Source organism: Cyprinodon tularosa, unplaced genomic scaffold (assembly GCF_016077235.1).
Source record: "Cyprinodon tularosa strain WSP-4 unplaced genomic scaffold, ASM1607723v1 ctg115, whole genome shotgun sequence".
Classification (NCBI taxonomy): domain Eukaryota; kingdom Metazoa; phylum Chordata; class Actinopteri; order Cyprinodontiformes; family Cyprinodontidae; genus Cyprinodon; species Cyprinodon tularosa.
This window is the reverse complement of record NW_024037948.1, coordinates 1,237,109-1,813,824: the sequence shown is the minus strand read 5'-3', so window position 1 is coordinate 1,813,824 and position 576,716 is coordinate 1,237,109. Positions and strand designations below refer to the sequence as shown.

General features: G+C 37.4%; 4 protein-coding genes and 2 long non-coding RNA genes across 16 annotated transcripts in view; 3 read left to right on the top strand and 3 right to left on the bottom strand.

Annotated features, from left to right (window-relative positions):
• Positions 1-141,234: 141,234 nt before the first annotated feature.
• On the top strand, positions 141,235-380,596 carry LOC119797136 (netrin receptor UNC5C-like). 3 transcript variants are annotated; one of them, XM_038306092.1, is made up of 18 exons: positions 141,235-141,672; positions 250,574-250,810; positions 266,736-266,879; positions 288,441-288,544; positions 328,586-328,766; positions 332,997-333,164; positions 333,330-333,494; positions 344,899-344,955; positions 354,103-354,294; positions 359,417-359,634; positions 360,525-360,660; positions 362,329-362,416; positions 367,708-367,876; positions 369,706-369,939; positions 372,471-372,620; positions 372,759-372,923; positions 375,540-375,718; positions 378,833-380,596. In XM_038306092.1, the coding sequence occupies exons 1-18, from the start codon at positions 141,237-141,239 to the stop codon at positions 378,993-378,995; spliced, it is 3,186 nt and encodes a 1,061-aa protein (XP_038162020.1). In that variant the 5' UTR covers positions 141,235-141,236; the 3' UTR covers positions 378,996-380,596. The 3 variants fall into 3 exon arrangements, with proteins under 3 accessions (XP_038162020.1, XP_038162036.1, XP_038162029.1); XM_038306108.1 differs by having other exon boundaries at positions 375,635-375,718; positions 378,833-378,969; XM_038306101.1 differs by lacking the exon at positions 344,899-344,955.
• Positions 380,597-382,339: 1,743 nt separating this feature from the next.
• LOC119797175 lies at positions 382,340-395,530 on the top strand. The gene is made up of 3 exons (XR_005282558.1): positions 382,340-383,494; positions 391,833-391,836; positions 395,520-395,530. It is a non-coding gene; the product is annotated as an uncharacterized LOC119797175 (long non-coding RNA).
• On the bottom strand, positions 393,131-482,967 carry bmpr1ba (bone morphogenetic protein receptor, type IBa). 2 transcript variants are annotated; one of them, XM_038306118.1, is made up of 13 exons: positions 482,825-482,967; positions 452,922-452,983; positions 423,531-423,939; positions 401,772-401,934; positions 401,579-401,678; positions 397,372-397,474; positions 396,691-396,787; positions 396,458-396,596; positions 395,978-396,170; positions 394,584-394,881; positions 394,316-394,491; positions 394,044-394,174; positions 393,131-393,962 (listed from the first exon to the last, which is right to left on the bottom strand). In XM_038306118.1, exons 3-13 carry the CDS (start codon positions 423,634-423,636, stop codon positions 393,837-393,839), a joined length of 1,632 nt encoding a protein of 543 aa, XP_038162046.1. In that variant the 5' UTR covers positions 423,637-423,939; positions 452,922-452,983; positions 482,825-482,967; the 3' UTR covers positions 393,131-393,836. The 2 variants fall into 2 exon arrangements, with proteins under 2 accessions (XP_038162046.1, XP_038162053.1); XM_038306125.1 differs by lacking the exon at positions 452,922-452,983 and having other exon boundaries at positions 482,825-482,948.
• A 982-nt stretch (positions 482,968-483,949) lies between these two features.
• Positions 483,950-565,562, bottom strand: pdlim5a (PDZ and LIM domain 5a). 8 transcript variants are annotated; one of them, XM_038306019.1, is made up of 15 exons: positions 565,405-565,562; positions 564,815-564,957; positions 532,384-532,535; positions 517,797-517,833; positions 516,850-516,968; positions 512,941-512,961; positions 512,801-512,824; positions 512,394-512,566; positions 512,272-512,308; positions 497,450-497,532; positions 492,592-492,793; positions 490,169-490,349; positions 489,155-489,275; positions 487,081-487,196; positions 483,950-486,655 (listed from the first exon to the last, which is right to left on the bottom strand). In XM_038306019.1, the coding sequence occupies exons 2-15, from the start codon at positions 564,911-564,913 to the stop codon at positions 486,566-486,568; spliced, it is 1,455 nt and encodes a 484-aa protein (XP_038161947.1). In that variant the 5' UTR covers positions 564,914-564,957; positions 565,405-565,562; the 3' UTR covers positions 483,950-486,565. The 8 variants fall into 8 exon arrangements, with proteins under 8 accessions (XP_038161947.1, XP_038161979.1, XP_038161958.1 ...); XM_038306051.1 differs by lacking the exon at positions 516,850-516,968 and adding an exon at positions 515,001-515,023; XM_038306030.1 differs by lacking the exon at positions 512,801-512,824.
• Positions 549,385-550,374, top strand: LOC119797131. Its single transcript, XR_005282553.1, has 3 exons — positions 549,385-549,457; positions 549,528-549,641; positions 550,257-550,374. It is a non-coding gene; the product is annotated as an uncharacterized LOC119797131 (long non-coding RNA).
• A 9,490-nt stretch (positions 565,563-575,052) lies between the features above and the next one.
• LOC119797068 (melanopsin-A-like) overlaps positions 575,053-576,716 on the bottom strand; it is a 17,366-nt gene continuing 15,702 nt past the window's right edge. Inside the window, exon 9 of the mRNA XM_038305976.1 lies at positions 575,053-576,716. This exon is cut by the window's right edge and continues 1,898 nt beyond it. The gene's annotated coding sequence lies outside the window, so the exon portion shown is untranslated.

Genomic DNA, 576,716 nt, shown 5'->3' with positions numbered 1-576,716 from the left:
GCTTTCTCCAGCCACTTGTAATGACCAACTGCTAAATTGAGAGCTTTGGCTTTCAGCTCAGCGCTCTCTTCACCACAACAGATGGGTGCAACATTCCCATTATAGCATGGATAGATGGGTGTTGTATAGATTAGGGCTGGGCGATATAGAAAAAAAGCTTATCGATAAAAAAAAATGCATATTGATCGATATCGATAATTATTGAAAAGATTTGAAACCATATTTTATGTGCAGCTCTGCCTGGACTTTTTATAATATTGCTAAATGATTGAATTTTAATAAAAAACACTTCGACTTCGAATTAAATCTTTATTTAACCAACTTTTTTAACCATAACAGAATTGTTTTAAAGAAAAATAACTTAAGAGACCTGAGTTATGTTATTAAATACTGACAAAGAATAAACTTAAGTGACCAGAAAAGTGACCAAAATGAATATAACAAATAAATAAATGCCCCCCCACCGCCGCCCCTGTTTCCTGCTTTAACCTGAGTTATTACTTTGAATTTTCTGGCCCCTCAGCATTTTTATCTCAATTGTTAGAACTACGTGGGAAACTGCCCAGAACTGAAAATATATATATATATTTCCCGAAGATTCCTCGGAGGAGAACCGCGTCGGGGCCTACACAGCTCATACTCCTGCGGCTGTGAGCGGCTGAGATGATAAAAAAAGTTGGTTTCGTTATCAGACTGGTTTTCACTGGTTCCCGACACATTTTCCAGATGACTGTGGTTTGTTTTTGGTCCGACTTGCCATGACCGAAATACTGCCAGACTGCCGAACTACAAAAACCTTTCTTTGAAACGGTTTCCTCCGCCTCTCCTTGCTGCACAGCTTCATGTGCTCTGTGTTGAGGTTTGAGAGGGCGGCGCTTGGTGACGTCGTGCCTGAGTCCGCGATTGTGATTGGTTGGGAGGAAGCAGTGACTAGCATAAACCTACTTGCTAGGCTACAATGAGAAGGAAGGAAAACTGCGTTTCTTTTTATCGAACTTTTATCGACCCTCTTTTTTTCTATTGCGCCACACGTCTATCGATCGATATATATCGTTATTGAATTATCGCCCAGCCCTAGTATAGATCATCATTTTGAACTACTCCACTTGTGGCAGGAGCTCTCTTTCAACTGTAGGGAGACAAGCCACCTTTTTCTTTTTGAGAACCTTTTTGAGCCTGACTTGACTTGAAGGAGCTGCATTTCCTCCTGGTTGTTTCACACTCAGTTCTGACCCACCCTAGTTTATCCTATAGGTCTTGGTAGGAGGGAGCCAGCAGAACCATGTCATCTGCAAACTAGACCCCTTCCAGTCCTTAGCTGCATCTACAAATTCTGTCCATAAAGGATATGAACAGGAGTGCTGACAGAGGGTCGCCCCATAGGAGTCCAAAATAAACCTGGAACAGGTCTGACTTAATGGCGGCAGTGGAGACCAAACACCTGCCAATTGTTGAGACAATGGGTGCCACCTAGTAAAAGGCCTCCGATGCTGCACTCCTGGAGTATATTTATATAAGTAAATATTAAGTCAACCTTTGTTTTTCTTAGATATTTGTATAAGGACAGTTTAACTGGCATTATTTGCATGTTTATGAGTTATTTACATCAGTTATATCCAAAGTCATGGCTCAATGGCCACTGTCCTACTATTTTTTTTATCTTTCTGATTTATGTGATGGCAGTTCAACAAACACCTGCTGATTAGATATCAATGGAAGTCAGCAGTCCTGAGGCAGAGAAAGCCACAAAATATGCATGACAGCGGTCCTCAAGGGCTGACTTTTGACATGCCTGATTCATCTGGTTGACGTTTTTGACAATTGCATCGGTATTATGTCTAAATACTGAGAAAGAAAAACAACTCTCTCCTGTGACTTGCTCAAAGATTTGGTTCTTAGGTCAAGATTTTAAAACTTCACCATTGGGACTATCGTAAAGGAGTAGTAATGTATAGAGATCATTTGGTGTCAAGATAACTTTGCAGCTGTTATGCTAGATATATTTATATATTATATGTATAAAATTTAAATATAATATATTATTATATATTATATTTATATTTTTTTAATTTTAAAATAGCATTTCATACTGATCTAAAGTATCTGTGTGTCTGTAATGCTGGATTTGCATTTTTTTTTGCAATTTGTAAATAACATTTTGTGCATAACTTCAGGTACTTGTAAATATGTTTTCAAAAACAGATACAAATATAATGGAATTATGAGTACAAAATAAAGATATGCACTCAAATCTGATATTTAAAAATTCAAAAAGGTTCCTATGTATACAAATCATTAAATTCATGTACACAAATCACATGAAACTCACTGTTATGAGACTCACTGAAAATCAATGTGAAATTATTCTACTAGACTGGACAGATGAGACACACTCCCTTTTATTCCCATTTTAAGCATTCTTATCGATCAATGGACAGATGAACGAACAGACAGACCAATATTCTCTGAGTATATTTGTACAGCTCACAAATGCATATAAATAAACAATCATAGAATTATAAAAGTAGAGGTACTGTAGCTGTATACCTTCTAACTAACAAGTATAGAGTGAAAAAAGTTGGAAAAACTACTTAAAAGTAGTATAAAAACTCAGATGACACAGCTTTCCAAAACCATTTAAACCTACCATACACAGACAAATCTGGGAGCTCTCTGATAGCTTAAAATGTGTCTCATAAATAATTTTGTACCCGTAAACTGACTTGTGTTTAACTGCCTTTTTGTCTGTGTTTCATGTGATTTTTGTACACTATAGGTTTTGTATGTGTAGGAACCTTTTTTAAATTAATACATATCCGATTTGTGTCTTTTTATTTTGCATTCTTAATTTCGTTGTATTTGTATTTCTTTGTGAGCACACATTTACAATAACATAAAATGTTACTACCAAATTACAAAAAATAACTAATCTAGCTTTACTGACCCAAATCTATTTTATAACAAAATTCTATCCATAGTAGTGACTGAAATCATTCATACTTTGATTTCAATAAATTGTGTGTGTGTTTATGCTGTCAGTTTTTCCTTTCTTTGAAGCTGTATTGTGGTCTGCAAAAAAGTGCTCACCTAATGAGAGTATTGTATAACCAAATGAGATTTTAACTTTCTTTGTCAGAAATATGCTTCAAATTTTGTCAAGGTTTTAGCCATAAATTTAACCCACATCCAGAACCTCTCAGGAATAGAAAAACATTTAAATGTTTAATGTCAAAATAAGGAGATGAATCGGGGGGAACCAGGGCTCCAGAAACAAGAACTTAAATCTGGTTTTCATCAGTGGTTCTCAAGTGAAATGGCAGGTACGAAAAAGCTGAGGAACTTTCAGAACTAATATGATGGATTAGTTACAGGGAGGCATAAGAGATTCTAGCTGAGGGAGATGAATGAGGTCCAGGAGGTCTGGATAAACAGAGAAGTTTAGATCTGATCTGGGTGGATGGATCCAGCTGGGGGAAAAAATAAGTTGGTCAAAAAAGATTGAGAGCTCTGGAACTGTGCTTGGGCGTTTTACAGTGAGTAACTAAAGGTGCGCGGTGTAAAATCTCAAACCTCCTAAAAAAAATGTATTGATCTGCATCTCATCTTCACCAACATCATTGGCATCAAGCACCTTGTCTATGTCAATGTTACTGGCTTCCATCAGCCACCAAGGCCTGATCTATGTAGCTGTTGTCTGCTTCTGTAGTCTGTTCTCAGGTCTTTCATCATGACAACTGAGCATTTTGGTCTGAAGTTGTTGTTTCACCTTGGATTAAATTTTTATGATTTGATATTATTTTATAGACCCCTGGCTGGCTTATATGACATGGCATACCTAATATATAGACCAACATGAATTTGATTTATAGAAATCATAAAACCCTTTGGTCAAGATATGCGAAAGTTGACACATTAAAGCTATTAGGTCATTAAACTAATTACTTTTCCTTAATCATAAATGCTCTTGTAGTCATGTTCAAATTCCAATAACAAATTACAATTTGTTATGACAGGTAGTGTTATATCCAATGATTCTTGACTGATGGTCTTCTCCAGCTCTTGTGGTGTTAATCCTTCAACACCAACTCTTCATAAATCAACTGCTTTTTCATATGTCAAAAGTCTGTTTCAAACTCAGTCAGCTATCTCTATAAGCATTTTATACCAAAGGTCTATCCCATAATGTGTTATAATGATGCCCCAATGTTATCAAGGAAAGGCATATATTTCTCCAAAGCACTGAGAAGTTATGGAAATATATTGCTGTGGGGTATTGTGCTTGTCTCACGGATGCTAAGCCCATTTATCATGATAGTGTGACACCTGAGGTTCTGGAAACACACACACCTATCCCACATACCATACACACATATACCAAATGCCTACACCCGCGGTTCTCAAAGTGTGTGGCGCGACCCACTGGTGGGGAATTGAGACGTGACAGGTGGGGCGCGCCAAGTTCCGGTGTGTGTGTGTGTGTGTGTGTGTGTGACTATAAATGTAGAATGTGTGAGAGCAAACTGTCCTTATAGCTGTATGTTGCCGCTTTTTAGACCAATCAAACCCACAAAGTAATCATTACTAGCCTACATGCAGTCTAATTAAAAGAACATTAGATATGAGAAAAATTTCCCCTGGAACTGAAGTGCCAAAATAATGATTGACGTGACGTCGGCATATTATTTGTAACAGAATAAACTTTCGCGCCCCAGTGTTGCCAACTCAGCGACTTTGTCGCTATATTTCAGACCCCTCCAGCGACTCTTTTTCAAAAAAACAAATCTAGCGCCTTTTGGAGACTCTTACGTGAAAGCACGTATCGTTCCTTTTCTTGTCCTCCAGCGGCAGGTGCTGCCGTGGGGCGCCTCCCCCGTCCCAACCCCGTTCTCCCCCGCTATTGCAGGAGTCCCTATCAGCGCTGCAGTCAGAGCAGAGACACAGCATGTTTAACTTTTGCGTCCAGACTGCAAATAAAGCGCACATGCGCCGGGATTGACGGCGCAGGTTGATCATAAATAACTGAATTTGAAATATTTTATCTTAAATAAATAACGGCGTTTGATTCACACAGCCACATGTTCATGTTTCTGGTTAGGAGTGGAGAGCGAGTATCCACTCATCGGGCAGAGAGCTGTGTGCATTCTTCTTCCCTTTGCCACATCATATCTCTGTGAGATGGGCTTTTCAGCTGCTGCTTCAATGAAAACAAAATACAGATCTCAGCAGAACATTGAGCATGACTTGAGAGTGGCAGTATCAAGCCTGCAACCCCGTTTTGAGAAACTGCAATGCAAAACAGGCTCATTGCAGCCACTAATGCAGGGATAAATAGACCTGTCTTGCCAGATGGATTTCACTTCTTTTCTTTTATTAACAGATTGCAGAGTGGCACTTTAATTTTTTCTATCTTTGAGCTTGATACAAATTTTGACACAGCTGCATTTTTATTTTCTTTATTTTTGAGCTTGCTGTTATTTGATGTAGATTTGTATTTAGATACTACTTGTTACTTCAATAAAATTGGAACATTTTAAGATTGTTGAATATTTCATTAGCATTGTGTTGGGGCGATGGGGACAGGCGGGGCTTGAAAATTCCCCCTTGTCCAAAGTGGGGAATGACAGAAAAAGTTTGAGAACCACTGGCCTACACATACTCGAAAATCCAAAGATACACATGTGCAGTATTACATGATACGCCTGTGTCTAGCGATAAAGACACATAAGTACAACACAGACCAAGCAGGTATTTGAAAGTGCTTATACATGGTGTTACACTTTCAAACAAAGCAAAAGTGGTAGCACAGATGTCTATGCAGCTCCCCACATTAAGAGTGAAATGGCACACAAAAACAATTATCTATATTCAAAATATGCACAGATAGATTTAAAGTTTATGCACAAAGCAGACTTAGCCATAGCTAAGCATAGTTCAATAAAACAGACCAACTCAGAAGATCATGTCAAATTCAAAAGATAAAAGACTAAAAACAGAGTCGGAAAATTTTAAACAGAGATAGGTGAAGAAAAACAAAGGACAGTTTCAAGTGGTCACATACTATAAGTGGCAGCACAAGAAAAATAATGGTATCTTGACTTTGTAGATACCAAAGTTAATAAACAGCCTGTTTTGAGTCTAATCAATGGCATTCTGTATATACCGTTGTTAGAGGAAATGATTAACATTTATTTTCTGAACTTTTAAATGTCAGCTCAAAATTTATTGGGTTCATCAAAAAGCAGAAATATCATTACAGTTTTATTGGTTGTTGTTACCATCTGTGAACTTCAGTTCTCCAAACTACAGTAGAGAAATTTTAAGAAAGAAAATGCTTTTATCTGTTGACCAAAATTTTATAATCGAAGGTGTTTAAATGCATAATGAAAAAGTGAACAAATTACACCAATAAAAAAAAAAAAAAAATACAAAGTAAATGTACTATAATAAGCAGCAGCTGATCATTGTCCATTTTGTGTTTTCTAGACACATTCATGTTATAATAAAAGCTTTTTGAAGTCTAAAGGCACAGTTTCTAAGATTTACCACAATCTAAATAAATTACAAATGACAGACTGATGCCTCCTTACATGTATATGAAACCTACTATGGAAACAGCAGAATGACATTCTACCCCATCTGAATGGAGAGAACATATCAACCTTTTCAAAAATCAAAAAGAGGATTTATCCCATAAGATGCTGCATGGATCGTACCTGTTTGAACATTTTCATACTTCATCTTTACCTGCTGCCAGGTGATTGCACCTAATTATAATATATTGATTCACTACAATTATAGCAGTTAAATATATTTCCCCAGTGATGTTATCTGGATTGCAAAAGGCTATTGTGGGCCATTTTAATATTTATTACTTTGTATGAATATGCATTTCTGCTATCTGGAATATATTTTTTACTTTGTCATATGTCATATATTATAAATACATATTCATGAGCTGATCAGTGGCCACTTAGACTTTATTTTTATAACTGCAATTTTGTTTTTGATATTCAGAAATTCAGTTTCTGCTGGTAAATTCATAATTAAGGAAATATTTCATTACAATTCTGACTAGTAACTAGGAATGTGTCATGAGACAGGAGAGAAGGAGTCAGTATTGACTGCTCCCCCCCTCAGGTAGGGGAGGGGGGGCAGTTATTCGGAGCAGTGCCGTTTCGCCTTAGTTGTGCCTTTTACCCCTTGGTTTCTGCTGCTCAGGGGTCAAAATACATTGAAATTCATTGAGGTCTGATATAAAAAAAATACACAAACAACCTACAATTACATAATTGCCTTGTAATATTCATATAGATATAAACAAGAAATATGAGAGATAAATATTCAAAGGTCTATGTACATTTTCTTCTGTTTTTTTTTAAAGAATAAAAACAGTATGCAAATAAATATGTACTTAAATTAAAATTAAAGGTTTTGCATCACATCTTGTGAGCTGGTAGAAACTAAATCTTGATAGCTGGACAAAAGGATTTTTTAAACTTGAAAGAGGATGATCAGCCACAAATAGTTTATTAAGCAGCGATGGCAGGAAGAGGCATTAGTGTGGAGCTTAAAGGGATAGTTCGGGATTTTTGACATGAATCTGTATGGCATCCCCATCACCAGTGGCATGCAATCACACTGCCTTACCCCTGGCAGCATCCTGTGAGCAGAGTTCTCGTCCAGCTTTGGTCAAGCCGAAAGTAGTCCGACAGGTTTGCTAGACCCAGCGAAATAAAACGTTTCTCTTCCCAAAACATTATGTGTTCAAAAGAGTGATATTTTTGCATCCCAAAAACATTGTAGTGGAAAAAGTCACACGTCGTTATCAATTGGTCCTATTTTCTCTCTGTTCGTACCATGACCTGACAGCTAGGGCCTGACAACAGCCAGATGCATGTCTCGTTCCGCATAGCTCCTAGCTGGGCGGAACGAGACTTTTTCCACTACAATGTTTTTGGGATGCAAAAATATCACTCGTTTGAACACATAATGTTTTGGGAAGAGAAACGTTTTATTTCGCTGGGTCTAGCAAACCTGTCGGACAACTTTCGGCTTGACCAAAGCTGGACAAGAACTCTGCTCACAGGATGCTGCCAGGGGTAAGTCAGTGTGATTGCATGCCACTGGTGATGGGGATGCCATACAGATTCATGTCAAAAATCCCGAACTATCCCTTTAAAGTGCAGACTTGGCACTAAGTGTGGGCAAAGATGCATTTCTGCACTAGTGTCATAGCTGGAAGAGTCAGATTTTTTCAGAGTTGAACACGGTGTACCAGACCATTCCAGCTTACTTTTACCCCTGCTGCCACTGTCCATCTGAGGTCATGCAGAATGTGCACCGCTGCATACCAGGTGGGAGGCAGGACCAAACAGGATGCATCAACACGGCTGATACTGCTTAACTTGTCAAATGCTTGCAGAACACAATGATGCTTTATAAACGTCTGACATACCAAGTGCTAATGTTTTTATTCAGTGTCAACAAAAACTCACACCCAGGGGTCGTCATGTTTTCACCATTAAAGGTTCATGATTAGCTTGTCAGTTCTCATTGTCATGAAAAAAAAGGAGCATCAACAAAATAATTTAGTCATTGTTGATGAAAACAACACTAGTTGTATGAGAGAGATGGAAAGCGGTATGAAGGAATGGCAGACAGTCCTGAGATGTACAGCACACATGGGTGTGTATAAATAGGAGATTTAGCAGGATGAAGTGTTGTGTTGTCTGCAAATTGTGCTTGTATCAGTGATTTTGTTAAACGTGACTTGAAGAAATCCTGTTAATGCTTAAAAATGTTTCCTCCTTTGTGTATACTATCTGAGAAAGAATACCTCCACAGATCTGGATCAGGTAAAAAAGGGACATTCAACAAGTGCAACCATGTCATTTACAGTTCTTGTCATTTATTTCCCCTTCCTTGGCTATTTAATGGTCCTTTAATTCTGGTGCTCAGCTCTCAGTCAGCAGAACTTTGATCTACAAACCTTTAAAGTTTTTCTTCTTCAGTGCAATTTTTGTAATTAAAACACACAGATGTTCATTCATGGAAGAGACATGGGAAGTTGTATCCTCATATGAAATTATTGGGGTAATTATGTAGATTTAGTTTTCTGGGGATGTGCGCTGACAGATGAAGGGAATGGTAAATACGCTGTGCTCATATAGCACTTTTTCAAGTTAGGAGACTTGACCAAAGTGCTTTACACTACATTCAGTCATTCATCCATTCACTCACACACTGATGATGGCAAAATACATTGTAGCCACAGCTGCCCTGGGGCTCACTGACAGAAGCGAGGCTGCCATAAACTGGCGCCTCCTAATGCATCAAGATAAGGAGGATAAGTTATGAACCTTTACTGAAGTTAAAAATGTTTAATCTGATGTGGCGCATTCTTGGTAGGAAAAAAGAAAGAAAGATAAATTTGCGACAAGAATAAGAAAATTTTGCATGAGGCCCAACATCTGATCCTAAACAGGGAAAAAAAACAAGGGATATGATTTTGGATTTCAGAAGAAACAGGCACAAGTCCAATCCTGCTAGCTGGGTTCACCGTGGACCCATGTGGTCCACAGTGAAGGAGGCAGGGGAGCCGAGCCGTTTTTTTAAACAAAATTAGAAATATAGAACAAATGATGAAGTAGAGAATGCTCTAAAGAAGTTTTTGGTGGATCAAAAAAGCTGTTTTAATTTGACCCTAGAGGTCTGATTTGACATCCAACCTCCAGCGCAGACATGGGCCAGCTGCCTGTTCCTCTACCTGCTCTGGCGCTCTGGCTGCCCAGTTGACTTCTCCGATGTATCCCTGTCCTTCTTTAATCCTCTGCAGCCTCTATAAGGTGCCTACTCTTCTGCGGTTTGGTGCTGTTTGCCCGCTGTCTTTTCTGATCCACCGTTGTCTTTTTCCAACCTACCGCTGTGGTTCCTTAGCTCCAAAGGGGGGCATGGCCAGTTGCACTGTCCGGGTTCTGATGTTCTCTCTGCCAGGTGTCTTGGTCTGATTTCCCTGCTGGTCCTGTCTGAACTCCAGAAGGGTGTCTCAGTTTACCTAGCTGTGATCAGGCCACTCCTGGACTCCCTGAACTGGGAGCATCTATGCAGGATTTTTCAGGGTTCTTGTGTGTTAGTGAGGGCAAGTTATGCATCTCTTCCAGATAGGATCTTTGGGAAGAACCTGGGTAGCCTACACAGGTGGAGATCTTTCTAATCAGAGTGCTGGGCTTAAAAGAGCAGCAGAGCCTTCACTCAGTGCTGGTTTCTTGCTGTGTTAATGTTGTTTCTTTGCTTTCTAGTCACTTGCTTTCTTCTGGTAGTTTCCCTGACATTTATTAGTTTTTGTTTGGTTTTCAGTAGTGATGGTGAGATGAGGCCTCATGAGGCATTGAACCATTTGGCCAAATTGCTTAAACTATCCCCACAGTTTACGAGTCTCCATGTGAACATGTCACCACCTACTGGTGGAGTGCATAACTACAGTTAGTAATAAAATCTGTGACTTTTTTGCAATTCTTTTTCAATTTCAAAGTTCCTTTGAAATTGTTAATTGTTAGTGTTTATAATAAAATCTTTTGTAAGCTTGTACTTTTTCCACATTTTTTGGTTTTAATCAGGTTGGAAGTTGTGTTGCTTGTTTTTAATTTACGCGAAATAACAGGGCCGGAAGTTTCCAAAATTATTAGTTCACAAAAAAATTCGAAAGCTAAAGACATTCATGGACTAGACACTCATCTCCTAAAATTATGCAAAGAGTCCCTTATTGCTCCAATAACTCACATGGTTAATTTATCACTTAAACAGAGAATTGTCCCATCATCCTGGAAACTGGCCACAGTCACCCCAATCTTTAAATCTGGTGACAGCTCAAATATATCCAATTATCGACCGATCTGTATACTTCCAGTTGTTTCCAAAGTTGTTGAGAGATGGGTAGCAAATATTATAAATGAACATTTAAATAATAGTCCCTTTAACCTACATGCAATGCAATTTGGCTTCAGAGCAAACCACTCCACTGAATCAGCAAACAGCTTTTTTATAGAAAAGGTGAAAAGTCAATTGGATATATACCCCTGTGTTGGTGCAGTGTTCCTTGACCTTAAAAAGGCTTTTGACACTGTCAACCATGAAATTCTTCTAACAAAATTGTCAGACTTCAATTTCTCGCCAGAGGCAATTCAGTGGCTTAAATCATACCTATCCTCAAGAAAACAATGTGTAAAAATTGACAGTATAAAATCATCGGTCTTGGATGTCTCTGTCGGTGTGCCGCAAGGATCAATACTTGGTCCCCTGTTATTCTCCCTGTACATAAATGATCTTCCCAAAACATGTAATAGTGTGAATTTTCAAATGTATGCAGATGACGCTGTAATTTATACTCATGCAAGAAGTGTTAAAGAGGCAGCTTCTATTCTGACCTCTGCCATGGAGCAAGTAAATTACTGGCTTTTTAAATCATGTTTGCTTCTCAATTTCAAAAAAACGGTCTGTTTCATGTTCTCAAAGCAATCAAAAGAAATAAAAAGCTCCGGAGTATTCTTGAAAGGAGAAGAATTACAACTTGTCACAGAATTCAAGTACCTTGGCGTGATACTTGATTCCACTTTGTCCTTTAAAAATCACATAAAAAAAAAACTTGCCAATACTGTCAAATTTAACCTTAAAAATTTTAAACAAATCAGGTCTTTTTTAACACTTGGTGCTGCTAGAATTGTTCTTCACTCAATGATTGTATCTCACATTGAATACTGCATCACAAGTTGGTCTCTCACCACAGTTACCAACTTAAAATTAATTGAATCACTGTACAAAAGATCTCTAAAAGTGTTTGACCAAAAACCTAATTCTTTCCATGTATGTAATATTTTAAACAAGTACAATCTTTTAAATTTTGAAAATTTTATAAATTTTAAGTATGTATGCTCCATTTATAAAGCGCTACATGGACTAGCCCCACCTCCTGTGTCTACTCTGTTCAAACACAAGACTTCAAGTGGCCTGAGAACCAGGGGTTCCTCCAGAGGAGACTGTGAGGTCCCTCACAGAAGAACAACTTTTGGTCAGAACACTCTCTCTGTGAGAGCCACTAACATCTGGAACAGTCTTCCTCTGCACATACGGGAGAGCCCTACACTGATCAGCTTCAGAGACCAACTCAAACTACAGATGAAAACAAACCAGTCATGTAACCACTAAATTCTTAACATTTCCTTGTGATGCTTTTATTGTATGTTATGTTCTTTCTTATGTATTTGCCTGCCTAGGGTATACGGATGAAAACTAGCTTTGTAGCTATAATCCGGCATATTTACATTTGTTTTTATACTGATGTTCATTAATGTGCATTGTCCCTATTCAAATAAATAAAAAATAAAAATAAGTGTTCAACCAATCTTTTGGCAGCATTTTTATCCAATCTATATTTTTACTAGAGCAAACCAATGCAAATTAGTCTCATCAGCCAAAAATAATTAGTTTTAATCGCAACTTTTAAAAGTTTAAGGCAGGTCTTGAACCATCAACCTCTAGAGTGAGAGCCTGTGTCTTGCAGATGACCACACTTATATGGATCACTCTGGAATGGAGAAAACACTCCTTAATACTGATGTGCTAAGACTAACTGTGTCCGGTGGCTTGCTCAGATTTTGATTATTACATTGTTTATTCTCACCAAAATGGTTTTAAACAACTAGATTGGTTGGGAAAAAAACAATCTATTCTTAGAATCTATCCAAACTTCATCCAACTGACAGCAACTCTCCTACAAACTCCCACATCTTGACTGAACACTGAGGCTGTTTAGATGCCTGTCAAAATTCTTGTGCTTCCCGAACCACTTCCTGATGCGGTCCACACAAAGCCTCCACACAACCTGACAGGATTTGCTGGACCTAGGGGTACTGGCCTTTTTGCTCTGCTTTCCAAAATAAATACATACAGTGAATTAGTCTTCTGTGGGAATTGCTTCCGTGGCCAGGCAAATTGCTGGTGAGTAAAAGCACATGAAACTTCATGTTCAATTTCAGACCATTTTGAAATAGAGACTATATTGATTAATTTTAGTATCAAACAGAGGGTTGTCTATGAAAATCCCATTAGATCTCCAGCTTTTGATGTAGTAAGACCAGCACATTTTGGGCCATTAACAATGTCATGTTCAACATAATATAAATAAAATTTTTTCACTATTTCATTTTCGGCTTCAACTTCAAGCTGTCATCTTCACCAAGTCTTGGTGAAGATGACTGAATACCCCTTTGCTCACTGGATGCTATAACTTGGAACTTGCGCTTTTTCAGCTTTTTGATTTATCTCCAACTCATGAAAATCTGCTTCATTTCAGTACAGAAATTGCACACTGAAATACCAATGCATATGTCCTTTTTTAAAAACACATTCAGGCTTATCTCTCAATGCAAAAGTGAAGCATGACTTTTTTAAGGAAACCTATACCCCGGCTGGCTTTTTTTTTAATACTGTGGAAGGAGGGTTCTAGAAGCAGTGCTGCCTTAGGGATTGAAGGTTATGGACATTAAGCAGTGATTTTCAGCCTGCAGACTTCTTCAAACTCCCAATACTTTTCTGCAAAACTATGCACTGTAAATTTTTACAGACCCACGTTTTTAGTTGTACCTTTTCTTTTCAGCCAAAAGGTACTGTATATTTTTAAGTCTGGTAAGTGCTGCGCAACAACGCATTTTCATGAAAACTACAATGTTTTTCTTTTATGTTCGTTTTCTATAAATTTTTTGCATATACCCTCATTTTGAACCGTAAAATATTCCTTATTAACCTTTTACCTCATGTATCCTAACTTTTTGTACTTAATTTGTCTCAAACAATGTAAAGGCACCGAACAATCCTGGTGCCTTTACATTCTGGGATCCACCTTAAGCATTTTGGACTACAGTCATCAATCCCGCTGGTCTCCTGTTGGCTTACACCACGTACTGACCTTTACTTACATTATCTGCCATTATTTAACTATAAAGAAAGATTTATTGCTTTGGTGAATGCCAGGCTCCTAAAAATCTTGTCTTCTTCTCTTTACATCTTGTCCTTCCTTTTCCTGCTCTTTATTTTCATGGTTTCATACCATTCCAAGCCCCCTGCCAGTTTGGTGGTGAACAAATAAGAAGGTCAGAGTAACTGGAGGAATGCAACAGAGGAACATGTGTTGAAAGCTGAACTGAAGCTGTTCCTGGACTCCAATTCAGTTTTCAACACCATCATCCCACAGCATCTGACAGGCAAATCATTTGACAATAGCTGGGCTTCAATACACCCCTCTACAATTGGCTGCTAGACTTCCTCACAGACAGACCTCAATCATTCTGGGTCGGACAGAAGACCTCTGATATCATCACCCTAAGCACAGCAGGGGGCTCTGGGCTGCTTTCTGAGCCCCATGCTGTTCACTTTGATGATACACGACTGCGTCCCCAGGTTCAACACCAATCACAACGGGAAGTTTGCCCACGGTGGTGGGCCTCATCAGAGACAACAACAACCGGGACTACATAGAGGAGGTGGAGCAGCTGGTGGGCTGGTGCAGAGACAATAACCTGATCCTGAATGTGGAGAAGATGAAGAAGATCATCGTCAACTTCAGGAAGAACCGGCCTAACCACGCTCCACTCTTCATTAACAGCTTAGCTGTAGAGGTGGTCAGCAGCACCAAATTCCTGGGGGTGCACATCACAGACAACCTAACCTGGACTCTAAACATTCCAGCATCTAGGGTCTCTGAGCAAGACCTTTAACCCCACACTGCTCCCCAGACACCGCACAATTACAGCCCACTGCTCCCCAAGGGGATGGGTTAGATGCAGAAAGTAATTTTTTTTTACTCTTTACTTGTGACAGTGTAATGACAATAAAAGCTAAGGGGAAAAAAAGAGGAAAAAAAGTTGCTCCCTGAGGAACACCATAAGTGAGGTACTGTCTTCTAGATGGGAATTCCCCTGGCTGTACATATTATTCGCTATAAGACCAGTAGAATTTGACCCAGTTCAGTGGAATTCCTCGAATGCAATTTTTCTCAAGATTTGGTATAAATTTTTGAGGATCCCTTGTATCGAATGCTTTTTTTCAGATCTATAAAAACTCCTACTGTGCTTAACTCGTTATCTATATTATCAATTATCTCCTCATCAACATTCATTAAAACTAAGGCAGTACATTGTTTGTATCGAAAATGATATTGATTTTCATTAAGTAATTTATGCTTTGCTATAAACCTGTCGATACCAGCTGAGAAAATTTTTTCTAGAATCTTTGAAAACTGAGGTAAAACGAATATGGGTCTATAATTCTATATTTCGTGTCTATCCCCACCTTTGAATATAGGCAAAACTTTTTCAGTCTTCATTTGAGCTAGGAATGTTCCCTTTTTCTAGAGATAGATTACATACAGATGTGATTAATGTGTAGAGCTATTTCATGAATTATTCTTTTAATTAGAATCATGTCAGTGTCATCGATATATAATGTATTATTTCTTTACTCAAAAACAGTGATCTTCTGTATTTCCAAAATATTTCCTTAAACATTTCCATTATTTGAATTATTATTTTTTTGCCATTTCATTTCCAATGCTAACAAAGTAGTCATTAAATATATATACAATTTGTACGTATTTGTCTCTTTATATATTTTGTGTAATGCAGTCTGGTACAAGTTTTATACCAGTTTTATACAGGTTTTATATTTGACCTGAGTCACATATAAGCTCAGATAAGTGTCTCACACGTTAGCTATCATCCAACTCCAGAAAGACGTGGTCACTACCCTGTTGTCTCCTCCTGCAGAGGTTCCTGCTTTAGACGCCGACACTGTTCACAGCAGTTCTGTTTCTGATAAATATTTTGAGAAATCTAAATGTTTGTCTGCGTGGAATTCTGGGTCCTATTCTTTCGAGCCTGACAGAAGGCTGTTGCTGAACGTCCACCCTAACACCTAAATCCCTCAATCACTACATAGAGCTGGGAACTCTATATAGGGAACTCAGTTAACTGAACTGAGGAGAGCTCTCCTCGCAAAGTATTCCAGGATATATCTGGTCATCTAGTGACTATGGCTGATCACTATTTTTCAAGGTGCATTGTGGGAAATATCGAGTCCACTACTTTTTCATCCACTAGACATTCATCTAAAATGGCGTAACCACTATATTGTGCCCTATATAGTGATTAGGGTGGACATTGTGACACAGCCTAAGTAATGTTTTTTTTTTTTTTGTTGTTGTTGTTTTTCAGAAAATGGGAGACTTTGGAGCATTTACACTCCTGTTAGCAAAGCATTGTGACTGACAGTCTAGTTGACAATAATTTGAGTAATTGATTACTTGGGATTTATCTGATTAATAAAACATATATAAGAGTATAAAATAGTCCCTTGTGAAAATTGCAGTTTAGAACAAATGTGCTCAATTTGAAATGTATTTATTTTAAGTTTGGTCAATTTTAAACAAATAGGGTTAATAGTTGAATAAAGCAAGTATAAAACACTTATACCATAGTCTCATGTTAAACATTTGAGTTAATAACCAGCCAGACAGCAGTTCATATGGTGATGTTAACTTTCAGAAATTTCAATCACAACAGTACCTTAGATGAGATTTTATTCAAATTCCTATAATTAGTCTTGAATAGAGTAGATTGTGATGTGATACTGTTTCTTTTTTACTGTAGGTAGAGCAATGTATTCCTTTTTAGAATCAAAGTGTAACTGAAATTGAAAAAAAGGCAGCGTAAGGATGCTCAGATTAACCAGCCAATGGTTTCAAAGCACTTCGCATTTCACTTGCATAAAAAACGGACCCTCAATACACAGATTTTTTTTATAACCTTTAAAGAGGACCAGTTCAAATATAATTGCTAATACAATTGCTGTTGGTGCAGGTCCATGTTTGTGATTGATTACCTAATATGATTTTTGCTGGGGAAATTTGTAGGAGTTGAAGCCTTTGGCTAAGACAATCTCGCCATAGTGATTACTCTAAAGCAAATAGAGGCAATGTTGTACTTTTGTACTAAACACTGTTAGACATAATGCTAAAACTTTGCTCAAATTATTATTTGTAATTATCGACATTTCCAAAGAAGTCACTGCATTTTTAAACGCTAACTGACACATGTTCTTCTGATCCATCAGCAAGGACCTTCATAAATAACCTTGATTAATGACAGTCAAAGACGGCATTCTATTAAATGCCTATTGAATTTAATTGAATCTTATTTTTAACATCAGGCAAGCTTCAGTATCCTCGATTAAAACTAATTTACAGTAATTAGCACTGATGACAGAGCAGACAGCAGAGATGGGATAAACAGAGCTGTTTCAAGGACAGTCAGTGACATTTAGGATTTGTCTTTTTATTTTCTGAGAAGATTTGATCATGCATCTTGTAATACTTGGATTGCTGGGAAGAAATGTTACCACAATATATTTTTTGGGTATGGAAGCTAAATGAGCCTATATATATATGCCCATATAGGCAAGTTCTTACAGGGGTCATAGAATACAAAACTGAGTTTACATTGTACTCCTTTCTCACACCTCCTCTCTCTTTGTAAATCTTACAATTCTAAACTTTCACCATACAATGGGCAATCCAAACGAAGCCCCAAGTTGACAAAAACTCGAGGATGTTGCCTTATTTGGTTCTGGCCTGTACTTTTGTGATGCCCTGAAATTTACATACAGACCAGCCCACTGGTTCACTGGCCCAAGAACATGAATAGAGTAGTTTTGCTGTTTAGCCTACACTTGGATTTACTTCTACAAGAATTACAAAGCAGGCAGTTTCTCTATTGAAAATGAGCCAGGGCCATGGGTGTAAATGCAGGGTTCCTGTCAGGCTGTGAGAAGGTTTTGAGGACCCAAACGCAGAGAGGATTTGGCACGGATGAGTTTGGATGATTTAATAAAAGTCCAAGGGGAACAGAGGCAAAAATTAAAAATACGGAAATACTGAAAACCAAACAAAAACCAACAACGTCAGGGAAAATACTTGAGAGAAGCTAGAGACTAGAAGGCAACAAAACAAACTTCTACAACACATAAGAAACCAACACTGAATGAAGGCTCTGGTGCTCTTTTAAGCCCAGCACAATAAAATAATAAAAATTATTTCACCTGTGTAGGTTACCCAAGTTCTCCACAAAGATCCTATATAGTAGAGAAGCACAACTCGCAATAATCCACTCACAGGAACCCTGACAGTACCCCCACCACCACCACCTTCAAGGGCGGATTCCAGCTGCCTTAAGAGTCAAAAAACAAACCAGAAAAAAGAAAAGATACACAAAACAACCCAACCAGGGTGGGCAGATGGGGGCCCAGGAAGGAGGGCAGGAAACCAAACAAAACCCTGAGTCCAAAACAAAAACATCAACCAGGTGGGCAATGGTGAGGCAACTCTGGGGGCCAGCCTGAGCCCGGGGGCGAGGCAGAGTCTCTGGAGAGGAGGTTTTGAGGACCCAAAAGCAGAGACGAGTTGGCACGGATGAGTTCGGATGATTTAATAAAAGTCCAGAGGGGAACAGAGGCAAAAATACTGAAAACTAAACAGAAACCAATAACGTTAGGGGAAATACTTGAGAGAAGGTAGAGACCAGAAGGCAACAAAACAAACTTCTACAGCACACAAGAAACCAGCACTGAACGAAGGCTCTGGTGCTCTTTTAAGCCCAGCACTATAATAGAGAGATTATTTTCACCTGTGTAGGCTACCCAAGTTCTACACAAAGATCCTCTAAATAGAGATGCACAACTCGCACTAACCGACACACAGGAACCCTGACAGCTGAGTTTTGCTGAGTCAAACTGAGTTTTTTGTCACCTGAGTCTTAAACTTGTTTTTTTTTTGTCTTTGCCTCTCGGCAGGAAGTCATCCTGCAAACTGGATTTTTTGGACCTTCTCCCCCTGGAAGGATTGTCTGAGCGCCAAGCTGAGCTGAGGATTCAAAGAGGTGGTTTGGATCAACTTTTCCCCAAGGATTGTTTGGGCTTCACATTGAGCAGGGGATTCATCTCCACAAGAAACCGTTCAAGTAGCATAGGAAATCTAAGTGGCAGTCAGCTCCTCCATTCCTCAAGGTAACACCTCAACCTGGGTAAACCCTCCAATCAGCAAGTCTGTTACTGGAACAACCCACACCGACTGGATTCAAAGAAAGACACCTTTTCTGGAAACCTGAGTCCTGTTGCCTTTATTCCTTTTACAATCGAAACACAAATTTCCCTCTGAGCCTGAACTAACCGTAGGACCTTCCCCTTAACTTTTCAGTCCCGGTTCGCCAGTGTTCAAAGCAGCACTGGACCCTTCTCTACCAGTTCATAATAAACCTGTTAAACCTTCCCCTGGTCTCTCTGTTTGGTTTTCTGCATGTGGGTCAGATCTTTGGATAAAATAATGACTATATATATATATATATATATATATATATATATATATATATATATATATATATATATATATATATATATATATATATATATATATATATATTAGGGTGACCAAACGTCCGTATTTCCCGGGACATATCCGTATTTCACGTCCTGTCCCGGGCGTCCCGGGTTTTTTTTTAGAAAGTGAGGAAATGTCCTGATTTCACTGCGCACAACGCTCCGTGTGACGTAATCCCTGAGCAGCGTCAGTGCGGGCAGCCCTGCTCTTAATCAGAGGCTCTGTTCGAAAACCTGGGCTGCATCCTCCAAGACTAGACTGGTTCATTCGAAGTCCTTGAAAATAAGGAGGCCGGAAGAGTTTTGGCTGTAAATTCGAACAGGTCCTCCCTTCAGCAGGTTTTACCGCCGTATGCTCTGTTGCTTAGCAACCGTGAAAGTTGACACACAAAGCAGGAAAAGAATGAATACCGAGGTTTACAAAACTGTTTGTTTATTTATTTATTTTTTTTAAAGTTAAAGTAAACAAAGACTACACTCACAAGAATCCAGAGTGGAATAAAGGTTCCAACCACCGGGAGCAGGAACAAATAAAATCAAATGTAATGATTCAATGTCAATGTTAGTCAGTTAAATAACCTGCTGCTGTCATTCTGCACATCTCTGATGTTGCTGCTATTTTTAAATATCCATTAATGTAAAAATGTCCATAGCTGCATATTGGTTATTAATTCTCCAGTTTTATATTATTAAAACACTTTACAGAATTTTGTTTTTTATATGTTAACTCTTCCCTATTATGTTATTCTTATACATTTTTCTAAGGTCCTCATTTGTGTGACCATTTTCAATAATCTTTCTGCTGCTGTAAATTTGCCCATTGTGGGACAACAAATGGATTTTCTATTCTATTCTATAAAAGGGGTAGAGAGATATAAGTAAATCTAAACAATGTATCTACAAAATGAATCTGCAAAATCTGTAATATTCAACAACAAAAAATACGTAGTTAAGCATATTGTGCAAAACATCAATAAAAAAATTTAACTCCTATCAGATTTATAGTCCCCACTCTGCAGATTTATTAGAATCTGTCCTTAAATTCCAGCCAAACCCATTTACACAGTAACAGATAAAAACCTTTAGATAAATCAAACATTACCGCCACATATCTGACTCTATAACCATTAAAGCAACTAGTAACAAGTTACATTTCCTCTCATCACGGAGCAAATCCCGATGATGAGACATTTGTTCTTTCAATCACCCCCCCCCAGCTCCAAGGTGTCCTGGTTTTCCAAACTGAAAATATGGTCACCCTATACAGTATATATATATATATATATATATTAGTGCTGTCAATCGATTAAATTTTTTAATCGCGATTAATCGCATCAATGCCTGAGTTAATTCGCGATTAATCGCATTTTAATCGCACATTTTTTTCCTGATTGAAAATCATTTAAATACTCTCGATGACATACAAAAAAATACATACAGGCTAGGTTTGTGCCAATGTTCTTTTTTTTAAATGAAAACAGGTCACAGATACTGATTTATGCCATAGAAACATATGGCAAGAAGATGGGGAGGCATGTAGCAAAAAATAACAAATATGTAGGCAAAAAAAAGGCCCTGAAAACAGGCTGATGTAAAAGACAGTCTTTACAGTTAATACAGTCTTTTGAACAAAGACAAGCATTTTATCCTACTGCTATAAAATTTAGTAGAGTTAACATTAGATGTTAATTAACCAAGGTAATAATGAACAATTTTCAATCAATACATCAAAATCAATAGACCGACATCACTAGATGAAGGTAGTCTATACTCTAGAAAGTTACTTTTCAGCCTCTTAACAAAAATGAGAACACACACACACCCACTCACCCACACACAGACACACCCACCCACACGCACACACGCGCGATACCGACCTGTTGCGTACACAGACGGCAAGAGTGCTGCTACGAGATTCCATTTCACCTCAGTTACCTCAGTAATCAGTTTTCTCAGCGTATTTCAGGTTGCTACTAGTTACCAGACACTCAACTTGTTTGTTGGTGGTGGGGCTTAAAGAAAAGGCACTAGCGTCACCCAGTGTATGAGCGTCTTTTTCCCTTGAGGAGCTCCGCTCTTGAAGCCTATGAGAAATGCATAGACTGGGGGAAAATAGCCCCGCCTCCCCGCAGGCTGCAGCGGGATGTACTTGGAAAAATTGTACCATAAAACCACATAGCGTTAATCTCACGTTAAAAAAATTATCGCCGTTAAAATGGCCTCGCGTTAACGCGTTAATAACGCGATAATTTTGACAGCACTAATATATATATATATATATATATATATATAATTCAAAGAGTTTTCTTTATTTTCATGACTATGAAAATTGAAGATTCACACTGAAGGCATCAAAACTATGAATTAACACAAACTGTGAACAAGAAGTCAGGTGGATACACAGCTGATAGTCCTACTGAATAGACTGTTATAGTTTGTCTTATGGCAAGAAAAAAACAGTGATAGAAGGTTTTAAGCCTGCTCCATCGAAAGGACCTCAGTCTCCTCATGCTGGTGGAGGCGGCTCTGTCCCTTCTTGTACAGCGGGTCAGTGGTATAAGTCCAGTTCAGTTCATTAATGACGTGAACACCCAGGTATATGAAACTCTTAACAGTTTCTATGTCCTGCCCCTGGATGTTCACAGGGGTGGGGATCTTCCCCCTGTTGGGATCTGGAGATTTACCACCTTTCTCCAGCAGAGTGCGCTGTGGGTCTCCTGGGCTGGAGCCTCCAGCACACCTGAAGCTCATCAGCTCATCAGGAGACCTTCCTACATAAGCAGCAGTCAGACCTTCCTTCAACGCCGCAGTGCTGACCAAGTTTGGTAAGCGAACCTGAGCCTCTGTTAATCTGAAGAATCGCAGTTGCCTCTTGAGAGAAACTTGATTCTAACCTGCCTCTGTCTTCTTGCTCACAGAAAACCCGACTGAAGTCTGAAGCTCTGGATGAGCTTTGCCTGGAAACCTGCCTGCCTGCCCAAGGAAGCCATACCTGAAGATTTCAGTCTGGACTTCTCCAACTGCTCTCAAGGAAGAGCTGGAAACCCACATCAAGGTCTGCAACTCCCAAGCCAGAAGCTAGACGCTGCTGCTGCTGAGCACTCTGCTGAACCAACAGTCTCTGGACCCAACCAGTTCCCTCCCTCACAAAGGATCTGTCAGAACCTGTTCAAGGTATATTCAGAATTAATTCACTCGACAAATCATCTGACTGCCTGGCTAATCAAACTATCCGTCTCTGCAGACATCGGTGATACCAGTCCCGGACCTGTGCCTGAACCAGTTCATGTTCTCTCTGTGAAAACCATTCAATAAACTCTGTTAAACTTTCACTCTGCTTCCAGTGGTGTTCTGCATGTGGGTTAAGTCTCTTAAGCCAATCATGACACCCCCTGTATTTAAGATATATTCAATACTATTTAACTTTATTACACATAACTTAATTTCTGTATATTTATGATTTGATTTCTTTGTATGTGTGGATTGCATGGAGTGTTACCGACATCTGGTGAAAATGTCATCTCAACAGCACCTCTAAAAATATATTTACTGAGAAAAATGGGGCTTGTTAAATTCTGATTTTACACACTGTGTAAGTTCCGAATAACTGTTGCACGTTATGTTAGATAGAAGTAATGTTATTTTGAATAGCTAAAAATGACAGCCAAATACACATGAACAGGGAAAATTTATATAATTTGTACTAGAAAGAATCACATTTCAGATATCTGATTATTTGTATTAAAGATATCTGAAATACATACCCAGTCAAGCAAATACAAGGCCCGGATCTACACGCTGTCTGGGTAATGATCAAGTAAATCCTTCTGCTGTCAAACATGTGCATCGGCAATCTGTAGCTCACTTGGCTGCTTCCTCTCCCTCATTATTACAAAGTTAAACACTTGATAAGACTCAAGATTCAAACTAAGAGTTCAAGTCAAGTCTCAAGTCTTTAGTGGAAAAATGGCACAAATTTGAAAGAATAATCAATCTTAGAATTAAAAGCAACTAAGAAATGGATTTTTCATTTGCTTATCTAATTTAAGGGGAAAAAGTGGAAAAAAAGCATCCATACACTGCGAATTATATAATAATAAATTATGTGAATGTGTTCATAATTACATTAATCATGGCATAACTATGATTACATTAAATCCCATCAAAAAAAAAGACTGCTTTTTAAGATTCTTGTCATTCTCCTTCTTTCCAGACGGATTGTTCCTTTATGACTTACACATATTATCCCTTGTACAGGTCATTTCTATTGCTTATTAATGACATTCTTGAAGGACAGTGATAAATACAAAGCTTTATGGCCAAGTTGTAAGAATGAATCCCCATTTTAGAAATTGTCTCAAATTCATTAATCCATCTAATTAAAACAGATTTCACAGAATATCAATGTCCCGATCTATCTCATTCCATTTCTGCACTATTCCAAACTTTAATTCTGTCACCACCACATTTATACTCCTTATTAGACTTATGGGTTTCTACACAATAAATGGGTCCATCTTGAGAGAAGGAAGAAAGGTTCCTTCACTCAAGACGAGTGATGAAATTTGTATATTAAAGGAATAGTACACCCAAAACATGATTAGACTTCATTTTCTACTCACCCCCATGCTGAACAACGCTCTGGAGTACTTTTTTGATATCTCAAATGCATCTGGAGATCTGGAGGCTTCTTGCTGTCTGCTGACATTCAAATAATGGAGGTCTATGGCGCCCGAGGCAGAAAGGTCCATAAAAGTCCACAAAAAACGTGTCAATATTCCTCCATACTGCTCGTCCAATGTATTCCAAGTGTCCTGAGTGGGTAGCGTCCATAATTTACTCGAAACGAAGTAATTTAGAATGTTTTTAGAGCATAAACAGTAGTGTATAGGATTTCCTAAAAGCGCGTTCACGAGTCTACGGAAACCGCGGCTGACCAAACCAGATGAAAGTGCGCATTCAGCTCGGCAAAGAACTCATGCTCTTCCTCAACACTGAAGTCCTCAGACATTTTTCCTTCGTTGTTTCTTTCTTTGCACAGGTAAACAGCACATTTCTTCTTCTACGCTTGTATTATCGGCAGAGCAGACGCTTTGTGGACTTTTATGGACCTTTCTGCCTCGGGCGCCATAGACCTCCATTATTTGAATGTCAGCAGACAGCAAGAAGCCTCCCAGATCTCCAGATGCATTTGAAATATCAAAAAAGTACTCCAGAGTGTTGTTCAGCATGGGGGTGAGTAGAAAATGAAGGCTAATCATGTTTTGGGTGTACTAATCCTTTAAAGGATTACCCATCCTATTGGTCAAAATCTGCCTTGGCTGAGCTTTGAGGCAAATAATTAAGGAGGACAGCAATGTGCATATATCTGTCATTGAACCATGAATGATATGTTCCCTGTAAACATGTTTTGGTATTTTTTTTTTTATTCAGCTGAGCACAATCAGCAACAGAAATATGTCAAAGTCATCTAAGATTGCAGAATGTTTAAAGTGTTTGAACATTCTGTGATTATTCCGTTTATTATTATTTTTTGTTTTTGATTGTGTTTTGGAATTGATTGCAACGTTTTCCAGGCTCCCTCTGCTGACAAGAAAATTAGCTTAGATTTTTTTATGATTATGTCCTGGTTCAGCTATGCAAATATGAGTTTGACAATCATAAAAATCTAAATAGCTTTTTTATTGTTTTTTTTTTTCTTTTGGTATTTGAAGAACAAAAACAAAAATAATTGTTACCAAAACTTTTACTTCATAGAGGCGCCTTAATCTAAATGCAGAGGAGTCAAGTAACAAAGTATTTGTACTTTTTAGGTATCTATACTTTACTCCATTACTTATTTTTCTTTCTCCTTCTGATTTCTACTCATTACATTTTCACACAAGTATCTGTACTTTATATTCCTTACATTTTTAAAACAAACGTTACTCGTTACTCTTGGCTTCGGTTTAATACAGAGGTCAAGGATTAGTGAACTGTGTTCCGGTGTTATGCCCAAAAGTGCATGCCTGCCGAGATATGCATCCCAAGTCGCAGGAGCGCACATGGCTCTGTTCAACTGCATGTCGACAAGAAAATATAATATATATATAAAATATGACCAATGGAGCTTAGGTTCTTATATTAATTATATAAAAATGTTTAAATATACCTCTCGTGGGAAAAAAGGTGGTTATTTGGCAGATTCATTTACAAAAGTATGGATTTTTTTAACAACATTAAATCCAAAGATTTTGACCGAATTACGAGGTCGTTTGGTCTGTGGCACAGGTACCACACAAGAGGACTTCCACAGCTGTGCTACTTCTCCTAGCCTCAGGGTTGAGTTGAAAATGTAGCACAGGATGCCACACAGTTGATCTGCCCAATATCTCAGGAGGCTGGAGCTGATGCCATCTGGACCTGCAGCCTTTCCCACCTTGATCTCTTGCAGCTCATTCCTCACCTGTTTTGTTGAGAACGACAAGATGGTGGGGGAGAGGGTGGGCTGTGTTTTGGAATTCTTTGGAGTATGGGATTGGGCGATGGTTTGGAGCTGGGAGGTGTGAAGTAGTCAATCGTTGAAGAAGGTGAAGGTAACAGCAGGGGGGTCTTGGCTGGGGGAGGAGTGGGTGGCTGTTCAAATCTGTTGAAAAACTCGTTCAGATCGTTAACCCACTTCAGGTCTCCAGCAGCCTGGGTGTTCTGATTTTGGCCTGAGATTATGTTCAGGCTTTTCCAGATTCCTCTAATGTTGTTCTGCTGCAGCTAATCCACCATCTTCTTTATCAGTTCTTTTTGCACTGCTCCTGCTTCTCCTTGTTCCCTGATCCAAAGGATCTCCTCTTTTTCTTTGAGAAGTGCCATTATCTCAGGGTTGATCCATGGTTTGTTATGGGAGAAGGATCTGGTTCTGTCGGCACGAAGTAGATGGAATACGTCCATGTTTACATGAGTCTGGGGTTAGCGTGGTTAGCCATGTCCCCGACAGGCAAAGGATGGGTATCACTTGACACCAGCACGGCTGCCAAATCTGTTCCTCCTCAGCTCGCGGGGAGATGAACTCGCTCCTTGGGCGGCAGCATAACAGAGCTCTGTAAGGTGGAAAAACATGAGCTAGAAATAGTATGGCGAAAATAAAAAATAGAAGGACCAACTCAGGAAAATAAAGGGAGCCGCTCCTCGTTGGCGCCAATAGACAGTAATTAAGTAGAAACTAATTATAAAACATGTACAGCTGAAAACGTGTAAAGTGATACATTGACCACAAAGTATATGTGGCCTGCGTTCCCCGTTGATAGACTACCTGTATCTACTGGCGGCTAGTTTGAGAATAGGAGATTTTAAGTTGTAGCAGCAGTAGCAGCGAGAACACACCAACAATTCTAAATACAGGATAACTTGCTGTGATAACGTAGGTAGAGACCTCTTCTTTATATGGAGATGTCCTGCTGACTTGGTGCATCCTGGCACTTTGGTCTCTAAGTGAAATAAAAAATTATAGGCAGAGGTGTTTCCAGGGTAGAGAACTTTTGCGAAGGAGGCGCACTGACTCATGCGCACAATTCAAAAATACACAAACAGAGATTGGACACATCTTCCACCATAGAATTCTCTTTCCTGCCTTTAAGGTCGCTCAGATACCTAATTTCAAGAAAATACCCATTTGATTATCACTTTCAGTCATCTACCGACAGTAATTGCCATCCTTATTTACATGTTCATTAGACAGTGGTGTCATTCTAATACAGACAAGCACAGATCTGTGCACACACACTGATTCAAACTTAAACATCAATATTCTTCACAGGTTTCAGTGTCATTCTCATTAACATTTCATAATCCAGGGGCATTAATAAACACAGAATTAAGTACTCTTAGGTGTTCACACAGTTCCTCGGTCCACTTCGTCATGGAGACATGAGCAAAACAAACAGCAAAGTCACAAGCAGTTCACTGTTTACTGATGTGAGCTTCAAATGTTACCGCAATTGCTTGCATATTTAAATATGAGTGAGAAATTCTTCTAAGGACATACTCTGATGTTTTCTCTTTGGATTAGTCATGCCAGGGTGTGTGTTATCTTTTTAGGATAAGACAGCAATTTATCAGACTAAATCACATCCCCCTGATGATATTTGACCTCAAGCAGAAAGGCAAAGACGACAGGAAGGAAACAGGGAGGCAGGCTGAGCCTTCTGGGCACTTCTCTGCAGGCAGTCCACATGCCTGCACCCCGGCTGATAACGAGGAATGGTAAGAAAGAAAGACATAAGGACAGATTTAGGAGCTGAAAATAGCACGAGTCTTCTGTAAAGAGAGACCAATAGAAATAAATAAACTTGTGAAATAGTATAATTTGTTTCTTTTAACATTGTTTGCATAATAAATAGGTCTTTAGTTTTCATTTACCTTGATTATTTTCAAACAAACTTGGTTGAAATTTCAAATCAAGTTATTCCCAAAACAAACAAAAAAAACAGTAAAAAAGAAAAAAAGACTACATCTAAAAATATTATTATTTTTCTCATGCTGCTAGTCAAAATGACAAACAGTGTATTGTAGGGTTGCTATACTCTGTGAAAAATAAAAACAGACACTTCTTGGAAAGGCATTGTCTTCCACCCTACTTCCATTTTGAAATAATTTTGTCCAATCATTTTGTTAAATCAAACCTTAGTTAAATTAGACATATGATTTTGTTTTTCATGTTGAAGATTAACTTCTTATTTGCTGTTTTAAATAAATGTTTGTGTTTATTTCTCTATCTGTTCATTTATTATATAAATCAGCTAAAATTACTTCAATGTTGAAACATAACATAATTTATAATAACCAGAGAGGGTCTAGCATCACCTTAAATGCTAATGCTGTAGCATGGGGGGAAAAGGCCAGATACTGCAGCTTGCCTATAGCATTTTTAGATGAATTGGAAAACATTTAGTAGGGCTGCTTAGGTTTAAGAGGAAAGCAGACCTAAGAAATAAGGTAATAGAGCTCTGCAGCTGGTGCTTATATAAATGATTTTGTGAAACATGGTTGGAATAAATTCTGTGAAAGCTTATAGATGTTTCTTTTTGTGTATACTATATAAGAAATCTATGTTTCTCATACAAGTATACATCATGGTCCCCTTATGAACCAGGGTTGATCAAAATGATGAACACTTAATACGGAACAGTTCATTTTTAAAGGGACATTTGGCAACCCCAGTAAAAAAGTACTTTTAATGTGTGATGTATATATATTGTGCAAAGTAAGAATTTGACAATTGCTCACAATACAAAATAAGAAAAAAGTGTGGTATTTACTATCTTATCACAAAAAATAAAAAACAGATTTAGAAGGAGCAGTATGTCTTTAATGCCAGCTTTGACATCAAAGACCTGAAGCATTATTTTTTAAAACGCTGATGCAGGGTTCCTACAGCATAAGGCAAGTTAAATTTAAGACTTTTTAATGCCACTTGAAAAAAAAACAACTTCACAATAAACAAGAAAAACCTAGAAGCGATAAATCTACCCAAATGTTTATTTTAACATAATAAACTTTCTGGCCTAGAGCTTCATGGAATGGGTTTCCATGGTCGAGCAGCTGCATCCAAGCCATACATCACCAAGTGCAATGCAAAGCGTCGGATGCGGTGGTGTAAAGCACGCCGCCACTGGACTCTAGAGCAGTGGAGACGCGTTCTCTGGAGTGACGAATCGCGCTTCTCCATCTGGCAATCTGATGGACGGGTCTGGGTTTGGCGGTTGCCAGGAGAACGGTACTTGTCTGACTGCATTGTGCCAAGTGTAAAGTTTGGTGGAGGGGGGATTATGGTGTGAGGTTGTTTTTCAGGAGCTGGGCTTGGCCCCTTAGTTCCAGTGAAAGGAACTCTGAATGCTTCAGCATACCAAGACATTTTGGACAATTCCATGCTCCCAACTTTGTGGGAACAGTTTGGAGCTGGCCCCTTCCTCTTCCAACATGACTGTGCACCAGTGCACAAAGCAAGGTCCATAAAGACATGGATGACAGAGTCTGGTGTGGATGAACTTGACTGGCCTGCACAGAGTCCTGACCTCAACCCGATAGAACACCTTTGGGATGAATTAGAGCGGAGACTGAGAGCCAGGCCTTCTCGTCCAACATCAGTGTGCGACCTCACAAATGCGCTTCCGGAAGAATGGTCAAAAATTCCCATAAACACACTCCTAAACCTTGTGGACAGCCTTCCCAGAAGAGTTGAAGCTGTTCTAGCTGCAAAGGGTGGACCGACGTCATATTGAACCCTATGGATTAGGAACGGGATGTCACTTAAGCTCATATGTGAGTCAAGGCAGGTGAGCAAATACTTTTGGCAATATAGTGTACATTCCCTGGTACTGGTTTTAGCCATGCAGAAAACACTTGGCTGGATGGCCAATTTTCTTTCATTTTAAACTTCACCCATGTTGTCCAGATAAAAAGTTAGTTGTGCATCACCCCAAGGTCCGGCCGCAACGTCGTTTTTATTGGTTCTGCTACCGGGACAGAACCATAAATGGTTACAGGGAGCTGTTTGGTAGATGTAAAAAAAATAGAAGACCATAGTAGACCAAATTGTTGTTTAATCATATTCATATTATCTATATGAACAGTGATTTTCCGAAAAAAAAAAAAAAAAAAACTAAAGCTATAAAGCTGTGGTTTCAAATGCAGTTTGTGTACAGCTAAGTTTTGTAGTGGTGTAACTAAGAAAATAAATTTGGCATAACAATAAAATTAAGTAAAAAACACACCTGATGAGAATCAAATGCAACCAGCCTATTTAAAAAAAAAAAACGCTGTTCTTACTGTAAATACCAAGTGCTACATTTCTATGAAAACATTATTCTTCCAAGAAAAGTTTGTATTTCCTAGATCTCTCTCTAACAAGTATTTTGTTAAAGAGAGATCTAGGAATTATGACTGTATACTGTAAGAAGGATTGTGTGATTCTATTTTTATTTTTTTTCTGTTTTGGAGACCTTTGAAGACCTGCAACAGCCTATGATGACCTTTGAAATTCTTTGTTAACTTTTTTGACCTATAGGGAGATTGCTCCATCACAAAAAAAAGGACCAGGGGGTCAACACTTCTGCATGTGTTAAACTTTTTGAAGAGTTTAAATAGAATGTTGAATAAAAATTTTTTATTTTTATTTTTTTTTTTTAAAGAAGCTTTTTTGGTTTTCTTTTAGTTTTTTTTATTTGTGTTTGGATACTTTATGGCCATTCTAAGCTGGTTTCTCAACAAAATTTGAGAATGGTCCCATAATAATAGCCCCTTGAAACATTAGTTTAGAGCCGCACTCCTCAATACTATACTACAGAGTCTTAACTCAAAGAATGTGAGGAAATTAAAACTTGAAGGTTATTAATATATTAAAGGTTATTAATATATTAAATAACAGGAACTGGAATTTAGAGCTAATTAATAGTTCAAGGAAATAAAGGGTAAAACAGAAGACAAAGGAGATCATCTTGGACTTCAGGAAGAACCGGCTTAACCCCGCTCCACTGGTCATCAACAGCTTAGCTGTAGAGGTGGTCAACAGCACCAAATGCCTAGGGGTGCGCATCACAGACGCCCTCACCTGCAACGTAGACACGGCACAGAAGCGCATGTACTTCTTTCGGAGGATGAGGAGAGCCCACCTGCCCCCACCCATCCTCACTACCTTCTACAGAAGCACCATAGAGAGCGTTCTGACCAGCTGTCTCACTGTGTGGTGTGGAGGCTGCAGCGCCTCAGACTGAAAGAAACTGAGGAGAGTAGTGAGAACAGCAGAGAAGATCATCGGAGCTCCTCTTCCCTCCATCAAAGACATTTCATCCCTGCGCTGCATGTCATGAGCCCGTAACATTATAAATGACCCCTCACACTCCCACCATGGACTGTTCTCCCTGCTGCCCTCGAGGAAGAGACGTTGAAGCATTGGATGCAGGTCCAGCAGACTCCAGAACAGTTTATTCCCCACTGCCATTAACCGCTGAATGTTTTGTAAAATGGGTTCTTGTATTTTATTATATTTATATTTTATCATTATATATATATGTATATAAAAAAGTTAGAACTGTAAATTTACAGTGATTTTTACTATTTTTCAAGGCTGCACTTTTAAAAAAGATGAAATTGTCCACACAGCTGTTTCCAAACAAAATTTGTTTTTGTTTTTACACTTGTCTAAAAAAATTACAAATAAAGTCTAAGTAATTCTGATTTTGTGCTTGTGCTAAATAACTTTTGTTAGTGGCAGCCTGCTTAGTTCATTACAGCAGAAATATTCCATTGCAGCTAAGGAAAAATCTGAGATGAGGGTGTAGATGTTGGTTTCTTTATTGAATTGTTGTGTATAGTCATAGATTTCGAGCCATCCCTTAAAGGTATAGTGGAGGATTTTCTCAAATTTTTGACAAGACCCGCCCTGCAAAGTTTTCAAACAAGAAATTCAAGAGAGCTTCAGACAGGTTTATGTGGGCCCAGTCAATTCAAAATCTTGAAGCGCTATTCAAAATAATAGCAGAGGCTCAAATTACCATGTTAAAGCTCATTATAGTAAATGGGTTTTTTGGGAAGAGATGCTTACTATTATGATCATGGTAACAGCTAACAACAAAAAACACAAAACTATAATGTATGGAAACTCACCCCATAAGAAAGAGAAACGTATTTTTGCAGATCTCTTTGCTTCCAAGAAATATTTAGTACAGACACATTTACTGTTTGCTGGAGTCTGTTTTGTGGATTTAATCATCTAGGAACTTTGCTGTTTGCCTCTAAATGTCCAATAATTTGCTTGTTCTGCCACTCTGCAGCAGCAGCAGCTTTCAATGGAGCGCTCCATTGAAAGTTAAAAGTTCTCTTTCTGTTGCTGTTTTTAAATAAAAGTACATTTTAAGATCATTTGAGGTGAAAACATTATACTTTAAAGCATCACTATATGGCCCATTTACTGATTTAATGCTTATTAAAAAAAAACAACCAGTGGAGCTCCAAAGCTAACGGCAGCCAGGGCTAACCGCAGCCCGTCTATAGCAGCCCTCTCTTGGAATAGCCGTGTGTGAAGGACCGCTGGCTCTGATGGCGATTTTTTTTTGTTTTATTTGGCAAAATGTTAATTTGATTTGTGTTTTTCTGACTGTGTTAACTATTATTCCCCCACTAAAAGAAAAAAGTCTGAATTTATTATTGCATAGAGACTATTAATAACAGGAGGTGAAATGCAGCTCTAGACAATCTGAGCATGTGGTGACGTCAACAGTACGCTTCTCTTCCAATTGACCCAGATTTATGCTGCTTGCTCGCGTTCTCACCAAGGCCAGACTTTTCTGTGTTCTTGCCAAGACCGGACCTGATGAGAACACGAGTATGGACCCGTGTTTTCGTGAATTCAGAAACAGCCAAAGAGTCATTCAATCGCAAAATGGCTGCCCCTACCATATAGTCAAAGGAGGTGCAGGTAATTGTACTGGAGAGCACAATTTAGCTGAATGGTTGTCAGTGATGTGTACGATTATTTTTCATCAAATATCTGAAGAGGCATTCTAAAGAGCTTCTTTGCATATTATTCACCCTATGTGAAACTTTGACATAATGTGTAGAAGAGTGTTAATTTAATACAACTCTATGCAGCTTCTCTCCTGTCACCTACCCATTACCCATCCAGACAGTGTCTCGCACATGACCAAAACAGAGGACCAAAATGCTGAGATCAGGAGGCATAGTTGAGTTTTGTAGATTTAGTCAGGTAGTCCAAGGCAACAGAGGCAAAAGTTCCAAAACACTGAGAACCAAAATACAGATAACCAAAACGTCAGGGAAAACTAATGTGGGGAACCAGGGATGAGGAAGCAACAAAACAACAAACCAGCACTGCTTAACTGCTGAGGGGGTGTATTTACCGGGAGACTGAAATAAGACAGGCTAATCAGCAGATTAGGAGCAGGTGTGGGTAGGACAAACTAGGAGGAAGCCAATAGACTACAAAGACAGAACACCAAGAAACTAAAGATAAGCACAAGCAGAAGGCAGAACCCTGACACACTCAAATTAAGAAAAAAATATTTTAACTTTTAAATGTTTATTAAACTTTATTAAACATAGGATCACTCTTCTTAAAGAGTTTAGTTGATAACTTGATTAATAATAGTGAGATTGATTTATGTTGTCCTATAATAACCTGGCTGCAGCAGGAAATTTTCATTAGCATAAATTGGGCCACTACCTCCTGCTATGTAAATTTCCAAATACCCAGAAGTAATGGGAGAGGAGGAGGAGTAACTTGTTCATTAGTCCAAAGCCTGGTTACAATTCTTTTGACACTTAACCTTATGTACTCAATTAAAAATGTAAAAAAACAAAAAACAAACAAAAAAAAACTTCTGTTTTTATCTTTGTGTCATCCACCATGCCCTTACACTCAAATTTTTTAGGAAGTTTTTTGACTTCCTATCTAACTTAAGGCTAGCTTATACTCAGAAACCAGGTTGTCTGCGTGTCTGTCGCAGTGAATGCAAATATGTCTCAGCCCCTCCCACAGACACTCTGCTGCAGCTCTCCAAAATTGTAGGTGACTGAAGACAGTGCCGACTGCAGACTGTTTGGTACCTTATTGGCTTGCTTTGTTTTTTTGACCACCACTGTGGAAAATAACTTGTGAAGTTGAACCAGCTAAAAGAGCAAGTTGCGTGAGACTGTGTGACCGTTTTTCCACCTGGATCCCCACTATTTTTCGCCCTCATGTTTCTCCATTGTCGCGTAAACTTGCCCCCACTACCTCACCATCTCGACCCTATCTAGACCCACAGCTAGTTCATGATTGTTCCTCTTTCGTTGTGGCGTGGAATGACAGCACAGACCAAACTTTAATATTGGGCATAAATCAAAAATATCTGTGACAAGCTCACTGTGACAAACTGCTGCAAGAGTATAGCCCTTTAGTGTCAAATACTGAAAAGGTCAAAATGGGGGGATTTCAACATTCATGCTGTCATTGAATCAGAATCAGAAATACTTTAATAATCCCAGAGGGAATTTACTTTTGTTACACGCTCCAGTTACAGTTTTATATAATATATACACACATCCAACTATACAATATAATAAAGATAAAAGAATAAGAATCAAAATAAAAAGAGATAAAATATATACACATATAGCTCTTCTGTATTATCTGTACGTATACCTATGCATATGTAAAAACTAAATCCAAATAAAGTGAAAATTTAAGTAAAGTGATGCTTCCTCAGGAAGAATAGTCGGCTTTGTATTTGTAAGGTGCTATTTTTGACTCGATTGACTTTATTCAAAATATGCATAGTCCCACACATTCTTATATTCATATTTTGGATCTGGAGCTGACATATGGCATGGATTGTGAAGAAATAACAGTTTCCTCACAACCCTGACCTATCTGACCACTTTATAAAATATTCAAACGTAATTTAAACAAGTTTACCCCCAAAAAGAAGGTTTCTTTTTAGCAGGTTATAATCAGATAATGCAGAAATAAATAAATCTGTTAATAATATAATCTGTTCCCTTTGCTTTCCCTTTTGTATCCCAGAACATTACCACAGAGGATGGCCATTTAATATATTACCCTTCTTTAATTGATGTTTTGGTGACTGGATAACTTCTTTTTTTGTGCACTGCTTTACACAACAAAATCCCTTTCACAAGAAGAACGTTATTTATAGGAAATTGTTAACTGCAAATATGCATACTACTGTATGTCAACTCCAGGGGCTGGTCCGGGCCTGGCTGACGGGGGCAGGGAGCCAGCAGGCGGGGGGAAGCATGGGGCCGCCGGGGACCAGGCTACCATCACCACAAGGGAGGAACTTTGTGATGAAAGTTAGTGGGGACACTTGGGTGGTGGCTTATGGACCTACTCTTACACTTTCATTAGGCTAATTTTCCAAAAAGGAAGTCAAACATCTATTTATTGAATGCTTTCCTATTTTTGAGAACACAAGACCACAACACTCTGATATTTATATATACAGGTGCTGGTCATAAAATTAGAATATCATGAAAAAGTAGATTGATTTCAGTAATTCCATTTAAAAAGTGAAACTTGTATATTATATTCATACATTACATACAAACTCATATATTTCAGATGTTTATTTTGTTTAATTTTGATGATTACAAATGACAACAAATGAAAATCTCAAATTCATCATATCAGAAAATTAGAATATTGTGAAAAGGTTCAAAATTGATGGCCCCTGGTGCCACACTCTAATCAGCTAATTAACTCAAACCACCTGCAAAAGCCTTTAAATGGTCTTTCAGTCTAGTTCTATAGGCTACACAATCATGGGGAAGACTGCTGACTTGACAGTTGTCCAAAAGATGACCATCGACACCTTGCACAAGGAGGGCAAGACACAAAAGGTCATCGCTAAACAGGCTGGCTGTTCACAGAGCTCAGTGTCCAAGCACATTAATAGAGAGGCGAAGGGAAGGAAAAGATGTGGTCGAAAAAAGTGTACAAGCAAGAGAGATAACCGCACCCTGGAGAGGATTGTGAAACAAAACCCATTCAAAAATGTGGGGGAGATTCACAAAGAGTGGACTGCAGCTGGAGTGAGTGCTTCAAGAACCACCACACACAGACGTATGAAAGACATGGGTTTCTGCTGTCGCATTCCTTGTGTCAAGCCACTCTTGAACCACAGACAGCGTCAGAAGCGTCTTGCCTGGGCTAAAGAGAAACAGGACTGGACTGCTGGTGAGTGGTCCAAAGTCATGTTCTCTGATGAAAGTAAATTTTGCATTTCCTTTGGAAATCAAGGTCCCAGAGTCTGGAGGAAAAGAAGAGAGGCACTTCATCCACGTTGCTTGAAGTCCAGTGTAAAGTTTCCACAGTCAGTGATGGTTTGGGGTGCCATGTCATCTGCTGGTGTTGGTCCATTGTGTTTTCTGAGGTCCAGGGTCAACGCAGCCACATACCAGGAAGTTTTAGAGCACTTCATGCTTCCTGCAGCTGACCAACTTTTTGGAGATGCAGATTTCATTTTCCAACAGGACTTGGCACCTGCACACAGTGCCAAAGCTACCAGTACCTGGTTGAAGGACCATGGTATCCCTGTTCTTAATTGGCCAGCAAACTCTCCTGACCTTAACCCCATAGAAAATCTATGGGGTATTGTGAAGAAGAAGATGCAATACACCAGACCCAACAATTCAGAAGAGCTAAAAGCCACTATTAGAGCAACCTGGGCTATCATAACACCTGAGCAGTGCCACAGACTGATCGACTCCATGCCACGCCGCATTGCTGCAGTAATACAGGCCAAAGGAGGCCCAACTAAATACTGAGTGCTGTACATGCTCATACTTTTCATGTTCATACTTTTCAGTTGGCCAACATTTCTATAAATCCTTTGTTTTTATTGGTCTTCAGTAATATTCTAATTTTCTGATATGATGAATTTGGGATTTTCATTTGTTGTCATTTGTAATCATCAAAATTAAACAAAATAAACATCTGAAATATATGAGTTTGTATGTAATGTATGAATATAATATACAAGTTTCACTTTTTAAATGGAATTACTGAAATCAATCTACTTTTTCATGATATTCTAATTTTATGACCAGCACCTGTAGATGTTAGAGAGATGCCTTTTAGTGCCTTCTCGCCTTGAATACAGGGTTTGTCTGTCTCTTTTCATGAAAGATAGATGGTCAAGTACCTTGTCTAAGGACTTAATGAATGAGACTGACAGAGCAGAGAATTGAATATTTGAATTGAATTTATAAGTTAAACTTAGAAGAATGGAAGACTAAACATTGTCAAAGTCAACCATGCTTGTGTGTTCACAATGATAGTTTTGACAAAAAAAAATATATCTAGCATACTAACTGCTTAAAGCAGCCATTTTTAAAATGAGAATGGGTTAAACACTGACGATTACAGCTGACTCGGAAGCGTAGAAACTTCAGTTGCTGCTCCTCTACATTAAATTAAATAGCTCGATTTGTGGATAATTCTAGCTGGGCAGTTAGTGGGTCAATGGATGTTTCCCTCTGTGCCTTAAGAATTCCTCCATAAATTTATACAAAGCCATATACAAAAAATATCACAGCATGTTTTGCTTGGCATTGTCCCCTTTTTACATGAGATTTTCACTTCACATATGAAAACCATGGAAACAAATACTGCAAAGTAAACATTCCAGCCTGAGAATAATAAGTCCTCTTATTGATAATTTACTGACACGTTTTCTCTCTCAAATAGGTAGTGAGTCATAGATAAAATCCCTTTTCACAACACAAGTCTCCCACTTTGAAATAATGTGACTGATATTTTTTTTCCTTGGGATTTTATATAACATTTACTGATATTGATTTAATGTAAAATATTTAAATTTCCTTGGATCACATTACTTTTTTTATTAGCCTCTTTGTATATAATATCTTGTTTTAATGAGGCAAATATAATTTAAGTCAGACACAAATTAGATTTTTGAATATACTTCTATCCATCATTACTCAGGCCCTTACATTTAGTAAACAACATAGTGTTGTCCTTATTAAGAGAAGCCTGACTATTAAGTCCCCTTTTTACATTTTATATTTGTGCTTTTCTAAACCAATGTGATGTATTTTTGTTGTTCTAAATAAGGACTGTGTGAGTTTTTTCAAGATTTAATGATTTTTCTTACACTCATATATTTCTTGACTTAATCCTCAGTCCTATCCCACTGAGATTAGACTCTATAGTTGACAGCAACTGAAGGTCAAAAGTATGACTCTGAGACAAACTGTCTCAAAATGTTATTTCAGTCTCAAGAAGATTAAATCTGTTCTTATTTTGATATTCCAAGGAAATACTACATAGAACAAATCTTTAGCTTTCAGTAATTTTTGTTATTTTATGTTGTTATTTATGTTGTTATGGGTAGGGCATCAAAAGGGTCAGGATTGGGTCTAAAACATTGTCTGCCACAACAGCAATCCTTTTAAACGTTTATTAATTTGAATGATGTTAAAATATTGTATACCTATAGAGAACAATTAAACACCAGCTGCACTATGGTTTATATTCCTATGGCAATCATATTGTGGTATACATTTTATGATTTCCATTGTTTTTACGTTTGCTATCCAATGTAATCTTTATTTAAGAGTTAATTGCAATAAATTGTATTTTATTTACTTAAGCGTTGCTTAAGCCAGATTTTATATATGAAGGGGTCATTTACAAAAATGCAAAAAATTAGAGAACTAGCTCACTTTATTTAGCTAAGTTTTAAAGTGATGATATGAACAGTCTCATAAAGAAACAGATTTTCTCAGTTTCCATCTGAGAAATGCATAACAAGAGTTAACATAAAAATGTGATTTTCAAATAATGTTTTTTAATTGATCAGAAATGACCACTGTTTAAATTAACGTTTTTACAACTTTTGGGTCAACTTTCTTCTTTAACTTTTGTAAATTCAGTATGATTGCCTTAGATGAGAGTTATGGCATACTATGGTATCTCAATTGGACTAAAGTCTAGACATTGACCATGTAAGGGTTACACTGGCGGCCTGTCAATAGTGGGCGCTAAGGCATTGCCCCAAACAACCAAAGACCTTGATTAAGGCATATAATCTATAAAGATGAGTTAAGCTGTTTCATTCGTTATTGGATTGATGACGTATTTCCGCCCTGGGGCATAAAAATATTTGCCCATTGGCTCTTGTTAAAAGCTTTACATGCGCAGTAGTGCCTCTGCAATGCAAAAGGATAGGAGAGCTTGGGGTGCAGGAGAGCTTGAGAGAGACAGGAACTGTTGTCACAGTTGTAGTGCTGCTGATTACAGGTTGAGTCACGGAAGTGAAAAACCTTAAAGCATACTTACCAAGAAAGACTGGAGGTGAAAGCATTTCGACCTGATCAGCCGAACATCAAAATTAATCAACAGTCCAAAGACAGATGGAGACGGTACACTCAACGTTTTTCCAGGACCTTGATTAGTTACAAAGCCTGGCAAACTGCATGCAGCGAGACAAACATTTTACTCTGCTTCCCCTGCCTCCTTTATCAAACATCAGGATCTAATGCAGCAGGAATAAAGACAGGTACGACTGATTTAAAGCACTCTTTAGAAAAGGCAAAGAAGCATGAACAATCTGGGATTCACATGGAAAATAATATAATATAGTGTACTTTTGTTAATTTGCATAGTTGCTCTTAAATAAACACATTCTCAAAAAATAGTTTATATATACTAAAGAAATATAAAACTGACTATTAGCTTGTCCATTATTAAACTAGTACATTGTTTTTTTTTTAATTTTAGGTAAGTTTACCATTTTATACCACGCAATTGGGATAGTTTGCCTAGTGGGTTAGAGTAGTGCGCTTATGCTCTAAAAAGGTTGCAAGTACCTGGATTCATCCCCACAGCCTCCACTCCTGAGCAAAACCCTGATTGCTCCACAGGGCTACACAATGGCAGCCCACTGCTCCCCATGGGGATGGGTCAAAAGCGCACAACAATCCCCATTATCGGACAATAAAGGGATTTACATTTAAAACACAGATTTGTCTTCACAAAACCTCAGAATGGCAAAATGTATGTAAAAATGTAAATTACAGTAAGTTATGTTTGTGTTTTCATAATGTTTTTTTATTGTTGGCATTCATATAAGTATACTGGTGTGGTAACTTAGTATACGTTTGATTGGTTTTCGGTATACATCTATTTTGAATTTATAGCCCCACTAGGATGAAACTCCAGTAGTGCCACTGCACTTTAGTATTAAATTCCCCTTGTTCTTCATTATAGTTTCATATACCATGGTGAGAACCTCTTTTGGGATCATTTTTTGGAATAACAGGATACTAAAACTTTAGAGCCGCTATTTGTGATGTGCTTGATCTCTTATTAGGGCTAAATTTTAAGAAATTAATTTGCAGCTGTTTTGTCACAACTTATTGCTCTAATTGTTTACATTTAAAATAAAGTGGATGGCAATATTGTCCAATATTGTTTCTTCTTTTTATTGTTAATGTTTTTAGTTGGTCTCTAATTTGCATGTTCATGAAAGCTCATGGAAAGTAATAATGTGTAATATTTTTAACTAATTAACTAGCCCTTTCCTGATATTACTTTATCTGTCTAGCACAGATATATATAAACATACATATATATGCATATAAAAACCTAAAAATAAAGAATAAAAACAAGTGTGAAAGTAAAAAGTAGTGCGCAAGTATATAAACAATAGAATATCTACATATGTACTGCATAAAAACATACAGCAGGTGTGCAAAAGCATTTTATCTTATATGCGTAGGCACGAAATGAATATCTTCCAGATTTCAGCATATTGAGAAGCATTTCTGTTTATAATAATAGACTCAGGTAATAACTGCAGGTGATGCTCTTGGTTGTCATGGTAATGAATAGTCTCCTGGGCAACACAGGAAGTCAATCTGGTAGGCAATCTGAAAAAGGAAGTAGATGACAGAGATTGAGGAGAGGCTCTACCTGATTAATTCTACTCATCAGTAATTTGGAATTTAAAAATATTAAATTTATACAATTACTGAATGTACACTACAATCTTTCTAAATAAGAACACATCAGTGTGAGCTCAAATGAAAAAAAAGAACTCTTTCTTGTTACGATACAAAAACAAACAAATAGAGGTTAAAATCAGATCTAACAACAACAGAGACAACTAAATCCACCAAGGTGTAACTTTCCCTTTTACTTGATCATTCATTTGCCTCCCTCTCTCCCTGTCTTTTATAATCATGTTGTATCTTTTTCCCTTATTACCAACCAAACACACGGAAATACCAGTTTTCTTCTTGTCATCTTGATGTGAAGAATAGAAACTCTTTTAATGACTGCAATCATTTGATTTTTCAACTTTCATCAAAGCAGACTCAGTCTGACAGTGCACAGTGTCGCAGTGATTTCTGTGTTGCCTCCAAACATTTCTTTGTACCCTCTCCTAATGTGTACAACTTAGATATGCCTCATGCATATTTTGGTTTCTTCTCTTCTCACTTGCTGATTAGAAATGGGCTCTGACTTCTTCTAACTGGAGGATCAAAGAGAATTTTCAATGTCATGCTAAAAAATGTTCACCCTGTGTACATATGTCTGTGGGTGAGGATTTTGCGTGTCTGTGAATCTGTGACACGCAGGGCTAATCAAAGGGAAAGCAGCCGAGGCTGTGACTTAAGTATATAAGACTGTTGCCATTAATTTGGAGGAGTGCAAATGAGGGGGTATTCATGTGCATTCGTATACATTTTAAAAGCACCTAAGGAGTTAAAGACTGTTTTGTGATAAGTTATGTGACCTAATTTTCATTTATTGGTACCTTTTTGCTAGAGCTTGTGGTTTCAGTTTTACCGTCTAATTTTTTACCATTTTAAAATTAGTCTTACTTCAAATTAAGTTCTGCTCAGGGAAACCTGAAGTGCTTCCAGACCAGCAGAGAGACATTGTCCCTCCAGTTTGTTCTGGGTTGTTCCATGGGCTTCCTCCCGAAGCCCATGGAACAACCCAGAGGGACATACCTCTGAGGGAGGCATACTGGGGGCATCCGAAGAAGATGTACAACTTCAGATTACGCTTCTTGATGTGGAGGAGAAGCGCCTCTACTCCAAGCCTCTCTCAAATGACAGCAGAAATGCTAAGGCTGGTTTGAAAAGGCTCTGACAATCTAATATGATTTGTATGTATACTTCTTAATCCAGTCCTGGTTTTCAGTTGTATATACAGCCTTAACCCCATAGATAATATTTTCATGATGGAGATTTCAATAAATTCTGTGATAATCATTTTAACTATGAGAAACTGGCAACAAGCAGTTGTTCCAAACACACATTAGATGTCAATATCAACTGCTGTCTTAAAGGGATATTTTTATGTAACAAAATAGCACTTCATAAGTGTGAACTTTATATGTATATAAAGTTATTTTATTGCTAGACCAAATATGAAAAGAAAATTTGCTCAGATTGTATTTCTTCTGTCTGTTTTTGCAAGTAAAAGGCTTTCATTTCTGAATTATGAAAAAGACTGAAGGTTACAAATTACTTTGTAAAGCTCAGTTCAACATAATAATTCATCCCACCATCTCTGGACCAGAATGTAATTTAAGTTCAGTCCCTTCATTTGTCCCAAGTTAGGCAAATGGTTGCGCAGCAGAGGAAGTAGCACGTCAAAAACACATATTAAACATGGGTTAAATTCATGATACAAAAAAGAACAAAAAAGCAAAAATAAATATACGTATAAAAGAAAAGAGTAAAATCGATCAAGTCGAATTACTGCAGGCAAGCTACGTTTTCCTGATAGAGTTGCGTAAGTAGGGAGATGACAGAAGGAATTTTGTATTTTTAGTTAGTGGCTAGTGGAAGTCAGAGCAATCGACCGATAGAAGAAACTGGGATTGATTATATAAAGGATATGAGTTAGACAGGATAAATTCTGCTTTTCTTTTTTTTTTTGTCCTGTTCAGCATTATGTCAGCAGAACTCGAGGTGGAGTACCTTGCTATACTGAACAAATTTGCTTTGCCAAGGGAGGTTTTGTTGGTGTACTGAAAACTACTTTATTTATTAATTCCAAATGTACATAGTCACAATGTGACCGATAATGCTGAACCAGACAGAGAGATAGAAGAAAGAAAAGCAGTGGAAAGGAAAGAGATAGAAATAGAAAGAGAAAAAAGACAACAAAAACCATACAACCAGCTAATATGTCTAAAAAAAGAAACTGTTCCTTACAGGCTATCCAGGTGGAGAACCTATAGGAGCTCCTGAAAATACACAGGCAAAACAAAAGAACAAAGAAGCAACAAGAGCAACAGCAACAACACTGGTAGTGGTAACATTACTGAGCAACCAGCAAATGCTTCTTTCTAAAGTAGCTGCTTTTTATACAGATCCTATAGAGTTTCTACAGCAATTCCAGTAATTTTACCACAGACACAGACCTTATTAACTTTATTATTATTAACCTTATTAAAATAATTTTTCTATTATACCCTAAGGAAGTGTTTCTCAACCTTTTTTGACGTATTAACCACTTTGGGCATTTTATCTTATCATGAGTAACCGCCTCAGTCAAAAGTACTGATGATTATCCAAAAGTGGAATGAACATTAACTAATTATAAAATGAGCATTTAAATCTTACGCATTTTATTCTTTCCATCTGAAATGAAAAAAACAAATATGTTGCCTGGAAGCTAGTAAGGAATCAAAATGAATACAAAATAAAATCATACGATAAATCTTCCTCAATAAAACTGGAGCTCTTCTGATAAGCTCCCCTGTACTCACATATATGTAAACATAATGAATTGGACACAAAATACTAATCAAAAATTATTTTCAAACTAACTTAATAAGTTAGTAGTTTGCCACTGTGCGGCGCCCAGGGAGCAGTCTGGTTAAGGGTCTTGCTCAGGGACCCAGAGCTGCATTCTGCGGGAGTTTGTGGGACTTGTACTCAGAACATCCGGTACTCGAGTGCAATGCTCTAACCACTAGGCCACCACTCCCAAAAACCAACAAAAGAAAAAAGAGATTACACACTCAATAAAAGAACGGTAAAACATGGTGTACAATATAAAGTAGCAGACGCAGGAGGATAAGATGAGCGATGCTTAGAAATCGGGCACAGTTAGGCAGGTGAGTGAAATGAACAATTAGGTCAGCTATCTGGGCAGATCATGACAATTATCAAACTGAATACTCTGAATAGATGGATTTCAAAGTCCTTTATTTCACACGTTTTGGTAGAACAAATTATATTTTTGGATTTTAGCAGCCTGGAAAATAGTTCCAACATGTCTCTGCTTGTATGTTCAGCGGCTGAGAGACTCTAAAAGCTTGTTTGCAAACAAATAAAAGTTTTTTTTCCTTAGGTAGAAATGCATTAAGGATTGTCTGGATAGGGGCAATTAAATATGATTAATATGTGTTTTCAAGTGGTATGTTCTCTAAATGTATGCTTTTAACACCTAAAGATAGAACAATATTCTGCCTCAAATATAGGCCCAAGTTTATTCAAGAGTTATTGAAAGTAATACAGCTGAAATGGAAGCAGGATTTAAAGAATATCATTTATGCAGGGTTGTCTTGCATAAATGTTTATGGGATCTAATTTGTTTTCCTGTTGAACTGATTTAGCTACGCTGCTTTTTCATGCTAAATATGAAAGGATTTTCATCTGACATGTAAGCAAACCCAGGGAATTTCCATTACGATCTAATTCAAGGAGACACACAGGTTGGATGAATACTAATGTCTATAACATATTCTGTCCGAACTGTCACTTAAACTGTAAATCAAGTCTGTAGTTATTAGTGAACATACATTTATGTCTGAATATTATTTTTCATCAAAACCATTTCCCTCACTTTTTTATCAAGATTGCTCTTGATTAAATAGGGTGGAAGAAGTGATATATTCTACATAATATAGACTTGTATGCAATATTACTATATCTTTTTGATTTGCAAATAACCATCTAAAATAAGCAGAGAAATAATCATTTGTATTTTAGCTTCCTCCCACAGTAAATAAATGTCTGCTATATTAATTGGTGCCTCTAAATTCTCCTAAAATGTTATTGTGTGTGTGTGTGTGTGTGTGTGTGTGTGTGTGTGTGTGTGTGTGTGTGTGTGTGTGTGTGTATGCTTGTGTGTCTTTGTGTTGCCCTACCCATAAGTGCTGACTTGTCCAGGGTGTACCACTAATTTTACCCATAGATTACGGTGATGGCTTTCAAGCTTTTGACAGTGCTGCGTACTCTGTTACTTCTGACAACCACACCTTTCTATCTTCAATATAGATGAAACGGTCTGTAATTTGGGATCAGAGGAGAGATGGAGTAGGGCGTCCTGCAGCTCTGATGAAAGATGATGTATGGAGAAGGTGGAGAACAGCTGTTGTATTCAGTAGTACTTTTAAGGTATGTCATGATTTGGGAAATACTTTAAACTTTCAAGAAGGCTCCTGAGGGGAGAGGCAATAATTCATCTCAAAGTTTGAATGTTTATTTCTTTACTCTCCATGAAGACCTCCGGGAACATTTTAACCCTTCCCCCATCCACTTGCAATCTTTCCTTTAAATAGTGTGACCTTATCTTAGAGAATAAAATATCTCTGTTTGGGCCTTCTAGGTACACATTTAAAATGTTTAGTTTGTCAAATATGCTGACTAAATATGCAAGGCTTGCAACCCACTTTGGGTTTGACTGTGAGATGCAGACCGGTCAATCTACCCTGCAAGTTTAGCATTGTTATGGTTATGACCGTATACATACCACCCGATACTAATGCTAACATAGCTCCTGAGAGGTTACACAAAGCATCTAGCAGCCAGCAGACCTCTCACCCTGAAGCAGTGCACATCATCAAAGGGGACTTTAACCATGCTGAACTAAAACCAGTACTTCCCAGATTCTATCAGTATTTTAAATGTAAAACAAGGTGTGTAAACACGCAAGGTCTATAGTAGTGTTGCACCGATACCGATACCAGTATCGGACGGGCCCCGATACTGCCCTAAAATAGTGGTATCGGTATCGGCAAGTACCAACAAATAGGGCACCGATACCATTTTGAGAGCCATATTCAACTATTGTCACCCACTCCTGGTAGGCAATAAAAAGTTCTACTGGATTCACTTTGTATTAGATTTTTTCCTGCTTCACAAAGGTAGGCAGCAGCTTGACAAAGTCATGATGGCAATTATTTTACATTATTATGGTATTGGTATCGGCCGATACTGAACAGCCAGGTATCGGGTATCGGTATCGGGGCCAAAAAATGGCATCGGCACAACACTAGTCTATAGCAAAATGAAAAGGGCTATAGTGCCAGACCACTATCACATCTGGCACTGAGCTGTGCCCCAATTTAATTGAGGTGTACCCTTTATGACTTTTGAGTTTGAGTTAGAATTTCACCACAACTTTTTACCTAACATCTTTGTTCTGTCCTCTGTTCATCTACTTGATCTGTTGTGGTATAATTAAAAAAGCTCTCCACAGTAATTGCTGCTACAGATTGATCAATAAAAATTACACAAAGAATACTGTCAATTTTATATCTTATTTTTTTATATGTAATAAATGATATATAATATCTATAAAAATAAGTTTGCAACAATCTCAAAAGATGTTTTTCTCACATTGTCATAATGGAGGATTGTGTGAAGACTTTTGAAGCAATAAATTTGATACCATTTGCAATGATACCGCAACATTAAAAAAATTTGGAAAATGTACACTTGGAGAACCTTTTGGATTTACTTTATATCAATAATTACTTGCACTCATAGGTTCTTCAAACCAATTATTTGACTTTTATGGTAAATTGCTTGAATTAGATTTCATTTAGCAGTTAAACCGTGAAGGGTGTTAAGTGCATATTCATATTACTCTAAAGCAGGGGTCACCAACCTTTTTAAGGCTGAGGGCTACTTCATGGCTACCGAGTCATAGGAAGGGCTACCAATACTGACCTATGAACTGGAGGGGTCAGTGTTAACCTACAGTAAATATCATCCATAAAAACTAATTTTTATTCTTATTTTATTCTTTTATTCATTTCTAATTTTCTTTTTAATATTGTCATTTTGAAACCACGAAAATATGATGAAATAGTTAACATGATGAAATAATACATAAATGATTACAAAGAACAGCAACAGAATAAAAAAAAATTAAACTTAACCCACTGAGTGAGTTCTTCTGTTTTCAGAAGACGAAGAGGGCACCCCATGTGGTCCTTGAGGGCCCCTTGGTGCCTTGGCACCGCGTTGGTGACCCCTGCTCTAAAGAGTATTTCATAAATATAATAGCATGTATTATGTCATCCACTGGTCTACCAATATAGTAGTGTGACCTTTAAAAGATCTAAACATGACAAAGATAAAGGGGTGTGAGCATTTTTGCAAGACAATTACCTGTCCTTTTTTACTTAAATAAAATACTCTCTGCAAGTTCAAGTTACTTAGAATACTGCCATATTTTACTTATATGATTTAAGTTTGGTCTATTTGCACACTTCAAAAATGTTGCTAACTAGGGTTGCAGGTGGCACAGTAGTTGGTGTGCACAACCCATGTATGGAGGCTATAGTTCTTGACACAGCTAACCCGGGTTCGAGTCTTATCGGTGGTCCTTTGCACATGTCTTTCCCACTTTCCTGTCAGCCTACTGTCAGAAAGGTGAGCCACTGTTAAAAAAAAAAAAAAACTTTGCTAACCAAAAGATAGAGCGATTGAGCAGGAAATAGTCTAAGTAAGAAGACTAAGAAACTAGATATCCAAAGTTGGAACCAAGTGCTGGCAGTTCGGAAGGGCTGACTGAAAGGGAAACTAGGGCATTTCTGTCACTTCTTGATGACAGACTTTGTGTCACTACTGGCCACCCAGTGTCACTCTGCCTCTTTCCTCTGGAGAGACTGACACCAGCGCACAGACAGGGACTGTCACCAGCCTTAGCCTTTTCTGGCCCTGTAGTACCTCTGTGTACGCTTATTTGCATCTGTAAGCATGCACCAGCACTTTAATCCCATCATTTCAGTGTCACACTTGTTTTTGCTTGTTTAAGTGCATGTGTGAGGGGCAATATGTGTGTTTTTCAAGCAGTGACAATGTAACAGCGTAAGACCAAGCTGGTTACATTGACAGTTGTGAACTCCCACTGCCTTGAACTATTCAGAGGAGCCTTCTCTAACTGGACCTAATCTGTCCTTATACCAAGCAAAACATGAAAGTATATCAAAGAGATTTATTGAAGATACTCTTAACATGTGTCTGATGACCAAAGAAAAAATGCAAAATCTTTGCTAATTAATGCAAATGAATACTCTATTTATTTTAATAAAAGGAGAGACATTGTTAGAAACCTCTAATTTCATCAATGAATAGGGTATTTCGATTCAGCATTATTGAATTACAACAGTAAGAAAAGTAACAGCAACAAAATACTAGGGTGTTTATAGTTTCTCGATTTATGTTTAGTGTAATTTTATCCACTTTGTCAAAAGCTGCTTTTTCCATTTTCCATGGCATCAACCTTCATTTGTTTGGAAAGCAAAAAAACAAGGGACCATAAAGTTTTATACCTTTGTTGACTTCCACATACCACAGTTTTCATCACTATGTGCTTGCAATACAAAAAAAAAGTGTAAATACTGTACAAGCGTCCCTGTCTTTGATAACCTTATAACTGAGTACCAGTTGCAGTAAACTTTTAATTTGCTTAATTCTTTATTTAAGAATTGGTTTAATTACCAATTCAAAATGCCTTTTAAAACAAAAGACAAACAATTTCCGCAAATAGGAGGCTGTGGAAGATAAACTAAAAACAAAATAAATCTTAAGCTTTTCTATAGTGTCCACAGTTTTTGTTGGGTGCTATTTGAGATTGAAATATTTCTAAATAAATACCTTTATTATTCTGGATTATTATTCTGTTTCATCAAAACAAGACACTATTCAATAATCAGCTTAGATACTTTTCAAACCATAAAGACAAATATATGTAGATATTTTACATGTGTTCATGTACAGTATGAATGATATGCCGTACAGACTGCTCCTAAACAATGTCATAAGGATTCTGAAAACAGCAGCAGCCAGGCCAAGGTTTTACAGATTTTTTTTTTTTTTTGTTAGGACTCCTGTCTGTGTGGTTTGTGTTTTGTGTGTTTGTCTTCCTTCCTCTACCAGTCGGCGCCTGGTCCTGGTTCGTCTCCTCACACACCTGCGGAGGGTCACCTCGTTAACAGAGTGCACTTAAGCTGCTGACTGCCACTACCTCGACGCCAGAGTGTTTGCCAGTTTTGGGTACTCTAGCCAAGCTGAGTTTTGCTGAGTCAAACTGAGTTTTTGTCTACCTGAGTTTTAACATCGTTGTTTTGTCTTTGCCTCTCGGCAGGAAGTCATCCTGCAACTGGATGTTTCTGACCTTCTCTCCCTAGAAGGATCTTCTGAGAATCAAGCTAAGCTGAGGATTCAAGGGTGTGTTTCTGATCAACCCATTTCCCCAAGGAACGTCTGGGGCTTCTCTCTGAGCAGAGGATTCATCTCCACAACAACCCGTTCAAGTACCGTAGTAAATCTAAGTGGCAGTCAGCTTCTCTGTTCATCAACAAACAACCGCATTCTGGGTAAACCCTGTCCGCCCTCCATCGAATGAGACAAACACTGGAACACCCCCACACCAACTGGAGTCAAAGAGTCAGCCATTTTCTGGAACCGTGAGTCTGCAATCTATTTCTCCTCTTCAAGTTTGAGAATCAAATTTCCCACTGTGCCTGAACTAACCGCAGTGTCTTCCCCTCACTTTCCAGTTCCGGTTGAACAGTGTTCAGAGCTACACTGGATTCATCACAATCTTCTCAATAAACTTGTTAAACTTCCCCCGGTCTCTCTGTATTGGTTTCTGCATGTGGGTCCGAGCTCTTGATAAAACCATGAAATTTTTTGTATTAAACAATGTTTGCAATGCTCACTCACACCAAAAAAGATGGCCTATTTGACCTGTAAATATTGCTTTTATTTTCAGTTAAAATTTAATGCAAATTGCAATTGTCAGTGCTCTTACTTTAAAATAACTTTTTTAATGTTAAAAATTAATTATTATAAATTTATTATAATACTGTTACACTTTTGAAACTCACCTCACCTCCAGTGTTATTCTTTTTTTTTTTTTTTTACTGCAGGTTATAGGACTTGCTTGTTGCGTTCTCTCTAAACTGCTTCACAAAATGCTGGCAACTTCTTATCATGGCCAATGTCAGTATTAGCAACTGGTACACACTGCAATGAAAATGCCTTCTGCTGGCGGAACTCATATTATACCTTTAACTAAAGCATAGATTCTAACAGTGATTTTATAACTTAAAATAAAAATAGGGGGGGGGGGGTGACTAATTCAATGCAAATTGTTATTTCATGGTGCCACATTACTTTGATTTAATTTAAAGAGAAGTTTGGTAAGTTTTTACTGACACATATGTTTAACTAGCTTTTTTATTTGATGCTTTATGACAAAAAAAATAGTTTGATGAGCAGACTGACACCTCAGTAGCCCAATGCATCTATAAGCCTGTACCCTATGTTGCCTGAATGTAGTTTGGGTCAGAAGTTCTGGTTTATTTCTCCAAGCCTGCACTGAGCCCCCCAGATGGACCCTGCAAGAGAGCAGAAAAAGATGAGGTGAACCTGGGCATACACTGTGCAATATTTTCAATCGTTTTACGCAGCTACAGCTCAAACTGTATGATGAAAACAAAGGGTTTAAAAGCGCACAACTCATTATGCAGGTTCTGACACACATGGTGCCCCAATGCGATCTTATGATTGCGGACCAAATTTTAGATTTTCTCCCAAACTTATGATTCCTGGTTGGGAAGTATTTGTGAGAGGCTGATCGCCCCTCGTTACCCACTGTACACTACAGGACGCACGATTCACAATAAGGCAGAAAGTCGGCCCGATAGAAAAATTCTTGAACGACTGCAGAATCAACCTGAAAAGGGCAAAAAAAATCATACAGTGTATGCCCAGTTTAATGAGATTAACGGAGAGGAAAAGGGTGAAGGAAGGGTGGGGTTGACGAATCATCAAATCAAATGTGACAGTTTCATTTTGTAGACAACAGAGAAAGATGCTCTACTGTGCACTATTTGAATTCATAATTAGTTATTCATTATTATTATTAAAATTTACACTGAAATCAGCTGTTTTATTTAGAAGCATCTAGTTTAGTGTTGCTCCAGGCGCATTTATGACTTATTAACTCCCACACTCTCAGCATCTTGTGTTTTCCATGATACTTGATATTTTTTGTCTTTTCTGTCCCTCACTTTACGGTGCCCTCTCACCTTTTGCAGCAGTCCAGTCTCTCATTCCCTCTCCTCTTTCCTTCTTGCAACCCTGAGGTGCTAAAGTCATAGCAGAGAATGGGTTATTTCCAGCCTCTTTACTTTTCTCTCCTCAGAGGAAAGACGGCTGATGAAGTGGTAACACCTGCCTGCATGTGTCAGGTTGTGTGCCTATGTGTGTTTACTTCAGCTGAGAATGCATTCTTCTGCTGCATAAATTTAGCTGAGAGGAACGCACTCCAGAGATTGACATAAAGTCCTACTTCTATAAAAATTATAAAGGAATACAAAAACTTGAGAAAACTTTTAAAATCTGTCGCACATACACACACATTATGAAGTGGTTGCTCTTCAAGAAGAAGGCAAAAAGAAATTTCTAAACACCTTTCCCCTTGCCATCTGTTAGCGTGCTGGCACAACCCACTCTACCCTGCTCTCTGCAATCTGCTGCGTCACACACTGTCAACAACACACACAGACATGTTTAGATACACAATACCACACTCTGTGTAATGGCTCCATACTCAGCATTAACACCATGACACTCAGACATGAACATACTCAACCACACACCTACACACATTCTCTTCTTATGTCTGGATTCATTTTTCCATCTCTTTTTTTGTCTTGAGCCTGCTGATAGACAATACTGTTAATGCTTGTGTTTGATCTTTTTATTACTGAAAAAGACACATGTCAGTGTATACCTTTAATAAAGCAAAATCAACACTGAAAATGGCTCCACAGACTGGACGTGAGGGGCTGCAAGTGCACAAAGAGTAAAAATAACCATTTATGGTAAAGAGAAAAATAACATTATAGTGTATTTTTTAATTAAAGCAAATCATTTGAGTCTGAGTTATTTTCCAAGAAAGAACAACAATGTACATTTTATCAATGTCATACAAGCAGTTTATGTCAGGAATTGGTTGTCTATCTTTTTTAGATATACTTATGATTAAGCCCGGTCCAACAGGTATTGTTATGAGGCTGCGCACTGTATTGCTGCCAAAATTAAGACTATTCAGCAGAAGTCCCTGCTTCCTTGGTACAGGAGGTTATATCCATTTCAATGCCAGTTACTGATCTTATTAATGATATATAATGGTATACTGTACTGAGAGTAAGAGTACTCACCATATGTTAGCTTTTGAGAGGCTGGTGGCAAACCAAAACATTCTCACTCATTACATATTAACGCTTGGTCAAAGCCTCTGCAAGTCAGAAGGGTAAATTACAGGTTGCAGACATTTTATTACGTGACACGCATGTGACCTGTGACAAATATTTTATTTTAGCCTTCAAAGTTAGTTTAATAGCTTAAGGAGTGTATTGTAATGTGGTAACATGTATACTACTGCTTATTTAGGTGTAGCGGTGAGGGTAATGGATGGGTTAGTGGTAAGGTTTTTCTTCAAAGCTCATGGGAAATTTTAGGTAAATTCCTGCTACACCCTTTCATGAACCCCTGTTATCAGTTAGTGATAGGAAGGTATCACCTTCACATCAGTATCTGACACACAGGGGACTAGACCAATAGTCAATATGTGACCAGTTGGGTGTGAGACTGTATTTATCTAGCATGCCTAGGCTGGTCACTCACTGGATTCCCACATAGCACAATCGCTCTTGGCCACATTTGGTCCACATCCGGCACTTACATCTCTCCAGTTGCTGCTGGCCAATAGAGGGCGCTAGGGCGCTGCCCAACCCCTCAATGACATCGATTAAGACATAAAAAAACAAATGAAAATTAAATTATGAAATTAAAATATTTAGAAATACATTCATATAGATTACACATTAATATAGATTATTAATTAATATAATGACGACTAAAGCTATTTCATTCGTCGTTGGATTGCTGACGTATTCCTGCCCTGTGGTGCAAAAAGCTTTTGCAACTCTCTTTAAAAGGTGTACATATGCAGTAGATTCTCTGAAATGCAAAAGGATAAGATATTTCACGGTGCAGCTGTCCTGCGCCCACAGCTGAAAGGAACTGACGTCACAGTTGTAGTGCTGCTACAGTCCAAGGACAGATGGAGATGGCACCCTCAGTCTTTTTCCAGGATCTGGTATAGCTACAAGGCTTGACTAACTGCATGTAGCTAGGCTTATGCTTTGTTGTGCTTTCCCTACCTCCTTTTTCAGTCGTCAGGATCTGACCCAGCATAGATAAAGAAAGGTATGACTGATTTAAAGCACTTTTTAGAAAAGGCAAAGAGCCATGAAGAATCTGGGATTCACATGGAATATAATACAATATAGAGTACTTTTTCTAGATGTTTGTTAATTTGCATAGTTGCTCTTTAAAAAAACACATTCTCAGAAAATAAATATATATATTTTTTTTTTTTTCTTAAAATAAAAGCTGACTAATAGGCAGCTAAGCAGGTGAATGGAATGACCGATCAAGCCAGTCATCAGGAGCAAGATCATGACATACATATACTATCAGAATGCCAATGTCACTTTCGCCTTGGCATTCAGTGCTTATGAAAGTCAAAATGAGCTATCATTATCTCTCCTACACTAGCTTCTCCCAATTGGCTTCCTGTTAAATCCAGAATAGAATTTAAAATCATCCTTTCACATATAAAGCGTTAAATGGCCAAGCTCCTTCTTATTTTAAATAGGATTTTTTCATATATCCCTAACAGACCACTTCACTGTTAATTTGCAGGTTTACTAGTGGTTCCTAGAATTTCTAAAAGTAGAATGGGAGGCAGATCTTTTAGTTATCAGACTCCTCTAGTGGGCAACCAACTACCAGTTGTATCTCGTTAGGCAGACACCCTGTCTACTTTTAATGCAAGGCTTTAAACTTTCCTTTTGATAAAGCTTATAGTTAAAAACAGAGTGATGTGGGCTTTGTCGCTCAGTAAACAGAGAGGTGGAGATAGAGCATTAATAGCCCCTTCCAGCTGGGGAGAATTTCAGTCCGGATGGATGGTTCTCCTTGGCTCTATCTTGGCCACACTGTGGCTCTACCTCTCTTATACCTCATCCAAAATACTTAGGTTATCCTGAGCTATTGTCTGCATTTATGCTGCTATAGGCTTAGACTGCCCATTTTCATTATTCCATCTCTGTTCTCCCATTTCTGCATTATTTCTCATTCATTCTTTAATTTTATGCTCTCTCTGCTTTTTCCATCATTATTGCTTCATCTTGTCTGTTCCTGTTTGGCTGGGACGCCATCCTGGAGAGAGGTGTCTGCTGTGCTGCTTGCCAGTGCAGTTTTCCTCTCCAATCTTTCTACAAGCCTGCTTTTAAATAAATGAGTCGAAGATAAAAAACTTTTAACCAATCTGACTGCCAAACCAATCTGTGTTGTTTTTGACAGCCATCTTAGATTTAGTCTTTGTTGGGATCCGGAGGCTTGCCCACCAGAGGGCGCCGAGGATCCCTTCTTGAGGGCTTCTGCTGTCTGTTGGGATCCAGAGGCCTGCCCACCAGAGGGCGCCAAGGGGATTGTGAGGGATTGTGCTCACCTGCAACACCTGTCTTTCATCTCCTCATCAGCCTTGGGCCTACTTAAGGAGGAGGAGACTAACACTCCAGCGCCAGAATGTTTGCCAGTTACAGTTAGCAAAACCTGAGCCAACCTGCCTGTCTAAGTCTTCCGACTTTTGTGATCCGAACCAGATCCAGTTTTTCTCCTCTCTGCCTCACAGGTTGAACCTGCCTGTTAACCTGAAACTCTGGAGAGTTTACTCTGCTGGAGTTCTGCCTGCCTGCTCTCTGTTGAACTCTGGAGGGCCTCTTCAGTCTGTATCTGCCTGCCAGCCCTCAGAGGAAACCTAGGAGAGAGAGTCTGTCTGTGCTCTGCCTGCAAGCACACAGTAAGCCCTGCACTCTGACCGACTCAACCCAGCTCTCAAGAGAGAGAGAGAGAGAGCAAAACCTGGAGTCAGCCAGCCTGCACTCTGACCGTCTCAACCCAGCTCTCAGGAGAGAGAGAGGGAGCAAAACCTGGAGTCTGCCAGCCTGCACTCTGACCGTCTCTGCCCAGCTCTCAAGAGAGAGAGAGGGCTCATTAGGAATCAGCTTACCTGCACTCAGACTGCCTCAGCCTAGCTCTCAGCTCTCCTCCTGCCCGCACTGTGTTCCCAACCTGGAACCTGCCCGCCAGCACGTAGACTGCCTCAGCCAAAGCTCTCAGTTCTCCTCCTGCCTGCACTCAGCTCAACCTCTGCTAGCCCTCAACCCTTGGTCTCCCAACTGCCTCTGGATCCACAAGGTTCCCCCCCTCTCTGCAGCTCTGCTCATCTCCTGATCAGCGGTGAACCTAATCCAGAACAGTCTCCCTAACCCAGGACCTGTTTTATTATTTACATTTCTTAAATAAACCTTTGAACTTTTCTCCTGCCTCCGAGTGTTCTGCATATGGGCTAGGTTCTATTACCCACCAGGACAGGCTTAGTCTTCAGTACAAAAACTAATATTAGCCTTAGTCACATTTTGTCGTGTGTAGTATGTGTTAGTTTTAGTCGGTTAGTCTATATATCTAAAAGGTTTTAGTCAGTTTTATGTTGCAAGAAAAAGTTAAACAATGTTGAATAAAAACTAGATTCTTTATCAGACTGACAGCTCTTGCCTAGTTGCTGCAATTGCTTGTTATACAATGCTGCCATACTGTAGAGTTCATTATTAATGTCGGGTAGAAAACTTTGATTTATAGAATTCAAATACTTTTTTTTTATGAATTAATGTCCTACTTAATAAAAAGTGTCTCATATAAGACACATCATATTGGTTAATATAGCAGACAGACAAGCTCACAAAATGTGCAATAAAGGAATTTTTTTAAACATACAAGGTTTCCGTTCAGAGGGAAAAACTTTACTGATCTACTATGAATTATGCATTTCACACATATCAATAAAATCCTTATTGCTCAAAAAAAGTAAAGAACGAAAGAAATTTCCTTTCTACTTTGGAAATTTTGGCTTTATTTCTGAGAATTTCCCACTTTTGCCCCACTGCTCAGGGGTCAAAGTAGATTTAAATACACAGGGAAGGGACATAATGCTGAAAGCAAACCATCACTATGGAGCATTAAGTGCAGATTCTTAGCTACTTGCGTGCAAAGGCGCATTTCTGCACAAGCACAGCTGCAAGATCAGAGTTTGTCAGAGTTCTGCACCCAGTACTGGACCATCCTGGGTTATTTTCTCCCCTGCTGCTTCTGCCATGATCCATCTGTGGTCATGCAGAAGGTGCACCGCTGCACGCCAGGTGGTAAAACTCAGCGTCTTATCCACCCTGTGTTAAGCATGAAGGAAGCCCTCCTCAATGGAACACTGATAACAAGATTCACAATAGCAACTGCAGGAAATAAGAAGCATTTATGTATGCATTTCCCATGAGCAGATTTAAAAATCTTTAATTAAGGCATTTGGAAAATATTAAACCATAATTTACAAAAAGAAAAAATGCTGTTGCTGTCAATTAGTGGTAGAAAACTGCTGAAAAACTCAATGCATGAGATATATGAATGTTGTTTGGCAGACATTTAAAACTGTATTCTCAAAATCCAGTCATTCAACACCATATAGGCAGGCAAAGTGAGGGGCTTTTTGGTCATTTTGTTTAATGGCAGAGCTTAGTCTTAGAACGCAGTACTTTCCTTCAAGACTGACAATGATTGTTTTCTACTTTCGGCTACTTTAGATTGCCAATGAAATGTAAATTAATAGCAAATATAGGTAATAATATGTAGAGACTCCAAAAGAGATTTAATCCTTAAAAAAACGGGTGTAATACAGTTTGTGTGAGGGGAGTTGTTATTATCTTACTGCGGTGTTGTGCAAATTGAGGCTGATGTTAACAATAGATGTAAATGGCTAAACTGTATTTGCTACCCCATTAAGGGCGTTTGTGGAGCATTTTCTCAGTATATTATATATATTTTCTATCTACATTTATATGCATGGCTTGTGTATTTATATGTTAGTGCTGGATGTGAGTAAACTTATGGTTATTTGAATACTGGTAATCAGTTATGTTTGTTATTTTTGTTGTAGAACCACATATCTGTACTTTGAAAAGTTCTTTGTAAAAATCCATCATTGAACTTTATCTGAATCTGTCTCTTACTGGACAACCGCAGCATGCCTGTACTGTAGCTAATCAGCATAACTAAAATGGGTGAGGGCTTGCCAGCCAACTAGGGTGGCCATTTCTATAGCACCAAAAAGGAGGACATTGTGCGGCATATCAATAAATGACTAAGGTGTACATAAGAATCGGGTAAAGTCACATTTATAGTACAATTCTTAGTAGTTTAAAGAGGATGCTTGTGTAGCTGAATAGAAAAAAATATATATTAATGAAATGTCAAAAAGAATTAATTCCCAGCATTTGTATGTATTTAATACATTGTGGTGTTTAAAAAACGACCACCGAGATGAATCTTTAAAGTGTAGAATACCACAGAGCGTAACATGTGGACTTAAACATTTAAAAAATCTTTTTAACAAGAAACATTCATAATAAAATAGGCTAATATTTTTTTAAACAACAAAAGAGATTGTAGAAAACACATTCAACTGCTCTAAAAGTAAAGCTTTATTTTTAAGAGCCTCAGTCTTTTGGGAACTTATCTTAAGTGTCTGTGTGTGCAGCAGACCTGTCTTTATGGTCATCCCTATAGCTATGGGTGAATCACTGAAATCCCCTTTCACGTCACAGTCTACACTTCCGGAGGACTGGTGATGTTTTATAGTCCACCTTGCAGCTCTGCACAAGTTATTTTAGCATCCAGGGGCGACAAAACTTAATGTACAGTAAAAGCCAACATTGAGTTAGCTGCTGCACGTTTATTACTTTTATGTTAATCCATACTCGTACGCTGTTCAATTGCAGCTTTTTCTCGACTGCTTACGCCCACATCGCATCAACAAAGTGGCAGAAACCATTGAATAAATCTCCTCTACCTTTGGTCATAAATTCACGCTCTTTTGTCCATTCTGGGTTAAACGATATCCTGGTTTTGACAGGACACTAACTTTAATACTTAGCATCAGTAATTCTGATCCTTGTTTTTTGTGTCAGTGGGCAACTTTACATCAGAGATGACAAAAATCACATGTGGAGTTCCCCAAGGGTCCATCCTTGGTCCCCTCCTATTCAATATCTACATGCTCCCTCTTGCTCAGTTAATAAAAAACCACAACATCAGCTACCATAACTATGCAGACGACACACAGCTTTACATCACCATGTCACCAGGTGACTATGAACCAATTCAAGCACTGAGGAAATGCTTAGAAGAAATCAATGCCTGGATGTGCCATAATTTTCTTCAACTGAATAAAAACAAAACTGAAGTAATAATCTTTGGACCAAGAGAGGAGAGATCTAAAGTTAGCACACAGCTTCAGTCGCTTCAGCTAGTAACCACTGATCAGGCCCGAAATCTAGGTGTAGTACTGGATTCAGACTTGAACCTCCAAAAGCATTTAAAGACAATTACAAGGTCAGCTTTCTATCACCTGAAGGACATTTCCAGGATTAAAGGACTAATGTCTCAGCATGATCTGGAAAAACTAATCCATGCGTTTATTTTTAGTCGAATTGATTACTGCAACGGTGTTTTCACAGGTCTGCCTAAAAAGTGGATCAGACAGCTGCAGCTGATCCAGAATGCTGCTGCCCGTGTCCTCACTAAGACTAAGAAAGTAGAGCACATCAACCCAGTTCTAAAGTCCTTACACTGGCTCCCTGTATCTCAGAGAATAGACTTTAAAATACTTATGTTAGTCTATAAATCTCTGAATGGCTTAGCACCTAAATACATCACAGACTTGCTATCAGTGTATCAACCCTCCAGACCACTCAGGTCTTCTGGCTCCAGCCTGCTCTGCATACCTAGAACCAGAACTAAACATGGAGAAGTAGCATTTAGTTCCTATGCTCCACTTATCTGGAACAAACTTCCAGAAAACTGCGGAAAGCCTGAGTTCCTTTAAATCAAGACTAAAAACACATTTGTTTAGGATTGCCTACGACTGTTCTAGTTAAACTAGTTATTTTCTTTAATCCAACTGTTTTTAATATTCTTTTTTTTGTTTCTGCATTCTTTATTTTATTTTACTTAGTTTTTATTTATTTTTTTCCCTACTTGCTTTGATTCTGTTTTATCTTCCTGTATTTTAATCATGTAAAGCACTTTGCATTGTCTTTGTACTGAATTGTGCTATACAAATAAATTAGCCTTGCCTTGCCTTGCCTTGTTTACTTTTGTAACAAATGACAAACAGATCTTTATCTGACACGCCACCGCTCTTAGCCAATCATCTGTTAGATCAGATAGTGATGCATTTTTGCATTGGATATTGTGCTCCAGCCCAGCAAAAAATAAAAATAAATAATAAATAATCTGCTCTACAAACCTAGTGCCTCATAAAGGATGACAAATACACATCCGGCTGGAGGCGGCGCCGGACGCCAGACAGTGCAATGAAAATACGGACTGTCCGCCCTAAAGCCGGACATCTGGCCACCCTACAGCCAACTGTTCAATACGGGTCAGAGCTCCATACAGCTAACCATATCTTTCAACAGTATTTGAGTGCAACCAAGGCAAGCCCATCAACACATTTCTATCAGTCAAGCTAACTAATCTCCTCGCTCAGTGGATTACCACCAGCTGCTGTCATCAGCATCGTTGAGAATGATGGTCTCAAGCTTGTTCTCCAAGCGGCCACAGGTGACCCATCTGACAAACTACCCACGAGGCGAACTATCATGAGGAGAATACATGACCAGAACCCCATAGAGAAAGAAAGCCAAGAAAGATGAGGAGTTTGCTTTAGGTAGGCTATGTTATGTTACTTTAAATTTCATTTTACCAAGACAGCATGAATGATTACCACAACATTCCGTTTGTTTCTTGATGATTGTATGGGTGAATGTTGGTAAAGTGGGACACTTTTTGAAAATGTAGCTTCTGTGGTATTTATTTAGCCTATTTTATTTCTAGTTCCATATGATACAAACCTATTCAAAGACTTACTTTTATTTATCATTTAGGTATTGCAAACATATCATGAATGCCTTTGACAGCACGCCGATAATGATGCCTCAGTAAAATATATACGGAAAAAGGCCCTTTAGTTAGACTAAACATGAATTTACCATTCACTGCGATTTGACAGAAAAGTCTTGACAATGACAAAAAATTGTTGGGATCCTCAGGCTTGCCCACCAGAGGGCGCCGAGGATCCCCTCTGCTCTTTGTTATTTTCCCTTAGGGCTGGAGTTACTGTTGGGATCTGGAGATTACCCTCTGTCTCCAGCAGAGTGCGCCGTGGGTCTTCTGGAGCTGGAACCTTCCAGCACACCTGATTTCCATCTACTCATCAGGATACCTCCCCTTTATAAGCTCCTGCCAGACCTTGCTTCCACGCCGCAGTGTTGATCTTAGTTGGTTAGCTTCCTAAGCCTCAGTTACAGATTGAATCTTGGTTGTCTCTAGTGTGAGATCAGATTCTAATCTCTCCTTTGTCTGTGCCTCACTGGAACCCTGTCTCTGGTCTGAAGCTCTGGGAGAGCTGCATCACAGGAAACCAGTCTCAAGCCTGAAGCTCTAGGAGAGCTTAACCTGCTAATCTGCCCTGGTGAGCCAACCTGAAGGTTCCTATGTGGAATCACCCTGAAGAATCCTATGTGGATATTCCCTGTTGTTCTCTGCAATGAGCTGGAAGCTCACCCTAAAGAATCCTATGTGGTGTTGTTCTCTGCAGTGAGCTGGAAGCTCAGATCAAGGTCTGCCATGCTAAGCCTGAAGCTAGACGCTTAGCTTCCCATGAACTCTGCTAACCAACAGTCTCCAGTCCCAGTCAAGACTTTAGTGAACCAGCCCTGAACCTGTTCCAGAACTTATTCTTTATCGTGTGCTTGTGTACCACAATAAACTCTGTTGAACTTTTACCCTGTTTCCGTGTGTGTTCTGCATTTTGGGCTTAATTCAGATACCCATCATGACAAAAATAGACAATGACAAAATAAATAGAAATTAACACTGAAATTATGAAAATACTAAATAATAACTTTACTCTCTTAATCACATTACAACTATGCAGTGTTGGGAAAGTTCTCTTTCTAGGTGAACTAGTTCAAAGTTCAGTTCACACATTTTAAAATTAACTAGTTCAGTTCATAGTTCACAATTCCAAAAAACGAACTAGTTCATAGTTCTTTTTTTTTTTTTCATATATTGCTCAATTACACCATAGCCTACTGTAGAACCACAGACAGCAATTATTTTATCAGTTGTAACACTGAAACTGTGCGTCAGATTTCATCTTCATATCCAGTTTTGAATCCTTATCCAACCAGGGTTTACATTAGCATTGAGGGGACAGCATTTCCCCATTGTTGCTTTAACGCTTTGTTGCTGTCCATTCACTTCACACTAGTAGCAGCTGCAGCTTTCACCCCTACAGTATATTCTCAAAAACATCAGGAAAAATGTGCTGCTTGAATGGTCTTTTTTTATGAGGAATTATTAAAAGAAAAATAGGAAAGTAGTCTTTAAGGTGCAAATGTTTTTTTTTTTATTTTAATAATTTTTTCCATTTGAAATTCCATTTCAATACATACTAAAAAGGAATACTGGAATCCTGGAAAATTATACCAGGCAGGTTTAACAAACAAGTTACATGGATAGTAAAACCCTCAAGAACAGGGGGCTTCTTTTCCAGACCAAGGACCCCAAACTGATGGCGAGATGGAGCGGGGACCCCCTATTTATATATATTGTATGAAATTGTGTCCTATAGTCACTCTATTACAGATGGAGTAATGTAAAGAAATTAATTTCTCCCTGGGATTATTAAAGTTTTTCTGATTCTGATTCCTGGTTGATGGGACAGGTGTTGTGAAGGAAACAGTGCCCAGCTTGAAAGAGCTCCTGTGTGTCGCTGAATGTGTGCATTGATGACTGAAAGACATCTTCTGCCTCCATTTATCTGTTTACTACAGTGTGTTGATTTCATGTTAATGAGTATTTAAAGACATTTCAATTAGTGGGGGAAAAAAATGCAGGGGGGGAGAATATAAAAATATCAACTAACCATGCAGACCCTCATGCAGTACCTCCGTAGACCCTCTAGGGGTCGCGGATCCCCTGTTGAAGACCTCCGCTCAAGAAGATTTTACTAACACAAACTGAGGGACCAGGCTGAGGTAGGAATTTAAGGTTACTGAAGTGCGGAATTTTTTACTGAAAGCCGGCGGGCAAACTTGTTGCCATCATCCTCACCGACCACCTGGTCATAAAGCTGTTTTAAGTCGCCTCCATGCTGCTGTGGCTTCCACGCTGCATTTTGTTTTGATGACGCACGCGGCTGTAGGCTACGACGCTGGTAGCTGCTGTTGCCAGATTGGGTGTTTTTCCCGCTACATATTAAGGCCTGTTTACGGTGTGATTTAGCCGGGGTTTCGCCTGGAGGGCTTTATAGAAATCTGGCAACCTATTGAACGGAGTTGAACTGAGAGAGCGTGCCGTTCACGGACGCCAGAATGAACGAGTTCACAATAACGTTCATCAGGCAATAATGCAGTACGTTCAGTTCACGTTCGCCCAAAATATGAACGAGTTCATGAACTTTCGTTCAATGAACGCGTTCAGGCACAACACTGCAACTATGTTTCCTCTATAGATCACAATACTCATTATCAAAGAGCAGTTCCTTAGAAACACTGAATAACATACTATATAAATATGCAATATTTGCATAATATAATGTTATAAATATAAAAAAAAAGTTTCTGTTTATAATACTAATGTTTAATTGCAAAATATATAACTTTGTATACATATTACATCCAGTTTGAGTTCAGTTTAAATTGTTTTAATCTAAATAAATATGTATAATCTAACTGAAAGGTAATTTCAAATTTTTTATTGTTCTTTTATGGGGTTTTGACATGTAAGAGATTATTGAAATATTATGTGTCATCTTCCATGTGATTAAAATGAGAACTGAGGTGGCTCCTATTCGTTTTAACAGCAGGATTTCATTCTGACAACAGGATGACCATGGTCTAACCGAAGTTGGCCGCCCCTTAGCCTCCCTGCCGTGTTAAATATCCATTGTTAAATATGCATACTGACCTCCAGGCCAGTATGCAATTTTGTTGTTGATTACAGTAGTTCCTATTTCTAGTTATGTTTGTCTATTTGGTTTTAGCTGAAAGGTCAGGAGAGGAATTACAGTAAATTACAGCCGCTTTATCTGTTCTCAGTATTGCAGTATGAAAACAATGGCAGCTTTAAAGAACTTGTCAAACTTAGGGACTGATTGGGACATTGAAGCAGACTTGGGGAAGGCCCCTGACAAAAGATTGCCTGGGGCTCCACAATGGCTAAATTCGCCTCTGACGAGTAGAGCCAATGCTTCCATCTTGTACCATTTCTTACAGGAGTCTCAGTAGTATGTTTACAGCAATGAGTCTGAATGCCTCACACCTTGTCATATTTCTGTCAATCTATGGTACAGCTCACACTGCTAATCATTGGGTAGAGGAAAGTTAAAAGTAAGACAATTAAATATAAGTGCACTTTGATTTAAAATCGAACTACCTTATGAACCTTTATATTAACGTGACTTGTCATCATGTATAGTTACAGCTCACCACTGCAAGCATTTATCACACCACAGTTTCAAATCTGATAGTTGGTCTATAATTAAAGTTTTATTTGAAGTGAAATTGAATGTCTGAGAGGAATTATGATTCAATCTGGCTTCAGTTACCAACCTCACCATATGTGTCGCCATTTCCCCCTGCCTCCAAAATGTGCATATCAAAAGCATAGGTCAGAGTTAGTGTGAGAGACCGAATATTTTCACACCAAGTTTGTCTTCTATAGAGCTCTACATTTGCATGGAATGTAGAATACACACAAGCTTTATATATGAGACACCAGGGCATTTTTATCTACACATTTGGTGTACTTCGTACTTGGTTTTGAGTAACCAGACTTGGTCAAATTTTACTTGACAGCACTACGGAGCTCCATACTTTATTTGGTATATTATTGTTTGGTATTTTCTTTGGTCTTCATGTTGCCTTTTGTTTACCAGCATTTCTGGTAAATCTTAATTACTTATCTATGCCAGAGTAATGCCTTAACAGCATTTGTCTATCACTCAAACCCTGAATAAATTTGGCACACATCAGTTTGTCAGGGTTTGTAAGGTAATTTACATGGTAACTTTATTGACCTTGGTCTAGGGTGACCATATTTTCATTTGGGAAAACCAGGACACCTTGGAGCGGGAGGGGGGGGGGGGGGGGGGGGGGGGTTGATTGAAAGAACAAATGTCTCATCATCGGGATTTGCTCCGTGATCAAAGGAAATGTTACTTGGCGCAGAACATTGGTGAGAATTGGAAGTTCAGTTTAATATAATACAACTCTGTGAATAGTTCCGTCTGAAATGAATGAAAATAGTTGTTTTAATGGTTATTGAGTCAGATATTTGGCGGTAATGTTGAGTTTGGCTGTAATTTAAGGACAGATTCTAATAGATCTGCAGAGTGGGAACTATAAATCTGATAGGAGTTTAATTTTTTTATTGTTGTTTTGCACAATATGCTTAACTAAGTGTTTTTTGTTGTTGAATATTAAAGATTTTGCAGATATTTTTTTATACATACATTGTTTAGATTTACTTAAATATTTCTACCCCTTTTATAGAATAGAATAGAAAATCCCTTTATTGCCCCACAATGGGGAAATTTACAGCAGCAGAAAGATTATTGAAAATGGTCACACAAATGAGGACCTTAGAAAAATGTATAAGAATAACATAATAGGGAAGAGTTAAAATATAAAAAATAAAATTCTGTAAAGTGTTTTAACAATATAAAACTGGAGAATTAATAACCAATATGCTGCTATGGACATTTTTACAGTAATGGATATTTGAAAATAGCAGCAACATCAGAGATGTGCAGAATGACAGCAGCAGGTTATTTAAATGACTAAAATTTTTCTATCATTACATTTGATTTTATTTGTTCCTGCTCCCTGTGGTTGAAATCTTTATTCCACTCTGGATTCTTGTGAGTGTAGTCTTTGTTCACTTTAACTTTTAAAAAAATAAATAAATAAACAAACAGTTTTGAAAACCTCGGTATTCATTCTTTTCCTGCTTTGTGTGTCAACTTTCACGGTTGCTAAGCAACAGAGCATACGCCGGTAAAACCCGCCGAAGGGAGGACCTGTTCGAATTTACAGCCAAAACTCTTCCGGCCTCCTTATTTTCAAGGACTTCGAAGGATCCAGTCTAGGTAGACCGCGTCCTTGGAGGATGCAGCTCAGGTTTTCGAACAGAGCCTCTGATTAAGAACAGGGCTGCCCGCACTGACGCGGCTCAGGGATTACGTCACACGGAGCGTCGTGCGCAGTGAAATCAGGACATTTCCTCACTTTCTAAAAAAAACCCGGGACGCCCGGGACAGGACGTGAAATACGGATATGTCCCGGGAAATACGGACGTTTGGTCACCCTACCTTGGTCTATATCTTAGTTTAATCTTTCTTAAACAACTGTGAAAAACAAATGTATGCTTTTGTTTTTTTATTTAAGTTTTCCTTTATCTAAATGGTCTTATAAGATGTTTATCAATAGTGTTTTATTTTTATTTTTTTAAGGTTGAATTAATAAACCGCTACCTCAAGGTTCTTTGACACTACATTTATTATTTCTCAGTGACATTTTCTCTGCCAGCATGAACTTGTGTGTTTATTTGTGTTATGGCAAATTCTCTCACTTCTGTTTGTAAAAGACTAAGTGTGAATGAATGTGAGCACATGGGCTTTTGTTTATGTTGAATGAGATGGCACAATAGGGGCATCTGTAACAGTCAACAAGAAGGGAACTCAGATGGCCTCTTTTGTCTTCATAATGCACAAGATCATCTTTAATTCTGTTTTTTTTTGTGTTTTCATACTGAAAGAGTTTTTATATATGGTGAAAGAGACTAATTCAGACTATTCAGAGTCTGAAATAGCCTTGTAAAGACAGTTACACAGTGTTTTCATCAACACATTCACTTTTTTCTTATGTATCATGATTTAAAGGATTCATCAGTAGTAATGTGCTGAGGTGGGGGTATAATGTATTTGGTTAGAACATGTTTATTTTAGATATTTTTTAAGTCTGCTTTATATCACAGTGCTAGTCAAAATAAAAAGTGAAGTTAAACAAAGGTTACTTTGACTGTGTCATGATGGGTGTCACAGAGAGTAAGCCCAGGATGCAGAACACACACGGAGACTCGGGTAAAAGTCCAAAGAGTTTATTTAAGGCACAAGCACGAGAATAGCAGTTCAGGCAGGGGGGGGGGGGCTGGTTCACTGGGGTCTGAGCAGGGAAGGGGAGATGGCTGGTAGCTGAGCTTCCAGCTCACTGCAGGGAAACAACAGGGGAAATCCACATGGGAACCTCTTGGGGAAACTCCACAGGGAAGTCGACAGGTATCAACCACGTAGGATTCTTGGGGTGGCTCACCAGGGCAGATTAGCTGGTTAACTCTCCTAGAGCTGCAGGCCAGAGACAGGTTGCCAGAGAGACAGTTCTTCCAGAGCTTCACAAGGAGACAGGTGGTTAAGCTCATCCAGAGCTTTCACGAGGAGACAGGAGGTTAAGCTCATCCAGAGCTTTCACGAGGAGACAGGTGGTTAAGCTCAACCAGAGCTTTCACGAGGAGACAGGAGGTTAAGCTCATCCAGAGCTTTCACGAGGAGACAGGAGGTTAAGCTCATCCAGAGCTTTCACGAGGAGACAGGAGGTTAAGCTCATCCAGAGCTTTCACGAAGAGACAGGAGGTTAAGCTCATCCAGAGCTTTCACGAAGAGACAGGATTCCTGTGAGGCAGAAACAAGGAAGAATTAGAATCTGATCTCACACGAGAGATAAAGATTCTTCTGTGACAGAGGCTCAGGAAGCTAACCAACTAAGATCAACACTGCGGCGTAGAATCCAGGTCTGAAGGTAGCTTAAATACTGTGGTCCTCCTGATTACTAGATCAGCCAAGGTGTGTGAGAGGCTCAGCTTCAGGAGGACCCACGGCGCACTCTGCTGGAGGCAGAGGGTAATCTCCAGAACCTGACAGTGACTCCAGCCCTAAGAGAAAGAGACAAAAGAGAGCAGAAGAGGATCCTCGGCGCCCTCTGGTGGGCAAGCCTGAGGATCCCAACAGACTGGACATGCCTGCTTTCTTCCATTAGTCATACAGATGCATAAACAGTGATTAGAGCTAAAGACACACGGTAAAGTTTTAAGTCTCAGGGCTGGTGCTGACAGACAGTACAGGACAGACTGAATAATACAGGGAGGGAGGTATTCTATTTCCATGTAAACAATTGTCTAAATCTAAAGCTTGATCAAACATTAAACTGTCTCATTGGATTTCCTAAATAATCCAGCCTCAAATCTTCTTACAAGGTTAACTTTTTTGATGGATTTTTTTTTGGGAAGGAATAAGCAATTTCTCTAAGGAACACTTTGAGATAACAACTTTTTTTCCTGTTAACATTTCCCATCATGGTTTGCATATCATTAGCCTTCAGCCAAGAGCTGTTAATTAGATAAACAGGTAATTTACCTGTATAAATCAAATACTTATGCACCTATTTATGAAAGCCTATGTGTGTATCTATGTACAACCTTGAAGAGCATGTTTAGTAGGTAAGTAGGTAGGTTAGTGCAGGTAAGTGCTTAGGAGCATTCACCTGTATTGTTTATTCTGCCTTAAAGAGCAGAATAAACGATTGGGTTAAGTGCACATGGTGTCATAAAACGGGACAGATGGACCCAGTATTCAAGGTGAGACAATCAGTATGAATGTTCAAAACATTTATTAAAATACAAACAAAGAGACAGAACTGAAGCGCAGGGCTGCGGAACTGCAACTGCAGCAACTGCAGAGGCAGGCCACAACCCATCACTGACTCTGTAGAAACACAGGTAAGTGACCATGATCATCTGATAGGTGATGTTCATAAGAGTGAGTCACTTACCTGGTTTAACAGTTCATTCCAGTCAGTTCAGACACAGGTGGATGAGATGAGTGATAATTAGAGACTGGACAGAGTTAGACAGATGAGTGAAATTAACAATGAAGGCAAGCTTTCAGGGCAGATCATGACAGAGCCCCTCCCTCAAGGGCGGATTCCAAATGCCCAACTGAACTAAAACACCTGGGAAAAAATAAAATAAACCAAGGGGGGCGGATGGGGGGGTCAAGAACAGACACCCCTGAACAGCCCAGGAGGAAAAACAAAAGCGACCTCAGCGATACCTGATACCTGGCTGTGCAGTATCAGCCGATACAGATACCATCTGTTTGAAATTTATGTGGGTGTGTGAATATATATATATGTGAAGAACTGCATACTACTTGGATGTAAAATAACTGCCATCATGGCTTTGTCAAGCTGCTGCCTACCTTTGAAAAGCAGGAAAAACACTAATACAAAGTGAATCCAATAGAACTTTTTAGTGCCTACCTGAATTGGGTCAAAATAGTTGAATAAACTTTTGGCTCTCAAAATGGCATCGGTACCCTATTTGTCGGTACTCGCCGATACCGATGCCGCCATTTTAGTGCAGCATCTGGGCCCCGTCCGATACTGGTATAAGTTTCGATGCCACACTAAAACAGACTCGAAAGCACCCTGAAACATAAACATGGAATCTCCTGCACAACAAAACTCAAGCCGTTAAAAAAAAAAACCTTATCCCACTGACTGTCCCCCGATGGGTCCTTTTGTAGCCAGATCATTCTGTCATAACACAGGACAGTTGGATCCAGTATACAAGGTGAGATAGTCAGTAGGAAAGCATTTATAAAAACAAATACAGAACCGGGCAGTGGAGCTGCAATCACAGCGACTGCAGGGGTGGGGCGCAATCCATCACTGACTCTGTAGGGAGAAACACAGGTAAGTGACCATGATCATCTGACAGGAGATGATTATCAGTGAACTTACCTGGTTTACCAGTTCAGTCCATTCTCTGCGTCCATCCGATGGACTGCCAAACGGGATCCAGTGCAGAGCCGTCAAGGGTGTTTCCCGATCAATGGAGCCACCACAGAGAGCTGACAGGAGACCGATCCAGGTCAGAACTGGACAGTTCTGAGATACAGGAGTCCTCAGCTCAGTTAGGAGTTCCAATCCACAAAGGAACAGACAGAAACGGGGTTCCAGGAATCCACAGTGCGCACAGGCCGGTTCAGAGTTTCAGACCAGGCAGACACACACAGATGCAGACCGGCAGGCTCAGATGCAGACGGGAAGGGTCAGTGGTTGAGGGAACAGAGACAAGACGTAGTACCAGGATTTCTGCAAGAATTTAAACTGTTCTCCTCATGAGCCAGGTTTACGGGAATAAAGCCGACCCTCCCCTCATTCCGGACCAAAACCCTGACTTTGAGATGAGACAAACACAAAACCTCTCAACCCACTGGCACCAAGGAATGGAGAAAAGAACCTTAGAAATAAACCAAACAACAAACAGAAAGCAAAGCATGATCTGGCATCGATAGCTGGCTGGACCAAATATAAAGGAGCAGATGCAGGTGGATGAGATGAGTGATATTTAGAGACTGGGCAGAGCTAGACAGGTGAGTGAAATGAACAATTAAGGCCAGCTATCAGGGCAGATCATTAGACATGGAAGAAATTACGTTAAATGCTCTTTCGGAGGTCAAAATGTAAGTTATGCATGGAGTCATGCATTATTGAACAATAGCTTTTTGAAATCAGAGGCGCATTATTCAGAAGATACCAGAAATATGTCTCTGGATGCCTGTGGTCACACCATGTTTTCAGTCAAAAAGGTAGATAAAAGAGACCTAACATAGAAAAGGAAGGATGATATGTAGAAAAGAAAAAATTGTAAGTATGAAAATATATTGCCTCCATTTCTGTTGTACCCACAAGTGTGTTACACGTTTCTCCCAGTCGTGACTCCCAGTCCTCCAAATCCTATCAATGATTTTATCCTTCACCCCTAACAATATTCACTTATAACAATATTATCATTATCGATTGCCTTCTTTCACTCCTTTTCAGCTGTCCAGTCTTGTCATACCTTATTTTTTTGTAACTCACACACAAGTCTTTCTCACCTCTCCATTTTTTTACCCATTTGCAGAAATATATGCAGGCACGCTATACTGTCCACTTACTTTGTCTTGTAAATCAGCTACATTTACTAATGATTGTGGTCCAATGTACTTTGAGTTTAAGGAATGGTTTTTGGGGCTGGTTGCCCAACACTGCTCAGTGTGACAGCTAAAAATATACCAAATACCATTGCAGACATATAATATCCTTAGCCAAATTTGCATAGTCAAATTTGATGTGTCAGCACATCCCTGTGGCCATTTCTGAAGTAGCTTCCGTCTTCAAGTAATCCACACAGGGACAGATGAAGTGCAGGGTGCATGGGAAATGCACTCATGTCATGTGCGAGGCATGTAAATTCCCTCTGTGTGTGATATAGGAAAGGAGCTGTCAAAATCACTGCTCTTCCAATAAGATCGAATGCTGATCTTTTTTCTGTCTATGGTTGCTGTATTCAGGCTCCGATATTAACTTTTTGACTCACTGGCCAAGTGGATTGGAAGACAAAATTGGTCAAGCATTATTTTTACCAGTGAGAAAAAACAAAAACAAAAAGAAAACAATATTTCCTCTCATATAATTTTAAGGAACATATTATTTCTATAAGACATTGTGTTTAATGCAAACAGAGTTAGAGTAAAAGGTAATGTAGTTTCATTAGAATTTAAATAAATTTCATTCAAAAAGGTGCAAAATACTTTTATCTGATAGAGTGACAATAATTAAAACCATTCAAAAAACAGCAGACTAATTTTAATTGCTATATTGTCCATAAATAAAAGAGTAGCCTTTCTTCCAGTGACATGGGCAGTGTGTCTTTGTGTTGACATAGCCATCAGCACACTCACATTGCTGTGGTATGGGTTGTTTTCCCTGAGCCTGAGAACAAGGACATCCAGCTAATGTGGCATTCACTGCGTTTGTGTTCACAGATGCTCTCCAATTTTATAGACTGATAGCCAGCGACAAATTAATCGTGTCTATTCTCTTTTGCATTTTTGCTGCACACTGAGCACCTCATTAGCTTAGCATCGTCATAAATTAGCCAGTCTCTTGTGAAACTGTTTTCCTGAGAGTACCATTTTTCAATAAATGTTCTCTTCGCCCTGGGGGCTATAGATCCTCACTCCTCCTCCTCTTCGGTATGTTGTGTTTTAGAAGGCTTGGTTCCAACTATATACCACCTAGCGGCAGGGTTGTTGCTAAATGACAGGATGTTGGGGATTTACTCTCTGTATGCTCGTCTGTCTATTGCCGTGTTGAGAACAAATGGCCAGAGGGGAGACTTACAAAATAAAACAAGAAAGGACATGATTGAAGTGCAACTGTGGTTCAAACATTTACTTGCCTTGTGACGGATGGTGCTTTGGCATAAACTCGCCAAATGAAATATAGTCACATTTGGCGTGTAGCCAGTATTCATTTCGGACCCTGCCGTTATAGTAAACAATTTATTACAGATAGGGTTAGAGTGTTTTTTTGTATTCTACTTTTTGTATCTTTTTAAATAATATTATCAGAATCTGTGTATATCTGTTATTGTAAAGGATTGGGGTTGTGGCTGGGTTATTTCCTCATCCGGTTCTTCCACCAGAGGGCGAGTCCTGCGATTTGCTGCTAGGCTGAATCATCAGCTGCAGGTCATCATCAGCCTCTTTACCTGAGCTATATAAGAAAAGCAGAATTCCAGTCACTCTTTGCTGGAGCGTTACACAGACGGTAACTCCCAGCCTCTCTAAGCATTTGGAAATACTTCCTGTCCCTATTAATCTTTGTGTGTTATTTTGAGTTCCCTGTTCTGAAAACGCCTCGACAAACTACTTTCCAGTAGTTATGGCAATTTTGAAGCCCCATGAACCAATGAACAAATTTGACACACCTGGCCAAAAGTTGAAACGTTGCTTCAAACATTTGACACACTTTTGAATGGCGGCATCTGCTGGATAGCTATGAGAACTACATTTAAGCCGGTAATTGTTACTTAACTCTGAGGAAGGAAAAATTAGAGAGGAAATTACAGAGGAAAATTACACATATATATATATATATATATATATATATATATATATATATATATATATATATATATATATATATATATATATATATATATATATATATATATATATATATATATACATAACTATAAATCCAAATAAAGCGATAATTCAGTATTTATGTAAAATCTGAAATTAAAATGTGAGATATAATTACCATAAAAATGTAATAAATACATGTATATTACAAGTACAGCATCGGTTTTGCACTTTTGGTACATCTGTATTATTATGCTCCATTAACACATTAATTTTATGATTTGTATAATATGTTATATTACATGATTTAGACACATAATGACAATGCAACGTTGTCAGGATCCCAGTTTTTGTGTTCGTCTTGTCTTTTGTGTTTCTCCCTTCCACCACCAGGAGGCGCCTGGCTCTGGTTCGCCTCCTCACACACCTGCAAGCTGTTGTCTCATCACCGGACTGCTCTTAAGCTGCTGGTTGCCACTACTTCGACGCCAGAGTGTTTGCCAGTTTGGGGAAGCCTTCCTGCAAACTGGACCTTTTCGGACCGCCTTCTCCCAAGTCGGATCAACTGAGTCTTACACTGAGCGACGGATTCCAATCAGGAGGTTTGGATCCAGCCACCTTTGAGCACGCTGAGATCACTCTCTGAGTAAGGAAGTCATCTTCACCACGACCCGTTCAAGTACCACAGGAAAACTGAGTTGCAACCAGTGACTGCATCATTCCACTCCGTCAGAGTTCTGGGTAAACCCTGTTCCACCCTCCACCGAATCAAACAAACCCTGGAAGACCAACACACAGACTGGAGTCTACATGTCTTTTCTTCTCTGGAAACGTGAGTGGCAACAAATCCTCTCCTTCAAGATTAACAACTTCAATTCCCCACTGAGCCTGAATCCACAGTCTGTCTTCTCCTCGTCTTCCAGTTTCCCGGCCGAGCAGAGTTCAGAGGAACTCTGCACCGAACTCAAAATACCTTTCAATGAAACCCGTTCAAACTTTTACTCTGTGTCTCTCTGTTTTGGCTTCACTGCATGTGGGTCTGAGCTTTAGATAAAATCATGACAGAACACTCTGGCCAAACCGCTGACCCCGCAGAAGCCATTCAGAGAGCCATTTATCAGCAACAATCCACCCTGTCTAGACATGATAACACCCTGGTTGAGCTTGTAAATCAACAGACTAAGTTAAACCGCCGAGTAACTGAGCTAACTGAGGCTGTACGTTTTTCCCTCCAGGTTTTGGGCCCTGCCGGAGAGCTAGCCCCGCAGCAAGCTAACCAGGTTGTTTGTCCTCCTCCTCATACAAAGTGTCAACTGGCTACTCCCCCCAGGTTCGATGGGGATCCCAAATTTCGTAGATTTTTAATGCAATGTATCATCCAATTCAATCACGCTCCAAGTAAGTTCCTCCAGGATTCATCTAAGATATCATATATAATATCTCATCTCACAGACCGAGCCTTGGATTGGGCTGAGGTAAGATTTTCCTCCTCATCCAATTACGAATGCACTTTTGATCAGTTTCTCAAAGAGTTTAACCAAACTTTGAACCATGAGATTGACAAAACATTAATCTCTCGGGAATTTTTGAAGCTTAAACAAGGACAGAAAACAGTTTCAGAGTTCGCCATAGATTTCCGAATTATGGCAGCCGCTTCAGGCTGGAATGAAGCAGCCCTTAAAGGGTTTTTTTCTCAAGCACTTTGTGAATCTATTAAGGATGAATTAGCTTCCTTAAAGGAGCCTAATACTCTTGAGGATTTAATTAACCTCTATTCGTTTGGATAATCGATTTAGAGCCTGTGCTAAGAAGAGAAGTAGCAAGATGGCTCCTACCAAGTCTCCAGTAAACAATTTTCCTGTCAGACTGCCTGCTAGTCCTTCTGCACCTGAACCCATGCAGATAGGCAGCCTTCGTTTAAGCCCTGAGCAGAAGCAACACAGAATCCTATCCAAACTTTGCTTATATTGTGGTGAGGCGGGTCATTTTGTAGCCTCTTGCCCTCTGTTGGGAAAAGCCAGGGTCCACCAGTAGAGAAAGGGCTACTGACGGATCAGAAGATTTCTCCCTCCTCACCTTGTCTTCTCCTTCCTGCATCGTTACAGCTAAATAATAGATCCGTCTCTTTATCGGTTCTGATTGATTCTGGCTGTGAACGGAACCTAATTGACTCAACTTTCGCTCAACAGATGTCAATAGAGCTTATTCCTCTACAGAGTCCTCTTCGTGTTTTTGCCTTGGACGGCAGAGATCTGCCCCAAATAACCCATCAGACAACACCTCTGCAGCTAACAGTTTCTGGTAACCACATTGAGAACATCTCCCTTTTTGTGTTCCCTACAGTTAACTATGTCTTAACATTGGGATTTGAATGGCTCCAGGCTCACAATCCCTCTATTAACTGGACCAACAGACATGTGGATTCATGGTCTGTTGATTGTCACTCGCACTGTCTCAGATCTGCTGTTCCCCTGGGTTTCCAGGTTCAGGAATCCCTTGAGTCAGACACCATTGATCTTTCTTCCGTACCTGCTGACTACCACAACCTATCCCAGGTATTGAGTAAATCCAAAGCCTGTTCTCTGCCTCCCCACAGACCATACGACTATGCCATTGACCTGCTTCCTGGAGCTCCTCTGCCCAGCAGTTGCCTTTTCAACATCTCCAAGCCTGAGAGGGAGGCCATGGAGAAGTACATAAAAGATTCTCTTGCTACCGGCAAAATCCAAACGTGATATGCCTTTTTTATTATAAGTTAAAGTAAACTACCTATGCAATAAAACAGCAAGTGTGTGTCAAAGTGATGAATATATCTTTATTTTAAGAGTCTTAAGTCCCCCTAAAGATGAGAACATCATCTTTGTTCGAATAATATAATAAATGATTGAATCTGGTTAAAAAAAAACTGTGATAGGCCTATAAGAAATATGGCTTAAGTAATAAAAATACTTCCAACAGTGTGGAATGTAATAAGTATTTTCTCTACAACACCTTCTGGCTCTGTGGTGGATACTTTTACAGTATCTCCACCACAAAGTGTTTGTGTAGTTTCATAGTTTGTATTTAGTTTGTTATTCCATTTAGATGTATTTTTCTAATGGGTTAACATTTTAGTTAATATGTCTGAATGGTGTAACTCACACTTGTTCTTTTCTTTGAGGTTCTGCAAAAGCAGATCAGCTGGAGGTGGATGCCAAGAAGAAACCACTTTCCCAAAGAACTGAGGGGTGGAAATTTTTTTAAGCTGACCTTAGTTATTTTGTCACCTTAATATTCACTTATTATTTCTGCTAAGTTAAAGAGTTTATTTGTTTAACATGTTTTTAGTTTTGTATGGATTTATTTATTTGTTGTTTCTCTGTTATATTGTGTCTCCTTTATGTGGCAAGTTTAGGTTTTTCAACCCCATTTAAGCAGCCTCTGTTCAGTTCAGTAAGTCAGTTTTTGTTTGAGTTGGTTACTGTTCAGTCGAATTCGGTTTATTGGGGCCAATATCGATCTTATTTATTATTTTAGCAATTTTGTAGTGCTGTTTGAGCCCTTGTTAACTATTTTGATTAAATCAAAGTTTTTTCCATTTCTGAACACCCTTTGTTCTTATTTAAGTTTGGTCCATCACAGGCTCCTACAAAGATGCTAAGATGACTCTGCAGTAATTGGGTGCATCAGGGATGGTCAAGAAGCAGAGCACCGGGAGTTGGTGTACCACTACCACGGTGTGGACAAAAATCATCTGTTCCTGAATGTGAAAAATAAACAACAACAACAAACAAGGGAGATGGTTCCAGAAAAAAATAAAAAAATAACAGAAACAAGTGGAATCCTATGAGCATCCTAGAAGAGTACCTAGAGAATACCTTGGTGTTCACCTGGAAAACAAACTGGACTTGATATTCAGCTGTAAAGGTGAAGGGACAGCGCAGAATGATCAAGTTCTCTATTTGCTATTGAAATTTCTTCTTACAAAGGCTACATTATAAATTAAGCTGCTATTGCGAAGTAATTTTGGATAATGTAGTGAGTTTCCTGATCTGAATGATTAATGCATCATATAGTCAGATCACCATTGTGTCTTTATATGATTTATAATTTATCTCACTGATCCAATAATTACATAGCTGCAAATTAAACAGTGGTATAGTAATTAGCCTTAACAGTTTCAAGCATCATTTGGCCCAACAATATACAATTGCCACTGATCCATCTCCAGCAAATCACAAAACACACAAATCACACATCCTTTCAAAATAATACACAAGGTGAGTATTTGAAAAGAATGAAGCACTTGTCTATGTTGCATCATTTTGGTTTCTTCCACTGCATTTTTATAATCTGTGGTTTTCCCACTTTTAGATACAAAAACAATTATCAATAGCTTCAAGAGCTATTGTTAAAATTGTTTACTATTTGATTCCCTGTATTTTTTCCTCTCTTTTGCTTACTGAAACCTGCAAATTTCCTGTCTGTGAAGCTTCTCTGTTGACATGCTCCCACTCTATCCCCTTAGGCTAAGACGCAAAAGAAAAGACTACATCACTCACTCAGCATCCAAAATCAAATTACCCTGAACAATACAGTGATAAATTCTAAGGGGTTTGTATAGAGTCATACTTCTTTCTTTCTTTCTTTCTTTCTTTCTTTCTTTCTTTCTTTCTTTCTTTCTTTCTTTCTTTCTTTTCTTTCTTTCTTTCTTTCTTTCTTTCTTTCTTTCTTTCTTTCTTTCTTTCTTTCTTTCTTTCTTTCTTTCTTTCTTTCTTTCTTTCTTTCTTTCTTTCTTTCTTTCTTTTTTTTCTTTCTTTCTTTCTTTCTTTCTTTCTTTCTTTCGCACTGCATGCTGGGGGTTGGTGGAGGAGCGTGTGGTGAGTGGACTGAGAGATTGAGAACTTCTAACTTTGCTTTTTTCACCTCTTTTGGTATTTGTATGGGTATTGTTCTTTAAGTACTGTGGTTGTGGAGTGAGATTGAGTGTATTTGATTACATTTTTGTGGGTTGTTCCGGCATTTTTGGCCTTTTTGGCTCAAAATGCCGGATATGAATTTCACCAAATTAACGAGACAACATGGGTTGAAGATCATACCCAATAGTCCCACTCTGACAGTGGAGGAATGTAGTTTAGCGGTGGGAGAAGTTGTAGGCTGTAGCAGCATTAAATCCGCTGCTCGGATGAACAGCGCTGTGGTTATTTTTGTTGACAGCGTGGAGAAGGCAAACAAAGTGATCGAAAAAGGCATTGTTGTCAATTACGTTTTTTTGTCTGTTTCTCCATTGAGAAATCCAGCTAAAAAAGTCTCGATTGCGAATATTCCTCCCTTCATTAGTGATGATTTGTTAGTGAGAGAGTTGTCGCGTCATGGGAAAATTGTTTCCGCGATCAGGAAATTACCATGGGGTTGCAAATCACCGCAGTTAAAACACGTCGTTTCACACAGGAGACAGGTACTAATGATCTTGAATAAAAAGGATGAAGATCTGAATTTTGTTCTCAATGTGCGAGTAGATGGTTTCTATTACGCCATTTACGTAAACTCAGGTACTTTGGTGTGTTTCGATTGTGGTGAAATTGGTCACTTAGTTCAAGTGTGTCCGGGAAAAAACTCTTCTCCTGATGATTCTCAAAATCAGAATAAAGTAGGCGAACATTTGACGAATCAAACTGAAGATTCAGATTTGAGGAATGCGGAGTCCAAAAAAACAGAAGGGCAAATATCTGAGAAAAATGTCCGCAGCGAAAGGGAAGTGCAGGAGATATATGTGTTAGAGGATGGAGAACAGACCTTGGAAAGTCAAACGGCAAATGATTCACAAGAAAAGCAAGAAAACAGCAATGAGGAGGGACAGAGTCAGAGTTTGCTAAAGTCTCCTCTTGAGAAAACAGACACTGAGATTGAGGGTTCTAGTCAGACTATAGAGGAAGATGGTTGGGAACTTGCCAAAAAAAGGAAATTTTCTGAAGGCTCTATTGTTTCTCAAATTGTAAATGATGACAGAGATACAGAATTGGAATGTTCAGAAAAAATTCTGGAATCAGAAAGTAATTTGGATGAGGAAGAGGAGGGGGACGGTGAAGATGAAGGCTGGACAGAAGACAGTTTAGCCTCATCTAGCAGATCCCTAACACCAGCTCAACGAAAGAAAGGTTGTGGTGTATTAGATGTTAAAAAGTTTTTAAAAGTAACTAAGAATATGAAGAATGTGAAAGTAGAGGATTTTTTTCCTGACAAGAAACTTTTCTTCATGTATGTGGGATCTCAGTTGAAAAACAAGGGAAAAGAAGGATATAATGATAAAGAAGTTAAAAAAATTGATTGGAAAAATCAAGCAAGAATTTAACAACAATGATGAATCTGAGGTTTAAATGTCTGTGTTATCTTTTAGTGTTTTTTCTTTCATTTCAGAGTTTCAACATTAAATCTAAATGGAGCCAGAGATGTCAAGAAGAGAATTAGTGTTTTTGAGTTAATGAATTTAAAACATATAAATGTGTTAATGGTACAAGAAACACATAGTGACTTTTTAAATGAAATAGATTGGAGGAGGGAGTGGGGAGGAGAAATTATTTTGAGCCATTTAGACCAAGCCAGTGGGGGACTTGCAATTTTGTTTTCGAAGAATTTTCTTCCAGTGTCTTATCGTTTTGAGGAAGTAGTCAAGGGTAGATTTATGGTGGTGAAAGCAAAATATGAGTGTTTTAATATTGTTTTTGTAAATGTTTATGCCCCCAATGCAAGAGTAGGGAGAATTCATTTGTTACATGAAATTGAAGATGTATTGTCTAAGTGTGATACGGAAGATTTTCTTTTTTTTGGGTGGGGATTTTAACTGTACAGAGAATGATCAGTTGGACAGGAATCATTTTGAGCCTCATCCAGCCTCAACAATGCTTTTTATGTTTTTGTACGGTGACCTTAAGTGTCCAGAAAGGCGCCTTTTTAAATAAAATGTATTATTATTATTATTAAAGCATTTGGTTGATTTATTTTCATTGGTTGATATTTGGAGAGAAATGCATGGTCATGAAATACAGTATACATGGGCTAGAAACACAGATGCTTCTTTTTCTGCCGCTAGGTTAGACAGGAAATATAGTTTTAGACATAATTTTGGAATTTTTCAAAACTGTAGTATCCATCCTGTAAGTTTTTCAGACCATGCTTTGGTTTCTTGCAAAGCATTTATTGCCAATATTAAACATAAATCAGCGTATTGGCATTTTAACACTGCTTTGTTGTTAGATGCAAATTTTAAAGATGTGTTTGTCTCTTTTTTGGAAAATGCATAAAACTAGAAAAGATGACTTTGCGTCTTTAAGACAGTGGTGGGATCGGGGGAAAATTGAAATTAAAGAATTGTGTCAACAGTACACTGTCAATGTTTCGTCGAATTTAACCAAGTCTATTAGACATCTGGAGATTGAGATAGTGGAGTTGCAGGTTTCTGCACACTCCACAGGAAATCAAGTTGATCTGGAGAACCTCAATTTGAAAAAGGCTGCTTTGGCTGATTTGCTGGGCTCGAGAACCCAAGGAGCAATGGTTCGATGCAGATTTCAGAAAGTCGCCTTAATGGACGCACCGACAAAGTTTTTCTTCTCTTTGGAAAAAAAAGCAAGGACAGTGTAAGTTTATGCATGGTCTGAAATCGTCTGAGGATGTTCTTCTGACTACTGATGGTGACATCAGGAAGAGAGCTGCAGAGTTCTATGCAGATCTCTACAACTCTGAATACGTTGAAGACGACGATAATTTCAATGACTTTTGCAGTGATCTCCCAAGGGTCTCTGAAAATGTTGCTAAGGAGTTGGGAGAACCCATGATGCTGGAGGAGATTCATGCTGCCCTGCGAAGTATGGAAGGAGGGAAAGCACCAGGCATCGATGGACTTCCCAGTGAATTCTACAGAGCGTTCTGGTCTGTCCTCTGTATTGATCTTTTGGAGGTCTTTGAAGAGAGTTTTGCTATAGGTTCTTTACCTCAGAGCTGCAGGAGAGCAGTTCTTACACTGCTACCAAAGAAAGTGTCATGATCGAGGTGTTTGTGTGGAGGACCCAAACGCAGAGACCAGTAGGCAGAGGTGAATAAAGCCTGTTTATTCTGGTTCACAGAACCAGGGGCAGGAATCAGAGTCCAACAGAAAAACAGCAAACGAACATGAACCAAGGAGACATCAGGGGTAAATCAAACTAGAAGCCAGGGAGAGACGAGACAGGGCAGGCAGATAACAGACAGGAAGCAAGACGGGATGTTTGACGAGGATCCACCAAACAGGAACTGAACAAGGAGGGCTTTTAAAGGGGACAGAGACAGAGAGAGACCTGACGAGGAAATTGGCAGCAGGTGCTTGGCAGGACAGAGAAACAGGAAGGGAGGACACAAGAGGGCGGCAGAGGACAACAAATGGATAAGTAAGGAAAACAGGAACAATCAGACCAGGACCATGACAGTACCCCCCACCTAAGGGCGGATCCCAGACGCCCTAAAATGTCCAGAAACTGAAAACAACCTACCCAGGGTGGGCGAGGGCAACAAAAAGTCTCTGGAGGCCGACCGTGGGGCCGGAGCTGAGAGAGACGCTCTGGAGGCCGGCCGTGGGGCCGGAGCTGAGAGAGATGCTCTGGAGGCCAGCCGTGGGGCCAGAGCTGAGAGAGACGCTCTGGAGGCCGGCCGTGGGGCCGGAGCTGAGAGAGACGCCCTGGAGGCCGGCGTCTCCAATGCAGCAGGAACCTAGGAGGAGGACGCCGCCTCTGCCTCAGCAGGATGCACCGAGAAGGACGCCGCCTCCGCTTCAGCAGGATGCACCGAGGAGGACGCCGCCTCCGCTGCAGCAGGATGCGCCGAGGAGGACGCCGCCTCCGCTTCAGCAGGATGCGCCGAGGAGGACGCCGCCTCCGCTTCAGCAGGATGCGCCGAGGAGGACGCCGCCTCCGCTTCTGTTGCTCTGCAACAGGCTCAGAGGGAGCCGTCGACTGCGGCTCTGGAACAGGCTCGGAAGGGGCCGCCCACTGTGGCTCTGGAACAGGCTCAGAGGGAGCCGTCGACTGCGGCTCTGGAACAGGATCAGACAAGGCCGCCCACTGCGGCTCAGGAACAGGTTCAGACGAGGCCGGGGCCGCCCACTGCGGCTCAGGAACAGGTTGAGACGAGGACGGGACCGCCCACTGCGGCTCAGGAACAGGTTCAGACGAGGCCGCCCACTGCGGCTCAGGAACAGGTTCAGACGAGGCCGCCCACTGCGGCTCAGGAACAGGTTCAGACGAGGCCGGGGCCGCCCACTGCGGCTCAGGAACCACCATGGAGGGGGCCTTGAAGGCTTGGGGCGCCCGCTGAGGTGCCTTGGAGGCCTGGAGCGCCCGCTTAGGGGCCTTGGAGGCTTGAAGCGCCCGCTTAGGGGCCTTGGAGGCTTGGAGCCCCCGTCGAGGGGCTCTTGGAGCTGATGGCGGTGGCAGGAACAAAAAAAAAAATCTTCTCTCTCCCCATAAAAAAAAATCCAAAGGTCAGACTCCTGTATATGGGGAGGGCTGAGGAGTTCACATGCCTGGTTCTCTGCTGGGTCCATGTTGTGGCTGGATCCTTCTGTCATGATCGAGGTGTTTGTGTGGAGGACCCAAACGCAGAGACCAGTAGGCAGAGGTGAATAAAGCCTGTTTATTCTGGTTCACAGAACCAGGGGCAGGAATCAGAGTCCAACAGAAAAACAGCAAACGAACCTGAACCAAGGAGACATCAGGGGTAAATCAAACTAGAAGCCAGGGAGAGACGAGACAGGGCAGGCAGGTAACAGACAGCAAGACGGGATGTTTGACGAGGATCCAGCAAACAGGAACTGAACAGGGAGGGCTTTTAAAGGGGACAGAGACAGAGAGAGAGCTGACGAGGAAATTGGCAGCAGGTGCTAGGGAGGACAGAGAAACAGGAAGGGAGGACACAAGAGGGCAGCAGAGGACAACAAATGGATAACTAAGGAAAAGAGGAACAATCAGACCAGGACCATGACAGAAAGGTGATCTTCAGGAGATTAAAAACTGGCGTCCTGTTTCTCTGTTGTGTACGGACTATACAGTAAATTGTTGTCAAAGGTGCTGGCAAACAGACTGAAGAAGGTGATGCATCAGGTGGTTCATCAAACACAAACTTACTGTGTCCCTGGCAGATCAATGTTTGATAACATTTCCCTTGTTAGGGATATTTTGGACGTCTCCAGTTTTTTGGGATATAATGCTGGTTTAGTTTCTTTAGACCAAGAAAAGGCTTTTGACAGAGTCGAGCATCAATACCTATGGAAAGTGTTGGAAAGGTTCGGTCTCGACTTCGGTTTTATTGCCAAGATTATGGTTTTATACGAAAACATTGAGAGTGTACTGAAAATTAATGGCTGCTTATGTAAGCCTTTTAAAGTCACAAGAGGTATTCGACAAGGTTGTTCCTTGTCTGGAATGTTATATGCTCTGTCTATTGAACCACTGTTAAGAAAAATTAGGTTAAACATTGAGGGGCTGGTGTTTCCTAGTTGTAATGTGTCTTTTACTTTATCAGCATATGCTGATGATGTCATTATCATGGTTAAAAATCAAGAAGAAGTGAATAGTTTAAGTAGAATTGTTGAATCATTTTGTAAGTTGTCCGCTGCTCGTGTCAACTGGGCTAAAAGTGAGGCTCTAGCAATAGGAAGCTGGCTTAGTGGGCTTCCTCGACTTCCAGGTGGTTTAAAATGGAGAAGAAGGGGTTTGAAGTACCTTGGGGTACATTTGGGGGATGAAGATACAGAAAAAATGAACTGGGAGAGAGTGATGGAAAAAGTGGAAGAAAGGTTAGCAAAATGGAGATGGCTGCTACGGCAGATTTCTTATAGAGGAAGAGTGCTAATTTTAAATAATTTAATTGCTTCCTTATTGTGGCACAAGTTAGCTTGTTTAGAACTGCCTGCTGGATTGCTGAACAAAATTCAGTCTTGTATGATTAAGTTTTTTTGGGATGATAAACATTGGGTGCCCCAAGCTGTGCTTTTCTTACCTAAGGAGGAGGGTGGACAAGGTTTAGCCCACCTGGAAAGCAGAACTGCTGCGTTCAGGTTGCAGTTTATTCAACAATATCTAATGGGAAGGGAGGAGGATGTTTTGTGGAAACCAATAACAAGTAGTATTCTAAGGAGAATTTGAAGCTTTGGTTTAGATGCTTCTCTGTTTTTGTTAAATTGTAAGTCATTATTTCTGTATGAAATGCCGGTGTTTTATAAAAGTTTGTTTAGAGTTTGGACAGTTTTTGAATGGAAAAGACTTGAACCAACTGCATCCTTGTTTTGGCTTCTAGAGGAACCTTTAACTTTCGAAGCTTGTTTGGCGCTAGAAGATGGAGTCGGAGTGTCAAGAAGACTGCTTCAGAATAAAGTTTTAAAATTTGGACACATTGTGAAGACGGCTGGACCAGGACTTAAAAACACAGAAGCGACGGCTTATCTGCTTGGTTTAAAGTCGATCCGAGTTATGAGAACTATTTTGGACCAGTGGCTTGGAAAGCTGACACTGGGTGAAAAACAGTTTCTGGAGGACTTGAGTAATAGAGAAGACTTCCCTAATTCTACAGATCCGTTTCCAGAAATGGGACTGAACATTGATTTCTCAGATTTAACGGGTCCTCTTTTGATCACTCAAAGAGACTTTAATTTCTGTATGTTGAATGGAAAATGTTTGTATAAATTAGTTGTTCAAGGGTTGAAAAAGAAACATTTAAGTGGAAGAACTGATACGGTTTGGAGAGCCAAGTTTAAAGTCGGAGATAGTCGGAAACCAATCTGGAGAGTTTTTTATAAGGCCCCCTTGAGTAAGAGGGTGGGAGACCTTCAGTGGAGGATTTTGCACGGTGCTATAGGTGTAAACAGTTTTGTAGTTAAATTCAGGAAGGATATGAGTGAATTATGTCCTTTTTGTGAAGAGATAGAAACCGTTTTTCACATGTTTCTCGAGTGTAAGAGACTCTCACCATTGTTTATGTTATTAGAGAATGTTTTTATTTTTTATTTTTATTGGTCTTAAATAGCTTTTATTTTTGGTGCTGGTTACACTAAAAAGGAGTCGAGCAAGTGGAATTTGTTAAATTTTCTCATTGGACAAGCAAAATTATCCATCTATGTTGATAGGAAAAATAAAGTCAATGGTGGTCAGGAGGAAAGAGTGGATATTTATTTTTTTGGTAAAAAGTAGAGTAAAAGCAGAATTTATGTTTTTTTCAATGATGAATAACTTAATTGATTTTGTGTTGTTGTGGTGTTTTAATAATGTCGTGTGTTCTGTGGTTGATGAGGAGCTAGTTTTCAGTTCAATATTTGTGTGAAAGATGTATTGAGCTAGGTTAAAATGTATTGTTATTGAAAAATAAATGTGGTGTTAAAAATCAAATCTTTCTTTCTTTCTTTCTTTCTTTCTTTCTTTCTTTCTTTCTTTCTTTCTTTCTTTCTTTCTTTCTTTCTTTCTTTCTTTCTTTCTTTCTTTCTTTCTTTCTTTCTTTCTTTCTTTCTAATTGAATACAGTTTGCTAATATTATGTGATTTCTATGAAATCCCAAATCAGACCTGGTACTGACGATGCAAAGAAGTTCAAGGAATGGTGCAAACAGTCTTTTCAATGAAAAAGAAAAATCTGAACATAAGTGAAAACAATGTATTTAGAAGAAAAAGGAATGTAGGGGTCCTTCTGAAGATATTTTTTGGCGATGTCATCTGCAATTAGTTTTTTGGAACAGCAGCTAATCCAGAGTAGAGATAAAACGGCTCATCTAAAGTCCAGTGGTGTCCTAGGTACATGCAAATCTAGTACCTTGTCAAATCACAAAATTCAGTTACCCATTCCTTTAATGTGAGAATCTTTTATATTTTTTCTTACATTCTGAATTTGCCCTCATTGTAACCTCCCTTGTTCTTATCTTTTTTGGTTTTATAGTTAATACCTTATTGCTGCTACACCTGAATTTATCATCTGTATAAAAAGATCATAAAAAGGATAGAATAAAGAAGAAAGACAGAATAAAAATAGAATAAAGGATCTATTCTGTTGTTATCAATTCCAGTTTTTAAGAGAAAGTATGATATTGCATATTACTCATGAGGTTTTTTTTTCAGTTTCCTCCCACACTTGACTCATCATTGTTTATTGGTGTATTTATGTTTTTCTCTCATTTTTTTTGCAATCCCCTGTGTACTGACACACGCACCTATTCCTTTCTGCTACTCTAAAACCAATACATTGCACCGCAGGGCATTATTACTGCTTAAGGCCATGTTGGTTTCATCTCCTTTTCAGTCAGGTGCAAGAAAGATGTGAAGAATAAAAAAAAAAGGAAAATTGTGATTCTTCTTTTATTTTTAACTGATCAGTAAGTCTGGGAGGGTAAATTAGTACATTATTGCTGCTTTTAATAAACCTTTGTTTCTGTTCTGCCAGTCAATTGTGCATCCCATGCAGGTGTTTTTACTCTAACGATTGTTTCACCAGTTTCTTCTCCTCAATCTTCAATTGTTTTAGACATTCTCTGAGCACTTCATCCCTTGGGCTCATCTTACATATGTATTTTTGGAGCTTCGATATTTAAGGTTCAGTGTTCACTCTGATGCTTTCTAGGTCTATGCCTCCATCTTTGGGCTTAGTGTATAGTCTGTGGATACAAACTGCAAGTGCTGTTTAATCCTCCTAAGGTTATCAGTGGCAGAACCTTTTTGAAAATTTCTTTGGTCGAACTTTCCTTACAAAAATGGAATGTCTCTCAAGATTTATCTATCCAGCTTATTCCATATCCCTTCCTAAACATGCAATTAATGTAACGATCTTGGTTCTGTTGTTTTTCTTTAAGTTTTCTGTTTCAAGTTTAGCCAGGTTTTTCCTTGTTTTCTAGCTTTTTGGGTGTGTCTGGATTCATTTAAGTTGCTTAGGTTTTTTCTGTCTGTCCTCTGTGGCCTCCTTGTGTTCTTTTCCCTTGGCTTCCTCGTCAGCTCTAATCACACCTGTTCCCTATCAGCTCATTAGCTCTACCTTTGTTCAGTCAGCCATAAATACATTCCCTCTGCAGTCCCTCTTTGCTGGTTCCTCGTCTTACCTTTCCTCACCCTGGCTCCTTGATGGTTTTCCCCTGATGTCTCCATGGTTCTGGTTAGTGTTTGATTTTTACGTTGGATTTTTGGATTCCTGTTTTTGTTTAACATTTTTAAGTTGGATTTTTGGATACCTGTTTTTTGTTTGCCTGATCTCTCATTAAACCCTCCAAGAACTCTCCTCTGCCTCTCAGCTTCTGCTTTTGGGTCCAATCTAAAACCTTTAAACCAAATCGTGACAATTAAAGCTATAAATCAAATTAACTTCAACTTTATCTGGAAAAACAAGACCCACTACATTAGGAAAGGAGCAATGGTTTAAGAGTATAATGATGGAGGTCTTAAAGCAATAGACTTTGAATGTTTAGACGGAATGATTAAAATGAATTGGCTAAAATCTTTTCTGAAAAATGAAAATAGTTTTTGGTTTCATATCCCCTCCAAATTATTTATAGAATTAGGAGGAATTAACTTCCTCCTTAAATGGGACTGATCCTAAGAAACTTCCTGTTAAACTTTCTTCTTTTCATCAACGCGTCTTACTTTATTGGAAACTAATATTTAAGCATAATCTTAGTCCTCATAATACCCCACTATGGAACTCCCGATATGTCCTATTCAGGAACAAGTCTTTATTTTACAAGAGCTGGCTAGAAAGTGGTACATGATCGATAATGCACATTCTTGATGACAAAGGGAATTTTTTTACCTTTTGAAACTCTTTGCTCTAAATTCAAAATAAATAACAGAAAACAATATCATATATTAATCAAAGCCCTACCTCAGCCTCTGATCATAATGTCATACAACCTACTCCTAAACCATGTCCAGGTAAAACTTCCCTCCCTGTTACTCAACGGTCAGTCTGTTATTGATAAAAAGCTGACCAACAATGTCATATGTAGTTTGTTTGTCAAGGAATTTCATCCCGATACATCCCACAGAAACCTAATCTCCAAGCATTTTCCAAAAGAGAAAGTGGGAAAACTGCAGAATAAATATCTATAGTTTCCTGTTGCTCCAAAGGTTAAAGAAGTCCATTTCAAAACAATCACTGACATTTATCCTTCCAAGGAAATTCTGAGGCTCCGTTTTGGTTTTTGAAGAAAATGATTGCACCTTCTGTGAATGTGAAATTGAGACTCTTGGTCACCTCTTTTACAATTGTATGTACGTGAAAGTTTTCTGGGAAGATTTCTGCTTCTGGTGTTCATCTAAATTTGATTCTCCTCCTTATCTGGACAAAGAGAATGTTTTGTTTAGAATAGAAATGACAGATAAGCTGCAGGACCTAGCCTTTAATGTGTTACTCATGATGGGGAAATTTTACATTCACAAAAACGAATACATGAGGACCAAGCCAAACTTCAACGTTTTTCTTAAAGAACTTTGTTTGTATTTTCAGTCACTTAAATTTATGAAGAAGAAAAATGGTATAAAATTATACACTTTTGTAAATGACCATAAACTCAAAGTAAACCCCTACCTATTATTATTTTATTTATTTATATCTTTGTTTCCCTTTTATTTTTATTTTTTTACATTGTATGTCTCATTTTTTTTTTTTTAAGTTATGTCACCAACTGCTGTGCATCTTTGTTTGATGTTTGAATTACTAGACGCGAGCTTCCGTATAACAATGACCTCGTATGTGATTGGAGGAGCTATACTCAGAAGAACTTTATCTCTAGTTCCTTTGTTTGGATTTTGCTGGTACGTGATCAATGGCTGGACGACGTCTCGCGTTCAACTCGCCTTCAACTCCTCTTGGACGCGATGCTGCTCTGCAGTCGAACAACTGTGCGGGAGAGACTAACTCAAAGAAGAGAAGCCAGCGGTAAATATATGTTGGATTACTGCTAGCAAAGCTAAAAGCAGCCTAGCTAGCTAAGCTAAAAGCAGCCTAGCCTAAAACTACGGCTAATAGTAGCCTTGCAAGAGCAAGCTTTATTAAAGTGTATTTTTTGTGATTCACAGGAAGCAGTACGCCGTCTTCACAACTCGGAGACAAACTGCAGGCGCTATGAACCGGAGCAAGGGTAAGATTCAAAGAATATGCTTTAATTCTGCGGTAAAAGTAAATAGATACGGATAGATACTAATCATAACTGTACATTTTGTTTTCACAGACTAATCTCTCCTCATAATGAGGCGGTGACCTCCTATTATTCATACCACTCTCTTAATTGTTTTCCAGCTGCCTGTAAGACGTATTATGAGACGGTACGCAGGAGCTTCAGATATACGCAGCCAGAGAACACGTTGCGTGCGGAAGCTGGCAAGCATTCAGCTCGGAGTCGAGCTAGAAGAAAGAGGGTAAGACTTTATTTGGTGACTATTTTTCAGGTGCATTGATAGACGTGTTGTGTCCATACGCAGTGCATACGCAGTGCATCCCATTTTTTTTATTTTTTTTTACAGCTGCTGGAATCGAGGCAGAGTGTGCTAGCTGATGAGGAAGTGGAACTCTGGAAGTCCGCCACCGTCGACCTCATGTCTGACAAAGAAGATGGCGTCGTTGGCGGATGGATTGTACGGCTGCCGTCATTTCGTAGGCCGGATCTCTCTGAACTCTGTGTTAAGCTGCAGTCCCGGTTATAGGCGACGCCGAAGTACAGAGCCACGCACGGTAGGCGTCTGCACATCGGACCTGCCTCGGAGAGAATGCTGCCAGTTACCTCCAAGCCCGAGGAGACGAACGGACAGTTCACAGAGTTGTAATTTTTGGATACGCATGTGTGGGCAGATCCTCGCGTTGTGTATATAGTTGTTTGTTTTAATAAAGCTCTTTCTTTGCATAAACATCTTCCTGGCAAATGTTCATTTCCTGTATAAATTCATTCATGTCCTTGATGGTAGCCTACTAATAGTGTAGTAGGTAGGATAACATGAATATACAGCATAATATGAATATATATATATATATATATATATATGCCAACCAATCACGAGCGATTTTACTTGTTTAAAAAGAAGTGGTTCCATCCAATACTCAGTAAGAACATTCAATCCTGGCCTGGCCACGTGTGGTTTTGCTGCCAATCACGAGCGATTTTACTACTTTGAAAATAGTGGTTTCAGCCAATACTGAGTAGGTTATTCAAGCCAGACCTGGCCAGCCGTGCGGGTTCACTGCATTCATATGCTAATTAGGGCCATTAGTACAGCTGATCGCTCTCCACATACGTCAGAGTCCGTTTCCGACAATTTGTGGCACTGACAAACTGCCGAAAATGAGGGAGATCTGCGGTAGTTTACGGGGACGAAAATCTCACTTTTCATGCAGTGTCCTATAATTATTCCTTCCTTCGTCCGAGAATATCTTCAATCTTGATCAGCAGCTCTTCACTCCCAGTGAAAACAGTGTCAGCGAAGCACTGCTTCCTGCTCCGGCACCACTGGACATTTTACAAGACTTTATTTGAGGCCAAATTTTCTATGGTCTTTCTGAACTCCTTCCATGCCAAAGTGTTTGCTTCTTCAAACACTGAGGCAGCAGCATACTTGGACTCACTGTACTTGTTTGCTGCCTCAAGAGCACCGCAAGCCAACCAGGCTCAAAAGGAGCCCTTCGTCAGCCTCCTATACTGCTGGTGTCCACCATTTAGTACTGGGCCTGCCAACATAGTCATCGGTCTTTGCTTTTAGATACTTCAGCTGAAATGATGGTCTTAAGAGACTCTTACAATACATACTCATTGTTCAAAGTGCTTTATTATTATGAAAATGTGAAAAATATTTAGCAATAAACTCTGACGTCACTATATTATTAATAGAGCTTAAAGGAAAAGTCCGATATTCAGATTTCAAAATTATGAAAGTACATTAAATATTAAATTGTTACATACTGTACAATAAATGATAAGTGTTTTTAATTAAGAGTAAATTCACCTGAATGTGCTTAACTGGAGACATCCATGTTTGTCGAACACTACTGCCACCTACCGGTTTGTGACGTCAAGGTGCAGTATCGGCTGTTGAGCAAGTCCCAATGCTTATCTTGTGTTAGTCACAAGTCATTTTGAAAACATTCTTCTTCAAAATGATGGCTACATACATGTTTTTTTTTCTCTGGTTTGATGGCAATTTCTCCCTCTTCAACTTGGCAATCCAACGACGAACCCGTCCCTAGAGGATCATGAAACGGAAAGGTGAAATAACTATTTCTTTTTTTTTTTCACTTTTACCCGATGTATTAAAACATCCAATTGCCATCCATGTGGGCATTGTCAGTTTAACTATAGCTCTCATAAACATCAATAGTAAAGTCCTCCGGAAATCTTAAATATATGTGGTTGATTGCAGATGTGTCTCGTAGTTTCCATCGATTTTGCTTTTAAAGTGGGAAGAATGGCGCTAGGCTTACAGCACCATGATGTCACTGCCGGAAGATGTCAGGAGTGAGATGTTACTATATTTGGGCAACAATGGCCGCTCCCGGACTCAGTGATTGCCACGAAAATTATTGCTTTTATTTTTTACTGATTAACACTAAAATCCTTAAATCACTGTGAATGTATTACTTTTAGGTATAGTTAATGATCCATTGATCATTCCTTGCTGACCGGAATTTTCCTTGAAATATTTTACACGTTTAGCAATGAATGCACATAAGCACATTTAATTCAACTTGGAAAGACTTACACACTAAAGAAAAGCAACAATTTGGTAGATGCATTGGAATAAAATAACTGGAAGACTTCAGAATAATTGATTATTAATAGTACATTTGAGCAGATGAAGGGCCTAAATCTGGGGGTGTATTGGAGGCTGAAGGAGAAAGGGAGTAAAATGAAAACAAGGATGATGTGGGAGATAGGGTGAAGGGGGAGTGAAGCTGGATTGGATGCAAGAAAGAACAATGGATAAGGAGGCTTTAAAATTAGACTTCTGGATGAAGATTGGCTATGGCAGAGAAATATTTTGCACATTGTTATTGCTTGAAGAGGACAGCCTTCAGAGAGCACAAAGCAGGAAATCCAGAACTATGGACTAAGAGGAACATTATGCACTCCATTATCAATGATGAGAGAAAATGCAAAGTGAAGGAGGGAGAGGACCTTTTTCTTTTTTTTTTTTTTTTTTTTTTTTTTAATATTATACTTTAATAATCCCAGAGGGAATTTAATTTGCATGCTACATTGGTGCATGAAGAGAGACCATACAGGAACTTTACATACTATATTGACACATGGTAGAGGGGCTGGAGAGGGCAGAGCATGGTAAAAGTCTGAGAAGAAATTATGTTTAAGACGAAAACAAACAAATTGCCTGCAAAAAGCAAGGAAAAGTATTGTAATAGGAACTTACAAAGCATTGATAATGATAGTGTTAGGAATCCAGTTTGTGTGGTCTGTCTTTGTGGTCGTTTGTGTGTTTTTCTCCCTCCACCACCAGGTGGTGCCCTGTCCTCGTTGGCCCTCCTGCACACCTGCTGCTCATTGGATCATTACTGAGGAGTATTTGAGCAGTGAACTGTCACTACCTTGGGGCCAGAATGTTTGCCAGTTTTGGGTACTCTAGCCAAGCTGACTTTAGCGAGTCTAATCTAAGCCTTTGTTTCTCTGAGTCTAACTTTGTTTTTGTCTTTGCCATTCGGCAGGAAGTCTTCCTGTGTAACTGGATGCCTGGCATTCTCCCCCTGGTAGGATTAACCGAGTTCACACTGAGCAGGGGCAAACTTCCACACGTTCAGTTCAAGTCCCTTTCGGAAATCCAATTGACATTCCACTCCATTGCTCCTCAGGGTCCAACTAATGTCTATCTGTCCGCTCTCCAATGAGTTCCCTCTTCTCTGGATAAACCCACAACAACTGGATCAAGGAAAGACAAGAACCCCCTAAAACGTGAGTCCCGCTTCCACTGTGCTAAAAGCTCAATCATATAGAAATAACAGTAAAGTAAAACAGAGTATTGTGCTGTATAGTGTTTTACAACATAATACTCTGTATCTGAGGAATAAAAAAATCAATAAATGCTTTGGACATTTTTACAATAACGGGAATGTGAAAAATATCAGCAACACCAGAGATGTGCAAAAAAAAAATGACAGCAGCATGTTTTTTAACTAAGACAGAAACTGCAAAAAACAGCATCAATGTAACAACCTATTTAGGTTTTGGGAATAGTGATGGTTATAAAGTCTTTCTGCTGCTAGGGGGAAGGATATGTGATAATGCTTTCTGGTGCATTTAGGGTTTAGCAGTCTGTCACTGAAGGAGCTTTCAATTTCAGTAGTAGCCTCATGAATGGGGTGGTAGATACAGTATTATCCAACAGAGATGTTAGTTTAGTTTGAATCCTTTTGTTTAGCACCTTCTGCACTGAGTCCAGAGGACATCCAATTACAGAGCTGGCCTTTCTGATCAGCTTTTCCAGCCACTTTCTCTCAGCTACAGATAAGCCACTACTCCAACAGACAGCTAATTAGAAGATGGCTGAAGCCACAACAGTCATAGAGTTAAGTAGCTCACCCTGTACTCCAGAAGACTTCATTCTCCCAGCAAGAAGAGTCTGCTTTGAACTTTCTTGTAGATAGCCTCAGTATTGTGAGTCCAGTCCAGTTTGTTATTTAGGTGAACACCCAGGAACTATAAGAGTCCACTATCTCAATGTCCATTCCCTGGATGGTCACCGGTGGATCTGCCTGAAATTGGCAGATAAAGCTGAGGATGCCCATCTATTTAGTTGCTGAGTAAGCCATGAGATACTTCTTTAGCAATAACTGCTGTATAGCTCCGGGTGTCATAAGCTCAGAACATAGGACCCAAAATTCAAGTGAGACAGACAGTGATTACTTAAAAGGTGTTTATTGAATACAGACACGGAGCTGCAAATCTGCAGTGGCTCGAGTAGGGTGGGGCAACGCCCATCAATGCAAACTCTGGTTTATCACTTCAGTCCATCTCCATTTAACACTGTAGGATCTAGCGGAAGGCTGTCAACTAGATGCGACATGTCTGTTTGCCTTGAATATTGGGTCCTACATTCTGAGCACATCACATGTCTACTGTTGGAGTCTCCTTTCCAGTTGCTGCAAATCCCCTCTTTCCATAACACCCCTACATGAATATGCAACCCTGGCCCCCTATGCTTGAAGAGAAAACACTCAAGTCAAACAAACTGTTTCTTTGCCATGAGGTTCACCTCAGGATTCCATTAGTAGAGACACCACCATGGAAGACCACATGCCAAGGACCAGAATCTAAAGACTGAGCAAAGGATAAGTGGACCAATTTATGTTGCTTGCCTGCTAGCCATCAACGAGTACTCTTATTGTCTCTTTTCTCTTTCATGCTGTCTAAATTTAAGTGGAGAACATTGTCTGAACGAGTTAAGCAATCCATGGCAGCACAGCTGATGTTCCCTAATAATCTGTAAAAATGTTGACAGCAACGTTTGTGATTTTCTTGTATATTCAAGTGGAAATGAAATTACTAATGTATATTTTCCCCAAAAATTGCCCTATAACCTGAAAGCATTTATAAAGAATCGGTAGTGGAGCAACCCTATCATCTTGAAATCTGAACGCCAAGGATGGGCTACTTTTCACCTTTTTATAAAGGGCATTCCATAGCTCAGTGCTGCAATGATAACCAGCACTTCACTATCCCTACAGGCAGATTGAGGGTAAGAGCGAGACAGAGGCAAACATCCAAGCGTCTTCTTGCATCAAAGGTAATGAAAGAAGCCCCCGTATTCTTTGATCACGCAGCAAGGGCATCAAGCCTGCATTAGATTTCTGAAATATCTCAAATGCTCAAAGTCTTATCTGTTTGAACAGGTAAGAAACAGTTTCAGATTTTTTTTCCTGGATTTATCATGGGTGAACAAATATGCATGTAAATCAAATGCATCAATACAAGAAAAATATGAATGGCAGTGATGCTTTCAATGCTGTCAAAATTGCAAATAACATCTCAAACTGAAAAGATGTGGGTGAAGTAGAGTTGATTTTAATCAGTTTTCTAAATGATGTTGACAACATAAAAAAATAACTGTCTTGTGCATTCTTTATAACCAGACAATCATCCTTTTTTGTTTATTTCTCTTTTAGGTGAAAAAGCATCCATCTGAATATATTTTCTTTCTTTTTCTTTTTGGAATGTTTTTTTGTATTACAATTTTTTGAGAGGTGAAATTTATTTACAAGCTTTCACTAAGAATGATAACTAAAGCACAATTTTGAGAGAGGCAGTTCTAAAAGCAGTCAGTGTTTTTTTTTTTTCTATCATAGTGGCCTCTTTGTTTATACTGTGAAATGATTATTATAATGTATGAACTGGCTCATTTTCACTCATTCTCAAGGTATATTTTCTAGCATGAGAGTGAATCTCATATGAAGAACCAAAACTGACGTGAAAATAAAAAAAAAGATATATATATTCAGTTGTGGTTTTTTATTCGTATTTTTAATTTTTTTGCCTTATACATGCATTTTTCATTGGGAAATGTATGTTTTCTTTTACCATTTGCTTACACAAGCTTTTATTTTTTTTTAGATTTGCTTGTCTCCTCTTTTTCTTTTTTGTCTCCTGTCTTTCAACCTTCTCTTTTCACTTTATCAATGCTTTTCTGCCTCTCCTTTATCTGCCACTCATTTTTCCACCTCCTCTTTTTCTTCCAAGTGCAGCTGCCACCTTACCTTGCAAGCACAATGAATTGTCATGAGATTAGTGAATTCACAAACTCCTGAAAAGATATCTTGCCAGAAGCCAACAGATGCGTTAGCACTGATACAGAATTTTTTTGGACCCATGAAAAGCAGTGACAAATGTGATGTCAATAATTCAACCAGAGCTGGAAAGCCAAAGCAAAAGAGCAAAGGGGCACTATTTGTGCTTTTGTGGATTGGAAAGCTGTTTGCACATTCCTCCTGAGCTGATTGGGGAAGAGTTTGAGCTATCACTTAAATCCACAAGTTGTGAAACTGAGTGTTATACATCACAGCTGCTATTCCTGTTGTGATTGGCCAAAAGCTAATCATGGAGGGATGTGCGACTTAGTTATTTACCCAATCTGCCCGAAGAATTGTACTGAATGTCCCTCCCTTTTTCAAACACGTCCTGTTGGATCTATTATTCCTTTACCATTTTATATACTTAAAAGTGTTGTTGCTCTCTGCTATGTGGACATGTTTGTGAGGAGATAAAATGTACTCTTTTAATCCATGGGGGAAGAAGTAACTCTTGTCTGCTGAATGCATAAAGGGGATCATGTGCTAGCTAGAAGCAGTTTGACTAATTTTTATTGGAATACAGTGGAAAGTAAGCCCAGATAAGCAGTTGACTGTATCACATGCAATGTGTCGTAACATTGCAATGTCTTGTGACAATTTAACTGCACCCTGGCTTGCATGAAAATAAAAAGACCAACAAGGGGACATACAGTTGGTGTAGAGCTAGGAGACTTAGGTGCTCAAAGTTCTCTCCCCTTTTGCAAAAGCTTGTGAAACTTACACTGTGTCTGGTCTTTATCTTTATCGGTTAGGAGATTAAAATAAACTTATCACCTCCCACAGGAACCTGATGCAGTGAAAATGAGGGTGCTTAAACCTCCCCTGTAAATTTTGTAAAAATATTGGTACCGCCTCAAACATGTTCACATCAGTAGAGACACCACTATGCAATATGCATTGTCAAACTTCAAAAATGTAGTCATTAAACTGCCTTAAATATGCACTAAAATGCACATGATTTCATGAGTATGTTGTGCATTTCTCAGCTGTTAAGCCCACTCTTGGATGCCATCTCCCGTCCACTATGGAGCAGCAGGACACTGCTTGTCAGCCTCTATGAGAAATCCCTGAGGTTTGAACCTCTTTCTATTGAGGTAGGGTGTGGAAAATAGAGCCCTAATTGGATAACACGTCAAAATACGACACTTCCAGTGAGGCTAAATCTCTTAAAAGGTGTATGGAGCAGGGGCAGGTCTTGAAGCTGGCTCCTCGATGCAAATTGGCAAACATAGATATTTTTGACTAACAGTGGCCAGGCAGTGAAGAGTTCTTCCTCGTCAGTTGAGCAGGAGAACTGATCATTCAGTCAGAACAGTCACCTTGTGCTGAACTTTTACACCCCTCCATTGTTTCTGAGTTTCTCTACTAATACAGAGTGCTTTATAACAGCTATTGTCACCTGTTGTAGTGATGCGTTTTATGTGTTTCAAAATATGTTAATTCAAAACAAGACATTCAGATTTAATTAATACCATTAAGTCTCCCCTCTTTTAGAGAGCAGCACCCACCACTGGGTAGGGGGTTGGTTTATACAGTGAGGAAAATAAGTCCCACTTAGAAATCATGGTCTGAAATTGTCATTGAAGGTGCATGTCCACTGTGGGAGACATTTTTCTTATCCACTCTCCCTCTAATTGCACTTAAATTAACTTAGACTAGAGAAATCTTCCTGTTAAACTTCTTTTTTTTATCCATTATTCACATACTTTGGAGGTGTTTCCCACTTTGACCTTGGGGTATCCAGCCCATACTCTGCACAGATGTTCCTGACACTACGCTAGCCACTTGATTATGGCGCTGCATGTAAGCTTTCCCTGTCAGCATCTTACACCCTGCATTTATATGCTAGATTGTCTCAGGGACCTCTTTGCATAGTCTACACATGGCGTCTCGTCTGGTGTGGTAGATCTCGGCCTCTCTCTCTCTTGCTCTCCATCTCTCAGTATCTCTCTCTCTCTCTGTCTCTCTGGGACACCCCGGCTCACTATGGCTGCTTCAAGAACAAGCCATCTATGAGTCAAGGTTCAGTGCAGTCTGTCAGGTGGGGCCAACTCTTCTAAGGCATGTTCTGTCTCTCACTTGCGGTGACTCTGGGACATCTAGTTCAGCTTACAGGAGCAGGCTTGGATGATGCGGCTTCTCTTGCCTCCCATCTGGAAGTGAACTTGAATCTCGCGTTATCGCTCTGTTACTGAGTAAATGGATAAAAGCAGACATTGTTTCACGATTATTGTGATGGCTCTGTTGTACCTGATGAGAATGATGTTTTCGCTTCAGTGAACAGGACCTTTTTTAAAAAATGAGATCTCCTCTAAGACATCTTTTCAAGATGTGAACAGGAAAGTAATTTAAAAAAATATTTGTTAAGATTTTGCAGGACAAACTAAAGGGCAGAGCTGACACTCCATGGAGAGCTTACTTAGGTCTTAGTAACTGGAGTGAAGCGTGACCGTGTTGGACCGGAATGGAGAGGGCTGTATAAACCACCATTGATCAAACGAGCCGCTGACCTGCAGTGGAGGATTTTGCATGGGGTTATGGCTGTGAATGCTTTTGTGTCTATTATTAACTCTGATGTTAGCCATGATCGTCCATTTTGCACTAATCATGAGACTTTTTTTCATTGTTTCATGGAGTGTTCTCATTTTGTTGCCACTGTTTCCAATGTTGAATTATTTATTTGGACAGTTTAAAGAAGTTTTTTCTAAACGCATGTTCATTTTGCTGTACAGCTTCTCTCAGAGTATAAAAGTTAAATGCCAGATTTTTCATTTTATTCCTGGAAGAGCAAAGATGACTATTTATATGAGTAGGAGAAACGAAATGGAAAAAGGAGGAGGATGTTGAAAACTGTTAAAAATCGATTTTAATTATTATCAAATGATGAAGGATGTTGAGAGTTTTTACAATATATGGTGTTACATGAACGTTCTTTGTTCACTTGTGGATGGTGAGTTGCTTTTTGGAAGTGTGCTGAGAAAGTTTGAACTCTGTGAATCTTATTTTACTGATTGCTAATGTTTTTTTATTGTAACTTTTTAAATCTTTTAATAAATGTAGTGCTAAAATTAAAATTATATATATGTATAATTTAGATTTTACATATATATATACACACACACAATCAGACAACCATCCCACGTATATGATGGGCATCTAACAGCCAATCAGATGTGATATCAGTATGTCAATTTATTTTGTAGTGGGGTACACTCCTTGGCTCCCTGCCATTGGAATATTTCAATTTAAATTACTTCAGGAATGCAGACCTTCCCCAACTCGTTTGTCTGTATTTCACTGTAATTTTATGTTTTACCTTGATTTACTGCTATGTCTTTTTGGACATGATTGGTTCCTGGACATGTATTTACACACAATGTTGTTTTTGACAGTAACATCTTAGATGTACTGTAATCTTTGTCTCAGTCTTCAGGAAGAAAACTATTATTAGTTTTAGTCGCATTTTATTTCTTTTCCCCTTGGTTACTGCTGCTCAGGGGTCAAAGTAGATTTAAATTGACAGGGGTTTGATGTAAAAAAAAAAAAAAAAAAAAAAAACAATACAGAGAGAACCTACATAATTACCTTGTAATGTCAGGATGTGTCAGGTTTCCTAATTTAACATATTTTATCTACACCTTTACCTAAACCTATAACAAATTATTTAGCTACTACAACTGTAGCTGCTACAGAATGTAATGCAAACTTATTACAATAATGTGGAAACAAAAAAAACAAAACAAGATTTATCTTTAACAATCTTGGAGGGTTGTCCTCGGTAATGGTACACTATATTGCCAAAAGTATTTGCTCACCTGCCTTGACTCACATATGAGCTTAAGTGACATCCCGTTCCTAATCCATAGGGTTCAATATGACGTCGGTCCACCCTTTGCAGCTAGAACAGCTTCAACTCTTCTGGGAAGGCTGTCCACAAGGTTTAGGAGTGTGTTTATGGGAATTTTTGACCATTCTTCCAGAAGCGCATTTGTGAGGTCGCACACTGATGTTGGACGAGAAGGCCTGGCTCTCAGTCTCCGCTCTAATTCATCCCAAATGTGTTCTATCGGGTTGAGGTCAGGACTCTGTGCAGGCCAGTCAAGTTCATCCACACCAGACTCTGTCATCCATGTCTTTATGGACCTTGCTTTGTGCACTGGTGCACAGTCATGTTGGAAGAGGAAGGGGCCAGCTCCAAACTGTTCCCACAAAGTTGGGAGCATGGAATTGTCCAAAATGTCTTGGTATGCTGAAGCATTCAGAGTTCCTTTCACTGGAACTAAGGGGCCAAGCCCAGCTCCTGAAAAACAACCCCACACCATAATCCCCCCTCCACCAAACTTTACACTTGGCACAATGCAGTCAGACAAGTACCGTTCTCCTGGCAACCGCCAAACCCAGACCCGTCCATCAGATTGCCAGATGGAGAAGCGCGATTCATCACTCCAGAGAACGCGTCTCCACTGCTCTAGAGTCCAGTGGCGGCGTGCTTTACACCACCGCATCCGACGCTTTGCATTGCACTTGGTGATGTATGGCTTGGATGCAGCTGCTCGCCCATGGAAACCCATTCCATGAAGCTCTCTGCGCACTGTTCTTGAGCTACATGAAGTTTGGAGGTCTGTAGTGATTGACTCTGCAGAAAGTTGGCGACCTCTTCGCACTATGCGCGTCAGCATCCGCTGACCCCGCTCCGTCAGTTTACGTGGCCTACCACTTCGTGGCTGAGTTGCTGTCGTTCCCAAACACTTCCATTTTCTTATAATACAGCTGACAGTTGACTGTGGAATATTTAGGAGCGAGGAAATTTCACGACTGGATTTGTTGCACAGGTGGCATCCTATCACAGTTCCACGCTGGAATTCACTGAGCTCCTGAGAGCGACCCATTCTTTCACAAATGTTTGTAAAAACAGTCTGCATGCCTAGGTGCTTGAATTTATACACCTGTGGCCATGGAAGTGATTGGAACACCTGATTCCAATCATTTGGATGGGTGAGCAAATACTTTTGGCAATATAGTGTATATTGTTTCTTAAAAAAAACAACTTTAATCAGCAGATATCTAACATGGTGTTTGAGCACCAGTGTAGTCTGTATCTAGCTTATAGTACATTGAATGCTTGCTCACAAGTGTTTGCAAGTTAATGCAACATTTTAAAGCCTCAAGCCACAAAGAGACATCTAATATTCTAGTTTCTGCCAGTACTATTGTAATTGTAAACATAAAGCTTTTATCCTTCTGAATTTTACGATCTGCAAACAGAAAACTATATTGTTCTTTACAGCTTCTTCAGCTGCAAATCAACAGAAGGGACAACCGAAGCTCCATTTAATACCTCATTGATTTTATTGTTGACATTAGGACAATTTGGAGCAATTTCTGTATTTATACAAGGTAGACATTATGCTATTCTTGTGCTGATGGCAACATAACTTAACAGCAGGCTTAAGCCAATCCAATAAAGGATGTTAATCCATGACTCATAGCTCTTACTGTGTTTTCAACACTGCAGTAAGAAAATAAACCGAACAGTGGTTGTTCCAAAGTAAATATAAAACCACATACTGTACTTCCAGCCAAACATTGTAAAATTATAATCTAAAATTGTTTTTACTGCCTGTGTAGCATGCATGTTGGTTTTGAAACAATATCAACTGGTATTGGAGTGAAAAGGGCATTGCTTATGAACAGGGTTTCATTTCACAGCATTAGCTTTGTGACATTGGGCATGCTTTCAGTATTAACTCATCAGCAGCTCCTATTACTGTTACAATCTGGAAGACTTTGGCTATGTCCGAATGTCTGCCTTAACCCCTTAATCCCTCAATCACTATATAGAGCGGGGACTATTTATATGACTTTATAGTGAACTCAGTTAACTGATGGTTCAGACAGATCATTAATACTTTTTGCTCCCTGTTGGTCACATAACTCTCCCCATACGGTTCCTGGGCCGTCTTTCTTGCCACCACAACAAATCCCATATTGCTTTGTGAGAGCTCTCACAAAGCATTCTGGGATATATCTGCAAATCTAGTGACCATGGATGATTGTTACTTTTCAAGGTGCACTGTGGGAAATTTTGAATCCACTACTTTTTCATCCACTAGCCGTACATATCATGATGCAACCAAAAGAGGACTCAAATGCAAGACTCAACTCAGGGAAATGAAATCAATGATCATTTAATGCAAGGGAGCACAATGAGTTGGAATGACTGGCAAGAAATCCACAAAAAGCAGAGGCTGGTCAAAAACAAGTAGAGCGATATAGCTTAGCTAATAGGCAAGGTAGAACAAAAGGCTGGAACGCTTGACACAAGTGACAAAGACGAACTGGCAAAGAAGGCTGCAGAGAGAGGGGTTTAAATAGGTAAGGCAATTGACAAAAAAAACACAGGTGAGCAGTGTCACGGAGGCTGATAAAAGGGGAATCCCAGGAGGGAATTTTTCTAAAATGAGAACAGAAATTAGTGAACCATCAGGAAGTTAAACAAAAAATTGAGCCGGACACAAAATGACAAAAGGAAAAGAAAGAAACTAATCAACAGAGCTGCATGTGAAAGAACGGATACTTATCTAAAATGGCATAACCACTATATCATGTATAGGGCAGACATTTCGACACAGCCTTTGTCTCCGTTTGTACCCGTTGCTTCCAGCTTTCTCCTTTAGGTGGAGCCGGAGAGACACTGGTGCTGATGCTGACAGGTGGGCTGCATTCCAGCTCCTTAAGGAGGCGCTTTTAAGGAGACTGCTGACACTCCTGATGCCCCATGAGTCAATGTACTAACTTGACACAACTGGTCAAAACTCAAAACCATGCTCGATACTTGTGAAGCACTTTAAAATGCCGGCCTCTGGTGGATAGTAATGGGAACTATAATTGAGTGGGTGCCCTCATGTCTGCATTATTTCATGGCTGACCATAATAATATTAATGTTAATGATAATTTAAATAAATAATAAAAAGAATAATTAAATTGCAATATGATAAACAGCCCTTCTGATGCATAACTGCCATGTTTTTGTCTGTCTGTATGGCTGTGTACAATATTTGAAAAGATTTTTAATGGACTTTAATAACATTTTTCCAAATGTGCACATCAGTCCAAGGAACACTCCATAAATATTTGGTGCTGATCCACTCAAAAAAGTCCAGAAGTATTATACTTAAGACAAAAACACAGGAAAGGTAGGCCATGTCTCGTTTGAAGTCTCGATCTGCTGATCAAAAAAGAATACAGAGTGCAGAGTGAATGAAGGTGAGAGTAGAACAAACACCAGAGGCTGCAGACATTCGCTGGGCCTCATTTACAAAATTCTGAAAGGATTTTGAGATTCACCTCATGCCAAAGAACAATGAATTCAAAGTTGCACTTAGCTATAGCTGTAAGTCATAATATGTTTCTTTTCAACTCCTATCCAGGAGTCTTTGTCAGCTTTGTCACCTTGCTTTACCTTGGTAAAGGTAACCAGACCTGTCATGTAGTCTACTAAAGTTTTAAGGACAAAAAAATTTAAATAGGTGTAGACATTAGATATTCTTGCTTCATCCTTTGCAACAGACTGATAAGGTTTAGATATGGAAAAAAAGTGTCCAAATTTTAGATTATTTTTCTAAGGGCTATTTCATCAAGCCAGCCTGAGACTGAGGAGGGATAACATCAGTCAAGTTTCAAATGTATATTTCTACAGAGAAAAACAAGAACTTTACAGGCAGAAGAAAATGGTTTATGCAGACCTGTCCACCAAAAAGTGTTGAATGCATCTATATGCAATGCCAAAAGGCACACATATTCTATATGTTTCAGGAAGGAGCAAGAGTTTCTTTTTGGACTTCATGTTGAGTTTTGCTAATTCAGACAAGTTTCAAAGAGCAGGAAGTAGACTGCAACATAAACCAGATATATAATTTAACAGAGTTTCTATGTTGTATGATTTATTACTTTTCACCTGGGCTATGGAGATGAAACTTCACCCTCTCTTAGTGGTTGGCTGTGAAAGTGTACTAGGCATGGGAATCTTGTTCCCAATTGAATAAAGATTGGCACAAGGTTGGCTCACTTTTATTATCATTGTACTAAATTGTTGTTGTCTGGCCAGCCAGACTTAATTACACAAAGGGTAATTCAGACTGGTAAACTGGTGGTGACTTTGGTCAGATTTGGCCAGACCAATCATAGAGCAGAAGGCTAGAATTTACGATGTGTGGCTCTCAGAATTACCAGATATCCTAAGTCTCCCGGAAGTTCCATGAGTCTCCCTGATATAGATAGTTGTTCACAGATGCCCGTGAGTCAAATAAATTATCTTGTATTTTAGACTATGCAAAGTGGTGTTTTTTTTAATGCGAGTGAGAGTGTGCAGGCAATACAATAATTCATGCACCATGTGCGGATTAGCACTACTTCGATTGCTAGAGGGGGGTGTGGGGAAGAGATTCCTTGTGAAACCTGTGCGTTGAACAGAGCATCTAAAGCAATGCTCTGTTCAACGTGCATTCCAGGCGACTGGTTGTCAGAGAGCATGCTGATTGGATTAGTCAGAAAAATAAGCCAATAAGTTTCGGTTTACTTTCTGACAGTCACCTAGTTACCACTCAAAGCTGTGCATCCTTGAATAAAAAATGAAACTATAAGACTCATTTTACAGCAGAATATACTAAAGTATAACAATATCAAGAGAAGGTGAAGAATGATGAATTGTGCATGTTCAGGGGGTTAGATTAGCATCTCCCTGAAATTAGTTTTTGGAACTGGGGATGTCTGGAATGACCCATAATGCAGCAGCACTTTTCTGCTAGCATTACCAGCTGGCGACCACAAACGAGCAATGTTGCAATGAAAATTAAGAACGTAATTGAGAGCGTACCTCATATCCTCAGATTATGTAGGCAAAAGTGGCAGAAATTATTCACTGGGGAGTTTTCAATGGCTTGACATTTTTATTGACAAAAAACAGAAAGTTTCGCTTGCAGCTGTTCCATCACATCTGTAGTTATTTGAATGGTTATGACCTAATGAAGCCGAACCCCTTGGTCCTGTCTTTGAAATCAAGCTGAACCTGCCTGAACGCCCGTCTTCGGTCCAGTCCATTCATCCAACAGCAGCTCAAAGAGATTTGGATCAATTAAATGCAACAATACGAGGTGATGTGCAAGGGGGTTTATTTCATAACTCTTCGTAGCATGGGATGGCTCCTTTTTAGCTACCAAGGTTAGCACATAACCGCAGCTTGTAGCAGCACTTCTGCGGCACTGCTCCTTTTCACCCGTACATTCCACATACTCCGTCAGCACCCGCTCCACCCCACATATGTACGTTGGGCAGAGTACTTTTCTGTCAGGTTAATCAATGAGAACTGTTCCACATCCACCGCTACTCCTCCGCATGTCACCGTCCATGTACGGCTTCTTCGTCCATTGCAGTCAAAATATGGAGCCGGGCTATTTTTTGCTCCGGTCCGGCCAGGTCAAGATCCGCACTCGCAAATGCACCAAACAGGAAAAAGAACTGCGAGATCCGGGTTGTCAAAATAAAATATGGTAACGCAGAATTAGAGCATAATTCATATATATATGATTTAATTAAATGTTTGAATGCAAACTATGGATACTTCCACATACCAGGGCACAGATTTCTCATCTCCATCAAATTATTTATTTTATACAGAGATGCTTAAAAGTTTAATCAAATTCATTCAAACTTCTAAGAACGAATCTCACAACTTCAAAAGAAACTTCTTATTGCAGGTATGGATGAAGAGATGCTGAGTTTGGAAGTAGAGAACAAAAATAGTTCATACAAAACATGATCCTAGTTATCCCTGTTACAAGAACAGAAAGTCTCCTCATGGGCACCAGTCATTGTACCTATAACTTCCCAAAAAATTGTCAAGAATTGGTGTTTGTATGGAGGACCCAAACGCAGAGACCAGTAGGCAGAGGTGAATTAAAGTGGTTTTATTAAAGTTCACAGATCCAGGAGCAGGAATCAGAGTCCAAAAGAAAACAGCAAACGAACCAGAACCAAGGAGACATCAGTGGTAAATCCAAACTAGGAGCCAGGGAGAGACGAGGTACACAGACAGAAGTTAGACAGGATGATTGACGAGGATCCAGCAAACAGGAACTGAACAGGGAGGGCTTTTAAAGGGGACAGAGACAGAGAGAGAGCTGACGAGGAAATTGGCAACAGGTGCTGGCAGGACAGAGAGCAAGGGAGGACACAAGAGGGCAGCAGAGGACAACAAATGGATAACTAAGGAAAACAGGAACAATCAGACCAGGACCCTGACAAAAATAGGATATTTCAATGAAATTGTCCCCACAAGTGAATAAAAACATGGCCACAAACACATGATGTGTTGCACTATCAGTAAGGTCATTCCATTGTCTTCCATTATTTTCCCATTAATTTCTATGGCCTAACCCTTACTCTCACTGCATGAAAAGTGGGATTTTCGTCAATATACGGCACTGTAGATTGTCGTGGAACTTCAGGTTAGCGGCAGTTTACGGCAATTTGCAGGCTTCGCCGAAAACTCCCGTAAATTGTCAGAAATTGATGTGGAATTTCTTAGGCAGTGTTCCCCCCATGCCTCCCCCCCATGGAATTCTAGGGGAGGCTTTAACATGTAAATGAACATGCTGTGAGCTATACAAATGCAAACCAGGGTTGCAGGGGGGGTTTTACCCCCCCTGCAACCCTGGGTAAGAAAATCTCTGATACAAAGAGATCAGGTATAGCCTCTTACATTTTAGCTTGAATTGATTTATTTAATTAAAGTATAGAGACCAAAACAGATCTTTAGCTGACAGAGCAATACATTTAGAGCAGTAATTATTTTTTTTTTAAATTTGCATTTAAGATAAAAAATAAAATGTTGTCTGTCAATATGCTCAATTCACAATTACTTAAGTGGAAAAGTTTCAAGAAATGATTCTGAGATGATTCACTTTATAACATGGCGCATTATCCTGTTGGAAGTAGCCATCAGAAGATTGGTACACTGTGGTCATAAGGACATAGGTCAGCATGCTAAATTGGTTTTAAGTGGCCCAAAGTGTGGCAATAAATATCCCCCAAATAGATGGTAGAAATAGATCAGGCTCAGTATAGCCTAATTATAGACTCTTACATTTTAGCTTGAATTGATTTATTTAATTAAAGTACGCTAGATTACTGTGTATGCAAATGTTATGTAAAAAAAATACACAAAATAATTTACTTCAAAAATTAGTTTTAATCAGAATCAGTTGGCTGTAATGGTTAATTTTTTTTTTAGATTTCCACTTTTTTTTTTTTTTTGTTATTGAATATATAAGAAAACAATAACAATCTCAAATAACAAGTCAATAACAAATATTTCAATACAAGAAGAAATATCACAACTCCTGCTTTTGAAAAATAAAATTAAATGCACAGGCTGGAACAAAGTATAAAATAAAATAAAATAAATAAAAATAAATAAAATAATAATAGTAGTTAAAGTAAATTAATCAGTGGGGACTACCAACTGAAATTCTTCAATTAACTCAAACAATTTAATTGCATTTAAATTCTGCATCTTTCTCAGACATCTTTTGAAAAGGGAAAGTTCATTTTTGAGAGCAGAGATTGAGAGGGAGCATTTTGCATTGCGACATTTATGGATATAATACTTTGTTACAATTATTAGAATATTGATTAAAAATTCCAAATTTTTTTTCTTTATTGGATAAACCGAATTGAATGTTTTGCCAGGAAATAAAATCTAAATTTATTGTTTTAGAAGACAGAAAGGTTCGAAGTTGATCCCATAAGTTTAATACTTCTTTACATTCATAAAAAAGATGTTTAGTTGTTTCCAATTGAGTTGTACAAAAGCCACAATTCTCAACATTAAACTTAAATCTCTCTCTTAAAAACTCATTTGAAGGATATATGTTATTTATTATTTTAAACTGTAATTCTTTATATTTAGGAGGAATTGGGAATTTCAAATAATTTGTCCTAATTTTGACTATCATAGATTTCTTAAAATTTTGTAAGAGAGCTGTGCTTTTTGTTCTTCCTGGGTACATATTATTTATAGAATATTGATTCAAAAACTTGTTGTTGCATTTATTATCTCTAATGTCCACCAGCTCAAATTCAATCTTATGGAGACAAACAATTGCAATTGCAAACAATTTATAGGTGCATTACCGCCACCTTCCAGAATGGAGCGACGCGAGCTCTTCTCGCGAGTCCTTCCGTATAACAATGACGTCGTATGTGATTTGAGGAGCCTGATGAGCCTTCGGCCCCATCGTCCAATCACGTGTGAGCTTTTGTGCACTACGACTTCTCGCGAGACCAGCATATTAGCAGACATGTTTGTGTTACTCAGAAGAACTTCATCTCCATTTACCGTGTTTGTATTTTGTTGTTACGTGAACAATGGCTGCACGACGTCTCGCGTTCAACTCGCCTCCAACTGCTCTTAGTCTACAACTTTCGGCCAGCCCGCAGACTGACGAGAAGAAACTGCTGATTGCTATCAGCGGACTGTCTCGTCAGCTTGCCCAACATATTGCCGACATGAATGAGCACCTCACTCAGCTGGAGAATTCGATGCACTCCAGGTTGTAGTCCATAGAGGACAAGATGGCGGCTCTGCAGTCGAGCAACTTTGTGGGATATACGAACTCGAGGAAGAGAAGACGGGTGCACAACGCCACGCTAGCGGTAAATATATGTTCGATTACTGGTAGCTATGCTAAAAGCAGCCTAGCTTAGCTAGGCAAGCTAAAGACAACCTAGCCTAGCTAGGTAAGCTAAAAGCAGCCTAGCCTAAAGCTTTATTAAAGTGTATTTTTTGTGATTCACAGGAAGCAATATGCCGTCTTAACAACTCGGAGACTAATTGCAGGCGCTATGAACCGGAGCAGGGGTAAGGTTTAAAGAATATGCTTTCATTCTGCGGTAAAAGGACATGGATACGGATGGATACCGACCATAGCTGTACTTTTTTTTTTTTTCACAGACTACAGTCGCCTCACAATGAGGCGGTGACCTATTTGCTCGGATTTGCACGATGATGATAAAGACGACATTGTGTGTAAGTGACTTGTTTTAATGTTTTCTCCTTCCTTGTTACTGTGACTTGCGTTTGATTTTTTTTTTTTATTCATACCACTCTCATTTAATTGTTTTCCAGCTGCCAGTAAGACGTATTATGAGACGGTATGCAGGAGCTTCAGATACACGCTGCTAGCCAGCACGCTGCGTGCAGAGGCTGCCAGGCTATCTGCTCGGAGTCGGGCCAGAAGAAAGAGGGTAAGACTTTATTTGGTGACTATTTTTCAGGTGCATTGATAGATGTGTTGTGTCCATATGCAGTGCGCTGATTCATTGTTTTTTTTTCAGCTGCTGAAGGCGAGGCAGAGTGTGCTGGCAGACGAGGAAGTGGAACTCTGTAAGTCCGCCACCGTCGACCTCATGTCCGACGAAGAAGATGGTGTCGTCGGCGGTGTCTCTGGATGGATTGTACGGTCGCCGCCATTTCGTAGGCCGGATCTCACTGAACTCTGTGTTAAGCTGCAGTCCCGGTTAGAAGCGATGCCGAAGTACAGAGCCACGCACAGTATGCGTCTGCATATCGGACCTGCCTCGGAGGGAATGCTGCCAGTTACCTCCAACCCCGAGGAAGCAAACGGACCGTTCACGGAGTTGTAATTTTTAGATACGCATGTGTTTGGATACGCGTTGTATATAGTTGTGTGTGTGTTTTAATAAAGCTCTTTCTTTGCATAAACAGCTTCCTGGCAAATCTTCATTTCCTGTATAAATTCATTCATGTCCTTGATGGTAGCATAATAATTGTGTAGTAGTGTAGGATAACATAAATACACAGCATATGAATGAATAAATATATGAATGAATAAATATATGAATATATATATATATATATATATATATATATATGAATGAATAAATATATATATATGAATAAATATATATATATATATATATGCCAACCAATCACGAGCGACTTTACTTGTTTAAAAAGAAGTGGTTCCGTCCAATACTCAGTAAGAAAATTAAAGCCTGGCGTGGCCACGTGTGGTTTTGCTGCCAATCACGAGCGATTTCACTTGTTTGAGAATAGTGGTTTCAGCCAATACTGAGAAGGTTATTCAAGCCAGACCTGGCCAGCCGCGCGGGTTTGCTGCATTCATATGCTAATTAGGGCCATTAGTACAGCTGATCGCTCTCCACATACGTCACGGTACGTTTCCGACAATTTGTGGCACGACAAACGCGGACAAGCACGGGTTGCAAATTGTCGGAAACTGACGAAAATCAGGCAGATCTGCGGGAGTTTACGGGGGTTTACGGGGACGAAAATCTCACTTTTCATGCAGTGTCTAAGACTAACCATAACCAACATATACCAATGTTACCTAAACCTAATACACACCTTACCATATCAATTTGTAAAAAGCATTCATTTTAGCAGGAAATGCAAAATATGAGAAGAAAGGCAAATCCTGATAAAAGGATGATCTTCCCTGTAGATCATAAGGCTTGCCATTTTAGCTTGCCATCCACCTGTATGGACTGCTAATACCACTCTCCTTCCTATAACTTCAACAGAATGTGTTCCACTTCTTTTTTGTTTTCATTTTGATTTTGTATATGTCTCTCAGTCTTTTACAGAAACATGAGGAGGGCAGAGGCTTTCATTGGCAGGAACTTAAAAGCTCCAAGATGCACGTGTGGCCTGGCTGGCAACCAAAGCACACAGCAATGTAGTTCAGCTTACAAGGAGTGTGACTTGATTTTCTGCCAGGGATTCCATTACTCCAGATATCTTCAATTCTAAAAATGTTTTGTTGCTATTAATGCTCAAATGGTTTTTAAACCTATACTCACTGGCCAGTATGAAATTACCCTGACAGCCAGTGAAATCAGAATAAATGGAAACTTATTATAGAAACATGTCAATTACTGGTATCTAAAATTATGTGGACTTAACATGACTCCTATAGTTATCATATCATACTTCTTTATTATAAAACAACATACACTCACCGGCCACTTTATTAGGTACCCCATGCTAGTAACGGGTTGGACCCCCTTTTGCCTTCAGAACTGCCTCAATTCTTGGTGGCATAGATTCAACAAGGTGCTGGAAGCATTCCTTAGGGAGTTTGGTCCATATTGACATGATGGCATCACACAGTTGCCGCAGATTTGTCGGCTGCACATCCATGATGCGAATCTCCCGTTCCACCACATCCCAAAGATGCTCTATTGGATTGAGATCTGGTGACTGTGGAGGCCATTTGAGTACAGTGAACTCATTGTCATGTTCAAGAAACCAGTCTGAGATGATTCCAGCTTTATGACATGGCGCATTATCCTGCTGAAAGTAGCCATCAGAAGTTGGGTACATTGTGGTCATAAAGGGATGGACATGGTCAGCAACAATGCTCAGGTAGGCTGTGGCTTTGCAACGATGCTCAATTGGTACCAAGGGGCCCAAAGAGTGCCAAGAAAATATTCCCCACACCATGACACCACCACCACCAGCCTGAACCGTTGATACAAGGCAGGATGGATCCATGCTTTCATGTTGTAGACGCCAAATTCTGACCCTACCATCCGAATGTTGCAGCAGAAATCGAGACTCATCAGACCAGGCAACGTTTTTCCAATCTTCTATTGACCAATTTCCATGAGCTTGTGCAAAATGTAGCCTCAGTTTCCTGTTCTTAGCTGAAAGGAGTGGCACCCGGTGTGGTCTTCTGCTGCTGTAGCCCATCTGCCTCAAAGTTTGACGTACTGTGCGTTCAGAGATGCTCTTCTGCCCACCTTGGTTGTAACGGGTGGTTATTTGAGTCACTGTTGCCCTTCTATCAGCTCCAACCAGTCTGGCCATTCTCCTCTGACCTCTGGCATCAACAAGGCATTTCCGCCCACAGAACTGCCGCTCACTGGATGTTTTTTCTTTTTCGGACCATTCTCTGTAAACCCTAGAGATGGTTGTGTGTGAAAATCCCAGTAGATCAGCAGTTTCTGAAATACTCAGAACAGCCCTTCTGGCACCAACAATCATGCCACGTTCAAAGTCACTCAAATCACCTTTCTTCCCCATACTGATGCTTGGTTTGAACTGCAGGAGATTGTCTTGACCATGTCTACATGCCTAAATGCACTGAGTTGCCGCCATGTGATTGGCTGCTTAGAAATTAAGTGTTAACGAGCAGTTGGATAGATGTACCTAATAAAGTGGCCGGTGAGTGTATAATCCCTTTGGAATCTAAAGAGTTTTTCATCTTGTACTGTTTTTCCGATCCATCGGTGTCCTGAAGTGAGACCCAGTTTTAGGTTTAGGTGTTTTTTTAGTTAGAAATGTCTGTTTTTAATTATGGAACCTATTTTCCATCCTAACAAATGTCTTCTATTTTATACACCCACACACACACACACACACACACACACACACACACACACACACACACACACACACACACACACACACACACACACACACACACACACACACACACACACCTCTCTCTCTCTCTCTCTCTCTCTCTCTATATATATGTATATATATATATATATATATATGCTCTAGTCCATCTATGTCTTGTTCCAGTAGCCCATTTGTCATCAAGTTGCCCTGGTTCCCTAGCAACTAACGCAGACCTGTTAAACCGGGTGACATCCGAGCCGGTATGGCTCTTGTAATTGGGTGCTTAGCGTGGCAAGAGATTGCGTTGTTCCTATGCAGCTCAGCTGAGCATGCTGAGATCTTGCGATGTTTTCTGTGTTTGTAGCGCCGAGAGCGGCACCACTCTGAGGAAGCGGGAGATGTGCGACCGCCATCCAGATAGAATGAATGTTAGTTGTGGGCCTTCCAGGCTGATGGTTAACAAACTTTCGATGGGCATTTCTGTGGATGTAACGTGGATGGTACTGAAGTCCAAGTTCTTTGAAGGCTGTAATGCACCTAGGAATGCAGCGGCTGTTGAGAGCCAGCAGCTGTGGGATGGAGTACATGAGCATCATGCCGGTCGCCAAAGTGTTAGATAGCCGTTAGCCAAACACGGTTGGTGTATACCACTGACAGTGGGAGGTATTTCAACAATCCGTTGATGTTAGAGGTTGATATCAGTTGGTGAGTAAAGCCACCGGTTTTGTATGAAGCCATAACTCAAAATCTCAGACTGTAAAACTCTGTAAAACTGTAAACCTCAAAACAACAACATTCAAAATAATATTGGGGAAGTGGCGAACAACAAACACCAGCGTCCTCTCCTCGCAGTGTGCATGTAAACATGTCGAACTTCAATACAGTCTCAGATGACTGCCAGAGGTTCTGCTTCAAGCACTAAATGATCATTCTTATGCACTGTTGCGTAATCAAACAACAAAGTGGGACCTAATGGTGAACTATGTATGTGTATATAGTCAAGTGGCAATGGAAGCTCAGTACATGTAATCTTCTTGTGAGCACAATGATTCCAAGGGATAAAGCACTCTGATGATATCATAATCTTGGAGCTGATGACTGGCTTAACTATTCATTTCATTCACCTACCTAGCTCCACCCAGTTCTCTTTACTTTTCATCTGATCCACCAGCTCCTGCCTCTATATAACCAGCCCTCTAACCATTCCTTAGTGTTAATTATTGCGTAATCCTGATCCATTCTGTGTTTGGGCCTGTGAGCCTGCCTGTCCCTATTCTGATCTGTTTGCCTGACCTGTCTTCAGACTTGCTGGATTCTGCCTGTTAACCGTACTTGAAACTGATTCCTGACAGCACTCTGGATGTAACTTTGGAAGCTCTTTTTCCCCATCCTCTGCACTATTACTCAGCTTCATCTAAAGGAAAAATCCATCAGAGTCAGGATAAAGACTCTTTGACAATACCAAGCAGAGTTTTCACATCAACAAAACATCCATCCGTTTTCCATCACGGTTATCCCTTGCAGGGTACAGGTTACAGGTTGCCATTCACACGCACACTTACACCTGAGCAGAATTTAGAGGAGCCAATTAACCTAACAGTCATGTTTTTAGACTCTGGGGGAAGCCAGGGTACCCAGAGAGAACTCACACATGCAAACTCCATGCATGTGTGGAGGCCATTTGAGTACAGTGAACTCATTGTCATGTTCAAGAAACCAGTCTGAGATGATTCCAGCTTTAAGACATGGCGCATCATCCTGCTGAAAGTAGCCATCAGAAGTTGGGTACATTGTGGTCATAAAGGGATGGACATGGTCAGCAACAATACTCAGGTAGGCTGTGGCGTTGCAATGATGCTCAATTGGTACCAAGGGGCCCAAAGAGTGCCAAGAAAATCTTCCCCACACCATGACACCACCACCACCAGCCTGAACCGTTGATACAAGGCAGGATGGATCCAAGCTTTCATGTTGTAGACGCCAAATTCTGACCCTACCATCCGAATGTCGCAGCAGAAATCGAGACTCATCAGACCAGGCAACATTTTTCCAATCTTCTATTGTCCAATTTTGATGATCTTGTGCAAATTGTAGCCTCAGTTTCCTGTTCTTAGCTGAAAGGAGTGGCACCCGGTGTGGTCTTCTGCTGCTGTAGCCCATCTGCCTCAAAGTTCGACGTACTGTGCGTTCAGAGATGCTCTTCTGCGCACCTTGGTTATAACTGGTGGTTATTTGAGTCACTGTTGCCCTTCTATCAGCTCGAACCAGTCTGGCCATTCTCCTCTGACCTCTGGCATCAACAAGGCATTTCCGCCCACAGAACTGCCGCTCACTGGATGTTTTTTTCTTTTTCGGACCATTCTCTGTAAACCCTAGAGATGGTTGTGCGTGAAAATCCCAGTAGATCAGCAGTTCCTGAAATACTCAGACCAGCCCTTCTGGCACCAACAATCATGCCACATTCAAAGTCACTCAAATCACTTTTCTTCCCCATACTGATGCTCGGTTTGAACTACAGGAGATTGTCTTGACCATGTCTACATGCCTAAATGCACTGAGTTGCCGTTTTGTGATTGGCTGCTAAGAAATTAAGTGTTAACTAGCAGTTGGACAGGTGTACCTAATAAAATGGCCGGTGAGTGTATACCTCACTTAAAAAACTAACAGCATGATTGGCAGTGACCGGTCATCATGACTGATCAGTATCATGGGCAAAAATCCTGCTGGGAGAATTATTTGTAAAAATTGTTGGTAAGACACAAACAGACCCAGCACATGCAGAAAACACTATCTCTCAGACAGTAATCAAGGTAAAGAAAAGGGAACAGTAAACCACTGTTAATTTATATACCTACAGTTGATTCAGCAGATGCAGAAAAAGCTTCTGGCCTATCAATAATAAGAATAAAAAAAAGGTGTTAGTGAGGTAGAAATTACCTTATTTAGAGATTCTGCATCCCTCAGCGCAGATGTAGGGAGCCCGGAGTGATTTAGCTCATATTTGCCACCACTATCCACATTGTGGAAAAACTCCAGGTCCATGCATCAAGCATAATGAGCACTTAAAAGGAAATGAGCTCCTAATGTCAGTGATTCTAGACTTACATTGATTCCCAGGAGTTCAAGTGGGACTTTGTTATTATTATTTCTCAACATGGATGCGCAAGAATGATCTTTCAGTGTTCAAAGCACAACCACTGGCAGTCAGTTAAGATGAAATAAAACACAATGCTTTTTTTCAGGTTAAGTTGGAAATGAATAAGGTATCCTGGGACCTTAGGGTTAGTTGTAAGAGATCAGGGTAGGTAATGTAACCTCAACCAATGAACAATTCTTACCTCTTGGAGTAGTGAACGTGAACCATTAGAATATGACTGGTCACAAATAGCCGCTCACACTGAGCCTGGTTATGCTGGAGGTTTCTTCCTGTTAAAAGGGAGTTTTTCCTCTCCACTGTTACTACAACCATGCTTAGTATGAGGAATTGCATTTGAGTCAATGAGTCGATGCAATCAACTGGTTTTCCTTAGATAGAAAACTGAATCAATTTCACTGTATGATCTGGTGAACTGTAAAGTGCCTTCAGATGACGTGCTGTGAATTGGCGCTATATAAATAAACTGAATTCAATTGAAATAGGTTGAGGATAATATTTTCATAACACATATCACCTGGTTGCTTTGGATAACTGATTTCATGCTTTAAATTGAATTACATTTTGAAAATTGCATTTCATATTCACTCAGATGATATTTGTTAAATCTTTACACTACCTAACCTTTCTAGCCTACAAAACAAGAAACAAAAAACTAATTAATTAATTAATTAATTAAATATAACTTCAACATTTGCAACAAAATTTTCAAAAATGACACCAGTCTAATAGAAATTGTTCACTTTCTTACCTAAATATAATAACTGATTTTTGAAACAATAACAACACTGAAACGTATTTCATTCCTTTTTAAAATTAGATATTCCAGTAATAGTTCAACAGCCTAAAGGTTCAGAGGCCATGCCAGATTGATGATGTTCAAACAGCAGCTGAAAGAGCTGTGAAGGAATTTATAGACTCAGTGACTGCTGAGCTGGGCTGACATGAACCTTGACCTCACACCTCTTTTTAATGTCACCAAACACAAACATACAGATTAACACCTTAAACAAAAATCCATGCTGATGTATTGGGCCTGGTAATACTTACAATGAAAAAGCAAACTTTTTTACCGTCTTTATTTCTTCCTCTCAGTTTCACTATCTGTGTCAGAGTCAAATTCAAACATGTCCATTAACAGTCAAAGGTTATAGCAGAACTGTATGATGAGATGCAGGGTCCCAGCATTAATGGAGTAGATGAGGAAGTAAGACATGGATAAAAAAAAAAAAAAAAAAAATATATATATATATATATATATATATATATATATATATATATATATATATATTACTTTTTTTTTTCAGAAAGCCATTTTCTATTTTATCCAAAATGCTGCATTTTCTTAATGTTCCTTCTTTCTAGATAAACAGATACAACTTTTTTCCTTGCATGTTGACCCCTAGGCTTTGCACACAATACCTAGAGCTGGTATTTGATATAGAAATAGGAAGCACTTCTACATTTAAAATGACAAGAATTACATGTTTTTTAAAGAATCAAGAATGATTAGATGAAGCCTTCTAAAAAGCCTAATTGGGTACTAGCACTTAATCATATCCCTTCTTGATAATGTATGGCATTAAATTGCCACTGATTACAAAGTAAAACATTTCCATAACCCATACCTGGGCCCAGTTTCAGAAAATGGGATATATATTGTCTGAGTAGAAAGCAGTTATTCTGAGTCAATATATATGGCTCTTCAACATTCTGGATTTCCAGTTTCAGAACAGGCGATATACACTCACCGGCCACTTTATTAGGTACCCCATGCTAGTAACGGGTTGGACCCCCTTTTGCCTTCAGAACTGCCTCAATTCTTGGTGGCATAGATTCAACAAGGTGCTGGAAGCATTCCTCAGGGAGTTTGGTCCATATTGACATGATGGCATCACACAGTTGCCGCAGATTTGTCGGCTGCACATCCATGATGCGAATCTCCCATTCCACCACATCCCAAAGATGCTCTATTGGATTGAGATCTGGTGACTGTGGAGGCCATTTGAGTACAGTGAACTCATTGTCATGTTCAAGAAACCAGTCTGAGATGATTCCAGCTTTATGACATGGCGCATTATCCTGCTGAAAGTAGCCATCAGAAGTTGGGTACATTGTGGTCATAAAGGGATGGACATGGTCAGCAACAATACTCAGGTAGGCTGTGGCGTTGCAACGATGCTCAATTGGTACCAAGGGGCCCAAAGAGTGCCAAGAAAATATTCCCCACACCATGACACCACCACCACCAGCCTGAACCGTTGATACAAGGCAGGATGGATCCATGCTTTCATGTTGTAGACGCCAAATTCTGACCCTGCCATCCGAATGTCGCAGCAGAAATCGAGACTCATCAGACCAGGCAACATTTTTCCAATCTTCTATTGTCCAATTTCGATGAGCTTGTGCAAATTGTAGCCTCAGTTTCCTGTTCTTAGCTGAAAGGAGTAGCACCCGGTGTGGTCTTCTGCTGCTGTAGCCCATCTGCCTCAAAGTTGGACGTACTGTGCGTTCAGAGATGCTCTTCTGCCCACCTTGGTTGTAACGGGTGGTTATTTGAGTCACTGTTGCCCTTCTATCAGCTCCAACCAGTCTGGTCATTCTCCTCTGACCTCTGGCATCAACAAGGCATTTCCGCCCACAGAACTGCCACACACTGGATGTTTTTTCTTTTTCAGACCATTCTCTGTAAACCCTAGAGATGGTTGTGCGTGAAAATCCCAGTAGATCAGCAGTTTCTGAAATACTCAGACCAGCCCTTCTGGCACCAACAATCATGCCACGTTCAAAGTCACTCAAATCACCTTTCTTCCCCATACTGATGCTCGCTTTGAACTGCAGGAGATTGTCTTGACCATGTCTACATGCCTAAATGCACTGAGTTGCCGCCATGTGATTGGCTGCTTAGAAATTAAGTGTTAACGAGCAGTTGGGCAGGTGTACCTAATAAAGTGGCCGGTGAGTGTAAATTAACAACATGGACTATGATTTAAGTAAGCCTAGAGTTCAGACTAATCTCAGTATAATAAAAAGCCCTCATTAATGTAAAACAAAACACAGGGTTCACTACTGAAACAGGAGGACATAAGAAGCCTCTAAATGTGCACTCCTTGCCAATGAAACTTTAATAGTAATATTGGCATATGAACATAGACACACACACTTTCAGTGTCTATGTTCATGTTCACACTTTCCAGGAGCACAAGTGCAGTCCATGCAACAGTAGGATTTGAAAGAGAATAAAAGTTATATTCTCAACACTAATTTGTGATAAAAAACAAACAAACAATGTGTGTTAGTTTGTGTGCATCAAAATATGAGTATAATTGTAACTGAGCAAGTGCAAAAAAGAAATGGCATCAAATCCACGTAAAATAAAAAAAAATAACAAATCTGGTAAGGTCCAGTTATCAGTACTTGTTACATTTAATCTTTACCAACTGAATTACACAACTTGTAGCTATTTATTTACTCTTGAAAATATCTCTTTTATATTTAATTTTCAAATCTTGGCAACTTCAGACTGTTTTTTTATTTTTGCTTGGTTTTTTGCTGTGTTTGCCTCTTCTGTGTTTTCTGGACTGTTACCTGGATTCCGCCTGCTGCCAACCTTGGACCTATCTTCTGATCACGACTCGGATTACCCTCCATGATCTTTCGGTTCCCATGTGTACTCTTGCCTGCAGAAGGACGCTGCTCCTCTTCTCCTGGATCTCCAGAGCCAGCTCAGTAAAAAGCAACAGACTTCCGCTTCTCAGAACAACACTCCTTCTTCTTGGCACAGACCGAACTTTTCCAGGTCGGTGGCTTTCATGCTCATTATTATCCATTGCTTGGATTTTGAAGTCACTGACCTCAGCCTCAACTCCTGCAAAGTTTCCAGTGAGACCACCACAGCAGACAAGCAGCCGCACGCTACTTCAATAAAAGCTCTTTTGAATTCTGTCTCGCATGAATTCTGGGTCCTATGTTCTGAGCCTTCTGACACCAAATATGTAGAATATAATAGGACAGAGAAATCGCTTGGAGTCGGCACCGCTGTGGGCTCAAAAAACATCAGCGAGTGTCCGGCAAAGTTGAGCAAAGATTGAGCCAAGATTGAGCAAAGATTGAGCCCTGAACAAGGTCATCTGCTCTGTCTTATACCCCATGAATCCTTGTTTTGCATGAGGTGGATGCTCAGCTGTCTGTATCAGAAACTGACAGGCCATCCATGCCTTGAACTTCATGCATCTTGGCTCTTTACCCCAGGATTACACATAGCTCTCCTTTATCAGTCCGGCTCGAAGATGTGCACATATCCTGTGTATTTTTAAAGACACAAAGGCTGTCCTGATTAGATGGCCTCCATACACACGGTGAAGAAAGACCTTCTACTCTGTCTAATCTGGCTAACAGAATAACAATGCACATGATGTATAAATAATAAACCTAACAGTGTTAAGTAGAACAGAACAGCTAACATCTGAGCCATTTTCTCGTTTCTTCAGCTATGGTCAGAATGCAGGCCCCAATCAAAAACAGGAAATGTAGTGATGTAATCTATGTAATCACATGTCGACATAAGGCAAGCCCCAAAGTATGCCAGTGTATGCCATACATGGGGAATAAGTTACAGGTAAGTTATCTGCTCACACTAATCATGCTTGTAGTGGAGAGGTAAAACTCAATTTTAACAGGAGGAAACCTCCAGCAGAACCAGGCTCAGTGTGAGTGGCCATGTGCTGAGGCCGACTGGGGTTCAAGGAGACAGAAGCAGAGATAAGAAAGGCAACTGTAAAAGGCAGCCCCATCCAGGAAACACACAGCCAGGCAGACGAGCTCAGAGCCAGCTCCCATGTCAGAGGAGGAAGATAGCACATCCAGCCAGTGACAGTCAGAGAAACAGGACTACACTGGAAAAATAGTCTGATCTCCAACATCTATAAACAAAGGTATTAATGGCAGCAGCACAGCTGATGTTTCTCTCCAGGATGGTGTTACAGCCAAACAGGAACAGACTAGGCGAAGCCACTATGAGAGAAAGCAGAGAGAGCAGAACGTTAGAGATTGAACTAACAGATTCTGCAGAGTGGGCAAATAGAGATAGAATGAAGCAGAATGATGAAATAGGGGTCCATATGTTCTCCAGAAGTCTAAGCCTATAGCAGCATAACTATAGAGATAGCTTAGTATAACCTGCGCCCCTCTAACTATCAGCTTTATCAAAAAGGAAAGTTTTAAGCCTACCCTTAAACGTAGACAGGGTGTCTGCCTCATGGACTAAAACTGGGTGCAATAAATAACCAATTGTGAAAGTAGTAACACTGCACAGAGCAGAAAACAGTACAAGAGCTATACACAATTGGAAAAAAAAACATATTAAGTAATAGTTTATTTAGCAAACAGTAAAAAAATAGTTCAGGCAATTTACATTTATAATCACTGCAAGGTGGAACACTTTTAGCAAAGCACAAATAGTAAATTTTGCAATTTTAATACAGAGTTGCTAAGGGACTGCACATATTGAACAACAAGCAAAAGCATTCTCGATTTTTGCTCTCCCTTCCTCTTGTCTCTTATCAGTTTACTCAGCTTTTTCATTAAAATTCTAAAATTATTAATTCCCCCTCTGTCCTTTAGAGTCATAAATAGGATGCTGCTGCAGCAAACTGCTAATTCATTAATCACATCAATATTGGTCACTGCTGGAAGTGCTGTTGTAATTAAGTCAGATTTGAGGTTCTAGGAGTGTGCATGAATTAATAATAAGCCAATCAAAAAGCACTTGGGCTGATTGTCACGACACAAACACCTAGAAACACGAAAGACATTATGCATTATCTGTCCGTGTCTTATGGTGAACATCTGCATCTGTCAGTAGTTTATTGTTTTCACTAAACTGTCACAATAGGTTAGTGTTCGCCATTGAAAGCTAATGGGAGAATGCTTTCCTGCTGATATCCTAAACACCATGGGGTATTAACAAAAAGGGAGATAGGAATTACTGGACTGAAACTCTTTGCTCTACACAAAAACAAATATAAATTGAAGGGCCTTTTGTAAAGGAGAAGGATTTCTCTGGGGAAATTTCAACAAAGAGAGTGATGGTGAGATATCTATCTCCAGTGTCGGTGTATGCTCACAAGTGAACTTGTGAAGTACAGTATGTGTAAAACCATGCATACTTTTAACTATACTTTATGAATATTTATTTCAATTCTCTTCAGGATTAATGTAAAGCCAGATAGGCGTTGTACAGGTGTTAAGTTACATTTTTATTATTTATAGAATCTTAGATATGGTAGTTTTATGAAATCTTCAAACTTCAATACTTGTGTGTTAAGCATACATTCCAAAATACTATGAGCTCAAAAACACAGTCATGACATGCAGGAGTAATTCATAGCCATCTAGGAAAAAAGTGTTAGGTTTGTTTTAAATTGGTAAGATCATTGTTAGATTGTAGTCTATCAAAACAAGCTGAGACTTTTTTTTTAATTCAGCCGGAGACTTTTCTTCATCATTTAAGCAATTATGAAATATGATTTATTGTGATTTTGCAGAAAACGATGAGAGACACCAATAAATGTTGCTTACATAATTTAAACCTGAAAGCTTTGAGTTCTTAATCATTGGGTCTTTTAAAATAAGCTGTTGAATTAAAACTCATCTTCTACACTTCAGGAGTGACAAGTAATAAGGTTAAAAAAAAAAATCTAATGAGATAATTGCACATATTGATAGATTTAACCACCATGAGGCACCATTTAAAGTTCAAGGAGCAGGCATATCATTCATAAAGCTTGATTGTACTGTAGACTCTGGAAATGGGAGAATTAACAAGACTTGTTTTCAGGGATTAACAATTTTTCCTGACTCAGGATAATGTCTGGTTACTAGCTGATCAGACTCCAGTGAATTGCTATTGGTTCGCATAACTCAGATATAGAAAAAGAAAGGGTAGTTTTGTACATGCTTCTAAAGAAACACAATTAGTGGTACATGTAGAAGTTAAAATATATTAATTAAAGGTACAAACAATTTATACAGTATGTTTGATATGGGAGTATAATAAATAAGGCTTCATGCTGCAGTCAATTTTTAAAGAGCAAAAAATATCCACAACCTCTTAGGACATAAGCTATAAAAATGACAATTCATTTCCATATTAAACCTTATAGATACCAATTTTTTTTTTTTTTATTAATTATGCTGTTAACCACTCTGTAGTTCCTGTCAGCTCTTACTAGAGCAAATTGGTGTTAAGGGTAATAAGTGATTAATTCACTCTCTGCCTAAAGCTGTTTTTAGAAAAAATATTATTCTGGTAATTTATCTATAAATCTGGCATATTATAGTCAGCAGAAAACACAATGCTGCCTGGATGTCCTTGTTGATATGATTGGTCCAAAACTAAAGGAGTCAATAATAATACATCCTTTATTTTACTGTGGCTACCAAATATATTTACTTGACATTCCACCTCACACACTAACACCTCGGTTAAACTGTGTTTTTTTGTGTATTTTTTTGTCAGTCTCTTGGCCGTGGTTGCCATTGGTAACCATTAAAAAAGCAGTCATCTAGCTCAATTTATTAGAAAAAGACATTCATGCGGTCCTTTGTATGGGCACTTCATGGTTGAATGTGGGTGTGGAGTGGCCCGAACATGAGGTGGAGCCTTGGATGCAAACTTTGAGGCAAATCTATGAATGAAAATTGCTTGGTTTTGTGCGTGTACATGGTTTTAGAAATTAGCCTTTTCTTGGGGGCGTATTCCCTTTTCCTATGTTTGGTTTATATACATGTTTAGTATGGATTTCAGCTTGTATTATAGGACAGTATTATTTGAGTAAGGGCAACAACACTCCATACACTTTCTTATTTTTTCTTTTTTTATTATTGATTAAGTTTATATTTTTTAACAGAACATAAATGTTATTTCTTGAAATGCAACCTTACTCAGATATATAAGTCATATATAAATCAAATTTGGTGGACGTAGTTTTATTTCATGTGTATGTGTATCAGTAAGAATTTCAGACTAATGACTTTGTGTCTGTCTGTCTCCCTGTCAGTCCTTTCCGAATGGATGTCTTAGATCACTTTTGTAAATTTCCTTGCCAAGGTTGCACCCATGCAGGACAAAGAGTGGATGACATGAAGCCATCTAGAGAATGAGATTGTCAGTATTCATCCTCATTCCATCTGCCCAACAACTACAACCAAACATGATGTCAAAGGTATGATCCTATGGCTTTGTTCTCTGCTGGTGAAGGCTAGCAACAACACATGCAAGCTTAGGACAAAAGCAATCTCTAAATCTAATTTCTCTCGATTTCGAAACACAAACACACACACACATGCTATAATCACTGACATCTAGGTGTACCACCTGTGCCCCTCCTCCTCACAGTCCCTCTCTAATCCACTTGAATGTAGCTGGATATTAGATTAGAAGTTATAGATGTGATTATTCGTCCCCGGGCGCAGTCATCTATTTACTGATTAAAACATGAACTGGGGGCTATTATGTAACTGCTTAAAGAGATTAAACCTAGTCACCCTCTTGGGGGCCTGTTCTCTGTTGTAATGGGAAAAAGAGATACTGTAGCACAAGCCTTGGCACCAATAACAGGTATTTATTCCAAATCTTTTTGACTTGCACAATACAGCTGAATAGTCAAAGAAAGATCTTGTGTTAAGTGTCATGATTAATGCATCTTTCTACAGCTTGTCTGAGCATAACAAACCTGACCCACTGAGATAACTGTTTATTGCAGATTGTAGATGCCATTGTCCAATAATCACATCAATCACTAAACCTTCCAACAACTAACAGTAATTTACTTCTCATAACATATAATGAAAACTGAATTTTTATTGCCCAGAAAACTTGAAATAAGAAGAGTTTTTCCTTATCTGTAATAAAATTGGTTCTCATTGTTAGGCTGATGATAACCAGTTATGTGTCCCTATATTGTTTAATATCTGGTCACCAGTTTACGAGATGTTCTATTCCATGATCAGCAGTCTCTCTACCAGTTTACATTCAGGATCTCCTCAAAACTCATATCGCCATTCTGGATGATTGATGACAGCATCACTGTAACTGTCATTAAAACTTTATATAAAATATATATCACAGAATTAAAATACAGGCTTATTTCTATTATGATACTATTTAAAGGTTTCTCTTGTGATGAGCTAGTTGCTGGACCCAGAATGCAGACAGCCAGGCTTGCCATGATCTGGCCTGTTTGCTCTACCTTAATTGGTTATTTCTTTCACCTGCCGTTTTCTCTCCCTGCCGCAATTACATTTATTCCTTTCACCTGTTTCCTTTGGTTTATATTCTGTTCAGCCTGAGCATTCGGGGCTAGATTATTATTTGTTTTCTGTTAGCCTTTCTATTCAGTTGAAGTCACGGTTCATGTCCTGGATCCTGGCGGCTAGTGGAAAGGGGGTTTTGTGTTTGTCTCGTCTCCTGCTCGTCCACTGTTCCTCCCCTGCTGAGTCCTCTGGGTTTTTGGCTCTGTACATGGGGAGAATCATTTTTTATCCCAGTAAGCCTGGCTCCAAGGACGAGACCATTTTAAAGGTCCTGCTCAAGTTCTGGTTCCACGTCCCATCTCTGCTACCCTCTACCACTGAGCCTGGACCTGATTCTGTCTGCTCTTGTGCATGTCCGCCTGGTCACGCTGCTGGACTCTATCAGACTCTGAACATGCCTGGGAGCCTGTTCCTGCCTGATCTGGATCTTCTCACCTGTCTTTTCCTGCCTGATCTGTAACCCTGTCCAGGATCTGATTCCTTCGGGTCCTCCGGGACTGCAGTCCCGGGAACACTCTGAGTGGCGTCAGTCAACAGTCCAGCTGCTGGATTGTGCCCCATTCCAGGGAGATGGACTGGACTGTTAAACCAGGTAAGTGACCAACTCTGATAATCATCTTCTTGCAGATGATCGTGGTCACTTACCTGTGTTTCTTCCATGAACAGAGTGTCTGAGGTTGGGCGGTGCCCCGCCCCCCACCTGCAGTCGCCGCGAGCCACAGATCTAACAGCTCCACTTTAGTTTCGATTTGTCTTTATTTCATTAAACATTTTGTATTTTCCTACTGAGGTCTCTCCTTCAATACTGGGTCCATCTGTCCTGTTTCATGACAAGGCTGGGAGATAGGGGCAATGACAGTTTATTTTGGTGCACAGGGAAGGAAGGCGTCTCTGGAATCAGGGGCAGCTTGATGAGGAAGGCAGACTCTCTGCAGCAGCTGGAGATGAGGGAAGTGGGTGATTTGGCTTGGTAGCTGGAGACTGGTACGAAGCTGGATCCTGGGTAGACAGAGCACAGGTTAGATCAATATAAACAATCCCAAAAGCTGAAGTGATTATTTCCACAAGGAAAAGAAGTTGGCAGATCTACCAGGGACCATCAGGTAGTGAGCACTCAGGAGGTCAGGCTTTATACTGCTTAAGATGATGATCAGTCTCAGGTGTGTGAAGCTAGCTCCTCCCAAGCCACACCTTTCAGAGAGAGAGAGAGAGAGAACATAACCTAAACTGCACCCAAACAGGCTGAGACACCACAGCTTTACCAATAAAGTTTCTCTGACAACTCGCTTATGCTATCTGGAAAGAATAACTGTCAGGAGCCAGCCCTATTTTATATCTAGCTGTATTGCAAAAAGAGCTGCTCAGAACAGCTGCATTCTTCAGAGCACGAAAACATTGCAAAAAGAGCTGCTAAGAGACAAAAGGGCTTACTTGAATTAACTAACAATGAAAGTAGCAGTAACATGATCTCCCTGTGGTACTGATGGGTTTTTAAATCAAATGCAGTATTTACCTTAATCTGAAATGAAATTCTGACAACTAACTACAATTTAAGTGTTTTCTGTTTAGCCGAGGCAAGACACTTCTAATGTCTCTGGTTCAACAGCTTAACAAAAGGAATCTGACAGCTGCAGCCCATCTCCTACTGAGATCTGGCTCTATGTGTGCCTTTACTTTTCAAACCAAGTTTGGAGTTTTCATTACTTGTTAGCAATATGTATAAATAAACATATCAGTATTTTCTGCTGTAGCTAACTGATTCTGTTATATAGGAAGAATAATGCAGGGGGATGCAGTATCCACAAGGCTTTCGGCTCAGCTCAAAGTGTAGATCACTAAACTGCTATGCTACCCAATCTCCAACTTTTAGCACTCCCCATTTCTTGCATCTTCATATTTGCAGCTGGCTCCATTCTTAGCAATAATTGAAAAGCTGAGTCTATTATCCTTCTTTTATTATCAATTATTGTTTAAATACAAACAAAAAACAAATGAAAATCAAATATTTGTATTAAAACATGAAGCATTTAGTACTCTAAGCTATAGATAACTTTGTTTTACCCTACAAAACAGCATTTTTTTGTATTTTCAACAGATGCACATAGATTTTTATCACCTCTGGTCAATATTTTTATAGTTTTTTTATATGCACAACACTTTGAGCTGTCTTGCCAGTGAAATGTGAAAACTGAGAAAGTAATAATGAATGAAAATGTACTTAATGCTAATTTAGTAAAGTAAAACATTACTTTTGAATTGTTTAAAAAAATAATTCTAAAAAGCAAACCGTTCCAGACAAATGTAACTTTAGCGAAAAGTCAATCTTGAAAACTCTTATCAACTTCACCTAAACCACTTTGGATGTCTCTAGTTCAGCTTCAGCCAATCAACATCGGGATCAAACCTTCCGAAGTCAATCATCTTTCAAGATCCCCTTCATTTAGCTCCCGGCCTAGCTTCTCACCAGAACGCAAGTGAACTTTCAGTTGTCAAGCCCCAACTGGCTCATCGAAGCCTCACTCATGCTCACTTCATTCCTCCCTGCATCTGTCCTTGCCGCCTTTAATCCTCTTTGACTTCATCTTCCCAGATGTCATCAGTCTCCTCTCCTCCTTGCTCGTTATCTCACAGACTAGTTCCGTCTTATCCCTCTGCTCCCCTGCAGGAATCCATGGCTCCAGGCTCCACTTCACCTGAACCTCCACCATCTTCCGCTCAAGCCATTGTTTGGCATGTGGCTCAACCCCTTGTCTCTACCTTAAGCCTGGCTCACGCCAGTTACTGATTCTCCTCAGGTGAGATATATACTACCTGGCCAAAAAAAAAGTCACCATCTGGATTCAACTATGCAAATAGGTACAAGCCTCCTGTTGGATAATTAATGCATGGGCGATTATCTTTCAGCTGGCAACAAGTTATTTAACCCAAACTGGTGCAATGACTTGTTTCTCATTTCCTAAACAACCATATCGAAAGACACATCCCGTGGTCGTGTAAAAGATGTTAGTCTCTTTGAGAAGGGTCAAATCATTGGCATGCATCAAGCAGAGAAAACATCTAAAGAGATTGCAGAAACTATTAAAATTGAGTTAAGAACTGTCCAACGCATGATTAAAAACTGGAAGGATAATGGGGACCCATCATCTTCAAGGAAGAAATGTCGCCGGAAAAAAATCCTGAATGATCGTAATCGGCGATCACTTAAATGTGTGGTGAGATCAAATCGAATAAAAACAACAGTAGAACTCAGGGCTCTGTTTAATACTGAAAGTAAGAGCTTTTCCACACGCACAATGCGAAGGGAACTCAAGGGATTGGGACTGAACAGCTGTGTAGCTATTAGAAAACCACTAATCAGTGAGGCTAACTGGAAAAAAATGGCTTCAATTTACTAGGGAGCATAAAGACTGTGGAGCAATGGAAGAAGGTCATGTGGTCTGATGAGTCCAGATTTACCCTGTTCCTGGGTGATGGGCGAATTAGGGTAAGAAGAGAGGCAGGTGAAGTGATGCACCCACCATGCCTAGTGCCTAGTGTACAAACATGTGTGTGGGGGGGGGGGGGGGTGTTATGATCTGTGGTTGCTGCAGTTGGTCAGGTCTAGGTTCAGCAACAGTACTGTATGTGCTCAAAGAATGAGGTCAACTGACTACCTGAATATACTGAGTGACCAGGTTATTCCATCAATGGACTTTTTCTTCCCTGATGGCACAGGCATATTCCAAGATGACAATGCCAGGATTCATCGGGCTCAAATTGTGAAAGACTGGTTCAGGGAGCATGATACATCATTTTCACACATGGACTGGCCACCACAGAGTCCAGACCTCAACCCCATTGAGAATCTTTGGGATGTGCTAGAGAGGGCTTTGTGTAGCGGTCAGACTGTACCATCATCAAAGCATATCTTGGTGAAAAATTAATGCAACACTGGATGGAAATAAATCTTTTGGCATTGCAGAAGCTTATCGAAACAATGCCACAGCGAATGCGTGCCGTAATCGAATCTAAAGGCGGTCCAACAAAGTATTAGAGTGAATTACCTTTTTTTTTTTGGTGCCGACTTTCTTTTTGGCCAGGCAGTGTATTTCTTCAAGCCACCCATGCTCTCTTTAAACCTTGTTCTTTGCTTCTCCACTGTCCTTATCCTCAAGAGTAGTGTACGTTCTCATACATACTCATTACTCCCACCATGTATATTTAAGAATGTGACACATCAGTTTGATTAAACATTTTTAACTTCCGTAGAAGATCCTCGTAAACCCCTGTTGTCCACCTGTACTTTGCAGAGTAATGTACAACTGCCTAATTATCGCCCCTATGATAACGCTCAAATTCCCTTAGGATCAGATTTTTGTATTCTTTAAATGAAAACATAGAAAACAAAAAATATGTATTGCTCATTTAGCCTCTACGTAAAATTACATAGCAAATTACTAGTGGTGGTGAGCCTACATAGCTCTGTTCTGCCTTCGTAAAGCCTTTATATCCTCTTAATTTTTCAACCCTGCATACACTCAGTAGACAACCCATCATCAGAACCTCACATCTCATGAGTTCTTCACTCCTCTGAGTGTGTCACCATTGGATCTGTCCTCTCGACATATCATCCGTGCATCTCTTCTCTCCTCTCAGCACACCTTGAGCGCACTTGTCCTCTCAGTGTATCATTAGTGCACCTGTCCTCTAGGTCCATTATCAGCACACCTGTCCTCCTGGCACATCATCAGCGCTTTTCACCACTCTGCACGTCATCAGGACACTTTACCACTCAGTTCACCATCAGTGCATTTCATCGCTCAAAGCATCTATAGTGCTTCTCTTCCTACAGTGTTTTCCTTCCATTTCTCCTTGCTAATTTCTTTCAACTTAGTGCTCTATCATCGCTCTTCCCAATCAGCACATCAGAAGCGCATTTCACCACACCTTTGGCACAACCCCTCAGCAAATCCTTTCCCCTCCTCTAATTTATTTTGCTTTGCTTCCTGGCTCTGTGCTTAGGCTGGCAGTCTCTTTGTGGGGCAAAGATGTCTCTAATACTTTTCCTAGGTTACTCATATAAGCAATTGTCAATTTTCAGAGTCAAATCTTTTGGTGGGGCCCGAGCACCAAGAGCTTAGCCTATTTAATTTATGTCAAAATCTGTATCTCTGTCTCCTTCAACGCCAGTTGTCCTCAGCAGATGGGCACTCACACAGGTCCTGGTTCTGATGGAAGTTTTTTCCTGTTCAAAGGGAGTTTTTCCTCTCCACTATTGCTTCAAGCATACTTGGTGTGAGGGATTGCTTTCAAGTCAATGAGTCGATGCAGTCAGCTGGTTTTCCTTAGATAGAATCAATCTGACTGTATGATCTGGTTGACTTGTCTCTTTCAAGTGCCAATAGATGACATGTGAATTGGTGCTATATAAAGTAACTGAAATAAAACAAATATATTAAGAATAAATTAGAATCCCACATATTTAAGACAGAAAGCCCTATGTTTCAGTTTTCGGTTCAATTTGCATGTTTTCTAAGCCATAACAAAAATCCTTGGACCACTCTATAAAGCTTGGAACTCAATGCTAATCCAGCCATTTTGAATTTAAAAAGCCTTCTGGATGGAAAGCAAAACATCTTCAAACTTGGAAAACAAAGTCCACTGGGTTTTTTTTTTTTTTTACTTTTTGGAATTTCCTCAAGCATGTAAGCATTCTCTAACAAATTAGAAAAGAGCTTATTTTGTGAAATTATTTTTGTTAAAAATAAATAAATAAATAAATAAATAAAGGAATTATATATATATATATATATATATATATATATATATATATATATATATATATATATATATATATATATATATATATATATATATACATATATATATATATATATATATATATCTGAAACAAAATAAAAGGAATTATATATATATATATTATTCCTTTTATTTTGTTTCAGAAGAATTACTTTAAAAGGAAATGCCCTGAGCTTCAGATACAAATAAAAGAACAACAAACTAAGTAATAGACTTTTCACTTATAAGAGTGGACAGCTGTATTGTTTCTGTTTGTGGTTGCATCCCAACCTTGAAACTGTAGTGAGACTTCATGACGTCCCTGCACTGTAGAAGTAGGACTATTGACATCCTTGATAATTCATTGAGCAAGACAGCAAGAACCCCCAGGAATGAGAATCTGTTATCTAAAAATTGAAAAAAGTTTCCACACACACACACCCATCGACACAAAACCCAGAAAATGTCTCATTCTCTTTTATCCATCCATCCATCCATCCATTTTCTTTACACGCTTGTCGCGAGGGGTGCTGGTACCTATCTCCAGCAGTCAATGGGCGAGAGGCGGGATACACCCTGGACAGGTCGCCAGTCCATCGCAGTCATTCTCTTTTATGTAAATCATAAAATGTGTTCTAGTCCTTTCTCCCTTATTGTGATGATTTTATCTTCACAGCTTTTTTTCATCACATAGTCCTTTCTCTCACTGTCAGTATTGTTTTTTGCTTTAATTCTTTGGCTTACAAACAGACAACTGAGAAGAGATATTCACTTTATTGGTGCTGTAAGAATATAATTGTATCTCTGTAACACCTATAATTACAATTATAACAATTAATATAAAGACATCAGCTTGGTTATGATGATCTTTACTTTAAATACCAAGACGGAAACAGCCTAACATAGCAGACTCCCAAAACAGTTGCAGCTTGAGGACTGTCTTGCATGATCAGTATTTGTGCTCACACACACATACTTATAGCTCTTTTAAACCATTTCTACAGCCTAACCGGGACCTAAGACTAAACCCAACCAAAATTAAATCCAGACCATAGTCCTATAGGTGACCCCTGACCCTCAAAACTGCAATTCTCCTTGTAGGGTGCAGGCATGAGACCCCACAAGGAGTATTCGGTCCCCACAACACACAAATTTAAAATATGAAAAGGAACTTAGCCGCTAGATATTGAATTTACTATTTTAAAAGAAAAAATAGCAACAATACAAAACTGATGTTGAAATTGAATTCCATTCCAAAAATGCTTAATTAATCCTAAAGAGAAGTTAGACATTGCTCTAAAGCTCATTATCTAATTTTCTTTGATGACTCATTGTAGTTAAAGCTGCGGGCAGGAATAATTTCCCCACAGTAAATGTTTTGCAGGTGTTTTGAGTTAAACGCTGACTGAAGACATCCTTATTACATTCATTGTTGTTCCTTTGTTCCTATATTTTATAAAGCATTATTCTTTGTAAAATGAGTTCTCAAGGCTTAAGGGAACCACCCAGTCAAAGCTTGTTCTTTTTAAAAATAAAGCAACATCTGGAGGAGAAATGCTAGAATACCTAAGCTTTGAAAACAAATCTTCTCAGTTACCTTTTTCATAATGCATCACTGAGATGAATGCAGGGACCGTGTACGTTAAGGCAATTTGTTTTTTTCCTTGTTAACCAAAGAAAGGAAATTACTTCTGTTCAGTAAATGATATATTGGAAAACAGAAAGCAAAGCAGAATTTCTTTTTCTGTCCCCCACATTTATAAAAGGATGAACGAGTCGACGAAAACCATATGTGATAGTTTTAGTAGACTAAAACCGACTAAGACTGTCACATATAGTAATGACTAAAATTTGACTAAAACTGATAATAGTTTTCATCTGAAGATGAAAACTAAGATGGCAAAAACAACACTGTGCAGCTTCCATGAGGAGTTTCTCCTTGCTCCCTCTCTCCTCCAAGGAGAGTTCTGATTTAATGTTTATTGAACATAATTAAACACAGTGCAGTGTAACAATCACCTGACATCCTTATTGATTATGGAGATTCTTATTCCTAAGGAAACTGAGCTCAGGTCTGAAGAGACTGCATAGCCAACCGTATGAGACTATTTTAGAAAGTGCAATGCTTTGCTCATCTGCCTGACAAGTTGATCCAAAAAGCTGGTTCTGTGCTGAGAATACTCTCCTGGAGCAGCTGGAATCACCTGCTTCCTTGGGAAATCAGAAAAGAAAAGTATTTGAACACCCTACTCTTTTGCAACTTCTCCCACTTAGAAATCAGGGAGGGGTCTGAAAGTGTCATCATATGTTCATGTCCACATATTCTTGAAAAGAAATAAAAAAATCACAATATATGATTTTTTTTTTTTTACTTTTTTTGTATGATACAGCTTGAAAAAAGTATTTGAACACCTGTCTATCAGCTAGAATTCTGACCCTCAAAGATCTGTTAGTCTGCCTTCAAAATAAATGCCACTCCATTTATTTTCCTAAATTAGATGCATCTCTTTGAGGTCGTTAGCTGCATAAAGACACCTGTCCACCCCATACAATCAGTAAAAATCCAAATACTTACATGACCAATACCAAAGAGCTGTCCACATACACTAGAGTCAAAATTGTACACCTCCACGAGGCTGGAAAGGGCTACATGGATATTACCAAGCAGTTTGTGAGAAAGGTCCACTGTTAGAGTAATCCTTAGAAAAAAGAAGAAGCTAAAGATGACTCTCAATATCCCTCAGACTGGGGCTCCATGCAGGATCTCACCTCGTGAACTACATGGGAGGAGCTAGTCAGTGAGCTGAAAGAGCTGGGACCACCATTTCTGAGGTTACTGTTGGTAATACACTAAGACTTCATGGTTTGAAATCATGCACTTAAGGCTCTCCTGCTTAAATCAGCAGATGTAAAGGCCTCTCTTAAGTTTGCCAATGACCATTTGGATCATCCAGAGGAGTCATGGGAGAAAGGTCAGATAAGATCACATTAGAACTTTTTGGTCATAATTCCACTAACCATGTTTGGAGGAAGAAGAATGATAAGTACCATCCATAGAACACCATCAATACTGTGAAGCATGGGGGTGGTAGCATCATGCTTTGAAGGTGTTTATGGAATGGATGACCGGGGCCATGAATTGCGTGAGTTTCAGAACAACCTCCTTCCCTCAGTTAGAGCACTTCAGATGGGTTGAAGCTGGGTCTTCCAACATGACAATGACCAGAAGCACACAGTCAGGTTAACCAAGGTGGGGATCTGTAAGAAGCATATCAAGGTTCTTGCATGTCCTAGACAGTCTACAGACCATAACCCAATAGAGAATCTTTGGAGGGAGCTCAAACTCCGTGTTTCTCAGTCACAGTGCAGAAACCTGACTAATCTAGAGAAGATCTGTGTGGAGGAGTGGGCCAAAATCCCTCCTGCAATGTGTGCAAACCTGATGAAAAACTACAGGAAACGTTTGACCTCTGTAACTGCAAACAAAGGCTACTGTACCAAATGTTTACAGTAATTTTCTCCGCTGTTCAAATACTTATTTCCCGCTGTATCATATAAATGAATAGTTAAAAAATCATACATTGTGATTTTTTGGATTTTTTATTTTAGATTATGTCTCACACAGTGGACATGCACCTACGATGACAATTTCAGAACTTGCAAAATAGCACAGTGTTCAAATAATTACTTTCCTCACTATATATATATATATATATATATATATATATATATATATATATATATATATATATATATATATATATATATATATATATATATATATATATATATATATATATATATATATATATATATATATACATACAGGAACCTGACAAGTCGGCCAAACAGAACATAAAGGCACTGCCAACCCTATACAGAGCTGTTGAAGTTGGCAGACCATAAACCAGTCCCCACTGGTACTCCCTGACCAACCCCAGCTACAGTATGCAATATAGCAAACTACAAAATTTTACATTTCTTGCTTATAAAATCCACAATTTTGTCGTTTGAAAATTAATACTTTTTTAAATTCTTACTTTTGAATTTCATGCGTGTAAAGATTTTTGTTGTTCAATCATACAGCTCTGACCATGAACAATTCAAATACCTCACTGAAATCAGTAAAATAATAACGATGATACATGACTAGAGCTGCATATACATGTAGATAAAAAAAAAATACTTTGAAAGGCACAACAATAACTGTTTCTTGTTTGTTTTATTTTTTTTTAAAAATGCAGTTTTTCTGTTTCTTTGTTATCCCTTTAGCTATAAAACTGAACAGCACAAGAAGTGAAAATGTGTTTCTTCAAAAACACAATTGAACATAAGAAATATTTTGTCACACATTTAACCTATGTGTTCGGTTACTGAAAATGATCATGGCTATATATAGGTTAGGTGACAAAGAGAGACTTTATTAAACACAAGCCAAAATTTTGCTGGATGCACTAAGTAGGCATATGTAGTTTTATGCTAAATATATGGCTTTGTCATAGCAAACATAAATACTTTGCCACAACTGTCCTCCTGTACTTCACACAAGTGTTACAATTAAGTTACCAGCAATCGATTTCAGAAATATATATGTTGTGTTGTAGCTTGGAACTGGGAAGGTCCCATTGCTATTGACTATACCTTCTGTAAGTGCTGATCTATAACCAAGTGTAGCACATGTTTCTAGTGAACCATATTGCTTTCCTATTCCCAATAAAGTGGCAGAATAAAAAGGCTTTTATGGGTCCCTGTGGTGTAGCAGCTAGTTTCAGTGGTAGTCACTGTGCTGCAGGGCTGCTGTGGTGACAAATGACATCCAGCACATATTTTACTATTGCCATTTACAATGCATGATCCAGGCTGTGCTGTTCAAATGACTGTGCAGCAATACTGTCAAGAGTTATAGTAGCAGTAGGAGTATGTGTTTGTGCTTGTATGCTGTGCACAATTTTTACTAAGCGATTTAGTTAGTCACTTAAGCATTTAGATTTTGATTTAGTTGTTTAGTATATTTCAGAATCACACACGCTGCTGGGGTCAGGAGCATGAGGCCCCTGGTCAGAAGCCAGTTTTCATAGCATACCCACATACAATAAGTGTCTGTTAAGCATGACAATATAAAGATACTGGTCAGTATGTTTAGGTTTCCTGTAGAGTTCTATGTTAAGTTGTCTGTCTTCCATGATGTGAACCACACAGTCCAGGAAGGTGAGGCTATCATCTTTCAGATCTTCTCGGGTGAACTTGAAGTTTCTGTCCACTGCCTTGATGTGGTCTGTGAACGTGTTGAAATCCTTGGTATTTTTTTTGACCCATATGTCATCCACGTATCTGAACCAGTGACTGATTTTTGTTCCCATGTATGAAAGCTCTGCTTTCCACCTCTTCCATGTATAACTTTGCAACTATGGAAAACACAGCAGAGCCCATTGTGCATCTACTGTATGCTTCTGCCTGTAGAAAGCTTGCTTCTCCAAAAGACAACAGATCTGGTCAGTAGTGTGGTTGATCCTATCTGGCAGAGTGTGGTCTTGAAGGAAATGCATCCTTACTGTGAAGACTGCTTCTGTGGTGGGGATGCAAGTAAAAAGAGATGTGACATCATATGAGACAGTGCTCTTATCTGTTTTCAGTGTCAGGTCCTTTATGGTATAGGAGAAGTCCTGTTAGTTAGCAATATGATGTGGTGTGTTTCCAACAAAGGAGTGATGATGGAAACAAGATGTTTGGCATTGTTATAAGTCAGTTGTCCCCAACCTTTTTATTACTGGGTACTGGTCAACACAATTCTACCACGGACCGGGGAGTTTGTTTGTATTGCGAATATGATAATGAACTCGAATCCACTGGGTACTTGTATGCAACTTTACAAGCAGCTTCCTCGTAACATTGCAACATCATTTGTTTAGCATCATCTCTGCCCACAAACTAAAAATACACATGGAAAAATAGATAAAGAAGGGAAACCAGCAATTTCACAATTTGTTCACGTTTATCTTAATATATGTTAACAAAATGTATTGTATTATTATCAAACATACCATGAATGTTAATATTCAACAGTTAAAATAAAGTTGTCAGCTTTAACAGTCACCTCATCTCCTCTCCCTCACCCCCCTCTGTCGGCAACAACAGCCCTGGTGACATTTAATAATGCCATCAAAGAAAGATACAGATACACCAAAAAAATGTAAAAAGTGTATGAATTTTAACTCACCATCACGCCAAGTCAATGGGAGCCCTGAGCTTGTTTCTCTGCAATGAGATTGTCCCATCTGGGGTTATGGGAGACAATGACAACCGTAGTGTGTTTCTTATGTCCAGTCTACTCCTTTTACTTGTTTTGGTAGCTGTCACTGCAGAAAATCCTTCTCTACACAGATAGAATGTTGAAAATAGCAACAAGGTTTTCAATGCTCTGGTGGCGATCTCAGGGTATTCTGCCGTGACTTTGATCCAGAACACAGCCAGAATTGTTGTCTCAAACATTTTTTAAGGCCATCGTTGTTTGCAATCCAGCAGTTGATCTTCAATTTGCACCGACATGCTAGATTGACCCGGTTTGTTGATAAATGGGTCACGGATCCATTCCGTGGCAATTTGTGGGTCCTTCTTGGTTGTGAAGTAGTGCTCAGCTAGGAGAATGAAGGCCCTGGTTCATCTGACACAAAATCCCCTCTAATGTTTGATATATGTCCAATATGCCTCTGTTCAAGCATCATTTCCACATTCCCAGTTTGGCTTTAAATGCATCTACTTTATCTTCCTACTTGAAGACTGTTGTTTCAGTGTTTTCCCTCGTTATAACCATCTTACTTACTTACTGTACATGAGAAGCCATCTGCGCTCTGCGTCCATCTCCTCACAAAGCTTCTCAAAAAGGCATGATTTCAAGAGGTCATAGAATGATTCTATAGGGTATTTGGTGCTGGTCCTTAAGGTCTCTGAATAGGGTGTTTAACATTAGTTGGGCTGAAAATGGCATATTTGAATAGATAGAATTGAATTGTTACCTGTCAATGGCTATTTCCTTTTCTAACTGCTGGGGGCAGCTGATGACTTTCTTGTAGCCGCTGCTTTGTTACACCTGCATTATATTAATCTCAATGCTCAACACCACTAGTTAGAACTGAGGAAGCCTCTTAGATGAGAAGTGAAATGACTTCTAGAAAACTTCATCCAGTTGCCTAAATTGAACTTTTCATGCTTGACCATGACCTAGATGACTGGGAATCTTCAAAGATATTAAATTCCTGATAGACTCTCTGCTTCTGAGAGCTTTCAATCACGAAAGTCCCAGCACTGCCCCCCGCTGGAATGCTGGAGGTCTGGTACTCTGAATAAGAGCTGCATACTTTAACAGGATCGTAATTCTTATTAACTGACTGCACAGGTAACGTTTTGATGTGGACTTTCTCGCTTGAAAACATCCTAAAACTATTTTAAACTAAATTTTTTAAACTAAAGCTCCTCTTTGGATTGCAATGACAGAACGGAGTAGATAAACAACAAGAGAGTAGAGCATCCAGAGTGCTGAAGTGTCAAGGCATCAAAGTATCTTGACCAGCATTTCATCCAGCATTCAAATTTCAGCATTTAAATGTTTTTGATGCCCAGTTCAAATTCGGTATGAACACACCATTACTCATTATGAAGTAGCTTATCCAGGAAGTCAGGAAAGAACCTAGAATGACAACATAACCACAGCAGGACTCTCTTTCCTCAATCAAGGTTATAACTCAACAATTGCAACAGTATAATTATCATAACATTTCAGAGAAAATTACATACATCAACAGATCAAACAAATCACACAAGCATACTTTCCAAAAGAAGATTTGCAATTTTCCCACTATGTCAGACTCACCACCAGTTGGTGAAAATGGGATGAGCACGTAGGACGGCATTATGTAAACATATAACCAGAATGATTGTAATTAGGAGAACCACTTATTTTGATGATCCACCCGGAAAGAGAACATCCTCCACTATACCTTTAACCTCTGATATGAAAACTAAATAAAGGATTTTTTTTAAACCACACTTTTTTGTGTTTCTGTTAACTACCATGACCAACTTCCCATTAGATTTTAAGTTGCTGTTCACTGCTTGTTCTTTCTCAGTTCGGGTGTTATTCTTTTTTGAAGTTTCTTGGTTGCTGAGTATACTCTGTATCACTAAGTTCAGCAGATTTCTGCATTGAAATACAGCTATCCCACATTGTCTACCAACATTCTACTATCACCCTGGTCATTCTCTTCACACGGTGACAGGAAATTTAAAATGGTCAAATTTGTTGTTATGTTTTTTTTTTTTTTTTATCTAGAAAACTAATTCTGAACCTTTAAAATCTTTGGGCCATTGTCTTCTGACCCTGAGTTCTTTTGTTAAAATCTGGCACTTGGTCGCAAGTCATCAAAAAAGAACAGTTGGCCATTTATTACAGAAAAAATATGATTCATTTCTCTGTAAACAAGATTTTATTCCTTCTTGAAAATGATATAAGGATACATATTTTTTGGATGACCTTTTAAAATTCAATTGTATGGTTACAATGACCCATCAAATATTGAGCATATTAGATGTTTTTATTTCTACAGTATTTCATGATGCAGCCCTTAACTTTTAAGTTACCCGTGGTCATTTAGACGGCAGCCTGATACATTATTACCTTTTATGGTTATAAAACTGTATTCTGTGGAACCCCTACAAAAATAAACCTTTATGAAATAAGCCCTAAAATGTTTCCCTACTGCAGACTATATTACATTGTTTTTTCATTTTTTTGTATGTTCAGTTTAATAAACATTCCCCTCAGGAAACAAAACTCCATTATTGAAATCTCACAGTATTGGAGATCTAATAGAGATGGCCATGGGGCCATCTCAAATACCATATCTATCTATCTATCTATCTATCTATCTATCTATCTATCTATCTATCTATCTATCTATCTATCTATCTATCTATCTGTCTGTCTGTCTGTCTGTCTGTCTGTCTGTCTGTCTGTCTGTCTGTCTGTCTGTCTGTCTGTCTGTCTGTCTGTCTGTCTGTCTGTCTGTCTGTCTGTCTGTCTGTCTGTCTGTCTGTCTGTCTGTCTGTCTTTTCAGTTCTACATAGTTTCTCTTTTGGAATTCTTGTCACTTTTCATAGGAAAATATTCTACAAAATTAAATCAGTTGTTTTTAGAGTAATGAATTTGAAAACTAACCTGGCAACTCAGACTGATAATGTGTAGCATTCAGGTTTAGTTCTACACGTTATGAATCTGGGACTGTTGCAATCTACTTTGTCTGGGGGCAGAACCTTTCAAGCTGATTGACAAAGTGACACCTGTAGCCCACCTACTGTACCAAAGTTCAGTTTTAGCCAATCACGGTAACAAATGAAATAGCAGCAGATGCAATGATAAACCACATCAACTGATGCTTGTTACAGAGTTGTTCCTTTTTCAAATATCATATTGTGTATTCTGACAAAACAGATAGCTGTGATGGCAGCAGATGTTTTGAGATACCAAACAACTTAGACTTGTTTGATCTTGCTTTTCCCCCTTCAAAGATGAGGTTGTGGATTTTGATGAGACAGATATGATAGGAGCAGCTACCCGTACGTTGTCCCGTGCTGCCATGTTTATCATGGTTCAGCTGTGGACTCTGCAGCTTTTGCTGTTCTCACAGCTTCTTCCTTTCCTGCCTTATACTATAATAATAAGACATGTTTGTCAGACCTGTTTTGGGTCCTGGGTTCACCAGTTAAATATGTGAACACTGAGAAATCAGCTTACAGAGCATGAGCATGAACCCTATTTGATTAACAATTTTTTTTAAAGAATTGAGAATGTTTCTTACAAGACCTTAATTTACCTTTGGTTTTAACGAGCCTCCTATTAGTTACAGGTCCCACTCCTTGAAGAAAGAATACAATTAAAAAGTTACATTTATTTAATTAATTAATTTAAAATACTTTTGAATCATTACAGGTTAATATTTTCCAAAAGTAATATTTTTCCAAATTACTTAATTTCAGCTGCTGGTGTTGTCCACTGTACCTGGCAATTTTGTAACATTGCACACATTCCTGCACTTTTTTTGTACTGTCACTGAAATAATTCACCCACATTTTAAGAGTTATATAAATATATTAAATAGCAAATTCCCATTTACTTTTTTCCAGACAATTTTAACACAAATTTATTAAGTAAACCTTATATAATCCATATCCATTTGTACAAATACACATATTTATCTAAATTACAAAATCATCAGGTCTACGATTTTCGTAATAATAAAATATACTTACTCAAATATAATACTACTAGCGTAATTATTTCAAATACACACATTTTATTGTTTGAATAGCATAAAGGTAACACATTTCAAACAAATAAACTTACACTTAGAAGTATTTTTTTAATCAAGTATGCTTTATTAATTTTAAATACATAAACCTGACATTTATGTATTTTAATTAAATGATTGAATTCATGAATATGGATCATCTAAGGTTTATTTAATAGGTTTGTTATAAATAAAAAAAAGTAAATGGAAATTTGCAATGAAATAAAATTACATAATTCTAAAAATTTGGGTGAAATATGTGTGGATGGCTGTTTCTCTAAGTGAATATTTGCAAAGCTCTGCTCTCGCCCAATACAGAAAGGTACAGACTACACATTTGGCAGTAGATTAATGTTTCGTTTTTCAGCAGATCCATCCACATTAAATAAAGTATCAATAGGAGGTTTAATGACCAAGGTATTAATATGTGAATGGCCAAGTCAGTAGCCTACTTAGAAAGGTATGAATGCAATTATGTAAGTTCCTGTTCTTGGATTCGATAACTGAAAACATTTAAGCTTTAACACACATTTTAATTTAGTTGCTAAAACTTTCCACAGATCCTCCTTCAACCTGACGTGAAATAATTCACCATAGAGTATTTTGCCTTTTTAATTAAAAAAACTTGCTAAGAGTTAAGTGAGAATTAAAGGTTAACTTAAGAGCATTACGCAATTTTCACCATCATCATTACCTGAGAGACATTTACAGGCACGTGCTTAAAAATTTAAGTTTTTTTTTCCTATTACATCGTTAAACATCCAAAGGAAAAGAGAGCCGCCGTCTGAGGCAAAAAGGTGGAAAGTGAGATGCTCACAGTCGTAGCCAGAGGGCGGTGGCATGTCTCTCTCTCTGCGTAAACGGAGACTGTGGCTGAATGGAGAGAGCGCACGGAGAGGAGAGGAGAGGAGAGGAGAGAAAACAGCAGCGCGGCTGACACAACAGACCAGTAATTTCTTCCACCTCACTTTCAACCGGCTGCAGCTTTACTCACAGACCCTGGAACTATATCAGCTTTACATCCACACCTGGCTTCGGACTTCATCAGTAGATCTTGTGCTGGAGAAGCGGAGGGGGATCCTTATTTCCCCTCACCACCTCCACATTGGACGGAGGAGTTGTGTGTGTTTGTGCGCGATCCGCCGTGTCTCCTCTGTAATGGACAAAAGTGGACCGAGGAGAGAAGTACTACGGAGGGGTTCGAGTCTGCTGAGAATGTTCGCCACGCCGGGGATCCTAGTTCTCTTGGTGCTTACACGCGCAGGAGTCGCTCAGGGTAAGGCATCAAGAGCGTCTTTTATAACTGCACCTTCCCACGTTAAAAAAAGGCACCAACATTCATCTGCGTTTTAACTGTGGCAGAAGTAGCTTGACGCATCTGATAGTTGTGTTTATCTGAGTTGATGCCGATGTGTCCGTCAGCATCGAGGCTAGAGGCGAATTGGAGTTGGAGCGTCTTACCCTCTGTGTTAGAATGATTCATTTGAACCTACTTTTTGCGACAGATATCGGAAAAATGTGAAGAATTCTGATAAATATTTCTGAGTGATCGTTTTTGCGCTTGGTAACTGTTCTAATAAATAGTAATAAACAGACTAATACACTTGCAACTTAGGCAGAAACTCTGAAAGACAGCGTTAGGGTTTCACGCTCAGGCCACTGATGTAATTTAGGAGCACTTTGCAAAAATAAAAAAAATGCAATGCTTCAGTGCCCCGTTTTGGAAACTGATCCAGAGTGGGCTTTAAGCTGGAGGACACCCGTCAAAAAGCTTCTAGGCAATTAAAGATCTCACACTCTGCTGGACAGCTCTCTGCTGAGAGATCAACCGTAAATGCTATAAGATCAGAGCAGTTTACCGTACTTACATGCTTACATTTGATTATATCCTCCAAAATAGCTCTTGTATATGTTAGGATTGGTAAATGATGAGTCCACCTGATACACCCCCAAGTGTACCAGGGGATAAACGGGATATTGAGGTGAAACTTCATCCAATACGGCTGTTAATTGGTAAATAGACTTTCTTCTATTTAGTTATTTCATTTTTATCTGCAGGAAGTGGGAAATTGTATTTTTTACTTAGCTAAATACTACTTTAAACAAACTGCCTTATTAATCTCATTTGTCTTGTCAAATGCTGGCCTTTGCCTTCACTGATCTAATGTCCTGCTCTAGTATGACTATAATATTCCACTTGAAAAGCTGTTAACAGAAAAGCACACAGTAATTTACCCTGTCCGCTACAGGATGCAGTCCATAAATTGGTATTGACATTACAAATTGGCCGAGGGCTTTTGTGCTGCATTTGGGAAGTAATTGGACATGATGTTGTCGCTACCTTTCTCTTGTTGCCCGAGGGAGCAACATTACAGCAACTAACTCCAGTATTCATTAGAGTAATTCTTCAATGGTTTGCAGTCAAATCAATAGGTTGCAAATAAGGGACACAATTTGAGCAGGTGGGAGGGATAGCATCCCTACAACATTGTGCAGTTTAAATTGACATCTTTTCAAGGAAGCGGATAAGTTGGAATAAAAGCTGTGCTTTGATGCATTCCTCTTTTAGCTCCAGGTTTTATTCTTTTGTCTCCCCACTATGTGTCTACCTTGCCAGTTATGTTTGTGTGTCTGTTCCAAGCAACTCACAAAGTGTCTCTGAAGCTGTTTCTTTTTGAGCACTAGTTAGTTTTTCTACTCACAAACAACCTAACTGTTGGGAGGGGGTTGTTTTCTATAGATTACTCTTTTTTTCTTGACGCATTGTTGCAAAACTACTCACAGGTTTAGAATACAAATGTTGCAAATACAAATATTTATTTTCATCCTATATCACTGAGTACCTTATGCCTCTCAATCTTAATCATCTTTACAGCTGAAACTTTTCCAGAATTTGCACTTGAATATCGATTTGCACTGCCGACTGTTTATATTTGCACTGCCGACTGTTTATTCACAGTACCAATTGTTTACATATACATTTGCAATAACCTACTTTAACTGTAATATGCAATTACCTTTACTCACCTTTACTTTTATTTATTTGTTTTATAGTAAAATCCATCTGTATATATGCTATTGTACATAACAGTAAAAACACTTTTTATAGTAATATCCACCTGTATATTATATTAGGTACATATCCAGCTGTAAATTTAGTTCATAACACTAGTTATCTATATATTATATTGATCTATTAGTAAGATTCTGTTTATAATGGTATTCATCTCTATACTTATTCAGTAGAAACCCATGTCCTGTATTTATGGAACCATTATTTATCCTGCTCTTGCTCCTATTGCACTTCTGGTTAGACCTAAACTGCATTGCGTTGCCTTGTTCCTGTACCTGTGTAATGACAATAATCTTATGGTTAGGATGATGGTGTTTGTAAAAATTACTCTGGCAATGGTGTCGATTAAAATCCAGTGATAAAGCAGGCGACCTTCAGTTAGTATTCCTTTTTTTTTTTTGTTTCAAATACGTAAGGTTTATTAAGAGCATTAATGTACAAACAGTACTCGATTTGAGGGGGGATGAGGGGGGGTGGCATCCCCCTTGTTAAAAAAATCTTAAAAATCATTCCCCTTCTTGAATGACCATCCCCCCATACAATCTTAAGTGAATGATATTTTCCTTGCAACATTTGGCGGGCTGAGGACTTACAAGTAGCCTGAGTAAAATAAATAAAATCAAAGAAGTGTCCTACCATGACTATGAAGCTGATCACTGTGGCAAATTTGTCCTCTGCATTTGTCTCTAACTATGTGGGAGCAGTGATAGCCATGCCAGTCCTGGGACTGACAGCAGTTCTACTGGAAGGTAGAACTGAACAGCGTACCTGACAAGTAACAACAATACAATGCATATTGCTTTAGGTTAATAGACTATATTAATTAGGCTATGTATGCTTTTTTTTACAGCTAGATTAGTGTGTACAAATACTTTAAGTTCAGTTTCATCTAATACCATCATTTCATTTTATGTCTTAATGAATGTAATGATTTTATTGCACTGTAGACATATTCCTGATTCATGCTCTCCTTTAAACACACAAGGGAAGGAGGAGTGCTAGTTTAGATCCATTCAGGGCAGCTTCAGTGCATGTAACTACTTTCTGACCAAGCCCGTCCCACAAGTCGTTGAGCTATTATAAAGCCATTAGCTGAGCGCATTTGTATTTGATCGAGGGTGAATGGGTGTAACTGTACTTAACAATTATACAAGTCATTCTTGTATATCATTATGGGAAAAATGCAGCGTAGACATATTCCATGATTAATTTCATATGTGGTAATTTGGAAAACCCTTTGGTGTACTGTGGTATTGCACATCCAATTATATTTCAAACTGTGATGTGATTTGTTGTGTTTCTTTTTTGTTTAAATTTCCTAGAAATAATTTCCTAAATGAACATCTATTTTCAGATGTAAAAGACAATCAATATAACTACTTCCACTTTTTTTTTTTTACACCTTATCTCTATTTTACTAAGCAGTTTGGTTTTTCACTCATAATGAAAAATAATATGCTCAGTGGCTGCTTGATGCACTACTGAGATGAAGTTTGCAGTCTCTGAGTATATAGCAATTGTATGCCTTTAAAAGAAGAAGTATAGCTTTATTGTTATTTTACATTTAGTCATATTTTAAGGATTAAATTGAGTTTCTTTAGACAACATCTTTTTTGTGAGGGGGATATTCGTAAGATATATTTAACATATATTGCTTAATTGCTTTATTAGTGTCTGCTAATATTAGTGAAAACAAATGCACAATAGTTACTAGACTATTGTAATTTTTACTACTACTTTTGTAGATATTTTTTTTCTGGCTAGATTTTTTTTCCATCAAATTACTAAAAAGATTTGTAATATCAGTCTTACTTGGATCCATGGTACAGTATTCCCAAAAACCTTTTAAATAGGCTTGTTTCCTCAGATTCAAATAGAAAATACTGTAGCCGCTGTCAGGCGGCAGTACCCTTAAGATTTATGGAAACAAAATTGTCAAGACGATTAACATGAATATCACCAGAGAGGTGGGTGGTAAGATCGTACCAAAACAATTTGGTTCCTATTTTTTTCCCAGTGTTTATGTTTTCTGTTGGAAATTAATGAAGAAAATGAGTTGGGGGGAAAAAATGGGAAAGACAGAGAAAAATGTTACATTATTTCTTCACTAGTTGTTTGGTTTATTTAGAAAACACATTAGAAAGAGAGTCTAGCTGCAGACCTGCAATGTCAGGACGCTTCGTTGCAGACACGCACTTTGAGGTGCCCTGGCTGTCAGAACTGGAAGTTTACTTAAGAATTTCAAAGTAAAAGCGTAATAAAATAAAAGCTAGTGAACTGGCAATATTTTACAGTTCTGTGTTTATTTCCTGGTGCTTCACAATAGAAATATTTTTGTCTATTCATGTGTTTAATGATTTATATTTAATATCTCTCAAGTTCAACTGGATAAGGTTAAAAAAGGCAAGAAAATATTAAATAAATAAATATTCTTTTATAACGGCATCTCTAAGAGTTTTTTTTTTTTTAACACTGTTTGTACTATATTCTTACCTTTGCTGTTGGACCACAGATTTTCCGATGGAGGGTGTGTGATTTCAAATTAACTTAGCTTTGTGAACTCACAGTGGTTTACCTAATACCTAGTTATATGGCCAAAATAGTCAATAACTTCTTTTTCTTTTGTTTCCCATGACATCGAAGAAAACAGACAGGAAAAAAAAACATTCAATTGTCTATTTTATTTTATTGGAAATGTTTCTACTGTCGAAACAGCAGATTCCACTGCATGAATTGCAGTGTTTAACTTTTGTCTAAGTTACAGCAGGAGTCACATTGAAACATACGTCTGTAAGAGACAGATAATGTTGTAATAAGGTAAAGAAAATCAACCCCAAAACTGTGATGAAACACAGTGTTCTTGGTCTTTAAATGGGGAAAAGGCACATTTAAGTGAACACTTACCTCAAGCACTCACCTCGAAAAAGAATTATTCTAATAAAATCTGGCAGCACATATGTGCTATGTGCTATTCGTAAAGGCTTAGACTACAATGATACTTTCCAATCACTGGAAATTTTTAGATTGATATTTGCAATTTTTATTCAGTTTAATTTCCTATTAAGGGTAATTGCCAATTTGAAATGCAGATCCCTAAAATGTATTAATAAGGGGTAGAAACTTCTTTACCTTCTTTTTGGGTCTAGTACTTGCTGATCAGTAAATTACAGATTTCAAAAACACACAAAGCAAGTTTTTCTTGGACTATTGCAGGGATGTGTAAATGTTGTTCATATCCCAAAATTCCTGTTCATCAGTTAAATACATTCATTAATCCAATATTAATATATTTCTTTGACCACAGAGACCTTTTAGTATGTATTTGTACCAATAAACCAGATATTTGAAGAACATGTTGAAGCTTATCGAGTTCTGAACAACAGTGATGATGCAGAGTTGTGCTGACAGTCTTTGAAGTTGGTGTTTGTTTTTGAACTTGGCAGTTTAGAGACTTTCTCAGAGAACTCCTGTGGAGTGTGTACTTATGTGTGCGTTTTAATGTGTACATGTCTATGAACTTGGCACTATCACTGCGTCCCACAGAGCTTGCAGGGTGTTTTTGGCATTGATTTCTATGTATGTGCACACATTCAGCATTTTGATTCTGCCAGGGCTCCCATGCTGTCCCCTATTATGCTTTTATCCTGTCCCATGTTGTAGTTTATCCATGCAGGGTTCAGTGCTTGTAGGAGGGGACAGCTGGAAGTTATTGGAACTAAATAGGACACTATGATTGGCTATACTGCCCCAGCTAGCATAATGCAATTGGTCAAGCAGGTTTTATGTACTAAATTTGATGGCGGTTCTCTATCAGAGGGAGGAAGGTCTGATGGAGTAAGGAAGGTAGAACTCACTGGGTGGCTCAAATGGGCTTTGATCACTCCACTAGGGCTTGACAAGCTTACTGCCTCTAACTCACACAAATACACTCCCCCCATGTCCACACACACACACACACACACACACACACACACACACACACACACACACACACACACACACACACACACACACACACACACACACACACACACACACACACACACACACACACACACACACACACACACACACACACACATCCATCACATCCCACATTATGCACAGCAAGATATTTCTCTTGTAAAACAATGCAACATTTTGTCCAAATTGTCTGTACTGTGTGAGCATGCTTTGTATGTGTGCTGAGTGTGCGTGGAAAGGGTTCACGAGAGTGTGTCAAAGGAAGTCTTTGACTGTGTCTGAAGCTCTTTTTCTGCAGAGGACCCTCCTGTTGTGAGCTAGAGACCAGTGATGGCAGATTTCCCTTGCCTTTCCTGTCCTTTAAAAATATTCTTTTCTTGTTAATTCATCCATGAATTTAATAGATTTGCAAATTATGTGTGTCCAGTGGTGGGACATCTTTTCTACTTGCCATTTCACTTCCACATCTATATTCTTTTCATCCTGTCATTCTTTGGCTGCTTCAGACATTCATGACCTCTCTTCTCGACTCCTGACCTTACTTATTAATTTGCTGCGATTAATGACAGGTTTTTGGGTTTAGATACACAAGCTGTTCAGAGTGTACCATTAATTTTTGATATTAGTACATGGGTAGCCGAGAGTCAGAACTTGATATTATGTGTTGTGGTATAAAAAGCGTGTTTCTTAAGAAGATAAATACACAGTGTAAAAGGTGTCTTCTCAAAATACTGCATCAACAAACTGGGGCACTCCACTTGCACTTTACCAGATGTCTCATTCTCCTCTGGGGTAACATCAAGGAACAAATATAAGAATGCATCGCTATGTGAGTCTGAGTGCGCTTGTTTTTCTTGAAATGAAAAAAGAAAAACAGCGAGAAAAAGATTCAAATGTCCTGAAAGTGATCCTCATCTTTTGCTGTTGGGCATAATCCCTTCTAGGATTTCATGTAAAGATCTGGAATTATGAATTTTTCATGGCCTGTGTAACTGAAGGCCTCCTTTCATGCTCTCATTTCCAGGCTTTTTGTTGTAGTTTAGCTATGTGCATTTGTGCATGTGGGGTTGTGACAGTGAGGAAATGCCATTTGTTTCCAGTCAATGTCCTACTGTATAGTTCCCACTGGTCCCTTGCGGTCTGGCAGTGAAAGAGATATGAGTCTATTTAAGCATTTCTATCTTAACTGTGAGGGTTCTTTTATAACATGTAAGATATGTTGTTTGATCACAGACTGGTATAGAATGGCTACACGACATTTTATTCAAATTATCACATTATGAAGTACAATATGCCTGGATTAGAAACTGTATCATAGAGAGCAAAAATTTGAACTATGTGAATTTATGTCACAAAATACCAGTCTGCTTTTTTTTTTGCTTAGTATCCATCAGCTCCCTACCCCACACATGTCACTTGAGCCCATTTCTCTGTCTGGCTTGGTTTCTTCATATTCTGGCCTGCTTTATTCTTTCCCATTTGCTTTCTGTAACATTCATTTTGCCTTTTAATATTCAACTCTTTTTTTAAAAGGATTTCCTACCCTTGTTGTTGATTCACACAACCCTGTCTCCTTTCTCTATAGATGTAGATTTATACTGTTTACTTTGAGTGTGTGCAAAACAGTGTTCACATTGTTCTCATATTGTGATTTTGCTTTTTGCACGCATGTGTTTTGTTAATAGAAACTCATCATTCAGCCAGAAGGAGGGAACATGCCTACATAAACACAGGTTAAATGCAGACAGACTGAAATAAAAACGGTCGGAAAGAAGGAGGGTAGACAGGTAGAGAAATTAAGCTGCATCCCATGCCAGCTGCTCTCCATTGAAATCTCACCCTTTACATTTGCTGTGAGTGCTTGCTTTCGCCCACAGTCGGCTACTTAGGGTTTTCATGGTCTATATATTCTTTTTATTTGATCTTGTAAAACCTGCAGTAAAAAGCTTGAGAGTGTTTATTTGCTTCAAAAACAACAGGGAGCAAGCTGCACATTTGGGAGTCTTATGATTATAAAAGGCCCTTTTTTCCTCCATTTGTGAAAATAACAACTTCTGCTGCCACAGTTTAATCCTGTGCCTGCCTCTGACATCTTTTATTTGACTTCAAGCCAAAGATCGCACCTGGTGTGGCTCTGTTTTTTTCTCTCTCTTTAAATTCAATTCAATTCAGTTTATTGATATAGCGCCAATTGACAACACGTCATCTCGAGGGACTTTGCAGTTCCCCAGATCATACAGTCAAATTGATTCAAAGTTTTCTAAGGAAAACCAGTTCATTGCATCAACTCATTGACTCGAAAGCATTCCCTCACACTAAGCATGCTTGTAGTGACAGTGGAGAGGAAAAACTCCCTTTTAACGGGAAGAAACCTCCAGCAGAACCAGGCTCAGTGTGAGCGGCCATCTGCTGAGGCCGACTGGAGTTCAAGGAGAGAGAAGCAGATATACAGAAAGCAACTGTAAAAGTAAATTTGATCAGCAGTATAATATTGATACTTGCACTGCTACAGTAAACCTTCTTAATCACTTCATGAAATAGTATGTTTTTTGTAACTATTATATGTATTAATTATATATATATATATATATATATATATATATATATATATATATATATATATATATATATATATTATAACACTTTGTTGGAACACCAACAAGTCCTACTGGTCAAAAAATTTAATCATTCTCATATATCACAAATAAAATTTGTTGCAACCTTTGTTTTAACCTACAGACTGACACATTTGAGTGTGTGGTTTCATATAAGCCTCACTGCTCCCTTAAAAAGGATGTTCTAAACTAACAGCACAAAGATGGTGGACTTGATACAACTAAGCACAAACATTTTAAACTTGTTCTGTGCAGTTACAACCTTTGGCTCCATCCGGACATTGCCTAAGTTAGTTGAATTGAATATATGCCAACTTTCCATGTATTTTAGGGCAATATCTTTACCAATAGACAGTCGCTCTATGAAGAAACAAAAATAAAACAAAATAATAACCTATAAATTTTGATAGCAGACTGACAGCTTATTGAGCTTTTTGGAAACAGAAGTTGCATTTCATATACAAATGTGTGCAAAACTATGTCGTTTATCTGCTAAATTCGAAAATGCAAATACCGCAATTGCGGTGCTTCGGTTAAGTAAGAAATACTATTAATATTGCTTGTGATATGATTGTGCACAGGATAATGCGAAAATCAACATCGCAGCGGTGGATGGAAACACATGAGATATTTCCAAAATTTTGCCACGCCATCGTTCTCCAATAGCAAAAGGTTCCTTAAAGAAAACTTTTTGTGAAATTAGATAAAGTGAAAATAAAACTTTTTTCCACTTCAGGAGTTCTGGATAGAGCATATTGACAGGCAAAAAGGTTTTTTTTAATCTTCAATTAAAATGTTAATATTTTTAAAGCAATTTTGGTATAATTACTGCTCTAATTGGGTTGCTCTGTCAGCTAAAGGTATATTTTATTGGTCTACACTCCAGTTAACAATTAAATGATTACTAAATTTCTTGACGATTATTTCGATAATCGATTAATGATGACAAATAGTTTCAGCTGTAATCGAAACACATTTTATTTTGCTTTTCAAAACTGCAGTGTTTTCATTTACCTAATTAATTTTAGTAATTACAATTTGCGTAACTTTATGGTGACTGGATGCACGAATAAGGCACACAAAAAAATGTGACAAATGATACAGAGTACAAATTGAATGACAGGCCAGCAAGTTAAACAGCCAAGGTTGAGTCATTGGGATCGGACTTCTTGGCTACATCAAAGCTTTCCATAGATTTGATTATAAGGAGTTGTCTCCTTGTAACTAGTGCACTAGTGTCCACAACAGCAGGGTCCAAAGAATCAATCAAAAGACACACTTCTTAGCAAAGTGGGATTATAGCTCTGCCTTTTTATTAAAGAAAGTCAAAGATCATACACTCACGAAGAACTTGTCCTCTGTAGACCCAGACTGCTTTATAAAAGGGAGCTTTTTTTTTTTTTTTTTTTAAACATAAAGGCTAATGTTATTATTTAATATACTGTTTGCTCAGTTTTGTTTTGTCTATTTCATCGGAGAGTGGCTTTTCTAAATTCCAATTTTTTACACATTAAATATTTGGCATGAGAGATGCAAGTTATCATTAATGAGTTGACCTAAAGTTTATTGATTTTATTGATTGAATAACCCTTAATTTATAAGTTGCAATGTTCTTAAAAATAGGTTTTTCTCTTGTATCAAGAGAACATTGACATATGAAAGACCTCACAGGCAGCCATGCTTATTGGGATCTTGAAGTTTTCTATCAAGTTGCACATCTTCTACTTTGCACCGTATTATTTTAGGTGAACTGACACTTAACTTAGTCTAACTCCTTAAATGCATTTGGTTAGTTGAATGGGAAGGAACGCAAAAAAAATGAATTAAAAACTAGCAATTAAATATGAAAAAATGAAAGTTGGGGGTAACTCTACCAGTGCCACTCAGGAAACATGCACAGAACCAAATGCAGCAAAGATGGGCCCAGGCTCTGTTGGCAATGTGGCCTCTTTCTTTTTGGGGCAAGAGTCTTATTTGGTCTTATTTTCGTTGCCATGAATATGTAATTAAGCTACTATTGAGAGAGACACTATACCGCAACAGGGAGCCCACTCGGCTGGGACCTAAGATTTCTTTTTGTTTCCATCAAAAGCTTGTTACTCATATTGTGCTGTTTTAATGGCATGGGGGAGGGAGAACAAAAGGGTTGAACTTAGAGCAAAGTTTATGAAAAAGAAAAAAAAAACAGTATTGTAGGGAAATTAAGAAATAGTGATGTATGAATTGAGTAAAATGAGACCAAAAATAAAAGAATTTGACATCCAGGCTCTTTTTGAAAATAGATAATGTTTAACTGTAAAAGCATTAACTTGGGGTTGATAATTGTGAGAGGTACAGTAGAGGAGAGGGTCGAAGATGTGGTAGAAAGAAAGCTAAGTAATGTTTGGAAGTAGTCTGAAGGATTAATCTTTCCCTTCTTTAAATATTTCTCCACTTCACGCTCTACTTTTTCCAGCTCTTCTTCGCTTTACTCACTTCACCTTTTTTAGATCATATTCTTCTGCTTTTCACCGCATTCAAGCTTCACCACCCTCATCTCCTGAGCTGTTGTTTTTTTTTTTATTCTTTTTTTCATCACCCTCTATGTCTCTGCCAAAGCTGTCTGGTAATCCAATGATCCATCTGAGGGAATATGCAAAAACCTGAAACCATAATTACTGAAATCACCCCTGTAACTTTTTACCTCCTCTGCTTACGTCTGAGCTTTGCAAAACGGCTGGCACAGGGACATGCTTGTTTCTAAAAGAGTGCTTTGTATTCCTGTTCGATGTATGGGAAAGAAGGCGTAGCATGAGTTGTAAAAAAAGACTTTTGGTTTTCTGTTTTCCTGCTGTAGAAATGTTGTAATTAACCATGCAGTAAAGTTTGGAAAAATAAAGATGCAGCACACACACAATGACACACACAATGTGAACAATCTACAACTCTATTCCTGTAAAGCATTTGTTTGTATAATTACAGCCACTTTGCCTTTTTTTCAGAACACTTTGTTGACATTCATAAAATAAAAAATAAAAAAATCATTATTGAAAGCAGTTTACTGTAAGGGTTTCCTTTAGGTAACAAGATCAACCTTGTAAATTAAACGACCTAAAAGCCTTAATATTGTATGTTGTGTGGAGAAATAAATTGTACAGTCACAACAAAGGAGGTTTTCACCTAACCACATGATAATCTTACTTTATGCCTGCTTAAAATGCTTTCCATTTCCAGTAAATAGGCACCAATTTAAACATGGTTCCATCAGGATAAATGAACTGAATTTATTTCAACCTGAACAACTCACAAAAAAAGAAAGGCATTTAGAACAGTTTCATTTAAACAACAATTTAAGACTTTGGCAATTAGGCCTTTGCGGGGTACATTAAGAATGGATTTTACTCTGATTACATGCATGAGCTGCTGAATAAGAACGGAAACTAAGCCCCCCAGGCCTGAAACTGGTGGTGGAACAGATATGTTATGAAGAAGGATGCCAGCTGGAACAAGGTGCAAGTTTGTATGAACCTCCATGATGAGAAAGCATAGAGTGACAGTGGAGAGTAAAAACTCCCCTTCGGGAGAAATGTCTCGCAGAACCAGGCCAAGCATGGCCATCTTCTGCCGGACTGGCTGGGGATGCCTTGCAAAAGCAGTATGACCCCAAGGAATTACTTCTATAAGGGCAAGCAGTGCATGGAGTAGGGGCCAGGTGAGCTTGCCAGGAGAGTTGAGGGTTGAATCAGGGTCATTGGAATCAAACTCTGACATGTGATCCAACTCAGATGCTTGTTGGTGGCAGGTTGAGCTGTTGATTGAAGTCTTTTAAGCAGGGCTGGTCGTGATTGGATTACGAGCAGGTGTGGTTGAATTCTGAACACCTGCTTCATAGAGAATTGAGCCCCTGATTGTGTGAAGGTAATTGATCCAGTTGAAACTGGCCCAATCCCAATTTGCCCCATAAACACTTCCCCTAAGCACTAACCCTCCAGTTGTGTGTTCCTGTGGAGGGTCCGCCACATTAAGACCATCCCAAACCACATAACGGGTAGGGTGAGTGGATCCTTTAGCCCTTAAATAGCAAGCATCAGTGCAGGCTCCCTGGAACTTGGCAGCAGATGTAATGACTAACTAGTGGTGGAGGAAATATGTGCGTTCAAATTTAAGATCTGCTGGTTTGCTGCATCTTTGTCACTTTGACAGAAAATCACAAGTAAGGAAAAAGAAAAATAGATGTCATTAATCCCTAAATGAAAGGTCCTCTTTACAATTGTTTTATTTGACTGGATAGAATTATTATTAAGAAAATATTTTGTTATGTTAACCTGCACCACGCACATGCTGCATCTCTGTGTTGCCAAGGAATGACTGCTTTCACTTTCTGTTGAGGAAAGAGGTCATCCCATTCACGTTTATACCCCCCACATCCAGACGCCTTTCACAGAGTGTGACTTTCTTGCGAGTGACACTTGATAGGTAAGGGTTAATGCTTAGGGGGAGGTTTGGGATTCAGCCTCAGTTGAATTGCCTCCTAGGCTTCATGGAGTTTTTCTTAAATCATACCTAAATCTTTATAAGATAACAATCAATGAGCAGCTTTTACCAATAGCTTTAGGGAAGGGGCTTGTAGGAATTATAACTCCATCCAATTTGAATATTCCAAGAACAGTATCTAAAATAACTGAAGTATTTTTATTTTAATGTTTTTTTAATTTAGCACAAAAATTAAAGCTCTAAGCTAAAAACTGACAAGCAGGAAAATGGATAAAAAGTAAAGGTAAAGGACTGGAATAAAACAACTTCACAGGGTCACTTCACACTATTTTAGTATTCCCCAAAATCTCATAGATGTAGGTAAAGGCATCTCACAAAACTGTTGTCACATTTTTAGCCATATTTAGCTTGGCCAATTTCATCTGATTTAAAAAACAACAACAATATTCCTCTCCAAATCAGTTTAGATAGGGTTTTCCAACATTGCAGATTGACTTTAATGCATTTTAGTTTAAATGCATATAATTTCCCTTTTCAGTACTGATCAGAGATCCAAAATGATTATGACTGCACAGGTTGCAAATTCCACATTGTGTTTAAAACTTGTACAAACAGTATTAAGGCACTGTTTTGCCAGGATAACAAGACAAAGACATAGAGTTGTATGGTTAAGTTGTTTTCCTGCACTGGGAACCTCAGAAAAATACAATAACCAGAAGAAACTCAACATCACAACTCTGGTGTTTCAGGGCTGGCTCCCTAACTCTGGTGCACCAAACTGGGAGCTGTGTATTTATAGAACAAGCTTTAGGAAAGTTCCTGGTCCAGCACAACATTAGATCTGGTGAAAAACAAACTTCAAAAAACATTATTCAACAGTTAAAGTTTAGAAATTTTGTATTATTTATTAATTACAATTATTTAATTTAACACCACTTAAATCTCTTCATAGGAATCCAAGAATTATGTCAACCTAGATTTAAGCAGTCAGTAGCAATGGACTTTAGGGACTTTAAGTACAGCATAAGTAATCATAATTCATAAATAGGCCAAACAACAGAAATGGTAGCAATTTTGCAGCTTCTATGATACTGTACAGTAAATTCCAACAGAGTCTATATTCAGGCTTTTTTTGCTTTAACAGATGACTTCTGTCTCTCCAAGGACTGTGATTAATTGCTATCCCTGCAGTGTTTTCTGCTCTCAGAGCTCCCATATCCAAGTCACTATATCTTCCTGCTTCCATGTGTTTAACACAGATCCACCTTCCTCTGATCATGTTGGCTGTTTTAGCCCCTCTATGTTTGGTATATACCTAAAAAAGAAAATCTTTCATAAAGCCTCTATTTCAACTGTGGGAATACATTATGTTCTTCCCTTTTGTCTCCAATCTCCACCTTTGGCACTGCACTACCTGTATTCCTTTGTGGGAAGAAAAAAAAAGTGCTGTGTGCACAGATAATTCTGGAAACTAACAATATGACATTTCATCTCATACACATTCATACAAAGCTACGCTCCTAAAGTGTGAAAAATGCCTTTTCAGCAAAGTACTGCTTGCCTTTGTTAGCCACTTAGGATGCTGTGTTAAAATGAATCAAAGCAAACTGCTTACATGTAATCTTGTCACCTGGAAAGGAAAATGCTCCAGATAATGTTCTAAACGTACCCAGTATGTTTTTGTTTGCATGCACTTTTGTTAATCTTTTGATTTAGTCCAACATGCAAACATAAAGTACATAGTCTGTATTCTCTTGTTTTTAATACATTGTTGGGCCCATTTTCTGGAAAAATTGCATGTTGTTGGGGCCGACTGCTCCTTGAGGAGCCTAATGCCTGGACCACATGTTGGGAATTGCTGTTTTTGGGTCAAAGGTTCACGCCTAAAACTAAGGAATGAACTGAGTTTAGGTTGAAGTTATGGTTAGATATGAATCCATAGGGGTTTGGTTTAGGGTAAGGGTCACAGTTAGGCTGCCCTGATCCAGCACTAAAATGGTGGTATCGGTATCGACGAGTACCAACAAATAGGGCACCGATACCATTTTGAGAACCAACTATTGACACCCATTCCAGGTAGGGAATAAAAAGTTCTACTGGATTCACTTTGTATAAATCCTTTCTCCTGCTTCACAAAGGTAGGCAGCAGCTTGACAAAGCTATGATGGCAATTACTTTACACCAAGGAAAAAAGTTCTCGTTTTATAAATCTCTTCTTAGACTTAGACAGATTTATTTGTCATTTTGTTTACAAAAAGGTAAAACAAAAAGAACAGCTCTCTGGATATTTTAACTTTTTTTTTTTTTTTAAAGTGCATCCTTGAAAAATAGTAAAAAATATATATATATTAACACATTAATATAAACATATGACTATAAATTTACAGTTCTAACGTTTTCATTTTTTTCAGGTGGTAATTATTCACATCTGCATATCCCCTCTCTCTCTCTCTCTCTCTCTCTCTCTCTCTCTCTCTCTCTCTCTCTCTCTCAATATATATATATATATATATATATATATATATATATATATATATATATATATATATATATATATATATATATATATATACATTTATTCATTCATCATTCATCATCCTCTCCCAAAAAAGCACAGCTGTTGTAGTGGTGCAGTATTTTTTTGTTTTTTTTTGTTTGGGAAAACAAACTGGCTCAATGTTAAATGACATGTGGCTGAGTTAGTGGGCCAATACTGGGAAATGACACAAACAGAAATACACACAGCACACTAAGGGGTGTCTCTGTCCTGCTCCTGCTCGACACAAGCATACAAGGAGGTTTTCATGTAAAGAAGCTACTGTCTCAGTATCTAGATTGGGATGACTTGATTTATTTATAAGTTAGTATAAATGTGAATTAACTCTGTTTCCAAAATGGAACCGTTTTTGGAAGGTTATCTATGAGTCCTTTTATTCTCTTAGTCTTATATGTTGGCTGTCAAAAGATGGGAAAGAGGAACCCAATCAATCTTATTAATCTGGTATCACAAAAGGCCATTATTTTAATTACACTGACATGATAAACAGTTTACATTATTGCAGATATATATAATTTGAATTGAGAAAGCTTCCTGGAGAGGTGGCGAAACTTCTTCAAATCTTGGAAACCAAGTCCAGTGGATTCTTTTTTTAAACTTTTACGGAATGACTATGACCTGAATGACTGAGAATCTTCATCAGCATATTGCAGATATAGCAATTCTTTTATTCTATAGTGGTTTTGCAATTGTATTATAAGCTTTTGAGTTTTGTAAGTGAATTTGAACTGGGCCAAGCCTTGTTGAAAGGATATTCAACATGTTTGTTCTACAACAGGGAACATCACAAATCTCATACAGTGACTTCTATAGGCATGGAGCATATTTGGGTAATTTAATTACAATTTACGAATTTTGTAAGGATTTCAGTCATCACTAACTTATATTGTTGAAGTGATGCTTCACATAATGTGCAACATTTGATGTTGTCCTACATTAAGACAATTATAGCTGCTAAGATTGGCATTTAATATTTAAGGAATTTTCATTACAAACTAATGAAATTATTGTATATTGGTTTTTCCTGATGTACACAGGGTTGTCTGAAAATAGTTTGTGAATATTATGATAAAGTATGTAGTTTTAATATTTTGTTGTTATTTTTTTCTTGTTTTTTTTCCTTTGGTTTTTTTCTTTAATACAACTCATGGGTAAAATGCATTCTAATGCCCAAGGTGTTTCGTTTCCATTAGTTTTATGCAAATTTTCAACATGTTCGATTTTGAGCAGGACTGTCGTCGTATTGCTGGCATAAAGCAAGGAAAAAAATGTGCCGGAAAATAGATAAAAATGATACAGTTGTTAGATATAAATATACCTGATAAGATTGCCTAATTAATCATTTATCAAAACCCTTGTAGCAAGATGATCCAACTACTTGTGTTTAGATCTAATGTATATAAAAAAGGTCAACTGAATATTTGGAAATGTGTGGAAGAGTATTGTATGTCTCAAAGCTTAGTAATCCACTTCAAATAAATGGTTTTAAACCACAGCAGCTGCAAAGAATAACAGCTTTGGTAACCAGTTGTATCATGTCATATTGGATGCACTGCATGACAAATGTCCATCTGTAAGTCATATATTTAGTATTTTTTCCAGTGACATCATGCATATGGAGTTACTATTGTAAAAATGAATGAATAGACACATGACTTGCATCATAGTGTCACAGAAGGGTTATTTTACCACATCAAAAAGAGTATACGAGCTTTTGAGCCACTCCATGCTTTCACAATTCTCTGTGTCCATCTCTGTTTCTCTTTGACGACAGCTCCCATTTCTCTTCCGTTCCTCCTCTCATCTTTCTCTACTTTGGTTAAAGTCTCTTCCATTTTTTTTTTTTTACCAGTTCTGAGTTCCTGGGGAATGGGAGAGGTTTTAGTTTGAACACAAAGAAAGAAGACGGAAAACTTTGCTGAAATGTTTGAAATGCATTCCCCCATCTGTTCTAAGAAATGTCATCCACACCCAAGAAACTATTTCAAAGGAAGCAGAAAGTAGCTAACTAAAACCAGACAATGCCCACGGCTCCCTCTAGCTCTCGCAAATCCTTGTATTGTTGCTGTGGTTATTTGTGATGCTTTTTCCTCTTGAGCCCTCCAGGGTTGTGGTTTATCTCCTCTCAGTGCTGAGGTCTTGTCTGAAAATAAAAGCAGTGCTGCCGTTTTGGCCTTAGGTCAACTCTCAACAATCAAAAGTATGTTTTTGGTGTGAAAGTGAACTCTGAACTTTAAGTTACTCTCGAATTTGTCAGTTCTGAGTTGATGTGCTGCATCTTTTTATTTTCTGACATTAAACATCTCCTAGATGTTTTAGGATTTTAGTTAAACACTGATCAATTTCAGAACTGAGAACTGTATATACCTGGTTTGCACTACATTTTTCTGAAGTTATTTATTCGGCCCACACTTGGTATCCAATGTATACAGTATGGCCAATATGAAGGTAAGAAATAATAGATTTATGTCAGTAACATTATGTCATCATTAAACTCTCTATTTTCTCTTACTTTCTAGAATAGTTTCTTCCTGTTGTAGACTTAAGTTTAATTCCTTAAAGCTTTATGTTTCACTGCTCTGGATTTGCTTGGCTAAGGAGAGGGATGTGTATCTAATAAATTATTTACAGAGCACAGAGTTAAGATAACAAAATACTTCAGAGTTTCAGACAGGCTGGTGCCATTAGAGGTATGCTGTCTGTTCAATCAGCTAAGCATTAGGTTAGAAAAACCTTTATGTTATTAACAAATTATCTTACTTTCTCTATCAAAAATAATAATAAAAATTTACTACAATGTTAAAAATGTGCAAATGCAAGGTCAGTAAAGTAAAGATCAATACATTTCTTTTTAAATTATCTGAAAATTAGAATATTGCAGCTCATGAAATGACAGATAACTAGTACCAAAATACAACATAAAATAGGGATTGCTTCAAAGTTCTGTTTTTAACAGTATTTTTATTTCTATAATTATCATCATAATTACCTCCAACATCATTATATTGATCTTCATCTTTCTTTTGCGACCACTCACGACCTGCAAGTAGCACATATTATTTGTTAATTTTAGTGGGGCAGACTGAACATCTTTGTATGTCTCATCCTTTGCGCATAAAATCTTTGTAGATCACTCTCAACAAGCCCACTTATTGCACATGCAATTCGATTTTTGCCCACACAGTTTAGTGCTCCACACCTAGATTCTTTAAAGATCAGCCCCTCAGTATGCTATAGAGATTAATGTGTAATCAGGCTTTGCTGGAGTGTAATTACAGTGGGGCAAAAGGTATTCGGTCAGTCGCTGATTGTACAAGTTCTCCTACTTAGAACGATGAGAGAGGTCTGTAATTTTCATCATAGTTACACTTGGTACCAAGTTAGAAGAGAAAATCCAGGAAATCCCATCATAGGAATTTTAAATGACTTATTTATAAATCATGGTGAAAAAAAATGGGGTCAATAAGAAAGGTTCAGCTCAATCACAGAGGTCGAACATTTACCATAAGTCTTTATAAGTTCTGCACAAATTGTAGCTGTTATATTTCTCCATGCAGATCTCCTTTAGAGCAGTAATGTTTTGAGGTTGTCGCCCGTCACCTTGTACTTAAGAGCATTTGAGATCATTGTCATACTGAAAGACCCAGTGGCATTCCATCTTCAGTATTCTTATTGATGGAGGGAGGTATAAGCTTAAAATGTTAGGATACATGGCACTGTTCATTCTTCCCTTAACAGATCAGTTGTCCAGTTCTCTTTGTCATACAATACAAGAAAGTCAGACAAATAATTGTATAAGTGTCTGCAGACTGTTGCATGGCTTACTCTGCTCTAATTTATGATCAAGTGAGACCGTCATTTATTGGCTTTAGTGCCCTGTGAGAATGACAGAAGTTGAGCGTGTTGCATCGCAAGTCAGCTTGTGAACGTCTAGATACTAGATAAAAATTGAACTTCCACAATTTCAGCAGTTGCTGGGCTTGAGGAGGAGCTATTGTTTTGTTATTGCAAGGGTTACGTAGCAGAGGAATATAGATGAAGCTACATCAGCTCCCGTGTGTCAAACCCTAATAGTCATTGTCTGATTGGCGTTAAAGGCATTTTAAAATTAAATAAAAAATTATTTGTTGGTGCTGAAGTGATTTTATGGCTTGAGGGTCACATTTAATCTATTGACAATGCAAAAAAAAAGATACAATTTAGAATATTTAGATTTTATACCTTGTTTAATATTATGACAAAAAAATACAATTTCTTATATTACTGATGTATTTAGGGGAAAGAACATGTTAGTCCTAAACTAAATCTTAAAACAGCATTTGCACCCATGGAGACCAGACATAGGTCCCCACTAAAGAACCCGGTCCCCACGATGTGCAATGATTTATGGAAAATGGTCCCCATGATATAAGAACTACACGCACACCCTTTTTAGGCCTTCTTAAGTGAACATTTAATAATCCAGGCCTTTTTCCTGTTGGCTGCTTCACTGAGTGAAGTGCACACTTTGTTTGTGTGGCAGAGTATTGATTCCAAGTGTTCCTTCTTTGCTGTTGGTTAAACAAGACAGTAATAATGGAGCAAGATTGTTTAGACTGCTTATTGAACTGTGACTGACTAAATTGATTGCTGTCTACAGCTTAGGGAATGCATTTGTGTGTTTTCGTGTACATAGGTGACTGTGACATGGGTCGTTGCTAGTTTCAATGTCTATGGTGCTGTTCTAGGTAAAGTCAAGGCGGAGCTGTTGCATTTACAAATCTACAATAAAATCCTTTTTATGCGTTATATAATAAAAACAAAAAGAGTATTACTGGGTCAACAGAAAAGCTGAGTCCAAACTTACTGTTAACAGTCTATTTTGAAATATACGATATTTCAATATACAGAAATATACAATTGAGATGGCTGTGGGGGCAAACATGCGAGTAGAGCAGTGCAGCCCTTGTCTGATATACTAATTTGTGGGCATTTATCAACTTTTAAAAGGATTCAAATTGCGGTGCTAAACACATGATAATAATAATCCAAGCAGAAGAGAGAGTTTCATAAACTGATCGTTTTGGCAAAAATTTTATCATACTAAACGTGTGCGCCTTCTGGAGCTGCTGCCGCGACAATGACCGAGGAAATCACACTGCAACCTTAATGGGAAGCAGTTAACTTGAATAAAAAGGAACTTTTGATAAGACTGAAAAGTATTAAAGTTCAAATAGAAAGCACATACTTATAGTTTCTAATGTGATAGTATGTACAAAATAAATACATTACATGTGAAAAAATGTCCAGCATTTTGGTGTTTATAGCATAAAATAATTCACGTTACCCACTGAGGGATGCCATGACGTCAGATTAGTCAGGAAGTAGTCATTTTATATAGCGAGTCAATATTTATTCACCTTAGTGATGGAGATTTATCCGTTAACGAGGACCAATACGAAATAGCACGTTTCAGAGTTTTTGTTAGCTTTGCCCCGTGGCAACATGTTGAAATGACACCAGCGTTGTGCACATGCATTTACTCTAGTTTTGTTTTCTCTTTAATCCAAATCCAATTTTGTCCTTTTATTTGGAGACGACAAGTTTTATTTTCTCGCTCTTGTGTGGAGTCTGTGATAGGTTTTTAGGTGCACTTTGGGCTGGTCATTTGCTACCCACCTTCAAAATCAGTCGCCTTTGTTCTCTCACTAATGCTTGAGTGTTGGTGGAGACTCAGGTAGTTGAGTGAGCTAGACTATGCTCAATCTGACCCAAATCACTTTCTAATGAGCTCACAATTGAGCCTATAGAGAAAAATTTGGTAAACAGAAAAAAAACTCAGTGGGAACTTGTAAGAGCATGCATCGGTAAAAAAAAACCCCTTTAAACTTGTTCAATGCACCTTTAAAAGTGGGTTTATCTAATTTACAAACAATACAAGGCAGAAGTGTGAGTCACCAATTGTGAGCTTGCAAAAAGGTAAAGCTGTTCAATTTATTCTTCATGTAAGCAATTTAGGTTTCTGCTTCAAAGTGGAATGAAGCATCTAATGTTTTTATTGAGTAATACTCATATTACATCAAAGCTTTAATATTATGGACCTCATTATGATTTGTTAAAATTCTGCAAATGCAAGGGGTTGGGATTAAAAAAAAAAGTGTTCCACAACCATAAGTTGTAGGTTGCACCCCCTTATCTACAAGATTTTCCAGCCCCTCAAGAAGATTAGCACTGTTAGTAAGTTATTAAGTGTTTGCACCTGTTAACAAGTCAATTTAATTCATTTTTTTTTTTGCCTTTTTAAATATTGCCAGATAATATAAGGTATTTTTGTCTCTGTTGATTCTCCCAATCGTCATCACTGACACAGACTCACACAGTTCACATAAATTCACTCTCAGAAGTAGGAGAAAAACAAGCCTTAAATGTTTTTTAAATAAACCTAGAGTTGCGAGGATAACAGCACTCACTCTCCTGTGAGTAGTACACTTATCCCCCTACCGCTTTAGAATCATTTTTTAAATTCCCTTAAATAAAGCTCTTCATAAATGCTTATATAAAAAGGCTTTCTGGTTTTATATCACTATGTGCTTATATATATATATAAATGTTATCTGGAGTGTGTAACAAAACTAATTTTCCTCTGGGATTATTAAAGTATGTCTGATTCAGATTCTGATCAATAGAAAGTTCCTTTACTTTAGCCTTTCCTTTAATGTTTTTTTCAAGCCAAAATAACAAAAATGGAGTCTCTACCAAATATAAGCATATATATAAACTCACCTTTTGAAATGTGAGCTTTAATGCTTATATTCTGTAAAAAGGTTGCATTCTCATCAACTTTACAGGTTTTTGACTTTAAGTCACAAGTCCTAAAAACAGGGAATATTTTTTATTTGATGTTATGTTTCTTGAATGCTTTTCTATACTGTATTTCTTAATTCTAAATAAATAACAATTTTTTTCCAAAACAAAATAATCTATCAATGCTTTAAAGTAACCTTAATGCACTTTTATTTCCCTACAGAATTTTAAAAAATATAAATTATTTGGAATAAAGCTGAATGCATTGCTCTTCTCTCTCGCTGTAGCTCCTTTATTTTCTTTTATTCGTTACTCCTTTATTTTCACCTTTTCAGCTCCCCCCAAGTTGTAAAGGCCAGAGGCACCATCCCAGGGGATACTTAGGGTGTGTCTGTAATAGGGTTGTCAAAAGTATCGATACTCAAAAAAGAATCGATACTGAAACGTTGTATCCGGATAGAATACTCATTTTCAAAAGTATCGATACAGTGCTACCACCAGTGTTATTTATCTAAAGTGCAGAATAGAGGACAATGCACTTTCAGAACACTGTGTGATTGAATAATTCTGTGCACTTTTCAGTTTCAGACTTTTTTTTGTAACAGGTGCAGCTGCTGAGAATTATTTTTGTTTCTTAACCGGTTTGGCTAGTGTCATTGTTATGTGTGCAAAGCATAGCCAAGGAAGGAAAACTACGTTTTTTTTTTAATCAAGCTTGCTTAATACTGTGCACGGCAAACAACCTCAAAATATTGTTTTTATTGTTTAATGTATTTATCTATTGTATTTTTATTATTAATGAACATTTCTGTTGAATTTTGGAGTCTTTGTTTTTATCCTTGTGGTATCGAAAATGGTATTGAGTATCGAATATTTTCCTTTGTATCGGTATCGAGTTGAAAAGTTTAGTATCGTGACAACCCTAGTCTGTAAGTTTGTAAATATGTAAGAAGAAGACAGAGGGTGATAGTGGGAGTGAAGGAGAAAGTTCTGTAGATTCCTAACACATAGAAGTGTCTGTGGGAGAAACATATGAGACAAGTAGATTGTAAGAGAGGGGGGAATGTGTGTCTCCTTGTGTGTATGTGTGTGTTTGTGAATATTCTGCTGTTTCTCAGGCACTCTAATTGGGACATGGGTTCTGTCTGCACTTTGCACCAACCATTTTGATGTATGTCCCACATGAGCATTGCTGTAAATCTTGATAATGGTATTAGTCTTGTTGAGCCATTCAGGGACTTTAACCTGCAGAGCTTGCATGGATGCAAACACACGCCCATGTACACACAGTCAGAGGGTGGTAGAGAAAAAGCTTAGTAGAAAAGGCTTACGCATATTTAAACACGTATCCCAAACTCTGCTCATTACTGTTGCACAGTAAGACGGTTGAAGTAGTTAAAGCTCACTATATGCAAGAAATCCAAATGTGTTACCCATCATGCTCATTGCAAAAACAAAGATAGACAAAATCTTGACCTGCATTTGAATTAAATCAGCACATGCCCTCCACACATCGTGAGGAAAGGAGTAACCACTTTAGCCACAGTGGCTTGATTGAAATCTGCAGCAAGATACTGTGAAAAAAGAATTAAAATAAGAAACATCCGGCATCATTGCTAATTAGAAATCTTTTTTCATGGGTAAAATTGCAGCAAAATAATTCATTTTGTCAAGATTTGCATTTGAAAATGAGGAGAAATAGCAGCTTGATTAGATTTGATGAGTAAGTGCACATAGAGAATAAAAAAATCTATTTAAAGTTTCTTAAAACTTAGTTCTGTATTTTTGAGCTGTTGCACAACAGTTTAATAGGTGAGCATACTTTTCCTGTGACACAAAAGAACAGAACATTTTTGTTGAGAGGTGGGCTGAAACAATTAATCGTGATTAATCAATTTTTAAAATAATCGTCTCATTAATTGATACAATTGCTACTGCAGGGGTCCCATAAGCCAGCCAAGCTCAATGGGACTCCTCAGTCAGCTTGACAGCATCCCCTACTGCTCGTGTCCACCACCATGTCTGGGGATTGCCAGCACTGCAAACCTTAGGGCCACAGCTAAGGTGGGCTGCATTTACAATAGAGGAAGATAACATGATCCATTCAGATTCCATGTCTCCAGCCTCGTCTGGAATCTGTGAAAAGCTAGATGACTACAAGGATTCCTCTAAAGGTTGGCTATGCTCCACCTTGGACATCAGTAGAGGAGCTCTGTCATCTGGAAACCACTTGTAGAGAGCCAATGCTCCTTTGTATCAGAAGGAATCAGTTAAGTTGATTTGGGTATTGGATACCTCTTTTCCTCTCTGTTTTATTTTAATGTATATGTTTCTCAATTATGCAGTCTTTCAAATATTGTTAGACTGCATTATAGTATGTCTTGGATTATTGTTCTGTATTACTTTTGTTTTCATATGTCCTTAAATGTTTAAATAGAAAGTGTCTTGGTGAAACTACCTAGATATATTAAAGGATATACATAGTTAAAATTGTTGGTACCCCTCCATCCATCCATTTTCTGACACGCTTATCCCAAGCGGGGTTGCAAGGGGTGTTGGTGCCTATCTCTAGCTGTCTAAGGGCGAGAGGACAGGTTGCCAGTCCATCGCAGGGCAAAACATAGCCACACAAAGACAAACAGCCATTCATACCCCTCGTTTAATAAAAAAAATAAAAATAAAAGAAATTGGCCAACATTTAAGCTCCCCTTTGTGTCATGCTTGTTAGGTCAGTGTGGTTCTTAGTTTGGTGGTATAATGTTTGGATTATATATTTTCTATGGTTTTTAAGGGCCTAGTGATTTAGTTAAATATATTATTTTTGTCATGATCTGCCCTGATAGCTCACCTTAATTATTTATGCCTATCATCTGCTTAACTCTGTCCAGCTCCTAATTATCACGCTTCTCATCCACCTGCTGGTTCTCCTTTATATTGGGCTCAGTTCCAGCTGTCGGGGCCAGATCATTGTTTGATTTCTGTTTTTGGGTTTTGTTGGTTAGATTCATTTCCAAGGCTTATGTCCCCGTTCCAGTAGAAGATTATTCTTGAGCCCTTGCAAGTTATTGCCTAGCCAGTGGTGAGATTCTGTTCCCTCTCAACCACTGGTCCTGTCTGTCCTTGTCCAATCTGTTCGCCTGAACCTCCTTTGCACACCTGTTGGATTCTCCCGGTCTTCATCTGTGTGTTTCTGTTTGAACTGGATGCTCGACGCACGGCACTCTGAACCTGCCTTCATTCTCTGAGGATTCCTGGAAGCCTGGATACCCTGTTCCTGTTTGGATCGGAACCTCTGATCAAGCTGAGAACTCCTGGATTCTTGAACTCTTCCTGCCTGATCTGTTTTTCCCTGACCTGGATCGGCTTCCTGCATTTTCTCTGGGGCTGCAGCATCGGGGACACTCTGGGCGGCTTAGGGCTATATCTCGTTGGCAGTGCATTGGCTGATTCTGCCTATAACTGAAAGGATGGACTGAACTGTTAAAACCGGGTAGGTGACTCACTTGGATAATCATCTCCTGCCAGATGATCGTGGTCACTTACCTGGGTTTCTCCCTCCAGAGTGTCAGTGATTGGGCGGTGCCCCGCTCCCCCTCCTGCAGCCGCTTCAGTTCTGTTTGTTTTATTTAGAAAATCTTTTTAACTTTCCTACTGACTGTCTCATTTTTAATACTTGGTCCATCTCTCCCGTTTTGCGACAGTTTTAGGTTAATTAAAACCTTCTTCTTTTGAAACTGTGTCCCCATGCTATGACCAACATGGCCTCTGACATACATACATTGAAAGTAGAAATACATTTTCAAAAACTCTGTTAAAATTAAGAAAGAATAATCAGTCAAGACTTTTCAACCATGCTTCAACAGAATTATATATATATATATAAAAAACTGGTGTATTTTTCTTTCAACTGAATATGTTCTCAGCGTGAAGTGACACTTATGTGATCACTTCATGTAGGGTGTTCCAATAACCTTATGTTTTATTTAGGTTTTTTTTTTTTTTTTTTACTAAAATGTATGTAGAATGCATAGTTTTAAGAAGGAAGGAGGAATGGCCAGAAATATACGGTATATTGAAAGTATGTAAAGTTTCTGTTTCCATGCAGAATATATCTCTCAAGCTGCCAGATGAAACTCCACATATAGTTTTTACTATTGATGAATGGGCTAAAGGAGAAGAACAGCATCTCAGAAGATGTTGGCCATAAATAATATAGCAAAATAGTGCAAACATTTTAGACTCATAGGGGAGATGCATCTAAAGAATGACTGCTTCCACAGTGGTTTCAGGCAGAACATATCCCAGCTTAAAATCTGACCACCAATAGGAAGTTGTTCCGTGAGCATTGCAGTAATCACCTCACAATGACTAATATGTGTGTAATTTGATATTTGCAAACATATGCTGACTAACCTTTGACATTTTAGGCATTGCAGCTGAGTGCAACTGAAATGATTAAACTTGAATATTTCCATTGCAATGCACTTTTAGAGACAACACATAAATTATACCACTTTTTGTTTTTTACACATATCTTATCTTCTGGTTGAAAGAACATAACTATGTGGATTCAGAATAAGAATCCACTGAAGATAGATACAGAAACCAGTATATTAGATCAACTTCTTTTTATTTAAAACAAATCATGTATATCTAGGGATATAACCCATCATCACAGCAGTAAAAAATGTATTTAAATATTGAGATACCCCCAAGGCAAACTAAATGTTGTCTCACTTTCAGAAACTGAGCTTGCATATTCTCTTTTCTCTTTGCAAAATGCTAATGATATAGCAGCTGAATGCTGTAAAAGCTAATGAGAGTAATGGGGTCTGGACTGTACTCTGATAGAGTTGACATAAAGGGGAAATGTGGGGGTAAGACATACTGTAATATATGGGAATGGATGACTGCAGCTGTTCCTGCTGGGTCAGGCTGAGGTTGTGTTTCCATATCTCAAAGCAGATGGAAAATATGATTCTCATGATTCGTGAAAGGGGAAACATTGAAAAAATGTTAAAACAGAATAAGTCAGTATAAAAGAAAACACTTAAAAAGCCCTTGATTGAATGTTTCGTATTTAAAGGGGATTTATTATAATTTTCTTTTAAACATTGCAAACACCTGCATTGCAATTTTTTCACAAAACCATTATCAGATTATTAATTTTCTGCTTTTTTTTTCTGGCCATAATGAGCTGTCTTAGGGCTCATGCATTTCTCATCATATGTAGTTATTGACTGCAGAAATTGTGCTGGATTTGTTGCAAAGAGGTTATCCTATCACTGTTCCACGTTGGAATTCACGGAGCTCTTGGGAACGGCCTATTCTTTCACAAATGTTTGTAACAATAGTCTGCATGCCTAGGTGCTTGATTTTATATATCTGTGTCCATGGAAGTGATTGGAATACCTGATTACAACAACTTGGATAGATGAGCAAATACTTTTGGAAATAAAGTATGTTGAATACCACATATCAGTTGTCAATATCAGAGCCAATATCTGATCCAAGTATCGGATCTGTGCATCTCTAATAATAAATCTAACTTTAATGTATATTTTTGTATGTTAACCTTTTAATTGAAGGAGGTTGTTCGGTAAGTGCAGTGCCTACCAATGTGGATGTTATAATTGAGATGTTTTTTAAATTGTTCATTTTCTACACACCAAAAAAGCATTTACTTATTGCCATACAAAGAGAATTTTTCCAAAAGTCAAACAAAATGTGCAAAAAGTTAAACTTATAAGTCCCCTTTGGGAAGTCAAACTTTTATTCTTTGTCAAGTAATGTCCCTAATAAATGTTATTGTTTTCATAAACTCTGGGAGCATAAATCCTTTTAAGACTATCTCCATGACAAATTTTAAATAAGCAGTCTCATAATCATGAAAATCCTTACAAAATTTGTTAAATTTTACTGTATAAATACACAATGCATGGCCTCAAGTTCAGTTGTGAGAAAATTACAATGTATTTTAAGCAGAAATTCTTTTTTTTTCAAACATACAAACAAAGTCCTGTTGTTTTTTTTTTCATACTCACAAGGCTGACCAAATTTTCTGACAGTTAAGAGCGTCGGGGAAACAAGGGACAATTTAATCGGCATGGCACCAGCGGGGGAATCTAACAATGAAGCCACCAGTTGTGTTGGTTAATGATTTTCTCCTTTTACTGTTTTCAATTAAGGTACCTTGCTGCGATCACTGCTGAGTGTTTTGGCCACTTGGTGTTTCTCTCCTGATATGTCTAGGTCAATTTTTATTGTTTGTCCCAGGGTATTCACAGCTTTCTTACTGTCTCTGCAGTTGTTTTGACTCTCTATGATCTGAAGTCTTTTCCTCAATGTAATGTTGGATTAAGGTGCTGGTGATAGTTTGATTCTGACTGCAGAATCAGAAAATGCTTTATTTGCAAGTAGCACCAAGCAAGCAAACATAAACCTATTTGAGAATATATAATCTATAATAAAATTACATTATAGGAATGTTAGGAAAATAGATATTGATAAAGCTACTTATGGCGTACTGAAATTCCTTTTGCATGCAGTACACTGAGTGTGTTTTCTCTCTTGTTGCACTTACTGACAGACTTATAAAAATCAATGCTTGAAAAGATTTCGATCAACTTTGGTGGGTCATTACCTCCCCTGATATTGAAGTTATACCTGATGTTGCTTTGGCTTTGCTAGTTCTATAGCAACTACTGCTCACTTTATAAAGTAAATTGGTTATTGACTATAATAATGTGTCTGATTCAAATTAAGTCTAAGTGCTTTATCAGTTTAATTAGAAAAGCTACTGATATGACCATAAGTCTATCCCTTTTAAAATACACTATATTGCCAAAAGTATTTGCTCACCTGCCTTGACTCACATATGAGCTTAAGTGACATCCCGTTCCTAATCCATAGGGTTCAATATGACGTCGGTCCACCCTTTGCAGCTAGAACAGCTTCAACTCTTCTGGGAAGGCTGTCCACAAGGTTTAGGAGTGTGTTTATGGGAATTTTTGACCATTCTTCCAGAAGCGCATTTGTGAGGTCGCACACTGATGTTGGACGAGAAGGCCTGGCTCTCAGTCTCCGCTCTAATTCATCCCAAAGGTGTTCTATCGGGTTGAGGTCAGGACTCTGTGCAGGCCAGTCAAGTTCATCCACACCAGACTCTGTCATCCATGTCTTTATGGACCTTGCTTTGTGCACTGGTGCACAGTCATGTTGGAAGAGGAAGGGGCCAGCTCCAAACTGTTCCCACAAAGTTGGGAGCATGGAATTGTCCAAAATGTCTTGGTATGCTGAAGCATTCAGAGTTCCTTTCACTGGAACTAAGGGGCCAAGCCCAGCTCCTGAAAAACAACCTCACACCATAATCCCCCCTCCACCAAACTTTACACTTGGCACAATGCAGTCAGACAAGTACCGTTCTCCTGGCAACCGCCAAACCCAGACCCGTCCATCAGATTGCCAGATGGAGAAGCGCGATTCGTCACTCCAGAGAACGCGTCTCCACTGCTCTAGAGTCCAGTGGCGGCGTGCTTTACACCACCGCATCCGACGCTTTGCATTGCACTTGGTGATGTATGGCTTGGATGCAGCTGCTCGACCATGGAAACCCATTCCATGAAGCTCTCTGCGCACTGTTCTTGAGCTAATCTGAAGGCCACATGAAGTTTGGAGGTCTGTAGTGATTGACTCTGCAGAAAGTTGGCGACCTCTTCGCACTATGCGCGTCAGCATCCGCTGACCCCGCTCCGTCAGTTTACGTGGCCTACCACTTCGTGGCTGAGTTGCTGTCGTTCCCAAACACTTCCATTTTCTTATAATACAGCTGACAGTTGACTGTGGAATATTTAGGAGCGAGGAAATTTCACGACTGGATTTGTTGCACAGGTGGCATCCTATCACAGTTCCACGCTGGAATTCACTGAGCTCCTGAGAGCGACCCATTCTTTCACAAATGTTTGTAAAAACAGTCTGCATGCCTAGGTGCTTGAATTTATACACCTGTGGCCATGGAAGTGATTGGAACACCTGATTCCAATAATTTGGATGGGTGAGCAAATACTTTTGGCAATATAGTGTACATGAGGTTGCCTAATCATTTTTGTTCTCACTGAATAAATTGATGACCATGGTCCTAAGCTGAAATTGGACCCAAATGAACAATTGTCCAAAAAAAGGGAATAGGCTGAAGCAAAGCTTATTCTTGCCTACCCTGTTATATATTTACACCCCACCAGGTTCTTTACAGTACGTATATAGATATTCCAATCTACATAACAACATAGGATTTTTTTAATTTTACATTTTAAAACTCTATTAAAATTCACCAAGAGAGGACATAAATCAAAATCATCATTCAATTCCTTCCACAGTTTAAGACCAACAACTGAAACACGTCTAGACTTTATCTGGCTCTTCTCTTTTGCACATTCTAATATAAACAAACCTTGCAAATTATAATTAATAATTTATTTAATAATTTCTGAATCCCAGAACAAAGACTTTTGTTCACTGCTTTATACATTATTTCCAGTATTTATATATAAACAATATCTTTGAATTTTATTCTGTTGTTTTGAATGAAGAGTTTATCAGTTGGTTCATGGTATCCCACCTTATTAATAAGCCTTATAGCTTTTTTTTTGCAACTTAACTAACCTATCAATAATTGTTTTACTTGCATTTCAACATACTTCTGAGCAATAAGACAAATAAGACATGATCAAAGAGGAATATATAATATTCAGGCCTTTGATATTTATTAAATATTTTATTTTCAACAATATTCTAATAGTTTTTTCAACTTTTTGTCTAATAAGTTGTATGTAAGGCCTCCAACTAAGTTTATTGTCTATAATAATCCCTTAAAATTTTGTCTCATAAACTCTTTCAATTTCAACTCCATTAATGCATAACTTTTCATTTAAGGACCCGATTACCAGAGAATACCATAAATTTAGTTTTTCCTTCATTTGACAACAACTTATTGTAATCAAACCATGTTTTAGACTCAGCTTACTTTTTTTCTACTGTTTTTATTATTTCATCCATATTTTTTCCAGAAAAAAAGAAATTTGTATCGTCAGCAAACATATAAACTTTAAAATACTGGATAAAGCAAAAATATCATTTAAAGAAGTTAGAAATAATTTAGGTCCTAGGACTGAGCTTTGATGAAGGCCACATTTTACTATGTCTGTTTGTATCTTTGTGTTATTGATTTGTACATATTGTAATCTACTACTCAAATAACTCTTTAACCACTGATATGTAACCCCCTATATGCCATACAGTTCAGATTTACCCAAAAGTTTATTGTCAATAATATCAAATGCTTTACATAAGTCAATAGGCAGACCTACGGTATTAAGTTTCTGGTCAACTGCTGCAGCAATATCCTCCACAAAGTCCATCACAACAGATTATTTCCCTCAGTAATTATTTCCCTCAGTAATCCAGGTTTTGTGAGATTGCTACCACACTACATTTCTCATCAAATTTTCCGAGGTAGATTTTTATCTGGGAAAAATTTCTGTACATACTCCTACTTCTAAAATGAATTATTGAAAAGCCCCCTGACCCCACATTAATACTATCTTCAGAATAATATTCACTGTGCTGTATAATATTATAACTGGAGTTGGTCTCTAGGTCTATATTAGTTTCTATATCATAAAATGTATGATCTCTAAGATCAACACACTTAAATTCCGTTGTTTTACTCATGACCAAATGTATTCTTCACATCCATCAGTATGTTCATTAACCCCAAAAATCAAAAGCTAAAATGCAGAATTGAACAAAAACTGTGAAACTTGAAGGCATTTTTTTTTTTTTTACTTGCCCAATCCTGGTAGTTTACGAGGCGTTTTCTGGTTGTTTAAGCACATATAGTAAAAAATGTCTCACATCAAGAAAAGTAGCAGAAATGGTCCTACACGTCCAAACATTAGTTGAGTGTCCGAGTGCAGAGCTCCAACATTTGCTTGGATGTTGTCCCTCCCAGCCAGTTTCCATCTTGTTCATTTCATTTATATAATGCCAATTCACAAAAGCCACTTTATAGAGACAATTCAATTAGATGATATAGTCAGATTGATTCAAAGATTTCTATCTAAGGAAAACCAGGTAATCGACTCATTGACTTGACAGCAATCCTTCACACCAAGCATGCTTGTAGTGACAGTGGAGAGGAAAAACTTCCTTCTAACAGGAAGAAACCTCCAGCAGAACCAGGTTCAATGTGAACAACCATCTGCCAAGGCTGTTTGGGGTTCAAGGAGGCAGGAGCAGACATACAGAAAGAAGCAAAGATAAAAGCAGTAACTGTTAACTAGCCCCACAGGTTACCCTGTCCAGGCTCTATAAACAAGCACCCCAACTTTCTCTCTCCAGAATAGTGTCACAGCCACAGGAACACAATAGATTAAACAAACCACTGAAACAGTCTTTTTTTGAGTAATCAAGCTGTGTGTTAAGTTATCTTTATTTTAATGCTAGTTTATATGTTACTTAGTCTTACTATACCGCTGTGTGTTAAGACTGGTCTAATCAGCCAACATTTAAGCTCCCCTTTGAGTCATGCTCGTTAGGTCATTTTGGTTTTTAGTTTGGTGCAATTATGTTTGGATTATATCCTTAGTAGGATTTAAGGGCTTAGTGATGTAGCTAAATATATTGTTTTAGGTTAATTAAAACCCTTTTCTTTTGAAACTAACTGTGTCTTCATGCTTCCTCCATCACAGCCCCTCCTTTTTTGGTGTAAAAGTGCAGTATATGGATAAAATCTTAAATGTATAGTTCTAATCTTCACATATTTTTTTAGATACAATTTAAGATTGTTGAAAGTTTTCCTTTTCAAAAATAGGGGAGGAAGGGATATACACTATATTGCCAAAAGTATTTGCTCACCTGCCTTGACTCACATATGAGCTTAAGTGACATCCCGTTCCTAATCCATAGGGTTCAATATGACGTCGGTCCACCCTTTGCAGCTAGAACAGCTTCAACTCTTCTGGGAAGGCTGTCCACAAGGTTTAGGAGTGTGTTTATGGGAATTTTTGACCATTCTTCCAGAAGCGCATTTGTGAGGTCGCACACTGATGTTGGACGAGAAGGCCTGGCTCTCAGTCTCCGCTCTAATTCATCCCAAAGGTGTTCTATCGGGTTGAGGTCAGGACTCTGTGCAGGCCAGTCAAGTTCATCCACACCAGACTCTGTCATCCATGTCTTTATGGACCTTGCTTTGTGCACTGGTGCACAGTCATGTTGGAAGAGGAAGGGGCCAGCTCCAAACTGTTCCCACAAAGTTGGGAGCATGGAATTGTCCAAAATGTCTTGGTATGCTGAAGCATTCAGAGTTCCTTTCACTGGAACTAAGGGGCCAAGCCCAGCTCCTGAAAAACAACCTCACACCATAATCCCCCCTCCACCAAACTTTACACTTGGCACAATGCAGTCAGACAAGTACCGTTCTCCTGGCAACCGCCAAACCCAGACCCGTCCATCAGATTGCCAGATGGAGAAGCGCGATTCGTCACTCCAGAGAACGCGTCTCCACTGCTCTAGAGTCCAGTGGCGGCGTGCTTTACACCACCGCATCCGACGCTTTGCATTGCACTTGGTGATGTATGGCTTGGATGCAGCTGCTCGACCATGGAAACCCATTCCATGAAGCTCTCTGCGCACTGTTCTTGAGCTAATCTGAAGGCCACATGAAGTTTGGAGGTCTGTAGTGATTGACTCTGCAGAAAGTTGGCGACCTCTTCGCACTATGCGCGTCAACATCCGCTGACCCCGCTCCGTCAGTTTACGTGGCCTACCACTTCGTGGCTGAGTTGCTGTCGTTCCCAAACACTTCCATTTTCTTATAATACAGCTGACAGTTGACTGTGGAATATTTAGGAGCGAGGAAATTTCACGACTGGATTTGTTGCACAGGTGGCATCCTATCACAGTTCCACGCTGGAATTCACTGAGCTCCTGAGAGCGACCCATTCTTTCACAAATGTTTGTAAAAACAGTCTGCATGCCTAGGTGCTTGAATTTATACACCTGTGGCCATGGAAGTGATTGGAACACCTGATTCCAATAATTTGGATGGGTGAGCAAATACTTTTGGCAATATAGTGTATATATAGAGAGAATCCCAATATGACAATAGCATCATTGTGCTTACAATACTTGTTTGCCTACAGTAGTAAGAAAACTGCAGTGGTCAAGTAGTGGGCCTGTGATGTTCTTTAAATTTTTCAGCACTGGTCGTTCAAGGGTTTGCATGACAACAGGCCTCAGGGCAACAGATCTGTAGTCATTTAAGTCCTTGATGTGTTTCATGGGTGCTTGGATGATGGTTGAAGGTTTTGAACAGCGGGGAACATCATCAAATTTCATGTTAAAGATGAGACGTGTTAAAGGACTGAGTGAAGATGGGAAACAGCTGATCAGCGGTGGTTCTCAGGCATAAGGAAGAAACACTGTCACATCCTGGAAATTTTCTGGTCTTCTGATGCTAAAAGAACCTATTTATATCTTCATTAGTGATATGTAGCGCAGGCAGGGGGTCAGAGAGGAGAGGGTAGGGAATTGTAGAGATACAAGAGGAAATTGTAGATACTCATTTTGTGTGCAAGTGGCATGTTAATAGGTTTGGAGGAGGGATTTTTTTTTTTTTCATCTGCAACATAAGTTGTTAAAGTGGACAGCAAGTTTGAGGAGTAATCAGAGGGGTGTGGAAAGGGCTCCTAATTAGTGTTGTCATTCAGGCTACTGCAAGCTGCTGCTTTGACATATAAAGTTGACTGATTTTTATCGATTGAATAATAAGGGGCCATTTTCTTTCAAAATCAGAATTTTCTATTGAACCAAGGATATCTTTCTATAACATGGAGTCAAAATACTTTCACTTTATGCTGAATCTAAAAAAAGGAATGTGATATTTTGATACTTTTTGTACCAACTGATACCAAAGATATTGTTTTCTCAAATATTATTAAACATAGAAATATGTATAAAATATGGACTGCACAGTTTTTAGCTCTGTTGCCTTGCATCAAGATGTTCTGGGTTTGATTCAAGACCCCTGCATGGAGTTTGCACATTCTCGCCGGCATGCATGGGTTCTGTCCTGGTACTCTGGCTTCCTCACACAGTCCAGATAAATTATTGTTATGTTAATGGTCTTTGCTAAATTCTCCTTATGTGTGATAGTGTGTGTGCATGGTGTCTGTGTTGCCCTGCAATGGATAGTAGCAAGATACTGTAGTGTAGTGTCTGGTGTGACACCTGTCAGTGTGGCGCAAAAGAGATGCAATGAGGCTTTGTATCCTCGAAACTCTGCTTGGATCAGCTTTGCGTAACATCTTGAAGTTATATATTAAACAAATTTGATTATGTGAAGACTTCTTCCTGCTGAATAGTTTATAGTTTAGCAAGTGAGAAAATGTTAAAGTGGTATAAATAAATAGCGAGGGCTGCTTCATTTTAATCTGTTACCTGAGATGTGAATTGACAATAGTTTATCACTGTTGGTGATCTGCAATTCTGGGATTTTTGGTTCTGTTTAGTTTTCACTTCGGGTTTTCAGTTGGGTTTAGATTTATGATATTCTGTTTTTATTTCTATTTTTAAGAGTTCTATCTCTTTTTGAATTACTTCTCCTGTTTGGTGGCATTTCAGTTAATTCCTATTCAACATTCCTTAGTCTTTCCCCTAGTTTTTTTTTTGTCATTTATGGTTTACAGTTATCTTTCCCAGTTACCCCTTATTGCCCTCTACTGCCTCTATACCACCATTGGTTTTCTTGTTCTTTCTCTGCTCACCTGTTCCTACTCAGATCTTTATCCCAATCTTTGTGCAGTTAGTCTCCTCTTTAGTGTATATATTCCCCTCCTCTGCAGTTTGTCTTTGCTGGATTATCACCTTTATTGAATGTTCGGATAATTTCCTACCCAAATGTATATCTGGTTGCGCATGCTCAAATGAGCTGATGGTATGGATTGTGCTACCCGTATGGATTGGGTAGTAACAAGCTTCAACTACACTCCAGTCTAAGCACTTACAACAGGCCTGTAATTTGTTTTGACAAATTAGCCCACTTTTTAAACAGTTCTAACGACAGACTTAAGGATATTCAGTGTTTGCCTGTAAGCTGGTTTAGTAGGCATTGTTCAGAAAGTTCTAAAGCTCCAGAGGAAACTTAGCAAGATTGTGTACCAGTGGTCCAGTGTGTCTTTGTCTGTGGTTGGACACTGTACTGTTTTTATTTCAGTTAATTTGAGAGGTTTGTGCTGTTAAAATCCCCAAAGTGCAATGATGAGTAAGTTAGGGAATTTTCAGTTCAGTGATTAAATCAGTGAGCTGTTTGTCAGCCTCTGATTAGTAGGCTTGTGGTGACAAAAGATTAAAAAAAAAACAAGCTGGGAAGAAAAGAGATCTCCCTCTGTAAGTAAAGGAGTTTACTGTAAAAAAAAAAAGACTTAAGATGAGGACTACACCTAATTTATAATAGAGCAACATCAGTTTATTAGCTAGTCTTACTAAAAAAAACTACTTTCTTTGTGAGCTTTCAGCTTTGTGAGCAGCTAGAAGTCCAGCATCAGAAGTTTGTAGTCCAGGATATGTTCAACCCACCAGATTTTGGGGAAGCAGAGAGTGGCAGATTTGGGGAGGTGCAAGTTTCTTGTAATGAAAAGGAGCAGCCTATTCATTTGGTTCACCATTTGGAAAGATAGGAGTGAAAATCACATTTCCTTAGGCAGAGCTTGATGATTGTACTTGAGCTTTTACACCATGTGCAAAGTAAGTTGTAGGTGCAAACTGCTTTTTTCCCAAATATTTAAAGTCAGTGAAAGAATCTCAGGGCACTCTTAAGAGCAGGGACATAAATATTTACAAATTACCTTAGAGTGATATAGTATTCGGGATATTAGTATCAAAAATACCCAAAACTGTTTAAATATACAGTATTGGTTAAATATGTTAGTTCTACTGTAAAGCAAATTAATGCCATGCTCAGGTTTTAAAACTAAGCTTCTCTGACCTTCTACCAGTCAGTGGGGCCTATTACTTCTGACCCATTAGCCAACTGTTACTCTCGCTCTGATCTACCCTAGCAACATGCCCCTGCTCCCCCATTTCCCTAGCCATCTCTCTCGGTCCCCTACCCCCCATATGTAGCGCATGTCCTGAGGATGTGTCATACCTCCATGTCTGGACTGTCAGAAAAGTTTATGTCTTCATTCTGTTACCGTGGGTGACAAGGCATTCTGTTACCTCCGGTGGCAGAGTACTCTGTTTTCCATAGTGACAGGGCATTCCGTTGCCTGCAGTGACAGAACTAGGAATCATCAGGGTTTAAGTACAAGCACTGAGAGCTGCTGTATGCATGTGCAGAGAGAGCCATGTCTCTGACCGCCCTAGTTTTTTTTTTTTTTTATTATACTTGAGTAATACATAGGCATATTTTGGCCTTCCTAAATTTAGTCAGGCAAAGATTACTTATAGGCAATGTTTATAGAAAGATAAAAAGAATATCAAACTTAAAGGTTAAAGTAAAGTAAAAAGGCACATACTTGTGTATGTGTGCCTGTGAATGTTTGCGTTTCTTGGGAAGTAAAGAGGGAGAGCTTAGCTCTAGGATATGGAGTTAAAAGGGCAGCGAAGGGTGAAGAGGGATGCACTTCACAGTGGAGTCCGTTGCAGCACGACTGTGTACTGCCCCAAATCTGCAGTTTGCTTAATTTACTCAGTTACACTTGCTGGTTTATCTTGAAGGAAGCTTTCACAACCAGTTGTGAAGAAATGTCTTAAGAAAATTATTATTGTTATCACTAAATACAATATAGCCCAACTGGATACGATGGAAAAGACAAATTCAGGAATTACAATTGCATTGAAATGATTGCTTTATAAAAAGGCAGACAGAGAAGTCTGTTAAACTTGAAACTTATCCAGAGATTACTAAGCCTGTCATCCTATGACAACTTGGATACACTAATTTATTTAAAGGTGATACCGGCTGTCATGTCACTGTTATATTTTATATTTAATTAACTGCTGAACGGGTAGTTAATTTAATATAATATTGACGTTTGTTTCGGCATTATGTTAGACATAGGGCAGTGTTGTCCAGAAACTAGTCATCCCCTCCGTTAGCCTACAGTTCAATCTAAAAAAAACTCACACGAAGAGAAAAGAAAATTAGGAGAAATTTATTGATACAATTACTTTGTCTTTGGCAGTCAGACCTCGGCAGGAAACATAGCGGTTAATTTTGATATATATGCATGAACAGGATCAAAGAATAGGGCTGTTTCCCCCCCCAGGACTGAAACTGGTTGTGGAGTGGAGATAGATGAAGTTGGTCAGCCTGTAGACTGCTGGTTAGAGAGACGGTATGCAGAGCTTTACGGGGAGATACAGTGGAATGTATGAGCTGATACTAGAGTTTCACTCAGGGACCTGGATGATGGGAAGTCCAGTTGGATAACACAGGTTGAGAGAACCTGTCCCTGATGAGCAAGCATGAAGCAACAGTGGAAAGGAAAAACTCCCGGTTGGGAAGAAACCTCTGGCAGAACCAGGCTCCACGTGGTGGTCTTCTGCCAGACCGGTTGAGATGAGACAGGGAATGCAGTAAGAGTCTGGGAGAAATGACACTCTAATGAAGCTTTAGCTACGATTGTGGAGGAGGGGCTGGAGTTGGGTTGAAACGAGGTCATCTGAATGAAGTCACACAGCGCATCCGCTGCCTGCCCATAGGAGGAGACAAGTGCGGATCCAGGCCTTTTAAGATTAGCTTTGGAAGCCGATTGGCTTTCGTGGAGGTGTGGTTCAAAGATGGTTGGCTGTGTCATAGGTGGATGTACAGTAAAGGAGCAATAAGTTTCTTTAGTTGAACTTCCACCTAGGCTCCATTGAATGAGCTCTTCTGTAACAGTTATTAGCTGCTGGTATTCCTCACAGAAATCCTACCAGCTGTTTTTAGAGAGATTTTGCATCTTTTTTATAATCTAAATCCAATTTATTTGCAAAGCACATTTAAAATCCAAAAGGTTGATACCAAAGTGTTGTATATATCAATGCGTAAAAGAAAACCGACATAAAAACAAACTAAACTGCTGACTCTTGAGGGAAAAGAAAAACAAGTTGTGCTGAAGGCCAAGAAGAAAATTGAGGCAAGTCTGAGAGATTGTTTGGAAAAAGTCTTTATGATTTACTTATAAATGCCATCTTTTAGTTTAGCTTATGTATCATGGATGATCAAGCTGGCTCCGTCCTGGAAGGGAGGCTACTTTGTTTGTTAGCCTACCCTGGTCGAGTTCTGATGCTACAGTTATCACCTGCTGTTATTATCCACAGAAGTCATACCAACTCACAGGCCTGGGCTTCTTTCGCTCTTGTTTTTCAAGAAATGCTCCAGGTATTTCATTGTTTATTTTAGCTGATTTGCAGTAGATCTGAAACGGACTTCTTGGTCATTTGTACTGTAATTCATTTAGTGCATTATTAGATAGAAATAAATGTTACACATATGACATAAAGTTAGTTTTTTACAATTTAGTCAGGTGAGATCAAGTGAGATGATTTACTTCTGCTTCTCAGCTTTTTGTTTCATGGTGACTTGGTTGCTAAGTTAAAGTAGTTACCCTGAGGGGGAAGAAATAGCTGCTGATGCCTTGGGTTTTTAATTACCACCTCCCAATGGACTGTAGGTAAAATGTGATTTTCTTCATAACTATTACATACATCATTAGGCTAATTCAAATAAATAAACTGCAACCATTCAGTGCAGTGAAAATTAAAAGTATGTCAATTCCCTGGGAATACTTTTGTTAGGTAAAAAAAAGTCCCAGGACTTTAAATCATTTATCTTTCAATAGTGCTGTAAACATACATATATTGGGATATATTCTGATATATCTTTGACCTTTACCATGGGTTGTAAGCAAGTTTAATAAACAGTACCTATCAAGTAGTTCTAGAACTTTGTTTTCCCTACAGATCAGATTTGGATCTTTGAACATGAAATTTGAGAATCCATGTAATATTAAATAGTATTGTTTCAGGAAACTGATGTTGCATTTTGTGATCATTCATTAAACATTTTTTTTATATAAAATCCATACAAGAAATATATGGTAGGTAAGACAAATGAAGCTCTTCATTGAAACTTAAAAAGCATAAATTAAGTAGATAAAAAAAATAAGAAAAATAGATTCTATATTATTTCTAAAGCAGAAATGGCTTCATAAAGCTAGAAACCATTTTCAGCCATTAGCCTGGTGTCAGTCATCAGCAGGAAGAACAACTTAACACTTAGCAAGCAAATGGAGCACAGAAAGGAGACTGCTTGGATGGAGCAAATTTAACGTACAGCTGGCTGAGCTTCAGTACTCGAAAATATATCACCTTCACTGTGGTACACACACTGTGCACATTCCACACAGTTTAATATAAGTTCACCTTTAGAAACCTGGACTGTATTCTGTTTTTCATTTGTGTGATAAATGAATCTTATTTCTGATCCAGTGGGGAAGAAAATCTTTACAGTACAAAGATAAAAAAAATTAAACAGGAACACATATTCATTATTTTCACTGCATTCAGCGTTATTGAAAAAATATTGTTTTACAGAAGGAACAATTTAACTTGCTTTAACACACCCACACTAGTATTACTACTTTCAAGCTCAATAAAAAATTAAACATGTAATGTTTAGCAATGAATCGTGACTACATCCCAAGTATCTGGTTTAAATGATGTTCTATCATCGATTGTTCTGAAAAAATGACACTGCATCAAGAGGAAGAAAAATGTTGACAGTATCCATCCTTCTCTTCATTTATAGAGATGTTTTCTCCTAAATGTATTCTCCTTATGGTTCCTTAAAACATAAAGCAATTTAATAAAACGTCCATCTTTGAGGTAAGTGTTTCAGTCATCTTTGTCTTTCCCATTTCTCAGTCCTGTCCCTTTGACCATTTTACCTTTTGTGATTTGTTCCATGTAAAGGAAACAGTTTTGGCAACAGTTAGTCAATCAGACCACTCCATCCTGCTGAGGGAGTGCAGAATAACGAGCACTGCCGGTGGATAATGGCCATGATTTAGCTCCCTAGTCAAAAAGGTTACACTGCTCTAACTCCAGAATGAATGAAGGTAATAAGATATCCCTTGGATAAGTAAGTCTCACATGAGCTGCTGCACTGCTTCTCTCCAAAGCTAAATTCTAACAGTTATTTCCAGTTTTTAAAAGGATGCTCAGTTTTTTGGCACTTTTATCAGACAAAACGCAGTTATTGAGATTAGTTTAAGTTAGCTAAAAGGGTGATGTATGTAGAAACTAAACAGTAAAATACAAGTGGTTTCACAAATTCCTTAACATATATAGGATAAAGGAAACTATTGGCCTGATGTAATTAATGTCTGCCTTAGGATGGTATAAAAGAAGTAAGTAGAAAAAGGAAATGATATTGGTTTCACCAATATCAATAGAAAAATGTCTTTAGTTACTTATCTTTGAATACATTTATGTAAAACCGTACTTGAAACTAGGTCTTTATGCTGTTTATTTAACATCTGTGACTTTTTGTTAAAATCTAATTGTTGTTTGGCTTTCAGTTTTATCTTTCAGTGTATAAAATTTACAAGTTGTGTTTCCATTCACTGTGTAATATTGTGTAGCTACTGACATACTAAAGTGATCACACATGTATCTCCGAGGTTGAAGTGCCATAGTTTACTGTTTAAAACATATTTTCTTTGTTCTTCTTTTGCTACCGTGGAAGCTGGGAGAGCAGAGTTGTGTTCACCCACACACATAAACACGGAGGCTGGGTGGTAACTCGCTACTGAGTTAACACTAATTAACGCCACATTGCATGTTTACAAGCCAACCTTTTCCACTCCTACTATTTTTCTTTTATCATTTTCTCCTGTGGTTTTTGCCTTGTATTTTTTTTTCCCACAAGGTCAACTTCTGACATTGATGGTAGAAAAAAGCAAAGCAACTCAAAATTAAAAGACAATTTACAAATATTTTTGAAGAGAGGCATGGAAGAGGAGGAAGAGAAGCATATCTTGGTAAACACATTAAAATATAAAAGCTATTACATTTTAATCTGTTGCTGACTTTCTTGGTATTGTGTGCATGTGTGTGTATGAGGGGGTGATTTTAGTATGGCCTTTGAAGGCACTGGCCTATGTGGGCCTCAAAAACCATAAAGGTTGGAAATAATCAGCTGTGAGTTGGGACCAGCCTTCACCAGCTTCCCCTGCCCTGGTTGCTAAACTCTTGTCGTTTAGCAACCATCATGTGTCAAGTTAGATCTGTGAATGGAATCTGAACCTCTTACTTTCCATGTTGTTATATTTAAAAAGGCACAATTGTATTTAAACAACAAATAAAACACTTGAATAAGGGAAACATTTAAGGTATAGTGAACGATCTTCTTTCAGCTTCAAGTTCAAAGGAATTCAATTCCATTCAGTTTATTGATATAGCTCCAATTCACAACACGTCATCTTAAGGCACTTTACAGTTCACCAAATCATGCTGTCAAATTGATTAAAAGTTTTGTATCTTTTTTTTTTTTTACAGTGTCCTGTCTGGCAATGTGGCAATAAGAATAATTGTCTTAAAGCCAAAAAGAGCCCAACAGATTTTACCTTCACAAGTTTTGTATCTAAGGAAAAACAGTTGATTGCATCGACTCATTGACTCGAATGCAATCCCTCACACTAAGCATGCTTTAGCGACAGTGGAAAGGAAAAACTCCCTTTTAACAGGAAGAAACCTCCAGCAGATGCTGAGGCTGACTAGGGTTCAAGGAGATGGAAGCAGAGATACAAAAAGCAGCTGCAAAAGGCGTCCAGGAAACACACAGCCAGGCAGACGAGCTCCGAGCCAACTCCCATGTCAGAGGATGAAGAGAGCACATCCAGCCAGTTACAGTCAGGGAAACAGGACTACACTGGGAAACAGGCTTATCTCCAACATCTATAAACAAAGGTGTCTTCTCTATTGCTTGTCCCAGGTGCCAGTCTTTCTGATGTACTTGGTTCCTCTTACTTTGCACGTGCACTTCTATTGTTTTTATTTATCCAGTGAGTTTTGGTTTCAGCAATTAATTTTTTCTCCGTTGCTCTCACCGTATTCTTATCAAATGGCTGAGAATTGCATATAAGTCGAAAAGGAAGACCTCAGAAGAACTTAAATTTCTACAAAATCATGCACTATACCTTCCACACTTTGATGTCATGTATGGGTTTAACTTTCATCCAGATTTGGAAGTTGGTTAGTGGATAGTTCTTGTGTTTTTATAGCAAAAAAAAGATATTTATGGACCAGATAAACAAGTTATAAAGCAGTACAGAAAATAAAAAGAGTTCTAATTTGGACTAGCAAGGGATACCTTAGTGACTGGTGAGTGTGTAACAGTTAGTTCTTTATTCAGATTTTCAGGATTGTCCAGTCAACACCAAACCCTGGACTTTTTGTCTTTATCTAAGATCTTAAAATTAAAATAAATTTATAATTTCCTTAGTTTTTTTTTTTTTTTATCCTGAAAACCTTAAACCATTCTGATGTTTTTTTAAGTTAATTTAGAATATAAAACATTGACCACCCTGCTTGTCAATATTGGCAATAGTGTTTAGTAACTTCTAGGGATGCACGATATTGGGATTTTGGCCGATATCCGATATGCCGATATTTTAAAACTCATGTAGCCGATAACCGATATCGATACCGATGTTAAAGCTGGACAAAAATAAGTAGTCATTGAAAATAGCAGTTTTGTTATCCATTTCTGACACTTTGAAAAATAATATACTCAAATATATTTTCATATGCTGATATCAAATAGATTTTTAAAAACGCGGCATCGATCTATTTTACTTTCAAAATCTCCTGAAATTTCATCGTTCTGTTCCAAACTCTCGTGATATTTTGCAAATTCTTGTGAGATTTTGTTAGTAAAAACGATACCGCGTCAATATATCAACATATAAAAATATGGCAAAATTTCGTGAATTTTCGGGGGATTTCGTAGCATAACGATGACATATAGCAATATGAAGCTCTAGCGGAAGTTCAATTTAAGAAACTCTGACTTACCTCCATCCAATCAGAAGCTGATCCGTCTCCGAAGCGAGCCATTCAGCTTCGAACTACTCCACCACGAAGCCCAATCAGCGTCCTGCTCTCACTTTATAAACGCTTCAAATCTTCATCCCAGCCGCTATCCTGCAATCGCAATGTCGGATTTCGATTCAGATGACAATTAACCCACCTCCATCCCCTTCCCCGCCATCGCAGCTGAATCGTCCTCCATGACACGACTTCACCTCAACCTCACCAGAGAGTATTAATCCCAGTTGTCACCATCCCCTGTCTCACCGCATAGGTCCGGCAGAAGACCACCATGTTGAGCCCGGTTCTGCCAGAGGTTTCTTCCCAAGGGGGAGTTTTTCCTCTCCACTGTCGCTTCATGCTTGCTCATCATGGACAGTTCCCGAGTCTCTGAGTGAAGCCCCGGCGTCAGCTCCCTCAGTCTTCTAGTCCCACAATTCTGCTCAGCAGATCACCTTGTCAACCAGCTCCGATTAAACCACCACCAGTTTCAGGCCGGGGGGAACATCCCTATTCTCACTCATCTACTCATGCATGTTAAAGCATAATTCAGCACGAATGTTCCTGCCGAGGTCTGAGCGCCAAAGACTATACGTTCTATCAATAAATTCTTCTAATTATCTTTTCTCTCTGTGTGAGTTTTTCAGATTGAAATTTCATTTGTAAAATAGATTGATATGGTGTTTTTAAATGGCAATATATCAGCATATAAAGATATTGGGATATTTTAATGTATCAATATTTTTTCCCTCGTCTTTAGAAGTTTTTAAGTCTGTAAAAAAGAAGTTTTTGAGGAAGAAGAAGTAGTAGTGTTTTTTTTTTTTTTTTAGGCTTTAGAAACTCAGAAGCTGATCAAATATCGGGTTAAATATCGGTGGGGTGGCCGATGTCCGATATTCAGTTTTAAGGCCGATACAGGCCGATACCGATAGGGGGCCGATTATATCGTGCATCCCTAATAACTTCCCTATGCTTTTCTGGCATGTGTTCACCATTCAAATGAGTTGACAGTGCAGAGGCAATTAGTCTGACTGTCCTGGGTGTTTTTATTTTTTATTTTATTTATTTATTTTTGCTTTATTATTATCTCTTTTTGCATGTTGGGCTATTCCCCTTTCAGTCTTCTCACTTTTCTCACTCCCACACTGACAGAAGGAGAGTTGTTACTTTCTTTATTTTGGCTAAGTGAGACATCCATCATGTAAAGAAAATACACCCACTCTACTGTCTAAAAGACTGGTAGCTCATATGAGACTGCAGCTATACTGCTTCCATATACATTTTTATATGGCTACAGATTGGCATGTGGGACAATTAATTAATAAGATAATTCCATGGAACGTTAAGCTGGAATATCATCTAACATATCTTTAATGTTTGGCCTATTTAAGTGTTTTATTTGTTACTCATATATATTCTCAGTTAATGAAATATGTCAAGACAAAGGGGGAGAAAAAGATTCAGGCTGGATAGCTGGCTTAACGGTTGCAGAAAAAATGAGTAAAAAGTCAGGTAGCTTTAAACTTCAGCTTGTTTTTCGCTTGCCATGACCCAGATAACTGAGAATTTGCACAGGCATTTCATTTTTAGTTCTCATGTTTTTGCATACTTCTAGTTGTTGATAATTCTGGTTGTTTTGATTTATTTTCACATAGCCTCAGCATAGGTATTTGTTCCACTTGGTAAAAATTTAAAAATAAATATTTTTAAATATATATTTTCTTGAAGTCGCATCACCTTTATATAAAAATGTTCTTAAAATTCCATCCTCTATTGTGACTTTATAATGAAAATATATCTTTTTTATATTATGTGGCATCTCTAGCACTTCTTGTATATTTGATAAAAATCAAGTGTTTTTTTTTTCCATTCACGCTTTTTTAAAATATAATTCATGTCCAAAATGTCAGTTAGTAATCCATGACATCTTGTGTCTCTGATACTGTGTAAGTGAAAAAGATAACCATTTCTCATAGCCACCCCTTTACTTGCAAAAGACTAAAATAACAAGGAATTTGATGCTGCAGGAAGGATATTTACTGAGATTTTAGAATTCTAAAAGAGGCTACCAGAGTAACTGATAACAGTTACGTAGCTATGAATCATGATAAAAAAAAATAAACAATGGAATCTGCAAACAGCACCAACAACAAAACTTAACAAGATGCAAGTTTTTTTTATAATCACCATGGATGGTGAAAGTATGAATGAATACTTTTGTTTCTGTTAGAAGATGCAATTGTAGTAAAAGTTATGTTGCATTAAAGTCTTCTATCTTTTATGGGAATGTCAGTAATTATTGATGGTGCTGTTTCTCCTTGTCAGTAGACATCTCAGAGAAACATCTTATGTGAGCAGAATTGCATATAAGTTGTTAGTTGTTATCTGTATTATAAGTTTGACAAGGTTAGTGCAAGCAATGTTGAAGTTCTTTAGGGATGTGGTTACATTTTATAAACGTTAACTTGTGTGTGAATATTTTGACATTCATATATTGTAAATAAGCCAGTCAAATGTTACAGTTTACAATTGTCATTTTCATGGTTGCCGTTAGCAGCATGTGTGAGCTTGTGAGTTCACGCATGCTGCATATTTAAGTTTACCACCTTCTCATCAACTTAATCACCAACATCCAAATGATACATAGGTGAATGACATATGAGACAACCAATTATAAAAGGCTTGGAAATAGACCAAATGTGAGGCAGTGAAAGGCTTTTTTCTGTTCATGAATAAAACATTAAAACACAGGCATATGGTTTGATTTGGATTCTCTTTCGCATTTGTTTATTTCTGTAGGTTGTTGGTTGCCTGTCAGTGTTGTTGAAAAGTGTCAGGTAATGCTTTCGTCTTTGTGATTAAAGTGTGTGTCTCTGTGTTTCTCTGTTTAGTGGTGAATGCCAGGAACTGACACCTTTCAAAACAAATGCTAAAATATAGATTGCCTGAAAAAGTTTCAGCAAATTGTTATTGTTCTTGGCAATCCTTCTTTGGCATTGTGTTACAGTAGGCTTTATTCAAAATGTAAAATAGAAAAAAAAAGAAAGAAAAAAAAGAATGACACACTGTATATTGAACAAATGTAGAAAGTATTGAACCCAAGAGAACAGGGTGATGCAGTGGTCTAGCAGAAGTATGAATATATTGTAAAGTACTATTTATACAGGATTGTTGCCAGAGATCACACAAACATGCTCTTTTCTAGGTTTAACTTTGCACAATGACTCACTTATTGGTTTTAAAATTAACCTTACATGATGGGATATATCTGTTGAAACCAGATTGTTGTTCAAAAAGAGCTGATGTGAGGAGAAACAATATAACATAAAATGCGCAGCTACAAACCACAGGGTGGCCAAAACGAAGTCTCTTCTCTCTCTGACTCCTCAAACCTTTCAGCATCCCTAACTGCTGAAATATGGAACTCAAGACATACACTGCTGCTCAGATGGCAGCACTTAGTCATAATGGTTGCCCATTTAAAAGTGTAACTCCACCCTAAAGGCAGATCCAGAGTAGAGTGCCCTCACTGAATGGATAATTTTATGTAAAGTTTATGCCCTCAAGTTGCTTTTACGAAGGACAGCGTCTGCTTTCTGAGACACATATAAATCATGGCCAACCTTTATAAGGGATCCAGGAAGAGCCAGGCTTGAAAGCCGCATACATACATACATACAAGGACACCAGCTTGCTAAATGTGGGATAGGATAAGCCTAGGGGCTATACTGTGTATATATATATATATATATATATATATATATATATATATATATATATATATATATATATATATTTTATCCTGGAAATGATTTTTTCTCCTATTTCTCCTAGGAGAAATTTTCTCCTATTTCTATATTCATATCTGGTGTTCCATTGCTTAAATCTGTGAGCTTTCTAGGATTCAGTTCCACTTTGTTTTAGTCTAAGATGTGACTACCTAATGAACCCACAGATATTATAGGAAAGGGGAGGGATGATTTGTCTGCATTTCATAATTTATTTATAACATTTTCTGTGAGTAAAGGTAACCTCCGTTGGTTTCTTTAAAGTAACGTCATACACACTTAATCAGTATTCTTTTACAGTTTTTTTTTGTGTTCTTAAGTCATTGACTTTTTCTATGTTTCAAAGATTAATTTTGGTCTGAACACTAAGCAAAATGGATATATCATTAAACCCCTTGTAAGGCATGGCAATGTGTAATAGTTCTTTAATCGTACAAAAAACATTAAATTTTTATCTCCTTGTGCTGATAAGGTTTTTAAAAAATCTCTTGCTATAAAGTAACAAGAGTCTGTTGTATGAAAATTTCTTTCCTGAAGAACTTTGTGAAATCTGTCACTCTTAGTCCAAAAAAACTATCTACTGCTTGTAGCTGTGCATGTGCATGTACATGTTTTTTTCAAAGCTTTTTCTGTACTCAAGCATATGTTTTGCTGTCAGGTGATTGATTGCCAGCACCACTGCTTGCTCTCAGAGCAGTGTTTGGTGTGTAGGTGGTGAGTTGCTGCATTTACCACAGTACAGAATATTTTACCCAAGCCCTATTGCAGAAATGCCCTAAGCATATATTTTATGCGCTGGCATTGTAAATGTCTTTCTGTTAGATGTTTACAAAATAAAAAAAGGAATATGGAATGGAAATTGCAAAGTTTAGTTTGTACAGTACACAAAAAAGAAAGAAAAGAAATGAGAGAATGAAAAATTTGGCTGGCTAGTATAAAAAAAAAAAAAAAACCCAACCCCGAATCTTAAAAACTGTATGGTTGGATTGTGTAGACTTCACAGCACTTTCTCTAAGTAAGGATGTTTTTTCCATGACAAAAAATTTACAGTCTAATATACCAGCACATGTTTATGTAGTATATGTGCTGTTCATACTCATCCCTAAAATGACTTTCCAGTCTGTGTGAGGTAGGAAACTACGTAAGTGGTATGCACTCTGGGACTGTGAGTGAGAACACTCTTCCTTTGTCAGTGTGTGTTTGGGGAAAGTATACCCCCCTCCCCCTATAAATTACCCAAGGTTCAAGCACTATGGCAAATAGATGTATTCCCTCTCTGATTTTCCTCCTAAGCTCACTTTTCAACACATTTTCCTTTTCTATCAATCACAAACCCAGTGGAACAGAAATATACTGATTTAGTTTTTTTCTTTTTTTTTGTTTACAAAATGTCTTCAATACGAGGGCCTCTTCCTGGTTCCTTCAAGAGGTTCCACCCAGGGGACCAATAAAAATCTGTCTTGCCTTCAACACTCACACCACCCAGTCAATTGCCAAGTTTGTCGATATTGTTGACTTAATTTTTTTCCCCCCTCTACTTTTCAGTAAAACATAAGGATGTGTCATGGATCAGCAGATGTTTGGGAAGCTTATGACATTTTCTCACATAGATTGCTTGCTACCTCCCTTTCGTATATTTCTGCCAGACATCCAAAAAGCACTTATACACGTGGACACACTTGCAGATTAGGATTTGGAAAGAAACTTTGGAGATTTAGGCTTTTTCATATTACATGAAGGGGATTTTAAGAGGAGTAAAGTAAATTAAAAAAAATGTGGGAAATAAAATTGTGAGAGAATATAAGAGAAAAAGCAAAGTTGTCATGTCACTGTCAATTTACAAAACACTTTCATCCCTAAATCAATCATTTACTCCATTGGGACTAATCTAAGCTAATAATATGAGTTAAAAAAGCATTTTTTAAAATGCATTTGTGATACCATGCACATCGTGTGGACATCGTTCAATGAGCATAAAGACGCATCCTAATGTGTTCCTTTTCACATTGTTTTCCTCTTAGTTTAGTCTAGTGCTTACTTTTCTTGTGAACAGCTCCAACTATTGTTTGGCTATGCTTAAAGATAAATGAGAAAAACTATCAAATGAAGTAAGGCAGAAGAGAGTTTAAAGTTCTCTTCATGGTTTTAAATACATAAATACAACTGGACTTTACCAGCTGCATTTACCATCAATATGCCCAGGCTAAGAACTGAGCATATTAAACTCTTAAATTGAGTCAGAAAAAAACTTTTGCCTCTTTTTGTTTAATTTGTCTGAAAGCAGCTAAAGGAGATTGCACATGGGCAAGATGTTTCTCTGGCTTTTATTTACATTTTCATTAATATAAATAACAGCACAAATATTTTTTGAATACATTTTCAGAGTTAAATAATCCAAGATCACTTTCATTAGACATTTTTTGGACAACAGTAATAAGGTTAAAATAAATATGAATATATTTCTATAGTTTGAGTAAGTCTATAAATGCAAAATTAATCTCCTGTACATTGTATTTAGACTGCCTCACTGTTTCAACTAGTCTTTTAGATGTTTTATGCTAATTTGTGATTCAATTTTCTTTCTTGTTGAATGATATATTCTGTCTGCTGTCTGCACTTCATCACTAAATCAATATCCCCCTATCAAAATATATTTGCTGCTTTTTCTGTTTAAACAGAAATCCTGCTTCCGTCCCCTTATCTTTTTTGTTTTTCGTACACCTTTTAATCCTATTAGTTGCCCTCCAGTTAACCTGTCATTTAAAACCAGTAGGCATACAGTACATATACTGAGAAATACATATAATCCTTGCCTTCATGCGGGACATTTTATAACTTTTTCTTTAAGGGTTCTTAAAACTAATGGCAGAGTAATACCAAAGAGGGAATGTGTTGGACGATAAGGACCTTCACTGTATTTTTGAAAGTAAGATAAAATAAAATGTTTGGGAAGAACATGGGAAAATCAAATCAGTTTTGTTATTGCTTCAATATGTTAATACCTTGCAGATTAGCCCCCAACAAGATTGAGCCATATAGCTGCCTCAGGAGGCATTACCAAATAGCTTTAATAGCACATAATGCAGTAAACCTGCCCTCACATGTGTATTTATAGAAGTACAAAGACACTTAACATGATCCTCTAAACTGGTTCTAAAAAGAAAAATTGCGGGAAGGAATTCAAAACTTTGTCTTGATATATTTACATCATAACCCTCTGATTTTGGATGCAATCAATAAGCACAAAGGAAAATGTTAAATCTCAGTTTCTTTTTTTAACTCCTAACAAGACAAAGGTTTAAGACAGATTTATTTGCATACAAGCTTCATTTAATGTCTTATCACTTAAAGCCATTGATACATATTAGTCACTCATGTAATGATCAAATTTGGAATGACACCAGATCAAGTTTTATAGCAGTTTCGAGCATGAAAAGATAAACAAAAAGCAAAACAACACAATAAAGTACATATGAAATATTTTCTTTTGTAGTTGCAATATGAGTAATGTTTAATGGCTTTTTTAGAAGCAAACATGGGTAGAATGCTAATTTTGTGGCAGTCTAATCATCTATTTCTAAAACTATGCTAATAAAATAAAACATTCTCATCCTTAAATTTGATTGTTGGTTTGAATAAAGTTTTCAGAAAACAGCAAATTCAAAGCTTTTATATTTTTGACTGTTTTTGGAGAGCAGATGTTTGAATATTCTGTTACCTTCGCCAGGAGTTCTAAATCCATTATAGACTTAAGTTGTTGGTAGAAATATATTGCTGCTAAGCCCATGCTGTGATAAGAGCTAATCAAATTTGATGAAGTATCCATTTTGGAATATATGTTCTAGCTGTCTTATTCCTTTGTTCTTCTACTGAGTAAAATTTAGCATTTTTTTTGTTTTGGAGGATGTCAGTATTGTTCCAAATAGGTGTATGCTTACACAGTAAAGTAAGGGCTTTGTGATTTCCAAAAGTTCCCACCTGGCTGTCAGAGAACTTTAATACTTTTAAAGCATTTATGGTGCTTTAAGTTTCGACTGATAAATTGTAGATCAGAGATTTCCTGATTTATTTAACGATTATGTTTAACATTCAGCCATGGGCACGTGTTTTCTCATGATAAAATAATACTATGGATTGACAAATTTGAGTCGTTTTTGGATTGACTGTGTCAAGATACTAACTCTGATTTGCTGTATTGTATGATGTGATTAGTAAGCAATAACATTACATAAAAGTACGTATTCAGTTGGTATTTATTTTAACAGGGCTAACAGGCCCTTTCAGTGAGAAGAAAAAAAGGCTTTTCATCATCAAAAAATGTCCAGCATCACTCCTCACTGGAGTCAGGTGCTTTCTGTATGCCCCCTTTTTTTCTGTCTACACCAAAACCAACCTTTGATCTTTGAATCCAGAAACTTACTTCAATCTCATCTAACCCTATAACGGCACCTTGGCCTCTTTTAATGTTTTGAACGCTTTTGGCACTTTACTTTGTTGATCGATGCAGAGGTTGTCTTTCCACTGTTATATAGCCTCTAGAATCATAATGCTGATTTCACTGGGTTTTGCTTTTTGGAGACTTGGCTCTGACACAGAGATAAAGCAACAGTCATCTAATGGTGATCCGTAACAGTTTTGCTTTAAGATATTTGGAATTATTTACTCGTACTGTGAGCTTTTGGCTGTGTAATAACCATATAAACTACAAACAAAGAAAAAAAGGAAAAACTCTTCAAATCACTTTGTTGAATCTGAATGCAAAAAGGGCCCAACCCAGTACTACCAAGGAACATCTAAGTATACCATTTCCCTCACTATGTTTATTTTGTAGCTTTAGTATTTGGCTTTGTGTGACTAAGGCAACAAAAGAGTAGGGGGGGGCTTAAATAAATAAATAAAATGAGTCTTTTTGAATGGGAGCTGCAAGTTGGGAATACAGATGCAGACGGAACAACATGGGAGGAGACAGTGTTCAGCAGAACAAACAGAAAGGCAGTGAATAATAGAACAAAAGGACAAGCAGAAACGGCATCTGACTTTGTCTATCTTTTCTTTCAAACAAACGCTGCTGTTACATTTAGAAATACAGCATTTCCTATCTTCTGGTTTTAACATGCATCAAATATTTTATTTTTCAGCTTGAAACAAACAAGGGTGTGGTTCTACCTTTATCTCTTGCAGGGCTTTGCATCACTTGTGAGAATGTCACATGAGTAAAGATGGTATCAGAATGTCATTTTGATCTAGTATTTCAAAGTAATGTCAGCTGATGGCACTTTTTTGTATTTGAACCTCATTACATTGAAAAATAAGGAGTTTAAAATGTTTTTCTTTAAGAATATTCACTAATTCTAAGTATTTTAATTGTTCTACGTGGTTTTTCAACTTTCAACTTGGCTGTATACATAAAAAATTTTACAACACTACAATGGCAATAATCTGCAGTATTTTCTCTGCCTGTGAGTTTTTCAGATTGAACATCAGTGTCTCCCTCTATAAATCAGACTTTTCTGCCTTTTTTGACAAAACAAAGCAGTGAATTAAGTGTATTACTTAGAGAACTTCTATCATTATACTCCAAGCTGTTACCTTTCTATCTGATAAAGTGCTGTGATAAGCAGTGCTGCAGGCAAGCTGAAGCCTGCCTGAACCAAATCCTGGGTTGTGATGTTAAATGCTCTGAAACCAATTATGGTGTTGGGTAATTGGTGTTGATTGCACTGAGGCCAATTATGTGCATATGCATATCCACCAGGACCTCTGTTATTTTGCGGTGAAAAGCGTAGAAGTATGGTTCCTTGTGGTGAAACACAACAGGAGAGATATTGACACTCATTAATAGAGACAATTTATGTTCTTATTTACTTTCAGGTGGCAAAATTTCATAAAGAAAATATAGTTACATTACTGGGATAGAAACAGAACCAACCTTAGTATAAGCTAGATTTTGATTTATAATCACTAGAGATGAGTAAACGTCTAACCTGCAGGCACATGTAGGGGGATACTTTTAATATTGGGTGTCCATTCATTTTTGCATATATGTATTTTATTTCAAAATAACCTCTTTTGTCAAGGAACATCTATTTTCAAAGTATTTTTTCAAAATTGTAACCATAATTGTGTCTAAGTGTAATAAGCTGCTTTGGTTGAAACACAGAGATTTGAGTATCAATTTTCAGACTACAATGGACATTCAGTAATAATATTTTAGCTTTGACATTTCAGGCCAAAAGAGCTTGAATGATCTAAATGCAAAAGCATTATGTTATCAGCCTCTCGTCTTCACAGTTGAAGCAAAAACATATTTTGAAAAGAAGCGGAAATATAACTCTTTGCAACTCTCTATGTTGACAAGCAAAACAACTTTCTCTTTCAGAAGTTTTATTTAAAAACCCCCTATGTTGCATTTATGCCCAGGTGTTCTCTCTGACATAATTTTTTTGATATTCCTGATAAGGAAGTGTGTGGTCTAACTGTAATTACATCTTACCCATGTGGTCATGAGAAATAAGTGATTGCACATGGTTGCAATATAATTCAATACGTGGGCTTTAGTGCAAGTGTGACAAAGTAAACCTATTTTCCAGCCAAATCTGAAGAATCCAAATCCAGTTTGTTTATAAACTAAATTAAAAAGAAACCCAATTTGTTTAACAAAAGCATTGTACACTACAAAAACAAATCAAACCAAAACATAAATAATATAAATAATAAAACTGACATAAACATTGACAACATAAATAATAGAATTGAATAATAAAATAGAACAAATTGCAACAAAAGCAGAACAAAATGTGAATTCCTCTTGCTTCAAACTCATTCCGGAATATGTGATTAACGCAATGCATAACTTAAAGTTGTGTTCACAGTTCTGCCAATTTAAGTAGATGATCATGCAGAGGTAGGTTTCAAGTTTTTTCATACTTTTTCTCAGAACATATTGATTTATATTGCACATTAAAACAGCCTCTATTTCAAGGTCACTTTAAAGGCAGTTGTTGGCACAGAATTTGATATTTGGAGTATAAGATTTTATAGACTTTCAGGTGTGTAACACGCTTATCAGACTTTTTTCTTTCACTAATGTGAATTCAAAAGCATTTATCAATTTCTTCACTTTCACAGATATACACCTTTTTTTCTAAATCTTTCATTCTAAATCAAAATCAAATACATAGCCGTCTATAAACATGTAGAAAGGTTCCAGGGCTTTAGATAGTTTTGGAAGGTACTGGACTTTCATTATGAAAAGAAAGCTGACATTTGTCTTGACAATTCAGATAAGACAACAATTTAGAAAGGAATAGACCATTTTTTTTTATTATAGGGTACAAGGATATAAAATGTACACAGTCCTAGTGTTAGTTTTGGAATTGAAATAGGGAGAGAGCAAGCTTAAATACTCAGGTAGATGTTAAAGCGATTAGAATGTAAGCTGTTTTCACACACCAACACTGGAGGTGTTTAGAAGAAAATCCAGACAATTTGGACTTCACCAGGGGAAACTTTCTGCTGGAGAAGCACTAGCGCAGCTGGAAATGTTGGGAAGCCAATGTGGGCAAGGGGATGCATATTCAGTGCACACCAGAAGCAGGATGTGGATATCGCATTTTCTTCACACCTCATTGGAGAGTCAGGCTACCTGATGAGCATTTTTGAGTTGGTGCCAGAACTGAAATATATCTGAACATTCAGAGTGAGAGCAGATTCATTGCAGAAACACAACAAAAAGGTCACACGAAACCACCATAAGGAAGCACACTGACTCATTGGCAGAAAATGCTGATTTGATGCAGTGCTCCCACATTGTCTCACCCCTCGATCTTCACAATCCTTTATAAAGGGGCTGCAGGAATAAAGTGCATGCAAGAACCCTGGAGCAAATGTTTTGGACATTTCCATTCACACATTCATCCCATCTGGAACATCTTCAGAGCATTTTAAAACTTGTGTGTGACTGAAAACAGCTATTGAGGGATTTATGAAGAGATAGAGGACGTATAAAAACATCAAGAAACAAGAAAGAAGGCATAAAGATCTCTGCAAAAGGAATCTCTGAGATTCCTTTAGAGATTCCCTTTGGGAGAAGGCTGATGTAATATTTAGAGGTACAAGGGGCAGTTGTGTCACCCTGACTAGCTTTTAGACCTCTCTGAATAGCAGTCAAATACTATCAACTCCCTTGATGCAATATGGCCATACCAAAGTTGCAGTGGCATCCAACAGATAATAGACTATATTTATCTGTATGCTGGATATTAGCTGTGTGAGTGCTCCTCCTGCTTTCCTGCACTATGTCCATTTGCTCTAAGCTGTCTATTAAAAAAAGTATCAAATCTGCTTGTGCCTCTGCTTCATCACTACATAACAGTCAGTTTTGTAAGGCAATAATTGTTATAATCAAAGTGTGGCCTCATAGGAGTTTGCTGCTCATGGTAAAAAATTTATTATAGATTTATATAGCAAAACAGAGATATAGTTGGTAGCCTTGGTTAAGATATGTTAAATAATTTCAAATTAATTCATACTTGTAAATGCAGTTTCAATTATGAATGATACAGTTATTGGTAGCTCTTTCTTTGAAGGCATGCCAGGAGAAGGCCCTTTTCTCTCTTTCCATTACAATCACAGAAAAATGGAGTGTGCTAAACCCAGTCGACTTTATTTGGAGCAATTTCCTTTATTTAGATGCCATGCTATTACATTTTTTTGAAAATGTAATAGCATGGCATCTTCAACTTATTCTAGGGAATCTTAGCAAGGAGTAATCCAACCCAATAGGTCTCCTTCAAAGCACTCAACTGACATATTCAAGTGAACCATTAAATGTAGAAAACAGCATTTGTGTAAAGTGTCAAACAATCTGTGCTCAGTGCTTAAAAATTAAGTAAAACAACTATTAAGACTATTAGCTGCCCTAAGAGCAACTAAGCCCAGTTAGGGTTAGTGGTAAGTTAAGTGCTGTAAAACAGTTTTAATAACTTATTCACCAGCTGAAAAACACAGATGAACACAGATATTATGACGGTTTACATCAACTTTGAAGCCTTTGGACCCTCAGAGTTTTCAGTGACTTTTTCTAATGTCTAATAGAGTGTGTGTGTGTGTGTGTGTGTGTGTGTGTGTGTGTGTGTGTGTGTGTGTGTGTGTGTGTGTGTGTGTGTGTGTGTGTGTGTGTGTGTGAGAGAGAGAGAGAGAGAGAGAGAGAGAGTGTGTGCTCCTGTCTTGGCAGTAGAGTCAGGATAATCTTTCTGATTTCAACATCAAATTGAGGGCTGGTTCTTGTTAAGGACATTTTGCTGGTCCTTACGAGCTATTTTGACATAGGTTAGGTTTAGGGTTAAGATGTCAGATGGGTTTAGTTTAGGTTTACGGTGAGGTATGCACTAGTAATGGTGAGGTTATGGTTATTGTCAAGGTTTGGGCAGAGAAAGTGTTGCAAATGGCTGAAAATCAATGGAAGTCATGGGAGTCAACACATAGTCCTCGCTACCTATAGTCAGACAAGAATGTGTGTGTGTGTTCTGAAAAGGACAACAGGCCCTTTCATAAAGGTCTTGGTCCTTCATCTGCCTTCAGGCCAAGACTCTGTGCTGCTTGCCTCTGTGAAGACTTAAGCTTCTCCTTTCCCCTTTTTCACTGCCTTTTCCCCCCTTTTTTATTCAGTCCTTTATATTTTTTTCTGTCTATGGGTGCCTTTCTATCGGTGCAATTGGTTTCAAAGGGCTTTTTCAGCAAGGCCTAGACCTCTTTCTATGTTTTCAGTTATTTCTTGCTGTCATTTTGTCTTTTTTCACCAATTTACATTTCAGCATTTCCCTTAGCCTTAACCTTAAATGTGCTCAACTTATTTACCATGTAATTCTTCACTTTTCTCCCTCTTCTTCTCTCTACCTCTGCTATTCTCTTTACTTTCTTTTTGTTTCTTCATTCTTACTCTTATTATTTTTCTAAAATAATCTCTTTCATGCTTACAGGTATAGTGCTTGCACACTCTCTTAACAGTAGACACAATATGGCCTAAGTGAAATCTTCCAACATTTACATCTCATGTTAAATGGATGAGCTGAGAGAAGGTGTCCTGTTTTGCCTCCAGTGTTGGTTGTTTTGAGATAGAGGACAGATTCTGAGATTACATCTTCATTTGATCTCTGTGTTGACTTCACAGATGTTTTCTAAGTGACACATTGCATATTGAGCTTGCAGTAGGATGGTCTGTCATCACAACAGCTTAGCTGTTTTTAAAATACACTTATTACCCTAAATAGTGGACATTGATATAACTTACGTAATTACTATGTTAAATGCAAAAGATTTTACTCGCTTGTGTTTATGAGGAGAACCCCATCTCCACTTAGTTGTCTTCCCACTTTTGAAAAACACAATTTTTATGACTGTTAATGCAACAACATGCCCTTCAGCTGACACAGAAAATTACACAAGACCTTCCAGACTGCAATTACTGATTTGATGTCTGGAAACAGTCATGCTCAGAATTGAAGCTTCTGCACAAACAAGGTGAAAGTCTAGAAAGTAGTTCAGAGAATGCTGAGGCGATGGTAAGAGAGACACTAAAATCTCTGTTCAGTGACCTTCTCACTTTTTGACAACAGCAAAAAACAGCTATATTTCTGTAATGAAAAACAGTTTTAGAATTGTTCACCGTTTAACTATCAATGGTCACTTTAAGGCTTAAAACATGGTTGCTCATGCATATTTTTAAGTACCGGTAGCAGGGGTGGGTTTCAAAAGGAACCTATCTACTAGCATTAAAGGAACAATGTTAGCTTTTTCTTACACAATGCTTACAGAAACAGGCTTGTACGATAGCAATTTTAGGCCTGATAAAGTTTTCTAAGTGTCTTTGACCCATTTCTCTCCCTGTTAGTGGTCTGCTGTCTGTGATCTATATCAGTTCCCCCTCAATGTGTCCATAGCGTGGTTTTGCATGGACAGTTTTTAAAACTGTGTCTTGGTAGCTTCTTATTCGATCTATCCTGAAATATACATATCTAATTGTTAATAGTGAACAAGGAAATGTATTTGAGAACTTTTGGTGTTCAATTCAATTCAGTTTATTTATATAGCGCCAATTCACAACACATGTCATCTCAAGGCACTTTACAGTTCATACAGTCAAACTGATTCAAAGTTTTCTATCTGAGGAAAAACGGTTGACTGCATCAGCTGTGTTATTTGAAATGATAAATTAGCATAATATTTGTTGAAGCTTAATACACAGGTTAATTTTTTTTTTTTTTTGCAATTTGTCTCCTTATTCCAAAATATATTCCCAGTAAATGTAATCTTGGAGTATCATTTTGTAAAAACATCTTTCATTGAATATTTTATCTAAATCCTCTTAGCTATACTACATCAGAAAACATGAAACCAAATGAAGAAGCCACACTGTACCTTAGTGGTTCTACTTCACTTTGATAAAAAGCCCCCATATGCCAAGAAAGGCTGATTTCACAATTGCAGGTTATGAAAGCACTTGCAGTAATGCATTGGAGTCATGTATTACTGCTAATTTGGTGTTTTTGCTAATCTCTCTTTTTTTTTCACTCTCTTCTTCAAGCAGCTTTTCCTCTTACCCTTTAACATCCATGTTGTTTGCTTTGCTATTTGGCTTTATTGCTCTGTCTCCTTGTCTGTCTCTTGGTCACCTTGAGATTCTGAGTGTCCATTAAGGCTTTCAAGTTTCTTGATGCGCTTGCTTTCAAAGCGCTCCCAGGCTTACATTTTTTTTCACCCATGGCTGGCTTGCTCTCGTCTCAGCAAAAAACAAGAATAGATAAATAAATGAAACAGAAAACAAAACAAAAAACCCACACACAGCTGCAAATATTTGCAAATGGTTTACCTCCAAATAAAGGCAATTTTCCCACTGTCATCCACTGAAGAATATCTTTTATGCCATTTTTCCAATAACTTTCTGTGACTGAATGATGTCCTTGCATTTTACTCATATTTTGTGTCTACTGTTATAAAAGGTTTGTCTTACTCTGTTTATGTAAATCTTGGAGCACTAATTGTTGTAGGGATGCACGATATAATCGGCCCCCTATCGGTACCGGCCTGTATCGGCCTTAAAACTGAATATCGGACATCGGCCACCCCACCGATATTTAACCCGATATTTGATCAGCTTCTGAGTTTCTAAAGTCTAAAAAAAAATAAAAAATACTACTACTTCTTCTTCCTCAAAAACTTCTTTTTTACAGACTTAAAAACTTCTAAAGACGAGGGAAAAAATATTGATACATTAAAATATCACAATATCTTCATATGCTGACATATTGCCATTTAAAAACACCATATGAATCTCTTTTACTAATGAAATATTGCTATATGTCATCGTTATGCTACGAAATCCCCCGAAAATTCACAAAATTTTGCCATATTTTTATATGTTGATATATTGATGCGGCATTGATCTATTTTACTAACAAAATCTCACAGGAATTTGCAAAATATATCGAGAGTTTGTAACAGAATGATGAAATTTCACGAGATTTTGAAAGTAAAATAGATCGATACCGTGTTTTTAAAAATCTATTTGATATCAGCATATGAAAATATATTTGAGTATATTATTTTTCAAAGTGTCAGAAATGGATAACAAAACTGCTATTTTCAATGACTACTTATTTTTGTCCAGCTTTAACATCGGTATCGATATCGGTTATCGGCTTCATGAGTTTTAAAATATCGGCAAAATCCCAATATCGTGCATCCCTAAATTGTTGACCTTAAGACAGAGCAGTGTCAATAGTTCCTATAATAGGGATACTGTAGGTGTGAATTTGTTTAAATTGTTCTCTGTAATTTAGTGCTTTAAGTTCTTAAAAGCCTTTGTAAGGCACAGTGTGTGTGTATATCAACATAAAACTGTCAGGAACAATTGTAAGTTAAATACCCTGAGTGTTTGGTTGTGTGTGTGTGGCCTTTCAAAACAGCACCAGTAGATTGGTTTGTCATGTTGCTGACTACTTCAGTGTTTATTTAGGCCAAAGCCATTCTTTTCATAGCACATAAACACAGTTTGCCTCTATTGTGGTTGAGAAAACTGCAGTAGTGCTTGTGTAGCCATTTGTCAAAGGCACACTGAAATTCTGTTGCTTTTTTCTTTCTTTCTGTGTATTTTCTATCTGTCACGTTTCTTAATAAACACTGGTTTTTGTGGCCTCATTGCTCCTTTGACTATGGATTTGGACTGCATGAGGAAATCTTCTGCATTCTTTTTTTGCAAATAATGTTTTTGCAAATTGTATTATAATTTCTGTAAAAGCACCTTTCGAAAGTTTTCGGCCACCTTGAACTTTTTTTAAATTTTGCCACATTTCAGACTTTAAAAATAAAGATATACAATTTAAATTTTCTGTGAAGAATGAATGAGTGTGAAGAATCATTGAGTGGAACAATATTTATTGGATATTTTAAACCTTTTTAAAAAATTAAAGAAATGAAGATTGAAGTGCAAAATTGATCGGCCCCTATACACTCAGTGCAGAACTTCAGTGAGGATCTGAATGATCAAATGTTGACCTGAGTGACTGATGATAAATATAATCAAGCTATGCGTAAACAAGTCTCCGAATAAATGCAGCTCTTTTGTGATAGTCTCAAAGGTCTGTTTAAAGTGTAGAGAGCATCATGAAGAACAAGGAACACACAAGGCCACTCCCAGATATTGTTGTGGAAAAGTTTAGAGACAGATTAGGATACAAAAAGATTTAACCAGCCTCAAACATCCCAAGGAGCACTGTGCGAGCGATAATATTGAAATGAAAGCAGTATCAGACCACTGCAAATCTATGAAGGCCCGGCCGTCCCTCTAAAATTTCAGCTGAAACAAGGACAAGACTGATCAGAGATGCAGCCAAGAGGCCCATGATCGCTCTGGATGAACTGCAGAGATCTATAGCTGAGGTGGGAGACTTTGTCCATAGGACAAATATCAGTTATTCACTGCACAAATCAGGCCTTTATGGAAGAAAGGAATTTCTTAAAGATATCCATAGACACAGTAAAAATATATAAAACAGGTCAGTAATGATCTATGGTCAATTTTAATGAATGTGTTGCAATCAGGCAAGTTTGTATTCAGCTACTTTAAGCGATGTTACTGCCATCAGGAGACTCCGAGAAAGAAAATATGTTCTAATGCTTGCATTCAGGGTGGCGGAAGCATGTCAGGCAAACGTTTGTAAGGTCATAACTTTTTTGACAAATGTGTTTCCATCGGTATCCACATCCATCAGGTTTATGAAACAACTGACAAGCTAGATGGTGCCATGAATGAAAACTGACTTACATTGTGTACGTAGCTTAATCTTGACAGAAATATGGACTCTGCTGGTTGCAGTTTTTTGTGTGAAGTTAAGGGATTTAATGGTTGTACAAATACATTGCTTTATTTTAGTTGCTGTTAATTGTCAATTTTTTTCATCACATCATCATACCACTAAGGGCAGTCTATGTCTATAGTTCAAGCCACACAGTCGACCTCTCCTGTATATACTTCAAAACAAACAAAAACAAAACATTAACACAATACAGAGACTGAGGGTGATAGAGATGGAATCCCTTGTAGGCTCGGTTATATTTGTATTTAATAACAAATGGTCAAGATGATAAAAGCTTATCGTTTTTAACCCTGACATTCTGTTATAAATATGTCGTAACTAAGACACATTCCAAAGATACCTCACCTAAATAGTACCTGCTTAATTAGAAAGCTGTTTCCTTCAGCAGGAAATGTAATAACCCTGGACCAAAATGGCTTTTAAATATGTGAACATTCTGATTTTTGCAACAAAAACTGTGTCTGCTGTGTCTTAGGTATCCCTTACAGCTGTGCATTATATGCATGTGCTGTTTTCGAAGCCCCAATGGTTCCATTTTCCTGTAATACTGTACAGTAAAACAGGTTTTAGGGAGTCAACTGCCCTTAACATAACATTCTACAGTAAAGCACCATAAAGTTGGTCATTAACAAAGCATGAAACATTAAAGGTGCAAAAGACCAGAGTTAATTTAGAAGATTTAAAGGCTACTGGTATTTCAAATATGCAGGCCTGCATAACCTTATTTTTTTGCAAGGATATTTCTTTTTTTTGCTCAAGTACCTAAGAGTGCTTGAGTATCTTATGTGTGTGTGTGTGTGTTGGTGAAGGTTCTCTGTATCTTTAGGTTTATTCCCCATCTTATGCAAGGTACAGATTTCTTCTTTGTTTATGTGGCCATGTTTTTTTCTTTTTTTTTTTTTACATGGTGGAGATAATTTTCTAGAAATATGCTATATTTTGGGGACTTATACAGTACTTACTTGTGAGGACCAATGATTGGTCACCATGAGGAGAAGTACAGTACTCTTCCTTGAGTAGGTTTAGGACTAAGTTGTACATTGAGATCAGGTTAGGTTTAGGCTTAGGTATTTGTTGGTATTGTTTAGGGTTAAGCTTTAGAAGTCAATGTGATATGAATAGAGGACAACGGAAAGTCCCCACAAGGATAGTGTGACACAACATATATCTGTGTTTGTGGGTGTGTGTGTGTGTGTGTGTGAAAGCATGGTGAATCCCATTAAATGAGGAGTGCAGACTACATGAAAGTGGGAAATAAAAGGAATAGATCTTGAAAACTAATCTGACTGATGCTGTCATATAGAGTTAAATAATTTTACGACATTGCCTCAATAGATGATTATGTTACTCCATAGAACAATATTAATTTTAATTTAATCATTTCTAGTGTTCCATCAGCGAAAACCATGCCAAGATTTGCAGGGAGACTCATCAAGAAAATTAGTTTTAAATGAATTGGATGGAGAGAGAGAGAAAGAGAGATAGAAGCAGGGAGATATACAGACAAGAAAATGGATTATCACACTACTGCACAAACAGCTCTTTGGCTAATACTTTGGAGTCAGTAGTGAGCAATGAATGCGTATCATACACCTATCAGCCAGCTGCTCACCAATTATACAAATTGAGCTGTGAACAGGTGGAGGATTGAGGATCTTCGGTTAGTTACTACAGTATGTATTTCTTCAACATACAAAATGTTCATTTTCAGCATTTCCTGTTTCTGCAGTAACAAGCAAAACATTCTGCCCACCCATTAGGAGCAGGGTTACATGGAAATGTGTTTGTGTGCGGGTGGATGCATCCATTTGCTCTTTAAAAAAAGCAGTACTTGCAGTCCAAATACATATCATTTGATTACATTTGCAGCCCACATATAGATTTTACAAACTCTAGGATCTGGTTTCAAGTTTACTTTTGCATAGAGTTTGTTGTTTATCATTATTATTTTGATTTTTGAGTATACCTTGTTGTTTGGTCTCCCATGTGTACATCTTGTGTAAGAATTTTGTGCTTGTGCATTTTGGCTCAGCTCTTTGGCTGTGCACAAACAACCTTCTGTGTAAACACCTCATTAGCGTGGAGTGGGGGTTGGAGGCATACACCCCTTTGTGCGTGCACGTCTGAATCTGTGTGTCTGTATGTGTGTTGATTGATGGGGTCACAGCAGGGTTCCAGGCCTACTTACAACCTCCTGCCTCGGTCTTTCCCATCTATTCCCATTTCCCCCTCCCATTGCTCTGTTCCATCCTTGTTTAATCTGGCAGCAGAGACGAAGAGGAACGGGAGCACGAGTCACCAAGGGACACTGCTCCTCTTCAAAGGATGCAACTCATGCCGCTTTTTGCCTCTCCCGTCACCTTGTCTCTTTACTTTGCCCTCGCTCCTGTCTCCTCCTTGCTCATTCAGCTTCTCCTCCCTGCAGCTTTGTCTTCATGTTAACTTTCTCCACCTCCCATCTCTTCCATTGAGACAGCAGTGATTCTTGAGACAGAGAGGTTTTGTAATACCCATTTTTTTATGCCTCTATTGATACTTGTCAGATTTGAGTTTTCCCTCTGAATTTTTACTCATCTGAATCTGAAGTACTCTTTTGCAAATCCACCATCTTCCATCATCTGCCATCTCGTTCGCTTTTGTGTTTTTTTTTTTTCTGTGTCTGGATTCTCCTCCCTGATGTTTCAAACTCCTACTTACTGTCTTCTCCTCTACTCTTATGCTATTGTCAGCTTGTCAACGCTTACTAAAATCCTGTCGCCTGACCACAGAAAACAGACTGCATTGCTGAGCTTGGAGAAACCTACTCTGTGCTTCTGGAGAAAGGAAAAATATTTTATTTGATAATTTTCTTCACTCTGAAGGGGGAAAAAAAGGGACAAAATTATCTTTGTGAATCACTAAATCCAATACAATGCCTTACGGGGGCCATACTTGTAGCTCTTTAATGTACTGTAGGTGGTTTTATCTAATGCTCCAGAAAAGTGCTTGAACTTTGTTTTTTAGTTATTTAGTAGTTAAGATTTATTTTGACTTAAATTTCAGCTTACTTTCAATTTTTGATAAATACAGGGTAAATGGATATTGTAAAACTAACAGAGTGCTTAAGGTTAGAATTTTGGAAAGTGTTTTTTTTCTCTTTGTCCCTTACTCTGACCTATTGATGTAAATATTTAAAAGTCTGATAATTCACTGTAACATTTATGCTGGTGAATTACTTTTTTTTTTATTTAAAGTTTAAAACTTTTTTTTACCTAATTATATGTGTTCAGTTCCTGAAATAGACAAAAGAAGGCTTCCTGGAGTGTTGTTGTACAAAGTGAATAAAGACCACCACAACTGATTGGCCAACTATTCAGGCAGAAACACATTTTCTCTAAATAAACTACTAAAACACTTGATCTTTCAACTTACCCCCTTTAAAGCCAAGTCATTTTATTGGCTCTCCATCTTTTTTTTCGCAGCAATCCAAACAAACAGGGTCTTTGTTGATGGACCATGTCTTTGTTACTTTGTCTGTCAACTGACGGGCCAGTATGGCTGGTCAAATATGTGTGTGTGAGTGTGTAGTATGTTTATGTCATCCCAGTCATCATGGTTTTGTTTGACTCAGTGTGTTTATGTTGGATTATCGACAAAGAATAAGCGTTTTTTGATTGTCTTCCTGTGCTAATGTTAAACAAAGGCTTAACATAAGCCATCAGTAGCATGACTAAGAGGGACACAGCTGGGAGGGAGACAGGTGGACTGTCAGGAAAAGGAGACAGACAGGCAGGCAACAGTCAAGTGCCCAGACAGTATGTAAGGCAAATAAGGAGGCAAGTAAAGACAGTTATTGGTTTGTTTGTAGAAATGTTCACTCAGCTATCCCTCAGTAAACACTTTTCCTACAATAGAGTATAAAATTAGTGGTCAAAAATAAGACCTAAAAAAGTGGGATTTTTTTTTTTTTTTTATCTTTCTGTGTCCATATGTCATAAATGGAGATGGATAAAGAAAAAAATTTTAAAGAAAAATAATTTTGATATGGTTTTAATATTGTTATTAAAATTGTTAATTAAACATGGTAATTAAAGTGTGGTTGTAATCACACTCCAAATTGTGATCTAAGGTTTATTTTTGTGATTTCTTTTTTCACTCTCATGTTCTTCTATCTTTCAGATCTTTTTATTCTTTTCCTTTTTTTACAGCCTTTTTAAGAAAGTTATTATGGATCAATTTAAATGTTTATTGCTTTTGTTTTACAATACATGCAACAAATAAACCATTCTGAACTAGAACTAACACATTTTAATTGTGTAGGTACTATTCATTTACAGTATTATATGTGACAATTATCCTGCCTTCAAGTCTTTCTTTGTTTGTAAGCAACATATGTGTGTGTGTGTGTGTGTGTGTGTGTGTGTGTGTGTGTGTGTGTGTGTGTGTGTGTGTGTGTGTGTGTGTGTGTGTGTGTGTGTGTGGGTGTGTGTGCATATGTGTGTGCTTCTATTTAAGAACCTGCATTTGTGTGAAAAAGTTACTTTATGTCAAATAATTAAACAAGCTGGGTTTTTTTTTTTAGATTTGTTGCTGTGAAGATGAAACCCCTTTTAATATCACTTCTCAAACCCAGAAAATCTTTGTTCAGGTGATCCTACTAGTAGATGAATAAAAAGGAAAAGGTAATTTGATGAATAATATGAAATGAGCAAGAGAGCCCTTGTTATCTGAAGAATGAAAGGGGAGGGAGCACTGAAAACTATATTTAGTCTATTATTGCTAAGAGAACAATACACTCGCAGAGAAAAGATCAAGGATGCTTGGCTACAATCGGACTTTATTATAAACCAAAAGGGGTTTCAGTTTAATTAAAGATGAATTAAAACACACACAAACAATGAAAATATTTTTTATAGAAGAAAAAAAGCTACAAAGCAACTATTTTTCAGTTCTGCATGCTTAAATGCTCTGTTAACTTCAGGAAATGTTGACATTTAGGAAACAACCACACCAATGTTGCTTTTGGAGAAGAGATACTGTGCTTTTGGGTTTCATTGTTTATTAAAACAGGCCAGGATATTTATAAAACTGATTTCACAAGTGAATGATTTATGATGAGAATGAAAACGTGATCAGAATAAAACAAGGAATCATAAACTAGCTTTTGGATACATTTTAAAAATATTTATATCTATTCCTAAAATTAGATGCCCAAAGTAAAATGAGTCAGGGTTAATTCTTCGGTTTTTATTACCACTGTCTGTACACCTTGCAGTGTGTTCTCCCACAAGTCATTTTGCCCCTCACTAGACACATACAGTACCTGTAAACAAGTCACTCTACCAATACACTTATACAATTTGTAATTCTTGTTCAGTATTTCTGTTTAGCATGATGATAAACATGGTAATTCTTATCATGGTTTTTATGATTTTTTAAAAATTCTTGTCAAGATTTTTTGATCATTATTTTAATTATAAAATATACATTAAGTTGTGAGAAATGTTTAAACCCTAAAATCAACATTACAACCTACTTCCATTATTTTTATGTCAAGCCTAATTTTGGGATGTTGAATATAAAGTGATACATTGTGACAAGTTGGGGCATTTGATCTGCATATTTATTCACCTAAAATAATCTTTACAAAAAAAAATATTAAATTCAAAATTCAAAATAATTTAAAACATGCACATAAAAAACACCCTGCATATGGAAATGAAATACATTTTTTTTAATATTAATTAAATATACAATTTAACTTTGGCAGCTCCTCACCAGAATAAACCTATCAAATAGTGTTTCAATCAAAGGTGTAAAGGTATAACATGACAAAAACACATCATGATCAGCAGCCATTATAATCTGATCTGAGTTAAAATTTACAAACTGTTATATTTGAAAGTCACTGTTGGAGCTGCATTATTCAATATTGAATATTATTATATTTATCATAGTATTTATCTTACTGTTAGCACTGATCCTACCTGACATTTTGTTTATAGGGATGCTGATCCAGGTACGCTCTATGTGATTAATCTGAAATGTCATCCAAGTTTAGATTCTCACAAATTGCTTTTTGACACACCAGTTAAAATTCTGCTGACTTTAATTAAGCTGCTTTTGACTGACCCCTTGCTTGGCCTGTTATTTTAGATCAAACACTTAGAACTTGTTAATGTCAGGGAACAGGACAGAGGAACCCTGCATTAAGGCGAGACAGACAGTGGATTGTATTTGAGTCAATGAGTCTATGCAATCAACTGGTTTTCCTTAGATAGAAAACTTTGTATCGATTTGACTGTATGATCTGGCTGAACTGCAAAGTGCCTTGAGATTACATGTGTTGTGAATTTGGCGCTATATAAATAAACTGAATTGAATTGAATTGAAATATAATTCAAAGCATTTATTTTAAAACCATAAGCGGGGCTGAAGATCTGCAGCGGTTGCGCACAGTCCCTCACCAGATACTTTGGTGGATAAAAACACAGGTAAGTGACCAAACTCAATGATCTGGCCCCCAATAGCTTGGACTGAGCCATATATAAAGAAGCAGGAGCAGGCGGAATAGATGAATGGTAATTGGAAACTAGGCAGAGTTAGGCAGGTGAACGAAATGAGCAATTAGTCCACCTCTCAAAGCCATGATCATAACAGTTAAGCCTGTTAGCACAATGACGGCTTCCTCCTACTCTCTGTACATTAGACCAGATGGCTTGCTAAATAGTGTTCAGTGCATTGGTCCTAGTTTACTGAACAGAGTAAATAAAACAGTAATTAAAGTAATAAGTAATAAAAAAGTATATTTTTTTCAGGTTATCAACCTACTCTTAAAAAAGACTAACTTTGATTATTTGCTGTTTAGCATTTACAGACCCACCTCTAATCTTCTTTTAATGGCCAATATTCTAGAGAAGGTGGTGGTGAACCATTAATTACTGCTGTTGATTACCACTATATTTCGAACAACTTTCAGTCAGGGTTTGTTAAATCTCACTCAACTGAAACTACTTTTTTTCTCTCCATCAAATGATCTTTTGATGCAGTAGTGTGACAGGTAAATGTTCTGTACTGCTGCTGTTGGACCTAACGTCAGCTTTTGACACAGTCGACCATCCGCCCATAATAGATATGCTGAGTACTGTAGGTGGGCTGGTATTTTAGTTTCTGTCAGTGTCTTGTCTAACTTTTTGGAACATTCTCTACACATGTTTAATTAAAAGCTCCCTAGCGGGTTGAAACCTGTGCAAAGCACCACTTCTAGGCTCCTGTCTGGATTCTCAAAGTTGAGGAATATAACCCAACTTGTAAAGCAACTTTATTAGTGCATTTCATGGTATTGGTTTTGACTTGAGAAGCTTTGCAAAAACAGAGAGTAATTTACATCTCTGAACTTTTACATCAATATGCCCCCTTCAGTGCTTTGGTGTCCTGTAATCAAAATCTGCTGATTGTCCTTCAAACAGAATTAAAATCTAAAGGAGACAGACCTTTTCTTCTGCAGCTCCAAGACCCTGAAACTTCCTTCCTCCAGCTCGCAGATCAGCACTCACTGGTTTTATTTGAAGGCCAACTAAGAACTCCCCTTTTAAAATTGTGTTTGATTGCATTTGTTTTAATTGCTTTGTTTCTTTTAAAGCACATTGTGTTTTTGAACTTCAAAGTTGTTACTTACAAAACAAAAGTTGTACCTACTTTTGAGGAAAACACTGCAGGACTAAAACATATCTCATGAAATTGAAAAACAAAAAAACAAAAACAAAACACATGGAAACAACACGATAGCACCGAGTTTAGTTGAAGTTTAATGGCAGGGTCCTTTAGGGTTAGTTACACTTTATTTCTTAAGGACAGTCAAGTTTTTCTGCTGAACTAAAGAGACAGTTTTGCTTTGACTAGGTCTTAGTTGTTACATGAATTTGTATTTGTTTAGAAATGATACAGAAAGGCTGCAATATTAATGCCAATTTAGTTCTGTTCTTTTGATCAGCTTCCATCTGAGCTGGTGATTTATTAATTTATTATCCCATTCCTCTGTCCAATCATTCAGCAAATTGTCATATATGTGGTGGATACCTTACAGTCAATCAATAAGACATTAATTTATCATTCAGAGATAATTTCATGCTCTCAGAAGCCCATTTGTTATATTAATACATCTATTAAGCCACTGGCCTATAAACCTAATATAGCTTAGCGTCAGAGGGGAGGGGGAAAAAGGAAAAAGTAAAGCAGATTGAAGAGAGTACCGTGACCAGGGCTCTCTCTGTGTTTTAAATGAGAGTTTAATTTGTTAATCATCTTGGTTAGCTTTCCTCTAAAATGAAGTGTGGCAGTCTAACAGCCAATACGCCATTAAAAAACTCCAGCAAAAGATGCAACAAGGTTCTTTGTTTGGTTGCAAATGAAGAAAAAATGTAACATATTTTTTTTTTATTATAGATACTCTCCATATTCAGACCTTCTAAGTGTTTAGAATAAGATTTTTATACTCATCAGCTTAGTGGACACTAAGACTATAAGACTAAGACTATAAATAAAAAAAAAACACTAGTTTATGTTTAACACTTTGATCTCACTGTTGCAAAGACTGTATCATGTTGGATAAATAAGGTGCTGTCCTGACTTGTTTTCATTCAATAGAAACGTCTTCTATGTGTTTTTACAATATGATCCTTGTGACACTGACAAACTGTTTCACAGAGTTAAATAAAGAATAAAGAAAAAATTAGGTAAGCAAAGAACTATAAAAGCATTTATCAGGGAAATAAATATTTAGCTTAAAAGAGGCATTTTAGAAACATACAGGCATGATGATGAATAAAGTAAGTACCGGAGATCAATAAGTCATCTCCTGCAGCAGATAATAGCAGACAGCTATCACTATTGAGTCGTTCATCCATCTTATTTCTTCCCCAGTGCTGTGACTGGCTGCATTTCGATTTCATAAATCCTATTACTTTGAAAAAACGTTGTGACTTATTTTTGTTGACTCTTGCACTGCAGATGCTAGAGTCAAATCTGAGTGTCTACAATTTGAAAAAGCAGCCACGGTAGAAATATTAAAGTTCTATATGTGCCCACCTCATTTTTGTTAATGATAAGGATTTTATGAATTTCCTTTATGAGCAGTTTGTTATTATATAACTGCTGTGAAATAATTGCAAGTTTTTGCAGTTCTCACCTCAACTCTACTTTAACTGGGAAAAACAGAGGTTTTTGTCAGTGAAATTAATTTAATATTTGGTACTTTAATCATTTTAGGATTAGCAAATCTATAAAGTGTAATTGCTGGTGAATAATCTTTGGTTTCAGTTGTTGCTAAAAAATCACGGCTTTTTACTAGACTAGAAACTTCCTTCCCCTCGATCTAAAAAAATAATCTTCAAAGAAACCTTGAGAATGAAGAATATGGTGATAATCTGACATCATTTAAAATGCAGGAAATGGTCAGAAGGGTTCCATTGTTTCCTGGTAGTGAAGTTACATTATTTTATGGTTTTCATGATTTTGGTTCTGTTTAAGTTTTATTTTTGAGTTATCATTGGTTTTATTTCCATTTTGTGTTATTCTAGTTGTTTTCGGTTGTATTTTAGTTCTTATGCTTTTCTTCTTTACCCTCTGTTGCTCTCTTGTGTCAGTCTCCTTCCCCTAGCCACAATGTAGAATCTTCTGCCCACACCTGCTCCCAATCTGAAGATTAGCCTAGTCTTTAATCAGTCTCTCAATTATGCTCCTCCTCTTAGGTTACTGTTTGCTGGATCCTCATTGTTTCTGTGCTCCTCATGTGTGTTTTCCCTGACATCTCCTGGAATTTATTTTTCTGTATTTTGTTTGTGGACTTTTGCGTCTTTTGCCCTCTGGGAGATTATTAAATCAGCAAAACTCACCTCTGCCTCCTTCTGTGTCTGCATTTGGGTCCTCAACTTCTTCCACCAAACCTGACAGTGGTGATGTGTGTGAGTGTTTGTCACAGATAAACCAGGTGTCTGATTTATATCCATTGGGTGCAGCTAATGCCTGGCTTTTGGTCAGCTCATATTTTACGAGGATCAGATTGAAATTTGGGTGTTGAAGTGCTCTCTGGTCTCTTGTCTTTGAAGTAAAGTGTGGGTCAAAGGACTTGCAGTGAAAATAAAAGAAGCAGGCCTCCTGGTGCATATGTGCATGTTAGAGTGTGCGGAAGTTCTGACCTGGATGAGATAGATCAAAGCTAAAGCAACGGAGGTCTTGCTGCTACAAATTCAAGCACCTGACTTTTATTACACATCAATTCACATATTGTCAAGATATCTCAAAGAATATTTTCTGAGGTGTCCAGTCTGAGCCATCGGGCACCCCAATGGAAGCCCTGTTCCCATTTACTTTTGGTTATTGGCCAGTAACAAATGTCAAGCCAAAATTCCCGATTCATAAACTGACTTTGATAGAGAAACACAAATTTCATAAATATATGTATTATTTGACTGATCATTACCCCTTCACCTCTTTCTTTAGTCATATCCATAGGACTCAGTCATTAAATACGTTTCTGAACTATGCAATTTAGTATTGGTATACCTTCTGTGGTATATGAATCTTTGTGTCTACTTGATTTTTAAAACCTCAAGCTGCGTACTTGTGATTATTTTATCTCAGGTTACTGGTTTGTGGCATTGATCTAGGAATTAATAAATTGATTTATTAAGGAGGGTTAATGTGACTCCACTTATGTCTATTTTGAGATCAATCCCATACGACAGACTTTAATCGTAGGTTTGAAAGCGACTTGAACTCCTTAAGAGTATACTATTTTGCCTGTATTTAAAAAAGGAAAAAACAAATGTTAAACTTATGCTACTTAGCCTGGCACTTAGGAGACCAATTTACTTTATGTGATATAAAGCTGGTTCAAAGAGCTGACAACTCACTTTGGTGTTTTATTTCGGTATCATATATGTGATTTTTACATTAAATGCTGTAAGATTTAAAGAAAAAAAGCAAACAACTAAAAACTGTTTTGTCATCTAAAGGCTTTAATTAATAATGAGCTATGGTACGTAACACTCCATACATACATACATATATATATATATATATATATATATATTGCAGAAACCGTTATGTACTATGAAGGACTTTTATTAGAGGTGGTGAAGCGGTTCTTATCGCTGCATTCTGACCAGTAGAGGTTACACACACTGTAGATAAAGTTCCAAGTCAAAAGTTCTGTTATTGATATGTCTTGAAATATATTTCACCATATTGAGCTGTTTGAAAAACTAACATACTCTTCTGTATTAGTTCTGTCATTCTGTTTTAAAAAATCAGGAGCAACAATCAGTTCTACCTGCCACCAAAATTTTTTTGGGTAGGTGGCAGGTGAATGAAAAGTTAAATTAAATATTTAAGAGCCTAAAAATATCTTTCAGTATCTCAAACTCTTAGTTTCAGCCTCTGACAGCACCGGAATAGGGGGTTTAAATAAGTTACCCAACTTTATTGACAGTCACAATATGAAAGCTGTGCATGTCTAAAAAAAATGTACTATCCAGTAGAAAAAACTACAAAACATTTAACACTTAGCTGAAGTAATAGGTAAACATACTCTGCCATTGAAAGACGGACTGTGTTTTACATAAAGCAAATTTAAACTAAATTTGTTTTATGTTACGAAACAATAAGTTTTAATTATATAGGTCTCCTTAAAGCCTTTTCATATGCATTTTTGAAAACAAAGGAGCTAAAGAAGATTGGACATCTATGAAACTTCTGTTTCCAGTTTAGACATTGTTTAGACAGTTGAGACAGACCTAAACAAAGAGCAAATAGATCTAAATCAATGGTGCTTGTTGATCCAGATGTTTAGGTGTGTATCGGCTTGATGTCACCAAAAGCACAAGTTGACACAGGCCCCTGACACTTTGCAACATACAGAAAACACATTTTCCTACAGTGTCAAACACTCTCAACATTCCTTACATATCATTTACTAATGTATGCGTAGGTGTTATTACACATGTGAGTTGTATGTTTTGGACGTATAGGGAAAACGCACGAGTGTTAAGGTGTCCACCTTGTCAAAGAACTGCATTCATCCCAGACAGACTAAGCCTGCTGGTTCCTGTAAATGACTATGTGCACTCTTAAGCTCTGTTACACACACACCTTCACACACACTGACAGAATAACACACTTTGGGCATACTGGGGCACTTTGTGATTGGGCTCGATTACCATAGGAACAACAAAAGAGCTTTCAGGTTTCTTGTTTAGCTGTCATTTGATGCATAGCTCATTAGCTCCCACGGGGAGTTGTTAAAGGAAAGAATCCATTCTCATGGGTCAACTGCAGCTCAAACCAGGAAGTTATCAAGTGCTTATTATCAACACAATGTCAAGAATGATTAGACCCTTTTTTAAAGCAGTTATATGTATTTTTTTTTATTTGTTAGATAGACAGACAGATAATGTTTTTAGGTTTTTGTATCAAATTTAAAAACACAGCTCTTTTAGGAAACAAAATTGATCTGTATTGAGTTACTTACTTGAGCTTTGCCTTTTCTTTGCCACACAAAGCCCACTCATGTTTTTGCATGCAGTTTAAACATCTGTGGTTATTGGAGGGCATCAGGGTGAGTTAGAGCTCCTGCATGGATAGAATATTAAAACACTATGGGTCTGCTGAAAAGTCATGATGAGCTGAAGTTTCCTTGCCTTTTAAACTTTGTTTCTGGTTGAGCAGAACATTAACACAGACTTCAGCTTTTTTATCCTTTAGCTTTTTAGTTGCTTCTGTAGAAATATGGCTTTAATGCTAGTACTGACAAAGTCAGAATTGTGTGAAGTTGAAGTGAAGTTTTAAAAGTTTTTTCAAATACAAAGAAACAATATAAAAAGAAAAAAATCTATATTGATAGTAAAGTTTGCAGGAGTTTAAATTCTGCCATCTGACACTGCAAAATAAAACACAGTGCTGTCAGTCGCTATCAAACTTTGTTTGTTTAATACACCACCGAAGAGCTTCGAAGACCAAGGAAAACACCAGACAGATCAGAAAAAGTTTGGAGCAGAGTTAAATTTTCAAACAATATTCCCCTCTGTGCATCTTGAAGAGCACTGTTCAATTACTTATGAAAGTAAGAAGAAAGTGACACAACTGCAAGCCTACCAGGGCATGGTCATTCATGTAACCTGACAAGGCTTACAGTCATACTCGGTATGCTTTCCAATTAAGCTTATTTGGATTAAAAGTACACATTTAAATTGGCAGTGTCTATGCAGGTACTGAACACATTTCTTTTTTTTATTTTATAGTCCTTCCCAAATGTAAATGTCCTGTTCAATAAAGTGAGAACCCATCTCATCCCCAACAAAATAAAACAACAACAGTGGACAGTTCTTACTACCCTTTACAAACTTGTCACCTAAGCTTTTTTTTTAATGTCTTATCCTATCCTTAATATTTACATATATTCATAGCAATGCCCATATGTATGTATATGTAATATTTATATTTTATGTTTCTATTTTAAACACACATTTTAGTTATATTGTTATCTGTTATCTGTCTTTTGCACCAATTACAAAAACATGTTCACATGGGCTAATGATATTGCAGCATTTACCATGCCAAGCTGTGAGGCTGTAAGCTAGGCCAAAATCAATAAGCAGGCTTGTCCTGGAGGAGGTGTGAACAGCGCTTTCTTATACCGAGAGCAATGACAGGATTTTAGAAGTGAAGGTTCATACTTGAAAAAGAGTTGTTGTGAAGAGTGAGCAAGAGAGTTAGAGGATTGGTTAGGAGTAGCAAGTGAGGCATGAGGAATTGGACAGGGAGCAGTGAGTCTAGGTGTGAAATATTTGAATGAGATAGAAAAGCAAGTAAAAATGTTAGCAAGGGATGAGAAGAAGCAAATGAATTTCTCAGTTCACTGTTCAAATCCTTTTTAGGATGTGCAGCCAATTTGTTTCACATGCGACACAGAACAATTCTTTGCATGGGCATTTCCTTGTCTGTTCCTCCCTTCACATTTCTCCTTGCCTCTCTGATGTGAAGATATTTTTTTCTTACCTTTTCTTTTAAATCATATTTTTCAGACACGTGAGTAGGATTAGAGATTCAAATACAAAATCTGAGTGTGAGCATGCCGGTTGGTTTTGACACAAGCCAGAAAGAGCAATTATAGTCAATTCCAGTGCCCCTGTGTCCCATCACCTTTGATTGGTTCAAATAAGAGATTGCCTCGTTGGGTCTGTTCTTGCCACAATAAATATCAAGCACTGAGCACACTTAGTCTGTTTCCAACTGATGCCTATCAATGAATCTAAAGCAAATGCCTTTTTTTCTATTACCAGTTTGTGCAGCAGAGTGTGATAAACATTTTGCCTAGATAATGACCCTTGAGATTTACTGGTGTGAAGTAAACCTAAAATGGACAGATATTTACAGCTGATTGTAAGACAGTATCTACTGATTGTAAAGCTTTATCGAGTTTAGTATTTTGTAGGCTAATGAATTGCTTTCTTCTTCTTTTTTTCTCTTTGCCCGATCCAATCCTGTATTGTGTTTCCATCTGTGCCCCTTAAATCTTCTGCAGGTAAGAATATTTTATGTATCAAAACTTATGTTCATACTGATGATAATACTAAAGCAATGCAATCTCACTTTAGTTTAGAAATGGAAATATGTCACTTAAAAATTTTCCTACACTGATTATACAAAGAAAAGTACATAACAGTGGCATAATAAAGCCAGGTAAGGAAAAGTTGGACTACACAGTGAAATTAAAAGTTTAAGTAGAACCGTCAAATGCAGACGTAAACAAAAGGATGCTTAACTTTAAATTAAAGGAACATGTGATTTTAGTATTTTGGCAGTTTACTGATTGTTCTACATTAGAAAAGCTTAAGACTGTTTGCTCCTTCTATATGTTTGGTTCTGGGGATGCAGACTAGACTTGAACAGGAATACTTAAAACGTCTGGTAGGCTGATATGATAACTCTTTAACGTAGTTTGTTGCTAACTAAAATAAGTATTTAACAGTTTAGTTTCAGAGATATAGGAAAGCAGTCTAAGGACTTTAGAATTGCAGTGTTGTGCTCTACTTTTTTAGTTTTAGTGAGGATGCTCTCCATACTATACTGTAGCTTCCTAGGCTGTGTCCAACTCATTTGGTAGACCTGTCAACACACCATTTAAGTAATCACTTTTACTCAAGATGGATTCGTTTTTCCAGATCCTACAGGGACATTAGTCATTTAATCCTAGAAATGTTTTTCGTGTGATAAGAGGGTGACTTTGCAATTGTCTTTATATCCCTTCGAAGGTTTAGGTCTGAGTCCATCAATAAACTGAGATTTTATGCTGGAAGGTAGTAGCTAAAGCTATGTGCTGACTCGTATCTATTGTTTTTATCCCTTTAAAGAAAAAAAACCACAATGGGCATAGAAATAATTTGAATCTGACAAACATGATAAACAAATAAAACATTTATGAAAACGAACAAATAAACGTGCTTCAACAGAATGATAAAAAAATAAAAAAGTAAAATAATGACTGAAATAGGCCTGGACAATAATAATGGCACCCTCAACTTAATATTTTGTTGTACAACCTTTTCAGACAATTACTCAAATCAACCAATTCCTATAACTGTCAATGAGACTTCTGAACCTCAGCTGATATTTTGGCCTACTCCTCATGAGCAAACTGTTCCAGTTGTCTCAGGTTTTAAGAGCTTATCAGATGGCATGTTTCAGCTCCTTCTAAAGACTGAGCCTTCTGACACTGGGCAGCACATTACTGTCCAGAATCCTTTCATAGTCTTAAGATTTCTACCCTGTGGAGATTCTAAACACTATGTGCCAGGTAAGGCTAAGCACATCCAGAACATAACAGAAACTCCTCCATGTTTCACAGTAGGAACTGTGTACTTTTGTTGATGTGATAGATCTTCGTAGACCTTAGGTTCCAAGGCAAAAAGTTCAATTTTTGTCTCATCTATCCAAATTACATTTTCCAAGAAGCTTTGTGACTTGTCAACATTTTCTTTCACATATTCAGTTTTGGATTTTTTATTATTTGTTTTCAACAATGGTGTCATCCTTATTGGTGGGGTTAACGAGTTATAGTAACATATCTTGTTCATTAGGATCTAAACTAGTGGAAACATGAAGCTATTAAAAAGGAATGGTCCAAGCACAACTGTAAAAAATTCAGTGTAACAGTACAGAAAGATACTTTTTTAAACAAGCTTTTATCAATTAATTTTTTTTGATTCAGCATAATGCTGAGAATTGGAATGGACCTTCATTATGCTTAAATGGACTAAAAAATGTGTTTTATTTATGTTTGTGATTAAATATCAAATATTACATTTGGATACAATCAATAGCAGATGTTGTAAAGCTGCTGACTGTTTACCACCTGATATATTTTGAATTACAATTTTATATTGAAAATTTGTGTTTTATTTTTGTTCTTTAAAATAGACCTTTCTTTAATATAGGTCTACAATATCTGAAGACTTGATTTCATCATCTTCGTATCATGAGCCTTACCTCAAAAACAAAAAAATCCTATTAAATCTGTGTGATAAAGTAGAACCCTACTGAATCTTGTTAGTTGGCAGAAACTGAGAGATACATTTTCTGATTCTCAGAGAAATGGCTTTGGACAGGAACAGTGGTTCTAGATCCCTCAATCCCCCTCGGGGTGCATTAAGTTTTTGTTCCAGCTTATCCTTCCATCTAGTCAACTCAATTGTGCTGTTCAGTGAACAGTGAAATGGACTTACCAGTTCCTCAGTACTGTCAGGTATTTGTTCTCTAAAATAAAGGGACAGATGGCCTGCAAAACTCTAATAGGTAGAGCCAGCTAGAGGTGTGTATGCATGTGGGTTTTTTTTCAGCATCCCTGCATTTTTGGAAATCTCCAAACATACACCCATACAGATGCTTAGGAGGTGATTGCATGTAATGATTTTGTACATTTCTGTTAATGCCAATTTTGTTGTTTTAAGCCAGTGCTGTTAATATTTTTTTTGCAAACTTGTTCCCAAGACGTGGATTGGGACGTCTGGCAAACAGAAGAAAAATTCAAGGTGACAATAGAACTAGGGATCTGAAGAAAGAAATATTATCTTCAACATGATAGCTGAGACCAGACCCTAATAAAAAAAGAAAAATCAAGAAAGTTAAGAAATCAGGAAATATGTTTCATTTGCAGCATAGCCTACTGTGCTTGAAATCATGGGAATCATTACCAGTAAATAGAGAATAAACTTTGCTACCTAAGAGAGTAAAAGTGGGAAATGTATTGTTGTAACTCCATGATATAAATAATAGTAAGTAAGAAGAGATGCAAACTTGTAGTGAGTACATTTATGTGAAGAAGACAGACAGAAATGAATTAAGAAGAGGGCATCATAAGAATTAGCTAAATAAACAAGTATCAGAATTTAGTTTTAAACCACAAAAAAAGGAAAATTATTTGGCTGAAATTAGAAACAGAACACAAACACAGAGAAAAAGGCAATGGAGGACAGAAAGAAATGAGGGGGACCCTTGACATAAAAAGCAATTGACCCAAACTAAAGTTTAATTAGCATATTTAAATTACAGCTGCCCCAGTATCTCACATCCTTCACCTCATATTTTTTTGTCCTCTGTCTCTAAAATATTGTCCTTCTTTCCTTAGTTCAGATATGCTTTCTTAACTTAACTTATTCCTTTCTGCTCCATCTCAATTTCTTTTTTTTTCAAGCTGTCACCCTTTGATTTAGTCCCTAAAACCTATGTTTCTTTATCTCATCTTTCTACCTGCCTCCTCATTCTTCTCCTCTTGCCTTTTTATTCTCCTTCAATTTCCTGTCAGTTAATGCAGTGATTTGGATAAACAATTGTTGACACTTGGCTGGTTATTATTGTTCTCTGTAACGCAACCCCATGAATGAACCCAACAGGCTTTAAGTATCACTCCCAGCTACAGAGCAGCTGACTCCTCAACCTTGATGTCTTTCCACTGAAAACAGAGGAAATCTCCTCACCATTAGCCAATCAAATGTTTGCTGAGCATACACTCTTTACAGTAACACGCATAGGACCTAATGTTCTTGCCTTTTGCTTATTGCATGCTCCCTGCACACATATTTTGATATACAGGGATATGCTGCATCTATGCTAGGCATTATATGTGAGATACTATTACTGTAAACTCACAAGTCACTTTAGAAATCCATTTGTTCCTTAGTGGGCTATTTAAGTAAACAACAGCCTTCAAATTTACTGGCGTACCCTATTTGTAATTCCTATATATTGACCATTTAATTTGGATGCAGAGGTCTAATTCTATTGTAGCATACATTTACAACGAACAATAAAGTTTATTATCCTAGTTATTCCAGGGCCCTCTGTTTGACAGGAAAATGCAGTAGAGGTTAAACACAGTCACCTCCAAAATGATAAAGACTGTTGACAGATTTATCTTTAAAGTAATCGTTGGATTTTACAAACATTTTTATTATTTTAGGAAGTAATTATAACACTATGAATGACCCAGCCTGAGTTCTGACTTGGATCCAACAAATAATCTTTGTGGAGAACTAAAGGCATGGATAAATGCAAACCAAACCAAACCTCACCAAATCAATTCCGCTGATTCTGTCAGGGTCGCAATGCAGCTGATGTCTATCTTTTTAGTTGATACACCTTTCTCATTTTTCATCCAAAACTACCGTACTGGTTTATTGGAATGACCTCTGAATCTAACTCTGCTACAGATTTGTTTTATTTTGTGTTTAAATCTGCATTTTTATTAGACAGATCTTCGTGACTTGCAGAAAATTCAGCAAATTAGGACAAGATTAAAGGCATTTACAGTGTGATGTGGACAGCAATGACATATCAAGGTACAATGTGGTACTTCAAACATTATGTGGCAATAATGAAAAAGTGGGGGCATGGCTATAATTTTACATGCACTAGACTTTCAAATAATGTTTTCTTCCTTTAGTAAAAATAATATTTCTTTTACAAAATCTCTTCTTTAGAATAAAAAATTCGGAATAGTTGGGAGTGCATGTTATAGTTATTATTTTTTTCTATTTTTCAAAAGTGGGCTGCTCAGTGACACAGTGGGTAGCACTGCTACCTTGCAGAAAGAACGTTCCAGGTTTGATTTACGGCCTGGGGTCTTTCTGCATGGAGTTTGCGTGTTATCCCTGTGCATGAATGGGTTCCTTCTGGGTACTCCGACTTCCTCCCACAGTCCAAAAACATGAGTGTTGGGTGAATTGGCTTCTCTTAATTCTCCTTAGGAATATATGCGTGAATGGCTGTTTGTCTCTGTTTTGCTTGCGAGGGACTGAGCACCTGTCTAGGGTGTACCCCGCCTCTCGCCCTTAGACAGCTGGAGATAGGCACCAGCACCCCTCGCGTGACACAAAATGTATGCAGACAGAAAACAGGATTAGAGAGAAGGAGAAGAAATCCAGCAAAGGTCACCAGGCCTTGACTTGAACCTGAGGCGGCCAGGTTACAGACTAAACCTCAGCACATGGGTCCGGCACTTAACCCCTGCATCATTGCCGCTCCTACATGTTACATTGTTGATTAGAATGTTTTAAAAAAAAAAATAGCACCTTAGAAATGTATCTCTGTTCCCCTGAAGTATGATTATGAATAAATTAATTTTTCCTCTTATAAGACAGTTACCCCTACCCATCATTTGGAAATCCCATTTTGTGTTCAAGACTTTGGTAGCTGTCGTCAGTTGCTGAACCAATAAAACGGACAAACAGCTTAGGTACCTCGCCACTCAAAACTCGCCAGCTGTCTGTGATGAGCAGTTCTAATATTGTGTTTCTATAATTTGGAAATTAATTATGTAATTATTTAACAGCAGTTGCCGACTCCCTTCCTCTTAAGGCCTTAGGATGTTGCTGTTATATTTTTTGCAGATGTTTTTTTATTACCCAATAAAATAAGGTAAAAGCGTAGGTTCAACATGATAGAATACATGAAATAGCAGAGTGAAGGCCATTCACAGTAGTTAAAGCTAAATTATGAGATTAGATTGTGTTGAAATGAAAAACATGTTTTTCTTAGCTGGAGAGCCGTTTTTTTTTTTTTGTTGTTCTGCCTTTGACATATGTGTCTCACTGCAGTTTGTCTTCCTTAATGTTAAGAAAGCGCTTGCTCTTTTTCAAGCTGTTTTGTTAAACAGCATCTCATTTTCCATCTTATCCCAGACTTCAAACGCTCAGGGATGCCCTTGGGTTCTTTGCATACAAGAAAAAAACCTTTAACAAGGTAGACAAGCAGGGGAGGGGTCCTAATGAATGCTATTTTATCTTTGTCTGCTTAACTTTGTTTAACTGGTGTCATATTGTGCCACAATTGGGTGATGTTTGCTCTGTTTTTGAGATGTAATCAACGTGTCAGCTTTACATGAGTTTTAACCTCATGTTTTTCAGCCTCTTGCTTAAATTCTAGTTTTCTGCTTTGTTGTTTTCTTTCATCTCTCACATAGAAGTCTATTATCAGTCAAGCATGGTTATGAAAGCATGCATAGCAAAAGTTAACCATTTCTAATTCCCGAAACAAAACACAAAGGGTATGTGAATTTGGCTGTGAGGCATTTTTTAGACTGATAATCAGAAATCTTTTTTAAAATCAGATGCAAGATGAACAAAACAATAGAAGACCTAAAGCATACAATCTGTTTATATGTTTACTTGCTGGCTTTTGTCGTTATTTTCCTTCTTCACAATGGTGTTATCTCAGAATGCCTCTACTTAGTAATTTAATTCTGCTTTTCTCAGTCACCATTCAGCTAATCTTTTTTAACAAGTTCAATAGACTTGAGCTCACATTGATGGGTGCTTTACTGGAGACAAGTGCAGCATTCTTTCCAAAGCAGAGGATGACAGCTGAGTTGTGTTCATTACTGAACAATAATTATAGTGCCAATAGAAAGAGTCAGTATCTATTTTGCTCTTTTCTTCATTAATAAGTAAACCATTTTGCTGCTGAAATTACATTTTGAATGTCAACTTGACATCAATAAACAGTTCTTTTTTTAAGGTTTAATTAACTTTTGAAGTGAGGTATACTTTATGATTTATTGATTTTTTTTTATTATTTTTTTTACAGCAGATAGCTTTTATTCCTACGGGCCATTGTTGTGGTTCAACATGCAAACTGCAGTGGTTATTTTTGTCATATCGGATTAATTTAGATGCTCTGACTTTGTCCTTTGCTGTGGGTTTGTCTTTCCCACAATGTGTGTCACACTTTCTAAAGCTAGATTTGTCCTTTGAATGTCCCAAATTTCATGATTTATTGACATGTTTTCCTGTTGTTTGTGGGTGATCATCTGCTTGTGCTTTTTAAATATAAGTACAAGCTTTACACAAAGCATGTCATGAAATGGATAACAGAGCTCTGACCTCACAGGAAAAATAGGGAGAAGTTGTTTTTTAAAATCTCTTCAAGCGTTTGCTGTGACAAAAATAGTAATTGAGATGTCAAGAAGTCCTGTTGACATGACATTCACACCACTTGTTGGCTACATCCCAAACAATTAACACATACAACCAAAGCACAACAGCTGTGGCCATAAATTATGTTTATACAGTGGAAAAGCACATGGGATAAGTATTCAATAGTTTTACTGAGATTTATGGTATACATTGTTGGTCAGCCTGTTCCTATTGAAACAGACTGATGTCTAAGTAAGTAGTAGATGTCTAAAATTGTGAAAGGTAGCTGGAATTTGGCTCAACATCTTTAAGTGGTGAGCTATTGCCTGACAGTGAATTAATTAGCTTTAATCTTCCTGAGCTGAACCTTGTGAAACAAGTGTTTGGAAAGATGACCTTCTGTTTTCACATCTTTTCATATCTCTGAAAACTGGAGGTGAGTGCGTTACAGTTGACAGTGCAGCATCACACTGTTTCAAGTGAAGTGACTTCTATGCAATAATAAAAAAAGGACAGATTTTGTTCATGTGGCATTGTTTTAAAACATTATTGCTCGTGTCACTGGTGAACATTAAAAAAATGCTGATAACTTCAAGTGATTACTGTGACTCAGTTGTATTGTCTGAGTCTATAAGACAATAGGTGTAGCAGGACTATGAGTATGTGTCATGGATCCAAGCAAGTTTTCTGTAGCATGAAAAGAAGAAACTGATTTTCAAATGAGAAGCAGCTGTGCCAATCACTTCTACCTGACATTCTTCCTTAAAATAGGCTTACCGTCGTCTCTCACTGCAGCTGACAAATAAAACACATTCCCTCCATTAAAGGAAGGTTAAAATTGATAGTTCCTATCTGGTGTTATGGGGAAAAATATGAAACTTAAACTGGTGCTAAAAGTGGAGGGTGCACCCCCTATGGGGGGGCAGGTGCAATTTCAGAGACAAGTTTTAGATATCAACTGACTAGGGGTATAAACACAAGTTGTTCTAAATGGTTAGTGGCCTGTACTTACATAGCACTTTTTCAAAAAGTATTTGACCAAAGTACTTCACACTAAATTCAGTCATTCACGCACAAACACAATGATGTGGCAAGCTACAGCATGACCATAGCTGCCCTGGAGCTCACTGACAGAAGCTAATACTACTAGTGTTAAACTACTAAACAACTAGTGTTTCATTTTGGTAAATAATAAGCAATTAACACTAAAACTTTAGATAATTACATGTTAAAGGTATTGTGGAGGAATATCGCGATTGTTTAAAAAGACTCTCCGCTTTACAAAAAATGCACCTTCGAAAGCATGCAAGAGCGCATTTCTCGTGCACGCTCTGTTTAGAAGTTGCTGTTCTCATAGCTCATGCTTACTGTACCTGAAGGTCCGCACTAACCCCTAAATCCCTCAATCTCCATATACAGCGGTGAATATATTGTGGACTTTATGGCGAACCTAGTTAACTGAATTGTCGGACAGATGATCACTGAGCGGTGCTTGTGCCATCTTTGTTATTATTTGCCTCTGTTGGATAGTGACAGCCTATGGCAACAGTGGCTCGCTGTGACAGCAAATCCCATAATGCTTTGTGAGGAGAGCGCTTCTTTCTTTTCTCTTACGGACCTCTGGCATTCTCAAAGAACTGCGCTGAGAAAGGGTAGCTTCAATGACCATCTTAAACGGTAGCTCACCACAGATATATGTCTGAAACTGCGAGTGCACAGAAAAATATAGCTAACTGGACGAGCATGTAGGTCGGCCTTACGTAAACATATCATCAGAATGATTAAAAATTAGGAGGACCACTTATTTAGATTATAAAATAAAATATATATTATATTATAAAATATTATAAAAAAAATAATATTGTCCTCCATTCCTTTAATAGTTGAAACTCTCAACTATTTTATTATACTTTAAAAATAAAGGTAAAATCTAAAATATGCATCTGAATTTTCTTTGTTCAGCTATGTAAAATGGCGGTTGGGGGGGCAGAGGGGGGCACATTTAGGTGGTTGGAAGTGGAAATAAAAGGAACGCCCCTTGTGTGTTTTTATTACTACAAACTACTAGACTGAAGAGGTAGCAGTTTCTGGGGCATTAAGGGTAATGTAAATAGCACACTAAAGAATTTCCCGGGTTTCCCATTACCCAGGTAATACAAAAGCTGGGGCTTCAAATCCCTAGGCTTTCGAAAGAAAAATGCCTTTGTGGTGGGCTTACAGTATGTGTTCTAGTGCGTCATTGAAGACTAGATGAAAATGTGACTTTATTGTAAAAGGTTTTCCTCTTATTTTTTTTGTATTTTTTTTTTGAGCAATGGACCAAAAGTGTATTATTTGCTTTTTTATTTTCACATAGATTTTTTTGAACACACGTATTTTTTTTTTTTTTTACGTTTCAAAAAATTTCACAAAAAGCTGAGATTGAATCCAAAACAAACAAGTTAGGTGAACCCTTTAGAATTTCCACAAAGACATGCAAAAAAAAAGGAGATTACAGTGTAAGATCTAAAAAGGGTTACGATACCTTCATGCTAAAGTTGTGGTAAACTTAATCACTTTACACCAACACATTTTTTAAATAACAGAAACATATTGACAGTTTTACTTCTGAATTTGGTGCTATGTTCTGTGTTGTAGCAAATGCATAATGCAGATTATGTGTTTTAATAGTAATGCGCACCATAGTGGCTCAGATTGCATGTTATCTTGTACACAGTGCAAAGTGAGGCTTTAGGTCTGTTTCTTTCTGCAAGATACACTATATTGCCAAAAGTATTTGCTCACCCATCCAAATTATTGGAATCAGGTGTTCCAATCACTTCCATGGCCACAGGTGTATAAATTCAAGCACCTAGGCATGCAGACTGTTTTTACAAACATTTGTGAAAGAATGGGTCGCTCTCAGGAGCTCAGTGAATTCCAGCGTGGAACTGTGATAGGATGCCACCTGTGCAACAAATCCAGTCGTGAAATTTCCTCGCTCCTAAATATTCCACAGTCAACTGTCAGCTGTATTATAAGAAAATGGAAGTGTTTGGGAACGACAGCAACTCAGCCACGAAGTGGTAGGCCACGTAAACTGACGGAGCGGGGTCAGCGGATGCTGACGCGCATAGTGCGAAGAGGTCGCCAACTTTCTGCAGAGTCAATCACTACAGACCTCCAAACTTCATGTGGCCTTCAGATTAGCTCAAGAACAGTGCGCAGAGAGCTTCATGGAATGGGTTTCCATGGTCGAGCAGCTGCATCCAAGCCATACATCACCAAGTGCAATGCAAAGCGTCGGATGCGGTGGTGTAAAGCACGCCGCCACTGGACTCTAGAGCAGTGGAGACGCGTTCTCTGGAGTGACGAATCGCGCTTCTCCATCTGGCAATCTGATGGACGGGTCTGGGTTTGGCGGTTGCCAGGAGAACGGTACTTGTCTGACTGCATTGTGCCAAGTGTAAAGTTTGGTGGAGGGGGGATTATGGTGTGAGGTTGTTTTTCAGGAGCTGGGCTTGGCCCCTTAGTTCCAGTGAAAGGAACTCTGAATGCTTCAGCATACCAAGACATTTTGGACAATTCCATGCTCCCAACTTTGTGGGAACAGTTTGGAGCTGGCCCCTTCCTCTTCCAACATGACTGTGCACCAGTGCACAAAGCAAGGTCCATAAAGACATGGATGACAGAGTCTGGTGTGGATGAACTTGACTGGCCTGCACAGAGTCCTGACCTCAACCCGATAGAACACCTTTGGGATGAATTAGAGCGGAGACTGAGAGCCAGGCCTTCTCGTCCAACATCAGTGTGCGACCTCACAAATGCGCTTCTGGAAGAATGGTCAAAAATTCCCATAAACACACTCCTAAACCTTGTGGACAGCCTTCCCAGAAGAGTTGAAGCTGTTCTAGCTGCAAAGGGTGGACCGACGTCATATTGAACCCTATGGATTAGGAACGGGATGTCACTTAAGCTCATATGTGAGTCAAGGCAGGTGAGCAAATACTTTTGGCAATATAGTGTATGTATGAAAAAGTGGGTACATTTAAGATGCTGCGGAAAGTATATGTATCCCTTTACAGATTTCTTCTCTTTTTGCGTTTTCAGCACACCAAATTATCAATAAAAACTATCAGTAATTAAAATCTAAATCACAATAAAAGGCATTTTTAATCCATTTAATTCCTGGTAACTTTTTCAAGTAGGATTAGGTTGGTTTTGATAGAAAAAAATAATAATTTTAGAACTTATTAGAACCTTATTTGTAGCTTAGATCATTTGTGCCACATGTAACATTTGGTTATCCTAAAACACTGACACACCATGAATTTTGTTAAAATTTTGAGGCTTCATATATCAATGTATAACAAGACTGAAAAGTTTGTAATCCTAATTTTCAAAAGGATATCTTTCTCAACTGTTCCTAAATTTCTAAAGTCCTTTCTATGCAGTTTGTTAGAATATGGTGTAAGCAGAATATGTCTCATTATGATATATAATGTGGCCATCATCATATTCCTAATTTGCACCCAAATGGTAGAAGACACAAAGGGGGCGGTGGGGACTGAACTACATACTATCAAAGGGTCATCAATCTTCTGTCCTCATTGTACCCCACCCTCCCCTTCCCAAACCATCAAGCTGTGCCTCACCTCCACCTCCTACCCAAGCCAACGTCTGTCAGATGTGCACTAGAGTAATAACGTCTTTCATGTTATGATAATGTTTATGCTGTTTTGTGGTTCATCTGCTCAGTGATGTGTACCACACTATTAATCACACCAGTCTAAATTACAAGCTGATTCGAGTGCAATGTGTGCATGTGCCTGAGCATGTCTGTGGGGCAGTATTTTCATTACTGCACATTTATGGCTGTACGTTTCTATGTATGCCTTAAAGGGATAGTTCGGGATTTTTGACATGAATCTGTATGGCATCCCCATCACCAGTGTCATGCAATCACACTGACTTACCCCTGGCAGCATCCTGTGAGCAGAGTTCTCGTCCAGCTTTGGTCAAGCCGAAAGTAGTCCGACAGGTTTGCTAGACCCAGCGAAATAAAACGTTTCTCTTCCCAAAACATTATGTGTTCAAAAGAGTGATATTTTTGCATCCCAAAAACATTGTAGTGGAAAAAGTCACACGTCGTTATCACTTGGTCCTATTTTCTCTCTGTTCGTATCAGTGCGCGCGACACCATGACCTGACAGCTAGGGCCTGACAACAGCCAGATGCATGTCTCGTTCCGCCCAGCTAGGAGCTAGGCGGAACGAGACATGCATCTGGCTGTTGCAAAAATATCACTCTTTTGAACACATAATGTTTTGGGAAGAGAAACGTTTTATTTCGCTGGGTCTAGCAAACCTGTCGGACTACTTTCGGCTTGACCAAAGCTGGACGAGAACTCTGCTCACAGGATGCTGCCAGGGGTAAGTCAGTGTGATTGCATGACACTGGTGATGGGGATGCCATACAGATTCATGTCAAAAATCCCGAACTATCCCTTTAAGAAGGATAAGGAATGGAGGAATTAAGGAATTAGGCCATAGATCATAAGGTTTTGGGAAGAGTGAAGTATCACTACATACACATGAAAGGTTTACGTTCATGAAAACCGCTTCCAGCTGCCGCGGCGAACCGCGAGGTGGCGACCGGGCCAGAGGATGCTGTTGAATGGGATTCCTACTGACAGCGCACCGCTGGTATATGGGGGTCTGAGCGGCTCAGACAGAAATAATATTGCAAGGCAGGATGGTAATCTGGATGAACTGACTGTACTGATGAAGATTTCAGGTGGACTTTCCCCACTTAAAAACATATTAAAACTACTTTATTCCCACTGATCACAGCAAATATAGCTGCAAGGCAAAGAAAGTATAGAGCAGGGAACCTGAAAACCTTAAACCACTGATCACTTGCATCCAAACCATTCCACGTAGCACAGCTGAGTGTGAAAGAGGGTTCAGCTTAATGAACAATATCTGTACAGATAAAAGATCTTCTCTGTTGTTGTCAAATATAAGTCATCCCATGATGATCAGTATAAATGGGCCTCCTGTTAATCTTCTTGAACCTAGGAAGTATGTGACAACATACTTAAGAGACTTAAGAAACCACCCTGCAACAGAAACAAGAAGACAAGTGAATCCCTCTGCTGCTACCAATCATCTTATTAGAAAAAGCTACTGTAATACAATGCTAACATTGATTGATTATTAATATTTGTATAACAACATTTTATTCTCCTGCATTTAATGCTTCTCCCATCAGTTCTCTGAAAACAGTAGTATCAGCTCACTCAGCTGTAGTCCATTGCCTTTGAGCTTATGAGGCTTAACGTTTTATAATCCATTCATCAGTTCTCTGTCAGTACCTACTGCAAACAGATCCAGTCATGCAGTGACTCTCTGTTAGCCCCTCCACACCATTTCAACTTCTGACCTCAATGGCCACCTGAACAGAGGCTCTTTCATCATACAACACATCTTCTTTATGGCTGACCTACACACACAAACAGAGCACACACAAGTGCAAATGTAACTCTTGTACAACCCACACAAACACACCCGAATACACAACTGAAGGCTTCATCATCTTTGACCTTTTGACTGCAGTTAACTAACTAACCTCTTGTTATTTCCCCTCCCTACTGCCTGCTTTGTGTGGGGTCTCAATGAAAAGACCCAGTCAGGCAGCGCCAGTAGCTGCAGGCCAACTTAAACCTTATCAACAGATCTATCTTTTTTTCCAGATCGATTCACATAAGCAGTGTGACTCAGTCACTTGTTCACCTCAGGGTTTGAACTTCCAACCTTTGATTTGCTTAGCCACTGTAATCTCTTCACATTTAGTTGTTTTAAAGCTGTTTTAAATATGTATTGCTTTTAGCACCACCTGAGAACGAAAAACAGAGACAAACACAAAGTAAGATTTTGACTTTTTAAGCATATTTGTTGTTTTCAAGGATTAGTGTTATATTCAGAAAGGAGAAAAAATGGTACTTTGTAAGACAATAAAAACAATCCACAGGACTCTGTTTCCAAGTTTGAAGACATTTCGCTTCCCATTCAGGAAGCTTTTTCAATTCAAAATATCAGGAAAAGCAATGAGTTAGAGGTTTTATGCAGTAGCCCAACAAAGCCTTGTTTTTGCTTTGAAAACATGCAAATTGAAACGGACCAAGGGGTCCACCCCTTTGGAATGGGGATCGTTTGGCTTCTTTTGTTAGTCTGCAATGCCCCATACCCGTCTAAGTGTCTGAAAGATCGGCCGTTTTTGAATGACTCTGACCTCGATGACTGAGAATCTTCATCAGGATATTTTGTAAGCTTATACACAGATTGAGAAATAAAAAAAAGGAAACTCAAGTGTATAAGTTTTAGAAATATTAATAATTGTGACTACGATTTTTTATTTTATATTTTCAAATTTTAAACTTGGATAAACTTAACCGAGTATATTTTGTTGCTAGGGATTATCGGAACTGTCTGCAGAATCCACAGGTTTGCGTCATGAACAGGGCAGATGGACCCAGTATTCAAGCGATCTGCGGACCTGCAGGGAGGCAGAGCACCGCCCATCACTGACACTCTGTCCATCCTCACAGGTTCAGATCCGAACAGGAACAGAGAGATCCAGGGTTCCAGGAATCCACATTAAGGCAGGTTTAGAGTACCATGAGTCCAGCAGCGAGCCCTTGCACACATACTCAGATGGAGACAGGTGGGCTAAGTGTTTGAGAGGAACAGAGACGACATGGTACAAGGAGAACTGGGGAACTTTAAACTGGCTCCATCCAAGAGCCAGGCCTATGGGACTTAAAACTAGCTCCCCTGTACGCTGAGCCAAAACAGCAACAGAGCGGGCTCAGCGGAGAAGTTCCAGGACAGGATCAGGAGACATGAGCCAAACACTAAAACCCTCTCAATCCACTGGCCTCCGGGGACGGGAACATGAACCTTTGAAAAACTAAAACTAACGAAACAAAAATGCATCAAACAATGATCTGGCCCCGATAGATGAGCTCATCCGTGTATATAGTAGCAGGTGGATAAGATTAATGATAATTAGTGAGCGGGGAGAGTTTGGCTCTTAAATGCTCGATCAAAATAAAAAAAAAAGTCTTTATTGCTACAAATACTACAGCACTCTTCTCAAGGCATCCCAAATAAGCCTGGGGCCAAGGAAAAAACTGATCACCATTAACATCACTTCACAGTAATATATTAATAAGTTATATCTAAATCTTTTATTAAGAAAAAACGGATTTCATAGAAGTCCTGGTTTCTTAGCTGACAAAAGGTCATTTTCAGTTTATCCAACAAGGCAATGCATTTATATTGCCCAATTATCAACAGACCAAATGTTGAAAGAGAGAGTACAACAAATTTTGCCAAATTTGAACTTATGTTATCATTCAGTTTAACATAGGAAATGTCTTTCTGTCTGTTCTTTTTTCCGTCTGTGTGTCCCTCTATCCATCCGTCCATCCAAAAATAAAAAAAACAATTTTATGGGTCCGAGACTAGAGGCTAGCTCCAGCCAGCCGTGCCCTCTCTTCTCTGTGTTTCCCTGCCGTAGTTCTCTGAGGTACCATTGTCCTACTATTTTTGTAGCTAGCCCCAGTCAGCTGTAGCCTCTTGCTCCTGGCACTGCTTCCTGGCGGTCTTCTACAATCTACCATTGTACTTCTCCACTTTCTTCATGAGTTAGCAGAGGTAAGCCTCTGCCTTCTCTGGTCCTGCAGGTTTGTCTGAACCTTGCTGTGTTTCATAAGTTCCAGGTGTGGTTTCCTCTTTACTAATGCTCTCACACTGATTTCCCGCTGCTTATGTCTGAGCTCCAGAACACCTCACGTCTGTTGCCCAGGTGATTCGCCCCTGGGAAAAACAGGGCCCCAAACTGGGTCATAGATAGGTGGAAGTTATCCAGAGCTGTTATCCAAAAACTGTTATTCAGATGTATCCTCTTTAGAAGGTGGTGGCATTCTTCATACTGGTTAACTGGTTAGAGGAGAAAAAAGGTTAGGTGTGAGGGGACGAAAGAAGTGAAAGATGATTAAATTGTGATAGAGGAGATGAGCTGAAGTACAGCAGGAAACTCTAAAAAAGCAAGACAGAGTAGAATTCAGTGTGCATAACTGGCTTGGTCTTAGGCCTTAGCATAGAGTTATATTAATTACGAATGCCTTGATCAGTTTTTCCTAGCCACAAATCCGAGTCTGGGTTTTTTGATTGAGTATTGACTGATACAGAGTCCGGTTCCAATACTTCACAAGAGTCATTTAAAAATAAAGAAGACTAACGAAACAGATCCAGGTTCTGTCCTTTATTTTTTATTTCAAAAGATAGCACACTGAGTTACCTTAAACAATAAGGTAATAGATAAAATAAATTCTTCTTATTGAAGTTTAGTGTAACAGTATGAAATTAAATTGGCTAATGTAAAGAACTACTTAAAGTACCTAGCAGGCATGTTAATGAATAAGCAAATAAAACACTGTGTTATAATATATTTCAGTAATTGGCTAGTCTGAACTGTACTTCTAATTCTTAACTCTCCCCCTTTGGGTTCACTTAAGGAAGGTCATATTTTTCTGTAAGAAAACCAACAACTCTTTCTTTTCTTGTTATAGGAGGGATCTCACCTGCACATATTGACCTAAATATAAAATGCCTTATATTCATATTTAGGTGCGCTATATGCAGGTATTTGCTTTGCAGTTGCCTTGGAAAGGATTGTCGGCTCTAACCACAGCTCCAGCTTTCGATGTTATTGTTTCTTGGGGCAAGAAACTTTGCCTGGTCAGAGGATTTCCCCCATATTGGCTCTTGTGTATGTTAGCCTGGCTTCTATCAGTGAGCCCTGGGGCAGCTGTTGTTACAGTGTAATGTAGCTTATCATCATCAGTGTATGAGCGTGAATGGCTGAATGACTAAGTGTTGTGTAAAGGGCTTTCGTCAGATCTCCTGGCTTAAAAAGGGCTATATAAATATAGGTCATTTACCATTTTACCATGTAGTAGGGCAAAGGAATTTCATCCACATGTCTCTCCCTCTTTTTTTTTGTACCCTCTTTCCTGTCAGCCCTAAAAAAAAAAGCCACTAGAGCCGTAAAAAAGACAAACAAAAAAAAGCTATCTTGGCTGTGATACCTGCTCACTCTCACAGTTGCTGGGCATGTTTCATTCCTCTTGCAACATGGACTGACTCATTTTCAAACTCTTGATTGGTTATTGTTTAATGAACTTAAATGTTACTTTGCCAGCTGCTTCTGATTGGCTGCTTTTTCTAATTTTTATTTCCAATTTTAGCTGTTTTGATTGCCTACTGTTAGACCTCCCTTACTAAAGTTGAATGTCTGTTTTAAATTTTTTTTAACAGTCACATAAATATGTTTAGAAATGCAGCTTGCGGAACTGCCAGAAACATGCTAGAAATCTCTGCCTCATCTACCTGTGACTTTGTTAACTTAAGAGGTCCACTCTGTAAAGTGTACCCTTGTTGGTCAACAGCTAGACAAGCGAGCCCTGCTTCTCCTCCACTGCTTGTCTGATTTCAAAAAAAGGAAGGTTTCCAGGGTCTTTTGTCCCTTTGTCATTGACATGTCAATTTATTTTGCATTATCAAATCATTCAGTGTTGAGACTTAGAGGCAGGCAATATCAGAAACGGAAAAGAAGGACCCACTTTTCAGGCGAGACACACAGTGGAAATTCAAAGGCGTTATTTTAAAAAGGAGATCGGATCTGCATATCAGCACATGCTGCGGCTGGGCACAGCCCGTCAATGGAAACTCTGGTAGGAGGAAAACACAGGTAAGTGACCATGATAATCTGGCAGAGGTTGATTATCCATGTGAGTTACTTACCTTGTTTGTTCAGTCCATCTCCAAAGAACGACGTAGGATCCAGCTGGAGGGCTGCCAACTAGATGCAGTGGGTGCTGCTCAGAGTGAACCAGATGCCGCAGTCCCGGAGGACATGCAGGTGTCAACAGACAGTTCAGGGAAACAGATCAGAACAGGAAGACTCACAGGTCCAGAAGTCTAAAGCCCAATCAGGGACACAGATGAGAACAAGATCAGGCTGGTCCAGGATTCCAGGAGTCCACAGAGAGTTAAGGCAGAACGTTCAGATTGGAACAGGCAAACTCAGTAGTTAAAAGGCTGAACAGGGCAGGATATCAGGAGCACTACAAAATGCTAAAACTGGGCTCTCCACTGAGCGAAGACAGGAGCAGTGCACCCTCACTGGATAAGAGGCAGAAAATTATCAGAAAATCAGAAACTCTACGAAAATGCTAAAACCCTCTCTCACCACCGGCCTCTAAGAATGACAACATGGACTATGCCATCAGCAACAACATCCATAAGCTCACATCAATAATCTGGCACCGATAGCTGGGACTGAGCTGTATATTAAGAAGCAGAAACAGGTGGGTTAGATTAGTGGTAATTGGAAACTAGGCAGAGTTTGGCTGGTGAATGAAATGAGCAATTAGGCCAGCTCTCAGAGTCATGATCAGGACAGGCAGTGGTTTTCACAGGTGGTGTATGCAGCATTTAGACACAGTTTAAACAAGCTCAATAAATCAGACCAATGATCATGATGTAGTTTACTAATTCAGTACATACAGATAATAATATTTTGATCAATTCAACCACAATTTGCTAGTAACTGCTTCTCTATCTATTTTGTTCCCACTTGGTCAGTTATAGATTCAGTTATGAGCTGTTTACATTCAACTGGCTTAGATACAGGTGAATGACAGGTTTGTATCAATTGCCTTATTCTAAAAGACATTTGTAATTTAACCAATAGTTAAGAAGGACTCTTGGAACATAGAAACAGACAAAACAGTGTGATTGTATTAAAAGATTAATCTACCATTTTGGACTTATAAAATTATCTATTTCTAAATCAAGAAAAAACAAAACTCATAATATTGCCACCTGATTTCCAAAATGGACTTAAAAACAATGTTTGTAATTACTATTAATTTCTAACAAGGCATACTAGCTTCCTCATTAACTTTTAATAATCTTGAATCTTGGCATTTAATATAAAGACTTTAACACAAATAACAGGATGTATTTTGGTGTAAACACCAAATATCTTTTAAGTAATATGTAACAAAGGAGTTAATGATAACAAAACATAAAGTTAGATGAAAAACTTACACAAATAATTTGATTTACAGCTGGAAAACAGAATTACCATTAGCATTACCATTTTTTTAAACAATTTTTCATTTGTATGCACTATTACGGCAAACAAGATAGCAGTTTTGTGTTGCAGAGGCATATGCATAGGAGAATAGCAGAAAAAAACATTGTAGAGAGTGTAGTGTGGTATATAATGTTTCCCCTATAGGTTCTGAAACTTGAATCCATTGTGAAGCTCTCTTTCCATGTGGCTCAGTTTATTCTGAGACAAGTAAGGAAAGGGTTAGGTAAGGATAAGAAGATAAGTTGTGACAAAAAGAGAAAGAAATATGAAGTAAGAGATTAAGGAAAGAGGGAGATTTCGGATATGTTGCATAGGAGGCTAGGGTTGAAAAATGTTGCAAAACCAAGAAAAAAAGACAAAACTTTTTGCAAAGGGAAAAAAAGCAAGAAAGGTGAATGAGAAGCACAACATAAATATATAAGCCATAACACTAATGGGAGGACTGTTGAGGAGGGAGAGACAGCAGAAGAGGAAGGTTGGCTGTTACAGGAGGAAAGAATAAAAATTGGGAATTAATAAGAATAAAATGAAGAGAAACATTTCGAGCTTCCAGATTGAGACTGTTAGGTAATAGAATTCTATAGGCCTTCATTTATTGATTTTAGTTAATCTGATTGTTTCAAGATGCTTTTCCAGTTTCCCTCATCAGGAAACTACTTTATAAAATTGAGCAGAGTTGACTGTTTGATTCCCCTTTTGAGGGAAACTGGTAGTAAAATATAGGAAAAAGGTCCGAAATAGAAGAGCAGATGTGCTGCAAAAAGTGGCTAGGTGGGTAGAACTCAATGTGCCTCTGGGGAAGTGACCTAGGAAAGATGAATTACTAAATCAGAGCCATTACTCCAAGGCAAAAACAGGGAGAAAACGGGGTGATACAGTAGAAACCGAAAAGGGGCAGAGAGGTATGCAAAACAAATAGTTTTTAGCAAGTTCTCAACGTTTCTCAGAAAGACTGAAACCGATTAAACCAACTTATAATTCTTTAAGATATCAAGACATCAATAATCTGGCACCGATAGCTGGGACTGAGCTGTATATTAAGAAGCAGAAACAGGTGGGTTAGATTAGTGGTAATTGGAAACTAGGCAGAGTTTGGCTGGTGAATGAAATGAGCAATTAGGCCAGCTCTCAGAGTCATGATCAGGACAGGCAGTGGTTTTCACAGGTGGTGTATGCAGCATTTAGACACAGTTTAAACAAGCTCAATAAATCAGACCAATGATCATGATGTAGTTTACTAATTCAGTACATACAGATAATAATATTTTGATCAATTCAACCACAATTTGCTAGTAACTGCTTCTCTATCTATTTTGTTCCCACTTGGTCAGTTATAGATTCAGTTATGAGCTGTTTACATTCAACTGGCTTAGATACAGGTGAATGACAGGTTTGTATCAATTGCCTTATTCTAAAAGACATTTGTAATTTAACCAATAGTTAAGAAGGACTCTTGGAACATAGAAACAGACAAAACAGTGTGATTGTATTAAAAGATTAATCTACCATTTTGGACTTATAAAATTATCTATTTCTAAATCAAGAAAAAACAAAACTCATAATATTGCCACCTGATTTCCAAAATGGACTTAAAAACAATGTTTGTAATTACTATTAATTTCTAACAAGGCATACTAGCTTCCTCATTAACTTTTAATAATCTTGAATCTTGGCATTTAATATAAAGACTTTAACACAAATAACAGGATGTATTTTGGTGTAAACACCAAATATCTTTTAAGTAATATGTAACAAAGGAGTTAATGATAACAAAACATAAAGTTAGATGAAAAACTTACACAAATAATTTGATTTACAGCTGGAAAACAGAATTACCATTAGCATTACCATTTTTTTAAACAATTTTTCACTTGTATGCACTATTACGGCAAACAAGATAGCAGTTTTGTGTTGCAGAGGCATATGCATAGGAGAATAGCAGAAAAAAACATTGTAGAGAGTGTAGTGTGGTATATAATGTTTCCCCTATAGGTTCTGAAACTTGAATCCATTGTGAAGCTCTCTTTCCATGTGGCTCAGTTTATTCTGAGACAAGTAAGGAAAGGGTTAGGTAAGGATAAGAAGATAAGTTGTGACAAAAAGAGAAAGAAATATGAAGTAAGAGATTAAGGAAAGAGGGAGATTTCGGATATGTTGCATAGGAGGCTAGGGTTGAAAGATGTTGCAAAACCAAGAAAAAAAGACAAAACTTTTTGCAAAGGGAAAAAAAGCAAGAAAGGTGAATGAGAAGCACAACATAAATATATAAGCCATAAAACTAATTGGAGGACTGTTGAGGAGGGAGAGACAGCAGAAGAGGAAGGTTGGCTGTTACAGGAGGAAAGAATAAAAATTGGGAATTAATAAGAATAAAATGAAGAGAAACATTTCGAGCTTCCAGATTGAGACTGTTAGGTAATAGAATTCTATAGGCCTTCATTTATTGATTTTAGTTAATCTGATTGTTTCAAGATGCTTTTCCAGTTTCCTCATCAGGAAACTACTTTATAAAATTGAGCAGAGTTGACTGTTTGATTCCCCTTTTGAGGGAAACTGGTAGTAAAATATAGGAAAAAGGTCCGAAATAGAAGAGCAGATGTGCTGCAAAAAGTGGCTAGGTGGGTAGAACTCAATGTGCCTCTGGGGAAGTGACCTAGGAAAGATGAATTACTAAATCAAAGCCATTACTCCAAGGCAAAAACAGGGAGAAAACGGGGTGATACAGTAGAAACCGAAAAGGGGCAGAGAGGTATGCAAAACAAATAGTTTTTAGCAAGTTCTCAACGTTTCTCAGAAAGACTGAAACCGATTAAACCAACTTATAATTCTTTAAGATAGACAAATATAAACTGTTACTTACAAACCTTACAGCTTAAAAATATGCAAACACATTTTGAACAGAGATACTAGGTACTCACACACTTACAACCACCCATACTCTTGAGCTTTCCAGAAAAAAATATTATCTTATCTCCCTCAAAATAGAAGTCCTTCCTCTGTCAGTGTTTTGATATTCTAATGTACTGTCCTGTGCCAGCTTCTAGTATTAATAGTGATGCTAAGCTGTGATATTAGAATGTGAATGAAAGCAAACCCTGGCTATCCCCCCCAGGCTCTGAGATAAGAGAAACAGAATCCATCTGGTAGATAACATAACACATATACTTGCACAAGATGTACCCTCTCAAGCTTACATAGTACTACACATATTAATGAGCTAGTCCAACTACACTGAGTCTATGAGTGTGATACCTGAAGAAACTCACTCTGTGCCTTTCACATATTTTTTTCATTTGCTCCTTTTTTATTGTGTCAGGAAATCTTTTTGGCTGTAGTTATTTGTGTGTGATTGATTATGAATATATCACAGTTCTGCATTTGTTTGTCACTTTCTACATTAGATCAGGCCATACAAATTTTACCATAAAATTTTCATGTTAGATTATATGTTTCCTTAAATTGAATATCATTAGATTGAAGGGCGGTTTTACACTACTGTTCAGTCGGCTAAAAGAAGCTTCACTTGTTTTCTGTCACTTTAAACATGGAGAGTGCTACAAACAGACTCTTGTTGCTTCAGAATAAGTGTGTCAGATGTAGATAACACAGGGTTTCGAGCTAAAATCACTCCCCCTCATAATGTTGACACCTGTTTCTCAGCTCTCATATGCTGACATCAACAAACAATAGAAAACATGATAATCTTATCCCATCCGTTATGCTATTTTTCGATCAAAATAATTTTAAGTGTAATATTGCATCTGGTGTTTTGACAAAGACCATGGTGGACGCTCATCAACAGGAGTTGAGAGATCTTGTGGCATTTGTTGACTGTGAAGAATTTCAAGCACTGCCAGCGTGAGCTTGAAGTGTTGATGCACTTCAAGCTCGCCATAAGCTTCATATGCTGGGATTGGAACATCTTAACAATTGAAGTTAATCAGAGAAGCTGATCTGAGAAATGACTTCGAGATAGCCACTGCATCCAAGGTGTAATCTCTCCTCTTCTCTATAATGAACTGTGGCAAAACAGTCTACTATTAATACCTGCTATTAACATACACAGTAGCAGCCATTCAAAATGGCCCTTCCCTGTCAAACTCCAGCTGAATGGCAGCCCACTTCCCTGCATCTCCCAGTAAAATCCCCTCCAACTTCCAGCCACTGGTGTGACCCCTTCTTCTCCGGGGCATGCATAATTTTTAACTCTGACTCCACCCTTTCACTGAATTACAGGGTCTGATCAGGAGAAAGTGCTTTTCTTTAGATGTTAATGTCCACAAATCATGACAGAAAGAATATTTTAGTACAAAGATTGATGTTTAAAAAGTAATTGTAGGGGACCAGGCAAGGGCCCCTTAAGGAAAGTGGGGACATTTTAAATGGCTACTACTGTAAACTCAGAACTTGCCAATCAATATTATTTGATTTATATTCTGGTACCTTCCATTTTTACCAGCTAAAAAAGTTTTATATTAACTGCTAGCTACTACTAATGGCTGTGGAAAATCCCTGGGGACTGGACAGTTGAAAGGGGGTGTCAATGTTGACTCCTAGTGCTTTTCCCTGCCTATGAGAAAGGCACTGCCACTTCGAACAACTACAACAGAATGTTTAAAAGTGTAATCATAATCTTAATTATCTGACTGCATGAATTACATTTTAGGTGTACTTTTTAGCTTAAAAATATCTTAAAAACTACAGTTGTCATATGCATATGTTCAATTCAATTCAGTTTATTTATATAGCACCGATTCCCAGCACATGTCATCTCAAGGCACTTTACAGTTCACCAGATCATACAGTCAAATTGATTCAAAGTTTTCTTTCTGGAATCTGATTGGAATGCAATCCCTCACACTAAGCATGCTTGTAGCGACAGTGGAGAGGAAAAACTCCCTTTTAACAGAAAGAAACCTCCAGCCGAACCAGGCTTACTGTGAGCGGCCATCTGCTGAGGCCGGCTGGGGTTCAAGGAGCCAGAAGCAGAGATGTAGGTATTTATAAGCGCTATTAATGAATTGATTTTTATTATTTATCATTACTGTTATTTTGCATATTAGGACAGTTCTAAGCTCATAGTGTAGAATATTTAACCAGTCTTTAATGTGAATCAGATGAACACATAATTTCCTTTTTGACTTCATCAAAAAAAAATTGCAATTTATAACAACTTCCAAATATTAAACAGGAATAAAAGTAACACTGTGCTTACTTTGAGAGGTTATATATATATATATAGCAGGCCACTCTCTTTAACTACTTTAAAATTTAACTATAACACCATTAGAAAACCTTCGTTCAAATTTTACACCTGAAGAGGTGGTCTCGGTTTGGTTCTAGCAACTAGTGTGCAATAGTTGATGCTAGAAAACAACTGTACCCTGGTGTGATAATATAATTATATATTACGGGCATAAGTGACCATGCCGATTGTCAGGGCCTGATGAGGATCTCACTATGCATGTAAAGGAGTATTAATCCTTTACATGCCTTTTCCTGAATCGGGCAGAGATTTCCATTTGATGTCTCTGCTGCATCAGCATTGTTTTTGTTTTTAAGTTACGCTTCATTTTCTCACAGTATCGTTTGAGAGAGTCTTTTTCCCTTGGAAATCATTGTCCAAATGTTTCAGTCAATCAGTCTGAAAATGTTCAATATATTTATTTTTCTCTCACAATTATTTTCTCCTTTCATATTTCTTTTTTTCTGAATTCAACAAAGACACAAATACAATCCATATCTTCTGTCTACTTTAGAGGTCACCAACCTTGCAAATTTCTACTACAGCTTAATTGATTTGAATGATTGATTATAGCTTCAGCCTGTCATTAATTTTCTCATAGGCCTGGTGAGGAGCAATTTTTGGATTCAGTTTTGCAGGCGCCGTGATGCATCTGTGCACTGCAGGACAGTAGCTCTCAAGGATAGGAGCTGGAGACCTCTGGTCTAAATGTTTTGGTCCTCAGTAGTAAAAAGTTTTGCTATAGGTAAATGGAACTACACTGTTGTACATTAAATAAAAGTAAGTAACAACTACAAATATAGCACTGGATGGTTCACATCCCTCTTGATCCAGCATTTTTGGTTGATACACCGGTAAACCGTGTAAGAAGAAGGAGAAGAAATTGAAACTGTTCATTAAGCCAGAGGCTCAAGCAGCTCTAATCTTGCCTCACCAGGACCGTAGCGGCCAACATTTCAGCTACCACCCTCACACTCTGACGTATGAAAAAATGTGTACAAAAAAAAAAACATGTAAACAAAGGCTCTTTGCCTTCTGCTTAGCCTTGAAAGAACTGATTCAGATACAAAACCCCTGCTGCCGACTATCATGAGGTGTCCAGTGAGTTGTGTCTATGCTCTCTTGCCCCTGCAGAAACTGGAGATAAGCACTGGCTTTGGGGGCACTCTGGGACAAAACAGGCATATTTTGCACGCCCCCCTGGTTCTAAGCTTGAAACTTGAATCCTATCCAAAATACCCCAATCATACGGAGTCTAAGGATGTACAAAGGAAGTATAAGGATGTTTAAAGGAAGGGGATAAATCTTAAATGATACTGTAGAGGGAGATATGTAGGTAGTGCAATATTTTAGGAGTTATTAACAAAGGCTTGTGGCAAAGTGACAGTACACTTAGATCTCAGTGGAGTGTCTGTGTACTTGTACAAGTAATTCTTGGCAGAGACTGCCATTAGAAAATAGCTACTGAGAGCTCTCACACTGCCTACCTGCAAACACCCACACATCATCTGCCTGCTGCTTAAAATGGGTGTGGGCCCCATTCTATATGCATAATGTGTGTCCAACTTGAATGTGTGTCTGAGTGTGTTTTTCAAACCAGTGTCATTAGAGATTATGTAGATGCTTCAGGTCAGGAACATTCAATAAGTAATAACATTCAAGTAAGCTCAATTTGTAAATGCTTATTTTATTTTCCTCTGGGATCTATTACTTCTTTGCATTTTTGTTTACAACTTGACTTTCCACTGGCTATTGCATCCCATTATAGAAAAGGATTTCATAAATGAAATGTAAAAAAAAAATCTATTTCTTTGAGCAATATGCAATTCTGCCTATACCCTCTAAGAAATGCAGAATTTGGCACCCATCTCCAGTAGCAGTATACATATTTGACACCTTGATAGTTCATCTTTAGCCACCATATAAAAAGCAGAGATGGCAAAAGTACTCACTTTCCGTACTTGAGTAAAAGTACAGGTACTTGTGTTAAAAAATACTCTGGTAAAAGTGGAAGTACTGATTAAACTTCTTTACTCAAGTAAAAGTAACAAAGTACAGGCTTGTAAATTTACTTAAAGTATAAAAGTAAAAGTAGAAACCACTTTTTTCATGCCGTTGCCTACATTTTAAATGGATGTCTGCCAATAGGACTAGATCGCCGTTGTGTTCATTTTCAATCATCTCGTCGTCCATGCTACTATGCTAACGCCACCGCCACCAAGCTGCAATGATTTTCCGCCAATGAATACCGCCGAATCTGTCGATTCATCTTGTAGTGGTGCGTCAAATGCAACGTCGATTCCCATCCAATTAGATTGAATTTGGTATTGATGACGTGAAAAATAATAACGGTAACTCCATTGAAATGATTCAAAACTAAAGTAACGAGCCAATTTTTTAAAATGTAAGGAGTAGAAAGTACAGATATTTGTGTAAAAATTTAAAGGAGTAGAAGTAAAAAGTCACCATAAAAATAAGTAGTAAAGTAAAGTAAAAATATCAGAAAAATCTACTTGAGTACAGTAACAAAGTATTTGTACTTCGTTACTTCCCATCTCTGATAAAAAGGCAATAATGATCATACAAAAAACAACAACAGATACAAACAAACAAAAAAAAGAGATAAACACCCATACACTTAGATTTCTGGGCAATTTAGAAAGATAAATTGACCTAAAATGCACAGTTTTTCACTGTGAGCGAAAGCTGGAGAGAGCCAATAAGAACACTGAAAAACCATGCATACAGCTAATGTCATTATGCAAAAATTCATGAATTGAACATCCAAAGTCCACATAGAAATGCCTAAGGATTTGAACTTAGAATTTTCCTCCTTTATAGCAACAGTGCTTATAGCTTTCCAAAGTGTAGGCTGGCTTTATATTATTAAAAGTAGTTTTTTTGTATTTTCTCCTCAATCCTTATGTGAGAAAGGTTTGTCAAGTTTATAAAAATTACTCAACAAAAAAGACTTCAGTGTTTTTATAGAATGTCCTTTCACTTCTGTTGCCACCTGGATACCTCAGATTTATTATTTCTGTCAGTCTACAAATAGTCCCTCTCTCTAGTTCTTTTAACCGAGGCCAGCTGGAGCCTCTCTGAGTCACTTCTCTGCACTCAAAGACATAAATCTAGTTTCAAGCTTTAGTTAGTCGAGGCCTTCTGTGTCAGGCAAGTCGAAAGTCAAAGGACACCAGCCAGCTGTCACCATCTGATCCACTCTTGACTAACACTCAAGTCAGTTCTACAGTTATGAATTGCCTTACTTTGAGTGCCTTGTAGATAAATAATGGGCTCTGACAAATATCCTGCTGTGCATGTTCTACTCTACCCTTTTAGGTTTAGTTTTCTCATTATATACATGGTTTCCCACTCAGTCTTGGATAGTACTATCTATATTACTAGCTTTACATTTTGACTGCTAGCAATGAAAATAAATAACCCTGGTTTTCCCTTCATAAAGACACCTGTTATATACAAATGACACATGTGGGGTAGACATATGTTGACAAAAATGCTGGTACCCCTTGTTTAATGAAAGAAAAACCTACAATGATCAAAGAAATAACTTGAATTGGACAAAAAGTAAATTAAAATCTATGAAAATAAACAAATGAAAGTCATACCTTTCTGTTCAGCTATGTTTCAACTGAACAATTTAGAAAAAAATAACTCAGAGCTTTTGTCTTAGATTAAGCACTAGGAATAGTTGTAGCAGCAGAGAGTCTTGATTTAGGAGTTGTCCCTAGTAAGCAAGAGCAAACTCTTTGTGGCTTTAGAGTTTTTAGGGATACGATTCTGGCTATTTTCTTTGCTTATGCACCAAACAACAGTTAAGAGAAACCGATCTGTTTGGAGTTTCTTGGTTATGACCTGGGAATTTCACCATCTGGAGATTTAGTTGTGCTCCCGGTAGACTTCAATGTCCAGATGGGTGGTAGGGCAGTAGGCGTGAGGAGTGTAATCAAGAGTAGAAGCACCTCTGATATAAACACGAGGAATTTGTTGCTGGAGCAAAATCTTCATCAGAAATTAGCATTTTTGAGGACAAGATGGTTGTCACTGTAAGTGTGCATGTGGCCAAAGGTTCTTGATATGTTCTGTAGTTAAATCATACAATAAAACTGCTGCGTTCTGCTGCACTATGCACTCAGTCTGTTGTTTTATAAAGTGTTTTAGTTTGTTGGGGATCTGTAGTTTTGTGTTCCGTAATGGTGCGTTCACACCAGAGGCGTTGGCAGTGGCCAACAATGAGAGCTTTCACTGCTCTGCCCTCACCTCGTGCTCCCAGATCAAATTAGGTTGTTGTCAAACATCAGCACTGCATGAGAAGAGGGGAGCGATGATCGCTAAAGTTGAAAGGAGCTGACATTTTCTATGAAATGGCAACATGGCAGCCAATCATCGACTGGTTGTAGGTGAACTTTATATCAGGAAATGAACGCAGCACTAACGTCTGCTGGGATGGTGATGTCATCTGCCATAATTAAAGATGATTCTTTCTTTAACACCAAGTCAGCACAAACAATAGCTTTACCTGCACAAACGAAGCAGCCCTGAAAAAGTAGGCTGGATCATGTTATTCAATTTGGAGATTAATGGGTGGATAGTTGACCTAGATGCTGGAACAACAGTAGCACATATGATCTTTTTTTTACTAATTTATTGTTTTTTCTATTTTTCCATAAGACCTTTTTAAATGCACAAACCTGCACTGAATGAGCAATAACCATTCAGTGTATTTGCTGAGTTCTTTTTCACATTTAATGGGATGTCAGCTTGACACAGATGGAGCTCCTCCTATTTGACGATGCGGTGCAGGGTGTAAACATAGTGCATCTGAAATGCAGAGCGGTGAACTACCTGCAGGGCCCGCGGAAATCACCGGCTCCACTGCGTGTGGTCTGAAAGCTCCACAAGCCAGCATAATTTTTGTTTGTTTAATTTTCATCTTGACAACGGGCAGAACAAAATATATATAAAAAAAACAATGTTGTAAGATAAATGGTCAGATCATAAATATCCCATGCACTTTTTAAAATTTCTGTTTTGGTCCCCTGCACTTTTTACTGTCCAAAAAGCTGTTTTTATGAAAGCAGGTTATGACAGATATCCAAACTTTTAGTTGGCTACTTTTTTCAATGTAACCAGGCCTACTAACTTTGTGAAAGAAAAAACAGGTTTTTATTCTGGAAATGTATTTATGACATATGCTAAATCAAATACGGACATTGTTCTGCTACAGCCATTCATTATTGATGATAAAATTCTGGCAGGATATTTATGAGATGGACTGTGAGGGTCACTAAGTCATTCTGTCAGGCAATCAGAAGTGAAAAAAGGGGCTGGGGCAGAAGTGAAGTAAAACTTGAATTAGAAACAGCAAAATGAACCGATAGTCAGTACAAAAGTGTTTGTTTGAGAAAACTAGAAGAGCAAAATCGGTCTAGACTAAAGAAAAAATGTTGATATGATTCATGTGTATCTTTGACCCTCCCATTTCCTTCATTTTACCACCCTATTCTCTTGCTATCATGTTTCTTGTGGCAATCAATAATTTATAGCCGTAGCACCAAAGCAATGAACCCCCCAGCTCTCTGAATGACAGATGAGGGTGAGAATGAGTGCTGGGCAAAGTGAGAAGCATGACAGGCGTAAAAGCAAAAGGCTGTGGAAATAAAAAATAACAACAAATGGCAAAAGTGACAGAAGAGCCAAAGCAGCAAGGGAAATGACTGACAGAGAAAATGGCTTAACAAGGCACTAGATAAATAACCAAGAGTGGGAGAATATTTCCCTCAGATAATGAAATTATGCTGTAAAAAATGTCTACCAATTTTCATACTATAAGAGAACTAATTACAGAACTAAGGGAGAAAATGTCAGCTTCGTGACATCAAAGTGAAGATGTGCCTACTCATTTTTTCCCCTGTTTTGAACTTTTTAGTTTACCAAAGCTCCTTTTAGCTTCAGCTCACAGCACATTGCTGTTTCCAAGAAAAGGACAACAAAAACATGCTCAGATGAACAATAGGAAGGGAAAATGTGATTGGATACACTTAATTATGTTAAGTTACTTTTATTTTCGAGATGCACCCTGTTGGCACTTGTGCACGGTTGTAGCTTTCACACTTAGATAAATAAAGGTATGAAGCTGCCTCAAAAATATTTTTTGTAAATAGAAGAGTCACAAAAAGCTCCAAGATATACATAGAAAGGGGCTAAATAGTCTCAGTGAAACCCACATTTTGATGAACTGGGGGGAACTACTAGGCAGATAAAAAAGCTTATGTTTGTGCAAGTCCCTATAATTTATGTGCATTGTGTTATTGTCTATGTATGCCCATGGCTTTGAAAGAAGATCAAGCTTACCTCTTCAACCTCCCACCTGCTCTTGTAATTCTGTGGGGTTTGGTGACCTTGGCAACCTGGCACCAAAACACGTTTTTGTCCCTTTGATTGAGGCCAAGAGGGGGAGTGAAGTTTGGACAAAGTGAGACACAATGGATGAGAGAAAGCAGGAATGGGGAGGAGGATTAGGTTCCTTTCCCCCCATCGTGGCTATTATGTCTATTTAATTGTTTCTTCCTGTTGTTGTGAAAGTGTTTTTTTGTCCAAACATTATCTCCTTTCTCTTGAAAAAATAAAAAGTAGTAAATACTAAGAGGATATCACTAAGAGGAATATGAATATTCACCTTATTTGGTGTTAGCCATTTATACACAAAGTTATGGAAATGAACTGTCTCATGTTGATTACCCATATTTTTTTCTTTTACTTTGTTTTGTTCCATTCAATCATTAAATAACTTTCAGATATGATACAGGTTTTAGTGTTAATATGACAAAATCTGAAACACTTCCAGGGTTATGGGTATTTGCAGAATCAGTAAAAATGTGTACTTACCAAATATAAATTATTATTATGTAATAAGTTTTTCATACCCAAAATAAGCATGCTGTAGATGTTGATGTAGTTAGATTTTTAATTTAATCTCTTTTTGTTATTAGTACACTTTTTAAGTGGAACATATTATAAAATACTTACAGTAATGTTTATACAGTCATTTGTTTTTGTTTTGTTTTTTGTTGTTTTACAGAACACAAATACCACTGTACTGATAATCTAAAAATAGACAATTTTTGTGCTTCTGCTGGAGGGATGCAACATCCTCAGCTGGCTTCCTCAGAAAATGCATACTTTATAGGATGACATAAAAATTGTATATAGCAGTATATTTCTGTTACTGGAATAGGGAAATTTAAACATGGTGTCAGTGAGTTATGAGTTATATAACAGGAGAGAAAAAGTTAAGGGCTTATTTTAAATAGGAATAGGTTCTACTTCATGACCACATGTTATGACTTGTTGCAAAGACAGAAACCTATTCCTTCAGATTCGCTAAGGACATTTTGTTACATTGATTTCCCCTGATGTAAAAGAAGGAGCATGAGCCATTGAGAAAAAAATGAAAACATATATGACATTATTCTTTTTCCCTTTTTTTCGCAGTGAGGGATGAGGACGATTTTCTGAGCCTAAGTGAACTCCCTGAAACCTTCCCCTCTGACCCTCCAGAGCCCTTACCTCACTTCTTGTTCGAACCTGAGGAAGGCTACATCGTCAAGAATAAGCCCGTCAATCTGTACTGCAAAGCGACACCTGCCACACAGATTTATTTTAAATGCAACAGTGAGTGGGTTCATCAGAAAGACCACACAGTGGAGGAGAGAGTTGACGAAAATTCAGGTAAGCAAAGCCCCTTCACACTCTATCTATCTATCTATCTATCTATCTATCTATCTATCTATCTATCTATCTATCTATCTATCTATCTATCTATCTATCTATCTATCTATCTATCTATCTATCTATCTATCTATCTATCTATCTATCTATCTATCTATCTATCTATCTATCTATCTATCTATCTATCTATCTAACTGACTCAGAAATAGATGCAATATACTTTCTTTTGGGTGATTTTCACGTTTAACTCGCTATTTATGGCTAACCGTCTCTGGTGCATTATGACCACATTGGTTTAGGTATCTGTGCTGAAAGAGAGGTCACATACAAGATGTCTACACGCAGCTGTATAAAGGCCAGTGCTGTACCTCATTGTTTAGGGAGACACTTTAATATGATCCAAAATGATGTACTGGACTGTAGCCAGTCCTACACTTGACAGGAAGCATCATTACTCTGCTGGCTAAGTAATGATGAATCACACTGTCACTTTGGCAGCAGTACAAAGATGTAGACACTCGGCTTTCTTAGATTTAAGGTTGACATGTGTTCAGGTCTTGTTTTTTCACCAGCTTGATAATGAGCCCAGGTTCCCCTAGCAAAGGATTAAAAGCAGTCTGACAACCATTTATTTTATGTAACTGTTCAAAGAAATAAGGTAGGAGTCAACAGTTGCACAACACAGTAGGTTTGACATTAAATCTTTTTTTTTCTTTTTCATAAAAGTGAACAAAGGAAGAAAAGGCATATTGGAAATATGTTAGGGAGATGAAAGTTTGTAATTATAAAGCAAACCTGGGAATCATACACCGGACTATTTTTATTTAAGTCACCGCAGTTGTCCTAATTTACAGTATAAAATGATACAGCTAACAGATAAAGTTTAAGGTTTTACACATTTAATTATCAAGGGGGAGAGAGATATGTGCATTAAAAGAAAAATGAAATGATTTTGATAAGAAGAAATCATACATGGTACCAGTCATGCGATAATGGTACTACTCCATTTCATTCATCCATGTTGTGCCTTGGTGTTTATCACTGATATTGTGTGGAGCAACTTTTCATTATTAATTTTCTTTCAACCGTGCATTGCCAGCTGCTGGATGCCTTGCAGTCTCTCACCAAAGGGAATACAGTTAATTTAACAATCCATGGACCTGAGGTGTTAGACTGTTATGGTGACTAAAAGAAAAACATACAGAATGTTCCCTGAATTTAAACCATACATGTAACCAATTTAGTGTTTATTGAGGGAAATTCTTTGGAAAAAAGTACTTTTTTTTTTTTTTAAAGGTTATTATTTGTGGTTTGCTTTAATTTTGATCTGCTAATTTTGGGGTCCAATCCTTATTCCAATTTCTCAATTCAACAGTTCCAACTGCAACAACCCTTCACAACATGCCCCCACAACAAAAATAATATGTGTTGCCATTCCAACACAAATACACTTGTTTGCTGAACAGGACATTTTACACTAGATCTTGTATCAGATAGCAGCAAGAATTGTGCATTGTGAAGGACTGTTGGCACCCGAACTAGCATAGCTGACTGCACAGGCACATCACATAGAAAACAGGCTGTAGCGAGAAAACCAGCCAAAAGCAGATACATTTTGTTCATGCTATTTGAGCCTCTGCTGATGGATCTGAATGTTAGGTTTGCATATATATGTGGCAATACTTTTTGCACAGACTGTGCACTGTGTTAGCTTATTTACTGCACTACACTATAGTTTTACTGCACTTTTTTCAATTCCCTTTCTCGTTCTATACACTGCATAATTTTCCCCAACTACAAAATAATTTAAAAAATTATAAAGCTAGACATGAGCAGGAGCCATCTCCTGTTAGGACAGAGGCTGGTATGGGTTTTATCAAACAAAAAAGCATGAAGTACCGTCATGTATTTTGATAAATCTGCTAAATTGTTAAAAGTTAGAAAAAGACAGAATAACTTAAAAAGTAATGAAAAGATTTTAATGATATTTTTTACTAAAGGTGTACCTCAGTCTAAGGAACAATCAATCCATTTTGATGATGATTCTCATCATTATTCAGATTTCCTAAAAGAAAATGTTATCCTTTAAACAAAAAGTTACCCCCTAAACCAGAGGGTGGCAGCAGTGAATACTGACAGCTTCAGAACTGGACTAAAAAAAAGTCCAGTTCTTAGACTGACGAAAAAACCACAGGAATGGTGAGCCATGCCTGTCTCAAAGTCTTGATATACTGATCAAGCAAGAAAGCAGAGTGGAGAGTAAGTGAAGAAGTTGAGAACAGAACAAACACCAGAGGCTGCTGACACACGCTGTGCTTTATTTATAATGGGATTTAAAGAAATTGTTACCAAAGGTGCACCTAAAAATCACATCCAAAAGCATATGATTACAATGATGGCACTTCCGCTGTGGATTTCCACACTTGTTCAAAGTAATTAGGTCACCTCTGAACTTCAGACATAGAGATTATAGAGTGATTATGTATTATACAACACAGTTTTATTAAATCATATTGAATTCACAATGTGAGTGCTTTCGATCAGTGTGCCTGTGGAGAAAGCTAAATTCTATAAACTGTTTTCCTTCTTTTGTTTCCTGCTACTTTAAAACCACAACTTAACTTTACACTGTCTTCTCCCCATCTCTCCCTTTCCTCTATTCTTCACGCTGGCTTTTACTCATTAATATTGGAAAGAGTTTGGCATGAAAAGAAATAAGTGCATTTAGGGGGTATGAAAGAATAGAACTCTTTGTTATGGTTAGAGAAACTTTTGAATATTAGTGATCTTTACTTACTCTGTCAGACTGCTTTTAAAAAGATTGTATCCATGGATATAATATCCATTATATCTGTCTTTTTGTATGTCTTTTTCCAATTTAGTCACATTTAATTAGCTCAAGAGAAGTAAACTCTTCATCATAAGTTGGAGATAAAATGTGGACTTACCAAAGATGCTGACTTAAGTCTAAAAATTTGACCTGGGTCTTTGGAATTTATTTAAGACATTCCTGTCTTTTCTTTTAAATTGAATAGAGATCGGTGGAAATATTTGAATATTTGGTTTTCCCCTTTCCTCCTTACCGCCCTTTTTCATTAAGGATTTGTGACCAATACCCTGAGGGGATAAGGGGTGTACTATTGACTTAACTTCAACCTTTTAGTTTTGGACGTTTAATGTCATTCACTAGATTTCAAAATAAGTGGAATATGTAACAGCAACAATTTCTGAAAGAAGCTCATTGTGCTACTTCACAAAGATGTTCACCCATTTTCACAAAATTATCTGCTACTTAAATAGCTTCTCATCCAATCCAAAACCACCCTTTTACACTATAATAATTTCCTGAATAATAATATACACTGTGATCAATTGTGTTAGACGTTCTTTTTATCTGTAGAGCTGCTGACTTCCTCTATTAATTCTAAGACTGCCAAAGCTGAGGATCTCTGTAATCTAAATCCATGCAGATTTTCAGAAAGTAGTTTGTTTATGAATTAAGTCTACTAGAAAATCTTGGTACACAGAGGAAATAACAAATTAGGCCCATAATTTTTGAATTGGTGTCTATCTCTAACTTACATTTGTACAACTTTTACAGTTCTCTCTTTTTTTTTTTGTGGAAATGTACCCTTTTGGTGGTCAATTGTTTAATTACAAACTATCAAAACATCTTTTGGCCAGTGTTATATCAAGTCATCATAGTCTTTGCACCTTTTATTTTTACATTTCTTAACAACAGCTTTGATCTCTCCCTGTCCCAGTGCTGCGGGAAACATCAGGTTTTGATTATTGTGTTATGAGTACCTTCAGTAGAGTAACCACAACTATCATTAATATCACTGCAAAAATAATTAGTCAGTCCATGTAGGTCCAAGTCCTGCCCTCTGTACTCTGTGTAACGTGTGCAACTACCGGTAAATCAGTGTGTGCTGATTTTGTCATCCCATTTGTTAGTTAGTGTCACCAGTGTTATCTTCAATCCCGACATGGTGCTCATGAGAATTTTTCTAGATCCTTGCTATCCTTGATGACCATAACCTTTGCCTCCTCTGGTGATCTTTTCAGCTCAATTAAAAATCTTACATTTCTCAAGCCACATTGCCTGGATTTTCCCTTGCCTTTCTAGGAACCTAGCCTTCCTGACAATTTGGTCTTCCTCTTAGTCAGATCCTCATTTATGTAAACATTTGTCCCTCTCAGCATTCTTTCTTGTTTATGCAGAGGATAGCATAACAATGGCATGTTGATCCTTAGGATTTCTCCTCGGCAGGTGGCAAGTCTTGAAGTATTCATAGTTTAGGTTAATCCCCTATATTAAAGAAACTTGTTCACATGTTTCATAGACTCATAATCCAGCTCTCCTGGTTCTCCATTGTCACGTGTGCATATGAGCGGGGCTTAATATGTAGCTTGGTGACAATCATATCATTCATTATTCTGTATTTTAGCAGGTCAGAATTTCTGTTCTCCAGGTAGATGGTCCTCTTGTTCTTCTGTACAAGCAGAGAGGTTTTACCTTGTCAACCAGCTTCAGAATGCCTTTCCGCTGTTTCCTAATACCAGGAACGTGTTATTGGGTGGAAGTTCAGCTGTTTTTTTATGTTGTCTAACTCCTCAGCCGATGATCTCTTCTTTGGCCCCATGTTTTAAGGGCTTGCCTTTAATTTATTCTCCAGAATTTCTTGCCTTAAAGATTTTTTTTTGTTTGTGTAACAAGAGTTCAAGCAATCTATTTAACACTGCAAAAAATTCAAACCACCCAAAAAACCTAAACAGTTATACATTTATGAAGTAGTAACTGTGATACAAGAGGCAGTATATAGAGTATCCACGGTAACAGGGTTGAAGGCACATCAGTGCTAGTTTTAGATCAGTTTGGCACATGTGCGTTTCTAGAATGGGGCCAACAGGGGCCAGTACCCCTGCAGAACTGGTGCTGGACCCTATTATGGCCCCAGTACTGAAAATGCACACACAAAAAAATGTAAATATAAGTAGGCAAACTGAGTGTAGTTTCCCTTGCTTTGTTGAGAAATGACAATTTATGTTTGATTGATTTATGCTTAAAATAAGCAATTAAAATCTCTATTAGCTTAGTTGAAGTGCATAATATCAAATTATTTCATTTTAAAAAGAGAAATACTCATTTTTGGAATTTGGAAGGTCAGCTTATTTACCTGCTCAAGTTAAGAGCACATGCAATTATTTTCTAAAAAGTTTTACTTCTTTTGCAGAACAACAAATTAATTTCTTATGATTCTATTCAGTGAAAGAATAGACTTTTAGCATACTGATTTGTCCCTTGGACAAGGAAAATTCACTTTAACAATTAGTTAACAATTACTAGCAGCCTTAGCTTAAGCCATCCTAAAAAAAGAGTGACAGTTTTTGTCTGCTAGATCTCCTTCTTACAGATGTTCTCCTGACAGATGTGCAGCTTACAGAAACAGTTTCTTCGTCGCTACCAAAGCCGCACATTTATTACTTTTATGTTTATCCGTACTTGCATGTTTTTCAGTTGCAGCTTTCCCGTGAGTGATTTTGCCCAAATCACATCGACAAAGTGTGCAGAAGCCATGGAATGAGTCTCGACTAATTTTCCATTATACATTTTTTTCTTTCATCCATTCAGAGTTAAATGAAGTCATATGTTTTGGCATGATGTTAACTTTCTGTCAATGTATTTCTTAGCAGCTGTCATGATTTTGTCAAGAGCTCGGACCCACATGCAGATAAACCAGTCCAGAGAGACAAGGGGAAAAGTTTGACAGGTTTATTGAGAAGTTTTGTGGAGATTCCAGTGTTGCTCTGAACACTGCTCAACTGGAACTGAAAGGTGAGGGGAAGACACTGCTGTTCAGGTTCAGTGGGAAAATTGATTCTCGAACTTGAAGAGGAGGAGAGGTAGGCAGACTCACATTTCCAGAGAATTGGTTGACTCTTGGACTCCAGTAGGTGAGGAATGTGTTCCGGTGTTTGTCTCATACGGTGGAGGGCGGAAAGGCGTAGAGATGTCCCGATCCAGGTTTTTGCACTTCCGATCCGATACCGATATTGTTTTTGGACTTCCGATCCGATACAGATACTGGCCGATACCAGCCTATCCGAGTTTAAGTTTAAGTTAAAGTATTTAGCCTTAGTTGTAAGACTCATGTTGAAAAGGGTTTTAGTACTCTTGATAACATCTAGCCAGCTAAATTAGGTGAGATTGAATAAAACACAATGATTGGTAACAACAAACTTATCTGTTTATTAAGAGATAAACACAAACTGGACAAAATTATGAATAGCAATCTGAAATTGCACAGTGAACAGTAAAACCGTAAACAGTTAAAGGTGCAAGTATTACTGTAAGTTTTAATAAAAATGCAAAACAGGGGAACACTGGCGCAAAATAGTGGAATGGATCGTTTCAATCGGCGAAACTGGAAAATACGGACCGGATTTTTTTTTTAAAACTGGATCGGCAGTCTGGATCGGCATTTTACATGCTTTGCCGATACGCATTTTTTTGCCAATATCGGCGTCCCGATCCGATACGTGGATCGGATCGGGACAAGCCTAGACAGGCTTACCCAGAATGCAGTTGCTTGTAGATGAACGGAGAAGACTGACTGCCACTTGTTTTGCTGCGGTACTTGAACAGACTGTGGTGCTGATGAATCCCTTGCGCAGTGTGAAGCTCAAATGATTCGTCGGGGGGGAAAGTGGATCCAAACCTCCAATTTGTATCCCCAGCTCAGTTTGAAGCTCAGTAGATCCTTCCAGGGAGAAAAGGTCCAAAAATCCAGTTTGCAGGAAGACTTCCTACCGAGAGGCAAAAAATGAAAAAAAAAAAAAAAAAAAAAAACCTTAAGACTCAGGTTGACAAAAACTCAGTTTTACTTTGGGCTAGAGTGCCCAAAACTGGCAAACACTCTGGTGTCGAGGTAGTGGCAGTCATCAGCTTAAGAGCACTCCGTTAACGAGGTAACCTTTTGCAGGTGAGTGAAGAGGGGAATCAGAACCAGGCACCGCGGGGTGGAGGAAGGAAGACAAACACACAAAAACACAGACCACATATGCTGGAGTCCTAACAGCAGCACTCTGATCCTTGTTTACTTTTTTAACCAATTATAAGCAGATATTTTTTCTGACACAGCCCCACTCTTAGCCAATTATCTGTTAGACAGATACTCGATGCATTTTTTTTAAACATTTTATTATTGGATATTTTACCACAGCCCAGCAAAATAAAAATAAAAATAAGATCTGCTCTTCAAGCCTCATGCCTCGTAAAGGAGGACAAATACACGTGTGGCTGGATATGGCACCAGAGGTGGACAGTGCAATGAAAATCCGGAGTGTCTAGCTTAAAGCCGAACTTCTGGCCACCCTAGTCTGGGATTGGTTATCTCAGTGAATCAATCAGAGTTACTCCAACTACGTCAAGCCGTATTGAATAAGTATCGAATGAGGAAATATCTGTGAGGAAATTCATGTGTGGCGTCAAATAGGTCAAATTGGGTGACTGTCACACAATAGATAAGTTGGAGCCTTTTAAAAATGTGTTTAATTAAAAATGTAATTCCTGAATTTATGAGCCCAAGTACAGCTTGCATGTCAGTATGAAGTGTAGTGTGACACAATAGAATAATCTTTTTTCCATTTTAAAATTATGGTTATTTCACAAATAGCTAAAACTTACACAGAGCTAAAATGTTAATATGTTCACCAAAACTTGTCTGCTCTCCTTAATGCAACCTAACAGCGTACTTCCACGAGAGAATTGGTTGTCATGGGGCAATAAAGTGTAGTTTTACAAAATCACAGCATGGAGTATACTGCCAATTTCTCCCTCTTTACCCACCTCCATGCCCATGCTACATTACGCTATCAGCACCCGGACGAAGTTTCTTTCAGCTGTTTGCAGCAAAAATTGAATTTTTATACCAGCCACATTTTTGCTGATGTCGACTAATGAACCAGCCACCCCAATAAATAGGTCCACCGATTAATCGGTCTGGCTCTAAAATGAAATGCTATACCTTACCTGTATTTACACTAACCGTTTTAATGACACTGTAACACATCAACAAAATTATTACTATTATACATGTGTAAGATTAACAATAACATATTTCTGGTGTTTATTTAAGTAAGTAGCAGCCAGATCAGTTAATTCCCTTAGCCATTAAATGTTTAGTTACTGTGTCTCCATTAGTTTATGTGAATGGTTATTAGTGTGCTACGTTGGACCTGTGACTCCAGATCAAAAGCTGCTTCTACATACACATATATTGTTGGTATACATGGTACTGGTGATTTGTGACCTCCTTTCCTCCTTTGCTGCCATCTCCTCTGTATTGATTTTCTTCTTGTCTTTGTTGCTCCTCTTTTCCTTCCTGGTGTTTATCTGTGCCTCTCTTTGTAGTTCACTTTTTGCCCTCCCTTGCATTATTTTCACATTTCTAACCTTTTCTAACAAGTCTTTTGCTCTTGTTCTCTTCTAACTCTCAAATTCATTTAATTGTAGTTTACATGAATCAGGCCCCCAAAGAGTTAGCCTGCAGTGACTCCTGATATGGATGACAGCTGTTTATTGTGTGTATAAATAATCGATTTGAACTCATTGTCGGTGTTTGCTCATGTTTGTGTTTTTTCTTTGTGAAGAAAAGCCTTGTTTTCCATGTTACTATGCTAATTTATAGTATTTGTATGCCAGATGTCGGGTGATTTGGGGAATTGAAAGAGTTGGCCACAGTTCCCTACCTACCCTGTTTCATTTCCTGGTTTGTAGCTTTTTTGGAGTCACCAAGGGACTTAAACATGCACACACATTAACTCCTACACAAGCAAACACACACTGTGGGACTGTGACAATCAGTCAACATCAGAGTCAAAGCTGTTCAGAGAATGTTCAAATGCTCTGTCACATCATGTCCCCACAGAGTTTTGTTTTTAACTTTTAAGAGTTCAGTTTAAAAACATAAATGTTAAATATTGCTGGATAAAAAAGGTGGACACTGTAGTAAGAGCACTTGATTTTGGGTAGAGTAATATATCACTCTACTCCACCACTATTTACATTTCACTAACACTTAAATTAGCACCTCAAAAAAATCTAGACTACATGTCGGACGGTTGCAAACCCACGCAGACCTCAAGCGGAAGTGCGCAGACTAAAAAGCAGCTATGATTTGTCCTTGGAATGCCTTCTTGCTATCTGTATGGTTGTCCTCGATTCGGTGCTGGGGAGTGCCATTTTTAAAAACCGAGGTGTAATAACAACAATGTAAAACCACAATGAAAGGTTGATCGAGGAGGTTCGGAAGTACAACCATATGTACAATGCCTCAGACATGTTGTTTTGGAAAATAAACACTCCCGCCGGCGCTGCCGAATAATTTCTTGTGACCATCCGCCGAATTTTTTACGAGTTCTCGAATAGGCTCCCCCTTGCACTCTGGCAGGAATCTGGTGTGCGTCCCTAGAAATTCCAGACCGATGTTGCAGACGCATACCAACAAAACTGGTTCGCGACCTGACGCAAGTGACATTTGATGTGTGCGGATGCAGAAGTATAATCCCCACTTCAGGCTACAAGGTAAATGCAACCAACTCAAATTCCCTCATTTACTTACAATCCACCTAACAAAATATTATCCAAGTATTTTATGATGTTGCAAGCTAAATCCCTTGTTTTTTTTGTTTTATTTCAAAAACTTACCCTTGCAAAAAAAAAATTATATAAATATTATTATAAATTATATAAATAGAATAATAAATAGTTTTCCCTTATTAACATTTAGTTGTACTTCAATTTTAATGAACCGAATTCATCAGCTATTGCTTTTATACCTATTTCAAAAGCTATCTTTACTAATTGAACGAAGCAAATCTAATAAGTGAAACAAAATTATATTAAGGTATATATGGCAAGGGAAATATCCAGGGTGACATTTAAAACTTTACAACAGGCGAAAGAAAAGGGGTATGGGGCTTGCCATATATAGCCATTTTTCTGTCCAAATGTCATGTGAATTGTATTTAAAAAGTTCGAAATAATTAAAATGTAAATGTAGTGTTAGCCGTAATTTTAGATGTAACTTTGTATATTTTGTTTATAAGTGTGTACATACAAAAATTTATTGTGAGTGGCGGTAGTAACATTGTGCGTTCCCTGAAAGTAACTACTTCTGTATTGTGCTCTCACAAGAAAAAAAAGTCTAAAAAAAAAAAAATGTAAATTAGACGCGTTATCAAGACAAAGCATAGCAAATAATACCATATGTTACGCATGACTTCAATAAACAGGAAATAATGGATAGAGGATTTAATGAAAATGGGAAAATCAGGTCTGTTTTACTTACTGCATCATGACAGTTATTATTAGCAATACTACATGCCATTTGGAGATGCTGAGAAACAAAGGCGATAGAGCTGGCTAGTCATGTGAGGTAAATATTTGTTCCATCAGAACTTTTTTAAAAATTGTGTTTTTCTTTTTTGTTCATGTACTTTTTCCAAAAAGTTAAGAACACTCATATGCGTGCTTAAAAACAGTTTCACAAAATGTATTAAGTTGATTTGATTTCCAACATTCTTTTCTAATGTGAATGGGCCAACCATGAGTTGTTGGACTGAGGTGACAATGGACAACTACAAGACGGAGAAGGCAATGATTTTAGCTAATTCTTTTTATATAATTTTTATTGGATCAGATTATCTGATAGCACTATTTGCCTGTATGCAGTAGGAGATACTGTTAGTCCAGCTGCATCATTAGAGGTGTTTATTTGGTATTAAAAGGATAAGCACATCTTCATAACCTTCCACAGAAAAAAAAATTATCAATCTTATCTGTTCTTAAAGTTTTTCATTCTAGAGGGTCCAGATAAGGTACCCAAGATAAAATTTTAAGAATAGAAGGCAAAGACTTTAACCACTAAATATTGCACACCAGCATTATTTTAGTATGAAACTAACTGAGGCACCTATATAGCCTCACAAATGCTTCAGATCTTCTATATTTAGGAAGAGGCTTATTTTCTACCACATGTTGTATCCTTTACTTCTAGGGGTTGTGTCCCATGTGCTACCTTTACATTTGCTTGACTCAATTGGCTTGACTTAACTAGCTGGCTCATTTGAATCATTGACTTTAATTGCCTTACTTTCCTCATTACTTTGGCAAATCATTCTCCCGTTTCTCTGTCTCTTTTCCCTCTCTCTTGTGCCCATCCTCTCTGTACCCCGTAGTTTTTGCTCATTGCAGCTGCCAATCTGCTAGCTGTCTTAGATGTAGCCCCAGTTTCCATGCTGGTTTTAATTATCTTGTTTTACTGGCCACTTTTTTTAACCTCTGCCTCTCTTTATGTTCTCCTCTGCTCTTTCATCTAATCCTGTGAAGCCATATCAGTCTCCCTCGTTTTCTTGTTATTTGGAGCACTGATGTTCACTAGTTTTATGCTGTCTTTGCTCTATGCCCTCACTGTGTTTTTCTCTCATCTGCACTTTTCCTTAGTTGTGCCTTCCACAAGCTTTTTACTCTGTTTACTAATCGCTTTGTTCAAAGGACTTGCTTTGTGGTTCCCATCTTCTCTCTATATGTCCTGTCTTTTCATTATTCTCCCAAATCAGAAATGAGATCTTTACATCATTCCTCAAGCCTCACTGAAAGCTTGTTTTGCCAAAGCTTTAATGTTTTAGTTCTCATCCAAGTGATTCAAGGAATAAAGTTGCTACAATCTTGTTAAAGAGATTAAGCTTTTTCTTTCTCTGTACTTTTGCCTTTATACCAGCTTGCTTGCTATACAGTAACTATCTCTCAGTTGGCAAGAACTCACTGAGTCTCCATAAGCAGGCCTAAATTAGTTTCATGAAATATTATGGGGTCTTTGTAACACCACTGAACCCGAAATAAACTGCCAATATGTTGTTTTCTGGACTACTTTACTCTCCACATTCTTTGAACTTAAAATAATTTGTATCTTTTCTGCCTCTCTTGTTTCTTTATGAATTTCCCTGTGCTCTTGTACCATCTTGTTTGTTATCCTCACTCCTGCCCCACCTTCCCTGCCTCAATGTCTTGTTGCTCTCTATTACTACTACCACCATCTGTTTTCCTTTTCCCACTTACCACCTACTTTTCATTTCTTTGAGTTACCCTTTCTTTTTCTTAATCAGTGCCCCGTTGATTTCTCCTGTAAATTTTTTTTTTTTGCAACATTTACATTATTTTATACAGACAGTGTTTTATTGGAGCTTCTTTCCACATCCTTTCTTTATTACACATTTTTAATCTGATTTTTATGCTCCCGTTCCCAACGGTGCCTTTCTATTGATGACCCCTTTATATTCATATCAGTCGGCCTCGGTTACTTAAAACCTTCCCTTGTCTTTTGTGGCTGTATGCTTTTATGGAAAAATATGAATAAAATAGCTTTTTTATTAAACCCTGTATGACTAAATCATTGTTTCAGTAGACCTCAGTAGATCAGAAGTGATCTATCTTTAAACCTGTTGCCTATTTTTTCAAATGTTCATTGGGTTTCGAGTTCCTGCACTGTTTCTGCTGATGTGACATTAAGCGCATCCATGTTTGAATGGGTCTTACCCTGCAACAATTAAAGTGGTATATTCAAGGTGATTTTGTGGATACTTACAGTAGAAGTGAGCGGCATCCAGCTAAACTCAGACAGCAATGGAAACTCCACGTAAGGTAAAAAAAAAATTAAAAATTGTCAAGTGCGAATGAGCGCAAGAGTGAGCAGAAGAGATTTGGAGTTCTGTGTTTTGGCCACAAGTGGTAGTATCATTTGTAAACTTTTTATACCTCTTTAGGATTGCTAAAGGGAAAAACCAGTGGTGGCACATGATTAAAGTTTTTAATCCAGTTAATTAATTTTAATCAAAAACCATATATCAAAAAGATAATTCAACTTTTTCATTTAAAAACTCTTTTTATGTTGAATTGTTGAATTATTTATTGTTTTTAATCCAAATATTTAGGTCATTCAAGCGAGGAGGGAGTATTAATTCCGCCTAAATTGATGATCTAGTCATGGTATTTTTTGAACCTTTTGCCATTCAAGAGTTAAAAATTCCAAAATTGCACATTATTTTGTGTTTGACTGCTTGATTATTTTATTTTTATGCATGTTAATTCAACATTTGTAGGACAGTTTGAATAGTTTTTTTACCAAATCGTTTCTTAATAATTTTGTTAGTGACAATTTCTACTTTTACTTGAGTAATACTATGTTTAAGTAGAGCTTTCTTTTGGTTAATTTCTGTCAAAAGTACCTTTGGTCATCACTATATATGAAAACAAAGGCAAGTAAAGGCACCCTGTAGTCCACCATCAGCCCTACATAAAAAATCTCTCTGTTGCATTATACAGTATTAGCCCTTATGGTCACACATTTCTCCTCATAGCAGGAGGTCTTTTACAGAAATATTCCCTATTATGCTATTACTTAATCCCCTTTCTTTACCAATGCTGCTCTAATGATGAAAATATTCTTTGTAGACAAAAATAAATACTATTCTTAATTAATTATGCTAATTCTACCATCTTCAGCTAGTTTTTTAGGATTTATTGGGACATCATTCTCCTTCCCTTCTGCCATTAGTCAACTGACAGCATACAGGGTCTCATGACCTACTGTTAACTTCAATCAAATCTAAAGATAAATTATTTTATTTGTTAAATGATATTATTGATTCAATTTGTAGGCCTATATAAGCATTGACTGCGTTGATTTTTTTTTTACATGTCAACATTTTTCTAATTAGTTAATCAAAATTAAGGCTTTGAAGTTCGAGAAGTAAAAAAAAATACATCATGTTGCTTTCATAGGGTACTGAAAAAAATAATGCAGCTGTTTTTACATTTACCGTACGTTATCATATTTAGTTACTTTAACAAAATTTTTTCATGTCAGCAGGGTAGGATATAAAACAATTGTGTTAAAGTAACTAAATATGATAACGTAAATGTAAAAAGAGCTGCATTATTTCAGTGGGGGGGGGGGGGGTGAAAAAGAACTGGAATTTGAAATATTAGCAAATATTAAAGACCTTGCTACTCATGTAGGGCTCTACAGATTTATCTATACTTTGTGAAGTTTTCATTTTACTCATTACCACACATTTCTATGTACTATATTCCATGGACTCCACTTGGCTTTTGATAGATCTTACAAAAAAATATTGTTCTTATCTCCCTTCTTCCTTTATTTTGACAACACTGATTAAAACGTGGTGGAAAAACCAGTAGTTGCTCATTTGTAGGACCACTGTAGTTACAACTGGAGACTAAGCTTTGCCCTTCCGTCATTACAAAATTGATTAAGATCAATGAAAGTTGATCTTATATATGTGCAGTGTTGGGCACGTTACTTTGAAAAAGTAATTAGTTATAGTTACTTCTCCCAAAAAGTAACTGAGTTAGTAACTGAGTTACTCCACAATAAAAGTAACTAGTTACTAGTAAAAGTAACTATTGCGTTACTTTTGCGAGTGTATGAAATTAATAACTGGGGATGTCTAATTCTGAAATCCTGTGTTTGGAATGTTATAGATACTGCAACATGTAGCTATATCTATCTATCCATCCATCCATCCATGAATCGTGCCGCCGCGCTGTGCAGAGATGCAGGGGAAGACGTATCTGATGGGGAAACGCAGCTCGACGTAACACCGGTATTTCCATCTGGAAAACCCTGTTTTGCCGCAGGAGTCCTCCTACCTCTCCATCCTCCCCTCTCTCATGACGCGCGCACGAGTCCTATCATGAAAAAAGGTTAATTGTGCGACCTGAGTAACGTGCAGTAACGGGGTGTCGGCAATTGTAACTGCGTTATAGCTACAGTAAGAGTAATAATTTTAATTACTCGTTACTAAAAACAGGTAGCGGCGTTAGTAACGCTGTTACTTTAAACACCGTTACTCCCATCACTGTATATGTGTCATCAGGTCAACAATTATTCAGATTTTTATTCTTTTGTGGCTCCCTCTCTGTGTTTGAGATGTTGTCCAGCTTGAAGGGGATTCCTTTGTAAATTATCTAATTACTCCCTCACTCTGCACATTCTTTTGGAGGAATTTGTAATTTGTAAACAAAATATACCCCCATATCCTTTTCCTCTACATTTAATTGTGTTGCTCAGTGACAGAATATCACAATAAAATACTTTGAAGTTTGAGGGTGCGAAGTAACAGAATATGGAAAAGATTCAAAGGGTGAAAATACTATTCCATTCATGCTAGTGATGAATTCCCAGTCATCCAGGTCATAGTCATTCAAAAAAGGTAAAAAAAAACAATCCACTGGACTTTGTTTCCAAGTTTGAAGACTTTCCGCTTTCCATCCAGGAAGCTTTTTCAACTCACAAATGTCAGAAATAGCTTTGAGGTCGAGGCTTTACAGAGTGGACCAAAAATAAAGCGTTGTTTTGCCTTAGAAAACATGCAAACTGGACTGGACGAATGAGTCTGCCCCTTAGGAAGGGGCAGTCGTTTGGGTTCTTTGTTAGCTTGCAATACCCAGTACCTGTCTATGTCTCTGAAAGGGGGGTTGTTAGAGGTAAATGTTGTCCTGGATGAACAGGAGAGGTGTTCTGTTCCCCAGTATGGGTTTAGGGGTTGCGATGATAGCGGGAAGGAATCAACTTTATCGCTGCATCGTAGGTTTTTGAAAGCTGAAATCTTCCTGGAAGGGAAGCAAAACATCTTGAAACTTGGAAAGTCCAATTGTTTTTTAAACTTTTTTGGTATTCCATACATTGTATTTATTTCAGTGTTTAGATTTTGGCCTTAAAGCTGTTAATGTTTCACATATTTAACTGCTTAAAAAGTATTTTTCTGGTTTAAACTGATATTGATGTGAATTAATTGACATTTTTTATTTATTTATTTTTTTTTTGTTCCTTTGCAGGTCTAGTTGTAAGAGAAGCCAGTATAGAAATAACACGGCAGCAAGTGGAGGAGCTATTTGGTCCAGAAGATTATTGGTGTCAGTGTGTGGCCTGGAGCTCTGCCGGAACCACCAAAAGCCGCAAGGCACATGTACGCATTGCATGTGAGTACAAAAACAACAATTGTTTTGAGTTAGTCAGTGTCTAACAGAAAGACAACACAAACATCTTTAATTTGATTACATAAAATACACATAACAAACATACATTTTCTCTTGTGAAAAGATAAGCAATTTAAACTTATAGGGTCATCATCTCTCTCTCTCCAATGTGATGAAAGAGCACTGGGTTTTGGGAACACACTCAAGCATATTAGCCCACATGGAAGCATGTGCATCTATGGTGCATATGCACATTTACTCTATTGTAATTTTTTCCATACCTTCCAACTGATTTGAAACTAGACAAATTAACTATGCTTTAATAAAATAACATATAAAACAGCATAATTTTACTAGCTAAGGTTCATGTGTGATTAATTTTGCTGTTTTCATTTGGATTTCAGCAAAAGGTTTAATGTCATATGGACCTTTACAAAGAACAATAAAATTTTCTTCACATAAAAATATGAATTGCTTTCTTGAAAAACACCTAATCAGATAATATTCCACCTTTTTAAAACATACAAAGTAAAGCTAGGATTAATTTTTTGTTGTACATAAACAGCCAACATTGCAGCATTGGAATATAATGAAGAAGGAGTATATTCTAAGTCACATTAGGTTTTGATCACTTGTTTAGTAGGTAGTAGGTACGGTCGGTGGGAAAAAAGGGTGGGACTCTGGAGTCGTTCAAGTCCTAATTGTGAAGATGTACATCCTGTGTTAGCCTCTTTAGATCTGCCCCCTTCTTGGATGCCGTTCATCAGATATATATATATATATATATATATATATATATATATATATATATATATATATATATATATATATATATATATATATATATATATATATATATATATTAGTGCTGTCAAAATTATTGCGTTATTAACGCGTTAACGCGAGGCCATTTTAACGGCGATAATTTTTTTAACGTGAGATTAACGATATGTGGTTTTATGGTGCAATTTTCCAAGTACATCCCGCTGCAGCCTGCGGGAAGGCGGGGCTTTTTTCCCCCAGTGTAGGCATTTTCCATAGGCTTCTAGAGCGGAGCTCCTCAAGGGAAAAAGACGCTCATACACTGGGTAGCGCTAGTGCCTTTTCTTTAAGTCCCACCACCAACAAACAAGTTGAGTGTCTGGTAACTAGTAGCAACCTGAAATACGCTGAGAAAAAAGATTACTGAGGTGAAATGGAATCTGCTACGGCACTCTTGCTGTCTGTGTACGCAACAGGTCGGTATCGCGTGTGTGTGTCTGTGTGTGTGTCGGTGGATGGGTGTGTGTGTGTTCTCATTTTTGTTAAGAGGCTGAAAAGTAACTTTCTAGAGCATAGATTACCTCCATCTAGTGATGTCGGTCTATTGATTTTGATGTATTGATTGAAAATTGTTCATTATTATCTTGGTTAATTGACATCTAATGTTAACTCTACTGCATTTTATAGCAGTAGGGTAAAATGCTTGTCTTTGTTCAAAAGACTGTATTAACTGTAAAGACTGTCTTTTACATAAGCCTGTTTTCAGGGCCTTTTTTTTGGCTACATATTTGTTATTTTTTGCTATATGCCTCCCCATCTTCTTGCCATATGTTTCTATGGCATAAATCAGTGTCTGTGACCTGTTTTCATTTTAAAAAAAGAACATTGGCACAAACCTAGCCTGTATGTATTTTTTGTATGTCATCGAGAGTATTTAAATGATTTTCAATCATAAAAAAAATTTGCGATTAAAATGCGATTAATCCCGAGTTAACTCAGGCATTGATGCGATTAATCGCGATTAAAAATTTTTTATCGATTGACAGCACTAATATATATATATATATATATATATATATATATATATATATATATATATATATATATATATATATATATATATATATATATAATCTTAAGCCAAAATAATGGGTATGGGCTAGGGCTGCAACTAACGATTATTTTAAAAATCGATGAATCGGCCGATTATTTGTTCGATTAATCGATGAATCGGACAAAAAATATTTTTTATATTAACCTCTTTATTCCAAAATAAACATTTTAGACAGAACAAACAAGCACACAAGTATATATATATATATATATATATATATATATATATATATATATATATATATATATATATATATATATATATATATATATATATATATATATATATATATATATATATACCCGTTTTCTTGCTTCCTTCAAACTTCGATTATGTTTCGATGGTACATCCTGTGTTGAGGCTTATCCACCCATGATGGAGTCTCTGGCACCTCATCTTCTGTTCCCCATTGACTGAGACATTCACTGAGGATGTCGTCTGTTGGAGCCTTGTCATTGATATACTTATGGATCTTGGATATTTCATCCCGGATAGTGGCTCTTACGCTCATTAGTCCTCGGTCGCTTTTCTTGTGGCTGGCGTACAGTCTCAGGGTACTGAATTTGGGCTTGTACCCTCCGTGCATGGTTAGGAGCTTTCGTGTCTTAACATCTATGGCCTGTACCTCTTCCTTTGTCCAGCTTCTTATTCCTGCAGGGTATCTGATTACTGGTAGAGCATAGCTATTTATTAGCCGAGACTTATTGTTGCAGTTGAGCTGGCTCCTTAGCACTTGCCTTACTCATTGGAGGTATTTGTCCATAGCCACTTTCCTTGTTACCTCTTTGAGGTTGCCATTTGTTTGCGGGATTCCAAGATACTTGTAGCTGTCTTCAATGTCTGTTATTGTTCCTCCTGGGAGTGAGACCCCCTCTGTGTGGACTACCTTCACTCTCTTAGTCACCATCCGATCACACTTCTCTAGTCCGAATGACATCCCGATGTCTGTGCTGAAGATCCGGATGGTATGGACCAGTGGGTCAAGGTCTTGCTCATTCTTAGCGTACAGCTTAATTTCATCCATGTATAGGAGGTGACTGATGGTGGTCCCGTTCCTAAGTCGGTACCCGTAGCCAGTCTTGTTTATTATTTGGCTGCGGGGGTTCAGACCTATGCAGAACAGCAGTGGGGACAGCGTGTTTCCTTGATATATATATATATCCATGTTTGATGGAGACTTGTGCAAGTATCTTGCCATTGGCCTCAAGGGTGGTTTTCCACAACTTCATTGAGTTTGCAATGAAGGCTCTTAGAGTCCTGTTTATGTTGTATAGCTCCAAGCATTCAATGAACCAAGTGTGTGGCATTGAGTCCAATGCTTTTTTGTAATCAATCCAGGCAGTGCTTAGGTTAGTGTTTTGGGTTCTGCAGTCTTCAGCGACTGTTCTATCTACCAGGAGTTGGTGTTTGGCATCTCTGGTATTTTTGCCAATTCCCTTATGAGCTGTGCTCATGTATTGATCCATGTGCCCGTTTATCTTAGCCACTATGATCCTGGACATGAGCTTCCATGTTGTGGAGAGGCAGGTAATGGGTCAATAGTTGGATGGGACTGTACCCTTTGAGGGGTCCCTCAGGATCAGGATTGTGCGCCCTTCGGTTAGCCATTCAGGTTGGTTCCCATTTCTCAGCAATTGGTTAATTTGTGCTGCCAAGCTTTCATGGAGTTTCTAAAGCCAGTAAGTGTGTATCTCGTCTGGGCCTGGTGCTGTCCAGTTTGGATGTCTGCCACTGTGATGTTGACTGGATTCTGTTCAGGGAGGTTGCTGTGGTCCTCTCTTAGAGCTACCAGCCACTGTGCCTCCCTGTTGTGTGCTGCCTCCTTCTCCCATAGGTCTTTCCAGTACTGTTCTGTTTCCAGCCTTGGTGAGGTTGTTCTACTGTTGTGTCCCTGCTACTGAGCGTACACTTACAGTGGTTGAGTTGCGAACAGCCGGTTTACCCATCTGGCATCCTTGTCTCTCGTGTATCCCTTTAGGCGGCAGGTCAAGGCTTGGGGCCTTTGTTTGGCAGTTTCCAGTGCTCTAGGTATGTGCATCTGGCTATTTTCATTGTACCTCTTAGGGCCTCGGTCAATTGACTCACTTCCTTCCTTGATATTATTCTGCAGCCTTCTTTTCCATGGTTGGCATTTCATCACATGGTTTTATATATATATATATATATATATATATATATATATATATATATATATATATATATATATATATATACACTATATTGCCAAAAGTATTTGCTCACCTGCCTTGACTCACATATGAGCTTAAGTGACATCCCGTTCCTAATCCATAGGGTTCAATATGACGTCGGTCCACCCTTTGCAGCTAGAACAGCTTCAACTCTTCTGGGAAGGCTGTCCACAAGGTTTAGGAGTGTGTTTATGGGAATTTTTGACCATTCTTCCAGAAGCGCATTTGTGAGGTCGCACACTGATGTTGGACGAGAAGGCCTGGCTCTCAGTCTCCGCTCTAATTCATCCCAAAGGTGTTCTATCGGGTTGAGGTCAGGACTCTGTGCAGGCCAGTCAAGTTCATCCACACCAGACTCTGTCATCCATGTCTTTATGGACCTTGCTTTGTGCACTGGTGCACAGTCATGTTGGAAGAGGAAGGGGCCAGCTCCAAACTGTTCCCACAAAGTTGGGAGCATGGAATTGTCCAAAATGTCTTGGTATGCTGAAGCATTCAGAGTTCCTTTCACTGGAACTAAGGGGCCAAGCCCAGCTCCTGAAAAACAACCCCACACCATAATCCCCCCTCCACCAAACTTTACACTTGGCACAATGCAGTCAGACAAGTACCGTTCTCCTGGCAACCGCCAAACCCAGACCCGTCCATCAGATTGCCAGATGGAGAAGCGCGATTCGTCACTCCAGAGAACGCGTCTCCACTGCTCTAGAGTCCAGTGGCGGCGTGCTTTACACCACCGCATCCGACGCTTTGCATTGCACTTGGTGATGTATGGCTTGGATGCAGCTGCTCGACCATGGAAACCCATTCCATGAAGCTCTCTGCGCACTGTTCTTGAGCTAATCTGAAGGCCACATGAAGTTTGGAGGTCTGTAGTGATTGACTCTGCAGAAAGTTGGCGACCTCTTCGCACTATGCGCGTCAGCATCCGCTGACCCCGCTCCGTCAGTTTACGTGGCCTACCACTTCGTGGCTGAGTTGCTGTCGTTCCCAAACACTTCCATTTTCTTATAATACAGCTGACAGTTGACTGTGGAATATTTAGGAGCGAGGAAATTTCACGACTGGATTTGTTGCACAGGTGGCATCCTATCACAGTTCCATGCTGGAATTCACTGAGCTCCTGAGAGCGACCCATTCTTTCACAAATGTTTGTAAAAACAGTCTGCATGCCTAGTTGCTTGAATTTATACACCTGTGGCCATGGAAGTGATTGGAACACCTGATTCCAATAATTTGGATGGGTGAGCAAATACTTTTGGCAATATAGTGTATATATATAATCTTAAGCCAAAATAATGGGTATGGGCTAGGGCTGCAACTAACGATTATTTTAAAAATCGATGAATCGGCCGATTATTTGTTCGATTAATCGATGAATCGGACAAAAAATATTTTTTATATTAACCTCTTTATTCCAAAATAAACATTTTAGACAGAACAAACAAGCACACAAGTACAGGTTGCTCATTAACTGTACTGGTGCAATATGAAAAATAAATGTTTGTGTTAAAACTACGCAAACTTACATGAGAAATGTAGCTGTACATCCACAAAATATAGGCTACTTTGTTTCATAAAGCGCAAAAAAAGACATTTTTGTTTTTAAAAGCCCCTAAGGGGTTCAAACAATAGGTCCCCCCATTTCAACAAATGAGTTTTTTTTAGACTAGAAGAGTTCTGCCTTTTAAGACAGGAAAGTATAGCAGTTAAAGTTGCTACTTGAGAAAATACTTAACCATAGAGATAAAGTCTGAACGCTGAGGGTAAACATCCTGCGGCTCTGACTGCAGCGCTGAGAGGGACAGAGAACGGGGCTGGGATGGGGGAGGCGACCCACGGCAGAGTAGAAACGATACATGCTTTCACGTAAGAGTCTCCAAAAGTGACACCGTAAAAAGTCGGCAGATTTGTCGCTAGTCGCTTTTTTGAAAAATAGTCGCTGGAGGGGTCTGAAAAGTCGCTGAGTTGGCAACACTGCGCACCTGCGGCGCTGGCTCGCTCTGCCGTATTTTTTTTCTTCTTCCCCCGTTTCAGTCAAGTGGATGTGATGACGGCGGCGGCGGATGACGCATTAATCGCGCAACACAACTAATCGATGATGAAATTCATTGCCAACGCTTTTAAAAGTCGATTTTTATCGATTTTATCGATTCGTTGTTGCAGCCCTAGTATGGGCATCATCTTTAAAAAAACCTGTATTGGTCAAAATCTATTTTAAATGCTCTCTGCTCTTAGGCCAGTGGAAGGGAAAGAGCTTTTGCAGCACAATTAGGGATACAGTCTTTTACTGGTTCCCAACACATCCCAAAATACCCCCATATAACAAGTGAACAAGTGTGGATTTGTTTGCTTTCAGGGTTTTGTGGCTATGATGTCACAGCCCTTCATGAAAATACTTCCATCCTGGGTTTCAGAACTTTTACCGAGCTATCTTTCATTGTGGTACCATTCAGTCTTCACTGTTTCTCTCATTGCTGGACTCCAACACTGTCAACAATACATGGAACCATATTCTATCCCACTTTGTGCAGGACATAATACTATTTTCTGTACACAGATGACAGTGAAATCTCTTCAGAAATGTTCAAATTGTGAATGATGATCAATTTATAGCAACTCTGAAAGAAGAAAATTGAGATAAATGATTGAACATTTCAGAAAAAAAACATTGTTCATCTTTCTATAAAAAACAAAAAACAAAAAAAACAATGGATTGTTTCTCTCACTGAGAATTGAACCCACAAAAGCAGTTTTCCAGGCATCATTGCTCACTTCGATTCAGCCATAAAAGACAACTGGGATTTGTTTCTGTGCTCAGGTTGTAGTCGAGGTCTTGCAGTAAAGAAATACGGATATCAAAATCAGTCTCTTCTTTCTAGTTTCACCGGCTTACACTGACAGCCTAGATACACTTGGGTGCACTTTTGACAGGACAGTTTGGGATTCTGACCGAGTGGTTTCCACAGACAAGACAAAATAAACTGTGCACATTCCCATATGTAGCACTCTACCAGACAGTGTAACACCGACAGGCATGAAACCTTGAAAACCTCTGCTCCCATGATGATGATGATCCTTTTTAGATGGAGATCCATCATAATGACCCTACAATATCTGTTTTGTGTATTTTATTTGCAAATAAGACAGACTGGTGACCTGTCCAGGGTGTACACCAATAGACTGCCGAAGATAGGCACCAGCCCCACCTCGACCCTGAAAAAATAAGTGGGAGAAGATGGATGGATGGATGGATGGATGGATGGATGGATGGATGGATGGATGGATGGATGGATGGATGGATGGATGGATGGATGGATGGATGGAGTGATTTTATGTCAAACCTACCTTTTAATAATTAGTTGAAGATTTTTCCTTAACTTGCTCATTTGCAGTCTCATATTAGGCATTGTTAATGAAGCTTTACCAAAAACCGTTACAGTCAACTGCATTCAGTTATGCTTTAAATGCACTTAAGTTATTATATTTTAATGAAAGACGTCTCTTAGCACAATGATAGTAATTCTAGCCAATATAGCAACACCATTAGGGTCATTGTCTTATTTGAAGACATTTGTCCTCAAGTTTTTTTTTTATTTTTAAGCTCTTTGGCTATTGAGATCCTGAATATTCCCACAAAGAATTTATTTTGGTATAATTTCTTCTATTTTTTAAGGTTAGAATTCCTTCTGCTTTAAACACACATTATACTGCGTTCCCATTACTTTACAGTTGGGATGGTATTCTTAGAGTTGTAAGTTTCCTGTGTTTTTATTATTTAATTTTACAAAATCATAACATTATTAGGGAATCATTAAGTTGTTATTTGAAGAATGTATAAATAGGAAAAAGTAAATCAGATTTGTTCTCAAATAGTGAAAAAGAAAAAACGTTTTTAAATTGTGTTTATAAAATGTTATTTCATTTTTAAATTTGATTAAAAAAACAAAACCTGGGGTTTATCTTTGCAGTAAAAATAAACTTATACTCTTAAACTCTTACATTTATCCAGAAGTAAAATCAGTTGAATAACTGACAAAAAATGATTTAAAAGTGAATTCCATTTTGCAGCTTTTGGGGAGTGTTTTACTTTGTGATGATGCTTTCCTGTCTATGTACAGCAACTCAGTGAAATAGTCAAAAATATCTCTCTTAGCTCCACTAATGACATTCTTGACTGGAATGGGCCCTCCTTGGGGTGCAATGAAATTGGGGTAATCTGCTGTTTTTGGCCTATGTTCAGAATGACGCATGCTGAGCGACAGATGCAGAGGAGTGTTTGCATACAGGCTTCTGACACAAACACAAGCAAACACAAGAATGTAGACACCAGAAGCGATAAGATGCACAAACAAAGTTGCATTTTTCAATGCAACTTTTTTCAACATTTTTATTAGCAAAGAGAGCCATTTTAAGAGGCATAACCAGTTAAGCAGCATACACACCTTGCTGGTGCCTGTTTTAACCAGATTTTGATACCTTGGTTCCTCGCTGTACATATTCACCAAGTTTTCAGTAATATTCCTCAAAATTTATATTTTTTTGAAGACACGCATAAATAGCACATTGTGACAAAATCCTAAGCTGCATATCAATGTTAAGCATCTCTTATTATGCCAAATCCCCATGTGCTGTATCTCATTGTGATCTGGTAACTCTCAAGGCCATTGAAGTGCACAAGAGGAATTGCAATATTTTTAAAACCAGTAAGATAGAGATGTGCTGTGCCAAAAGATAGTCACCAGAAGATGGGTAAAATATGGAGCTGTGTTGAGTTACGCTGTAGCATTTAAATAAGTAAATACAATTAGAACGTTTAAAGATATTTAGGCTTTTTATGCTTTATCCTAACTTTATGAATGTTGAATCTGAAATGAGGACTTATGGGAGTAGACAACACTTTTGAAACTGCTGTGTCAAATTTAGTGTCTTACACCTGTTCATATATCAGCACGTTTTAAAGCATTTTGATTATAGCTTTCACCAGCAATCACACGTCATTTACGTCAATTGAATCCCCTTGTCTCCCCATTTATGGTGCTCAGTTTGAACTACAGCAATCCATCTCAACCATGGTAGATTCATTTTCCTTTGTTGGTGACAGTTTTACTATATGTCATCAAGAAATTACAAGTATGTGCTTGAATGTAAAATTACTTGATGGGAGATGAAATTATTGCAATAGAAGTAGGTCTTCACCAAAATATTTAAAGAACTATAGGAAGTCTGTTCATATTTCATCTTTACCCATCTTTCTCTACACAGCCCATTCTTGTGACATTGAATGGTCCACTATCCTTCAGTCTCTTTTTTCTTCTATTTTTGCAGTGATTGTTTCCTTAACCTGATCTGATTACGCCTAACCCTCTCTTGCGATAACCTTTTACTTCAAATCAAACCAACCTCCTGACCTACCCTGCTTTCGGCTCCTATTTGGATCTTCTGTTGTGATTAAAATTCTTCCTGGCAGCTGGAGATGGCTGAGCTAAGTGTCCTGTACTCCACCATGCAATAGCAATTCAGCATTTCGTTCTGGCATTCTCTGCTTCATTTTTATCTCATAGTTTCTTCCACTCCTGTATTTTTTCACTTTTGAACACTGCTCACCTCATCTGCTCATTATTTCACTGGGGCACTTGTCTCTGTCTTCCCTCTATTTATTTTACTTATCTCCTGGCTTTCTAGATAACAATACTATCAACTCTACAGTGCAAAGGAAATGCAGCATTATTTGACAAAATACCTTTCTTAACTGAAATTCTGAAATAAAATTGTTGTGACAGAGGTAGACACAACCTTATTTTTACTCTATGTGAAGATGAGCTTAACACATGCACTTTCAGAGGCCCTCTCGGTCTGTAGCATTGCAGGCACGTACACGAGTGAGTGAAACACAGATGCCTAAATACGAACTAATCTGCATGAATTGTCAGTCACACTCTTTGGCCTGGCATCTATCAGGTCAAGTCTTTCTCCTTCAATAGATTAGTAATATGCTGAGGCCCCACACAAACTAACAGATACACACATACACTTACTTCAGTTATGGCAATTTGTTCTGCCACCTTCCACTAAGACGTTTGTGCATAGGAATCAGCTCTAGGCACTCGGGCACAGCAATTCAGGCAACTTCTGGTGTCTACTGGAAAATTTTCTGTCAGTCTTCTAATTGGTTTATGTTGCAACTATCCAAAGTTGATTTATTTATTTTTATTATTATTTTTTTTATTTAACCAGATCTCAGAGAACATGTCTTAAAAATGATTTCCCCCCAGATGTAAGACTTTAATGGGTTATTTTTTGTTCTGTTCTATACACCAATGTTGACCCTTAACATGTCGAGGCTTACAACATTGTACAATTATTGTAATCCAGAAACAGCTGTGGTCAGTTAGCCAACCTCTGTTTGTAATTTGCACAGCTACCACAGTGACTCCCACAGTCACTGCAGTAGCACATTCTCAGTGGCAGTCTTGACACGGTTTATTCCAGCAGCTCTGTTTCATCTAGCTATTTCCTTATATTCATACACATTTACTTCAACATTTATTCACACAAATGCACATTATGTGTTTTTCCCAAATAATGACATACATTTGGTTTTTGGTGTTGAAGGTGATGCCAAAATGGTCACATACATAATATGAGCATTTTTATAGTTGGAATCCACAAAGTGTTTCTGCATATGAATCTGGTTGTTTGGTTATGATGTTTCCCCACTGCGTTGAGCCACATTGCCTTTTTCCCAGATGTCAATGGCTTCTTCAGGGTACTCTTGTGCACTAGAGTCGTAAACCATACTGTTGATTTACTAACAGAACTCCCATACTTGTTTTTCTTAAAAGCCAAAAATTGCATATATATAAAAAGGGGAAAAAACAACATCAACATTCTCAGTTATCGAGAGACCCAGGAAATGTCAATTGCACATTGCACAAAAAAAAAATAAATCTACATTAAAGAATTCTCCTGCCCTTGATGGCTATTGAAGAAGTAATGCAGTCATGTGATTTAGGTGAACCGGAACAGAGGCAAATTTTAATCTAACTTTAGACATAGTATTTTGTGTACCCCCTGCGTCATTCACTGCAGAAGGCCATGCAGCAGTCCTTGATGCAAGCAGGAACCATCTGTACATCTGCTTCTTTTTCAAAATATATTGCATCTGCTTTACTCTCCCCATGTCCGACTTTGTGTTTGGCTCATGTGGTTTTTAGAGATTCATACATTATATCCATCACAAATAGACTCAGTATATCAAATGAATGGTGAAGGTGAGCTGTCTGTCATGACAAGCTGTTTTTCATAACTTACAGTTAATTGTCATTTAACTGTTTATTAGCTCACACTTTCATTCATCTGATTAATCGATAATGTCTCCTTAAACAGAATTTCTTTCGTTTTTCTAACATAACTACCATTCACTAGATCAGTGATTCCCAACCTTTTTTGACTTATGTACCCCTTTGGGCATTTTTTTTTTTTTTTTTGCCCAAAAGTGGAACGTACAATAACTAATTATAAAATAAGGATTAATTTACTTAATCTTTTATTTTGAGCATTTAATAAACTGGCCATAAATAAAACCATTCAAATAACAGGTAATGATTTTGAATTGTTATATTGTCAATAAATATAAGTGTAGCCTTTATACCAATGGGTGGACAGTGCAATACAATATGTTGATATAACAGTGCAATACAATGTGTTGATATAACCATCAATACAATCATAGCTGCTGTGGCATGGGCTGTTTCGATTGAGCCTGAGACAAGGACATCCAGCTAATGTGGCATTTATTGCGTTTGTGTTCACAGATGCTCCTCAGTTTCATAGATTGACAGCTGGTGACAAATTAATTGTATCAATTGAAAATAATTTGCTTATTTGCGCAAAAGAGAACGGTGCTATTTTTTAATAAATTTTCTCTTCGCTCCTCCTCCTCTTTCTCGGATTGTTGTTTTTAAGAAGGCTTGGTTGCTCCAACTATATACCGCAATAGTTTGCCTAGTGGCAGAGTTGTTGTTAAATGATGGCATGTTGGGGTGTGCTCTCTGTAGGTTTGCTTGTCTATTGGCCAATGAGGAACAGAGGCAGAGGGACAAAGGGACTGAGGGGAGACTTAACAAAAAAAAAAGATAAAAGGACTTATGTGAAGTGGAACTGTGGTCCAAAAAATGACTAGGCTTGTGGCAAATGGTGCTCTGGCATTAACTCAAAAAACAAGTGTACATTTAAGACCCTGACAACAGTATTCATCTTTTTTATTTTGTAATTTAATTGGTTCCTATTTTGTTAATTCATATGCATAGTATACTTTTATATATTCAATTCAATTCAGTTTATTTATTTAGCACCAGTTTAATAACATATAAATAAGGTTAATAATCTTTAAGAAAATGTTTTTTTCTCTTTATTCTGTCAGTGTTTAGTACAGCTGGCACAACAAATGCTAAATTAGGATGTATATATATTTCTTAACTCAGATAATCATGATACTGTATAAGAGAAAACTCAGGTTTTTCAAGAAAATCGCAATGTATCAGTTAATCTTAAGTTGACTAAGATTAATTACATTTAATTAATTTAAATTTTAATTTTTGGTACAGAAGCTTATTGGAAAAACATAACTTGCAGTGTTAATTGTTGGCAATATACTTTGGTAAAGTCCATTTAGATGTGCTTAGCTAAAGTATAGATTAGGGTGCAAAGGGTGGAGAATTGGGACACAATGCACACTCAAATCTATAAACAGAAAAGCGCAATTGAGAGACACAATAATATTTTTATGAGTATTGGATCATGACCTAAATTATACTGGACAATACATCTTGAAGACCAGTTCCTTTAAAAAATGCTGCAAGGACATCCTGCAAGGCAGAAAAACAGTTTTGTTTATTGCAATCTTGAATGTGTTTTTGTATGTTTTTGGACTGAACCAGGGTTGTTTTTAATTTAACTGAGGATGATCTCTTGGTTTCCTAGGTTCGAACACACATTGTACCTCTCAAAAATAGAATGCTTAACTCTTTTTTTTCCCCTGCTGTACTATATAAGAGAAAACATTTTCTGGTCAATTTTTGATCCTAATTAGTCCTTTAAAGAAATACTACAGAGGAAGTTTTTCACTGCTGTATATAGCTCCATGGCAACACATTAGATTGTTTAGTTTTCTAAAACCTAACTTTAGATTGAAGGGACTTTGTCTGAGCTGATGAAAGGTTGTGAAGTGTTGAAATGACAGGGTAGAGAGTTCAGAAAAAAGAATTGGTGGAGTGGAAAAAATGTCTCAAAGGTAAGAGAAAATTATTCCCTTTATAGCCACATTGAAAATGAGTGTGACGTTCAAAGTCAGAGTGTTCTTTTATTTCTTCCATTTTGATATTTGGAGCACCAGAGGCAATTTAAAAGGAACTCTTAAGTGTTAAAAGTCAACAATATACTTCACTATGTGCTGCTAAAAAGAGCACATATAAAGGTTTTAGTGTACTGTAAATAAAACATTTTTTTTGCAAATTCTTCAAGTTGTTGGGATAAACATACTCAAATTGTTCTCTAAACAAATGTTATTTATTCCTTTAAAAGTAAAGGCAATCATCAGTTTTGTTTTCTTGTTATATAATTAAACAATAAAATGAATAGAATGCTTAACCTACATAATAAAAACAAGCTATTATTGTTACCGGTATTAAAGCTGAAGTCTGTAAGTTTTTAAAAATCACTTTTTTGTCATATTGGCTAAAACTGTCCCTATGCCCAGACAGTAGTACATGTGATATGTAACCTGTGAAAAAAACTGCTTCAATTGGTCCCGCATACTGCCTGTATTGCAATCTGGAAAGAATATTTCGAGTCAAAACAACCAATCACAGCCAGAGGAGCGTCTGATGGAGTGTCAATCACAGCTCACACACGCTGAATCCCGCCCCCCCCTCTCACCGCTTAACCTGCCGCTGCCGCCCGGCTGCCGCAGTCAGGAGGATGCGCGTGGAAGTCATGGCGGAGCGACAGCCACCAGCGAAAGAGAAACTGCCCTTACTGCCCCTGCCGACAACTGCTTACACGGCAAACTTCGGTATAACCAGCATCTTATATCTAGCTGCTTGGAGGTGAGTGTTATCGCTGTTACCGGTTCACACTCCATGCCGCGTACGCTGCTTGGACGCTTCTGGTTGCATGCGGTAGCCGCGCAGATGCTGTGAGAGGGGTGGAGCTTGGAGGTGGGGTATGAGTGAAGCAGAGAGGGTGGGGGAGTGGCGTGAAACCTGTTTTTCTTCAAATTTTCAGTCGAAGTCTGCTCTCTTCTCAATGTAACAGACTGCAGCTTTAAATAAAAAATAGATGGGATTACAATGACAATAATTAAAAGGATGGAAATAATGAAGAGCCAAAAAACAGCATTTATCTAATTTCCCCTATGTGAAACTGTAATTAAAGTAAATGTAATTAAAGTAAATAGGAAGTGATGCTGAACTTTGTGACAATGTACAATTTAATTACTCTTTTTTATTTTATTTTTAACTGCCATTTAAATAGTTAATGATCAAATTGACTGACAAGGCTTTCATCCCAGACACTTGTAAATACAAGAATCTCTAAGGCAGTGGAGTCACAAACACATCTTTTTTCTTTTATTATTTCCTGGCAAAGATGTTCCTCTTTTTGTGGTGACAACAATGAAGTATGATTTTTTTAGATTTCCTAACTTGACTAAATGATTTTAATCATGCATTTTAAAGTAATTTTATAACAGTTTCTTAGGGAAATGTCTGTCTCTCATGTGGTACATTTAAAATCTCTTTGAAGAGGGGCATATGTGTTGGATATGCAAGTTCAAAGCTAGGAAACCAATTTAGCACATTTCAGCAATTACAGTTTCCACCAGTTACCACAATAAATGTAGGTTATCCAATTGTTTATTGAATCTGCATGAGCAATGTGAATACAAATTAGGATGTATGTTACCCATAACCTCTCTGTTAATTTAAATATTGCATTGGTATCTACTTTTGCATTTGTGTTCATTTAACTTTTTTTGCACAATTTTATATAATAACATAATGCTGTAAGACACTCTGCTCAATGTTCTGAGTGAAGTTCATCTTCTCCTGATGCGGCTAGTGTTTATGCAGTAAAATTTACAGTCTGAGAACTTGGAAAATTCTGTTAGAGAGATGCATAATCCCTTTAAATAGAACAACAGAGAAGAGTAAGGCAAACAGATATCAAATTATGTTTGAAAATACTTTCGCAAAGTATAAAGATTCTGTAACCAATGCAACTTTTTGTCATTTTAAACTACTAATAATTTTTTTTTTTTGCACTTCCTGTTTTCAAATCTTTGTATATAATTTTATTTGTTTGAATATATTGTCTGCACTTATTTTATTTCTACTTTCCATTCCCAAGAACCTTACATAGCTTTTTATTGCTTGAGCAGCTGCATCGTGGGGAAACCGTTATGATTTGGCATGGGCAGCATGTATGTCAGAGACACCCATTGAGGATAATTGCTCTGAAATGTGCTTATGTTGAGACGCCCAGGGCAACAAGCTAACCACAAATGTAATAACAGTTTTCGTCGAGCGATGGAAGTTTTATGTAGAGAAGGGAGGAGGTAGAGAGAAACACAGAGGGAGGGGGGAGTATGAAGGTGCTTTTATGTTAGAGAAGTCGATTTGTCTGTTTTCTTTCTGCTGACACTGCTTTGTAGTGAATTAGAAGTTGCAAAAAGAAGCCTTTAACTGGGCCGTGGTTCCTAACTGTTGTATTTATAAAAAGCTATTTAGAAAAATACGTCTTGGTTTTGCTGATATTCCTAAAGCTGGAGAGTGCTATTTAGGGAGTGAAGTGGGGTCAGTGAATGAGCACATCTGTCGCTTCTGCCCTGTGCAGATATTTCCCCAGAGAACACACACCTTCCACTGTCATGAATCTGTGGTACCCCTGTGACTTCAAATCAAGTCACCTCATTGTCCTTAAAAAACAAACATACAAGGGAAAAAAATGCTTGTCTTCCATCAAATAGCAGATTTAGTCTGCTATAACATTTAAGCTTAGAAATGTGTGTTTGTTCATCCCCATGCAGTTTGCTTTAGTCTCATTTAATTTCACTCTCAATCTTTAATGAAATCAACACAAAGCCAACTTTTAATTTCTCAATGTCCCATTCTAATTAACGGCAGGAAATTTTTCATGAAATTGCTTGGCATTGGAAAAGTGGAAATGTGGCTCATTCATATGCCACATTTCTTCCTCTTTATGTCTACAATTATTTTTCCTCATTTCTTGTGACACGCTTGTCTCATTGTGTCTGTTTTACCTGCTTATTTGTCTTCATCTCCTCTCTGCAAATTTCCCACAGTATCTTGCCGTGTTTAACATTCCATCTTTGTGTTTTAGTGTTAGTACATGTACTGGTGGGTAGCCATGTGGTGGATTTAGGACCAAAGCTTTTGGTGATTACTCCCATAATGAACCACCATGCTCTGTTCAGTCTGTCATCCTCTAGAGGGATTTATCGTATTATGAAGTTATCATTCAGCCTCAGACATACTCTGTGTCCTCACACAACTCACTTAACCAATACAGCTGTACACAAAGAATGGGTAATGAGTAGATTTATAGTGCACAAAAGGAAATTAAGCCTTCTAGTTCAGCAGTTATACAGGTACATTTAGGGAGTCTTTAATGTTCTGTAGAAGCATGTCTCTGGAATTCAATTGAAACTCATTGTAACTCATAGCCTATATAGGCCTTTTGTTTTTCCCTATTCCACATCCATTCCATACATTTTTTATTGTTTTAAACATAGAAGCTTTTTTCTTTCTGATCATGCTATACAATGCTTCCCCTGCATTAAGTTTTGTTTACCTTGATTACAGCTTTGGTTTTATTTGCCATCACAGTTTTATACTCACAAGCTGCCTTATCACATTGCCCTACCAGGCTTTTAGCTAGAAATATTTCACTGGGTGTACACCTTGGTGTATCACATCTTTGGGCTTTGAAATTTAGGCTATGTCCTGATTTTGGGAAGTATGTGAGCTTGACTAGAGGTGGAAATTTAAGACAGGAGATCATTTTAGTTACAAGTTTCATCTTAATCAGGAGACATGACCTCTCAGGTTTCAAATTATATATTAAAAAAGAAAAAAATCCATATATTAATTCACCAGCTTTGATTTTTTGACTCTAGTCTCATGACAAGCATTAGAACCAAACACCATAAACTGGGGAATCAAGCCTTTTTGGCCACAGACCCACCTTTCTGGAACTATTTTTCTCAAAACATCAAGAACTCTGACTCTTTACCTAACCTCACAAACCTAAAAACCCACCTCTTCAAATTAGCATATTTCCTATGATCCACTTAAAAAATTGCAGCCATTTTTTTTGTTTGTTTCCATTTCCTTGTCCATCATCTTTTTGTTTACTCATATACTTCAATATTGGTTTGATGTATTGTTATTAACAATGTAATAACAATTATGGTATTTCTATTTATCAAACTCATTGGTTAGAAAGAGAAATACTTTAATTTGATATAGTGGGATACATGGGCACAACTTTTTGTGCTATGGTATGAAATGATTGAGTGTTGGGAAAAAAAATGCAATTACATGGGTTTAGAGGGTGTAATTTCATGTACTACTATTCTTTAAAAAGTACTTAAGTAATGTTTTCTTGATTTGACTCTAATTAACTTAAAATAAAATTACCTGAATTCTAAATATTCATAGGTTTCATACCCTACACTTTTCCTATCTAAAATCTAGAATTTGATGATGTGTGCTATTTTGATAAGGACTGAATTCAAACCTGTGCAGTTATATAGGAGACACATTGTACTTGGTCTTTGGTTTGCACAGATTCTAATCAGGAACATAATTAAGGCCCCATCATGATGGTGCTGGGTTTGATTGTATATGACAAGTATTTTTGTAGGTTAGGGGTCCTATCAAAGTGAGGTGGCAGCAAAACTGACTACATTTGAAACCAGCTCTCAGAATAAATAAGTTTGAAGCCGCCCTCTATGGCTCTTACATCATGATAACTGTATATACCGGTACATAACCAGCTACAAACTGATGTGCTGTTCATGCGAGGCCTATCATGAATGCGCCAAAACAAACAGCAACATTGGCAGACTTTTAGTTCACTTTTAGAAGCTGTTTTAGAAGTTAGTGAATATTTGTGGATCTTACTATTTAATTTACACTGTACTTGTTGCTCCTTTGTCATTGGCCCACGCAGACATCTTAAGCCGGCTTACACTGTACAACTTTTTCAATCGCTGCACGCAGCTAAAGCTCACACTGTACGACGAAACTGCAGTGCACCCCGATGCTCTGATGCAATTTACCTGCTCACACTGTACGTCTAAAAACAACGTCGGACTCAGCTCCGCAGTGAGATGGAGCTACTCGGACTTGTCTATCCAGAAGCCAAAGGAGTAGAAGAGGAATATGAAGCTCACTAGATTTAAAACGCGCTGCCTTGGCAATTTGTGCAATTTTGTGTGCCGAATGCCCTAAAAAGAAAAGCCGATGACGTATTTCAACAAAGACATGGCTGAGCAAATGTGGCTACTGCGGTCTGTCAATTTTACAGAAAGAACTCCTTTTCACTTGCACCTCTCCTATGCTTCTGCTTTTTGATCTGAGAGGAAGAACAAGAAGAAGAACCCTTGTTTGCGCATTCCCACTGAGAGAATTGCCCACAACGGTTGACTGTATTTGTTTGATTTTCTCCTAACCTCACGATTCCTGATCGATGGTGGTCGTGAGAGGATGATTGCGCCTCATTACTCCGTGTACACTACAGGACACACGACGCACAATCATGCTAAAAGTCAGCCCAATCGAACAGTTCTCGCACGACTGGAAAGTCGGCCAAAAACGGCCAAAAAAAATCATACAGTGTAAGCCCGGCTTAAGGAGAATTTAGAGGAGAAAATTAACCTAACAGTTAGGTTTTTGGAATGTGGGAGGAAGCTGGAGTACCTGGAGAGAACCCACACATGCACAAGGAGAAGACGCAAACTTGAACCTGGAACCTTCTTACTGCTGTTTACTGTTTTACTGTCCAGCCCCTAGACTTAATACATCTAAAAATATATATGTTTGCCATTCTTATGGCAGTATCTGAAGATTAAATTAATTATTAAAAGAAAAAAACAGCTTGATATAAGTTTTTAACTATACCTGATGAAAAACAAAGTTGGTGAGTAACTAGAAAAAGGTTTTATTTTAAGCATGCTCTTGATTTCTGCTTCTTAGCTTGCAATTTTCTGCTTCCCCTTCTTCTAGAAGTCTCTACAGCTGTTATCCACTGTACAGTGACCATCCCAGTAAAATTCCCTTAGAGAAACTCAGTGTCGTCTAGTTCAATATTCTACAAAAAAATCCCCTGTCCAGTCTTTGTGTGCCTGCATAAGGTGAACTAAGACTGACACTTAAGGTGATAAAAGTACACTTTAGAGCCTGTAGAGTAAAAGGGCACAAAGTGAGACATGCAACATGCACCAAGTTCTCAAAGCTTTCTGAAGATTGTTAATATTTAAGAGAGAAGTTTTTGCTCAGCTTTATGAACACATACAAATATTTCTCAAATATATGCAAAGCCAGTTATACCTCTGTTTGGTTTTAGTTTATTGTAGAGCAATGGTTCTCCTACTTTATGTTGAAAAGTTTTTACCTAATTTTAAGATAAAGTCAAGGATCCAGAAAAGGAAAACCATTTAGTCAGTGAAATGTATAGGTATATAGTTAGCTGCGTTAATTAAGTATTCTGTGAAAACAGTTTTATTTCTTTCACAAAAAACTGTTGCTTATTTTAAGAATTTTGCTTTTATAAACTTAAATTGTTCTTGAACCCAATAATGTCTCTAATCAATGGTTAAATTTTACACTTTCCAACAGTACCACACAAAGAAACATTTTAGGGGTTTATTGTAATATTTTTCTGAATCTCTTAAAAATCCATTAGTCATCTGTACAAAACAACACACCCGTTTTATATGAAAGTATTTTAAATTGTAGTTTGTTTAATGATAAACTTCTATTATGTTGTATAAATAAAACGTGTGGGTTTATTATGTAATAGATTTAAGTGGCCGTCCTTTCAATAAGTTACAGTCTATTCCTTCAAACTTGCATTCTTGCACATAAACAAGAGGAAACTCAACATAAAAGTAGCAATTTAGATCAGGCTAAAACATATGCCAGATTATTTATTTATTTGAAAAGTTGGTGGATAAGTCAGTTCCTGAGTTAGGATGAATGACCTCATGAAGCCCTTATAATTTCAGTAGAATCTATGAGAGCTTTCAGCAATCCCTATTTCAGTCTCCTCTTCTTTTCCTTTAGATATCCATCATATCATCAGTCCAGACTCATAAATACAGCTAGTTGTTAAGCCTCAAGTTACAGTATGCTTTATTTACTTGTTCTGTGACATGCTATTTATTTTTACATGCAGTAAATTCAGGTTTCTAAGAAAAGAGGCTGAGACGGATACTACTGTAGGATTTAGTATTTCAAGCTAATTTGAATTGAGTTATGAATGCTTTTTCTACAAAAAAATGAAGTGTGCATATATATATATATATATATATATATATATATATATATATATATATATATATATATATATATATATATATATATATATATATATATATATATATATATACATTTGTGTGTGTGTGTGTGTGTGTATGTATGTAATTGAAACCTCTTTTTTTTTGCTTTGATTTGTGTTTTGGGGGTTTTAATGTGCCCATCACATTCTGACCCTTATTTTGTATCAAAGAAAATAACAAAAGTCTCTGAGCACTCAGCAATTATAGTTGCTATTTATCACAGCATGCCAACCATGAATGTGAATCATTCATTGTCTTTGAGTTACTTGAAATCCCTAAACTCTGATGGAATTCAAACACACAGAAGAAGCTTATATACTGATAGAAAGAAGGCCATGGAGCAAAGCAGTCTAATGGCAAAGTATTTGTGGGTATATGTGAATTCCTAAATCCAGATATCTTTTAGAATCAACGTAATGTAGCTAAGTGTTTTTGCTTCTTGTGAACTGGGGAGTGTGAGAAGCCACTGGATGGATGACTGACTTAAAGCACGACTATAATTAGTCTGTAACTGTTGACTTAGAAATTAAGGTTTATACTGACATGGCACAACCTCTTAGTTGTTCTTGGCAAGTGTGTAGTCTTCATTAATTTTAATTAATAGTATTTCATTTTTTCAATTCATGTGATCTTTACAAATGAAGTAGTACATAAAAAATTTTTTTTCATAAATGTTTAAATTGCTGAATTTCAAAGGCTAAGAAAAATACTTTCTACTTTGTAAGGAAATGTTAAAATCTAAGTATATGTCAGATTTTGGAGCACAAAAAGTTTTAAACATTTTCAACATCAAAGTACTTTTCAGGCTACTGTTCCTTCGTTGTGATTATAAAAAGGAATGCTTCTCTCCTCAGACTTGAAGAAGTCATTCGAACAAGAACCCCTTGGAAAAGAAGTGTCACTGGAGCAGGAAGTGCTGCTACAGTGTCGTCCTCCGGAGGGCATACCAGCTGCTGAGGTATGTGAAATGTTATCCTTAACCTCCACTGCAGATGAATGGAAATGAAGCACACAATTTATGAAAAAAAGTAAATTGTTGGGAGGTATGACAGAATGAAAAAAGGAAGAACAGGAGATGATATATAAAGCTTAAAGTTATTATATAGGAAGTGCCTGGAAGGGCCACAGAAGTATCAGTTGTTTCAAATGCAGCCTTTTTTTTTGGTAAACTTTCTGGGTTTAATCACTTTATCACAGCAGATTTTTCATTTCCCTTTTAACATTTTCTGAAATACTGTTATTTTACCGTCAATTAAAGCTAAACACCTATTATGTAAAGTCATTACAGCATTTAGTAGAATCAAACAGTAAATTTTGCTGTAGATGATCTATTATTTTTCATCTTTAGGTAGATTTCCTTGAGACATTTTTAGGAAATACAATACATTGTCATACATTACACTATAATATATGTGCTAAAATACCACAGGAGGAAACAGCCTTATTCTGTTTCAACTAACGGGAGCATAAAAGTTCTACAACACTGATCCAGAGAACAGAAGTTTAAAATGAGACATTTACGTCCCCTGAGATCTAATTTGAGAACAGCATGCATAAAAAAATGCTAGTTACTGCAGTGATTTAGTCTTCAACCTTTTTTTAAACTTCTTTAGCTAACTCTTCTGCTGTACCCAGAATAACCAGTGCAATGTTTCAAAGGACCAACCAGATGGCACACTACATTTTTATGCTAGATATTTGTCATATAACTACACAGACAAAAAAATAAATAAATAAATAGCCAAGAAAGAAATAAAATTAAATTGATAACAATTTTCAGGACTTTTGCTGTAGCGTCCATAATCTTGGTATGGCACTACTGTATACAGTATAATCATAGGTTTTAAAATGTATTCAGTTATGTCTACCTGTGTCTAATCTTGGCATAAGTTTTAATTAAATGTCAATACATTAATAAAAGATCAATTTAAATATGTGCCTCATGCAAAATGCCTGTCAGGAAACACCAGGTAGCTAACCTTGTACCAGGCGATGGTGTTGAATTAGCTATTCAAGCACATTATCAGTCAGGAAAATGATAATGTGCTTGATAGCCTTTAGATATGTTTTGTTGTTTACCCGGTAGCGTTAATGTTTGATTTAGTCCCCCAGACACTGTTAGATATCTTTATATTCTGTTTCAGTCATATTTTCAAATCTGTTCAGTAAACATCAGTGTTTGCTGTTGAACTGCTAATGAAGGTCATGGACTTCCTGCTCATCAAATTTGCAAATCTGCCATTTCTTTATTGTTTTTTTAATCCAAGCCCAAGGATGCTGAAGCTACAAGTAGATAATTCAAAATGTTTGGTTACTGGGTGTAGAAATTTAAGGTTTTACACTGACTTCCAATTTTTGTGACACTAGACAATCGTACCACTGCCATCAAACTACAATTAGGGACAAGCATATGGAGCTAAAATGGTCTCAATTTTCACAAATACACATACAGTATGTGATTCATACATCTACAGGACAAGATCCACACATGCACAGACCGATTCATACAAGCACAAAATAATCCACACACAATACAAGATCCACAGATGCACAAAACGAGCCACGCAAGCACAAGGCACATCAAGGGAGTCTCAAAAAAATCCACACACAAATGCAGTGAAGTTTAAAGACCACTGGTTCTTTTTAATTGAATTTATAATGTTTATGGACCAGAAACACTTTGGTGAATCTTGTCTTTGCATGTGTGGATCGTGTGTGCTTGCGTCATTCGGTCTCTGCGTCTGTGAATCTTGTCCTTTGTGTGTGTGGATTTATTTGTGCTTGTGTGAATCGTTCTGTGCATGTGTGGATCTAGTCCTGTGCATGTATAAATCACATATGTGTATTTGTGGAATCTGAGACCGATCCATACAGGTACAATGGAGTGGAACACTTCTGTGACATGGATTGGGGCAGGATGTAAAGTGCCTCATTTGCATTCAATGAGACCACACTAAAACTCATATGAACCTCAGACAAGGGTAAAATAGAAGGGCCAAACCATTAAAATTCTACTAAATGATTAACTATGATGAGGAAGGCCTTGAGAGCGTGATATTTCTATTTTAATGCCAGTCCTTCACTATGTAAGGCTTTTTATAAACCTACTGTATGCTTTAAAAAGATCAAATAAAACATTAAAATTTGCAAAAGTTTTCTTAGAAACTTTAAATGCTCACAACGAAATTGGAAGTAAGCACTTTGGTTGTTAAAGGAGAAATGTGTAAGCTCTTCTTAGCATTTTCTAAATTCCAAGAACATACTGTAACACCTTAAAGCAGTGCTCTAGCAATACTGTGTTTTGTCTTTCTTTTAAAATAGTAAGATAAAAAAAATCTATTTAACTTTTCGAATTTTGTTTTTACCTCACATCTTTATGAGTAAATTAATGTTTTTCTCATCAGATAATGCAAATTTGCAGAAGCATATTTAGGTCCATAGTTTTAAATATTAGATTTATAAAAAATGTATGAACTTTAATTGAATTGATTAATTGAATAAAATACATTATATTTGCTCACTTGTATGATCTGAAAATTGTAAAAACTTACTTGAACTTACAGAGTAACTATTTTATTTTACTTACACAATCACAATGAGAACCACTGCATAGCATAATATATTCCTCAAGCACATTGTCAATTTGACATTTCATTAACTTATCAAGTTGGCCCAGTAGTAGGCATTTATTTTTGAGCCACCTAGGTCACTTTTCCTCCCCGAGCGCTACTGCTAAACCAAAGCTATTCGCTAGTGACAGTGTTCTTTATTTCATCACTTTTCAGCTGTTTTTTTTTTACCTGAATGTATGAAAAGTCATTTCATATATGCAGCTGATCACTGGGGAAAAAGCAGTGACCTAGGGGTGCACTTTTAGAAGTGTGCACTTTGAGAAGGCTTCTCTGCTGGATGGGGAGTTTCTGAATCAGTTTTTCTTCCTCTGTGTTTGATAGTCATTTGCTGTTGCACTTAAGTACACAGCTCCCCTGAGAGAGAAGAGAGAAGGCATATCAGCATACAAATTGAGAAAGCATGTACAAGAAAAGCTTAGAGTGGTGGGGCAAAGAAATGGTAAAAAGGAAGGTTTATTTCTTTTGCAATGGCCATATCCGATCTTTCTTAGAAAACTAAAGGAAGTTATTGGAATTTAACAACAATTCATGATTTTGACTCAATAAAAATTAACAAATAAATACCCTATCAGTCAGTTTTTGAATATTTTTGTGGCTTACATCTACCTACATCCTCTTAACTAATGCCCAGCTTTTTTGGAGCTGGGCCTTTGCAACAATGACTCATTATTATTGCTGTTTTATCATTATTCCTTAAAGCAGTTTATATTAAAAAGTGGAACATATTTGTACAGCGGAAATTGCATAGGCAGCCACACCCACACATAAACATGAAGGAAATTGTTATTTTCGGTCGTGTTCAATTAACCACATTTTCTAATTGTCTTACTCCTGTCATAATAGGATGTCAGGGAGATAGATCAGTCTGTCTGTTGAAGCTCTTTAGAGTGTTTAAAACAAGCTAAAGACCTGTGTTTGAAACCCTTACATTTTTTTTTTGATATTCTTTCTTTCTCTGTTCTTATCGCATCTATTCTCTTAGCCATCAGCTCTATTTTTTTTATTTTATTCTCTCCTCCCCTGGCTAAATTGCTCAATATTTTTCTTTAAATCAATATTATTTTCTTTTTCCCATTTCTGAGAAAACAATACTGAATTTACGATAGGAAAAGACAATAGGGCCTTCATTTTTTAATATAATCTAAATATATTTCTTATTGCAAGGTGATAAGAAAAATGAATCCATAACCAGTTCAGACTAAATATGTTATAATTTTCCCAGTTACTTAAAGATTGAAGTTGATGATAAGTAAAAACTCATAGCAACTGATGTGCTGCTGGCGAGTTTTGAGGCTTGAAACAGATAAATATAATTTTATGTCTGATATTTGCATAGAAGGCATTCATATAGATCCTCAGTTAATATATTTCTAGAGGTGCTACTGACATGATTTTCACACAATCCATGCAATCCAAACATAAAAAGAAATCAAGCCATAGATGTCCAGAAATTAAAGTCATAGGGAAAATTTATAAACACTGTCCTAAAATCTGTGGGGGTTTTGTTTTTGTTATTTTATGAAAGCCAGTTAGTTAGCTTGTACACCTAAATTCAGCCAATCATATATCAAAGAACATCTGTCAATCAATATTTTCGTTCATAGCATCTTGATTCATATGTTGCAGCTAATATACGCAACGGCTGAAATAAGAAATAATTTTCCTTCGTTGTTAAACTTTACCATTGAGTTACGTCCCAGTTTTCACAGGAATGGACGTCTGTGTCTTCGGCAGGCGTAGAGCTAACGGAACTGGCAGTGTTGCGAGGAAAGGGCTCAAACATGTACAGTATGTCTATAAGCCTTCTACACCAAACTAGGCTTCTGCCGTCCTGGCGTCCTCTTCCACAACATCTTCATCCCCGCTTTCCTCCTCTAAATAAAAAACTATGACGGAGGAGACTCATCCACAACCGCTGACACACAACTGTACTCCTCTTGCATATTTCCGCTGTCCATAGTGTTCCTTGACAGTGTCGTTGGGACCAAGTGCTACATTGGGACCAAGTGCTACTTGGTCCCAATGTAATTTCCCATTGGGAACCTACTAGCACCAAACTGGTTAGCAAGATGCTACCTACAAACCGGCCACAACCAAACTTGTTCACTTGTGTAAAGTCTGGCACCCCTCGGGAGAATTCGGAAATGCAACGGTTAGAACATTGCTGGGCCAGTCTATGAGCTGTATTATCTCTCTAATTGAAAGTTTCTTTGGCTGTATGTTTTGGGTCATTGTCTTGGTGAAATGTCCACCCATGTTTCATCTTTATCATCTTGGTAGAGGGTGTAGAGTTAACACAACTGGCAGCATTGCGAGGCAAGGGCTCAAACATGTACGGCTGTAAGCCTTCTACACCAAACAAAGCCTTTGCCACCGTGGCGTCCTTTTCTACAACATCTTTGTCCCTGCTTTCCTCCTCCAAATTAAAATATGTATGATGAAGGAGACTCCTTAATTTTCCTTGCCTTTATTGCACCTCCCTTTCATCACGTGTTCAATACTTTTTCCCTGTGCCATTCCACATTATTACACATAACTTAATTTCTGGACATCTATGGTTTGTTTCCTTGTATTTTTGAATTTCATGAATTGTTACTGACATGTGGTGAAAAGGTCATGTCAATGGCACCTCTAGAAATATATTAACTGAAAAAAATGGTGGCTTGTTCAATACTTATTTTACCCGTTGTACAGTCTCTTAAGGAAACGTAGTCACATTGACTTTCATCTTTATAACGAATGGGGAAAGGGGAAGTGTCATATCACATAGTAGGTACCAGAACCTCTCGAGGGATCAGATCTGCTCGGGGCCCTGCCCTTTCTTATGACGTCATCAAATAGCAACGCCACTTGGACAAACTGTATTGTACCAGTTTCTTAAAAGTTAGTTCTTTTCTGAATAAGTGCGTGTAACTGTTGCCCTTACATCCCATTTCATGAAGGTCCTAGAGCGATATCTGGGGTCCATTTCATGAAGCAGGTTTAACAAATTTAGATTCAAATCCGCAACTCTAATTTGATCTAGCCAAATGTCGGGAACTCTGAGTTTTCGGTTTCACCATTGCTGCTATCAATTATTTCAATCAATTTTAACTAGGTCCACTCAGAGTCAAGTGCGTGCACAACAAGTATGAAAAGCCATTATCAGTGGAGCACCAATTCGACGAGTCACAATTACAACGGGCAACAGTAAGCGCCTATTTCACCTGACTGGAGCTAGAGATTTTAATGCAGAAATGCAAAAAAAAAAATAATAATAATAAAGGAGAATGTGTTTAAAAGACAGAGAAATAGCACTACAGTTACAAAGGAGGGGAAGTTGGCCAATCAGAAGATTGTTCCTCGGGTTAATGCATAAGTTTATACTAATTGGGCTATGGCAGGCCATTTTTACATTTATTAAAAGCAGTCCTCTCTGTTGTTCCATTTGTCGATCACTAAAATAAGATTCTCTCTGATCAAAATCACATTCCTAGACTGAATAATATATTTTATAAATTACATTTTACAAAATACAAAAGAAAAAAAATTATATCAGTAAGAATTAATTTGTATATATATCTATAAGTGTTTACACATTTTAATTGTCCGTTCATATATTTATCAGCTTGACTGAAAATGTATTTATGATATCTGAAAAACTGTTTTTATAGTTAAGTTAAATACAAATGATGACCAGTTATATTAGGAATATGGAGACCTGAAATTAATATATATATATATATATATATATATATATATATATCCAGAATGTCTAGATGTAGAGAATATCATTTTGTTTGAAATGGTCATTTAGACAAAGAAAAAAAGTTTTTTCAGATATCAGGAATACGTATTCAGCAAAAGTAATACATATCAAAACAGCTTGCCATAGGGTTGCCATCACTTTTTTTTCCTGACTTTCTTTAATAGTACTGTGAAAGATAGTTTGGCTATTAAATTAAATAATATAGATATTGATACATTTACTATAAGATTCAGCAGAAAAGATTCAGGATTTCAAGTGTGGTCTGTAAATTCAAAGCACTTGCAACAGACACTGCTGAATACTATTTCTGTGTTTTTTTTCCATCATAGAAAAAGAAAAACTTATTGGGAAAGACTGAAAAGTCAGTGGTATAAGTAAGCAGCTGTCCAAGATGTGGAACTTAGACACATGCGGTTCAAGTGCATACATACTGCACAAATGTTCTGAGGACCATTAGAACTTGGAGGCAGCAGACTGACAGCGGTAATACATATATCTTATAACTTAAAAGAGTCTGTGTGACCCCAGAGGGCAGGCAAAGTCAGTGGACTCCACACGACAGGTGGAGTTATGGATTTGTGTTTCGGGGGGTTGAGGGTGCCTGTCTGCGTCTCTCTCTGTTTTTGAGTGATTACCCCAGCTGCAGTGAAATAAACATATCAATGTGTGGTGACAGGCACTCCACGTGTGGCTAAAAGACAAGCGCACCCCCTTCACACACACACACACACATCAATGCATGCACAACATTCAGATAGTAACCTGATATGTTTCTGGAGCCTATTCAGGTTCCTGTCATACCACTGACTATACTCTCTACACCGATGTACTGCGATAATGGTTCATGACCATTTATTCAATGTGTTATGCCATATTATATTTAAATCATAAATATACTACATACATATATATATATATATATATATATATATATATATATAATTATTAGGTTATTTTTGTTCCTGTACTATTAGGTTGTGAAAGATTGTCAGTTGGTGACTTGGAACAGGACAAAGCTCCATCAGCATTATCCCTTCTCCAGATTTTTTAAAGCCTTTTGAGTGATTTTTGATTGCATCTTACCTTCACAATTCACACAACTGGGAATAAATCACTGCTCCCACAGCTGTGTGTATTTTGACTAACACAAAGAGAATCTGAAGAAAAATTAAACACATAAGCAAAACAGAGGGAAGATTGATTTTTTTTTTCAGATGTTTATTGAAAGGTTTTGCAAGAAATATGACTGTATTCTGTCTGCAGATTGTAGCTCTTTCTGGTTTAAGATGAAACTCGCTCTTCCTCCTTGTACATAGTTAACAGTTTCTAAATAAATTTAGATGTTTTAACTTATCCCTCCCAAAAATATTCACAATTGTGTGGTTTGCTTGAGCCTATTTACATTTGTGATCTGATGGATGCTTTTGTTCACAGAAAATAACACCAAAAACACTTTATGTAATGCTACTTGCCCAATAGGTACTGCACCTTAATCCTTTTTGAACTCCCATAGAAATCTCCACAGCTCATCTCTCATCACATTTTCACCTTGATCCCCAACCTCTGTCAGAAATCACCACCATAATCCACAGATTAGTCAACAATCTCTTTTTTATTTCAAGCCTTTACCTGGGTAAATTATTTAACTGTTGTTAAGCTTATGAAAATGCCATTGCACCTGTCTAGAAAACAATTTACAAATGAGAAAGATGAAATGGAGCGGCTTTTGCATGGTTTTAGTTCTCTGTGGCAAGACGGGGTGTTGGCAGCATTTAGATAGATTATGTTTACTATATAAAGATCAGCTAATGTGTTACATACTTCTGCCCATAAAATCCCAAGCAAGTAAAACGCAGCTGCAAATAAAGCATGATTTATCTTGTATTTACCTTCACTAAGGGCCCGATTGATTACAATCCCAAATGAGACACACTAAAAGGCTGGTTTTATTTTGATGTTTGGCTGTTGCGTTTGTCTCTCGATATGACCATGCTGATTTTGGCAGAGCAATGTGGATTTATTTTTAGCGTCAGAAGGGCAGCCTTTGCAACAGCACTTCATACAGATACCAGGTATGACTGCTGTGTAAACAAGATGCAGACAGAGAGGAAGAGAAGTGACCTTGTTTATTGGCATTAAATGAAAAAGATGTATCAGAGGAAAAACACGATAAACTAGCCTCTGGCATCTGGATAATTCCAGCTGTTGCAACACATGAAAATCAGTTTAATTTCTGAAAGTTTTTTGTCGCTTGTCTTTTTAGAAAACCCAGATGTATAAAATATTTTTTCTATGATATGAATTATCTTTCTTTTCTTTTATTAAAGATGATAATACAGTATTTGCAACAAAGGTGAAAAAAACACCTCAACAGCTGCATAATGATAAAGTAGAAGACATACTAATGCATAACTTGAATAACAAGAAGACAACGGTTTGAACAAAAACCAACATAGAGAGAAAAGCTATTTAATTAATGATGAACATGTTTTAGCACTGATTAAGGCTAAGAAGAGCAACATTATTTTCATGAGTGCTGTAGTTTGTTGCATAAATTATAACTGCAGTTTTAAAAAGACAAATTGTACAAACTGCTTTCTACTTGATCTGATGATCATTTTAAGTTTTTGTTTTTCCTTATTTCAGTTTGAGTCTTTTTCTTTACACTTTAAATGAACAAGGACTGTTGGTTGACCACAATACCTGTCCATCAAGAAACAGAAGAGCACATACAAACCATGACAAATGAATAGTATGCAATTATCTGAAATAAGGGAAGCATTGAATTACATAATTTTAGAATAATCATTTAGTTTATATTAGGATTTGTTTAGCCCCTTCATTGCCATAATATAACTATCCTCCTATATCTGCCTCTGGCTCAAGAAGTATCATTTATTATCTTGAAAAAGGTTTTAGTATTTTTTTGTTCTTAAATTGGACTTGTTAAATTGAATTGCTACAAAGAAATGATTTTTAAATTTTCCTTTTTACTTTATAAAACAATACAAAAATATAGAATTGTATTTAGAATAAACAAAAATGCTGTTTTAGCTTATCTATTGGAACAAAAAGATGTATAGTTCAAGTTATACAGTTTATCTGTGTTTGGTTACTTAACCTAAAACTTAACATATTTATCCTTACATTTTGGAGTGGAAGAACTATACAGGCCGGTGATCACACACTCTTTCAGTTCTAATGGTCTGAGGCTTGAGTCTTTTTTAAAGAAGGATGTTTTTGCTTATACGTGTGCTGACTGAGGGTTGAGTGTTGAGTGGGTGCTTCACTCAGAAGTATGTCAGCAAGGTATAATGAAGGCATTTGTGTATATCCCCCTCATCACTTCAACCCCCCCTCCCAGTACACTCCCAAATTAGAAGGACCCAATTTGTTCCCTCTCATTACCTGCTCAAAAGCTTCTTTGGGGATGTTTGCTATTGTGGGCCATTGCTCGCCTTTCTTTCTAACATCACAGCAAAAAGGATTTCTACATCCTGCAGATATATTCTCTCCGTAAATGTTTTTGTCTTTCTTACCTTGTGTTTAATTGCCCTAATTTAATTTTTTTATTACTGTCTTTGTTTTATTATCACAAACCTGAGTCTTTCCATTACTTTTTGTCTGTCTTAAAATTGTTTAAGAAAAATCAGAGGCCCAAAGGTGACATGACTGTGTTAAGTCAACTACAGTTATCTTTACTGCCCTTGGCATTATCAACAGTGTGTTCACAGATGATGAACACACCATATTAATGCTACCAATTGTCAAATTATAAAACTTTTCTCTTCTTCTGTTCTTGTGAGTTTCTAAAGTACTTAGAACTTGAAACTCTCAATGGATAACCAAAGGAGGTACCAGTGGAATTGATTAATATTAGAGAAATTAAAATAACATACAGCAGTAATTTGTAAGGTAAGTCAGTATTTAGAATTGGCTCTAAATCTGGCTTCTGGAAGAAGTTGAGAGATAATTTTATATATTTAACTATTTGATCACTTGGGACAGTAAATTCCTCATTTGCAACCGAGACTAAAAAGGTTTTAATAAGCCCAGCTTTGATTAATTGCTGCCAATTAATTGCTTTTCACTCACATCGCTTTTCAGTAAAGTCATCTAAATTGAGTTATGAAATGAGGTCATCATCAGTGCAATACATTTTTATGTCTTTCTTGCTTGCTTTTGAATAGAATCTGTGTTGTGTGTAATGGATTCCATTGCTTTGCCAGCATATGAAACATGGGTGTAGCAAGGTTCTGCTCAGATGCCCATGGATGCTCTGTCATGGTTCACCACTGCAAGCACAAAATTACACTGCAATATTAGATACTCATGATAACTTTGATCTATGATTAATAATTTATATCAAGTGATATTGTACATTCGAGAGAAATAAATCGGGGCTTAGTTCTTCACCTCACTCTCTGTGTTGCCGTTTTCCTCTCTACTTATATATGTACGCATTAGGTAAGCATTTGCTTATTCAACCATATGTTTCATTACAAATTTCCACAAGTTTCAGGCCATGAGTTCAAGGCCCTGTTTTTTGATTACAAAAGCTTGATAAATGAGATAACTGGTTTAAACTGGTTTGAAAACTTTGTCTGCAGATAAGGAGACTGGGATTCTAGTCATTTGTCTTAGAAGAAAATGCATTGGAAGATCTACATACTACGGTTTTACCAGCTTTTAACAATGATAAGATTACAGATATTTCTAAGAAGATAGTACTTTGCATGCCTATTATGGGGTACTGTGATTAGATTGTTTTAAAATAGTCATCACATTACTTGGGGGTGGGGGGGGGGGGGGTTGAATAGGTTAGAATACTTTGACACTCAATAAGTAGCATAGCGAATTCTGGTGAAATTTATCTTTTAGTCTTATTTAAGAAAATAGAGATTTGGTTTTAAGTCATAACTCTTAAAAAACTATCCTGCAAAATGTTTAGGTATTTTTCTTAAGGTTGGTTGTCATATATTCACAAACCATGAATGAAAGGGTGCAACACAAATGAACTGGGTGGTTTCTAATAATTCATCTGACCAGGCTAATAAAGCGAAGCTGATTTTGCTATTTGCTGGTTTTAATAACACTGGAGAGTTTGAGAGTCAATTAAAAAGGATTAGCATGCCCCCAAGCAGCTCAGAGCCTCTTCATGCTTTAATGATTATGGAGTGTCATCACGACTCCTACACTTTACAGTGAATCATCATTGACATACACAAATTCAGTGTTTGGTGTAAGCATGGATTGTTTTCTATTGCTGCTTTAGGCCTGCAAAGATAATGGTGATGTTCCCAGAACATGGACCGGTCAAATGGCATTGTCTGTGATTTTGATTTACTTCTTCAAAGAACTTTGTATGAACAAGTTGGTTCAATTAGATTAAAAATATTTTTTGTTATCCCAAAGGGACAAAAAATGTTGTTGTGAATCTCAAGAGTTTTTTGTTTTTTCAATGAGTTGCTGTAGATCAGGCCTCAGGGCCGCTGTCCTGCAGGTTTTAGAGGCTTCCTTGCACCAGTACAGCTGATTTTAATTGAAAGCTGATTAACAGGCTTTTGTTGAACTGCAATCATCATAACCAGCTGTGCTAAAGCAGGGAAGCCTCTAAAAGCTGCAGCAAGTCTTGAGCTGAAGTTACTCTCTTGTTCAAAAGTCTTCTGAAGAGGATGCTTGCAGTTGTCCATAATATTATTCATTTTATAAAAAAAAGTATTTTTTTAAAACATGTCCAGAGGTTCATGATGAGTTCCTGTGACAGAGCTTTTTTTAGCTTCTTTAATATGAAGCTACTCTGAAGCTACTACCCTGATACAGATAATGGCATAGGAGAATGCACTATCCACAGCAGACGAGCAAATACTTATTGTGGGAAAGATCATTGTTTAGATTCACCTTTTCCTCTATTTCAAAACCTGAACATCATATTTGTTTTCTTAATGAATTTTTGACAAAGAAGACACAAAGCTTTGAAAGACTCACTGGCTGCAGAATTTCATAAAGGACATTGCTTAGTGCTATGACACCATGGCAAGCAAGTCTTGAATTCTAGTTTGCTATTTTTACTCGCTATCTAATATTTTTGGTGTATCTTATGACATGGCTATTTTTAATTCAGTTCACAGCTTGAGTTGGTTAGATGTCAATATTAGGTATTGATATCTAACCAAGTATTAGGAGAAGTACAGTATTGTTTCTCTTGATTATATTTTAAATCTGTTTCCAGATGCCCCATTTCTCACTCAACTTCCTTTCTATTCAATATATTTTGCTAGTCTTCCAGATCATTACATGTGGTCTTGACTACATCACAGTTCCAATTAGTTCCTATCGGTTTATACTATTTTTAGGAAGTAAATTGTGTAGTTTCCCTCAGTTGTTTTACATTTCTTTTTATCTAAAGATAACTTTGGCTTAATGTAAAAATATGGTCTTAAGAAATGTCCTCTGCAATGAATTTGCCTTTTGTATATCTTAGTAAAAGGCCTGAATTTTGTGGCGAGCATGCAAGATATGTTTACTTTCCATCCTGGTTATTTCACACTTTTTGCAGTCTGTTTATTTGCAGTTTATGTTGCTACATACCCATATTTTTAAGTACAAAAGGCCATATATAGTGCCAATTTTATTATTAAACAGGGAAATGTTGCTCTATAAATGACTCAAAAAATATTACCTAACAGCGTTTGGTCACCCAGAGCTGCTGGGGTTTGCTCAGGGTCTTCCATTATTGTGGTTTATATCACTAAGCTGTTCCAAATTGAGTGAAAGATCATTTGAATAGAATAAAAAAAAAAGGGTTTTAGACATTAAAGTTAATGTTATTCCATCATACATAAAATGGAAGTGTTCTTGTGAAAATCTAACCCCAAATTCAAAAGTACAAAAATACTTTTCCAAAATGGAAGATGGAAGGAGCAAAATTGTTATGCTTAGATACTACATGTGCTTATAATGGGGTGATTGGTGAGACAGACCAAATGAGTATAAGACAGCTTTAAAAGCTGTAAGAAATTACTTTCTGATTTTTTAACATCAATAATAAAATCTCTACCTCTATAATGACGATAAACTTCAAAACTAAACATGTCATAACTGATCACATTAGAAAGGGGAACAGAAGATAACTATGGAATCCAATGTTGTTTTGGCAAACTAACCAAGTGACGCAGCACTCATATTACTGATTTCAGTTGGCATAAACAAAGTGTAATTATTGGAGCAAATATATCAATCCTATGCCATCATTGTCTTGGATTTGATGACATGCTTTCAGGCCCCTGGCAAGCATTTTACTTTGATCTCCATTGTCTCTAATGCCTGATTTCTTACTATGGATCACTGGACTCTTCTTCTCAGTGTTTCTGCTACTGGGCAGAGAAAACTTGTTAGAAACTGGAAAGACTGGTGGTGACACTTGGGCCAGGATTCACATTGACCACATTCCATTTCCGCTTTGTCGTCCATCACGACACTTGTGGCAATAGGATCCGTTAATGTAACACCTATATTTTTGGAATTTACTGGATCTACTTTACTCTTCCTGTGTCTTAAAACCCATCTGATTCATATGTTTTTAGAAATTAACTCATTTTGGTTCATTATCAGTCAGAAATAGACTCAATAATTTTTTTTATTTAATGGAGGTGGCGTGTCCTTCATGTCACAGAACCACAGAGCCAGTGAGAATGACCACATTTACTATAACAGCTTTAATTTGTGATGAAGCAGAGGATGCACAAATAAAGAAGTTTGTTTGAATATTGGAGTACACTATGCTTCCTTCACATCATTACTCAGCTAGCTTAAGGTTTCAAGTGGTCACAGCTACTCTCAAGGTCCTACGGTACTTGAAATTACCAGGGGGCTAGGCTAGGCTTTGGGAAAATGATCCAGGGTCTCCAATTAGGATTTCTATCCCTACGGACTTGCAAAACACAATGTTTATTCTGTGTACCATTATCCCTAAAGGAGGCAGAGGATTAACAGATAATATAACCCACAGAGTGAGAGAATAGAAAACACAGAGATATAGAAGCAACAAGAGAGACAGAACAGTTAATCATAAAAGTACTGAAGTTAAAGATAAGCTATTGGCGCCTTTGTAGCTGACAAAAAAAAATGTTGTATGTAAAGGCTCCCAAGTATTAGGTGTAATGAAAGTACATAGGTGTTATCATCACTCAGAAATATAAACCTACTAAGATTTCAGATCAAATAGAGAGAGTATCAGTCACCAAACACATGGCAAAATGATGTAATACGGCCTACCCACAACTCAGTCAAAAGTTTAACTGTGGAGAAATTATAGCCCTAACAAGCCTCCTAAGCTTTGAATTATGAAAAGTGTTTAATGAAATACTGAAACTGTCTTTGTGGACATTCTTGTTTTTATTTCTTAGTGACAAGGAGGACTCTGTAGTGAAGCAAAAATCCATCACATCCAAAGGCACAAATCAGTACAGACATAAATACAGAAACAGGAGACATAAAATATTTTACAGCCTTACCCATAAGCCTAAACAAGGCCGTTCTATAAATTAACAAATTGTCAATCACTTTCACACTGGCTCACTGCTGCATGAAAGGGTTATTGGTAACATGATCCCTAACAAACCTAACAAATGTCCCAAAACATTTTAGAGGTTCTTTACTATAGTGATGCTGTAAGAACAATGGGTCTCATGCAAGAAGTGTTCATGTAAACAAATTGGTTATTAAATCGTTTGTACAAGTGGTTTTGGAGAAATGTTGCATTCACATTTTTTTCTCCTATTTCTAATGTTTTCTCAGGCACACACAGATTTTACGAGCTCCGGACTTGACATTAGAGTCTTGCGTAAAGAGCCAGCTGTTATCAAAATCTAGTTTTTCAACAATTGGCTACAATTGTTGCCTCCTGCCTGGCTTTTGATGGTCCTTTAATTCTGCTTCTCAGCTCTCAGTCAGCCGAACCTCAATCACCAAACTGGTAAAGTCTGTTTTTCATCTTCAAAGCCATTTTTTGTGAATCAACACCACCTTACAATCACTTGAAACAGGTTAATTTAAATTATATATTCAACAAAACAGAGGGTGTCACCAATAAGTTATTTTTTATTGTTTTTGGGGGGATCTGTCCAAATCTAAAGTTGTTAAAAAGCTTTCCTTAATTTGTTAAACATGTTTCTCCTTCTTATAAGGAAGTAGGTGTGTATTACAACAGAGCTACAATACAAGTAAGATTAGCCTTTTTAATTTCCTATCATTTAATCCCTGTGTCACATTCCCCCAACGTTGGGGTGTTGATTCTTATTCCAGCTGTTGATAATGTTACGGGCTCGGGACACACAGCGCTGGGATGGGTTTTTTATCAAGGGAAGAGGAACCCCGATGATCTTCTCTGCTGTTCTCACTACTCTTCTCAGCTTCTTCCAATCTGCAGCGCTGCAGCCTCCACACCATACAGTGAGACAGCTGGTCAGAACGCTCTCTATGGCGCAGCCCCGCCAGAAGCGGGCGCCGCGCCCGGAGAGGCAGCGCCGACGAACACAGGGCCCGCGGTGACCGACACTGTGCTCCCCGAAGACCCGGCAGCAAAGCCACCAGTTGTATCCGCTGAGTGATCTCCTTCCTGTTGTTTATGTGGACACCCAGATCTTTTGTGTCCAACATCTCCCCACTCAAAACATTTCATGTGTCCCGAGCTGGCGTACGCCATGTAAAAACCATCTCCATGTTTTACTCTGAAGGACACCTCCAGGGTCTGGGTGGGTGATTCCAGGAACATAAACACCTGCCGCCTCAGAGATTGGACATGTTTCAGTTTGGGGTCCTTGCACCCCAAACTAATTGTTCTAAAGGTACTTCCTAGTTTGCCAAACCTACAGAGCTCATTCTCCAACAGGTTGTTTGGTATAAACGGCGGAACACCGGATACGGTGATCCGTGTGGATGGCACTGACAGCGGGGAGACCTGCAGGAATAAATCCCTGACAACCACCCCGACCTCAATCACCTGATGGACAGTCGGCTCATCTGTCAAAAACAACACCACTGCTTTGTTAATTCGTGAAGCGTGAGAGAGTTTGTCGTGTCCTACCTGTTCACCAACAGCCAACAACACCTCCTCCACAGTTACAGAGCCATCCGGCGGGACTATTCGCACTCCCTGCCTGATAGACAGAGGAGGCGTCGCGGAGGACGCCATGCCTCCTGGAAACAACTAACGAACGCACCTACCGTTCACCTGGCTAAACCTCAATGATAAAAATAAAATATAATAACCTTACCTGGTTTGGTGCATGTTAGAGCAGTCAGAGAAGCAAGGGAAACCAAAATCAGACCATGGGAAAAAAGAAAAAACACCATTCAAATCTCCGCACCACTCTCACGTCCACCACCTGCACTCACACTCACCGGAAGAGAGAAAGAGAGAGAGAGAGAGAGAGTGCGCAGGTGAGAGTAATCAGGTGAGAATGAGAAACAGCTGAGGCGAATTAAGGCAAGTGGCTTAGGGAGAAGAAAAATAATTAACAGGACCAACTGAAAATATATGGGAAAAAGGAGACGGGCAGCCACTATTTCTCTAATCATTATCTCACACACTTTTTTGTGCTTTTCGTCATGCCTTTAAAGTGTCCACTTCAAAGTCACAGGTCTTTGCTTCTTTTTTTTTGTGTGTGTTTCCTGGACATCATTTTCCCATTAACTCACCAACCACCTGCACCATGTCTCCAAAGGACAAACCATCAATCAATCTTCCATAGTGGTAGTCCCTTTATGTAATGCCTGATTTCTCTTCATGGAGATATGAGTCGGAAAGATTAGAAGAGGCTGGTATTAGTGGTTGAATTTTCATGTTTACACATACCAACACCGCCACCCTTAAAATATAATCCATTTATAAAAAAATTAAATAAGCCAAATGTATTGTACATACATCAATTTATGTGGACATGAATGAGAAGCGCATTGATCCACAGCAGCACCTTAAGGCCCTGGATGCTTTTTTTTTTCTGCAAAGGGAGTGTCCTGGTAATTAGGTCCCCTAGCTTCTGTGTGATTTTAGTGCTTTATGATAGAGAACATATTTTTTGTGTAGACTGTAAATAGCCAGGGGTAGCATGTTATCCAACAGCAGTAGCTTTCATGGTAATAGAAACTAAGAACAGCACATTGTTGTCATCCTCAATGGGTAGCTGTCCAGTGATCTGTGTTTGTGGATCTATTCATATTTGTTGATCTTTGTAGTGACCTAGCAGCAATGGTTAGATTTGATTGGTTACCATTTGTACAGTTTTTCAGGAGCTAGCTGTTAGGGGTTTTGATTATTCATCATACTTACTTGTGAACACTGATTAACAACAAGTGTTTGTTTACTAAGTTTGGACATATGTAAGCTGCTTTTACCATATTTCGTTTGCCAGTTGCTGTAGTGTGCATGCATGCTGCACAGAAAGAAAATAAATTTTGGTGGAGGGGTTTATGATGTATTCAAAACGTGTGGGGAAAAAAAACTCTTAGTGAAGGGATGCAGATGGCCTAATGTCGTCAGGCAAATATGTACTCGATGGTTTCAATAGAGTCAGTGTAACTATTGTGCATGGGGATATGAGTATATTCAATATATTGCCCACACCTTCTTCAACTTCCCTCCCAGATGAATGCCAGCTAGCTCCTTTGCCATTTTACTTGCTAGGAATAACAGCCATTTACCAATCCACCAAACTATAACGAATGGGCAAGCAACATATATGAACCACATCATACTTCCGTGGGTCTACTTACACCCACGACATGTAAACAAATCACAGAGACCACATATTCACACCTCAAATAAGGAAAGGGCAAGTCTCAGCAGCGAAATGCACCACACACAGGAAGATATAGCGACAGATATAAAAACAGGGACCCTCAGGGATCCACCTATACCCACCACTTCAACATAGGAGACTGATAACACATGCTCCTAAACTCCCCTTTCTCTCCTCCCTTCTTTTCCATTTCTTTTCCATCCTTGGATGAATAACCAGGCACACTTTGCATGCCTCAACTCACATTACCATGGCCCAGTTAGCTCAATGAGATGGGGACACCCTCTTGAACTCAGAAGTTCAATCCCAGGTAGTGGCTAAAGGTCCTTTATTCTTCTTGTCAACAACAGCCTTATTAAACCGGTTGCATACAACTTTCTAATCTCTGATCCAGTTACACTGAGTGCATATAGAGGCTCCGACTTGGCAGGGTGAGCAGATCTGCACAGATTTTTTTTTCACTTCTGCCTTAGTGCCACAAAAACTGAAACAATTTTCCATATTTGCCTTGGATAGATTATTAAGTTATATATAAAAAAAAAAACACTGGCACATTCTATAAAGAAAAGGCCCACCTAATAAGTCTGTGCAGCATCTCAAACCAGAACAGATAGAGAATGCTTATATGCCTATATTAAAAATATAATGAGATCTACACTATATTGCCAAAAGTATTTGCTCACCCATCCAAATTATTGGAATCAGGTGTTCCAATCACTTCCATGGCCACAGGTGTATAAATTCAAGCACCTAGGCATGCAGACTGTTTTTACAAACATTTGTGAAAGAATGGGTCGCTCTCAGGAGCTCAGTGAATTCCAGCGTGGAACTGTGATAGGATGCCACCTGTGCAACAAATCCAGTCGTGAAATTTCCTCGCTCCTAAATATTCCACAGTCAACTGTCAGCTGTATTATAAGAAAATGGAAGTGTTTGGGAACGACAGCAACTCAGCCACGAAGTGGTAGGCCACGTAAACTGACGGAGCGGGGTCAGCGGATGCTGACGCGCATAGTGCGAAGAGGTCGCCAACTTTCTGCAGAGTCAATCACTACAGACCTCCAAACTTCATGTGGCCTTCAGATTAGCTCAAGAACAGTGCGCAGAGAGCTTCATGGAATGGGTTTCCATGGTCGAGCAGCTGCATCCAAGCCATACATCACCAAGTGCAATGCAAAGCGTCGGATGCGGTGGTGTAAAGCACGCCGCCACTGGACTCTAGAGCAGTGGAGACGCGTTCTCTGGAGTGACGAATCGCGCTTCTCCATCTGGCAATCTGATGGACGGGTCTGGGTTTGGCGGTTGCCAGGAGAACGGTACTTGTCTGACTGCATTGTGCCAAGTGTAAAGTTTGGTGGAGGGGGGATTATGGTGTGGGGTTGTTTTTCAGGAGCTGGGCTTGGCCCCTTAGTTCCAGTGAAAGGAACTCTGAATGCTTCAGCATACCAAGACATTTTGGACAATTCCATGCTCCCAACTTTGTGGGAACAGTTTGGAGCTGGCCCCTTCCTCTTCCAACATGACTGTGCACCACTGCACAAAGCAAGGTCCATAAAGACATGGATGACAGAGTCTGGTGTGGATGAACTTGACTGGCCTGCACAGAGTCCTGACCTCAACCCGATAGAACACCTTTGGGATGAATTAGAGCGGAGACTGAGAGCCAGGCCTTCTCGTCCAACATCAGTGTGCGACCTCACAAATGCGCTTCTGGAAGAATGGTCAAAAATTCCCATAAACACACTCCTAAACCTTGTGGACAGCCTTCCCAGAAGAGTTGAAGCTGTTCTAGCTGCAAAGGGTGGACCGACGTCATATTGAACCCTATGGATTAGGAACGGGATGTCACTTAAGCTCATATGTGAGTCAAGGCAGGTGAGCAAATACTTTTGGCAATATAGTGTATGTCTAAAGAAAAGAAATACACAGCAATAATGTGGTGGCTTATACGCTGACTGAGGAACAGAGTGGTGATTCTCAGTGCATGAACTCTGAAGTTTGTCACCTTTTTTCATTCTTTTTTTCATAGATGTGAGAGAGATACACCAAGCTTACCCGCTCTGTCTAACCCTCGTTATTCTGTTTTTTGGTGACGCTCAAAGAGGATCAGTATTTTACTATATAAGTGTTCATTCTTTTTTTTTTTTTTTTTTTTTTTAAGGTAGTTGGTAACTGCGGTTTTCGTCCCTTGTTGTTTTTACAAGGCTCAAAGAGGATAACTAGTTTATCCGTTTTCTGTCCTCCTGAATTCCTTTCATGGGTATAGTATTCTTTTTTAATGTTTCATTCATTGTTTCTTGCACAAGTCTGTCCCACTTACTTTGTTCGCAATGTGCGACTCTGAAGCTGACTTTTCTTGTGTGATTAACAGATTTTATTTTGTATTTTCTCCCAAAGCGGATGTGTTTTACTTTGTAACTGCATGTCTCTTCAGACCCATGACATCACCACTGAATTGCTGCGTCGTCCGACTTAAATAGACCTGGGGTCTATCTTAGTCGGAGCTACGCATGCACCCTTCTGTAAAATTGTGTTGCCGGATGTAATCATCCCCATTGACCTTCAATGAGCACTAAACATCAAAACCTCATCCAGCATGATTTTCTGTCAAATCGGATCCAAAATCGGATTCAGTGTGCTCTGGTCTTTAGGCATAGATCACCTTACCATGACATTTTAGCAAACTAACCTGTCATAGGACACTTAAGCCATATGCCTCCTACATAATTTATCATCAGCTTACCCTGCATCTTATAGCTAACCCTAAGGTGACAGGGCACCTACAGTCCCAGGCAGTGGCCAATAGCAGGCTTTAATTTTTAACAACAACACATTACATTAGACTGAGGCTTAAATCACCTTACCATGACCTTTTAACTAACCCTAAAGTCAAAGGATGCCAGACAATACCCAATCAGCGTGTTTTTGTAATCTTCCCTTCACCTGTTACAACTTACCTTAACCTTTTATTCATCCTTTGTACAAGCTTCCATTTTTATAAAATTACATATCTTTACATAGAGCTCTGGCACTAACCTGTATTCCAACACAATTTTGGACCTCTACACCCCTAAAGCTAAACATTACCAGTGCATACCTAACCCTAAACCTTACTGTTAGCAAAATTGTTTGTGGGGAAAAAGACATTGTCATCTTGACCAAAATCCAGACAAGGATAATGACAAAATAATAAAAGTACAGGAGGGTTGTATAGGGGTCGTCACCGACGAGGAAAGAGGTCAAGATTTATAGTTGGGAGGCCTGTAGCTGTTCCAGACATAGCTTGATCTCTAGTGTTGGGCGAGTCCTGGAAGGGCCTTTGGCCTGGACCAGAGGTCTGGTGGCTTGGGCTCAGGCCAGAGGTCTGGTGGGTTTGGCTCAGGCCAAAGGTCTAGCAACTTTAGGCATTCAAGCAGAGATCTTGAGATTTGCCGTGCTCAGAGTGTGGCCTGAGGAAGTTGGATGCACAGTGAAACACAGAGAAATCAGAAACATGATGGAGATCTGGGAACTTTGGCCAACAGTGGAGATGGGGTTATGAGCACTTGTTTAACCACAGCTTAAAATCTCAGTGGAGCCTTGGTGGAGGCTTGACTCATGATGCTGGGGCTGATTGAGCTCTTTTTAAGGCTTTGTTGGAGTTCAGTGACAGATAGAAATTCCACCTGGTATTCAATATCAAGGACTTGTGGGACGTTATGCTGGACCCTGGTGACTTGGGTCAGAGCTTCATGTAGAACCATGATGAGTTGTGTTGAGGAATCCAGCTAACTCCCCTGTGAGAGGAGAGGCGTCCAGCCAAATCATGTTGACATAAATTGAGGCTTCCAGATTACAGGAAGTGGGCCCTCCTGTTGATACCTAGTGACAGGAGACAGGACATCCCGCTGACTCATGTGGACAGTATAGAACGGTTTTGCAGTCTCAATGATGCAATGGCAATAAAGTGGTTGACTTTTTGCATTGCAAACTACAGTAAACCTGAATGACATAATACTAGTGTTATGCAGAAGAGTGTATACCTGCAGAGACATGTATGTACTGCCCTGTTGCCAAAATACACATTGCCCATTACACCATCATATCGAAGAATATATGAGGGTAATAATATGTTCCTTATCTTTTTACATTGCAAAAAAAACTATTGTTGTCTGGCAGATAAATCCATTTTTTTATTTTTTTATTAATTGCTTTGTCAAAAGTTTTTAAAATACAGTGGTCTCTAGTGTTCTGTGCTCTGTGGATTGCAGTTATGGCCTACATTCCCAAGTGTTTTGGCAACAGAACAATAGTCAAAGTTTTGTATCACATTCAGATCTTAAGATTATTGATAATATGTCTATGTGAGTGCATGCAGGACACAGAAAACTTTATTTACATCCAATGGAAAAAAAATGCATAATTACACAATCTGACACCAAAACCCTTTTTTTGTTCAAAAGTAAAAGTCTTTACTTGATCCAGGCACTGTCTTGTAAATTGCTACTCACACCCTATATTTTGATGGGTTTTTTTTTACACCATCCTCTAAACTCGCCCCTTTATTCACACTACTTTCACTTTCCTGTAGTTGTTTTCCCATGTGTGGGAGCATAATAAATTACACCAGCATATCTTCCCCAGCTCTTCTTTCTAATCCCTTTTCCACCCTTTCAGCAGCATATCTTTTTCTGCTCTTCCTATTCCCTGTCTCTGACATGTTATGGAAATTCCCAAGCTCATTTTATTTTTTGTTGACATAGTCAACTTTTGTTTTATTGGATCCCCCACCCATGTTATCAGCCATTTGTTTCTTCTTCATCCTCCACCATAAAATAACATTCCTAAACTCTGTCTTTTACCTACTTCAGACTTGCCTTGGACATACATACCTATTCTTCTTGAGGGAGATTTTTCCCCATCAATCTTTTCCTCTCTCCACTCTTGAATGCTGATGGGAGAGAGTGAGTCTAATTGATCACTGTGAAGCATCTGCACCTGTGTTAAATCTCAGAGGTAACACAATGGTGTGTATAAATAAAATTGTGTGCATGTGTGTTTTTGTGCTTTCCAGAGAGGCTGGTGTAAGCATTGTGTTCAGAACATCTGTGGCCCTCTTTGGTGCTAAAGCTTCTTCTTTTATATCCTCCCTAATCTTCCACATAAATTATAACCACATCATTTATAAGCTAAAATTTTGCCATTAATATATTAATCATTCTAAGATTTTAGGTAAACACAGCAACTGCAGGATCGATGGGCTCTGAAAAGTGTTGGACTGGAATGTTGAAGGTAAAATGATATCACTGTATTTATCTGAAAATCCTCAGAAACTAAACATTTCACAGCTGTGTAAAAAAAATGGTCATGGATCATACATGGAAATAATACATCATCACCTGTACCACGCTGTGGAAGCATAGTTGATTATAAATAGGCATATGGAGCACTGTACCAGTCCAAATAGGCTTCCTCATGTCCCAATTCTGTCTCAGCAGACACGTTAGAGAGCACTCGTGCATTTCTCTCTCTGTTACAAATTAAGGATATCTAATTTTTCCTCAAATACATTGTACTTCCCGTTTGTTTCTATTACTAACTTAAGTTTTGATTTGGATGTATAAGGCATTGGTAAATATGTAATGTACAGTGTGTCTCACAAAGTTAATACCTGTCATGATGGGTTCTCTTAGAGTAAAGCCCAAGATGCAGAACACACACAGAGGCACTGGTAAAAAGTCCAAAGAGTTTATTTAAGGCACAAGCACGAGAATAACAGTTCAGGCAGGGGGCTGGTTCATTGGGGTCTGAGCAGGGAAGGGGAGATGGCTGGAAGCTGAGCTTCCAGCTCACTGCAGGGAAACAACAGGGGAAATCCACATGGGAACCTCTTGGGGAAACTCCACAGGGAAGTCGACAGGTATCATCCACGTAGGATTCTTGGGGTGGCTCACCAGGGTAGATTAGCTGGTTAACTCTCCTAGAGCTGCAGGCCAGAGACAGGTTGCCAGAGAGACAGTTCTTCCAGAGCTTCACAAGGAGACAGGAGGTTAAGCTCATCCAGAGCTTTCACGAGGAGACAGGTGGTTAAGCTCAACCAGAGCTTTCACGAGGAGACAGGAGGTTAAGCTCATCCAGAGCTTTCACGAGGAGACAGGAGGTTAAGCTCATCCAGAGCTTTCACGAGGAGACAGGAGGTTAAGCTCATCCAGAGCTTTCACGAGGAGACAGGAGGTTAAGCTCATCCAGAGCTTTCACGAGGAGACAGGAGGTTAAGCTCATCCAGAGCTTTCACGAAGAGACAGGAGGTTAAGCTCATCCAGAGCTTTCACGAAGAGACAGGATTCCAACTAAGATCAACACTGCGGCGTGGGATCAAGGTCAGGCAGGAGCTTATAAAGGAGAGGTCTTCTAATGAGAGGATTAGGAACAGGTGTGCAGGAAGGTTCCAGCTCCAGAAGACCCACAGCGCATCCTGCTGGAGACAGAGGGTAATCTCCAGATCCTCACAGTAACTCCAAACCTAAGGGAAAAACAAAGAGAGCAGAAGAGGATCCTCGGCGCCCTCTAGTGGGCAAGCCTGAGGATCCCAACAATACCTTTGTCTGGTTTTATTTGTGATCAACAAAAACTGTAGTGCCTTGCAAAAGTATTCAACCCCTGAAATATTTTCATATTCCATACATTAGTATTGTATTCTGGCACATTTTTTTGTGAAGAATTATAGAAAAGAACATTATGAAGAACATTAAAGACAACCCTGACTATATCTTTTGAACTGTTGAACAGCAACAGAGTGTCTCCAGTCCATGACTTCATCAGATCCACTGCAAGACAGCCCGCTTTAGGAGATCCCCCCTGCCGTTTGAGTGGCATTGGACGCTGGAGTTTGCCTTGGAACCAAGGGGTTTAAGCCCTGGCTCCTACTTTCAACATTGCTGTGTCCTTGAACACTTCAACAGCATTGCCTACTGATGGTGGTCAGAGAGTGCCTCAGTACGGCAGCCTGGCTTCTGCCAGTGGGCCCCAGGGTAGCTGTGGGTACAATGTAGCTTGCAACGATCAGTGTGTAAGTGTGAATTGGTGAGTGACTGAATGTAATGTAAAGCACTTTGGTCAAGTCTTCCCACTTGAAAAGAATGCTGTATAAGTACAGACCACTTAAAATTCCAGATTAGAGTTATGAACTGCATGAGTCCAATGTTAGATCACCAAGCCAAGTCTGTGAACCACCAAGAGTGGCAGATTTTACTTTGATGTCACTTTCTAATTCAATTAAATTCGCAAACTTGATGCTGAAAGGGTAGCAGTTTGCCAAGCTACGATAGTACTGCACATTTGAGATAAAATGTTATTCAAGCCTAAATGAAAGGCTTATAGGAAACAACTTAATGTGGGACACAGTTTGTATTGTCAAATTTGTATACAGTCCTTCAAACAGAACCCTCTTAAAGCTACCGTTGTTAGAAATTTGGATGATCTGCTCCTGCTGCAGTCTCATACTTGATTTCTCTTGCCCTTGGAGTTCAAAAGAGAGGTGCTGAAATATGTGATTTAAAGTAGACCTCTACATGATATGGTTGTGAATAAACTCGGTCTTTGTAAAGTTGTTAATATACCTGCCTTATCAATGCTTGATATCTATCAGCATGTTTACATTATATTGTGTTAAAATGAGTCAGATTTCCCTAAAATGCCACAAAAACATTGAACTCATTTATTCATGGATTTTCTACACAGCTGACACGATACATAGCTTTTGTTGTGCACTTAAAGCAAAAGACATATTTCTTTGTGTTCACTGTTTTGCTGCTTGTGATGACACTAATTGTTCAGTTGCGCATTTGGGTCAGTTTGGAGCTGCAAATAGTTCACACTGGAGTCAGATATTGGCAACGTTTCAAAAGTTTCTGGAATTGAAAAAAAAAAAATCAGATTTGACCATGAAGACCTACAGTGCGGATGTAGCCATAGAGTATCGATTTTCTGCATCAGTTGCTAAAGTTTCTCCAATTTATTGCACAGTGAGGGAACATTGGAGAGAATTATTCCTGATCACAGTCTAAAGAATCTCTTTTGACTTTTTTCCTCTCTTGTAGTGCTTCGCTGTGCAAACAACAGCAGGTGAGCCCTTTGCCAGAATTTCCAATAATTTCACAGATTTTGTCATAAATTTAATAAAATAAATCTGCTGGACTTGTGCATATGAGGGTTATGGACTCTTCTCTGGTAAAAGGGCTCTGGGAATCACTGCAGTAACACACAGTAGTTTATCTAATAGGAACAGGGAAACTTAAGATTTGTTAGAAGTTTAGATGGTGCTAAATAAACGACATATGAAACCAAAACAGGCTGCAGATTGCTTAGATCTGAGGGGACTTTCATTCACAACTAAAATAATTGGTTAAACATGAACTCCACAAAAAAACAAAGAAAAATGTATAAAAAAAATTTAACTCCATGTTTATTATGTGCATTACTTTGGTCCGTAGAAGTTTGGGGCTCTTTTTGGCATTGGAAAAGTTAAACCAAAAATACCCAACATAACCATTTGTCATTTTTTTACATATACAGGTGCCCAAAAACGTGTTATTCACTATACCAATAAACTAGAGTTATTCTTATTCATCTTTTTAAAACTTAATTAAAGAATTGTGGTTGATGGCAACCCAGTTATGTCAGCATGGTTAATTAGGTCTTTATGTCACTTCCGTGGATCTAATTAATTAAGATGTCACACTTCTGAAATCCCATGTTGACATGCACATAGACAAACACACAGGCATACACCAGCACACTTCTCCAGCTTGAGTCCCATATATATCCATGGTGACCTCGTGTTAACCTGCACAATCTGCCAGTCTGGCCACTCATGTGTAATGTATTGCTGGGGTGTTGCTGGCTACAGTGAATTCCCCACAGAAGCACTGGGCAGCAGACTCATCCTAATCACCTCCCAAGTGTAGAGAAGATGCATACAGAAATACCAGGACATATGGCCAATTAAGATGATGATGTGAATTGGTACAAATATGTTGTTGGTGGCTGAAAAGCACACATCACAGAATCCAAGCTGTAACTTGATTATTCCAACCAATTGTTATGGGCTGTAACATGACTGTTGACATTTAATCTTAACTGTTTTCAAGCTTTGTTGTTTGACATAATTTTAGAAAATCGGTTCTGCTTACCCATGCTTGGCAATTCCCCACCCTTGTGCTTGTGAAAGGGCTTTATTTGGTTCCTTATTCATACTGTAAATCAATAGTTAAATTATTAAGCATAGAACACAGACTAGAACACAGACTTTGCATCTGCAACTCTTCCTTTTAAATGCTTCTTCATTTAAAGACATACATTCTTTACTGTAGAGGCAATGTTTGGAAGAACATGTAGTTTGTAGCAGTGTAGAAGAAAAGGGAAATTAGATTTATGTGGAAAAAGCGCCATTAAAAAGAAACACAATAATGCGCTAGGATCTGTGTGTGTTTTGTAGATCTTAAAATTGAAAGCACAATTAACCAGGTCCTCTTGGCACAAAAATGTGGCGATTTGTATTCCCTAGAATGCTGCCAACCGGAAAGTTTAATGTTCAAATTGCAGTAACTGAATTAAAGTAAATAAACACAAACACACACACAATGTGTACACCTTACAAACAGCATTTGTTTCAACTTGCTTTATCAAATCAATAGTTCCTACTTGCATAGCTGGAAATTACAGTACTTAAGAAGTGATGCTTAAAGAGTCACGAAGAGTTTTTGAAGATCTGTAGATCAGGTGCTTTTACAAAACACAGATCTGCAGGCAAAAAAGCAATGAAAGTTTAACTGAAGGGGTATCAGGAGAAATGAGAATGCAAAGTGATGTACAGTGCTTTGCTGATAATTCTAATAGTGTAAAGCCTATATAAAGCTGCAGCCTTGTGGCTTCACCCTTTTATTTGTTTGGTTTATTGGTCTTTAGTTGTCTGTTACTAGGTAGTGTATGTATACATCTCTTTCTCTCTCTCTCTCTCTCTCTCTCTCTCTCTCTATATATATATATATATATATATATATATATATTCTTTAATCTATACCTCCATCCCTCCATCTTTTCCCACTTATTAGGTCAGGGTCACAGTGGAGTCTGTGCCTATCTCTGGCAGTCTGGGCAAAAGTCGGCGTATACCCTGGACAGATTGGCAGTCTGTCACAGTACAACACAGAGATATACAACCGTGCACATACACAATCACACCTAAGAAAAGCCAATTATTCTAACAGTCATGTTTTTGGACTATGGGAGGAAGCCGGAGTACCCGGAGAGAGCCCAGGCGTGCACCTGGAGAACATGCAGACTCCATGTAGAAAGTCCCTGGGACAGGAATTGAAATCAGAAGTTCTTGCTGCAGTGCTACCAACTGCACCACTGTGCAGCCCAAATCTACACCTGTCCGCTATAATTTGGCTGTTTGCTAGAAGATTAATTTTGACACCAGTTTGAATTATTTTGCTGCATCTAAGAGGTTTTCTTTAAAGATTCTCTTGCATTTTTCCGTATCAATCAACCATGTCTGTATTTCCTCTCCCGCTGAAGAAAACTATCTTCACGGTATTATTCTCCCACGACAGTGTTTAATAGTGGTGATGATGTAATTTATAGTAATGACCAGAGTTGATTTTTAACAGGACCTATTACTTGGTATATAGAACAAGAGGGTAAGTTTTCATGAATCTCTTGCCTGGCTTGTGGCAAACTGCAATGGTAACAACTGATGTCTATACTGTACTTCATCAGCAGATTAATCCTAGCAACTTTTCCATGAAAAATGTGTTATAAGTGAACATTTAATAGTTTTCTTGTCAGTACAGTCTCCTTCCTAAACTGTAAATCTCTGTTCCTCCTATTTTTCCTAGATACATATTGGATGCTTCTTTGAGTAATGTTGTGTCATGCATAAGTTTTAAATGAAAGTAATTCTGATTCCTTTGTGGAGAAATTATCACTAATTAGTGCTCTGTTAGATGTATAAATGTAAGGGTATTTTGGGTTTTTCCCTTTTTTTTATCTAACCCTTTTTTATCCTAGCTGGTGTGTTTCTTAATCTTCATGATTCTTCCTACCTCAGCAGAAAATAAGCAAAGATTGACTCTCATTATGAACTTTGTTACATTGGAAGTTAAGTGAATATCTACTTTCCATTTAATCGAAAGTTGACTGAGTAGTTATTTGCTATTTTGAATCAAACATTGTTTTTTATTTCTTTGTTTGTTTTGTTTCTTCACTTTATATCAGTCAGTGAGATACACATTATTAACTATTTTCATCCTTAGCTGTGTTCAATAAAAAAAACAAAAAACTCTGCCAATCGGCTTCAGCTTTTGTGTTTTACTTTAAAAGGGTATTATTTTGGTACGTTATTTCTCAATCGATTCGTTCTCTTGTTAATTGTTTAAAGGGACAGACTCTTCTCTCAATAGACCAAATATTTTGTCTAAAATCAACACAGACACACTTTCCAACACACAAGCTTCCCCCACATCCAAGAGCACTGTTGGATTAAATTTCTATTAGCTTTTCTCGATTGAGTTTGAAGATCGTTGATTAGCCAGTAATGGCCTTTGTTATTGCACTAATGAATAGCTTGATTACTATTCTACTTAGCAACACATCAGGGTGCGGGTGGTGTATGTGTGTGTTTCATTGTGTGTATATTGGTATTATCCATGGATAAACACATGCAGACAGTTATGGCCAATTGTCTGGGTCTGTGTCAACAAAGCTGATGGCAGCAGAAGAGAAAGATAGATGGTCTTCTCTGCCAAGACTCATCTCCCATTCTATGGCTCTCTTGTAACCCTGCTGATGCTTGTGTCATTTTCCTCCCAAATGTGTTTTTTTCCCAGTTGCTCTCCCTTTCTGCCTTCTTCTGTCTTTATCCATCTATCCATGCTTGCCATCTCCATGCTTGCCATCTCCATTCCTTCAGCATTTTTTTGTATATTTATTGTTGTTTCCTACCTTTATGTCCCTTCTCTGTGGTTTGCTATATCTGCAGCTCATTTGATTGACTTGCTTATGTTCTCTTGAGTTTGTTCGGTTTCCTGGTGTGTGAGTGTACAAGAAAATATGAATGTTTGATAACAGAACCAAGCAAGGCACTTATGATGATGATGCTATGGATACAACTTCCAGGCAGTAATAACGAGCTTTGGGCATCTGGCCATAATGAGTTCATAGCTAGCAATATCCAAATATCCAAAAAATATTATCGGCCTCCACCTAAAATTCCAGTTACTAGCATTTTAATAAAAACACTCTGTCTCTGTCTAAAGTGTATGTCACCTTTTGGTTAATAATAATTAATTGGTTAGTTATTCTGATACCTATTGTTGTAGATTGTTTTTCTTTGTCTGAGTAAGGCCTTTTCTAAAATTCCACACTACACGATAATTATTAAAATAATGAATAATCTGTGCTATTGTGGTATCGGGTCAATATCCATTCTGAAAGGTAACATTTAGGTATCTTATAGGAAATCAAAATGTTGTATCAGCACGTTGTATTCATAACTATCAAAATGTACTTTGAAGGGCTTATAGGAATAAACAGAAACATGCGTTAAAGCTTGCTTAGTTTCTGTGTCTCACCAAAAACCTATTTGTCAAACCTTGTGGATATTAGTTGATAAGATTTTTATTTGTTGTAAATAGATTTCAACAGAAATAATTTTCCGATTCTAAACAAAAGTAAAAGTAAAAAATATAAAAGAAATTTATAAAACTTCTCTACTTTTGTAAGAATATTTTTTTCTGTGGCAATATATATTAAACCCATTCATACTCTTTTATACCCCTCAAAGTAATCACATTTGGTTTTAAGGAGAAAAAAACAGATGCTATAGCACATAAGGGCAAAAATCTGGGTTGCATGCGTGTAAAGGTTACACATGGAAAAACTTTTATTTTGATCAGTCAAGATATCTATATATTTTTTGTGGTTTTTTGGCATCTGTGGCTCGTTTTTGTACAGTGGGTTGAAAGGAAACAGGGTTTAAGAGAGGGGGAGAGACGTGGCAAAGGACCACAGATTGGATTCGAGCCTGAGTCTGCCATGATGAGGACCAAGGGCTCTGTACTTTGGTACTTTTAACATTTTACAGAATTTATCAGATAATTGCGAAAATATCCTGTGTCTGTCAACTTTGACTTAACCTAAATGTTTGGGGTTGTTTTAGATTCACAAATCAAAGATTGAAGCTGATGTTCCTTAAGAGATAAAAGCAAACATTTTCTTGTTAGTTATGCTTTTAAATGTCTCAAATCTCCATTCAGTGTTTCTTTTTTATCTACCATCCAACACTGGTTTCTTTTAAAGAAGGTGGCAACATTTCCTTTTGCCGGAGGTGGGGTTTTTCAGATTATGAGAACATGGAAACACCCACACATTGGTTGATTTATCACTTTGAGAGCTTGTTAACCCACTCATCTGTAGACTTACAAGGATCTAGATAATTTAGCTAATCAAGAGGATAATCCACAGTGAAGAACATAAATAATAATACTTCAATTACCAGCAGACACATGCAAATTTCAACATAAATATGCTGAAAGGTAATATTTCCATGATGTCATTGCATAATCACACTTTATTGTAATTCGTTGGTCCTGTGTTTTGTCATACCCCTATTGTGAAGCTGCTGCTGCTTTAGAATATTAATGCTGGGATTCAACACACTCTACCCTGTATCTTTGAGTCCTTATCAACTCCCATATGAGACATAGTAGCTCCACAAAGCATGCAATATTTTAGTATTCGGTATATAGATATTTTTTCCTGTTTATCTTACTCCTTGCACTGTGGTCTGCCGCTATGGTTTTCTTTTGCAAGTTCTATTCTATTTTTTTTTTTTTTTTGCGACACAGTGAAAACATAATATTTCTCCTCTGAGTGGAGTATATGTCACAAAGCTTTGCAGTTCAAAATGTTTTCTATTGCTCAAACAAAAGGATGCATACATACATCTATATCTTGATCTGCATTTATCTCCTACTCCAGCTGAGGCTTTGTTGGGCTGCCAAACACGAAAAAGTGGATGTCAAAGACATTAAACCATTCCTTTTTCTTGATTTTTCTACATACCACTTAGACCCATTAAACCATCTACTATCTAGATTTATTTTGCTCTTCAACATACATTTTATATTCGAAAGTTTTTTCACTTAAGGTGTTTTAATGGGAACTGAAAAAAATTCTGTTTACCTATATTCCAACACAGTTCTGTCAAAAAGAGAATCACAAATTGAGAATATATTCTGTTTTTGGGGGGTTTTCATCTTTTTATTTTTGCATATGAAACTGTGTTTGTGGTGTGTTTTAAATACAAAAGGGACAGGTGAAATGGTGGCAAAAGTTAAAATAACAAATATCCACTTTCCCTTGGGGTTGGTTTGATCCAGTCAGCACCGTCTGCCATTCATACACACACAAATTAACGGATACACACTTATATACACAGTCCTACACCAGCTGTGGCTAATGATGCCCTGGTAATGGTCGGCTTGCAACCACATGTGGTCCTTTTGTCTAAAACCACCGGAGCACACATCAGTCTGACGGGCTTCAGCCTTCCAAAACCATCAGAGATCACAGCTATTGCCGGCACATTATCTTACAAGAACTTACAACTGCCAGTAAATTATAAAGAGATGAGTTTTATGGGCTCACCTACTTCCCCTAATCAACTTAATGCTAATATGTACCATAGTCAGCTTTCATTTAAAGTTTGTACAACAAATATCTGCATTTGTGCAGTGTCCAAGAATAAGTCTTACACAATTACTTTTATAAGAGATGCAGCAACCAATGGTTTCTATTTTAGGGGGGTTATGATCTTATTTAACAACAAATATAAACAGATAAATACTAAGACAAAATGCTCTTACATGTATGGCTGTTTTTTAAGGTTATTCTTTTTTTTTTCTTCCAAGACATGACTCATCCAGCTACTTACCCTTGTTTGATCTGAGCAGGTGAAGTAGCCAGATAGAAAATGTACAGCTGAAGATTTAATTTAGGTCTGTTTAAAGGACATTATACAATGATATTTTTTAGGTAATCTTTAAAATTCAGTCAAACCTCTTTTACATAATTACAAATTTCTTAAGAATGACAATAAACTATATATTTTTTAAAACTACTTTTAGAAAACGACAATTATTTTAAGCTAGAATGTTATCTATTTATCCTGAAAAGTACAGAAAAGTACAGCTATCTCTCTCTCTGTATAATACCCGCCACCACCCCACCCCTGAGACACACCCACCCACACCCATGTTTGTTCTGCTACATTTGCATTGATTATTAGGCATTTTCAACCCTTTCTATGCTGTAACCCTAAAACAAACCCTAAACCTAACCATTACCAATGCATACCTAACCCTAATCCAATTGAAACCTTAGCCCTAAACAAATGGTGCCTAGACAAGTAACCCCCCCCCCCACCACAAACACACACACACACACACAAACACATACTCTTGAAATTCAAATTTAAGTTGAAGGTTAACCCGGCTACCATTGTTTTCCCTTGCTCTTAACATACAGTCTCTTGCAAGCATACTTTAGCTCCCTCCACACCTCATCAGGTGCCAGCTCACATACATGTCTCTTACCACCTCCCCGGTTAGATTACTAACTGTTGTCTTTACCCATGTACAACATTTCATCAACATATCCTCTTTTGGCCTCAACCTCATCAACCTTTTTTGGGGAAAGGGCATCTGGAGCTATCTCATTATGCAGACTAACTGCATCCAGCACTGATATCTCCTGCTGCAGTCTAAATGCCAAAGACGTATTCATTTCCTCATCTCAGTAAAAGTTAATGATTGCTAATTTTTCTCAGGTTTCACAGGTTGGAAGGCTGTTGTTTACATATACTTATGTGATGTACTAAACTCACTTTACTAAATTGTAGTTGATTAAACCCACTTGGAACTTACATCTTCTATTTAAAAAAAACCCTAACAATCATCAAAACTAAAATATTTCATATGAAAAAAGTTAGCTTTTTTTTCTTTATAAAATCCTGCAATTAAATAGATTTTTCATTGCAGAATACCAATTCCCCTGTCCATTTAATAGCTTACCATCACCGTGTGAATTTGTGCATTACTAGGCGAATGATTGAATGAGTGTGAAATTCTTTTGGGTCCAGTTGATAAGTGCTATATAAGTACAGTTCATGTATACTTTTTATTATTTTAGTTCAACAAACATGAATAAAATATCAAGATCTTCATCACTTTAAACAACAAGACATTAATCAAGAAAATTTGTTGCATCTTTTATGTTCTATTAAATAGTTTCCCCTTTTCTTACTTTTAAGAAATACTTAACTAATCGCTTGAAGGTCACATTCCAACTTATTTCGTACTGACAAATCTAGCCTGCGATGATCTTTATCACTTAAGTGTTCTACCATAACTGAGAGGTAAAAGCTTAAAATCCTCAGCAAAAACTAATCTAAAAAATAACAAATTCTGCATCCAAAATTTCCATTTCCTAATGTGAAAGGAGGAGAAAATTAAATGAGATGAATTAAACAGCAGAGCCAGGACTTTTATGTTCCTGCAATAAAGACTGAATAAGGTGAATTTATGAGGGTTTGGACCAGTAAATACAGCACTCAGAATATGTGATTAGGCTCATAAATAGAGTAGTTTACCCCTGTCTTACCCTTCACCCAAAGCACCTTGTGAAAGCATATGTTCAAAGCATTTCATATTACTTTAGCTCTAGAATTCCACATTGTCTCCAAAAGCAACATGCTGATTTTTTTAGTTATGGAACTGTGAAGTAGAGTGATAAATGTACCCACCTCTCATCTCTTGTCAGTATACCTTTTTTCATGTCTCTATTTTGAAACTGTTTTTGAAAAGAATTATTTATAACCTTGTTTTCTTCATGTGTTTGTAGAAAAAAACAATTAATTAAAATAGTAACTAGGCCTACTTTCTGTTTTTCTATATAGTTTAATAAAAAAAAGTTTTGTGATATTTCCATTGATGATTTCAAATTGAGGAATGATTGGACGAATGATACCTGTATAAAAAAAAACAAAAACAAAAAAAAAACGTTTTTTTTCCCCCCTTTTTGTCCGCAATAAAAAAAACACATGAGAAATCCTTATTATCAATCTGGTTACCAGGTAAGGTCAGGATAAAGGATAACCTTAGAAAGATATTTATAAGTGGCTAAAAGAGTTGAGACTCGAGCAGAGGTTCAAAGTTCCAGAGGACAGTGTCAAGAACCGTCAGCAGTAGCTGTAGAGACAGGTTTAGATCATAGCATTTTCATGTGTAGGAATGGCCCAGTTCTAAGTCAGCACACAAAATAACCTACACATAAATGATCATGATTATATGCAATATATTTGAGATTTGATCACAATATTTGGTTTTATTGACTGCGATGATTATGAAGAAAAGATCTGAAAAGGAACACAACATTAGGCCAGTGTGTTTCATTAAAATATATTGATCCAAAACATCACTCTAGGAGAAATACTTTCCTTGGAAATTGACAGAATTATTAAGCAAGCTCTTTGTACGCTTTAAAAACTTTTAGGTAAAATAGCAAAGTTAACTTAGCAAGCAATCATTCTTTAGAGGAGATCTTGATGACAATTCAACACGATTCTCACTGTGAGATTTATGGAAATGAGTGAAGTGAACCCGCTTTCTCTGCTGGTGACTCTGATACAGCGAAATCTGAAAGATAGTAAAAGCTGGCATTATTTTGGCCTGGTATTGTTTATAGCCAACAGGGCAAATATTTATTTCATCAGGGGGATCCTGGAGCACACAGGTTATCAAAATCCCATTGTTGTATGCTAGGAAATTGATGAAGAGGTTATTTCTACAGAGTAGTTAAATGAAGTAGCCATCTCAACCTAAAATGGCTAGAGCAACTGCAATAAGCAGAAGATTAACTTTCTGGAAGCTTTGGGAGTCCTTCGTGTTAGTTTTTAAGATATAGGTTTGCTAATAAGTTCCTTAAAATTATTATTATTATTATTATTAATTTTTTTTTTTTTCATTTAGAGGTCATTCAAAATACATATAAACCCTTAACACTTATTTTCATTTTGCAGTGTGAGATAATAATTTTTTTGTAACTTGACATATTTAAAACATAATCATAAATCCATTCAGTACAATCTCAAATCCCAATTCAAAATCCTAGCATTTATTTTTTGCTCACTTATTTTAAAAGTTTAGTTATCCAAGATTTCAAAAACATAATTAAATATTTATATATATATATGTATATATGTATGTATGAATGTATGTATATATATATGTATGTATGTATATCTTTATTCACAATAAAGCTTTTAAACGTTTAATTTGTAATGTCACATTTAAAAAGGATTTTTTTTTTTTACTTATTCTGTTCTATTTTGTATCAATCCATTTGGTCCTCATCTCCTGTCAGGTAAAGATCCATCCATCCATTCATTTTCGCTCTGCTTTATCCGGGGCCGGGTCACAGAGATAGCAGTCTAAGCAGAGATTCCCAGACTTCCTGATCAAAACACACTTCCTCGAGCTGTTCTGGTACCCAAGCCACCTCAGCTGGATCCTTTCGATGTGGAGGAGCAACGACTCTACTCCAAGCTCCTCTTGGGTAACTGAGCTCCTCACCCAATCTCGAAGGGTGCGCCCAGCCACCCTGCGAAGGAAACTAATTTCGGCTGCTTGTATTCACGGTCTTGTCCTTTCGGTCCTTACTCAGATCTCCTGAACATAAGTGAGGGTGGAAACGAAGATCGATTGGTAAATCGAGAGCTTTGCCCCCCTACTCAGCTCCCTCTTCAACACTAAAGTCCGATACAGTGACCGCATCACTGCCGACGCTGCACGGATCTGTCTATCAATCTCGTGCTCCATCCGTAAATCCTCCACTTCAGACAAGGACTCTCCACCAATCTGAAGAGGGGAGTCCACCTTTCTCGGGTGGAGAACCATCCCGATTGCTTCACTCTTGGCTGCAAACCGCCCCAGTACACGTCAAAGGGTCCTGGTTTGATTAGGCCAACAGGATAACATTGTCTGAAAACAGCAGAGAAGATATCCTGAGGTTCGCAAACCATACACCCTCCGGTCCCTAGCTGCGCCTAGAAATTCTGCCATACATGTAATGAACAGAACCGGTGACAAAGGGACCCAGACCCCATACTTCCGGAGCACTCACGGCAGGGCACCACGAGGGACACAGTTGAAAGCCCTCTCCAGATCCACAAAACACATATGGAGTGGTTAGGCGAACTGCCACGAACATTTGAGCACACAATGAAGGGTGTAGAGCTGGTCCAGTTTGTTGTGACTGGGACCTTAGACTTAGACAGATTTATTTGTCAAAACAAAAATAAATTTTGTTTGCAACAGCTCTCTGGACAATTTAATCTTTTTTAAAAGTGCATCCTTGAAAAAGAGTATAAAATATATATAAAAAAAACTGTAATATAAACATATGAATGTACATATACAGTTCTTATAAAAAAAATATATAAATATATATATATAAAAAGAATACAATAGTCCGCAGTTCAATATCGGCCGGATCCTCCTCTCTAGCACTCTGGAGTAGACCTTACAGGGGCTGAAGAGTGTGATCACTCTGTAATTGGAGCACACCCTTCAGTCCCCCTTTTTAAAGTGAGGGACCACCAGCCCGGTCTGCCAATCCAGGGGTACTGTCCCCGACTGCCACATGATACCACAGCGACTTCAGCCAAGCCAGTCCTACAACATCCAGATACTTACGGTACAAATCTCATCCACCCCCCGGGCCCTGCCACTGAGAGGCTTTCTAACTATCCCAGTGACTTCAGCCTGACTGATGGGCGAGTCCTCCTCTAAGTCCCCAGCCTCAGCCTTCCACCGCCCAACAATATCCCCAGTTGAGATCAGCAGCTCCCCACCCATTCCTAAGGCGGGGGACAGTTTTCCAGAACACTTTCGAGGCGGACCAATAGTCCCCCTCCATGGCCTTTCCTCCCAGACCCGAGATTTTGCCTCTGAGACTCAGCTGACTCCGGAGTACCACTAGCTAACAAGTCCAGGTATGCCTTCTTCTTCCGCTTGACGCATCCCTTACTTCCAGGAGCCATCACCAGGTTCAGGGATTGCCTCCGCGATAAGCACCAGAGACCTTTCGGCCACAGCTACAAACGGCCGTATTGACAATAAAGGAGGCAAACATGGACCTCTTCGACTCCATGTCTCCAACCTCCTTTGTGATCTGGGAGAAACTCATCCGGAGGTGGGAGTTTAAGACCGCACTAACAGAAGGATCCACCAGACATTCCCAACAGACCATCACAACACACTTAGGCCTGCCAGGTCTGACCGGCTTCCTCCCCTGCCAGCGGGTCTAGCTCACCACCAGGTGGTGATCAGTTAACAGCTCAGCCCCTCTCTTCACACGAGTTTCCGAGACACGCAACCAGTGATCAGATGACACAACTACAAAGTCGATCATCGACCTCCGACCTAGGGTGTCCTGGTGCCATGTGCACTGATGGACGCCCTCTGCTTGAACATGGTGTTCATTCTAGACAGGCTGTGATTAGCAGAGGAGTCCAATAAAAGTACACCACTCAGATTCAGATTGGGGAGGCAGTATCTACCAATCACCCCAGTCCAGGTCTTACTGTCCCCCAGTAGAACAATGGAATCCCCAGTTGAAGCACCATGTAGGCTGGTCACTCCGCACCGATGCTGGGCCCATAGGCCAGACAGTGGTGAGAGGCCTGTCTCCAACCCGCAGGCACAGGGACACGACCCCCTTGTTCACCGGGGTGACACGTGTCGACAGAGGGAGGGGGGGGGCAATGAGCAAGGCCACCACAGCTCGCCGCCTCTCCCCTGGGGCAAAGCTTGAGAAGTCCCAACCCCAGCCCTGGCTCCAGGGTGTGGCCTCAGCTGCGCCATACCGGATGGCGTCACGGTCCTTGGTTTGATTGTATCGATAAGGGTCTTATAAGCTGCTCTTAGTCTGGCCTGTCACCTAGGACCTTTTTGCCATGGGAGACCCTACCAGGGGCAACATAGCTCCTAGGATCATCGGGCACTCAAACAACCCCACCATGTCAGGCTGGCAGCTCCCCTGTGATGTGAAGAAGAATGAAAACAATATCTGTCTGCGCTGTATCTCGAAGATAGCTTGGATAAATGCTAAATTGATTTACATAATATTCCGTTTGTTCAGTAGTAGTTAGTAGGAGATTAAACCTAACCTTTTTAGATATAGTTTTGGATTATACAGGTAAATGTAAGTCTGATATAAAGCACATCAAATTAAAATTATGGAGATCACTTAATTAAAGCTTAAAACAGGTTATCCTTTCATATTTAGTGACTGTTTTGAGATCTGGGGTTTAGCTTTTATGAGCCAAAAACAGAAATATGAATCCTAAGTAATGTAGGTACTGTATAAGTGAGCATACCGGCAGTATTTTTCTATTATTGTATATATTGAATATGTACTAAACATTAAATTGCTCTTTTTACAGCTCTATTTATATTAATCTTTGGATAATCCTGTTTATATTTAATGTATGTTTATTTATCGTAAGAGAGGAAAATAAACTGGACCTAAGTCCAATGTTTCTAGAGACATGTGTTATAAGTGTTTGTTCAGCTTCATTATCCTAATAGATAATTGATGTCTCCAACAAATTTTAATCGTGAAACAAATTTTTCCATTGGCCCAATTTTACCTGTTCTTGTCTGTTTATTATGTTAACTCTTTACACAGAGGTTTGTGTTTTCTCTTTGTCACAGGTGGAGTGGTTAAAGAATGAAGAGATAATCGACCCAGCAGAGGACAGAAATTTTTATATCACCATTGACCACAACCTGATCATTAAACAAGCACGTCTGTCTGACACAGCCAACTATACATGTGTAGCTAAGAACATTGTGGCCAAAAGAAGAAGTACTACAGCCACTGTTATTGTGTATGGTAAGTGTGCCTGCCTGTATTTATACATATTGTATGTGGTTCACTAAAAACTGTATAAAAAGTAGTTCCCACAGTTTTAGATCTTTTTTTCACATGTCACATATCATTTGCCTGCTGCCTTAACTCTAGAACTACCAAGGCCGTCATTTTAATGGTTCTGAGATTATAAAGGGAAAGAACTTAAAGTCGTAGGGAAATCATTTTTAAATGTCAAATCATTCTGGCTTAAAAATGTATAAAAATGTATTCTTTATCAGACGATTTTGTCCCAAAATTGAGAAAATTTCTATTTTCAAATGAAATCCTGTCTTAAAATCTGTTTTTTTTTTCTGTTATCCTATGTCGACCAATTAATTATACGTCAGCCTGAACACCTAAATTCCGCCAATCATATATCAACGCTCATCTGTCAATCAATTTTTTTTTGCCATAGAATCTTAATTCATATGTCGCAGCTAATATATGCAACGGTTGAAATAAGAATCTCTGCAGAGCAGTAGTGACCGTTACAGGTGTATAGTTGGAGAGGGAATTGTTGGCCATTTCTCAAGTCACAAGGATGCAAGTACCGACTTGTGTCCTTGCCAAGTATGTTCTTGAGAAGAAAACAGAAAAGTGTGAACTTGGGGAGAACGGAAGCACGCAGCATAAATATGGGTCATTTGGAACAGAAGAGTACTGATGACATCACCACATGCTCGGCTAGTCTGGAGCTGCTGTTCACCTCCTGTTATTAATAGTCTTTGATAATAATAAATTGTGACTTTTTACATTTAGTGGGGGAATAATAATTAAGACAGTCAAATATATACAAATCAAATAAAAATTTTGCCAAATAAAACAATGGTATCATCATCATAACCAGCGGTCCTTCACGCAAGGCTATGCCAAGAGACGGCTGCTGCAGACAGGCAAAGATTAGACCTCGCTGGCGCTGGTCTCAGAGCTCCGCTGGTTGCCGCAGTCCTCTTAACTTGGGAAAAAAAAATTTACATTACGCATTTAATCGGTACATGGGCCATATAGTGACGCTCAAAAGTAATGTAATCAATTGATTTCTGTGAATAAAACTGTAATTTCAAATTTTGAACCTGTTTATTAAAACAGTCTTATTTTACTTATTTATTTTTAGTACAAATTTAGACCAAAAATAATAATAGCATACAATACAGGCTTTAAAAATATATATATTAGACCTGTTTTAAGGTCTACATATCCACAATGCGTTTATATTGCACTCCAGAACCATCTCAGTTCAAGACATCATCACTTCACATCCATTCCATTGGGAAAAATGCCACTTGTCAAATTGACGGCCACTGGGGGTTTTGGTAGTATCTGTTATTTGTTATCAATTTTATTTAGCTCTCTATCTGTAAGATAAATAAAAATCGCAGCACTGTCCTCATTTTGTTTTTAATTTAAAAAGTCGTGATTTTCAAATTTTTTGCAAAGGACGCACCTTTAAATGCCGTGTGCCCTGTAAAAGATGTGGGTAAACAACAAGAAGAAACTAATGATACAGTGCTGAACAAAATGTCCCAAATCATTTATGCTGTTGGTTGGTCTTGTTTTCCAAGAGCTGTTTTTACTTAGGAATTTTTGAAGTAAAACATTCCCTGCTCTTTCTTTCTCCAAATGCTAGTCTTTCATAAGAGACAAAAAACTAATACACAGTTGTGTGTACAAAACAGATATAAACAAATGCACATGCTGAGTGTGTCTCTCAAATGTTACACTAACTTTATTCTGGTGTGTTTCAGTCAAAATAACTGCGTCTGCTTCTGCTCTATACAGACAACAATTGATGGAGGTTTGACACTGATGTATCCTTACAGAAATAGATTGTTCAATCTGTGGTTCAATTTTCTTGCCTCCGTACGGGCTTGTCTGACAGTGTTGACAAGATAAAATAGAAATAACTCGGGAACATAAGAAAGGGGTGGGAGAGTGAAGCAGGAATGGTTAAAAGGGAAACAGGTAAGAAGAGAAGTTGCAAAGAGAATCTTTCTGACAATACATGCAAAAAGTGCCTCTGTCTGAATTAACTGGATAGCCTAAAACTTAATTTTTACCATAAAATAGGAGTGGGCACGTTATGAAAGCAGTGGCAGAGCTGTGCATCTCCAACCTTAGCCCAAAATACCTCACATGCAAACCTTTTACCTGCTTTTTACATTTATTTGTGATTTAGGTCTTTCTGGCCGTCTAATACGTTGTCAGTGCTGTGGTTCTTTAAAAATCAACTGTGGTAAAAATTAAAGTTGGAAACTAGTAATGTTGGAAATATTTGATATGGATGTATATATTAGGCTACACAGTGACACAGTGGGTAGCAAGATGGTCCATGGAGTTTGCATGTTCTCCATGTGAATGCATGGGTTCTCTCCGGGTACTCTGATTTCCTACCACAGTCCAAAAACATTACTATTAGGATAATTGGCTTCTCTTAATTTCTCCTTACAGTAGGTCTGAGTGTGTGAATTATTGTTTTTCCTGGATGGACAAACAATAATGGATGAACCTATAAGGGTGCGCCCTTATGAGATTTTTTTTGTCTCTTGGTTTTACTATAACAGAAGACGTAATTCTAATTTGCCAGAAGGTCTGTGGGTTTTGTTCCACCTACAATTAATTTGGAATGTACAAATTCTTTTATTAGTTAAGTAAAGGTAATGACTTAGAAACCACAGATGTTGAATGGTTGATTTAACACATTTATTTTTGTTTATTTGCATCTAAGAAGTAGAGTGTTTCACCAAACTTTTGTAAGAGAAAGTGAAATACATAAAAGAAAAAATAAATATTTAAACATCTGACATCTGTCTTAGTTTCTTTTAAAATCAGCACTAATGGTTTTTAGTATTTGCAAATATTTGAAAAACTAGTACTAATAATTAAATCCTTGGGTTTTGTTTTCGATGGATTTTAACTCAAGATTTAAAAATTGTTATTTTTTCTTAAATGAGTATGTCTGTCCATTCCTTGGGAAGCTTGCAATGTCACAAGCTACTACTATTCAAAGTATAGCTGTTGGAAAACAAAACAAGCTGTTTTTTGTTTTTTACCTTTTTTTCAGGCATTGTGATTATATTTTAGGAAAACATTTCTCACCCTTTTTTGCTTTTCTAAAGGTCTGTTTGTTTGTGTTTGGACTTTTTTTATGGCGTATTTTTACTTTTTTTTTTTTTTTTCTGTCGTATATTTGTCTTCTTAACTGTCCATAAGCCACAAAGGCAAATTCAAGTAATCAAAAGCACACAAGATATTGATTTTATGAGACAAAAATTAGACAAGCTTCATAAAAAATAATACAATTTTGATTTATAAGAAATAGATTGTTGTTTTCGGTGTGATTTGATAGTGTTCATTTGTTTTCATACATGTTTCATTATGGTGGTACAAAAGTAATAAGGGAATACATTCTCCTCGTCTCTTCATTCATAAATCTTAAATAGTGTGGTTAAAAAAAAATCACTTTTCATGGTACAACTATTCATTTTACTTTAAACAGCAATAGTTCTAGAATTCAATCTTCATGTAATTAACTACAAGGCTGTTTCCTCTACAAGCTGTGAAACTGCCTTTTTTGTTTAGCTCCAATAGGTTTTAATTTGGCTCATGATGCCGTTTTATATAATTTAAAGATGTTTGTCTCTTTAAACCAAAAAAACTGTCACACAAATTGTATAATATTCAATATTTAAGAAACTGTCGTTTCCAAACATTAAGTCCTATAAATTAGCTCTGTCAACATAACAGGGCAACTGAAAATCCGCTTCATTTTTTTTTTTTTGGGAAATAAGGTCTCCAGCTTAGAAACAACAGGCTTTCAGTTATGACTCTTCTCAATATCTCCATATCTCCAGTTAATAATAATTTAAAGTGGTATAAAAAGAGTGTATTTTCAAAGACAATTATTAATATATAAAAAAAAGAATTTGTAAAACTTCAGAATAAAAAGAAGTCCATTGAAATAGCAAAAAAAAAAAAAAAAACACATCTTAAAACTTTAGAAAGAAGGGATTAAGACCATTTTAAAATATTATACAGGGGCAAGTGGGACAGCATATGAGAAGTACAGGTAATAAATGGATACATGCATACATAAATATACAGAGATATATACATACATATTCTTCCATTTAGGCTTCACTTGACCAAAAACATTGGGCTTATAATGACTTTTTTAAAGGGAATTTTATCTATGATTGATTTCTGTTGCTGCAGTAAACGGAGGCTGGTCGACATGGACAGAATGGTCCCCTTGTAATAGCCGCTGTGGACGAGGCTTCCAGAAACGAACCAGAAGCTGCACTAACCCTGCTCCTCTTAATGGAGGATTGCCTTGTGATGGACAGGGCATACAGAAGTTACCCTGCACCACACTGTGCACAGGTAATTGGATTTTGTTTGATTAAGGTTTGTAATGTGTTAGTTGAAAAGATTAACAGAGCTTTTTGTTGCAATGGTTTCTGTAACACCTGCACCATTTTCTACATTGTCTTCTTTTTTTTAATTAAAACTAGCTTTTTTTTTAAATCTCCTTTCATTCGTGCATAGTGGATGGAGTGTGGACAGACTGGAGTAAGTGGTCAGCCTGTGGGACAGAGTGCACTCAGTACAGGAGGAGAGAGTGCAACAACCCTGCCCCTAAAAATGGTGGAAAGAACTGTGAGGGTCTGGTGCTCCAGTCTCAGAACTGTACTGATGGACTCTGTATGCAAAGTAAGTTGCAAATTTTATATTTAAGGGAAACTGGAAACATGACAAAAAATATGCTCTTTGAAATTCATTCTTTCTCATTAGGCTATATTTTTGCTTTAAAAAACATTGTTTTATTTTGATTTAGTCTAATTTAGAAAGAGCAAAATATTTACTTGTCAGCTGTAACTTTGCCAACCACATGAGTAATATTGTGTTTCTCCTTTCTCTACTATGTCAAAACAATCTGTACTACGACCTGAATGCATTTCCGGATTTCAGTCTAAGTTGTATTCTGGGAACCTTGAAATTTGCCTAAATCTATGAATCTGACATGTTCTTTTAGCCAATATTTGGCTGTTTTATATACACTATTGTCCTGCCAATGAAGGCCAATTAAGTGCAAGGTAATTTGAACAAGCCAAGAACCGCATGGAGAATGACAAGGAGGAAGATGGACATTTCTTCTGCTGTGTCAGTTTGTAGCTCCGAAAGGAATTCCAGGATCCATGTGTGGGATTGTGTCATTGGCTATCTTGTAATGAACCCAGGGTGTGCATAGGTTTGTTTGTCTGGTTTTGCAGTTTTGGGCAACTGTTCTGTAAACCACAAGTTTTCATTTGACTCCTCTGGTGTTTTAGCCAATGCCTTTCTCTGCCTCTCTCATGTGTTGATCCATGTGCCCACTTACATTTGTTGCTTGATCCCCAGCTTCCATATTGTGGAGAGAAAGGTTTTTGGGCAGTAATTGATCAGGACACACAGGGGTCTTTCACATCAGGACTGTTATGGCCTGGTCAGCAATTCAGGGTGCATCCTGTTCCTCTCCCATGCAGGAGAATTCCTGCAAGAGTTTATACATCTTGGGGATAAATAGCAGACTTATAGGATCATCCATTATTGGTCCTTGGACAAGTCCTCTAAGGCTAACTCCTTACCTCTGATATGATAGCAGAAAAACATAGAACCATACCAGCTCAGGTGTCACCTTACCAAACAACAACTACATCATTTGTTGTCGAGGAAACAGGACACTGGGGTGACATGTGGGCTACTAGAATAAGAAAACAATGGACATGAGAACAAAAAAACGCACTACTAGAATGGTATTACTCCAATAAACCAAGCCAGTGGGATTATATGACTTTGGGAAACATGGATGATTCAATACCAACATTCTGAGGTTGCAGCTCAGTGTTTCAACAACCAACAACAACAATTAGAATGCCAGGAGGCACAACACATACAGTACAAAGCCATGTCATCCAGAAGCCAAGACACAAGGTTGCATGGAGGTGCCTACATCAGTCCCCTGATATTGGGTACAAAGCCAGAATAATGCAAGAACAACAGAAGGGTATAACCACTGACCCAAGACCAAAAAATAAGATTATGGCTTAACCGACAGCTTGTCAATGCTGACATTGACTAGAAAACTTAAGTAAGGTGCCTCAAGTTGCTTCCCAGCATGATATGATTACAGCATTAAAGGGGAACGCCAGTTTTTTTTTTACACTGGGCCCTTGATTTTATGTTATTACATCATGTTCTACTCACCCATATGAGTTTTGTGTCATTTGGAGCTGTGCCGTATATATTCCAATAGGTTATATCCAAGTAATAAATCATGTCCACGTCTTCCTATGGGCAACGACTTGAAGGCACAAACTAAACTGTTCATAATTTCTCATTTATGGTACGCAAGCATTCATAACATATAGGCGAATCATTGTCCCCCAGACATCTGTGGTTATATTTTTTATAATTATAGTTTTTTTAAACAAAGCAGAGTGTGTATGACGTCATCCGCGTGCCGGACTTTTGTTGTAGCTTTTGTTGTAGAAGTAGCTCGGGCCACAGGTGGCTGGGAACAGTAGAACATGACGTAATAGCGTAAAATCAAGGGCCGAATGTAAAAGAAAATGGCGTTCCCCTTTAAGAACAATTCCTTCTGCAACAAGCACCGAAACCAATGAGCTGATTTACAGAAAAGCATCAGTGAACTTTGAGATGGTTGGCAAAGGTAACTTTAAGGGCTTCCACAGTGGCCAATATCCACTGTGAAGGAGAAGTTTTGATTATACGATATATGTTAAAAATGGGCTTAAATGATAAAAATACTCCCCTCAAATAACTGTATGAGAGTTAGCCCAAATTCATTTCTTACTTTGAATCTCCATTTCTTGTTTAATTTTCTAACATCTTCTCTCCTCTTTCGTCATTATGCTAGAATTCATTTTTGTCCTCTGCCAACTTCAATGTCCCACAGTCAACTTTTTTTTTTCCTGTCCCTCACAGTCCTCTGCATTTCATTATTCTTTCCTGGGCCTTTGCTTCCTTTTCTCCATGTCAGTTTTTTGTTTTTTCTTATTTTTCTCTGTGTACTTCTCATTTGTTCACTGCAGGTGAGTCACCAAAAAGACCAACAACACTAGAGGGTTTCCGAATGACATTATTGTGCTTAATCTTTCCATTTGCTCATCCCTTACTCAAATCAAACCACCAGTTTCGTATTAAAGTAATGACAAATAATGATGTGGAGGCCTCAACTACAACTTAGCCACTTTCAACATCAGTAAATTTAAAAACCTGCATGGAAAATGTTTGCTGAGCCATTATGGGCACAATTTACCAGCAGCAGATTTTTCCAAGGTGAAGGCAATTATTTTTGTTGACTTCTGGGAGCAGTGCTTGTTGCTCTATGTGCTCAGAGTAATTGGCAGAGCGTTCCACATGAGCAGAAGAGGAATGTAAAGAGGTTTGAAAGAGTAAGAATGAAAGAAAAAAAAACTAGAAATATTTTATTTTTTTAACAACAAACACTCTTTCACATAGTGATCATTATTACTTCCACCAAGGAGGTTATGTTTTTAGTGGAGTTGGTTTCATTTTGTTTGTTTATTTGTATGTGTGAGTACAGGCTAACCCAGATTTTAATGACATTTTTACAAAAGGTTCACCTCAGTCCAAGGAACAACCCATGACATTTTGCTGATGATCCACATAATAATCTGGATGCAGAAATAAATAATGTTAAACGATTCTTTAACATTATTTGGCGGAACTTCCCCCCTAAACCATAGGTTGGCAGCAGTGACTATTGACAGCTTCAGCATCAGACCCAAAAAAGTCGAGAAGTATTATACTGAAGACAAAAACACAGTAAAGGTGAGCCATGCCTCGCTTGAAGTCTCCATCTGCTGATCAAACAACAAAGCAGAGTGAATGAGGAAGGTCAGAGCAGAACAAAACACCAGAGGCTGCTGACACAGAAATTGTTACCACAGGTATACCTCATTCCAAAGGAACAATTCTTTAGAATTTGGTAATGATCCAGATCTTGTTTAAGTGTATCTACAGGTGTAAATCCCAATTAGTGAACAAATCTGAGCACTTTTCTAGTTGTTATTATTTTCAAGCAAAGAAATTCAGAGCTGCAGCTATTTCCATAAAATTTTTTAGTGCCTTCAATTAAATTCCTTTTACAAAATGTACCTAACATATCTTGAATACATTATGTCAGATGTGAAAAAAACACAAACAAATAAAATATCTTGAGTTAAATTGAGCTATGATAAAAGTTATATTTGTTGTCTATTTATATTTATATATAATTCCTTAAGTTACCCCTGTTCTATGTCCTTCTTTTTTTTTGGAGAAAGGAGAATGTTTCAAAAATATCTTTCAACATTTGTCGCTTAAAAAGAATGTCAGGAATCAAAGACAGAGCCCTGTCAGTCAATCTGCAGTTTGCTTTATTTAATTTTACAAATCAGGAGAAAGACTGCAGGTTTATTATAAAGAGCAAAGTTTTAATTAATGTAATAGATCTTTCCCCTTAAAGGTAAGTTTTTAGAGTTACTTTGACATTTAAATGGATTTTTCTGTTATATTCTTTCAAGCTCTGAACTGATCTGTTAACTTGTCTTTGGCTTTGGAAGTCCCAAAAGACTTGACTTCTGGTACCACTTCTGGTGTTGAATGTCTACTTCCCATGATCCTGTCATCACTACCTACATTGAGGCGCATAGACAAATGTTTTAATTGTTACATATTTTAATTGCATGGCTTAGAAAAAAATGAATAACCTAAAGTTGTTCTGTCACAAAACACTACAGAAAAACCCAGTATTCAAAGTATTCAAAGCGTTTATATACAGGAGCGGGCTGTGGCTCCGCGATATTAGTGGCTTGGGCAGGGTACCACCCATCACTGGAAACTCTGGTTTAACAGTTTAGTCTGTCTCTAAAGAAGGAGTTGCATCCAGCCGGCAGGCTGCCAAGTAGCTGCAGTGGGTGCTACCCAGAGTGTCCCAGATGCTGCAGGCCTGTAGAACAGAGTCCGAGCCAGGTCAGGTCAGGTGAACAGTTCAGAACAGGAAGGCTCAGAGGTCTAGGAGTCTTAAGCCCAGTCAGGGATACCGATGAGAACAGGAACAGGCTGGTTCAGCTTTCCATGAGTCTACAGACAGTTCTGGCAGAACGTTTAGATGGGAACATGCAGGCTCAGTCGTTGAGAGGCAGAACAGCTCAGGATATCAGGAATACTACGGAACGCTAAAGAACAGCTCTCTCCACTGAGACCAAACAGCAACAGACGTGATCAATGGACGAGAGACAGGTCAGGATCAGAAAATCAGAAACACTATAGAATGCTAAAAACCCTCTCTCCACTGGCGCCCGAGAATGAGAACATGAACAAGAGTATCAGCATCAGATAATCTGGCCATGATGGCGGGGACTGTGTCATATAAATAGAAGCAGCAACAGGTGGATAAGATATGCAGTAATGAACAAGCAGGCAGAGTTAGGTGAATGGATTGAGCAAATAGGCCAGCCATCAGTGCCAAGAACATGACAAGTTCTTGACAATTATCTTCAAAGTGTGAGAGAGGTTTGTGTCATGTAAGCTGCTCTGCCCTGTTTCTTGATTTGAGATCATATGAGAATCAGAAAATAATTACAGAATAACCTCAGTCCAACTGCTACAGGGCAGCAAAAAAAACATCAGATTTTTATCAAATGCAGTTGCTACAAGATTCACTTCAGATGGATATTTAAATTCAAATGGTAAAGCAATGACTGTCAAAAAAGATGTATATCTCACATTGAAGTAGCTTTCCAAAGAAATTTAAATCCATGAAGCAACATTTTGTCAAGATTAAGAAAATGACAACTATGTAATTTTTTTTTTCAAGGATTTCATCATATCAATAATTTTAGTCATTTCATTTAAGTGTTATTAGATCACTCTTAGGTGACAAGAAAAATCTGTATTTTATCTTTAACAGAAGTTACTTTACTTGGGTTTTTCCCATATGTCACAAAATACAGGGAAATTAGATGTATTTGTAAATAAGAATGCATTGTTCATCAATTTTTTTTTTGTATTCGCCTTACTGATATAACTTACAGTGCATGGACCCTTTGGCTTCACCAGCCACTGTGTATAGTGAACCACAGCATCCCTTTCCTGCATCCTCTGTTGTACACAGTCACATAATCCAGCTAAAACCCAAAGAGGTATAGATTCCGGCTCATTTCTCTTTATTGATTTCTTGCCTTTAAAATGACTTCACAGTCGTGGTTTTATGTCGGCCCATGTTTCAATTGTTTCCTGTTGCAATAATCCATGAGGCATGCTCTCAGTGTATGTACTGCTGTATCCCGCTCCACTAAAGATAGTCCCTGCATGCACAGCAATATAATATAGTGAATTTGGTCTAATTCTCATGCCTTGTATCTATTTGGATTTTGATGCATTGTTCTTTTAAATTGTTGCCTTTATAAAGACAGAAAAAAAGCCCTCAAGTATATGTGACAATTCTTCTCCACTTGTGTTAGAAATAACAATTTAAACTGTGAGTTTTTGGGGTTTTAGTGAACTGATAAGGCACTGTCAATTTAGTGGGGGATTTAATGTTTTAGATAGTGAGCTCTATAATTGACTTTGTGCTCAGGAGCACTTCTCGCTTGATCTCGCTCTCTCCTTTCCTCTTAGTCTGCACCTCCATCGTCTTTTGCTGCCTTCTTCCTCTAAAAGTTGTCTGCTTGAACTCTGTGAGGTAGAAATTCATTCGCCATCACCTTTTCCCTTCAAATCCTTTTATATATGTCTTGATGCGTTTTTTGTGAGACATGTCCCCGCTTCAGCTTCTGTTTGTGCTTGTGTGTATTTGTGTGTTGATGTGCCTTTTTCTTTTTCAACTGCTGTATTTTTTTCTCTCATGTTTAACTTGTTGACTTTTATCTGACATAATAATCACAATTCTTGGAGATGATGCACTCTAAACTCCAGGAGGTCTTCGTGTGGCCATAACATTGTCATCTCAAGCACTGTGCCTGTCCATGAATATACAAGCTGCACAATAGTTTTACCAAAGCAAATTTAATCTCCAGCACAGCCTTTTAAAACCCCAGTAATCACTAGAGATGCTGACTGTTATGTAACTTTTGAATTTGGATAAAATAATAAACTGTGCTTTCCTTTTATGATGTAAAACTATCAGCTACTACCCTTGATGAGCTCTAGTCAGTCTAATATTTATATTGTTATTATTTTGTTTCCTCCCTTTGAGGTCACTCTTTAACATTGCTTTCTGTATGTCATGTCCACAGCCATTTGCCACTTTCCTCAAATGCTTAGCCATCATCTGAGCTTGTCTTTTTAACCAAACCTCTCCTGCATCTGCTTTCATTCAGTCATTTATGCTTCATTTGGTAAGCACAGCATTCCAATATTGCTGTTTAATTAAACATTTATGATTCGAAAATTAAAACATGATACTGTAAATCTTCCGTCTTGTTTCCTTAAGTATCTAAGCAGATTTTTGTCATCATTACATTCTCCTGACTCTTATCTTTGCTGTTTTTGTATTTCGTTATAAAAGAAATGTGAATGTTGTTAAATTTATTTAATCTTATATGATTTTATGCAAAGGTATTACTGTGTTTTGAAGGAGATTTGCATTGTTACATTTTGGTTAAACAAAGAGTTTTGCTTGTAGGCTAAAAAGCTTATTTTTTGGGCTCTCCATAGCACTTTCTAACATTTAGCTTGTTACCTAAATAGCTCTACATTTACTGATTGCTTTACCAAATCTTTCTTCTTGCCACTCTTCTGTGAATGTCAAATGTGTCGAATGTTAAACTGATGATGAAAGATTTTTCAAGTTGAGCTGTTGATATACTGCTCCTCCACAGCTACCGTACTGTAGACCTCATGACTTATCTTGATTAATGTATCGCTTACCAGGTCTGTCTGTAAAGGTGGAAAGACATTTCAGCTTGGGTACAGTCATGCTGGAGTTTTATGATAAAAGTAAACCTTTTACATTTATAAAGAGAAGTTTTAATGATTTTGACTAAAAACAGCAATGCTCATTATCAGGAGTTCTTTAACAAATTGAAAGAGGAATCCAGATATAACAAGGGCAATAAAAATCAGCATCATGTCAGAGAATACAAATAGAAACAAGGTAATTCTGCAAAGCGGTAAGTAAAATCAACAAAATCTACAAAAGGAATACTTTTGAAGTAAAAAAAAAAAAAAAAGTATGCTCACATCAAATAATTTATGTATATATCAGTTTTCAAGTAAAATAATAAAAAATGTAGTGTTTGCTAATTTCTTCTTCTGTCTGATAAATGTTTTTGCACCAGGTTGTAAAACATTAACTTGGCATAAGTCATATTGATACTTATGGAAGAGGATTAGGTCTGATGAAAAAATAAAGTTAACTGGTTTTACATATTATTTCAGTTTAATATGGGAAGGAAGTCAGAATTATGACTTTACTTTAATATCAGACTTCTGAGTTTAATCTCAGAAGTATGACTTTTTTTCTCAGAATTATGACGTTTGTCTCAAAATTCTGACTTGTCATTATGCCTAATTCCGTCATTTTCCAGCAAAGTGTTACTCGCCCACCCAAACAACTCACATCTTTGTCGGTGAAGCTGCGTGTTCCCACATCTCTACCTTAATGTAACCCTTTAAGATTAAGATCCAAAATTCTGAGATTAAATTCAGCATTCTGAGAGATTAAAGTCATAATTCTGAGAAAAAAGTCAGAAGTCTGACTTTTTCTCCCATATTAAACTGGCCCTAATCCTCTCTATAGATACTTGTAGGTCAATGTGAATTCTGCACATATATTTGGAAAAGCTACTAGAAACAGTTTGCAAAAGAGAGGCACTTTAAGTGCAATTCTTTGACATGATTGGGTAAATCCCCAAGCAGCACCTGCCTCCCATGTCGACATTTAGTCAAATGCAGTAGCAGTTTTGATGTGTCGCAATCTTGATCTGTTTCACAACTATCTGAGTTAACTGATAAATCAAATAGAGTTGTGAGGAAACATCTTTCCCATCCACAAAGGCACAACTTCTTATTCATACTTCTGTTCATTTTTCAAAAAAGAAATATAGGGTGTTCAAGCTAAAACACACTGAACTAGAAAACCACACAGAGAGCCGACCTCCGCCAAGCAGTACATTTTCCCCCAAATTGTAAATTATACCTATAGCTGGAAGTCGCACATGATCCGGATCATTATCGTTCCTTGGCATAAAATCCGTTCATAAGTTTTCAGTTGTTCTGTTACAAAACTGAAAACCTTCCTTTTTCTTACGTTTTTGTCTTCAGTAAAATACCTCCTGACTTTTTGAGGCCAATGCTGAGGCTATTAATGGCCACGACTGCCACCTTCTGGTTTAGTGTGGAACTGCTTGTTCCGCCAAATATCCCTATCTAACAATGCCAGAGAAATTTTAAAAATATTTCTGTATCCAGATTATGATCTGGATCATCACCAGAATGGAATGAATTGTTCCTCTGTATGAGGGACACTCCTGGTAAGAATTTAATTAAAATCCGTACATAACTTTTCAAGGAATCCTTTACACAGACAGACAGACATACACACACACACACACACAAACTCTCCAAAAAACAAAACCTTCTTGCCAGAGGTAATAAGTGTCCAGTATCTCTGCTAACAGCTAACAAGTACATCCACAGACGCAGCTGTGTTTGTTTTACTTCAGCCTGCCGCTTCTGATTGATGTCATATATACATCATTGTTTTTCATTGGTTGGAAACATTTCTGCAAGATATATTTATGGGATTTTGTGAGTTTACAAATTTCACAACAGTTTATCTTGCTTGAAAATAAGTAGAACAATGGCATAAATATTGTTGTATGATGTCACCATCTGCTGGTACCTTATGAAAAAAATGGAAACTTAAACTATGGCAAATAAAATTTGCATTACATATGGTATAAACTTTACTATATCTAAGAACCTTAGAATAGTGTTGCCATTAATTGTATGTTTAAAAGTAAGACCATGCAATCGTATATAATTCAACTGACTAATATCTAAAAGCTTCTTCGGCTTTAGCTCTCACTTAAAGGTATAGGGGAGGATTTTCCATAAATTTTGAACTTGACTTAAACACAAGCACGACTCTGTACCTGTCCCGAGAGGGAACACTTGTTAAATGTGTGCGAGAACGTGCACGAGCCCATTTCTCCTCATTTTATTTGCAGTGATGTGAAATGAATAGCATGCCAAACTTTACCTGTCGATTAGAAACTTCGCAACCGAGGCATCAGTTGGAAGCCCAACCTGTGCTTTCAGTGTTCAGCACCGCAAGAAAGAATCTCCCAAAAACACTCTGGTCTTGTTTCTCTCTTCTGAGGCCTTTCTTTTCTTCTCACATACTTTGTAGACACTTTTTTCTTACGACCCTCTGCCATTTTCAAAGAACCGCCGTGAGAAAGGTGAGCTTCAATGAATGGCTGAAACCATACCTTACCACACATATACACCTGAAAGTGCGCATGCACAGAAACATATCACCAGAAGAACCACTTATTTTGACGATAGACGCAGAAAAAGAAAATCATCCCCTATTCCTTTAAAAAAATCCCAGTGTTCATATTGTATTCAAGCACATCTCTAGTCTTATCTCTCTTGGTATTAAATATGCAACAGACCATAGCAAAAACATGAACAAGTGTGCTTTGATGTTTGCTTTTGTGTTACTTACATATCCTGAAAAAGTGGAACTCATGCAATTCGAAAAATAATTTAATACTACCCTTGGAATGCTGGCTCGTCTAAAGTACTTAAAGTACAACAGACATCACTGTTTCTTCAGAATCTGTCTGGAAGCCAGAAGGGAATAAAAAAAAAGCTGTTAATTTGTATGACTTTGCATAAATTGCTTCAACCAGTGCTTGCCAAGAAACTTCACTATTTTTAAAGTAAATTTTAGGCACTGCCTAACAATGTTTGTGTTACATGCATGCAGTGAACAAACACCTTTCAATTACCCAAAATGTTTAAACACACATTTTATAGGTTATTTTAAAAATACAAAGTTTTGCACTTTTTCACACATTTATCCTAGACTTTCCTCTTTCTGCCCTAGCTGACGTTGCTAAGTTTTTCTGCTCCATTGGTTGTTTACTACTTGTGTGGCTGCACAATATCCTACCTCCAGTCACGTGGTAATGTTATGGTACACAAAAGCACTTATAGACGTTATAAACACATATAGGAAAAAACAACATGCAATACACCAAAACAAAACATAATAAGCCAACAAGGAAACATTGTGTAAATAAACAATCTTTGTATGTAACCAGAGTAAGCAACAGGCATAGAAATATGTAAATTCATAGTATGTGACTAGGCTTTTTTTTAAATAACATATATTATGTTTTTCTTCTTCAGAGTTATTTCTGATTGTCATCAACGTCTTAAAAATACTTCCAAAATTGCATTGTCAAGACACAAAATGAGATAAAACATTTTTTAGGGTATATTAATTATTTTTCCTATAATTGCACTAAGCCATATCATAGTATTTAAGGTGTTGGGAAATGCTCCCAACGTCACCTGAACATTTTAAATGAAATGGCAAACCTGTTTATACAACATATGCTTATCACCTCACTTGATCTTGGAAGGATATCTTTCTCCACCCTTTCTTTAGTCAGCTGTCCAGGCAAGAAGCTTTAAAGTGCACTACGTTTTTACAGAGCTTTATATCAATTATATACCAGCTCTTCAATTATACATCAGTACATCTTAAGTTCAACTATGTCATAAACCTCCACTTTCCTGGAACTAAGTGGAGTGCTTCACATGACCCATCAGTAACTGGATTACATATATGGATTCTAGATGTATTCTTTTTTCAGTTTTTTGGCCTAACAAGCTTTTCATGTTTTCTTTCAAACCTTTTTTTTGACATGAATTTTAGTAAAACTAAAGCGACACGGAGGGGGGCTCAGGCTGAAATACTGGCATTCAAATGTTTCTGTTCTTTCATGTTTGTTCCATTTGATTTGCTTTATGTTGTCCTCTTAAGTCATTTATTCATCCCACCATTCATTTCTTTTCCTGTCCCAAGGTTCATTGTTTCAGAAGTCCACTGAGCCCAAAGAGCAGAGTGCTTTGGGAGATCCATGTAAGTTGATATCTAACATTTTACCAGAAATTATCTTTTTTCTTGTCTTCATCTAGCCATTTCATTCTCAGAGAACTGTGTTGTTTTTAGTGTTTCATTGTTGCGCTGATATTTTTAAGAACTTGGCTTAAAAAAAAAAAATCTTCATAATAGCACATATCCCATAATGAATTGTCATGTGTTTCTCTGCCTCAGTTTTGAGTCAACCAGATTCCAGTTACCATGCATCACTATCGTCTATATTTGTTGCAGTTGTGGTTTGTTTTAGAGTACCCATATGGAAAAAAAACTGTCTAAATTATTTATAAAAAATAAAAAAAAGGAATCTATAGGTTCTCCTAAAACTCAATTGTTTTTAGAATGCACTAGAATAACTATCTTAGACAGATGAGATCTTCTCATAGGGATAAGTCCTAATTGAGAATTCTGAAAGGTTCTGTCTATGTCTAGTAAAGGGTGAGACATTTTTATAGGATACTAAAAAATACAATAACCATGAATATCTGTCATATTTCTTTTTTGGTGTCCTCCCTATCTTTTTTCTCTTTCTACCTGGATTCCATTTCTGTCGGTATATCTTTCACTCTGTCACGATGAGAGAAAATGAGCACCAACTGGGAACAAGACAGAGATCCAGAGGAGAAAGGGGAGAAAGATCTCAGCAATTTATTATCATTCTCTCTCAGAGTGCTCTCATTGGATCATTTTCATTTTATTAAAAAAAAAAAAAAAAGAATCTTGAATGTGTGGAGCTGGTGTTGTTTATGGTCTGTTGACACAGTTTGACTGTAATGACTGGCTTCGCAAAATAACAGTCAAAGCTGATATATTTAGATATACAGAATTTGAGATGCTACAGAAGCAGTCATAGCTCATTTAACAGCGTCAGTCTTAATTTCATATATCAAACATCTCATGATGATGGGGTGTGATTGTAATCACATGTTCCTAGTTTGGTTCATTAGTTAGACATTGATCTGAATGCCTACACTGCCCCATAATTTTGCAAATGTTAGTAATGTCTAAAATTCACTATATTGCTAAAAGTATTTGCTCACACATCCGAGTTGTTGGAATGAGGTGTTCCAATCATAACTATTGCCACAGGTGTACGTCTAAAATCAAGTAGTCAAAGCTGCTGTTGATGCACGTTTGGCGTTAATGTCAATAAGCGTAAAAATACAGCAGCAGAAGCTTTTTTTGCTTGAGGTCTGAACTTAGCATTACAACTGGTTAAGAAGAAACAACCTGATTGTCCCAAAGATGTTAACCTCAACTGCTTGATGCCAAAGCCGATGTTAAAAGCAACTTGTTGGACTGAGATGCACGTCAGCCTGCTGCAGTTATGTCAGGGGCTCTAGCGATGAGCCTGTGTGAGCAGTACGTCATCTTGACAGAGTTGCCATTCAGAGAAGGAAAATGCTTTGTTCAACCTAATTCTTTGCCCAGGAATCAAAGTCACTCATCAAAGTTTCACCTGTGGTATGAGTCTGTCTGCTCCCCAAAAAGATGCAAGCCTCTCCTTATCAGCCTTAGATAGATTTAGGATGTTTAGTTAAATGTAGTTACATTTTAAATTGAATTGAATGAATTATGCATCACACAGAGAAAAAGCAAACAACAAAATAAACAAAAAAAATCTTTCTACTTTGGCAATTTTGGCTTTATTTCTTCAATTTACCCCTCGGCTACAGCTGCTCAGGGGTCAAAGTAGATTTAAATTCACAGGGTTTTGATAAAAAAAAAAACTACAGAGAGAACCTTCATAATTGCCTTGTAATGCCATGGCAATCCAGACCTAACTTGAACGAATATGCTAACTAAAATGTTGAAATATTTAAAGGAAACAGAGAACATGTTTTAATGACAGTACAAGGAACCATTTATATCATATTTGAATAGATAGAAAACAGAACTATGAGAGAGAAATATTCAAAGATCTTTGTACATTTTCACGTATGCAATTAAATATTTGGTTTGGAAATAATTTATGGATTCCTTTTGGTAAAAATTTAAGAATATTTAGCATCACCTCTTGCAAGCTGGACGAAATAAATTATTGATATTTAGACAACGGGGTTGGCAAAGGTTGATCAGCCACATATAGTTTATTAAGTAGCGAGAGCAGGAAGAGCCTTACTGCTGAGAGCGAACCATAAGTATGGAGCATAAAGGGCAGACTCTGAGCTAAGTGTGCACAGAGAAGCATTTCTGCACAAGCACAGCTGGAAGTAGAGTAGAGTTCTGCACACAGTTCTGGTTTTCTGTTAGACACTCAGACCATTCTGGATTATATACTGATACTGTTTAGCAGATTACATCACAATGATGCATTTTAAATGTCTTACCGACTACCTGCTAATTTTTATTTAGTCTTGTCTTGTCTCGTTGGCTAAAACTCACACCCATAACTCTCATGTTTTCATCAACAAAGATCCATGTTAAGCTCACCAGTTCTCGTTATCGTCATGAAAAAAAAGGAGCGTCAACGAAGTAATTTTGTCATGCTCATCGTTGTCAAAAACAACACTGTTTCAGATGGTGATTGTCCACAGCTCTCCTTTGGATGCAAATCACAGAGAGGATCGACAAGCTAATCTGAGTCATCCTTTTCCCTCCTCTTGCTTAGATCCTCTCCATGGAAGATTGAAAAGACTCAGAGAATAACAAAAAGCTTGGACAATCAATAGATGGTGATTGGTACTAACTGAGGGTGAGCTGTGGGCCTCTGATTCGATTGCTCAAATGTGTAATCAAGTGCATGTAAAAGAGAGCATCTCATTTTTACACACTTCTTGAGCCTTCTGGTCTATGAATGTTTAAATACACACAGCAATTACTGGGAGAGACAATATAATTACACTCCTCCTAACCCCAAATTATAAAAAAAATTATGTAAATTGTTGAAGGTTGAGAAATTTTCTTTCAACACAATTGATGCTGACAAAAAATGCTGTTGCTAACTGCAACAACACCAAAACCAGGTAGTATGAAATATTATATTTTTTATAATATTCTTATAATTCCAGAAAGACATTCCTGTCCTGCTTAATTAAAAAATAAAAAATAAAACATATTTTTTTCACTAACTGAAATAAAAGAGATTAAAAGAACAGCTTCTTCTCCAAACCAAATCACAGCTTTTTTTTTATATGTAAACTGTAGAACTGAACAAAAAGTCATACTAAAAAAAGTAGCCATTTCTTTTCTCTTATCATTTCATATTTGTCAAAATGAAAAGGAGAAACATTATTAACAATGTGCTTGCTGTTATAAAAAAAATTAAAACAAAAGTCAACAAAATGTTAAATAAATAATAACCACAGTCACCCTTCTATTTTCAAAAACAAGGTGAATTTCATACACTAAACAGGAAAAACCTTGAAAACCATTAAGGAGATGAAAGACTTACGTGTGGAAATGGATATGCATACATGTGTTCCTGGTAGTTAACATGTCAGGACTTGCAAGGAAACTTGTAAAAATGATGGTGGTCTGCAGTAGAGATAGGGATATCACAATAATCTGTATTTGCATCAGCCTTAAAAAAAAATGGAGTTGATCTCTTCTCTGCAGACTTAGTCAAACTGTGATGTTAACTCTGTCAGTCACTGTCATTATGGCTTCATGGAGCACTTTAAGATACAATTAAATGTGCAAATATTTTTTTGTTCTCTTAGTTACCTACACAAGTCAAATTTCACTTTCATTTAAAAAGAGTGATCATGCTTAAGTGCTTATAAATCCATACAACTGCATATTCAGTGGTGTAATGTTCATATGTCTCTGTATTATTATATTGAATTAAATCAAATAATGATTTATAGATTAATTATTCTGATAAGATTAGACTTCCAGCAGAGATGTTAATATGCTTAGCATGCACAGTATTTTTTCTGTTTGTAAACTGATTAGTCAAACATTGGTAACGAGGATTGGGATCAATACAATTAAATAACCCATGCAATATGGGGGGGTTGTGCATAATTGGTGAATGTCATGGCTTAGACTGTTGTGTTGTAATGCTTGCTCTTGAGGTCAACTACACAGATAGAAATGTTGAAGCACAGATAAAAAATAGAAGAGATAGAAATAGAGAAATAAAGTAATATGGTATTTAAATGTTTTGTTCAGGTCATTCATGCTGGTAGTAACTCTTATATGCTTTATTAATTTATTAACAAGCCACACAGATGCAAATGAATAGATGCAGCTATAACAGTCATAGAAAGGGACAATGAACTAAGGGAAAGAGGGGATATCAACTTGAAAGGCAATAAAGAAGTGTTTTTAGACCACAATATAATTTAGTCTTGTTCAGTAAAACCTTAGGTTTATCAAAACATGTGATGGAGAAATCCCTTGAGAGGAGCAAAAAGTGTATTTGCTTTAGCTGCCATATATTTCATGTGTTTCTAAGTTTTACACCTTAAAGCGGAATTAAGGCAAAGATTCCATAAGCAGATGGAAATGATTATAATTAAGATCAGAAACTGCAAGCTTAAGAGGATTATCCAGTACTATTCCCTGCTGCCAAATGAAGGGACTTTGATAATAGGACAGATTTATGCAGCAGCACAGTTGAAGAATCAAAGACTTTATGGCAAACAGCCTTGGAAGAAAACTGGAGACTGGGAGTGACAATTTCTAATTAAGTAAGATATACAAAACTTTTATGCTTTAAACTTCTGTTAAACACAGTGCTCCAAGGGAGCATGTCAACACCCTATACCGTCACTTCTAACTTTTACCCCTTGGCTCACAGGAACCTTTGTGAGGTATAGGGAATGTACTGGGACTTTTGTCCTTGTTCCCACCGCTCATCCATCCCCTGCCCTCCCTAACTTCTCCACGCTTTATATCCTGTAGCCTGTTTGTTAATAAAAACTGTGTCAAAACAAATCCACCCCTTTGGTGCAAAACGCTGTACATTGGCATGGCTTAAGATGTTTCAGATGAGTTAGGAAGAAGGAGGGAAACACATAGTCATGGCTGTGATGTATATCTGGTTCCAAAAGGTCTCAAACAAACTGAAGCAGAGCTGAATGATAACAGCATCACTCTGAAGAGTCCCCCACTATACAATATAAATGGAGTTTTTAGCTGATGCTGCAAAATCTCCTGTCACAGAATTTGAGATAAATGACAAGATCAGGGGTGGTGCTAGCCATTTGGGGGATCTAGTAGCTCAAATACTCTGTCCCTAAGCTGGACATGAACAATAATACCATATTTGTCTGTTTCTGTTTATTTACAAAATAACTTTTCAATATTATTATAATTTTTTTAAACAGCTGCAATAAAACACATTTTTCACCAATAATGATACATTTACTTCCATGTTAGGCAACTGTATTTTACCATTTTAGAAGGAATATGAAAGAAAAACATCAGATGGATTTAATTAAGTAATAAATAAATTCATAACGTGATCCATTATTTGCATCTTATATTGCCCCCTTTTCTCAGCCTTTATCTTTTTGAAGGCTGAACATGGGATTATTTATCATGTCTTTGTTACTATTGCATTTATAATTTTATTCTTATGCTCAGAAAGTTTATAAATGATTTGATAATCATTTATCAGCTAGATCTAAGCCATTTATAAAAGTTAAATCCACAATTTAGTATGGTATTTATCCCACTGATGTTAGGGTAAGGATTAGTTAGGGTTAGTCCAACACGACAGGGCAAAATAAATAAGAAAATTAAAGGCTAGGTTTAGGTCTTGAATCCATCAATTTTAGGATTAGGGATAAGCTAAAATGCCAAGGCAAATAAACCAGTCAGATTAGGGTTATGGAAAAAAAACTCATTGATGTAATTTTTAGGCAAATAAGCATTACATCTTTGGGCTATATGATCCATTTACCTTTTATAAATGGTTTAGATGTAGTTTATAACCAATTGTCAAACATTTATAAACTATCTGTTAGTCAATAATAAATATTCTCATTACCATTTATAAATTATGGTTATTGTGTATATACTGTAAGTGTTGCCCAAGGTAGCTTATTGGTTGCTTTTGTAGTGGATAACTGCATCGAAATCATGCTTCGCTATGTTTTTTGTAGCCTGCCAGGCTAATATGCTGGGGGACACTGCAGACTTGTTAAAAGATGAAACTCTCCACTTATTTTTGACTAGCGTCAGAGGCACATTTTGCATCTGTCTACTGTAAATAAAAAAAGATCCCTAAAACAATAACTGGATTATAACAACTAACTGTTTGAGAAGTGGTCACTGCAGAATCTGCCAGCTCGGTTTCTTTAACCTTTCAGGTTCTTTTTGAAAGTGACAAAATAAGATGTGTCCTGTCTCCCATGTCAGTTGATACGCTCAAATGCTGAGCATAAGATTTCCACTTTTTTGTTGGTAATATGGAGAAAAACTGCAGCAGCTACTGGTTGTGTTGTCTGTACGCATTTTTTTTTTTTTTTGTCGTCTAATGGACAAGTCGTGGGTGTCATGTGATTCGCTGACATTAGCAGGATGTCCTCTAAAGAGACTTAATGAGGTTAACACATGCCACTATTTACTAGATTGCTCTATATTTATAGATCATATTGCTAATTCAAAATTGCATAATTAAATTTTAGTTATTAAAAACCAAAAAATATAAAAATTTCTTACTTAACTGATTACTTATTATTTAAATATATTTTCGATTGCACAATGGGCAAAATAGTAACAATAATAACTCATTAATATTTTAGCACTGTTGCATTGTCACTCTGTATGTGTGACTTCTCTCTAGGTTCACTGGCTTTTCACCACAGCCCAAAAACCTGCATTTTGGTGGTCCTGCATCCAGTTGAATCCAGGCTCTTAACCAGTTACCACTGAAGATAGGCACCAGAGCCCTAAAAATATAATAGAGTACAGTATAGACATTTGATAGAAACGCTTATCATTGTTAAACACAATAGTTTTAAATGCTTACAACTGAAAGACATATTTTCATACCTTTCTCAAAACATCTTAAAAAGATTAGATTATCAGCAATCTAGATGTGACTTACATTTTCATGAGGACTTAATGTAAATAAAGACTAAGCATCACCCTTATGGCCCCCAGAGATTGTCAGAGTGGTTCACAGCTCCCTCAAGTGGTATATGACTAACAAAGTACGAGACCTCTCTGTGTATGTAGTAACTGCCCCTGCATATGTGAGTGTGTGTGCTAGCCTTCATGCAAAGGAAATATATTTATTTATATATATAAATATATTTATGTGTATATATAGATATATATCTATATATATGACATAAAGGTATAGGGAACCTCTTTTTAACCAACAGCTAAAGTTGAGGAGCGGAAAAAAGGCCTTTAGGCCTTTAAAAGCAGGATTCATTTGCTAAAGCTAACAACTTAGTAGTGGGCATACATTTTAATCGAGATTAATCTCAGTGTAATCTTGGAGTTAATCGAGATTAATCTAGATCAAGATAGCTCATTTGAATTCTACCAAAGGCATTCATGATATGTGTGTGCTATCTCCTGAGTTTAAAAGGTTTGCTTTTTTTATGTTTGCAAAATCACACGTAATTTTGTCTTCTTAAGATTTTGACAAAGTTATAAATACTTTTTTTGCCAATTTTTTACTGTGTTTTTGCTGCAAAAAACTGTGTCCCACCTCCAATTATAGATGTCCCACTTTAACAATAGAGTGTCCCCAAAAATCTGACACACACGTCACCTCGATCAAGTTCTCTTCTTTCGCGGGTTTCTCCGCAGCGGGCTGGTCATGTATTCTCCTCATCATAGTTCACCTTGCAGGTAGTTGTAATATGGCTCACCTGTGGCTGCCTGGAGAAAGAGCTCGAGCCCATCAGTCATGCTGATGGGCTGGCAGCTTGTGGCTATCCACTGAGTGAGGAGATTGGTTAGCTTGGCTGATAGATGTGCGTATAGCTGCATCAATGTCAGCACATCACGTTCGATGTGGTAATTTCACAGCACACCTACACAGGTTCGAAGACTTATTTGTTCTCTGCCCCAGATATACATCCATACCAGATATAGATCTGTGCTAAAATATTAAGGTGGAAGTCCATACATGGTGTAATGCATTTCTGTGATAATTTTGTGATTATAATTTACTACTAAATATATTGCAATATATTTTTGTTTTTTTAAAGGTTTTTCACCTTGTGAAATGGTAAATTTATGCAAAATCAAGTTCATACTTTGGTAGCTTCCACTGGTGCAACAAAAACAAGTCCTTCAGCAAATGACTGCAGCTGTTTGTTGCTAAAAGCCTTTTATCTGCTCCTCAACTTTAAGGGTGGATTAAAAGGAGGTTCCCAATACTTTTTTATGTCATCTTAATAGCTACAGACAAATCCCCTCCTAGCAGTAGAGGACATGATTATGAGCCTCTTGCTTTTAAGTGTTAGGCTCGAAATTCTTTCTTGTTAAATATGTAGGATTTATTTTTATTGTGTCCTGTTCTCTCCATTCCATTCTTGATTCATTGAGCTCTACTTTTTTTAATTGCTGACCTGATTTTTTTCACTCTTTTCTTGCCTTATTCACCAACCTATCTTTCAGCTTTTTCTATTTTTATGTTTCTCTCACTCCTCTAGTTATTTTACATTTTTCTGTAACATATTTTCTCAAATGATTTTCTCATCCTTATTCACTGCTATTGTAACTGGTCCATTTTAATCCTTTTCTCTCCTCTTTCATTATTCCTCTAAGTGTGGCTTATGCCTTTTCCATTTTACATTATCCAAAAGTAAAACTTTCAGTTTCTTCCTCTGCCCTGAAACATGAATCATAAATGACTTTTTCACAGTTTCTCACTGAAACACAGTTAAAGCCCCAGCCAAATTGAAAAAGGATGTTGGGACTCTTGTAAAATAATTAACAGCCTTAGTAAGTTTTAAGATTCCAAGCTGTTCTATTTTTATGAAAGGTTTCTGTATCTGTATTTCTGCCTAGAGAAATTACCACATAAAACCAGCTGGAGGGCAGTTAGAAAGTTTCATTCGACCCTATAGAGGTTGTCCTTTGTTTCTCATTGATAGTGGGAAGGGGATGTAGATGTTTTTTTCAGCCATAGTGTTTTTCTCCAGAATGTTTTTGTCTTCATTCACTGTAGGAATATTGACCATGTTGTGTGTTTCTTTTTGTTTCCTCCAGCTGCCCCGAGTTCGGATGACGTGGCTCTCTACGTGGGCATTGTCATCGCTGTGATCATGTGCCTGTTCATCTCTGCCATTGTGGCACTCTTTGTATATCGCAAGACACACCGGGACTTTGACTCCGACATCATTGACTCCTCAGCTCTTAATGGAGGCTTCCAGTCTGTGAATATAAAAACAGCCAGATCAGGTAATAAACATATATTCAAAGTCTCACATAGAAATTTGCTAGAGGCTGATTATTTGCACATCTACTCATTGTTTGAGTTTTGTGCTGATGTTTAAATTCTAATATAATTATTTTTTTGTTGTGATCAGTAGACATGGAAAAAAGCAGAACACAAATATAGTGCATTGTGGTGCATTGTTCACCTCTAAAAAAAATCCCAATCTTGTAAGTGCATCAACAATCTTCACCTGAAAAAGAAAAAAAAATGGCAAAGCCAAAGTCCAGACTTTTTACCTGATGAAATGCTGAGGTGACCCTTTATACATCCACTGTATATAGAATTAACATCTTTAAAAAGACTTTTTCCAACACTGAAAAATGATGTGAGGAACAATTGCAAACACATTCAGACTCAGGATATTGCTAGTGAATCTTTCAATAGCTATTCAATCATGAAGTGTTTTATTCTTCACATACTTTGTTTCCATTTTGGCTTAATCTGTGTTTAATAAATAATTATCAAATAATCTAGCTACTTGTAAAGTGAGTTAGGTTCAAATAACTGTAGAATCTAATAAAGACTATATTTTCCATGACTGTACACTGCTAAATGATGGATTGTCTAATAACAGATGTGATGTTGTTTTCATGTAAATAATTCCACCTGTCACATGCTTTTTAAGGCCTTTATGCCAGTGTCATTTATTTTCTTTGCCCCAATAATGCTGTCAGTCTCTGATGGTTTGGATTAATCTATCTCTTCCAGAAACTGCTCTAATCCATCAAAGGAGATCCTCTGTGCTCCCCTCTCTGTCATTCCCCACTCTCTGTTATTTCTTTTTTCTCACTGCTTCCCTTCTGTAAATTTAATGCAATCAAATTCCCTGTTTATCAGCATTTGACTCTCTGCTTTCCCCTCCCAGATTCCAGGCTTTACATATGATGTTGTTGTTTTTTCCCCTCACAAAAACAACATCTGTCTTTATGTTTAAATTGAGCAATACTTTACATATAACTTATGCTGTCATTTTGTCATTTCCTTGCATTTTTAAATACCTCACTGTTAAAATGTTGCAACAGTATCAGGCAGCTGAGGTTATCACATTTTTCTTATGGAATTTCTGCCTATAAAACTCAGGATTTTTTTGTGCAGGATGACATTTATAAATATGCTAGCACAATCACAAGTGTAGCCATCTAGGGATGTCCTAACGTGATATTGATTATCAGCCTGCCCTTAAAATTTCCAATATTGGTACATTGATCAAAACACTATGCTTCTGTCTAGAGTTTAACCCTTTGTTAATAGGTGAATCAGATGGACTCATGCATACCGCTGTTCGCTATTGTTCTGTTTGAGTAGTATCTCTTAATCAAACCTTTGTTTTATCATTCCACACCGCAAAATAAGAATAACAAAATGCATGATTATTGCTTATATCATATCAGGTCAATATCAGTATTGGTCAATTCTCAAAGTTATTGTATCTGAAATGAAACATTCCTTATGCCAACCACTGGAAGGCATTTCCGACCCTACGTGATAAATAAATACTACATAATACAATACTAATTAAAAAACAATATTTGGAAACACCTTGAAATGAACTTATGATTTTATTAGATATGGTACTAAAATTACAGAAAGAAATCCCAAACCATTAACTGAATAGTTCAAATAACCCTCCCCTTATATTTTGTGTAAATTACCAATTTCCATGCACAACAAAAAAATATACACATGTCAAAACTAAAAATAGAATATCTGTAACTACAATTGTGTAATCTTGTCATTTGCATTTAAGTGTACTTTTGGGGAGAAGTAAGCATCTTGCAGCACGTGGAGAGTAAAGTGATCTATTTGAGCTGGCAATCTATGGATCTATGGATCCTTTTGGATGCAGATGCCCCATTTTTAAATCACTAGGTCAACATTCTTAGCTAAAATTTACTTGATTTAATTTCAAACCTATAATATATCTATCTACAGTATATTCTATAATTTCAGAAACTTGAATATCAATGACCTAAGCTACAACTGTCACATTTCTTAACAGCAGAATCATTGTATGCTAACTGAGGAAGAAAAACTGCTACAGTATTTCTCAGTGGTCCAAATTTCTTTTTTCAGATGAAAGTAATTTACCATTTGATTTGGAAATCAAGGTCCCAGAGTCTGGCAGAGTAGTGGAAGGAAACTTAATTCAAGTTGTCTTTTTTTACATTTCTGCAGTCAGTGAAGTGGGGAGCTGTATCATCTGCTGCTTTTTTCCCCTTGCCTTATCAAGTCTAAAGTTATCAGAACCTTTTTTCTAAGAAGTTCTTAATGGCATACTGGTTATTATTTCCCAGCAGCACATGGTGCATTTCTGCTGTTCCAAAACTAACTGGTTTGATACCCACTATATAACTATAATTAAGTGGCCTGCAAACTCACCTGGCCTAATAACAACCATGCAGAAGAATATAATGACAGACTAAGGATGAGCCAATGACTGGTCACATCCATCAAATGCTGCTTTGATCCAGGAATTTATACATTTTATACAAAGAGAGCAAGTACTTAGTACATGAACTGTATAGTTCAGGGATGTTGTTTTTAGATAGCTGACAAGTATTCGTTAAAATGTTTTCTCTTTTGGGTCTTACGCAACATTATGATTTCCTAAGGAAATCACTTTTTGGCATTCATCAGCTTTAAGCGGTCATAATCCAAATATTAAAAAAGGGATGGAAGTGATTTAACAGTACTCCTGTTTTTGGACTTCACTGCCTAAAAAGAGAAGCATATTTTTTATAGACTAAGACTTTTCTTGTTGGCTTTTCAAAGCACTTTTTTAAAAGCTAATTTCTGTAAAACCGTTAGCCCTATTTGTGAATAGTAAAAGGTTTGTGTTTATGTGGCAATTTGAGCCTGGGTGATTAGAATTCCACTCACTGTTTACAATTAAAACAAGAAAGGAAGATCTGAGAGGGAGTAAAAACCCTAGCAAGCTATAAATAAATATTTATATTCCGTGCTGAATGTCTTGTGTAGGCTATACTGTAGACCGGGGAATATTTAATCTGTGAAGCATTGCAATGGATGTCAATGTGGATTGAGGGATGACCTCTGATTGCTAATAATGAAGAATGATGTCCTTGAATATATCTACTTCTTTCATAATTTTTCCTCTACTTCTTAATTAAATTTCAGCAGGGCTTATTTAGCAGGGATATCCATTTACTTTAAGGGTAAACAGCATAAATGTAGAGATACTAAATGACTGATTGCTCAAAAGTGTGTGTGTGTGTGTGGTTGGTTGAAAGGAAGGTCATGACGACTGACTATAAAGTAGGAAGTGTCTCTTGAAGGCCACAGCAGGATTTCACATGCTATGCCCCAAATAAATGAGCCTGATGTGAACAAAGCTAGATTTGTTCTCAGTAGGCAACTGTCCTTCTGTGATCAAAGCAAAATTTTGTAAGTTATGATTATGTTAATTATGGTTATGCCTCCAGCCTGCTTGGACAGCCCACTTATTATTACATGAGGCTGCTCTTTATCAACTGTGAGGTAATGGAGGGGACAAATTACAAGCTGCTGTAAATTCTATTTTTTTTTTATATTGAAACCATATAAAAAGAAGAATTGCATGACATCCTTTGGAAATTGGTTACTTCTTCATTCCTGAACAGTAGCCTTCTCTGACAGACATCCAGAGTGACATACTGAGATCTTTACCCAGGGCATTTAAGATGTGCAGCTTTGAGGCATGTCATTGTTAACCGAGAAAGAGGAAGTTATCATTCAAATGTTCACAAATGCTGCTTTAATATTTATTACAAATATGTTGAGCAAAAGTTACTTTATTAAAAAGCTTTATTTAAAGAAGATAACCAGCAAGTTTTAACTTCCTTGTTTCAACCCACTTCCTCATCTCACCTTTGTAATAATTAATCAAGCTTTAGATTATCCAGTAAGTGAATGTGTCAAATGTGGGCCCTGTCTGGTTTCTGTTTTTAAGATAAGTAATAATTTTTTCAAAAGAGCAAATTCTGGGATAATTAGGTTCTCAAAAATACAAGTAAAAACTCTGCTGAAATCAGTTATGGACTGCAGATACTGCAGAGAAAAATAATAATAACAATAACTGTTGAATAAGTATAAGTTTTATTAAGTTGTTGTTACCTATATACTTCCAATTCACAGCTAATCCCATTAAATTACATGCAGGTAATGCTCAGCTATAGATTAATTTGATAAATTTGAGATTAGCTTATTCCGGTACAAATAGTCAAATAGTTTCAGTCAGATTCAAGTTCAGTCCAGTCCTTTCATCATTTAATGTGAAATGGCAAAAAGTTATTTATCTAGGAAAGTCCAGCTGACATTCACGCAACTAAAACAGCTAATATAACACTCTACATGTTTATATGCTGAAAATGTGAGTTCTTTCTTGAAAATGCAGACTTTGGGCAATGCATCTTCAAGTTCAAGTAATTTCATTCTCCTTAATGGGAAACGTATTGCACTGGCAGGTTTTTTAAAAAGAAAGAAATGGTGGAGTGTGTCACTGAATGCAGAGGCTTGCCATTAATGCAGGGGTGTGGGGTTAAGTCCCAACCCTGAGACCCTTTATGCAAGTCGTCCACTTCTCATTCTACCCATTTCATCTCAGTCTGCCACAAAGGAAGGTCACTAGCACTAACATAAGAAATGGTGATGATTTGATTTGCTTTGTGTAGAAAAAAAAAAAGGTGCAGGCCTCACTCTAGGGGTAATGAATATGTTTTCCAAACTTGAAACTATTCAATCACTTGGAGCAAATCTAAGGCCATTCCTATTTCATTTAATAGCTGTTTTTTCTCACTGCCTCCTTCAAGCAGCTCCACATGTGAAATCACTATGACCAATTCACAATCCAAATCATTACTGCTCTGCTATCCTACCAGCTTCATATTACTCAGAAGTCATGCCTACCTTCATGTTAGTGCCCTTACTCTGACTTAATGATCTTGCAACAATTTCGACTCGCGTAATGCTGAAAAAAGGTTACTTAACACGACCCATCACTGTCCTTGGTGAATCAGGTGCCATATTGCTTCTCTTTCTTGTATCAGATTTAATTCAATGATTATCCCTTTTGTCATGTCATTTCAGCTGATCTACTGACTGCACCTCCTGACCTGACAAATGCAGCTGCTATGTATCGTGGCCCAGTTTATGCCCTTCATGATGTGTCTGATAAAATTCCAATGACCAACTCCCCCCTCCTGGAGCCTCTACCTAACTTGAAGATCAAAGTCTATAACTCATCAGGTCTGGTCACACCACCAGATGACCTCGGTGGGGACTTCACTTCAAAATTGTCTCCTAAGGTAGTTACAAATGCATCCACTAATACTGTAGATATGAGGCACAATCTTAAATCTTCATATATTAATGTTTTCTCACTGCAAAGGTTTATTGTTGGCAGGAAAAACATCAGATATTGTCTATAGTATAACAGTACAAAAAAACTGGATTTGAAAATGCAGGTGTCTCTGGTGGAAGACAAAAGCAAACACTATTAGTATACATATGGTTTGGCGCCCCAGTTTCTTACCTTTGCTCTGACAACTACATGGCATGCATACTAGAGCCAGTTGTCACACAGAGATGAAGCCACCACCAGATTCATCACAGTAGCTGACCGGAGGCAATGTTAGAGTTTAGCTCCTCATCTCTACATGATGATGATGGTGATGGTGCATTAAATAGTATAATTGCTTTTTTTTCTTACCTTAAATGTTTTGAATCACCTGCTGTGGCTAATAGATGAAATTGCCTCACTTTTGTAATCAGATTGTTTTTATTGAAGTCACACTTTATGCATTAAACTGCATCTAGTTTTTCAGAACACCGGTTTGGATGTAAACTAGTACATTTTACATTTCTGCAGTGTAGAACAAAAGAGAAAAACTGCAAGAGCAGCTAAAGGTAGAAACATACTGTACACTAACTCAGTGTTTCCATGGACAGTGAAAATCTTTATAATCCTTTAGTTGTAATTGTAGCCTTTCTTATAGAATTCTATATTTTATTTTACATATGTTTGTGTGTGCCTTTTAGCATTACATAGTTTAGAATATATATTTTTATTTTTTCCATGGATGGATAGTTCTAAGTATCTGGTGTAGCACTCAATACATACAAGTTTATGTCTCATCTCATAGGTCTTCCTCGACATCTTTTTGTCATTTTGACTATTGCCATTTATTATTCCTAGGTTACACAGTCTCTTTTGGACAACAGTGACACCCTGAACCTTCGCAGCCAGAGTTTAGCCCGGACTAGAGATCCCTCCTGCACTGCCCATGGATCCTTCAATAGTCAGGGAGGACACCTCATCGTACCCAATTCAGGTTAACTTTGTGAATAAACATTATATAAATCTATAATGAATCTAACTTATCTGTCTGTCTATAATGTAGATAGATAACAGTTTCAGAAATTGTTACCATGGCATAAACCTGTCAATCAGTTGGAAAAAGTAACAATAATTCATTAATATGTTTTATTTTGAACAATAATTTGAACTTTATCATAGGCAAGGTTCTTTTGAATATTCACATTTTGTAATAAAAACAAAATGTTTAGTCTACTTCAGTTAAATAGTGGACATTTTTGCATAACAACCCCTTTGCTTCAGCAGTGTTTTATAATGTTTTAATAAAAAAAAAAACAATCAGCCACTTCCCTTCAAAACAATTACATCACTTCCTTCAAAATTATTTGACCAATTAAAACTGAGGGGAAAGGTTTTCGGTGAAAGGCAACTACACAATGTTTAATCCTACAACTTGTGGATCACTAAAGGTGTCTATCCATCTGTTACATTGGCGTGGGCTTTGTTTGACTTTAAATTTGGACCTACAGTACAGATACAGGCTAGTCTCCTATGTTGGTTGAAATGTATTTCTCCTGACATAGTCTGTTCCCCTGACTTCTTTAGGTTTATATATAGTGATGTTGACTGTAGTTGATTGTAAATGGGTGATGGGGATAGGCTTGTGTATGGTAAGCAGACAATTTGCAGTATGGGAAGAGAATAGGCTTTTAAGACAGGATTCAAAGATACTATGAAAAAAAAAAACAACACTTAGGGTTTAATTTCAGATTTCCTCTTGCATATGTCTGTTGTGTTGTCTTTGAAACCTTGAGATACTTATCCAAATTAATTCACATGTTGGCACCTCAAGATACCAACATGTGGGTTCATTTGAACAGCAGATAGGACCAATGACTCAAGTGAACTTAACGGCCCAATAAGCCACTTTAAAGACCTTATTTAGAGCCTTACCATCCATCTTAGTCTTATCATTTGGACTGCAGTTTAAGTTCTTTATTGTGTTAAAGAAATAAAAGAAGTACAGGCCTATTAAAAGAAAAGTTTAAAATTTTTTAAAGGTACGGCAGCACTTCCAGCAGAACGTCATTTCAGTTGCACTGCCAGAAAAAAATCTTTAAAACACAAAACTAGAGTGTAAAATGTAGAGCCTTTATGTCTGAGTAAAACAATATTTTAAAGGGGGAAAAAATGAATAGTCATTTAATAATGATGATAAATAAATGAAATCCCCACAAGGACAAGATTTTGTTCTGTTCCCAAAGAATAATATTGCTCTTGTTTGAATAATGATTTCCCTTGTGGGCAGTGTATTAAAGAGGATCAAATATTTGTTCAGGTTTTTTCTATAATCTGAACTATTCTTGTTGGATTTATCTACTCTTTAGTATTCTTATGTAATTTTTTAAAGAAGAAAGTTGGCAATGATAATGAATAATGCAACCGGTTGAGATATGAAGCAGTTTTAAACTCTACGGTATGCATATTCAGCTGAATATATATCAAAGAGAGGGTAGTACATGGGACGCCTTTAAAAACTGTGTTTTAAAAACATTTATCAAGGTGATAGAATAGGGGCTGGTTGTGCATTCAATGATTCAGTTGTGCATTGAGAAATGTATTTATGTAAAAATAAACTTATTTTGCCTTGTCTGTTTTACCGTATACACTTACCTTCCTGCAGGTGTGAGCTTGTTGGTGCCAGCAGGTGCCGTCCCACAGGGTAGAGTGTATGAGATGCATGTCACTGTGCACAGAATGGACAACTTAAGGTAAATTTTGAACATATTTATGTAAATTTCAGATCTTATCAACTAAAATTTTGGTTTACCGTTTTGCTCATGGTACAGTATACAGTAATTCCCACTCTTTCTCTGTTTTACTTACATTTTTTTTTTATTATTATGAATGCATGCTTATTTGATGCTTGTATCAAAGTTTTGTATACTGTCTTACAAATAAGGGACAGAAAGAGATTGAACGTATTTTTTTTTATGTTATTTTTTTTTTTTTATTATATGTTGTATAATTATTGATCATAGATATAATCCTGGTTTGTCCACATACAATAAATACAACTGCCTTGTATCACCAAACAAACACCAATTCTAGCACTGGAACTGAGATGAGCTAATCAAAACAGCTTGTCTTACACATCATGATAAAACAATTAGTATCACAATCTATGTAGTATTTCATCTATTAACATTGTTTTCTTCAATATCTAATTCACAGCAAATACTATATAGTGGAATATAAGGTGCTTAACATCAAAACTGCCAAATATAGACCAAACTAAGGCAGAGTGTCGTGCAAAAAAACAGATTTACATTTCTCGCTTATGGTGTTTTGGGACCAAAAACAAACATGAAGCTTTTGAACGTAAATTATGTAGTTTGTGTTTTTGCACATTAACTCAGATTAGTGGCTAGTTTGGGGATTACTGTAATCCTATTACTTGCATAATAATTATTTACTCCTAAATCCTGACATGTTTGAAGTTGAACCTTTTGTGATGAACAGCATACTGGGGAGAAGATTTTTGTAGTTTTACTCTTTATTTTGAAAGCTGACTGCACGCATTGGTTTTGGAAGCTGCTCAATTTCTTTTGCAGTCTTTTAAAAGCAACGACACAAACGTGGGTTCATGTGAAAACAGAGATGCACTTTAATAATGATTTGGGTAAGTAGAACTTTAAAGATTCTGTAAAACTAAAAGACACAGTCTGAAGTAAAAACTCAGTCTCTGGATCTTTCCAGTGCATCTCTCAATAAATGTGGATCGAACATAATTAGGACCTCTGCTGCTTGCGGTAGTGTTTGTAAGAGTCAAACAACTTCTGTGTCCTCTGACTTCATCTCAGTCAATAACTGGCAAGCAAAACTTATAAGGCCAGTTTCATCGACGTACCTCAGCAATAAATTGGCAAGCAAGAATTTTGTGCCTTACTTTATGATAACATAAGGGATTAGTTCAGTCAAAGACCACCACCACCAAACACACACATAGAACTTAAACAACATATTTCCATGCTTCTATTATAATAGAAAAAATAATGTAAACATTAAATAGCCCAAAGTTACTCTTAACCCTGGAGGATAAAGGTTAACTGTAATCTTTTCATTTCATATTGGTGAATTTCATTTGAGTAGATATAATTTTAAAATGTTGATTTTGGAGTGGTCTGGCAAGTTTTTATTTAGTTCAGGGAGCAAATCAAGACCAAAGGAAATGATCAGAATCGAAGCAATTGAACAGCTGGTCAGCAATCCCTTGAAGGGTGGAAATACTTCAATGTCAATATAGGTATTTTATTTATTATTACTTTTCAACAAATATAATACAAAATAACACTTTATATAATTGGCACCCATTTTACATTGTTTTATTTTAACTTCAGAGATACCTATCTCTGAAAAAAACAAACTTCTTTATTGAGTAGAAATATTTTTAAATCGCCGTCCGCCAGAGTTATGAGTATTTTTTGGTAATAAACTGAATATGTTCAGTAAACCTTCAAATCCTCAAAGGTACAGACTCAAGGGCAATATTTGAGAAGTAAGGTTGTTTAACTCTTGCTTTAATCACCTTCCCCTGCTAACTTTGCCACAGTCGATGTTGAGATGTAGTGATTGAATCAATATTGCTGATAAAAAGCAGCACCCTATGAAAACAGTGAGATAAAACTTTGATCTCTAAACTCTAGATCCGACATAACATGGGGCGTAACGGTTAATAATTACCCTGAATTGGTCGTTTGTACTCACTTTGAGGATTACATGCTCAGTTTGAGATTTATAGACAATAGAGGGTCTCTAAATGATAATTGATAATGGAATCAATTTTGATTAGTTATACATTTTAAACAAGGTACACAATAGCAGACAACTGATCTACTCCTGTAATGTAACATACAAACAGTCATCTTAGTGCCAATTATAGCATAAAAGAAAAAAATAAACTGCAATCTTTTTCTTTATGCCTGTTAGCTTGCAACTACTGTGTCCAGCTGTAACTGATGGTACCGATTATTCTCCAAATTAATATCTGCTGTTTGTCGTTGCTTGGTTACTTACCGAAACAAGCTTATTTAGCCCTTATAATTTCTATAGTAATGACATTTACCCATTCTATGTATTCTGTCTGTTTTTTTTATATAGTTACTTTAGATCAGAATTTAATAGTTAAACTCAATAATGCATTTTGTTGAGCCGAATGTGTGCTAGTCAACAGGATTTTTACTTTTCTCCTAATAAAGCAAATTTATAGAGGACATTTTTATATGGTTTTTGCAACTATTACAATTTAAACCTTCTGATAAATTCCTGCACAGTTATGTCATTTTTGCAGCAAAATTACCATATGGACTTAAGAATTTTTTGTACAAAAAAAAAATAAAATCTCTATTATCAAGTGGTGACTTTTAAGAGTAACAGTGTTTATACACGCAAAGATTAGCAAAGACACACAAAAATGTAAAAATACAAGTAAATATAAAGTTCTCAGTTTCTTTTAATAAAGTGTTTGAAAAATCAATTTGTTCGTCCTCACTTTAGTGTTTCGGATGCCGATGTTCAGTTCTGCTACTGTCAGCAAGGGGGGGGGTTAAGTTGCTTGAGGACCCAAATGCAGAGATGAGTTCTTGTAGATTTAATAGGGCAACTGAGACAGACATCCAAAAAACATCAGGGAAAACTCACGTGGGGAATCAGAGACGAGAAAGCAATTCACAACAACAGAGAACCAGCACTGAGTGACTGCAGAGGTGGAGTATATAAGGAGACCAGAACAAAGGATGGACTAATGAGCTGAATAAAGAGCAGGTGTGAGTGGAACTAACTAGAAGGAAGCCAGAGGGAAAGGAGACAAGCACAAGCGGGCAACAGAGAGTAACCAAATATTACTTGAATATAATGTAAAATAAACCGAAGATCAACAAAACAGAATAACTAATAACTGAAAACTAAAAACTCAGAGTCCTAAAATTGGAGAACCATGACAGTACAGATAACAAACCAATCCATGTAATTCCAAATGCTCCAAACTCTAACTCTTGTTCATCCAGTCATTGTCAATTTTTTTATGTAAATGGAGGGGCTCTATGGAGAAGACCCATAGGTGGGAACAGGCTAACAGAGGCAGTTCAGTGAGTGGATGTAGTATGAAATTCTTTTCAGAAAATTGACTTGTTGTAGCATATAAAGCAACATTGACTTATTAGGAATATTTCAATCAAAAACCTGAGGCACAGAAGAAAATGAAGAAATACTACTAATTAGGTAACCAAAGCATAAAATAAAAATTTAACAAATTTAATTAAACAGCAAATGTTAATCATGTAACGGTATTGAGATATTGACATGTTATCCCTATTTAGACGCATATTTAAGAGCAATAGTGATGTAAAAGCTGCACTCCTAGGTATGCAAACAGCATGATTAGGGCAAATACAGTGAAAGCTAAAGCTTGACATATTATGGATTGCGATAACAATCAGGGACTGAATCTGGCTGTGATGAAGGGTGAAGCAGTACAGTGGAGATAAAGGAATGCTCTTTAGAGGTTTGAGAATGACTTTGAGTAAATCTGTATTAATTTAGCCCTTAAAAGGTTCATTAAATTATTCATTATTCGTCCTTCTCTTGTAGCTCCAGAGCTGGTCCCAGTCAGCAACTGCCTCTGCCCTGCTCTGGTGCTCTCTCTGTCCTGCCTCTTGCTCCTTTATCCCAGAAGCAGGGCACGGCCAGCTACCTCTGCCCAGCTTGGGTACTCTCTCTGCATTGATTCTTGCTCTGAACTCCCACTGCTCCTTTCTGAGCTCCAAAGCGCCACCAACACCTTACCTCTGTTTTCAAATGATCCTCCCTCAAAGCTGGATAAAAGTTTCAGGTTCTGGTCAAAGGGAATTACCATGGAAAATGACTGTAAACCAGCTGTACGTCCTGGACTCCGCAAACTGGTAGAATCTCTGGAAGACATTGTGGTTCAGTTTAGGTTATTTTGTTTTATTAAAGTCAGAGAAGTGTTGTAGAAAACTATGTATGAGCACAATGAAGGGAAGAAAGTAGGAAGCTTGTGACACCATTTAGTATAACAAAAAAAATGTTTAGGACGACATTCTAATCTGGGGGTTGTTGGACACGTAAATCCTCAGATCTAATCCCCACTAAGCTTGTCCCTTAGCTAACAAGCTTTATGAATATGATGATTTTATTTTCTTGCAGGAATTATTATCTGTTCATACTTCAAATTTTTCCAATACTGTAACGACCATGATGCGACTATGGTGGACTGGTCAAAGACATTTTTCTTACATGAACCCTGTCAAAAAACTAGGGAGCATCTTGAGAAGGAAGGTGAAAGAGACAGGACCCAATATTCTTGTTGAAATAAGGTTATTGGATCTGCTCTTAACACCTGAGGAGATTCTGTCTCGGCAATAATTCATGTAAAACAAGCCAGGGCCAAGTATTAAGCATGCAGGGAAATGTAATGACATATTTTTTAGTAGGTCAAACTTTTACTTATAAACATTACTTAAATATTTCTCTTGAAAAATGTTATCACTTATAAGTAATATTTAAGTTCTTTCAGGAAATAAATTTGTGTTTTTATTATTTTAAAGCCAAAAATATCTAAATCAGCAGGCATAGATGCCAAAAAATTGATATATGTGTCTTATTAATCAAAACACAAGTTTCTCTTTTCAATCTAAAATAATTGAATAAAAATAGTTAAAAAATAGTACATATTTGGGCTGCAACTTTAAATGTAAATAGTCATAGTGTGTAGCTGTTTGTAGAAAGGTATTGAATCGCTGAATATCTAGTTAGTAGGCGATAATTGAAAGGATTAGATCTAATTAAAAGTTTGTTTAAGGGATTCCTTTATTGCTTTATTTTTTTTCATAAAAAGTTTTGGGACATCATGGAACCAAATCACAAAGTCAGCAATTACGCATTTTCCGATTCATTTTCAGTAACCTTTTTATAATATCCAGGCTGCTGGATGTCTTCTCATTTTATTCATTAATTTGATACAAATGTTATCTATCATTTCCAGACCCCCTGTTGAAGACATTCAGACAGTTCTCAGCCCAGTGGTGAGTTGTGGACCTCCAGGTGTCCTGCTGACCAGACCAGTGATCCTCACCATCCACCACTGTGCAGACAATGTCCATGAGGACTGGCTCATACAGCTCAAGAATCAGTTGCCCATGGGAGAATGGGAGGTAAGCTCCCAACTCTGTACCAGGAATGTCTGCATTTCTATGTTAAATTCCTTTATAATGCTTCCACTACAGAAGTTTCATCTATAGAGCAGATGGGTTTTATAATTCAACTTAATGTAGATATAATGATGTGAATGAGCATATGTGGTTAAATATTAGTCAAAACAAACCAATATTATAAATAATTGTAGAGCTAAACCTGTTCTCTGCCAAATTGCTAATATGAGCTCATGAATATGCATAGCTTAGACATGCAGACACTCACATTAGAAAAATAACCTGAATTACACAGATATGGTGTGTAGCTGGTGTGGAATGGAAAGGAAAACGAAGAATGGAAGACAGAATGTGGTAAACAGAAAGTGCCTACAGGCTAGTAGACAAGCAGGGGGTTGAAGACTCCTATCAGAGGCAATTTGTTATGCTCCCTCTATCCTCCTCTTCTTTCATTTCACTTCCTATGTGTCTATCCCTCCCTTTCTTCTTCCCTTCTTCTTTCCCCTTCACATGTCTCTCAGCATGAAGTCTCTACCTCAGCAATCTATTTCTTGTGTATTACTTAGACTGCATGTGTAAACGTGCACATGTGTGTCAGTCCTTGTGTGTGGGTGTGGGTGATAAGGCTGTCTTGCAGCATCACTGTGTCAACCAGGCCCCCGTATGCTGTCTTCTGTTGCTTATCACAGCTCAACACAATGTCTCTGCACAATTAGCCATGCATTAGATTCAGTGTGTGTGCGTCTTTGTGTGCGCATCTGTGAGGGGTGACGGCAGAAGAGGTTTCAGAGCCGACTAAATAAAGATGAATAAAAATGAAAATGGAATTTCATCATAAAGTTGGTCTCTTTTTTTTTTGAGGGGGGGTTCTCTCATTACTGTTATACATTTATTTCCCATCAGAAATTCTCGCCAAAACAGGTGGAGGGAGGTAATTGAATTCCCCTCGTATCAGAAGCAGCAGCCACGGTTGTGATTACCAGTAATAACAGATTCCGACCATATTGCTTTCTTACCTCTCTGTATTGATTCAGCTCATCTCTAGAAACAGAATGCCACATGAACTGCAAATCGATGCAAGTGGTTTTATCACATGTGCATATAGGCCACGTTACCATACTATGCTGCTGTCTGCAGGCATGGCCTTAAAATTTTCAACACACGTGTGACTAAAGATGCTGCCATCATATAAGAGGAGCTTAGAGAGAGTGTGCAGCAAATATCTAACTAAAATAAAAGGTTCGCATATATCGTAGAGGCAAATGTAGCATTATCTCTTAAACTTTTGCAATGGTAAGAAATGATGCCAACTATATATTGTATCTTTATTTTACAAATAAACATATCAAAGAAAAAAGTTAAGCATTGGTTTAAAGCCTACTTTGAAATCATTAAATGAAATTTGGAGCAAGAAAACTGGACAAAAACTGTTTTCTATTCACAGATTTTCTTTGCTTAATACTCAACAATTACTGTACAACTGTTCTAATAAAGGTTAAAAATGTTGTTAATAAGCTCTACAGCAAAGAAAATTGCCCTGGTTATCTTACAGAGAAGTGTACAATTATTGCCATCTACTGTGAACCCTCACTGTTTCTTCTGTAAAAGAAGATGTTTTCATAGTAAACAGTCATTTCTGTATTAAATCCAGTCAATAATGAGTTTTCTTTGCCACTGGCTTATTATAGTAGGTTAATGTCTCCCAACAGATGTTTGTCAGTAATGAAGGCTCTGCTTTGGTCAACTTTTATCATTACAGTTTACTTAACAATCGTGACCGGCAGATAAAAGAAAAATCTTGTGACTTGTCTTTTTGTGTGTGTTCCCTGCAGGATGTTGTTGTGGTGGGAGAGGAAAACTTTACTACCCCCTGCTATGTGCAGATGGACTCAGAGGCTTGTCACATTTTGACAGAGACACTGGGCACGTACTGCCTGGTGGGCCAGTCAATGTGCAAAGCGGCCGCTAAAAGGCTCAAACTGGCTGTTTTCGGGCCTGTCTCCTGTACAACTGTGGACTATCACATCAGGATTTATTGTTTGGATGACACTCAGGATGCACTTAAGGTAATTTCTAAAAACCAACTGTATTAAAAGTTCAGTTTCTTTAAAACAATGTTTTTTAAATACTTTATACCTTAGTTAGTTCTATTGAGACACAAATGCTTCAAAAGCACGGCATACAATTTAGCAACAGCTATGCCAGGATTTTGTAATGCTTTGAAAACTACTGAAGAGTTTTTCTTTTTCACCTCTCATATTAATATTCTTTCCTGATCATTTGCATTTGAAATTAGCTACAATACAGCTAAAACAAAATGGATTTTATAAAGTCATGAGCAGAAGCATCTTCACCCCTCGTCTTGTGGAGATGCGCCAAGAAGCAGTAAACAAAACAGGGTCAAGCAATGTCAGAAGAGAGATGCATTAGAAATTTAAACAAATTCAAAGCACCGGAGGGGCCATCTGATATGGGAGATTAACATTGGTAATTTATTCGCGCAGTGATAAGTCAAGTGTCACTGCGGCACACAGCCAGGCACATAATCGCGTAAACATCAACACGCACTCAGTTGGACTAGCTGAAGTAAACCATTGTTGCTTGAAAACAAAGTTCAAAGGCTGACTTTTAATGATGAAAAGTTTTTTTGTGGGTTAGCTTAAGTTTAAGAGCAGACAAAGGGAAGTTTGTCCAAGATTGATCATGGCAAAAAAACAATGTCTAATTTCTGCTCTTAAAAACTTAGACAGTATCTTAGGGTTTATTTTCTTTCATTTGATCTTTTTGTCCACAGTACAACAGCCTGCAGACGTTAGCCTTATTTGCATTTACTTTTGTATACTCTGATGTGTCTAAAATAGTACCATGCAATTCATTAACAATTCAAATGTGATGGATAACCTTAAAATGGTAGCAAGACACAACAAAGTAAGGCTTATTTCACAATATACAATAGACATCTGTATTGGATAAAATCTCTTTATGTCTTGAAATATGATTAAAAACTAACAACTAAGGCAAAGTTGAATTTCTTCTAGCTGATGTGTTTCCATTGTTTAAGGTTGATTTTACAAATAAAGGAGTTGATAACAGAAGATTTGGAAACATTTTGAGAAGAAAATACTTATTTAGATTTAAATTTTCAACGGTATATGTGCTGTAACACTGGTGGTTTATTTTCTTCTTGAATGTTCATTGCAACATTGTGCCAACATTCATAGGTTCATATCCCCTTCAATTCTTTTTTGATTGCCAAATGTTTAACATTATTGGAGAGGTCTTTAACTAGCTGTAAATAAAACAAAATGGCCCCAGGTAGACTTGTTAATGGATTTGCCAAGGTATGTCACCTGTTATTAAGACAATACAGACACAACACAGCTTTCTTCTTTTTGTCAGGATTTGGCTATCTTAGTCCCATACCTACTGTGATTCTTGTAAAGAACCTATAACGTGAATGGAATCATAGAAAAAAATTAAAACCAACCTAAATTTTAAAGCCATGAATAGATAATAGATTAAATAATAATTGTGAATTCATAAATGTTTCTGATAGCTATAAACAATATTACATTTTCTATTCTAAGAACATGTGTCTGAAGTAAACGTACGTTGTTTTCAATATTTTAGTGTAAAAATTGCTGGCATGATAATTGGTCTATATTTCTATATGTTTCTGCACTGTACAGCTTTACTTAAATATTCTTCACCTCTAATATTTACCTCAGTAGCCACATTGTTATTAAAGCATTAAGAAGCATAATGCTAGAAATTTTTATAGCCCTTTGCAATTATCACTAGGTTAACCAAAGTTCCTTACAATGAGTGAAATAAAATGAAAAAAAAAGCACACAAACATAACAGCATTAAACAGCATTTAAAGCTATCTATTTCTTAAGTCTTAGTTTAACTGAGAGTTTGTTCCAAAGTCTAGGAGCTGCTACTAAAACTGCTGAATCCCCCCAGTGCTTATATTTAAACCTGGGCTCTTCAGAGAGTAGTTGATTGGAGACCCCCTAGACTCAGCAATACACCAACACAATGAAAAGATGCCATAAACATGACAGAAAAAATAAAAATAAAATATGTATTAAAAGTTTAAGTAAACGGGATTCAACTACTGATGTGATCCATTTTATTATGGTTTATCATTAAGCAGCAATATTCTATATAGTTTGGAGGTCAACTGAAATACAGGGAATTGCAGTTGTCCAGATACAAAGTTAAGAAAGCGCAGGCAGTCTTTCCAAGGTCATTGTGATTAAAACGATTTTGGCTTAGGCCATAAGTAAAATAAACTTTCCATAAGCAAATGTGTTTATCCATTTGTCACATTATAAATTTGAGTAATTTGATTAAATCCAGGGAACAAAACCAGTTAAATATGTGATACCATCTAAATCAGTAGTTCCCATTTGTTTCAAGAGTTTATCACTCATTGTAGGGAGTAATTACACAAGACTAATCTTTTGTGAAATGTTTTACAAATGACAATTATGAGTGGATGATATTAAGAGACACAAAGCTGTGGATGAATTATAAATTAGTTTTTTTTTTTTTTTTTTTTTGTTTATTTCTCACTACTCGTTGTACATAGGAGGTTCTTCAAATGGAGACCCAAATGGGAGGGAAGCTACTGGATGAGCCAAAGACTCTGAACTTCAAAGACAGCACACATAATTTGAGACTGTCGATTCATGATGTGCCACATGCACAGTGGAAAAGTAAACTTATCGCAAAATATCAGGTGAGAGAAATCTATACAGGAGTCAGCACAGAACTAATAATACACTACATCCAATGTAGTATACTGTACATGGAATGCTTGGACATGCAATGCTGAATTATGCAATGTTATGGTATGTTTTCTTTGCATGCTCTGCAGGAGATACCTTTCTACCAAGTATGGAGTGGCTGTCAGAGAACTCTTCACTGTACCTTCACTTTGGAGAGACTGAGCTCAGCCACCACAGAGGTCAGCTGCAAGCTGTGTGTGCGGCAGGTAGAGGGAGAAGGGCAAATCTTTCAGATCAGCAGCACATTAGAGGAGGTAAGTTTTTAGAGTGCTTTCAGACTAATTTACATGTTTACATACTCAGCAGATCGAGACAAACAGCATGTGCATGCCAACAGGCAAGCTCAGATGTGTTATGCTAATACTATTTGTGCAAGTTAATTGCAGAAGATAGGTTTCAAAAAGCAGAACAGCTTTACAAAGTAACACTGTAGATTATTTATTTGCCAGTTATTTTTTTCCTATGTAAAAGGTGCTAAAGTCACAATGTTTTTTCTCTTTTTCTTGACACTGAGGCAAGGTTTCTGTTATGGGTCTGTGGCACTGCTCAATCATTCATGATGCTGCTACAGGTTCCATTGTGTGACGAGAATAACTCTGCTTTGATTTTGTGTGAGAGTGTAACCAAAAAGTCACAGAAAGAGTTGTGTGTTTATGTCAGATTTTTCTTGCTGCAACTAATAGGAACAACATTACATCTTTTGCATTTTTGTGGGGTTTTTTGTCCTTCTTTTTTAAGTCTTGCAATTTAAATCTTTGGATATAAACTAAAGGATTTTTCCCACATTGAAATAAGTGTGAAAACTGCCCTTATTTTGTTCCCCTGTTCACTGGATGATTGGCATAATAATAATGTAACCTGTTGTTTTCTTTTAAAATTGAACATACGGCTTTACTTTTAAAGATATTCTCTATTTGTGGATTGACTTTTATAACCATACACAAATTATTTTATCTATTGATTGCCCCCTAATCCAAGCTCTGCTATGTGCTCCCTTATGCCACTGTGCATGCCATGTCACTGCTAGTTTCCTCTTGCAGCACAAGCACTCTACTAGTGTTTATATATCCAGTGAGCTGTGGTGGATTAAAACTTACAAATGGCTAATCTAACAAAGTACAATGTAACTATCTTCTTTCGCCAAGTTAGTGTGCATGAGGTTGACGATGCTCTTGCTCGCTAATACATGCACATTTGATAGATATTCCCCCTGAGGAGCAAGAGAGCAGGTAGAATGGTCTTGAGCATGCGCAGTATTAAAAATGTAACTTGGACATTTCTAGCCTGCATGTACACAAAATATAAATTTTTATACCTTTAATTATGCGCCCACCATTCCTATGTTCGCTCAAGGTAAAAATCAAAGACTTGAGGATTTAAATATTAAATAAGCTCATACAAGTAAACTGTGTCCAAACATCTAACGCCTAAATCCCTCAATCATTATATAGAGTGGGGAATATATAGTGAACTTCATAGCAAACTCAATTAACTGACCTTTTGGACAGATTATCACTACCTTTTGCTCCCTGTTGGTCACGTAACTCCTCCTCCACTGTTCGTTGCCTGCGCCATCTTTGTTGGTCGCCGCTGTCGGGTAGCGACAGCCTATGGCGACAGCAAATCCCATAATGCTTTGCGAGGAGAGCTTTCTGCGCAAAGCATTTTGGCATATATCTGCCTCTTCTGAGGCCTTTCTTATCTTCTCATTCACTTCGTAGACACATTTTCAAAGAACTGCGGGGAGAATGGTGAACTTCAGTGACTCACCGAAACGGTTGCTCACTGCACATATACGCCTGAAAGTGCACATGCGCAAAAAAAGATAGCTAACAGGGGACGAGCACGTAGGATGGCCTTACATAAACATATCACCAGAATAATTGTCAATGAGGAGGACCACTTTTTTGATAATCCACCTAGAAAAAAGAAAATCCTCCACTATACCTTTAAGTTGTCTTTCATTATAAAGCGCCTTTTCTGTAGCAGTACAGAGCATCAGCTAAATACTATGTACAGCTGCGTTTTCTCCTAAATATGTATTCATGCTATGTGCTAGGGTTTGAAATTGTAGAGCGCTTAAAATTTTCGTTGATCTTGAAAGAAATTGTTAATGCCACTGTGTAAAAAAACTGTGGGCTTATCAATTTGAAATTGGCCACACTTACAGTGGACTTACAAAAAATGTGCACTCTATATTTGACTGTTAAGAAACCAAAACAGGGAATTATAAATGAATGTTTTGAAATCATCCAGTCATCCAGTAGCGTTGAACAACTGAAAGCAAAGCTGGTCCTTAGCATTTATCATTCCAGCATATGGTCACAATGTCCCTTTGCATCAGTCCCTCCGTCCCTAGCCTCAGAGAATGTTTGGGTAGAAAAAGAGAGTTAGTGGACACAGCAAATAGATGCTGCTTGCATCAACTGTGACAGTTGTTGTTTCCCTCTGCCAAGCCATGTTTGTTAGTATGTAGTCTCCTTTCAGCTCAGGAATGCTAGAATAATGAGACGACTTAGAAACAGATGGAGATTGACAGCAACATGGGAGAGAGGGGACTTGGCTACAGATTCCCGTGTTTGTTCTGCTTTTGTATTGATTAAGCGTCTCCTGTGTTACTTTGGCCACAAGGAAGACAAGCTTAAGACAGATGAGTAGAGCTTTTGGCTAAAAGGATATGGCTGGATAAATTTGAATTTGAAATATGCTTAGCTGAACTGCCATGTGGATAGATATTAATAGCCATGCCTATACTTAACGAGGATTTCTAAGTGTAACTGTGCTCTTTACATATGAGTTCCATTTAAATCTTTACAGTTATTGTTCAAAGCAAATACTTGGTCTTATGACCCCTTCTGTCATCTTTCCAGGAAGTCCAGTGCATAGACACGTCCCTGATGGATCCTGCCAGTAATATCACAACCTTAATGGGGCCTAATGCCTTCCGTATTCCTTTATCCATCAGACACAAGTTGTGTGGCAGTTTGGATGCACCACAGACCAGAGGCAACGATTGGAGGATGCTGGCTCACAAACTCAACCTTGACAGGTAGCACACACATCTATTTTTATTTGTTTACTTCTTGTTTGTTTTGTTTGATCGCCTTAGGTGTGTCACTGGCTTTTAATTATGTGCTCAGACAATTGTTTTCAGAGACAGAATTTACCGCTGCCTGATGAAATCACAGAGTGTAATTAATTTGGAATGGAACACTGAGGTTACTGTGCATTTTACTTTCACTTATCTGTTCTTGATGGTTGCAAATGTATATTATATTATATTATATTAATTTCTAATTAATGTTCTTAAGTTCTGTAGTTGTTTAAGTTTTGCATGGTGGCTGTTTAGATACACGGATATACTCCAAAAAGACTTGCAAACTATCCTCTACAATTATATATATATATATATATATATATATATATATATATATAGAGAGAGAGAGAGAGAGAGAGAGAGAGAGAGAGAGAGAGAGAGAGACGGTTCCACACAGAGAGGGGCCAATGATTGTAGAGGATAGTTTGCAAGTCTTTTTGGAGTATATCCGTGTATATATATATATATATATACAGAGATGGCAAAAGTACTCACTTTCCGTACTTGGGTAAAAGTACAGATACTTGTGTTAAAAAATACTCTGGTAAAAGTGGAAGTACTGATTAAACTTCTTTACTCAAGTAAAAGTAACAAAGTACAGGCTTGTAAATTTACTTAAAGTATAAAACTAAAAGTAGAAACCACTTTTTTCATGCCATTGCCTACATTTTAAATGGATGTCTGCCAATAGGACTAGATCTCCGTTGTGTTCATTTTCAATCATCTCGTCGTCCATGCTACTATGCTAACGCCACCGCCACCAAGCTGCAATGATTTGCCGCAAATGAATACCGCCGAATCTGTCGGTTCATCTTGTAGTGGTGCGTCAAATGCAACGTAGATTCCCATCCAATTAGATTGAATTTGGTATTGATGACGTGAAAAATAATTACGGTAACTCCATTGAAATGATTCAAAACTAAAGTAACGAGCCAATTTTTTAAAATGTAAGGAGTAGAAAGTACAGATATTTGTGTAAAAATGTAAGGAGTATAAGTAAAAAGTCGCCATAAAAATAAGTAGTAAAGTAAAGTAAAAATATCAGAAAAATCTACTTGAGTACAGTAACGAAGTACTTGTACTCCATTACTTCCCATCTCTGTATATATATATATATATATATATATATATATATATATATATATGCATAAAATATATCTTTATTAAGAAATCTGACTAGCATCACAAATTGTTGCACCAGTACATTTTTTAATGGATTTAAAGTCATTGACAATGGGATATATCCAACCATCTGAGTAGAGGCACTCAAATAAAAGATTGTTTATTTAGTATGTAGATGCATCTGTAATAAAACATTAGGGTATATCTATATTAAGTCATCCTAATTGAAAGGTTGCCAAAGACTGTGGATCAAATGGATTCTATTCTGTAAATAAATTTTCCATCCAGTATCTAACTATAAATTGAACAAAATAGCACTGTGCTGATTATGTAAAAAAATGAGCGAATAAAAAAGTCTTGCAGAAGTATTATAATTAGATCTCAATTTCCCATTTCACTTACGGTGATATTCCCAGATTTGTATAAACAGTTAACCCTATACATATGCCAGATATTGAGAGGATATTTAGGCTCAAATGCAAATAATTGTCCCTACAGCCCATTAGTTCATGGTGCAGCTGGTGAATGTGGGCATCAGGAGTTTTTATTAACATTTTTATATACTTTTATGTTTTCTTCAAAAACATTATTTTTTGAAGGTTCAGAGACATTTTTTCCCCCCTTTGATCTGTTAAAGCATCCGTCAAGGTATGAGATGTGTTGTGCAGTTGCAGCTTTCTCCTGGCATAAATACCCTGTGTGACTATTTACATCTCTAGAAAGCTCTTCAATACAAACTCAAGCACTTTTTATGTTCGTAGACAGATCTGAAAGAAACCCTCCTTATGGGTTTCTCTGAGTCTCTCAGTTCACATAACAGCAGTTTCTTTTCCCTTTTGTTTTTATTGAAACAGCACCTGTGTGACAACAGTACAATTGGAAGATTTACAGTGCAGTCTCCTTTTCATCCCCACAAAACTGAAATCTGATGTTTTTATACTTCAGAGCAGCACCAAGACCTTTGTGAGCAATTGTGCCAGAATCCTCTTCTGAAACTTACAAAGGACCTGGCTATAAACAGACTTTTCTATTTCATTTTGAAATTTTGTTACATTTATAATAGACATATGAATAAAAATCACATATTTGTATCTAATTTATTTAAAATATTTTATCACCCTGCATTATGTTACTTGCTGCATTGTAATATTTTTTTCTTTATTTATACTGGTTATTTTTTTTAAATGTAAGATGATTTCAAGGATGTCTGCTATATGCAGTAAAATTATTCTAGATTTTTAAAGAGGAGAAAATGTTAAAGTCTTCTATGTTGGAATCATACCTTCAGTTCCGTTCTTAATATCTGATCAGAGATTTTGCGCTGCCTAAAAAGGGAAATATGTGCACAATATTTTTTCTTATTCCAGCTATTTCTAAAGATCAGAAATCTAATTATGTTTATCCTTGTGGAAAACCTTGCAATTCATCCCATATGACTTGGGGGAATAAAAAAAGTACATACTGCAAAGAAAAATAATGTTTCTTAGTGCTTTGTGCCCTTACAGCCCACCTACAGTTGAAAAGAGATTTTTTTTATGTTGACTAAAAGACTTTTGTTTCTGAATGGTTGACAATAAATAATACACATTTTGTTACATTTTACATTATTAGGATCACCAACATGTTTTATAGTTCTTAAATTCCAAAGTATTGTTTTATTTAGTCATTTTGAATTCTAAAAACTATTTTCAGGGGAGTACCTCGCAACGGCAATCTACTTTGAAATGGTAATATATATATATATATATATATGTATATATATATATATATATATATATATATATATATATATATATATATATATATATATATATATATATATATATATATATATGTATATATTATGCACATGTTTTGTCAGTAATGTTACAAAAATGTAGAAAAAAATATTGTTTTATATTTTTAAACCTTTCTTTATTCTTTGTTGCATTCTTATTTTTTCAGATATCTGAACTATTTTGCCACCAAGTCCAGTCCAACAGGTGTAATTCTGGATCTCTGGGAAGCCCAACATTTCCCTGATGGAGATCTAAACGAACTGGCTGCTGTGCTGGAAGAAATGGGCCGTCACGATAACAACTTTGCCTCCTTGACATCAGAACACTGACGGAGTTACATTTTTGTATGAAGACAAGCAAAACTCCAGAGATAATCACTTGTGGAACGTCTATGGTTGGTACAGCAGATTAACCAATTAGACAAAGTCAAAGGAAAGCTGTCAGTATGGTGATTGAGTACTGTGTGAATACCATGGTAATCAAGTGTACATGGTAAAAGAAATTGGTGCTCAAACCAGTGCTGAGTTTCTATGTGTGAATCCAGGAGTGATAAAAAGGGAATAAAGGAAAAAATAAAATTCTTGAACCACAGCAATATCTTCTTGCTGTTATGACAACAGTCACAGAGAAAGTAACGATGTGGAACAGAGATATTCACCTTGAAATTATCTATAGAAAGGGAAGATAATTATAAAGGAAGCAAAGGTAAACCAATTACACAAGAGTAGGAATGGAAGATTAAAGATAAACAAAAACACAGATAGACTCTTTACAAAGATAAGCGCAAACACAAAGAGCAGCTAAACTGATTACAGAACAGAGGGAGGACATCAACATGAAGAGATGGAAAAAGCAGGCAGGTGACCATCTGGATAATAAGCAGATAATGAAGGCAGAGATGAAGAATGAGAGATTATTTTCTTGTTAGCCTTGACTATGTGTTTGTCAGTACAGTTTCTTGTTTTTATATACTGTCTGGAAAAGGAGGCTCAGTGTATCAATCTGTCGATATGCGTGGCTTATTTCCTGCTGCAGATTTTCAGTCCTGACAAACAAATCATGAGACAACAGTTTTTTAAGTTTTTGGATCTTTTTAGAATTTTGTTTTACTGTTTTTGTAGATGAATTGGGACTATAAAGTGTTTTTTTTTTTTAGATTTAGTGATTTTTAAATTATCTTGGTTGGAAAAGCAAAAGTGGCGAATTAAATATTAGATAACCCAATCCAAAGATTGTCCTTTAGTTAGGTGTGGGTAAAAAAATCGCTATCCTTAGCAGCGAGAATCTGATAAAAGAGGGAAAGATTAGCACTGCTCCTGCAATGTCCAGTTATTATGTTGTTGTTGTTTTGGTTTTTTTGCTGTTTAATTTTCAATCTAGCACAGATTTTTTGGGCCAATAAAATTAAGTTCTTTTTATGCTATGTGCATCAGTGATGTCAATTATTTTTTTACTTTAAGCTAAAACATTATATATTGAAAACTTTCTGCCAGACTGTTCAGGCTTTTTTTTTTCTGGAGAAACAAGTGACAAGAGTATTTTTGAAATCCAGTTTAAACTGAAACCCAATATTATGTGACAGTTTTTTTTTCCTTCCCATCTTACATATATCAGGATATCAGTAAAACTATTTGACTTTGACTTTGTTGGTCATGAGCACCATCTAGTGGCCTTGGAAGAATTACAGTGTTAAAAAATAAAAATCAAGTTCACGGTGTAAATACATGGTTGTGTTGTTCATGGTAGTGACATACATGTCATAATATTTGTTTGTTTAAATATTAATAGTTGAATGACATTTTTGTCTCAGTTTTATTGTATCTTATTTTTAACTGTGAGCATCATTTAGCATTTCCCTGCTACCTGTAGGCATCTTGCAATCAATCCAGCATGAATGTTTTGTTTGAATTATTAAAATCCCCAAAACTAATACATTCTTTTTAACATGAAGTATGACTATTTAAAAATGTGGTTTAACTTAGGAGAAACAGCATTGACATAAATGACAGATTTAAGATCTATCAAAAGGTTAAATATTTACCTGGAAATCTTGTAGGATACCTTCAAACATTGATTATCTTTTTTCATTTTTTCATTTAATTTAACAAGAAGGAAATCTAAAATCTAGACCTCCTGCACAGATTTAAAGCTAGTTGTAAAATGATTAAAATGCCTCTGAATAATTGTAAGTGCTCAGAAATAGACAGTGCCTTGTAAAGGATTTGTAACCCTTGAACTATTCGCACTTCGTCAGGTAACAACCACAAAGTTTAACATGTTAAGTTGGGAGGTGGATGCAACTGAGATGTGATTTTCAGAACTATTTTTGATAAATCTAAAAAGTGTATTATGCATATGTATTTGTGCTCCTGGTCCCCGGCCTCAATCCTCTAGAACCACCTTGGACTGGAATAATAGGTGAAATTAGAATGAAATTAGCCTAAACCAGCTTTGCACATCAAGAGATTTCTTGAGGCAGAATTCTTGGCTGATTCTTCTTAGCAAAGTTTCTCAAACTCAGTCAGATTGGCTGAAGAGTTTTGCAACAGTTGTTCCATGAAATTTAAGCCTGGACCATGATTGCACCATTATAACAAATTAATACCATTTGATACATATCATTCTGTTGGTGGTCGATCTATATGTTTAGAATAACTCTCCTGCTGCATGGTAAAGAATCTGCTTCATCGATTTCCAATCAATTCTTACCTTTTTTTCTTATGTCCCTGCTTAAAGGAAAATTCCGGTTTTTAACACTTTTAGCCCATTTTCTGTAGTGTCCAGGATGAAATCGAATGATCGACACCAAAATTTTGACGATTGGTCCTGTCTCTGCTATTTGGCTCATGCAGAATCCCCCCCTGGCTGCTTCAGAATGGCTTCCATAGTGCATGTCCGATAATGTCCTTAAAACAACCTTAAACGTTCTTTTTTTTAAATATGCTACTCACCGGGTCGTCAGCGCTGTTCAATGACGTTCCAAAAAAAGTTTCGTGAAGAAAAACCGTTCCTGTCTTGTTTTATTTAGCATTTTGTAAATCCCAGAACTATTTTTTTCCGATACATCACAACCGCTTATAAACTTCCGCTTCCCATTCGAATCTGAAGCGTTGCACACTCCAGACCACTAGTTGGCGACGGTATCCTCTACCGTCAAACTCAAAGTCCAATATGTCCTCCTCAAGAATCCACCTTTCGTATTCCATTTTCAGAGTTTTTTAAAGTGTTTAACAGAGACGTTAGCACCTCGACGTCGGAGTACACAGAGTGAAGCAGAAACACTTGGGCCTTGCGAAAAGACTACAACTAAGCGTAAACAGGCCCCATTTCCGGTGGCGGAGGGATATTGACTATTCTAACAGAACTCAATGGGATTTACAAAATGCTAAATAAAACACTACAGGAACGGTTTTTCTTCACGAAACTATTTTTGGAACGTCATTGAACAGCGACCCGGTGAGTAGCATATTTTAAAAAAACAACGTTTAAGGTTGTTTTAAGGACATTATCGGACATGCACTATGGAAGCCATTCTGAAGCAGCCAGGGGGGGATTCTGCATGAGCCAAATAGCAGAGACAGGACCAATCGTCAAAATTTTGGTGTCGATCATTCGATTTCATCCTGGACACTACAGAAAATGGGCTAAAAGTGTTAAAAACCGGAATTTTCCTTTAAGAGAAACATAACTTGTTGTCTTGTCAACAAAATCTCAGAGCTGAAGCCTCACTACAGCTACGTCCCTCACCACTCAGTTGTGTTCCTTGGTCAGATGGTGTTTGTTCTCTAAATCAACCATTGGATTTATTTATAGAATTCATTACAAACTGATTTTTTTTTTTACTAATTAGTTGACTACTAATGCAATTATAGCCCATAGTTTTGGGGGGTAAAGGAGAAAGTGGTTTTTGGAGACTATGCATTATAGATTTTTATTTGAAAACATTTTGAAAACCATGTTTCATTATGCTCCCACTTCCAATTTATGCATTGTTTTAGATTGTCAATCACAACAATCCAACAAAAGAAATGGGAGAGTGTGGTTGTTATGCAACACCTTGTGAAAAACCTCAAGGTGTATAAAAACTTTCATGAGGTATTGTACATATCACAAATAATCCTATGGAGCTCATGTCAGGTATGAGAAAATCAAAGGGAAGGGTTGAGAGACTTTAATGAGGATAAAGCCTAGCTCATCAACTGCTTGGTTTTACTTTATTATTATTTTTTTTTTGTTTGTTTGGTTGTTCTTTTATTTCAGAGCAAATATATAACATCCTCTACTCAACTCAATCTTTAAACATGTAAAGTGAAATAGTAAAGTCATTGTTATAAGATCTATTTTTGACTGGGTAATGCATTTGAGAAAACCTTTTTTTGTATTTATAGAAAAATAGGTAATTACATATGCTTGTGTTCCAGAGTTTACAGTTTACCAGCAGAATGAGCATTCATGTTTGGGCTGTAAAAAAGTTTTTTTTTTCTTTTTCTTTTAAGAAGGGTGCATTCAGATCTCTTTTAAATGATCCTTCATATTGTAAAACAAAGAAAGTAGTGTAAAGATATTAAAATATGTGCAAATATTTTTTATCTATACAAATTGTACAGCTGTGAACTGTTGGCTATATTTGGCACATTTCTGAATTTTAAAAGAACAGTACAGTTATATACTAGTTTTTATGTTTTAAGGGTTCTTTTGTCTTTTTCTGGTTTTGTAAAAGCAGTGTCTACTATGCAAACATTGTTCAACCTGATAGAAGTCTATTACTAGAATGGTCCTTGTAATTTAGTATTATATTTTATTATCATGAGTGATTTGATTTTGATCAGTATTCGTCCATATTAGCTAACTGGCACGCTTCAAGAGTATTGCTTATCCTTGCTGACTGCTTGCCTCTATGTCCTGTAATGGTTTTCTGTACAAAGTGTAATAAAGAATTTTTAAGACAATTAATAAATTATATTTATAAGCAATGCTAAGACTGTGTTGTACATTGTCTGGTTTATTTATAAAGGATTGCTAAAGAAATGTATTGACCTCCATTGATTTTGAGTCATTTTCAACCCTTTATATGCCATAAACCTAACCGTTACCTGGTGATTCTTCATCTGAAGCTTGGTCCCTTTACCAGAGGCTTGAGGCCTTGAGGGTTCTTTGTAGTATATTACAGTTGCTGTTTCTAGGATTGCGCTCTTGGCTGATTTTTCACCAGGTATCTATCGGAGTCTCTTCTCCAGTGTGGGGGTTATTGTGTCTCTAACCATGGGCACTACAGTTGCCTTCACCTTCCAGGCTCTTTACAGTTGTCTGAGACCTTGGTATTTCCCCAGGTTCTCTTGTTTTTTTTTTGTTATTTTCATCATTTGGTATCCCAGCATCACAATTGCAATGGCTATCCTCTGTTGCTTACCAATGATCACAGATTCCAGTTGCTTGGATATTAACATTTTGCCTTTATGTATCTGGATATCCAACTGGATCTTAGTATTCTCCATCACCTTGGGAGGTAACTTCCACGATAACCAGGGGGTCTCCACCATGTATCTTGCAAAAATTTTTCTGTACACTGTAGCATCCACTTGGTTGTGTTCCATTTATTTCTTTTCTGCAAGTGTCTTAAACCCTGCAATAAAATGCTGGATTGTTTCTGGGGCCTCTTTGCCTACCCTCTACTTGGGATCTTGTCTGGTATTGTAGATCTGGGAGAGTTTTGCTCTAGTGCACAATACCTGATCCTGTCCTGCCATGATCAGTGCTTCTGTGCAGTCTTTCAGCCCAGCCCTCTCTCACCATTGGTAGGATTTGCTCATCTGTTGGTAGTACAGTATATCCCATGCGGGGTTTTTTCCTCCGATGATGGTTCTTCGTACCTTCTCTCCCAGATTCCTTTGTCTGAGACATTCACTGAGCACTTAATTTCTCGAGGCCATCTTCCTGACATATTATTGGAGTCTGGTGGTTTCACCTTCAGTGATGACTTTGATGCTTACCTGGCCTCTGCCTGTTTTGTTTGCATATACTGTGTAGCATGTGAATACTGGATTTGGCGCTGATAAACCATGCATGATGTAAAGCATTTTCATTTTAATATCTGGCCTTGATTTACTCTTTTGGCCAACCTGTTACCCTAGTAGGGTATTTGATTACAAGCAAGACAGCTGTTAATTGCAAGGACCTTGTTCTTGCCATTGAGCTGACTTCTCAGGAATTGCCTTACTCGTTGCAGGTATTTGACTGTTGCCGTTTTCAGTTGCCATTTGTCTGTCCTATTTCAAGGTACTTGTAGCCCTCTGCAAACATAAACTGTTGTCCCTTCTGGGAGTGCAATATTCTGTATATTTTACATTTGATGGAGATTTGCCCAATTAGCTTGATATCAGCCTCAAATGTGATTTTCCTCTGCCTCATGGAGTTTGCAATGAAGGCTTGTATTGTATTTGCAAATCCTAAACTATAAACTATTTCAATAGCTGGATAAATCTGGCCAGAATGGGAAGGACTTGAAAAGCTTAAAAGTCCTTATGGTGTCACTATTCAACATGCTGTGTATTCAGCAGCATGAATGGTTTATAATGAGGCATGCTGGTTTTCTCTCTTACATTTTCAACAAAATTAAGAGCAAGTCTTAGTGAATCATTAAGATGCAGCCACAAACTGTGCATCAAGCATTTGAATAAGTGAATCTCTTTATTAAGGGGGCTTTCTACACACAGCCACAGCAGGTATACCCTAAATGAGGTATGATTCCTAAAATGAAAACAGAGAGAAATAAAACAAAGAGAAGGAAAAAACCCAAATGCACATTATTTTAGTAATAGCACTTAAAACTGACTTATCAAAATATGACTGCCCTAAAGTGCCACTGTTGCCTTGCAGTAAGAAGGTCCAGGGGGTCTGCCTGCATGGAGCTTACTTGCTCTTCTTGTACATGCATAGGTTTGTTGTAGGTATAACAGTTCCCTCCCACAGCCAAAACACATTATTTTAAGCTTATTTTATATACTTTTAGTTCTTGGGTAGGTATGGGTGATTGTCTTTATGTCTCTGTTTTGCCATGTGATGGATTGGTTACCTGTCCAGAGAGTACCCAATATCTCGTTCAATGGTTGCTACTAGAATTTAATCAAATCACCGACAGAATAAAACACAAAGGGCCTCATATGTATACTAATTAGTGTGAAGTTCTGGAGTGGGTCGACATCCTAGGACAATACTTGTGGTGTCTCCAGGGCAGTCCTGTTAGGGCCAACTGGGCCCTGAGCCGGCCTGGGGCCCCAAGACAATGGTGGGCCTGGTTATGAACTGATAATGACAAACACAATGAGTGTTTGCCATTTTAAGTTCATTGAATGTCGCAGCAGAAAAGCACAAGACCTTTATAGGAAAATGCCTCGAGGGGTCCACTTCTTCTTGCAACTGTCAAGTCACTATCAATGCTACAAGCGGGGCTCCCCTCTCAAAATACAGACTATGTTATTTGGGAGATGACGGACCGTCATCGGCCAGGTCATGTGACCTGAAAAAAAACTTATTGCTTTATGGCTGCAGGCTCTTATATGGTCCTGGAGCTAATTCTTTTGCTCCATTATTTTACAGCCTGATTGTCTTTTCTCAACTTTATTGTTAGACTGGTAAGGTAACTTTTTGTGATGAGAAGGTTTCTGTTTTCTTCTGTTAGCCATTTGTGGTATTTCGGCTCCGAATCCCAATTCAGAGCACATTCGGCGAGTCACATATCTCTGCTGAGCCGATCAGCCTCTGGTTCACTCTGTAGCCTCTCAGAGATTCAAGCTGTCATGGCTGAGCTCAATCAGCGCAACGCCCAGCTGACTGAACGGCGAGCCCCACTTAACCCTCTAACGCCCAGCCTCCTCCCGCTTAGGAGCTACTTTTCCCACTTTTCCCGGGTTGATTGTTCATGTCTCACACGGTAAGCCTTTTGGTGCTGTCATTCTCATCATACACATACTCCCATTACTTTTGCTTTCTGTTGCAGTGTGCCTCACACCCCCTATGTTTCCAGGTGCCCTGAAGGAACTCTGCGTATCATTGTTGGTTTTTTTTAGATAACGAGCATAAATCTGAACTACCTGTCTCCTCAGTGTGTTCTGTATGTGGGTCTGAAAACAATAGACCATGACAGATGTTTAGTAGAAGCAAAATACGGGCAGTTACAGGTCTAGTGCCCCTAGTGGCCAAAGTTACACAGCGTGTCTTTAAATCACAAGAATTTTACTCACAACCATAAAAATATTTTTGCAAATTTGCGATGACACACTAAATTTTTAGACCTGGCCAAATATAATGCACTTATATTTTTCAGAACCAGGACTTGATCAATGTAAAGTTTCTGTGTATTGGCGTCTTGTACTTGACTATAGATGGTGAATGTAGTCTTTCACTTTGCACACCTAGCAATCACCAACCCAGTAAGAGGGAGTGGCGGTTTCTGCAGAGTAATCCAACTAAATTGGTCAAAAGTGGAAAACACAGTCAAATAGAGTACTGAGATGGTGAAATACATCTTCCAAAGATGGAAATGTCAGATTCAATAAGGATAATGGCTTAGCTTAATATGCTACGGTGAGTGGGAAAAAAAATAGTTAAGATGTTATTAAGAAAGACTGAGCACATCAGAATATAATCCAAGCAATCACTTTCACAGGATTATGATCTTTCTTGTTGATGTTGTGTTACACCAAAGTCTGTGACCCATCAGAAATACAGATGACAACAGTGTGCATTTTGTTGTATACACCTTCCTAAAGACAAGTGAGACAAATATTTACATTAACTGCATAGGTTTACATAGATTCAAACTTGATGCTTCACAGATTGTCTAATATTTTGTATTCTATTCACATTAAATAGGATTTAAAGCTAAAGACTACTTACTGGACTGTTGCATTGCACTGACACATTGAATGTCTGTGAGCTTTTATTTGAGTATGAAAAGTCACTGAGGCCAAATTTTGACCTATTTAGGTTATCCCAAGTGCTTTGGCTGTAGAAGATGTTCAAAGATATTTTAAAAAGTTTTGTCACCTCATGTATTCAATACCCATGTATTCAAGCATAAAACCATCAAGTGGCCAGGATTTCCCAGGTCAGTATTCCTGATAGCCAGGATAATATAGTACTGTATAAGCTCACTGCAAAGTAATATAAAGTGATTAAAATCCAATTCACATGTGACCCAGTTGATCTCAGTATGATCTATTATTACTGCAAAAAGACAGAGGCAGAGGGGAATTCTGAGAATTACAGTGACACCACTGACTAGGTGAGATATTAAGTTGTAACATTGTGGCATTTTATTTGTAGTGCTACTTGTCATCCTCCGGTTCATCTGGGACCGGGTCATGGGGGGAGCAGTTTTAACAGACACCCCTGGACTTTCCTCTCCCCTGACAATTTCTGGAGGTACCATAATGACATTTAGCCACAAATTTAGACCAGATTTTCATATTTGACATATCATTCTGTCATGGTTTTTTCTGTGTCTAAAGAATGCAGGCTACAGACAAGATCATGCACTATAAACCAGTCTCAAGTCTGAGAGCTATTTAGCTCATGTTTGGGTGAGTTCTGGCTTAGTTACTGTTGGCTGAAATTTGGCACAGTATTGGTTTTGTTGTGGTCCACTTTTGGCAAATGACTGTGCACCATACTTGTGCCACCTTTTATGCCTCACTTGTGCCAGAGTAAAACTGTACACATGCATCATCCACCTTGGAGTCTTTTTCTGGCAAACTAGGTAAGTTCAGAGGATTTCTATTGCAATCCACCTGAGTCCTCGGCCACTCCCCTCAATCATTCACAGATGACTCTGATAAGGTCTCATATATTGTTGATTTTTTACAATACCACGCTTTAAAATGGGCTGAAGTTATTATTGAGGAAGAACTCCTATAAAGTTTTCTCTGACCTCTTCAGACTAACATTTTCAACCAATTTTAATGAAGAAGATATGCTAAAAAGTTATGGCAACTTAAAGGAATAGTACACCCAAAACATGATTAGCCTTCATTTTCTACTCACCCCCATGCTGAACAACACTCTGGAGTACTTTTTTGATATCTCAAATGCATCTGGAGATCTGGGAGGCTTCTTGCTGTCTGCTGACGTTCAAATAATGGAGGTCTATTGTGCCCGAGACAGAAAGGTCCATAAAAGTCCACAAAAAACGTGTCAATATTCCTCCATACTGCTCGTCCAATGTATTCCAAGTGTCCTGAGTAGGTAGCGTCCATAATTTACTCGAAACGAAGTCATTTAGAATGTTTTTAGAGCATAAACAGTAGTGTATAGGATTTCCTGAAAGCGCGCGCCGGCGCGTTCATGACGCTACGGAAACCGCGGCAGACCAAGCCAGATGAAAGTGCGCATTCAGCTCGGCAAAGAACTGATGCTCTTCCTCAACACTGAAGTCCTCAGACATTTTTCTTTCGTTGTTTCTTTCTTTGCACAGGTAAACAGCACATTTCTTCTTCTACGCTTGCATTATCGTCAGAGCAGACACTGAATGCGCACTTTCATCTGGTTTGGTCTGCCGGCTTCCGTAGCGTCATGAACGCGCCGGCGCGCGCTTTTAGGAAATCCTATACAATACTGTTTATGCTCTTAAAAACATTCTAAATGACTTCGTTTCGAGTAAATTCTGGATGCTACCCACTCAGGACACTTGGAATACATTGGACGAGCAGTATGGAGGAATATTGACACGTTTTTTGTGGACTTTTATGGACCTTTCTGTCTCGGGCACCATAGACCTCTATTATTTGAATGTCAGCAGACAGCAAGAAGCCTCCCAGATCTCCAGATGCATTTGAGATATCAAAAAAGTACTCCAGAGTGTTGTTCAGCATGGGGGTGAGTAGAAAATGAAGGCTAATCATGTTTTGGGTGTACTATTCCTTTAAACAGGGTAATATGTCTGCTACTGAGTCTGGATGGAATGAAACTGCATTTAAAGCTCTTTACCAACATTTCCTAAATAACCATCGTAAGGATAAACTAGCTTGCAGAGATACTCCGGACCCTCTGAATTATCATTTAAATCAACGATTTAAATAAATCAGAATAGACAATAGAATCCGGGAACGATCCCTAATTAAAGGATCTTTAATTTGGGAGATTAGGAAAAATTATGCCTGGTCTCTGGTTGCTACCTGTGTTGTGGTTCTCACCAACATTATGTTGCCAGCTGTTCAGTTCACCCAAAGAACCCAAGCCCATCAGTCAAACAAGGGACCCTGGGTCCTGTTGAAAGTCTGACAATTTTATCATGGCCTCAGATAATGGACTTGAATCTTTACTTGTCTTGTTAGATCTCAGTGCTGCATTTCATACAGCTAATTATAATTTTCTTTTTCAAAGGATTGAACATTTTGTTGGAATTAAAGAAACAGCACTAGACCAGTTTAAATCTTATTTATATGACAGATTTCAGTTTCTTCATATTGTCTTCATGTTATTCTACTAATTTAGTAACCGATTAATCATTAACTGGAGCGTAGAGACTCTAAAACATGCTTTTAGATGACAGAGCAACCCACTTAAAACAGTTATTACACCGAAATAGTAAAAAAAAATATGTAAACCTTTTGCATTTAAGATAAATAAACTTTTTCATCCATCAACATTCTCTATCCAGAACTCCTAAAGTGGAAAAGTTTGAGTTTCACCTGTTGTAATGTCATGAAAAAGTGTTCTTTAAGGAAACTTTTGCTATTTGATTATTAATGGAGTAATCGCAAAAAAAAAAAAAAATCGACAGATTAATCGATTTGCAAAATAATCGTTAATTTAAGCCCTACTCCAGGGTTATCTGTGGAGTACCACAGGTATCAGTGTTAGTGCCAATTCTCTTTACTAGAGAATTTTTACTAGATAACTAGATACTTTACTTTGCTAGAGTGTATAGGGAACTGTTTTTTCTCATTCTGCTCCATTCTATCTCCAATCTTACATTCTTCAGTATTTGTTAGTTCAACCTCTAACTTTATACTCTCTGCTTTTTCTCATCAGAGTAGCTTTTTCTGATCTGTTCCTGTTTGGCTGAGACTCCATCCGGGAGAGAAATATCAACTGGGCTGCTGCCATCAACACCTTTGTTTAAAGATGTTGGATTATGGCCTGTTTTTCAGTGTAGTCCTATTTCTCTGAATGTGACTAACTGTATGTGCTCCCTTAATCCTCTGACATGGAAATTGGCTTGGAGCTAATCTGCCAGGCTGTGTATTTACTGGACGGGGCCGCCTGTGGTGCTTGTTGACAGTTACTTTTGTATCTTTGCCTCTTCTGTATGTCTGCTTCTGTGTCCTTGAACCGCAGTCAGCCTCGGCAGATTGCCACTCACACTGAGCCTGGTTTTGATGGAGGTTTCTTCCTGTTAAAAGGGAGTTCTCCTCTTTGCTGTCGCTACATGCATGCTTGGTGTGAGGGATTGCAGTCGAGTCAATGAGTCAGTGCAGTCAGCTGCTTTTGCTTAGATAGAAAACCTTGACTCAGTCTGAGTTTATGACCTGGTTGAATTGTTTCTTTTCATTAATTTTCAGTCAAAATGTTATACTTCATTCCGTCATATTATCATTGAGGTGTTTTAAAATAATTTAGTGAGGAGAAATGTATCGCTACATCATTATTAAGTCTTAATTGATTCCAATTAGTACCTGTCACTGTATCATAGCTATTAGGGGTGTAAATCACATCCATCATGGCAATTCGATTCAGTATCGATTTCTTGACCCAACGATTCGATTATTTTCGATATTCAAGAGTACACCACGATTCGATTAATCGGTTATTTATTTATTTATTTTTTTTACATCTTACAGGCTAAACAAAGTTTCAGGTTTGAAATAAATCAATGAAAGCTGTAAAATCGTTATGCATTTTTTTTTTTTTAGAAACAACACCAAATAACAGAAGTAGAAAAGTTGCATCAAAAAATACTGCAAATATACTGCACAAAATCAGTCAATGAGTGCAATGCAATACCTTGGCTCAAGACGTCCCCGCCCCCTTGACAGACGCTCCGCTGCTCCTCTCCCAAATTGTAGGTGACCGCAAACAGTGCCGCAGACAGGAGGCCGGCTTGTTTTGTTTTTATGACCAAAATTGCGGAAAACAACTCGTGAAGTTTGACCCGCTAGAAGAGCGAGGTGTGTGAGAACGCTGGGACCCTTTTTCCACCTGGATCTTTTTGGCACTCATGTCCCTCCGTCGTCGGACTAAACTCGCCCCCACTTCCTCGCCGCCTTGGCCGTATCTAGACCCACAGCGTGTAGCACAGACCACGCTTCAATATTGAGCATAAATCAAAAATGTCTGTGTCAAGCTTACTGCAACACACTGCTGCAGGAGGATCACCAGGAAGCGAGGAAGGAGGGCAAAATAGGTTTAGCGCCACCGCAGCACGGGAGGGACAATTACGCCCAGGAGCAAATGGATAAAAATAGACTGGAGGAAAAAAAAAACATGAATCGATTCTCTTGCGGACGTATTGATGCATCGGATCGTCGGCTGTTGGATCGATGCATCGATACAAAATTATTATTATTTACACCCCTAATAGCTATCCCAGTAGAGTTGAGAATGTTCAGCTGCAGGGCCTCAATGCTATTTGCTTTTCCATTTTTAGGACAATTAAAACAAACTGCTACATTCCTGAAGCAAAAGAACACACCTTTTTGTCCATTTTGACTGCACAAAATTTGCTGAAATTACCCTTAAAAATATAACAATCTAAATAAATCATTAGCTATCTATTCAGAAAATGCCTTTCTTTTGTCAGAGTACCATGCAATTTCATTAAAAAGCATAGTTTTGTAGAGCTGTATCTTCAGAAATAACTGATAAAGCTATGAATGTTTGAGGTTACCCATTTGTAGGGCATTATACTGACTTTATAAACCAAGTTTTTTATTATAAATTTCAAATGGGATCAAATATCTCTTGCTGTAAAGCAATGCTGAAAGAAAAGGACAATTGAATTAAGTGCTACACAGTCACTATCATAAAGTAAAGTGTTATGGTTCTCCCCTTTACTTCTTTTTGAGTTTCTGTTTTAGTTTTCAGTAATTTATGTCATTCTGTTTTGTTGGTCATTGGTTTCTTTTCCCTTTTGTGTTATATATAAGCTGTGCTGCATTTTTTGAGTTACTTTCTGTTTCCCCCGTGTGCCAGCTTTAAAGAAATTGTATAATACTGTGCCATCTTTTAGTTCCCATTTTTGAAATAATCATTTATAAACATAGATTTGAAGGGTGCCAAACTGTTGGAGGTACTACACTAGCAGCTGTGAGGAAATCCACCTCAGATGAGAGTGAAAATCAGAATTGGACCTATGTTTAGTTTTCACTCCTTTTGTCTTTCAAGGTCATTTTGGAAGGTTTGAAAAAATGTAAAACACAAAAGCACAACAGCCTTCAAAGCAACAGTCATGTCAATTTAGAGGCAATAGCTTTTCCAACAGACAAGTCTTTTATTTGTGTTTTACATGAAAAAAATACAATTTTACAACCTCAATTAGCCTATTTTAACTCATATACAAATTTCAAATTTTCAGTGTCTAGAAACTGTATCACCATGAGCAAAATTTTACAGTAAAGCCTCATAATACTTGTGTCACCTGGTGTCAGGTTTTGAAACCAAAAGCAGTCAATTCATAAGTGACAAAAATGTGTTTATTTCATAATAATAATAATAATATAAACCAGTAGTAGGGTGGTATGTGTTTAGAAAGGATGTGTTCTCCTGCAGTGACATATTGCACTGAAGCGCACACCTTCAGTTCAATCATTCAGATCTTCATCTACAGGTAGGGTAGCTTTCACAGAAAGCACAGATATTGTGTCTATAGACTGTTGAAGTATCTCTGCAGTTTCATTCTCTAGTAAAACTCTGTCTTTCTTTCCAAGACATTTACATGACACTTGGTTTTAGATTCTAACACTAATCTGAATCTGATTTGATAACCCAAACTCAGCTGCTTATAGCGCAGTAGTTTTATTTTTTTTAGAATTTAGCTGCAGATTTCCTGGCATATTTATGATTGAGTAATCTCCTGAGCTGCTCTTCCTCCTTTTGTCCAGGCTTTGCAATGAACTGGACGAAAGCCAGTGTGGTTGTCAGAGTCCGCTCTATGCGCAGCTGGCAATGGCATCTCACAGCTTGATATCCTGTGATTCTGACATTTTGGCAAGTGTCTTTTTGACCCTCAGGGCTGTTAGGCGGCAGGCCGGGTTGTGGGCCCAGCATTCTGTCATTAGCTTTCCCATCTGTCTCAAACACTGCAAAGATATAGGTTAGAGTTAGGGAGGTAATTTGTTTGCTTGTGCATGGATAATATTGCATGTTGTACCATATATTACCTCATCGCTGCTCCATCGATTTGGAAAGGATGGCCGTAGTTTCTTGATACAGACCACCTCCCTCATGTCTTCATATGAAGGGTCTGTGGGAACCAACTCATGGTATGGTAACTGGTACTCTTCTAGGATCCCTGTGTAATGTAAGTGACAAATGAAATCTGGCAGAGGAAAGATTGAAGGCCTGTCCTGTAAATTCCCACTGTGGTTCTAATAGGAGAAAGGGAAGAAATGTTCTAAGGGGTATACAATACTTTGAACTGCACTATATTTACCTCCTGAGACACAACGTCGAGCAATCTCCCAGAGGATGAGCCCAAAGCTGTACATGTCGGCCATGATGTATGACTGAAAATGGCTCCTGTTTAAAGTCTCATCCAAAACCTCTGGAGGCATGTAACGCTTTGTACCAACTCGTGTGTTGGGAGGGATATCCACCTCATTGGTGTCGCTAAGGAATCAGAAAATTTAACAAAGACTGATTTAGCAGAATATAAATCCAAATTAAGTTGTTGTATTGTTCATGTTTATTTTGATACACACCTGATGAACTTTACCGCTAGTCCCAAGTCAGCAATGCAGCAGGTTCCATTTCTTTTCACCAGTATGTTCTTACTCTTTAGGTCCCTGTGAGCTATGGCGGGTTTACCCTGAGTGCCAAAGATTTCTGTATGGAGGTGACAGAGTCCTGACACAGATGAATAGGCCAGACGCAGCATGGCTTTATTGTCCAGGGTGGTTGATTTCAGGTAGTCATACAAAGACCCATTTTCATGGTAGTCAGTGATGAGATAGAGTTGGGTCCAGGAGCCAGTTCCTTTGATATCTGCAGCTATAAAACCTGCAAACAGACAAAATGAGGGACAGATGGGGAATAAAGAGTTAGAATTACCATATCACTGATTAAATTTGTAAGAATCCAGCTGTTCACACACTCAGTACCTTTCTCTGTTGCTAATTGCATCAATAATGATGATGGACATTTCAAATAGGTAATTCTCCATACTGTGCGCTCAGGTTAATGAACAGACTCAATTAGGCTCTACCAAAATGGTACAGATTACTTAAATAAAATACTTTTTAGTTCTCTCCTGTTTATATGTTAGTATTTTTAATTATCCTCAGACATTTTTTCTATATTTTATTACTTGTCAGATCCATAAATTGTGAAGCATGGCAATATGATTTAAAAGAACTAACAGTGATAATAGACCCGGGAGTTTAGTCCTTTCAAGGTGTTAATAGAAATCCAGATTCAAGTATAGTCATAGCAGGGAAAATACTAGCAGCAATACAAGGTTATGAGATTCAGACAAAAATTAGACTGTATGGCTAAATACTGGAAAATTTCTTATGGACCCCTGTTCTCATCTTTAGTATGCATTCTCTTTTTGAAATAAATCTAAAAGTGGAGTGCTTAAAAATCTTATGTAATATTTAAGTAATTTAATTGCAAAAAAAAATCTTTATACAGAGGAGCAAATTTTGATTTATTAATTTTCTAAAAAGTAATCATTCTTTATAGCTATATTATTACAATAAACCATGTGGCTCCTAATAACAAAAGTGTCACCTTCTGGCTATGTATGCAGCCTCTGCTGTAAAGTTTTGGTACTAATTTACATCAAAATATATGAGATGTCTAACTACTGTAACATGGGGTACGACATTGATTCGAATAAGGCTAAACGATTTATGTTAAAGGTACCATAATATTAATATAAATTTCTCAATAAATAAAGTAAAACTATCTCTTTAAAATGTCTGCAAAGTCAGCACTATATTTAACTTGTTACATTTGAACAATGTAGGGGGAAAAAAACCCAAACTTTTGTAATAATTGTAAAATAGAGTGATGTCAAAGAAAGAATCATAAATCATAATCTAAAGGTCTAAATTAAATGAATACTACCAACAGGTAAAAGAGCAACACTTACCTAGTATGTTCTCATGTCTCATCAGGACAGTCTGATAAATTTCAGTCTCTCTGAACCAACTAGCCTCCTCAGTGGTAAAGAAAACTTTAACAGCCACCTTTTCTCCTCTCCACCTGCCCATCCACACCTCGCCGTATCTTCCCTTGCCAATTTGCTTCACCATCTGAATCTGCTTGGCTATAGTTCTCTGGACCTGGGGATGAGCAAAAGCAGAGTATAGATAAATAATTTCCATTGTGTGTGCGTTTTTCATAATGTCACTAAGGCCTTCATAAAAAAATCTTACAGCCTAAATCTATGCAAAAATATTTCACCATATAGCCTTTCTCACATGCTCTCTACAGGGTAAAAAAAAATCACATTACATGCTTTTATACATTTTTTGAATTTCATTGGAAGCAAGAAATCAAATGATGTTGGAAGAAAATCAATAATGATGGCAGACAGGGTACAGCAGAAAGTGTTTTGTGGGCATCTCACCAACAGAGGGAGACCTGAGCCTGAGCCAGAGGTCTGTGACTGCTCTATCAGGTCCTTCAGAGACTCTCCTGGAGGAATATATGTTTCATCTTGTTCCAAACCAATGCTGTATCGAGGACGAGACTCTTGCCGCTTGTACCTGCAAGGCAATGTCATTCAGCAAAACACTATCAAGATATAGGAACTGCTTGCAAATTAAAGAAAACTGTGAGTTATCATTACTGTTTGATTACCTGAAGTAGCAGAAGATAATAATGGCAGCCAGTACAATGATGCACACAGTTATTGAAATCAACATTGCCATGTGGTGGATCTTCCAATCAAAATACACTAGACAGGAAAAGATTAATAATTTTCAATATTAATATCAAGAAACATTGCGTAATTGTATTGCTCTTTTCTGTGCTGCCCAATTTGTCTCTATTAGTCACAATCAACTTAGGTAACTCAGCTTTAAATCAAATTCCACTTATTGGTATTTCATTTGACTCAACCCCTTATCCTTGTTGATGAATTCTCCTCCTTATCCCAGATGATAAGGTTTCAGATTGCTGACTACTTCAGCATTGGCTGAGGCCTCTGGTTTTCCTAGTAATTCTTTCTCAAATAATGATACCTTAGTTTTCTCTAGATACTCTGATGAGCTTATAGATATTAACTCATTGACTCCCAAGTGATCTTTCACCAAAGGTTCATCTCCAGAAATTAGGTGGAAAAGTTGCCTTTTTCAAGAGACAGGTGGAAACCCCCTCTGTAGGAGGACTAGAAACAACCAATACTTGCATTTCTGTGGAAGAAGATGTTGAACTTTTTCCTGACATTCATTTGTTTTTTGGATGCATATGTATATTGTTGCATTGTTTTATCATATTCATGTCACTTGCTATACTGTATGCTAGAAAAATTGAACTTACAAGGTGGTTTGAGTGGTGGCAGTGTAGGATGCAGCTTTTTGTTGCAGAAATCTTCATCTGTGCAGCACTCCAGCGTTTTTCTCTCATGGGACAAAACGGTGTCCTAAAGACAATAAAGTCATTAAAAAAACATAAGCCTGTTATTACCCTGTCCTCTCTGACCACTTTCTAATAACCTTCAGGATTACTTTAACAGAGTTCTCCTCCCCCAAAAGAAGGTTCAATTTTAGTAGATCTTTATCAGATAGTGCAGTTATAAATTTTAAAGAATCTGCTTCACTTTCTCTCTGCTCTGTGTCACTGAGCAGTGCTGCAGAGTGCAAAAGCTTAGCTTATTCCCCTTCACAGGTTGATGATTTTGTTGATGGGGTTGCTAGTTCTCTGCGTATTGCCTTAGACAACGCAGCTCCTTTGAAAATGAAAACCGTTAAAAATAGAAAGCTTGCTCCTTGGTTTAATGCAGAGCTGCGTACTTTGAAGCAAAATGCTAGGAAACTGGAGAGAAAATATCGCTCCACAGGCCTGCGAGAGTCCTTCCTAGTCTGGAAAAATGGTTTACTGCTGTATAAGAGGACCCTTTGTAAAGCAAGAGCAGCATACTTCTCCTCATTAATAGAGGAGAATAAGAATAATCCTAGATTTCTTTTTAATACAGTTGCCAAACTCACCCAGAGCCATAGCTCTGTTGAACCGCCCATTCCACCTGCTCTTAGCAGCAATGATTTTATGGGATTCTTTATAAATAAGATTGATCTTATTAAAAATAAGATCATAAGCACTCCTCTATCCGCGATTGTACCTGAGGTAGTCATGGAATCTGAACTGGGTTTAGACTGCTTTGATCCAGTTGAACTCTCTGAATTAGCAAAATTATTGTCTTCATCTAAGCCTTCAACTTGTATGTTAGATCCAGTTCCAACCAGGTTATTTAAGGAGGTATTCCCTTTGATCTCCTCCTCCATTTTAGATGTGATTAATCTATCTCTGTTACAGGGATATGTACCTAAAGCTTTTAAGATTGCTGTAATTAAACCTCTGCTTAAGAAACCGTCTCTTGACCCAGATGACTTGGTCAATTATAGACCTATATCCAATCTTCCTTTCTTATCCAAAATTCTTGAGAAAGTAGTTGCCAAACAAGTTTGCGATCACTTCCACCATAATGAACTTTTTGAAGAGTTTCAGTCTGGCTTTAGAGCTCATCATAGCACTGAAACAGCTCTGGTGAAAGTCACTAATGATATTCTCATGGCCTCAGATAATGGACTTGTATCTGTGCTCGTCCTGTTGGATCTTAGTGCTGCATTTGATACAGTTGACCATAATATTCTTTTAGAAAGACTTGAATATTTTGTTGGAATTAAAGGAACAGCACTAGACTGGTTTAAATCTTATCTATCTGATCGAATTCAGTTTGTTCATGTTAATGATAGATCTTCAACACGCTCAAAGGTTACCTGTGGAGTACCACAGGGATCAGTGCTAGGACCAATTCTCTTTACTTTATACATGCTCCCAATTGGTAGAATTATTAGACAGCATGGGATTAATTTCCACTGTTATGCTGATGATACCCAGCTATATCTGTCTATAAATCCAGATGAAGCTAACCCATTACATAGATTACAGGCATGTCTTGAAGACATAAAAACCTGGATGACTCTTAACTTTCTGCTTCTGAATGCAGACAAAACAGAAGTTATAGTCTTTGGACCAGAGTCTCTGAAAAAGAAACTGATTAGCCAGTCACTTCATTTGGATGGGATTAAACTGATTTCAGATAATAAAGTAAAACATCTTGGAGTTATTTTTGATCAGGACCTGTCATTTAAATCCCATATCAAAGAGGTTTCTAGAATTTCCTTCTTTCATCTGAGGAACATTGCAAAAATTAGAAATATCCTGTCCAGGGGTGATGCTGAGAAACTAGTCCATGCATTTGTTACTTCAAGGCTGGACTATTGTAATTCTTTACTATCAGGAAGTCCACAAACTGTAGTTAAAAGCCTTCAGCTGATCCAAAATGCTGCAGCCAGAGTTCTAATGAAAATGAAAAAGAGAGATCATATCTCTCCTATCCTGGCTTCTCTTCATTGGCTTCCTGTTAAATCAAGAATAGAATTTAAAATCCTCCTTCTCACATATAAAGCCTTAAATGGCCAAGCTCCATCTTATATCAGAGATCTGATTGTTCCTTATGTTCCTAACAGAGCACTTCGCTCTCAATCTGCAGGTTTACTAGTGGTTCCTAGAATTTCTAAAAGTAGAATGGGAGGCAGATCTTTTAGTTATCAGGCTCCTCTCCTGTGGAACCAACTACCAGTTTTAGTCCGTGAGGCAGACACCCTGTCTACTTTTAAGGCTAGGCTTAAAACTTTCATTTTTGATAAAGCTTATAGTTAGAGTGGCTGAGGTTATCCTGAGCTATCTCTATAGTTATGCTGCTATAGGCTTAGACTTTTGGAGGACATAGGGACCCCCATTTCATCATTCTGCTTCATTCTCTCTCTGTTCTCCTATTCTGCAGAATCTGTTAGTTCAATCTCTAACCTTCTGCTCTCTCTGCTTTTCCTCAGAGTAGCTTTGCCTCGTCTGTTCCTGTTTGGCTGTGACGTCATCCTGGAAAGAAACATCAGCTGTGCTGCTTCTATCAACACCCTTGTTAATAGATGTTGGAGATCGGCCTGTTTTCCAGTGTGGTCCTGTTTCTCTGACCGTGACTGAGTGGATGTGCTCTCTTCGTCCTCTGGCATGGGAGCTGCCTTGGAGCTCGTCTGCCTGGCTGTGTGTTTCCTGGACGGGGCCGCCTTTTACAGCTGCTTTTTGTATCTCTGCTTCTGTCTCCTTGAACCCCAGTCGGCCTCGGCAGATGGCCGCTCACACTGAGCCTGGTTCTGCTGGAGGTTTCTTCCTGTTAAAAGGGAGTTTTTCCTCTCCACTGTCGCTACAAGCATGCTTAGTGTGGGGGATTGTATTTGAGTCAATGAGTCAATGCAATCAACTGGTTTTCCTTAGATAGAAAACTTTGTATCAATTTGACTGTATGATCTGGTTGAACTGTAAAGTGCCTTGAGATGACATGTGTTGTGAATTTGGCGCTATATAAATAAACTGAATTGAATTGAATTGAATTATTAGCATATAGCACATACAGAACCGTTCAAAGATATGGACATCACTGTTACGATGCGTAAACACCCTTTAAATTAATTTTTTTTTTTTTGTGCAAAAGATTTACTAAAGCTACCTAACATTTAAATTTGAGAGCTTTAAGAATTTTCAACCTTCCATACTATTTTGGGTTTAAAGGGGTCATGGAATTATTATATAGGGTATTTGGTGCTGGTTCTTAGGGTCTCTGAATAGGGTGTGTAACATTGGTTGGGCTGAAAATGGCATATTTGGTGTTCTTATAATGCAAGCCTGGTTAAAACTCCCAGAAAGAAATGACAGGTTTTCTTCCTTTTGTGGGATGCTCGTGAATATTTAGATGAGCCGTGCACTGATTGGTTGGTTTACAATGAGTGAAGCTGCTGAGCAGAGACGCATCATAGCAACAAGCACACACTCACGGAAACATAACAACAAAAGTACAGGCCAGAACCAAATAAGGCAACATCCCCAAGTTTATGTCAACTGGGGGGTTTGTTTGGATTGCCTGTTTTATGGTGTAAGTTTGGAATTGTGAGACTTGCATAGAAAGGAGGTTTCGATGGGGTTTTAACTTCTCTGTCTGTCCATTTCACCCATTTAACTATCGTTATTCATCTATAACAATGTAAACTCGGTTTTGCTTCCATGACCCCTTTAATACACACATTACCTGAGAATATGTCTAATTCAAAAGGTTATTCTGTAGGAGGACTCGAAAACATATACAAATCTCTGAATATGAATAAATTGATCAAAACATTTTCTAAAATAAAACAAATTATTCTATTATTTAGTCAAGAAAAAACATTTGGGTAATCTAAAATACTTACAGGCAGCAAATATTTAGTTTTAAATGCATGGTTAACATTTTGCATCCAGCAAAACTTTATCTAAATAAACATGATAATGAAACCTTTCAAATGAAAATATTCCTTTTATTTCTTAGGACAGACAGTACAAATCTTACCATCTAAATTTTCAGCAGGATCAGTCACAGAAGACTAAGAATTTGGGGGAAAAAAGCTATAATTTGAACTGCGATGTGTAAACTCACCCTACACTGAAACTCAGACCCGACAAGCCCCAGGCATCCTGCAGTCAGGACTGGTACTCCTCCGTCTTCCTCAACCATTGTGAAGCAGTACCCATCCGTCCTTCAAAAAAGAAAAATAAAGAAACATTAAGTGTTGCAAATAACATCTAAATTAAAGAAATACACATATGCTGGTTCTGTGTTGCTTCTTTACCAGCATGTATTGTTGGTTGAATCTTCAGGGCAGTGGTGGTCACAGTGACACCACAGGAATTTTTGGGAAGACAGTGCAGGAGCTGTGTTTCCTGAAGTCTTCTTCCCATTCTCTGCCGTCTCCTTAGTGGATACTTTTAGCAGCATACTGTCCAAAATGTTGCCTATGAATAAATTTATAGCACATCAGGGTAGATTTATACATTGAAAAAAATACTGTGTTTTATTGTTTTGTTCTGTTTACAAAGGCATGCACAAGACAAGCAATGACAACAAGTATATCTACAAACTGTCAAAATTGCAGACAATAAAGTAGATAGTTTTGATCAAAAAAACAAAAACATTGTATGTATTGAACCTTTTGGGAGTGCATTTGGAATACAAAGTACAACAACTGTAAAATTTTTTGATTTGGTGCTTGTTTATTTTACAGTCATATGTAATCTTCTAATCAGTATCTGCTTTTATTCTTTTTTTACTTGGACAGAGAGCAGAGTTTGCATTAACTAACTGTGGTGTTCTTTTTATGTCTAATTATTGTTTTGCAAATGAATTACACTGTTGATTATTTTTTCCATTAATAATCAACAATTAATAATGAATATGTAATCTAAATCTATTGAAAACATAATGTAGAGCTATGCATCTTAGATTCAGGTATTTACTTGTTGTTTTTATCTAGGCCTTAATTGTTTTTATTTTTCTTTAATGTTTTCTTTTAATTGATTATTATTAATTATATTATTTTACTATTTATCTTTTAGCAACTGTTAGCACTTTGTTTCTATTCCACATAGCCCTGTGTGAAACAGAGGCTACAGGCCTCGTTAATACACCTGACTTTGTTTTCTTCAGGCCAGTTTACTACAACAATGTTCTCAATCTGCCTGACAAAGTCCTAAAGATCCTTAAAAGTCACAAGTCATGTTGAGGGCCATGGAAAATTAGCTACAAGTTAAAAACAATATTACTGAGATTGATCAGCCTGGAAAGGCTTACAAAACAATTCCTAAAGCTTCAGGACTCCATCAAACCACAGTGGGACCCATCATCCACAAACATTGAAAACATCTAATAGGGTGAAGCTTCCCAGGAGAGGCTGGTTGACCAAAATTAAGCTTCATCAGAGTGCATTTCCTGTCTCATCTCAACCGGTCCGGCAGAAGACCACCATGTTGAGCCTGGTTCTGCCAGAGGTTTCTTCCCAATGGGGAGTTTTTTTCCTCTCCACTGTCACTTCATGCTTGCTCATCATGGACACCTGTGATATTGAAGCTGGACTTCCATCTTTCAGGATCCTGAGTGAAGCTCTAGTATCAGCTCACGCAGTCTACTGGATCTCTCCATACAGCTCAAGCACATCGTCTCACCAACCAGCAGTCTATGGACTGACCAACTTCATCTATCTCTACATTAGTGCTAGGAAGCTTAATCTCTTAAGCCCGTTGGGCCCGGTACCGGGCCGAACTGACACCTGCTAATGTTTATCTGTTTATAGAAATGGCCAAAACACAGTCCCATGGTATTTCATCCACATGCATTTAAAAATGGGGCTTTAAATTTTCTAAAACATGTTTCAAAATTAAATTTGCAAAAACACTTTTTGTTTTATAGCTGTGTAAAGAAATAAAATGAGATTTAAAATTCCAGTATATCAGCATTGTGCTCAGTTCACTTTACACACGGCAGCTTCGAGGTTGCTCTGCTCTGTGGATCCTGTTTTGGCTCTCTTTTCTCTCTATCATTTTATTTCAATAAACTATAATGGCACAGAAGAGGAATATGACCGATTTGGAAGCCTAGAGGAAATCTTGCAGACCAGTGACGCTGAAATTGAGAAATCATCACACAGCAGCAGCCTGGATTGTGAGAAGGAAGAAGATGAGGACTTGCTGCTTCGTGACCCGCCTTATGAGTAAGTTGCATGAGATTTTTTTTATTTGTAGTATCTCTGTCTATAAAGCTCATCTGCTGTTTTTGAAAAAGAGCTCACATGAAAACAGTAGAAAAAATAACACCAAAGCTGCGGTATATCTTTCTCCTCCCCTACTGTCTGATGCAGGAGAAAGTTTGCACTGCAGAATAATATCTATCTAGCTGCAGCGCTTTGCGCTTTATGTGCTGTTTTCAAGGAATATCTTTTATTTATTGAGTCTATACAGCATGTCTCTGCTGTTTGAAAAGAGCTCATGTAAAAAAAAAAAAAAAACAGGAGGAAAAATAACAGAAGCTGTATTTGTTAAACTCCTCCCCCACCGTGTATTGTATGCAAGATTGATTCAGGGAAAGTTGTACAACTTTGATAATACCCACATTCTGCCAATAATTTTTTATTGTGTGTAAGAAACTACTTTGTTGTGATAAATTACTTTTATTTATTTTCATAGTCCGGAGGATCTCCTGGGACCATCACAAATATAGCGGGCCAGGTCCCCTGCCACGGCTGAGACTTGGTCAAATGGTCACACCTCACAATTAAAAAATTTTTAGCACATGTTTTTTAGATAATAATTCACATGAATAAATATTTTGCACATTTTCTTGAAAGAAGCTTCTGATTCTAATTTATTTTTATATTTGTACAGTTGTTGGATTTCTAATTCTTGTTTTCAATAAAAAATCCCTGTTTGGTAAGAAAAATTGTACAATTCGTCTTATTTTTTATTCAGTTAGGTCATATTATTGTGTGTTCAATGCTAAATTTCAATAAAAAAAATGGCTAAATCCTATGAGAAAAGGCTTTGCCTTATGCATAGGGTCTCCAACAATGTAAATCCGTCTGGTCACATTCCCTTTTATGAGTGGAAAAATGCATTTGGCACTATTTGGTTACTTTTGGCAGCACTGTGCCAGAATCACATTTCCGCCTAGCACACTGTTCACTAAGACTTTTGTGGAACAAACAGGCTTCGACTTATTCAGTCCAAATATGCTTGACTTATAGTCAAAATGTGGATCTTCAAAGTCTGAGGCTTCACCCAGAGTTTCAAATGGGGTTTCAGGGTTTTTTGCAGTGTTTATTTAGGAAAAAAATTGGTGAGGCTGTCATGGTTCAGTTTCGGCCTGGCCATCACCTTCTGTTATTCCAGCACCTCCTCCTCTTACACAGCTCAGCCTCCACTCCCTCAGCAATTAGTCACACCTGTTAATTACCAATTAGTCAATACTCACTCCACCTGCCAGCATCTCTACAAAAACCTCCCTCAGTTAGCTCTTCCCCACCTGTTCGTATTAAGTCACTACTAACCCAACACCTCGTCAGTGAGGTTCTGTGCTTCCGTTGCTGTGCTGCTGGATCTTTTGCCTTCTGCCCTGTGAACTCTCTCGTCTGCACCTGGGGATTTACAGCAGCTCAGCATCTTCTAGAATACTCTCTGTGGTCCTGCGGATTACTGCAGCCTCTGTCTCTCCAGGAACTCTCCCTGTTTCCCTGAGGATTACTGCAGCTGATGCTCACTCTGTGCTCATCTCAAACCATCGCAGCCATACGTTCTATGGACTCTCTTCAGGCTGCTTTCCTGGTTACTTCTGCAGCATCACCTCCAAGGAACTCCCTCTAGCTGCTCCTTCGGTTCAACAACAGCCCTGCATCACCAAGTACTCGCTCCTGTTCTCCAGCTCCAATCTACTTCTCCAGTTCTAGTCCAATGCAGCCTGCAGCGGTTACCTTCATCCACAAATCATTACTTTCAAGAAACCATCAAGATTTTTGGGAGCTGTACTTGCTTTAATTCACATATGTAATTTCAAGCGGAATTTTCTCCTAAGACCCTCAGGGCTTAAGGGGTTAAAAAGTCAACCTGTTGAGGGGAAGATACTTTAAGACCTGCAGCGTTAAAAGAGAGTAAGTAGTGAGGAAAAAGTCAGTATGTGAAGCAAATTCTGGATTAACATCTTAAAACTATGCGGCACGAGTTGGCAACTGAAATATAATCCTCAAAACAATGGTGAAATGCATTAAATCTCCTAACACAACAAAATATGTATATATGTATTTGTCATAACATTTATATATAATATAAATGTTATGACAAAATTCACACTGCATTAGAAATGAAATCAATGAGTTCCATCACCTGATACTATGATGAATGTGCTTTCACAGCAGTTCTTTTTTGGGGCTTATTCAACTCCTACAGCTGTTAAGAACTAGAAAAAAGTGGCAGTATTCCTTGGTTATCCCATTTCAAAAGGGCACCTGTTTGTCACTTGAGGGGGGGAAGGGATTTGGGATTGTGTCTTTCTTCCATGGCTTTCGAGAGTTGTATTTATTCCAGCATGAACAGTACAGTAAGGCCAGATGCACAACAGCTGCTAAACAGAGATGGACCACAGAAATCAAGCATACTGTATTTCTGTTTTATAGGCTCAAGAATCTTTCTTTTAAATTGATATTTCAAAATATTCCTATTGAATTTAAACCAATAGTTTTATTTAATTGAGTTAAATATGAAAGGTTGCATCAATTGTATTGGGTCATTTTTTTGGTGTCTAGCTAATTTGTTTTGTTGTACAGAGTGAAAGTAAAATATAGAAAAATAAATTTTACTGAGATGCTTTTCTGAAGAAAAAAAATTATTGGAAAAACTTCCTATATGTTCAGACTTCAAACATATCTATTTTTGTAAAGCATATGTGTAGTCCTCAAGAATGTATGCTTACTAAAAAAGAGAAGGTAATTGACTTTCTCACTGATGAATTCATTGATGAATCCCTCGAACCTAATAGGTGAGTAACTTGCTCCCAAATACACAAAAATAAGGTTTAGCCTCAAAAGCACTTACAGTATGAGAACAACCTATCAAGAGTACTATAAAAAAATAAATTTCTGGTACATTGCATGGCATCAGGCTGATCTAAATGAATTTCAGTGCAGTGAAAACAGAAAGCACATAAAAAGGAAATATCTCAGATTTCTGATCCTGGGGTTTTCTGTGAAAAAAAAATTAACTGAATTTTATATTATAACTCAGAATTTCCAGGTACAAATGTGCTATTTGTCTTACCAAGAAGAAATAAACTGTAATTTTAATGACTATTTCTTTTCTACAGTAATTCTATTAACTATACACATTTAGAAAGTTATACTCTAAGATGAAATCATGTAAACATTGTTTTAGTGAGTTCTTCTCTAAGAATCATAGAAGTTTGATGTCAACATTTTCATTTCTAAATGTCTCCTTTCTAAACATAATAATTTAAAAAAAAAACTAAAAGAGAGCGGCAATGGGGTTTAGAAAGGGTCACATTAACAATTGACCAATTTGAGTGAAAGGGAGCAACAAAGAGGAGGAGGGGGAAGGAGAACAGGGGATTAACAAACCAGAAGTGACAGAGCTGCAGGGAACTGGTGAGCAGTTTAGCAGCACACACGGGGGGCAGAGCAGAGGCCACTGGCCTTTTCCACCCTTTCTTTCACTCTGCCCCCCCTTAAATTTTTTGATCTCTCTCAATAATGCTAAGTCACTTTGTCTCTTATTTTTTGCCAACCACCTCCCAAGTTTTCTCACTTATTTTTTCTCTGTTTGACAGCTTCTTTATTTCTCACCTGGTTTAAAAGTCGTACGCATTTTTTTTCCCCCAGTAATAATTTTCAACTTTTCCGTCTTTAGGCTAACTGCTACTCAGTTATCCTACTAATCCTTCTGATCTCATTCTGTTAAATTCCTTTTCTCATCCTTTCTTAATTTGTGCTCGGTCTTCCCAGTGTGAGTCCACCAGATTGTCATGTGAGGTGCTGCTACGGTGTTGACTAAACACAAAGCCTTTCACATCCAAGCCTGCACCTGGGATCTTTGGCTGGTGCTCTCCATGTGCATGTGTGTGCATGTGAATGTTCTTCGATGAGACACAAACAGGCAGAGCAGCAATAAAACAGGATTATGTTTTATGCAAGAATCCTGAACCTTGAAAAGAACAATTGAGTCTGTAATAATTCACAGGTGAAGAAGGCAACTGAATGTCTACAAGGACACATTTGTGAAGGAAATAAGCTGATGTAAAGTTTCTTTAATCTTATGATTGTGGTTCCTTCTTTTGCTGTAGTGCAGAGGTTATTAAGTAAAGTTTCAGTTAGGAAGTTCATGTCACAAAATTTAATTTCTTTTTAGATCTTCTGCACATTTTAAAATGAGAGGTGTCACTACAAAATTGTAAGTGTTGACAAAGGTTCTGGTCAAAGCAGTTTTAAATTACCAGTTTCAGAGCTTCTGACTAAACCAAACTACCACTAGTCAAACACGCACTGCAAGTCTTTGACCTCCAGTAAGTTGTCGGCTGTACAGTTTAATAAAGAATATATTGTGACTTAAATTAAGCTCTTTTTCAGTCTTGGTAGTATAAGCTTCCATAGTAAAACAATGAATCTCCTACTGGTCTTTAACGGCCCTGCCATCCGACATGCAAATAGTTGAAGATGCACTTGTTTGCAGTGCAGCTGGATGCTCTGTCCAAAGTTTTTTTGTTTGTTTTCTTTGTTTTTCTCCTCATATTCTTGCTTTAATCAGCACAGAATTGATAGGTCATCCTTATTTCAGAAATCCTTATCTTAATACCCTTTTTTTTTTTTTGCAGGGCAACCAGAGCACTGTTCTAAACCTGTAGGAAATTATCTTTGAATAATGACAATACTTGTACATTATTTTATTTTCTTTTAAGACATGTATGTGCTGTTTCCTATTAGAAACAGCTCTCATGAATTAATAAAATAGATTTTAATCTAAATCTGCAAACGGTATTAGAGCATTTATATATTTTAAAATAATACTTTTTTGCAGAAATACCTGTTGGGGCAAAAAAATATCTATCGATAAATAAAAAAAGATACTACAGCACTTAGAACATTATTGTTAAGTGAGTTTCATTGGGAAACACCTTTATTTTAAAACCACTGCTAAATATTTTTAGCAGTATATGACAAGTTTATAGACAGATTAAATCCAAATAGGGAAGCAGAGGAGAAAGCTAAAATAAATAATCTCTAATGCTAATCTTCTATTTTGTGAAGTGAAATTTGAAACTTTTTTATATCTCTTATAAATGTACTTTAACTTAAATCTTACAGTTTCCTCTACTGCAGAAATCATGGATTAACAACAAATGTTAATAAAACATAAACTAACAGTCCATTGTGATCTGATTATGGCGTCAAAGTGCTTCATTAATGTGCTGCTTAAAGGCATTTAAGATGCCTGGGTTTCCCCAACACCTCATTGACATTAAAAATGTTTCAAGGTCTTTGACTGAAAGCATAAAGGCTTTTTGCATGGTTTAATGATGGCAGTACATGGAGGTCACTGTCAACACACAAACAAAAAATGTGGCCCCTTGTACCCACAAACACTTAGGCCTTTTGTTTTGAACAGATGTAGCTTTGTGAAAACTGCCAGAGAAAGAGCAAAAAATATCTAAATGGACAGAGGAGATGGATGCTAGGGGAGGAATATTGTGCATGAGGGAGCAAGATCAAGAGACGAGATCTGAAGATAGACAAAGGATAGCTGAAACCGAGGGAACATATTCATTAGTTATCATGTCAAACAAGGCAAAACAGACAATCCTTTTCCGTGTAAACAACCCTGTCTCCCTCCTTCCACTTAACCAATAATCATTTGACCACACAACCATTCAACACCCTCAAATGGATGTTCATCTTCCAGGTGTTTGACAGGACATTCTGCACAGCAAAAAGAAACAAAGCTGAAAAGCTCTCTTTATGTTCTGTCCTCCTTTTACTCCCTCTTTAAACTTTTTAACCCATCTCTTTCTATCCACAGCTAAGTAATTTCAGTTCCTGCTCTTAACTCTACGTCCTTCTCCCTGTCAGTCCTGAGATGAGCTGAACCATCCCACGTAAGGAGGAATGTGATAATGAACCCCATTTTCTGCATGCTGAATGCTGGGAAGCCAAGGTCACCAGTCAGACTGTTTTGGCTATACACAAGTGTTTGGCTTTCAAGTGTGTGAGAAAGGGATTCCTCACATAGCTTAATTGCTTAGTCTGACTATTACACATTTCCACTGAAATAGATAGATTGTGAATTTGTGTCCTTGCTCCTGTTTACCTCATCTCATGCAGCAGATAGTGAAGCCATGAGGAAAAGGTTAAGAAACAACCTAATGCATTGTTTCTAAATGAGTTTTTGTGTGTTTTTGTTTGTTTTAACTCTCCTAAAACCCTGAATTAAGGGATTTTAGGGCAACTAGGAGGCTGCTAAAAACAATTAACTGTTTGTTATTGTTTTGCGTGTGTAATGATTTCTATAAGGATGGTCTTGGGGCATAAAGGAAGAAGGACCAGCTTAAACTACTGTTTTTATTTATCAAAGCTATTTTCATTTGCTTTGTTATTTGTTTTTTTGTTATTGATTTTTGGGCTATTTTCAAACATTACTGTTGCAGTTGGACACAAAAATATAAACCAAAAACACTTACTGTAAATAAACAACATGCTTATTTTAATACATTAGGTAAGGCACGCCAATCAGGGCTGTAAAAAGCACTGCCAGAGCTACAATGAATTTTTAGGTGTTTTAATGATCCGATCATCGGACTATTGATTGTAGCAATAGATAATATTGGCAATAATAGAGGGTTCCAAAACCATGATAGGGCAACCTCTTCAGGGAGAAGTTGTCTAACAATCTAAAAGTTGTCTTGATTTCAACTTCCTTCCGTCACATAATGATGTGCCCTTGAAAAAAGCAGTTAACCCCAAGTTAAATACAAATCTGCATTGATGTGGTTGAGAAAGCGATTGGGTGACTGTGTTTATGGTAAGCACTTTCAGTGGTCAGTATAACTAAAAAAGAAATATATAATTTAATTTATTTATTGTGTCCATTATCAGGTCCATAATTCTTTAAAACCCTGGTGGACTATAAGCAATTTTTTTTTTTCAAAAATGTTTTATTATTCATTGAAATGTCAACTGGAAAATCAATTAAAATTATATTCACTTACTGTTGAAAAAGTTGACATTTCAAATATTGAAAGCAGCTTTGCACCATCTCTACTAAAAGTTCTATGACCTTCAGCAATGGTCAAAGCATAAGATGGAAATATGGTTTTTATACTCAGGCAGAACTCAGCTTTTAAAGAGTTTCCTTATCGAAAACCGAATAAAAAAGACGGATGTTGATTAATTTGCCTCATCTATGGTCCAAAGCAAAAACATCATAAACAGCTTTTCAAGCATTCCTTCATTATGTCATACCGATGAATGATCCGGTAATGAGCCAGTGTGCTTCTCTGGCTATACAGCTGTCGCGTAGTTGCTTTATGCTTTAATCAAAGGGGCGTGTGTGAGTCTATGTGCAAGAAACCCCTTTCATGGGCCTGACTGACAGATACACAAGGACTCTGGAACCCTAAGTACATTCCAGAGGGCCATCAGTGTTCCCTTTGAAATAACAGGAACGATGAAACGGTCCTTGAAGGAGGTGTGAGAGCAAAGCAAGAGAGAAAGACGACCAGCTGGTCTCCTGATGAAAAGCTCCTTTTCTCCCGTTCACTGCCATCTGCGAGCTCCAACTCATCACAAAACAGCCCACATCAATTCAGAGACAGCGGGGATCCGGCTGGATCTGTGGGCTGTGTCTGTGTACCATTACTAGGTGTGATGCTCATGTTTTAAATCCATCTCTGAAAATATGCAGTTATTTCACCATGTGCTACATTCTAAGGTTGAAAACTTTCATAAAATATGTGACTATAAAGGTAGCTTAAGTTAACTTACAGGATTCCCTATTTTCAGATCAGATCTATACTATATGACTTATGTGATATTGTTATGGATGACTTTTACTTGAGGAGAGACAGAAATTAAACTTTTTTCTATTCACTGATGGAAGTCTAAACCTGTTTTTTGCTTGGCTCGGCTCAGTATCTCGGGGCTTTACTCCTCCTTCTTTTGTTAGGCCTTGACAAATTGTATCAAGACTGGTTTGAGAGTTTGTACTACCATAAAAAAAAATATATAATATTTATACAAAAGGAACCCCATTTTATCTCCACACGTAGTTGTATATCACACTGCGTGTACATTAAAATAATAAAAAAAATACAATGTTGTTGCTCATATATTACATAATGGCATTGGTTCTTTGATTATTACCGCTTTTGATCCATTGCTTTAAAAAGACAAACATTCAACTGCACTCATTTTCAATTAAAACACACCTGCTGTCCTCTGTTTAGGAAATGAATCCATTTTCTTTTTAAAAAAATAAGTAGTTTAAAAAAAAAGGAAATAAAACACTGGAAAGGTATAAATTCTGTCCACCCCAAGCATTAAGCATATGTGAAGTAATTGAAACCACCGCTAGTTTAATAAGACATTTACAGCAGACACACATATTGATTCTACAGAAAACACATAGGGCAACACTAGTGCAACACTGATGCTACCATAACTTTAATTTCAAATTAAAACCCAAACTCTGCACTTTCTAATGGTATCTAACATGGGCAGCTCCCTAAAGTGGTTTCTTGTTCTGGGCGGCATGAGATTCACCGTCCCCCAACATGTACCAAATATTCTGGTGGTCTCTTGGGGTACGTTTGCAGTAAAGATCAAGCCTAAACGTATCAAGGGTCTACAATATAAACTCACTGAACCCGCTGATAAAGGGGAAAAATGAGGCTTATTTCATGAAGCCAAAATATGGATTTGGTCTCATCTTTGCTGTTCTAAGGTCACAAACCATCCATCCATCCATTTTCTACACGCTTAATCCCAAGCGGGGTTGCGAGGGGTGCTGGTACCTATCTCCAGCTGTCTACGGGTGAGAGGCGTCACAAACCATGTAAGGTAAAATTTTCCATGGATTTTGTTACCTTTTTTCTGTCTTCGTAATGCACACAATTTTATTAAGTATTGCACTCAATAGTGTTCGGAGATTTTTCTTCTATTCACTCTTATCAGGAGAATTTTCTGAGACTTTATTAAACCTTTTTTTCTATATACACATAAAAAATCCTTGTTTGGGAGTCTAACGAGTTGATATGTTCAGATATACGGTACATACTGCTTCACAATCAATGAGGCACAGTGTATCAAGTGGAAAAAAAAAACTGTGCTGAACTTCAGAATGAACAGAACCAGAGATGCTCTAATTGTTGATATTTTCCAATAAAAAAGGAGATAGGGTTTTTATTTGCATATTTTTAGACAAAATTAAACAATGTTTTAAATTTCACACAAAAAGTAGAAGTCAGGTCTTAAGTCTTTGTGTCATGATTGTGTCCTCTGTGGACTTCTATTTCAGCATCTATTCAGTTCCACTTTGATTTATGTTATTCTGTGTTTTCTTGTTCATTGGTTTCTTTTTCTTTTTGTGTTATATTTAAACAGGCTAATATTTTTTTGAGTTACTCTCTGTTGCCACCTCATGCCAGCCTCCTTTCCCTTAGCTCCTTCTAGTTACTTCTGCCTACACCTGCTCTTTATAGGATAATTAGTCCTCCCATTGTTTCTGTCTCCCATATATATACCTCCTGTTCAGTTACTGTTTGCTGGTTTCTCGTTGTTACCTGGCTCCTCATGTGTGTTTTCCCCTGATGTCTTCCAGTTGTTGGTTTTCTGCATTCTGTTCTTGGAATTTGTTTCTCTTTGCCATTAAATCAGCAAATACTTCTCTCAGCCTCCTTGTCTCTGCATTAGGACCCTCAACCAACATCCACCTACGCTGACACTCTAGGGCTAAAGTTTAAACCGAGTCTGAACTGAATTGCCTTTAGTTTTGGTGTCTCAAAAACTTTTTCTACAGGAGTCAAATGAGTCTAATGAATCTTAAAATGAAACTGAAATTTGTTGTATTAAAAACATTACTACTCCAATGTTTGAAATCTAATACATTTATTATATGTTCTTTTTCAAATTGCTTCTAAAAAGGTCATAGGAATCTTTTAAGAGCCCCTTTAGATTCCTTACAGCATCTGTTCTTGTGTTGTCAGACAAATGTGTGTGCCACAAAGGAATGCTTTATATGAAAAGCATACACAGAAACACAGCAGGCACAGTGCCTGTGTAGTATCAGTATCAGCGTATGTTTAAACAAATACTTTTCTCTGCAGCCAGCAATGATCTACAGCTACTACACAATGTACTTTTGACTAAAACTGAATATGGTCGACAAATACTAATTAGAGATACTCAGCAAGAGAAGAGTCCCATCAAAACTGACTCATTTTAAACATGTAATTGAAAAGGGCATTCATTACAACCTTATATATTTTTTAAACTAGTTAAGGCTTGTGATTCTTACCTAATTCACCCAAGATCTAAAAATAATATGTGTTTAGGGTCGGCCCAAGTTGTACGGGCCCTTAAGCAGAATTTGATTTCGAGTTCCTTTAACTTGCTATTAAAATCACCGCCACTAACTCCATTCAAGACAGATTTGTTGGAATCTAGGAGAGGAGGCCAAGTTTAATTGCCTGGGTTTAAAATGGCCAGAGATAAAGGTCAGTAGATGCATTCGTGAACAAATCTAGCTTAAGCACAAGGCAAATGTTAATCAGATTTTAATAAATTAACAATGGCAATGAAACAATGACAATCATTGTTTTTAGTTTTACAAATGAATCCACTTGTTTTTTTCCAAATTAGAGGGTTTATCTTCATGTGAGACAATGTTGTGAGAATATGGTATGCAAAATAACATTCCAATAACCTGATTAAAAATGGCCTCAAGGTTATCAAGTTGGCCTTGGCAAATAGATTTTTAAAGGTTATCATTCCCCACTAAACACTTGCACCATGTACCATTAGGGTGACCAGATGTCCTGATTTGTACATAAAGTGCAACATTTTTCACTTTTTTACTGCTATACACAGGCAGAAAAATCCAAAAGCTAAAACAAGTTTCTATGCAGGCCAAAACTGGCATGTTACAGTACAGGTTAAAATTCACATTTGACTAATTCGTAAAAGACTAAAGCAAAGCACTTGACAGCAAAGTGTAGGGATGCAAAGTTGGAGCTGGAGAATTAACGAGGCAACTGTAAAATATTTTCTGCAATAGAGAAAAAAAAATCAGATGTTGTCATGTGAGGTCAAGGATAAAATAAAAAATGACTTTTTCTTTCTAGATTAAACATGATTGTTGTTCAGTAACTCAAAGTCCTATTTAAAAAGATGTGGGGAGATCTGATAGCAATTCAATAGATCTGCTAGGGATACACTAAATCCGAAATACCTATCCAATAAAACAAATACTTTGTTATATTCTTAAAGTATGCATAAGTGAATGCCAGGAAAGTTAACTGACCTATTTAATTTAAACGTGAAAACATAGAGAGCAAAATGTCCTCCCACAATGTTAAGTGACTTAAAAGGTCAGAAGAAATGCTTTCCTCTACTGGTCTGGCTATAGCAGTTTAATTTGGTGACATGAAAAATAAAGGGAAAATGACCAAGTAAAATATGATCAATCCTTGAAACTGCTCAAACTCTGACACCAGATGAATTCAGTCTCCCTGAAATTGTGGAAATACTGGATACTGTATTTTACAAATAATTAGAAAAGTCAAATTCTTACCACCTCTTGCTAGGTCTAAGTTAGACATCTGTGTGTTGGCTAGCATCTTGTGGTGTGCCACAGGGACAGAGAGAGTGTGTGCAGAGCTGACAGTGTTATCATTACAGCTGCTATGTGTTTATTTCCAAAAGTTCTGCTCTGTGGTGTCTCAGTCATCTACAGTGGCTCAAGCAGTACTTCCCTGTCAGTGTGTGTAGCTGCATGTGTTCAGAAGTGTGTAATCATATCAAACATTAATATTGGTAATGAGAGGAATTTCGACATTATAGTGCATTCATCTGTTTAACAGTATCTATTTTAGTTGTGCTAGTGTTTTTTTTAAGGCTACTGTAATGCGTCTCACTGTCTCCTTTGCCTGATTAGGTTCCCATTAACTTAGTCACATATCACCCATCAGTGGCTCCAAGCCTTCTCTTAACTATCTCACTGGCCAAACATGTGGCCAACTGAAACCATGCAGACAAATGAGCACACACAGTCAACAGCCATACCCATCTGGACACCCATTAGGTACCTATCACAGCGTATGATGATTTTCTCTACTGCAAAGCCATTTAGTTAAAAGAGCGACTCTTGATATGCACAGATGACCCTGAATTACAGGGTGAATATTTTTCTTTTTCTATCTTCCTGTCTTTGCCTTTTCTTTTTTTCTGTCTTTTTCATTGTCTCTGTCTCTTTCAACTGACTAAGCCAAGATAAAAAAATTTATAGAAAAATTGTTTCCTCTTTTAATGAAAAAAACAACACAACAAAAAGAGGTAATACAGAAAAGAGACTACAGCTGCTGGCCATGTTCCTAGCCCTGGCCCCTTGCCATGTGTTTTTTTTTTTTTTTTTTTGATTCAGTGCTATGAAAGAACAAAATTTGGTACACTTATGCTTTAAGACAGAATTACTTTTAATTGGGTAAATACAAAATTATTTTTTAAACTCGGGGGTCACTGCCCCGAGTGCCCCAATGACCACGGGCACCACTGGCTCTGTTAGAATATATATAGACTCAGGCAGTCCTTTTCATTTCTTTGATGGCTGCTATTGAGTAAAAATATGTTTAAGTGGTGCTACTCTTATTATTTAAGTATTTTTTTTTTCGCAACTCTACCCACCTCTGGTCTTATCCCAATTTAAAGGCATTTAAAGCAAATAAACTCTTCCCCAAGCATCTCTCCAGTCTTACTACATTCTGTCAGTTCCATTATATTCATTCTTATAACAGGAAGGAAGCTTTTATGATGAAAATATATTAATCTCTATCCTTTACGAATGCTGCTATAATAGGGATTTTTTTTTTCTTGTTAGACAAATAAGGGGATTCCTAATTTTTTATTTAATCTGCTAATTCTAACATCTTTAGCTACATCTTACTGGGCTGCTAGGAGGTGTTCTTTCCTCCTCTTCAATCTGTCCCAACTGAGTCACATCAGTCTCCTCCTGCTCCTGTTAATGCAGTTTTCATTAAAAACAGCCGGTTCACTTCATAGGACTGTCCAGCTCCCATTGCAGCATTTTTTGTACTAGACATATATGCATGCCACGTTTAGTCTCATATACTATTGTTACATCAAATCTATTGATAAATACTTGTGTTTATAGATTCATTAGATAAAATAATACAAGTGCCTCTTAATGTCTTCTGCTGGTAACTTTCTATCACATACTGTCCCAATCATGTGATTCTTAATAATGATAATTTCAATGCTGTGAGAATCCTATGGGAATTCCATGACCTCTGCCATTCTCAAAAAAATGTGAGCCTCTAATATACCCTTTGACATTAATGTGAAGGAACTTTTCTTTGCAGGCTGTCTTAACATGACCACAAAGAAGGGGTTTAGACACTAAAAGGCCTGTTCATCTTCCACTAAAGCATCGACTTATTAAAAGTCTAGACTTTGGCTGAGCTAATTTTTGACCCGTTCATTGGTAGGCATGTTGGTGTGCTTTAGAAGATGACCCCAGTGCCCTTTTTGCCTAAAGTCAAGAAGAGATGGAAAGTCAATTTTCTGGTACAAGGCAGAACTCATGGTTCAATCAATCACTGCAAGTATCAAATTCTTCAAGTCATAAAGTGGAAGTCCTAGCTCACTACATTTACAACATGTTTGACTGTGTATAGTACAATGTTCTCTCCCTGAAAGAGTGGCTTATTACAATAAATTAAGATAGTTAAATTCTTTCCTCATCACACTGAAAAGCGTTGTATCATTTTGAAAAATGTGAAACAGATCTTCCATAAACACCATTTTAATCAGACACTTTCTTGTTTGTGAACCTTGAATCCTGAGCCTAAAAAAGAAAGGGGAGGTCTGCAGAACTTTATATCTTATTCTGGGTTCTTTTGTTCAGACTACTGAGTTTCCGATGAGCTTTTGGGGTAATTTTCCCTTGTACTTGCAAGAAGTCTGCCTTTGTGAAACAGCAATAAAAATTCATTTAACAAGTTGCTCAATCATGAATATGAAGGTGCTCCTTTTCCAGAGAGAAGGGCCAGTTCCCTGTTAATCAGTGATAAAAAGCATTGTGATATCATATCATAAAATAATTAGCTTTTCTTTGTATGTCATCTTATGGTTGCTGTTTATAAAACTGATGGTCCCTAAAACACACAATCTGCAGCGACTATTTCAAAATGTCTTCTTATTATTAACTTTATACAATTTGAATGATAATCATTAGCTTCTGCTTGCAAATAAACCCTTTATTCCCTTTCTTTTAATAAACTAAAAATGTTATGAATTTTTAAGAAAAGAAAACTTCTAGGCATAAAAGAGAAAAAAAACACTTTGCGTGTTACAGGTATTAGAAAAGATGATGCGTCTAGTGCTTTCTAGTCACAATGATTCTTCTTCTTCTTCTTTATGAGCACTGTCTTAATCCGATTCCTGTTTTCTGTCCCTTTCCTCTACTAAAAAAACTTTTCTATTTTTTATTTTTTTTGATGGCTCAGCTATGTCATAAACCTTCAAAATGAAAAAAAAAAAAAACAGTTCTATAATCCCAATAAATCCCTCATTTATTGGGATACCGTAAAGCTGTATATCTTACCGCAAGAACCAGAACAGGACTGCAAGACTTTTTCGAGGTTTGTATCACCCTATGTGTTGTCCAAGGGTGATACCATTTCTTGATTGTAGTGATAATTATAGGTCACATTAGATCTCTATAAAGGTTTATATTTGCAAGCCTTGCCAGTAAGAGCTGGAACTTGTCCACCTTGTTTATCCACATGGAGCTGTCCAGGTACTGGCAATTCTTTTGAGGTGTGCGGTGCAGTGATCAGGCCACACTGACGAAGGGGCTGTACAGACCTCATAGACAGGTCAAGCATAAACCAGGCTTTACACTTCACTTGCAAGTGTTTGTGCATGCTCAAAATATCAATATTTTTAAAAAGCACAGGCTTGAATGGGCTGTTACCCCAAGAAGTAAATATCACAACAACAGCAAGATTGACAAACACAAGCTGTTCAATGAGTAAAAAAAACTGTGATTACTCCTCAAACAAGATCATAATTAAACTATTTTACTTCCTGATTAAAATTGTGTGATGTTCACAGTATGATGCAATTTAATCACTGTAGTTTGGATTTTCCCCAAAGCGGATGTGTTTTACTTTCCCACTCCAAGTGAGACACTCTATCTTGGAGTGTGACTGATGATACTGTATACCCTTACAATAGCTGCAAAGGTCCAACACTGAGAAGTGCAGTTGAAATTGCAAGCAGCCTGCATGGACTCAATCACATCAATGTTTTCTGATTGCTCAGAACATCATACGACATAATTTTTTTTTGTTAGATCATAAACCACAGTGGCTGAGGGGTGCAAACATCGTCTTTATACATTTTTACAGGAAATTGAAAAGGTCTTGCAAACTTAAAAACCTTGACTTTCAAAATCAAAAATTTGCATACTTAAAAAGTAGAATGGTAAACACAAACAATATTGTTTGTTCAATCCCTAAGCCTGACTATTTACAATCTCAATTAAAGATATCCATATACATAATATATACAGAAACTAGAAGCAGGAGGGAGGTGCATAAGAAGGGAGCATGACACTATGGAAAACTCTAAGCCCTTTAGTCCCTCTGTGCTACAACTATGACAGCCAGCTATGCCCTGCTCCTCCTCACCTGCTGTCTGTCCATCACTTTATTGTGTTCTTTTTTGTGTTTACTATGATGTACAGCCTGCAAAACCAAGAATGGAGCTCCCAATAATCACTGAAACATCCTTATAACCATTGTTTGTTAAACATGTTTCTAAATGTAGCTATAAATACTGCTGAACCCTGGAACAGGTGCACTAAAAATTTTATTCATTTGGTAATTGCTTATTCCAGAATGAAGCATAGATACATAAATGTGAATAGCAAAAAAAAAATTGTTTTTGCGTTAATCTTTTTATTACATAAGCATTTTTTTTATTTCATTTTATTGCAAAAAAAACATTAAAGACTTTGCTAAAAGTCACTTAAGTGCTTATTGGTTGTTTGAATACATAAAGCCAACTTGTTTTAACTGAAATGATCTTTGATCAGCTGACCAGATGCAGAAAACACCCGCCTTATATATCTGTTAGTTAAATGCAACAAAATTAAATACTCAAACCATTTTCACTAGATTCAGAGTTTCTACCTCAAGAGCATTCAGCATATTTTTCAAATGAACCTGATGTGCATGTAAGGCTCTGAAGCAGTTGAAGGTTCACTTGGACCTCAGACTGGCTTTGTAAAAAAAAAATATTCTCACTGTTTGCCTCTCTCTTGAATCCCCCCCCACACACACACACCCACACACACACCCCAGACCCACACACAAATGCACACACTCACAACTTCCTCAGCTCCAGCTGTGTCTTAAGAAGTCAGTGCCAGACTGATAATCTGACTGGGATAGAAGTTACCGGATCTGTATCCATTACAGAATATAATACCCTTCAGTCAGAACCTCTCCACACTTCTACTAACTGAACATTTTGGAGGTCATCTGAAGATAATCATCCCTTATAACAACCTTAGAGCCATATGTCAAGATCAGTGCTTTCTCTTTCAAAATTTAGAATGTACTTTTATCAGTAAAAAAGCCTTTTAGATCCTGTCTTAATAATTTCTACCATGGACAACCACAGTTTGTGCTACAGTAAGGCTAACATCCAAGCTGTACTTTAGTACTTCTTATGCTGAATGCTTCCTATAACTCACAGAATCACTTTACCTCTCAGCACTAAAGCTTTTACATAAGTGGTTTAATGCAAGGAAATCAAATTTACAAGTGAATGGATGCAACCAGGCTGAACACCTTTTAGATTGGGAAGTAAAAAAAGAGAAAAAAAGTTTGTACAATAACTCCACTCTTAAGGACCCTGCCTCTTAAAAATTATATTTTTCAACAAACATGGCGAAGTCACTTTTCAACAAGCGCAATACCTTCTCCCCTGCATGTCATAAAAGTCTAAATGGAAAACTTTTGGATTCTAAACACAGACACAACAAAAAAACAACAACTTATGAATTCAGTAGAATTACCCACATTGCACAGAACTAAAGAAAATGATAAAAGTTGTTTGTCTTTGAAATGGATATTTATTCCTTAGATGTGCAACGGCTTTATAAGATACCAGTGACAAAAGCAAAGCAACTGGCACAGACTGTGAAAACTGATACAGTAGTGCTTATTCCCACCAAGGACAATGAAATGTAAGCTATCATGCTCCCTCTTCACTTCCCAGAACTCACATTGAGGGCCACAGCCCGGTGTAGGTGGAAGGTCACATAAATATGTGCACGTGTGTTATTTACAAAGTGTGTGAAGAGTGTGCTCCCAATTCTCCTTGTAAAGTAATGAATACAATGTCCTTTTATTTGTTTGCTTCTGAGACAATGACAAAAATGCCAGAGGGCAAAGTGTGCTCTTCGGAAAGACACAACAGAGAAGCTGTCAGTAGCTTGCCCTCATACTAGCTGACTCCATAAATCAATTCAGTTCATAAAGAGACCTTGTGATCAAAATAAACACGATTGTTTAGAAAGGAAACCAGAAAAACACATATTTAACTGCACCTGTTTTGACTTTTTCTTTCTTTCTTTCTTTCTTTCTTTCTTTCTTTCTTTCTTTCTTTCTTTCTTTCTTTCTTTCTTTCTTTCTTTCTTTCTTTCTTTCTTTCTTTCTTTCTTTCTTTCTTTCTGACTGAAAAACTAACACTGCTTTGTTAGTCAGAGGAGAATCTAAAAAATCAAATAACATCACAAATTTTCTGCTGCATTTAAGCGCCATTTTTGATGGTTAGATTCAGGCTCCTCTGATGGAAGCATAATGGCGTTCTAATAGATTTCAAATCTTAAAAGAAATGTTTGTTTGGACCCTGACTTTACCTTTTGCAAACTCCAAGAAAAGGCTGCCTCACCATCAGTTGGGGATATTTGAAAGTAAGAGGCATTATTAACGTGCGTCTAAACCGAAAAATTAAATGTGTGGGTGTTATTTGTAGAAAAAAAATAGCTTGGAGTAATTCTGTTTTTTGCGATGGTGGTCCACTAATGCCAAATTATTTCTAACTTTATCTAAGGCTTTAAAGACCAAAGCCTTGGTATATTCATCATTCATCAAGTAATATCAGGCCTTCTAAACAATGTAAACGGGGTTTGGGCAAAAAGCATATCAACGGAGGGTTTAAAGCTATCTTAGGAGAATGTTAAAGAAAATAAAAATTGCGACTTAATCGACATATTTAACAAACCAATTCGTTTTACTAAAAAAAAGGTTAAAAAGGTGTTTTTATTTCATTTGATGAAAATTGAGAAATAGAAATGCAGCAGTTTATTTAACATGTGAATTTCTACTGTAAATATTAATTCCATAAGATTGAATTTGGGCTTTAATCTCTGGTAGCTCTTTTCTGACCTTGTAGGCTTATTGATCAGGGCAAAATAAATAAACTAAATGTTTGTGACAACTTTAATAACTACTTATCCAACAGGTGGTTAAAGGAGCATGCATAAAAAGAAGTGTGACTACAGGAGGTTCACAATCACAGGAGAGACAGACAAGAGAAACGGTTGACAAGAGCGGAGGACAATCTCAACACAAAGCGGTATCAGGAATTAGCCAGTGCAGGACTCCCAATTAAAATAAGCGTTGGTCTCTTTAAATAGAAGATGGATGATAGAAAGACAATCAAAGAGAGTTAGAGAAATATTCAAACTATTATATTAATACAGTAAAGCCCAATATTATTCATACACGTGGTATATTTAAATTTAACTCTATTTTTACTTTAACAAAGATCATTGCTTTAGTAATGAGGCACGCATTGGTCAATTATTGTTTTTCAAAGAGATTTAAAGCCTTTTAGGTCTTTTTTTGCTATCACCTTCTCCATCAAAGGTAGGTTGAGAGTCTGAAGGGCAGCTTAATATTATTGCTGTTATTTCTCTCAAGAATAAAAACTTTTGAGAAATCAAAGTCTACTTAAAGCATATATTAGTCTGGTGTTAATTTTTTTATTTTTTTTTTAGCTGAGTTACATATATTATATGGTATGAAAAAAAAAGTGAAATGATATGCAAAAGTAACCAGCCAGTATTTCCTAGATTTATCAAGATATAACAAATGTTTAAGATACTAATTTGACATACTCTCTTTACAACACCTTGAAAGTCACAAAGTAGATACCAAACATGGACACACTCAATGCAGCTGACGCTGGTAAACATAACAACTGTCATATTTCTTCTTTATATTTTAAGTAAAATTAACTGACTAAATGCTGTTTTTTTTCAATGTCTATATATTGATGTCTATATAATCACACACACACGCGCAAACACACACACACACACACACACACACACATATATATATATATATATATATATATATATATATATATATATATATATATATATATACATATGTGTTTTTTGTTTGTTTGTTTTTTGTTTTTTTTTTAATCCTTGCAACCCCACTGACTAAATGTTTCATTTAGAGTGCAGACATGATTTCTGCAAAACTTCTGAACAGTTACTGCCTTTACATATCATTCATGTTATACTGGTACTGAATACTAAAGTTTGCATATCAAAGACAAGTCAAAGAAAACACACATTTGCAACAGTATTAAAAAGCATTTCATGTAACATCGCTGCACAGCCGAGGTAAAAACAGCCCAAGTGTGGATGGCAGTATACAAATGAAAAAGTTTAAAGTAACTCACCACTGGCGTGTTGCTGGAGGCAAAACAGTCCAAGCAATAAAAGAAAACTCTGGCTCCAGAGAGAGAGAGAGAGGCAGCCCCTCGGCGGTTCTCCCTGCCTTGGCATGGTACAAGTCTCCCTCTTCTGCTCCTCACTTTTCGTCTGTGCTCTGTTCTTCAGCTGTCTCTACACGCCAGTCTCCACCACTAACACACACTGGCTCCCCTTCTGAGTGAGTGTGTGTAGTATGTGTCAGAGGGGGAGTGAGAGCAGGACGGGGAGGAAGTATCAGACATGCAAGCCACTGGGTGCGTGTGTTGGTTTGTCGCAATGTGAGAAAGCACACACCACACAGAATACATCAGCATCTGCAGCAGCCGTTGGTGCTGATTGTCCTCCAACCTGGTCTGACAGTAGCAGTGAGGCAAGCTGAAAGATAAACAGACAGGGAGGGAGAGAAAAAGGTTGGGAGGGGGGTTAACTTTTCTTTCCTTGTAGGGAGGACTGACCAGCTCCATACACATTCACTCACACAGGGATGGAAAGAAAACGGGGGCAGGGAGCAGACCTGAGCAAGATGGTATTCTGAAAAAAAAAGGCGTATGGAGGACATTGAAAACACGCTTTGAAATGTAAGGAAATATGAGTATAAAGGTAATTCTGCATCAATAAAGGTAGTATAAAGGTAATTCTGCATCAATAAAGGTAGTATAAAGGTAATTCTGCATCAATAAAGGTAGTATAAAGGTAATTCTGCATCAATCTTGAAATAAGATTCATCTTGAGATAAGAGGTTCTTTTTTGCAGTGACAAGCTGAAAGTGTTTATTTCAAACATGAGGCTCATAACTAAGGCTGCTGACTGTTTAGGCTTTTATTCTAAATTTTACAAATGAGGCTTTTCTTCGGGGCATTTTTGTATATAACTTTTCTAGAAACAATTTCAGACTGTCTGCCTTGGTGGACATTTTGTACCTAAACAAACAACCCAAGATAAACATTTTAATGACCAAATTAAGTAATTGGAAATAAAATATGGTTAAACATTTCTCTTAGAATAATATCTATCAGCAGGAGTCTGCTCAGTGTTATTTAAGTTTGATCAGGCATCCTGATCTGCCATATTTGACAACTGTTGTGCACTATATGGCATTAGAATTATGGTCTGTGTCTTACAGTGCCATTCAAAGGATTCTCAATTATACTTTTCATAAGAGGAGGATATTGCACTCTTCACAAAAAATCTAAAGATTTGTCTGCAAGCATTGAGGACTTCAGTTTCCACAAGAATTTGCCCAGCACCTTTCTCTGTACAGCTTCACTGCTGCATCTTTACTTCACTCTGTTGTCTAGGTGATCGCGACGATATTTATACTCTTTCACAGATTTCACTTCTCCCACAATGGAGATATTTTTTGACATATTCCTATTTCTGTAGAAATCTCCATCCTCCTCCTTTGCTTTGTTCCAATTTAAATGAGTGGATAGTTCCATTACAGTGCCTCAAAGCAGTCTGGATTGGCTTCTGGTTCACCTATAATAGCAGATATCTGCAGTGGTCTGGTATTTCTGCAGGTGTCGAACTATAACTTAGACTGAATGTCTGAAATATATAAACTTAAAAGGAGTGGCAAGAGTACAATCTCCTCTGGTGATCTTGTACTGCTGGCCATAAGGTCACACACACAAAACATCAATCAAAGAGTATGTGTTGGTGCAGAGAGGGGGAATGCAAAGTCAGAATCAAGATTTTTTGGGTTTGCACTTCACTAGGCTGGAGGTACAAAGGCACACTTAGCTGGAAACCTGAGACAAAACAATCGGGACAGGCAATATTTAGGTTAAAAAAAGGCAATAGTGGCAACTTTGTCTGACAAAGATTAGGCTAGGATATGGTAGCTTGGTAACTCGATCATGAAGAACGCTTCAAGAGGGCACTAAGGATACTTTAAATACAGCCAGAACAGGTGAGTGACTTTATGAGTGAATTGGCGTCAGATGAGTTACATTGCCAGTGACAAACTATCATAGCCGCAAATAACTCTGGGCCAAACATGACCAGTGTGTACCTTCATAAATTTACATTCTCTGACTGATGATTCTTTATCCTAGTGTGATTCTCTGTTCCAAAGCTGATCTAGATGTGGGTGTGATGTCATTTACAAGTTGAGAATGCCGTATTTGTAATAACAAAAAGGATTTGATTGTTATTGTGTAGCTAAATACTAAAAGCAATAAAAACCAAGACTACAGTATAACTCTCTCTTGCATTCAATACAAAATTAACTTCTGGGAAAATACAATTAATTAAATCAATTCAGGTTATTTATATACCGCCAATTCACAACACATGTAATTTGAAGGCACTGAACAGAGACAATTCAACCAGATCCTACAGTGATATTGGTTCAAAGTTTTCTATCTAAGGAAAATGAGCTGATTGCATCTACTTATTGACTCAAAGGCAATCCCTACCACTAAGCATGTTTGTAGCAACAGTGGAAAGGAAAAACTCCCTTTTAACAGGAAGAAACCTCAAGCAAAACCAGGCTCAGTGTCAGCCTGGCTCTGCTGTAATCAAAGAGGGGGTTAAATCAATAACTTGTTAATTCCTATATTCTACCTTACACACAATTTTTTGAAATTTTTGAAATGATATTTCTAAATTCGTGAAATTCCTCCTCCTGTATTTTTGCACAAAGAGAATGCAAAATACCTGAAGATTAGCAGAACCTCTTTCAATAAAAAAAAGAAAAATGAAACTTTTCACCGGTTATTCAAGAACTGAACTAATTAAGTAAAAGTATGAAGTTGCAATGCACCACAACAAAGTGGATATCCAGTTTTTGCTTTGATCTATAATAACACTAAATTCTCATGCAAATAAATGAAGAGCTTTAGATAACAGCCTTTAGCGGAAATAAGAAAACAGGCCATTATATCCATAACAATATCTAAATCCAACTGTGTTAAAAGTTATATGACTGATAACTCTGCAGACTAAACTTCCATTAGTATAAATCACATGTCAGAGAGCAATGTTTTATTGTCTAATATTTTATTATGCATATTTAGAAATAAAAGTGTTATAAAAACCCCTCTGTTAACTAATCTTCTCATAGTGGTGTGTTGTTCAGGTGGCTGGCAGAGACACTTTGAAGGAGCTGTTATAGATTACATCACCCAGGCTTGGGGCTTTTATACTAATAAATAAATGGGCTGAGACATAATAGGCCATTTCCTTTCCAGAGCTATCCTTTTGCCTTAAAGGCATTCACTGCTGACATAACTTTGTGTGTATGTGTGCGTTTCTGTATTGAAAATTTTCCTTTCAACACAAAACAATGCATTGTTGGTCTGATCATTCACTATATGAAAAGCTGTTTTTTCAGTGCAACATATTTGTCTTAAAGATTTTAATAAATAGTTTTTTTAATAAGTGCTTCCAATTTATGTTTTTGTAAGTAAAGACAAAGAATTGGAATAAGGTTGAATAAGGCTAATTAATATTTTTTATTTCAGATATCAGGAATGAAGAAAGCATTGCAGATATCCAAAATATAATTTCTGACATCTAAAAAATATTTTTATTTGTACAAATGTCTTTACAGATATCTACAACTAAATTTGTACTAGGAATAATTACATTGTGGATATCTATAATTCCCATTCTTCCAATCTAAATTAGAAATGACTACTTTTATGTAACTGATTATTGATGCAACGTACTGTATGAGTCGGACATTGTTGAGCACCTCATCCAGGAAGTCGTTATTCCCACTTGATAGCACCGTCGGAAAATATTTCCCTCTGGAATAAAATGGAGGCAGACATGGACAGAACTTCTGCTTGTGACAGACTTTCTGGTGAATTTGCTCATGCAGGCAGTGTGTCCCTCGTTTGAGGACGAGCTCATTTCAGTTTCTTTCGATTCTGTCAATTAGACTATCACCGGGGCCATTACTGCTTCAAAATCCAGAGAGCAAGCTAAAGTCACCAAACCGTCTTGGATTTTAGGTTCAAAAGCCTTAAACTATGTAAGATATGCTATTTTCAGTCATTGATTCTTGATATCTGAAATAAAAATTATGACCAGAAACAAATGAATTACAGAAAAATGAAATTCATTTTTAGATATCCAGAATGTTTATTTTAGATAGGAGTAATATTCATTTTGGATATATGGAAGTAACGGCCCAATACACATAAATGGGGAAATGTGACATCATTTGTACTAGTAACAATTATTTGTGATTTACAAATGGAACAATAGAGAGGAGTGCCTTAATAAATGTAAAACAACCTGCCATATCTCACTTCATATAAACTTACTCTTTAACTCAAGCAACAATCTTCTCCTTCGCCATCATCCTCCCCTTTTGTAGCTGTTGCGCTTTCTCTTTCTTTTAAACACGTTCTCCTTTTTTATCCTATTTTTTTTTGTATTTCTGCATTAAAATCTCTAGTTTCAGTGGAGTAAAAGTGCCACTTCCTGTTGCCTGTTGTCATGCTGACTTGTCGGATAAGTGCTCTACTGATAAGGGCTTTTCATACTTGTTGTGCACGCACTTAACTCTGAAAGGACCTAGTTAAAATTGATTGAAATAATTCATAGCAGCCGTTGTGAAAACAAATACTCAGAGTTCCTGACTTTAGGCTACATCAATTTAGAGTTGCAGATTTGAATCTGAATTTATTAAACCGGCTTCGTGAAACACGCCTCTGGAAGTAAAAACCCAATACACATGAATGGGAAACGTGACGTCATTTGTTCTTGTAAGAATTACATTTGAGATATCTTAAATGTATATTTTAGATAGGAAGAATGTTTTAGATCAGAAATTTTCATTTTGATTAGGAAGAAATGCATTTGAGACATCTGAAACATATATTCAGTCAAGCTAATTAATGTCAAAAGGGCCACTTAAAATTTGTCAAGATTTCTAGGTATTTGAAAGTTTATTCTTATTAGTACAATTATATTTTTGGCATCCTGAAATTCAATTTTACTTGCAAAAATGTAATTTAGGATATCTATACGTACCTTTCTGGCTAGTAGGAATATAGTTTTGACCAGGAAGAAGGTTATTTTAGAGATCAACAAATGGAACAATAAAGCGAACAGCGCTTCAAATATGTGCCAAACAGCCTGTGATATACTTCTGTCTGTCTGTTCTTTAATCTTTCTCTCTCTCCCCTTCTCCAGTGAACCAGAATGTCATTTCAAGCATGTCTAACTGCGGGAAGCCTTTTAAAAACTGTGACAGCGTTTGTCCCCAATAGCTGTGAAACTGTGTACGTGAATGTGGGTGTTTGTGCTTCATGGGGGCCAGCTTTCAATACCTTCAAGTAACTGTTTTTGAAGGGGTCACTTCTCGATTTACACATGATATCTTGTCTTCAGGCAAATCAGCACAGACATGCATCAAACACGTACACACATATGAACACAAACACGCACAAATCCCTTTCTTCACTGGAGGCGCCCTCATGCTGGGTGCATGATAAATGGCACACACTGGCTCAAGTGAAGGATAAGCGATAACACCAAAGAGCAAAAACAGAAATAAAATGATAGTGACAAGAAAACTAAAAGAACGATGAACGTTTGATAGAACAGATGATAAAATCAAGTATGGCAACCTTTAGTGGATAAGTTAGTTTTGAGAGCAGCTGAAAAGATGGCGAAAACCTGAAGGCTTATTTGTAAGGCTCATAATGTGAGCCACAAATGAAGTTGCCTATATCTAAATCTCTCAACAAGAATGTTTCTCTGTCCCAAAGGTTAATAGCATTTAAAATACTTTTGCTTCTTCACACAGAATACTGCAGTCAATGCCTGAGGTTAATCCTAAATCATTTAAGACATGCTGACACAATACGACAAAATATTGTGAGTGTCTTTCATTGAACGCCAAATCTTTGCTTTCCTTTAATGTGTTCTCATAAAGGCTCTATTTACATTCTTGGTCCAGTCCAATTAGGAGAGCATTGTCATCAGGGCTTTCAACTATCGATCTCAGCCTGAAGTGAGATTTTGGAACACTTACAGCAAAATCCCTATTTTGAATCATAAACAAAACTGATATATGTTGAAACCCACTTTCTAACAGCTTTTATATGGAGCATTCATAAAAGTGCAACCGTGCTAAGTGCCATTTAAAGATCTTCATATTCTCACTCTCTAACAGCACTGTACCTGCCTTCTGTCCAGCAGTGGCAGCACCTGTCCTCTCCTTCTCGGTCCTCATCAGTAATTCGACATACTATATGTTATGATTTCACCTGTAATATTTAATAAAGTTGTCATTTTGAAATAAGTTCTTTTTTGATTTGCCATGGTTTGTTGGAGCACAGCATCACATTGTGCTTAATATTATGTATTGACACATTCTCAATTATCAGGGGGAAGAAAAATGTGTTCCCATTAAATGCTTGCCTTTAGTCAATTCTCTTGTTAATTGGAATCATTTAACATGAATGTAACGTGAATGTAGTATTAAACGTATCCAAATTTGTATTAAAAAACAATATTAGAGCTTTAAGTTCTGATATTTGAGGTATCTATAGTTTAGTATTGATTGTAACATAACAGCCTTCAAAGGGTGGTGTGGGAGGGTGCTCACTTGATGAAATCCATCAAAAGCCCAGCTTGTAATACTTGTCACTGCAGTGTGTGCTTTGTTAGTGCTGCCATACAGTATAGGTAACAAATGTATATACCCGTATTTTCACGACCATAAGGCGCACCGTACTAAAAGGCGCAGTCTCAGTTATGTGTGCCATTTCTGTATTTAACACACACATAAGGCGCACCGGACTATAGGGCGCGTTTTTTATATACAGGTACATGTCCTCTACTACCTTTAAATACCTCTACTGCGTATTTAAAAATACAGCGGGGGCAAAACTGAGTATGACTGTGCTTTATTCATGTATTTATTACAAAGTATTAATCAAACCTGGAAGCTGGCCGTGACACAGACACATCGCAGATGACAGAGCACTGTGATCACTCCTAAATTAACTTAAAATCCTGAAACCTGAACACGGAATATGTTCGCTTTTATTGCCGGTATCCTGGTGCCTGCAGTTTAAATTATTTAGATGAAAAACACCTGCCAGCAGCCGCGGTGAACCCGGAGGCTACCCAGCCTAGAGGCTGTTGTTGAAGGGATTTCTACTGTCGGCGCACTGCTGGTATGTCGGGGTCTGAGCGGCTCCGACAGAAATAGTATAGGCACGATGATAATCTAGATGAACTGACTGCAATGATTAAGTTTTCAGGTGGACTTTCTCACTTAAAAACATATTAAAACTACTTTTAAAACTACTGAAAAAACACCTGCCAGCCGCCGCGGTGAAGAGGAGGAGACCCGCCCAGATGCTGCTGTTGAATTAAATTTTCAGGTAGAAAAATAGAGCGGGAGCAAAACTGAGTATGTATGTGCTTTATTCATGTATTTATTACAAAGTATTAATCAAACCCATCAAAGTCATCATCCTCTGTTTCTGAATTAAACAGCTGCGCTAAATCAGAAATGCCAATTTCCCCTTCTTCGCCGTCAGAGTCACTTTCCGTGCCAGGCGGCTCCTCAGAAATAATGCCGGCTTTTGCGAAAGCTGGAACAACAGATCCAGCAGACACGTTAGTCCAAGCATCAACAATCCATCCTCAAACCGTGGCATAACTTGCCCAGCACTTATCGTGAAACTGTGGTCTCCGTCGGTCATCCATCGCTCCCACGCCGCTCGCAGCCTTACTTTGAACGGCCGGTTCACACCAATGTCGAGCGGTTGAAGTTCCTTTGTCAGATCTCCCGGGATAACAGCGTTCATTTGATTAACCTTTTTTTCACATTGGCTGTGAGATGGGCACGCAGTCACAGATTAACAGCGATGGTGCTGCGTGGAAAAAACCACCTGGTCTCCTCACATACACCTGCCTCAGCCACGCTTTCATCATCTCCTCATCCATCCAGCCCGTTTCATTTGCCTTAATATCATATGTCATCACAGCGCTGTGTCTGTCTCGCTGTCAGCTCCCAGATCAGCTTCTCTGATTGGTTGATGCGGCGCGTCCAGCAGCAAAACTTAGATTTTTCCATCTCGAGCAGCAGCAGCGCATTGGCAGATGCTTAAACGCTCCCGACGCGCAGCGCCTGCTGCTCAAAACGCGCTGCGGGACCTTTTGCTGCGCCTATACGCGCGTCAACCATTGACTTTGCATGTAAACACGCTGCTTCTGCTGCACCCCGGTTCACACCGATGTCGAACGGTTGAATAACAGCGAGCAGAGTTAATTTGTTTCACCATGTTTTTCACATCAGCTATGAGATGGGCACGCATGGAGTCACAGATTAACAGCGATGGTGATGAGTGGAAAAAAAACACCTGGTCTCCTTACATTCAGCCACTCTTTCATCATCTCCTCAATGAGGTGGCCTCAAAAGTCGCAGTTACAACACACATAGGGCGCACCGCACCAAAGGGCGCACCGCACATTTTGAGGGAAAAAAAAGACGTTTAAGTGCGCCTTATAGTCGTGAAAATACGGTATGTAGGATGTAAACAAAAAATGCAGGAGAGAGAATTAAACATGCTTCTGCAGACCCAGGATGGAGGAGCAACAAGTACTCGCACTGGCAGAGACTCAGCAGAGACTCCCCACTCAAGACCATAGATAAGGATAGGAATGGTATCGGCACAGAAAACACTTCCTTCACCTGAAGATGGAGGAAGCTTAATATGTGTTGTAATGCTTATCCCATTGTCAATGGGTGGCAGAGCAATGCTGCCACAGAAGTAAGAAAGTAAGAAAATTCTTCAAAATTCACTTATGTCACATCCTCTGTCCCATCTTTTGGTACACCATTTGCCAACAAGTGAACGCACCCAGATCCAGAGACAAACAGTTGTTCCCATGCCAAGGTACAAGTCTGTTTGAATTATAAATAAAGTTAACACCAACAAGATCCACTCGAGAAATCCATCATTTCTGATGGTTAAAAACATCCCAAGGGTTTGGTCCCAGATAATTGTTGAATATGTTCTGCCTTATGAAAGCTTATTGAGTGAGCAATTCAAAAAGTCATCCTTAAGTGTAAAAACTATGGATGGTTAACTTCCTGTATTGTGCACAGGCACCAATAAATAAGCAAAAATTAGATATTTCTATCTCTCAGTCAGTATAGTTTTTAGCTGTTTAATTGTAACAATATATGGACAGAGAGAGAATGGAGCCCCCAACATGTTTTCTATGTCAGGAAAAAAAAAGGTGACAAAGTTTAAACATTTTCAAGTTTCTTACATGTTTTTATTCCTTTGGCACTAAATGGAATCTGGGAAATGAATCTTCCAATTAATGTATTAATTCTCTCTAACTTTTAAACAAAAAATCCTTTACTTTTATATCTTTGCATGATAAACATCCTGTGTGCTTTAAAATGGCTTATAGAAAATGCAAATGAGAAATTAAAACCCACCAGCAATTTGATCAAACTGTTAAAATCAAACTGAATTATGAAATACAGTAATATAATTAAATCCAATTTACTTTTTCATGGTTTCCTTTAAGACACTGTTTGATTTGTAGACACATTTGATCTGACACACTGACAGGGGATTAGGTCCATTTTACAGAAACACCAATGCGACACAGCAGTACATCTGCTAATCCCAACCTATTCACTTCAGTTTGTCTTTAAATTAACAAGCACTTTAACATAATCTACTTTAAACTTATCTTGCTCACTCCCATTCACTACTTCATTTACATAGAAATCCTTTCTGCCTGAATGCTTTGTGGAACAAAAAAGACACTGTGTGTGGGAGTTGAGCTTGTTTCCTCTTTCATAGTTTATTTCTGCTCAGCCATTCTCCACCTGAGGAAAATCCATACAGTGGTAAAATAAGAAAATTTGTTTTTGTTTGGTTGCTCAGTCCTTTGCATTGGGGGACACAAAGAGTTTAACATTTACTGGTAGTGGTTATAAAAGTTTCCTAGAGCATGAAGGCTATTCAGCAATGAACTGTGGAGAGGGGAATGCTAAAGTGTCAGGGATGACTAGTGATTTTAAAACATTCTTTATAACCATTTGCTCTGGTGCCTGGGGTAAGCTTAGCATTCTGTAACCCAGTATGGCACCTACAACAGTTCGCTCTGAGTATAACAGAGTGAGAAGAAAGGCGTGATGATGAAGTAGTGACAGTTTCACCTCTGACCTCCACTTAAATTGTGTATTCATTGTTGTCTGCATCGCTTGGAGTTACCTGCACAGAAAGAAAAAATGGCACCCATTGACTTTGGATTATCACTAGTTGATTGCACTAAAGTCTAATCTGTTGAAAAATTGTCAAATTGCCTTATATTAAGCTACCTACTAAAAATACTTTTTTGTGATCACACTGTTACTGGAGAACACTTGAATAGGGCCTTGGGAAAATCCCTCCTTCAGCCCAAAACCAACCTAAAGAAATATAGGAAATTCTCACAACCACACAGTGTACATGCTGTTTCTCAAACACCTAGTTGGTTGAGGGAGAAGGCCATTCACAATAAGGATGGTTTTACTGGGGTTATTTTTCCTGTTAAACTGACAGTGGAGTCTTCCTATTCAATGTCACAACATGCATGCTCTGTGTGAAGGACTGCTGCAAAGTCAACAAAACATTGCAATCGACTCCCCACTGATGCGGTGCAAGTCAATGACTTGATGCAATCTGCTAAGTTTCCTTAGATTGCAAATATGTTTTTCTGATATTGTGCAGGCCTCATTGTCAGCTTATCATGGTCAAAATTTTGCTTCTGATTAAGAACATTTTATTCTCCTGTATGGAACAAAACTGAGATGTATTTTCCTCAATTCACAATGAAACGTATCAATTTTATAAAAAGGCTTCATTGTGTACAGTGAACCCTCGCTGTAACGCGGTTCACTTTTCACCGCCTCGCTGCTTCATGGATTTGCATCATGCATTGTCAAACTTTATCGTCAAACATAATCGATGGTGGCATGTCGGTTTATAAGGATCTTTTGGCCCAGAAGAAAAATGAGCGACAACATCTACCGATAACTATGTTCTTCTCTCCAAAAAACACACCTGTACCGCAGCCTTTAGAAGAAAAAACGTCACAGAGCAGAGTCAGGATGCAGCGGCTCCGTCAGAACAGCAGTAAAATACTTTACTGTACTGTACACGTGAGCCACTACTTGTCCTACTGTACTTTGTATTTTTTTTCATAATCATTTTTCATTTTCTCCTGTTCCAATCCGTCATTGGGGGTCGGTGCTGATCCCCGTAATATTAACCCTTCAGTTCGTATTGAAGATTAAAATTATTACCTTTTTATTTATAACTATATTATTTTACAGTACAGTACAGTAGTTATTTGTAAAAAAACAAAAACAAATTAAACAACAACAGTACTTTTATTTGTTAAAAAAATGCGTGAGCCTGTAAAAAGTTTTTGTTCCTTGATTTCAATGTTTTATGGAGTATTTCATTGTATAATAACTGTTGCACTTCACGGATTTCGCTTATCGCGGGTTCTTTTTGGAACATAACACCCGCGATAAACGAGGGTTCGCTGTATTTCTATATATTGTTTTTTTTTTCTCTAATTACTTACTCTTGGATCTTAATATTGAAGCAACAAGCTTTCACTTAAATATCCTCCAACTTGCATTAATTTTATCGAAGCTGTTCAACCAGTATAATTAATTTAATTTAACTCTGTGGCTAGATAAGAGGAGAGTTCCATTTCTAGAGGAAATCAAGCCATGGTGGACCTTTTTTGCGCTGTTTAGAAGATTGGATAACTACTATTACAGTATGTTGCTGTAACTTTAAAGAGACCTATTCTATCACTTCCCAACTAGCATATAATCATTGCCAGAACTGAATGTTGTTAGAATAAGGTAAAAGAAAATGGATATTATGGAATCAGGTGATCCACTTCTCAAATAAAATATCCCATAACTTGATTACCGTCCATTTATTACAAATTTTTCTTAAATAGATTTGTTTTTTAGTAAAGTGTTATCAAGAATACTATTTCTGCATGCCTGATGTCCTGAAAGTTTGCTAAAAGTTATAGTAGTTCTGAACATATATTTTGTATTATGTCATGGCCAAATATTTCCATACAGTAAAGAATTATGTAAAAGACAAAGTGACAAAAGCATTTGCATTTAAAGTCAGAGTGGAAGAAGCCAGACAAAGCTGCATTTGTACAACATAAAAGAGATCATGAGTTCTAAAGAAGAAACCAACTGGCTATTCAAGTGGAATGTTAAAACAGCATGGGAAGATACCCCTCCAAAAAAAAGAAAGAAAAAAACCTGAGTGGGAGCAGTGAAGAGCTATCCCACCTGCTCTGTGGGATATATTCCTGCCTGCTATAGTGATTCATAAATCAGGTTTTTAAACACTGTGGATCACAGGCTGCAGCCACCCACCCACGTGGCTTTTCTCCCTCACATTGACTGCCATCTGTAACTAAATAAAGTCTGGAAAGTTGATAAACTGCTTATCTAGCTGCTATGACAAAGAAGACTTTTGAAGAGCTCTTTTAAAATGCTTTTGAAAACTGAAAATTTTGGTTATGTATTCCAATAGTCAAAATAGACATCTAAAATTTTACAATGTTTCATATCTAGCCCATTCATCCATCCATTTTTCCCTCATGCCTATCCCAGGCGGGGTAGCGTGGGGTGCTAGTGCCTATCTCCAGCTATCTACAGTAGGGGTGGGTATTGGCAAAGAAGTCATGATTCTATTCTAATCATGATTAACATGCCACGATGTGATTCTATCACGATGCATCATGATACTTGAAATATTGTGATGCATTGCGATATTTTCACTATACACTGTAAGAAAAAGATACCGCCCTTACCAGTGGCTGACTGGCTGGGTATGATCTGGATAGTGTCTTCAATTGATACATAACTGAAAGCAACTGAATTCATACATAGCTGTATTTATTGAAACGATTTTTGGAGGTGTTGCCTTGAAAACAAATACTGGACACAAATATTACTATTACTGGCGTGGACACCGACAAAAAGATCTTAGGATTCATCAAACTTAAAATAGCAAAATAAGGATAATCAGTGCCATTTACATGGCCTCAGTGGTCCTTTAAACCAATGAAATGAAAACATTCAAATGTATGACATTTCCCCTTTTGCAAATTACGTGCATCATATCAATTTCATTTTTACCTTCTTTGTTTTTAAAGCCAAAATGCATCCAAGCATCTGACTTGAAATGTGATGGAACCGCAGGGCGAATTTTCATAGTGTCCTCCATGTTTTATTTCATATCACTCGTCGCAGTATCCCACGGCCGGAAATGCTTGTGACACAAGGCAGCGGGCGTCAACACATCCGCAGCGACATCTGCTGGACTGGAAGTTGTATTCCACTTGGTTTGGCTGTGGGGCAACCATTAATGCATTTTATTTTTTCCATTTTTTTTTTTTTATAATCGATTCTTGCCTTCAAGAATCGATGCAGTAGATCACAAAAATTAGAATCGCGATGCATCGTCATGACGATTATTTTGCACACCCTTAATCTACAGGCGAGAGGCGGCGTACACCCTGGACAGGTCTCCAGTCTATTGCAGGGTAACACAGAGACAAACAGGACAATCAACCATTCACACACACAATTACACCTAAGGAGAATTTAGAGAAGCCAAAGAACCTAACAGTCATGTTTTTGGATTGTGGGAAGAAGCCGGAGTACCCGGATACTTGTTCTTAATCTGCAGCAATTGAAGCTAAACCTTTATGTTATTCCTCTTCACCCCATGCTACCCAGACTGACACCTCCCAGATTTTCAAAACTCTAGCTGGAATCCTTCTAGAGCTAAATTAAAACAGCTTTTTTAAAAGCTACATAGAAACTTCTTAAGAGCATTCCCCATTTCATCCTTTGCCAACATTATTTTCTGTGTCTTGAATTTTGATTAAAAAAGCCAAAAAATAATTGAAAAAGCTTTGATATCGTAAAAGTATCTGTATCAGCAGATACCAAAATTAAGGGACTGAGGTGAAATTTGGATTGCTGATATTTTGTTCGACAGCTTTGCGCTATGGAAAGATGTCTGCCTTCACAAATGGGACCAACTGCTATGTATTTATAAATAGCAATTTCTATGGCAAGGGAAACAAAAAGATTGAGACTTTCAATTCATAGTTGATGATATATAACAAAAATATGGATAATATATTACATTTCTGTCAGTAAACCCTGTAAATATTACACACAGTACCTTTAAGTTACATAGCTAGGTTTTTAGGAAAGGCAGTCCACAGGAAGCATGATATGGGCAAAGTGCAACATACTGACATGATAAATCATTTAATATATCTTAAATTAACTTTATACTTGGATCAAAACTCATACAGTGTTATAATGTTCAAAATATCTTGTTTAAATACATGTTGATAATTTTTTTGCTTTGTCTTAGTTACATTTATTTTCAGAGCAAGTAATCTGATCCAAACTAGGCTTGTCCCGATCCGATACGTGGATCGGATCGGGACGCCGATATTGGCAAAAAAATGCGTATCGGCAAAGCATGTAAAATGCCGATCCAGACTGCCGATCCAGTTATTTTTTTTTTAATCTGGTCCGTATTTTCCAGTTTCTCCGATTGAAACGATCCATTCCACTATTTTGCACCAGTGTTTCCCTGTTTTGCATTTTTATTAAAACTTACAGTAATACTTGCACCTTTAACTGTTTACGGTTTTACTGTTCACTGTGCAATTTCAGATTGCTATTCATAATTTTGTCCAGTTTGTGTTTATCTCTTAATAAACAGGTAAGTTTGTTGTTACCAATCATTGTGTTTTATTCAATCTCACCTAATTCAGCTGGCTAGATGTTATCAAGAGTACTAAAACCCTTTTCAACATGAGTCTTACAACTAAGGCTAAATACTTTAACTTAAACTTAAATACATGCTCGGATAGGCTGGTATCGGCCAGTATCGATATCGGATCGGAAGTCCAAAAACAATATCGGTATCGGATCGGAAGTGCAAAAACCTGGATCGGGACATCTCTAATCCAAACACATACCAAACCAAATTAAATCTCTCTAGCTAAGTACAATTAATAATAAAACTACCCTTAGTCAATAGCTTATCACCAAAATAAAGACTTTTAGAAGTAGGGCTTGAAAAAAGAAAAAGATTAACTACAATACTATAGGAAGTGTTATAGATTAGGCAGAAACTTGTGTGGCATTCTCATGTTATATATAATATTTTTACTTTATGCCTAAAGTAAAAATATTAGTTTTATGATATTACACAATTTACACAAAAAAAGTTAATACGGTAACAATAATATCTGACATGAACTAATGACTTATAAAATGAGCTATGAGTAGCTAGAGCTATCAATGCTGAAATAGTATCCTAAATTCTAAGTGTGTTGGTTCCTAAAACATGTATTTTATATTCTAAAATAATTAATTAAGTTCAAAAGTATTTGGAATGCTCTTGGAGTTCTTAGAGGCTAATACTTGTGCTACAAAAAATGTGATGTTTTTCATTGCATTGGTGGATTATGTCTGTTGGTGACTGACATGAAGACAGTTTTAGAACATGTGTCTTTCTTGTAAGGGAGAGAAATGTACACTTATCATTTTTCTTTTTTTTTTTCTGTCAGCTCACCACCAGTGAGCCGCAACATGGGAGCTGGGTCTCTGCTCTGGGTCAGCTTGTGTTACTCTTGCTTCAAAGAACCAGAGAAATCTCTGATCACTTTGACACTTTCCTTGGCATCTCAGTATAATGACAGCAACTTCCAGGAAGTATGTGGTGGAATACTTTATTGGTTTTAGTTTGCAATAGGCTTTTCAGACAGTATGCGGTTTGGTTCGCGCTTTAGGGGTTCAATGCATTTGTGCTGCTTTTTCTTATTGGTTTGCACTACGCTGGCTGTGTTGACTTAGACTTAGGCAACATTTATTGTCATTTTGTATAACCAGAGTTTATAAAACAGTTGCTGTTTAATCATAGGCATATAATGGTCCAGTCTGATAAAACGGTTTAGATTACTGTATGACAGTTCTGAAGCCCTTACCCATTATTGGAAAAATGATGTGAAGAGAAAGAGATTGTTCCTTGTTCTAGGACTTGTTTAGGGCCAAACAACCAGGTGACACCAGTGGCTAGAAACTGACCTACAAAACTGGCTGTGAACCCTGCACCTGCATTATTACATGAACTCACATGGACACAAATACAGACAACCATCCACACACAGATGTAGGAAGCAAATCAATTCACACTTCATTGCCTGTGACATTGCTTTTTTTCATAGAGTGCCTGAAAACATAATCTGGTAGGCAAGACACTGCTGCTTTGTAACTGTTCTCCCTAATAGACGCTTAGCTTAGATACAAACATAAGGGATAAAGATGTTTTAAATGCTTTAAAGGAAAGTAGGAGGAGAGAGGGTGGAGGTAAAGGTAGGAACAGACAAAAGAAAATCAAGAATACAGACTTCAAAATTTCAATCCAGAATGAAGAAAAAAACTACAAAATAAGAAAATAAAATATGACGAAGATAATGAACCTAGATTCAACTTCAATTTTATTGATTCATTAGTCATTGGTTTATTAAGTTGCCTTAAAATTGAGAGGTGTCTGGCTGCAAACCTGCACTGTCAGGACCCTGGCTGCAGACCTGCACTGCACTTCGAGAATAAACTTCTAGTCCGGACAGTGCAGGAGACTCTGTTTTGCAGGTCTGCAACGAAGGGTCCTGACAGTGCAGGTCTGGGTCGTAACAGTGCAGGTCTGCAGCCAGTCTCTTGTGAAAATGAGGCTTTAAACAAAATCTCCTTGGCTCAATAAAAGGGTAAGTGGCATAAAGCAAAGGTTTAAAGTGACTTGTGTTATAATCCCAGCCTTAACAACATTGGTTCAAGTTCAGTTTACATAGCTTTAAACTGCATAAATTAATGTTTATAATTTACTACCTGTCCTCTTAAAGTTAAGATCAATAGACAGATAGGTGCAACTGCAAAACAACTAATGGTAACCAGCTTTGCACACACACATTTTGTGCGATTTCAAAATTGCACTTATGCTCTGTTGTTATTCTTGGCCCTGGTGTTGCTGGAATCTTGATCACCATACAGAAAACAGGGGCAGTTAGCTTCACTTTGTGCTACTTCCAGTTTGTACATAAACAAAATATGTATTTTAGGGAGTGAGGGAATTTTTTTCCATCTCTATTCATCTCAGTTTGTAAGAAAAGTTTGATTAAAAGTTGCTTTACTACTGCTTTTTTTAATGTAAAGTTTGTCTATTCTGTATGTGACTTCTTTTAGGTACAACCAGGACGGTTTGCTCCTAGGGAAGCCCTCTACTTCCTTTGCTAAAACAACTACTTTGATCATTTGTATATCTATGTGTATGTTGCAAATCCCTTGCAATTATGGTGAGATTAGGATTAAAGAAATAGTTATAGAAAAAGAAGACGGTAGACAAAAGAAGCACCACATTGTTTATACGAGACGGGGGAGGTGATGTGAGCAATCCAAGTTTTGGGCTAGTGGTGGTGAAGCATGATCGTCTATTTGGTGTGAGTGGCGCAGTGGGATAAGAGCGTGGGGAGTTCATGCCCCCGTCAGGCCCTTTTCACACTGCATAAACAAAGAGATTACAGTGAGACGGGGCTCTATGCTCCCAACAAGTGAGGATACCCACACATACCCATTTCAACATGAACACACAATCAATATAGGAATCATGTATTCAAATACACACAAGTATGCACACTTGAATGCAAACAAAGGTCCGTGCAAAAACACAACATCACCAAAATGAAGACACATATACAACTAACAAGAAACACAAAGCATAGTGGCGCCACCTGTCTCCTCTTCACCAATTAATGAGCCCCCAGCTCCCGGGATGCTACAACAGGGTGGCAATTAGCAGGGGAAAAAGGAGGGGGTGAGGGGTGGGGGTGAAGATGAAATTAGGGAGAAAAACAGACATTGTGTGGGGAGGGGGCACAGAATAAGGGGCACAGTGAGGGAAAAAAACACAGACTTATCAAGGAAACAGAAAGTTTAACATATTGGCATAAGCAAAAACGCCAGAATGAGAACATATAAATATTTTCTGTAAATGTGGGCAAATGTTTTGCCATATCTATCTGTCTGTCTGTCTATCGATCTATATACATATATAGAGAGAGGGATGGAGAGAGAGAGAGATGATATGCTCTTCTCAAGCACTTATTAATTTTCATTTATTGTAGTCATTATATGTAGGTAATAAAATGTACAGAAATCCTTATGGCAAAATAATAATCCAAAAAGTTGGACATTTCTTGTATATAAGAAAACCAGTGTGTTTTTCTAATTTCCTTGAGAAACTTAAAATGCAAAAGCATGAAATATTAAGGAAGTGAAGGGCACTGGATTGAGATTGCTGACTGTTTATATCTGCGTTTGATTTGTGTCTCTGTTGTTCTCTGACTGTGTCTCCTTACTTCAGTCATACAGTCACTCTGCTTCCTGTTTTTTTACTGAAATACATTCACACACACACACACACACAAACACACACACACCCACATACACACACACACACGGCCTTTTGTTGGCCACCTGATAACAAACAGTCATTCATACCATCTCCTGACCCCCCCGACCCTCGAACTCTAAGACCTAAATACAGAACAAGAACTTAGAAACTAATCACGCATTTGCTGGCAGTCATTAAGCAAACACAAACATCCCACATAGTTCTCCCTTTCCTAATTTTTTATTTAAAAAACATATTCTTGCACATAGATAAATTATGAACAATGAAGCAGAACCTCCTGAAAATACAGGGTGTTCCTTTAATAAGTAAAGAAACTGAGTGTAAGACTAAATAAACAAAATTATATTAGCATATATCCAAACTACAATTAACCCCATAGTCCAAAAGGCTTACGATACCAACACTGAATACTAATTAAGCACTTAGCTTAACTACAGTTTTGGGGTACCAACAATGACAGTAAAAAAAATCCCTGTTTAATGTTATGTACATTTCAAATGCTATTTTCAGTTGTCTATGGATTAAATGTATTTAAACTAGAACATAATATATAAGTTTAAGACAAATAGTCCTAGATATTTGGATTTTACATGTTTTTTTTTTTTTGTTTAAACACTAGTGTATTCTGAAAGAAAGAAAATAATGTGTAAATAAACATAACAGATTATGAGCCATTAGTATGAAGTCTATTATTGCTTGAAATTGCCAGTGTCAGTTTTAACACCACATCTTGTTCTACTTATTTTAAAAGTTGTTTGCAGAAGGGCAGCTGTCAGTTCAGTTGTATAGGATGAATAATTTCCACCACCCACTTTAGTTGATGTGAGAGAAGGAAACCCCGGACATTTTTCCTTTCATTAAATAAACATGCAGCCAAATCTTTAAAAGGTTTTTCAAGAGGCAAAGTTCACTGCATGCCAGAGGAGGTGCATCCACTACTTATTTTAGCAATAAAAATACTAGGTTTAAATCCCTGCCTAGGATCCTTCTTCATACTAGTCTGCATGTTCTCCCAGTACATGCACTGGTATTCTCTGGGTACTCCAGAGGTGACAAAATAACTCTCCAAGTATCCTAACAATTTGTAGTTTTTAGGAAACAGAAAATCCAACTTAGTGCAACTATAGTTTTAGTGCACTCCAGTAACTCCTGAGTGTAATCATTCAGTGCAATTATATATTTTTAATTATATGTATATACAACTTCTATAATTTGTAAGATTTAAAATATTTTGACCTGTCACATAAACATGCACACAGAAGGCAGGTGTGCTGTCAGAAGTAGAGTCAACAGCCTTGGTCCAACTCCCAAATATAGAGAATCCACTATTCAGTGATGTTAAGGTTCACTGCAGGTTCTCATATAACCACCACAGACCTTTTATGTCTAGGGAAGAGAATAAGCGCTGAACACAAAAAACATGCATTCATTCCCACATCCATTCCCTCTCTTTTATGAGAAGTGCAAATACATCTATAGGTGTTTATTTTTAAATTAGACAACATATTCCCACAAATTTAGTCAGACATTTGCATTCGGCTATCACTTCATTGAGATATGCATCATACAACCAAAAAAACATATGCCTATCTCCTTTCTTACCTCAATCTAACCAGTCACCCATGTCCACACACATACTGTTTTCCCTCCTTTCCAGACTCTCTCATATCCCTTTGTTGTATTCACAGTGTCCAGTCAACATACAACAAAGTACTTGTTGTATGTTTACTGGACACATTGAAACACTGCTCTCACACTCTGACCTCTAGACTGACATATAAAACATGCATGCATGTGCAATAGGGCTATGAAAAAGATGAAGACAAATCAGTATTTTATTTCTGCAGATCATTTTGTAAACAGCACCCTAAAAATGTATAACATGCCTAAATGAAGTTGATTGAAACTTTTTCATTCTAAGATACTGCTGTCATCCGCTTGACATATCGCCAGAAATTCACATGGGGCAGGGGCAAGCTTCAACTTCAAGCTTTAACTGAGTAGAGCAGGCCTGGATTTCACCAAGCATGTTCTGTTCTTAATGATTATAAAGAGCCGATCAACTGCAACCTATGTCCCTGTGTCCATCAGATTCACCAGATATGCCTCCAGTTTGGAAAGTCCAGAACCATGGTTTAAATCACGGTCCTGGTACCTGGGTCTGACTGGGACCTAAAACTATCCCAATTCGGAAGAGAATCGCCAAATAAAAGAGGTAAGGGGAGGTGGCGTTCCGGTGCTCACACAGGGGCAGAGGGAGATAAGAGTAAGAACCAATGCAAAGAGTGCACCAGAGTGTTGCACAGGTGGCTGGCTGGGGCGAGCCTTGAAACTAAGCGAAGACAGCGGTAGATCCAATAGCTGGGGCTCGCTCTGTAGCAAAAAGAAATTGGAGGAGGACAACGGTAGATCAGAAAAGGATAGAGGTAGACTGGAGCAAAATGCCAGGCAGAGGCAGCAGGTGGCTGGGGCCAGCTCAGGAGCTACAAGATAAGGATAAATGGTAACTAATATAACAGGCCTTCTAAGGGTGAAATTAAACTGTTTTTTTTTAAAGCCACCCACAAAGCTCTTAAGAGCATTTGGAACTTGACAACCAAAAACACAAAAATGTACAGGATTAACTGAAGTTGAACAACTGCTTTGACTAAGGACAACAACCTTTTTTTTTTTTTTTAGATCATATGACATCATTAATTCTTTTAAATATCTGGACAGTTTAAATCAACCATAGTGAGCCTTGTGTTTAAGAAGTGGATTGAGGGAAAATGTGCATAGATGATCCAATAAAATCAAAGGAATAGGACACAAATGTTTTTTATGGAGTTTCACAGTGACAATAGAGGAGGATGGTTTTGCAACAAAAAGTGAACAAACATCATCAAATACAAAGAAACTTTCTTAATAAAATAGCATTATCGTATACCTGGCATAACAAAACTTGGTGGGAAAGGATGTAAAGGTGGAAGAGTAAGGAGCCCTAAAAACATTTACATGGCAATAAGAAATCCATTAGATCTAAAAAAAACTATTCTATCTTAAACTTATGGATACCAGCCAGGTTTTTATGTGCTCCTGACTATATAAATAACCAAAGAGTTTTTCACTTTTTCTAATTGTAAGAAATACTAGAAATTGCATATTTGAACAGAAAATTATATTTAAAATAAAAGTGTGACAGCTATGAACACGCTAAAGGAAAACAAAAGCATTAAAAACTATTTCACAGACAAAAAAACTGCTGACATTTTCTATAAGGTCATTTGTAATCTCAAAGTTATCTCAAATGCAATATGTAAATATGCTGTAAATATTTTCTGCTGTATTCCGAATGTCGTAACAACTTCCAACTTCCATGGTTTTTACCTTTAAACTAACAGCATCGCATTGTATTGCATGGGCTTCATCCCAATACTTTTCCAAATCTTCAACTCAGGCAGATCTCTCAATTTATATTTTTGCAATTTCTTTGTCACTCCCATCACAATTGATGATGGGAAATTTAGGAATCGAGGTTGTGAGCCTCCTTGATTCAAGAACTTATCTTCTGCTCCTGTCTATGTTTTCTGGGGATGTGTCCCTTCAGTAAAGGATTGCCCTCCATGGATCAGCCCCCATCATATTCAGCACCAGACTCTTTTCCAGCTTGATCACAAATGCAGCCTTACCATTAGCCTTCAAGTGCCACTGTGAAGAGTACGCCCGCTGAGCTTTCAGGTTCAAATTGTGAAATAGACAATTGTCAGCAAGGCCCTTGACCAATGAGTGTTCCTTAAATTCTGCCCTCAAGATATCCCAGCTCACATGCCTATCACCAGCCAAGTTTAAAACATTGGAACATTAGCAGCCATGCCTGCTCCTGATCATTGCTGGGCAGCATTGGGGTTGACAATGCTGTATGCCTTGATTATGTCCAGTGACATATTCTTCACTGTCACCAAGCCAGGTATCTGGCCACCTTCACATTGACAGTGATCTAAATCTGCTCGATCATCCCACACAAAATATCCAGACTGGATGATTCTACAAAATGTCAATGCTTTGTCTCTTATTTTGGATTTGGCTGGATCCTCTTCCCAAAATGTCTGCTTCCCTTAACTCTGTTTTTGACATCGGCCCTTTCTCAATTCACGAGAACGCGAGTACGTACCCGCGTTCTCGTCAAGTCCGTTCTTGGCGAGAACGCAGGAAGATCGGACTTGACGAGAATGCGAGCACGCAAGCACGTATGTGTATTGGAACAGAAGCGTACTCGTGACGTCATCGCATGCAACGTTCTTTAGCATTTCTTTAACAGTCAAAACTATTTAGTCCCTACACAAAACATTTGGAAAACAATATTTTTAATTTCTAAAGCTTAAAAAACATTTAAAAAAATTACCGAACCGTGGGTATAAAACTGCTGGTCACTCTGGTCCGCTCTGACTTTTTTTTTTTATTTCGCACTAACTCTGTAAACAGGCCACACAGGGAGGCTTAAATGTATAATGTTATCGCTTCAAACGATTTCAAAATGTACTTTTGACGAACAACAGCAGCAGAAAAGGGAATGTTTAACTTACCACGGTGAGCGCTGTCTCGAATCAAGCTGCGGCCGCCGGGCATTCTGGGGAAGCGGTCAGTTTGAAGAACGCACAAGTCTGCTCTGGTGCATGCTCGATAAAGAGTGCGGGGCGAGAACATCATCTGGGGATTTGGTGCGTTCTCGATCTGGCGTTCTCGAGAATTGGAACGGTACTCGGGCTGAGGCTGATGACGTGTCACGAGTACAGTACACGAGCACACGAGAACGCTCAAGAACGCATATTGAGAAACGGCCATTATCTTCAATTCTTACCTGAAAGCAAATTTGAGCAGATACTTAAAAACACATGTCAATCTCATCACTCAGGTCACTCAGCCTCAACTAACTGGAAAGTGCAATGTATTACTATAATATCCAAGAAGATTTTTCAGTTGGATTCTAGTTATTATTTAAAAGATTACATTTAGTTATGGTATAAACCATACATTAATACAACTCCCTGCAGGTCAGAACAGGAAAAATAGTTTTTCTCGGCTTGAAGAAATTTCCAGCGTTTTATTGTCATTACACCGTCACAAGTAGAGAGCAACGAAATCTAAACAAAACTCTCTGTATTTAACCCATCCCCTTTGGGGAGCAGTGGGCTGCCATTGCGCAGTGCCCGGGGAGCAGTGTGGGGTTAAGGGTCTTGCTCAGGGACCCAGAGTGGCAGTCAGTGGGAGTGGCGCTCATAATCAGGACCACCACTCCCCAGAATGACTATTTGAATGTTGCTAAGCGAATGAAAAGCAGAACTTTTAAGACATGAGTCATGGCTGAATAAAAAGGCAAAGCATTTGCTACATGTCAGTTATTCTAATGCAAAAGAAAAAGCAAGTTAGATAAAGTAAAAATACAAATACAGTACAAATAAAATGAATGTTTTTTTTCAAACAAGCAGAACTATGCCTGAAATAATAAAATGCCAAAGGACTCCTGAAGTTAATTAGTTAGGTTTATTTTCTACAGAAAGTACAGGTGAAAAGAAAATTGCAGTTTTCAGTGAGTGTATTTTAAAATGTCTAAAAACAGGATGGCCACCTGGTAATGACAACTTTTTTAATCCTAAGTACTTGGCTGAATTCCTTAATTCAAATACATGCATTCACATATGTGCTGTACATATGTGTGAACAGTTCTATCTTTGAAAGAGCAATTGCTTTTCATACTACTGGGAACACCACACAGATCGTGACAGTCTCACCCACAACTGATTATGTAAATATGATAACCATCTGTGGACATAATCGTGAGTGTGTGGGTGTTCAGTCTAATATTCTTTTATCTCTTATCATATGGAGATCAGCTGTTGAACAAATATGCCATTGTTAAAGGCAGGGTTAGATGCAAATGTGTGCCCGCATGCTTGAGTGTCTGTGTATGTGAGGTAGTACTTTACTCGTTCAGGGCCTCATCTGTTCCTAATACTGTGGAGGATCACATGCGTTTTCAGATGAGAAATCCTGAGCTTGTTATTAAATGTCATAGGCCGATCTTCTAGAAGAACCAACAATGCTCTCATGGCTTCCCAAATATGAACATGTGCAGATGCACAGCCTAGACACATTAATAATTTATTGTTGAAAGAAAGAAAATTAGAATTAGATATGTTTATTATTTGAGTAAACTAACCTGGTGATGCAACGCATGATAGCAGCATTTCATGCATATAAATAGAGTGTATAGGCAGCAAATTAGGTCACAGGCAATATATATAAGTAATGAACCAAGGTTTTGATAAATGTATTGATTGATTGACTGATTGATTTTATTGATCTCACGGTGGAGAAATGTACTCGTTACATCAGCTCAAATAGTCAAGAACAAGAATGTGCCAAAGGAAGAAAAAGATGCATGGTATATACACGGTATATACAGTGCATCCACATATGACAGCTTTTTTTTATAATTTTTTTTTATATAGTAGGATCATTATACAGGTTTATTGCACATGGTGTTTACATGAGTATTTATATAGACGGGTATTTATATTTATAGTTATTGCACTGGGTGTCAAATATAGAAAAACAGGTTTATGTACAGGGTATCAAATAGTACATTTCAGATTATACATTGCATTAGGCAAGTTTTACTTATGTTATGTCAGTTAGTATTAGACCTGTTATACGCCATTTGGATTGTGTAGAGATAGAAATAAAATCCTAATGTTAGCATTCACGGTAGGAAGCCAGGAGCAGAAACAGCTGATCAGTTATGTGAAGTAAATGTTTGTATGCTGTATTTCAAAATGTGCATTTAAAAAATTTGATGGAAACATGTCTATTAAATGCCATGATGACCATGCTATAAGGGAAATAAAAATCCATCCATCCATCCATCCATCCATCCATCCATCCATCCATCCATCCATCCATCCATCCATCCATCCATCCATCCATCCATCCATCCATCCATCCACAAAGAATAGCACTGTCCATCCCTTATAGAAAACCATGAAGAGGCCCTGTAATGTCCCACGTAGGTGTCCTTCAACATGCCAAATGGTCCCTCCTCCCCCATTGGTCCCCTCCTCACAGCTCTCCATGTGTCCATTCATCTGCCTGCAGGGGAGAACAGCAAAGCCAAAACACATCCCTGTGGGATGGGGGGGGAGTAGCGACAGGCGGGGGGGCTCACAACTAGTCATGCACATGAATTCCTCTGTTGTGGTGGCACAGCTTGGTGCATCCAACCAAGTGAAAAGACAATCAGTCTATTAAATGCTTCAGTTTGTGTTCTTTAAAGAGAAGACCATTGTTGCTAATAGTAGCTCTGACAGCATTAATCATGTTTTTTGTCTTAAAGTATTTCTATTTTTAAATATTGTGCATGTTATTTCTTTTTCAGTTCCTTAATTTGGTTCACCCAATATTATGTTGTGGATCTCCACCTGTGTGGCATCAAACAATATAAATGGTTTCCAGAATCTAAAGCACAAACTCCATCATCTTGACCCGACTTGCTGTGTTAGAATGAGCACAGCAAGTTAAAAGATATGGGTGCAAAATAAACTTTGCAGGATTTGTTAAGATATTTAGCTGGCTATGGTTTAAAGAGGCATTTCTAAGCCAAAAAAATTTGGAGACATATAGCAATTAGGTTTTTCTCTGAATTGTGAAAGGGAGTCAAATGTCAGCCAATAGTCCCAAAAAGACAGCTGAGCAGACAACAGCATTTAAGGAAGGCAAGGCAGGAGTGAAGGCAGTCAGGGCCAAGGACAGGCAGTAACACAACCAGCAAGACAGTCAGTTTTAGAATAAACACACAGCTCTCTCAACATCGCCCGGGAAGAAATTCTTTCCTTTGATGTCAACCCATGCGACCTTGCAGCAGTCTGAAGAACTGAAACCCTGTCTAAACAAACGTCAACACTGCTAACACATGTTTCATTCAAACATTCTAGTGTGCATGTATGAACACCTTCAGGACTGAGAGGGAACAACAGTGATGTATACAGGTAAATGAGAAAAACACTTGCAGAACAGTGATAAATAATAATGCAATTAATAACTTATAAGCTTGTAAAAGCAAAGACTTTACTTTGGCTTTGCCTTAGCTTTTAATGCAGCATTATGTGTAAGCTTGCTTTAACATCCCTGCTTTCTGTTTTCACCCAGCAGAGTAAAATGATTTGACCTGAAAAACCATGTTACACTATGAATGCAGTTCCCTGCTGGGAAACAGCGGCCAATAATACAGTGAATGCAGAAGTCAGCTGTAACTAAAGCAGGGGCAATAACCAAGATCACGTCTACAAGTGTTAGAACACTACATCCCTGGGCCCTGCTGAATGACAAATATATTAAAAATGTACTTCCAGTAACTACTACAACAATACAAAATGGTAACCACTACTTATATATTTTGTTTTTTGTCTCCCTTGAAGGTATAAAGAACAATAAGAACAATTGAGCCTTACAGCATCCACTGCAGGTTTGAAACTCAAACTGAAATTATTGATAAACTCATAGGAAGGTATACTGACTTTGTTAATTATCTCTTTATTGTTTTATTATATACTCTTAATTCTGTCTTAAGTGTCCTCTTTTTGTTGAGCAGATAAACACCCCGGACAATTTCTTTGTATGTTTGCCTGTTTAATTTCTTAAGATGTAGGGTTCAGGCTTTGGGAAAACATTCAGTGATTGACGTTATTTTAAGAAGTTTAACTAAAACATGAATTTCATATGTAAAAACAACCTATTTCATCTCAGTGTCATGGTTTTGGTGCTGATGGTTGGCTTTTTCCACCTGCCCCTGTTCACCTGTCTAATTGGCCTAATGTGTCTAAACGAGTGTCTAATTCTGACACTAAGGCTATTCAGTGTATCAAAATAATTTAAAAGCCCTATTGGGCTGAATACAATCTCCCTTCTATAGCGATGCTCAGATAAATTAATGCTGCACATAATTAAGAAGTGTTGACAATATACAAAAATAATATTGTTATTAGATAAGAGCTCTGTACAATCAAAACTTTGCTTAAAATTTCTCATTTTAGCAGCCTGAAATTTATTAGTTAGTTTCAAAAGTTAGAAAAAGTATGTGATTGCCATTACTCCCCTGGAGCATCCTTAACAGGCCTGCTCAAAAACTGGAATTTATTCCCATATAATCTAAGCATTAAACTGCTACTATTATTATAAAAACAAGGCTTTTATTTTTAAGGTAACAGCTTTCATTTACTAAATAACTTATTTAGTAAGTTGTTTAGTACCTTCCTTGGTGCTTATTTAAGAGCCTTCTGGCAGCTTGCCATTATACAAAGGTTTTGTTTTGCACCTCTAATATTTGAAGTTGGTATGGCTCTTGATAGCAGTCACAATTGCTTATGTGGGCCTATGAGAAAAAACACAGTTAATTAAATTGTTTCATTTAATTATCCACTGCAAATATTTTTATGATTCCTGCCAATTTATTTTCTTTAAGTAATTAAGGCAATTTTTGCATACAGATCAGTTAAACATAACATTTTTGTCCATTTGGGTCACAGCAGTATTTAAAAAGCAGGAGTCCTTTGTGTGAAAGGTTTTAGAAAAAACAATAGATGGCTTTAATTTTTTTTTTTTGTCTATGAGCTTACATCATTACACTGGTCCTTCTCCTCACTCTACAGTTGTGAGGATTTGGTGGTACCTCCTTGTAAATCTACCCAAACAGAAACCACCAATGCTGCACAGTGGGCAGTGACAGACAGAGGTCTGTGCTGGAGGTACAGTCTAACTTTTTCTAAAACTACTTAAAAAGCTCCTGAGAGCATTCTTACTTCTATCTTTGCAATCATTATTTTCTCTGTTTTCCAATTTAACTGACAGAAGCTTCTTTAACAACCAGTCCCTGATTTGTTGCCGTGTCGAGTTTTCATGGGAAAATTCACCTTTTTCAACTTCAGCGATCACACTCTTCCCTCTTTATGCAGTGCCACTGTTTGACGACACTCTATTCCTCTGTAGCCGCACAAAGTGAACAGCATGATTGCAAAAATTTTAGAGAAGTCCTGCCATTTACCTGCATCAAAAGTCTAAAGATTCACACATCAGCAGTCTTCCAAAATAGCTTTAACCTTGCACCAATCTTTTTTTTTTATACCAATACCTGGGCTCAGCGTATCAGCATATCCAAAATTGATGTGAATCAACTGATGAATGAACTATATATATTTTTATGTGATTCAATGCTTTAGCCTTGACATAAATGTTGTTAAACAAAGGTAACACAGATATAACTGTACTTTATATAATATCTTAACAATATCACATCCAGGTTTTGAATCAGTGCACATCTAGTTATTGCAACATCAAAACACTTGCTATAGCCTCATAATCTAGAACTAGTCATTCATTACTTTTCTAATTTCATGATACGATTACTGTAACTCTACACAACTGTATACTGTATTTCATTGTCCCAATTATCAATCCTGCAGCTTGTCAAAATGAAAAACTGTGTCACAAAAAAAAAAAGAAAATTATTCTGTGGCCTTACTTTTTGCAGTGCCTTACCACTGATCTAATGATAACTTTTAAGATGCTTGAATGAACATGTAGTTTCAATTTAAACAGACAGCATTCATTTCAAAGCAGTTTTCCAACATTACATCTTTTACGTTTAGCAAGTTTTGATTTTCAGTTTCGGTATTTCACTTCCTGATGGTTGATTTTAACTTACCATCTACTTATTTGTTTTGCATTTGTATTGTATTTAAATACTTTTAAATGGTTAAGATTTACCCACACAACAAATATTGTTCTTACCTAGAGGTGTTACGTTGCTTTTAACTTTCACAGGAGAGTTTGGTCAAACAGCTTTACTGCACCTGCACAAAATGTTAAACATACAAAATATTTTTTAGAAAATACACAACGGTCATCATATGAATGTTTATGTGTAGTTAGATTAGCTTTGATGGAGTCATTACTTAAAAAAAAAACTAAAAAAACACAAGCAGGTTCTATGGTAACATGTAAGGTAATTGTATCAAGTAAATACATAATAAGGTTTTGTTTTGTTGTTGTTGTTTTTTTAAGTGAAACTGACTCATATTTAAAAACAAAACCTGTCCCAAAACAAGTTTTGAGAAATACCCCCAAAAAAACCATGTCAGAGCCAAGAGACTCTGAAAGGTAAGATGAAGTGATGAGCGGTGGGAGCTTTGCAGGGTTGTGGTCAGGGCGTGACAGGTAGCTTAGCATAGCATCATTGAAGCATGGACAGTAAACAGAGGGGAACTGATGTTTATGCAACAGATACATATTTTGGGACGCCCCCTGATCTCTGGTCAGGGGGTGTCCATAGAGAGAGAAGTGCATAGAGAGAGAAGATTAGGTTGAGGGAGGCTTATGGAGCCCAATGGGCCATAGCACTTTCATTTGAGCCACTTGTTTCAAAATGCCGAGGAGGAGAAAAGGACAACTCCATATGAATGATAATAATACGCCTGAGTAATCTCTTGTATCAATAGGATAAATCAAATGCAATAGCTATTGTTCAACTAATTAAAGCAGCGTTGAAGGTTTTGAGTCCAAAATCGCAAAAACTAAAAATGTCCAAATATAGGTGTCAAAGAAGGCACAGTAACATTAAAATAGTACCCTATAGAACCAGCTTTTACAGATTAAATGGGAAAAATTATTTTTGAAATGAGTTAAAATTTAAATCATGTAAAAACTAGAATCAAAACTCCCTCCCTTTACTGTTGCCACTCAATCCTTTTCCAAGGACACAGAGGAGCTGTTCTCTATCCAGCTTTCAACAGATAACACTCTGCACATCTCAAGGCAAATACGTAACAAGGCCTATTTTTTTAACCACTTTTGGAGTAAAATGTAACACACTTAGAAAAAAATACTTGCAGTGCGTTGGATTCCAGATTTATAAGAAGGAACGAAGGGAGTGAAAGGTCAGGTCTTACAGATTCCCACCTGTGGAGTTGGAAAATTTAACTAAACTAAATATTTCTAAGATAAACATAACTCTCAGGGCGGGTCCATTTTTAGATCTCTAAATAAACACTATTTTCGAAAAAAAAACTTAATTCAGACTGGATTCATTTAGCAAAGCATTGCATTTTATTGCCAACCTATAAAACACCCCACAGTGTATGTGTTTGTGGGTGTGAGAGAGAGTGGGTGTCTGTCTGTGGTCGTTACACGTAATACCCTAGAGTCAGAACCATAGTCTGACAGAGAGGTTAATTCTCGTTAGTTGTTAACATGAGCAGATTTGACATAAATCAAAGCATCTACCCACTTTAGTATATCGGTGAAACCACTTCGAGTTAATGGGAAAATAGAAAGACCATACATTTACCTTTGTAAAAGTGTCATTCAGTTAACGACAAAGAAAACGACACAGGTATTTTTTGCGGGGTAAAAAACGTCCAGAATAATGATTCTTTCAGCTTTCAGAGTTGCAATGAAATCTAATCCTGACAGTTAAAAAGTTACAATGCTTTATTATTCACCATAATTTACAAGCAGTTTGTGCAGGCTGAGAAACTATATTTTTTTCACACTTTCTGAAAAAAAAAAGCTTTAGTTCAATGTCAATCTTATCTTATAACAGCTGACAATAATCAAATTTACTTCAACAAAAAAGGGAGATTTATTGAACAAGATTCATTACTCATCTTGGCAACAGCTCTGCTACAAGGACAGAGAGCTTTTGTTTAAAAGATGGTGACCTCAGACTGTATATCACCTTAGGCTAATCTAAAACTGAAATTGCAGAAATCAGTATCAAGGAAAACGTCTGAATGAGTTGGACCAGGTACTCCTACCAGGTCCTCCATTACATAGAAGTGAACAAGTCAATCTTTGTTTTTACTAAAAGTTCTTAAACAAAGTAACTCTATCTGTTTCTGGTTGACCTGACCTAGCCAGCAAAGAAAAATAAAGTATACCATGAACCCAACATTTCTGCTTTCTTGCTAACAGCATTCCTGAAAGATAAAAGTACAAATGAGGCCCACTTACAAAACTTTGACTTAAATCATAAAGAGTTGATATAGATGTCAATCTTTTGGAAAGAGTATGTATGCCACCAAATCTGTTGGACAGCTTTGTTTGATATGACAGCAGAAATGACACAGTGGGTGTCAGTTTACATTGTGGCCTTCAGGTATCAAAGGTAGGCGTGTCATGGTTTTGCGCCAAACAGTTGGCTCTTTCAGAAAGGATCATCGAGACAGATTACTACCTAAATACCTTCTTTCACTTAGCTACTACAAACTGCCAACTTGCTTTCAGCTTTACAATAGACAACAAAAATAAAGACAGATTGGATAACTCGGGGAAATTTGACAGCCATCAATACAAACTCAAGATTCAAGATTTCTTTGTCTCCCTTGGTGGGGTATTCTTTCTAGGCAGGGGAATGTTGCTTTAACAATTCCATAAAAAATGCCCAAGAAAAACGTTAAAGATGCTCAATTAATATCATATTTACCACAGAAAAAAACTAGTTACCTCATACAATTTAAATAAACAGCCATCACATCAGCATCCAGTCATTTCCACATTCTACTGAGTCACATGGTCACTTTTATTAAAAATAAAAAATCAACAGGGCATCAGGGGCCTCCTGAATTCAACCACATATTTCTTTCCTATATCTCTTTTCCTAAATCCTTAAATGAGTTTACATGATGAATTAATCAATTCTTATACTGGTTGTGTTTTCAGGGTAAAACTCTGTTCCATCTTTCTGATTTTAATAGAATGTATTTATGGTTCCAAATGTGTGGAATCTAAAATCATATCTGCTTGACTGAAAAGGTCCTGAAGTGGCTCGAGAGCCTGTGTGCCAACGATTGTACCTGTGGTGTTAACCAGACTGCTGATCTGACTGTTTGATGTAACTTTTATATTAACAAACTATATCATATCGAGGAGCATAAACTATGTGCTTTGAACAGGATTATGCTGCCTTTAGATAGTTTTACCATAAATCTTTTACATTGTAATTGTTTCTCACTTGCGCTGTGGCCAGCTCCTAGCTTCATGTTAGGGTTTGTAAGCTTTAGATTTTCTAATATTCTCATTACAGGTTTATGAGAATATCTTGTTTTGGGTTTGTTTAAAAAGAAAAACAGTTTAAACAGAATGGTGTATTGGAAAGTTTCCTTTCTGTCCTAACCTCTCACATTGCTTCAAGAGTAGTTGTATGGTAAAAATGACTTTCTAAAAAACTGAAAGGATGGAGCTACTAAGGTGGCCAAGGGCTGGAAATACAAAATACGGCAATGACAAAATACAAAAATCAGACTATAACACATAAAACACACACAAAGGTAAAATACTTCAAGAACTAAGCTAAAAGTACAGTGGCTATTGGCTTAGATTCCAGGGTGAACACTGAATATATTGGTTGTCCAACATGTCAGTCATAGCGATGCTCATTAGTTCTTTCTGCACATAATTTTGAGAATGTTTACATTTCTGTTTGCTCTATTATTTACCTCTTACAACCAGTTCCCACCAACTTATGCAACATATGTTCATGTAAACAATATTGAGTATTACTTTCTTTAAGCAGACACATCAATGCTGTTAAAAGTCTTATTATAAGTATTATTGACTTTAATATAAGTAGTTTATCTCTTAAGACTGATCCCCTTGGCTCACCTATAATATACCTTATGTAATTAAGAGATCTGGCTTAATGAAAATGTATCTGATGATGATGTAAAACTTGAAAATTATGTTTTATGCAGAGCTGACCTGAATTCAATGGGTGGAGGAGTTGCTACATACATTTCTATAAACTTGTTTTCAGTGCGTGTTACAGCAAAAGTGAATTGTCTGAAATTTGAGTATTTTTCTTCAAATTATTTTCATAGAAATATACATTATCCATTGGAAATAATTATAGACCACCAAATGACCTGGTTGACTCCACCAGCTTCATGTTGTCAACCATTAAATCTATAGATTTTGTCACAGAAACCAGTATCTTCTGGGATTTGAATTATAATTGGTTAGATCTCTTATGGCAAATATGTGGCATTGAGTTGTAGGCTTTCTTGTATATATATATATATATATATATATATATATATATATATATATATATATATATATATATATATATATATATATATATATATATATATATATATATATATATATATATATATATATATATATATATATACACAGAGAGAGAGAGAGAGAGAGAGAGAGAGAGAGAGAGAGAGAGAGAGAGAGAGAGAGAGAGAGAGAGAAAACCTGTAAGCTCAAGGGATCAGTGGTACGCATAATACTGATACATCAGGCATCTCAGTCCAGGAGAGTGCAGTTCTAGAAACAGCAAAGATAAGCTTCCAGGCTTCGGTGAGGAAGAGTTTTTTTTTATACATATTGTATATATATTTATATATAGATATATACACTATCGTTCAAAAGTTTGGGGTCACACTGAAATATCCTTATTTTTTAAGGAAAAGCACTGTATTTTTCAATAAAGATAACTTTAAACTAGTCTTAACTTTAAAGAAATACACTCTATGCATTGCTAATGGGGTAAATGACTATTCTAGCTGCAAATGTCTGGTTTTTGGTGCAATATCTACATAGGTGTATAGAGGCCTATTTCCAGCAACTATCACTCCAATGTTCTAATCGTATAATATGTTTGCTCACTGGCTCAGAAGGCTAATTGATGATTAGAAAACCCTTATGCAATCATGTTCACACATCTGAAAACAGTTTAGCTTGTTACAGAAGCTACAAAACTGATCTTCCTTTGAGCAGATTGAGTTTCTGGAGCATCACATTTGTGGGGTCAATTAAACGCTCAAAATGGCCAGAAAAAGAGAACTTTCGTTTGAAACTCGACAGTCTATTCTTGTTCTTAGAAATAAAGGCTATTCCATGTGAGAAATTGCAAAGAAATTGAAGATTTCCTACAACAGCGTGTACTACTCCCTTCAGAGGACAGCACAAACAGGCCCTAACCAGAGTATAAAAAGAAGTGGGAGGCCGCGTTGCACAACTGAGCAAGAAGATAAGTACATTAGAGTCTCTAGTTTGAGAACAGACGCCTCACAGGTCCCCAATTAAATAGTACCTGCAGTAGCCTGTAGATAGATAGATAGATAGATAGATAGATAGATAGATAGATAGATAGATAGATAGATAGATAGATAGATAGATAGATAGATAGATAGATAGATAGATAGATAGATAGATGGATGGATGGATGGATGGATGGATGGATGGATGGATGGATGGATGGATGGATGGATGGATGGATGGATGGATGGATGGATGGATGGATGGATGGATGGATGGATGGATGGATGGATGGATGATATGGTATAATGACGGATGAAAAATAATTATTACTAAAAATTATTATAATTTTTTATTCTAAATACAAAATGTTTACATATTTGTTTTACAATTTTGGTATAACTGCTGCCCAAACCAGGTCGCTTTCAGCTACAGACATGTATTAGAGTCTCTATATACCAGTTAACTATTAATCAGTTGCTAAATTAGGTGATGATTATTTCAATGATTCAATAATTACGATTAATCTGATTAACTGTTTCAGACCTAGTAGATTCTTTAAAAACTTACCATGACACAAGACAGGATTCCTCTGAATGTTTAATGTTGGAAGGTGTGATGGAAATTTAGTTTTTAAACATCATTTCTTAAGATGGAAAATTGGGGATATGGAGTTAGAGCTTGTGAAGACACTGAGATGCGGGAGTCTCATACCCAGTGGGTGAGAAGTTCTCAGGCGTTTGCAGGTGAGGGCGATCTACGTTTCTTTTCGAATGAAAGTTGTTTGAGTAGGCTTCTTCAGGTGAGAGCCACTGTGCCCTTCATGTAAAAGTAATGAAGCTGCTGCCTGAATGTGTACAGAGGGGAAGATTCAGGTTCTATTTTCCTGTCTCCACCAAAAGAGCACCCAACCTTATCCATAGCAGCTTGACAAACTTCAGAGAAACAGCGTCAGCGGCATTACTAGTTACAAGGTATGGCTGCTGGAGGTACTTCCCAATACCGCATGGATAGACAAAGTGTATACAAAATGAAATTTTGTATTGTACAGCTTTCAGACATCAAATGAGCAGCAATTTAGCGGTGAAATGAACATTTGCATTTCATCAAGTGCAGCAGTGATCGAATGTAAGCAGCGTGGGAGAAAAACATGGTGCCAAAAGCTTTGATATGGAAGTTCAGAGCAGTGAAAGATAAATACCTGTATATATGATGCAAAAATGCAGTTCAAAAAACATTTTTTGATTTGAGTTTTCTTTTTGGTTTGGTATTATCAGTGTAATGCAGAGTCTGTGATACAATTTTTTTTAGTTTTTTTCAACAGCTCAGCAATCTGATGGCAGTGGGAAAAAAGCTGTTGCAGAATCTGATGGGGTGTGGAGCGGATGCTGCAAAGCCTCTTCCCAGATGGCAGCAAGGAGAACAGTCCATGGTGGGGATGTGAGGGGTGGACCGTTCTCTTCCTTCTGCCTTCTTTAAATTAGATTATATATTAACATGAAGATAATTAAGTTTCGACATTTGTTAACTGAATCATAATCCTTGAGGACCACCATCTCAATGCAGCAATAAATAGATTCTAGAGCAGGAATAAAATAGAGCCAATTTATGGAGTGGTTGGGATCATCACAATGCGGCTACAGAGAGGGTTTGTTATAAGTGATATTATGTGTTTTTCATGATACATATCCAAGTCCAACAATATTTAAGGGAGATGTAGACAAAAGTGCTATACACAGCCCTCTATGCTGACCCCACCGAGGTTCACACCTCCTGCAGTTACGGTGACATTTTGTAATTATGAAAACTGTGATTTATGTTGGGCTAGAGGCATTTTAAAGGGCTGTTTTTAAGGACATATGGAGGAACTTCAATGTCTGCTGCTTAAAACAGCAGCTTTGGCTTGACCATTTTTTTTTTAAATACATATTTTTTTTTTCTTTTTCCAACGCTAATAGACAACATTAACTTGTTTATTTTGGTTCCTTTCTTGAATCTCCTTATTTCCTGACATGCAGAGTTATGTAATGTAAAAAAAAAAATATTTTATATATACCCGGTATACTGAATGAGCTTAATTTATCGAGTTTGTATTCACTTTAAATCAGTATGGTAAAGCACACCACGTGCATTCCAAATTCCAATGGCTGGGTCTCTAACTTTGTTAATTTCAGAGTGGTCAATGGTCCTCCTTTTTTTTTATTTTGTAAATTTCTGTCGTTCTTAGCTGTAGACACCAACCATCCTCCAACTCCTCAGGTTCTGACCAATGAAACAGTGCTGCCTCAGAGGCTTTAGGAAATTCTAGAAAACCATTACATGAAAACACATGATCAAATTCATGTGAGCCTGTAAATAGCTAAATGTCTGAACAGAAGATGGATTCATGCTCATGGGTAATGTGGCAGCCACTCAGCATACCTGGCCTTTTACCCTGCATTCACACATAACATCACTGAGAAACGTCTGTTAACTGGTTCCCTGTTCGCTCTCTTTTCTGTTTCTCTTACACACACACACACATACGCAAACTTACTGGAACACACACATGGACCGCACCCACATTGTAAAACATACACAGAAGCAATCATGCATGAGAACTTTATATAGTTATATAGCTATCCACCTGGCGGTGCAGCTAGTGCAGGATGTCCAAACTGTGGAACCTCAACAAATAATAAATCCAAAAGGGAAAAAATGTCAAATTTAATGTAATATAAATGAGTAGCATTCATACATTGAAGCAGATTATTTAAAATCTATATATTACAGTTAGATCATTTCATCACAAGAGGTTTACTAATATAAAGAACAGGCAATAGACTACTGTAGATGCTGTATTTAAACTTCAAATTGTGTCTATTTTTAGTTTATATTATTACACAGTACTATAATTAGGCTTTTGGTTGCTAAAAGACAAAAAATAATATCTCAAAAAAGGAGAAGTTATAAAGTTTTCACAATGTGTTTACAACAAATTATTACACACATTGTGGACAGATGGGATTAAACCATTTTGCTTTTGATTTATTCTTGATCAAAACTGGCTTTACTGTTTCCTAATGATGTTGCAAGAACTATGCATATTAAAAATTCATTAAATTACTCATTCTATATCTAATGCTATCATTCCATGATATGTCAGCAAGTACTTTAAGGTTGAGACTATGCATTTTTGTTCTTAAACTTTTATTTTAAATAAAAAAGGAAGTTGTTTTTAGGTTGTTGGTTATACAATTAGATACACACTAATAATAATTTATTAATTGTTTTTTTGCAAGTCCCTAAACTAAAGGGTGATTTCATAATTTTTTATAAATCCGGTGCTCTTTTGTTTCTGTGTTGAAAAAGGGATTATTAAACACCTGCTTAAGATTTGTGAAATTGTTTATTATTTGATAAAACAAACATTAGCATATTAAACGTTATATTAAAATTTGTAATGATTTCTTAGTGTTCCTGTTTGGAAACTGCTGTGTGCCGTCCCATGATGTCACAGCTTGGCAATCGGGTCTGAGCGGCTACACCTGTGACAGCATCAATTACCTGGAGTTGCTGCACCTGGGAGAAAGACTATACACTCCTGGCTCTTCCCGTGAGTAACTGCCAGATTCATGAAAGACATTTGTGTAAGCAGACCATTCTGCAATCCTAGTTTTGACCTCCTGATCTCAACCTGTCTCTCTCCTGTTTCTCCTGGCTGCCTTACCCCTTTAGGATACTCCTGTTGGCTTCTAATCTCTGGATATAAACCTCCTACTTTGCCTGTGGACCAAATTCTTTTGCTTCTGCCCCTGACTGGGTTGTTCTGTACAATCGTGTTTGACCCAAGCCTAGACTTTGGAAATGCCTACCTCTTTTCCTCTCAAAACGTCTGCCCATTAGTGTGCTTCCTCCTGTTACTAGTTCTCTTAAAATGGATTTTTATTTCTACTAGACAGGTTAAGTACTAGATGATGGCTACATTTAATTATTTTCCCAATCTCATAATTTTGTGACAATAAAACCACGGCCTTCTAAATGTTTCAATCATTTCCCCTTAATCAAAATATGTAAAAAGGTATAGGAAAAAATCTCCTCAAAGGTTGAAGCCTTCACAAAGCAGGAGAAGGCAACCATTAGCTTTCTGAGATGCACAGTTAACTTGGAGTCTTTTAAAAGCTTGATAAATTGCAGAAATCTTGATTTCGCATTCCTGTTGAAATGGAAATATCCTAAAATTTCATGATCATGAATGATCATATCAAACAAAAATAAAACCCGCTTAACATTCATTAGATTTGTAAAAAGAAAAAACGACTATCTGTATTAAATAAAACCCTTGTTCAAAGGAATTTTTTTTAACAATATAATTACAGTAACCGTTAACAATCACAGCAAAATGTTGAATGGTTTTACAATAATTTGTACTTTTTTTTTTTTTTTACATTAATCAGAGCATCTAAACATAATAAATCTATAAAGTATCTGTAAAATACATCAGTTAATACTTTCCAAAAGTAAATCATGACAGTGACCAAGTTTTTCAAAGTTACACCTTCAAGTCAGAAAGACAAGATAATGTGTTATTCAGTAGACAGTTGAGTGTTGGTCTTTATAGGTTGGAAAATGGCAACAAAACCTAATCCTTTGTCTAAACTCACTCATATCTAAATCAAAATAATAAGGTTTGTGGTATAAATAGAAGTTTCAATTATCTTGAACACTGAAAAGTTAGCCTTTCAAAGCCCCCAGTTTATTGTACAACCTCAGGGGAAGATGACAAAAGTGGAAATCTACAGAAGTATTCTGATTCTGGGGTGTCTGTGTGGTTGGTTGGTTTTTTTGAACATTGTCATTGTTAGAGAGTTGCATCTAGAGATTTACAGGTCCACATAGTCATTGATTCTAACGCATTTATACTCATATTTTCCAAAGGTAATGGTAATTGTAAAAGGAATTATAGTAAACAATGATAGGATTATTGATGCAAAACATGTTATTAATTGCATTGCTTACAGTTTTTACTTAAACATTTCCATAAACACAATCATTGGATGGTTAACAAACATGATAAAACTATTTATGAAGAGTAGAAATCTTAAAAGATTTTAGACTTTCCTTTGCTATATGGACCTTAAACTTGAAATGTATTTATACAACTTCTGTAATAATTATAGAGTAAAAGAATCTTTAGAGGTAAATTACTTCCAGCTAATATAATCTGCACATTACAATGTTTCCCCAGCTTAGTAGTGCTTTCTTTAGTTCTTCCTTTCCAATATATTAGTAGTAGTTATTAGTAGAGAATATTGGTAGAGAAATAGTGAAGAAATATTGTAAACAGATGGTAAACAAACCCTAAAATTTTTTACCTTGGCTTCACATCAACTCCTCAGCTTTGTTTGGCTATGTGCTTAGTAGCTCTCCTATATACAACAAGTAAGTCATTCTGTACACCATTACATAACATTTCAATTACATTTAAACCCTTTGCTCTGTCAGTCAGTGTCAAACAGTCTGCAGACCACCCCTGCTGGCAAACAGGCCATATGGGCTAACTGTTTTTGACAAATTTTGTCTGACATGTGTGAGTCAGAGACTTAGATTTTTTTTGGCCAGCTAACACCCCCTGAAGTGCAAAAGTGTACAGAGAAATGAAGCAGTGATGGATGTTTGTCTCCAAATGTGTGCAGTGCAGGTATATACAATGATCACTGTAGCATACGTTTTAGGAGGTGCTATGAAAACAAACGTCTGACGGAAATTACTCATTGCTGTTTCTATAGACACGTCTCTGTGGTGTTCATTGCTGGCTTCAAAACTTAAAACAGAAGAAACAAAATGATAAACCTGCTAGTTGACCAAATCTTATCCACTTGTTTGCTGTTTGCCTGGTTTATTACTGTCAAAAAATATATTTTTTTATTTAAAAAGATGTGCTTGAACTGATCAAGATGGACATTTACTTGTCTATACCCATTTCCTTTATTGTCCACCCTTAACACATAATTACAGTAGATTATTTTCAGGCTACATAGTTTTTAAAGGCCTCCCCTGAAAAAAGATGGGTTGTATTTTCGACTTTTTAGTTTTGCTTATTACACAGTACTATAATTAGGGTTTTGGTTGCTCAAAGACAAAAATGTATATCTCAAAAAAGGAGATGTTATAGCTTTCGCAATCTATTTACAGCAAATTTTTAAATACATTTTGTTTAGATGGGATGATCCGGATGTGTCCAGGTTACACGTGATACAAATTAGCCAATGAGCTGCCGTCACTCTGAGTCACTGCTGCTTTTAGACACAGTGGACAAACCTGTGGCAAGCCGGGTGATAGAAAGAAGGAGAAGACGATGAGAAAAAGAGAGCAGAGAAAGTGTGGAATGCTGGAAGAACTGCGGTGAACTGGTGAAAGAAAAGTGAAATGTGCTCAAACCTGACCCTGCACATTTGGAGTATGTTTGACTCAACCTACTGCTGTGAAGCAGGATTCTCCACCATGAATATAATAAAAAATAAATATCAATCCAGGCTCAAAATAAGCACCTTGATATGTGCTTGAGAATGGCTTTGTCGTCATTCAAACCCAGGTTTAAAGCCATGCAGGGCAGCCTAAAGCCCACTTCTCTCATCAAGCCATAAAAAAGGAAGAAAGATCAAAAATTACAATTAGTCAGTTCAGGCATTTTATAAAATATGTGAATGAGAAAATTGTTTATATACCAAACTGAAAGATTGTTGTTCTCTACTTAGAAAAACACATTAGATTTTAATATGGAAAAATGTTCTATTTTTTTATTTATATTTGTTTTATTTAAAAAGTCAATGTATAACATGGATGCATAAACACCTCACTTTATTTCAATGTTAAATAATGTTTAAAGTAATGGATTATAATTCAAAATGTCTCTGAACATTTACTGGTTGTTGATTTTTTGCTCTATATTATTTAATGTTCTATGTTTTCAACCAGATGAGTCTCCTGTTCAAGGAATTATAATGTGGGAAGATCTTTACTTGCAAAACACCAGGGTGAAAGATGGCATTGAATGTCTCAAAGACCAAAACACCATCAGCTCATGAAACCTGAGCCACCGTGTTCTAATAGACTTTTCTTTGTTCTTTAGTCTCTCTGTTGTTCTTTTTTTGGTAGTCGCTCAAAAACAATAAACACATAGATACATAGTACCACATCAAAGCATACCAAGTGTGACATCACATGCTCTTCTTTTTGTAATTACAGTAATTTATTTCCCAGTAAAATATATTTGCATTTTTTGAAACTGCCTGTCTTAACATTTAAAGACAATATGGAGTCAAATTTCAGCTTTTATAAAAGTTGTTTTTGGTTACAGGATAGTAAATATTGTAACCACTTGTTCAAAACAATACTAGTGTTCCAGATATGCCACATATAAATGTTCTAACTTTCATGAATCAATTATGTTTTCTTTTTTATTATTATGGCCTTATGTATAAAGGTATAAGTAAAAAACACCAACATATAGTGAGTGGGAAAACAGCATAAGGGGAAAAAGTACAACGCTGCCAACAAGCCCAAGCAATTCAAAAAGGATTATCTTTGAAGCAGGGACACTTTACATTGAGAATGCCTTTTTGCCACAAAAACTTCCAATATTCCTCATGTGAAGCAGATTCTATTAAGGAATGCTTATGGAGTAGTTAGAGCAAGTTATTGTTGAATAAATACATACACTGGGACTTGATCAAGTAAACAGAAGTTTTGGCCTGAGTTAACAAGGAAGGAAATTCACGTATTTCTGTTGTGCTCTATGAGCTTCATAAAAAAATCTAAAAAGCAATACTACCGGTAAGTCCTGTATAGGTTATTATAGCATTTTGAGGTTCTAAGAAGACAAGAGCAGTAATAACTAAAAGGAAAAATAACTTTCAGTATTTCTACATAGACTATTTATGGTCCAAACATACTATGCTCACATCTGTTAAAGCCCGGCAGTACACTGTGCGATTTTCAGGGCGATTTTCCAGTCTTGCGAGAATCTTTCGATCGGGCCTACTTTCAGCCTGATCGTGTGTCGTGAGTTGTGTAGTGCACAGGGGGTAACGAGGGGCAATCAGCCTCTCACGACCACCAGCCGACCACCAGCCGACCACCAGCCTCTCACGACCACCTCCTGATCAGGAATTGTTAGGGTGGGAGAAATCGCTCAGAGCACATGAGCAAAGAAGGATTTTTCTTTGCATTCTTCCTCTCAGATGTAAACACAGCAGCATGGCAGGGATGCAATAATAATGAAATGCAGTTCTGTCTGTAAAATTGACATACCGTAGTAGCCACGTTTGCTGCTCTTTTTTGTCCAAATTGGAGCTCCATCTCACTGCAGAGCAGAGTCTGACATGCTTTTTAGTCATACAGTTTAAGCAGGTAGATTGCATGAGAGCGTCGGGCCGAACATAAATCGTGAGCTGTAAACTCACACTGTACGACTAAACCCTGCAGTTACGGCAATCCTACAGTGTGAGCAGCAGCTGCGTGCACGACTGAAAAAAATCGCAGTGTATGCCCAGCTTAATTTAGACTGATCCACAGGGGTCTGTCTCAGTCTGAGATTTTAATAATTCTAAAATAACATAAAATTTAGTCAGACAGATTATTATACTGTTTTTTCATCATTAAATCATTTTTGTCAGGATTTTTTGAACGTAAGATTTTGCGGAATCAGATTTTTAAACCAGTAAAAACACCAACATAGTCCTTCATCAGCCAAGTAAAAAAATGATTTGTTTGATTTGTAATGTCATGACAATTATTCTCCATACATGCACATAACATACAATATTTGAATCTTTGATTTATTGTTTTTTTTCCCACAACAGTCACATCATTTTTGGTTTGTTTAGGACTTAATAAAACAAAATATTATATTGACCGCTTCTTAAATGTTAAATGTCAACCTTGATGATGCATAACAAAAGCTATTAGTAATCTATGAAAAATGGGGAGGAATGTGTGTAAAAGTGAAAAATTTCTTGCTAGAGTATTGCAATAGTAAATTTTGAAAACACGCTTGTATAAAAATGGCATTTTCTCACTAAATATGAGGTACTGTATATTATGAAAGCTGGGACAATTGCCAAAATGCTAATTATAACAAATGCCACTCATTATATATGGGAAGAAAATGTTTCTGTTTATCAGTCTATCATGGATTATGAGAGAGTTTTAAAAATAACATATGGAGCATTATTCAGCAACACTGTTTTCCACACCATATCTTTAATTCCAATAGACAAAAAAAAACAAAAAAACATCTGCGACAGAACGAGTAAAACAGAAAATACTCCAAAGACCAAGTCAAAAGCCCACAGAACAGTGCATAAACTAATGTCCTCAAGCCACAATTATTTTGGGCAGTACTGTAAAAAAGGGGGGGTTAAATTCCTTTTTGAAGACTGTAGAGGCTAATAAGGTCTAGCCTTAACTTACTACTACATAAGGCATTTCTCTATTTTGCTGAACTATGTACGGTAGTGTCGACTCGCTGCTCCAACTTCTTTTTTTCTAGCTAAATAACAATATATTTTAATGTCACACTGAGCTTAAATTATCCTTTTTTTAACATGATCAACTAAATTCTTTTTTGTTAAAGCCTTTTTATATTTGTAGGTATATTCTCTGTGTCATCTGTCTTTTTTTGTTTTTGTTTTTTTGGGGGGGGGGTTGTTTTTAATCATCTAAAATGCTTATTTAATGTCTGGACTTCTACAGATCAAAATGACAAATTCACAATATTATAATGGGATTGACAATATTATAGCTCTACTCATATAAAGTAAATGGGCCTTATTGCTAATATACAACTTATAGGCTTGTAATTTGATATGGCAAAACGATATGACCTACATGGGTAACATGACTGGCATCTGTTGATAGATACTGTAGAGACTGCTGCAGACAGTAAGCACAAGGACTGGTCAATTAATTGTTTGTATCAATGAAGCAATTTTATCAATTAATCAAATTTTTAGTTTATGAAGATTACATTTTTGGAAAATTAAGATTTATTTTTTTTTTTTTTTACCAACAGCTGCTTACATTTAGTCTGTTATATCTTAATTGTTAGTTGGGAAACATGATTTTTTTTTTTTTTTTTTTAAAGCATTTCACAGCAAAAATTTTGTTGTCCCTCTAAATTAAGGTCACCTCTCTGAGGGGATAAATTAAATAAAAGCTAGTTTTTAAAACCAATATATGTCATTTGTATTTTTTATAATGAAATTTAAGTGAGAAAAAATATCTGATTTGGTAGGAAAAATTAGAATTTTTAAGCTATTTCGCCAAGCCCACTGCAAAGAGATGCAGTTACTAGAACTGCTTACTTGAACTTGTTGTCTGGCCATAAAACATGGTCTTTGTTAAACCCTCTCAAACTTAATGTAATGCAATATACAGACACAACTAATTCAGACTGAATGGAGAAGATTTTTCTTTGATCCTTTCAAAAAGCAAATGAACAGTTATTTTATTCATAGTTAGGCCTTTAACTTTGAGTTTTACTGCATTTCATTGTTATAATTTTTCTGAGACAATATTTTTCAAGATAAATTTTAATATGACAATGCAGACATATCATGCATTGAAGAGATTAGCACTGACAAAAAAATGTCATAATAGAATAATAGGAGGTAGAATAATATTAAAACAACTTGTGTTACCTAAAACATTTATGACAACAAAAGAAAGCCTCTTTGTGTGTAGTTTGCCGACTTCCCCATCTTTTCCTCTCCAGGTGGCTCCAGGCCTAGTAAATGGCTCCAGACACGAGGACTCTGCCCACCATCTGACAGTAATTAAAATGTAGTCTTACTTAATGGAGGTAGAGCGTAAGCACTCAATTGCTGTAACACACCTTGATATGCAGCAAAACTAAACATACCACCCAACGGTTTCTAGATTGAGGTCAGACTTGTTAATTAGCAGTGTGGACTCACCCACATATTCACGTGGGAAACAGAAAATAAGATACGGATTAAATACATTTAAAATATAGAATGTAAATATGAAATAAACACATGTTTTAAACCTGTTTATTTGGAGTTTAGAAATAAAAAGCCAAAATAAATGTCAAGTAAAGGAGTCATAGAGGAAAATACAATATATTTATTAACAGATAAAACATTAACAACTTTTGTCAGCCTTATCAGTTTTTTTGTTCATGTGCTTTTCTCAGTCTTTGTCTTGTCATTCAAACACACGCCGACTTTCTCTCTATGTCCCCTCTCCTCTGACATCTGATAGTGATTATCACGCAACCTCAAAAACACAACTCCGTTAAGTCTGCTTTATTAAGTGACTCAGTATTGCTGGCTAAATCTGTTTGTCTACAATATAAAAAAAGAAATCCACTTTTGGCACCAAGAGTCTCTCTCCTGGCAATAAAAGACAAAGACGAACATGCGAAAGACACATGCATTTTCTTTCTACTTCCACCCTTATGTAGCCATTTTAAGTTGGACCCTGATCCTGTCTACCCCCTCCCTGACTCCGTCTCCAGTCCCCTGGAACAGAACAGTCACGGCTGTGTGCACTGCTGATTAGCTAGAACCTGAACCGAGGGGAAACATTAGAAAGCCCAGAGTTGTTTATTGTGTTTCCTCTTTGGACAAAGGGAGTCTCTGACAACTTGGCTTTCGCCATCCTATTACCTTATCTTTTACTAATGTAACCCCAACATTAGGGCAGCTTTTGTTGCTACATAGATACCTTTTTCGTGAACCGTACTGTCACCAAGATTCAATAGAGAAAAGTAGATTTAAGCAGAATTATAGAAAAGAGAGGAATTTAGATGAGGTTTATAGGAATTAAGCATCAGAGGAACATGTGAGGTCGTGTACTGTCTGGAATTGCAATTTAGGGGTGTAATGTGGTAACAAGAGGGAATGTAGTCAAAGGTGTGCCTCTAAGCTTAGTCCTTGTATTGAATTACTTAATCCCACCACCTTTGATTAAAAATTAAATACTGCCTTTAAAGAGAGCTTTAACACCATACATAGACACAATAAAACACAATTGACATGGAAATAATTCTGTTGAAGATCTTTGAAATGGCGTACTGGACCATGCAAATAAACTTGGGTCTGTTTGACGCAAACCAAACTGGTACGTATAATGAGCCGTATTATCTTGACGGACACGTTGAATGACAATACTAGCTGGTACATAACAGACCAAAATATCAACTGGTGTTTAACCATTTTATATGCTTTCAGTTTTATACTTGGTGTGAGGGATGTTAGGAATCTGCCACAGCAAATTCATTCATGACCGTCTGGGAATGTTTCATTTAATTTGTGGATGGGTCAAACTAAACATGAGCCTATTTCAGAAGACAACAAAAGGGTTCTTTCTTTGTAGTAATTTAACCTAAAGATTTCAACCTTTAGGTAGTTCTTGATTTAGTTTCAGAACCTGACTAAAAAGGAACACTGGGAATAACTGGCAAAATATCCAATATGTGCATCCCAAACCAAAACACTGATTTCAGCAAGATGAGATCACTGATTTTTTTTTTTTCTCTCTTGACAGGAAGCTGAGTTGACATGGTTCAAGGGGGCTCAGCTTGTAAAAACACTCCTCCACCTATATAACTGAAGACAAAACTGGTGAGCCCTGGAAGCAGCCTCCATTGCTGAATGAAGTGTGCAAGTAAGACATTTTTCTAAAGACATTAGAAATCAGAGAAATGCTGTTTTAGACAAAGAAATTCACCAGCTGGTTGAATCCAGGGATCATGGTGATTTGGTATAACTGTCTGTGGGAAATATGTAGTCATCTGCTTGATGGCTTTTTGGCCTAGTACCTATAGGGGTCTGTTAGGAACATCTGGCCTCTTTTGAAATCTCCACTTCTAATTTTTGCTTCATGCTTTTTCCTGATCTGATCGCGCTTATTGGCTTCTGGCCATCTGTTGAGCTCTGTTTTTATAGATCACCATTTTAACTCTATAAAATCGTATCACTCTCTCTATATAGCATGTGGAAAATCAAAGTCTATACATTGGACTTAATTTTCTTTCTTTATCTACTGCAAGTTACATGTTTTACATTAAGTAATCCTACATTGACAGAAATAAAATGCAATAAAAACAAATCATAAATGCTTAGGTGCCATCTTGCCAGCAGATTTTCATCAACAGCACAATTTCTTCTGGCTGATATAATCAAAAAAATAATATTGTAATGGACACTGTGACACAAGACAAAATTTAAAGACTCCCAGAGGCCTGCTTCACATTGTAATTGCCTTTTAAGATGGATATGTAGAAATCCACGGGACACATAAGTGAAGAAACAGACCCACTCAAGATTGAATTTCATATGCATCAGATTTAATATTTTCGAGAGTAAATTCAATTTGGTATCAATCAGGTTTAATTTATATGGAATTACGTCATCTGAAAACATATTGATGCACCCATTATGAATTTACATCTCATGGGAAGGTGGTGTCTGCATGCACAACATGGATGCAATTTCACCCAGGAGGGTATTGATGATGTGATACAAAACAGTACATCTGCAGCAGCACATTTGCTGCTTATCTCTGCAGAGGCCAGATCCAGAGTGGATAAGGTGGAAAAGAGAGAGAGAAAATGACAGAGAGGGAGAATAATGTTAAATTTTCTCCTCATAGTATAATTCTGCAGATCATATAGTGAATGAAAAAAAAAAGAAAGTAATTTGTCCAACACAAGATCTCAGTTTGTGTGGTTAGCTTTAGAGTTATGTGATCAATTACAACCCATCTATCCATCCATCCATCTTTTACTTCTTATTCCATCAGGGTCATGTTGGGGCAAGTGCCTATCTCTGCCAGTCTATAGGCGAGAGGCAGGGTACACCCTGGACAGGTCGCCAGGCGGTCGCAGGGGATCAATTATCATGATTGGTTCATGAAAGTTTTTCCTCCGAAGAATCTCTACTCAAAATTGTATATCAACTAATAATACTATCAGAAAAGCAATGCTCCTATTTTTGGGTTTCTCAACCTGTTGTTTCCTTTTTCTTTTCAGCAACTAATCTCAAGTGGTCATGTTTTAAAAAGCAGATTAATCACATTGGCTTATATGAACTGACTTTTGGGTGGAATAAAGCATATAGGGTTAGGCTGCCTGATTCATTACCTGAAACAGGTTGGGTATTAAATTAATAAAACTCCAAAGCATGACAGCATAATAGCATTATTATTACTGTTACTATTATTATCATAATAGTATTCAATCCGTTGGTGGGATGTGGGAACAATCTAAAACAAACAAGCAGCAAGATAAGCTGAAAGTTGCTAATCATTTTATTTGTTTTTATTTCACAGTCAAATAATACTGTTTTCATAATACTGTTTTTCTGTTATTCTAAAGGTAACCATCAACAGAAATGTATTACCGAAATATAATTGTAAAATTAAACTTTCCAAAGATATTGCTTTTGTAAAAATAAAACAATAGTACATAAGTAATCATGATTACAAAATGAATTAAACCACTTTCTTGAGTGTTTCTCCAATACCATGCAACCAAACGACACAACTGTAAAGAAGTACTTTGGCAGATCTTCCATGGCAGACCTGTCAACTTAATTCCCAGATTGACATTTACTGCACCTTTACATAATGCACTAGAGGTCAGTTTTTTTGTCAGCCAATATTAGTCATTTTCTTAAGTACTGCATCTCCATCTGTCTTAGAAGTAGATACTTTTTCCATTTTTAGAAACACATTTTTGTGAGTAGCCTACTGTTGCTGTGTTGTGAAAATACAAAAGTGGTGCCTGCCCTTTTGCCTATCCATGAGTCATAGATAGAAAATTCAAGAGAGCCATTCTTATTCTGTGTCCTTATTTCTGAAAAACATAACAACTGGAACTGAAAACACTACAAGATTGATTATTGTTTGGTGGAAGTATTTTTAATAATTTATTCAAACAAGAAACTAAAAAAGAAAATTTTCTTTTCAGACTGCTTAATTTTCTGTAAGACTGCAGGCAGAGAAAAAGTTTAGCCCCCTGAAATCTCTACTTCACCAGATTAGTAGTATTGGAGAAAGCAAAGGAAGCCAGTATCTCAGCCATCTTTTTTCACTCAGAAACTGCAGCTGTAAAACAAAGCTGCAAAACTCTGCAAAAACAAAATAAACAGTATTTCTGTGATAGACTGGTCTACAGGGCCTGATATTAACCATCTGCTCTGACTGCGCTGGTGTGCCTCCATTTTTCAATTGGCTATGAGATCTTGGCTGTTTCTCCAGGTATTTGTTGAAGCCACTTGTCCAGAGTGGAGGTTGCTGCCCCAAGTGCTCCCATGACCACAAGCACTACAGTTGCCTTTGTTCCTGTTAGTCCCACAATATCCTGTCATTCTCCTCCACTTAAGCTAATTGGATAGCTCAGTTGGTAGAATGGCAACTCCAATGTGGGAGCATATACATCACGGGAATATACTGTATATCAAAATTAAATTTATAATTTTTACCGTCCAAATAACTGAAAATGCTTAAAGGGAATTTATTTTAGTGTTGTAGTGTTAACACCTTCCACTAGAACACCTTCCACCTCCCTGGTATTTGCAGGAGAAGTAATACCAGAGTGGAAGCATGCAACAGCAGAAAAGTTCATCAATTCACAGCGCGGTCCAGAATAATATTGCAGAACAACCATGCAGAATCCATTTGCGCAGTTCCGTTTGTAAATGTAAACACTCCATAAACTCCTTAAGCACCGTGTAGCCATGCTGCTTTGCAAAGAAACACCAGCTTCTCTATCATGTTCAAAGGCTTGGATGTAATGGTACCAAGGTAAGGGCATTTATGCAAAGCATTTGTAACATGATGACTACACTTCATTCAATTAGTGGTGCGCCGATTGATCAGCCACCAATAACTTTAATGAAAAATAATTTAATGGATGAGCGCCTATTAACATATTTTTTTGTTAACGATAAGTAAAACTGATCAACTACATCTCCTACTTTGCAGCTTGTAGAGCCTACGCCTCCAGCATACAGTCAGGAAAATAAGTATTTGAACACTCTGCTATTTTGCAAATTCTCCCAGTTAGAAATCATGGAGGGGTATGAAACGTTTTACCTCTAATTGCAAAAAAAGGCTACTGTAACAAATATTAACATTGATTTTCTCAAGTCCAGTTGAAATACTTATTTACTAACCTGACTCCGCCAGATGGAATTGCTCCATATCCATCTGGAAACCTTCCGTTGAAGTTATTTCTGATTCTGATTCTGATTTTGGGAAGGGGCGAAAATACTGGTTAGCTGATTGGCCTATGTTGGTGATAGACGGGCCAAATAAACCAATCAGATCAACGAAGCATATGACGTACTAACAGAGCGACGACGAAAACACAACCACAAGCCAGGCTAACTCTTGCTGAAACCAGTCGGGAGAAGAGCAAAAACATCTTTTCCTCTGAGAAAAAACTCCAGAGCAGTGTTTTGCTCTTCTTTCAGTGAAGAAATACTCTGTAATTCCGATAAAACTTGCTCGATAGCCACGCTAACGCTAGTTTCATCGGCTGAAGCCGCCATGTTCTTTAGACTGAACTGTCGCGCTTCTCGTTGCATCACACCTCAACCCGCCTCAAAGCCAACGCTGATTGGACGTTCGTTTGGTGAACTGCTCCAAATTTTCTTTAACAGAAAGTAGCCAGACTGATCTGCGAGTGAAACCTTGAAAGCTCGCAAGATCAGGATGGTCTCATTAGGCTACTTATTTACAGCTTTATTATACAAATAAATTTTTAAAATTATAAAAAAATCCTTTTGATTATGTCTCTCACAGTGGACAAGCATCTACGATGACAATTTCAGACCCCTCCATGATTTCTAAGTGGGAGAACTCGCTAAATTTCTCCGATCAGGGTGGTCTAATATGACACAAAGTACGACGACTGCGGCTTAAAGTTAAGAAGAAATGGCTCTTTTGGCAACTAATTGGGACGGGGTATTACTTGTTTTTTTTAGTTATTGTCTAAGTTGTTAAAACCATTTTTGTTTTTTGGTCTAGAAAGTTCTTATATATGTCTTAATATGTATAGCCTTCAGATTTGCTGTGATACCGCAACGTAATCAAAATGTCGGTGCCAAAACGAGAGAGGCTTCGCTTTGAAGAGATTTTCTTAGGGGTTGGAAAGAAAAACAATATTTCTTTAAAAAACTATATACCCAAAAACTTCTTAAGGCATTATTTTGTTATATATTTGATTAGAGGTGACCTGAAAGGATTAAAAAAGCTTGATATCAGACCTTTAAAATGTGTTCGATTTTTTTCTAGATCTTTAAAAGAGAAACATTTCATAACATTTTTATATTATCTACTTGAAATATTGGCAGATGACAAAAATATAAAGGAATGATATCTCGTACTAAATCTACAAGCATTTAAAGAATTGTATAAAACACACATTCATAAAATAAGAACGAGTTCCATCTAATGCTAAGTCCCTATCTCAGCTCCCACACGTCCAGGTTATGGGTTAATTGATTACGATGATGACTTTTTTTTTTCTTAAAAGAGCTGTGCATTTCATTTCAGGGACACAAACTTTGCTATTGCACAAACAATTACTTTGTAAGAACATGGCAAAACAGGGCATATCGGATTTTATTGGAACGGGGCTGACAACACTTTCAGAGCAGCATATCTCCTTCAATCCAAGCAGTGTTTTACCATGTTAGGTTTTTTCCAAATTTTTCTTTTCCACCAGCAAAACCTTTTGGGCTTGGGTAGGCTGTTTCAAAAATTTTCCTGGGAACTGTTGGCACTGCATTGGAACAACTCAAGGATTGGATTTGTATGGAGTTGCATGTCCACAAAACAAAATCATAAAAACTTACTTTCTGTATGCATATGTGCCTCTGTTGACACCAGGTACATACACGCAGGAAGATTCCAAGGTATTGTTAGTGTGTTAATTATTCTCTTCAAAATTTCTAACATTTTTCATTTTAAAGACATCATTTTATCATAAATATTAGGGTTATTATGAAAACACACAAATTCAATGAGTTGGCTATGGTTAATGGATGTCAGTATAAAAAAACACCTGAATGGTGAAGGTAAAAAATGACTAGCACCTAATATGATCGCAAAAGCATGAAGGACTGCAGAAAAGAACTGATAAAAACAAAACATTCATCTTAATAAAATTTTAAACCTTACAAAAACTGGCTTTTACCCAAAGTAAGGACTAGTAATCTTTTAAAAAACGTTACAAAAATGCAGGAAGCCAGACTTTTCCACCCCTCAGTTTGACCTTTAATCACTAAAAATTTCTCGTAGAATTATTACTATGCAACAGCTTGAAGTGATTTATATATCTTGCTGCACACATACCAAAGTACCCAGGAAGCTGATACTTGATACCTCTGTCTATCAGGAATGACTGACTGTGGCTTATCCAGATGTTGTTTGTCTTTCAAAAATTCCAGAGACCTAGCCCCTCATAAAAGTATTAGTTTTAATAAAAGCTTTAGTAATCAAGGGATGTCTAGACATAGTGAAAGAACTTCCTGAAGCTCAACAATGACTCTCCCTCTCAGACAAATGTTTTTGCCATCACTGGTGGAACACCACCTTAAAGAAAGCACCATGGAAATTGGAGGTCTCCACTTTGGGGGGCATAAGGGATGAATTTGTCACAAAGTGAATCCAGATGGTTATCATTCCTTCCTCAGACCTATTTTTCTCTCTTAGCATCCCAGTCATCACTCCATCATTTCTTTCCTGTTTTTTTCTTCCCTTTGAGGGCACCAAAGGACCTTCCCTTATTAGAAATTCAGCCAAACCAAACAGAAGAAAAAAAGCTTAAAAGTTTAAAGAAAAACAGCATGAGCTTAAGTATCCTTAGGGCTTAGCTAGCTGATCTTTTCTCTTTTTGAAACTACCGTATACAGTCATTAAAATATCCATAATTTAAAACTTAACCAAAATGGTGAGTTTTAAAAGCCTGGCTACACACAAGCCTATAAGCACAATGTTCTTAAAAAATGTGCAAATGTGAAAATGGAGAGAGGAGTCTCTGAGCATTGAAACCTGCTGGTATTTATTGGTATGGAAAAAAAACAGTCAAATGATGACATCAGAGCCTGGCTGTTAGTATGTTTTCACATCCACCCCATGCGACACAGGCTTAAACTGATCATGTGATCTAATAAGCTACAGTATCTTATACAACAGCACAGAAACCTGCTTTAGACCATCAACAAAGCAACTCTTATAGTAATACTTTGTTCTGAATTGATTTACTAATAATTATGATATTACAAAAATGCTGCTGGACAGTAACAAATACTTTATCCAAGTCAGCTCTGGTCTTATCTCTTACAGTAAAGATGGCTATAGATAATATGGGAGTGAGGTGGGTCACGTCTTTTATAGCAATCAGGAGAGGTTTGTTTGTTTTATTGTCCACATCTTAAAAGAAAGACTATCTTACAAAAAAAAGCAAGAAGCTGATGATTAACGCTGTTTTTCTTAACTCACATTGCATTGTTAAAAAAAAACAAAAAATCGTTTTTACTTGTAACAAAAGAAAGAAAAAGTTCAAAAGATTTTTATATTTTGTAAGGTACTTTACATGCTTTCAATACTGTAGTTAAAACAAAGCCTGATGCATATTCAGCCAACAGCCTAACTGACCAGCAAACACACAAGAGGATAAATAGCACTTGGCTTTAAAATGCATCATAATAATAAATGTAAACGTTCTGCATGATTAGAATGACAATGAAGGTTTTCAGGCTTATAAAAATGTATAGTTTACCATTGGTAATTAATATTTTTAAAGAAACACCACAAAAAATTTTTTTTATTTGATATTAAATAATTTTTCAGGTCAATATACAGCATATGGTGTGTATTGATGCTCAGTGCAGGCTACCCAAATCTTGCCTAGGTAACCTCAGAAGATTGGATTCTTCGCTAACTGGATCATGTGATCTAGAGCGCCATTTATCGCACTCTGAGCTTCCCTTAAACACTAGTGTTAAGGTAAAGGGTTTTTTAATGCGACAAAACAGATATATTTATCTGTGGATTATTTTTTTGATTAATCAATTAATAATCGGATATTCAAAAGTTCCTTAAAGAAGAGTTTTTACAAAATTAGACCAGTTCAAGCTAAAGCTTCCCACTTGAAGAGTTCTGGATAGAGAATGCAGAAAGACCAAAACATGTTTTTTATCCTAAACGGAAATTGTTCATATATATATATATATCCTTTTTTTTTACAATTTTGGTATAAGCTCTATGTGGGTTTCTCTGTCAGCTAAAGGCATGTTTTAGAGTCTCTATACTCTAGTTAATGATTAACTGATTACTAAATTAGATTATGATTATTTCAATAATTGATTAATCACAATTAATCCAATTCATTGTTTCAGCCCTACACTTACCGGGTCAGACATATTTTCAGCTCTTTGATGTAGGATTTATTCTAGAGGGGTGAATGTGGCCTTTTCTTTACAAGTAAGTCCATGACTTCTCAGTCTATTGGTCAAAAGATATCTGCTATCAAATTCCAGATCACAGAGGGAGACTGTAAAATGTCTAATGCCTCTAGTGACAAAAAGTTACACATTGTTCCTTTAACAGGCTGTTACAAAGCGTGTCAAACAAAATAAATAAAATGGTGAAACTCATGCAGAATATTAAAGAAAACGTCCTTGATAACCATACTAATGCTATCAGGTTTTTTAACTACTTTGTCAGACTATAATAGACAAAGTAATGCAAATTTATCATGATAACCAGCCTTCATAACTGGAGTATTGTTATAAAGTTTGTAATTGCATTTTATCATAGTATTGTATGTGGGGTTTCTCTGATTCACATCAGCTGTTCCCTCTCATTTCTCATAACATACCGTTCCTCTTTATAAAGTAAATTCTCAGCCTACCATTTACTGCAAACAGTGATCTAAAATATGTAAACTTCCTTAAAATAAGTGTGGCGTAATTGGAGCAGATAAATATAAAGTTCCAGTGGAAAGACTCTTTCTGCCCTTAAATTAGAAAAATTAGATAATATGCAATTGAAATCAGAAATTGTATTATTATTTTGAATGTAAATCATCTTATTTTTTGGAAAATTGTCTTACCTATGTGCTTAAAACAAGACAAAATTCACTTATTTCAGGAGAAATCTACACACTTCTATTCAATGTTTTACAGTGTTGATGGAAGGCATGCAAATTTAAAGGTAAATTTATCACAAAAAAAAAATTTTCTCCAAACCAAAAATATTTCATCTACAATTGCAACTTTTCTTAAGCTGGATACTCTGGTGTGCAGCCTTGACTTCGCACAGAAAAGCAGTAAGGTGTGTTTGCACATAATTTGAAAACTTTAGTCAGAAGAAAACATAAAGGCACAAAAAAATCTATCAATTTCCAACTAGAGACTTAAGCATCAACATGTCTCAATCCCTCTCTGCTTCAGTGGAAAAAAAGTAACAACACAATCAAACATAAACAGTAGTTAAAGGTGCACATTTTCTATTTTTCTTACATTACCAAAAATAAAATATTTAAAACAGATGCTTGCTTCAAAATAAGCCATTACTAACTATCCATATTAATCCACTTAAGCCCACTTATAATTATTGTATACAATCCTCTCCATAAAATATGTATTACAGAAGATGCTTGAATAGAGCAAAGTATCTCATATCACCACTTAAATACTAAAAAAAAAAGTTCAATGACATGCTTAGGATAATTTTTTCATTAGTGCAAAGGTGTGATCAACTGTAAACTGTATCAAGGCTGAGTGGCAGTCTACTACTTAAGGCACATTCATTTATAGTTTTCAACTAACAATAAATCCACATTATTCAAGATGTGATAAAGTGGGATTAGGTTTGTTTCCATAAGGGATTAGCTGCATAAGTAAACTTCAAACCTCCTACATACCCACAATGACAATTAACACAACTTTTCTGTGGTTGTTTCTACCTTTAGTCAGGAACCTCCTGACAAACTGGATCCATGCCAACTACAGGTCATTTTGAGAGATTTATCATTTCAGAATATTAAGCTTTAAGGATTTTTTTCACTCTGCAGAAAACACAGACTGTGAAAGATTAATTTAGGTTCTCAGGTAAAGAAGATTCTTGGAACATTTCAATAAATCACCCTGACACAGTAATTAAAAATGAGTAAGATCTTCAAAAGGACAGCCTGTGCCTGGAGGTCTTTATCTTAGTTTGTTTTTGATCCTTATCACCTCTTAGTTCAAGTAGAGGAAATTGATCTAAGGAAGGTTTAAAACCAGCAAATTGTTCTCAAGTTCACCTGAAGAGTTTTAAAACTCCCATTATCCTGCAGTCCAACTTATTTTTCTTGTTATTTTCCACTGTTCTCATACTAAGGCTAAAAACAGAAGGAAAATACATTGAACTATAGTTACACTGTTATGGTATTTGATATAAATGTTTTTTATTCATTATTACTTTAAAATGGACTTATCAAAAAAGGGTTGAAAACATCTTAATTAAGTATTAGTTTTGAGTAAAGATTCTTATTAAGTAGAGTAACATTGGGAGTCTAACAAACTGATATTAGGTAGTAGCTAGTTAGGCTATCAGCTCTGGTATTGAGCCAGCAGTTTGCTGTTAAAGAGACGCTCTGCCTATAGCTTCCCAGCTGATGTTTTAAAAAAGTGCTATATTACTAGAAGCAGTCTGCGGTTTAGTAAAATGAGCATTAAAAAGGTGGCATGGGGACAGTGCAGCATATGTTCAATTAATTCTGCACAAATCTATGGGCTTTTTTTCTTGTCATTTCCCTCTGGGATTATTAAAGTATGTCTGATTCTGATTGTGTTTCATGAAAAATTAAATCTCTTCAAAACATTGGAACAAATTGACAAAAAAAACTTCTGAAATAGCAGTTCTGAAATAACAGCTTTTTCAAACCAGATGGTGCTTATGTTTCCTACAGGAAAATGTTTAGCTAATTGTTGTCCCTTTACTTAGAAACTGATCTCATTCTGAATTAATCTTATTTAAAATGAATTTTCCCTGACTTGGTCTTATTAATGAACATTTTCCCTGTCAGTTTTTTTTTTTTAAAGTTTTTTCTCATTAAACTTCTTTCCAGACAGGCAAATTTTAAGCATCTATCAAATAGATTTGCTCTTTTTAGTGAGGCAGTTAAGGTCCAACAATGTTATGTGATTTTTCATCAGTCTGCGCCAGTTTGTATTTCTGTTTTAGTTAATGGTATAATGGAGGATGTTCTTTTTCCAGGTGGACCATAAGTGATTCTCCTAATTGTCAATCATTCTCACGCACTCGTCCTTATTTTCACTTACCAGTGGTGAGACTGACATAGTGGAAAAATTGCAAACCTTCTTTTGGAAAGTAGCCTAAGCTTGAATGAGCGATGCAAATAGCAACTTTTAAACAGCGTGCACAAGGAGAAATTGGCTCCTGCATTCTCTCACATGCATTTAATAGGCGTTTCCTCTCAGGAGTGGGTACAGGGTTGTGCATGTGCATTTTTTTATTTATTGGAGTAGGCGGGTCTTTTCAAAAATTTGTAAAGATCCTCCACAATACCTTTAATATATTTTTTTTTGTTTTGTTTTTTTGCAGTAACAAACTGAGACTTAATCGAGGTTTTGGCAGAGTTTTTTTTTTTCTTTGATTTAGATTTGCATTAAAGGTTTCTAACCTGAATAAGACTGAAGTCCTAACAACTACAAACACTTTCAAACTGAAAGATGAGAAAAATCCTTATACCCCCACACCCCCTCCTGTCTACACACAAATACATGTCTGGACCTCAGTCTTTCTCACTCACATTTGCTGAGTGTTTTCCTGCAGGGTCCCCTACTGACCTCTGCACCCCCCACAGATGAGGTGGGGTAAGTTCAGGAGCCAAGGTATTGTGCCATCTGGATAGACACTCACAGGGTTGCTCATACGCACACATATGTACATATACTTTTGCCATAACCCACACTGAGAAACACCTGGAACTGGTTACAGGACTCAGAGGGAGAGCTGAATGTGTGCATGCCTGTGAATATAAGTGTGGTGCGTGGGGAATACTGGGCTGTAGGTTGTTCATTGCTACAGGCTGTTGTTCAAATCTGCAAATCTGAAATAAAAGGAACGAGCATACACACATTATGCATACCATTTTCTTGGACTGTACAAATAATCTTCAGAGATTAAAAGGACTCTGACATGCAATAATCAGGCGATAGGAATATGTTGCAAAACACTCATAGAGGAGGATAAAGTTTGTTTTACAAAAGAGGGAAGAACATAATGACTGCAACCCTGCTTCTAAGTTATTTGTTATTTCTTTTGTGGAAAAAGTCCTTATAAATCACACAACAGTGAGGCGAGAATTGTGGGATCACTGTTAACGTGTGCAAAAACTCGCTTTAACTGTTACTCAGTTATTTAAGAAAGGTATAAATCTAAATCTTAAGCAAAGAAGTCCGCCTCACGCGTAGACTGTCAACACCCTTCAAAAAAGAAAAAAAAAAAGTTGAGCCTGTCAAACTTTAATCTGCGACTCTCAATCATCGCGCATGAAAAACGAACCAATGAGAGAAACCCCCGCTGCTGTAAATCTCCTGCTTTAGTTTACTCACCTTTGTTTGCTTCTCTAGCTTCTTGTTTGATACCAGTGTGTGAGTTGCTGCGTGGCTCTTTCTGATCCAAACCAAAGTTGCAGCACTTTTCTCAGACTGCTTCACTTTCGATCAGGGGCAGAAAAGCGAGAGACGGACACATGGGCTGTCTCATCAGCCCCCCCACTTCCCACCCACCACCATTTCCACAACTCATTCAACTCACAAGCTGGGTTTGCAAAAAAATCAGCAACTGACAGCACAAAATAACATTTCCAGGGGTTGGAAAACTTTTATAGCTGGCAACTATATTGAAGTGTATTTCTTTATTTTTCTGTATATTTATAAACATTGTCTAAATGTGTATATTTCTTTAAAATGAATAAATGTATTCAATAAGACATTTTATTACTAAATTGCAGCATTGAATTTGCATATTTAAGAATTTTTTATTTATATTTATACCCTTATCTATGGTCATGAGCTTTGGGTCATGACCAAAAGAACGAGATCCCAGATACTGCGGCTGAAATGAGTTTTCTCCGTAGTGTGTCTGGGCTCTCCCTTAGAGATAAGGTGAGGCTCTGTCATCTAGGGAGGACTCCGAGTAGAGCCGCTGCTCCTCCACATCGAGAGGAGCCAGTTGAGGTGGCTCGGGCATCTGATTAGGATGCCTCCCGGACGTCTCCCTGGTGAGGTGTTCCAGGCACGTCCCGCCGGGAGGAGACCCAGGACACGCTGGAGGGACTATGTTTCTCGGCTGTCCTGGGAGCGCCTTGGGATTCCCCTGGAGGAGCTGGCCCAAGTGGCTGGGGAGAGGGACGTCTGGGACTCCCTACTGTAGCTGCTACCCCCACGACCTGACCCTGGATATGCAGAAGAAGATGGATGGATGGATTTATTTATTGCATTTTATAATAATTTTATATCAATTGGGTGTGATGGTGGCATATATAAAAGTAGATATTCTATTTATTGTATAATGTTAGAATTAAGTTATCTGATTTTTTCTTTGGTCCACTAAAGCTTGCAACATTTTAGTGAAATGTTTTCATTGTAGATTTAGGTTGTTTTCACACCTGATAGTCTGGTAGACTCAGCCTGTAAACGGGACAGATGGACCCAATACTCAAGGTGAGACAGTCAGTAGGAAAGTTCAAAACGTTTATTAAAACAAAAACATAAACGGACAGAACAGAAGCGCTGATGTGGATCTGCGGGCCTGCAGGGACTCCAGGAGGGGGGCAGGCCACTGCCCAACCACCGACACTCTTTAGGGAGAAACACAGGCAAGTGACCACGACCATCCGACAGGAGATGACCATCCAAGCGAGTGACCCACCCGGTTCAAAGGTTCAGTCCAATGTCTCAATTATAGGCAGGATCAACCGATACACTGCAAACGAGATGCGGCCCTGAGACGCCCAGAGTGTCCCCGATGCTGCAGCCCTGGAGAACATGTAGGCAGCCGATCCAGGTCAGGGGGAAAATCGATCAGGCATGAATAGTTCCGAGATCCAGGGTTCCGTAGTCTGCCGAGGAACAGACAGATCCTGGGTTCCAGGAATCCTCAAGCGTTTAGGTAGGTTCAGGGTCAGAACAGGTCCAGAAGGCATGCCCCAACAGATACGCACAGATGCAGGCAGGCAGGATAGGATGCCGACAGGCCGGCTTAGTGGTTGAGGGACAGAGAGAAGACATGCTACTGGGATTATTGCAGGAAACTTTAAACTGGTCTAATCCTTGGAGCCAGGCTTACAGGAAAAAAATTGACCTTCTCCGCATTCCGAGCCAAAAGTCTGAGGGCCCCACGGAGAAGGACCAGAACACGATCAGAAGACAAGACAGACAAGAAAACCCTCTCAATCTTCTGGCTGCCATGAACAAGGACACCTTGGAACTAACTAAAAACTAACGAAACAGATAAGCTTAAGAGATAAGCATAAGAGCAATGATGATCTGACCCAGATAACTCAGACTGAGCCGAATATAAAGCAGAAACCCAGGTGGATAGGATAAGGAGTAATCAGGAACCGGGCAAAATTAAGTAGGTGAATAATGTGAACAATTAAGGTGAGCTATCAGGGCAGATTGTGACAGAGACACCTTTGTGAAATATTTATCAGGATTTAACTGCCATTGTTCGTGTTGGAAAAGACACAGTTTCATAGCTTAAGCAACATCATAGCTTCTAATACTAAAAAAATCAGAGAAAATTAAATGAGAAAATGCAGGATAATCAGGCCAATGGTGCACCAGGAGAATAACCAGCATTAATAAGGATGGTAATAGAATAATCTAGCACAGAATATGAGTAGTTAAGAGCTTGAATTTTTAAAGGAGGGGTGAATGATGACAACTAAACCAGATGATTGAATCAGAGGAGATTTAGAGCAGCTGTGGGAGGATTAAGCAGGGAAGCTGATGGAGAATGCCCCGTTAACATAATTGGAGCTGAGCTGAGACATTAAAAAGCTATCAACAGTATAAGGTTTTATTTGTTTTTTTGTTTTTTTAAACAACAAAACTAGTTTGACTCGATAATATAAGATGAAAAAATCATGAGTCAATATTATGAGCAAATACTAAGAAACACAAAACACTTCCAACTGGAGAGTTGAAAAACATAATTTATGAAATAATACAGACACATTTATCTTATCTTATAAGCATATCTTAATAAATGATAAAAAAAAAGTAAATGTAAATTATTTTTGTTACCATTGTACACACACTATACGTCTCTTTAGGTTCCATGATGATATAAAATGGCCTTTTTACTAATTTGCATCGTAATACAACAATAATTCCGAAGAAGAATACAAATAACTACAAAGTTGCCACAAACACCCCCGAAACAAAACAAACAATAAAAACAAGAAAAATGAAACAAAACAAAAACATAAAAATACTGTCCTCTAGGAGAAAATGTATGTACAGCTAACGTAAATGTACATTTCAACTGTTGAATCTGGGGGAAAAAATGCAGCAAAATATGTCTGTGTTATAAGTTTTAGGTGAAATTGAAAATAGGTTTGCCCTCCGGAAAAAAAAAAAAAAATCTAAAACTTTACGCTATTATCTCCTTTCCTTTCTCTTTAGAAATATCAGAGTTTTTGCAAACACCAGAATATACTATACAAAGAGAAATCCAATAACTATCTTAGATGAATAGTTCAAACCCCAATTAAAACTAAGTCATCTAATTTTAGTTCCTTAAATGCAAAATTCAATGTTTTGAATTATGCTTGTAATTTGAATGGTATTACTGCTACTATTATACTATTATTTTTCATATAGATAAATAAAAGAATGAAAAATTCAGACAGGTTTCTAATGATCTATGAAAATATTAGGAAACATTTTATGTCTGGATATGAACATGCTGCAATTTTATTTTTAATTTTTTAACAATAACAATATGTGATGGGTAATGATTGGTGCAGATTATATTCTAAGCATACAGAGAAAATTTTTAATTAAAATAAGGATTATGTAATTAATCAAACTCTATATTTCTGTGTAAGAAAATTGTAATAACTGGTGTTACAAAATTAACAAACAAAAAGTGCAATGTCTTGTGTTTGTAAGTGCAATGAATGTATTTAAGGAATAAAATAAAGTTAAACTATTTGGTTATTTCCTCATTTAACTTTTAAATATAAGCACTGAATTATCCTCTGAGAAGAGGGACCACCAGCCTGGAGGTCAGTATTCTTTCATCCTCAGACAAGTGACAGCAAATATTCAAGATTTGGTGGTTCAAATCTTCACTGTGTGTACATGCTTCTTGCAAAGAGGTTTATCCTTTCTGGAAAAAAAGGTCTGTCCTTCCAGAGACGTGCAGCAAACCTGTAAAGAAATCAAAATAAATATATTAAAGCAGAATAACATAAAATACACAATAATGTAAAAAAAAAAAAATTATTAGCTCTGACTTGATGGGCTCCATTCCCAGCTTCACTTCTTCCTGAACTAAAGTAAAGGCAGCTCTTTTGTTTCCTGTCTTTTATTACTGGATGAACAGATTAAACCAGATGAGTCTGGTCATGGTTACTGAGGTCAGGGACACCTGGATTAATCAATTCATCCACCAGTGGAAGACAGGAAACAAAGAGCTGCCTTAAGTAAGGAAGTAATTAGTAATTAAGGAAGTAGTGGAGTTTTGCATAGAGCCCATTACTCAAATGTAGCAATATGATTATGATTCTTCATTACATACTTTAAGTCTGACATGTGCTAAATGTAATGCGCAAGTGTGTAACATTCTCACTTACAGCACACACAAAGCAGGTATCATGCCAGGTGTAACCAAGGGCCTCCAGAAATTTGTCCCCAGCCTCAATGGGGAACTCACAGCCATGGCAACCAGTACCAAACAAGCTGTAAAAGTCTGTTTTTAAAATAAAGAATGACAGATACCAAATTTTAGAAGCATCCTGGTTTTTAAGTGTGTTACTGACAGTCAGATTAAACTATAATAGTATTCTCACAGATTTTTAAAGCAACCGTATAAAAGCCGCAAAACAGTGCCTTTTTCTAATTCAAATCCAACTATTCCTTAAAAAAAGAGGGCTTATAGTACTTTTCTTTATATGACAGTTTATTTTTTCCACTGTAGGAGGATAAAACATCTCCCAGCATAATTTGGTTAGTGAGTGTGTCCAATCAGTGGACTGTTCAGTCATCTATTACCCCTCAGATGCCTACAGGTAGTTAGCAACTGTGTCTTACATCAGAAAGGTACTAAACATAGAACGCATATAACCCACACACCACCTAATTCTTCCCCTAAGTGGTATTTAGAGCTTATTATATCAAACAACCCACACTCTTAGTGATGTTAGCTTTGATGCGGCAACAGACTCATTTCAGTATCTAAGTTGTTCACAGTTTGACACAAACTTTTAATGCTTTTAAGGTACCAAAATAACTTCAAATAGGTATTAAACTGATACTGAATTGTAATACATTTTTACTAGTATGTCTACAATGTCATTTGATTTAATTGTCCTCTAACCACTTTCCTCTTAGTAGCTCTGTGAGATTTCAAATAAATAAGCTAGGTAATGCTTTGAACAGGTTATAAACCAGTTATTATGTTACTTACAGGCATTTCCAAGTGAGTAATGTTAGCTTCTTTGCAGCCAAAACACTTCAAAAATGAATTAATCATTGAGACTAATTTTAACACCTTAAGTTAAGAAGTCAACATATGAAATGTATACCATGCTGTCTTAATATGATAATCGTGCTCAAATACAAAATAATAGCAGTCTTTAATATTTGTAATTATACTGTATTTACTTAAAAAGAATGATGAAAATAGAAGTGTGATACTGACAACATATGGTACATTGCACATTTTTAAACATCCTTTGGCTTTACAATATTTAAAAAGTAGGCAAAAGGTGCAAAGAGGTACTTGGGTGGAGCAATCTGTTTATGGGATAGGTATCGGTCATGTTCCCTGTAAATAGGGCTGTGAAAGTGTAAAGAACAAAGCCAGTTGTAAAAAAAATACGAGGCTCTGAATAAAAATCCTGTAAAGGACACAGCAAACATTGAGAAGTTGTCTTGATTTGATGAGACCAAAGTTGAGCTTTCCTTCAGAATAAATTTAACGTTCTGGTTGTTCTTTTTGATGGATGGAGATGCCTTTGTGCGAACATAGGAGAAATGGTCAGGGTCAACAAAACATCCATCCTTTCATCTATCTTCTGTCAAACTCCGGTAGTCTACTCCCATAAAGCGGAGTACACAGGTTGCCAGTCCATATTAGTGGACTGGCAACCTGTACTAGTATCTAGTATATAGACATAGAACCATGTAAACACATACTCACTTCTACTGTAGATCAATTTTGGTGATGCCAATTAACTTAACAATTATGCTTTTGGACTGTGACAGAATATGCTAATTCCTTTCAGAAAGACCCTAGGCTGTGAATCGAACATAGGACCTTCTTGCTGCACTAAATATCAGGGAAATTGTTGATTTAAAAAAATCATTAAAATCCCCTGATTCCTTCATTATTATAGTCTGCTGTTGTTTTTTTATGTTACATTTGCATTGCTTGATTTATTTTAATGCATTTTACAGCATTTGATTTGAGTATGCAGTTGTTAGCTGTACAGTATTTTCTCCTCTGTACATTAGACTCTTTTTTAAAATAGTTTTCTTTAATAGATTTCTTTTCAAATAATAGTTTTACTAAAATATCAGTGCTATACAAATACAGTAGACTACTGCAAAGAGTCTTATAATAATAATAATAACTAACAATATTCCACATGGGTGAAATTTCCTAAAACAAGGCACAAATATTGACATTTCACCCTGTCAACTGACCTTGCTCACAGTAGGGTTCTCCCTCCTCCAGGTGAAAGGTGTTGTTTCTGATTGGCTGCTGACAGGCAGCACACATGAAGCAATAGACATGCCATGTTTGCTTCAGAGCATTGATCACCTCCTGAAAATAGAATATAAAACATTTTTTGGAGTTCAAGGTGTAATAGAGATGTCTTAGCGGATTTGTATTGACACAAATGCTACAGAGATAATCTCACTTTCTCAAGAGTAATAGAAAGGAATCAATTGTGTAAATGAAGGTGTAAATTATTTTTCAGGGGTCTCATGACCATACTAAAGATAGACTTTCTAATTGTTTCCCCACCCGTAAACTATTAGAGCAAGTAAGTCGGGGGCGGGGTAAAATTAAGGATTAGGAGAACAGGAGTGAGAAAAACAGGTTAATAGGAAGCCATAAGCCGGTTGAAGATGTGTGAGAAATAGTGGGTTGAAAGGATTGAGGCTACAGAGGTTAGAACATGTGAGGGATAAATGTCAGCGCTACTCTGAAAATGTGATTTCAGCTTCTTGGCACTTTGGGTTCAAACCACACTTGCAGTCTCTAAGGCCTCTGAATCTAATTCTCCTACACTGCATTCCCTAGCTTCAATTATGGAAGGCAGAGATATACCAACATAAAGGTTTCAGCATATAACATATCCTTTCGTAGATGACATTTCAAATGAGGAGGTATTTTTACATTTACATTAAGTATGTGACAATATTTACATACAAAGTCATTTTAGTAAAGACTGGTAGAGAATCTTTGTATAAAAATCAGCAGGCTAGTTAATAAGCACCCATCCATTTTCTGCTTTTATCCCAATAAGAAATTAAACTGAAACAAAAACTTTAATAATGGAACATTCATTGTTGAAAACAGATTAACAGGAACCGCATTTAGTTGTCACATTTAGTCAGTTTCTGCAATTTAGATGTTCTTTTTTGCAGTGCTCATTTACTGATAGTAAATACTATCAAGTCTTGTTTTTAGCTGTAGATACACCCTCTTACCCCCAATATCTTGGCATGGCAGCGACTGCAGGTTGGTGCAAAGAACTCCTCATAGCAGTGTTCACAATACACGGATCCCTTTTCTTCCACAAAGCCTATATCTGCCAAAGATGTACAGCAGTGGACACAGTTGAATTCCTCCTTGTGCCAGGATTTTCCCATTGCCACCAAAAAAGGTCCTCTGAAATAAAGCAAGGAGAGATAATGAAGAAGCATTCAATTCTGCTACATACAGTACCTGATCTAACTTTAAAATCAACAGGAGTAACTACTAGGAGCTACTGATTTTTGATCCATGTTAACACAAAAAAAACTATTCTCATTGCTGTGCAGATGTGAACAGAATGAGACGTTGTTGCACTTTTTAGAAAAAGTGGGGGAGCTCTGTCTCCACAGGTAGCCACAGGAATAGGGTATATGTTGGGTAACTGTTTGTATTTACTTTTCTGATTTTTCTTTTCCTCTTGTTACTCTCTTCTTTTGGGCAACAGAGATGTTTTGGCCCCACAAAATCATAAGCCCCGCCAACCACCCTTGCCCCCTCCATTGCTACCCACATTTGTTTTCCCCCAACCTAGAGACACAGTGCTAGTTTTCTAAAAATATCAATAAAGATTTATATATTTATTAATCTTAAGAAAAACAGCGGAGAATCATTCCTGGCTTTTACACTTGATTTTTGTTGTTTAAATATTAATAAAAATGTGAAAATAAATTAAACCATTACTGTCCCATTTTTCTAATTTCATCATAACAAGTTGAATTTCTTTTTTATCTACCAGCTTGAAATATCCCCAGATTTTATTTAAGAAATCTGGTCACCATAATCCAGATCCAGAAAGTTAAAGCCCTGCCTAGTCTGAGTTGTGGAGCTGTAAAAGGCAATGGTTGAAACTTATTGCTCTTTAGATATTCTATACACCTTTGGTTGTATGTATGCAATGACAGACACAATTCAACTGTTGCAAACACATATGCTCTCTCCTGTTATTGGTAATGATAGAAACAAAATGTTTTTTTTAGTTTTTTTTTAAACATCCTAACATGCGGTGCCAATAAATATGCTGTAATGCATGGATACAGCATTTTGATTGCTAAAGCTTTGGTATATTAGCTAACTGATAAATTGATACAGTTCTCTCTATAACAGCTAAAAGAATATACTTTAGAAATATAGACGTAACCTGTGAACGACTGCAGCTAAGACAGTACCTTGGCCTTGTTCACTCTGGTGATTAAATAAAGTGAGAAAACAAGGTAGCTTAATTCACTGAGAACAATAGGTGTGCTTATTCAAGCCTTGTCTGACAGCAGCACAGCTGTCAGCATGTGGGCAACCTGATCTTTTCAGTACCAAGCAGTTTCGGGTGACACCATCACAGATAAAATTCAGGTCAGGCTGGTCAGCTACCGGATAAGACAGAATGTATACAAGAGGGACAGTGAAGAACTAGCTTATTATGTTGTGCCATAGAGGAAACATAACCTTAAGGTTGCTTCTTCCTTTCAACTAAAATACTCTAGAAAGAGTTTTGATATTTCTTACTCTTTTTGTGCAACATTTTTGAAGATTTATTCCGTTTTATCCAAGGATTGTTTACTCAAGAGGGTCTCACATCAATTATCATAACTTAAATATTAAGTAGCCTAATTCAAGAGTGACCTTCCTGCCAACTAAGTGATTTATCTTGTGTTTGCCAACATCACCTTCGTTTTAATCATTATTGTAAAAACAGAACACAAAACTAAAACTAATTATCTAACAAACTCATTATTTATGCTGACAGTGTCACATTTTTTTGTTCTTTTGTTTGTTTGTTTTTTCCAAATATCAGCAGTGTAAATTTTCAGCAGGGATTGACAAAAATCTTTGACACTTTTAAAACTTTCATTTTTGGCCATTTATGATATAATTAGATAAACTAGATTGCACATTTGTAAACTGGAACATATATTACTTCTCCTCAGTCGCTGCCAAAGACACTGAATATAAAACATTTTATTGAGCGAGTGGATTTTCTGTTTCATCAAGTAGGAACATTGGCATGGAGACTGTACTGAGTACATATGGTAAGGGGCAAACAAGCTGAAACAAACATATGAGATTCCTGAAACCCTCTGAACATGTTTTAAAACAGCTACTTGGATATCTTTATGCCATATAAAATAAGACAACTAGCTAAAAATTAAACCATTTTCTTTTTAACTTAATGAGCAAATTTACTGGTTTTATTTATTGCTTCAAAAAAAATTTAAAATTAAAATAAAAATGGTTCTGTTATTCCAGCTGTCTTTCTTGTGAAATTTATCTTCACATAAGTCAACACAAATATGATAGCAATTTAACTTAAGAACAGAACATTCAACTTTTTATAATACCTTTAAACCTAGCTGCAGTATTAGTTACAACAATAGTTCCTAACCTGATCACCATGTTGCAGTGGGCACACATAGGGGTTCGCATCCCAGCAGGAATATGCTCTGCCATCTGGACCAGGGTGTCCTCATCTTTAGGGTGGGGTTGAGGCACTGGTCTTGCTGGAACAGGACCGGTGAGGACACTGGCACTGCCGTTACCCTTCATTCCAAAAGATGGGGTAATCAAACCACTCTGAGCCCCTTGACCTACAGGAGTAGAAGGACAGAAAAATAGATGTTGCTACATATAGAATGCCCTGCTTAAGCAGTCAGGCACTTTAAGCTTCTCACATAGAAGCTATAAATTTAAATGTGTTTTATTTGGCTTTTATGTAACAGACCAAGACCAAGTATTGCATAACTGTAAAGTCAAAATAAAATTACAGGTAAAGTAAAAATAAGTTAGAGGCTGTTAGATGTTACAAATGACTACAGGACAGATACTCTGAATATACTGGCAGATCCAAAATTAAAATAATTCAGATCAGATGATATACACTCACCGGCCAATCACATGGCGGCAACTCAGTGCATTTAGGCATGTAGACATGGTAAAGACAATCTCCTGCAGTTCAAACCGAGCATCAGTATGGGGAAGAAACGTGATGTGAGTGACTTTGAACGTGGCATGATTGTTGGTGCCAGAAGGGCTGGTCTGAGTATTTCAGAAACTGCTGATCTACTGGGATTTTCACGCACAACCATCTCTAGGGTTTAAAGAGAATGGTCCGAAAAAGAAAAAACATCCAGTGAGTGGCAGTTCTGTGGGCGGAAATGCCGTGTTGATGCCAGAGGTCAGAGGAGAATGGCCAGACTGGTTCGAGCTGATAGAAGGGCAACAGTGACTCAAATAACCACCCTTTACAACCAAGGTGGGCAGAAGAGCATCTCTAAACGCACAGTACGTCGAACTTTGAGGCAGATGGGCTACAGCAGCAGAAGACCACACCGGGTGCCACTCCTTTCAGCTAAGAACAGGAAACTGAGGCTACAATTTGCACAAGCTCATCGAAATTGGACAATAGAAGATTGGAAAAACGTTGCCTGCTCTGATGAGTCTCGATTTCTGCTGCGACATTCGGATGGTAGGGTCAGAATTTGGCGTCTACAACATGAAAGCATGGATCCATCCTGCCTTGTATCAACGGTTCAGGCTGGTGGTGGTGTCATGGTGTGGGGAATATTTTCTTGGCACTCTTTGGGCCCCTTGGTACCAATTGAGCATCGATACAACGCCACAGCATACCTGAGTATTGTTGCTGACCATGTCCACCCCTTTATGACCACAATGTACCCAACTTCTGATGGCTACTTTCAGCAGGATAATGCGCCATGTCATAAAGCTGGAATCATCTCAGACTGGTTTCTTGAACATGACAATGAGTTCACTGTACTCAAATGGCCTCCACAGTCACCAGATCTCAATCCAATAGAGCATCTTTGGGATGTGGTGGAACAGGAGATTCGCATCATGGATGTGCAGCCGACAAATCTGCGGCAACTGTGTGATGCCATCATGTCAATATGGACCAAACTCCCTGAGGAATGCTTCCAGCACCTTGTTGAATCTATGCCACGAAGAATTGGGGCAGTTCTGAAGGCAAAAGGGGGTCCAACCCGTTACTAGCATGGGGTACCTAATAAAGTGGCCAGTGAGTGTATATGTGTTAGCATGGCCAAGTTACAGGCCTGGTGTGAATTCTATTGAGAATCAATGGCCAGACTTAAGAAATAGATGTCCAAAGATGTGTTCCATTGAATTTTACTGCAGTTTATTTTACTAAAACAAAGGAAAAATAGGTTAACATATTTGTATTTATATCTTCAAAGTTGAAAGGAGTATAACTCAAAAATTTTATAGTTGTAATTTCAGTACAACTGTTTCTTTGGTTGGCTGAATACAGACTTGAGCATTTCTTTTCTTACTTTCAGTTCAGAAAAATATATAGAAAAACATGGATTATTTTCCTACCTTCTCTCTTTTCCATAGTGTAATACTTTGTGTTTGTCTGTCACATAAAATATTATTGAAATAAAGTGTCGCTTCTGCAGGAACATGCGAAAATATGAAAAAAGAAAGACCCCTAAAGCTTCGTGACTATTCTCTTTTATGTCACATTTGATTCCAAACTTCTCCGACTGCACACAGATGTATTAGTGGTACATGTTGCTTACTGACAACTAATGCTGCAGACATGAATTTATTGCATCTATCTTTAAAAACATTCCACAGAATATTTTTACTTTTAACACATTCCTAAGGTGTATTAACATGCGCACACATGACCAAATACAAACAAAGTCACACATGGACCACCAAGACATTCCTTCCACTAAAACTCAGGCACCTGGCTAAACAAAAAGCCTTGCATTTTAACCCCACATATGTAGATGTATTTGTATGTGTGGTAATGTTGAAAAGCAACTAAAGTTATATTTAAGCCTTGAATATAAGACTGCCCATTGTGTCTAGCTTTGTCTCTTAAGATGAGGACTAAATGTGTTTTCTTAACTTTCATAATATATTAAATTTTAGTAATTTGTTTTTGTTGAGGCTAAAAGTGAAATGGTGTTCGGTAAGGCCAAGATTTTTATCATGATTTAAATAAATGTATTTTTTCACCTCAGCAGCAAATTTCAGCACCTTTTTTTTTGCCTCTTAAGGCTTACTTCTAACTAAGTAAGAGATGTTTGTGTGTGTTTTAAGCAGCAGATAAATTGGAGGGAAAATATCAGATGTGAGTAAGGTTTCAGCTGAGCCTTGCCATATTAAATCAGAAGACATTTGTAAATACAGAGCAAAAAAACAAACTCTGATTTCACCACTTACTGTTACTTTATGTTTTTATTTTGCTGTTACATGTTTGTGTTTTACATAATTAATCAAGTTATATATCAAACAATAAACCTGAGAATTAAAAAGTTTTTAGAATAATTTAATTTTGTGTGGGGAACTTTAAAAAAAAACAACAACCTTGCCCTATGGAAAATGGTAATTATACCAAAAATACAAATGTGGCTTTGTTTGTTTTGTCTTTTGTTCAGCTTCACAAACTACATTTAGGTCTAATAACTACCTGACGTGAAGAATCAAAGCAATACCCTTATATAAAGAAAATAAAAACGAAGGGAAAAAATCATTAGCATTTCTCTCGGATAGGAAACAAAGATAATTCTAAGGCCTTTCAATCCCAGAGAACAGTAAGAGAGATCAAGAGTGAGAGTACTTGGAGTAAAAATACAAGTGATAAACCTTCACAGCAGTCTACTCAAATTATTCCAAGAATGCATTGACATCCAAGGGTCCCAAAATAATTTAAATGAACATATAAAGCAGTGTAGGCTTCAATTGCTTTAGTTATTGACGCTGCTATTTTTTCAAACGTAAAAAAAAAAGATGGAGCAAGAACAGTGTCTACAGCTGAGCAAAAGGACCAAAGGCCTGTGTTATATCTACCAAAGGAACATCTGGATGAACCAACATGACTGAGGAAAACAAACTGCAAGCTGACAAAGACAGTAAAGGCTTTAAAGCTAATTGAGGAGCTGTGGCATGACTGGGGCTGAAACAATTAATCAGATTAATCGTGGAGTATAGAGACTGTAAAATATGCTTTAAGCTGAGAGAGCAACCAAATTAGAGCAGTGATTACATCAAAATTGTAAAAAAATATATTTACATTTTTGCATTTAAGGTAAAAAAAAAAAAAAAAAAAAATTTTGGTCTGTCAATATGCTCTATCAAGAACTCCTCAAGTGGAAAAGTTTAAGTGTCCCCTGGTTTAATTTTTAAAAAATTCTCACTTATGTAACCTGTGGCTATCTGATTATTAATCAGTTAATCAAAAAAATTATTGACAGATTAAATGATTTGCGAAATATTCGTTTGTTGCAGCCCAAGGCGTCTCCTTTAATTGGATTTTTATGTGAATGAATTTCAAATAATTTTGTAAAGAAGAGTTGAGTAGAAATCCTCCATTGAGATGATCTAATTTGAAATAGATAACCTATTTCAAATTAATATTTGGAATCTACATTCTGTATTTACTAAGGTAAAGTACTCCCTACAGGTCCTCTAAATAAATATTTTCTTTCTGAGAAAACAGAGCCTCTGCATGTGTTACTGAGAAAGGTGCCAGTGGCCAATGTGATCTTTTTAACTGGCCTTCCACAGAGGAAAAACACGAGTAAGACTGCAGTGACCTATTTCATAACATATGTAAAACCTCAGCCATGGAAAGTAAGGCTATTCCCCCCTTGCAAATTGGCTATAACAACATTTGGCTTCATAACTGTAAAGCAGTTTCACATTAGGGCTGGAACTGAGAGCAAAAGGTTTTGTATGTGCTTGTTTGAACAAATGAAATCATGTTTTTGTTCATTTCAAATCAGTTTAATTAAATTCAAAAGGCCAAATTACTTGTGAAAAAAAAAAGGAAAGTGTGCTGAATTTCTCTTACAACTTTAATGCTATTTCAGGATTTTATATTGTTTTTGGATTTGGATACAAAGTCCATGACTTACTTTTTGTCAAAACCACATAGGCGCACCCTACTGGAAATACCTCCATCAAATTTGTCACAATAACTTATGCACCATTTAACAAATGTCATGTAGCCTTGGCAGTAGAAACAAAATATCGTATTAGTGGATAAAAGGAATACATTGTTCACAATTCCATTCAGTATCTGGGCAACACAGTTATTACACACTAATATCAGGTCTATAAATCAAAATATTGATGGGGTGCAATAATGGCAGCTGGTAATATTTGCAACTGCCACTTACAGGCTTTGTGGATGAGAGAAAAAGGGAAAAACATACATTTTTAGTTTACCTTGTCAACATACAAATGGTATTTACCTTGATTTGAGGAAGTTCCTTTGATCATTGTTTTGACGACAGCCTTTTCATGGGAGTTAAATTGTGTTTCCTCATCCTCCTCACTGTTCAGAAACACAGATGAGTTAGCACAAACTTTAAATCAATTAAAGATCACATTTAGGTTGTCATAATAGATCAAAATCTAAAATTCTTCCAAGCTGTCATATGATTTGTAGGATTCACATAATTTTTTTTTACAAGGTACAGAAATGAACATAAAAGTTCTTCAGAAACCTCAAACTGTATAATCTCAGGAAAAGTGTAGTCAACACCAGTAAACCATTATGACATTTGAAGATGGAGCCAAACCATGTATTTAGATTAATCAAAATATTTATCTATCTAATGCAAAGGATTTTGATTATGCTGATGCATGTAAAATAAATTTATTACAACTGGGCCCTGAACAAGAGTCAGATCTATGAGGTGCCCCCAGGGACATAAATCAGAATTAACTTGCATATACACATATTAAATTACACTCTTCCATATAATATACTGAAAACCTCACACAAACACTAGTAAAAAGCTCTCACATAAACTAGTGAAAACATTGACCTCTTATATAATCTACTCAAAAGCTCTCATACAAAGTAGTGAGAACTGTTCATATAAACTGGTGAAAAGCTTTACCTTTCATAAACACTACTAGAAAGCTGTCATATACACTATTAGAACGCTCTCATATACACTATTAGAACGCTCTCATATACACTATTAGAAAGCTCTCATATACACTATTAGAACGCTCTCATATACACTATTAGAACGCTCTCATATACACTATTAGAACGCTCTCATAAACACTATTAGAACGCTCTCATATACACTATTAGAACGCTCTCATAAACACTATTAGAACGCTCTCATAAACACTATTAGAACGCTCTCATACACTATTAGAATGCTCTCATATACACTATTAGAACGCTCTCTTATACACTATTAGAAAGCTCTCATAAACACTATTAGAACGCTCTCATAAACACTATTAGAACGCTCTCATACACTATTAGAATGCTCTCATATACACTATTAGAAAGCTCTCTTATACACTATTAGAAAGCTCTCATAAACACTATTAGAACGCTCTCATATACACTATTAGAAAGCTCTCATAAACACTATTAGAAAGCTCTCATATACACTATTAGAACGCTCTCATATACACTATTAGAAAGCTCTCATATACACTACTAGAACGCTCTCATAAACACTATTAGAACGCTCTCATATACACTATTAGAAAGCTCTCATATACACTATTAGAACGCTCTCATAAACACTATTAGAACGCTCTCATAAACACTATTAGAACGCTCTCATATACACTATTAGAACGCTCTCATATACACTATTAGAAAGCTCTCATACACGCTACTAGAAAGCTCTCATACACACTACTGAAAAGCTATTAGCGGATTTCAGTTGAAACGGAAGGTGTTTCAGTGAAACAGGAAGGACCGTCATTACACCGGAAGTTGTTTTTAACGGAGGTCATTCTGGCTAGCTCCGTACATTTTGTGCTATCTCCGGCCGAAATTGTATCAAATAAAATTATTGATTCATGCTCAGCTATCCGCTAAACAACTCACAGAAGCATGGGCATTACTCAACTTAATTTTTTATGTTTTTGCTTCAACAGAGATCCTTTTCTGGTGTTGTGCGAAATTCTGTTCCCATGTGAAAATCTGTTCCACCTGTGTCAGGAGCGCGCCGCGCATTGCAGCCACATAAGCGGATCTGATCATTTCCCAGGCCTTTCGGATCATTTCTTGGTTAAATAAAAAGTCGTAAAATTATACAAGGTTGAGACATTTAGTTTAATCAGCCGCTGTTGTTTACAAAATTGTAAAATAAAAAAAATAAATGCGGTTTTCTTATGCTGTTTTGTGTTGTTATTTTAAACGCCAAGAGAATCAGTCTCTTTCCAAGTTTTTTCACTTCAGCCTGACAGAAATAAAAGTCAAGTCACCAAATACCAAATTTGTATTTATAATTTTTTATTACTAAAATAAGATGATGGGAAGTGCCTGATAGCAGTTCCATAATATAGAAACAAATTAATTTAGCTGCAAATCTTAAACTGTGTTTATTCCTCTCTTCATCAACAACAAACCATCTGGATTCGGTGATATTTGAGCAATGTTTGCCTAAATTAAAGGAGGGGGACCATATATTTTAGCTTTCTAATAGTGTGTATGAGAGCGTTCTAATAGTGTATATGAGAGCTTTCTAATAGTGTATATGAGAGCGTTTTAATACTGTATATGAGAGCTTTCTAATAGTGTATATGAGAGCGTTCTAATAGTGTATATGAGAGCTTTCTAGTAGTGTATATGAGAGCGTTCTAATAGTGTATATGAGAGCGTTCTAATAGTGTATATGAGAGCTTTCTAATAGTGTATATGAGAGTGTTCTAATAGTGTATATGAGAGCTTTCTAATAGTGTATATGAGAGCGTTCTAATAGTGTATATGAGAGCGTTCTAATAGTGTATATGAGAGCTTTCTAATAGTGTATATGAGAGCGTTCTAATAGTGTATATGAGAGCTTTCTAATAGTGTATATGAGAGCGTTCTAATAGTGTATATGAGAGCATTCTAGTAGTGTATATGAGAGCGTTCTAATAGTGTATATGAGAGCGTTCTAATAGTGTATATGAGAGCGTTCTAATAGTGTATATGAGAGCTTTCTAATAGTGTATATGAGAGTGTTCTAATAGTGTATATGAGAGCTTTCTAATAGTGTATATGAGAGCGTTCTAATAGTGTATATGAGAGCATTCTAGTAGTGTATATGAGAGCTTTCTAATAGTGTATATGAGAGCGTTCTAATAGTGTATATGAGAGCTTTCTAATAGTGTATATGAGAGCGTTCTAATAGTGTATATGAGAGCATTCTAGTAGTGTATATGAGAGCTTTCTAATAGTGTATATGTGAGCGTTCTAATAGTGTATATGAGAGCGTTCTAATAGTGTATATGAGAGCGTTCTAATAGTGTATATGAGAGCGTTCTAGTGTATATGAGAGCTTTTTAATAGTGTATATGAAAGCTTTCCAGTAGTGTGTATGAAAGGTAAAGCTTTTCACCAGTTTATATGAACAGTTCTCACTACTTTGTATGAGAGCTTTTGAGTAGATTATATAAGAGGTCAATGTTTTCACTAGTTTATGTGAGAGCTTTTTACTAGTGTTTGTGTGAGGTTTTCAGTATATTATATGGAAGAGTGTAATTTAATATGTGTATATGCAAGTTAATTCTGATTTATGTCCCTCGGGGCACCTCATACAGATCAGTCAGTAGGAAAAAAGTATACTGGACTGCAGAAACAAGCTTAATCCACTTTTTTTGTTAGCAAATCATAAAAAGTAGAAAATAAATAACAAAATCAGCCTTGCATTACAGTTTTTCAGTCATCATCAAACAAACTAACACTTAGAATTAGACTGATTGGGACAACAATCACTTAGATTTTCAGTTGCTCTAAATTAAACAAAAAATATTATGTTATCAATAATTTAACCTTGAAAATTTAACCAATCAACAAATTTGTAAAACGACCACATTGTCGCAGCACAGTTTTCTACAAAATGAATAACTGAGCAAATATGCAGACAGAATTGGTAAGGCAAATTTGTTTGTGTGTCTAAAAATATACAAGCAAATGTAAAAATGTTTTCTTTAAAAAAAATAGTATGTTGCATTGGCAACTCTTCATTTTACATGTCTTCTAATTTTTTTTTTTTTCAAAATATTTTCTTATAAGATGGAAAAAGAAACATGTAGTCTGATTGTGATGATTTTTTTTTTTTAGAGAGAAACCAAATCAATCTCCAACAGTCACCATCAGTCTAACTGCTTGACTGTCAGGACAGTCACTAATCTAATCATTTATGCCTTGCCAACAGTAGCATAAACTTGTGAAACGTAAACTTCTGCTGAGACTTCGACTCAAACTCTGTGTTTTTGTTGGTTGTAGAGTATGCATTTTTTTTTTCTTTTGGTATAAAACATTTTAGGTAATTTTGATGGAAATAAGCTATACCTTTACATAAACAAACAAATGTCTACTATAAATTATGACCTATAATGCTTGGGGGTGGCTGGTCATTAAAAATACATTTTAATTTACTCTTTCTTTATTACCAAATTTAAACAATCTCGTGGATTATACTGGTAAACATTTTCAGATTATATTCCTTTTTTGATTACAAATACAATATCAATTCAAATGCTTGCTTTTTTTGTCCCTCTCCTTATATTTTATGCATGTGACTTAGCTGCAGTTTAACAATCAAAGTGACGGATCTCTCATAAGAACATATTTCTGTTGTACGACAAGGTTCATATTCAAAATGTTATCCTCCTTAATTTAATGGTTGTACAAACCCTCTTGCACTCTTCTGCCACTGAAATAAATTGACTGACAATAACAGACTGAGAGAAGGGTCAAATATACTGGATATACTTTAACAACATATGTCAAACTAAAGGTGAGAAGAGTTCAAACATAAAGCAGGGCAACATATGCTATTTATTTGTGTTAAAAGTAAGCCTTATATTACCAGACAACGTTTGAATTCCCCTAACACAATCCGAAATATGTGCATGTCTATCTACATGTGTATGTTTTCGAATGCCAGAACACTAGCTTGGGTGGGCTAACAGTCTCTGGCCAGACACATAGCAGCCATAACACATAGCTGTGGTCAATGCCAACAGTTGGATCACCACAACCTTTTCCTCTCCTGTCTGATTATTAGCGAACTCATGGCAGACAAATGTTATGGCAACTGCAGTCATAGTTACGCTGAGTTGTGTCTGAATGTTTATGTGGGTGCGAGAGAAGTAGTAAATGAGAAAATACTGAAATTGATCGAGTCAAAGTGGCTGAGACTATACAAGCTAAATTAAGAGCTAAGTAGAGTAAAAGCTTTATATTTTATAGGTGTTTTTTTTTAAAAACCCATCCAACTTATTCATGCATTTTTATTTTGCGCATTTTCACCCGCTGGGTATTCCTACAGACGGACATCAATACAGCGTAATTTGCTATAGGGCATACGAAAGCAGTTAGAATTCTTAAAAAGTTTTATGTTTTTTTTTTTTTTTTATCTTGGTTCTTACAGCCCAAAAGCCATTTACCACAGCTTGTTTGATACTCGCCATCAAGGTAAGGACAAATCAAGAGGAATACATTTTAGCTGTGTTGTGATGCATCAAAAATAATTCAGACATTTACAGTACTGCATATTAGACTGGTTGCAAGTTGATGTGTCAAGTATTATGTGCCAAGAAAGCACGTGATACTGCACTCTAACTTTGGATAATTTGGTTGTAGGAGTTTCTGCTCCTCAGTGAACATTCTCTTCATTAGACTGATGAACAAAAATAGTGTCTTCAGTCAAAAGCATCTCCAGTATAGACAGACAGACAGACAGACAGATACTTATATGAACCACAATAGTATAAACTGCAACAGGATATCCTTCCTGCCTACAGCAGTCAGCATCTACATAAACCCATTTTTTATAGGAAGCCTCTAAACGAGTTATAAGAACATGTAATTTACCATTCAAGACCCTTTAATCTAATTTCTTAATCTTCACTAGTCTTTAACTATGACATCTGGAAATTAGTAGTTAACTGTTAGTAGTTAACCTTTATGCCACTGTAATGTACTTTTATTTTTTTTATGTGCAGCACTCCAAGTTGTCTTGCTACTGAAATGTGCTATATAAAGAAACTTGGCTTGCCTTGCCTTATTGCACTTTCTGCAATTTGAATGCGTGTTGAGAAATGTGAGAGACTCAAGAGCAAACATAGGAAAACAATTTAACTTATCTAAAAATATAGACACATTATGACTATAAAACAGGACATAGCATTTTGTGTCAAACTAATGGAGTATGGCATTAAAGATGTTATGGAACAAATATTACATTGAGCATAATGAAAAAGACATAGATGTAATTAAATTAATATAATATTTCAGGCTTTATTGCAGTAGGAAAAAAAGTCAAAAATAATACCAAGTTTAAAAAAAATACCTATGTACCCATACTAATAAAGCATTTCAAAGGCATCTGATTAAAATACAATACTGTGCATAATCAAGTTACAGTGCAATGACATAAATTGTGAAAAATGCACCAAGATGACTGTTAGCATTGATTTCAGCTTATCGGTCTATAGGCTGTTCAGTTCTAATCTAAGTAGTTGGCCATAGGAAGGAGACAATCTGGCTGTCGAACATCTCTCTTCATTATCATTATGAGCTAATTGTTTTGTGTTTTATGTCTCTGGGAGCAGAAGCCACTGTATACGTGTCACACCAAATTCTACAACCGTTTATGCAGCAAAAACCAAAACAACTGGTTAAAGAGAGGACATGTGGAGAATAATTTTAACCCATGATTTATACAAAAACTTAAAATGAATACAACAGCTACATTTACAGTCCACAGATAGAGGGAAAAAATTCTCTGTTATTCTTTCATAACATCCTTTAGTGTGTTTCCTGTGCCCTTTGACCTATTAGATGTGAAATACAGAGTGAGTGGGTGGGGGATCCATTACACTGTATGTGGGTCATGTGTTCTTCCAAGAGCTCAGAGAACTTTTATAGGAATCAAGGTATGACTTAAATATTAGTAAAATTTTAATAAAGTTCAGTAGAGTCAAACAGAAAGCTCAAAATGAAAAGAAAATCAATGAAAAAAAATCCTGATCATGAATTTCTTTGATATGAAGGGGCACAGATATGTTGCCAAATGATTAGGTTGCAAGACCTTTTTTAAATTTGTGTGATCAGCTACGTAAATAGAGCAAATATTTTAAAAAGTACCACATGCTCACAGGTAAAAGCACCGAAGGATGTGCAATACTGTGAGACTATTTCAATTCACCCTTTACCTCCAAGCACCTGTGTCACTCAAGTCTTGTTGTTTGTAGCATCTTTAGTTAAAAGGCATACAATAGATGATTAGAGATGCTGTATTTTATAAAGATCTCTTTATCAAATAGAGGAAACAAAACACAAAAAGAAACAAAGAGATCTTCACTTAAATATGGGTTAATCAAAACTGCAAGAGACAGAATCAACAGAATAAAAAGCTTCTTATGCCAACCCAACCAACATAAGTCATAGCTCCATCTGATTGGAAATACTGTATTCAGTAAACATCAACTGATCAAGCAGAATAATTTTGGAATAAAACAACAAAACCCAATCATGTCATAATAGTAAATAACATTAAAGAACCTATCCATTCAGTTCTTCCAGCATTATAACAATCTGAAGTTCAATTACTCATAATGACTGTCTAATGACGGATGACAAATAGAGCAGGAAATTAGATGTTTCTCAGTTTATCATTCATTACAACTCATTACAGGACGGGACATTAATATTCTTCTCTAGACAGGAAAATTGGATGTGTTTTATAAACAGGGGAAATATTTATTTATTTTTATGTCTATGTTTATGTGTGCATTTATCTATTTACTATTTGCATCAGTTTGCATTCAGTTAAAAATGACCATCTGGATTCACTTGGTCACATATGAATCCTGTCAGCATAGAGCTAGAAAAGATGCAGATTTTTCACATTTTCTTTCCAGTGTTTTTGTTTTTTTTAGCAGCCTACTGCATTTAAACTAGCATACAACTCAAGTTACACATTATAATGCTTGTCTTTAACAGGCATCTATTTGGACCCATTGGTCTTGCATTAAAGTTTATTTTCAATAAGCTGCCAAATCATGATATTTGTTGGAATTTTTAACGAGGAAAAAAGCAGATCTCATATTCCTGAGTGTTTACACATGTAAAATAACATGTGTATTGTAGCTCCAGGAATAACTTGTTTTTATGCATCTCATAAAATTGTGTGTTTCATTTCAGCAGTGAACAAATGTTTCATTAACATAGCTGACTGCTGTCCAGCAGATCTTCCAGCCACACAACAGATGGTCTATTTTTTTGCACTGTGATATTCTCTGAATAAAATTCAGTCCCCACACGCACACATAGTATGACTCTGGATATTCACACTATACTACCATAAAGTCATCCATTTATTTATACAGACACCCATTCCAGCACACACATGCAGACCTTGTAATGCTCTATGGTCTGGCTGTGTCCAGTTGTTGCCTCTGATTGATGATGGATCTCTCTGAGATGCTGCCAAGTTGTTTTACAAGAGACCACAGAATGTTATAGTAGCAAAGATGTGCCGCCACACAGACACATGTCCTGTGCCTTGTGGTGCTGGCATGGTTTGAAAAACCACAGACTTTCCCTATTACAATACACCTTTTTTATGCTATGGATTAAATGTAGTTGTTTGTCTGACTGAACATCTATGATATGCATAAGAAAAGTAAATCTATTTCATCTAAAGTGAAAAACAAGTAGCTTTTTACTTTACCCTAATGATATGTTGTATAACCAGTGGGATGAGGTACAGTATGAACACTATCTGGGAATTAGTTGTTGAGATCTATTAAGAAATGGCGGATTGCATTAAAAAAGATATGTTTATTGTCAATAACTTCAAAACCACATGTTAATAACACACTATTTATGTTTTTCTTTTCCTAAACACAATAGAAAACAGAAAAGAGGAAAAAAAAAAACATTTGCATAAGTTCAGCTCTACAACAATGTAAACCCTAAAAAACAAAACAATAAACAATAACTGCACAAAAAAAACTGTATTAGTGAGAAGTGTTTTTTCCAGGCAAAACTGATGATTGTTTTTCAAAGTAAAACCCACATAAACACTGTGGTGAATCTGCACACTTCATTTACTTTGAACAGTGCTTGTGTGTTCGACAGGTTATCTGGGGGTACTGGGGGCTTTGTGAAGGGAGCAGAAGGCAGACCTTGGCAGGAAGAGAATGATAGTGTCTCGGCAGCATATAAAGACATTTTTATTTACACATTTGGTTTAGTATGTACCAAAAATATCAATGAAAGCCAATTTAGACATATTTCAAGCCATCTTAAAGTTATGCTGCTCTACAAATTGCCATCCCCTTTGAAGCAACTGTGTTAATGTAAACAAATCCAACAGGAAACAAATATACTGTTTATCACTACATGTGTTTTTTTTCAAGCCAGGAAACAGAGTTTATGGTTTCCACCATATGGCAATCATAAACTCAAAATGTTTCATATTCGTGCTGCCATCTTGTGGTGACTAAAGGAAACTGCTGTTCCAAATTGGCTGTTTCTTATTTTCTTGGACATTATGACACCCAGGAACTTGTGGCTGTTCCATTAGAAATAGAAAGCACCCACATACACAGAGATATTTTAAACAGTCTGTTTTAAGGAGACTTCCCCACAGGAAGCAAACCTTTTAGCAAGGCAGTAATGGCTGACACACATTACAGCAGAATACAAAGGTGGCTTTGTTCAGTACTAGAATAATTGAAGTGCACAGTTTAATGCTTCGGTGTACATCTAACTGGAATAACTAGTAATAATGAGGGCAATTTTAAGTTTGAAACTTTGTGTTTCCCTAAAGGACACCAACTCAGGACACCATCATTAGAAAGGAAAACTGTTACTGTTTCTGTAAATCCCAGACATGTTCCAAAGTAGGAGGATTTTCATACTCACAAATTTTCTAAACTTCAACATCATTCCTTTCAGGTGACACTTCCTCCCTGCTTTATCTGGATCAATATTTCTGTCTTTTTCCGTTTGCTCTTCTTTTACGATCAATTTTTAAAACTTTTATCTACCTGTTAGACAATATAATAGAGTCTCTACATCTGAATGATTGTTTTGTGTCGATTAATCTATATGTACATTTATTGATTGGTCAGATTGTTTTATTTAAGTGATATTTAATCCAAAAAGGGTTATTCTTTTCACTTTAGACCACTGTTCGCATATTAAATCTCTTAATTTCAGACAGATTTTGAAAAAGAACAAAGAATTTAAAGTTATTTTGGTGGTCAAGCTTTAAAAATAACTTTTAGTCTCTCTTAACACTTTCATTTTCTAAACTCTATACCAGGGGTACCAGATAAATTCTTTTACCAGGCCACTTCAGCGCCATCAAGTTTATAAATTGCTGCGAGGGGCTGGATTTGGCATGTAGGCCTTGAGTTTTACACATCAGTTTGATAATGTCTTTTTCTATGCTAGAACAAAGGTCTGATCTACAGATAGTTTTTGTTTTACAGTTACATTTTTGTTCTTCTAAAAAAATATATCTTCAGTGGGAAATCTTTTATTGCCATTAATAATTCAATGTTTCTTAGGTTCAGATTCGATTAGGCATCATTCACAAAGACATATCACATATAAATTAAGTATTCCTAACTAAGAGCAACCAATTAAATTTCAATGTTTCTGTTGCACACCCCCTGATTATCGTGGGGAGTCTATGGCATATTGTCCATGAGAGACCTCAGACCCTTACTATTAAAGCTATCAGGTGTTAATACTTCAACAGAGCCACGGGCCACAACTATGTACTATATAGTGCATGAAGATACTTTTAAATGAGCCCATATTTGTGTATAAAAAATTCTAATGGCAACATTTAAATTTCTGAGAGTGAATTTTCACTTTTAATCAGCATCAATCATCAAAAATAACCACAAATAAATTCTTAAAATATACAGAATATCTGTGTGATTTAATGCATTAAATGAATACATTAAATTTAATGCTTTGAATGCATTACTGGAATATAAATGAATTTCAACGAGTCTGCTTCACTGAGGTATAAAACTACTGTAGATGGTCTATAACAGGGGTAACAATTAAAAATCAGTGGAGTCCGAAAAAGTTCCGTAAAGGTCCAGAGACATTTTTAATTACAATCTGTTACTTTAAACAGAATTTAACACTGAAATAAAATGAGAATAAAATGAAGTAGAAAACAACAATCTTTCAGTTTGGTATATAGACATAGACATATATATATATATATATATATATATATATATATATATATATATATATATATATATATATATATATATATATATATATATATATATATATATATATATATATATATATAGACAATTGTATTTTTTTTCCCTTTCTTCCTTTTTTATGGCTTAATGAGAGCAGTGGGCTTTATGCCGCCCTGCACGTTTTATTAACCTGGGTTTGAATGGTGACAAAGCCATTCTCAAGCACATATCAAGGTGCTCATTCTTGAGCCTGGATCAATATTTATTTTTGATTAAGTTCATGGTGGAGAATCCTGCTTCACAGCAGTAGGTTGAACCAAACAAGTCAAAATGTGCAGGGTCATCTTTGAGCACACCATTTCACCTTTTTTTTCACCAGTTCACCACAGTTCTTCCAGCAGTCCACACTTTCTTTGCTCTCTTTTTCTCATTGTCTTCTCCTTCTTTCCCATCGCCCGGCTTGCCACAGGTGTGCCTGCTGTGTCTAAAAGCAGCAGTGAGCCAGAGTGACACAGCTCATTGGCTAATTTGTATCATTTGTAGCCTGGTCCTGGACACTCCAGACTCTTTACCATACAAATAGGAGAAGCAGCGCAAGTGAATTTATACAATGTCATCGGACAACAAGCAGTAATTTATAAATGTTTTCAATCAGGTTGAGTCTGGATTAACCAGCAGGTGGTCCTGGTCCGCTAATCTGTGACCTCTGGTCTATTAAGATTCGTTTCACTCAGCAGGATGACTTATATTGTTTTAAGCAGATATGTATACTGTTAATGCAAAACAATTCAAACGGTTGCTGTTTATATTTGTGACATTTTGTGAACTTTATCGCTTAAAAAAGCTTTTGGTCATTAAAACCTTTTTGAACAGAAAAATGTTCACCAATGTAACTTAGTTATTCAGAGAACCTAAAAATCCTGTCTGAAAATCAAACAATTGATGTCTCTGTATACCAGAAAACTTTAATTATTGTTAAGGAGACAGATTCACTGAATTGTTTTGCAACAATTTTGATTTGTGTCTTTGATTGATCATTCTCAATTATTTACCGATTGTGGAAAAGTGGAAAAGTTTGTTTTTCTTAATAAGGTAATGACACTTAAGCCTTTAGTGTTTTCATTTTGAGCACTGTGTTTTTATCTCTGACATTCATCCAATAAAAGAATAATGACACTGGGTGTGCTTGAAGAAGTATAATCTTGTGGAATCAATTACTTACAAACTCTAGGATTTTCATTCTTTAGAACTGAAATACAAATGACTTCTGTGAAAAGGATTTATTTTTAAAAATCCGTCAATGTCAGTTCTTTTGTATTTATTTACATATTTTCCAGAGTACATGAAAGCATCATTCAAATGCACTTTATAAAGAAACAAGCATTTGTGAGCAATAGGGGGAGAGCTAACAATATACCTTTTCCATCTGTTTCGTCCTAGAGCTTTAGTCATGGGATCAACAGTATCTATACTGCAAGATAATAACGTCATTTTCACATGTAGAACAAAGGCACAAATAACGCTGATATAGTTGTTGAAAATACTTCACATCTGGCTAAAAGTTTGACATGCTTACTGTACTTACATCTGTCTTAAAGTACAGTAAAGATTTTACAGACAGAAACACAGCAGTGGGAATTCTTTAAAAATTATTACATTAATCAACCAGGAAAAGGTCAAATGAGGAGAAGTTATTTCCTTGAAGGGACCATCACCCACTGTTGTCTCTTGTTTCAATGTAGATAAACTATAAATCTATTTATTCACACTCAGCAAAGTGTTATGTAATAAAAGTCGTATTCAAATCCTTATAGCATTTAATTTAACATACTGTACTAGACATTCTTTAATGCATTTAACTTCCTTAGCATAAATGAAGGACCATGTTTACATGTATATAGACAGTAGTTTAAAAGAAACTGACAAAGTAAAAAGTGGAAAAGAAACCTTAAATTAACGACAACAACAAAAAGTACCGAACCAAAAAAAAACATTTCAGTGAAATTTCTGTTTTGAGTAACAGGGAATTTTGAAAATATACTTTATGTTTAATTTGTTAATATCATAATGCTGGAGGTTAATTTCAGCAAATTCTGTTTCCCTGACACTGAAGAGGTAACTCGCCCACTTAAGTTTGTGTAACAGGTTTGTGTGACAGAAATAATTTTTTTCTCCTTCCACCTAAAGAAGAATTGACTAAATTCAAAAATACTTTGTTACTCTCAACACTACGCCGTAGTTGAATCATTTATATAGCAGCCTGTGCAGAATATGAGTTTGATATCAAATCAGGAAGAGAGGGGATTTTAGGGGATAATTTGTTTAATTTTTTTTTTATATACCTATGCCACTAGAACTGCATTGCAAAAACTTGAACTCTAAATAAGTTATTTTTCCTTAAAATAAGTGTGTTTTTTTAACTTGAAGAGGCAAATGAGACACTTTGCCAATAGAAGAAGGCAACTTACATTTAAACTAAGAAAAAAACAATTGCACTTTCTTATTAAAAGGGCATATTAAGTAGTTATTGTATTTAAAGAGTAAAAATACTAATTTCATTGGTAACTCATCTTATCTACCTACTCAAATTAAGGGTAAATACACTTAATGTAAGAAATTTTTACTTATTTTTCTACATTGTTTCTGCTGTGTGATAGGGTAATGGTGTATCGAAAAAGATCATGTTCTTTCCACTTGATTTGGATTTCATTGATGTGGAAAAGACTGAAAGTCCACCGAGATGCAAAAAATGAAAGATAAGATTGCACTTTTCCAACTCACATCCTAATATTCCTTTGTTTTCAACTTCCTTTAGAATCACCAGGCCATGAGCCTTTTCTTGATAACAATCTGCTTGATGTAAACACCTAACACCTGCATACAATCACTAACACTCACAGATTCACAAGACACACACACACATCCACACACAGAGTCTACTGCACATTTAGGGTGCGAGCGGACACTCCATGGTGCCAGTCTCTCAGCTCGTTGTATTTGGGTCCAACCACAAATCGAGTGGTGCTCTTGTTCACTCTGCCATCCGAAAAAGACAACAATAAAAGGAGAGAAAGAAGAGAAGAAAGCAAAAGAAGAATCATGAAAGTGGAATAAAGGAGCCTAACCATTCTAAAGAAAATTACAAGGAGATGGATTAGGACATACGCCGGAAACAAGGCAAGACAGTTATCAACAAAAGCTTACGATAGGAAAGAAACATTTAGAGGCAGAGAAGATGAACATGAACATGGCCAAGCATGTAACCAGAATAATTAAAGATATTAAGAAAACATAGAACTATTAGTCAGCCAAAAAATATGTTTTATGGTTAATGCCACACAGCGGAAAACCCGTTGAGAATTTAAAGAAATGCTTGCAGTAATTTACCCTGGCCAACCAACAAGGGCATGGAGAGTCAACAGATCATTTAATATGACAACACAACCATGGCAGAGTCATGGTTTTCAACCACATGTGTAAGAAAAACCATGCAGCACACAAAGGAAAATTCTTGAAGGATTTCAGATCCACTTCACAAGAAGCAAAGCCCAGATAATGCACACTTTGATTGGAAAGCACATTAATTAGGACAAATCTGATATCAATATAAACAAAGATAAAATAAAGCATACAAAGTGTCACGCTTCAAATTATTTGAAAATACTGTTTGAATGCGGATTTGGGTTTGGACTCGGGATCAGATGTGACTTGGCTGTGTACCCATTAGGAATTAGGCAACGTAGACATTACACTAAGCGTCACTTTAAACCAACAGGTGATCAACCTTTTATACATAAAAAAAAATCAAGAGAAATTCTAACTTTTTTTTTTCTTCAGATGTACTTACTTTGTCTTCTTTGATGTATCAGCTTCCTCATTTTGAGCTAGAAGGCAAACAATTCACCTTAAATAACTATTCTCTAAATTTCAGAACACATGGTGAATTTAGTCTTTGAGTTTGTTTCCTACCGTTCTCTGTGCCTGTGATCTGAGCCAGAATCCTAAAAGATCTGGACTGGGTGGTTCCTGTGCGTGGGCGCCAATCCTCTGTGTCCTCCATTATACGCTTTCTGCTGGCATCAGCGTGAGAGGGAATATGGTAAAAGTGGATGTCTGTGTCCACAACATGTTTCCGGGGAACTCTGAGGAAGGAGAGGTACATGACAGATGGATCAGACCAGAAAGCATCGCTTTATCTTGATTCATATCTTAATTGTTGCAGTTTTTGCAGGTTTGTTACTTAAATATTATCAAGCACTCCATAATGAGATAAAATGAGTAAGTTAGATGACTAAATGAGATGAAACTGCACTAATTAGACTCTGGGCCACACCACACTATGTTAAATAGTGGGAGAATCTAAATCAGCATGTTACCTTGGTAGCAGCTGATGGGGTTTTCTTGGAAATCAAGATGGAGGACATTGCAAGATAGGGTTAAATTAAAGAAAGGGGACTTTAAAACAGCTGCATTCTAATATTTTAAGCAAAACCAAACAAATTTTGTTAAGACTTACTTCAAAACATTTTGAGGACCACTAATGGTGCAAAGAAAAAGGAAAAGGAAATACAAAATTATTAAATTATGGGGATTTTTTTTTTTGGGTGTAAACATTAAAAAGGAACCAACAGAGAAGTAAAAAGGCATGATATGATATGATCTACTCCTGATAAGAACAGCAAAAATGAAAAAAAAAAAAAAAACATTGTTGTAAAGCAGCAACATTTAGGTCTGACTATCAACCACATGGTGGTGCTTTTGAGCTGTTTAAGTCCACATGTATGGAACTGCAATTCAGTTTCAGAGGGAGACTTTTTCAGCTTTGGTGCAAAGCAAACTAAAATACAAACATGTTCTGTGTTTGCTAATGTGTATGTACAGTTAAAGTCATGCTTGGCAACAAGCTAGTGATATGTCATAAACTCTGTCAGTAAATCAGCTCCCAGAAAAAAAATGACACATTGACACCCACCAAGGCACTATTTTCCATGGTCTTGTCTTGATCAATATTTTATAAATGTACAACCCCTTACTATCTGCCTGCTTAATTTATGAGTCTCAACACTTTCCTGTTACAGTAGCAGCAATATATGCTAGGCTACTAACGTTTATTAACAGAGTACAGATGGCAATGCTGCATTAAGAAAATGGAGCATGCTAAAGATTTACACCCTGCCTGAATTACTGCAGGTTCTGCATTTTGTTTGCCCTGAGTGAATGGAAAATTTAACATACATCCATTGTAATAAATGTTATTATTATTTTATGTGAATGGGTACAGCTGTGGAAAACATATTTTTGTACATGTACTGTTAAATTAAATACATGTTGTATTAAATTAAAACAAAAATAAATATTGAATAACAAATAAAATAAAATGTTTATGTATCTCTGCTTCTTTCTGTATCTCTGCTTCTGTCTCCTTGGTACCAGTTGGCCTCAAGAGATGGCCACTCACACTAAGCCTGGTTCTGCTGGAGGTTTCTTCCTGTTAAACAGAAGGTTTTTTTTTCTCTCCACTGTCGCTATAATAAGAATAAATAAATAATATATTACAAACAACTAGCAAATTGAGGGAGCAGCATTGCATGTGTTACACATGATCTCAAAGTGTGGCTGTTGAATGCGCTAATGAATCGGATGCATGCACATATCGTCCCATGCTGATGCAGGAAAAAACAATAATGTCAGCCTAAGATATTGGCCGACTAATGCATCGGTCTGTCTCTAGCTTGGACTTAATAATACTTATACTAATAATGATGACTTTAAAGGGGCTGCTGTTGTTACCTCTGCTAAGGAGTTTCTTTTTTTGTTTAGGAGAGTTTGTGTGTGTCTGTCTGTGTGTCTGTACATCTGTGTACAGGATAACTTGAAAAGATATAAATTAATTCCAAGGAACAATCCATTAAGTTTTGGTGATGAGCCAGATCACCATCTGGATCCAAGAATTTTTTATGAAAGATTCTGTGAATCCATGTATTTACTTAAGGTGGAAGTCACAATTGGTCTGAGGAAAAGAAATACTTTGCGGAGGTTTTAGCTCTCTTAGTGCATTTCTACTTACTTTTACAAGTATGTGAACTGCAATGCAAATCTTTCACTGCAGATAATAAAAGATTTTGGAAAGATAAACCCAACTTAACCCAAATTAACCATATTATTAATGAATATGCATTAAGACGACTGTACACTTTTTAAATGCTAAAGAAAGAAGGTTCCCATTTCTGATTTTAATGTAATTTAAAAGTTAACTTATGTAGCAGTAACTGCAAAAGGACTTTGATTTATGCACTGGACATGCAGATAAGCAACAGCAGAGTGATTTGGGTGAAGCTTAGAGAAATATGTTTATTATCAAAAGCTCATTATCCTATCTGTTGAACCAAACCTGAAAATAACCCAAAACAAAAATAGAAAAACACTAAAGTCACTAACGAAAAAAGAATACCAAACTGTAATAGTGAAAAGAAAAAGATGATAGTAGGAGTGAAATAAAGTTTGCAAAGACTGTGAGATTCAAAAGTATCAGTTGAAAACACCAGACCAAACACTCAACATGCCTCAGACACTAACTTTGTGACTGGACGAGACGTGTTCTGCAAAGCAGAGAAACAAGGATTGAAATGAATAGAAAACACAGATACATGAAGGTGAAACAGTCATTATCAGTTTTAGCACTAAAATATTTTGTTGATAACTCCCTTCTGAAACAAATCCTACATGGCATGCAAACAAGCAGGCAAGCAAAGGGAAAATTATATCAGCATGCTGTTCTAAACACCAGTTTGTTTATGTCAGTCCAGCAACATATAAAGAGGACTAATCCACAGACTAGAGTGAATGTCCTATGATTAAATAGGAAAAGAATAGCAGAAAAATCCTCTGGGGAATAATTTTAATATTGAAAACCAACACTAATTATCTTAGGTATTGATTTGTTAAAATACATTCTGCCCTTAAAATGAAAACTAACTAAATCAAAGACCTAGAGCACACTTTTTTGCAAGATGACTGAAAAAGAGCAAAGAAACAGATGTACAAACAGATGGCAAAGAAAGATCAGGTTTAAATTTCAGCTTTGGTCATTTCGATGATTTAAAAGGGTAATTAAAGTCATTTGTCAAATTAAGCAAAGTGGAATGCAGGATCTCACCCCCTCAACCCCGCCCCCCTTTTAGCTATATGGGGTAAGCTTACAGTACATTTTGTAGCTGCTTTGTTCAGAAAAAGACAGCTCCTTGATCCAAAACTTACAGATCTCTGTTAGAAACAGTCTAGTGGAATACATTCTTGATGAAGCTTAGCATAAATATAACTCTACATGGATTTTAAACTGGAATCTTTGTAGACAGAACGATTTGACAGATAATAGCCCTCAGCTTAAGCTCCCTACTGTATACAGGCTATATATATCCAGCTTAAATATATAACAGCATAGTTATATTCACTATGCTCCGAGAAATGGGGGAGCAGGCATTTAAGAAGGCCACTAATTTCTCTCCTAAGACAGGAGAGTTGGATAATAATGAGATTTATGTTGACATAGAGAGCAACAGGAAGGATAGTGGAGGGAAAATGAAATCTAATGATTACAAACAGACCCAGTAAAAAAAGGGTACAGAAATATAATGACTGTATTATCTGAAGGTGGATCTATGCTTATCTTTATTATTAAGTTGTTACCTTAGAATGCTTCAACTCTGCTGTAGAACCTCTGAAAAATCGAAAACTATTTGGAGTTAAGATGAATAAATGGCACCCATTTCTCTAATGCAACCCTTAACAACCATACCCGACCAGGATAGTAAAAGAGAGAGCTATAAATGTATGGAAACATGAAGCGTTGTATAATAACCTATTTTTGTAAAATGGCACTTTCCTTTTCACTTTTATACATGAGGCAATTCAAGCTCGTTTTTCATGCAATTTGTGTGAAATGATTACCCAAATGAGCATCAAGCAAATGAATGGTAATTGCTCTCTGTCCCAAATGTTGGCACAGAGTAGAAAAAAAGGCTTTTGCTTACAAAGCTCCAACTACAGCAACCATTTGGCAATATGTTTTGCATCTTGAAAGCTTGATGTGATTTTCAAGCTAGATTGATGTTCTTAGAGATACCTTCTTCAGGGTTTTTAATTCTGTCTGATGTGAGTTTCAACTGTTTTCATTTTTCCAATTAGTCCTTGCAGTTTTGTTTCTTTATAATGTTTTACACATGATGTTTTTTAAAATGCTTTAAATGTTTTTGTTTATTTATGTTTTCCATTTTTTTTATTTCCATCAAAGGTGACTTTCTAGAATTTATGTGATACAATTAGGAAGGTAACTAAGCGGAGAGTCTAAGTCCTAGGAAGAAAGCTATAGAAAATGGGGTCAAGAATGGAGGCATTCATTTGATTAGTTAGCAAGTCTACCACTCACCCGTTGAACTGCAGTAAGGCTCCTCCCTGACTCTCCAACAGGCCCCGCCTTTGCCCCATTGCCACCTCACACGCATTCTCAGTGGAGTAGAGGTTGATTGGTGTGTTATACACTGATGGCTGAGGTGGGACCAGCACAGGGGGGGAGGAGGAAGAGGATGCAGAGGATGGGTAAGAGACCAAAGGAGGAGAAGGGGGATGAGGGTGGGGGGAACTAACGAGGGATGAGGCAGGAGTGAAGGCAGAGGATGGGGAGGGGATGACGGTGGTGAAAGGTGACTGTAAAGGAGAATATGCGCCCTCAGATCTGAAACACCCATAAGGTTTGGGGGGCTTGTTCTGTAGGGCAAAGCACTGAGACTGTGGACGTTGTGGAACAGATGGATGGGTGATGGCTACTGGTTTTATGAGGTCTGTTCGGTTGTCCTACCAACATAACAGAAGAACATGCAAATACACACACACACACAAAAAATTAATACAAAGCTAAAACACTGATGGTTCCCATATTTGCTTGACCAATTAAAAAAAATAGCATGACGTTCTGTTTTAATATTGTATTCATATTGGCTGAATAAAATTCTTATGCATGGGTTTTAGGAAACAATCAGTGTTCATCAATGTTGATCAACCATGGTGTGCATCAAATAAAAATGTTGATGAGTAAGAACATGCAACAGAAACTGTGTATGGCATTGTTTCAGAAGGGAAATGGTCTTAAAGACAGATTCAAGGCACTATATTCAACTCAATCATTTTAAAACAGTTAGTTATACTGTATAAATGAATATTCCCTTCCTTTATAATAACAAATAACAGAAAATCTGTGCTCTAAATAAATAGTACAGTAGACAAATGTCACATATTTTTCTCAAAACTTTTTTATGAATCACATTGTGCACTTGTGTATTGGATTTTTTTAATTTTTGCAAAATAATTGTACATTACCTTTGGTGCCACTGGAGGAGGTTTAGCAACGCTGGACCTGGAAACGAAGGAGAAAGAAAGAAGAAAGTATGTGGACTGCATTTCCTTTCCTGTAAATTTTTTTTTTTTTTTTTTACCTCTGTGGGTAAAATTTCCCATACTCTATCAAAGTATTCAGTGACATCTATGGTAATCACAATGTAGAGGGTTCAGATGTTATTGGAGGTTTCAAACAAAGAAATAAAGAAATGTGGTTGCAGTGAATCACAACAGAACCTGAGCTCTGAGTGTTACAACCAATGTGAAAAGGTTTCTGTCATCAGCTCTGACAGAATCCAAACGGCTCTGGCTCAGTCTGCGTGTCAAAGAAGGAAACATCAGTTGTAAGAGCGAAAAAAAGTAGTACGTTTTTTGAAACAGCTGTTTTTATTCAGCGGCCTGTATCAGTCTGATAATCTATAGTTTATGCTTGTTTACCCGGGTCAACCAGAAATGTTCTTTTAGCAATATTCTGGTAGACACAACTATTACAGCATTATTATTTTAAAGATTTAGAAAATACTCCTTATATTTATGTGAATTTTATCATTTTAATTCATAGAAATTAAGGCTTTGCTGTAATATTTGATTAGAATTGTAATTATCATATGGTAAAACTAATTTAGACAACAGCAGTTAGGACTTAAATCTAAAGATTCCAACATCACCAGCAACATGTAGCAAAATGTAAACAAATGCACACATATACAAAAATTCCAAAAATTGAATAATCACAGAAGAAAAATGTATTTATATAAATTAAGAGACTAAGTAAACTGAACTGTAAGTGAAGACATATAAGGTTCAGCTGCCTTGCGGTTCATTTAGTGCACCCTCTCTGGAACTGTCCTCAGGGAGTTCTGTGTCCTTCAGCCTTGTAAATTTGAACCAAGACTTTAACTGTGCTTAAGAACACATTAGTCTACAGATACAGATACTGGTTTGGCCTTTTCTGCTCGACTCCTGTTTCCCGCTTGTTTGCCAGCAGTTAACCGATACTGTGAAAATGTTCCTTACACATGAGCTGAGGGTGTATTAAGTGTTGTTTTCAAAGAAGCGGACTAGAAAGGTCAGATTAAAAGCAACTTTTAAATTCAATCAATTAAAGTTTGTATTTGAACTCAGTTCATTTTTAAAGTTATTGAAGGTAATAATCAGGAACTGATGATCAAAGATTATGATTTCCTCTGTAATGTACTTCATAGAAAAAAAAAAATCCTTTCCTTATGCTTTGATGAGCTCCATTAACTCATTGTGAAAAACAGCTAATCCCAGGCTGTTCTCTACAACCAGTCTGTTCCTCGGCCTGGTTTTCATGTGTGTCAAAGCTGAAGGTGAACTCAGAACTCAGAAGAAAAACTTACTTTTTGGTTTAAAAAACTTTTTCAATTAGCTCCTCAGAAAGCAAAACAGATCCCAGCCCTATTTTATTTTACCACCTAATAAATAGAATATTTTCATGTACACTTTGCTATCCACTTGCAGACCACTTGAGTTACGAGTACCCCCGGTTGGAAATCCCTCCTGTATAGCACTATATTTTGTTGCAATTGCAACTTTAATTGTTTTGGGTTATACCTCTATTACGTATAAACATCTAGCCTCAAGCTTCAGCACACTTTTGCTTATAAAGTTGCTCCGGCTCAGTCGGATAGGTTGCTAAATGGTGCCTCTACCAGGTTTTCCCACAACATTTCCCAAAATTTAATTCTATCTCTACTCCCATGAAATTACAACAGCTAGCCTGTTGCTGAACAGTTTCCCCTGCAGGATACTATTTCTATTATCTTTGATCTGAGTAAATATTTGTCTGTACGAACAGCTACTTTTACATCAGATTCGTAAGACTTTTTTTTATCAACTATGGCGTCCTCTGAACAAAGCTACTACTTTGGGATTTCTCGTAGTTTCGTTCAGTAATTTTAAAGACTTTTAAAAAAAATATATTTCTGACATACAACAGGTGATCCCCGTAAAAACAAAAAAGAAACATTTGACAACGAGCCAGAATGCAGTTCAAAAATATGTAAGACAAAATCAGTAAAAAGCAGGTCCCTCATCCCTTGTAGTTAGAGGAATGTACAGACTTTTAAAAATTTTTAGTTGAAAAGAACAAAAAAAAAGAAGAAATAATGATATCAAAGTGAAATGAACTTGTAGTAATTTTACACAATGTTTTAAAAGTTAAAGGGGTGTTACTATATTAATGGGACAGTGAGGAATATGCCTTATAGCCTACAGTAAAATTGGAAAAATACAGTGCTTAAAAAATACATTCCTGAATGACAGAACACACCCCATATTTTGTATCACCTCTCAAAGTCTGCGTCATCCTTTATCCTTGCAAGTTTCCATGGACACACAATGCTGTAAATAGTCTACCTAGTACTCAGTTTATGTGTGGACAGCTCTCAGTTGCACAACTTGTGGCATGGAAACATGTCTGGCACATAAGGCATGAAGGGGAAGACTGGGGTATCAAGTGGGGATCATAGATACAACCCTGGAATCCCAGTGGACTTTGCCTCGATTACGAAGCAGCTATAACAGGAAATAGCAGCATGGAAATAAGTTGCTGTCATATACCAAAGTGGAGGAGGATTTTGGACTAGATTATAGTTTTATCACTAATGCCTTTCCTTGCCTCTAGGACTGCGGATCAATGGTAAAGAAGTTAAGTCAGATGTGATGCAAAAAATGATGCAAGTTAGTTTAGAAATGTTTAACATATCTGAAAATGTGTGTAAAAAAATATTTCATTTGTAGAGTATGCTGATTATCTATTTTCTTTTTGACCAATACAGATCTTTGTATAGATTTTTTTTATTCAAAAACATTATATGATATAGTTGGAAATATTAATAGAAAGAAAATGTTTTAATTTAAATGCATACATATTTCTATTTAACTTTTTTCAGCAGCTGACACTCTCAAGATTATATTAACATGTAAAACAACCGTTACATGCAAAACTAAAAACACTAATGGCCCACACCAAGTTTCTCTTCCAGTTCCAGTACGAGACTGGCAGACCTTTTTCGATGTATGGAAAATAAACGCTTAATGCCCCTATAAAACTTATTTCCAAAAACTTGACTCAGCCTTTCATTAAAACTTTTGACAGTGAGTGTTTTTTTATTTATTTATTTTCATTTTACAAGTTTGGCTTCAAAATGCTATAGGTCTAAGATAAGTTTGCTAGGATAACTACTGGTGTGTTTTTCTGAGAGAAATGAAAATCAATGTTTTGACCAACATCTTTTTTTTGGCTTAATACTGTTGTCTAATTTACTAGCGTATGCTTTCCCACAAACACATTTAATGGTTGTTTAAATAATACCGAAATATATTTGTACTCTATATATGTTTATATATATATATATATATATATATATATATATATATATATATATATATATACACCACAAAAGCAGTTTCACAGGGAACCTCTAGGTACTAGCAGGTACCTCCTCTGTCAGAAGAGACTAGGTGGTTAATAAAATCTGGAGGGGTTGAGAAGCAGGTTGAGGATTTATCCGCCCTGCGCTGACACATCCTAAACCAAACATTGCTTCTTTTGGAAGACAAGCAATATTTGTCCTGGGGTTTCTTGGTTGAAAAAAAAAATGGCAGGAGTAGTGGCAATTTTGGACATGTGAATGCAACTCATATGGATAAATATATATTAATATTGTTTTATTAAACATAAAACATTAAAAAGAACAACTTTAAATATTCAAAAAAAAAAAAAAATCGATGAAGGCATGTTTAGATTAAACAATGCATTTTAGAGTGGAAAAAAAATATGCTGATAAATGTTAGGAGTAATCTGTCAAAGGGCAACAATTCATTATGCCCTCCAGCTAATCATGTACTTATCTATAACTTATTTATATGCATAATTAGGTAAACAAGACAAAAAATCATTAAACGCAAACATTTGTCATGTATTTTCCCAGAAAATGAGTATGTGGACTTGTATTTTGAAAAAGTATTTAATAACGAAGTGTCCTGCTGTTCATATGACAGATTCCTTTAATCTAATGAATGCTAAAAAACCTGTATATTTGCATTCACACAAAAAACACATACGGTGACGTAGTGTGCTGGGTGTGGTGACAGTCATATGAGCCTTGAGAGGAAAGTCTTGGGAATGTTACTGGGTGGATGTAAAAATGCAGAGTATAAGGACCAATTTATTCACTACACAGCATCTGGTCTGCAAATGTGCTTAATGAATGCAAAGCTAAACAAAACGCACATTATGTTTCACTAAGTTTGTTTACTGCTATAAAAAAATTTGACCTTTCCTGCTTTGTGTTCCATTCTCTAAAACAATTACTCTTTTTTTTCTTGCTGGTCATTGACATTTGGGTTTGTATTACTATGATGTGTTTTGTTTTTTCTTTTATATTTTTTTCAAAAATGTCTTTAGTTTTGATTTTAAATAAGAACTGAAGACTTTATGATTAACTCTATAAAGCTGATAATGCATTGGAATATAGTTTAAAAAGGTTAAAATGGAACAAAATCCGGCCCCAATATTCCTATGTGATGTTTAATTGGTGAATTTCAATATACTGTAATGGGGAAAACAGAAACTTAACATACATCTCCTGAGATAATTAAATACAAACAACAGCAACATCTTTTTTTAAAGATTAAAATTAGAGTTATTTGAAGAATTTCTTTTAAATTAGTCCTGAAGCTCAATTTGTTTGTTATAAGGGAAAACCATCAAGGATCGTATCCTGGATTTAAAGTTTTTAAAGCTTTTTTTTTAATCAACGTGTAAGTGTCCTACAAATTCTAGAAAATTCCTTATCTGCTACCTCCCACTGTTATCTAGGCAAAAGCAACTGCAGGCTTTTCAATCAGAATGACATCACATTGACTTCTAAAGAAAACTCTGACACTGACCAGATGGAGGAAAAATCTAGGTTTGAACTGCATCAGCTTCCCTTCAATAACATAAACGAGGGGAAAGGTTGCATTTCAGTACCTATGAACTATCACAGTCACTTTGCTGTGGCTGTTCAATTCAAAGGATTGTTATTTTATCAGCTGTTTGGGTGTAACACTACATCTATCTTACAAGATAAAAATATTGGGTACATGATGATGGGTTTAGGAATGCTTAACAATATTCTAGGGAAAACTAAAAACTCACAGCCTATTTTATTATTTAAAGCTTGGTGATAATGGGCTTCCTTCTTTTGCATGCACAACTTACTTTGTTATTTGAAGGATTTGAAACTTACAATGTGACAACACATTCCTTAGGAGATTTTGGTTCCCTAACCACAGATGTAATCCAACAGTTGCAAAATATTTTCCTGCCTTACCTCATGATGTGAATCTAATCCACATCCCAAAGGTGATCTAATCTGTTGAGAAGTGGGGGCTGTGGAGGTTTTTCTAGTACAGTTACCTCATAGTCAGTTTTAGGTGAGATCAAACTCTGTTATTTTTAGACTATACACAGCCAGAAGCAGCCAGAAGACTATTGGTAAACTGTCCCCATTAACGAATGGTTATCAAAAAATTTTCAGGTGGGCTTTGGTATTTCCTCAGCAAGAGCTTAGCAAGTACCAACACCAGGTGTGTCAAGAAAATATTCCCTTCACTGTAACACCGATGCAATCATCATGCAAGAAGCATTCGTACGAACCAAACCCGTTCGTAAATCGTTTGTACAATTGATTTTTAGAGAAAATATGAAGACAGAAAAAAGAATAATGTGGTGTTTGATTCGAACAAAGCAGAAAAAAAGTGTTTCTTTTCTTAGATTTGTGTTAATCAGTTGACTGAAGCTTTGCATTCAGCTTTTCTGGCAAAATAAAAAAAAAGGCACAGAATGCATGAATATAGAGCACAGCTGGATTTTAGACACACATCTTAGACATGTAGCTTGGTTGAATTCTGCAAGTTATATGCTATAAAATTACATTCAGGCATGTTCTAGAGTGGCTTTTATGATATGAATAAAAAAAGATCTATAAAGGATCTATAAATGTATAGGCAGGATGGCAATGCTGCCTGTTCTCATTTAATTATGTAAGAAATCTATTTAATATAAATGAAGCCACAAAATATTTAGAAGAATATTTAAAAACAAATAACTGTTCAATTCAATTTCCTCTTCTGAGAAAGAAAGAGATTCTAAGGTATAGGCTAACTGAGTAAAACAAATATTAAAGAAAATATTTAGGTAAAATAGGCAAATTCGGAGCAAGGCTCAATAGCCCCCCTGTAGGTCTGCCCCTGGTGCAGGGTAATGCAAGATGATTTAGGACAAATTAAACAGATTGATTGTGATTTCAGCTGTTTTAGTAGAAACATTTTCTTCACACTATGTGTTAAACAGCCCAAATTATTTTGATTTAACTTTTTTTTTTTTGTGGCTCAAGGATGTTATTGTGATTCATTTATTTCTCCTTATTTGGCAAATAACAATGAATTGTAGCCACCAGGCTGTTTGCCACAGCTGTTTTTTTCTTTTTTTTGTCGGTAAAAATCTGATGACCTTGGTTAGCAATAGACTACAGTTTTTATATTATGAACTGGTATAATGTATTGGTTAATTAAAAGAAGTTAAAGAGGTGACCGAAAATTCCTTAACTTTGCTTTGTCTGTAACATAGCAACAAATTGGCACATTTCGCTGTCTAACAAAAACACTTGGCAGTTCACTGGTACCCTGAGGTGTCTTAAACACAAATCATGAGGGGAAACAGACACATTAAATGAAAAAGGAGGAGAAAGGAGGGAATGTTTCCAGCAGCTTACTAATGAACCCAGCATGAGCTAGGAGAAAGGTGGAAAGGGAACTGACAATATTTCAGCTGAAAAATAGACTATAGATGTGGATAAAAGTGTAATATAGGTAGATGAAGATTAAAATAAACTGCTGCCATAGATGCCTTTCAGAGTTTATACTTCAGAGGTTAAAAGTCTATGTAACAGCAAATGCATGTTACTTCAAAGTTACAGTTTGTTATATATATATATATTTCCTGTATAGTAATGTTTTAAAGTACAATATTAGAGAATTTTTACTTCACTAAATATGAAGTAATTTTGTATTGCCCCTTTTGAACAGTAATGACATCATGAGGCTTCACATGAAAAGTAAAAGCATCTAAACATTTAAACAATGAAAAAATTAAATGTGAAAAGCCTGTGAAGTTTCAGTGTGAGAGGAAGGAAAAGACAACATGTTATCTACTGCTGCTTTTTGTTAAAAATGTCTGGCAACTGACGATAAATGATAAAAATGAATAAAGTAATAAAATAAGAAAAATAAGGACAGAAACTGCAAATGGAATAATCAAAGAAAAAGAAGACAGGTCAAAAGGTCTCCAACTGTTTATCCTCCTTAGAAAAAAGACAGTTCTTACCAAGATAGCTGGAGCAAGATTGTGTTTTCCATTGTAAGCTTCTGACTATAGGTCTGCTGAAAAGGCTGACAATAGCAACACATAGCAGAGATATTCTACAAGAGATCCACTCAGACACATACTAAATCTAAGTGATTTAAATATATATGGAAATAAAATGTAAATATTTATACTAATGTTGGCCCTGCTATAGACTGGTGACCTATCCAGGGTGTAACCAGGCTTTCACTCATAAGACTCTTGAAGAGGGGGACAAGAACCTCTCACTGTAATCAGAAAGCAGTTTGATTTTGTCTCATCAATGCTTATAATGAATAAGAAGTGCCTCTACAATCATTGAATGGCTTGTAATTAAAAAGTGCAAAATTCTAAATGCAAAATACTATTGCTAATTCCAGTTCACATCACAGTAACAACGCTGGTTAATGACTGGATGCTGCCCTAACTAATGTGCTTCAGATAAACTTTTTTTCAAAAGGTGGTTTCTGTTTTATGCTTGTGGTGAATTAAAGGTAGACAGTGTATGAAGTGTGTAAGAATTTATACAACTCTGACTTAGAAGCCTGAACACCACTAAAGTGGAAAACTTGTGGATGTAAATAAATACAGTCAATGATTATTTATCACAAATATGAAAAAACTAAAACTGTGCACAGTTACAAACTTTGGCTAAGCCACAAGTGATTTCATAATAATAGTCTATAACTAAGAAGTGCGGGTATCCAATCAGAAACTTTTGAGTAAATCTGGATATAGCCTGGACAGTAAATAATAGAAAGCATTAAAATTAAATGTGAATAATGGCAAATGTCTGGGACAACTGTGAATCATTTGAAAAAATACATTTCATTTGATTTGGAACAAGTCTGCCTAGAGTGCAATGTATGGTTTAAGAGTGCACTGTCCTCCTAAACTTACAATATGCAAATATTCATCACTTACAGTAAGAAATAAAGCTTCTTTTTTCATTTGAAATCAGAGCAGCTGACTCTTCAAAGTTTTGTGGATCCTTTAACAGTCCTGGCAGTGCTGAAGAGGAGTGCTTTTGGCTAGGCACGAGACATATTTGGCAAACAGTGAAGAAGAACAATAAAAAAAAAAAAAGCAAAGACAGATGATCTCAGATGATCTTAACACAATGTTCTTGGCCTCATAATACCAGTGGATACCTTTCTCTGACCATAATGTGACTGGAATTAGTATTTTATATGGAAAGAAATAACTCATTTGGAAAAGACATGCAAAGATATGTGTCTAATGCTTCTCCTGGTATTAAGATATCAGTGGTAGATTCAGTGTGGCTTTCCAATGATGACAGCAACCAGTTTTAGATAAGTTTTGGCAACTTCCAAAGAGCGATGAAGGACAGAGGCAGGTGGGCCCAGTGTTGCATTCTTGGCTAAGGAGCATCTCTGACAACTGTCACCTAAATAACTGGCAAAGGCAGCCACAGGGAGGGAACCTATAAGTACCGTACATCCATAGTACTGCAGACTTTTGTAGCTACAGATGTCAAACAGCTTCACTGCAAGGAGATCACTAATATGTTGCTCTTTCATATTATATTCACATTGACAGATGACATATTGATGCATTTTTTACTCACAGCAACACTGTTAATGTTGAAACAATGAAAACTTATACACACACACATATATATATATATATATATATATATATATATATATATATATATATATATATATATATATATATATATATATATATATATATATATATATATATATATATATATATATATATATATACTATGTCAGTTTCTTCTTCTTAACACAACACTATGCCAAATGTCTGCCAACAGGATAAACTTGAGTGCAATCATGCAAATGATTATTTTGCTGATATTTGAACCCTTTTAAACACAGGGCTCTTGTTACTTGCATCCCAGTTCCAAATAAGCATGGCATACAAAGTGGGGCCCATTTCAAAGAAGGTTTAAAAATAGACAGTATGTAATTTTATTAAAGTATCAGAGTTACCTATATTCAGGTAATACCCACATCCCTTCCACAAATAAAACAGCCAGTTATGTAACTCAGACCTTCTCGTTTTTCTGATTAGAAGCTATGTTTTACATTTATAAAGACCTCCTTGAAAAACCATGCACTAAAACAATGGTGCTCTCACCATAATAGCAATATCATGAGTGCTATACTCAGGCTGCCTTTGTAGGTAAAAATATTAAAATCAACTGTTGTAGATGTGTAGTCAGCCTACTGCTAAAAAGTTCAAATATCTTCGAGTATGAGAGATTATAGAACATTTATTGGCATGTTTTAAAGCAAAGGTCAATGCACATAGTGCTCTGAGCTGCAGGTATTTTTCATTTAGGAAGTGTGGTGGAAAAAATGTTGATAACTTCTCAAAAGATACTGAAGAAGACAACAGCAAACCCACTGTAGAACAAGTGCTACTTATGTTTTGGATGCTGTGCCAGTATATAGTAGTTATACTTAAAAATCTAGGATGTGCTTTTTACAAAAACTTTAAGAGCAACTCCCGAAATATATGCAGAGGGACGTTTTTATTATTTTTCTGAACTTGTGCATTTTCAAGTTTTATTTGTGGTGTACAGGCTGTTTGTAAACCTCCCTTGAACCTGGACCCAACCCTTTTCATGTCATTAGCACCTTTTCGTGGCTTAAACTAACTCACACAGCTGCTTAAGCTTCAATCTGTATGATTACTTAAATATTTGTGTGGCTTGCCTTGGTTTTCAGTCAATGCCAAATGTTCAGTTTTTCCATCAATGTTTTCAGTGACTGATCAGTGTTTACAAAACCGATTAAACAAGGGTGCTCAAAAGTAGGTTAATTGTTAAGTTAGCGATCCAATTACACATTACGGTCCTAGCACTTCTGGCTTGCTGTTTCTTAGTTTGGACATTATGACACCCAGGAACTCATGGCTGTGCCATTGCAAATGAAATAGAAAGCACCCACATACACAGAGACCTTTTAAACAGTCATGGGTTTTAGAGTGACCTCACCACAGGAAGCAAACCTTTAAGCCAGACACTAATGGCTGAAACACATTATAACAGAATACAAAGGTGGCTTTGTTCAGTAATAGAATAATTGAAATGAACAGTTTAATGCTTCGGTGTACATCTAACTGGAATAACTAGTAATAATGAGGGCAATTTTAAGTTTGAAACTTTGTGTTTTCCTGAAGGAGACCAACTCAGGACACCATCATTGGAAAGGAAAACTGTTGCTGTTTCTGTAAATCCCTGATATTTTCCAAAGTAGGAGGTTTTCCACACTCACACATTTTCTAAACTTCAACATCATTCCTTTCAGGTTACACTTCCTCCCTGCTTTATCTGGATCAATATTTTCCTTGCTCTCTTCTTTTAAGATCCATTTTTCCAAGTTTTATCTACTTGTTAGACAACCTCATAGAATTCCAACATAGAATACATTTTTCTGGGTCTTCTATATACCGGTATCTTTACAACTAAATGATTGTTTTTTTCTTTTTATTGGTTTTATCTAAATCTTCATTGATTGTGCTTGGTTATATTTTTTTAATTTAAGTGATATTTTAATACAAATTTTTTTTTTTCTCACTTTAAACAACTGCTCGCATAGTAAATCTATTCATTTCAGACAGATTTTCAAAAACAGCAAAGACTTTAGAGCTTTGCTTGTCAAGTAAAGCTTCAAATATAATTTTTGATCTCTCTCAACACTTTCATTTTCTAAACTCTATACCAGGGGTTTCAAAATAATTTTTATACCAGGCCACTTCTGCATCATCAACTTTATAAATTGCTGTGAGGGGCTGGATTTGGCCTGCAAGCCTTGAGTTTTACACATAAGTTTGATAATGTCTTTTTTAATACCAGAAAAAATGTCTGATCTACAGATTCTTTCTGTTTTATGTTACTTTTTTTTTTAAATATACCCTCAATGGCAAATCCTTTATTACCATCAATCATCGACTGCATCTTATAAGTGTTGATCTGCTTTAGCATGTTTCATTTATTGCAGATAGACCACCATGAAGTATTAAGAGAAACCGGTTTATTTTTCAATTGCAGCTTCATTGTTTTTTAAGGACTGTGGATGTAGCACATAACTCCAAAGCGCGGAGTTTACTGAGGATGAATAATTACTAGACCCCAGACAATCAGTCTTAAAAGGTAAAAAAAAGGTACTAATTGATAATCCTAAAAGAGACTTTGGTGTATTTAATTTGTGTCTATAAAAACTATCTAGAACCTGCATCACATGAGCAACCTTATAATAGAATATCAAATAATATTTTGTAGAATTAAAGCCTCTGTGATGGATTATTATATATCAGGGACACAGAGGTATATAAAAAACATAAATTTTATCCCTTTATGGTTTTCTTTAAATGATGGAGGGGTGAATCGAGTTCTAGATAATTTGCCAAAACTTTTATTTATTTAATGTGCCTAATTAGCCCATACAAATCATCATTCTCCATTTAAATATGTCCTGTAAGGGTAAATTAATTTGAAATTTTTGCATCATGTTCATTATAAAACTGCTGCTCGTCACTTTTTTTAATCAATTCTCGTTATGGAAAAAAAACAATAAGCTGTCTATTTACAAAATGCAGACATACAGACGGATAAGATATTCTTAACTTTTCTCCCTGTCTGTTCATAGTTAACATTCCAATTTTATGATAGCAAATAGAACACCCAATCAAAATGTGCTGGTGAAAGGGGAAAAGGAAAAGAGAACAGAGTGACTCCCATAAAAACTAAAAGAGACAACGAGAGGAAGCTGTTTGTTCCACTGTTTAAACTCAATAAAGCCCAGATGGTGACTCTGGTGTGACACTGTCTGAATACACAAAATGTCCATCACGGAATCAGCAAGCACCAAACATCAAACTGAAATGAAACTCGGAAACTTGTTTAACTTATAAAATAAGTCATTGTAAGAGATGCAAATATATATCAGACACTACGACTTTATAGAGTTAAGTACTAAATAAAGTCAGGCTGAAACGATTATTTGGATGAATCATGATCGATTAATCGTTAACTGGAGTATAGAGACTCTAAAACATGCCTTTAGCTTACAGAGCAACCCATTTAGAGCTGTAATTATAACAAAAATTGTAAAAAATATATATCAACATCTTGCATTCAGAATTAAAAAAAAAAAAAAAATTCTGTCAGTATGCTCTATCCAGAAACCCTCAATGGGAAAAGTTTGAGTTTCACCTGGTTTAATTTCGTAAAACATCTTCTGGAACGTATCGCTATCAATTATTAGTCAACAGATTAATCGGTTTGCTAAATAATCATAGTTGCAGCCCTAAAATAAAGGCAATTTAATGTTTATGATGATGTCTTTAATGCACAAACTGTAGATTTAGCAAATATACAATTGATAAGCAAAAGCTTCATTTTCATATCATGACCCTATAAGATGTATTTAAAATATTCAAATACTGCATAACTACTGTGTGTATAATTTAGGAGTTTGGCAATTTAATTGTTTTTGGAGTACAATGCAACACCAGCTGTTTAACGGTATAGTGCAGGATTTTTGTAAAAAAAAATGCACATGTACAACCCTGTACCTGTTCCTGAGTGGGAACACCTATTAAAACGTGTGCAAGTGCGTGCACAAGCACATTTCTTCTCGATCACACTCTGTTTAAAAATTGCTGTTTGCAAAGTTGCTTGTTTAACTACTTTCAGAAAAAATGAGCCTGTAGTGCTGTAAACAAAAAAAATAATAATAATAATAAAAAAAAAAGATTGACAATTAAGAGGACCACTTATTTTGATGATCCACCCAGAAAAACAACATCTTCAACTATTCCTTTAAGTTTTAAAATCAATGCAAAAATGCATACTCGTCATGTAAAATATATTTTTCAACACTCATCCAGTCTAGCATGTGGATCTGTTTATTATTCAGCAAACTGTTTAATCTGCTCGTAGGTACTAAGATGTTTTAGTCATATCAAATGCACTCCGACTTTCCCTCAATCTGACCACACCCCTGTTTAACCCTGTCCTCTCATCCCCATATTTTATCATACCCACTGCCATTACAGATTTTGTTGGCCTTTTTGAAATGTGTCTGTTGATGAGGTTATGGTTTTAAATCACACTTATAATAAACTTTACACTTAAAGTTTTGTAAATAATTCTCAAACATATTACATTTTTAACTAGTTATGCTTACATTTATTGCGAAAAAATTCACAGGTAATATATCTTTTTTTTCAATGTACAATAATCTCATGCTGTAATCTGCGCTGTGTGGTAGATTAATTATTTTAGGGGCCGCTGCTCTCCACCTAGCCCTGAACCACCTACAGCTCCCAGGAACCTACTTCAGGCTGCTGTCTGACTCTCAAAGAAAGCCACACACAGACACTAGTTTACAAGAAGTAATCCAGTATTTACTGCAGGCAGACATTTTTCTGCCATTAGGCCAGAAGTAAATATCTTTATTTTGTCATTGTTTGGACGCAGATTAGAAGATATGCTCTGACCGGAATGAGAAGAGGAGTGAGTGTAGTAGTCCACTTAAAGGTGAGAGAGGAGCCGAGAAGTGACACACAAAAACATAGAGTAGTGCCAAAGATTTTACCTTTTGTATATACAATAATGTATATTGTTTTATTTTTAATGATCTAGTTGATTGAATGCTTTTCATTATTTCATGAAGGGAAAGTATTGCAGCCTTGAACATCTCACACTATTTAAGTAGAAACATACACTTGTACGGTTGCTGCCAAAGAACCAGCCAATCCAAACCACGAGATCCTAAATCAAGCCTCACAAACACACTGTTTAGCAGAAATGCTCGAGATAAATCATCATCACTGTGGGGGATTCCTGTATAAAATTAGGCCTGAGGGAAAAGTTGGACATCCACGTGTGAGATGCTATTCTTTTTGTTTGAGTTATTCTTCTTTCCATCAGGGAATGAAAAGTTTAGGCAGAACTATTGGTGTCAGTATATGTGAAATATAATAATAAATCAAAGCGACAACAACCATGATTAACGGCCTGGATGGGGAACGCTCAGGGTTTAACTAGGAAGTATTCAAATTATAGACAGTTATTTTTTGTTTTCTTTGTGAAAAGTGTAAATTGTTTGTTTTTGTTTGTGTTTTTTGGAGACACAATGTTATGCTTACTTCTGCAGAGTGAGGCTAAGGTTCCCAACGCAGGTCTTGATTTTGTTTTGGGCCTCCAGGTGGTTCATGCCCTCTGTAGAAATACCGTCAATGGAAAGAACCATGTCTCCAACTGCAACACCACCTTTAGCTGCTTTCCCACCATCCGTCAGCTGTAAAAACACAGAAACCACAAACTGCTTTAATTATCTCTGTCATCAGCAACATTACAGCCAAGATTACTGGGCAGCACAGTGGAGGTCGAGTCGAATTAGGAAGCAAGATCATTCAAAGACTGGCTCTTTATTACAGCATGAGGGGTCTATTTACATTACCTTGTACATGTACAATAGAAGTAGGAATCCTTTATTCTTTTTACTTTGCGTTTACTGGCCACGAATTGTGGTAGTTGTAAAACACTGGCTTCATTTATTACCACCTCTTTCAAAGATGTTTAAAAAGCCTCAAAATATAAATGTCTGTTGTTGTAGCACATGAAAATGAATACATGTATTGACTGTGATGGAAAAATTATGGTACCAAATAACTGTTTCATTAAATTAGTGGTGGCTCACCGGTAATTACGGTATCAACTATCTAGTTAAAATATTTTGTTTTTTTTGTTTTTTTTCCCATGAGCAGATAATGAAACTACAATTAAAAATGTTGGCTAACATAACCAGTTTTAGAAGTATAGATGTAATGGAAGGGGAATTGCTTTAAACCATCTGGCTGGATGAAAGCAGATAAATATCTTGTAATGATTGTCAGCCAGACTGTTTGTTTTAAAAATAAAATTTAATTGCTCACCGATTGAGTAAATAAAGGCAAAGACTGGTTTGAAGGGGGGCATGAGATCTATATACTAAACAGTTATAAAATAGGTTTATGCATTTATTTTGTACTTTTTTTATACGCTTTCTAGGTATGCTATCCACTTTCCACAGTAACCTGGATTTAACTATCAACAGTGGTGTCAAAAGAACACACATTTGTTACTTAAGTAGTAGTATAGATACTGCAGTATAAAAACACTCTGATAAAAGTTGAAGTATCAACTTGACCTCTTTACTCAAGTAAAAGTGAAGTATTACACTAGTTTTCACTAGATGTGGATGGCATCAATGACCTGCATTGGAATGGCGCTCATGATGTGAAATAAAATGTAAAAAAACAGAAAGTACAGATACTTGTGTGAAAATGTAATTAGCAGAAGTCAGAAGTAGGAAGAAAAATAAGTAATGTAGTAAAGTATGGATACCTAAAAAGTGTACTTAAAAAGTGTACTTAAGTACAGTAAAAAAAGTATTTGTACTTTGTTACTTGACACCTCTGACGATCAACCAAGTTAATGTAAAATTATCTCAAATATCTTTTCGCACCTGAGGCAATTTATCCATAATCAATTCTAAATAAAATAAATGATACAGATGGTTAGGTTATTCAGAAAAACAGCTGTTTGCATCATAAAATTCAGTGGTTGAGGGTGGGGATGTTACATGCTGAAATCTGATGATGTAGGATGTGTATAAATGCAGCTGAAGCGCCATCATTTTGGCATTTGTGTTTTAGAATGGCTTACTTAGGCATTGCGTTAGGCAACAGACACTGTAAACTGTAAATTTTCTCTAAAGATAAAGTAATTAATCATACATAAAAACACAATTTTGTCATTATTCTGGAAGGAAAAAAGGAGAAGACTGCATGGTTAGACATATACCACCTTCACAGCCTTTGAAGAAACAGAAGCTGATTACTTTCAGGTTTAAAGGCTTGAGAGAATACAATTGGCACTTCTTTACAGCTGTTGCTTGTTTAAACTGGGTGTCTACACATGACCAAATCTAAGTGAGCTCATCTGTTTGGGCTAACTGTATTTATGAAGTGGTCTTTTTCAAAGGTGTAAATGATTAACATTTTGTTCTGACAAGAAAGTATTTTTTTTTATCCTTTTTTGACTCACAAGGGTCATAGACCTAATTGACCTGTGCTATTTTCTACAATACACAGAGGAGCATTCTTATATGAAAACACAAACAGAAGTAAGAGCAGACACTGACAGCGCTAATAAAAGAGCCTGTGCTGTCGGATTAGTGCAAAGACTCTGCCGTCCAGACCCTTTTATAGTCATATTAGCCCAACACACGCAACATCATTCACCACCCCTCTCAGATTCATAGAGCTGAAAGAACCAAGTAATAAGGGACCAGACATAACATTAACTACTGTAAATGTTTTAGCATGAAAAGCAGTGAGGGGTAGATGGAAAGAAAAAAAGTAGCCACAGGGTACATCTGTGGGGTCTTATTTTAGTACATTTGACCTGCTTTTTAGGTGTGTGTTACGGATATGGACCAAGTCACAAAAGATCAAGTGAAAATGTGTCCCCTAAAGTGCTCTGCTTCTGGCCCCACTTCACATATACCTCCTGCGTTTCAAGTACCACTGCTTTTCTTTTCATTAAATTAACCTAAGATAGAGTTTGGAAAGAGAGGCAAGATCTTAAAATTAAAGGTGTGTTTTGTGTTTGCAAAGACTTTATAGCCAACTTTTAATTGCAATGGTCTGCAGCATTCGATCGTGTTGGAAGATAATTGTTTCCAAATGGAGGCATCTGTTATTAATTATAGTGATAAAGGGGTTTCCAAGCTAAACGTAGTCTCAATTTTCATATCAAAGATACTTCAGCAATGTATTGTAAAATCAGAAGCAGAAATTCAGAACGTCTCAGTCTGCACAACATTTGAAGCTTTTTCAAGGAAATGATTTATGTCTCTGGGTCGTGACAGAAAACTGCAGGATTAATGGTGCAATAGTAAAAAAAAAGAAAGAAAAAAACAACAATGACATTGATAAAAGACTGTTCTCAACTGTGAGCAATAAACTTGAAACATGCTGTAAAAATAGGCAAGGACTAAGTTATAAGTTAAAGAAAAAAATTATATGATTTTGAACCTTCCCTGTTTGGCTTTTAATATATGATTAAGTAAAGTAGTTGCCCCCCCCCATGGAGGGTCCTGAAGGCTTTGATGGAGCATAGCCGTACACCTGCAAATGTTTGTAACTCAGCATGGACTTCACATGCACTGCGCCATTCAGAAAGAAAAAGATGCAAACTTTCACTGCCAAATAGATCATTACTTCAAGAAAAGAAGAGAATAACAAAAATAAATAAAAAAAATGGAAACGGGGAAGGTTAAGAGAAACATAAATGTGAGTTATAAAGTTAGTTTTTAGACATTAATTAGAGTCGAAAATGTAACAGTTTTATATTTTTTACAATAACGTCAAACAATGGTTTCCTCTTCCTGGTTCTACTATACACTGAAAAAAATAATGCAACCATTTTTGGCATTTACTTAATCATATAAAAAAAATTTTTACACAATTGTTCATGTTAGCAGGGTAGGACATAAAACTATTGTGTTAGAGTAACTAAATATGCCAAAAGCGGTTGCATTATTTTTTTCAGTGTAGGAGTCCTAAACTCTGCAAGAAATTAACTTAAGTTGATATGAAAAAATATTTTTGATGGAGCACACTGCCATTTTTGGTGTGAGCAAAGCATTTATTTTCTTTCTGCTAGTTATGTGATGTACTGCCCCTTGTGTTTTTTTGGGAGGATACTGTACCACCACCAGAATGAAGTATAAATTTCCTGCGGCGCTTGTTCAGGCTCCGGCACCATAGAGCCTTAAGTGTGACTATAACTCAGCCTTCACAATGGCTTCTTTTGAGAATGCAGCTCACAAAAGTGAACTACTACCTCAAAGTTAGAAAGTTAATTTCCTCCTGGGACTTCTACATTTACGACCCCAAGTACTGATGGATGATAAACGGACTCCACCTTTATGTTGTTGCCAGAACCACCACAACTGTAGACTAATAAGGTATCTATATGTGAGAATTCAATCCAAAAGACTGAATTTCTGGAGGGACAGGAGTCCCTCTATTGGTACAGTATGTTGTTTTTCAATTGAAATATGGACTCTCACACAACTTAACGTTAACAGTTTCATCAAAGAATAAATACTGAATCTATTCCTGCCATCTTTGAATCTGTATGCCAAAGAACAGCATCCACTTTGACTTGGCTTCTAGAGTCAAGAGATATTTTCTAAATCTAGAAAAAAGGAAAATGAGAATTGAGCCTCTAAAAAAACTAAACTTAATAGGATTTGAGTTACAATCAATGTAAGTACTGTTAGTTAAGAGGTTTAAGATTATAACTTTGGTGTCTCCTAGTTAATTCCTGACAAGCTGTGCTTTTAAGTGATGAATGGTTCTGGCCTTTCTCTAAAAGCTGATTAGTAAAGCAATGCACCCCAGAGAGGTTACCCTGTCCACAACAGAACACACATTTAAATTATAGCAACAATCAGATCATTGGTTACCCGTCCAACCTGTCAGGATTTGGTTGTGGTTTGAGGACCCAAATGCAGAGGCAGGGAGGCAGAGGTGAGTTTCTTGTTGATTTAATGAAATGCTAACAGGCAACTGAGGCAGGAATCCAAAAATCCAGAAATCAAGCATGAAAAAAGTTAAACAAACCAGAAACCATGGGGAATTATGGGAAAAACAATCTTGACGAGGAAGACACAGTGAGACAGAGTTGAAGGAAGTTTGACGAAGAACCAGCACTGAGGAACTGCACAAGGAGTGTATTTATGGGAGACTGAACAAAGAGAGGACTAACGAGCAGATAGGGCGCAGGTGTGAACAAAGCAGACTGGAAAGGAGCTAGGGAAAAAGCAGAACACTAGAGTGCAACAGAGGACAACAAATAAAAACCTAAAAACCTAAAATATAACCAGAAAACACAACAAAATAAGAAATAAATCAATAAAACTAGAAATCATGGAGCAAAGTAAAACTAAAAACTCAAAAGAATACATAACAGAACCAAGACTGACACAGCCAATATCCACTTCCTCAGACTGACTAGTGTAGTTTTTAGCTGGTAAAAAAAACAAAAAAAACTAATATTTTTAAGAACAGGCTTTTCTATGAACAAGAGAAAACAGTTTGTTAAAAATATTTATTATTTATCAGTTTACTTGACTCCAGCCTGACTCACTTACACAGAGAACCAGACCATTTACAGGGCCGGAAGGGAGTTTATGCTTGGCACAGAAATATGCATGATGCAAGAGCATCTTCTCTAACTATAGCAGTCAAGACTGAAGCCGGAATGGAGAGATGTTTTAATGATGCCCCTTATTATGTACTAAATTATGTGGATATATCTTTAAAATGGCAAAAACGGACTGCTATACAAGCTTTTATTGTAACAGGAAGTTTGGGGGTTAAAACTATAGTAATCTGATTGGTTTTAACCTGTTTCCCCTCACTCTGTCAGTTCAAGCCCTGGTCCTGTCTTTTCAACCGGGCTGAACCAGTTCCTTTACAAAGTAATTTGCTGGAAATTTTGGCTGGCCGGACTGAATGTAAAAATGTTCTAAACCTCCATTGTACCAATCCTCCATTGTACAAAAATAATGGTAGATCAATGAATGGCTTAGTTTTTTAAACTAGTGTACATCAATGTCAAAAGGTACCAAAGATTTAGGTTAAACAATTTAAAAGATTAGTCATAGCAAATTCATTTGGTAAGGACTCTTAAGGGAAAGTTATGGATAAAGCTACACTAAAACTTGTTTTATATTTCACACGTATTAAAGAACACCACCTCATCATAATATATTGTGGCAGGGAAGTATTGTTTCATAAAAAGACGTCTAAAACACAGTATGGAGCATTTAGAGACTTTAAAAGCAGGTCAACGTGGCAGTATGCTTTATAAGAGAAGTCAGATTTCAACACATACGCTTGCTGCTTTTAGTTCTTTGAAAATATTTTCAACACAGACCAATAAAGCTTTTCTAGAGGGCTCCAACATTGTTTGGATTGCACTCAGACCCACAGTGATGGGTCTGAGTGCTTTGAATAATGCCTGCTTTCAGCACACTGAGTGACACAGACAGCAGCCAGATGTTCTGTGTCTAAGTGAGCGAAACTCAGAGTTGAAGACAGTTCCTTCCATGTGTAAGCTCTGAGACACGTTGTTTACCTACATTTGCCAGCTTCCAAAGCACACAGGGTTTAAATTTAGGGTGAAATTCTACAGAAATGACCATCTATTGTTGATGGGCTTCTTATTTCACACACAAGATTAGGTGAAACGAGACATCTGTAGACAATTGTTATAACTACACAGTTTGCATTTCTTAGGAAAAAAAAGAATATTTTGTAAATGAGAGGAGACAGATTGAAAAGATGGAGTGGGGGAAATTTAGAGGTGAGTGAGATGGATGAAAGAGGAAAAGAGAAAGAGCAGAAAGAAATAAAGGGAAAGATTAAATAGGTGCGTAGGACTGCAGAAGAGCAGACACTATGTCAGCCCCTATGTATCTATCCATCAATAACATGTTAACACTGGGGCAATATTGAGCATGATCTATCATCCCCCCCCCAAAAAAAAACTGAATGTTTATTTTCAGTTTCCGTTGTTTTCCTGAACCCTAAAACTGGCGCATAATTTGATCAGTTCCACATTGTGGAAAGAAAATCAAGTTTTTGACAATCAAGTCCAATTAATTGTCTTTTAAAAGAAACTGTTGGTGTTTAAGATGTTCATGAAGTTACACAAAACATAAAATAAATGAAATTATTAAGAAAAAAAAATGCAAGGCTAATATTTAATCAGAAGATTCAATCCATTGTGTAGAGGCTATTTTTATTTTATTTTTTTGCAAAAAGATGTAATTCTTTATGTTACAGTTAGAGTTCATTATATGTTTAGCAGAAGCTTGTAGATTGATTTCTAAAACTGTAATTGCCAGACACACTGTATATGATCATCTTTGTATACATATTATGGCAACATAAAAGAAACGCTTGAAAATGTGTGTTTTTCTAATATATTTGGACATAATAGATATTTGAATCAATCAATGCAATACAAGTTTTTCAATTAACATTAATAACAAAATAAAAGGTTTTAAAACTTTCTGCAAAATGTAATTTAAAGAATTTAATATCTGGTCATGAAGAATTCAGGATAGCATCACATTAATTTTGATCACACAGAGAAATCACATCCTGTTACCATGATTGCAACACAATGCAGAAAGTTTGTTTGGGCATCAGGCATTTTGTCAGTTTTGGTCTTTACTATTAAAATGAGCATTGAAACTATGGGGAGATTCAAAAACTCCCTCGGACTTACAGAAAGACGATTGTTGAAACAGAGTTGTGGGAACACAACACGGCAGCAGCTGCCAAACCTCATGAACACAACAACATAAAATTTAGAATGAGATCTGGGCAGGATATCCACAGTGTTTGCAAGCACCCCGGAACCAACTTAATCCGAGAGATCAGAATAAACTTTGGCAAAGTTTGTGTGTAAAAACAGGAGAAATTAATGAAGTTTTTCCATTGCTTAACAGTCCAAACAATGATAATATGTAGAAAATGCTTAGAAGGATAAAATAAGGAAAAGATCAGATGAGGAAAACACGAGTGAGCATGTGCAACTTTTCATTATTTTTTTCCTCTTTTCAGGAGCAAATGAGGGAATGCAGGTTGTAATAGTGCAAGAGGGTTATGTGTTTCCAACAGTGTCTGTCTACACTGGCTGTGAGGTGTTCATTGTTTTCAGCTGTCTGTGTCAGCTCTATTTTTCCACTACCCCTCTGTATCACTGACCTGAAGAGAAATGTCAAAAAACTTATGCCCAAGATGTGTGGGGTCAACAGAGATGATATATTGCTCTTTCTTGGCCCTTGACTGGTACAGGCAGTGGATCTGATTCAGGGTTATAGAAATTATAAGAATCTTTCCATATTTTTTTCCTCTCAGTAAAGTATTGGAATCAAACATTCCCTCTGATAAGGGTTTCCAAATTGTTCCAAAAGCTAATATGTTTCTAATACTAAGTTTCAGTTCATTTAAAATCTTTCTTTTTAATGTTCTGTGTGAGAGTCAATGGCTCATTTTAACCTCATAACTTCAATACCCTTCTGTTGTTCTGCTGCAGGGGTGGGCAAGTCCAGGTCCTGGGGTCAGGCGTCCTGCAACTTCTAGATCCATCCTGGGTCCAACACACCTTATTATGCAGTCAGTTCCTCCAAAGTCCTGTCAATCATTGATTTACTTGATTCAGGTTTGTTGAACCAGACTCACATCTAAACGTTGCAGGATACCGGCCCCCAGGAACTGGAATTGCCAAACCCTGTTCTACTGTCTTTAATTGGTCCATCCATCCATCCATCCATCCATCCATCCATCCATCCATCCATCCATCCATCCATCCATCCATCCATATTCCATCAGGGTCAAAATGGGGTAGGTGCCTATATCTGGCAGTCTATAGGTAAGAGGCGGGGTAAACCCTGAACAGGACGCCAGTCTGTCGCAGGTCTTTAATTCATGTGCGATTAATTTTTTGACTGATCTGCAGAAACTGTGGTTGGGATTGAACATATGACCCCAACAAGAGCAGTTTTTCATGGAAAATAAGTGAAATAGTATCTAGATGGTCCATAGATATCAAGGCAGAAATTATTATTTACAGGTGCTGGTCATAAAATTAGAATATCATGAAAAAGTAGATTGATTTCAGTAATTCCATTTAAAAAGTGAAACTTGTATATTATATTCATACATTACATACAAACTCATATATTTCAGATGTTTATTTTGTTTAATTTTGATGATTACAAATGACAACAAATGAAAATCTCAAATTCATCATATCAGAAAATTTGAATATTGTGAAAAGGTTCAAAATTGATGGCCCCTGGTGCCACACTCTAATCAGCTAATTAACTCAAACCACCTGCAAAAGCCTTTAAATGGTCTTTCAGTCTAGTTCTATAGGCTACACAATCATGGGGAAGACTGCTGACTTGACAGTTGTCCAAAAGACGACCATCGACACCTTGCACAAGGAGGGCAAGACACAAAAGGTCATCGCTAAAGAGGCTGGCTGTTCACAGAGCTCAGTGTCCAAGCACATTAATAGAGAGGCGAAGGGAAGGAAAAGATGTGGTCGAAAAAAGTGTACAAGCAAGAGAGATAACCGCACCCTGGAGAGGATTGTGAAACAAAACCCATTCAAAAATGTGGGGGAGATTCACAAAGAGTGGACTGCAGCTGGAGTGAGTGCTTCAAGAACCACCACACACAGACGTATGAAAGACATGGGTTTCTGCTGTCGCATTCCTTGTGTCAAGCCACTCTTGAACCACAGACAGCGTCAGAAGCGTCTTGCCTGGGCTAAAGAGAAACAGGACTGGACTGCTGGTGAGTGGTCCAAAGTCATGTTCTCTGATGAAAGTAAATTTTGCATTTCCTTTGGAAATCAAGGTCCCAGAGTCTGGAGGAAAAGAAGAGAGGCACTTCATCCACGTTGCTTGAAGTCCAGTGTAAAGTTTCCACAGTCAGTGATGGTTTGGGGTGCCATGTCATCTGCTGGTGTTGGTCCATTGTGTTTTCTGAGGTCCAGGGTCAACGCAGCCACATACCAGGAAGTTTTAGAGCACTTCATGCTTCCTGCAGCTGACCAACTTTTTGGAGATGCAGATTTCATTTTCCAACAGGACTTGGCACCTGCACACAGTGCCAAAGCTACCAGTACCTGGTTGAAGGACCATGGTATCCCTGTTCTTAATTGGCCAGCAAACTCTCCTGACCTTAACCCCATAGAAAATCTATGGGGAATTGTGAAGAAGAAGATGCAATACACCAGACCCAACAATTCAGAAGAGCTAAAAGCCACTATTAGAGCAACCTGGGCTATCATAACACCTGAGCAGTGCCACAGACTGATCGACTCCATGCCACGCCGCATTGCTGCAGTAATACAGGCCAAAGGAGGCCCAACTAAATGTAGCAGGAGGACATCTCCTCATGCTCCTGGAGGCAGGAGTGTTGGCTGCAGGGGCAGTGTCAGCCAATTGCCTCTGGAGGGCACCCTATAAAAGGGGAGTGGTGGCATTATCGGTTACCCTCTTCCTCTGGTTCCTCCGCTTTGCTTCCGGGTCGCCTCGGCTGCTGGTTAACGGTACAGGTAGGTTGCAGTGGCTGCTAGTGCGCTCTATGGATAATTGTGGTGCTGATGTGCATGTTTGGTTTGTTAGACAAGACGTTCCCGGTTACAGCGCTCGTGATCAGCGCGTCAATCAAACCTGGCCGTAATCGGCAGCTTTGCCTCCGTCCTCTTCCTCAGTGGGATTTCTCTGGTGGCCTGATCGGTATGTATGCTGTATGACAATTTGACACATTCACTTCCTGCTCCTCCACAAAGTAGTAATATTTTGTTGACAGGTCTATGTGGGGCCTGGTGATCTGGGGAATTCCAGCGGCGTTAACTTGGGAGAAACAACACAGCTTTGACACGTTTCAGCTGCAGCTTTTTGATAGCCCACGGCAGTCGGACGCCTGAGCTGCGGCTCCACCTCGGTTCCAATTGTTGTTTAACCACGGCGGTGCGGTCTGAGACGCCTTAATCAGCCGGTATCGTGGCTGGTTAAACTTGGAGCCCGCCGGCAGCAGAAATTGCCCTCTTCCAGCAGCATAGGCTGGGCTGGATTATTCAAGGGGCTGTTTATGTGACAACTGTTCAACCTCTGTTACTGGACTGGTTCTTGATTGTTATTATTCCCGGTATTATTTTTCTTATCCTGAGTTTATTCAGTTATCTGGGTTGCCTGAGTCCATGGGGAATTGTATTTTGGGTTCCAATTGTTCCTGTGACTATTAATGTTTGTTTTTTTGGGTTATTCTTTTTTTCTCTCCCCTTATAGTGTGTGTGCGCGTGTGTGTGTGAAAAGCTATTTATGCCCCTCTTTGTCTTTTCAGTTGCTGAGAGCTGACGTGGTGGTTCCTGGTGTCCTGGTGGTGGGGACTTCCCGTTTTGGTGTGCAGTGCCGCCCCCTTCTAGTCCATTGTTTTACAGAGTGCATGTGTGTAGTGGCTGTCACGAGTGATTTGGGGTGCCTTCCTTTCTGTTTTGCTTTATCTACTGGGATCACTCCTCACTTCGCCTCGACCCACTCCATCAGGTAAGCCTCAGCACCTGAATTAGGCTCCCCCCTCGCCTTCCCGTGTGTGTGGGTAGTATATTTTAACAAGACCTGTTATTTTAATCATGTTTAAATAAAGAATTGCTGTTTTTTTCTAAATTATAACCACGTCTCTGACTCTCTCTATGGTAGAACGGATCTACGTATCCTACCTTTAAAATTAATTCTTTGGGTGAAATTCCCAAGGTGGCGTTATTGGTCCATTAGAAATCGCTAGTATCAGGTTCTCTTTCCTGTATACACCACCTGCTGCCACATTCTGGCGTTGCTGGTAGGATCTACTAAGAGCAGAGACGTGTGTTTCTCCCTTTTATTTATTTATTTATTTTTTTCTTCTCTTCCCTTTGCTCTTGTGTTTCTTATTGTTAAATAGTTGTATTCTCTTGGTCCAGGTTGGGGTTGAACAGTTGTGTGTATTGCTGTGACTTAGACTAAAAAAAAAAAAAAAAAAAAAAAAAAAGAATCCAACTAGGTTTTTTTTTTCCCTTCTCTTAATACGCCGCTGCCCCAGGTAGATTATTATTATTATTTTTTTCTGTTGGTGGGGGTGTGTAGCTATGGATACAGAACTGCAGGATTTAAGGAACTTAGTTGCACAGTTAAAGGCGGATAATGAGAGGCTGCGACAGGAACAGGTGGCGGCCAGGCCTGCCCTTGATGCGGCGGCCTCCGGGTCTGCCGTGCCCGCTCCTGCCACTGTTGGTACTGTAACAGAGAGACTTGTCTTTGTGCCCCGAGATAGGAAATGCCCTATGTTCAGAGGAAAGTCAGGGATTGGCATTAGTGAATGGATTGAGGAGGTGCAGGCGTGTATTAGAGCGCGTCATTTGACTGCATCCGACCAGGCTTTTTCCCTTGGATCCCTTAGATCACCTTGAGGGAGAGGCACGTGAGGAAATAAGATTTCGGCCCGATGCAGAACGAACAGACCCAGCTAAAATAATCGCGATATTACAGGAGCTGTATGGTTGCTTTGACTCCTATGTAGGGTTGCAGGAAGCCTTCTTTTCTCGTCGACAGCAAGAAGGCGAGACTCTTCAGGAGTTCTCCCTTGCATTAATGAGCCTTATGGCATCTGTTAAACAGCGCGCCCCTAGTGACGTGCCTAATGCTGAGGTCTTACTGCGCGATCAGTTTGTTGAACACGTAACTGATGGTGCTCTTCGTCGCGAATTGAAACAGTTTGTGCGTAGGCAGCCAACCGCTACGTTGCTTGAAGTCCGGGCTGAGGCGATCCAATGGGAGCGGGAGGGTTTGCCAGGAGGAGCCAGGGGCAGAAGTTATTCTGTCCCCTCAGTTCTTGGGTTTCAGTGTGGAGCTACCAGTGGCCCACAGTTGTCCGTCAAGCCACCCCTGGCGTCCGAGCTAAGTGAGATGAAGGAGATGCTTAAACTCCAGCAAGAGCAAATCAACCAACTTACACAAAGCATTTCTCGCTTGCCGGGCCCTCATTCCCGGGGCCGCCCCTCACAGTGGGGCCCAGTTATCTGTAAGCGATGCCACCAACCAGGACATTTTGCTAGGGAATGTGACGGGGTCCGTGTTCCTCGCCCGCAGCAGCCTTTGCCTGCACAGAAGACAAGTGTACAACATAGTCCTTCACGGCCTGCGGAAAACTACCACCCGCCGAGCTGTTGAGTCACAGTTCGGCGGGCAGTGATATTGGCTCAAGAACAGGAGGTGGTTCAGAAATGCCCAACCTCATGTCCTCTTGCCCCCATATGTGTATTAATATTGGGGGTATTGCTGTTCCTTGTTTGGTGGATACTGGATCCATGGTATCTACCATCACGGAGAGCTTTTTCCATCAGCATTTTGAGCCGTGGGGCCCGGAGAAACTGCGCTTGTGTGACTGGCTACAGCTCCGTGCAGCCAATGGGTTAGACATCCCTTACCTTGGGTACATGGAACTGGATATTGAACTGTGCGGTAAGCTGATGCCAAAGTGTGGCATTTTGGTGGTTAAGGACTTGCCCAATGGTATGTCTGCACAGGCCCCTGGGGTGCTGGGGATGAATGTGATCCGCCGATGTTATGGCGAACTCTTCGGGCGACATGGTTTGGCCCTCTTTGACTTACCCTCTGTATCAGAGGCTCCTGAGTTAGTTCTGCAAGCTCTGCAAAAGTGCCATCGAGCTAGTATACGGCCCCCTGGGCCCGCCTGTGGAAGAGCCATGGTGCGGGGACGGAAGGCCTGGCGGATTCCAGGTGGTACATTTAAGATTGTGGCTGCTACCTGCTCTGAGCACTTCGCAAATACCACTGTGTTGTTTGAGCCACGAGGCTCTGGCCTTCCAGCCGGGCTACTTGCCTCACCATCTTTGGTCCAAGTGGAAAGGGGGACTGCATACATCCCCATTGTAAATGTGGGTTCCACTGATGTGCTGCTTTACCCGCGCACAGTCGTAGGGAGTTTGGAGGTGGTGAGCGTTGTGAGCCTGCCAGCAGGCGTTACAGAGGTACCCTCCTCTGTTGCCACAGTGGCTTCCCATGCAGTTGCCCCCTCCATTCCGGAGCAGATAGCGGCCATGGATTTGTCTCCCCTTCCTGCTGAGGAGCAGGATCGGCTGAGGTTGCTTCTCAGCAAGTATGAGTCTGTCTTTGCTTGTCATGACAGCGACTTGGGTTGCACTAATCTGATCGCTCATGGCATTCCGCTTCTGGATGATGTCCCAGTCCGTCAGCGGTACAGACGCATTCCTCCGTCGGATTACGACCTAGTTAAAGAGCATATTAACAAGCTGTTGGAAGCACAGATAATTAGGGAGAGCAGTAGCCCCTATGCGTCACCCATCGTCCTCGCCAAGAAGAAAGATGGTAGTCTGCGCATGTGCGTCGACTACAGGCCCCTGAACCGGAAGACCCGGAAAGATGCGTTTCCTCTTCCCCGCATTGAGGAGTCCTTGGACGCTCTGACTGGTGCTTGTTGGTTCTCCACCATGGACCTAGCCAGTGGATACAACCAGGTCCCGGTGGTTGAAGCGGATCGGCCTAAAACGGCATTCTGCACCCCGTTTGGCCTCTTCGAGTGGCCCTTTGGGCTCTGCAATGCTCCCAGTACTTTCCAACGTCTGATGCAGCGGCTCTTCGGGGACCAACAGTGTCAGTCCTTGTTGATTTACTTGGACGACATTGTTGTGTTCTCTTCCACCATTGAACAGCACTTGGAGAGACTGGAGGTTGTTCTGGGGCGTTTACAACATCAGGGCCTGAAGGCCAAGCTTGCTAAATGTGCCTTTTTCCAGCAGGAGGTGCGGTATTTGGGGCATGTGATCTCGGACCAGGGTGTTTCCACTGACCCCAGTAAGGTTGAAGTGGTAACCGACTGGCAGCCTCCAAGCACCATCTCGGAACTGCGGTCGTTCCTTGGCTTTGCCAGTTACTACCGCCGGTTCGTGAAGGGCTTTGCCAAGTTGGCCGCCCCTCTGCACCAGCTGGTAGCCAAGCTGGGGAGCACAAAATCCGGGAAGAGACCAGAGGGTGCAGTGGCAGGGAACTGGTCTGAGGAATGCCAACGCAGTTTTGAGGCCCTTAAGACCAAGCTCACCACAGCTCCTGTGTTGGCATATGCTGATTTTTCCCTCCCTTTCATTTTGGAGGTTGATGCCAGTTTTGGTGGCCTAGGAGCGGTCCTGTCACAGGAGCAGAACGGCAAGGTAAGGCCCATCGCTTATGCGAGTAGGGGCCTAAGGCCCACGGAGCACAATATGGCCAACTATAGCTCCATGAAGTTGGAGTTTTTGGCTCTTAAATGGGCCATGACCGAAAAATTTAGGGAGTATCTGCTTGGTCAGAAGTGTATTGTTTACACGGATAACAACCCCCTCAGCCACCTGTCATCGGCTAAGCTTGGGGCCACCGAACAACGCTGGGCAGCCCAGCTTGCCGCATTTGACTTTGAAATCAAATATAGATCAGGGAGGGTCAATAGGAATGCGGACACTTTGTCTCGCCAGCAGCCTCCCAGTATGCAGGACATGGAAGCCATGCTCCCGGGTACATCACTCCCGGCCTCTCTGCAGCAAGCTCTGCGGGTTTCCAAAGCAGAGGCAGGACAGGCTACCATCATAGCCCTTCCTTACCATGCCCCTGCAGAGATCTGTAGGCTGCAGCAGACCGACCCTGTTATCCAGCAGTTCCTACAGTTTTGGGAGGAAAAGCGACAACCAACCCCTGCTGAGCGTAAATTGCTCACCCCACCCGCGCTGGCTTTGCTCCGTCAGTGGGATCGTTTGGTGGAAAGGAACGGCACTTTGTACCGCCAGACCCTCCGGCCAGATGGTGCTGAGTCCGTCTGTCAGCTGCTGTTACCAGCGGTACTAAAAGAAGAGGTTTTAACAGAAGCCCATCAGAAACATGGCCATCAGGGCATCGAACGGACTCTGGAGTTGTTGCGACAGCGGTGTTACTGGCCGGGTATGTCCTCTGATGTGGCACATTGGTGCCAATCCTGTGAGAGGTGCCAGGTGGCCAAAGGCACTAACTCTGCCACCCATAGCTTCATGGGGCATTTGCTGGCTTCTCGGCCTAATGAAATCGTGGCCATAGACTTCACGGTCTTGGAACCAACCCAGGCTGGGGTAGAAGATGTTCTGGTCATGACGGATGTGTTCAGCAAGTACACGCTTGCCGTACCCACTCGTGACCAGCGGGCCTCCACTGTGGCTCAGGCTCTGGTAACTGAATGGTTTTGTAAATTGGGGGTGCCTGCCCGCATCCATTCAGATCAGGGTCGAAATTTTGAGAGCAATTTGATCCAGCAGCTCTGTAATCTTTATGGGATTACGAAATCTAGGACCACTCCTTACCATCCCGCCGGCAATGGACAGTGTGAGCGTTTCAACAGAACGCTGCATAATCTCTTACGAACCTTGCCAGTTTCTCGGAAACGAGACTGGAGCTCCTGTTTGCCTCAGCTCCTGTACTCTTACAACACCACTCCCCACCAGGCAACTGGTGAGTCCCCGTTCTTTTTAATGTTTGGGCAGGAGCCAAGACTCCCACTGGATTTTCTATTGGGTCAGGTACAGGAGCCGAGAAGTGGAAGCATTCATGAGTGGGTCCTAGAACACCAGGCCCGTTTGCAGATCGCCTTTGAAGGAGCACGTGAAAGGTTAAGGGTCGTGGCTGAGCGGCGGAAGAACCATCATGACCAGCAGGTCCGTGATGCTCCCTTACAGGAGGGCCAGTTGGTGTACCTCCGTAATATGAGCCACAAGGGACGTCACAAAATTCAAGATTTGTGGGGTTCTGTAGTATACCGGATTTTGAAGGCCCCGAAGGACGGTCACTCGGTGTACACCATTGTCACTGTTAATGATCCCACACAGGTTAAACATGTGCATCGTACGTTGTTGAAAGCTGTGGTTGGAGCTAGCGCTCTAGCCCCCCCTCCTTCAGTTCCTCCTGAGGAGCCACAGGTTGAGGATGAACCATCTGCTGATGGTGATTTGTTTATACTGAGGCAGGAGATTCCCCAGGCCAATGCCAGTCAGGCCCAGGCCACCCCGGAGCTGCCTCTTCTCTCCATAGATCCAACAGTACAAGGAACATCAGACGTTCCTTGTAATGCGGTAGCTGAGTTGCTACCGGAAGAGCTGGTTCCTCTACCGGTAGTAAACTCGGGCCGTAGTGAAAGGGCTGTTCGCCGGACAACACGGTCTACTGCTGGGCAGCATACCAATGTCCACCATCTCCCACGACCAACAATTTTCTCTGGTCCTACGTCTAATGCAATTGCAGGGTTCTTTAGGCCCTGGAACTAGCATGGTGTCTTAATTTGGTGGCATCGTCGGGGCGACGATGCATAAAGGGGGGGAAGACTGTAGCAGGAGGACATCTCCTCATGCTCCTGGAGGCAGGAGTGTTGGCTGCAGGGGCAGTGTCAGCCAATTGCCTCTGGAGGGCACCCTATAAAAGGAGAGTGGTGGCATTATCGGTTACCCTCTTCCTCTGGTTCCTCCGCTTTGCTTCCGGGTCGCCTCGGCTGCTGGTTAACGGTACAGGTAGGTTGCAGTGGCTGCTAGTGCGCTCTATGGATAATTGTGGTGCTGATGTGCATGTTTGGTTTGTTAGACAAGACGTTCCCGGTTACAGCGCTCGTGATCAGCGCGTCAATCAAACCTGGCCGTAATCGGCAGCTTTGCCTCCGTCCTCTTCCTCAGTGGGATTTCTCTGGTGGCCTGATCGGTATGTATGCTGTATGACAATTTGACACATTCACTTCCTGCTCCTCCACAAAGTAGTAATATTTTGTTGACAGGTCTATGTGGGGCCTGGTGATCTGGGGAATTCCAGCGGCGTTAACTTGGGAGAAACAACACAGCTTTGACACGTTTCAGCTGCAGCTTTTTGATAGCCCACGGCAGTCGGACGCCTGAGCTGCGGCTCCACCTCGGTTCCAATTGTTGTTTAACCACGGCGGTGCGGTCTGAGACGCCTTAATCAGCCGGTATCGTGGCTGGTTAAACTTGGAGTCCGCCGGCAGCAGAAATTGCCCTCTTCCAGCAGCATAGGCTGGGCTGGATTATTCAAGGGGCTGTTTATGTGACAACTGTTCAACCTCTGTTACTGGACTGGTTCTTGATTGTTATTATTCCCGGTATTATTTTTCTTATCCTGAGTTTATTCAGTTATCTGGGTTGCCTGAGTCCATGGGGAATTGTATTTTGGGTTCCAATTGTTCCTGTGACTATTAATGTTTGTTTTTTTGGGTTATTCTTTTTTTCTTTTTTTCTCTCCCCTTATAGTGTGTGTGCGCGTGTGTGTGTGAAAAGCTATTTATGCCCCTCTTTGTCTTTTCAGTTGCTGAGAGCTGACGTGGTGGTTCCTGGTGTCCTGGTGGTGGGGACTTCCCGTTTTGGTGTGCAGTGCCGCCCCCTTCTAGTCCATTGTTTTACAGAGTGCATGTGTGTAGTGGCTGTCACGAGTGATTTGGGGTGCCTTCCTTTCTGTTTTGCTTTATCTACTGGGATCACTCCTCACTTCGCCTCGACCCACTCCATCAGGTAAGCCTCAGCACCTGAATTAGGCTCCCCCCCTCGCCTTCCCGTGTGTGTGGGTAGTATATTTTAACAAGACCTGTTATTTTAATCATGTTTAAATAAAGAATTGCTGTTTTTTCTAAATTATAACCACGTCTCTGACTCTCTCTATGGTAGAACGGATCTACGTATCCTACCTTTAAAATTAATTCTTTGGGTGAAATTCCCAAGGTGGCGTTATTGGTCCATTAGAAATCGCTAGTATCAGGTTCTCTTTCCTGTATACACCACCTGCTGCCACATAAATACTGAGTGCTGTACATGCTCATACTTTTCATGTTCATACTTTTCAGTTGGCCAACATTTCTATAAATCCTTTGTTTTTATTGGTCTTCAGTAATATTCTAATTTTCTGATATGATGAATTTGAGATTTTCATTTGTTGTCATTTGTAATCATCAAAATTAAACAAAATAAACATCTGAAATATATGAGTTTGTATGTAATGTATGAATATAATATACAAGTTTCACTTTTTAAATGGAATTACTGAAATCAATCTACTTTTTCATGATATTCTAATTTTATGACCAGCACCTGTACTTAATAAAACTGTTTCTTTCCACAACTGAAATTATATTTCAGACATTTGCTAAAAATATTCATGCTGAACATATTCAATTACTCTTTCAAGGAAACCAATTCTTTGTCATCACTGGTGATTTCCAGTTACACTGGCTCACTGTTCATGTACAGCCTTTACCTAAGATTGGATCTTAAATGATGGTTTATATTAAGATAGAATCACTTTCATGAACTATATCAGTAAAACAATATTACATTTGCTCATCTTCTACATCCCAGCTTAAAAAAATTATGGCACTAATGCATTTATACTGAATTAACTGTCTTAAAGATTAAATTAGATCAGGTGTAGAACATACAGTTTTGGTCAGGCTTCAGTCATGCATTATATTCCTCTAAATAAAGGCTTAAGATTGTCTTATTTCTATATAAAAATGTACTGGTCCCCTTAATGTCGCATTTAAATCTAGTTTTCAGTAGGATGTAGGCCATACAGTGTTGATAATATTACTAAATTGTAGCATTTTATCCTAGTTCCCAAGCGCTTTTTTTAATAGAAAATGAGGTGATGGTATTTACTGTTCTCTATGTGAGAGGCATTGAGAGGGTTGCATAGATAGTAATGTCGGGATAGCAGCTGGGACTGTAAATCTCATTTTGATGAATACTTGGCGTTACTTTTTGTATGAAGGCGAATGAATAGCACGATAATAAACAGAATTGACTATTTAATAGGGAAGCTTTTTCTCACAAAATACAATGTTTAAACTTTTAAACCTAAATATAATTAAGTATACTATAAAAATAAATATAAATATAATAATTTACTTTAATTATTTATGCTGGTATATGTTTGATAAAATAAGAAAAAAGTTACTACTGTAGCACCCAATCGTTTTCTTTGGCTTCTATTTATGTGAGTCCTCAGACTTTCCTGCTGTTATGAACTAATATGATGAGGCTGAGCAAACATCTTTGGAGGAAACATAACGGGATAAACAACTTCTATGGAAAATCCATTATAGCAGCATTTCACAATAGGTTATTCTGTCCTCTACATTGTGAATTTACTGCAGCTTGTTATGACTCAGCTGAATTGTTCTGCCAGGGTTGTAAAGGTTCTGTGGCTTGAGAGTATTCTGTTCTTTATATTTAAACAGCAGTGCTTAAAAGCATGTCACTAGGGTACATCTATGGTTTTGTGTGCTATATTTCCTTTATTAATTCAGTTTTCTCCTCCACTCGTTGGCAGCCTGAATGGTATAAAATTCCAAATGACATTTGTCATCTTAGGTGTTAAAGGCAGAAATATTTCCCATCAGAACAATTCCTAAAGATGGCCATGATGACACTAAATAATTGTCTTTAAATTATTTGATCAATTTAAGTGTTTTTTAAACAATATACAAATAAACCTGGAACATCTACTTAAAGTTTATTGTTGGTTTTGCAGGAATTGCAGAGAAAGCTGGCAAAAAGAAATAGATGGAGGATTTTAAGAAACAGAACATGGAAGTTTTTCCAAAAAAAAAAGTTAAAAAACATAACCACTTTTTTTCTTTTCCAAGTTTGAAGAAGTTTTAACATCCCATCCAGAAAGCTTTAACTATTTAAAATGACTGGAGTGATTCGGAGCTCCAGGCTTTATAGAATTGCACAACAAAAGCTTTGTTATGGCTTAGAAAACATTCAAATTGAAACGAAACAGGTCTTTTTTCCCTTTTTTCAGGGACTCTAATACCATCCTGAAAAAGCTGGACTTTGACCGCAAACTCTGCCAGCATTGCTATTTGTAGACCACAAGGATGGAAAATGTATATAAAAATGAACCCTAGATCAGACTGATTTCATGACTGATTTTTTAACAATGAATAACACCCTAAAATTCCTTCTGAAAACTTGAGAGACACCTCAGATTGTATTTATCAACATTTTACTACAGCAAATTAGAAAAAAATCAGTACAAGTATATTTTATCCGCAGACAAATTTTGGTGGGCTTTCAGTTTTATTGAGGCGAATCTGGTGAAATGGAGCTGCTGATTTCAAATGTAGGTCTCCTTACTTTGACAGAGCCTTTGATGAGGTCTTTTACATTACCGTATTTTCACGACCATAAGGCGCACCGTACTAAAAGGCGCACTCTCAGTTATGTGTGCCATTTCTGTATTTAACACACACATAAGGCGCACCGGACTATAGGGCGCGTTTTTTATATACAGGTACATGTCCTCTACTACCTTTAAATACCTCTACTGCGTATTCAAAAATACAGCGGGGGCAAAACTGAGTATGATTGTGCTTTATTCATGTATTTATTGCAAAGTATTAATCAAACCTGGGTGCTGGCCGTGAGACAGACACATCGCAGATGACACAGCGCTGTGATCGCTCCTAAATTAACTTAAAATCCTGAAACCTGCCGACGGAATTTGTTCGCTTTTATTACCGGTATCCTGGTGCCTGCAGTTAAAATTATTTAGATGAAAAACACCTGCCAGCAGCCGCGGTGAACCTGGAGGCTGCCCAGCCTAGAGGCTGCTGATGAAAGGATTTCTAATGTCGGTGCACCGCTGGTATGTGGGGGTCTGAGCGCCTCCGACAGAAATAGATAATCTGGATGAACTGACTGCAATTATTAAGTTTTCAAGTGGACTTTCTCACTTAAAAACATATTAAAACTACTTTATTCCCACTGATCACAGCAAATATAGCTGCAAGATTTAGATTATTTAGATGAAAAAACACCTGCCAGCCACCGCGGTGAAGAGGAGGAGACGCGCCCAGAGGCTGCTGTTGAATTAAGTGTTCAGGTAGAAAAATAGAGCGGGAGCAAAACTGAGTATAATTGTGCTTTATTCATGTATTTATTACAAAGTATTAATCAAACCCATCAAAATCATCATCCTCTGTTTCTGAATTAAACAGCTGCGCTTAATCAGACATGCCAGTTTCCCCTTCTTCGCTGTCAGAGTCACTTTCCGTGCAGCGCTGCTCCTCAGAAATAATGCCGGCTTTTGCGAAAGCTTGAACAACAGAGCCAGCAGACACGTTAGTCCAAGCATCTACAATCCATCCGCAAACTGTGGCGTAACTTGCCCGGCGCTGCCTTCCACTTATCCTGAAACTGTGGTCTCTGTCGGCCATCCATCGCTCCCACGCTGCTCGCAGCCTTACTTTGAACGGCCGCTTCACACCGATGTCGAGCGGTTGAAGTTCCTTTGTCAGACCCCCCGGGATAACAGCGAGCACAGCGTTCATTTGATTCACCTTTTTTTTTCACATCGGCTGTGAGATGGGCACGCAGCGATGGTGATGCGTGGAAAAAAACACCTGTTCTCCTCACATACACCTGCCTCAGCCACGCTTTCATCATCTCCTCATCCATCCAGCCCTTTTCATTGGCGTTAATATCATATGTCATCAGAGCGCTGTCTGTCTCGCTGTCAGCTCCCAGATCTGCTTCTCTGATTGGTTGAGGCGGCGCGTCCAGCAGCAAAACTTCAATTTTTCCATCTCGAGCAGCAGCAGCGCGTTGGCAGATGCTTAAACGCTCCTGCTGCTCAAAACGCGCTGCTGGACCTTTAGCTGCACCTATACGCGCGTCAACCATTGACTTTGCATGTAAACTCGCTGCTTCTGCTGCACCTGCTGCGTCCGGTTCACACCGATGTCGAGCGGTTGAACAGCGAGCACAGCGTTAATTTGTTTCCCCATATTTTTGACATCAGCTGTGAGATGGGCACGCATGGAGTTACATATTAACAGCGATGGTGATGAGTGGAAAAAAAACACCTGGTCTCCTTACATTCAGCCACTCTTTCATCATCTCCTCAATGAGGTGGTCTCAAAAGTAGCAGTTACAACACACATAGGGCGCACCGCACCAAAGGGCGCACCGCACATTTTTAGGGAAAAAAAAGACGTTTAAGTGCGCCTTATAGTCGTGAAAATACGGTATATATCTTCAATTGGAAGATATCATTCTGTAGTTTCCAACAATACCAGCCATGAGGGGCAGAGCAACATCATATCTGTGTCCTCAAACACTTTTAGGATGAATCTGCCATCTTTTATTGAGTCTTATATTGCATCCTCTTTTTTGTGTATGTCCTAAAATACATTGCTCTAAAACATAAAGGGAACATGTGAACAACACAATATAAATCAAATCAAAGCTCTTTGAAATCAAACTGTCCATTTTGGCTGGGCATACACTGTACGATATTTTCATTCGTTCAATCAAGCTACAGCTCAAACTGTACGATGAAGTTTAAAAGTTCACAGCACAAGATGTATGTTCTTAGACTGTATGATCCAATGCTCTGATGCGATTTAACTGCTCATACTGTAAGTCCAAAACCCCACTTCCGATTCAGCACCAAGAGATGGCACTAGATGGCACTGGTCGGACTCGTCAATCTGGAATAAGAAGAAGAAGAACTCCCTTGTTTGCACATGTGCTGTGCGTGAGATTCTGGTAAATCGACTTGTAGATGCTTGTAGCTTTGCTTCAACAGCAGACTTTGCTCAGGAACACCTCATGAGGGGCGACTGAATTTCAGACATTTTGATTTTTTTTCTTGACCTTATGATACCTGATCGGGAGGTGGCCGTTAGAGGCTGATAACCCATCGTTACCCCCTGTATACTACACGATGCATGACGCAAGATGAGTCTTAAACTCGGCCTGATCGAAAAAGTTCTTGCACAACTGAAGAATCAGCCCGCAAAGGCTAAAAAAACATAGAGCGTATGCTCAGCCTTAGGAAGCAATACTGATTGAATAAAGTAGTGGTTCTGCACATGACGATCACAGACAGCCTCTCAGTACCTATGCTTTCTGGCAGATGTTTGCGTCACTTTTGAAGCAGCATGTATGCTACCTCTGCCTTTGTGCAATGAGGAAAAGGAGGAGCACTGCCAGAGCCCTGCAAAATGACCTACTGTAGGCCACAATGGTGCATGTGTCTGCACAAACGCTTAGAAACCGACTTTATGAGGATGTTATGAGGGCCCTATGACCAAAGATGGGGGTATTGCTCACAGCCAATCACTGTGCAGGACAGAGAACACCAGATTTGGCAAATTCCCCTATGGCACCCTGTCCTCTTTAAAGATGAGAGCAGGTTCACACTGTGCACATAGACAGACATGACAGAGTCTACAGACACAGTGGAGAGCGATCTGCTGCCTACAACATCCGTAAGCATGACCGGTTTGGCAGTGGGACAGTAATGGTGTCAGGGGGCATTTCTTTGGAAGGCCACACAGTTCCCCATGTGCTCGCCAAAGGTAGCATGACTGCCATTAGGTACAGAGATGAGATCCTTAGACCACTTTTGAGACCATATGCTGGTGCGATTGGCCATGCAGTTTTTCTACTTTAACTTTATGTTTGACTCAAAAACAGGCCTCTATTGGTTAACAAATTTGTTATTATATAATTATTCAATGAGAATATTTCAATCATTCAAATCTAAGATATATTTATCTTTAAATATGATTTATTTAAAAAATAAAATAAAATGATCTGCTCCTTTAACCACCAGCAAATAAATCATTCCACCATGTAAAAAACGCTTAAAGTAAGGGTAAACTATGAAATTAAAATCAATTCAAGTGTGGTTACTGTCCCAAAATGTACTAAAAACAGGGAGCCAGAGTAGAAAGATTTGTTTAAAGAATACATCAGCACATCCCTGGGAAAACAGGAAGCATCTATCACTGGTTAGAGGACCACATCCTCCCATGGAAAAATTTTTATAGATGAGGTTACCACTAAATTTACTGTTCTTTTGCAAAACGTTATCTATAGGTGATGTTGAGGTTTTTAAAGAAACCAGGTGCAGAGAAAGACTGACAAAACACAGTACTTTAATAATGAATAAAATGAGAGTTTAGATAAGGAATGGTAGAAAGAGCACATCATGGAGCTCAGGCAATAGTGTGGACAAATGAAACAAAAAGAAGCACCCAGCAATGAATAATGAAAAACAAGGAGGTCAAACACTGAGAAGGGGTGGAAAGTGATAATCATAGCAAATCAGCTAATCAGAGAATACATGTAGTTCCTGAGATGGAATCGAAAAAGGAAGCTGATGAATAGCTAAACAAAACAAATAGGAAAAAATAACAAAAAAGTGAGAAGCTAATAGGGATAATTAAGAACGGAACACAAAAATCAGCAGCAAAACTAAACACAGGTATTGAACTGGTATAGGAAAACTCTAAAAGAAAAAAAGTAACTGAATAGGGCAAGATTTTTAGAATATGATAAAAAACAAGGAAAATTAGCAAAACACCTGTGGATCATGACACTACCTTTTTTATTTTTTATTTTATTTTATAGACATACTAAGCTATAATGCTTAAAAATATATTTTAAACAGTTGGGTATACACTTACGATATTTTCAGAATGCCATAAGCTATCAGAGTTTTTGCCCTTTTCAGGCCGATTATTCAGTTGTGAGAAATTTTTGGATTGAGCTGTGTTTAGCATCATCGTGCGCTCTGCTTTATGTAGTATACAGTACAGTGGATAACGAGGGGCAATCATCCTCTCACCAGCCTCATCATCCTCTTACCACTCGACCAGGAATCGTGAGGTCAGGAGAATATCAAACATCTTTGATATCAAAGATGTTTGATATTTGTGGGCAAATTGCTCAGTGGGCATGCACAAACAAGGGTTCTTCTTCTTCTTCTTCCTCTCAGATAAAAATACAGAAGCATGGCGGGGGTGCGGGTGAAATGGAGATCTTTCTGTAAAATTGACAGACAGTTGTATTCACGTTTGCTCAGCCATGTCTTTGTCCAAATACGTTGCTGCCTTTTCTTCTTAGGCTCAGCACACAAAATGGCACAAATTGCCAAGGGTGCGGGTTTCACTCTCCCGAGCTTCATATTCCTCTTCTACACATTTGGCCTCCAGATAGGGGTGTCAGAGTAGCTCTATCTCACTGTGGAGCTCAGTCCGACGTGGTTTTTAGACGTACGTCGAGAGGTAGATTGCATCAGAGCGTTGTGGTGCACAGACATCGTGAGCTGTGAACTCACACTGTACCACGAAACCCTGCAAATTTGTTGTACAGTATGAGCTGCAGCTGTGTGCAACAATTGAAAAAAATCGCACAGCGTATGCCCGGCTTTAATGGGCAAATCCTGCTGTTGAAGCAGAGCTACGAGCCAATTTTTCAAAACCTTGCACACTGCTAATGTACAAACAAGGGAGTTCTTCTTACTTCCAGATTGATAAGTCTGATCAGCACCATATTTTCATGCTAAGTCTGACATCAGGTTTTTGCTTGTGCAGTGCGAGCAGTTAGACCGCATCAGAGTATTTGGCCGTACAATGTAAGAACATACATTGTGAGCAGTGAACGTTCAAACCCTGCGGTTTCGCCGTAAAGTAGCTGTAGCTGAGTACATCAATTGGAAATATCATACAGTGTATGCCCGGCCTTTGATACACTTCTTGTCAGGATCTGCAGGTCAAAACATGGTTTAGTTTGATTTTGCTGTTTTAGATGTTTGTTTTTCCTTCCATTTGGGTTTTTTCTTGTTCTATATGCTAATATTGGCAGTTATTATCTAGTTTATTTGTTACGTTTCCGAGACACTCTTCTATTATGTTTTATGGGGTCAGTAGTAAGAACTCTGGACTGCTTTGTTCAATACAGACAGCCTTAGCCCTTCCAGACGTTAAGTGTCGAAAGCACACATGGATGATTTGTGTCATAACCAGGAATGCAGCATTCAAAAAAAGGAACTACAAACAAAATTAAGTAACACAAATATAGCAAACAGCTAAATAAAAACCCCAACATGTAGTGGTGTGCACATGTACCACACAGAGTACACATGAAACAAGTGCAGTTTTAATTTTTTCATTTGGTGGTATATGTCTATACATTCTGCCGTGCAAAAGATTGTTGTAATCTATATAGCTCCTTGCACATCATAGGAGCAGTAGGTCCCTATGTTAAATAAATTATGATCAGGAGCCTTCTGCCTCCTCTTATCTTTCTTACTGTCAGTAAAATTTGGACAGCATTTGGATTGAGCCTACTTATCACTCATCTCTCCTTCAGTCAGATAATTAATAGATGCTGTTTACCTGTATTTTCCCATTTGGCTTATTGTTTACACCTATCTTTGTCATTACTTAAAATTTCAGCTTGTTGTATGGGACTGTTTGATTTTCCATTCCAGTCTCATGTGCTGAAGGCTTGGTCCTTGGTTTGTTTATTTCTTTTTTTTATCTGATAAACTCTTCATACTGCATTGTACCCTCACTCTGTGTTAATTTACAAACCAATATATAGAGTTACAATTGAAAAACTTTGGACAGCAAAAAGCAATCATAAACCTTTGAGTTATCCAAATTAACTTCTTAGTGGGTCCATCATGAGAGCAAAACTTTTGCTTGATGGTAAATTGCCCCATGATTTATTGCAATAAACAATGAAACTGTCATTCGGCTTGAATCCAAGGTGCTTGCATATTGCAGCTGCTGTTCGGCTATAAAATCCATTCCAACTCTGTTTTACCGAATCTCAACAAGCATCTCTCTGGCTTGCTACTTCTCAGCCATGAAATTCTCAGGCTACATCCATGATGCCAAAAAAACAATAAGAGGAGGGGTGAGTGAAGACAGATGCTTCAGATGGAAGCCTTTTGTCATTCAGACTCCTTTTATGGAAAGAGAGGGGGATAAAAGGAAAACAAACAAGCAAGTAAACATAAATCATTCAGCTCATTTAAGTTTATCATGTGATTAATTGATTTATTGTGTATTGTGACAGACCTAGTATAGATTTTGAGTATCCAATTAACATAAGATATACCTTTGTAAATACCCAGCTCCAGCTCAGAAGAACAGTGCAGATGTAAAACCAGTCTTCTCTGACAGAGTTATTATTAAAAGCAGACTATTCTTGGACATCTAATGCATCGTCTCCCATGGGTAGCTTTCCTTCTAAACTATTTTTGCAGTGGAAAGTGCAAATGGACTGCCATTAGAAGGGTTTACATATTGATTCCCTTTGTCATCCTTTAAATTTAAGTACAGGAAGGCCTTTGCTCATGGGAAAGATATTGCTTTTTCTAATTAATCTTTTATTTAACAGACCTTAGAGTGACCTTGACTTTAAATATAGTTGCAAAGAGGTTTACTAGACATTATCATCTAAAGTTTATTTCAGTAAAATATCATTAGATAAGAATAAATTTGCTTCCATAAAAATATGTACATTATCCTTTTTATTTATGGCCTAACAGAAAAAAGGCTCTTTAATCCCTTGAAATACTGTTATTCTTTGGTAATTAGTAGTATTGTTATTTACTTACTGGGGACAGTTGCAACATTTTTACTCTCCAGAATTTCCAGAAACATGCTGTTTTGATGACACTTGTAATCAGTTGGACCCTCCCTCTAACTAGCAAGACAGAAGATACATTCAAAATCATCTTCTGAGGCCTTTCTGTAGACTTTGCATAACTTCTCTTGAAATTAGATACACTTTACTAGGAAAAAAATTGTATATTTACCTTGCTTATTTTTGTCATACTGCCCTGGGTGTTTGTATGAATTAATTAAAACTTAGTTAGTTTTAAAGTTACAAGGTAAGCATATGTGAAATCTGTGTGAGCTAGCACATGGTGTTCTGTCATAGCTGCTGGAAAGCTACTTAAAATCCAAGGAAGTGTGGCAGCCGTGCTGGATACGCAGGTCCTAGACAATTAAAGACTGCACATCTGGAGGTGATTTTTACACATGCCACAAATGGGTGTTTGACTGATGAGGAAAGAGGGGTGGTGTTAGAATGTTATTTATGTTTGGATGTCCTTTAAAAATATCCACATTTTCTATGAAAAAAATAATGAATATCTAAGATGTCTGTGCTCTTAAAAATCAGTTAGAGAAAAACTTTTTTTTTTTCCATTTACAAACTGGCTAATGGGTTGTCATTAGTATCTAAAAAGGGCAATTTAATTTGGCATATTTCATAGTAGTATTAGAAAGAGTTATAAAGTTTTTCTCATTTCATTTTAATTTTTGAAGTCTGTGTATGAGCACATTCAGAAAGCCCAAAGTTGCAGTTAGGTTCCCCATCACCAGGGATGGGGAATGTTGCAAGAGTTTACCTTTTTGTCTTTAAGGATATTGTAAAAATCTGTCCCATGTAATCATATTAAAATGGTATGAAAAATTAGCATACAGATGTAAATTTTATATATAAATTTATGGTAAGTATAGACCTAATCAGCTTGGAGTAATTAAAAGATTGTTAAAACGATCCGCACTCTCCCCTATATTTATCTCTGTTTGTGCTGCTTCTACCCTTCATCAATGAAAAAGGCCAACCTCAACATGTTAGGCACTTTATATGTTTTACTGAAACCTGAACATTAAGGAATAGCAATTTTAGCCACTTAAACAGTTTGAATCAAAAATAAGAAGATGGATGTGGAAGTGAGGCCAATTTCCCTACAATCCTAGTGTCACTTGTGGTTACATTGGACCCCATAATGTGTTTATACTGCATGCACATCTTGCAGTAGAAATAAATTGCATACTTTGTTCACATATGTGTCGACCTTGGCAATAGAAGCTGCTGGTGTCGATGTGGTTTGGCAGTAGTACTGCATTCTCTAATACCCCCTACTGTGTGGTCTCTGCTTAGAACCAACACAATAGTTAGACTGGCAGAGTGCTCATGTGTGTTTTAATCTGGGTGTGCATGTTTTCATGGGTGAATATGCCCATAGGCATTGCTTTTTACCATCATTAGATGGATTTAATAGGGCGAAGATAATTGAAGTTGGTTTGACTCTTGATGTTTGACTGAAAATTTTATGATTGTGAGGACTGAGACATTTGTTGCATAAAGTTGTAGTTGTAAAGTCTAAACTGAAAGGCCCCCACTGTAAACATGTAAACAGACAAAATAGAATACTATGATGAGAAAAACAAAGACATATTGGTATAGATGATCTTTAGGGTGACATTCCAATTTGGAGTCAAACTTGGCTGACTGAAAAAAACAAAAAAAAGAAACCTGTGTAGTCATTTAAATTAAAAGCATTACTAAAAAAGTTCTGGTAGGAAATGAGTGCGAATGTCAATTTGACTATGTCTTTGACTTTGTTTTTCTTTATTATACTAGCATATTCTTACTGAAATAAAGCTCCTTTATACTGACCATTGGATATATTTTATTTTTCTTCTTGTATCATCCAAGATAGTGGCAGCTGCTTCAAACAATTAAACACTTATCTGTCTGTAAATATGGGCAAGTGTAGATAACTGCCTATTGTATTGTAGCCTTGTTCTGACTTATGCTGCCCATCAAACCATATCATGCCTTATTTTAATGACATATTCATTTACAGTATCTTTCTCAGTATTAGGAGAGTGGTTACTTACAGTCTCTATTTTGTTATCATTTACTGTTGCTGTGGCTATTGCTATTTTGGTTGTATCTCTGCAGAGGTGTCAAGTAACAAAGTACAAATAATTTGTTACCTTACTTAAGTAGAAATGTTGACTATATGAACTTTACTGGAGTAATTACTTTTTCAACAACTTTTTACTACTACTCATTACATTTGTTTGCTACTATCTCTACTTTCTACTTCTTACATCTTAAAAATAGACTTATTTTTTTTGTTTCCTTAAAGCTCATTTTCTTTATGGCCTGTTGGTATTAATAAAATAAAGACTGTCAAAATATTTTCTTTTATCCAGAAAATTTATTTCTTTATGGCTGGACTCTGTGCTGCACCAACTGGTTTTTCACTATATACCAAAATAAATAGTTTTTCAGGATGATGCAAAGTTAAATTTGACTCGGATAACATTAGTTATAAAACTGAGAAAATTAAATATCAGGAAGCTATTATCCAGAATTGCAGAAAATGTTTCCTTTAATAAGCTAGTGCATAGCATCTGTCCTTAACATTTTTTCCTGCATTACGTTTACTTTTATACTTTAATTAGTTTTGAAAATTGTACTTTTGCACTTTTACTTTAGTAAAAAGCTAAAGTTGATACTCTAACTTCTATAAATGTGTTTTTAAACATTAGGATTTCTACTTCTTTTTGAGTAATAAACATTGATTATTTTTTAAAACCTCTGTGTATGCTTTCCTACAGTGGCGGTTCTAGACAAAATGTAGCAGGGGGGCCAGGAGGGGGCCAGCGTGTTTCCATGGGGGCACAGAAAAGCATGAAATAAAAAAACAGGCCAAGGGACTCAAATAAATTAAGATAACTGCATGAAGTGATTTTCTATTCAATTAGGTTTCATTAAAATTCTAAATGTCTTAATAGGTCAATATACATTCAGAATTTAGGAATTTAGGAATCTTTGAAGCGTATAAAATGTTTGAAACTGCATTCCAGTTTCTCAACACTTTGAAAGATTTGTTTTTGTTTTTACAGACGTAACAAAGTGCTACACCGATAAGACTATCAATATTTTTGTGGTGAGTCAAGTGATATGGTCTATGAACACATCACAAAACACATCTGTACGGTTCTAGGGCAAACAGCACTTTGGGCAAACCACATCAATAAATATTGAGATATTTAAATCTCAGTTTAGATTCAGCTGCTGAAAGAGTTACAGTTAAATGCTAACATTTGCAGGAAAATGACATTCTTTTGTTGTTCTAGATTTGCTTTTTTTAAAGGATGTTTAAAAAAATAACAGATGTAATATTTTTATTTTTTTTTACTGCAATAGTTAGATTTTTTTGTTGAGTTAGATTTTCTCTTTGTTTCCATTTCTTCTTTCTTGATGATTTGTTCTGTTGCCTGAAAATATATTTCATAATCTTGTCTCCATGTTTGCACCCTAGCCTTCAAGAGCACACATACAGGCAAAATGAAACACACAACCGGGATAAGAATTCACATGGCTTCGCTTAGTGGGAAAAATATCACATCCAAACTAATTAGACAAACATGGCAACCCAAAAAGGCCCCAAGGAGGACCAGCACAGGATCTGCCAAGCAATTCATCATCAGATTTTGTGTGTCCAGCAGTTTGTTTCACTGCCAATTTTGGTGACTTTCTTTATGATTGTGTTAACTTGCATCAAAATTGATGAAAGTATTAGAGTGTTCCAAGCAAAATGAAACAGAAGCTTTAGAAATATCAAAAAAAGGATTATCGTCTTCCTGGATCTCAATGCCTCTAAAATGACGAGGAAAGCAGAATTGGGACTGTGGTGTGCCAAAGATTGTCTGTGTAAGACAAAGAGAGGTTACGCTACAGGGACATAAAGCTAAGGGACCATCAAGTTACTCTTTTCAAGCAGCACAAGCTAAGCCAAGAATTTTGCGCCAGAATTTTGATTGCTGTACTTTTGAAACAGAGAGTCAAAGGGAAGTGGAATGCAAAGAAAATAAGAATAGGTTTCCTGTGTGGTTGATATATGACAGATGGCATATGATTTAGCTAAGCTATCACTGGTGTTTGGAGGAGTTGGCAAATGGTGCTGCAAGGGGAAGGTTACAGTTAGCAAAGGACACATGAGTTGAAGGACAGTGATTGGATTCCACCAACCACACAAGATCACAAGCAGGCCAATTCACCACTACCCTAAGGTGAATAATTTTGCATGCATGTGTCAAGATTAAACATTAAGAGTGCAATGCTTTCATTATCAACATAATCCTGACACATAAAAAAACTACAAAGTAGATTTTTATGTAACCTGTTCAATTCTGTTAGTGTTCACCGCCTCTTATACTTGTAATATTGTCTGTTTGTGTTACTTACCCTGGAGATGGTGAGTGGCATGTTAAAGTCCTTCCCTCCTTGGAGCCTGAAGCCCCAAGGGGCCGGCCCTAACAGAGTGACGCTATAGTTCCCGCTCATGGTCTCTCTTATTATGCTGTCCAGTATTGATCAGGGGAAAGATGCTGGTAACAGGACAAAATGCACAACAAAATCAAAAAATTACCACATGATTTGATCAATTCTGTCATATTTTGGTTATATTATGTTTATGGCATTGTCAAACATAGGGCTCATTTAGTGGATGTGAAAGGTAAAGTGAAATATACAAAGGAAAGAAGCAAGAGGTATATGAAACATAAAATGACAAAATTATCACTTAGAAACATGATTATATCATTTTTCAGCTTTTTTTTTTCCATTTCATTTATTTACAATCAAAAATAAATATTATTCCTGTGTGGCTATCTACACATTTTAATACTATCAACAAATCAGTAACAGTTTCTGCAGTATGTTGAAAAGCATCTGGTAAGTGCATCCCCTTACAAAAAATATAAATAAAGTAAAATTAGTGAATAAACCCCTTTTATTGTCTAATTCGGTGTAATAATAGAATCTAAAGAACGTACCTCTTCAATGGGATTAGTGAGAGAGAAACACAAATCCAGTAAGGTACTAGGGCTGATGTATTTCCAAGTATCCTCTTCACTCTCTCCTTTCTAGCAATCCCACTGTGTGAGACAGACGAGGAGGGATGCAATGCTGTTTATACTATAGTTAATGACAGTGGGAGGGGAAAGGTGGAGGAGGGGAGGGAAAGGAGGAAGGGATGGAAGACGAAGAATGGGCAGAGGTTAGAGGGGAGGGGAGAAAAGAGGAGGAGATTTGGCAATGGGAGGGGAAACGAAAGAAATGATATGAAGGATGGGATTAAGGTGTAAATGGGGACAACAGTGAGGGGGTAACCGGGGGGAGAACCTGGATTATGTAAAAGAGTGTGGGTGTTTGATACTAGGAGAATATGACTATAGGAGGGAGGGCAGGCACAAGGGTCTATCTTTCAACTGGATATTTTGAGAGCATGGATCCATTGCTGTGTGCCACTTCCTTTAAAGTGAAATTAGCCATGATTATATCCAACCAAAGCACACATCCCTAAGGCTTCAGTACAAAAGGTCTTTCATATAAACAGAAGATTATGTCATTTCTCTTAGAAATTAGTTTTACTGCCCCAGCAGAAGTCTTTCCAACAATAATACAGAGGGTAGCACATTTTTAACTGGTGAGCTTTGCTTGAGTTGGTCTGTTGTTATGATGGTATACATCATACATGGGAATCCAGGTAGATTTTTGTGTAATCTTCTCTGTCTATAATTGCTAAGAAAACATAATTTTACAATCAAGAAATTAAATAAACTCTATAATGATCCTTATGCATATACAGTGTGGAGCTAAATGCAGATGTCAAATCCTCACTTCATTTATTTTCAAGTTCTGATAGCTGTGCGACTCCCTTGGTGCTTAATTTACTTCACTCTATCTTTTCAGTCCAGACAGCTCAGTATTGACTTTGTAGTTATACCCATCTAGGACTGGCTTAATTACTGTATATACTTGCTCCTCTCTATAGTACACAGACACAGAGGGAACAAGTCATGGTTTTGTATGGTTTTCCCTTCATGCCTTTGAGCAGCCTAGTGAACATCATTTAAAGGAGAATTTCAGATGGAAAGGGACAAATTAATATGATGTAAATAGCTTGTCAGAAAAAGATAAGTGAGGGAGATGTCATTATCTTGGCGCTGATGTCTGGTCCAATTAATCATTTCAATCACCTGTGTGATCTGATCCACCTGCTTCAGTCTCTATTTACCCAGCTTGATCGGTATGTCTGACCTGTCTTCGGACTCCCACCTTTCTGTTGGTGAACTTAACCTGGAACTGTTCCTGACTCTTTCTTGGATTTCCCTTCGGTAGCTCTACGGACCTCTGATCTCCTGGCTCTGACTACCGAGCACGTCATTGACACCGGCTTTGGCTTTTCCTTCTGGATTATCCTGCCTGCCTTCTTCTGCTTCTGATCCCCTGCCTGTCCTTCGACCTCCGAGACATTAGTGTCTTGGACTCTTAGTTCTGCGTCAGCTGCATTGTGTTGGCAGCCGACCGGCTGGAACCAACCTCATCATTAACAGGTTTACCAACACTGAAGTAAATCCATAAGGTAGACTCTGAAACTGTACTGGAATGAAAAGCGTTTGGTGCACTGAGTTTCAGAACTTCTTATCAATCAGTATTATAGAGAAATTCAGACTTGGTGACAATGTGTTAAAATATTGTATTGGGATTAACAGTAAGGTTTGGGATTAACATTAACAATGTCTGTTTTCTAAGGCCCCTTACTTTCCTTTAAAACGTGCATATGGTTTAGGAGACAGATTATCAACAGTAGGCCGTTCAACGTAGTTAGCTACTATAAGAGAACCCACTGACATTATGAAAGAAGCAGGAAGAAGGAGAAAGCAATTACTTCTTCAAAAAAAGACTTGAGCTAACAAAAAAAGAAGGAAGAGACATAAACAAAGAAATTAATCATTTATTTAGAGGAGAGGAGCGCACTAATAATGTTACTACCACCAATTATTTGACACCTAAATGTTGTACACCTCAATGTAAACAAAGACTTTATTTGTACCGATTTTTTGGCCCTTTTTTAACTGACATATTTCTACTCATGGATCCATGGCATCTAAACCAAACAATTACAAAGCTCAAACATGATTGTTTATACCAAATTACTGACCATTATTTACCAGTGAATTAAAATTAATCAAATTAGATATCAGATTAGACAACCCTGTGAGTTTATAAAGCAAAGACATTTCTAGAGCAAACCTAATGCCAGACTGTCACAGCTCACTGCGTGCACCTAAAACTAACTTCAGTAAAGTAAATATTGCTGTTTTTCATATATATTAGTTACGTTGGTCTTTTTTACATTTTTCAAATCACCCTACTGCAGTTTTTAAGAACAATGCAGTTTTTTGTTTGATGTAATTTTTTATGCTGAGCAAACCAACATTTCCCCGTTGGACAATAAAGGACTATTTTATTCTATGATAGTGTCTTTCAAGTTCTTTCACCGGTCCAAGGATTCATCTTTCTATGAATTCAGAGCTATATGCCACTTGTTTTACATTTAAAGGAAGCGATATTGATAGTTCAACATAATGTTGTTTCAAAGTTCTGAACAGTCCCTCTGATAAATAACCTTAAATAGTACTTTATCTAAATCAAAATAGACCTTATCCTCTCATAGTAAAGTAAGTGACATTTGTCTATTTTACACCACTTATATTCAGATAAAACAACACATTTGCCACTGTTGCTATTGAGTTTAATATTTCAAAGAGCCCCATTTAATCTGTCTGGACTATGATGAATGAATGAATAAATAAATAAATGAATGAATGAATGAATGAATGAATGAATGAATGAATGAATGAATTAATTAATTAATGCACTGGATCTCTTGTGTTTTCTCTTTTACCTCCAGCAGTCTTTTTCAATGAAGTATTTTGATCACTACCGTGGTCTGTCAAATATGGCCAGCGGCTAAAATCTGTTGTGAGGGGAACAAAGGATGATGCATGGGTCACGGGATAATTATACCAAACCTTAACAATAGAGAGAGTGCAGGGGCATAAAACACTCCGACACCCTACTGTCTTTTGTCCTGTCCATTGGTCTATTCCAGTCCCCATATGCTCACCCCTCGTTGTGCTTAAAGATCACAGCTTAATAGCCTGCTGCCAGACCCACATGGTCACACTGAGACTAATAGGATGATAATCTACCCCTCTGAATGATGTTTAATACATCGTTCACATCGTTCACCACCCACCATTCTCAAAGCAGAACCCCTAAGCAAGCCTAACCCAACTAAATAACATAAACACACATGGTCACACCCTGATGGAAAATGCGATACCTTTTGTATATAAATCCTTATTCCAGCTTAAACTGGGGACAAGAGCTATAGTCTGAATAATGTTATTGTTAATTAGTCTAAAATATTTTCCATAGAGTGTTACAGCAATGCATCGAGGTCAATATGTATGTCTGATTATCACTCATTTACCTTTATTAAAAGCTTAATCTGCAAATCATGACAATCATGACAAATATCCAACTTCAGAAAAACTTAATGTGAAAATGTTTTTGTTTGTTTTGCATTTTTGAAAGATAAATGCTGCTTTTTTTATATGTCCCTACTAACAGTTTCTACAAACAGAAAGACAAACAACAGTTTATTTTGGGGTGTGTACTTTGTCTGCCCCCCCTGTAATCAGTCTGACCCTTTCAGACTAATATAAGCCTATAGCTAATCCCTCCAGCCATCTTTGTACAGTGATTCACACAGTTTATTTTTTACTCTGAGGGTTTTTACTGTAGAGCCTGTAACATGAGCTATTTTATGTGTAGCTTTAAAAGATAAAAAAAAAACATACCCTTACATTAGTTAAAGAAATAACCTATTTTAACTTTGAAACTCCATCAAGACCACTTTTGTGTGAAAGCTTTTAACACGATCCCTTCTCATAGCTGCTCACTTCCACTGGAGAAAATATCTCCACCTTCTTATCAAGCAGTCAGGGAAGGGCAGACAAGCACACCAGGAGACGTATATCAGTGTTAAAACTGAGTAAAGGGGAGCACAAATCCTTTTTTTTTTCATGCTTAACAGGCAAACAGCACATGGAGCTTTTATAATATGCACACAACTGCTAAAGTAGGGTTCAAAGCGAGGCCATTTTAAGAGAGACATTTTAAAGCCAAGGGTTATGTTTCCTTAGGGATATGAGAAGCACAAATGTCAACGAGACCATCCAGCACTTAAGATTGCAGGCATCACCTGCTAAGAATCGTTCCATCAACCTCCTATTTGGAGGCACAGTCACTGACAGTGGTACAGCAAGGGAGTGATGATTTCCAATGCACAGTTTCCAGTAAAGGTTTAGGTTGCATATCAGAGCTGATGCTAAAAGTATCGAATGAGCACTGGTGCAGTAAAAGGCCTGCACTTTTATAGTGCTTTTATGAAGTCCAAGGACCCCAAAGCGCTTCAAACTACAATCAGTCATTTATGCACATATTCAGACACAGACAGTGGTAACCTGAATTGTAACCACAGCTGCCCTGAGGCATACTGAAATGGAGCTGCAATAAAATGTACTGTACGCCACCGGTACCCCTAACCACTGGCAGCAGATAAGGTAGATGAAGCATCTTATCCAAGGAATGAACAACTCTGACAGACAGAGTGAGAGTTCAGCAACTTTAACTAGAATTTGTTCTTTATTTTTAAATTTAAGGTCTCACTGACAGTAAAGGCCATGTTTAAAGGATGTTGTGGAGCATTCACACCTCTAAAACCTGATTTTGTTATATCAACATACTTTCAAAGATCCACAAAGATTTTTGATACCTCCATTTTAGGTCCCTCCACAGATTTTCTATTTGCTACAAGTTCATATTTTATCTGAGTAACTCTAAAACAGCAGTGTTACTTTTAGTTAAAACAGACAAATTGATAAATTTTGCCTACAAAAGTTCAGACATTGCCATGGAAACAACTCTATTCAATGTGTTCCAGTTCAAAGTAAAAATTCAAAAAGTTCAGTGACTAACCCAGATTTTGTAAGCAATACAAGCCATGTGTCCTGGCTTTTCATGGATTTGGCTTTATGCTGCTTGATAGACCATGTAAAATGCAGAGTGTGATTCACCAAATTATATGCAAATTACTGGAAAGACTAAAAAACAAGCTTTTACTGTGGTTTTCATTAGTTTTATCTTGAAGCCACGGATAAGAGAAACCTAGCTGCCAGTATTGTTGTGCAGTAAAATCTTAATAATTTAAAACAGTTGAAACATATATTAAATTGTAGAAAAAAATTAACGTATATTTTTCTTTTCAAATTAATGGTATTCCCTGCATATAAAGTCATAGTAACACTTTTAGTCAATTACATAGATGTCATGTCTCATGCTTCAACTCCTTTCTAATAACATTACAAGCTAGTTTATAGCTGGCCAACCTGTGCAGGAAAACACACAGTCTTAAGAGATTGCAATCCAGCCTCTTTATTCATTTTAATTTACATTGTATCTTATTCCTACTCTTAATTGTACTTTATGACTGTTTGGTATCCTATTATACCTTTGTAATTTTAGTAATTGAGTTTGATATTATACATTTTAAGGTTATTTTCATTTTATGATAACACCCCATAATGACAATGTGAAAGAAGTTTTCTTGATATTGTTCCCAAATGTATTGAACATAGAAAACTTTGAATTATTATTGAATAATTTCATATATTGTACCTTGTACTACTTACCCCCATGAAATGAGTGCTCAAGCAGTGGGCTGTGCTGAGCAGTGCCATATTTGCTAGCTTTGCAATAGTAAGTTTCTGGGCTTGCATTTGGGACAGGGACCTTTCTTTATTGAGTTTACCTAATAATAATAATTAAACTTTATTGATCTCACATTGGAGAAATTTACCTCTGCATTTAACCAATCCCCTTGGAGAGCAGTGGGCTGCCATCTTGGGGCGCCCAGGGAGGAATCATGTTCTCCTTGTGCATGCTTCTGTTCTTTCTGGGTGCTACAGCTTCTTCCAAATATTAGAAAATATGTATGTTAGCTTAAGTGGTACAGTCTTGTCCAGACTGTACTTGAGTGATTTTTGTGCATGTATGGCTTTATTGTCTGTAGTTTTATGGTCCTGTGATGGTCTTTTCCACTGCATACCCTGGAGACAGCCACCCGCCCACCAGTAATTAAAAGCAAATATAAATAATTTATTGATTTGTAGTCAAAGTGACTCAAACATTTGATTGCATAGGGCTCACATTACTTTTGTTATCAGTCAGTTTGTTTGGAGCAGGGTTATCCCTGCCAACTGACATTGACTGGCAATACTGACATAATTGTATGTGGTTTAAAGAGATAACTAGCTATCATGTTGAATGGTGATCACCGTATTTAATTCTTTAGCCAAGCATTTTATAAATTATTAAAATAGTCTTGTTCAATATCTGATCATTCATTTACCCATAAGATAATCTTCTTTATCATATGTGATCTCACTCATGAGACTGGGTATATAGATATTAATTTGGAATTGTCCTTTATTAAAAACTAGTACTTTTAACATGCAGTGGTTTTCAGTTTCTTTACCCGCAGAGGCAAAACCTCTTGTTTCTTACCAAAAATCGCTCTTGCTAGAAAACCTTTTGATCCATACTGTACATCCCCTCACCCTCTCCCCTCTTTTAGATCGGAGTATGCACACTGCTGTGGCATGGCTCTTTCTGTCAATCACTATCAAGAGCCAAACCAAATGAGTCAGATTACTAGTACACCTGCAAAGCGGTGAAACAAACTAATGAAGTGCAAAGTCTGTGTTTAAGAGCATTAGAATATTAAAAAAAATTAAAAATAGGGTCAAACTATACAAAAAATACTACTTGTTTGGAATCAATGGAGATTTGATCATTCTGACAATAAAAACTTGAATAAAAATAAAAAATAAAAAATCCCAATATTACAGCTTTTTATTGACTGCAAATTATGAATGTATTTCTATAATTAATTACAATTATATTTAATAAGCTGCTAACATGATAATATACAAAAATTAAATCAAGGATTGTGTTTTCAATTGAGCAAAATATCAAAGGGAAAGTCTGTGCAACCTATCTGACCTTTAAAGGAAAAGTCTGGTCACATTCAGTATACAATTAATTAGACTGAAATTTTTTTCTTCAAAGTCTTAAACATTTGTATTTTTTAATTTTATAATTATGAAGTTACACTGTGCTTTACTCAAAGTTTATCCACTCAAGACTACTCAATGTCATGACCCAGGCTTTGCTGCTTAATTAATTATGCACGGTTAGAGCAGAGCTTCCTTACAATGTATTCCACTAAAGTAAAAAAAAAATAAGACTTATAAAGGAGAACATGGGCCTAAAAAGAAAAAGGAGAAAGTCTAAAACAATTACTAACTGAACAAACCTACTATCTAAGCAAGATGACATGTTCAGTGTAGAGTTGTACTGTATGTTTACAGCACATTATCTTACATAATGTTGCTCAGAAACTCTGATCTTATGGGAATATGATTTATGCAGTCCTTACACTGCAAAATAAAATAAAACAATATAAGAACTTAACAGCATCTTTTAAATTGTTAGACATGAGTTTTCTGGGGAATAAAAAAATACAACTTAACGTAAATATCTAGTTGAATAAATAAGATAAAGATTCTCATCGTTAACATTAGTTTACTGTTATCTTCTATATTGTTGTCTAACAAAATTAAATTGTGTTTATCTTCATATCATTTGTATGTAACAACAATACCATGAGGGTATGCTGGGAAAAGTCACAGACAATATATATTTTTTTCTTTTCCCTTTTTATCTTCCTCATTTCATTAAGCTTTGTACTGCTAATCACAACATGTTGGTTTTGTGGAGTAGCAGAAAATTATTTTTTTCTGTCAATGTCTTATTTAATGGCATGATATATGTGTTAAGAATAAGAAAACAGAGAACAAAAAACAGGCTGGTGGTAGGCTAGACAGGCTGATAGAAAGCGGGAAAGACCAGGAAGGCTGACAGGCTGATAGTGGATTTAACGGGATGGTAGCAGGCAGGCAGAGGCAAACAGAGTCAGAAGTTGATGATCCATTGAGGACAGGGCCAGAAAATGACTACAGGAAAAAAGGCAGTGCAGACAAGCACTGGGGGGAAACCCCCAGCAGTGACAGAGTGGGCACAGAAGCATAAGCAAGCAGTGTGCACCAGCACTGGGAACATAGCTTATACAGACAACAAGACAATCTGGTAGAGAGTGACTGTGAAAAGCAGGTCTATATATAGGCAGGATAATAGCTAGGAGGAATGAGGGTGATTAGGAAAGAAGCAGGTGTATCCGTTCTCTCTTAATATAAATTGAAGAGCAGATTGGCCAACAGTAAGACAGCCAGCCCCAAAAAAACAAAACAGAGGCCAGTTGTAAGAAAAAAAATTATTATATTTTAGTGAATCTATTACTAAATCAACAGAAAAATAATAATAGATTGATTTGATAATAATTACAAGAAGATGTCAAAAATATTTTAACCTGTTGGGAAAGCTCTGCATTATTCCACAATAGTCATTCAAGGTTTTCAACCTAAAAAAATCGGGTTGCTTCTACTGAAAGAAACTACACTAGTCAGAGGGAAAATAGCAACGTTACAGCTTAGTTTTTCAAAGGATTTGATTGCCTTTATAAATCAGTCAAATACTTTTTTGAATACCTTTTTGAATTAGCAATTCCTCTAAAGGCTTTATACATTTTTGATAACATTTTTTAAACTAATGATTTATCTTTTCAATAACTTTTCAATTTTTGAGCCTCCCCAAGGCCTTGTTTACTTTCATCCTAGAACTAGCTAAAGTTTGACCATAAAATAGGAAAACGAAAAACATAACAATAAATTCTACATTTTGAATGTTGATCTCTTACTCCCTCTGCTGGCTTTTTCTGCAAGTACAACACTTAAATGAGATTGCAGTACCAATATGATCAAATATGCATAACTGCATAACTTTTATTTGTAAAATATTCCTCTTAAAAAAATATGTTTTTCTCCAGTCAAAAGGAAAGTAGACAGACTTTTTTAGTTAAGACCAAAAAAAGCTTGTCCACTAACTTACCCATCTACAATCTTAAAGAGCCTTTCAGCTGACTTGTAATTCTACCAATATCTTAAACAGGTGAACATTTCAAATTTGTGATTCTTCATTACTGAAAATATAAAACTAAAATTTGGTTCCCCTCAGTTTAGAAAAAGCTTTAGTTGTGACTTACTGGAAACTTAAAGTCCACTGCAAACATTCTGTTGTGGTTATTGTTTTATTTAACCTGGAAATGCAGTGATTAGTGGTTTAGACAATCTTATAAATGCTTACTGACCTACTTGCTGTACCAAGTCAGAATGGTTTAAAGCTGTACTGTAATTTCTACAAATATATAAATAAATTTTTCGTTTTTATTTTATTTATTTATTTAGTTTTCAGAAATAAGCATAGTTACTGTTTGACACATGGCAAACAATAAATAGCTGAAATTTCAGAGTACTCACATCCTTCTTATTTATCTACCTTATTGTAAAATTGGAAAGGCAAAGTATAAGTAAAAACAAGTTAATTACTTTTAATCACATACATCTTTTATTTAAAAAAAACTTTCATAGGGTTCATAAAACTCTTATGTTGTTCCTATTTAAACAATATAGATATATATTGTTGTACCAAGAATAGGAAAGCTTGAGATAAACAGCAGAACATACAGCACAATCAGTCTGATGCTTAAACCTTTACACAACCTATCTATAACAAATTACCAAAAGAACAAGGGAAAAGTCAATTTAAAGAATAAACACTAAGAAAATGACACATAACTATTTCTGAGAGCAACAGTGACAATGATATGAAGAAAACGTGCAAACTATGCAAGGTAGGACAGCATTTCTTTCCATAAATATAGCTACTCTTTACATTATCAACGAGTATTACATCTCCTGGCTTCATATCTACAGACACTGACGAAAAAAAGCTGCGGTCGACATTGATACCGGCATGAGCTAGATGGAATACTAGATAAAGCAGTTTGTTGAATATAGATGATCTATACAAATATACATTATTTGTTACAAATGCAAACCTCTGTAAAAACCTCAGTTGTTTTTATCTATTTACTTTGTTAAATTGTTTCAAAAAGGGTAATGGGTAACCACGATCCCCTCAACAGTTATGAATGTTTTTATGCACTCAATGTTGGATTTTAATCTCTTGTTAGAATTAGGTTGAACTGGTAACAGATGGATATCATGCAATATTGGTTTAAGTTTATAACATGGCTAAAAGCTGCACAATTCAGACTGGAAAACATTTTCTTTCAGGAAAACATTCTTGTCATACCTTTTACAAGTTACCTTTAGTGATAGAATCCATAGAACTGTTAACATTTAGCAAACATTTCACACAACTATTAATACTCTTAAAATGCAAAAGTGCACATGAGCTTTAATGGTTTTGGCTTCCAATTGCTCTCCAACCAAAAACCAAGAAATTGTAAAAGGAAACCAAAAAAATTAAAATAAAATAGTAGATGATATAAATGTTTAGTAGAACACATTTTAAATTCCTTAAAAAGTTACTTTATTTTTCAAAAAATGTCACCCTTATTACTACATATAATACAAATTCTGAAAACCAAGTTGATATACTGTATGTTCATGTGTTTATTGGTTTAAATAATGAATAATGCTAAAATAACTTTATTATACTTTTTGTTATCAACTCCTTACACCCTTATCTCCTTACTTCCATTTTGTAGTTTTACATAGTGTGGTTGCTGCTTTTGCTGTTTTATTATGATGTGAAGAAGACAAAACCCCCCAAAAAAGGATCTTTGATACAGAAATGTTATCCTACCAAAAATCTGTTCATAATCGATACCATAATATTAACTAAATACTAGCTTTTGGCTTGTTTTGCATGAATAACTGCATTGCGGTATGGACGTGAAAAGCCTGTGGTTCTTTTGAGGTGTTTAGAAAACCCAGGTTGTTATGCTGTAATAACTACCTACAGCTAATTTCCATTGTTGGATCTGATGTATTTTGTCTTCCTCAAAATATTCTATTTGTTCAATATGGATTTAGTTTAGACCTTGTTTGTAGGTTAATCAAGCAGAAGCATGGCCCGTAAACCAACATTTGGCAGTGAGGACACATTGACAAAAATAATGCAACCATTTTTGGCATCATATTTAGTTACTTTAACACAATTGTTTCATGTTAGCAGGGTAGGACAT

Coding starts and splice junctions, on each gene's coding strand:
- LOC119797136 (XM_038306092.1), top strand. CDS start 141,237: ATGTCTCTCTCTCTGCGTAAACGGAGACTGTGGCTGAATGGAGAGAGC. Junction 344,956..354,102: donor GAGTGCTTTGGGAGATCCAT/GTAAGTTGATAT, acceptor TGTTTCCTCCAG/CTGCCCCGAGTTCGGATGAC. Junction 360,661..362,328: donor CCTCATCGTACCCAATTCAG/GTTAACTTTGTG, acceptor ACCTTCCTGCAG/GTGTGAGCTTGTTGGTGCCA.
- pdlim5a (XM_038306001.1), bottom strand. CDS start 564,913: ATGAGCGGGAACTATAGCGTCACTCTGTTAGGGCCGGCCCCTTGGGGC. Junction 512,567..516,849: donor GCCTTACTGCAGTTCAACGG/GTGAGTGGTAGA, acceptor CTCCTTCCTCAG/AGTTCCCCGGAAACATGTTG. Junction 486,656..487,080: donor ATACCTGCTTTGTGTGTGCT/GTAAGTGAGAAT, acceptor ATTTCTTTACAG/GTTTGCTGCACGTCTCTGGA.
- bmpr1ba (XM_038306118.1), bottom strand. CDS start 423,636: ATGCCAAGGCAGGGAGAACCGCCGAGGGGCTGCCTCTCTCTCTCTCTC. Junction 401,679..401,771: donor TCAACCAACAATACATGCTG/GTAAAGAAGCAA, acceptor TCTTTTTTGAAG/GACGGATGGGTACTGCTTCA. Junction 393,963..394,043: donor ATCGATGGAGCAGCGATGAG/GTAATATATGGT, acceptor ATATCTTTGCAG/TGTTTGAGACAGATGGGAAA.